The 527996-nt window shown below is 38.6% G+C and overlaps 4 protein-coding genes and 2 long non-coding RNA genes across 11 annotated transcripts; 4 read left to right on the top strand and 2 right to left on the bottom strand.

Moving 5' to 3' along the window:
• Nucleotides 1–44685: 44685 nt before the first annotated feature.
• znf618 (zinc finger protein 618) lies at nt 44686–88872 on the top strand. Of its 4 annotated transcripts, none has more exons than XM_063478447.2 (15): nt 44686–44865; nt 54505–54769; nt 57530–57607; nt 58319–58363; nt 70948–71037; nt 72246–72326; nt 73095–73184; nt 73542–73631; nt 73816–73905; nt 76391–76468; nt 79605–79649; nt 80124–80201; nt 81905–82063; nt 82588–83687; nt 83940–88872. In XM_063478447.2, the coding sequence occupies exons 2-15, from the start codon at nt 54532–54534 to the stop codon at nt 84486–84488; spliced, it is 2811 nt and encodes a 936-aa protein (XP_063334517.1). In that variant the 5' UTR covers nt 44686–44865; nt 54505–54531; the 3' UTR covers nt 84489–88872. The 4 variants fall into 4 exon arrangements, with proteins under 4 accessions (XP_063334517.1, XP_065327615.1, XP_063334519.1 ...); XM_065471543.1 differs by having other exon boundaries at nt 54505–54823; XM_063478449.2 differs by lacking the exon at nt 73095–73184.
• Nucleotides 88873–103911: 15039 nt separating this feature from the next.
• Nucleotides 103912–107084, bottom strand: LOC134630786 (uncharacterized). The gene is made up of 3 exons (XR_010094313.1): nt 107021–107084; nt 104432–104463; nt 103912–103967 (listed from the first exon to the last, which is right to left on the bottom strand). It is a non-coding gene; the product is annotated as an uncharacterized LOC134630786 (long non-coding RNA).
• Nucleotides 106526–206480, top strand: pappaa (pregnancy-associated plasma protein A, pappalysin 1a). Of its 2 annotated transcripts, none has more exons than XM_063478446.1 (22): nt 106526–106916; nt 113295–114393; nt 122988–123133; nt 123467–123760; nt 124100–124292; nt 124531–124652; nt 135338–135839; nt 143698–143826; nt 144191–144282; nt 146423–146619; nt 165013–165120; nt 165406–165541; nt 165858–166071; nt 170226–170400; nt 179250–179433; nt 181882–182083; nt 182197–182401; nt 183099–183246; nt 183451–183566; nt 187040–187111; nt 188717–188815; nt 200582–206480. In XM_063478446.1, the coding sequence occupies exons 1-22, from the start codon at nt 106526–106528 to the stop codon at nt 200684–200686; spliced, it is 4929 nt and encodes a 1642-aa protein (XP_063334516.1). In that variant the 3' UTR covers nt 200687–206480. The 2 variants fall into 2 exon arrangements, with proteins under 2 accessions (XP_063334516.1, XP_063334515.1); XM_063478445.1 differs by having other exon boundaries at nt 182197–182431.
• A 4690-nt stretch (nt 206481–211170) lies between these two features.
• On the bottom strand, nt 211171–491487 carry LOC134630782 (astrotactin-2-like). Of its 2 annotated transcripts, XM_063478441.1 has the most exons (23): nt 491065–491487; nt 441302–441489; nt 405645–406071; nt 390968–391120; nt 365075–365182; nt 362224–362370; nt 356779–356946; nt 341097–341181; nt 340148–340222; nt 337558–337695; nt 321260–321410; nt 309199–309365; nt 306309–306497; nt 277234–277358; nt 275957–276061; nt 274590–274769; nt 260362–260684; nt 252522–252655; nt 250334–250482; nt 233960–234101; nt 216379–216479; nt 215155–215338; nt 211171–212164 (listed from the first exon to the last, which is right to left on the bottom strand). In XM_063478441.1, the coding sequence occupies exons 1-23, from the start codon at nt 491474–491476 to the stop codon at nt 211927–211929; spliced, it is 4089 nt and encodes a 1362-aa protein (XP_063334511.1). In that variant the 5' UTR covers nt 491477–491487; the 3' UTR covers nt 211171–211926. The 2 variants fall into 2 exon arrangements, with proteins under 2 accessions (XP_063334511.1, XP_063334512.1); XM_063478442.1 differs by lacking the exons at nt 405645–406071; nt 441302–441489; nt 491065–491487 and having other exon boundaries at nt 365075–365180; nt 390968–391040.
• trim32 (tripartite motif containing 32) lies at nt 264037–270954 on the top strand. The gene is made up of 2 exons (XM_063478444.1): nt 264037–264137; nt 264673–270954. The coding sequence occupies exon 2, from the start codon at nt 264685–264687 to the stop codon at nt 266719–266721; it is 2037 nt and encodes a 678-aa protein (XP_063334514.1). The 5' UTR covers nt 264037–264137; nt 264673–264684; the 3' UTR covers nt 266722–270954.
• Nucleotides 342270–343294, top strand: LOC134632047 (uncharacterized). The gene is made up of 3 exons (XR_010094441.1): nt 342270–342363; nt 342973–343021; nt 343186–343294. It is a non-coding gene; the product is annotated as an uncharacterized LOC134632047 (long non-coding RNA).
• Nucleotides 491488–527996: the final 36509 nt, after the last annotated feature.

Below are 527996 nucleotides of genomic sequence, written 5' to 3'. Positions count from 1 at the left end.
ATGATCCGACAGAGGTGGAAATTGAGGACGTGGAAACTAACACTGCGCTGTTAGTATGGGTAACAAAAGTCAGTTTAGTAGCCCTGTAAAATAATTCCCCTTAAATGGAGATCAAAGTGCATTTTCAGGCATAATGTGAATTCATTTAGCCAGCTCGTATCAGCTGATCATCAGCTGACTTCTCTGAATAGACAGATTCACTTTAGAGGGGTATTTTGGAAATCCTATTATTTGATTTGTAGCTGCTATTTATAGCGAGCAGAAGTCAAACCATTTAACATTCTGCATTCACTCGCATAATAAAATCCATGTAATCTGATTTGATCACAGACAACATTCACAAAGTTAACTGATGAATTTCAGAATGTGTCGATTTAGACTGGTTATTAGTATTTACCAAACTGTCTGGTAAAGCGACTGCACGCTAACTGCAGCACAGGAAAGATTAGAAAATGTTGCCTGATCTGATGAGTCTTGACTTCTGCCATGACATGATAGCAGAAATTGAGAGCAGCTGCTTTCAGTAGGTGCCATCTAGGACTACTGAGCAATGACCCATCTCCACTAATCTCTTAACCAAATGTTGTGTTTACAGTGTAGTGAATAACAAGGAAGAAGAGCTTTTCCTAGTACCAACACTTCCACACCTAAGAAGGAAAGTGTTATAATTTGGCTATATGTAAACAAGCAGACAAGCGTTAGCCTGATACGATAGGATGGTAGAGAGAGAATTTGGTCTAAACAACTTGAAATCATGGAGCCATCCTGCCTTGTATTGACAGTTCAGGCTGCTGCTTGTGGTGTGATGCCATTGGTGATATTTCCTTGGCACACTTAGTACCAACTAAGAGTTGTTTAAACACCTCAGTCTACTCAAGTATTGTTGTTGTCCAACCCTTTATGACCACAGTGCACCCATCTTCTCATGACTGCCTCTCACAGGATAACACACTATGTCACAAAGCTGAAATCATCTCAGAGTAATTTGTTGACATGACAATGATGTCAGTGTACTCAAATGGCCTCTGCAGTAACACATGGATGCCCAACCTGGTACTGGCAAGATGTTCCTAAAAAAAAGGTTTCCAGTGAGATATGTCTACCATACCTTCAGATTTATCACAAAAGGTTTAAATCCAGCTTCAAAGTTGTTATTTTTTTTCAAATATTTTATGGAACTTTGAAAAAAGTCTTAATGCAACCTAAGAAAAACAAAGAAATGAAATCAGTAAAAGAAAACATATCATTATCAATCACAGCACTTAATTTACCCTTCTTTTATTCAAATTGATTTTTTATTCATTTTCAGTTTTTTTTTTTCTTGTTTGTTTCCTTGGCGATTGTGTGTGATGACACAAATTTGATCCCCTATATTTCCTGCCTAACAAACCAAAACACAAAGACACATATTAGAAACTCCTTGGCACACATATAAACCTGGCCCACACGTACCAATCAATACAAAGTTTACACATGGATTAAGTGTACTGAGCTGTATCTGCAGGTGGTTGCCACAGCTGAATGATTTATCCATTTTCCACTTCTCTGTCACAGACCCTTGGTTATGCAACAATTTAACACTAACCAGACAGTCTTTCAGCTTTTCTTGACTTATCTTCTCTGTCCTACCTTATTTTATGTTTCCAGTTTGCTGTGTTTGTTCATACAATGCAGTAATAAGGCAAATCTCAGCTGCAGCCAAGAAGCATTTTTGCTCCTCCTTATAGAAACAACACAAATAATAGATTTCAGAAATAACAGAAAATGGCCTGGGAGGGCATGTGGGAAGCAAAACAAAATCGGGATCACTGCCTATATGGAGGATACCTGATTGCAATCAGCTATTACATACAGTAACAACCATCCAAGATACATTTGGAAAAGATCTCCCCTACTTATACAAAAGCCCCATTTGCAGAAATAGAAATATGTTGGCAGCACGTATGACTCTGAGCTCAGTTGTATAAAGTTTGTCCTTCATCAGCAAGAATGATGAGCTAAAGGGGGTTTACAGTAGTTTCCATCTTGGCTGTGAGTCATACATCTGCAAACTGGATCTCCTTGAGATTTATGTCAGCCAAGTCTGTGCAAGTTACTGCAGGAAAGCCACAAAGAGAGCACAGAATGAGTAAGTATAATCATAATGGCAGATGAACAGAGATATGATTGCCAGGTTTTCAGAACAAATCAGAATATTTATGATAATAAAAACATAATGAATAAATGTTTACGTTGTATTTTTAAAGTTATATTAATAGAAAAGTAAGAAAGGGCATGGTGATAAGAATAAATAAGCAAACAGACATTAAAGAGGATTAGGGATCTGAATGATGATGAACTCTTTCCCCTCTAATTAAGTTCTCTTTACAATGTTGTGTTTCTCTGCATTTCTACATCCACATATTTAACTGTTATGCATTAATGCAAATGCTTGTTTACAAATTTCATGCTGTGCTCACAGTCGAACGCACTTACATATTTCCTAGAAGGACAAAAATCTATTGAAAAGTCATTATACTGTGTGTGTGTGTGTGTGTGTGTGTGTGTGTGTGTGTATGGCTGCAGAATGGAAAACATTAACTATGAGCTTAACCACAGCTCGATGCTCTCCAAGTAATTTTTTACAGATTGGATCAAAAAAACAAACATCACAGTAAAAATAGTCGATCACCGTTTTAGGTTTGTGCAACCCTCAACAACAGCTTAGGTATTAGCAAGTATTTCCATCAGACGCCTACATATCTTCAAGAGCCAAAAACAAGAGGGAGAGGTCAAACCTCTGAGTGATAACATCCATTTAGAGCAGCCCTGGATTCGTTGGGGCAGGTTACTGTCTGACATTAGAGTGACTAGCTTCCTCTCCTGTCTGTCAAAGTCTGATTACTTAGTGTGAAGTAAAAGGGGGTGTCAGTTTTGGGGAGTGGCACTGTCACACAGGCTGACACGTCAACAGCTGTTCTCTGTTGGCTTCAGGCCGCATTCGGTGATTGCAGACCATTAATTCTTTGATGGCTGTACATTTATAGCCCCCTATAAAAGTGGATTGTAAACATGAGGTAAAAATATAACAGAGAAGGGGCTGGGAACATGAGAGGAGGGACGGTGCAAATTATGAAATAGAACATAAGAGCTCAAGGTCGAGGGTCGGACAATCACAGTGTAGCATATGTAACTATTAAGCGTGCAAGGAAGTAACATAAACATGATATTGTATGAATGAGCTTGTTCTTATAATAAACTCTCATGTTGGACTGTATAATCTACAGTTTACCATTCTAAATGATGCGTATAGCAATAAACTGATGGTAGCAATAGTCCATTCATCACAAGTAGCAAATGGGTCACATCAAAGAGTGAAACTCAACATTTTAAATACAAAAAAATCTGAATAAAAATGAGGTGATTTGCAAGTAAAGTTGCTAGTGCAACATAATGAGCAGCATTATCTGCTGTTCTGTATTACGGAGCTTCACTGTGCCTATGGCTGCTCTGCTAAAACACTTTAAACTTGGGCCTACTATGCTCACTGAGATGCGTGTTGCTGCTTGTATTATGCCCTACAGTCATGTGAAAAGACTGAATAGACTCCTGTGAAAAAGCGAGTAGACCCATGATTCAGTAGCTTGTAGATCCTTTAGCAGCAGTAACTTGATGTAATCATTTCCTGTATGACTTCATCAGCATCTGAGATTGTTGTGGAGGAATTGTCCCATTTTTCTTTATAACATGATTCAGTTCATTGAGGTTTGTGGATATTCATTCATGCACAGCCCTCTTAATCCTGTCGCAGGATTTCAATCACTTAAACACCTCGATTCTTTTCTATTTGAGCTATTCTGTTGTAGATTTGCTGCTGGGCTTGGGATCTGTTTGAACAAAGTTTTAGCTCCTGGACAGATGGCCTCACATTTGACTCTAGAATATTTTGGTATACAGAGAAGCTCATGGTTGACTCGATGACTTAATGGTGCCCAAATCATCACCCCTCCACTACCGTGCTTAACAATCCGTATGAGATTTTTGTCCTGATATGCTGTGTTTGGTTTCCACCAAATGTGATACTGTGCATTAGGTCAAAACATCTCCACTTTGATCTCATCTCAAGGTTTTTCAGCTTTGGAAACCTGAGACATGCCATGACATAGATTTTAAAAACTTTATCCTAGCAACCCTTCCAAAGCCACAGTAGTTTAGTCTTTTTATAATCTGTTGTTAACTTTAACGTAGCTCTTGTTTCTTGGGATGAATTTTCTCCTCTTAAGATTGTGGCAACACACATACCTGTAAAGTGCCAAAACTGGTGCTATAGAAGTGCTCTCAGTCACTGATAATCAATAATCAAGTGCATTTTATTAGCACCTGGCGCCTAATTCCTATGGATGCTTAAAGGTGTACTCAGTACTCCATACAACCATGTGAAAACCTTTTTCTCATGCCTGTAAATGGTTGTGATGGTGCTGGAGTTTATTGCCAATGAAGACAACATTACAGAACTCAGTGAAAGATCTTAATTTTCTGCTTGTCACTACCAAAACTCTAATAAATCAATTACTCTGCAAAGCATCTGTTCAGTGTGATCATGTGGGTGACTATCAACGCAACACTTACACAACAGCCTCATTTCCTTGTGGGAGCAGCTGGTTACAGTAGATGCCATTCGCTGATATTTTAACCAAAAGTTGCATTTACAAGGTAGTGAATAAAGAGGAGTAAGAGCTTTTCCTAGTACCAACACTTCCATGCCTAACAAGAAAGAAAGTGTCACATTTTGGCTATATGTAAACAAGTAGACAAGCGTTAGCCTGTGCAGGAATATACTGAGGGTGGTGGGGTTATCCCTGCCCTGCAGTTCCTTATTATGTAGTTTTGGAAAATGCAACTCAGTAAACAAAGCAAATCATCGTTACAGGAAATTAACGCAAGAAGGAAGACAACTGTCAGAGGCAGTAATTTCCAGAAGGAAGTATTTCCATGCCTTGGTTCCAGGACTACCCTCAGCACATCCAAAGGCCTGCAAGTCACCTGCATCCAATGACATTCAATTTGGTAGTCATTATCATACTCATGTGAGGATTATCTAATCTGTTATAAAGCACACCTGATATTTATTCACTCGCGCACACACAGAAAATCTCTGATTTGTTTATCCGTTTTGTGTATTCTTGCTTGATTACGGCTCCTTCGGGGTGAAATCTATAATGCTGTATTTGCTGTATTTTATTTACAAGAAGCAAACACATGTGGAGGGTGAGGCTGTGCTGTGATTTTGGATGGTGGTGCAGTTTTTCTTTCCACACTGAGGTTGTCTTGTCTTTAAAAGTAAGTCTTGTTAAAAGGACTTTAAATAGTTTATTCGGCTGGCGGTTAGACAAGGATAGAATAACTGGATTTGGATCTGCCGTAGTAACCACAAAGGCTTAGCAACAACCTTGCTGATGACAAATTAGCTTTTTCCACTGTGTGACTGCTTTCACTTCCTTTTGGATCTATTCCTGTCTAAAACATTGTGTCCCACATATGGTGCTGGCAGGAGTATCTATGTGCTTTTGTGTGAAAAATATCATCTTAAATTGAGTAAAAATTTGAATGATGTAAACATTTTGCTGAACCATTCATGTACATGTCATATGTTTAAGGACGGTTTACTTCTGTTGCAGCTGCACAGTGAAACTGTTCTGCAGCTAGCACAGTACTGGCGTGTTTGCTGAAACGCCTCATTAAAAGCTGGTGTATATACAGCATACACATAAATCAACCTGTCACAGCTCCTCCACCTCGTAGAAAGGTTTATAAATATCTTCTATCAAAACCTTTTGGCAGTTAATACATTTCATTGTTTGCTGACTGAATCCCCTCAACAGTATTTAATCATATCATCATGTTTTGTCTTTGTCTTTTTTTGTGTCACTGCACAGACATGTTTTATTGATCTGCAGCACTGATATATTAGGCGCCAGCTACATTTCACAAAAAGCAGGTCTGTAACACAATATCTCCCTCATTCTCCTGCAACGAAAATGTTAAGGAAAGACCTCGCTCAGTGACAGTAACGCGTCCTCTTCGTGCCTTTGTTACCCAGTAACACAGTGGACAATGTCAGTGTGTACTGGCTGTGTTTTAAATTTGTGACCCAAACTGACCAACTCTGGAAGGAAATAAAAGCAATAAGTAAAGGTTAATCAGCACTGAGGTAAGGTGAAGAATAAAGTTCTAACATATAGTATTTGTGACACAAATAAGAGAAATGATTATTTGTCTTATTTTTTTCACATAGCAACCGTGTAACAAGAACAGTCTTTACACTTTTGTGTAATGCCAAGGACAACAGACCAGCAAGACCACACTGGGTCTGTGATCCACACAGATATGTGGTCACAATTGTGAGTTAAGTGCCGTGATATATGGAGATTATTATGCATGTTTTATTTTGCTGGTTTACTGGTGTAATTTAAATCCACAATGTCATGTAAGTTCCCTGTTGCCAGGAGAGTGTATAACACTTTGGACAGTAGGGGGCAGCAGCGTGCTTTGGGAACTGAGTCGGGTGCATAGCTGCCGTAAGTTTTCCATTCTGGCAAGACTGACCAGGCAAACGGCAGCGTGTCTCCTGTGTTCACTTTCTCTCCTGTTTTACAGGATCGTAATCTGGCTACGCGCCTACCATAGTGGGGCCTGTAACAGATTTCTGGGGGCTCGTCCGGGATCGGCGGTGCCTGAGGAGCACGTCCGGCTGATCCAGTGATCATTGGACCCAAAGTGACGGTGTTGCTAAAGAGGGTGGGACCAGTAACGGGATAAGGGTAGACCACCCCCCAAAGATCTGGCTAGTGGTGAAGGGACGCCTGTGATGCCACCAACCAGTGATAACGTTAATGACAAACATATATCTCCCATGGGTGGCTATGCTCCTGAAGTGGCAATCCCCAACCTTGACATACACCAACTGCTCACAGATTCAGGGGAGGGGCAGAACAAATCTCACAGACACAGCATCAACACACCCGACCCAGAGAGACCACAGTGTAGGACGGGTAGCTGCGGTTACATCAGCAGGCCTCGTGCCACTAACTCACCACCAACTGACATCAGACATTCACTGATTCCCCAGCAACACCACATGGCTGCGGGAGCACTGCCTGCCCCAGCCCACGAGAGTGTGATTGCCCTTCGCGACCTGCCCCTGTTACAGAGGAAGGAATTCAAAATACATGGTGGGCAAATAACTGATACTGCGTCGGACGTTAGTTTTAACAGTATCTGCAAACAGATTGATGACGGTCGCAGGGAACAACACACAGATGACGACATAATTAGAGGAGTCCTACGCGTAATCAAGGGTGGAAACTTTAAAGACATGCTTGTGAACAAGGAAGACCTGACAGTTACAGAACTGAAAAGTTTCCTACAGTCCCATTTGAGAGAGAAAACCAGCACCGAGCTCTTTCAGGAACTGATGTGTGCTAAACAACACGAGAACGAATCTCCACAGCAATTCCTGTATCGCATGATCGGACTGAAACAGAGAATAACGTTCACATCCAAGCAGGCAAGTTCAGTCATAAAGTATGATGCCTCCACACTCCAGGGCGTGTTCCTGATCGCAGTTTATCAAGGCATGGGAGAAAGGCACGAGGACCTCAGGCGGGACCTGAAACCGCTCCTGGCTGACCCCACTGTTTCTGATGAAACTCTCTTAATACAGGTTATCCAGACCACGATGGAGGAAAACGAGAGAAAACGCAGACTGGGGCGTAGCACCAGCCGGAAGTTCACACAAGCCCACAGCACAGTCGCAGAGCCAGAGGGAATGACCGGCGTTGTGGGCGAGACTAGAGTCAAAGGTAAAGACAATGTAATTCAGAGACTGAGTGCTCAGGTCGAGGCTCTAACAGAGGCAATGGAGACACTGAGAAAGCTCACTGCTCCAGCCCTGGTGCCCGGGGCTGCCCATCAAATTGTCCAACAGAGTGCCTCTGACAAGACCAAATCGAACAGAAAGACACAAAGATCATATGGGTGTCCACAGTGTGTAGCCCAAGCCAGGCCAAGCTGTAACCACTGCTTTTCGTGTGGAGAAGTAGGCCATCGTGCTATTGGCTGCTTGAAAAGGAATATGCAGTCGGGAAACGAGTGCCAGTCAGGGCTGAGGGGCAACCCCTGACCAACCCAAGGGACAAATCCCAGCCCCACGATGCCGCAGCACTAGAGCTAGGAAAGAGGGACCAGTCTATGAGCTTACAGATGGGTAACCACCTACCCCCACCTGAGAAAGTTGCCCCACTGATTGGCCGAAAATCCCTATTGAAATGCAGCATGAACGGCTATACAGTGACTGCCATGTTAGACACCGGGGCAAATGTGAGCATCATAGACCATGCCTGGAAGAACAAGTACCTACCTGAAAAAGAGATCCGCCCACTGAGTGAACTAATGGATGAGGAACTCAGTGTAACTGCTGTCACGTGGGAGGCAGTGCCATATGATGGGTGGATGGAAGTGGTGGTAAACCTGCAAGGCAACAACGATCCAGATCTATCCATTAGAGTACCTTTCCTAGTTAGTCGGCTAGATTTAGAAAGACCATTGGTTGGTTTTAATGTCATCCAAGAACTCATCAAGAGTAACGAGAGCAGACCCAAAATCATGTCCATCCTCGTCAACCTGCTGACTGGTGCCCTAGAGATCAACAGTGCAAAGGCAGAGGCTATTGTAAGCTTCATACAGACCAAACCAAAAGTAGAACAGAATGCGACTGTAAAGGTGGGCAGGAAAGGTGCCACTATTAATCCTGGTCAAGTAGCGTATATTAGGTGTGGAGTATCTTTAGACATTAGTGACTCTAGCCCACTCGTACTGTTTGAACCTAACCTAGATGACACACCACTGTTGCCACTGAGTATAGGTGAAGGGCTATTGGCAATCCAGCAGGATGAGAGACCCTTCGTGAAGGTACCAGTTTCCAACCACTCTACAGAGATGGTGGTCCTGCCCAGCTCCACGGTCCTAGGTACCATTGAAGCCATTGATGAAGTAATAGGAACAGGCAGCCCAAGCGGCGAGCACAGTCAAGCCCGGGGCAACACTGACCCACCACCAAGCCCCATGAGTGACCTGCCCCCTACTACACTGTGGCACCCGCCAGTGGATGTTAGTCACCTAAGTGATGAGCAACAGAGAAAGGTGAAACAAATGCTATACGAGGAGTCAGGAGCCTTTGCTTGTGATGACGAAGACATAGGGTGTATTCCAAGCCTGCAAATGTCCATAAATTTAAAGGACAACATCCCAGTACAGCGAACCTATGCTGCAGTGCCCAAACCCCTCTACAAAGAGGTTAAAGAATACATCCAAGATCTGCTTGCCAAAGGGTGGATAGTTAAGTCAAAGTCACCGTACGCAGCACCTGTCGTGTGTGTCAGAAAAAAAGATGGAACATTGAGATTATGTATCGATTACAGGCTTTTAAATCAAGAGACTGTACCAGACCGCCACCCACTGCCTCGCATCCAGGACCTCATAGACACACTAGGAGGCCACAGCTGGTTCACCATCCTGGATCAAGGCAAAGCCTATCACCAGGGCTACATGGCAGAGGGATCCAGACACATGACAGCATTCATCACTCCTTGGGGTCTCTATGAATGGGTGAGGATCCCATTTGGGCTCTCCAATGCCCCAGCCGCTTTTCAACGCAGCATGGAGGAGATGTTAGATTCCCTGCGTGATAGCTGCTGCATCCCTTATCTCGACGACATCCTCTGCTACGCAAAATCTTTTGATGAGCATGTCGAGGGAGTACGTCGGGTCCTGAGGGCTCTAAAAGCCCATGGTGTCAAGCTTCGGCCCACAAAATGTGAGCTGTTCCGGCAGGAGGTCAGGTATGTGGGGAGGCTAGTCTCAGCTGATGGTGTCAGGATTGACCCAAAAGACACTGATGCGATCAGGCTGCTGCAAGAGAAAACACCCAATACAGTGGGTGAGGTGCGGAAGCTGCTTGGGTTCCTGAGCTATTACAGAATGTACATCCAAAACTTCTCTAGCATCGCTAAGCCAATCTACGAGCTGCTGAATGTGAAAACCGCCCAGGCAGTAGCAAGTGGAAAGCTCACGAAGGGAAAGGGGGCCCAGTTGCCATCAAAGACACCTATCGTGTGGACAGATGAGCACCAGAGGATACTAGAGCAGCTGATAGACACTCTGTCGCACCCACCCGTGTTGGCGTATCCAGACTTTGAACTACCGTTTGTACTCCACACAGATGCTTCTAAGGAGGGACTGGGTGCGGTGTTGTATTCAATTCAATTCAATTCAATTTTATTTATATAGCGCCAAATCACAACAAAAGTCGCCTCAAGGCGCTTTATATTGTACAGTAGATAGCACAATAATAAATACAGAGAAAAACCCAACAATCATATCATATGACCCCCTATGAGCAAGCACTTTGGCGACAGTGGGAAGGAAAAACTCCCTTTTAACAGGAAGAAACCTCCGGCAGAACCAGGCTCAGGGAGGGGCGGCCATCTGCTGCGACCGGTTGGGGTGAAAGAAGGAAAACAGGATGAAAGACATGCTGTGGAAGAGAGACAGAGATTAATAACAGATATGATTCGATGCAGAGAGGTCTATTAACACATAGTGAGTGAGAAGGTGACTGGAAAGGAAAAACTCAATGCATCATGGGAATCCCCGGCAGCCTACGTCTATTGCAGCATAACTAAGGGAGGATTCAGGGTCACCTGGTCCAGCCCTAACTATATGCTTTAGCAAAAAGGAAAGTTTTAAGCCTAACCTTGAAAGTAGAGATAGTGTCTGTCTCCTGAATCCAAACTGGAAGCTGGTTCCACAGAAGAGGGGCCTGAAAACTGAAGGCTCTCCCTCCCATTCTACTTTTAAATACTCTAGGAACAACAAGTAAGCCTGCAGAGCGAGAGCGAAGTGCTCTAATAGGGTGATATGGTACTACAAGGTCATTAAGATAAGATGGGGCCTGATTATTTAAGACCTTGTATGTGAGGAGCAGGATTTTGAATTCAATTCTGGATTTAACAGGAAGCCAATGAAGGGAAGCCAAAACAGGAGAAATATGCTCTCTCTTTCTAGTCCCTGTCAGTACTCTTGCTGCAGCATTTTGGATTAACTGAAGACTTTTCAGGGAGTTTTTAGGACATCCTGATAATAATGAGTTACAGTAGTCCAGCCTGGAAGTAATGAAGGCATGAACTAGTTTTTCAGCATCACTCTGAGACAGGATATTTCTAATTTTAGAGATGTTGCGCAAATGGAAGAAAGCAGTCTTACATATTTGTTTAATATGTGCCTTGAAGGACATGTCCTGGTCAAAAATGACTCCAAGGTTCCTCACAGCATTACTGGAGGCCAAGGTAATGCCATCCAGAGTAAGGATCTGCTTAGATACCATATTTCTAAGATTTTCAGGGCCGAGTACAATAACCTCAGTTTTATCTGAATTAAGAAGCAGGAAGTTAGCGGCCATCCAGGTCTTTATGTCTTTAAGACATTCCTGCAGTTTAACTAATTGGTGTGTGTTACCTGGCTTCATGGATAGATAGAGCTGCGTATCATCTGCATAGCAGTGAAAATTTATGCTATGTCTTCTAATGATGCTACCTAGGGGAAGCATGTATAATGTAAATAGAATTGGTCCTAGCACTGAACCCTGTGGAACTCCATAATTAACCTCAGCATGTGAAGAAGACTCTCCATTTACTTGAACAAATTGGAGTCTATTAGATAGATATGATACAAACCACTGCAGTGCAGTACCTGTAATACCTACAGCATGTTCTAATCGCTCTAATAGGATATTATGGTCGACAGTATCAAACGCTGCACTGAGGTCTAGCAGGACAAGCACAGAGATGAGTCCACTGTCAGAGGCCATAAGAAGATCATTTGTAACCTTCACTAAAGCTGTTTCTGTGCTGTGATGAGCTCTGAAACCTGACTGAAACTCTTCAAATAAGCCATTCCTCTGCAGATGATCTGTTAGCTGTTTGACAACTACTCTTTCAAGGATTTTTGATATGAAAGGAAGGTTGGAGATTGGCCTATAATTAGCTAAGACAGCTGGGTCTAGAGATTGCTTTTTAAGTAAGGGTTTAACTACAGCCACCTTGAAGGCCTGTGGTACATAGCCAATTATTAGAGATAGATTGATCATATTTAAGATTGAAGAATTAATTAATGGCAGGACTTCTTTGAGCAGTTTTGTAGGAATGGGGTCTAAAAGACACGTTGATGGTTTGGAGGAATTAATTATTGAAGTTAACTCAGAAAGATCGATTGGAGAAAAAGAGTCTAACTTAACATCAATGGTACTAAAAGTAGCTGTAGACGATATTACATCTGTGGGATGATTATTGGTAATTTTTTCTCTAATGATAAAAATTTTATTTCTGAAGAAGTTCATGAAGTCATTACTAGTTAACGTTAAAGGGATTGTTGGCTCAGTAGAGCTCTGACTTTTTGTCAGCCTGGCTACAGTGCTGAAGAGAAACCTGGGGTTGTTCTTATTTTCTTCAATCAGTGACGAATAGTAAGATGTTCTGGCTTTGCGGAGGGCTTTCTTATAAAGCAGCAAACTATTTCTCCAGGCTAAATGATGATCCTCTAAATTTGTGACACGCCATTTCCTCTCCAGCTTACGAGTTATCTGCTTTAGGCTACGTGTTTGAGAATTATACCACGGAGTCAGGTACTTCTGATTTGAGACCTTAGTTTTCACTGGAGCTACAGTATCCAGAGTCGTACGTAGTGAGGAGGTAAAATTATTAACAAGATAATCGACCTCTGTTGGAGTAGCGTTCAGATAGCTGCCCTGCTCTATGTTGGTACAGGGCATTGAAGATGATAACAGTGGGTGGATTATATTCTTAAACTTAGTTACAGCACTATCAGAAAGACATCTAGTTTGATAAAGTCTACTCTCCACTGCTGTGTAATCAATTATTGTAAATGTAAATGTTATCAGGAAATGATCAGACAGCAGAGGGTTTTCAGGAAACACTGTTAAATGTTCAGTTTCTATGCCATATGTTTAAACAAGATCTAGAGTGTGATTAAAGTGGTGGGTGGGTTCTTTTACATTTTGAGAGAAGCCAATTGAGTCTAATAACAGATTAAATGCAATTTTGAGGCTGTCATTTTTAGCATCTACATGGATGTTAAAATCACCCACAATAATTATTTTATCTGAGTTGAGCACTAAATCAGATAAAAAGTCTGAGAAATCAGAGAGAAACTCTGTGTAAGGCCCAGGTGGACGATAGATGATAACAAGGAAGACTGGTTTCTGAGTTTTACAGCTGGGGTGGACAAGGCTAAGCATCAGGCTTTCAAATGAATTAAAAGTCTGTCTTGGTCTTTCGTTAATTAATAGACTGGTGTGAAAAATTGCTGCCACACCGCCCCCTCGGCCTGTGCTTCGAGGTTTCTGGTAGTTAGAATGATTCGGGGGTGTTGATTCATTTAAACTAACATAATCATCCTGCTGCAACCAGGTTTCTGTAAGGCAGAGTAAATCGATTTGTTGGTCAATTATTAAGTCATGTACTAACAGAGACTTGGAGGAGAGAGACCTAATATTTAATAATCCACATTTCACTGTTTTACTCTTTGGTTCAGATGTGGATTCTGTATTGTTCTTTCTTTTTGATTTTTTATGTTTAAGCTTTTTATTGCTGGTTTTTGGTTTGTTTTTTGTCTGTTTGGGAGCTGACACAGTCTCAATGGAGATGGGTTTTTGGAGGGGTAGCGGGAGGAGAGAAGCTGCAGAGAGGCGTGTAAGACTGCAACTCTGCTTCCTGGTCCCAACTCTGGATAGTCAGATTTTGGGGGGTTTAATAAATTTGTCCATATTTCTAGAAATGAGAGCTGCTCCATCCAAAGTGGGATGGATGCCGTCTCTCCTAACAAGACCAGGTTTCCTCCAGAAGGTTTGCCAATTATCTATGAAGCCCACATCGTTTCTGGGACACCACTCAGACAGCCAGCAATTTAAGGAGAACATGCGGCTAAACATGTCACTCCTGGTCTGATTGGGGAGGGGACCAGAGAAAACTACAGAGTCCGACATTGTTTTGGCAAAGTTGCACACCGATTCAATATTGATTTTAGTGACCTCCGATTGGCGTAACCGGGTGTCATTACTGCCGACGTGAATTATGATCTTACTGTATTTACGTTTACCCTTAGCCAGCAGTTTTAAATTTCCTTCAATGTCGCCTGCTCTGGCCCCTGGAAGGCAATTGACTATGGTTGCCGGTGTCTCTAGCTTCACATGTCTGAGAACAGAATCACCAATTACCAGAGTTTGACCCCCGGCGGGTGTGTCGCCGAGTGGGGAAAAACGGTTAGACACATGAACAGGTTGGTGGTGTACCTGGGGCTTCAGTTTAAGACTATGCTTCCTCCTCACCGTCACCCAACCGCCCTCGTTCCCCAGCTGCTTGGGGTCTGCCGGGGAACAGCTAGCGGGGCCTACGCTATCTTCGGCTGCACCAGCTACAGGGGCCTGACTAGCTACGGGTGAATGAAGGGTGCGAAGCCGAGTCTCCAATTCAGTAATCCTGGCCTCCAGAGCTGCAAATATGCTACATTTGTTACAGGTATCATTACTGCTAAAGGAGGCCGAGGAGTAACTAAACATCTGACACAATGAGCAGGAAAGTGCAACAGGGACAGGTGAAGTAGCCATGGTGCTAACGAGTCGGCTACGAGCTAAGCTAAGCTAGCGAAACAGTAAAGAGACAGTGAGTGAATACTTTGGCTATAAATTAGGTAGTGAGCACACAGAAAGGGTGATTCAGATGAAGCACGTTAAGATTATACTATGAAAAAGGGATGTATCAAAAGATTTCAATTAAATTGCTAAGCAGAAAAGCTACTCAGAAACACCACTGTGTTTGAGCAGGAACAGGAAGTGATACTCTACCGCAGAGCGAGCGAAACACCAAGTGACAGGATTTGAGACGGGAAACTGTTCTTGAAGTACAGAGAGTATCAGCGCCAGGGTGGAAGAACGAGGGTCATTGCTTATGGCTCGAGAACTCTGTCCCCTGCTGAGAAAAATTATAACCTGCACTCAGGGAAACTGGAGTTCCTCGCCCTTAAGTGGGCAGTATGTGAGAAATTCAGGGATTACCTGTTTTATGCACCCCATTTCACAGTCTATACGGACAATAATCCCCTCACCTATGTGCTGAGCACTGCAAAGCTTAATGCGGTGGGCTACCGCTGGGTGGGTGAGCTGGCAGATTTCCGGTTCGATGTCAAGTACAGGCCGGGGAAGGTGAACATAGACGCGGATACATTCTCCCAGTTCCCACTTGACATCGACACCTATCTCACAAAGTGTACGGAAGAGCTTACGGGAGAGGCTGTCCGTGCTGCCTGGGAGGGTTGTGAGTCAGCAAAGACAGAGGACGTTGCATATGTTGCTGCCCTGAGCTTAACTTGCCCTGAGCCACCTGTGAACGGGTCACCATTTACAGTCTGTCACAGTGATCTGGTGAAATCACAAAGGGGGGATCCTGCTATCAGCGAACTGATCAAACTGAAAGAAACAAAAACGGTAATAACAAATGACGACAGAAGGAGAGCCAGCGGCCCTGTGAGGAAGCTGATGCACGAGTGGGGAAAGCTCAATATAGAAAACCAGCTACTGTATCGCACGGCAGGACAGCGGAGGCAGCTTGTGCTTCCAACACAATATCACCCCCTAGTGCTGAAACTTCTTCATGATGACCTGGGTCATATTGGGGCAGAGAGGGTCATTCACTTGGCAAGGGACCGTTTTTACTGGCCTTTTATGAAGAGGGACATTGAGGCGTACTTGACCAGGAAATGCCCCTGCATTAAGAAAAAGAAGCCGGTCAAACAGATCAGAGCCCCGATGGGATCAATCTCCACTTCTGCGCCGCTTGAACTGGTGTCTGTGGACTATATGCACCTGGAAGCCAGTAGGGGGGGCTACGAGTACATCTTAGTAGTCATCGACCACTTCACCAGGTTTGCTCAGGCCTACCCCACGAAAAACAAGTCGGGAAGGACGGCGGCGGAGAAGATATTCAATGACTTCATCCCCAGGTTCGGATTTCCAAGGCGGCTACACCATGACCAGGGCAGAGAATTTGAAAATGACTTGTTCATGGCCCTACAACGCCTGGCTGGGGTTGCTCACTCGAGGACGACACCATATCATCCACAGGGCAACCCAGCCGAGCGATTTAACAGGACACTGCTCCAAATGCTAAGGACGCTGGAGGAGAGGGCGAAGAGCAACTGGAAGGAGCACCTACCCCAGATAGTGCATGCCTACAACTGTACTAGGCATGAGGCCACAGGCTATTCACCCCACTACCTCATGTTTGGTCGGCACCCCCACCTCCCAGTAGACCTAATTTTTGGCCTGTTAACCAGAGATCAATCTGAAACACCTCAGAGTTATGCCAAAAAGTGGGCGTCACGGATGAAGGAGGCTTACCGCATTGCAGCTGAGAACAGCCAGCACTCCAGTGCAAGGGGTAAGAAGTATTATGATCGTCACATACAGAACACAGTCACTCTCCAGTCTGGTGACAGGGTCCTAGTCCGTAATATGAGTGAGAGGGGAGGACCTGGAAAATTGAGACCGTACTGGGAGCAAACTGTGTATGTCGTCAAGGAACAAGTGGGTGACAGTCCCATTTACAAAGTATGCTCTGAGGCAGGTGGTGCTAAAACCCGCATACTTCACAGAAACCTCCTACACCTTGTAAATAATCTACCTGTGGACTTACCTGACCTGCAGAGGGGGCCATTGCCATCCAGAGGGGCTCGAGGGAAAAGGAGTGACCCTGCTGTGGGACATGACGGGATGGAGACGCCCGAAAGCAGCAACTCGGAAAACTCTGACAGTGAAGCACCCAGAGTGCAGTACTGGCTCAGAGTATCACCACAGGCTCAACGCCAAACAAAGAATCTGAGACCCATGCGTCAGTCCCAGAGAAATATAGAAGGAGCCCAGAATGTCCCTGGAAAACAAATATACATGCCACGGTCAGGAGGTGATATGGCAGAGCAACCCAGAGGCACTTCTCCTGAAAGAGAAGTTGAACAAGAACAAGGTGAAAACCAAACTGCAGACTGCTCTGTTGCTGATCCAGAACACCTTGATGCAGAGGAGTGTCCAGAGACAATGACTGAGGGTGATGAGGCTCGACCGCTGACTCCTCAGGAAGCCACAGTGAGGAGATCCGCCAGGGGCAGGAAACCCCCTTGGGTTCTTACATACGAGTCCCTGGGCCAGCCATCTTACCGTGCACACGGGTCACTTAACCCCGCTGGACTTTGTACAGTACAGGCCCTGCCAGTCTGGGGAATGCCACCTCTCGCTGTGCCACACTGCATCCCATACCAACCATTCCCCTGCACTGCCGTGCCACACACAAACCCATATTGATACACACACTGACAAAATACCTTCACTCTGAAATACGAAGATCAAGAACTGTTTCTAGGTGAGCGAGTTAAAGTGTTAAGAAGTGTGAACTTTCTGTGTATTTTCTTGAAATGTCTGGAGCCATCTTTTTTTTGTTTGGGAGCATGTGATCCACACAGATATGTGGTCACAATTGTGAGTTAAGTGTCGTGATAGATGGAGATTATTATGCATGTTTTATTTTGCTGGTTTATTGGTGTAATTTAAATCCACAATGTCATGTAAGTTCCCTGTTGCCAGGAGAGTGTATAACACTTTGGACAGTAGGGGGCAGCAGCGTGCGTAAGTTTTCCATTCTGGCAAGACTGCAGCGTGTCTCCTGTGTTCACTTTCTCTCCTGTTTTACAGGTCAGTAATGTGGTCAAAAACATAAAGAAATACACAGCTGGACACTGTGATACTTAGACTTTCATGACATAAGACGGGTCTGTGAGATGTGATGTATTACACTGTCGCTATGTGAGCTACTTTAGCTCTGTAGGATGTCATAGCTAGGCTGTATGCCTGGGTAACGCTAGCAAGCTGTTGCAACTTGTAAACTTGCTGTTTCAGTGTTAGAATCTAACTGGTCTGAAAAAAACATATGAAGCGAGAGAGCTAATAATGGTACGGCCAACAAAAATGCTGGCAAGGACAGTAGTGCAGTAATGTTGAAAGTAGAGTTTCCTTTCTATGATAAGACACTACCATGATGATGTGAATTATTTTGTTTATCTGTTTTATGGGAAGTGTAGTTTTCATTTGTTTCATTCATTAAAACCCTTTGTTGTTTTATGCCAGTGGTGTGGATTAATATTGAAATGTACTGGTGGAAAACAAGCCATGTGAGGGAATGACCAGTTATAGTGCAATTGAGTTACCAAAAGAGTGGAGCAGATATGCTCGTGTTGTATGAATAAATTCTGGCAAGACTGACCAGGCGAACGGCAGCGTGTCTCCTGTGTTCACTTTCTCTCCTGTTTTACAGGATCGTAATCTGGCTACGCGCCTACCATAGTGGGGCCTGTAACAGGTCCACTCCTGTCAGCTGCTAACACGAAACTGAGGCTACAATTTGCATAGGCTCACCAAAATTGCACAATAGAAGATTGGAAAAATGCTGCTTGGTGTGATGACTCTTACTTTCTGCTGTGACGTTAGGATGGTAGAGTAAAAGGACTGGATGTTACAATCCCTGGTAATGCATTGCTTCAAATGGAGAAAGTCTTGAGGAATTGCTGCTATGAGGAAAGGCAGCCTAGAATCGTTACCAGTGGGACACATCGTTGTGTGCCTCAACTTCACAGGGTGTTTCGGTCTTTTATCACAAGCTACTCTGCCATTTTTTAGTTTCTTTTTACCTTGCTTGGTTGGGTTTAGAGATCTGAGAATTAATACTTACCTATTTAATATTTAAGGAGCCTCACTCCTTCAAAGGGATAGAAAAGGTGATAGAGACAAAAAGAGACAAGATAGGAGAGAGGAGAGCCAGAAGGCTACCATTTGCATAGGCTCACCAAAATTGTACAATAGAAGATTGGAAAAATGCTGCTTGGTGTGATGACTCTTGCTTTCTGCTGTGATGTTAGGGAGGTAGAGTCAGAATATCAATGTTTCTGGCTGTTGGTGGTGTAATGGTATGTTGGATATTTGAAACTTGGAACACTGATGGCTCTTTAACACCAGCTGAGTGTTGTTTAAATGCCAAAGCCTACCTGAGTATTGTTGCTGACCATGTCCAAAACCACAGTGTACCCACCTTCGGATGGCTGCTTCCACACAACATGGATAACACACCATGTCACAAAGCTCAGATCATTTCAAACTGGGTTGATGAACGTGACAGTGAGTTCACTGTACTCAAATGAGCTCCATAGTTACCAGATCCCAGCCCAGTGGAGCACCTTTAGCATGTGGTGGAACAGGAGATTGTGTGACTGTGATGCTGTCATGTCAACATGGACCGAAATCTCTGAGGAATGTTTCCAGCACCTTGTTTAATCTATGCCATGAAGAATTACGGCAGTTCTGAAGGCAAAAGGGAGTCAAACCCAGTCCTAGGAAGGTACCTAATTAAGTGGCTGCAGAGTGTATATTTGAAACTATTCCACCAGTAGTAATGGTAACACGTCAGAAAATCTTCTAAAACCAGGGGTTTCTCTGACACTTCGCTACACAGATTTCAGTATCGGTGTGTCAGCTGAAGCACCATGATAAGAACCATGTTTGAACCATAAAGGAACGTTGACAGTCCCCAGAGGATGAAGCCTACTACAGCAGGACATCGTTAGCATGCCAACATGAGATTACTAATAAACTAAACTAAGTAAGTACTAAAACCTCATAGCGCTGCAGTATCTTTGCTTTATCTTTCTTCATGCTATTAATTTGCGGCATTGATAAGTCATTAATAGCACTGGGAGGGCCAAACACTGCTAACCTGTGTATCCCATATCACATTTTTGTGCTTAGACTGAAGACATGGTGCACAGATATGGTGGAAGAACTGCGTAATGCAATTCAAAAAAGGCTCCTTAACTGGTGCTCATAGGTGGAACGCCTTGCTTCATGGTTGTCCACAAGCTGGAGTTTTTTTTAATTTTGTGGAATTTTGCTATTTTATGGCAGAATAGCGGTCAGTAAAATGTCAAATGTTACTCAACAAAAACAGACAAAATAAATGGAATAATGGAGTAATGTGTTACATCCATACACACAGAGACACTCAGATGTTTGGATAAAATATGAGACCAAAGGAGTAATGATTGCAGCTATTGTTTTTTCCACCCCAACGATCCTTTCTTCTATTTTATTCGCTCTTTCATTAACTCATACCCTCAGTTTTCCTTGGTCGGTGACTCACTCCTGCCATTCCTTAAGCCCGAGACTTTCCATTAGTCTCTTAGCAACCAAGGATTGATCCCTCAGGAAGCAGTCAGGAAATTCTTCATCTCTTTTTTTGTCTGATGTAAAATTAGCAAACAGGAACCAAAGCCTGAAGAAAGAAAAGAAAAAAAAATCCCTTATTGTTTTCCCTACTGACTCAACAGCTAGCATGTGTCAACAGATTGTAAAACTGTGCAAATAAAAGCTGCCAAATGGTAACGAAGAGACAACATGGTGATGCTAATTAAAAGGAGGAAAAAAGGTGAGTTATTTAAAATGAATCTAATTCATCATTTATAGACTTAAAGGAAAAGATGTTATCATAATTGGAAGCTCAGAGACATTTCTGGAATGAGGAAATACATCCAAGGACTGAGGAATTTCAAAACCTTCTTAGTGGCACAAGATTTTTAATGGAAACCACATGTTTAAGAACAGAAACATCTGCTATCCAAGATGCCTTTCAAATCAAATACCTTCTCTAATATCCTAGTTTTAAAGCAGTAAAAACACAAGCCACTGCTTGTCAGTGCCTGCACCCTAGGACGTGAGATGGTTCTAATATCATCAGTTTCATTTCAGTAACATGCCACATGCTGATTTTTAACGTAACCAGTTTTCCAGTTAGAGCTATAAATTATTATTCCTCCCCTCATTATGACAACAACAATATTTTAACTGGCTTGCTTCCTTTTCCTCCTCAGGATGGGCTGGATGATAAAACACATTTTGCTGAACTTTCTGAGACCGAAAATAAACTAAACAAAATTAAAGTGGAGGTTTTTGTTTTTTATCTTTTACCGGGAAGACCATTATTCTTCGAACAAGGCTGTAATTTCTTAACACAGTAACTTTGATCCACCCATTACTCATTCATGTTTTTACTTCCAAAATGCAAAATATGTATTGACTTAAAGTGCGTAATCTTCCTACAGAAACTCACGTCACAGGCAGTGTTGCAGTTATTCTACTTACATCTTATACGCACACACTTTGCGTTGTTTTTTCTTTATAAACAGTACCAGACGGTTTTGTCAGGACAGAACAACTAATGTGAAAAACTTTACATATCTGTGGAGATTTTTTTTCCCCCGTGTTGCTCGTCGACTTTGAGTGTGCCACTTGAATCAACTCCCACTTACAAGCAATTGGACGGCTGGATGGGTGGTGTGGATGAGTAGATCAGCAGAGCATAAATAAACAGATAATTCACTGGAGTATAAAATTAAGCAGAGATTCAGTCGGCATGGAAATGATGGAATCAACATAGGAAGTTAGTCTTGTTGAGTTCAGTGCTCACGTAAACAGAGGCGCCACATTTTAGTATTTATACCAAGTGAATGCCCATAACGCTGTCAACTCACTAATGACGCATGCTTTACATCACATTGTGACTAACAGGCTTAAGTGTTTGCATGAAGCTTTGGGAATAAAAAAGATATGCTGCTGGAGGGAAGGTAAAATGTTAAACTGTTTATTGCGTCCTCTACCCCTACGGGAAATGCTTCAAGGGAGTGTAACCAAACATCAGAATGACGCTACTCTTGCTGGTCGGAAGAGAAATGAGACACAGGAAAAGAAAACGCACACACATACATATAGTTTTTGTTATGGTAGATAACTCTGCATATTCACTGGCAAGAGTACCAATTTCAAAAGCTTATTTCCCTGTAAAAAGGCTATTATGGTGCTTTTTGGCATTCTAGTGCCCTTGTAATTTTAAGTAAAATCATAATGTGCTGAATAAAAAGTGTACCTCCCAAAACAAAAACCAGTAAAACAATATGATTTTCATATTGTAAATTATTGAACTATTTCTGCAAAAACCTTTTATTGCTCAGGGTTTTTTAAAGACCTGAAAAATGTGGCAGCATGGTAAGATGGAATATGATGAAGTATGAGGAGATTTCAGCAATCAAGGTGGCAGTTAGTGCCAAAGGGGGCCGAATGCCAGATGTGGAGACAGCAGAGTAAAATTCACAAACTTTATTTGATAAGTTAGACTTGGCGGTGGATTCGTGGCGTGGTAACCTAACGTGGCGTGGGCTAAGAGTGGCGAGCTCAGGGCGTGGCTGGTGGCTTGGTGACCTAGTGAGGCACTCTGAAAACAGAGGAGAAGGGAGTTAGCAAGTTCTTGTCCAGGAAGAAAAGTCGTTTTGTGTGGCGTACTTGGCAGGTGGAATATTTAGGCTTGGAGGGGGAGGTGTAGGTCCGAGTGGCAAGTCAGGTGCAGAGATGAAGGGCTGACCTGAATTCCAGAATTCCCTGTGAACAACGATGGCACAAGGGCAGGCAGGTGAGTGTGGTGAGGATTTCCTTCCAGGGGATTGGAGAGTGGTGAAACCCAGTGAAAGCTTGACCATTATCTGAAAGCCAAGCTCAGCTGTAGAGTGGAGCCGCGGCATGACGAGGTAACTGTAGCAAAAAGAGATCAAGGTAATTTCACATAAAACTTGGTCCTAGAGCGAGAAGAGTGAGCCTGTTACCAACACGGGTAAGTTGACAACTGGCGGTGAAGGGACAGCGACGCTGGCCATAAATACCCTCCTGTAGATTGCCATGGATTAGTTCCAGGTGCACAGGTGAGATGGTGGCAGCTCCGGCCAGGGGCGGACACCCGAGGAAAAGGAACTTTAATTGAAAATTCCTAAATCCTAAATCTAAGTTCAGTATGTAGTCTGCTGAATTGTATTAAATAAATAAATGTTTTGGAAAAAATAAATATACCTCAAGTATGAACTATGAAAAATGTCCAAACTTTTTTGTCATGTCTGTTTTATTTATAGTCTGTAGCACATTTAAACAAAGAGAAGTTGGCTCAAAGTTCTTTAGAGACAGGCATGTTTACAGGTGTCCAAAAACCCAGCTCCAAAATACACGAAAAAGCTGAAATGAGTCTGTTGCTGTTCTATTAACTAATTATTATGGAAAATCACAGGGATCTAGTGGTCATTAAAATGCATCTGGAATTTGTAAATTGATTATGTTTCATCTCATAAATCATGACACACTGCTCACCCTTGCATAAGCTGCCTTTATATGTTAAAAGTATCAGTATGTATATATATATATATACATATATATATACATATATATATATATATGTATATATATATATATGTATATATGAGTACTTCAGTAGAGTAGAAGACACTATATCAGAGCCAGTCCATTTACCAAAACATTTATTGCTTGTCTCAATTACTCTGATGGCAAATCAACATTTCAGCCTCATGTTTGAGAAAGGACTAGACCATCTTTTATGTAAAAGTCATGATGCTGCTCTTGCCTAACAACAGCTAATATCATTTTCATTTCCACCACAGAACACACTGAAACTAAATGTCAACAGATTAATGTTGCAGTTGCAAAGGTTAAGCATGCTGAGAGAGTGAAATTCGTGTTTTACACCACTTCCTGGCGTCACTGAAATGTCTCAACTCTTATCTCGTAGGAAAAAAGAAAATAACAGCCCCATACTTAAATAAACTCTGAAAGATCAAATCATTCTATTAAAAAAAAATAACAATTTTCCATTCACAAAACCAAAAGCAGGGTTGTACCACTCCCAGTAATGATCAGCCCAGTACTACATTTCTTTATTTCAATGTTCCTTCATGCCAAGTGAAATGAAATGTGCCAGATCTTAACCTCCTGTTGTTCGGTGCCGTTGCGGTCTCCGGCTTAGTTTTCAAATCGAGTACAAGCGCTGAAGTGATGCAAAAATGTGTCGGTAGATTAACCGAGAGATGGAGGCAGCCCACGTCCTCGTGACAGCCGGCGTGAAATACGGCTCCAGCTGCAAGGTTTAACAATCAGTTCCGCTCCCAAAATAACCTTTTAACTCACAACAATTTTTCTTTCCTACCCATTTTTCTTTATTTACTCTTTCCCTTCTCATCCAACCAGATTCCATTTCTTTTTTTTTTCTTTTGAGCAAACACTGATATAAAAGCCCCCTTTGTCTAAATGATAAAAAGCTATCTCTTTGACAAATAGATGAAACCATCAGCGACTGAAGATCTGTTCTGTTGCTTTGGCTCTTGTATCGCTGCTCAAACACATCTTAAAAGTATTGTAAAATTGGTGCAGCATTTCTGACACTATGTAGTTTGTTTTTAATAGCACTTGGATGACATTATTATGAAAGGGGTATTTTATATATGCCTTGGCCTGTCTCTGTTTATTTGAGAACCCCTGCCTCTTCGTTACCTGTTTGATCAAGGCCTTTCCATCCTGATTACAGAGATCGAGGTAAACTGCTGGAGTTTACAAGCTTTTTTTCACTTGGTAATGATTGAAGCTACCATGCTCTTGGGTGCTTTGAATACTCCACAGGTTCTTTTGTATCCTTCCCTAGATACGTGCTTGATACAATCTAGTCTCCAGACAATATTGATTCTTGCAGCAATGCTGAATTCAATTAGGCACTCCCAAACATCTCAAGGATCTGTGAAGGGTGGATAGGAGGAGGGGTGCACCACATCTCGATTCTGAATGTGATAATTAATATCCCCTTAAAAACTGCAAAAAGGGATATTTCATTTTAACCAAACAGTGAAATACTGTGTACACCAATGTATGTAGTTAAGGAGATAAATACTTTGTTTTTGTTCGAATCATATGAATGCACTGTAAGTCACTGGCTTATGAAACAAAAGGTGGGAGCTGTCTAAAAATAGTCCTAATTGGACCTCATTCATTCATGAGCAAAGCCACAACTGGTAGGCTGAAATAAAGCATCTAGGTCATTCATACCTTAAAAAACAGAGAGATAGAAGCTGCTGGAAAGTCATCCAGATTAGAGATCACGTTTGGTTTCACAAAATCCTCTACTCTGGCATCATCAGCAAGCGCTCTGATAAGGGTCGATGCACAAATGAAAGCTCACATTCGCCCGAGCGTGTGTACACAACTGGATTTGTACCTCTCAACATCACATGAAGAGGATTCATCCATTAAGATTATTTGATGTCTATTTTTAACCGCGTGCACCAAAACAAAACAAATGGGTGGATGACATCACGTTAATACTCCCAAGTACACTGTGAAAAAACATGTGGCTCATTGTTGTGATGGTTATTATTATTATTATAGGACATGAAAAGTCTGTAGAGGAACTCACCTGTGTTATTAGGATGTGACATTATGAGCATCACATGGTCTTTTAAATGTTTGATTTCAAATGTTCTGATAGCTGAAATCTGAAAAAGCAAATAAATAGGAGTAAGAAGAAATTTCTGTATTTTTGCACTGTACTCTATGTTATACCACTAGTTCTAGTAGTGAAAGTGTGGAGCTTTTAAGGACATGAAATACATGAGAGCTGTAATCTGCATGAAAACCCATCTCCTGTACAATGACAAAATAAAGGCAAAGAATAGTCTATTCCCCTGCTCTCCAAGTCGGTTATACCTGTAGGTCAGTTATGTAATTTCGCACAATTAGAACATGTGCTTGAGTGGCTCCGTTTCTGAGCGATGTAAAGACAGAAAAAGGACTGATACAATCCCCAAAAGGAAGGAAGGACATTAGAAAGGGCGGTGTATGGGATAGATAATTTTCTCCACCAGGATTGCGTAACATTTGCACACCACATGTTTTTGAAATAGCTTTCAAGAGGAATAAATTTAGACAACTGCACCCACACAAACACAAAATCTCTGGCCTTGTTTGTTGCATTCTGTAGGTGTGTTTCACATCTTGTGCTCTCTTTCATCAGCACCTATATTGAAAATTAGTGCAACTGCTGAACTAAGAAATAAAACAACTCAAACTGATTTGTTAAATGTTGAATGCCAATTGTCTAAACTGCACACAATTTATGTTTTCTTACTGAAACCTTAGCGTTGTTGCCTCATAGCAAGAGGGTCCGGGGTTCAAACCTCCTGAAGGAGTTTGCATGGGTGGAGTTTATGTGTTGCCCTTGTGCCTGCCTGGGGCTTCCTGTCACAGGTTGCCTAGTGTGGGAAACACTAACATGCATACTAGGTTGATTGGATATTTTAAATTGGTTAATGGACGACTGTCTTTCTGTGTTAGTCCCGACAGACTGGCACTCTTCCTCCTGGTTTCTCAGAGGTGGGATAGGCTCCAGCCCCTTGCACTTGTGAATTGGATATGTAGATGTAAACATGCATGCATGTGTGAGTGTCTGTCTTTGTGTGCTTCTGTTAAGTGAATTGTTGCTGGTTGCTTAAATGCCTTTTATTGAAACTCTATCACTATAAGTAAAAGTGAAGTGTATTTAAATAAGGCTTTATCTGCTGTGTCTTAGAGTCAGTTCTGCCACTGCCATCTTGTGTCAGTTTTTCCTCCCTCTGCTCTGCTCTCTGTTCGTTCTTATCCACCAGATGCCAAATGTTTCTATGAGCATGCATCATTTAAAATTCCCCTTTGTGTTTATGACAAAAAGACTTCTCTTTCACAAATAGATAAAAACCATCAATGATCCTTTTCAGGGAGAATGATTTTGTTTATTTGACAAAAGGCTGCCTCGTGAATGCTCAGCCCGAGCACCTGTTCTGTTGCTTTGCCACATTATATCACTCCTGTTGCTGCTCACTCACATGCTGAAAATACAGGAACTGCAGCGTTTCCCACATTATGCAGTTTTTTTCCTTACAGTACTTGGATAACGTGACTTTATTATGAAAGTTGTATTTTATATATTAATATAGGAAGACCCTTTGTGGGACATCAACACTTTAGCTGATGCTAAGTGTGCTTTGGCAGTGTCATGACTCACTCTTGAATGACAGCACAGGCACCGGCCTGACTGTTCAGTCAGTCACACCCGTGTGTGCTTGTAAGAGCATACATTATTTAGCAATAGAAGTTATATATAAATAATTAAATAAACTAGTGTATTGTTTTGAGTAACCTGCCAACAGTCTGCCTCTAAGAGACAAGTGAGAAGGTGAGAGGACAGAAATGTCACTACTGAGGTAGTAATTGAGAAAAAAAGTATTTCAAGACACACAGTATGCAGACAAATGTGAAGTATGCTTCAAGAGTCTCATTTTGGAGGCTGATATCAGGAAGGATAGCTCTCTGGAGCTGGCTTGATTACTCTAACCTTATGTATCATGCAGTATGTGGGCTGTAGATGGGCCAGTTACTTCGTGTCTATCTCCACAGTGGCCTACGCTTTCCAAATAAGCCACCACCACTGGGCACAGTACACACCTAAAACTAGAGTTAAGTAATGGAGCAGTCATACTTTACACGCAAAAATAAATTTATGACGCACAGGACAAATGTAAATGTACTCAGAGTGGAGGAGTTACCAACATCAAATCCAATTCAGGATCAAATGTACATTTATTTTATACTTTGTCCTTTATGATTTATGGTGTAAGCAGAAGCAGCAAAGAAAACAAAAAACAAACTGTCATCTATCTATCTATCTATCTATCTATCTATCTATCTATCTATCTATCTATCTATCTATCTATCTATCTATCTATCTAAATATTTGTGACCAAAAATGAAGAAAAAACACATTATATGAAAGTTACAAACTAATTTGCACTAATTTGCATGTTATTGAGTAAAATAAATATTTGATCCCTCACAACCCAGCCAGAATTCTGGCTCCAGATTGGCTGTCTAAATGATTACGCAGATTACAATCAATCAATTACAGATACTCCTGATGTTAACTGTATAAAGCACATCTGTCCACATGATCATTTTTTTCCATTCTAACCTCTCCACCACCATGAGCAAGTCCAGCAAGCTGTCAAAGGATGTCAGGGACAAGACTGTAGACCTGGACAAGACTAGATTTAGCTATAAGGTCACTGGCAAGTAGATTTATCAGAAGGACACAAATGTCTTTGTGATTATTCTGAAATGATCATCAATTGCCCTCATTCTGGAGCTCCATGCAAGACCTTACTGTTGCAGCATTCACAAGGTCCCCCTGCCCAAGAGGGCACATGTACAGGCCTGCCTTAAGTTTGCCAGTGAACCTCTAAATGATTTGGAGAAGGCCTGTGAGAAAGTGCTGTGGTCAGGTGTGGTTGATACCAAAATCAAGCTTTTTGACACATTTGCAGGAAGAGAAATGTTGAATATGGTCCAAGGAAAACCATCCACACAGTCAAGCATGGAGGTGGAGACATTATGCTTTAGGTTGCTTTTCCACTAAGGGTATAGGACTATGTAACCACATTAATCGGCCAATGACTGGGAGTGCGTAACCTAAAATCTTCGACAAGAACCTCCTTCCCTCAGCCAGAATACGGAAAATGTTCAAGTAATTAGACACAAATTCCACTAAAGAACGGATGGCAGTTGCTGTGACATTCTTGGAAAGGAAAAGAAACTAAACCAGACAGAAGATAAAGTAAAAAAGCAAAAAAAGGAAAAATAGCCCCCAGAAGACATCAAGGGGTCACAGCCCAATGGATCAGTGGTTGTATTTATTACAACAATCTCAAATGAGTTGCGTTAGAAACTCTACATTGGTAAATCATTCATTTAGAACGGTCATCGACAAACTGTTTGTGAATCAAGCCATTCTATGTAGGCAGCTACTGAAATAAGGATAAAAACAGGTCAGCGCCGTGAATGCTGCAGTGTTTTGTAACATAACTGTGTAGGCTGCTGACTCCCATTGTAAGACTCAATCTCTGTCTCTCCATTCACAAGAGAAACAGCCAGACAGACTGACAGTGGGAGGGAGATATGATTAAAGTGGAAACGAGACAAAAAAAGATCTGAGAGAGACTGAAGAGGACCGAGGACAACATAAAGGTCACCCACTCACAAAGGAGAGCAAGATGAAGAACATGCCCAGAATAGCAGCAGATAGGTCAGATGATGAGAGAATCAAATAAAGTCATTAAACAATTCTTAAACGGGAATCACACAAATAACAACAACAAAAAAAGTCTGTTTTTCTCTTACAGGTCACAGTTACAACTAATATGGCGTCCACCTACAAATCACGAGCAGCTAAGCATCTTTTTTTTTTTTAGGGCTCCCTCTGGACACATATATCTTTAGTTGTTTGTCATCTTCCATTCAAAACACAAAAGACAAAACCAAGCTGCACAAGAGGATCATGAGTGCTGGTTACACAGAGGCTGATGAATATGGAAAATGAAGCAGGCTCTTAACATAATAGTAGCGGCTTCAAAGAGCAATATACTCCTCTGAGCAGTGAATGGTCAAGCAAGCATGTTGTTATTCAATCTGTCACAATGTTAGAGGGTTACAAAAAGGGAAGGACAGATGAGGTGATGTACACAACACAGAACTAATGGTGTTAAAAAACAAAACTATTGGTTTAAAAAGCTGCTATTTCAAACTGCAGATTCAACTATTTCAAATCAGATTTATTTATATATACTATATATTGACTTTAAATTTTAATGTGTGTGTGTGAACACACACTTGGTAGCAATGAGGAGGAAAACTGCATTTTATAACCTGTGGAAAAAACCACAGGCTCTGGGTGGTGCGGTGCTTATCACCACTCTCTCTGTGTCTGTTTGTGTTCTCTCCGGGTACTCCTCCTCCTTCCCATAGTCCAAAGACATGGATGGAGATGGTTAATTAATGATTCTAACGTGACCATAGGTTTGAATGGCAGTCCATCTCTTTCTGTTAGTCCTCTGAGAGTTTGGCGACCTGTTCTGGGTGCATCCTACCTCTCGTCCTATGACAGCTTGGAAAGGCTCCAGTGGCCTCCCATCAATCCTGAACTGGATAAGCGAAAGACAATAGATGGATGGGCATAGAAAAGAAAAATTGCAATATGTCACCCTGGAATGTAGAGGATAACTTATAACTTAGACTCTGGAAAACAGAATAAGTTACCAACGAATATGAATAATTTAGTTCAATTAAATTCAATTTATTTATACAGTGCCAAATCACAAGAACAGTTGCCTCGTGGTACTTTGTGTTGTAAGGTGAAGCCCCTACAATAATACAGAGAAAACAGAGAAAACTCCAACAATCATATGACCCCACCTATGAGCTAGTGCTTTGATGACAGTGGGAAGGGAAAACTCCCTTTTAACAGGAAGAACACTCTGGCAGAACCAGGCTCAGGGCGAGGTGGCCATCTGCCGCTACTGGTTGGGGGTGAGGGGAGAAAGACAGGACAAAGACACGCTGTGGAAGACAGCCAGAGATTAAAAATAATGATTAAGTACAGAGTGGTCTATCAACACATAGTGAGTTAGTGAAGCGTGGTAGCTAAAATCTTATGCTACACCGAAGTGTGGCACTGGAGTGTAACTGACATCAATAATTTTCAACATTAGCTCTTAAGGATCTGTCCATCCGCTGTGGTGAGCCCTTGTAAACAAGGGAGGAACCAAAAGAAGCTGTTATGGTTAAGTAAACCCTGTGTGTCTTGCACCAGCTTATCTCTCAGAGGGTCAGGAGGGAAGAGATGACTAAGAGATGGAATTAGCCACCAGTGAAACAGGCAAGGTGATGGATGTGGAGTTCATTAGTCTGAACTCCACAAATAACAGGCTCTGATTAGATTTAAATCAGAATTATGTGATGCTGCTGTGTCCAATCTTGCAAATATAAATAGAGTGAAAGGCTATTATAGTGCTAGCTTCTGTATGTAAAGATCAAAGAGATTTATATTATTAACAAAATAGCAAATTAAAGAGTTTTATGGCGTCTCTCGACTTTGTAGTCTACATGTCCTTTTATAGCACGCCTCCTGGGCTTTCTGCCTTTTGCTCTTTTATCTTCTTCCTTTCATTTTCTGGTGTTGCATCATTTCTCCCCTTCTTCTTTTTCCTTTCTCCTCATTTAATCATTTACATGCTCAAAATATAAAATCTTTCTATTTTAAAAACCAGATTGCACATCAAACATTACTTGCATTGTTTTAAATACAAGGCTTTACTGAAATCTTTACAATACCGATAACGTGAAGTGGAGTCATGCTTTCAGGTTCATGTAAATCATACAGCAAACTGAACTGATTTGATTTGGTTTGAGTTAACACAATAAAAAAGTTTGGTCGACTCAAGGGCACATAAATTACTTGGCTGTCTTTTAGCTTCCCAGGATTGAATAAGATGTCTTCTGATCCCCGTTTCTCACACTGCCCACAAAAATAGCTCCTGCAGTGTTTACAATCTGTCCACTAGCTTAAGCACAAAGAGTGCATTTGTCCTGCGTGGCAGGAGTTGGTTGTGTGGATCAAGCAGAAAACAAAACCAGCTTTTTTAGAATTTGTAGAAAAAGGAAAGAAAGAAAGCCTTGTTTTAGCCCATCACCAGTGTAGCTAGTCTGTGGAAATGGTGGGAAGGGACTTTGTAATTGCTACTATATCATAATTTAAAAATTGCAAATAGCATTTAAATATATTTACATTGAAATATTGGAAAAGTTACAAGTAGACAAACCAGTTTTACCCACATAAGATGCAATGCATCAAAAATCATATGATGATAAAAGACTGCTTTAAAGGCAATCCATGTTCTACATGTTCAGACAGACAGGACGTGTGAAGTCTGACATGAACTCTGATGGCTCATAACTGTTGCATCACTCTATGAATTGAAACCTCGCTGGATTCTTGAGATGCTCAGTCGCTATTATAAAAGCCCACTAATGAGATTCCATTTATAGACAGTTAATTTATATGATGTCAGTGCTCAGGTCAAGCCAACACACACACACACACACACACTTTTCATATCTGGGTCTCAGAGGAACTCATCCTAGTGGGTAAATGTACGAATACCTTAAGTCCTTTTCTAATTTACAACCCACAGTCCCCAAAACATTGGTCTTAAATAAAAATATAATGCAATGATCTGCAAATCCTATAATATCATGTCTTTTTCACAACAGAACAAAGAAAACATATTAACAATTGAAGTGTTTGAAGTGTGAAAAAGTACAATTTTAACAAATATATTAGCTTACTTTGACCTCCTAGGACCTGGCATTCACATATGTGGACATCACATTTTGGGTTATTTAGACCAAAATACAAAATTTTGCTCTACAAGGGCCTGATATCCACTTACGAGGACATTACACTGCTACTGTTCTATCGAAATTTAAAATGAATGTCCTCATATGTGGATCTCATTTTTCTCAGAAACAAAAACCAGGTAAAAAAAAAAATCTGGTAATTCTTTGTTTTTTATATTCATCAGGTCTCAATCAGCCCAAATAGCAAAGAGAAATTAAAAATACATGCCACGAAAGAGTTCAGGTCTTAGGAGGTTAAATTTGATCTCAGCAATAAAAACGTTGGGACAGGACCATGTCTACAATTGAGATGATCCCCTCTTCTTTTAACAACAGTGTGCTAACTATAGGGAACTACCAAGGAGACCACCAGCTGGATTTCTGGGAGAGGAATGTTGTCCCGTTTTGTCTTAATGATTTCTTTAGAGAACAATCTGGACTGCAGGAAGCCCAGTTCAGCAGCCTGACTCTTCTACTATGAAGCCATTTTACTGTAGAAGATGCAGTGTGTGGTTTAGCATTGTCTTACTGAAAAAGATGTCGTTTGAACAGGAGTATATGTTGCTCTAAAATCTGCATATACCTTACCTCAGGATTGGTAGTGCCTTTCCAGATGTGCAAGCTAATAAGGCTTTTGAACTGAGCACTGATAACAATCCAAATGGTCCCCTTTCCTTTTTAGTGCAGAGGATGCAGAGTCCATGCTTTCCAATACAATTTCAAATTCAATGGATTAGGGAGTTGCGGTCACAGACCATGGTTCCTAGAAGTGTTCCTGAGCCCATGCAGTGATTTCCACGAACCATGCCTGCTTTTAATGCAGTGCCTGAGCATTAAAGATCCTGAGCATTCAATGTTCATTTTACATTCAAATATTTCTTCATATTCTCTGAATTTTTACAGTCTTTGCAAATTTATGTTCATGAACATGATTCTGAATTTTTTTTTCAACAATTTGTCTATGCACTTGTTTGCAGATTGGTGAACCTCTGCTGCTCTTTACTTCTGAAAAATTCTGGCCACGTTACAAATCGGTTGCCAGTTAACCTAATTAGTTGCAAAATGTTCCTGCAGCTGTTTCTTTTTAGAACCACTTGCTATTCCAAGCCTTTTGTGGTTTATGGGAGCAGTTCTTTTCAGCCCAGATGAGTACTCAGAGATTTACCTGGCTACTTTTTTACTGTATTCAGATCTGAAAGTTTGACTTTTATTAACAACAACTGGCTGTTAAGGTTATTAAAAAACCACCAAAACAGCAAGTTTACATGTTTCACTGTTAAACCATTAACAAATAATTCTAATAATCATTTACCTATAGTACAGCAATTGTTTACAAACCATTTCATAGCCCTTACAACATAGACCCAATTAAAACATTTTTTCGTGACATGATAATAGTACGCTGTAATCATTAAACCAGAATAACCTTTGTAGGAGCTATAAAGAAGGTATAAATAAGCAGTATTATCTTTTATTATATTATACTGACAAATATATAATTCTATTTGCAGTAAAACTCACACACTCACACATGCACGCACTCACACACGTGGACAAACATATTGCAACTTGAATCATCCGCTGTAATGTTCACTTGTTACCACTTTAACAGAGGGTCATTCATTGTGCAGATACATTCCACATCTTGAAAAGAAGCCATCTATGTGTTTTTTTTCTATGAAACTTTGTCACCATCTGCAATTTCTGGCAAGTATAGTACTCTCTGTGCAGATGGAAAAATGTTGTTTTTCTTCATACTTGGGGCGCATTGTAATCATATGGTATTCTAACTTGGCTGTTTTCCTGGTTTTGTTCTCCCACAAGTCATGACAGATGGTGTATTTAGGTCACTGTCACTGTTTTCAATAACACTAAAGTCAATTGATCTATCAGGCTTTCATTTTATGTGGAAATTAACTATGTACCCCTTTATTTAAAAAATAAAATAAAAATAACCCTCACAGACTCAACTGGTTTAATCTTTAAAAATAATAACTATTAGAGATCACATATGTTTATTTTGAAATTTTCATTTGCCCTTTTTGTCTTTCTCCCATAGGACCAAAAATGGGTCTGATTTTAAGATGACGTGCTCTTTCTGACAGAAATGTATTCCGTGATAAGGCGCTGTTAAGTGTTCTAATAGGCTCACTTATCCAGTGGTAGGAAAAGTTAATTATGGCTCCAAATACCTCAAAAGTGGGAAAAAGGTCAGCTATCCTTCCAACTTTCCATAATATGCATGTCCTCGTTTAAAGTAATCTGATAAGAACACTCGCAGGTATAAAGGAACATTAAGGAAAACTGTTAAATACAAAACATTAATAATTTTAGTTTCTAATAAGACTTCTCAGTAAATGAGAATGTTACACACCAGAACAGATAAAACATCAAAAATCTATGAAAATGACACATTTTATTATTATTATAAAATAATAAGTTTTATTATTTTATTATTGCTAACTTAAGGAGGCATTAAATGTGATATTAACCTTGACTGTAGCATGAAGTGGATTGTATTTTCAATTTTTGTTAAAATATACTAGTGTTGCAACACTATCGTGTAATAAAAATGGATATTAAAATACACTAAAGTAGAAATAGTGTTCTAAATCATCCCAGTAATCAGAACTGGATAAAGTTTACTAACACAATAATACAAATATCCCAGAAACTCAAAACTCTGGGTCCAAAACAGGGACCATGACAGCTTTGTTAAGCAATGTTGAATTTATTGTGTTATACTGTAAAATAAACCCAATGTCACCCACATATGAGGACATACTTTAATAAAGAAGAAATGAAAATAGTGTTCAACATTAAGTAATGAAGTAATGACTTCCTGTTCAAATGTGAAGTTTCGGCATAAGGCCCAACTAATCGTATATAAAAAGTAGAAAAACAAAGATGTAATGTAAACAAGAGCTCAGATCTCGGGAGGATACAGAAATATCCCAAAAGCTTGAAAAGGAACACATTTTGCACAGACATTCAATGTATAATGCTGCCTTTGATGACATTCACTGCCCTCAAGGACTCAATTACCCTAACACAAGATTCAAAGTCCGAAAAAGCAGCCTTCTTCTGAGCAAAGACTGATTACACAGCAGATTGGTCAACTCGGGCAAATAAATTCAGTAGCAAAAAGTAAAGGCGGAAACCAAGAATAGATACAGATTCATGTGGAGAAGGAAAAACAAAGGGCTTTAATGCTTCACATGTGGTAAGATGATCTGGCAGCTAGAGAGGGTAGGACACAGACTAAATACACCAACAGTAAGAGGTGGGTCAGAAGTCAGACTAGTGGTCTACTAGACAAAATAAAACAGGAAGTGGAACAGAAAGACATGACCTAAGACAAAACATGACATCACAGTGGTTTGTAGCAAAAATATCTCAACCTCTTTTATATGGGTTGGGAGACATTCATGTCGCCTACAGGGTGAATTGTAACTGCTGTGGTCAAGTCTTGCAATGTTATACTGCATACTTTATTTTTTTTTAAAGATCCATTATTTCCCATCAGACTCAGCTATATTTGGTGTGTAGTGATAATTAGAAAATGTTGGCACACTGACAAACTAAATTAAGCTCCGGACATGGTAAGAGTAACCATGCAGAAACTGCAACTTTGCTATAATGCTTGCTTTCATTCACATGGTCATTTTATTTTTGGACAAGACTTTTTCAGCCAAATAGAAAGTTCATGCCAGTGATGAAGACTCAGAGAGATTAGATCAGTTTTGTTGGCAGAGTGAGTCATGTTTTGTGCACTTTTCAACTTTCAGAATCAAACTTTATCATATTACTATTTGAGTTTACTCAAATTGAAACCAGTGTTTCCAATTAAAAAGCTTAAGCAGACGGCTATTTAGTAAAAGAAGGGCTCCAGCTGGTGAATTCAAACCCAGGGCTTTCTTGCTGTAACTGCTAACCACTGCCCACTGTGCTGTCATTTTATATATATTTATTGATTATTTAGGTTTGGATGCTTGGCTCAAAATGTTCTTTTTGATAATATTCACTAAAGTAGAGCTATATTTTGATTTCCTAGTGATCCTGATGATTTAAAGTGGAGGCCTTTACACTGTAGTGACCAAGCATAAAAACATCATAGAAGTACATACAAGATTTACTGTAATTAGCTTTGGAAAGGGCAATAGTGTAATTAGATATACTTTAGGCCACAGAGGTTTACTGCACAATGATTCTGTGTTTTATTTTTAGTTTCTTCCTCAGCCTTTTTTTTTGGCTTGTCCTGGATATGAACGCGTAGGCGATTTCAGTCAGTGACTACCCTGTCATAACTATAATTACAATACTTACTTCTCCTCCCTCATCAGGTGCTTACACTGCAAGTGAAGAGATCCAGTTAAGGCTATAATGGGCTTTTTTGTGTTTCTTTTGTGTTCTTCTCAGAGTTTGCAATCATGTAAAAAGCAAAACAACCAATAGCCTCTGATTACCTGCAGACTGACGCTGAATAGAAAGTGACCAAAATATCTTTAAAGCTGTGCTTATGCTATTGTGTAATGTTTTTGTTAGACTACAATAAGTTAAATGTTGCACCTATGCAGCTGAAGCATAGCTTTTCCATCCAAAATGTGACTTGAGTCATGAAATCAGCATTATTTAGAGCATATGGCATAAAGAAAGGATATAATCTGACAGTTGAAACATCGCAATACTGTGAGTAACAACAACTGTTTCTTCACAAAAGTACCAATTCATGTTTTGCTTGGGGATCAAATACTTATTTCATTCAGTGAGATGTAATTTATAACTTTTATGTATTGACTGATATTGTTTCCCTTTCCAATAAAATGAAATTACCATAAAAATGAGAGATTTTTCATTTCTTCATAAGTGTGCTTACCTACAAGTCAGTAAATATTAAGACGTCATTGTTAATAATCACATGATTCTCCTAGGCTTGCAAGGCAATGAAAAGAGCCTGTAGGGGCATGATGTACATTTACTTTCATCTTTTTTTTTCATTCCATATTTATTTCTCTGGCTTGATAGCAGTGACATATTTACTAGATTTACTTATTTACTTGTCTCATTATCTAGAAGTACTGAAATGGCTGCAAAATTAAACTGACTGAAAAAAAACAGGTGCTTGTAGACATACTGTACTTATTAGCAGCAGTATGAAACAGTAATGAAGGTGTATGTTTTCTCTTATTTATATTATATGTATTTTCTATTTTTTATAAAAATATTATATATTTTTATATTATATATTTTTATATTTTTTGTTTAATAGCAAACTCAGCTGACTGCATAAAGTTATATAATAAATTAATTTTGATCAAATAATGCATTAATGACCAAACAACAAAAACAAAAAACAGCTGAGTGCTTCTTTAAATGTGTGAGACTAAAGCCCATACAAGCTTGTTTTTCTATCAGCCCCTGAAGACAAACAAAAATATCCTATTTTTGATGATGGGCACACATTAGGCTCAACCAGACTGCATGATCATAACCAACGCTGGACACAGAGTGCCCTTGAGAAAAACCTACAATTACCTGTGGCAAGGTAAGGAACTGCAGTAAGGATTCCAACCTGCTTTTGCCTGTGGTCAACCAACAACTACTGTTTTCTTGAACCGACAATACATATTATATGAAGTATGAACTTTTACACCGTAATAAGTGTTTGCACTGAGGCATTTGATATTTTAATTGACAACAGGGATGAGGTTACATCATTGTGTTTACTGATCATGCTGCAGCATAACAGCTGTTGTCTAAATGAATACTATTGTCATTCAGTAGTTTGCCTTAAATAAGGTCATCTCCTGTATTTGTTCATGGATGAAAATAGCTCCAAAACAGAAATGACTGTGATGTACAAAATAATAGTTTCACATTGTGTACATCACTTATGCTAAGTACTGCGCTTGCTCTACACTCAGGCCTCCTTTTGTGCTTTTATTTGTCTGTTTGCACAGTTTGTACATCAGCTGTAAAAGAAACTATCCCTTCAATCTTCAAATACACAAAGGTGTAAATAATATTTAAAGGAATAAAGTTATTGGTGTTTGACTACATCATTGTCATGGCCCTGGTACTGCACATGGTGCAAGCATCAAATCAAATCACTTTTATTGTCACATCACATGTGCAGGTACACTGGTACAGTACATGTGAGTGAAATTCTTGTGTGCGAGCTTCACAAGCAACAGAGTTGTGCAAAATACAATAATGTAAAACAAGCAAAATATAAAAATGGCTAATCTAAAAAGTAATAAATATATGTACAATATGTAAAGGTATATACATTACTGAATGTGTATACTAAATATGTTTTTCTACGTGTGTGTGTTTGAGTGTGTATATAGTATGTATATACATGTTTTACAAATGAAATAAAGTAAACAATAAAATAAGATATATAAAATATACAGAGGTTGGTATGTGCAAAACAGTGGTATTTATATACAGTATGGAGTGCATAATGTTGAAGTTCCAGTAGTGAGGGTGAGGTGTCTATGAAGTGTTCAGCAGTCTGATGGCCTGATGGAAAAAGCTGTCTCTCAGTCTGCTGGTACGGGACCGGATGCTGCAGAACCTCCTTCCTGATGGTAGTAGTCTGAACAGTTTATGGCTGGGGTGACTGGAGTCCTTGATGATCCTCTCCGCTTTCCTCAGGCACCGCTTCCTGTAGATGTCTTGGAGGGAGGGAAGCTCACCTCCAATTATCCGTTCAGAGCACCGCACCACTCTCTGGAGAGCTTTGCGGTTGTGAGCGGTGCTGTTGCCGTACCAGGTGGTGATGCATCCAGTGAGGATGCTCTCAATGGCACAGCGATAGAAGGTCCTGAGGATGCGGGGGCTCATGCCGAATCTCTTCTCTTCTCTCTTCTCAGCATGATGCTGTTAGCGAGACTGTCAGTAGTGTTATTAGGACACTTGCACTTTTCTTGATATGATGAAGTGTGTCCATTGATGATGCTCAAACCAACAGCGCTTTTAAAATTCAAACTGTAAAAAGCAGTGAAATGGACCAAACCAGGCTTGTTCTGACACCACACAAGTTATGGAAAATATTATATTAATTTGTTCATAAACTACATAACAATATCCTCATTAAGAAATAGTTAATAGTTGTGTCCACAGGCAGCCCCTTGACACCTGTTGCTATGACTATTCCATCCTTTTAAAATGAAACCTTTATATTAATCCCAATTACACTTGTAAAATTTCATGTTCGTTGTCTAGCTGACAACATCTGTCCACAGACACACAAACATACTATAGAAACACCTCCTATATATATTATATATCGTCTATATAATAACAAAGGCCACCGCGATCCAATTTCGCCATGATGACACAGGCACACAGGCGTTCGAGATCAAAACGGTACCTAACGTGCTTTTAGCAGTTGAAAACAATGCAGGTAAGAATCCGATCACTGAATGATCAACCACTGATGATGAGAACATGTATTTTATTATTGTTTAAAATAATGCTTCTTTGACTTGAAAGGAATTTAAACCCTGAACTTTCACTGAAATAGGACATGAACTACAAAGGGTGACTTATTTTTGACATAAAAGTGTTACAGTTTGATCTAAATTTGCAGACTGATATAGAACACAGGCTGGGGTTAGCTGCTCCAAAAGGCAAAGCATAAGTCCAAAGGAAGAAACTACACACAGAGTCCAAAATGGAGCCGCAAACTAGAACAACCAGACCAAAGAATCACACAGAGACTCTCTGATGAAGACTAAAGGGAAGACAGCAACTATAAATAGACAGAGAAGGTGACTGGGGCAGAGAGGAGACACCTGGGAAACATACCTGACATTAACAAAGACAATGAGACAGGGGAAGGAAAACTAAATACCAAGCGCACAAGACAAGAGAGCAACAAAATAAAACAGGAAATACCAAAAACGTGACAACACCGGACACAGAGACCAAGAATAAATCATGGCGGAAGCACAGAGGAGAGACTAAACTGAAACTCAGGAATTGAAACTAAACTATAACTAAACTAGAAAGTAAAACTAAGAAAACCAGAGAATATAAATAAGATGGGACTAAACTGCCAACACATAACTTAAAACACTATAAGGAATAAACAAACCAGTGATTGATAGAAAATAATAAATGTCAAACAGATCTCAAAGGTCAATAATTCAGAACATGAGGTTGAAAACCCCCAAAAACCAAATGGGTAGGTGTGTTTTTCCAGTTTTTTCATCAATTTGGGCATTTTTCAGTCCAACTTAAGGTGCTACTGACTGTTCAAGTTGGAGAAATGAATAGGAAAGTTAAATGTCTAGACAGGTATGTGTTTGTAATAGACACATGTCTAGGGTATACCCCACCTCTCACCTAGTTACAGCTGGGAGAGGCTCCAGCATCTCTTTACCTCTGAATGGGGTAAGCAGTCATGAAGATATATGGATGATGCTGTTTGGGCAGCTGATTTTTTACAAATTAAATGTTTGCTTCTTAGGTTTGGTATATTGTGTATGTAAATATAATCATAAGACAAAAGTGACCATGGCTGTGGTAGGGAAGCGTTAATTAAAAGGTATTTTCTTAAATTCTGTTTGTGTTCTGCACCAAAACAGCAGCAGTTTTCTGAGCTTCTGCGTATCTCTCCGGTCCTTTCTGTGGCACCAAAGCACATTTTCTCTAAGTTGTTCTCCCTGTGCATGTTATTTTTGTCAAATTTTTGTAAGGCCTAGATTGTAGTATCCAGAGTTGTGGGAACTGTCTCTTAATTTATGCAAAGCTCTTGAGCATGCAGCGAAAGGTTTGGTGGCTTTCAAACCCAAGTAGGTCACTGGGAAAAAATAGCATCGTTGTTGTCGGCTCCTCTCACCTGTTGGTTCCTCTGTAACTTCAAAGAATGTTTTTCCTCAAAAACTAGGTTGGGAGGAGGTCAGGCCAACCTTGAGTGCTGAAAAAATGGCAGCGTGTGTTGTAATATTTGGGACACAGTGGTTGCTATAGTAGGTTTTATCCCAAATTTCTGAGCTATAATGTTTTTTCAGCAAATAGAAGAGTTTTTTCCCCCCTCTCCTTCCATGAACAACTCTCTCATTCGTTTTCCATTTCTCGAAACACCACTCAGTCTTGACAGACTTGCACATTTGACCTCACCAAGTGCCCATGATGTCATCGTAGTGTTAGAAACATAGAAACCTCTTGTGACAACATCAGGTAGCTTTTGATTCACTGTACAGTGCACAATTGTTTTCAAAAGTGAAGCACATTGTTGTTTTGTTTTTCTTTGGTATGAGATTTTCTTCTTAAATAAACTGAAAACTCACAAAAATTGATATTTGATATATTTGAAGTTTCAGCATTGTTGAGTGTAAATATCTTCAGACCAATGACAGACAAGAATTAGTGCACTAGGCACCACATTTATGGATGGCACTGTGGTTGTTTGGTTATCGCTGTTGCCTCACAGTAACACAGTACCTAGTTCAAACCCTCTCTGAGACTGTTCTGTGGAGGCTTTGCATTGCTGTGGCAAGACAAGCATGTTAGTTAAAGTGGTGATTTTAAATTTGTGCTCGAAGAATAAAGCGCTGCATTTTATGTTTAAAATGTGGCTTGTAGTCTAAGAAGAAAAGCACAATATACATGTGAATGCATTACATTTGGATGAGCTTTAAATGTGACTGAAAGCCCACAAAAACATGTCCATCCTCAGAATGCTAAAGAGCAAACATCTGTCATCAGCAGATGGAGACAGCGAGCAAAAAAAGTGTGAGCAGGTACTGTGTGCACATACATGTTGTACTCACAGGGCACTGCATAGTAGCAGTGGAAGGGGCTATCGTCGGTATGCTGGTGCCCTCTGCTGGACAGAGATGATAAATGCAGTAATTGCAAGAAAGCGGGGATAACGTTCTTGAAAGGCAAAATTCAAAGCTTTTAATGTAGATTGTAAATAATTAATAATATCACTGGTGAAAACACGCACACACATACACCCCTCATTCCCATGTACATGCTGGAGAAAATAAGCATCCAAAACACCTCGGCACATGATGAAAACAGCATCTCAATAATGACAGAAAAGCAAAATACCAGGAAGGATTCATGAACTTACATCATGTAATTACTTTGTGAATACAAAGGGGTATTAATTTCACTGCTGAGCAATGGAAACAGAGTTTAATCTTCATGCTGAAAAAACAAATCTGATTTTAATTGATATTACATTATGCTATACACCCATGAGGACAGGAAAATGAATTGTCATATTGGACCCCGCTCACCCCACCCACTCTCACAGTTTCTTGTGTTGTTTTACAGTAATAAATCATAAAATCAGTGAACATAATTAGAGTTAGGGTAATTAGGGAAAAGGCTCTACAAATTGATTTAGTACAAATGTACCACAGTAACACAACACAAAGTAAGTGGTGCATAATCACTCACATACTTCAAGTCGATGCTTAGGAAAGGCGTCTCTTTTGGAGAGCGCTGACAGCCTTTGTTGTATATCTGCTTTTCACATCTTCTACCACCTTGCACATGGGGCATAAGCTGACATTTATTTCCCTCCATTTCTTGTTTGAATGAGGCTGTTACCATGAAGCTCCATGTTTAGGGTTGTTGGCTTCTCTCAAGTTGCAACTCTTTTGCAGATCCCAGCATCCTGCAGGATTTCTCTGTGTTGTGCATTCACTTGACCCTCTGCTCTCACGAGCCATCCTGCTGCAGCAGAGAAGCATCAGCATGATGCCGCTTGCATCAAGAGTCATAGGGAAACTATTTTTCTGCTGACATGCAAAATGGTTAGAATTTAACACCCCCACAGCCCCAGCAACCCACTTTCAATCCATCCATCATGAATCTTTTGGAACTTCTGAAGCACTCTTGCTTTCTGTTTGCCACACTGCTGTAAAAGAGAATGCCTGGGCAGGTGTTCAGACACCTGCAAACCTCCTGCAAAGTTCTGCACCCCTTTTACACAGATTTTCAGATTTTTACAACATAAATGCAGTAGCTTTATATTTCTGGTTGATCCCTCACTGTTGTCTGGGAGATGTTTTTCATCTCCTTCTTTGCAATTGGATTTGTAATATCAGCAGGTTTATTTTCTTTAAAAAAACAACAACTTTTTTCATCATTTGTTTAATTATCTCTTTTAGAATCTGACTTTTGGGTTTACACTTAAATAATAAGTCACCTTCTTGATCAATTATATCACCATAGAAAACAAACAACCCCACACAGGCAGATTCATTGATAATGGATAATAATAGATAACATATTTTGTATAGTATTTATCTTCTGTCAAACTTGGCCAAAAAGAAACATTCAGTTATTCCTTAAAATGGTTTGAACGTGTTATTATTATTATTATTATTAGTAGTAGTAGTAGTAGTAGTAGTATAACACAGAGGCTAGTACTGTGTATTTTGAATTCTTATCTAGTTCTAAAAACTCAACCCCACGTTTACAGCACATATCTACATGACAAATGTATTAAACTACCATGAGTTGACAGCATAGACCGGTTCTTGGGCCAAATACTTTGTTTCTAGAAACAAAACTAAACAATTTAAAAAGGAAAAAAAAAGAATAATTCTCAGAGCAAGGTTTTGAGAACAAAAAAATGTTGGCCAACCAAAAGCTTTCTCTTTACAAATACTCTAAACAAACCTTGCTGAGACACTGCAGCAAACGTGGAGGATTTGGTGAAAATTACTGACCCTTGTTGTCATTGTTTGTCAATACTAACTTTGATTTTTTTTTTGTTTACTTAACTGCGTGCGTTAAACAATCAGCATCTTTGTAGGTTTAGGAAAAGGGAGGGGGAAAGACGTGCAATGAATAGCTCCAACTTTTCTATCGATTAATATTAATTCAAGCATCTGGAAATTGGATCATTTATGTGAGTTATAGTTAAGTTAAGTTAGATTATAGACAGCGATACACATAAATGATTGTAAGATAATTCTGCAAATAAAGCAATTATTACACAGTTCAACATCACAAGGCGTCTGCTGTTATAAAACTTCTTCTGAAATGAGAATATTTTCCTCTGCGTAATTTCCAGTCGCTTTTCCCCGTGTAACTTCACAGTCGGCCAACATTTTTTTTCTGTCTTCTTCCCAGACTTTTTTTTCTTTTCTTTTTTTTTTTTACTTTTTTTTTCATGTGGGCTAATATACAGGCCGGCACTGCAATTTCGGAATCTGCCCTTGTATATGGCGGACGAAAATTTCCACAGGAGGAACCGCAACACAAACCCCCCTGTGCAAGGCAGAAACCGAGAGCTTGCACGGACCGACCAAAGCTCGGCAAATTCACGACTCATTACGCCATTACACTTTACTAAAATGTAACGCAGCGAATCGCGGAGGGGGGAGAAAAACGCGGAGGTGATTTTTTTTTTATCATTTTGAATTTCTCATAACTAATTCACAATTTTTTTTTTTTTTTGAGGAAGCAGTTGTGCAGTCACCTCTGTTCGGGGAGGGAAGATTTCTGGAGCGCCAGCCTGTTTCGCATGAGCTACATCGTTTTTGGAGGTATGTCAAACCGCTGTTTTCTATTTTTTTTAATCCTCAGTTAATTCAGAAATCTAATTTTTTTTCTTTTTTTTTTAGAAATTTCAGTAGCGAGTGTTAAGTTTCGGCTCCCTCCACATTAGCAAACGATAGCTGCCTGGCATTAAACCGGGGTGCAAGCTGTGAAGCCATCAGAAATAGACCTAATCTGTTGATGTTTTTTTTTCCTTTTTTCCCCCTTTTTTGGGGGGGAGGACTAAATTTTAGCAATGAAGTTTCTGTTGAACTGCTGCTTAGCCGTGTGTACACCCAGTTCGCTCGCATATATGTGTACGCCACCCATGTTTAAAACACTGTTTATTCGGGTAGAGCGAAGGGGGGGAACCGGGCGATAGTGGCAACATGAAGGACGATGAGGGGAGGAACAATCTGAAACACAAAAACCTCCTGCAGCCATGTTTTGTGAATTTTTTCCTGCAAATTTGAGCAGAGCTCCAGAGTTGCTTCCCTGGCACTCGCTTAACGCTGGTGTTACTTTTGTGTCGCATTTGACGGCTCGCTGTTCGCCGTTAGATAATAAAGATAAAACGCCAAAGTGTCGTCATGTCAAAATACATTTCGACTTTTTTTTAATTCCTATTTTTTTGGAAGATGGGAGGAGGAGGGGGGATTGGAAACCGGGTGCTGTTGGCGCCACCTGTAGGCAGTCATTTTGAGAAATTAGAAATTGTAACGAGACTAGATGTGAGTGTTGTTTATTGAATTGTGTGTTAGTTTATCCAAACGGAGGCGAGCGATTACATGCTTTTGAAATCAACAGAAGGGATTAGTGTGTGATTGAGTCACATTAAGATGAAACAGGCAACGCGTTTAGTGTTTAATTTCTGCAAAATAGTCCTTTTTAAAGACTTTTTTTTCTGCTGTGCTGTCTTTTCTTGCATTCAAGTTGCCATTTAAGAAATTTTGCACATAAGTAGCCACCAACTCTACTTCTGCTCTTTCCTTTGGTTTATTTTTATTTGTGTTTTTTAGTTCCTTGCAAGTGTGATTTAATAATGAGGTACAATTTGTACTACTATTTCTAAAGACTAGAAATGTGTGAGTGAGGGGAAAAAATAGCTATCCATAGTGAACTGAACAGCACTGGAAGAAGAAAAGAGCATGTCAGCATAATTTGAGGGCAGGAAAAACAATCACAACCAATGCCTCTACTGTTTATATTAATCCTGCAGACGCCAAACAGTTTCCCATCCTGCGTGGCTTGCTTTTTTTTTTCCTTTTAATGTAAGGGAAACTGCAGAGGCCATTTTGCTGTGGGTAATTTTAATGCTGACCTTCAAATCTGCATTCATTCGATTCAGCGAGCTGGCGGAAATTGTATGGGTGGTATGCAAAATCTGGGTGTAAATTCTGACCTTTTGCTGCAAAAGTCTAATCAAAATGCAGGAGTTCCAGTTAAGGCACAGAATTGAAGAGGGGCAACCAGTGTCATGAGTTTAATAGGGTTGGATCACTGTCTTTCTTCAGTGATGGCAATGTTTTATTTGCAGAATACCTAAAGGACCAAGTAATAAGCTATAAAATACTCAAGAATAATGGTGCACTGTTGCAAAAAAGGGGAAAAAATGATTTGAGGATTGTATTCTAGGAGCGTTCTCATTTTAAGGTAGGAGGAATGCAGGTCTGTCAGTACTTTTGATGAACAAAAGCTTCGTTTCATTGAGGCCGAATAGTTTGGATGGAGGGGTGAAACTTGTCTCTTCAGGCTCTGATGAACACAAGATGGTGAGGGATCATATCGCAGCCTGTGGGTTACACGGTTTGAAGTATACTTGCTGCTCTGATTGTCATTAACTTGGTACAGAGGTTTCACTATCCATTCAAAGGGCAAGCAGTGCTACTCTGAGTCTCTCTTTGATGTCCATTTCTTTCCTTGCAGATGCATTTAAAAAACCAAACAAAGCCACACATCTATTTTTAAGAACACCTTATGTTCTCCTGTTTTCTTAGTGGCATGTTGAAAATGTCTGAAAATGGCTTCAGTTAAATTAGTCTCCAGGGAATGGCTTTTCAGGGGTTGGAGTGCTGCATTAAAAAAATTCTGTGCATTCTGCACATATTTTTCCTGCCTCTTCCTTTGTAAAAATGAACCTTATTGGTTTCATGAATAATGCATAGGGATGTTCAATTGCTGCAGCAATGAAAATTAGACCTGTTTACGTGCAGTGGTTATATACACAGAAGCTCTCTCTCTCTCTCTCTCGCTCTCTTTTTTTTCTTCCTTCCTTGACCGTTTCTGAAGGTAGAGCAGAGCCTGAGTAGCTTTTCTCAAAATACAAATTTTCAGCACAGCAAATCTCATTTCTTTGAGTGAAAAGGGGAGGGGTGAAACTCTGGTGGGTTTAATGAATCCATAAATCACAATAGTGCCAGGTTTGCTGCGCCTGCGTCAGTGTGCAGTGTAATTTTGATTTTCATCAAAAATTTAATCTGCCAGCCTACAAGGGTTTAGCAGCAGTCCGGATGCAGCCCTGAATTTCTAATTTTAGGGGCCTGATCTTTCAGGATTTATTTTTGTATAATTCAAGTCTGCTTTTCAATATCTCATGTTATTAAATTTTAATTCGTGGCATTAACATATAGATTGAAAAGGTTTTTATGGTTTTTTTCTTTCTTTAGTGTATGCTGATGGAATTTTACTAGACGACACAGTTTCTTTTTCCAGAGCATCCTGTGTGTGTATGTGTAAGAGAGGTGGTGTGTGTGTGTGTGTGTGTGTGGGGGGGGGGGGGGGGGTTATCCATTTCTCTGCATTATTGCTTTTTCAAAACATTGGTCATACACCATCTTGGAAGACATTTATTACAGAGGACAGAAAACTCTGCTTTTGATTAAAGAATCGAGGGAAGCAAAGCCTTTAGTGTGAAACAGGTTTTTGGTCAACCCTTGCTCTTGGTCACTGAGTCTACTCTGGATAATACAAACATGGCAGTCAAAGCAGTGATTGAAGTGACCCCCGCCCCCCCCCTTCCTCCTCCCCACCCTCCATTCCCCATTTTAGCTGATTCCTATTTTTAATCCCTCCAGAGTGGAAACATTTTCATAGGCCTTAAACAAATTTGTATTTTATATTTGGAATCTCTCTTCCAGTCTGCTTAACATGCAGAGCAGAATGATTTTTGCCAAAAAAAGGCAAGGTATATTTCAAAGAAAATCTCCCTAGTTTTGAAGCACAAGATTTGTTTGCTTTAACCAAGCACAGTGATTGATTTGCTACATTGCTGTGCAGAGGCAGATACTGTACTGCCCAAATATAGGCCAATTATTTTAAGTACCTCATCTAAGTAGTGAATTCTGAACAGAGGTATGTCCTAGAGATGTTTTCCGTCTGTGCCTAACCTTGTTTTTTGTAGCCCTAGATAAATGTAGTATGGTGATAGAATGGTTAATCTCTATTCGTTGACATTTATAAATCACAAAACAGTGCATCCATTTTTACTTAACCTGTCTGTTGCACCAGTGCTTTAGTTTTATTTTATTTTTTGATATCCAAATGGCATTTTGATCATTTCTGCAACTGATCTATTTGCCTTTCAGTTCAGTTGGTTTAGTTGGTGCTTTGTCTGTGTGAAACATCAACGAAATGTGCATCTGGTTTAGATTTTGTCCTGCCCATGTAGGTTACAGTATATCAGAAGCCTCAGACGATGAAACTCAGAAACATAAGGCCAGATGGCTAATTTTGCATATTGACTTTTAATTAGAAGAAAACATGCCACAACAGGCATTTTATATATTCAGGGTTTGCATTAAAAATGCTGCACAGGAAATATTACATGCATGACTGAGGGATTGATCTAATAATAAATGTGTACTTGCCATCGATTCATTTGATTGCAGATGACAAAAGTCGGTTACGTTTAATTTCACAATCTTTATTTTAGCTGACCACATCTTAATTTCCACCACAGCAGGGTAAACCAATCTCAGTCAAGAGGCAGTCATTATCAGTCAGTATTCAACTCAATAAAGAAAAAAATGACACTTTTGTTATAAAATTAAAAATGTTGTCAATCAGCAAGACTTGATTTTTTTTGTTGTTGTTAGCCGTTAATTTACTTTGAACAAACTGTGCCAACAGACTTCCCTTGAAAGTGTGTTTTCCACAAGTCCCTGACAATAAAGCTACAAATGCAGCCCTCTTAGCTGGTTGTAATGGCATTAGTTTTTAGATACACTCATGTAGGTATCAAGCTTAGGGGTTATGGGGCTCCTAAAAGCCGCCTAACTCAATCTATAAAGTAATTAGTTAGGGATGTATCCAGTTAGTTAGTTGGCTCCCCTCTCAACAGAAATAGTAGCTGGTTGAACTAATAACAATTGAGATTTTCTTAAATACCAGTTAACTATTAGCTCTATGATGTTATGCAGCCACCCACTGTTAAAAAGGCCTGCAGCTGTAAATACATAACCAATGTTTGGATAGTATGTGAACTTGTACATTAACTTGTGCTTAATTTTGACTATTTTGGGAGTTTTTTTCTCTCTCTTTGGAATTGTTGATTCGTCTATCCATTCATATAATGAATTTAGTAGTTTTCAAACCTCTTCATCTGTTGCGTATTTGATTGTGTTGTAAAATGAATTTTAATAAGTTAAAATGATTTATAAAAAGAAGCTAAACTGAAATATTTCTGAGAAGAAATCATAGCGTTATGTCAGTAGCCTGTTTGGCAGCATTTAGTTTTCTTCACTGCGTCTCTCCATTTTCACACAGTCGGAGGAGAGAAGTCTGTGTGAATCTGGCCTTTGATAGGGTTACTTGAAAGAGACCTATTCTGAACTCATCCAAGAGTTTGAATTTCTTTCCCAACATTTATTTTTGTGCTCACCAGAATCATTTAGTTTTTAGGTTTTCTGTCTGTCTCATTCTTGTGGACACAAAATCTTGAGGAACAGTTTCTTCAAACTGGGCAGAAACAGTCACTTGAACTAAAGGGTGACTTGATGAAATTTTGGTAGCCAGAGGTCAAGGTTACTTTCGTGTCACATCCATTCTCGTGAATAGACAATAGAAATAATGTCTAAAAGGAATTTCATTTCATCTGGTCCAAATGCCTACTTGGACTCAAGGAATGACTGATTTACAATTTAATGGCCAAAAAAGATCAATATCACTGATCTTAGAACAGAAGTGAAGAATTCATACATTAGTGCCGACAAAATTTCACATTAATGCCTAATGCGATAAAATAATGAGATAAATCTTTATATCTAAAAGGTCAGTTGTCAAGTCTGGACATGGTTGGAAAACAGACTTTGACTTGTTGTCAGAGGGATACAACCACCAGGCAGTAATTGTAGCTTCCTCTCGTGCTTCTTTTAAATGCCATTTGGCAAACTGGGCTGTCATAGACCATTTTATTTCTGGGTGGCTTTACCTCACCGTATAGCTGTGATTGATGTGCTGCTGACATGGTCGTCCTTCCTGAAGGTTATCCCATCTCTGCAGATGATGTTTGAAGCTGTGTAAAAATGACCTTTTCTAGCTATCACTTTGACTGGTCTTCAGCTTCAGCAGGAGTCCTTGTGATTCTCCACATCTTCCATTTCAGATGCTACTGTAACTCTACTGTACTGTTTTCTGGACTTTGTGGATTTGAAGGCTTGGTTTTTGTCCTGATAGTGTAAATGGGGGACCTTCATGTTAAAAGGGTATTTTTCCTCTCCACTGTGGCCAAGCACTTGGTGAAAGGCAGTTGATGTTAAATACATATGTTGTGACTTGGAAGAATATAAACTGAACAGAAAATAAATTCTGTCACCACCATTTGTGTAGGTTTTAACTTTATCCAGCCAATGAAGTTTTTCAAAGAAAGGCTAAACATTTTTCTCTTATTACTTATAATAAAGAACTTATTTCCCTTTAAAGACAAATTCATTAAATAATTGCCAGAAAATTATATTTCTTTGAAAATGGAGTGTTTGTTGAACCTTCTGGCATATATTTATTACATTAATTAAATATTAATTTGCATATATGAGTGTCATATTTGCATTTTGTTTTTGCAATTTATTGCATAAAGATGCGTTGTGCAATTTATTTTGATTTTTCCGGGGGAAAGACACTATACTGATGATGTAGGAAGTTCAAAAGCTCATGTATCAAATGTGATGCCAACAGTACAGCAGGGAAGATACAAGACAGCTAAATACCCAGTGCCCTGTCATTAGCATCCCTGCAATCTGCCTACCGACAAAACAGCATGTCAGGGAAATAAACTTATAGTTGACAAAAATATAGATGTCAGTGTTATGCTTCTGTGGCTTAAGAAGCTACTATTGTGCCCTCAATGTAAGTAATTGTCCTGACTTTCCACTGGTCCCTGACATCCACTTGCTAAAAATATTTTAGTTACTGCCCATTTCAAATTTCCATGCAATGTAAAGGGGGATTGCTTTGATTTGGTCATACCATAGCATGTCCTTTTTTTTTTTTCTTTTTTTTTCTTTCTGACCTCTTCCTCTGTGCTTTTCTAGTATGCTATGGATCATTATTTTCTTGTTAGGTTCACTTCTGTTTCATCTTTAACCCTTGCACAGATGGCCTCACTTTTCTTTTAAGGTGTAGTCCATACTTGAATTAATGACTGCATGTTGCCCTGTTCCAAAACAGGAAAGCATTTCCAAACCATAATATTTTCACTATTATGCTGTACAGTCGCTATACGGTTCGTCTCCTGAAGAACCAGCTGTTTTTTGTCTGTCCCAAACATGTTTCGTGTTATTCTAAAACTGTGTTTGATTCGTCTGTCTGTACGTTACTTCTAAAAAAATCATCCTTCCTAATAATCTGTAGGTTTCCCACCAAAGCTGCTTTGATTTCTATGCTTTCGATGCATAGATTTTACCCAGACCTCTGAAGGTGTTCTGTAGAACAGCAGATCTTATTTCCTCTATTTGTCAGTTGGGTTTTCCATAGATTAGCATACCTCACATTTCACTTTGAGAGTCAGTCACTTTGAGATCTGGGAACTTTGGGTCATAGTCAAAAACCACCACTCTTTGTCATCCTAGAATAGTTCCTGGACGTGTTTTGCTGTGTGAGAACGATCATAGTCATGATAAGCGAGGCCTGAGCAATTAGGCTGTTCTGAATTTAGACGGTATGTGTCAAAGTAACATTGACATGACACTACCTCTTCTGGTTTACCTTTTTCCTGTAGTTCCTCAGATTAATGTCACTCAAACACCAAAATGTCAAAATGGTGAAAATGTAATTCGTCTGATTCGGCCACCTTCTTTCAGTACTCTGGGGATCACATGGGGACCAGTTCTTGGAATCGCATGCCTCTTATAGGTGCTTTTTGTGGTTCACATGATGTCTCCTGACTGCTCTTTAGCTATGCAGTCCTATATGCAATACCTTCTGAAGCCTTTGAGTCAGAACAATATTTTTAGCAGCTTCTGCTGTTGTATCTCATATTTTGAATAAAACTACAATGGTCAGCCATTTTAGAAATTCACACACAGCTTGGCTCTTCTGAATGTTCTGAGCTTCTTATGCTTGTAGAATTAATATAGACATTAATATATGTGCTGATGGACTGAATAAATTTTACTGGCCAGTCTTGGAAAAATTTGAGTTGTTTGAAGTTTCTCACAGAGGCATTAGTAAATTAAATCCTTTGGCAGATTTGAATGCACCCACAAATTTGCTTTGTACAAATGCCTTAGAAAGCTCTGTAGCTCTTGACATCACACCACACCACACGGTTCACTAACAAAGAGGACCACCAGACTTTGGAAGGTCCCATTGTGACTTCCTCTACACATTGACTTTCATGTGGCTCTTGGTTTTTGTTGTTTATTGCCACAGTCCCTTTAGCAGTTGGGAGTGTTGTCAAATAAATTCCTTTCACATAGTGTGTCCACAGCTGTTTTTTGAAAGCTTTAATTTTTTGATGGGATGACACGACACACTTAAGTAGCAAAGATAACACCAGATCCCATAAGGTCAGCCCTTCGGCTTCCTATAGAGGTTCTAATAATTTGCTGTAAGTCACCAGCTCTAATGACCTGGCTTGTTAGATCGCGTCCTTGTTTTATATACAGTCTGTGTACAGTATAGACAACAACTTGCAAAGACAGAAATTGTTCTTTTCAATGCTGCTAGTCTGTACCGATAGGCATATATCATTTTTTTTTTTAAACTCTTGCTTATTGTGAATTGATGTAATTTTGGTGTAGACTTTTGAATTTTAACATACAGAATAAATTAATGAAGTGGTAAATTAACCAGTATTTAGTCTACAAATGCTCTATATATGGCAGCAAAATCAGCAGCAAAACGCTGATGTGCGTTTTGCTGCTGATTTTGTCCACGGCATTGCATGGCTTTACTTTCTGTGTCAGTGGGTGCTCCTGTCGTCGTGGGGGCGTTCCTACTGCTGTCTATTGTAGGTAACATATTAACTGTACTGTAGATCAGAGCCTTATACAGCCCCACTTTACAAGAAACTGAACTATTCCCAACTGAGTGAAAGCAATCTTCCCAGTTTAATAGTAAGACTTGGAAAAATCTGAAAGAAATGCGTAAAATGGGTTTACTACGGTTCCTGAAAGTTGCAGAACCTCACCGCTGACAAACATGAAAACTTTAACCATAACATAATAAAATGATCTTTGTTGTTGACCTGTATTATCGGCCCCTAACAAGTATTTAAATAGTTAAACCAAAAAGCTATATTTAAGTTTGTTATACAAATACAGCTTGTTTTATATAAGGATTGTAGGATATCGATAGAACAAGTAAGCTCAAGGGTAATCTTATAGTTTGATAATGGGACTGATTATTTACTCATTTATTAATTAAATGATGGTTGATGGTTTACTATCTGAACTGCAAACCTCAAATGTTTTCTTGCCAGTTCATAGGTCTGTTTGCTGAAGCTTGTCAGTAGTGTGTCATTTCCAAAGAAAGGTGTATTTCATCTATGAAAAGGCTTGTTGTTGCTGCATTGGTGTGCTATTATTAGAAGACCAATTTTCCCTCTTTCCATAATATCACTCATCCTGGCATAACTCTGTTTTGCTTGGTTGCATTTGGAGCACATTCTCTTGACAAGGCCTTTTATGGCGATGTGCTGAAGTGGCAAGTTGTGCAATTTAGATATTTTTGAAATTAGAGCATTTCAGTGCCACAAGGCTGCAGAATTTATGCCTTCAAAGGTCACTTATGATCAGTTAAGCCACTTTGTGTTAAAATGGACTGTGTTTTCCATTCTTAAAATTTCACTGCCACTGAAATATTATCTGTAATGTCTCCTATACCCTGGAGTTAATGCAGCTCTTGACTGTTTTAGAAGATGAGTGGTTTTCATAGTCTTTTTTTGAGTTGTGTATTTGCCAAATGTGATTTATTTTGGGCAGATTTTTCTTCTACGCTTAATCAAATAAAATCTGACATCCAGTCAGCTTTTGTTTTATATTGAGTATGTTACCATGGTTTCTTTAAAACAACACATTTAAGCTGAACCTGGCTGAGCTGGTGCCACGCTTTGATACTATATATTGGGCTTAAGGTCATACCACAATAAGGCGTGTATATTCCTTTGGGGCAGTAAATTCTTTGTCTCTCTGTTTCTGTTCCTCATACAGGAAAACAGGCTCAGAGGAGGTGGAGTCATGAGTGCACAAGAGTCACCCAATCCTGGAAAGGAGCAGGCAGAGGGTGGGAGCGCAGCCACAGATGCCCCAGCGAAGAAGACTACTAGTTCACCACCTGTCACCGTAAAGAAGGAGCCTGGGACGTCAGAGACGAGCAACGGGAAAGTCAGTGATCCCAATCCTGCTGAGATCTGTGTTGTCATTGGAGGAAATGGGGGAGCAAGTGGCGGTGGATCCCGTCGAGCTCAGTCCGAGGGTATGTTTGCCCTTGGTACTCCTCCTCCAACGAAGAGCACAGACTCGTGCATAGGTGTGTGAATGTACATGTGGACATGTCTGTGCATTTGGTGACAGCAGTCATATCTGGTGTCTCATGACCCTGACGTTACTTCGTAGCTGTTGAAAACAGCAAAAAATGACATTAAAAAAAAAAAAAAAAAAAATCAACATCTGTCTCACATTTTATAAACCCTTTACTGGTTAATCAAGGTTATTCACGAATGGCCCCTAAGAAAACATTGACTGGTGTTGTAGACGTTCATATAAGTAAGTCAAATTTCTTTGACCTCCATATATTGAGGTGGTAAAGGTAGATAGTGCCATAACTGCTCCGATAACACCACTTTAAATGCATACCTATTGTACAAGGGAAGTACAACAGCTATACATGTACAAGTTAAATTCTACAAGACAACAAAAAGAGGTAGTCTGAGTTTTGTTTAGGTTTGCCTTTCATTCTTTTGTAAACTTTTGTAAACTGGAAATAGTCACATGATGATGGTTGTGATTATTAGTCTTACAACAACTGGCAACTTTTTGGGAAGAATATTAAGGATTTCAAAATAAGACGTTAGAATTCAGTGACACAACAAACTAGACATGTATAAATTCACTTTTGAGTTATTTTTTTTTCTTCATCCTGATGTTTTTGTGTATTCTTGCTAACAGACAAATGGCACTGAAAATAAATCTCCACCTTTAGCCGAGGGATAAAATGCATGGTTAGTTGGCATGTACAGATGTTGTGACTGTCAAACATTAAATTGAAACATAATCACACTTTCAGGGTGTACCTGAGCATGATGGAGCATTTTGATAGAGCAAATAAATGGGTAGAAATTAAAGATGGCCAGTTTAAATGCATCCTCCTTCGCTTTAAATGCACCCTTCTACACTAGCCCTAATATCAGTCTTTGCTGAAATTTGTATTCCTATATAGGCAGCAGAAGGAGGTAAAAGACCACACTAAATGTCATGTATGATAAATCTAAATTCAGAGAATGTTAAAATTTGTTTTAGGGTAATATTCAAGAAGGAAAAAAGGAGGCAAAAGAAAATATTAGGTGATGGAGAAGACTACCATACATTAGACCTCAGTCACACAGGCCATCCTATCAGGAACTCTCCGGCAACTTGTGGTTGCTAGGGAAAATGTATATTTGTACTTTTTGAAATGTATTTGTTACAGTTATAAGGCACAATTTGTACTTGATAGGTGGACATTCTGTTTCTGGTTTGCGTCGTGCTTTTCACAGTTTCATAACAAGTCCACGAGTAGTTGGCACGTTTATGCAAGTAAGTCATTGTTTTCCATGGCCACTCCCATGCAACCCCAGTAATCTGCTAGCGACCAATTGCGAGGTTTTCGGTGCAGCACCATGTACTACTCTGTGGCCAATTTTATCTGGAGACTGTCTGCAAAACTCTAGCAACCACTTGCCATGTGTTTTGGGACTTCCCAACCACCTACCAGTCTCTAGACCTATGGAACTAGAGGCTTATGTAGTTGATTTCACATCAAAAGACAGCAACCACTTGCTGATTGGTCTACCAGTGGTGGGCAGAGGGGTCCCCAACTGGTCACTGTGTTTGTGTAACTACAGGGTTACGTAGAATTACAAGAAAAAGATTTCCACATTGATTACTTATAAAATTTGATCCGATCTTTATTTAAATCAGTTATTAGACAAGACAATCTGACTAAACACGTAACACACACAGTTGTATTTTCATATGTGTTTATTAAACACATTGGTGATCATTCACAAGCTGGAAATGAATGGATTTAGTAACTCATATAACCTCCTTTAGTTGCTGGTGCTTATCAGAGTTGCAGAGTTCAGAGGGTTTTTGGACAATCTGCCTTGCAAAATGGTTTCACTACATTGGTATTTCTGAAATGCCCTAATGGAACTGTCCTCTACAGGTCATCCCATAAATCAAGGTCAGGACTTTGGACTAGCCAAGTCATTTTTGTCCATTTTGGCTATTCACTTGACAGTCACCTGTGCTTTTGGTCATTGTCTTGTTTTGTTGCTCAGCCTTTTCAAACAGGGGGTTATGAACTACTTTTCTCTTTCTTGAATTTTAAATTTATTGTTCCCCTAATGACTTCAGGGCTTGCAGACCTAGAGGTTTTGGAGCAGCCACAAACTCTGAAACACACAAATGAAACTTCTGGCTCATCTGTTTACAGCACATGTCTCAAAAGTGTTGTGGACTTTCTGAGTCCTTTTGGTAGGTTGAGATGTGAAGCAGTGTTTCCCTCCCCTGAGGTTGTCCTTCCACTAGTAATATTCATAAGTCCAGTGACATGTGAACAAAGATTTTAGTAACGTGTAGCTATATCTCTAGGTGTCTTCCTCATTTTCTTTTTTTTTTTTTCTTTTTTCTTTTTTTTAACCTCTTTCTACTCCACTTCCTCCATTTGTAGAAAACCCAATTGTAAGTAGCTTCTACAGAGGTTATTGGTACAGGAAAGGGGGATTAATTTTGTCCTACTTGGACTGTAAGTCATTTTCAATGTGTTTTAGTACAGACGTGAAAACTATAATTGTTAATGTGTTATTAGTTATTCTATAAATATTACTTGGATGAAGGCCAGACCGTATTTCAATTCAGAAATCCTGGGAAATCCCATATGGTTCTGAACTTTTTTTTCTTGCAAGCCTATATATGTGACCCTGATAGGAATCACTTTATTTTTTCTGACACTCTGTTCTGAATTTTCTTGCAGGTTCATATGTATGTGGGGTATGTGGGAAAAAGTACAAGTATTACAACTGCTTTCAGACACATGTCAGGGCGCACAGAGGTAAGAAGCTGCTATTTATTAAAAAATGTATTTGGTCCTTTATGTAAAAACAAATAACTGATTGCTGCACTTTTGCTTTTAAGAATATAGTCTGAAAAGTATTCAAAGAGGCGTGCATGCCCTGCTTTGACTGGGAATTGTTTTAAATCTGATTGTGTAAGTCAGTTATTTTTAGAGCCTGACCAGCGTATTGGCGGGGCTAATATGGTGATATATTATATTGCCCAATAAATGAAAATGAAGTCAGTAAAGAAATGATGGAAGAAATGTCCCTCAGCTATGATATGACTGTTGATGTTGCATAGTTTGTCCACCGGAAGGTACTCTTCAACTTCCTTGTTGGGAAAACGTGTTTGTTCTTGTTTCTGATGTTCCAGTCAGCTCATCTGAGCCGCGAGATACTAAAATACAATTTTTTTTTAAACTCTATTTTTGTGTTATTAAGGACTCAACTAACTGCAAATAACAAATGTAAGGGTCTAAAATGTGTCTAAAAAATTCTCCAATATATTAAGTTTTTTGGTTTTGGTGTCGATTTCAAAAAATTCTGTATTTTACGCTGTTTGAGGCTGTAGATATATAAATTGGAGTCCAGGTTGGAAGCACAGAGCACACATTAGCAGCATTTTTTTCATGGAGCTGCAATTTTTTATTTATTTATTTTTTTAAATTAATTTATTTTTTTAAATTGATGTGTTTGTCTGTTTGTAGAATCAGACGCCATGGTTGGCGATGGTCTACCCCAAACACCCAACAGTGAGTATACTTCTGCACCACCTGCTTGCTATACTTTTTTTTTTTTTTTTTTTTTTCTCGGTATTGCTACCTAAGATGTTTTTGACCCTCATTTTCTGACACCACCACTTCCATATAGCAGAGAAACATGAAAATGTAAAACTGAGGACTAGCCTGAAGGTAGTATGGTTTTACTCTTCAAGTGGCGGTATATATCAGCCACCGGGACCTGCGTTTACTAGGCGTTCCTACATCACAGAAAAAGTTTGATTAGGGCTAAAAATACTCATACCTCAGAGTAATACTTGAGTTATTTATAAATCTTCCTACACACACTCGGCATTCATTACATGAATGTGCACATCACTTTAGAGGTAAGGTATAAATATGGCAGAGAGGAAAAAAGAGAACAGTCTTTATGCACATAGATCATAAGTTTTTTTTTGTTTTTTATTTAAAGCTGTATGAAGAGTATGAACACAGTGGAACTACAAGGTCTGTGACACTGTTAATAAGTAGGCCAGTGAGGCTGCTAGGCAAAGGAGTTGCTATTAGATTAAATTCTTAAGAGGATGAAACATGCTGTAAAGCATTTTGGTTGATGCCGCGGATTTAGACTTTATACTTGATAATGACTGGCATATCAATTTAAAAGTGCATTTTAAAATATAGTTTTCTTTCTATGAGCAGTGTTGGTGGCCCCAAAAGAAATTGGCAGGAGCCAATGGTAAAAATAAATGATGTTTAATGATACATACAGAGTGGTTCCCTTAGAATAGGAAAATAGATACACATATCAGTGATTGAAAGAAGTTAGTGTTTTGACAGCACAGTGAAGGTGTGGCATTATTATCACTTAAAGTCTATTTAACAACAAATTCACAGCAGTTTGTGGAAAACAAAACCAGGCCAGCTTAGAATTCTGGATTTCCTGTAAGTGTACTTTGCAGAAATGCCCTGTATTGAACAAATGTTTGCACAAGAGTATTTTAATAAGCAAAAGACAACACAGGCTGTAGGACTGTGGAGGAGTTGTTGATGTTTAAAAGTATTTCAGGAAAATTGCTAGAACAAACTTTGCATAGTTCTGATTAAATGGTGTTCAGCCAAAAGCCACCCTGTGCTTAAAAAACAACATGCAGAGTTTGGTGGGGGTGTGTTGCCTCAGATACTGAAGAGACACTAAAATAACATTTACAAGGTCTAGTTTTAATAAGATGGTTTTAAATACTCTGATTCCCAAAAATGCAAACTTGTGCTATGAGTCATAAAAATAAAATCCAATTTCCAAAAATTTGTAAATTAAAAAAAAAAAAAAAAAAAGACTGATGATGATTTGGAAATAATTAAAATATTATCTTTATTTGAAAATTGGGGACCGATAAGTAATCAAATTGTTAAAAAAAATTATACAGACAAGAAAACGGAAATATTTTAGAAATCAGTGTAAAAATTGTGTTAAGCTAAAAATTATATTTTTATGTATTAGACAAACAATAAATTAAAACAACTAAACAGTCCCTGTTCACATAACCAAAAAAACTTTATATTTTATATTAAGCATATTAATGCCTCCTTTGGCCTTGTTGAATTCTTGCATTGCATTGCATCTTGGTATTGTTTTTATGTACTTATGTTCATTCTCTCTTCTTTTTTTATTATTTTATTTTATTGACTTCCAAATAGTTTCCAGCTTTTCCCAGATATTTGCTTTGGATGAAATGCTTGTGAAATCTATCTTAGAATTTACTAAATTCCAAATCTGTTCTATAGATTTTAGTCTTGTCGTCGAGAACTTCAAATTCCCTTTAATTGGTCAGATAGTCTCTGCACAGTTTTGAGGTATGCTGGAGGTTTTTTTTGTTAATGAAATGAACCGATGACCAATAACTTTTAGTCCAGATGGGATTCCATGATGCATCAAGATTTTGTGTAGACCTTGTAATTCATGGCTGCTGGCTTGCAGTAATTTGCCAGAAATATCCAGATGGAACCACATATTATAATGGAATCTCACTGCGGGTGCTATGCATCTAGCATCATAAAGTTCTCAGACTCTGTGCAGACATTAACAGTCTGTAGAGAGTCAAATTTGGACTCGCCGGTCCAGAATACCTTCTGTCTTCCAGTCATTTAGAGTCCGGTGTTTGTGCTCTCTGGCAGATGTTTCTGAGTATTTGCAGATTTCACATAATGGCTTCTTAGAAGGTATTCTTCCCTTTAAGACAGGGGTGTCAAATGTACGGCCTGCGAGCCACATCCAGCCCACGTTACAGTTATATCTAGCCCGCAAAATCATTATATATGTCAATTAATGGCCCGTCGATATGTGCGAGCTGAGTCTTCAGCCCTGCTGAGAATCCGTGCAGGCAGGGGTGGGACTTTATTTTAATGGGCACACCATGCGGCCAATCATGTGCAAACACAGATTGGGATCATACCATTATGTGAAAGAAGAATGAGAGGCAGACGTTCCGAAGACGGCAAGTAAACTGGTACAGGCCAGGTACACAGAGAGATGGGGGAGCTGGATTTAAATGCAAGCATGTTGGAGAAAAGGTGACGAAATGAGCAAAAATGTAAACTGAGCACCATCTGGCCTCATTTCAGTGATACACATTGATACCTGAATGTGTGCTTGAAGCCATTTATAATCATTAACTTGTTTGATTCACTGCTTACCACAAACAAGCACAAGCATAGTTTTTGGACTTTTAACTGTATTTTCACAAGTTTAACAGCTTGTTCTACTGATAGAAACCTCCCCTATGGCCATTTATACTAGACAAAGTAATTAAGAAATAAACAATTAACCTGTTGAACTCCAATGCCCCTGGTACTGGAGGCAAGCGAGAACATCTGGTTTAATGGGATGTACCATCAGATCTGTTATTTAAATATAGACACGTGTGGTGTCCACAGAAACGTTGAAATCTCAGCTGGAAGCCCCCAAAACCATTTCAGTAATGTCCAACAGATTAAACGATTAAAGAGCAGGTAAACAGATTCTGCAAAAAGATGTTAACACAAAGCACGGATCCCTCTGTTCATCCGACAACACGGAGACGGTGTCTCACAGATTCCAAAACTGCAGATTTTGTCACTGTGACCAAAATTCAGCGAGCCAGCAGCACAAAAACACATTTAGAATTAACTTCACTGTCTTGCTTGCACGATGAAATCGCACTTCCTGCACAGTTCTCTTGCTCTGTGTACTTGGAAACCAGTTTCCCATCAAAAATCTACATTTTCTGCCTTATTCACTTATTACACAGAAAAAACCCAGAAGTTTCTATTTTTCACTTTCAATAGATTTTTCTGTTGTTGTTGTTGTTGTTGTTGTTCCTTTTTTTTTTTTTGTACGACTACAGTTTAAACCCCCCCCCCCCCCAAAAAAAACAAACAAACTAGAAAGTCTGGACAATGCAGGTAGAATAGTTGTGCTGACAGATTTCTTTCTTTGTCACAGCAGCTTTTTCTTCGTTGTGTAGAAAAACAGTTAAATATGTAACTTATTTACACTGACAGAAAGTAGAGTTTAACTGGTCTGGCCCGCTTAAGATTAAAGTGGGCTGTATGTGGCCTGCAATGTAAAACGAGTTTGACACCCCTGCTTTAACACTTATTCGTTCAGTACTCTACCAGTGTTCATTTTTGAGACCTTCTCAGACTCTGGTCAAGAAGCATTTATCTCTGGCTAAAGATCATCAGTGTCCGTCCTTCTGTCTGTAGTACTTTAAATCTAGAGAGCCCTGAGATCTGCTTCAGTCAGCTTTCATTTTCTGCCTCTTCCTTGGAACATTTTGTAAGTATCAGTCTCTGTAATCAACTCCAAAGAATACTTGACTGCACTGTGAGAACACTTTGTCTCGCCCTGTTTGTCTTAAAGACCATCCAGCATCACAGAGTGCTTAAATGCGGACTCTTTCCTTTTTCAGTGAGTTCTTGATGTTTGTACTATTTTGAGCAGCAGTGAGGAATTTCAAACTGAATTCATGTTTTTACTCCCTAAATTTAAGCTGGCACACTGGACTTCTCTGAGAAGTCAGGAATTAATCAAGCATAACACTCAACCACAACTTTTTTTCTGCTCATGAATATAAGTACATGACTATAATAACTATAACTTTGGCATCTTAATCAAAAAATAATAATATACTCTATTTTTAAATGGGGTCATTTTGATTCAAGCACTATGTGAAAAATAATGATAGGGTGGCCTTTTTGCTGTTGGTGTGTATTGCCTACTTCTAAAAAAGAGAAGGCAACAGTATTTCTGGATTAACAAGATCCAGAAATACTGTTGCCTTCTCAGTGGATTTGTGAATGCAAAAACCAACAGTGATTAGAGTGGTTTTGAGAAGTGCAAACCCATGAACCCATGCAGTAAATTGCACTGCAGAATGTGTGTTTTGCTATTTTATTTTTTATTTTTATTTTTTTTTTTAGATTTTCTAAATATTTTATTGACATTATGTACCATAACTGGAGAAATTCCCAAATTATTTTCAATTTAACATACAGAGACTTTCTTAACTTGCTGGCTTGACAACACTATTTCAAAGAGTAGAAATAAGGAAAGGGAGTCTTCTGCTTATATTAAGTGGTGCTATTTCTATACCCAGTCATGTAACAAATAACAATAAATTCCTAGTAAATTCTTCACCATGTTGTGGTTACACAACTATCTTTTGTTGCCATTGCTTGCACAACACATTGCTTGCAATAAATTCAAAGTGTGAATACTCTTGAATATAACTGAGTACTCCTTGTGCAACATGTCTTAAATTCCACATGATTCCATATCACTTTTTCATAACTGCATTACTTCTAATTTCAACAGAAATGTATTTACTGTTAAAAAAAACAGCTGGGATTTACTATAATAAAAATATGCAATCCACAGTAGCAAGCGAGATTTGCATCTGTTATTTTCTTCCCCCCAATACTTCATACATTCCGCAGCCATTTCATTAGGTACACATTGCTTGTACAGGTTCGGACACCCTTTTACAGAGGTGCCTTAATTCTTGACACAGATTCAACGACATTGTCATTATAGCATCACACAGTTGCTGCATATTTCTAGAGCTACAGATCCAAGATAAGAAACTAACGTTCCACCACATCAGAGGTCCTCTATTAGATTTAGATCTGGTGACTGTGAAGGCCATTGAGTACAGTGGACTCATGTTCAAGAAACCAGTTTGAGATATGTGAAATATGAGATATGTTATTGGTAGCGTGTGTGTGTGTGTGTGTGTTTGTGTGTGATTCTGTCTGTAAACATGAATTGATTCTGATAAAAATTTGTAAGAGTGTGGCGTGGGCTCATGTTAACATTAAATTTTAAAATTTGTCTTTCTTCACCCAAGTTCTTCTACGTCAGCTGATTGAAAATTGACAAAAAGCCTTATCTTAGAAACTATGATACTTACAAGTTTGGTGTGTATTGTCAACATATAGAAAATACTATATGAACATGACATTTGACCTCTAACCTTTCCCCCGCAAATTCACTGAGAGAACTGCTGCTTTCTGGATAGTTTCCCTTTGTAAACTCTTGATGGTTGAGTGGGAAAATCTTAGCCGATCAGCAGTTTCTGAAAAGTCAAATCAGCCATTCTAGCACCAATAACTGTACCACATCAAAATGACTTAAATTACCTTTCTTCCCCATTCTGATGCATAGTTTGAACTTCAACAGACTATGTTTACATATCTAAATAGCTGAACAGATTTTTGTGCTAACGAGCAGTTGAAAAGGTATAGCTAATGGAGTAGTGAGTGTTCATTAACCTTTAATTTTTGATGAGACTTTATCCTCCTTGGCATGAAGGATACCAGTGTTGAACAGAGTTTTCGAGAGTTTTGCCACCAGAGACCTTGGATCCAGCTGCTTGAGGGTTTGTGCTGTTCTACTTTTCCCACCCCAGAAGTGTTCTGTACTGTACTCTGCTGCTGCACTGGACACTGGAATTAACCACTATTATCTCAAAAGTTTGATAGTTAGGGGAACCTTTCTCTTGGGGAAATGACCAGAAGTCATAAAAAGTCCTATGAGCACTCACCTCATTGAGAGGAAAACCAGTAGCATGGACACTCTGTGCAGCATGGAGCAGATGCAGCTGTGATTCTCTAATGGTTACAGATGCAGTCCAACATGTTGATGGGGGATTCTGTGTATTCAATGTTACGAAAAAAATAGACCAGTTCTTAACATTGCTTACTTATTTTTATGGTGGGTCCACTATCAGTGTTCTAATTTATCAAAAGGACATACAGCCATCAGATATTTTCATCTTTGTCATCATTAAAATTCAGTTCAGTTTTATTAATATAGTGCCAATTAACAAGTTTACTTTCAGTTATCCCCTATGGCTATACCTGTTGTAGCAAGGGATTGCTACAACAGGTAGCTCTGCATGTTTCATTTAACAATTTACACTGGATGCCTTTCCTGATGCAATCTCTAAGGAATTTGTGTCTCCTCATGAGATCGAACCGGTGATCTTTTGCTTCTAAGGCGAATGTCACGGTCAGTGATAGAAAATATTCCGCTGATGTAACCTCTGGCCAGGAGTCAGTTAGTCAGTCAGTATTTTAATATGTGTATAAGCACTGATGTTGCCATTTATAAATGTCATGTGCCCAACACCTTCACACTTCCAGCACTGTGCTTCACTGTTGAGACTTTGCGTTCTCCTGTTTTCACAGCAGACGTGCTGGACCCCATCTGAGCTGAACAAATTTATCTCGGTTTCAGCTGAAAAGTATGCTCTAAATATTCTTCAGGCTTTTTTTTTTCATGTTCTTTGTCACAAAAAAGCAAAATTAATCTTTTTAAAGTAATGACCTCAGCAGTTAATGTCTAAGAAAAAAAGCCCTTGGTTGATCACTAGCAATGTGCTTCTCATTTTTCATTTCATTTTTCTTTAACATAGAGGAAGGCTGTTGCAGCTCTGATTATTAGTGATACTGTACTGATTCTGTACCTTTTAATGCTAGAACTATGGTTTCACAGATTTGTTTTGAGCATCAGTCGTCCTGTATCTTTTTTTTGCTTGTCTTTACTGTCTGGAACCATGGGACAAATTTTCTGATAGACACAACCCATTAATTCCAGTAAAAAATAAAAATAAAAAATTTCACTCGCACCTGTATTTTCAAAATAGATTTTATAATCTAATATACTGTGCAATACTTTGCTTTTAAGGAGCTTTATAGGAGCCAAATCTTTTTTTTTTATTCATTTTTTTTAAAGGTGTAATATGAAGAGGGGGCCTTAACAGCCCACTGATAATAGTGTGCATCTAACTTAATAGGCAAAATCAATATTGTTTGAACACAATCTTTATCCCTTCAAGCAAACTACACTTGGTGATAATATTTAGCTGTTTTCAGAGATAAATTTGTCCATTTATTACCCAGGTCCATTAGGTTTTGGATGAATCTTTTATCATCCAGTCATCATTGAATTAGAATATACTCAGAAACGTGCTCTTCATTTTCCTTCCATCGTTTTGTAGTAAAATAAATTCCTGAATTGTATCAAAGTGTAATAGTATCGTAAGCAGGATAATGTAAATCATCCCTTGTTCTTTGCCAGGATAAGGGTTGAAAATCTTTTTCTCCCCTGCCAGATGTACTGTGATCCTAATTTGTCCCGTTTATTGAATTTCAATTGGTGTTTGAGTGTTTGTGATAGGAAGAATAACCTGGTCAAGATGTTCATGTTCCTGCCTCAGCTTGGGATTTAAAACTTAATAATGGGATTAAATTCCATCTCCTATTGTCATTCCCAATTGTTTTGCTCAAGAGGCTCAAAATTATGGCATACCAATTGTTCTTTTACAGTTAATATTAACTCATAAATATGTCACGAGGTATGAAATTCAGTTTCTTGAGTGGACTGCAACTTATGCTCCAGCTAGTTTTATAAGTTTTTGGAGTATTCAGCTTGTAGCCTGAGATGGAACTAAAGGTATCCAAAAACACCAACAAGTTTGGAGTTGATCTCTCTGGATGTGGCAAGAAGATTAAGATGTCATCTGTAAATCAAGAAAGTTAGTGTCCTTGATTGAAATATTACTTTATTATTCTGTTAATTTTATTATTACATGATCTAATATAACTATCTTGGGTCATTCCCTGACTTAGTTCCTAAATGGATATGATGTTTTTAAAGACTTGTGAATGATCCCAAAGTTGTTTCCTGAAATCTCTCCAAGTGATTTCAAAACCAGCAGACAGACTGTAAAGGGCCTATTGCACAACTTTGTCTAGTCCCTCTGCAGGCTGAAAACTGAAAGCTGAAAACTTTTGTTATGTCTCATTTATTTTTAATTTTGCCTTTGGATTGTTTAGCAGAGATGGATACTTTTTAGTGAAGGTATTTTTGTATTGCTTTCTATAAAAATTTCCAGTTCACTCAAATGCTTTGTCTCGTACTGCTTGCAGTTTGTTGTGCTCAGTCACATGCAGAGTATGATGGACATTATCCTGCTTCTGCCTTTGCCAGATAAAGCCATTGTGCAAGAAACTTATTATTTGAGGAAGGAGATCTTTGGTTCTTTTGGCCATGATGTATGTTAAAAATCTTATAATCTTTGTTCACAAAATCAAGAGGTCAGTCTTAAGGATGGGAAATAGCAAGAAAAGGCTGAGGTTTGCCAAATTACACAAGAACTGGAAATCGGAACTGAAAATCGGTGGCTGCAGGTTTGCAGGAGTCCAGGTTCAGGTCTGGCCCATACCCTTTCCTATCATTCCCCTTCACAGTCTCTCTTATCTTCCTGTCACGGTGTACTGTCCTATGAAAAACAAAGGCTATAAATGCTCCGATAATTATATAAAGGAGGGCCATTTCAACCAGTGGTGTTGGGCTCTTGTCAATTAATGGGATTTTGTACACAGCATCAGATTTTGATCCACCATGCAATACGATCTGGAAAGCATCTGATTGGCAGTGGTTTCATTTATCACCTCACAATAATGCCAGTGCAATAAAAGCATACCTAGATGGAAAAAAACACAGAAGAACTCTATCAGTCATAGATTGGCCTCCTCAGTGCCCAGAACACAACATTATTGAAGCAATTTGGGATCATCTTGACAGAGAATGGAGCAAAAAGCAGCCAATGTCCAAAGAAAAGCTTTCAGTGTCTTTCACAAAGCCTGAAGATATATTCCTTGAGACTACTTAAAGAAATGACAAGAAGGTTTCCCTAAGTGAAGTTCAGATTGTGTTGGGGAATAATACCATATAGTGACTTGCAAGCTTGTTTATAGAGGAAAACGAATAGAGTACAAACTCTATTTTTGCCCTGCTGTATTTCCATGTATTTTTACATGTTTCAGTAACCTGCTACACCTATTTCTATTATTTTCCAAGCAAAATGTTAAGGACTGAGTGGTGGCTCAAGACTTTTGCAAAGCAGTTTGTTTGTTGTAAATATTCCACTTAATTACCTCTAAATACCTCTAAATGTTTGCTTGTATGCATTTATTTTGGCAGTACAGTGTCTTACCAGTTTACAATTCTTTTAGGATATGGAAAAAGTGGAGCCAGATATTTTTTTTATTTTTTTTATTTTTTTTGTTAAAGCATCACCACTGCATCAACAGACTGATGTAGTTTATTTAAAGGAGTATGCTAAGCCACGAAGAAGGGTCATAGCTAAATCACCAAAGGTCCTGTGAAATATAACATAGAATTAAACATTTTGCACATTAATTGGTGCATTAAGATTCATGTTTTTCAAACATTTTAGAATATAAACTGTAATTTTATTTTTTACAATATATTTAGAATGCTGGTTTGTGTGGTGGTTTTTTTGTTTTTTCTTTTTTCTTTTGCTTATGTAAAATGGGCCTTGCATTGCAAAGTTTTGGTAGATTTAAAAACCTAAACATTTGGTTTGACATTTTTAGTCCTCTGAATGGAGTCAGTTTTTGAATTCCTTTTCATTTGAATAACTTGTGAATAATCCCCAATTTTTCTGAAATGTTTTGTACTTATTTGTCAAAACCAGTGGGCAGGCTGTAACAACTAATCGGCTCAATTATTATAGAATTGATGCAAAGACTATTCTAAAGCTGTTGATAATAAAGTCTAGTCTTATTTTGGGGTTGTTTTCTAACTCTCCTTACTGAGACTTTGTCGATCGGGTGTCTGTGCTGTCCAACATGTGTCCATAATGTTATTGATTCAGGCCAGTGTGCATGGACCAGTGATTTAACAGAAGCTTTGATTATACTGACAAACACCAGGAATTCACTGATTTATGAAAATTTATTTTAATTAGTGAGAGAATTGATGTAATATACACAGCACTGCAGCCAGGCAGTATTATAAATGCAATTACTCATGCTAATAATTACTGTTGTTACTGTAAAATAAAGAAATCTTTTTAATCACCTGTTAGCTTTTCTTTGTCCACTTTAAACACAAGATGGCCATTTGCTTTGCTTACAAAACGCTTACTTTTAACATATTTTGCACAGTATGTGCCTGAGCTGTCAAACAATGCCAAAAGTCATTTTCAGGTTTTACTTAAAATGGTTTGAGCCTGTGGTTTTTATTATTGTCACTAATATTCTTATTATCATTAGTATTAGTAGTAGTTTTAATTGAATTTAATCAATGAAAATTGATCCGTGATGCTTTCAGGGTTTCCTTCAGGGTATAGTGCGTGCTGAGCCTCAGCATTTGGAAAAAATTATTATTATTTTTTTCTCTTTTTTTCTTTAAAGCTGTAGGTGTGAAATCAAACATGAATCAGCCTGCTTTTACTTAGCTTACTTACTTTAGCTTAAAGAAAAGAACAAGCAAAATGCAAAAGGTAAATGGTACGCCTTGCGGTTTACCTTCAGTTCAGCCGATTATTCATCCATGTATATTCACTAATTTATGTAGGTTAAATCCTTCATTGTTTTCTCTCTACTTGCACTGCCAGCTATGTGTCTGAAATCGGAAGCAGAAGGTCCTACACAGGTCCACTTTTCTTATTTTGTACCCCCACAAACACTCACTATGTGCCATAGTGCTATATTAAGAGTCGCAGACACTGGATTGCACACCTTTTCGGAAATTCAACTTTGTGTTTTATGTAGTTTGTGAGACACCTGCCAGTACTGCAGCTTTATTTTTTTCCACGTTTGAATGTGGTTCCCCCCCCCCCCCCCCCCCCTTTTTTTTTTTTCTTTTTAAACTTGATTATATAGTGAAATTCAGAATTTATTAACAGCCCTTCTGTTTATTACATCCTTGAAGTGCCTCAGGAATTCAGCTAAGAATGCAGCTGATTGGATTAAGTACCCCTTGAGAACAGGCTGGAGAAAATTTAGAAGTTGTCACTCTGCTGCTAAATAATAAAACATTTCACATGGGTGTGTGATGAGGGGCCTTTTGCAGGGACAACGTCAGACATGTTATTACAGAGAGAGACTAAACCTGAAAGAACTGGAAAATTGATTTTTGTCTTACAATTCTTTGTGCTGTGCTTTTTATGCAACAGATTGCCTTCAGACAGCAGTTGACTGCAGTGTGTAGAGGCACTTCAGTTCTCACTTGTCAACAGCCACCTGGCTGAACAATGCTTTACCCCACAACAAAATTAACAAGAGCAGAAGAAGCAATCTTCATCTCTGATGCCCTTTCACGCCCTTTATACACTTGGAAAGAAATGTCAGTGAATCCTACATCAAGAAAAGTAAAAATAACAAAGTAAGACTAAAGTAACATTATATTGCACATTTAAACACTTTTGAACAATACATAATAGTATGTATAGTCACAGACGCATACGTTTCGATTAAAAAGAGATCTTCTTTTAATTGTGTGAACTTGCTGCTAACTAACAATATATATGTTACTTTAATTTAGATTGAAAATGCAGCTTTCTATTTTCTTTGTGGGGTTATTTTGCTTTTGTTTATTTTTAGCTTTTGATATTAATGTTGTCATAAAAATATTGAGATCATTATTAACCTCTGGTCATTCCACTTAAAGGTCAAGGTTGTTTTTATTTTATTTTTTTTAAGCCTCAATGAAATAACATTTTTCTAAGGTTATCAATGACATGAACTGAGAAAACTTGTGAGTTGTTGTTGGCATGGGATGACCCCTTTTCTCAGAGCTTTATACCTGGAATTCTTCCCTCCCTGTTTGGATGCACTGGAGTCCTATCTTATCCTGTGTACTTTAAACATTTTTGTTAATTTAACCTTGTTTGTGGTGCAAATAGACAAAAAAAAAAAAAGAAAACAGAAAAATAGGACCCCTGACCTTCAGTTGAAAGCAACAACGCACTTTGGAATTTGATGTGTGTTAAATCGCTGTGCGGTGCATTTCAGTTGGCTAAAATATATGCCGTGTACATGCTTGGTCCAACGTTCAGTTTAAGCCATTCCTCTCTCTTGATCTCTGAACTTTACACAGTCCATACATGTGTTGATATTATTTAGTTTTCCCGAGCATTTTTTTTTGTTTGTTTGTTTTTTGTTTTTTTTGTCTAGCTAGCATTACCTGAATTTGGTAATAAATTAAACACTGTTTGTACTGTCAGTGTTATTCATTGCTGGCTTGTTCCTTTTATCTACAGGTAGCTTCCGTTACTCCTGTGACATCTGTGGAAAGAAGTATAAATACTATAGCTGCTTTCAGGAGCATCGTGACCTGCATGCAGTTGATGGTAAGTTTTGCACAATTTTCAGTCATTCCTCATGGAAAAATCTGTACTTTCTGCAGCAACTGCAAAATCTAAACAAAAGGGGACTAGATTGTTTATATGGAGGAAAAATAAATAAATAAAATTAAGCATTTTATTCAAGGACTCCAAAAAACAGAAGGGATGGCCAGTGTCTAAATGGGGTCTGCAAGTCAAGGGAATTAAGGGCCATTAAACTTTTAGAAGAATGAAAGTCAGCAGAGGCATGGCAGAATACATGTGTGTAAATGAGCGCAAGGCAGGAGGAAAGGTGAGGATACAAGGAGCAGAGGTGAAGAGGAGAGTGCAGGCTGGGTGAACTGGGTGGAAAGAGTTACCTAAGTAAAATTTTACTTGTATAGCACCTTTCAAGATAAAAATCACAAAGAGCTTCACAGAAGCTAAATCATAAAAACAAAAATTAACCAAAGCAAGTTTAAAAATATGACTTTTTAGTTTTTTTAAAAGAAACCACTGAGTCCACGGATCTCAAGCTCAAAGGGAGAATTCCAGAGTCCAAAGTTACAAAAGCTCTGTCACCTTTCGTTTTCAGCCTGGATGGACAACCAGCAAGCCCTGATCACATGACCTCAGGGACCTGAGTGAGAGATGAGTGTCAGTGTGTCAGATTTGTGACAGAAGGATAGCAGCAAGAGTGAAAGGAATGATTTACAAGATGGTAGTGAGGCCTGTTATGATGTATGGTTTGGATACTGTGAACCTGACAAGAAGAGAGGAGGCCAAGCTGGAGGTGGCAGAGTTTAAGAATGGTTTAGGTTGAGCAGTTGAGAAACAAAGTTAGAGAGGTGAGGCTGAGATGGTTCGGCCGTGTACCGAGGAGGGATAGTGGATATACTGGGTAAAAGATGTTAGGGATGGAGCGGCCATGCAGGATGAAAAGAGGAAGACTACAATGAAGGTACATGGATATAGTGAAGGAGGAGATGCAGAGGGTTGGAGGGTGTGATTGAGGCAGATATTCTGCTGGGCCAACACGTAAAGGGAGCAGCTGCAAGAAGACTTTATTCATTTATATAATGTTACAATCTCGGGAATTAAAGGCACATAAGAGATGCAGGCAGGAATTGAACTCATGTGATTATTGTAGTATTACATATCTGAAAGAGCTCAAGTTTTGTGACGAGTATTGTGAGAAGATAATCGGCTTATTCATCTTCCTTTTCTTCTCTCAGATCCATACGAACAGGTGGTGCTACCTGTGGATGGCCTTAAAGAAGAGGAGCCAGTTGAACCCTATCAGAAAATTGGACCAAGTAAGACTGTTTGGTGTACTTAAGGTACACAGATATCTGTACACAAAATTCACAGTTTGGTATATTCATTGATTGGTTTAGTTTGATTTAAGTTTAGCAGACAAAAAAAGGCCTGATATGCAGTTATTCTTATTGTTAGAGTTGGGATAATAAAATGCTGCAGTCAGTCAAAAAAGGCTTTAAACTCCTTGTTCACAACCATAAAGTAAATAAAATTTATATTTTAAAATAAGTGGAAGTTGTGCACAGTTAACTTTTCAAAATCTGAAAATTTTGAAAAATATTTCCTTTCTTTGTTTACTTCAACACAGAGGAATCGCATTAAACCAGGGAATTTTAATACTGAGCTGAGGGTTGTGTACTGAACCATCAGGACAAATGCAATAATATCGCTGCAGATGTCTGTACAGAGTGTGATTTCAAAATGAAGACATACCACAGCAGAATGAGATTACAAAATTCATTTTAAGGTAGCTTGGCTTTTGTGTTTCCCTGCAGAAGAATGACGCCTGATCAGGACGATGTTGTCACTATAATCTAGTATATAGAAAGATTTTCCAGAAAGTTTTCTTTAAGTTAAAATTCTTTGACTTTTTAGGGCCTTACAGTTTCAGTCTTCTGTCCAGTTAAACGTATTGAACACAGTATAGTGAAAAGGCGTTAAGTCATTGTGATACTCAGTGTTGTAAAAAAAATAACACCAAGGATATAAGTTAAGTAAAGACTGGTAAGGTTTCCAAACATAAGTCCATAAGTCCTTTTTCGCAGGGGAAAAAGCACTCGCCCACCTCTACAGAGACAGCGGGTTCAGCAGACAGCAGCACGTGCCCCTTAAAACACTATTGGCAGTGTTTGCAGGTGGGAATCCTGCACTTATCACTGCATTAATGACTTTTATGGGTGATAGTGTGAACCTCCATGCACAAAACAGGGAAACCCCTTTGTTTCTAATCACTATTAATGTACTGCTAATTGTAAACTGTAAAAAAAACAAACAACATCCAGTCAGAGTCACTGCTTCTTCCTCTTTCCACTCGATATCGACTTCTTGTTTTCTGCTTCTCTCTAGTGAAGTAAGGCATGTGCAAAAACACTATTCTTCATCTTAACTGAAGACAACTAATCCAACAGATTTAATCTTTACTCCTTCTTATTATAACCATTGTGGATACAGAAGAGGACAAAGGTTTGTTTATGTGTTTTTCTTGTTTCCAGAAACTGGGAGCTATGTTTGTGAATTCTGTGGGAAGCAGTACAAGTATTTCAACCCGTACCAGGAACATGTTGCTCTTCACACGCCAATGGGTGAGTTCATTTGTTTTCTGTGCTTTATTTACTATGATAATGAGTCATTTCTTCATTTTATTTTTTTACAGTACAGTATGAAATCTCATATGCAGCTCTAAACCTTGTTGTATGGACAGTGTCATGTATTTTGTTTCTAAAGTTGTACAATGAATGCAATCCAAGATGCTCCTTTTTCATGTAGGTTCATTTGATTTGAAGACATCACGGGTACAGGAATGTGGTAGCATGGATATGAGTAAATTTGGCCACAGCCAAACTGGAAAGATAAAAAGTAAGCATAAATTTGTTTGTTTTTTTACTTTTTTCATTTATATAGGAAAAGTTGCATGCCTTATAACCCCTTGAACAATTTTTTTTTTACCTTGGACACAAACACACATACTGAAATTTGACCATCTAATCTCTTCCTTCTGCCCCTTGGTAACTGTGTGTAACACTTCTGCCTTTTTTGTTGAAGTACTATTTACAGATCACATACACTAGTGGGCCACACTGTTGTAACATTTGAAGCTGATAATGTTCATAATAACTGCCATATGTTGAACATTTTTTGTGCTTAAATAATGAATTGTAGAATTAATTCTGCATTTGTAAATTTATTTTTGAATTCCACATTAAAAAACTGATTTTCAAAATGTGTTTTAAAACATAATTTGAAATGGTGATTAAAATGGACTCTTCGTCCTCTACTTTACCTACTAATCTTTTTCTCCTTTAACACACAATTCAAATGACTCTGAAATAGTGTAAATTTACTGATGAAGTCTGTAACTTGTACACATTTGTACAAACATATAAATAAATAAATTAAAAAATATATATATCAGCAAGAAATAAAATAGGGGGGGGGGGGGGGGGGGGTGTACACAACTTTAGTAACTTTAACTTGTGTGAGAAGTGACTTCTCCAGTGTAACAGATGAGTGATGAATGTATCTCCCACTGAAAACCATTGTGTCCAGTTGAATTCAATCGACATTTTTAAGGAGAGTTGTTAGATGCTGTGCTCATGAGGACAGTCGGTTTTAACTTGCAGCACAACACAAAGCTGCCATATTTGATCAATGATCAAAACACTTAATTGAGCAGAATTAAGACAAAATGTAATGTCCTCATATGATAACACATCACACATGACCCATCATTGTTCTAAGAATGCAAACTTTCTTATTAGAAGTTTCCAAAGTTGCCAGAAAGGGACAGATTTCTTGCTGATCTTAATCAGTGGTCGTTGCTCTCTCTCTCTCTCTCCGGAATGGCTGCACGGAGGAACATCTATGATAAGCGCTGAGGTTTGTGTCCTTGTCAGGATTAAGCCATCCTCAGCTTCCAGGTTAGGAAAAGTGGAACCAGAAGATATTTGAATACATCTCTCCACAGCTGCTGATGAATTCTACAAAAAACAAAGTTTGTTAAAAACACTTGCAGGTGAATCACCACAGATTTATCAGTGACATCCATTTACTCAAAAATCACTGATAAGTAAATAACTAGAATGTATAGTTGTGTGATTTTTTTTTTTTTTTTTTTTTTTTTTTTTTTTTTTTGAGTACTACAAAACTTTGCAGTACTCATGCTAATTTAATGTGGAATTTAAAAATTGAATTTTGAAATGAGGTTTTTAAAAAACGTTTTGAAAAACATGTTTTTTAATGTGGAATTCAAAAATGAATTTACAAATGCTGAATTTATTCTACAATTTATTATTTAAGCACAGAATTCTTTATTTTGATGCGTGTGGCTCTTCTGGTCCTCCATAATTTTGATGACCCAAAGACTCGTCTAAATTGCCTCTGAAAAAATACGTCCCATGTCAGCAGTGATAAGAACCTAGTCACTGATCACTGAGGAGGAAGAAACCATGAAGAGGCTGTTTGGGTGCGATCCTTGGCATCTCTGGTTTACAACTTTCAATTAAAAGACTGCTGCTGACAAATCAGTGCCAGATACCACAGGGAACCTTCAGAGCTTGAGGAGGTCATGCTCTGGGTGGTTGATGCTATGTTGACTGCACAAAAAACACAAGGAGCATATTAGGCTGGGACGTAATAATGTTTTTGTTCACCAGTGGACATTATTACACATAATTTCTAGATTTGGCAATGTAGAACCTAAGTGCTTTGTGATTGGCTGAGGATTAAAAAAAAACTGCACTATTGTTGGAATTGTTAATTTCTGTTAATTGTGTGTAAGGTTACTGTTGCATATATGATATCTTTGCAGGATATTAATCTTTGCTGAATGGTTGGGTGAACAATTTAAATAATAAATTTGATGTCATCTTTTTTTTAAATTGCCTAAAGCACCTAAACATTAGCATCTAAACACAAGAAATTACACATTAATTTTTATTTTCTAAAGGCCCCCCCAAATCTCCTCCCGTAACAAAAAAAAAAAGTAATTCTGCTAAGAAGCAGTGTGCCATAAAGAACTATTTAAAGCATGGCACACACACACACACACACACACACACACACACACACACACACACACACAGCTTAAAAGTGGGTCAAAAAGATGGAATGAAGAGGAGGAATTAAACCCATATTTAAATATCATTTGAACATTTGGATCATTTTCAAGGCTGTTAGCGTGATTGATTTGCATGCTGCAAACTAAAATCAAGTGTAAATTGCACGTCATTAACTTTGCTTCCCCCTCTAACTGTTGTGCGGATTCAGTTTAAATTAAAAATGTTATCCACAGTCATTGGCATGACCATGTCACTCATCGTTTTTCCTGTTTTCTCACATACAGACAGCCCATTCAGGCGGAAACTGGAAAGTGCAATTCAGTCCAGTCTGGTTGACACAAACAGTTCACAGAACTCGAGCGGTGAGCACAAGTCACTGTTTTTTTTTTTTTGTTTTGTTTTGTTTTTGTTGTTGTTTTTTTGGGGGGGGGGGGGGGTTGTGTGGAAATGTATTATTTTTGTTCAAACAATAAAAACAATATTTTTAGTAATGCTACAGTTCAGGTATATGAATGAATGGAAGAATAGAAAACATTTCTGCAAACAGTGCTTTGCTACCCATGCCTGGGCTGAAGATGTAGATGGAGAGGTTTGTGTCATCTAACTGCATATACTAGCTTAAATTGTAGACCATTAACTTCATCCTGTTATGTTTGGGTTCATATGAGGTGTTATCAAAATGTTCTTACACTGTTTTGTTGTGCACAAAAGGAGCAATGCATGGTAATGCGAATACAAAAAGTACAAGTGGTCACATTCCTGACACAAAATTCCATGTGATGTCATGTTATCAAATAGGGCTGGGCCATATCATACCCTTCACGGTAATACCGGTATAATGTTAGGCAATGATAAGAAAATGAAATATCACGATAGAATATGGGTAAAACGCGCATGCGTAGTGCCTTTGTTTTCATACGCACATGGCGGAAAAAGCATGGCAGCGACGGAGAATGAGAAGGCGGGTCGTTGAATGAAACAGATGAACCAGAACTGGTTTGTAAAAATGGTGCAACTTCAGTGGTGTGGAACTGGTTTGACTTTCGTCCATCAGATACACACCAAAGCACATTTTTTGGTAGAGCATGCAAGCGGGCCGTTGTTATTACCGTTATTACCAAACCGATTTTATGTGGTACACAGCGCTCAAAAAATGTTTTAGTACGACTTTGCTAAGCTACGAAGCCGCACCACTTGATGGATTGTAGGAGCATTATGGCTACCGTAGTCAGGAGCTTCGCAGAGTAATACGTACTGTGCTTCAACGTAATATTACCGTATTGTGTGTGTATAACCTCTGTTTAAGTTTTGTGGATATTCTACATGGTTATGCTGAGGATATGTCGGCCAATTTCCATTGGAAATGCCTTTTGGTTAAACTGTCAGCAAGGAATTTGCATTTGCACTGTTAAATTCTTATATAGCTTTAATGCACATAAAAAACAGCTGCTTGTTTAAGTGAAAATACATTGCTGGGGTTTTTTTGCACTAATAAAGTTGTGGAGTTGTAAAGTATTTTGTCTCGCGTCAATTATATCGTCGGTTACATCGTTATCGCAAATTTTCAAAAATATCGTGATAAATATTTTTGGCCATATTGCCCTGCCCTGTTATCAACACTGGGTCCTGTATTACACTTATATTGGTGACCACATCAAGGTCTTGTTAAGAAAAAGAAATACAGGTTTTTGTGTTAAAGTGCGCTAACTTTATATTTGGATTAGAGCCGTAACAGAAATCTTTATTGAATGAGCCTTTATGATTCAAGCACAAATAAGATGCATCATGTCAACTGTGCCTCCAAGAAACAGCCTGTTGTTTCCTACAACATTCACTGAATTGTGCACTGTGAATTCATCCCCCAGGGGCAGACTGAAGGGTCATTCCATCTCAGAGCAGCTAAGTTTTAAAACATTTTCTGCTCGACCTTCTGTTTTCCTACAAATTTCATGGTCCAAAGTTTGGAAACACATATTTTATGTAACACATAAACACATATAGATTCATATACCAAATAATTTCCCAAGATTTTTTTTTCTTCTTTTTGCAAAATGGTCCCTCAACATACTTTTAGACCATTTTTTTTCACACGTTGAAATCTGAGGCAATGCTTGAATATGTACATATCAAAAACTCTTGAAGATAAAAGGAGAAATTTTCCCTGGTACTTCTCACCAAAGAAATGAATCAAGATTTATAATTTGGGACAGATTTCAGGCTTTTATCTGTAATAGTTTTTGAGTTAATCATGTTCAAACATTGCCTCAGATTTCAATTTGTGAAAAAATGGCCTGAAAGTGGTTGACAGATAGAAAAGATAGATAGGTAGGCAGATGGATCTTGAAAGGTATAGCTAAAATTTCACAGCAATCACTGCAAATTGGAGATGGTTGAGCAGTAAGCCCACCTTAATTTGAGATGGAATAACCCTGTAAAATCTTGAGGAGTCAGAAGAACATAAAGCACAAATGACCTGAACCGTGGCACATGTCAGCATGTACCAACTCAGTGAAAATGCAGACATTTTTCATTATTTACCAATGTAATTGTTATCCTCCACTGATCCTGTTTCAGATTTGGGACCCTTAAACTTATTTTTCTTCTCTAAGATAAAAAGAAGGGCTGCTATTTTGATACTGTGGATGAGTTTCAGTGGTTATCAAAAGTGGTGCTTGATGCTCTTAATGTCCACAGGAAAGCAGTGCTGTCTGACAGTGCAGAGTTGCGTTTTGAGTGACAGGAAATTGAGTTGCTTACTCATGATTTGCTTAAGTTAAATTAAGCTACTTTATGCAAATACAAGGCTTCCAGTGAGAGACAGCAGCTCTAAAAACTCCCAAGAAGCATTAAAGTAGCCATTGTCAATCTAAAATCAGTTTAAGCAATCAGTTTCTTTCTCACCTTACATCTTTTTCCTATATGTTGGACTGTTTTCATTTATGAAGAGAACACTTCATGGCAAACAAGCTGCCATGTTAGTTTCATCCAATCAGGCGTTTGCTCAGTGTTTGCACAGCTGGACGAGGCTGGAAAAGAGGGACGGCACCTGTCAGTCTATTCTATTTTGTCTCAGTCTGGTGGCTTGCAAAGCAATTCCTCACCTATAAAAACACTCAGTTGACATGTACCATAAGTGTGGGAGGAGCATTTTGAGTGGTATATCCATAAACAAGAAGATTATGTCAAAGAACATAAGGGCTATATGTAAATCTGGTATGTCTTTTAATGTTTAGGTGTGAACACGGAGCACTTTAGTTGCTTTTTAAAGAATCAATACAATATTATCTATCTTTCCAAGGTTTAGTAAATTGCTTTATTTTTCTGTTGTGTTCCATTGTATTCAAAGTAAACACAATATGAATGCATAAAAATAAAATAAACAAATAAATGAAGCTATATTAATGCGGTGATAAAATGAGGAAGGGAAATGAGTGATGCAGATTGGTCCACTGTCTCTGTAGTTTTAAATTCCTCCCCCTCCTGTCCTCCTGTTAACAGGAACGCCAAGCCCTCTGGTGGCCACTTCTTTCTCTACAGCACAGAGTAAGTCTAACCACACCTCTCTGCCTTAAACAAATATATGCATGTAAGCACGCACCTTGCTTATTTTGCCATTTTCCTTGATTTTTTTTTTTTAATCTGTTGTTATTTAGTGAAAATCTTTCTTTATGTAATTGTGGTGATATATTTTTCTTCTTTTGGCTTGACTATAACAAGAAAGTGTCTGATCAAGATGCCCATTGTTAGTCTTTACTGACATCTGACAACTTGGCATTGCCTCCTTTGGGCAGCAACATTTTATTAGGCTCACTGTTAAGTATTAAATATCTCTATAAAAAAATCATAGATTTCATAAATGCTTTTTCAAAAGGAGTCACTTTTACCACATACTGGCGTGCCTGAGTTTTGGAGCTGCTGTATTTTGCAGAAATCCAGTGCACATCAGGGACAGACCATATTTTAATTTTTGCCTCTGACAAAGAGTCAACACTCTTCTGGGAATTGTGATTTTTTTAGAACCGTACACTTGTGGTGCCTGTGGCATCCAGTTCCAGTTCTACAACAACCTGCTGGAGCACATGCAGTCCCATGCTGGTGAGTCCACGACTACAAATGCATGTAAAGCACGACAGCAGAAAAAGTACGTAACGTGAACGCAGTGTCAGTGGCTGCGATACATTCAAAACTGCCATTCATCACATATCACCACTGTTTAATTAGTATTCCGTGTTACTGTACATAATATTTCTATATCTGCCAATAATGACGGTTGTTGCAGATCTGGATCTGAGTTTGCTGGAAATAGTGTTGCAAAGATTTGATGCATCATTTGTCACTGTGTGTGTCTGTCTGTCTGTCTGTCCATGTGAAAAGAGAGTTTTCTCTAGACTCTGTGCAGTCCTGCAAGAAACACCTTTACTGCATCTACAAACTTTCCAGGGGTAAATCCCAAAAAGTTTAACCCAAAAGCTACATCTCAGACTTTACAGTTATCATGTTAAATGTTAAAGTTTATGACAGTACAATTCGAAAAGGACTGAATAAGTAGGGCTTGTTTGGAAGGTTTGCCAGAAAACAGCCTCTTCTCTCTAAGAAGAGCATGACAGCACAGCTTAGGTCGAGACGTTTGCATCTAAACAAGCCACAAAAACACAATGTCCTTGGGACAGATGAGAAGAAAGAGGAGATGTTTGGCCGTAATGCACAAGTGAACCACATTTGGCAAAAAAAACAGACACGCCATATCTGCACAAACACCTCAATTGAATGTCAAACACTGTGGTAGATACAGATATACCTGTATCATTTTAGCTTGTTTTGCAGCTACAGGACTTGTGGGTGTGCTTGTGGTGTGATAAAGTTAACTGTGAACTGCAACATGACGCAGCAGACCAATATACTGACAGACCAATCAGAGCAGCAACAGATCGGCTGAAAAAAAGTCCAGACCTTAACCCAACTGAAATGTTGTAGGGGGACCTTAAGATAAATGCCTACAAACCTCAATGAAGTAAAGCAATGTTGCAAAAAAGAGTGGGCCAGAGGTTCTCCACAGCGATGTGAGAGACATAAAGTCATGCAGAAAAGGATGACTTCAAGTTCTTTCTGCTAAAAGTGGTTCTGTAGGCTACTGAATCATGGGGTGTGCTTAGTTTCCCAGGACTGCACAGAATAAAGCTGCATTCTCTGCTCTGCTTTTATTTTTTCAGTTAATCATAAAATGTCAATGCTGATTTTTTTTTTTTGTTCAGTTCTGAAGAAAATCAGTTTTTAAGCAATTAAGCCAAATATTCTTGCAAAACTTGCTAACACAAAAATAAATAAATAAAGACGCAAACCAGGAAAGCAAGAAAGTATCTATCTTTGAGCCTTTTTTATTTAATGATTTAAGTGTTTAACTGTACGTAGTTATCCTGTTAAGTATGAATCATGTTCCCTGTCTTCAGCTGGAATTGTATGATTATTAGTCAGATTCAGATGTGAAACAAATTATATATCAGTTGGATTTATGAGGTTTTTTTAATATTGCCGAGATTGACTTTGGCAAATTAATTACCATAGATGGAACGCTGTGTGATCTTATAATGAGAAGCAACTAGGAAAATAATTCTTTAACTTGTGGTATTTATTTTTAAGGTGCAATTTGTCAACCACAGGGAGGCCAAGTTATTGGTTCTTTTAAAGACAGTTGTTTTGTGTCATGGTTTTAATCTTTACATTTTCTTCCACTCAATACAATGAACTTGTGCTTTTTTCCATTAACAACTCAGCCAGCTCTTCCATCTCTCTGTCAACAGCTGATAATGAGAACCACACCAAAGGGGACTCTCCCAAAACCTCTTCAGTATCGGGTCCTCAGGAGCAGCTGTGGAGAGGCTCTCAGGCTCAGGCCCATTCCTCAGTTAAACTACAAATCCAGCCTCAAAGTATCTCCCAGAGAAACCATGCTCTCACCCGTAAGTACCGCAACTTCATTAAGCCTAGTGGTTAAGAGGCTTCCCATATGTAATATCCCACTGGGCAATTTTCTTGCATACCCGTCTCTTTCACAACATTTTCTGCCTTTATCGCTACTGAATAAGTAAAAATAAACAGAAATAAAACATTTTGGACATTTGGATTGTTTTCTGTGTAGCACTAGAGCACTATGCCAACAGCTCTTTGAAAGTACAGTAATGTTGCATTCATGCTGTAGCTCTCATCATGTCATTGGTTTATTAAATAAGCCTACTAGGAACATTAACACAGAAGTAATCTATGTCTCTGATTAATAAAGGCAGCAGTGGTGTCTGCTCTGTGTAGCTTTCCCCTTTGATTGCAATGACTTCACACCATGTCATAATCCCTCTCTGATTGTTTTTATATCCTTTTTCTTATTTTAATGTTTCTGCCAGAATATCCAAAGAAACATAAACACTAATTGTCTTTCTTATCATTTGTTCTGCTTTCCTAACCATCCATCTGCTGTCTGTCCTGGCAGAGAATAATGGACTACCTGAGAAGGAGCGCCAGCAGGTGGCTGAACGCCTATTACGGGTAATGTGTTCAGATCTGAGCATGCTAAATGTGCTCAACAGCAAGGACTTCCTGAAGTTGGCACAGACCCTAGTGGATACGGGTGCTCGTCATGGTGCCTACTCAACCCGTGATGCTCTTGGCAACATGAGTGCCTTGGCACTGCGGCAGCTGCCCCGCATGTACAACCAAGTAAAAGTCAAGGTCACGTGTGCTCTAGGCTCAAATGCTTCGCTTGGCATCGCCGTCACCTGCCACTCCCAGACATCTGGCCCAGACGCTTGCTACGTTCTAACAGCCTACCAGGTGGAGGGCTCGAGACTGAAGCGTTACGTGCTTGGTGTAAGGGAGGCTGAGCTGAGGGAAGGGCCAGAACAGGTTCATCACTGGGTGCAGAACGTGCTTTCTGAGTTTGTGATGTCAGACATCCGCACTGTGTATGTCTCTGAGCCCAGAGTGTGGGCGGCAGGATTTGGAGGGTCACCACTGGGAGGCGGGGGCCGGGGGCGGATATGTTTGCGCTGCACAGGATGCTCACTCGGTGCGGTTGTTCAGGCCGTTCTTGGGAAGCGAAGCCTCCAGGCTCGAGGGCTTCATGAGCTGGCTGAGCTTCTCTCCACATGCAGAGATATCTCCTCCTCTACCACACTCGTTCTCCGTGATGAACAGTGTACCAACACATCCACAAGCACAACTGAGGAAGGTCCACAGGGCAACCCTGCACAATGCCCCACCCCTCCTTGTTGGGATCGTATGGCCGAAGCTCTCCTGCAGGTCCATGCCCACTTTGAACAGATTTGTGAGGCTTATGGCCGCAGTAAGGCCACAGCCCCGATCCTCCAAGGTCTCAACAAGCATCTGCTAGGCACCCTGGCTTGTCTGCTGGCACCTCTGCGCCTGGCAGCTCTGGAGCTGAGCAGCCAGAGGAGACCAACTTTACAGCAGGTGCTGCCTGTCTACCTGCGCTTGGAGAAATTCTTCACATCCAAAGCTGGAGAGGCTGGAACCGGCACAGCTAGCAAACTCTGCCACTATTTCCTAGAAGCACTCAAGGAAAACTTCAAGGTATTAAACTGGTATTGCTTACATTTAATAACTTCTGTATTGCTAAATGAATGTTTCTTTTATCTTAATTTAAATAAGTTACATTAGAACTGGCTTGTTCTGTGTGGCAATTCTAGTTTTTATTTTATAAAATTCATTTCACCTGATATTTGCATCTTGATTGTACAATACACAGTGTTTAACAACAACAAGATAAGTAGAGTATTTTCTATGAGGAAGTACTGACAGTATAATTTTTTTCCTTTTTGCCAGGTTGAACGAGCTCACCAGGTTGCTATGGTCCTGGACCCACAGCTCAAGCTGCGTTCAGTGCCAGCCTACCAGCATGAAGACATAATCTCTCGTGCGTGCGAAATGGCTGCTGAAACTAGGGATGGTGGTATCACTGGCGGTGGAGGTTCAGGTGGCGACGAGCGGGACGCCGATGGCCCCCCCACTCCTAAAATAAGCCGAGTAGAGGGAAGTGGAAACAATGGTGGCCCCTCACGCGGGTCCTCCTCATCTTGCACCGTGTCTGGTAACGATGACAGCCAAAGCCAAGTTAGACAAGAGATTTTTCAATACCTGGCTGAGCCTCTCCTCCAAGGTGCACCCGATCTCTTCCAGTATTGGAGCTCAACAGTGGGCGAGAAGTTCCCCAGGCTCGCTCGCCTGGCACTGTGGCTACTTGCAGTGCCTGCTGTGGGCATACGCAGAGAGTGCGTGACTGTGTGTGAGCAGAGCTTGGCTATGAAGAGGAGGCAGCAGGTAACTGCTGAGGAAATGAACAAACTAATTTTCCTTCACTCTAACATGGGCTAGAAGAAAACCTAACTAACCTAATCAACCAAACCTTCACCTCCAACCAATGACTCAAGACTATTATTTATATATTTTAGGTTTAGACTAACTGTAAACATAAATGTGTATGGACATTAAATACTTCTCGAGACAAATATTTAAAGATAAAGTCACATTGTTAAGGTTGCAAACACCCATAAAACAATACGGCGTATTACATATTTTTTATGGAGTTGTTAAGTACTGTGGCCAAAATGTAGGGGTGGAACAGTAACTCTCAAAAGATTGTCCTGTTTGGTACTCTGCCCTCGGTTTGGGATGCACACATAAGCAGGATGAGTTTAGTCTTGTCACAGCCAGTGATTTGATTTACTCCAGCCTATTAACTAAACTACTACAAGGCTACAATGCTGTTATTCTCACTGGATGACAACATTTTCAGGTAAAGCATTCATTGCTTGAAGCTCCTGTCATAGACCTCTGAAAATTGACTGTCAAAGTTGACCAGGTATTTACAATCTCTAAAGTAATATTCATTGGTGTATGACAAAAAAAAATCAAGCGGTGGATCTTCACTGCCATTGCACCTCTGACAAATAGGTTTATCATTTATTATCACAAGTCATAGAAATGTTTATTTTTCAGCACATTCAGCCACGGGCAGGTAACTGAGAGCTTAATCATTGCAGTTGACTTTGATGGTTGCATCAGTGTCCTAAAATGTAGCTGCAGATGATTCGCATGCAGTGCATGCAACTTTTTCATTTAAAAAAGTAAAAAGTAGCAGAAAAACACAGACAAAACAAGTGTGATGCTTTTCTTTTTTTATGTTACCAATGGTAAAGAAAAGTGATCCAACGTTTTGTTTTCATTCTAGATACAAGTCTTATGCTGCTAGATATAAAAGTCAAACTCACTGACTTGCACAGAAGAGACGAAATGATAAACTTGATCTTTGGTGGACTTTTCTTTACAAGTGATTTTCATACATCTACAAAGAGGAAAACATCACATTAGAATCTGTTTGTGGTTCGATTTCATTCAGCTGTACCATATCCTAACAGGCAGTTAAAAAAACGTGATTAATCCGTACATTATATCGAGCAGTGATAGTCAAAAGGGTCACATAATGCTATCTCATTGTTAGTTTCCAGTACTGCTACATCACTCAGCTCTGTAGCCGATTAAGAATTGCGTAAGTTGTTTTTACACTGAAGACATTTTACCTTTGCATTTCCCTCAGATGAAAGGCTGTCGCTTGGAGGCAAAATGCTAATTGATACTTGCATAAATCTTTGTTTGCACCTATAAGTCTATTTTTTTTTTAAGCTCAGTCTGAAAAGACTTGTCAGTAGGGACTTATGCGCTTCGCATTTATAATTTCATATATACATGCTGTCTTCCTTTTGTGAGCTACACGTTTCCATTTTTAAGGCAATAAGCTTTATCCACAGGCCATAGTTTTTCCGACTGTTCTCATCACACTCCTACAGTTAATTATCAAGGATAAACTCTTTCAGTTATTTGTTTGTAAAATCAATGGGATTTTCTCAGGAATGACCATATCCAAGAAGGCACCGCCACTTTTCCTCACTGTACCGAAAAGAAACCAAACTGTGACCTCAATGCCGAGGTACGTACTGAACCGTGACTTTTGTGAAACGTTCCACCCCAAATACAGTTAGTGCCAGTCGCAACAAACAAGAGAAGAAACACTGAGGGTTTATTTTTTACAGGACAAATTCTGCTTGTGCATTTACTAAAGTCAACGCATGCATATGTCAAGTTATTTATTTTTTTATGGATCCTAGTATACATACACTTGAGCTTTTACCTCCTAAAATGACTTGGATGAATGGAAGCTATACTGTAAATCTTGTTTGTTGCTTCTGGTACTAATTAGTCGAGTACTGGTTTGTTATCTCTGTTTTTTGGGCCTTAAGTCTCTTTCATGCAATCACCTTAAATCCTACAGTCAGAGCCAACATCATGCCTTTATATTACTGTTTAATGGCCTTCTTTACTTTTTCTTTTATTCGCATAGAAAGGGAAACAAAGCAGTGTCCCAGTGCTCAAACGACTCATGGACAACCACTGTACTTTTAAAGTGCTCGTTGTCAAAATGTCAGATTAACTGAGCATGTGTGCTTTCATCTTTTTCATTCCCACGAGGTCAGTAATAATCTTTACAGTAGCACAGTATCCACATGTAACAAGTATCCACTGTATAAACGTATACTGAAATGACTCAGTGGTAGATATCAGAGACTCTTTTTGAAAATTGTCATTTGGCTGATTTTATTTGTATTTTATTTTGTTTTAGGGCCTCGGGCTACATCACCTGCCTCTTAAATGCTAACAGCCAACCTAAATATCACTTTATTACACGATTAAGAGTAAAAAACAAACAAACAGTGTATGATTTAATTTTTTTTTGCCCAACTTTAAGCCCTCGGGCAACTTCAGGTACAGACATACATGTGTTCCCTCTCAGTATTGTGTCTCGTTCATTTCAGCTGCTGCTTGTGTACGACAGGTCCATTCAAACATTCATTTCCTGTTTCAGTGTCACTTTTGACCTTGAATCGGTTCATTTTTCCGGCCAATCGAAACACTGACACACTGTATTTGGAACTGATGTCACTACTCTGATGCTTCTGCATATCGTGCTTATTGACTGAAAGGCTGCCCCGTCATCCTCGTAGCGATCGATGCTAATCATCCGCATTTGAACCTAAAGATCACGTCCTTTTTCGAGGGTTGGTGAAGGGCAGTTTACAGTTAAATATAAGGTTAATGTGACTGTAACCTTTTAGTTTGTGAAGAATGACAGAAAAAGACACGCAAGAAAAGAGAGGGAGCAACTATCAGATTATGGTTGGACATCGGATTCTTTTATTACACCAGAATGCCCTTTTTACTTATGTCATAACATTTGTCATCTTTGTTTTAGTGGCATTAAAACTTTAAAACCCTTATGTCAATTAAAGGTCAAAGGCTCTGCATTACAAACTGTTCATAACTACACAAGATGTTTTTTAATAGACTGTAGCCCTCCTTACCTCCAAGCTTTGATTTAGTATTTCATAAATGCTTTTTTCCCCATAATGGTTTTCTTAATATATCTAATGTGTTTTTTTTAAATATATATATTTATATATTTTGGTAAAAAAAAATCAAAAAAAAAGAAGAGGAAGAAGAAGAAAAATTGCTGTAAATTGTATTTAATTTTTTAATTACCAATCCAATGTTTTACCTCAGTACTCAGAAGGTAGTGTTGTAATTTAAAGATTGGAAATCAGATGTTCATACAAAAATTTAGGCTCGTCAAAGACATAGTCAAAATACTGTACAATGATTTGTGGTTTCAAGTTATCCTCAACTGAATGATGAAGGGATTTTTTTCTTAGAGTTTTTAAATAAGTATTTTCAATAGGATATGCTCTGGGACAAAATGCCATTGTTGACGTAATGATGTCAACTTAATTTTCTGTAGAAATAGCGTTCTTTTGTTGATTAAACGAGTATATCTAAGATATGCATGCTTTTAATAAGAGTTCTGATATATAACGTTATAAGCCAGTGTCTGTCATCAGATGGAAATGAATCATATTGGCTCTCAGTTGATGTTTAAGACACTCATTAGGAGTTGGATAAGCAACCCCGGACTGAATTCTAACCTTTCAAGGTGGGAGTAGCTGTGCTGATTGTGGACTGGTGTTAATGGGTTGACATCATCCATTTTCAGAGGATGTATTATGTAAATACAAGAGAACTGCTGTTTTTATGCCACAAGGGGGCACCTTCATTTCAGAGATAAAGTAGGGAGCACCAATAACATTATACCTCTTTTTCTACAGTAGCATTTCAGAAGGTTTTGATATAATAGAAAACTCAACTTAGATACTGTTACTAGAAAACTGAAATCAGCTGTAAGTTTTATTTTGTTTCAGGATTTTAACTTATTCAGATAATAAAAGTTCGGTTGTTAAAATGTGGTATAAGAATGCTAACATGGAGATCTGTTCTGTTTTAACTATGGATTATAGTCTGTATTATCAATTCAGGTTAAGAAATTAGTGTTGCTTTCATCCTATTTTACAGGTATTTCTTCCTTTTTATACTCTGCTAAAACGCAAAAAAAGTATGTTTTGATTCTCTTCATTTTGTCTTTTTATCGCACTTTGGCAGCATTTTCCTGTGTAGATTCAGATCTGAGTTGTCTTATTAGTAAACCTAATTTATACTTTTGTAGCAACACTATTTTTATATAATGGCAAAGAAAGGGTTCGGTGTCTTTTTCGTTGTTTTTGTTTTGTTTTTTCCTGTGTCATATGACAGCGCTGTTCAATGTTTCTTGAATACATTACCCACTGTAGTATGTTATGTGTGAATAAACTCCAAATCTGTGTCAAACCGTGGTGCAGAAATGTTATTTATCTGCGTGTGAGTGTGACTGGAGAGAGATTACCTGGATAGTATTGTTTGTACTTCTTGTGGAAGTGTGTATTCAAGTGTTGCAGTGAAATAGAACTCTGCTTCTGTGTTTATCAGGCGTGAAACCTTGAAGACGTTTGTGCATATTCCTGCAAAATGAGGCTGGCTGCTTATTTTCAGAACAAATGTAGACTCCCATCCAGAACGAAATGAAGCACAGCCTTTTCGCGGTGGCCGAGGGAGGGGAGGAGGGGACGGCAGGCCTCAAACACATGTAGAGGGGAAAGGAGGTCTTGTTTAAAGAAAAGAGCGACTGAAGACTCACACGGGGAGTGGATATGCAGAGGCTGCTTAAGTGCGTGCAAGGGTTCCCCAGGGGCTGCGTATAGGGCTAAAGAGAGAGGGGGTGGGGGGCCACTGGCAAGCAAGTGTTCGTCATAGCCTAGTGTTGGCTTCCCTCTTTTCGCACCCGGGTCAGTCATCCCCCAAGGTGCAAGCAGCAGTCTGCAGCCGTGCAGAAACTCCCGCGCTCTTGCCTCCTCCGCTGTTACCAACATGAGGGGCTGCCTGCCTAATTTGCAGCACATGCATCCAAGTTGGCCTCCCCCGCTCTTCCTCCAGTGCCTCACCAACCCCCTCACACTCACACACACACACACACACTCTCTGCAACCTAACCTCCTTTCTTCAACACCCCTCTGCTGAAGGTGATATTTTTCCACAAGCTATTACTACTTTGACTTGCAAAGTTTGTTTTTGCTTACGGCACCAATTGCTCCAGAGCCGGCCCCTCATTTTCAGTCATTTGGAGAAGAAAAATGTAGAAAACAACCCGCCCACTGGACAATTGCTTCCGTTTTGTTCTGGGTTACAGAGAAGTTGCAGATCAGCTCTTTCTGAAGTAAGGAGGAGTGTGTGGGGGCTGCTCTGTGGTCAGCACGCACGCACAAAAGTCATATAGAGAGAAAACGACTTGTTTATTCACTGCTGCCAAGTTCTAAAATTGTGAATTTAAACGTCGTAATGTGAATATGACAAATGTGGCAGCAGATGAATGTAAAGGGGGCTTTCCCCCTGTCCCCCTGAATGTGAACACTAGGTGGCAGAATGTGGCTTTTTATCAACTGCAGAGTGTTTGAATTAAATAATGAACAATACAGTGCAAACCAGCATTTAATGTTACAAACATGAACAAACATTAAAAACTTAGCCCTGGGCACAGAATATTATTGTAGGGTCTTTACCTTACGATATAAAGCATCTCGATCTGACTGTTGTTGTGATTTGGTGCTATAAGATTCAGTTGAATTGAACTACAAACACAGGGCTCAGGAATGGCCGAGCATTTGAACCAAAAGTCGAACATTTGCTAAAACTGCATTTCATTTCCTACGATTTCTTTAAATTACGTTCCTCACCTATTTTGGAGTGGGGGACCCAGAAGAGCTGCACATTTCTACGCATGATGCCCAAATGTCCATTTGCCTGTTTTTATATAGGTGTGTATATATTCTACGTACTGAAATAATGAGAGAAAAAGTTATGTTTCTTTGAAAACTTGCTTACTTGTTTCATTCAAGTTTAAAGAGGTAAGCAATATCTCTACTTACGCACTCTTGAGCCACTCACTTACTGCTCTGTCACAGCAACCATTATTTCCTTAAAAGGTTAAGGTTAGCATTTGTTATATTGCATTTATGTTGCAGGTTGTCATGTTAAAACTGGAATGGTAATAACCATTAATTAATGGATAATGGAGAACTAGGTAAACTTAAGTAGTCTCTCCTATATAATGGCTCATCCCCTGGTGTTTTCTTCCATACTTTTGATACTGCTGGAAGATACAGCAAACATTCCTGTGACAGCACGCACAGATGTGCCATTGTGGAGAAACTCGTTTACCTCTGAAACCTCAATAGGCTTAATTTACCATCTCAAGCTACCAGCAGTGACGAGGACACTGACAAAAAAGCAAAAGTAGAGAAAAATCAGTGGTGGAGCGATAAGGAGAGCGCAGTGGCCACCATGGGCAAAACCATTCCCTTTTGAGGATGGTCTTCTTGTCCCCTCTTTTGTGCACCTGTTGTCGCTTTGATTTGCACTAAGGCAGGATTGTCATAGGTGTAGATTGTCCTAACTTGGCCCACTGGTATCCCTTGAAGTTTAACTGACTTTGCATTAATCTGTGAGTTTTCCCAGCACTGTTAACAAGCACTAAATAACCTACTGAGAGCACAGTGGTGCAGTGGTTAGCACTGTTGCCTCACAGCAAAAAAGTTCCTGATTCAAATCACCTGGTTGGTCAGCCAGGGGCCTGTCTGTTGTTGGAGTGTGTGAATGCTCGCCACGTCTGTGGCAGTTTCCTCCACCTACCCTAATTCCTCCCAAAGACATGCACTTTTTGTTAAATTAACTACTTTTTTCCACCCAAAGTGGAATGAAAGTGCTGTATGACTGCATGGCTAAAATAAAAATGCCAGTCCAATGCAACAATAAGAAAAATGGTTGCTAATTTTCTAGATTTTTCTTCTAATTATTATTTTTAGTAAAGCTGCAGATGCAGTTTATACATCTTTGTTAATGGTTAATGCTGGGTAGTGCATCTGTAAACATTCTTTGGATATTAGATGTAGCAGGCTCCTATAAAGTTCTGATTGCTGGCAGGTGTCACTAAAGACTGTGAACCTAGAGACTGTGGTTTGTGCCCTGTTCCCTTTGTTTACTTTGATTGCTTTTTCTAGCAGTTAGGTTTAGGCATCATAAATATGACAATTTGAGAGTCAGTCTCACTGTGGTCATCACATGTGCATTACAGAATAATTACTATTGCACTGTTAACGGCAAAGAAGAAAGATTAAAATGTAATCAACTATTCACCTACCTGGTTATTTACAGTGGGTATTATAAGGTTTTAGCTGATATTTATATTGCTAAATATGGGCAATTTGGAACCTTCTATGTGAGCAATTTTGGACAGTGAGAGGATTCCAGAGAACCTTAAAAAAATTCCCTGACTCCAGGAAAACAATTAACGTCATTATATCCCACTTACGTTTACCACCTTCACTGCTTTGACTTTTTTGGGCCCGTTTTTATTTGAACTTCTTCTCACAGACCCTTAAAAAAAAATTGAGCTCATTAAGTTGATAACTGTACTTTAGGCGGTAACACACACGCAGCCATCCAGCAACATTTCTAGTAACAGAGAAAGTTCTGTAGACTTCCTTTTGCCCTTGGCTGTTACACAACAACAAGAGAAGCATCCAGGTTTCATTTTCCCAGCCCGAATCAGGTGGTGCATGTAGCTTTGCTCCCAACCTCTGGCACTGACAAGGTTGGCACCTTCACCCCTGCCCAACCAATACCTATCACAGCTGTCGCAACTCGTCTGCTCAGTGAGCGCTGGAGGGACAGGGAAGGACAGGCGGAAGGAAGTGTTCTCATCCTCCTCTCCTTGTCCTGTATGGAGGACCCGGTGGCACCACCACTGTAGTTTCTCCTGCTCAGCAGGTGCTGACTTTTATCAGTAGTGACATGAATGTACAGAACTGCCAGGGCACATCCACCGAGTTGCTGTCAGGTGTCGTTCCCGCTAACACTCCACCTAGCCCCTGACCTCACAGGCACCCAGTGCGCCTGTCCGTTCGCCTGCCTGCTTCACTCCCTCTACACACCTGTGCAGGCACACATGTGCACACAGGCACGCACGGCATATACAGGCTCGCAGTCTTCCTGTAGTTGTCCAAAGGATGATGTGGTTTCTCATGATGCTCTCAGAGCATCTGTGCCCTTCCCAAAGCCATGTGAGATATAATATGATATAAATACTGAAAACTAGATGCCTTTACTGGCACACATGATAAACATCAAGGAGTTTCTGTGTTCCTTGCATGTATCTGCGGTGCGTTGTTGGAGTAGATAATATTATTTCTGAAGGAGCACAAAAAAAGTCTGACGATAAGGCCTATAACAGTAGAAATGGTAGCATTTCAATATTTTATATCCGAGTCTGCTTTGAGGGGACACATTAGGCTGAAAATATGATTCTTGACCCTTGGCTTAAGGAAGGGAAGCTTGGTCACTGGGATAAGAAGGTCAAGGTTAAATTTGCTCTAAGGAATAGATTTAGCCCTCCAGTGATGTCTCCCTGATCTCACCATTATTATTTATTAATGGTTTTCATGATCTCGGGGAGCACTTCCAGCCTCTCCATGCAGGCTCAGAGAGCTGTAGACAATGACAAGAGGCAGACAATTATCTAACCTGAATTTTAGACCCTTTTAATGAAGACCATATATTTTGGGGATCAGTGAATCAGCCCTATTTGTCTTGAGTAAAGACATCATTACCCTTTTGCTGAACTTTTATATTCAGGATTTCTCACACTGGTCTTCACATGCTGTTATTAATGATCTTGTATATCTTCACCAAGAGCTCCTTAGGTTTGACAAGTAGCAGTATATTGAAATAAGATATTATATCGTCTGAGAGTTATTACAAAATGTGAGAAGTCGGGGGAAAAAATGGACTCTTCTGCCTTGGCTTACTATGTCTTATTCTCACACCTTCGGTTTGTAATTCCTCTGTCTGCTGCGCCATTTAAACGTCTTAAAAATGAAACTGCTGAAACAGTAATCAGCAGCTGAATCAGGAGGAAATGGGAATCGAAACGGAGTTGATCAAGATCATTCTGTCTGGTGTTCAGATCCATTTGCAATTTTCAGTATTGTCACAGTAGTGAGGTGAAACTAGTGAGCTTCATCTGAATCACAATGACAGTCAGACACAGTCTCACTAAACTAATAATGGAGAAATAAATTGTACTTTCTATGCCTTTCATTGAACACTTTGATTAAACTTTCACAGTCTAGGCTGGAAGTAAACCTATGTGAACCTCTGTGGTCTAAAAGCTACCTCCTGAGGCGTTCCAATCAATGAGATGAGACTGGAAGTGTGGGCTGAAGAGGTACCCATCCCTATAAAGAAATGCAGAAAGACTGGTTTGTGTGAAGTGTGCCAAAATTGCAGCAACTTCATAAAAACCATCAGAGAAATTCGTAAAGCCTGGAGAACAACTTTTTAAGACCTGACTGTTCCTGATCCAACACAAGAGGACTGTGTACAAATGTGTACAAATGGCTGTTACCCATGATTTGGATGCAAGTCATGGGTAACAGCAGGAATTGTATGCAGAACAACTTGCTAAAATCTTTATGTGTCTACTATAAGAAAAAAAGAGTGATATTTCTAAAAGAAGGATACTGCAAATATATAACCACTGTGAAAAATTAACAAGTGGAATGATGAGATAAAAGTAGAGCTTCTTGGCAAAATGTGTACTACACTACCAGTCAAAAGTTTGGACACACCTTCTCATTAAATGTTTTTTGGTCCAACTAAACACAAATCAGATGGGATGGCATCTCGCTGCAGGATGCTGTGATAGCCATGCTGGTTCAGTGTGCCTTCAGTTTTGAACAAATCTCCAGTGGTGTCACCAGCAAAGAACCTCCACACCATCACACCTCCTCCTCCATGCTTCATGGTGGGAACCATACATGTAGAGACCATCCGTTTACCTTTACCTAAAGGCACTTTGGGACACATTCAAAGTTCTTGAATGATGTACTGTCGTTTCTCTTTATGTAACTGAGTGGTCCTTGCGATAATATGAATTCTAACAGTTGTCGAATAAGGCTGTCAACCTGACTTCTGCACAACACAACTGATGGTCCCAACCCCATTAAGAAGGCAAAAAATTCTGCAAATGAACCCTGACAAGACTCACCTGTGAAGTGAAAACCATTTCAGGTGACTACATCATGAAATTCATTGAGAGAAGGTCAGGGGTTTGCAGTGCTGTACACAAAGCAAAGAGTGGCTACTTCCAGGAATCTAAAATATAAGACATATTTAGAATTATTTATCAGTTTTTTTGCTACATATATCTTGCTTCATATATTTGATATCTTCAGTATGTATCTACAATGTAGAAAGTCATAAAAATAAAGAAAAACCATTAAATGAGAAGGTGTGTCCAAACATCTGACTGTTAGTGTATGTTTTATGGAAAAGAGGCATTGCGGATGAACAAAAACCTTATCCAGCTGTGAAACACAGTGGAGAGATCATCATACTTTGGGGCTTCAGGGTGTAGGCCTTATAGAAATAAAACCGAATTTTGGGCCAATCTGCAATCTGAAGTCTAGGAGAGGTTGTGCAATCTTTTAAAAATGCAGAAGATAACACAATTAAATGGGCTTGAAATAGGATTTTTGAACCAACAAAATGATTCTAAAAGAGCAATCAGCTGAAAACGTATATCTCAACATGCTGTGCAGTGTTTCAATAAATACTTTGAGGAAATTGGTGTAGGAAAAAGAAGTGAAAGATCTAAAAAAAAAAAAAAAAAAAAAAAGTATACAGCAGATGAGCTGCATGTGAAAGTCATGTTCTTAAGAAATTGGAAAATATCCTGACATAGGACGTGAGAGATGCAGCTGACCCTACTGTTCACGAAAGCCTCACCAGAAATAGTGTAAGTGAAAGGATGGCTGCCAAGAAGCCATTCTTTACAAAAAAGAAACACTGATAAATGCCAAATTACACAAGAACTGGACCGAAAGTCATTGACCACAGATTTTATAGAGTGATGAATGCAAATTTGAAATTTTTGCTTCAAACTGTCGTTAGTATGTACGGAGGAGGTCTGGAGAGACAGTGTCTACAGCCGTCTGTAAAACATAATGGCGACTGACGTGGTTTGGGGATCGTGTCCATGCAGAAAAATACTGTCAGATTTTAATTCGTCATGGAATACTATTTCCCTCCTCCTTCCCTTTTTGCCCTCTACTTGTCCAGTTTCCTCCGCTTTTTTTAATGACACACTACACACCATAGTGAGATATAACAAAGTTTTCAGGTAATAGCTCTTTGGGAATCATCTTGTTGGTGCAAAAATACTATTTTGAGCCCACTGAACTGTTATCTTGGGCGCTTTTTGTAGATTCACCTAAAGAAATTGGAACAAATTGTGTTTTTCTGTGACAGGCTACCAGTACCAAAGGGTCTAAAGATACAATTTAAATTGGTTGCTTGCTCAGATTTCCATTATGTGTGGACACAACACTGGTTCATGTCTTGAGTTCAGTGCCTTTTCTATGTTTGATTGATTTATAGGGCAGAATTAAGTAGTTAAACGGACAAAAAAATATTTCTCTAAAAATGGTCAGGTACAAGGACTGGACTGAAAATGAGTGGAAAAAAAGGCAAAAAGACAAAGAAAAACTTTAAGACCTTCAAAGAGCTCAGAGAAGTATTGCTCAAGAGCACTTCAAAAAAATACAATTAAGTCTGGAAGGAAAATATATATATATTTAAAAAAATCAGGAACGCTGTACTGTATTCCTGAAGAAAGCTTCCCAAACAGAGTTCAGGCTATGTTGAGAATTGTGGGTTTTTTTTTTTTTATGTTTTTAGAGTTGTATAATCTTTGTTTTTACCCCATGTAGTCTATTTCCATGTATGTTTAAACACATTTCAATAAATCACTGCATCTGCTTACCTAAATCTCATTTCCCAGTAAAATATAAAGAAACGACATGTGACTCAAGACTTCTTTTGTTTTTCTTGTTTTTAAGCTGTAGTATGTTCGTGCAAACCCAAATCCATTTTGATGCTGCATGTCATGACTGTGTTGTATAGCTGCTAGCTTTAAAAGAATTATCTTTCACCTCAGAATCGCCCATTACGGCACGCCCTTTATGCCTGGCTCTTGGCCAGCTAATGTCATGCAAAGTGTTGCTCGGGAAATGAAGTAAAGAAAGTATGTTTTTAATGATTTAGCACTAATCACCTTTCCTTTCTATATTCCATCATTGCATTTCCATGATTTGTAACTCCTTGGTGGCTGGAATTATTCCTTAGGGAGAATAATTCCTTGGCTCATAAGCAGCACTCTTCTGAAAATACACACTGGGCAATTTTAATTTGAAAGGATTCTTAAAAAAAAACCTGGCCCATTTGTTAAGACTGTTTGATAATCAAAGCTAATGGATCATTTCAATTTTCTTAACTCTGCAAATGCTAAAAGGTTGCTTGTGACTTGTAATTTAGAAATGTGAAATGAGGTGATTTATAATTAAATGGAAGTAGAAAAAAGTGGAATTTTTCCATAGTAATGATTAAAGACAAATGTGTACCACTATTAACCTAATATTAGCTCAAAAAATGACCACTAAAGAAGATGAAGACAGCCATTGTCTGTGTGCGTGCGATTGTTATTTCATAGGAAATGGATCACTGTGCAGCCACTGATCTAAATCTCCCACAAAGTGTTGCAAATCTAGAGCAAACACAGAAAGACCCAAGGGCATTACAGGTGCATCATGATGACGCAGGCCACTCATCAATGAGTAGCGCCACTCATTAATGACATTGTCCTCGACAATGTCATTCTAAATTGAGGGGGAAAAAAAGGAGGCTTCTGGATTCTGTTCAGCCAGGCAGGCTTGTTTACATTCTGCCTATTCTTAATGCTCCTAATTCTTTCTGGCATTCTTTTTCCCCTCTCTCCCCTTTGTTTTGGTAGAAGCTGGTATCCTATTGGTGGAAACCAAAAGACAACTTGATTGATCATGCTGGGGGGTATCGATCAATCTGATCCTGTGCCATGACCCTTGTCCTTCCAATTGACAGGGGTCTCTAATGAGGTCTCACAAAAGAGACCACAGGGTAGGGGGTTTTAGGAAGGGCATCTATGGGGAAAAAAATAAACCCATGGGGATGGGTAGTGTACACGCACACAGCCCAATCAACTTGGTGCCATTGTTACATTGCAGTGCCCTCGATAACCCCAATTTGCATAATCGGCTTTTGCATTGTTTGGCCCAGACACATTAAGGTGCAGTGTTGCATTGTTGACTCCAAATCAGCACGTGCCTATTGTTTGCTCATCTCAATGTAGCATTATGCGCTGCTGACTTATTCTGCAGCGTGTGTTTTTCTGCTTACAGACTTTTTGCATTGTACTGAGCACATTTCATTGAACACATTAAGTTTCCTTTCTTAGTGGACCAGTACTTGCATTGCATCAGTGATGTTTGCAACAAACCACACTAATTACAAATTACACATAAGACCATAAAGTATGTTCTTTACAAAGTCCCGCTTATTTTGTTTCCTGCTCTTTTGCCTCCTTGTTAATGTCTACACCTTTAAAACGTCCTAACTCGGTTTCACCACACAAACCGACCAACCAAAAACACCTGATGCAAGTCAAGAACGCTTTGAAAAGTTGCCATTCAAACAAAGAGCAGGATGTATACTGTTTTCCATGTAAATGTGAAATTAACTGGTGTTAGCCCATTTACACTGACACACAAAATATTTGTTCATGTTCAAGCTTTGTATTTAACATGCTTCCAGGCTCTCAATGAAGCTATTTCCGTTCAGCCACAGTCCATTCAAAGACAGTCATTCAGATAAACCATAGTGTGCTACATGCACAAGGCCATGACTCTACTGGGACCTCTCCATGCACCTCTGTGCTTTCTGAACATTGTGAACAAAGTTATTCCATTTATTGTTCATGTTAGTGCAAATATTGCCCCGCCAATGAAGCACAAAACCTCAAAGATGTTTAGCAATGAGGCTTGGTTCTATTACTAAAGCGAAAACTTTCATAGCTGTGAAACCTGAAACTTGTAAAGTGCTCACAGAGGATACTTGAAAGAATATTGACTTTGTTCATTCTTTAGCAGAACTTGTCCATTTTGTGACAGGCTTCAGTCTTAGTCACTCTTGCATGTACAGCTCATGCAAATATCCCAGTTGTGTTGACTTTTCTGATTGCAGAGCAATAGGGTACTGCAAAACAGTTGTATGTATTCAATCTGCAAGTGCACACAGTTATTGTGTGTTTTCAGAATGCTGAAGAGGAATATTAACAGTGTCATTTGTGTAACTAACACTAATATCTAACTTTTCAATATTTTTACAACTGTTCTTGCAGGTATTAAGTGCCAGTCTACACAACAACGTAGATACAGAATAGCATTTAATTTATTTCTGTTCACCTGATGTAAGTTCTGATCTTTACCTTTACCTCTTCTCTGTCTCTTAAGAGTTATAAAGGTGTTTTTATGACTTCTCTGTTGGTTGGTTGGTGCCGGAAAGGGACATTGGGTTTATCAAAGTTCCACAACCCCCAGCTTTCACCTACAGCCTGCTTGCTAAAAAATAAATAACAATTTGTGGGTTGTGAATAGAAATCAGTTGCTAACACAAAATCTCTGTCAAACTTTAAAGAACTCATTAATAAGCAACATTTACGTTACTGGAATTACTGACTGTAGCAAATTTATTTTCATAGTAACATAAACTGATACACAAATGTACATGTTCACAATACAAGATGTCGTTACATGAGGTTTCCTGATCAGCCTGATCCAAGCCTGTTGGAACACCTTCTTGATGGTACAGTGTTAAAAACAAATTTCTACAACGTGCGCTACAACACGAGTGGCCATGAATGCATACGCACCTCCCTTTTCTTGCAAAGCACGGAGCATCTGACTTTTGGTCCAGCGAATCTTTTAAATCTCGTGCTTCAAATTCACTAGTGAGAAACAGGGAATGGGTGTTGCACGGATTTAGTTTTTGCACTCTCCACAAATCTCTGCTTGCCTTTTAAAGCAAGTCTTCGGTCGCCCTAAATGTTTTTAATAAGACCAAGCCATTTTTCTTCTAATGGGCCATATCCCATTCACCTTACCAGACATTTTTCCAGTCTTCCTCACCCAGATGGCTCAGACTACCTCAAGCAAATAGTTCTAGAAGTCTTCCAAGAAATAATTTCTTTCCTTATTTCTTTCTTGGAACGCATTCAGTTTCAGTCATCATTTGGTGAACAGGGGGTTTGTGCCAAATTGTTGTCAGTCCTGGGGACTTGATGCCTCAACCTGGTTAATACCGCTGCAGAAACCGGTCTGCTTTGTGTTTTTATGGACAAGCGTCACTGCAACTGTATTTCAAGTAGGCAGGCTAATGAGCTTTTTAATCATCTCCATATGGACGTGCTCTAAAGTCTAGACGGAGGGGCAGTAGTAGTGGTAAGCGATGGTGTGCTGACTGTGCCGTACTCTGCACCCCTGCACATATAATTTTTCCCCCACAAGCAGTAGAGTTAAACCAAGGGCAAGCCTTGGTTGCCATCGGGGACCTATAATGGGTTATTGTTTACCACACAGCTCACAACAGTGGCTAAAATCCAGGATGTGAAGATGAGGAACACACTGCTAGTGCACATTTATGTATGGAGGCTATAAAAGTGTTCAGTACAATTCTGCATTTCCTTAAAAATCCCGTTAAACAATTTTTCCAGGTATTATACAACTTTTAAAAAATTGCTTCCGTCTCAAGAGGGTCAAAATATCCATCTATAAAGCCACAGTTCAATCTTCAATAAGTTTAAGCCATATTATTCAGACCAAGGGGCAACCCCTAGAGTTGAAAAAGTAAGCCAGTAATGTGGAAGTGGCATAAACTGCAATTCCTCTAGGTGCTATTTGAGGCTGGCTCCATAGATGCCTATGTTAAAATGATCAACTTTAGAGCATTATAAAGCAAATTTATAGCCTGGTACAAAATGTTTTTGGCCTGTATGGATTATTTCCCACTTCATACCATATTTCATGTACCTGAATAACTGAGCTAGGGGTGTGGCCATGTTGATTGACAGAATTCACTAGTTACATTTTAGTTACTAGATTGGACCTCCTCACGTGAGTGTGCTGTTGTAGCTATTTTGGACCATTTTAAAATCAGTTATCTAAAAAATATTATGGTTTGCTGTGTAATACAGATCAGCCAGTAAGTTTGTATTTAAATTTTGGGGAGTTAAATTCCATTTTATTTTACAATTAATTACCTGTGTGTCCCTGAATTGTACTAGGACAGTTTACGAATGCAGCCTGCTAACCAATCTTGGAAGTGTTAGCTAATGAATTAGCACTCTATATAAGCTAACTTATAGCTTTAAAAAAAAGAAAGAAAGAGCACAATGCAGTGGTTACCTCCACCAAAATTTTACCTACATCACTATTCTTTTATTTTTTGTGCGAAAAAGCAGAAGAAATTAAAAAAATTTCAATTTCTTACCTGTTAGCTTGGTTAGTTTTAATGAGGTGCTACTTTTTAAATAAACACAGATGTATGTATGGACTTCTCTTGAGTATGTGTTTGCGTGCTGCAGGATGAAAAAAGTTTGTAGGTTTGTGAGTGTTCCTGTGGTTAAAGCTGATGGTTCAACTCCAAACTGCTTAGCGGAAATAAAATCAGTATGATGAGTCCATGGCTTCAACATTGCGTTTCAGTAAATCCCTTTTCACTCTCCACTCTGACGCTTCACCAGCTTGTAAACAAAGCATGTTTAGTCAGTTCAACATGGACTATAAACAGAAAAAAATATTCTTTCAAATACTAAAATTCCTGTCCTTTGCCAACACACTCATCCAATTTATATGTAGAAATTTCTTTATATATATATGAATAGATTAAAAAATTTACTAGCTACAAAGTAGCTTTGCCCTTAAGCATTCCTTGCTTTACGTTTCATCTACTCTAAGTTTGATCATAGTTTACTAAATGAACACACTATAATAAGATATCTATTATTGTATCTAGAGCTCATGTTACACTCATGCTTTCATGAACTTCGATGTAACTGGGCTTATTTTTGCAGCTGACAAGTCGTCCTCTCCTGGCCATTTAAAAGAATGGTGGTTTAAGGCTTTTCTACACTGACTTTGCTCTTCACACTCTGACGTTGTTAAATTGTTTTATATACAGTCTATGGTCACATCCTGTCTTCCTGCCACTTTCTGTTGCTCTATACCTGGAAGGTATGACTAATAAATTATCTTTCACTTCGATAAGGCAGGACATAGGAGCAGAATGGGAGGCTAGTGAGGATGTAATGTGTCACAGGAGAGGGATGCAAGTGCTCCCAGAAGCTATCATTAAATTAAAGATATAAAACAAGCTCCCAATCATGTGCCTGAGTTATTTTTTGACTGTACACTGTGATGTATAGTGACCTGTGATGTGACATGGGGCGGTTTGATTTGCTGACCTCAACTGATGTGATTTAAACACACAATTATTGACATTTCACTCTTCATCCACAAAGTAATCCAGTGTACTGATTTTATGTATCATACAAAGCAGTAATCTGACCTGTCCTCACTATGAATAACATTTCACATGAGTATGCCCATATTCTGATTTTTTTTGACCATCAACATGCTCTCAGTCTTTAATTTTTGTGTCCATATATAATATTGCCGGTGTCCAGCTAAACTTGCTGTCCGTGCGTACATATAACTTACAGCTGTCATAAGCATTAAAAGAGATTAAAAGTGATTTATGTGATTATTTACATTGTCTGTTGTCTTTGCAATATTCTTTCTAAAAGTAACAAATCAGAACTGTTTCTGTTTCTTTCTTTTCTTTCTTTCTTTTTTAACCTGAAAATGTGTGCGTGCCAGTTTTCATGCAATCGCTGACTGAATATCTGGCCTGTTATGTGTTTGTGTGTATCACTGGATTAAACTCTTAAAGGCTTTAATGGGTATTCTGTAGCAGCATTATATTTAGAAAAAGAAACCACCTTACCAGGTTCTGGCACTATTATGAAATCCTGTTGTTGGTGGAGCTTTTCTTTTCACATCTCTCAACCTTTCAGAATTGTCCCCACCCCCTCATATTTACTACAAACCTAATCTGTGTTATTCTTTTATGTGTTAACACTGTTGACGCTCAAGTGTATATCATTTCATTCTACAGATCATCCACAAAAATGAGGCAAAAGCATTTAGGTTTGTGCTTTAGAACAGCCACAGTAACAGATTAAGCCGGATGCATTAATGGATTATAGGACAATGTGGTTTTTTTTCCCCTCCCGTTGGACTCGCATTTCTCCGTGGTCACGTACTATGTGTAGCAGGACATACGGGATTATTGTCCAGAACTGCAACCGCTTTTCTTTATGCGGAAGAGATGGGAGGACAGCAATGGTCGCATCACCAATGGAGGACGAGAAGCAAAGGCTAAAGTTTCAGTATTCTTGTGACTGTAGTGAAAACAACATTTAAATGGCTGTGGCGCACATGCAGATATTTCTATTGAAAACTGACTTAATGTCCATTTGTGTCGAGACCTCAGTGATGTAATCTCTCATGGTTACAAGTGAGTGGTGGAGGGTTATTTAGATATTGAAGCCAAGTAATCCTGATGTCCCTTATCCTTACTACAAAAGCTTTTCTTGGCCTATGTCTTTATAAAAATTGTAATGCTGGGATTGTCTTCGCCCTTATACGCCATGATTATACGATGTGCTGTACTAAGAAAACAAATGATAAAAAAATAGACCATTACAGTTACAACTTTTCAACTTTGTTAAGCTTAAAATATATTAGTTATCCATTTTGATCACTTTATATGTATATGAAACACATTTATTTCTTTTCTTTTGTCTGTTAGCCATGACACAGTCAAAGGTTTGTGTTTGTCCACTCACACGAACCTTGATGACTTTCTGAACTTGACGTTACGCTGCTTTATGATCTAACTCAGATTTTGGTGGAGGGTACTGTGACATTATCTAACACAGGGCACTGTGCTTCCTTCCTGCACCATCAAATCCTGGAATAACTTGGAATCGGCCTGTTTTTGAAAAGAAAAGCTATTATGATGCTCCATTACTGACAAATGGGGCAAGAAGGCACACGGTTTGAACTTTGAGCATGATGATTCGTTCATTCCCCGAGGGTTCGGACGGTTGGTGCAAGACTATACTAAAACAGTTCAATTCAATCTCCTTGCATAACACAGCAATGGTGAATGACCTTTATGTGAGCATGTTTCACACATAAAGGTCACCCCCCCTCCTCCTCCTCCTCACCCCCACCATCTCCAAATCCTTGCAGTCTGAACATAGTGTACCAACCTGAAAGGATGCTGACTGGGAGACATTATGCCATCTTTTCTTCAGCAGTCGTTTTCCTTCAAAAGTGAAGCAGAAGAGACAGAAAAAGAGAGAGTGACAGTCTGATCTGGGGAGGGAAGAAGTGAAGAATGTAATTACAGGACTGGAGAAGTCTTTCATCGTGTGATTGGATATACCTTAGTAGGTTTTCATTTCAATTTTCCTGCAGTATTAGAACCTGATACTACCCATATTTTATGAAAAAGTAGATTGAACATAACTATAAACTTGCATTTTGCTCACTAAATGGATACAAGTTGAACAAACTGCGTTCCAAAAACAACTCCCCTAAGCTCTCATGTCTGAAAGTGTTTCAGACATACAATCTCACATACAAGGAAAAGTTGGCTCACAAGCAAATAAAGAATATGTGTTAACATTCAGGGTTTGGTCACAAAGTTGCCTGCTGTCTTCTACAAAAGGAAAAACAAATAAAATTAAATGACAAAAAAAGATCCATGCAAAACTGTACAGTACTTACAGCAACTTTTAAACACCTTTTTCAGCGAGAACCTGGTCAAGACACAAAAGGAAATATGCGACACAAAGTCACAATGCCATATGAAAAAGAAAGCAAATATTTGGTGTTTACACTGTCTTCTCTTTATGGCAGGTGGTAAATTTTGGCTGTCTAAACACACATTTACAACAAACAACTGGAGGAAAACAGAGGGAAATGCTGACATTCCAGCTCTCCGTTTCTATGGAAAGCCACTAAAGGTAAAGGCCTTCTCTTTTCTGTGTGTCAAACTATCCTCAGAGTAACAGTAACACTGACCAAAGGACTGTTTTCATTTCACTCGGCAGCTTGAAACTCATGACTCCTTTGTCCTCGGTCTTAAAGGCTTAGAAATTTTTAGATGAGCGTGTGGTTTTCAAATTCACATCCATCAAAAGCGATGATCGGTAAACACTACTAAGTGTGAGTCAACCTGAAACTTGCAAATCTCTTACATTTTCTTTTCCCTTTTCACGTTACTTTGAAAAAAATAATAGTCCTTGTGTGGTAAATATAATGTAGGATAAACATAGACTGAGTTTAATAGAGTTGGCTAGGTTTCATAAACAAGCTGTTTTAGACTCTTTTTTTTTTTGCTTGTTTAAAAGCATTACGCTGAGGCTTTTAAATAAAAGAAAAAAAAGAATCAACATATAATCTATCAAATTAAGTTAAGTAAATATGAGATTGAAGCTGCCATTGTTCTCCCATTACTTCTCTGATCTACTGCTTACTTCATTTGGAAATTGCCTTAATGGGAAACATGACTTTGACAGTACAGGACAATTACCTTTCATAAAGTACATTATCCTTCACTTAAAACTGAGGACTTTCCCAGAGGACAGTGAGTAGCGGTACTTTTTGTTCTTTACCAGTTCCAGATATTATTTGGCTTGTTACAAAATAAATGACTTAACTCCTGCAATGTAAATAATATTTACACTGAGGACTATTTCAGCTTCGGAAGTGGAGGGAGAACGACACAGACTGAACTCGTTTTTTATGACTTCAGAGTGCTTGGTTGAGGTCCTGTGCTGTGGACTCGTAGAAGTGCTGGATTGTTTAAACTGTAACCACTAGAGGGATACATATACGCCTTCCAAACAGCGAAAACATCATCCTTTCACTATGTGCCATAGAGAGAATTACCCTCAGTGAGAGTTGCCTACCTGTGTGACTTCCCACTATGAAAAAAAGCACACAAACACACACGCGCGCGCACACAGCCCCTGAACATTTGAAACATGACCTGTTCTTTAAAAGACTTTGGAAGTCCTCTAAAGCTGACAACGAGCTCCGACTCCCCCAAGTGTATCTGCTTCAGGCAATCAATGAGGACCGCGATGGTTACTTGTGCAGCTCTCTGTCCCCGTGTCTCTCTTCTGCCTAACTAGATATTATAGTACATTTCAACTTTTTATACAGGCACACAGGAAAAGGGAAGTTTTGGATTTCCTTTTTTTTTTTTTTTTTTTTATGACATCTCACCTCTTGTTTTCTGTAATAAATATGAGAGGTCGGTTTGCTGTCACTTTCCTTTGGAATTTAATAGGCTATGTGCCATTACTTATTCTCTTTTACGGGTAGGGAAGGAAACAACAAAAAGGTGTGACAAGAGCTTGGCGGACAACTGTGGATTTCTGCAAGTAACTCCTACCGTCCAAAGGGGGATGCGGGGGGCATCGGCCGGACCCCCCTCTTGATTGATTACTTATTAGTCATCCCTTTGGCTAAATGGGACCCATTGAAAAGGCACCGTGGAACACATACATGAATGAAATATTCCTGTGTCCCCTGAATGTCTCCAGAGTAGTTTTGCTTAAGAGAGGGGGTCGTGGCTTAGCATTATAAAGAGGGAAAAACAGCATAGCTTTATGGGTTTATTTAGACAGTTTCTACGGTTTGACATTCTACCGCTGTAAAAAGGGAGAAGGAAAAACTCGAGAGGATCCCAAAGAGAAGAACATTGTGGACATATTTTTTGTAGTTATTCCACTGTTTCTTTTATTATTTTTTCCTCATATTTTATTTTATTTTATTTTTTTTTTAATTTTTTGCCATTTCTTCTCCCGAAAAATGAAACTTTGGACATCACCCTGGGTGTCTTGCCTGGTGATTCTCATCTTGTGTTTTGGATCAGAGTGCGGGATAGTCCGGAAAAAGGGGAGATCCAAGAGGGAGTTGGTGCGCATTAGGGAGGCGAAAGCCACCATCCCAGGGGCTTGTGCCACACGTCTGCCCCGGGGCAAACGCTCTTTGCCCGGCTTGGAGCGACGGGTGCTTCGGCAGCGCCGGCGCTCCTCTCAAGCGGAGGGAAACTCACCAGACCGAGGGAAAGCTGTCTATTTTACCGGCAGGGGAGATCAGCTACGGCTGAAGCCTGGCGTGGAGATACCCAGAGGCAATTTCACTCTGGAGATGTGGATCAAACCGGAGGGAGGTCAACGATCGCCTACTGTGATCGCAGGTAGGCTACTTTATAGTACATCCTCTATCCTATCATCTGCACAACTCCTTTTATCAGTTAAACTTCAAACTGAAGAAGAAAGAATGGAAGATAAACATGCAAACCTTCAGCGTTTTATCCCAGTCCATTTAACAAAGCAACATGCAGTTTCAGCGAGTTGAAAATGAGTTCATCTATCAGACTAGACAATGATGTAATGCTCTAAAAAGTACAGCGGATATTTTAGGTAGTGCAACTATAGGGTCACTGAAGATTTTGATCATATTTAAGATTGCCACCTTACAGAGGTATGATCGCTGCAGTAAAATTTTATAACGCAAATGTGTTTCCCCCCCTCTGTTTTACCACTTTGTAATGTTCGCGTACGTGAGTAATAAGAATTGTAAGTCATGAAATGTAAGTGGGGATTAGTAGCAGCAGATATAGGCTACTGCATCATTTGACCGGCAGCTGATGTCACTGCGCGTAAAATGTAATCTCTCAACCGACTTGGCTATTTTAAAGCTATGATGTAATGGCCAAAAGTTTGGGAGGGAGCACGTCACGTCAGGCACAAAACGGGAGAGACTCGATGTATGTGGAGGCGCTCAAAGCTCGCAGCTCAAGCCGCAAGCTTGTGCGCGCGCGCGTGTGTGTGTTTCTGTGTCCCCCTCCCCACCCGGCCCCTCCAAATCGACACCTTTGGATTGGCTACCGGAGTTACGAGACAGGACTGAGGGATCCAGGGTTTCCCCCCTTCTTGAGCGAAAATGTGATGCTTATGTTTGCTTATGTTTATGTGGTGTGCTTTCATGGTGTTGTGCACTGTGTCACCAAAACGCAGATACTTCTGCGAAATCATCGTCGTCATCATCGGCGAGTTTCTAATTTAAGGCACAATCAGATAGTGATGATGCATCTCTCTATCCAGCGACAGAGCATAGCTGGGTACACAGTCACTTCAGTAAGACCCAGCCGTCAGAGGAAAGCACTGTGTCATTTGTGCGCTTTTTTTCTCGTTCCCGCCTATTCTCGAGCCGTGCGTAAAGAAGCACTGAAAAGGCGTTTAAACGGCATTGTTGGTTGTGACCAACGGAGCTTTTGTGCATTACAGGATCGGATATCTTTTTTCTTTTATTTCTTTTCTTTGCCGATAGGGAGCGTAGCAACTCGTTGTCTGCCACAGTACTTGTGCAGATGGCTTTCTTTGAACTGAACTGAACTGAACTGAATTGAACTCAGTCCTCCTCAGCTTACTCCAAGTCCACACGTCTAGGGGACTTTACTCAACAGTACCAATACATTTACTTGCTTTCTTGCTCCGTTGTTGCCTAATCTATCTACCCAAAACAAACAAAAACAATCAAACAAACACCTCGCCCTCCAAAAGAAACGCCCAGAAAACAAAAACCCTGGTACCACACACACACACACACACACACACACACACACACACACACACACACACACACACACACACACACACACACACACACACACACACACACAAAATAAAATAATAATAAAAAATTAACTTCTGCCTGCCTGTATTCACATACAGTAGCTAACCCTAGCCAGTTGGCAGGAACATGTTCTGGAAAGCCAGTTCCTTGTAAGAATCTTAATCTAGAGGAGAGGGGGGTAAGAGGGTCTGTTGTGACCTGAGTGACTCCTGATTTTTTATAGAGGATGGACATGATAACAGGAACATCTGTGCAATATAATGCAATCCAGTAAAGCAATAGCACAAAGGGCGGCCTCCATATTGACCACAGAGTTAAATAAACACATCTCGTACACAATTCTGACAAAAATGAACGTTATAGTTCTTGCAGATGTGGTATGGGATCTCATCATTTTTTACAGGTGTTGTTGTTGTTGTTGTGCCCAGCCCCCCACCTACCACTGCCTTCTAGAGATTACTATTCCTGTATAATCTTGTGTATTCAGTTTTAAGATTTCCTTCCATCAGTGAGCCAGAGATTGGACCTAAAGACAACAAATATGACAGTCTAACAATTTCAACTGAGCCTAATCTTTTAAAACCAATTGAGACCTCAAAATCCTTGTGCCCCTAAAATGCTCCATCCCCATGTTTTGATCTAAGCACAGTGTTGTTGGAGGAACTGTTTTTTTATTGTCTTGTTTTTGACTGCCACAATTGCACCCCCCCTCCCCCATTTTTATACGTTTCTTACAGAATGCTCTTTTCTATGCAACTGACTAGTTAGAGTGAGCGCAGTCTCAACTGTGAAATATAGGATGTTACTTGAGACTCTTTGACCAGTTGGGGTAAGAGTTTCTTTCCTCTGGCCTCATAAGATTATTCTGAATGGGATTCTGTCCAAAATGCCTTCAGTAAGGAAAAATCGATAAAAGAAAACTGTCTTCCCTTATTGCACTCAGTATGACTGACTTAGCTTTAAGTTACTTTTATTATATTTATAGAGTTTCTGGTTTGGCAAAATATTAAAATAACAGCATTTAAAGAGGTTTATCAGTTTTTGCAGACCATATTTGTAGACTGGCTTTTTTTTATTAACTATTTTTTATGATAAAGGAACTATTCAAGCTATAGTTTCATAGTATCTATGTGATCAAATAAAACATTTGTAAATACACATTTGAATAGTTTTCAACCCCTTAAAACCAATCACAAGACTCCTCTGGGTCACATTTGACAGTTACATGTGGTCAGAATTAATCCCAGGTTTAGCATTTGAACTGTTACAGAGCACCACTCACAAACACACATACCTTTCTAAGCACACAATCAGAACATCAAGTTCTGCGTCCGAATGTTATCCAAATTTGTTGTGCCCGATTAGCCCTTGTATCCAGGTCATGTCGGGTTTTCCCGGATCAAAGAAAGAGGAAAATAAATCACAAGAGGAGTGCAGGCTGTCTTCATAACCTGCTGGAGACAATTATGTGCAGTCGTTGGCAGATAATTAAGTTGATAACAGATGTATCTCCTCATTGCAGGACGATACACAATAGATATCATGCTCATAAACTAAGTTTGTTTAAGGTTTTTTTTTCATGGCTACTTAGAAAAAGTATCTTATTGGTTTATTAATTTAAGTGTGATACAGTGCTGTGCAAAACCTTTGAGCTTCCTCTTATTTTCCTATATTTTGCTTCCAAGGTGCCAGACCTTCCTGCGAATCTTTTAAGCCGTCTTGAACAATAGTTCTCCAGGCTTTCTGAAGCCCTTTCACAGTTTTTCTTTGGACATTGGCTGCTTTTGCACTAATTTTCAGTCCAGTCCTTGTAGTTGATCATTTGAATAAGAATGTCTTTTTGTTTTTTTATTCATTAACCATAACAGTGAACAATGAACAGAATCTAAAAGTCATGTCATTAAAAAATAGGAAGAAACTGAACAGAGACCTGACACACCTGAGAGATGCCTCTGTCCCTTCAGGTTATCCATGTTTTGTTCACTGAAGCCTTAGAAGAAATGTTCTCAGTGAAAGGTTGGCTGATAAGAAGCCGTTCTCAAGGAACTAAAACATGGAAATAAGGCTGAGGTATGCCGAATTACAGAAGAACTGGACTGAAAATCAGTGGCAACAGATCTTAATGGAGTGACGAATCCAAATTTGATTTTTTTTTTCGCATTTCAGCAAGTCGTGTTTGGATATTGTCAAAGGTGAGGACGTTATGAAGTCCTATCGGGTTTTGATCCACCACGCAATATCATCTGGAAATAATCAGATCCTTTTTTTTCAGCATGACAATGATCACAAACACACTGCCAATGCAGTAACGCATACCTTTATCAGTCATGGATTGGCCTACACAGAGCTTGGACCTCAATATTACTAAAGCAGTGTGGGATCGTTCTGACAGAGACAGAAAACAGTAACAGAGGCAGCCAACATCCAAAGAAGAGCTTTGAAGATCTGCTCATAGAAGTGACAAGAAAGCTTGTCTATGAGAGGCTGCGCTGGTTATTGAGGTTGACGATTACCTTCAAGTTTTGTAAAATTGCGCAAACTCTGTTTTTGACTCATGTAGTGTAGTACTCTATGTATATTTGCACATATTTCCATAAATCACAGCAACTATTTCCCTAGCAACATATTAGACAATAAGGTGTGGCACAAGACTTTTGCACATTGCTGTGTATGATCACAGCTAGTTACCCACAAAGAGGTTGATGCTTAAAGAAGGGTTAAGCTCAGAGTCTAACACTTATTCTTAGCAATCGTTACCTCAACTAGAGGTTTAAACTTCTTATCAGTCTCAAGCATTATTAGCTATGCACCGCCTTATTGTGGCTGAATGGCAGTTTGGAAAAGGGTTTGTTGAATACCCCAAATTAAAATGACTGCAAATTATTAAGCTGAATTAATTTGGATTGAGACTTGAAAGCTATGTCAAAAACTCCAAAGGTAAGTGTTTTAAAGTGCAATGATATTTTTATGAATGATATCCTTGTTTGTTTTAAAATGTCATTGGAATTTTCCATTGTCTGCATTGGGAAATAGCTGGTGGTCACTTAGGTATAACTATGAAAGTGCCTTTCTTTGACCTTTTAGAGCAAAAACAGTTCAAAAGTAAACAGAGTCTTTAATGTTCCCTTCCTCCCTGCTTTTTATCAAGACCTTGTGACATTTTTCTTTGTGAGGGTATGTGTGTTTTTGTACTTTTCCTTTTTTCCTGAGTGTGTTTTCACGAAAGAAGACAAATGGCAAGTGCAAGGAGGGCTGCATTTGAAGCTGACAGAAACAGTGGTTGACTGAAGCACACGCCAGTCTCTTTGTGTGTGTTTATATGTGAACACAAATGTGCACTTCACTATTTCATTTTGTCTGTGCATATGGCCATGGGTGTGTGTATTTGTTCATGAGAATGTATATATGCATGTCTTTATAAGTATGTGCATGTGTGTGCCTAAGTGTTTTTGTGCGAGTCCAAGCAGTCACAATATTGGGTCTGGAAAAGCATACCATGTTAGATAAATTGACCATGGCAGAATTATGACAGCTGTTTACACTAGGAGCCCTACGAGCATTTTAGCACACCTTTTTTTTTGCCTTGAGTGCTCTAGCTGGCAGATGGGAAGCTTTTTCCTTCCAGTGTAGTGGAAAGCCTGAAAACGTCATCCACTGAAGGACTGACCTTGATGCTGAACCCAACCCTCACCCCTTGAACATTATTCCGTGAAAATACCAAGTTAATGAACGCACACTGCAGTGTGCATCTAATTAGAAACAGGTCAAAGTTAGCAGGAGGTCTGTACAATTACCATTAGCCAGCCACTTATTAGAGGCTCAGGTAGCCTAATCGATGGGCAACAAAGGCACCCAAGTTGACAAGTGAGCTGAGGCCAAGATGTGATCATCAGCTTTCACACCATAATAAAGGCAGCAGAGAAAAATATGAAGGGCATTTACAGGAATTTGAAGCACTCATCGTAACGGCAACTGTAAAGAATACTTCATATCTATATGAGCTGGGTCTTCAGGTCACGGATTGAGTGTCTCTTTGTGGGTAGATATAATTACATAAAAGCTCATGATGTTGGCAATTGTAGAAATTACAAGAGTGCAGTGCAGGTCTATCCCCACCTGTGAACACATACAGTAGATTTCCACAGGCTGAAATGGACCTTGTAAGGCGTTTCCCCGTGGTTTTGGAATATTTGCACACTTGGGACTGTATGGATATATGCTCAGAGTCATGAAACGCATTAATAAACACATGCAGTATGCACAGATGTGGACTTGTGTGCCTGCACACATGTACCTCAACAAGTGCTAAACAAACAAACAGTTAGCATTCAGAGATCCCTTAAGAAGTGAAAACACATTACAATGCTTAAGCTGGCATACACAGTCCAAGTAAAACAGGAAAAAGGTGTTTTGGTGCCTCTGCAAAAACATGACTTTAGCAGAAAAGTAGTCTTTTCTGGCTAACCCACTGGCAAGGGACATTTACATGAACTACTTTAAATGTGCTCAGTGTTCATGAAAAGCCTATACTGAGAGATTTCCATTGGTTCTCTCTTAGCTAAACAAGCACTTCAACCCAATATTCAGGTCTTAGATTGGAGAAAAAAAATCTATTAATATATTTGCTCACTAACCTTGCTTACATTTCCTGTTTCCCCTTAATAAACGACACTTTTACACATATTGCATAAAATATTCAAAAGGTACTGATAATATAGTGAATATATTGAAAGTAATGCTGAAATATTATCACAGGAAAAACTGATAATGAAACTGACGTACTGCGTTATAGTTATTCTACAAGCCCACTTCTGCATAGCTCCTAGCTCTTCCTCAGGAGATGACGAACTTTTAATTAATGTGTTCACTTTCTTTTTGTTTAACTCCTGCAAATAAAGGTATTAACATATTGACTGATTTTTCATTCTTTTTTCAGGCCTTTACGACAAATGCTTTTATGCCTCCAGTGACCGAGGCTGGCTGCTTGGCATCCAGGCGGATAGTGAATATGGCGACCGCGATCCCCGCTTCTTCTTCTCCCTTAAAACTGACCGTGCCCACAAAGTGACCTCAATCCGCTCCAACGCTCGTTATATACCAAACCAATGGGCACATATTGCAATCACCTATGATGGCGTGTACATGAAGCTCTTCGTCAATGGAGCCCAGGTCGCCGTTAGTCGAGAGCAATCTGGCGATGTCTTCAGCACTTTGACCCAAAAGTGCAAAGTGCTGATGATTGGGGGCAACGCACTCAATCATAATTACAGGGGGGCAGTGGAAAGGGTGAGTCTATGGAGGGAGGCCCGAGGGCAGAGGCATATCATCAGGGATATGCAAGGCCAAGAGGACCCCCAAGATCTACCTAAGCTGATAATTCGTGAAACATTTGAGCACCCAGGTCGCAAGTGGCTGACTGTAAAAGATGGTAGTTTTCCTCAGCCTGAGCACAGAGGAGGTGCGAGGTCAGGGTTTGTGAATGGTGGTGGAAATGCTGAGGGCTTACTGGACACAAGCTTGGAACCTCCAACTTGTGGTCAAACTGTCTGTGACAACGTTGAGGTCATTCGAAACTACAACCAACTTTGGACCTTCCGCCGACCAAAGAAAGTTCGATATCGTGTTGTAAATATTTGGGATGATGCAAGGACAAGGCCAACTGTGTCAGACCACCAGATCATTCTGCAGCATCAGCAGCTTAATGACGCCTTCAGCCCCTATAACATAACCTGGGAGCTTAGCATTCACAACGTGACCAACTCTTCTCTACGCAACCGCCTGATCTTAGCTAACTGTGACATCAGCAAAATTGGTGATGATCAGTGTGACCTAGAATGCAACCATCCGCTAACAGGATTTGATGCAGGCGACTGCATGTCTAGATATCGAACCCGCTGCCCTGAACACAAGCAGGGTAATGGTATATGTGACCCTGAGTGTAACTGGGAAAACTTCTTCTATGATCTTGGCGACTGCTGCAACCCCAATGTGACAGACGTGACCAAGACATGCTTCAACCGTTCCTCTCCACACAAGTAAGAATACTTTCTTGACATTTCGTATGATACAGTGTTTTAGCACTGGTAATTCTCTTTGGTATTTTTTTAATAAACATATTTTGCTGTAATCCTCCAAAAAGCATTTACTGACCACAACATTTTGAGTGTAATTTTATAGTTCTTTTTTTTTTCTTTTTTTACTCTGACATGATTGAGTAATTTTGGTAAACCAACTCTGCACTATTGCCTCGAATGCCAAGAGTAAATCAAACAGCCAATCTTTCCATACATGTGTCCCTGAAGAAAGCTTTTCTTTATGTCTAGTCCTACTGTTTCCTGACCATTTGGGCTAAGGCTGAGTGTAACTCAACTCCCAGCCTGTGTGGCCCAGGAAATCCTCAGGGGGCAGCAAGTCCAATCTAGCCTTGGACTGGTTCAATCAGTGTTCCACACTTAAGCAGGGTAAAACAAACGCAACCGGATGACTTTCCTGGTAGCAAACGCACGGGCCAGACCACTCATTCTTGTATCCAGTTTTCACCAACTCTCCCCACCTTTTTCTACTCTGTGTCTCCTATACCCAGTGGTATTCATTGAACTGGCTTGATTATAGAAGGAGAGTTTGGAAAGAGTGACATTCTAAACACAGGCCGAGGGCAATTAGGAGTCAAAAGGAGGGTCCAGTATATTTTCTTTCCGTATAGCAAAGGAATTCACTTCAATGAAATACCACTCTTGTGAGTCCCAATGAGACAGGTATGAGTGCCTAAACATCTTCTCGTAAAGAATTATCCATAAAAGAAATGTGAAGAACGTTAATTTCACTTGCATGTAATAGCCTGTGTTACAAAATTCCCGAGGCATTTTGCAGCGCTGTATAGGAAGAAGAATATTATGCAATTTCATAACTTCAGGAGAAGACAGAGGTTGCTCATAAATGCATTCAATTTTTTTGTTTTTGTGGTAACTTCATTGTGGTTTGTAGATGATGAGTAAAAGCTGGCAAGGAGAATAAATCTCTGGAATTTTGCTGTATTAAGGTTTGCGCCAGACCTCCAATAGCAGGATTGTTTGTTTCTTGGTACACTGAAACTCAACACAGTAGAGTGAGACATTTTTGTGGACAGTGCAGGGGGTCTTTATGGTATGCTAGAAAAAGAGAGAGAAACGGCAAGGCTTTGTCAGTATTTCTTGCCACTGTCATGTGAGGACAAGTGAAAGGGACATGAGCTGGTAGACCTAGTGTGTGGGATTGTTTGGGTCTTTCTGTTAGTATGAATCAAGGAGACGAGGCTGTTTTCGATCACAGCTAAGCTGGAAGCGCTGTCTATTTGGCACTGTCCCGTTGTTTAAAGTGACTGCTAAATAGCTAAATAATGACATCTAATTAACAACATCAGAGGGTAATGCAGGTGGGTTTGCCATTGCTTCCATATCTCAGTTCCCACCACATCCCTTCCAACTTAGTCATCATTAGCCACCACTTGATTAATGGGTTTCTAACTACTTCATTTAGACATCAAGTATTGGCAAAATGCGTGCTGTTGCAATGTGAAAGTCTCCCTGTAGGCATTTGAAAGATGGGCTTGTGAAAGGAAGGATAGCAGCAAAAGTGAAAATAAAATGCACAGAAAGAAAGATTTTTGCCTAAAACATAGATATAATCTCCCCAAGTGGTTGCTTATTTTGTTTTGATTATGGTATGTCTGGAGAGACTTGCAAAGAGTACAAACAATTTGACATTCCTCCCTAATTATGGAATTCTGGATGAACAATGTACTGCGTATGCAGGGGAACAATGGTTGTGAGGTCCTGCATTTATTTTTGCAGCATTTGGGCCTGTTACCACTTACATGTAGTGTTTAAAAAAAAAAATCTGGCTAACACAGGACACACGCAGCTCAGTGGTGCTGCATCAGTTTCTCTTCTGAAAATACCACTAATAATATTTCCCCCTCCCCGCTCCACATTTGGCTGAAGAGAATGTTTTGCATTGTTTTCACAGACCTCGGTTTTGACACTTCTTCTGGTTTTGGTGGTATTTGATGTTATCTGACAGCATTTATTTTAAGGCTAAACATTCTCATGTCTGGAGCCTGATATATCTGACAGTGTGTCTGTAATGCATGCAATGAGAATCCACTTTCTGAATGGTAGAATGAGTATGTATTGTTGGACAAGCTGACATATGTAGACATACGTGCTTGTTTTATTCCCAATTAGAGATTGATATAATTACAGGTACAAAATCACAGGGTACACAGGAACTTAATACATGACATTTTTGAGAGCAACTGATGAAAGAAATCTTTTGGAAACACCTCACAATCAACCATTTTAGCCTTTTAGAAAATGAAGTTCTGGCTTGGCATTGTCAGGGGTGAACAGGTCATCTGTTTTCCCTCGGCCTCTTGCCATCCCTGCCCCCTCCCTCCTGAGTCAATACCTCTCCCTGTGGCAGGTTAATGGATGGAGCGTCTCATGTCTTTCACTCCTTCTCCACGCTGTATTCCAGCTTGGTGCAGGGCTCTTGACATAGAGTTTTACAGTTGGTCGTCTAAACCTTAAGCCCCTGTCCCATAAAACATAATGGAGTGCTTGGGTGTAAATACCAGGACTTTTCACTTCCCCTTTAAAGCCATAGCCCACCTGTTGTCAAAGTTTCACCTGCACTCTTGTGGGGGCTGGGAGAAGTGAAAAAGTAGATTTTCTGCATAACTAGAGGACTGAAGGGATTGTGGGAGGTGGGTGGCTTTACGTGGGCTATCGTAGGAATGCAGGGTCGCATCTGGCTTTGACGGGATAATATATAGCCAGATTCTGTTGGTGGTCCTTTGAAAATATGACACATGGGGGAATTCAGCTGATATTGCACTGGCAAGGTAACTGTGGTTCAGAAGTCAAGTAAGGTTCTGATGAAGCGTTTCACACATTTCTGCCAGAAAGTGAGAGAGTTACACTCAGCACTCCATTAAGGGCTTTTACTTCAGATAAGAACTTGGAGAGGTAGAAAGGCCCAGGGCTATCCAATCATCTGTTTCATATGTCTCTAAACAATGATTTAAAAAAAACAAAACTCAGCAACATTTCTTATGCATGTGTCTTCCTTGAAGGGAGAAATATTCCGAGGACTAAGCTGGAAGGTTAAAGAAGAGAGCCTAAGTATAGTAATAAAGACAGAGATGAATGATGGGGCTGTGGTGTTGACCGACTTGATGACAGGGGAGCTGAGGGCCCCCTCTAATTTCAAAAGTGTTCTTGGCTATGAGACTGTCATTGCCATGCCAGCGTGCCCCAGCTTTCACTCTTAGCTGCCCTAGACACATGTATACGAGGCGAATTTATGGCTTTATATGAATTATATATGGATGTAAATGGATGAAGTCATAATCCCCCATTTAATATGTATCAGATATAAAAGCATTAACACGATAGTTTGAGCTGCCTCGTGGACCCCTGAATTTCCCCAGCAGAGATGCCCTGCAGTGACGCTTCATTATAGTTAGGATCAGTTTTCTTCACTCGCCTTACCTTTTGCACTTTCCCTCCCTCGTTTTTTCTCTCCCCTTCTCTCTCTTTGTAAGTCTTTGAAACTTGTTTTCCCAGGACAAAACTAGTGTGGTTAAATGCATGGAAAATCCTGTCTCTCCCAAGTGGCTCATCTAAGCTGAAAAAACATGATAAGAGGCAAGAGTGGGAAACATGGGTTATTGGATGGGGAAATAGTTGAGGGGTCTATGAGAGAGAACATTGGGCGGTTGGTGTAAAGTGAGGTAAAGGGTAATTTGCAGGGAGGTTTGAGTAAGACGTGAATAGATAGTTCAATTCTCAGAGCAGTTCTGGTTACATCCCTATGATAGTGTCATTGGAGACTGATTTCCTGTAACGGCAGCAAACGAAAATGTAAAACATCCATGACAACATAGTCAACACTGTGTGAAATCAGAAACATGCACACATGCACATGCAGACATACAAAAGCTTTTTGTATGTTCAGCTTTTGTCAGCTGATTACAGTAAAACTGAGTCTTGCTTTGATTCTCTCTTGCACGCTAAAGTGTTAAGGGCCAAGGCTGTTAAAAAATGAAATTGTGATTAGTAAATTAAATAGAGAATTTCTCCCCTTATTCATTGCTGACTCATTCATTTCAGCATCAAAAACCGCGTGACCCCTTTCTCCCAACATGCATGTCCAAAAACTCTGGACAAATATTTTCTGAGGAAATAATGAAATTCCTGAAATTATTAGAAAGAGGGACCTTATATGATCTGTTTTCTCTCTCTCTGTCTCTCTCCTTAGACCTGGCCCCTGCGAATGCCCTCTGTTGCTCTTGCATAGGCTTGACGAAAGCATGTAGTACACTAAACCTTTTATCGAAAACGTCTGTTTTAGGGGAGCACTGAATCTTCACTAAGCAGCCCTTATTTGACTTGCGACTTCAGGTAGAAGCAGACTTGTCCAGCAAAACTTGATTTTATGAGGCACTTTGTGTAGCTGCATATAAAATGTGCATTGGTGGTAACCTTAGTAGGGTTACTGCTGTGGGGAAAAAGAAATTATCTCACTGGTCAAAATTCTTCCAAAACACTGCCAAACAACAGTGTTACTGACTTTTAAAATACTGTCTTTGGGCTACAAGAACATATGCTATGAGGCATACATTTAAATATTTTATACAGACGTTCCATCACATGTCAAACGTGTTCTATTGGATTGAGATCTGGTGACTGTGGAGGCCAAAAGCCGGAAATATTTTACAAATCTTCTATTGTCAGTGTTAGTTAGCCAGTGTTAGTTGTAGCTTCACTTTCCTGTTCTTAGCTGACAAGTGTGGTCTTTTGCTGCTGTAGCTCATCTACTTCAAAGTTCCACGTGCTGTGCTCTCAGAAACGGTCTTCTACATCCAGTAGTTCAATCCAGTGACGATTTGAGTTATTGTTTTCTTTCTGTTGGTTTCAAGCAGCCTGGCCATTTTCCTTTGACCCCTGGCATCAACAAGGCATTTTCACTGAAGATATTTTCTCTTTTTCCGATCATTCTCTGTGAAAACTACAGATGGTTGTATGGGAAAATCCCAGTAGATCAGCAGCTTGTGAAATACTCAGACCAGCTCATCTGGCACCAAAAGCCAGGGTACGTTCAAAGTCATGTAAATCACCTCTCATCCCCATTCTGACTGAACTTCAGCAGGTTGTCTTGACCATGTCTACATGCCAAAATGCAAGATGTCTAACTCAGAAGATCTCTAGAAGATAGAAAAAAAGACCCTGTTTAAACACACACACACAGATGCAACACATGAACGACAATTACAATTTAAAGTACCTGATACCATAAATAGGAAAAACAGCATGCAAAGACATATTTGTTCTAATGCTAAAACTCTCATGCAGCTACGCGTATTGGTACAACCAAACAAAACACTGTAATTCATCTGGAACATGAAGATATCAAATCTGACACCTCCACTTTTAAATGATTACAGGATCGTTCACTTAATTAAACAGCTGCAGTTTGTGACACTTGTTTGTGATAACCTCTGGTGACTTACTACAGCTGGTGTAGTAAAGTAATCAAATCAGGTGCATACATTCAGTGGAACTACGCACCACCTTACTTCATAGCAATTTAAAACATACTCACCCATTTTATGTATTGAGTGGGAGAGTAAATATAAATAGCTCAGTCCAGGATTACACTTCACAAAGGTATGAGTCTTTGAAGATTTTCTTTTTATCTATATATTTACCTCAGTTCCCTTAAGTGGGATAAATGTGATATGAACTGTAGTGGAAAAAATTAAAAGAAAAAAAAACTTTAACAAATTGATTTGCATGCATGAAAAGTTGGTGCTGGAACCGATTCAACAAATTTAAAAAAAAATTTGCACTTTTCATGTACTAAGTTAATAAAATCCAACGTGCTCATGAAGTCTATGATTAAAATAACACTGAATTAGCAAAGTGAATAGCATTTGAATTTGGACCTCCTGTTTTGTTTCTCCTTTCTCTGAGGAGTTTGCCTATGTGGGTGTCCTCCCACAGTCCAAAGTTTAAAGTGGTTGTAGGTGTGGATATGTCTTCCTGAGCTAATCATGTGATTGACTGGCAGCCGGGTCTCCAGGGTGTACTTTGCCTTTTGCCCTCTACAAGTGACCACAGAAGAAGAACAGTGAATGAAATCAAATTATTTTTATTTACTGGAGGAGAGTCAGGTTTAGCCTCAGTTCACTTAATCTTATGAGGACATGCAAAATGTGAGCTCAAAATAAAAGGCAGGCAAAAGGGTCACACAAAATGGGTCAAAACATCTACAGATCTAATTTGCCATAGTATGACTTGGGTCTTGTTTTGTTTCTGATAAACTCTTGTTTATACATCCACTGAATATCTATTTCAAAAGTCTCCCTAAGCCAAAGGGAAAGAATAAACTATCATTTCAGCATATGCAACAAATTACTGACTCTTCCAAGAGATGACTGAGCTTGTTGATGCTGTTTGCCAGGACCACCAGCCAGGCTCATAGAGAAAACTGTGCTTGACGTGTTCATAAAATGAATGACAGTTTCACTGCTGGAAAGATATCTCATTGTGTTGAGTGATTGCACTCATTTGTACTGCCGTTAATGCTCACAGAGCCTGAGACAAAACATTATGCCTTGAGAAGGGAGTCATCGGAATACCTAAACAATTAATTCAAGTGTCAGGCTGACATAAATGAGTCAGACTGGTCTCAGATTCTTGGTAGAAAACTCATGATGCAGTGAATAGAACATCTTGTTGTAGAACATTATTTCATTCTATGAGCATGCTAAGAATCCATCATATAAATTATAATATTTTTTCTTAATACAAAAGGCTAGAGTGAAAATTTTTCATGCATCGTATAAAAATGTTGGTATTTATAGACATTCAAAGAAAAAGGCATTCATATTTCAAATATTTATCACAATATACATGTATTTACAACTTTGGAGTGCAATCATGTGAAAAAAAAGGAAACAAGTTTTCCCAGGACTCAGAGTAGTTTTTTTGAAAAACCAAGCACACCCACAAGATTCTGTAAGAACTAAAAAGGGTAGAAGCCAATTGCTACTAATCAAATAATAAAAACAGGAGTTTTGGAGGTCTGGTGGCCTGGGCTATCACAATCATCTCAGGAAGAGTCAAGAAGTCCCACAAACAAGCCAAAATACAAAAAAAAGAAAACAAGAGCTACATCTCAGACTCTACAGGCCTCAGTTAACATTGTAAAATGTTCCTGATAGAAAGGCTTAACAAGTATGGCTTGGTTGGAAGGGTCGGCACAACCTCTTCTCTACAAAAGGAATGAGATAGCACAGCTTAAGTTTGCCAAGTTTCATCAAACCACAAGACAGATGAACCCAAAGTGGAAATGTTTTGGCCATTAGGCAAAGTGCCACAAAAAATAAACAGAACATATCAGCACAAACACCTCGCACCAATTGTCAAGCACGGTGGTGGAGGGGTAATAATTTAGGCTTGTTTTGCAGTCACAGGACCTTGCAGCCATTAACTCAGTCATGAACTCTTTTAAGGTCATCTGTCTGAAGGATCAAGTTTGGCTGAATTTGGGAATTATGGGACAATGATCTCAAGAAGCTGTTGCAAAGACCCAGTCAAAGTCTAGACTTCAACCCAACAGAAATGTTGTGGCGGGATCTTAGTAGAGCTGTGAGTAAACAAATGTCCACAAACCTCAAAGAACTGAAGCAATATCAAGTATCTAATTTGACTTTCAGCAGTAAAGTATATGTGGCTTGTATGTTGAAATTATAAGGTGCCAGAACCATGTTTCAGAACTGGCTATTACTTGATTCGTCCTTCAACATAAAACATTGTCATGCACACAAAAATAAAAACATCATTGTGACTCTTAGCATGCACTGTAGTTCCAGTCAAACTCTGTCAATAGTTGCACATTTGGGATTATTATACGGTTTATTGTACTTTCTAAATGATAACGTCAACAACATGGTCTGTACTCTCCCTTCCACCACAAAAATGTAAATGAGCCTTAAAGCCTGAAATTAGTTTAGTGTAAATCAGACTAATGGCAACTTGATTTACAGTGATTATAATAATATAATTATATTTAAAAACATCATAACCCTCTCCTGGTGTACAGTCGCTGGTGAAAGAAAGTAAAACATAATTTTATTGTTATGTAAGTACTTGTTGGCAGTGCCAGATAGTTTGTAGTCAACATTCATTTTGGACGGAGGAAGGAAAACATTCTTCACCCCTAACCAGCTGAAGAAGATGCATTTTATTACGTCCTTATTAATTTGTACACATGGTTTAAAACACTAGCTGGCTTCAACGAGATCATTTATTCTTCTTGGAACTTCATTCTTTTGGTTTCAAGGTCCTTGCAACTGCCAGCACATTAAATAAATATTTTAGTTCATTAGGGACCTAAATCTGAGTTCTGGTTTCGTGAATGATGACACTGCATAAGCTCTTTTGGCTAGGAACAGTGTTTTTTTCTTTTGGTTTTTTTTTTTTGTTTTGGACTTGGTGAAATCTGGAAATGACTGTCTTAATTGTTAAGCCATTAACTTAATGTGAAATACTGTCTTTGTGTTGTTTTGGGGTTTTTTCCACAGAGCCTATTTGGATATGAAAGAGCTCAAAGAGATTTTGCAGTTGGATGGCTCAACTCACCTGAATGTTTTCTTTGCCAATTCTTCTGATGAAGATCTGGCAGGGGTTGCCACATGGCCCTGGGACAAAGAGGCCCTCACACACTTGGGTAAAAGACAAAGCGCATAAATAAATGCATGCATGCAAACTCACATGCAGTTACATAAGTACAGGCACACATCATCTTCAACTTCTTTGGCAGCCCAGATTGTTGATTTGGAGTAATTACAGTTCAAGCCCCAAGCAGTTTCTGTCTTCATCACAGCTCTAACAGGGAAGAAGGTGATAATGAAGCTGAGGAGGCCCATGAATAATGTATTGTCTGAATCATACCCCTGTGCCACAATTACTTTACACTACATTAGGAAAAGGCATTTGTGTCGTGTGTGATTGAGTGCTTCCATCTTGTATACGAGTGACTTCTTTCACTGTGTTTTTCCAGGTGGAATTGTGCTGAATCCTTCCTTCTACGGCACATTTGGTCACACTGACACAATGGTCCATGAGATTGGTCATAGCCTCGGCCTTTACCATGTGTTTCGAGGTGTGTCCGAGACTGAATCATGCAATGATGCGTGCTTGGAGACTGAGCCCTCAATGGAGACTGGGGACTTGTGTGCAGACACCAAACCCACTTCCAAATACAAAGGCTGCAGCGATCCCGAACCAGGCAATGATACTTGTGGCATCCGTCATTTCACGCATACACCGTTTAACAATTACATGAGTTATGCAGGTGAGACTGGGCCTCTGCATGTGTTGAGCTACTTACCAGAGGAAAACTTTATAGTTACCCTTTTTGTGTGTCACAGCTAATGTATAGAAATTGTCCCAGAGAACTTTTTGAGTCTGTGTGCATAGTGTGTGGAAAAAGTATTAGGGAATATCAGCATTAGCAAATCTTTCATGGCACTCATAATGTGCTAAAGAATTTTAAAAAGTTATTTAAAGGGAACATGCTCATAAATTATCTTGTAGCTTGTTAAAGTAGCTTTTATTCATAGAAAATGGACCTGGACGATGATCAATCTCAAATTGTATCCTCACACTGATTAACTACCTCTTTTTTCTGCAGACGATGCTTGTACAGACTCTTTCACAATGAACCAGGTGGCTAGGATGCACTGCTACCTGGACCTCATCTATCAGACCTGGCAGCCTGCTTCCAAACCTCCTCTGGTGCCAATGGCTCCTCAGGTGGTTGAGCAGCATCATAATTCCATCACCCTGGAATGGTTTCCACCAATTTCCGGACAGTTTTATGACAGGTGAGATGAACTATATAGGTTATAGTTCTGATACATCCATGTATTGTGATGGGAATTTAATACTAAATATCTTGTTTACACAGTTACATACTTGAAAGTCAGTCTGAATCTAAAGGGCTTAATAAGCTTAACATTGTTACAATTGTCTTGTCACTTCTTGTGTTTGTTTATTGTGTATAAATGACGTGTATTTGGTATGTATCTAAGTTGGTTGCTGTACTGCCTGTTGGTTTCCTAGAGAAGTGGGATCAGTGTGTGACAAATGCACTGAAGGGAGAGTCCTACTACAGTATGCATCAAACTCTTCTTCTCCACGACCATGTGATCCATCTGGTCACTGGTCCCCTCGAGAGGCTGAAGGTACAGTACAGTACTTTATACTTGACTTCTTTTTGACACTGAATTTTCCCAGTCTAGTCTGGCTTTTGCTGTGGAAGTGTAACACATCTTTGTTACATCAAAGAAACACATCTTTGATGTCATTCAGACATCTGTCACTTTCTTGATTTTTTGACCTCTTTCTTCTAAAAGCAATTTTTCATATAAAAACCACACCACATCCACAGTTTACAGTACCATAACACAATTTGAGGTAACTTTTTTGTTGCTTGTTTGTTTGTTTAATTTTTGTGAGTGAGTACCCCAACATGCACAAAACTTTGGTGACTGACTCAACCCTAAACTATGCAAATGACTCACTGGATTCATAACACTTGGGCCGTGGGACAACATGGAAGGATCAAGGAGGTCGTTTCCCAATGGATGGTGCTGTATGGTACCACAATTCCCATATGCAGTTTCAGGCCCAAAACCAAGGTCAAAGATCACATGTTAGCGCTAACCCTCTACTGAGAGGAGCCTTGTCTTTCCCTTTTCTAGTCTTGCCCTGGTACTGAATTGGAAGAAGAGCAATTGGACTGGGACATAAATAAGGCAGTAGAGATGAAGTATTTAAGATATAAAAATAGTTGCTGTCCCATCTGTGTACCTCTGATCCCACTGTTGTCCTGGCAGTGGCAGCATCAAACATACTTTGGATATTATGCATGCATGTAACTAAGTGCAGCTAAAAGTGCAGTAAACATTTGAAATAATATAAACACTCAGCGACCACTTTGTTAGGTGCACCTTATCAACTGCTTGTTGAAGACAGTGTAATGATTAGAGAAACTGCAAAAAAACCCAAGAGGTACATCCACACACCTCAGTTAGCATCTTAAACGTAAAACTCACAACAGCACAATTAGAAAAAGAGCAAACGAGTAAGGCTTGGTTGGAAGAACAGGCGAAAGCCTCTTCTCTCCGAAAAGAACATGGAAGCACAGCGTAGGTTTGGAAAATTGCATCGGAGTAAACTGCAAGACTCTTAGGCACAATGTCCATTGGGCAGATGAGACCAAAGTGGAGGCATTTGGCCATAAAGCAGAGCAACAAGTTTAATAAAAAACAAACATAGAATATCAGAACAAACACCTTACACCAGCTGTGAAGCATGGCGGTGTAAGGGAGATGATTTGTCCATTTTTTTTTTTCAGCCAAAGGACTTGGGGGCCTTGCAATTATTGAGTTGACCATGACCATGAAGTATTCTAGAGTCAGGCAATCTGTCTGATTGCTAAAGCTTGGCTGGAACAGGGTCATGCAACAGAACAAAGAGCAAGAACGCTGCAGCAAATGTACTACAGAACGGCTGAAAAAGAAAAGAAATCAAGATGTTGCAATGACCCACTCACAAGGGGGTTTAAACCTTTTCATGGGTGCTCAGGCACCTCTAAATTTCATCATAGCACCCCTAAAAATAACTATAGTAATAATAGTAATAATAATGTTTTTTAGTGTTATTGACATTATCTTCGAAAGTTATATTTTGCCAACTTGTCTACACAAAACAGAATAGAATAAAAACATGGCTCCTTTAGTCTGGATGTCAAAGCACTCTTGGGCAAGATACTGAACCTCGAGTTGCCTGCAATGTATCAAAGTGTGAGTGTGTGAACATTTGGTTAAAAGTGGTTGGGCACAGAAAAAAGTGTGTGTGTGTGGATAGGTGAATGATCCTAGCAAGAAAGTGCTTTAAATGCTCAAAGTAGAAAAGCGCTATGTGAGCACAGTCCATTTACCAATTTGGACTGTTTGGCTTAATTAGTTTTCGCTTAGTTAAGCGCAATTTGCAGGATCTCATTCGCTCTCATTGCAAATCTCTAAACATATTCACACTCACTAAAACACATTTCGAACAGTTATTCACTTGTGATGTATAATCCTAACTACAGGAGGCAGATGTTAAACACAACTGCAAAACAGATGTCACTTCTTAAACACAATAGCTTGTTTCTGATGTTAACCAACAAATGCCAGCACAGAGTGCGCAGCCAGCAAGAATGAGCTGATGGTTGATACCAACAATAAATCGAAACAATGTGAGGCGCAAAGGAGGAAATGGGAGATCGAGAACAACAATTTCAGATGAAAACTGGGCAATTGGGAATGACCATGTTTGTGTACATACAATGACAGCCCGAAACGTATAGTATGAGATTTACATGCCTATAATTTACTCACAAAAAATGTCTCAATTTTTAATTTTCTCTTTTTGTTATTGCTGTAGTGTTTAAGGAATGCTCTGTAGTGTTATTATTTTGACTTTTCTGTCGTCTGAAAACTTTGTGCGGTTTTGGGCACAGATAAAATTGTTTTGATGTGATTGTTTGGTTTTTGCCAGTAGAGTCAGAGGTTTTGTTAATGTTGTTTGAAAATTGGGTTTTGTGTTTACAGTTTTCAGAAAAGAGGGGATGGTTTCAAAAAAAAGGACCTTAGCAACTGGGAAAAACCATAATTACTAATAAGGTTGTGCAGAACCAGCCCAGAATCCATAACAGGGACGGGCAACCCTGCAGCTTCTGTGACCGAGATCTATTATCCAGTCATTATTAGGCCTTACAATTTAAGACGCTGGCAAGGTTTTGATTGTTTTGGACAGGTTTTCTTTGGATCTATACTTGTCTCTACTGTGCTTTATTTTAGTTTAAATTGAATATATGTTTATTTATCTCTCATATGAAGCACTATAAGCACTGTTTAATACTGAATTTGTTCAAATTCAATTTTAAATTCAATTTCACAAAAATGATGATGTGATCAAATATATAGAATTACTAGGATTTACATTTTACAACCAAAGTTTATTTAAGCAGAGTTATTTAAATATGAGCTTAACTCCTAACCTACAAAATGACAGGAATGCACATATTCATGAAATAACTATGCATAAATTATATAATCCTTCATAAAAAAAAAGGTCAATGAAATTTAGAAACTGCTGATCTACTTGGATTTTCCTGCACAGCAACTTCTAGGGTTTACACAGAATGAGCTGAAAAAATGAAAATAACCAGAGAGTAACAAAAATGGCAGAGGTCAAAGTCCTTTGAGCGGATAGGAAGGCAACAGCCCCTCAGAAAACCACTTAATACAAAGAAGGTATGCAGAAGAGCGTCTCTGGAATGCATAACATGTCAAACCTTGAAGCAGATGGGCTACAGCAGCAGAAGACCACACTAGGTGCTGTGCTTATCAGGTAAGAACGGGAAACTGAATCTACTATAGCTTGCACAGGCTCACCAAAATTGGACAACAGAAAATTGAAAAAAACATCCCCTGGTCTGATGAGTTTGAATTTCTGCTGTGATATTTGGATGTTGGCATAAACAACATGAAAGCATAGATCCATCCAGTTCAGGGTGCTACTGTTGGTGTAATGGTCTGGGAGATATTTTCTTGACACAAATTTTTTAAATCCCACAGTTCACCTAAATATTGTTGCTGACCATATCCATCCCTTTATGACCACAGTGTACCCATCCTCTGATGGTTGCTTCCAACAGGACAGTGCATAATGTCACAAAGACCAAATCATGTCAAACTGGTTTCTTGAACATCACAAGGAGTTCAGTGTACTGAAATGACCTCCACAGTCACCAGATGTCAATCCAACAGGTGCAGCAATAGGATGTGTACATCCCATGTACCTTTGTTAGGTGCATAGGGTGTACCTTATAAAGCGCCTGCTGAGTGTTTATACAGCAGACTCTTATATAAAAATAAATAAATTCAACTTTTACATTCATGTACACATCAGTGACAATAAATATAAATAATAAAGTCATACCTGCGGTAACAGTCAAACCACAACACAAGACTAGAAATGAATCCTAATCAAAGATGATTAAAATTCTGAATCATGTGTCAGTATGTGTGGATGCTGAACAGCAGCTGCTGAACCTTGCCTTTACACTGGTTATAGTGTGTGAACCAGAGGCAAGTCTGGGCTTGTCTAATATGATGTGTGTTTAAACTGTATTTTCCCTCTTGGAAAGGGTCTTTGTTTGGTTCTCTCTTAACTCTGCTCGGGCCAGCTTCTCACTGGATACACAGAATAGTGCAGCTGCTGTCCCTCTATAATGTTGCAAATGTGATCAGTAGTCACGTTCTCTCATTAGAATGCTAGACATTAAATTACTTGCTTTAAGATTATTATAGTTAGATTACTGGCAAAAATTCCTGTTTTGGAAGATGGGCGCATTGACGTGAATGCAAACATACATGGCACCTGTTCTTCAATGTCTTTCTCCTTATACTACTTGACTGGGAAACACTAGCATGGCCAGGGTGAGCCAGAATGCTTCTCATAAATCTTTACTACTCTAAGCCCTGGAGAAATTTGGCTGAAGTAAAAAAGCAATAATGGGGGAAAAAAAAAAAAAGGCAAAAACACATGGATATGGATTCCAGGAGTGGGTAAGAGAGATTGGGTGGGATCGAAACCACCCAAGATAGTTAAGAGAATTGCATGTGGTTGGTGACATGAGTGAAGGAGGACTGATTGAAAACAGTGGTGCACGATGCAAGCAAAAAGGTCCAGGATGTGTATGTTTGACAACTGTATTTTGCTTTACTTTGCAGTGTTTCACTTGCAATCTGTAGCACAAACATTATTTTCTCTAAATATCTATGGATTCAATCCTTTAAACTAAACAGCAAGCATCTGTAAAAAATCAGAGATTGCAGACACCTCACTAAAAGAGTTTTTAAAGATTTGTCTGCCTGACAGTATAAGCATAGACTGCTATTTTGCATCAGGCTCAAACAACAATACAACAACAAACAAACAAACAAAGAAAAACAGCAAGCAGAATGGTAATTAGCACTGCCACCTCACAGCAAGAAGGTCCTGGGCCTGAGTCCACCGGCCAAGTGTCGGGCCTTTCGTCATGGAGTTTGCATGATCTCCCTGTGCCCGTTTGGTGTCTCTCTGGGTACTTTGGCTTCCTCCCACACTCTATATACACGCTCATTAGGTTAATTTGAGATGCTAAATTTTAGGTGTGAATGAGAGCATGAATGGTTGTCTGTCTCTTTGTGTTAACCCTGTGACAGACTGGCGGCCTGTCCAGGACCCCTTATCCCGCCTTATGGCACCTGGGAGAGTCTCCAGCCCCTCCAACAACCCTGATTTAGATAAACGGAAGAAAACTGTTGGATGGAATAAGTGAATCTGAATTGGATGGTTTGATAAATGGATGGATTCATTGGGAATTAAAAGAGAGGAATGAAGTGAACAGAGTTGATGATATTGGTAGTCTTTCTTGACACTTTGATAGCTTCTCCACATGTAATTTATCACTTGTTGTCTTTCATTACTGCTGTCAAATTGACCCTACAGAGCACAAAACAATATATCAAAGAATGAGATTATTGTCATCCATCCTGCCAAGATCAAACACAGCGCATTGGTCATTTTGTCACAATCAAAGGACACATTTGTTGCTTCAGCTAAAAAAATCTATTTAATTCTAACACATTCACCCCAAATTTACAGTGACTTTAGTGTACAGAGAGCATAAAGTCCCTTGTAAATTTTGTAACATTTTCTTATGGTATAACTATTTGAGTTATAGTAGTTAGCTCCTTCACTGTGCACCAAAATGACATTTGTTTAAAAAATGTAACAAAAAAAAAAAGGCTTGTAAATGCTACCTGATTTGATATATATTTTCAAGACAAGAGTGCCCATTGCCTGTATAAGTGAGTCTGTGTGTCTGCAAAGTGTCTCTCTGTTTGTATGTGTCAGGGCAAAAGGATTGGAGGGGGGGTTGATGTCTGCCTTCTAAGTGAGGAAGTGTGTAGCAGTGTGACAGTGAGTCATCGATAGTGAAAGCCAGAGCCAGACACTTCTTAGAAAGCATAAAGTGTGCATGCCCGGACATATCCCTGTCTGTTTATTCATCCAGCTCTATGGACTTTTTCTGGATCGGTATGATTGTAACCAACATCTATCCTAGAGTTGTACTTCACCGATTACAGCAAGAATTAATTGTCCTGACTTGAAAAGAGCAAAATGTTTTAGCAGCAGTTTTCGCTTTGCTTAACTGGCCAGTGTCATTGCCGAGTCAGGAATTCCATTTTTGTTGACGAGGAGCCTTTAGGATGCATTTAACAGACAGTTATTAAATGAAGTTTAAATGTGGCAAAAAGAGTGTAAAACTCTTAAAATTAAGCATCAACCTCCAAACGAAGGATTTGCTTGATTAGCAGAAAGAAACAAAAAATATATTTGGTATAAATATAAATCTGTCCTCATGTCAACCAGACAACAACAAAAAAAGAAGTATTGGAGTAACACAAATGGAGGAAAAATGCAGGGTTGTCCAGCAAAAAAAAAAAAAGTTTAACCTAGCTCAACTTTTACTGAAAAATATTTGGCTGCCATTGGGTCAAAGACAAGGTTCTGCCAGAGGGGTTACACAGAGAGACAACAGACATTCATACCTATGCCAGAGTTATAATCATCAGTTCATCAGTTCTGCACACAGTAAACAGCTTTTAGAGCAGCATATGCTCACATCCAGATGTCTTTTTCAGGGAAGGCCTTGCATTTCAACCGAAAAGTATGCTACTTCATGAGTCATTTCTTAATGAGAACAATCAGGGAACTTCCATCACCCCAAATCCCAAGAAGCTGGGATGCTGTGTAAAATGTAAATAAAAACAGAATGCAGCAATTTTCAAATCTCACATTTTACACTATATAAAATACAAAACACATCCACTGAGATAAACTAAGACATTTTACTGTTTCATGAAAAATATTAGCTCATTTTTAATTTGATGATGGGGTAACAAAAGACTGGAAAAGTAAGTGGCACTAAAAAGGTCTTGATGCATTCTCAATCATCCAGGAAAGTAAATCTCCAAAAGTTGATTCTGTTCATCTGGACGTAGCGTTTTGTGGGAGAAACGTTTCGTCACTCATCCAAGTGACTTCTTCAGTCTCAGCTGACTGCAGGTTTCCCCAATCTTATAAACAATACATTTGCATAATGACTGAAACCAGCCCACTGAAGGAATAATGGGCTGGGAGGTCAGTTCCTTAATCTTAATTATGCAAATTCTCATGACCATTGATCAACAACCACTGACCAAAACCCACTGATCAAAGAACACTGATCAATGTCCATGAGTACCATTCACAGAGAGTTGGGGAATGGCTGCAATCACAGCACTGTAAGATGGCGAGAGATGTACCCTTAGGCCCCCTCCTCGATTCAGAGATGGTCTTTCCCTTTTCACGTAAATGGCCTCCTTGACTCCGCGCTCAAACCAGCGTTCCTCCCTGTCCAGGATGTGTACATCCTCATCCTTGAAAGAGTGTCCACTGGCCTGTAGGTGTAAATGGACTGCAGAGTCCTGGCCTGATGAGGTAGCTCTTCTGTGTTGTGCCATCCGCTTCGCCAGAGGTTGTTTGGTTTCCCCGATGTATAAATCCTGGCAATCCTCCTGGCACTTAACAGCGTACACTATGTTACTCTGTTTGTGTCGGGGGACCCGATCCTTGGGGTGGACCAATTTTTGGCGCAGCGTGTTTTGGGGTTTAAAAGCCACAGAGACCCGGTGTTTAGAAAAAATGCATCTCAACTGTTCCGATACTCCTGACACGTACGGGATCACTACAGGTTTTCGCCTGGGCAGCGGTTGTCCTTCTCTCCTGGATCGGCTGGAGCTTTCTTTAGGTGTCTTTCCAGCTTTGACAAAAGTCCAGCTGGGATAACCACATTTACTCAGGGCCTTCTTGATGTGCTGTTCTTCTGCCTCCCTGGCCGCTGTGTCTGTGGGGATGGTGTTCACTCTGTGTTGTAGCGTCCTGATGACACCCAGTTTGTGCTCCAGTGGATGATGAGAGTCAAACCTTAGATACTGATCTGTATGTGTAGGTTTACGGTATCTCTGAATCGAGGACGGGGCCTAAGGGTACATCTCTCGCCATCTTACAATGCTGTGATTGCAGCCATTCCCCAACTCTCTGTGAATGGTACTCATGGCCATTGATCAGTGGTCTTTGATCAGTGGGTTTTGGTCAGTGGTTGTTGATCAATGGTCATGAGAATTTGCATAATTAAGATTAAGGAACTGACCTCCCAGCCCATTGTTCCTTCAGTGGACTGGTTTCAGTCATTATGCAAATGTACTTTTTATAAGATTGGGGAAACCTGCAGTCAGCTGAGACTGAAGAAGTCACTTGGATGAGTGACGAAACGTTTCTCCCACAAAACGCTACGTCCAGATGAACAGAATCAACTTTTGGAGTGGCGCTAAAAAGAAACAGCTGGAGGAACATTTTGCAGCAAATTAGGTTAATTGGCAACACCTCAGTGACATTATTGGGTATAAAAAGAGCATGTTAGAATGCCAGAGCTTCTTAGAGGTGAAGATGAGCAGAGGTTCACTAATCTGCACAAAAACTGCAGTTACAAATTATATGACAATTTCAAAATAATAATCCTCAATTTAAACTGTGAGGTCTATGGATATCTCATCATCTAGAGTACATAATCTCATAATAAAAACTTGATAATCTGGAGAAATCTTAGTACGTCTTTGGACAAGACTAGAAATCAAATATTGGATGCCCCCAGGCCTGGTGGCTCTTAAGCAGGACTGCATTAAAAAACAGACATGATTCTATCATTGAAATCACAGAATCGCTCAGGAACAGTTCAAGAAATCCTTATCTGTGAACACAGTTTGCTGTGCTAACTGGAACTGGGATTAAAGCACTATGATGCAAAGAAGACGCCATGTGTGAACATGATCCAGAAATGCTACTTTCTTCTCTGGGTCAAAGTGGAAAATTGTTTTGTGGTCAAACAAATTGAAATTTGACTGAAGAGTTGAGAGACCATCTCGCTTGTTACCACTGCTCAGTTCAAAAGCCACCATCTCTGAAGGTATGAGCTTGTATTTAGTGACTTTGGACATATGGATAGGCCCCATCAGTGCTGAAAGGTATATAGAGGTTTCGTAAAATATGTTGTCATTCAGATCACGACTTCTTCAGAGAAGGCCTTTCAGCAAGACAATGCTAAACCAATGCATCACCAAACAAAATATGATAAAAAATGACCCAGGACTGAGACAAGAACAGCCAAGAACAACATTTGTCTCCTAAAAGTCTCCCCAGCTCCCACATGTTTATGCACTCCTGTTAAATAAAAGAAATGGTGGTAAACACTGTCTCTACTTATTTGCGATGTGCTGCTGCCGTTAAATTCAAAATGAGGGGTGGTGGTATTTTTCTGTCTAAACATTTGATATGTTTTGTATGTACTACTGTGAATAACACAAATTTTTTTACACAAATTTTCTTGCAAATTATTTACATTTTACATAGCATCCCATTCCTTTTTTCAGAGTTGGGGTTGTAAAAAGGGATGTGACAAATTCAAATTTTTAACAGAAGGGGAACAAAAACTGCAGCAAAAACAAAAAATAACAAGCACTAACCCATTTTACCCAAAACAAAACCTTGTTACAAGAATCCAAATGGCACCAATTTCTTGGAATGTGTAAAATTTGAAAGTGGAAATGTCATTTGCATATAAAGCTACATTAAATTTATTTTTAAAACCCCAAAACAAACAAGGGTGCTGCCAATCAACTTTAAAAACAAAACAAAACAAAAAAACAGTTTACACTGCCTTGGGTTACACAATGGCACCTCTACTCTTTCTCCTCTTAAATCTTCAACCACATAATTCCTGTGCCAGAGCAGGAGTGGGGCCCACCATAACAGCTGACATTACAAAATATTTTCAGTGGCTACAGCTCCTTTCCTTGCAAACTCAATGAAAATTTACCCAGAAAGCCGGGATTACATGAGCCGAGCAAAGCCAACCTCTTGGAGTACCTTAGTTCATTCTCTTCCAGCCTCCTGCTTTTCTCCCTCTCTTCTCTATTTCTTACTCTCTTTCTCTTTTCTTTAATTCACCTCCACACTGGCCACACACACACACTTACAGTACAATAATAAATGTGTTGAGATAATGTGGCTTGGAAACCATATTCAGTCTTCACTTGATTAAACACTGGAATTTTGCATGGTGCCCAGAAATGAGGTTAGCAAATGGCTTCTTTGGTTGCCAGCTTGGAAATGCACAAAAGGAAATTGAGGGAGAACATAGTGTCTGCCGCTTGCTGGCTTCTAAAAGTGCTTGATGAATGTTAGTGTACGTCACTTGGGATAATCCAAGTTAGCTGTGTGTGGACTCCAAATATGGCTGGAGTGTGACTGTTAGAGGTTGTAATGACTGCGCTGAAGTGAGAACCCTGCACAGGGCCCCTCTCAGAAGGTACACACCTCAGCTCTGCCTTTCCTCTGCAGATGGACTCACAATGAACTCTCAGTTTCACCTCAACCTTGATGTTGCAAGAACTGCAGATACACCAAAAAGATTGTTGATGCAATTAAAAAAAATAAATCTGTCAGCGATCTTTTTTAATATTTAGTTTAAATTTACCTGTTCGGTTATCTTAAAATAGTTCTGTACAATAGTGTATTTGAATTCATCATTATGTGTCTGCACGAGTGTTTAATAATCACCCATAGCTGTATATAAAATGGTCAACATAAGCTTGTGAATTATTTAAAGGTTTTGTGTTGCCTACGTATGTGTGTGTGTGTGTGACTGCTTTGTAATGTCATCCCATAGGCCCTCCTGATGTGGAGCAGGCTTGTGAACCAAGTGTGCGTACCTGGAGCCCTCATTCAGCAACCGAGCAAGACATCGTTGGCCTGCCAGAGTGCCCTTCACAGGGCTGCATGCTTCAGCTAGAGTTCGCATACCCACTGGTACCTGACTCCTTGACTGTGTGGGTTACATTTCTTAGCCGCGAGGAAACGGCGCTGCCTGCGATCCATAACATCTTGCTGCTGGCCGTCAGTGGAAACAACATTTCACTGGGTCCCAGCAATGTTTTCTGTGATACCCCGCTCACTATGAAGCTGGACATTGAGGAAGAGGTGTATGGGGTACAGTTCTACACTATGGAGCAGCATCTGGAGATCGACGCCACTCTTTTGACATCCAAGCCAAACTATAAACTCTGCAACCATTGCCAGCCTTTACGCTACCGCCTGTTGCGTCAGCCACCCTTCACACATGCCCCCAACGGTCTGCTGCTGAATGAACCTACCCACCGATATACAGATAGGTGAGTGACCTGGTAGGTGAATATTTTTCTATGAGTGCCCAGACCTCCACGTAAATCGCCACTCAAAGACTGTCAGCATCACACAAACATTTCTGAGTGAAATATTTCTGACTTGGCCTGTTCATAGTCCACCAAGTTTTATGTATTTCAGCTTGTCATATGGTTTGTGCAAGCTTGCTGGCAGGTGGGCAGAAAGACAAACAAAACAATGCAAAACAAACCGCTCGTACAATAAGTTTGCAGCGGCATGAAAAATATTTCTGCAAACGGTTGTTTAAGAGAAAAAATGGAGACTTGCTGAGCAGTCACTGTATACTTTCCTTCTTTAGTGTGATGTAATTAGGAGTTTTTTCAGGGCATGCCAGTAAAAAGTGTTTTGTTTTTTTTTATCTGTGGAAACTATTCACTTAGATATGTTCTCGTAATACCAGATATCCTTTTTAATGCCCCCAGGAACATAAGCAAGCCGCCTCTTGTTCTGCAGTTTCAAATCTGTTGCCCAACATTTGTTTCCTATAAGTCATAGGTCAGTTATTGCCCACATTTGTTTCCTCCCCCCCCATATTCCATGAAAGGGCAAATAGATGGCCTGTTGAAGGTATTATCTGCACACTGTGGTGAGAATTTAATGCTTTGCTTTTATGGAATGTGCTGACACAGGAAAAAAAACATGTTGCTATACATGGCAGAGCTGTGTGTTGTGCCATCCCACTATCATGCTGTCAGTCTGGTTCCCATGAGAAGGATAGTGCTTGATAAGAGGCAAAACAGTGAGCACACACGTTATGCAGGATGCAGTGATGATATCTAACTTCCATAAAGTGCCTGTACATAACTTCCCGGTATAGTGTGAGTATCCGTGGAAGGTTGCCTACAGTAGGAATGTATTTATTTTGAGGTTTTGGCACACTTCAGTTATTATTGATGTACTGTAGGTAGTTTTACTGCTGTGGTGTATTTCACTAGCTGTGGTTGCATTCCAGTGGTGGTGGTCAGTTGCGATGGCTGTCTGTTTTCTGTTGTGAGAGCATGTGCGATCTTGTTTCTGTTAAATGGTCAGCGAAGATCTAGCAAGTAAGTATGTGTGTTCTAGCCATAAAAGTCTGTAGCTCATCCAACTGAAGAAGAACAGTGTGTCTTTTAGGACACATTTATTTAGAAACACTGTGGAACAAAACAAACAAAATAAAAACATACTGTACAACCTCCAAAATGCAGAATGAAGGGGCATAATGTTTTCACTTTCTTTTACTGATCAGGGCATAAACATTAAATTAGACACGTCGTTCGGAATACTGATGCAGGCCCATTGGCTCGTCACGAAGCATAACAAAACAAACATAGCCTCTGACATTGTGAAGGTCACCCAGATGTTTTTGTCCGCCACAAATCTAGCGTAAAGTGCTCCGTTTGACTACCTGAGTCGATTTGCTGAAATGCTTTTCTTGACCACACAGACAGTTGCATCGTCTTGCAGTATGTTTCAGTGGGTTTGACAGACACGGATGATTGACCTTCCACTTTCAGGCTTACTGGCCTTCAGATTAGTTGAGGCAAACTGAGCAAAGGAGATGCCAGAGAACATACCTCCTAAGTATCAACCCATGTATGATGGATTGTTTGGTCAAAGTAACGAGATGCAAAGTGGGAGTTAGGACTACTTGAGGGGTAAATTATGGCCATGATTGGAGGGCAAAGAGGGACAGTATTAGGAGGTCAAGCAAGTGTAAGGAAAGAAGGTAGCAGAAGATGGTTCGACTCCTCCTCAAAGGAGGTCGTCCAGTGGCAGTGCTGCTACTGCCCCCTTTGCAATTTAACTCTGGTTCTGTACAGTTCTGCATATTATCTGCCACATTTATCCCTTTAGCTACTGAAGTCTAGATTTGCTTGTTTAACTATTGTGTGGCACTCTTTTTGGCTAATTCTGAAAGCAAGTTAGATCTTAAACCGAGGACTTTATATGTAGTTCTGGTCAAATGGGGGGAACAGCAGTTCTTTCCTTTAAGTCAATCTAATGTTCACACTCAGTTCACACAGCTATTTGAAAAAGTAGGCAATGTTTCTATATCACTTTATTGTCAACACTAATTAATTTATTTTGTTAATAGAGTTAGGGGATTACTTTTTCTCATAACAAGAAGTAAAAATCACTGATTAGTCTGAAATCCTTCGACAGCAGCTACAGCGATTATTACTTTACTCTCTTCGGTCGCCTCTTCATTACAAACATAAAAAACATAATCCATAGCAAACCGTTAGTAATCTGGTAAAGTAAGTAAGTAAAGTAAAGTAAAATTTTGTTTATATAGCACATTTCTAGATAAAAGATCACAAAGTGCTTCACAAGGTATAAAACAAAAACAGACAAAAGTTAACAAAATGCAATTCTAAAAAGATGTGTTTTTAGTTGTTTTTAATCTGGTAAAGAGTAGGGCTTGTAACTGGCAGAAATCATTAATCAGCTAAGGGTTAAAGGTTCAGGAAGAGCCAGGACATTTCTCTGTCCTTGTTTAGTTTATTTGCCTGATTTTTCATCAGGCAAATGCAGCTGTTTATGCAAAAGGAAATAGAAACTACAGACCCGCGCAACCCAGAGGACTTCTAAAAAGGCATACGATTGCCATAAAAATGATTTCCTGTCCTGTTTGAATAATTTATTTTAGCTCTATACATATAGCACAGGTTAGTGTGGGTGTATAATTAATAGTCCTAAAAAGTAAGGCTTTGTTTGGTGATCTTGCAGGTTCAAATTAAGGTTTTTTTTTTTTCTCAACTTCCTTATATTTATCTGTTTTTCTCATCTGGAGTCTTTCCGCCAAGAACAACAAGGAGCTACAGAATGGAAATGCATCTGCACATAAGTGTCCACATATCAGTAAAGGCTGGAACACACAGACGAGCACAGGCACACACCAGCAATCTTCTTGCTGTTAGTAGCCTTCACGTATGTTAACTCATGGCTCTGTGTAGTTCGAATACCTTTGAAATGCATTTTACAGGGCTTTGTTCAAGACTTCACAAGAGAGCCAATATGAAAAAAAATTTATTCTGGGGTTTTGAGAAGAACAAAAAAGCACTAATGATGAAATCTTATCATGTGACACGTTGACAGTGACTGTAGTAAGGTCCTTTGAGCTATGAGTTATAAAGCAGATATTTTACATAGCTATAATTAGTTACAGATAAGTGTGTTTTTATGAATACTGGATAGGAATTCTGATACTAAATTGTTTGAAACCTATAGGTGTGGCTGTTATAAATTCGTCCACAACATCACTATGTGCTTTTGAGGTAGCAAACAAACAAACAAACAAACAAACAAATTAAAAATCTCTATGCTATTTGTTCATTCTTCTCTGCTACCAGTGGCTTTACTAACATATGACCACATTTAAACTGGTGCCTTTTTTATGCCCGAATCATTCAAAGTTCAGTGTTAAGTGGCTCTGAAAATGGTCAGGCACATGGATTGGACAAAAAATAATTCAGTAAGAAAGCATTCAGTGTCCAAACAAAATTTTTGAAAGACTTTCCGAAACCCATGCTCAAGATCAGTAAAAAAAAAAACCCAAACAAACAAAAAACCCCACAAAAAAACACGATGAGAAGAAAGTCTGGCTACTTTGTCAGTGAACGCAAATTCATTGATTAAACTTCACATTAATTGATTAAACAAGAAAATGGGAAAATTAATAACCGTGAACACAAATCAGTAGATTAAATATCGCAGCTATTTCACCCGCTTCCCAGAAGCTGTGTTGTATCATTATATCAGTGACAAGAGGAGAAAAAAATAATGTGTGAAAGGACAAAGGACCCCACGATGGAGTCTTGCAGATCCTGAGGAAACTGCCTTTGTGCCCCAAGCTGACTGTGATGTATGACACGGGGGGATCTGATCTCTTGGTGTTTTCTCAGAAAATAACTGAGGATGATATATGGCTCAGTTGACATGAGCTGATAATCTGTTTATTGCTTTTTAAATAAGAAAGTCGTGGGGCACGCTTAAATAAATTTTTGCAATTGACTGCTACAGTATTGACACGGGTAACAAGTTTGCAGTTCTTTGCCTATATAGACCTAGGCGCCGGACATAACCACAGTCTTTGGCTTAGTCACTCACCTCAGCTTCCTTTCTAAGCCTTTTAATCCCAGCGTGGCTGTAAACCACCGCTCCAACTTTGCTACTGAAAGAAGAACATGATTCTCCGGAGTCATGAGCCATTTTTTACACGCTTTTCCCAGCAATCACATCATCGTGCATGCGAGAACCCAAATGCCTGATATAGTCGAATCATGAGATGGTTTTTAACCTGATAGTACACAGTCTATGGCACCCAGGTAAGAATGTTGGTGGTAACAATCTGGGGAATTTATTTATCTTACCTCACTCCCTGCATGTAAGACAGTTGTGTGACCTATTCTGAGAAATTTACCTGAGTTCATGTGTGAAAATTGTCTGTCAGAGAAATAAGCATGTAGCGCTGTTTTTATCTTGATTTTAGTCCCTAAATCAAACAGCATGTTTGTTCAAACAGCCATGTATTGAAAACTACAGCACTGTTTTTAGTTGTATTTGTGAGATGACGGTGAAAAGCTAGAAGGACTGACCATCAGCCTAATGAGAACTAGATTACCTCATTAGATCCAGTCATTAAAATCATCCTTTCTGCTTGTTCTTGCATGAGCAGGCCTCCCATTGTGGCCCAATCAGTAAGTGCTAGTGCTTTTCAGTGCACTGGATTGCCGGAAACCGAGCGGCCCAAATACCTGCCCATCCACAAAAGGGAAAGTTGTGTGCCTCCTTTCAAAGCGGCATCTGTTTCTCTCTTCTTTCCGTCTATTCTGCATGTTTGCTTTGCTCAAAGATAAAGTCTCCCAGAGCTTGACTTTTCCAGAGGCTAAACTAATTCAATTAGAAGGGACATGTTTGAGTGTAACCTAGAGTTGCACCAGTATGAACCAACATTGCAGAACAGGGCATACTGTTGTGCAGATGAGAGTCTGTCAGGCCAAACGTTCTATGTTGATAATAATAAAGCCAACATAAATAACTAATCTCAGGCACGGACTTTGCTGTAAGAGAATTCATTTTGTTACTTGATCTTTAGGCTTGTCACTTTTTATATTTCGTACTTCACGACGAACTTATACTTGGTCTAGGTCTTTCTGTTGGGAATGCCATGAACAAACATGGAAAAGTGAAGAAACAACAAAATTATGCAGATTACATGTTTTACCCTAAGCATAAATTGAAAACATTTACATGTTCTCATTCAGTAGTAAATAAAAATAAAGTGCTCAGAAAAGGAAAAGGCTTTCCTGAACCTCATTCAAAGCCTTCTTTAGTATGATCTGACTCTTAAGTGTAAATCTTTGCGGTACCAGGGAATGTTTAGTGCTTGATCCTCCTGATGCGTTACATTCACACTCTGGAATATATGGCAGCTTTGGGAATAGTGTGATATGCCTGTGCGTGTTTTAATTAAAGCCTGTGTGTATGCGTCTCTCATTGCTATGTAATTCTATGGGCTGTATGCAAGGTGCTTTCTGTAATAGGCATATTTATGGTTCATGTGAAATAATCCATGGCTAAACTATTGGTTCTACTTAATCCCGTTCGTAGATGCCATTTTTAACTGATATACCTAAAAAAGGCTGCATGCATACAGCATTCAAGCATTCCCTTTACTTTAAGAACTGAAAGACATCAACATGCGCTACTACATATTAACTGTTGCGCTGTTGGATTGTACTACAACATCTTAAAAAGATATATTGAAAAGTTGTATTCTTTAAATGTAAAGTGATGTTTTTTATAACACCTGCAAATCAGAAATCCAGCATCTTAAATAATAAGGATATTTCCTAAGATCAATCAAAAGATACAATACAGAAATGTCCAGCGTTTGTAAGGTACGTTCATTTATATACTCAATAAGTCTGTGGCTCCTTTCACACAAATAATTGCATATTTTTAAGTAATTTCAGCGCAGTGTGGGATTGAGGCAATCAGCCTGTGGCCCTGCTGAGGAGTTATTGAAGCCCAGGTTGCTTTGATTGCGACCTTCACGTTGTCTGTATTTTTATGTCAGGTGTTTCTCATCTTCCACTCGACAGCATCCCATACATTCTCTATGGGGTTCAGGTCAGGGGAGTTGGCTGGACAATCCAGCTCGCACGCTCAAGACAGATGTTTTAGAAATAACACATCATGTGTTAATTTTTAACACATCTGCGTGTCTCGTTAAGGACTAAACACATGTTGTTTTGAACACCATCACTGTGTAGCACATTTAGCACATTCTCTGTATTAAATATTTCTACAAACTGAGCAACAGTCCAGAAGTTTTTCTCCAGGTAAGACGTTTCTAACATTGTCTCGGTTAGCTACAGTATAACACTTGTAGCTCCTTTCTTGAATCTTCTCTTTGTGAACGTCTCACAAGTTCTTCAATTGACTTTTTTTGACAATCCTCTCAAGGCTACAGTCATCCGTGTTGCTTGTGCACCTTTTCCTACCACACATTCCCTTCCAGTCAACTTTCCATTAACATGCTTCGAAACATCCGATCTACTCTGTGAGTAAACTCTATGAACAGCCAGTCTTTTCAGAAAGGACCTTAAATGTGGTTTACCCACCTCATGGAGGGTATGGATGATTATCATCTGGACAGCTGTCAGCAGTCTTTCTCATGACTGTGGTTGCATGTACATATTTTATTGAAAGAAAGATGGTATTTATACTGTTTAAAAAATAATGGACTCAAAATCAAAATATTCTAATACTCTGAATATATGAATATAGACAAAATTTGCCAAAGAGTTACATTAAAGTTCCCAAATCTTATGCCATGATCACAATCCGCCCCCCAAAACCATGAAAGCCTAACAGGAGAATGATGATTGAGAAGCCATACCATAACAAATGCAAACAAAAACTAGAAATGAGAAACCAAAAAAAGTATCAAAACAGGAAAAAAAACTTAAACAATACAGATGTAAATGAAGGTGCTTTTGTGATTCAATTATTTTGTTTTTATTGCATGTTTCCAGAACTTTCTTTCGTTGCCTTTACTTATTTTTACTCTTGTTCTTTGTCCAGTTTTTTTTGATAAAGTTAAATTGTAATGAGTCATAAAATAACACACTTGCCTCAGTTTTTAAAGAAAGTAATCCCACTGATTACAGGGGCCAGTAGTTAGAAGAGGCAATCTGATTATGATAGAGGTACAACGTAAAGGCAAACAAACCAGAGAGAATAAATAAACATTTTGCAATACTGACTTCCAAAAAACACCCTCACTTACATTTTTATTATTTACTTGTTTTCTTTCCCTGGGATTAATTGCTTGTCTAGTGGTTTTGGTTTCTCATTCATAGCTTTGATTATTTTTTTGTTTATGGCTTTGATTTTCTTATTTATATATTTTCCTTTCAGACTTTTTTGTTTCAGAAATCCTTATCATGGTGCCTCAAAAAACCATTATGGTGACTTAGACAATCAAAGTGAGTAAGCCTCCATTATTTCTCCCGTATTTCGTCACAATGGTTCCTTGAATCGCTGTGATAAGGAAACACAACAAAGCTGGACCCGAAGTGGGTAAAAGCAGACGTATCAGTCGATCGGAAAGACAGATATGTGAAAGTACAAACTTAGAAGTTTACTAGTTGAATAAAGAGACACACAAACTCACCAGTTAACTTAGCAACAATTCTAACAACTTGATCTCCACTGACCTGGTCTGATGAAGGTTTTTCGTATGCAGTCTTTTACTTTTACTTTCTTTGCATGTGGCATTTCTTTGTATTGTCCAGACATATGAACTTACTGTGTTTTTTCTCACTCTTTGTGCAGGGATGTGATACCACATGTTACGTATACTTACCAGGTCCAAACAATCTCCAGTCAAAGTGAGAGTGAGCCATCTCCACCTTTGGTGCATCAACTTGGGGCACCCTATTGTGGTGATGGTCGCATCAAAAGGTAACAGGCACCACGTATATATACATATATATATGTATGTTCTGGAGGAGGACAGACATTTGTTCAGAACTTCTCGGAATTTCTCAGAATTTCCGGGAATACGCACTTCTTTTGCAGTGGAGGAACACCAAAGTAATTGCTTACGGATCTTGCTTCTTCGACATCTTTAAGAGTTCTGAACAAATGTCTGTCCTCCTCCAGAACATCTTATGTACGCAAACGCGCGTTCCAACTTCTTATCTGGTGTGCGTCTTTTATTTTGACAGCAAATGCGCACCGGTGGACTACTTATGTGCAGCCCTGTATATATATATATATATATATATATATATGTATTCTAAGCACTTGTCTCCTGCTCTTTTAGTTCCAAAGGAGAGGAATGTGACGATATGAACTCTATGAATGGGGATGGCTGTTCTAGTCAGTGCAAGAAAGAGCCATTCTTCAACTGTGTTGGTAAGTCTTGAAAATGCTCTACTGCTATCTGATGCTCTGTCCATAGCTCTGAGTTCAGTATGACAGGATGATATAGCAGCGTATGCATAACCATTTAATAGTCTTGAAATAATTCCTTGTGCAAGAAAAGTTAAAAAACAAAACAAAACAAAAAAACAATGAACTGTTTCATTAGTAATCACAAATAAACTTGTTTTAATTGCCAAATGGGACATAAACACACACAATTTTATAAAGGTGGGATTTCTAGTAAAGTATTAACGCTTTTAAAATTTTTTCCACATTATTATTATCTGTTCGGATTCCCATGCCTCATTATTTCACAATAAAAAGAGACTGCAGACATTTAAACGAGACTCACTTTGTGAATGAAAGGATTTGACACATCGTCTGGGTGTACTTCAAGTACTCGATGCCTATTCCAAACAAATAAAACACCAGGAGATATCATAATCACTCCAACCTCTTGTATAAAGAAAAAAAACCTGGAAATCATTACTTTTAAATAGAGAAATGTTGGGTCTTTTTTTTAACATAGTTGAAAGAGAGACATCTCCTTTTATAATTAGTTTTTTTAATTTTATAAATAAATGAATGACTTTTTGTTCTGGGTCCCAGTAGCTGATAATCATATTTCTTCCACTCTTGTGATTCTGTGTATGTACAGTACATGGATACACATGTGTAACCCTCTGTGAAGTGGCCACTTAATCCCTGTCAGATTGCTGGATGACTGAACTGGCTGTGCTGTTTTTCCACCAACTGCAGTGCTCTGGGATGCTTGCAAGTGTGTGTATGTTTGTGTGTGTTCAACACTGCTGAAGTTTTACACAGAAATCTGAGACTATAATGAAGGGACCTTCTGTCCATCTGTCTGTATGTGCAAGCGAGTGCCTGCTTGTCAGTGAGTTGGATGGAGAATTGACAGTAAGTATACAACAGGTCTAGGATGTTACAGTCTGGAGGAGCTTTAATAGGCTATCATGATTCAGCCAGTTTAAATCTGGAACTGATGACAATCACAAGTTCTTTGCATACAAACCCACCTGCTGTTACAATCCAGTTGAGATACTGTCCACATCCAGATATACGTGCTATCCTTAAAATCATGGATTTTAAGTCAGATTTCACTCTTTTCTTTGTCTGTTTGTGCCCACAATGACAATCAGAATAATAATTTAAAAAAAATCTAAAAGGCATCCAGTCACAATCTTTTTTTTAATCTAATCTAACTAAATTTAATTTCTATCAAACTCTAATACTAAAGCACACCCCTTCTGACCTTTTTTTCATTCTATTCCTTGTCTCTTTAGCTCACATTCTACCTATTATTCCTCTACCATTCACAATCACTGTTTGAACTTCCTCTTGTCTCAGTCTTACTGCTCCCCTTCTTCCTCGCCTCTGTTCCTGCTGAGTGAGTGGCAGGAGACTTATTCTATATGCCCCCTCAGTAGCCCCTCGTTTTACCATTGCCAGAGCACAGAACTGACTTGAGCTTTTGGCTGTGCTGTAGATGGGTGGAATTTCGAGGAGAAGGCCCTGGCCAACTTGGCACAGAGTGCCGCCTTTCCCCCCAACTGGAACCCCACCGGCTGACGCTGCTTTAGCTGAGAGTTGAGACCAGTGAGGCCCAGGCAAACCTCCCTGCTCAGTTCCCCTCTCCTCCACTCCATAAGCTTTCAGTTCCAGCCCCAAACTCCGGGTGGGATGTCTGGAAAAAATACTGCTGTATCTTACTTTACCCATTGACCTTGCCCCACACCACCCCCTCCACTTTCTGTGCTTGTCTGTTTTGCTCTCATTTCTCATCTTTGCTCTCTTTCTCTTTTATTCTTTCTTAATATTTTTTCCCCTTCTGCCCTTAAAAATCATCACATCGCAACTTATACATCTATATACGCCTTATAATTTGATTCTTACTCCTTTTATCCCTTACATTCATCTCTTGCCTTTATCTGATCCCCTTTCTCTACTCATTCCAAATGAGGACATGCTCAACGAGAGAGATGGGTGGCAGTGAGAGATATGTTTAAGATGAACCACACTGATATCTTTGATGCACTCAGTCCTTCTGTTTAAGAAGTTATTTTTATCGTACAGATAACTTATTTGAAGTGTGTTGTGTTTTCAAATGCAGAGGAGCCAAGCATGTGCTACTACTATGACGGTGATGGGGTATGCGAGGATTTTGAGCGAGAGACAGGTGTGAGAGACTGTGGCCTCTATACCCCCAGTGGTTTCCTGGACCAGTGGGCTTCCTCTATTGAAGTTTCCCATGAAGAAAAGCCCTATTGTTCTGGTGAAGTTGCTGCTGGATATCCCGCTGTGACTAAGGTAAGGCCAGACCTGTCTTCTCCTACCAATACCAGTTAAAGTTACCATCATTTAACAAAATTGCTTAACTTCATTTGTCACACCAGAGATTAACATATATTTTAAATATATTAAGATTATAAATATTGTATCATGCAATCAATCATAAAAAAGAGGTCTTTGAATCTATGATTCTTATGACTGTTGCTTCCTTATTTATACTGTTAAATGCACACAGTGCAGAAGACTCTGCAACACTTTAAAAAAAAAAAAAGTGAAATCGCTTTTTTTTGCCATCTAATTGGTAATATCGGGACTTTTAATTAGATGTCTCCCAAATTGCGTGTACGGGTTTTCTGCTCTCATTAAAGTAATGCTTATAGAAGAAGCATACGAAGCCACTGACTTTACTTAAGGCTGCTTGCTTGATATGTTTCTTTAGAGGCAGGAAAGGGGCTGACTACCTAAATAGAATGATTTACTTTATGGGGGCTTTTCCCCCCTAAACGGAGGTCGGTCCTTACAGTGTGTGCATACAGACATGTGTCCTCACAACATAAGTGATACAAGCACACACACACACAAAGCTTTGGACACACACAAATGCATTAGCCTCAATCCTACTTAATCCCCTTTCCCTAATATGGATGGTGAAAGATAAGACATGTTATTGATGTATGTTATCTCTTTTTTAAGCCATATTTTATTTTTGGAGGTAATTATTTTGTCATTTTCTCACAAAAAAACATTCAGCTAGTAGGTAAGTTGCACTGGTGACATCACTTTATTGTTAAATGCTATAGTGATAAATATACTTTACACTTTGCTTTGTCCTGAAAGACTTTACACCTCTACACAAACTGTGCTGTCTCTTCTGAGGTGTATAATGCTGGAAATGTGTGTTGTTGGTAGAGCTTGTTCCTACTGCTGATGATGCATTTTTACAAAGCCAATGAACTAGTTTTTCCTGAACAGCTGTGTTAAGGTGCCTTGCTCAAACAGGGATAGGAGATTAACCATCACTTAACTGACAGTTAATGCATTTGATATTTATATTGCACAACCTCTGTTTGAGTATTAAAAAAAAACAAAAAAAAAGAGTTTGTTCCAACCAACAACATTGCAGCTGTTTTATTTTCTGAGGGAAACGAGACACCAGTGGAACATGTCCATATAACCATAGAGGAAGGATTTCTACTGTGAAGGACACATTGTTCATTCAAAAAACACTTCTACTGTGAAGAACAAACTGTTCCCCAAGGGTTATATGTGATGACATCACCTCATTATAAGGCCACTGAAATACAAGCGCCTATGCATGTGTGGAAAGTATGCAAACACAGGTTAACAAAACACAACGATCTTGTCACTGTCTGTCTCTGCTCTGTCCATCTCTTCCTTACATTCTCACATAGTCTTATTTATACAATGAGCTGAAAATCATATATATTCAAATCACCAGTGTTTATGTAAATTGATTTATTTTTCAACTTTTCAACACATCAAAATTTTCTCAAATTGTATTTTAACTTTAAATGAAACTGATTATTCTGTGTTCTTCTGGCTTTAAGCATATGTGCAGTAACAGTTAAAATATATGATTGCTAACAGGGGTTTATTTGAACAAACAAGAAAGAAAGATAACATATCTTGGCTTCCAATAACTGAGTTAAAATCCTCTCCAGGCTGTTCTCCTAAGCAGTTGTGCAACTGAACGTGTGTGGCATTGCTGACTGCACTGGAGGCTCATGCCTCAGATGAAGCATGTAAAGACTGGTTGTGAAGATGAAGACCAGGCATTAGGTCTGTCTTTGTTCATACAGTTTAAATGTGACCATGGTAGAACAACATGTAATGCAGCACAGTCACCAGTTGCAAAACACTGGCTTTGAAGAGTTTACCTATTTCGAAGGAACTTTCGCCAGTGTCCAGCCATTTGGTATTTTAATTGCTGTTTTCGCTCATAATTGGCCTTAATGCCAAACAACAATTTACCATAGAGTGCATTAGTCATTCTCCAGGCATCTGGATCTAATTCCCTATCTTCTAGTTTCAAACTTTCCTGAGTGCCTTTGAATACTTGCTGGTGGAAAGCTTTTTTAGTCAAAAAACAGTTGTGGTAGTTCTGCCAAGTTCCAGGTAACTTTAAGATGACGGTGATCAATGTGAAAAGTTAAACAATTGCAAAACAGTTCTATGAATTCAATTTTACCATTACACTAAAGGTTGACTCCTTCCTGTAGTAGTTCTAGCACTCCCATTACGTTGTAATTATTTCTGAAAGGCAATGAGCCTTCATTTTGTAGAACAGAGTGATGTTACAGGGAGTCAGATCTGCTGAGTAAGGCAAGTGGTGAGCCACAATTGTGTTTGTGTGGTCAAGAAAACTTCTTTTTGCTGTTACATGGTAGACCATAACACGTGCTACAGTGCAGGTTCTTTCAGCCAAAATGTTCAGTTTTGGACATACCAGGATGTTAATGTCTGCAGCCCTGACAGTGTGGACCAATAATAGCATGTTACTGATAGTGTTCCTGGTGTGATATGTCTTGTTTTCATTAAAAGCTTACAGGCTATTCCAGTGAACACTGCTGTTTGATCACTGGGTCACGGAGCCAACTATAGTCACCAGTTGTAATCATCAAGATGACGGCTGGGTCAGTTTTACTAAAGAATTTCTTTGCTTTAAGCACAAGTTTGCAAATTGCAAATGTGCACATAACAGTTTTCAAATCTGGACTTTAAGGGCATGATCAGAAAGGTTTTCGAAGTGCTGAAAACTGTGTCAATTTGTTTTCCTTTCTCTTGAGAGACAGAAAAACAAGAGAAGATGTTAGGCCAATCATTGTTTGCTTTACCTGAATCTACTACTACACTGTAAACTGACACATATGGAGGTGAGTCACAGTGTATCTGGGTTCAATACTGTGCCTGAAAGGAAACTTTAATGTCCTTTAAAAATAAATTCCAGTGAAAGTAAAGAGGATTTAAACTATTCCAACTAGCAGAAATGGCTAAAGTTACCTCGCTTACACAGATGCAAACAAAAACATCTCATAAACCCATATTTTATTCATAATAGGACATATTTAGCATTTAAACAGAGACATTTTATAATTTCATGAAAAATATTTGCTCAGTTTGAATTTGACATCATCTGGCTCCCTTGTAATGTCTGAAAAACAAATTGGGACATGGGAACAAAAACTGAAAAAGTAAGTAGTACTAAAGACGATTTCTGTCTCTGGCTGGAATTGAATCATGGGAGAAGCCCCCACCCCCAAAAATGACCCAAGACTTTTGAGCAACTAGAATCCAATATGAGATAACAACAGGACAACATTCCTCTCTGAGTCCAGCAGCTGGTCTTCTCAGTCCCCAGATGTTTACAGTGTTGTTAAAAGGAGCGGGGGTGCTACATAGTGGTAAACAACACCCTGTCTTAAGTTTTTTGAAATGTGTTGCTGCCAACAAATTTAGCTAACATTTTCTAATAAAGTGGTAAAACTTCTCAGTTTAAACATGCTTGCTTTTTGAAGTCACTAAAGTACACGTCTTTTTAAGAAACAAGTACGAAGAGCATTCATTGGCCGTGAATAATAATAGTACTGCAGTGGCCACTAGACATTTACCCTCTTTTTCATTCATCCAATCTTTGTACACTTCATTGCACACCACACTGAAGTTGGGTTTCTCTGAAATAAGTAAAAAGATTCTTATGCACGACCTGATCACTAATAGAGATAGAACAGCAGCCTTCCCTTCCTGTTGTGGACCTTCTATTTAGGATAACATTTTGATCTCAGTCAACCACACTCCGGAGACAATGCCATTACCATGACACAAAGCCAAAATAACCTCTCTGCTGGAGTTAGTGTCTGGTTAACCACTAGCATTTATCCCATAATATGTACCATGCCTCTTGGTGTACTGGTCTGTGTGTGTGTGTGTGTGTGTGTGTTTATGTGTGAAAGTGAAAAAGGTTGCAAACTGAGGCCCAGAAAGAGGTTAAGTTAAAAAGGAGTATGCAAAGAAAAGCATTACAGAGTCCAGGGACACAACGAGATACCTAAACATCTCAATAAAGTGGAATTCAATTTGATTTATATAGCATCAATTCACAACAACAGTTGCATCACGGCACTTTGTATTGGAAAATTGTAAAGTAAAGACCCTGTAATATTAAAGAGAAACCGCAACATTGACCAACAACACAACCCTGTATAAGCAAACACTTGGTGAGAGTGGGAAGGAAAAGCTCGCTTTTAACAGGAAGAAACTTTCAGCAGAACCAGGTGCAGGTATGGAGAGCCATCTCCTGTGGCCACTTGGCAGTGAGGGGAAAGTAATAAGAACAGAGAGAGATAGGAGAAAAGGCAAATCAAGAGACAGAGTTTAATAATTGCTAATGATTAAATACAGTAGTGGTGTATAAACACACATGGGGTGACTTCACCAATTGTCCTATGCGTCATCCGTCTCCACTCTTCTTTCCAAAAACACTGTGCAAGTAATCCTGTGCTAGCTGCATTCATTAAGGTTTTGTTGTATAAAGTAATGCATGTTCATGCCTTTTTAATGGTCAAATAATTCTTTGAAAATTCATTTAAATTCTTTGTCAATTAATTCAGCATACCGAGGACATAACAAGAGTGGTGAAAGGTGGTCAACTTGATAAGTCAAGCCAGGGTTTCTCAATCCAAGTGCGCTCCAAGTGTGTTCAAATGAAATGGATGGCACAGGCAATATATAATCAATCAGAAACATGGATATGTCTAAAGTGAGCAGAGTTGCTGGTTTTTACAAAGAAAAAAAAAGTATCAAGAGATCAAACACATAAAAGCTAAAAGCAAGACAGCTGCTGCAGACAAATTAGCACCGTGAGTGTGCATAATAGGAAAAATGCAATGTAGCAGTTTAACATGAAAAGCATTCAGTTTAAGCGTTTTTGTCAGTAACACCAGAAAAGTGGCAAAATATAAGTAAAGCCCAGGCTGTGTGAAGCTAAGAAAGAAAGCCAGAAAAAATAATGACAATGCAAGCTGACAGACTTGTCAATATCACAACTGTACTATAAAGAGATGGGAGAATCACTCAGATTACAGTTGTTATTCAGGTCTTATAGCAGTGGTGTAATACCTGAAGTAAATAAGAGCAAGTAAATAACTTAAATAAATAAACAGGGTTCAGAAGTAGTCTGAGCCTGCAATCAAATTATGTTCACAAGTATAACAGTATAAATATAAAATACACTGTTATACCTGTATTTTTACTAATGAATTCTAATTATGCTGTATTATAAAATTAATGTTCTAGGATTGTTTATCAAGGCTTTTAGAATCAGTATCCTTAATTAATCTCAAATGGAGAGATTGATTTGTTAAAGTTACTCAAAGTATAAATATGAAAGACAGAAAATTATAAACTCTATACAAAAAAATAATTAAAAATAAGGTGATCCATTTCAGGTAATTATTTGCTGTCTAAAAACAACATGTCTTACTGATGCTCATCAGGAATGACAAAGAACAACAAACTTCAGACCCTCTTTGTTTTCTTGCACTGAGATCTGATGGATCTGGTGACCCTACGCTCCTGAGAATACGTCTCTAAGCTCAAACATAAGCAGCTCTGGAGCGGGGTTGGTCTGCATAAATTACCATGGCTATCCAATCTGGTAAGAAGCGAGCCGCCTCTGTAATACAGAAAACCCAGGGTTAAATCTTAAGGTTTTTTTTTTTAGTTAAGTTAACTTGATAAACCCAAATCCCGAACTGTAGTACATGCGTCTTATTCAGGACAATCCTAAAGTGTAATGAACTCTGTGTGTTTATGGGTATTTGTTGCTGTTGGGGGTAGGGGAAGTAGATAGCACATCATTTCCTTCAGATCTAGTAAACAACTGCTGTATTGGCTTTGTGTATCAGGTCTGTTTGATGTCTAAAGACTGTGTTGATTCTGTGGGAGAGAGAGCAAGGCGGGCAACAGTGATTGGTATCTTTACGGATGCAAGAAAGCAGCAACAGCACAAGACGGCACTTGAGCAGAAAGAGAAAGATATCGCATATCTGCACGATTCTCAAGCGCTGTGCACTGGTCTAAGAGAGAGACGGTGTGTGTGTGTTTTTGTGTTTAGGAGGTGTATACAGATATATTGTATACTTTTGCTGTATCATAATCATCTTCATACACCAGTGCAAAACCAAGGAGAAAGATGAATGACGCTCCAACATGGAACCACTAGGAGTAATTCTTCAACACGAAAATGAATGGTGCAAAGAGTCATTAACACAATCTGACAGTTTGAATAAAATACAGCAGTTTAGTGGCCTGTGCTCCTCCTTATACAATGCAAATGTGATATTTATCTGACTGATACACATTTTGTTTTCGGTAATAAAGTCTTTGAATTCTTGTACTACCCTGTTTAGTTATGTACTATTGTAGAGACTTTTTGTGTTTGAATGAAAGAGTGGTTACATTAAAAATGAAGGAAATGATATATAAAGATAATTGCCTAAATTACAGATGAAATAATGTAAGGTGGCAGAAACTCAAATGACAAATGACAGATGGGGTTTAAGGTTATAAATGGGGGTAAAACAATCTGGAAATTAAAGAAAATACATAAACGAATAAAAAAAATTCTTTTGAAAGCTGAAAATGGTCCAACACCACTCTTACTGGCCATTCCCACATTAAAATGTCCTCAAATGAATAGTTCGATCCAATCAAAATACCACTAGAAAGTGTATGAAGTTAACATTAATGGCAAAATAAAAAATAAAAATGTCATTATTATCATTATTGTTGCCATTAACTTTTTAGCCGGGTTGAATAGTTGTGTGTGTGTGTGTGTTGTCATATTGTGAACCTAATGCAACATTTGTAGACATCAAATATAGTATACCTGTACAATGACATAACTTCAAGCTTATGTAAATGATTCAGAGACAAGACAGAAACACATCGGCAAACACACACACACACCACATACACACGCACACACAGTGCCGACTCCATAACAGAATTATAGGGCAGGTCCATAGGGGCCTTAAATGTACTACTGCTCTCTTTGTGGAGCAGAACATAATGTTCCCCCGCTACCACACTGTGGAATATGGTGAGCCAGCTCTACTTGCTCTAGGGGAAATGGAGCTGAGAATTGGCCCTAGCAACTGACCTTTGTCTGTGCGTGTGTGCCTGTGTGTGTGTGTGTGTGTGTGTGTACCCATGTGTGCCTCCATTCATGTGTACAGCCTCCCTGTCTTCGTGTACATGTGTGTAAATAACTTTGTGTTTGTGTAGGTGCATTTAGACTTTCAGCTTAAAAAAAGGCAAACCAGGTGATTTCTCCAGAGAGTGCTGATGCCCAGGTAATCTCTGATGCAACTCCCAGGAACCTCTTGAGAACACTAATCTTAATTATACATAAGCACCAGAAGGGATAACATTTTACATCTCGTGTTGCAAGAAGCTGCTTATATACAAAGTTCGCCCATCTTGAGAAAGATGTAAAACAAACATATGTGGATGAGGTTTGGATTAAATAACCCCTACCACATTCATCTTTGCGTAAATGCTTTAGAGGGAAGCAAGAGGGAGAAGGAGGCACTGTAAAAGAACTTATTTCTGTCTAGTAAAACCAGGAAACAATAACTGGCCCCTTTCTGTCCTCCCAAAAAAAGCATCCAGCATGTGTTTGTGCACTTAAGTGGAGGATATATGCCTACTGTATACAGGCTACTGCAGCGCATACATACATGTTTACACATTCTTTCCTCTACATATTCCTATGCATATACATGCAAACAAATACACTGGCAAACTTACACCTACTGCTACACTAGCTAAAACACACACATGCGCACACACATGCGCACACACACACACACACACACACACACACACACACACACACACACACACACACACACACACACACACACACACACACACATAGAGTACCCACAAAAACAGAAGTTCATACAGTAGCTGAGCTGTTGCTTTCACCAGTTCAGGAAGGCCAATCTGGCACGGTCTCTTTCACCAACATGCCCCACAAACCACACAGTCCTCATCAGGCAGAGTGCCAGTGACATAAGCGTGCGGTATCATTAAAAAGAAACCTCTGGGGTGGCATTTTTTTCCCTCCCTTTTACTTTTCCAGTTTCAGTTATTATTGTGGTTCCAGCATGTGGAAACCTAATTGAAGATGGTGATTTTTTTTATGGCACTGATGACCCCCCCATAACATTTTCAAGCTGTTAATATGCAGAATTTTAGCACAGTTTTATTATACAGAGGGGTCTATAACTGAGGGACATTCTCCTCAGGCCCATCTGTTTTCAACTTGCTGGCATTGTATGCTCAACAATCCCTATACATTAGTTTGTGGTCTATGCTCCCTACCACCCAGTCACTGCATCATTGCACCACTTACTAACTTTTACAGCCCCACTCTCAGTAGGCCATGGAAGTTACATATTATTAGCCTTGGACCAATGGGACGGTGAGCTTCAGTAGGTATGGGCGGGTCTTGGTGACAGGACATTACCTCACACACCAGGCTCTCACCAGCATTCCAGTAAACCCTGGGATGGAGCTTGGAAACGCATACTAGTTTCTCTCTGTTTCTCTTTCTCTCTGTTGTCACAAATGCCTCACAGATGCTGACTTCTGCTTCCAATGTGCAGACTTAAAATATAAAAAAAAAACAATGATATGATGGTGCAGTAGCTGCAGGGGTTAGCATCAGGAAACGGATCCTGGGTTTGATTCCACTGACCAGCTGGGGCCTTCTTTGTGGAGTTTTCATATTGTTATGTCTGCCTGTATTGTCTTTGGGTACTCTAGTTTCTACTCATAGTACAATAACATGCATGTTAGGTTAACTGGTGATTCTGAAATGGTGGTAGGTATGGATGTGAGTGTGAATGGTAGTCTGTTTGTGTTGGCCCTGTGACAGAATGGCAATCAGGCCACGGTGTACCACATCTTTTGCCTTATGACAGATGGAAGAAGCTCCAGTAACCTAGTAGCTCTAAACTGGATAACTGGTGAAGAAATTGGATATACACATGGATGGATGGATGGGCTTTTTGGAAGGAAGCTAAGACAAACTAGTGTAGAACGAGGCAGTGTGAGTAATTAAATATATTCTTTCAAAAGTTCTCTTGGTGAGGCTGTGGCTCCAGTGGCTCATCTACCAATTTGGAGGGTCAATACACCCCTGACTCCTCCACTCCACATGCTGAAGTATTCTTGGGTAAGATACCGAACCCCAACTTAACCCTGATCCATCCACTGAAGTGTGAGTGACTCTGTGAATCTTAGACAGCACTTATACGTAGATAAAAGCACTATATGAATATATGTGATTGCATGGGTGAGGAAGTAGAAAATGCTTTAAGTGCTGAATTGAGTAAAACGGTGCTATATAAGTACCAGTCCTTTTACCAAAAATGTCATCCTAATTTTATAGAGTCCAAAATTTTTCCAAATACAGAAAAATGCAAAACAATTTGAAGCCTTGTCCACATCAATATGAATATTCTGATAAAAGTAGCTTTTTGTACACATCCACATGTAAACCCCTTCCAGGGGGAAGATTTGCCGAAAGTCCATTTCTGAGTTTACATGTGGAAAACAAAGATGCTGTCTAGCAATGTTAATGTGTTAAAGTTTTTTTTTGTTTTTTTTTTACATCAGACTCCCACATAGCAAAATTGGTATGGCCCAGATCTGGCCCACACAATGTGCTTACACATGGCCCACATACCGCAAAGAATGACGGCCCTTTGGTCGCCCAGATCTGGTTTGCCAGATATGGCCCACACATGGGCCAGCACAAGGCCAGTTGCAGACACACTGGTGGTCCTGTGCTGGCCCATGTGTGGATTACGTCTGGCCCCAGATGTCAGCCTAATGTGTACCTTAATCAAGCCATGTAATAACAACATGTGCTAGAACATGATAGCACAAAAGAAACATGACAAAACTCTGTTCAGACAGTGAATGGACTGATTCTTACATAGCGCTTTTCTACTCTCCCAGATTACTCATAGTGCTCTATACAACATGCCACATTCACACACTTTCTCTAAACTGAGTGCTTACTAACTACATTCATACACATTCACAATCTTTACATACAGCCTGGAGGAGCCAGGGATCAAACCAGTAACCTTCCGATCATTAGATGACCTGCTCTACCTCCTGAGTTACGGCCACCCGGTGGTAAATATAAGTAAACCCTCACTAGGTTTTGGATAAAGTGTACACTCACAAAACTGTCAAACCTGCATTTGAAACGTTGGCTACCATAGCAGTATAGTATTGTAACATGGCATTTGGCCTTTCTAACTGAAATAGGAAAATAGGAACATAAATAGTACCATCATTGCCAGACCTGGCCCACATCTGGTTGACATACACCCCGCCATGACACCAGTCAGTCAGAAGTGCCAGATTGATGCTGGATCCGGGCCAGACCTGTTTTCTATGAGCCTGGGCCACATAAACCAAACCACAATCGGGCCAGATGTGGCATGCCATCACATAAACAGTGCCATCTACACCAGGCCTGGCCCATATCTGGTTGACATACACCCTGCCATGAAACCAGTCAGTCAGAAGTGCCAGCTTATTACCGGATCTGGGCCAGACCTGTTTTCTATGAGCCTTGGCCAGCTAAACCAAACCACAATTGGGCCAGATGTGGCATGCCATCATATAAACAGTGCCATCTACGCCAGGCCTGGCCCATATCTGAATGACATACCACTTAACATGCCAGAAGTCAGCCAGCAGTGCCGGCTTAACACCAGATCTGGGCCAGAGCTGTGTGCTATGTGGGCTGTGACACGTGTCTTTTTTGTAGGCTTCTGACTGACCAATATTTCCATATGGTTAGGGTTATATTCTCTTTGCCATAGTCATGGCATTGTGTTTTTTGTGGTCCCATGCAGATAATTTTCAAAATGTAAAGCAGAAACCCATTTAAAAAAATAAACTTTTACTTGTGGACATAGCCTAAGTCACTACCTTGTTTTATAGAGTTTTAAAGTCAGGTGCTGGCCTGCAAGCCACTTTACAACCCACTTCCACCTGCTGTTATGCTGTGTCTGACTTCAGTATCAGACATAGCATCACACTGTCAAATCTGTTGACACTGTTCTTTCATGTAAACACTCATAAGTGCCTTATATTCTCCATTTTTTGAGTGGGTGGCCATACCACTCAACTTGTGAATTACTGTACTACAAATGTGAAAAAAGTGTTAAAAGATAGTTTAAGATGTATGTACTAATATCAATAACTAAACCTTTAATACCTATATATGAAAGGTTTAGTTCACTTTGACCACAAATGATCTGTCCAAGATATTAATTAGAAATGTTAGCTAATACAGTAATAAATTTAACATCTGACAAATTGATGTAGCATTTATAGCATTTATAATAAGATAGCATATACATTTGAAAACTGACAGTCACTGATCATTAAACATTTCAATGTGAAGGTCTTTGAGCTGACTATTGTTACAGTGTTGAGCTATATAAATAAAACTGAACTAAATTGGATTGCATTTGAACCCCCTGTAGATTCACTGTAATGCTTTGTTTAATGCAGAATAGAAAGAAATGAGACTAGAGTTTCAGGAAAGTCCTGAACGCTCTTGGGACATTCTCCAATTTTTGAAAGATATGGAAAAGAGCTTTGCAGGGCCTCCTAAAAATGTGATATAAATCTTTCAAGAACATATAGCTCATAGCTGTAGGTTTTTCTATGAGATTTATTGAACTGCATTCAAGGCATTTTTAATAGTTTTTTATTATTTATATATTTTTTAAAATCTGTAGGTTTTAACATCAGGTGGGTTTAGACTGTATATACAGTGTGATGTGTTTGTTTGCGTATGAGCAGATATATATATTTGTATTTGTATATGGTTAAGTGTTTTGTGCACAGAGGTGATCTAACGTCTCCCTGGCACCAGCGGAAAGGCTTGTTGTTGTTATATTATGCTATTAGAGCCATTATTGTTATCATCATTACTGTACCTTTGCTAAGAGACCCTCTCTCCATTTCCTACTGTTTACAGTGTGCTTTATGACTTTAGTCGATTTTGTTTTCATTGCAGACAGTATTTTTAGAGTAATGAGTCTGACAGTTGAACTCTCTCATTCTCATCACATTTATCTGCTTTGGTTTCCCCTTGGCTTAAGTCACTTAGCTCTCCTTTTATCCAAAGTGGTGATTTACAAACACCAGTTTGTGTCTGCAGTTCTGTTGTCTGCCAGTCTGACTAGCCAGCTGGTAAATATTAAGACCATGTGTGTAACCATGTGTATGTGTGCGTTTGCATTTTGATGTTAAGGACTTGAACTCATCTCCAGTGTTGCTATTTATTCAAGAAAAGCAACAGTTTGTATAGTTTCAGAATGACACTTAACCATTTGACTTTCTCAAATAACAATCTCCATTTACATGCATTAAATATGAAACTGATGATTGAGGTTTTGAAGGAAAATAATGTCAACCAGATCTTTGTGTTTAAGGATCCAGAGGACTGCATCTTATAAATAGCTAGTAAATTATGTATGTGACACTAATACCATTTGCATTTCCACACTCAAATCCTATTCCGTGATTTACTACATACAATATTAGGAGCAGACTGATTAAGCAGTATCCCTTTTAATTTGGTCTTATTGTACTCAGCTGATGGATTATTACTAAAGGTTTTCTTTTAATATCTTTCTTCTTTGGGAGACAGAATATTAAGAAAAAGAATTTTAAAAGGGAATGACAAGAGAAGCTAACTTTAATTTGTCAATAACATTTTCAATACTAGAGTAAGTCATGCAGAGGTGTATTGCAGATGTTAGTGAAGCAGCACCTTGCCTAGTTGGTTGAAGTTGGTTTCATGTATAAATAACTATATATTCTGAATCTGCAGATTCCCATCCCTCTGTCCTACCACCCTTCCTTTTGCCTCCCTTGGGTACTTACTCTTGAGAATACATTTATTCCTGTCCCTGTAAATAATATCTGTTTATAGCACAAATGTGACACAATAATTTTTGAACAAGGTCTGAAGCAGTGAATGTTTCTTTCAAGTTTGATATCTACAGACATTGGCTCCACCATGTTTGAGTTGCTGTGGTGTGATTTAGATCATGAGCTGTTTTTCTTTCTCCCCATGCTTTTCACTTCTCGTCCTTCTGATACAAGTTGATGTAGGTTTAAATTCCCCAGATTTAAAAACTGAGCAGGCTCTTTTTAATATTTTGTAAGATATAGATTTTCTGGCAAAGTTGAATCTTCTTCTTGAGGGTAACCAGTGGTTTTAAACCCGCTACATTGACATTCATGAAAGTGAGTCCCTCCTCAATAGTTTTCTTGACTTTGTTTGAGATTGTGAAGTGGTTTTTCTTTAACAAAGAAAGACTTCTGCAATGGTTCACTTCATTTGTCATCTGTGGTCATCAAGGCTATTTGATGTTCCTAAGCTGACCAGTGCATTTATTCATTATTTTTAAATATGTACAAGATTGTAGATTTTGGTCAGTCCTAAAAATTTTTATGCTCTCTCTCATAGGTTTATTTTGTTTTTTCAGCCTAATGATTGCTGGTTGTAAAATATGTATTTGTCTACAAACCTATGGACCTAATTGTAATTTGAAAAAAACAAAAAAACAATGACAACATAACCTGGTAGTTAATATAGCTGACTCACACATGGGGGGGGGGTGAATTGCCTTCTGTTGTTTTGATAAAGTAGGGTTGTTTTCTCGAGGGTGGGGAAATACAGGAGAATCAGGAGTGTCTAGGGAGTGATATGTGTGTTTACATAAACAAGTACGTGGCTTATATATATAAAAGGTTTTGTCATCTGCTGTCACTGAAGAGTTAGTAATGGAAACAGGCCCACAGCAAATCAGCAGACTTACTGTACAGTGGAAAAAATAATTATCTGATCCCCTGCTGAATTTGTAAGTTTGCTCAGTTCCAAAGAAATGAAAACTCTCATATATTTATGGTAGTTATATTTTAATGGAGAGAAACAGGATATCAACCATATATACAGGAAAAAAACACATTACTTAAAAGTTTTAAATTGATTTGCATGTCATTGAGTGAAAAAAGTGTTTGATCCTCCACAACCCAGCCAAATTTCTTTCTTCCACTATGTGTCCATGTGGCATATAGATTGCAATTGATCAATGAATCAATCAATCACAGACACTGTTACAATAAATTACAGATACTACTGATCTCACCTTGTTATATATATATAAAGCACACCCAAATCATCAATTTCAACGAAGACAGACAAGACCAAAGATCTGCCAAAGGATGTCAGGAAGACCATCAGGAAGCTCGGTTAGAAGGCAATGGCTGTTGGTGCAGTTATTTGGAAATGGAAGAAATACAAAATGACCAGCAATCACCCTTGGTCTGGAGGTCTTGTGTCATGGCGTGAGGATGATAAAGAAAAAGGTGGTGGATCAGCCCAAAACTACACAGGAGCAGCTTGTCAATGATCTGAAGGCAGTTGGAACCACCGTCAGCAAGAACACAAAATCCCTACTGACAAACCTGCTGACCAGCTAGGAACAGGATCTCCAACTGGTACTAAGTCATGTTTTGCTTGGGGATCAAATAATTGTTTCACTCAATGACATGCAAATTAGTTTATAACTTTTATGTTATTAACGGACATATATAAACCTCACAGTGGTGACAGTTTCATGTAATGTTTATAAGGTTGGGGTGACTTGGAGGAGTGACAAAACGTTTCTCCCACTGAAAACTCTACATATAGATGAACAGAATCAACTTTTTGGGGTTTTATCTCATTTGTTTTTTCGTGATATTCGGTTGCTATTCTTTCTCTTTCCATAAAAATAAAACTACTATAAAAGTTAGGAACTGTTTTCTGTGTGAGCACATTTACAAATTCAGTGGTGAATCAAACAACTATTTCCCCCCATTGTATGGCTGTATGTGAGGTATAAATTCACACCCTATTTTTTGCATTCAGCAAACTTTCAGCAAACCATTCAGCAAATTTTCTCGTAACTGTTTTCAAAAAACCTGGAGTGATTATCACAAAGAAGATCATCATGATTGCTTCCAAGTAGTCCCATACCATCATGGCAACTTATCTTAGGTTTTGTCACCTGCATTTCTCATTTCTGCCACTTCAGCTCTGATCGGAAAGGTCACGTCAACAGATCCAGGGGACAGATATATGGACAGATAGCTGCTCTGGACAGTTTTCCACAGTGGCAGGATCTTACAGTAGCAAAAGTCTCATGTTACTGGTGTCTTATTTCACTAGCTCAGGGCAGCAAGTGAAACTCACTGTCCTTGGGTACGTGTCCTCTCTTCTCATTATCTGTTTATCTACCACTCAATAGTCTTTTACCGTTTCTCCTGTTTATTTTTCTCCATATCACTTTGACATGGCTCGCGATACTGCCAAAGCTAATGAGGTAAATTAGTGCACTTTTCTGAACTCCCAGAGGTTAGAGATTTTTTATTATGTTACCAAATGCACAACAGTAATATTATATGATATATTATATGACATATAATATATGTGATTCTGCAGTCATGTAATGTATAACTCCACACAATACTAGCTGTTCATAATTCAGATCTGTTTGCTGACTTTCAGAAATCAAATGTATTTGCAGTCATTGTATACAGCCACACTTCAAAGCAGGTAAGGTAAAGAAGAAAGGAAAGAAAAGAAAAGAAACGAGGAATGTTATAGTTTTTCTTTTACCTCTGTGTACCTGGACAATCCTGGCATGATACAATCGGTATAAATGTGACCCCAACTGATCAAAATAACATGTTGCTCTACAACTTTGCCTTTGGGGAAAGTCATTGGTTCTAAATCCTCATACAGCTGAAACAAGCTTATAGCTTGTGTGCCTATATTGTTTTGTTTCAGCAGGCATGCCATTGGATTTAGTGAATGGGTTTGCATACGTACCTATCGCTATATTCAAATTTAGACGTATAAATAGTATATATGAAGCTGAGCCTCATTATTGTACAAATCACTTTGGTTAACCAGATATATTTTATTATTATCCATAACATAATACCATGAAGAAGGCAACTGATTAGTCCCAGATTTATTTTTCAACATAACAACAACCACAAACTTACAGCCAGTGTCCAAAAAAACTATGTTCTGCAACAAGAACAGCAACGAGTACTGCAGCATATGGTACAGTCCCCGCAGAGCTCCGATCATTGTCTGGGATTACATGGACGCAGACAGATGCAACTGAGGCAGTCGAAAGCCACACAAGAACTGTGGCAAGTTCTCTAAGATATCGCGAATATTCTTTTTCATTCATTTTTTTAATTTAAATGTTTTTTTTAACTTTTATAAAGGTAACTGATACATAAGTTAAACTGAAAAATAAAACAGAGTAACTGTCTTTTTCTGCACTTTTTTTTTTGAGTGAGTAATTTCTGCAACACAAGTCACAAATTAAAGTGCTACATAAAATTTCAAATACTCTCTGAGGGCTTCTAGCGGACGTGCGCGGCATGACAGAGTGGGCATGCTGAGAACATAAAACAGAGACAAGTATAAAAAGAATCAAAGACAGAAAAAGTGGAGGGGGGTGTGGAGCATGTGTCACAACAGGATGCTGGGTTTGTTGACAAAAACAAACAGTGCTGCACACAATGCACGTCAGTTGCACGTCATTCCAAACAGTACACAAACAGTGACGGTTGTGGAAAAGTAGGGGTCACAGCACAGTGAACAAGCTTTTCAGGAATCATCCCTGATAACAGTAGCTGATAGGAATGGACACTGTAAGGGTCTAGATGGTTGCACACTCTATATACAATACTGGGAAAAATACTGAGTCACCCATCAATGTAAAGGAAATATATTAGGAGGTAGACTTTCTTGTAATTGTTTTAAAATGGTCTTGAGCAATAGTTCTCCAGGCTTTCTGAAAGTCTTTCGAACTTTTTCTTTAGACATTGGCTACTGACCAATTTCAGGGGAATGTTTCTTTGTTTGTTGAACAAGCATTGACCAGTGAATGATTCAAGCATTTAAAAAAGATATCCAGCTCAAGGGATGAATCAGTGTTGTGTCTACACAGATAGCTTATCAAAGAATCCGTTTTCAGATTGTGTCTTTAAACACTAGCAGCTTGTTGCAAGAGCACTTACAAGTGATTCCCTATCAAATGAAAACTAATCTCAGCACGTTGTGCAGTGTGTCCCTACAAAATCTGAGGAAACTGGACAAGTATAGGACAAAAGTGGTGACAGGCCTAGAAAATACAATCTACTGCATGTGAACAGTGTCTGATGTTCATAAGAAATAGGAAAAAAATCCAGCAAAGACCTAACTGGACTGGGTCTAATGGAATAATCAATCAGAATTTTTGTTTAAATCATCACTAACATGTACAGTGAGTTGAGGTGAGAAGGAGAACAGTGAATATGTACAGTCATCTCTAAATACTCATCAATAAGGCCCTGGAGATACTTCTCCACTTGGGGCACCAACACATTTCAAATTTGGAAATCTGCTCTTAACTGCTCTACACTTGACTACATTTTGCCCCTTTGCAAGCTGAAGGTCATTACTCAATGAAGCCAACAGAATCACATTTTCTCCAGAAAGCAGAGAAAAGATGCCAAAGACCACCAAACCCTCCACTTATGGCTTAGTCACAGTAGAGTAAGAATACAACATCTACCTTCTTGCGAGCAGGAAAAATCAACAGCTGTGATTATACTGAACTTTTTTTCACATTCAGCGACAAAATGATTTCCCAGAGGTTGACAATGAAACAGCTTTAACCTCTGGGAGATCACATTGCAACGTGATTGCACAGGTCGCCTGGTGGGAGGCAACCTGCCTCTAAACAATCACAGTCAAACTCAAAGTGACAGCAATCTGTCTCAGACAGGTTTGTAAATAAGTGCCTTCTCATTTATAAATGCAGACAGATTGCCAACACACTGCAAACAGCCTGACTCATTCTGTGCAACTAGTTCACGATGCATCTCCTTGGGAACTGGACTTAACTGGTTGCCAGATGGTTGTATTCTGATTATATTCCTAAATAAAAGCAAGCTTTTTTAGTGTCTTTCAACTGCAAACTGATAGCAGACTGACTCTGTCTTTCGTTGCCATATTGAGACACCAAAGTTACTTTAAACATGGCAACTGACTGCAAGTGGTTGGAGACCAGCTCCTTATATGTGTGTGCTTTTTAAAAACTTTCTTGACAGTTTTTCTTCTGTGAGAAATTTGGTCTCATTTGTTTTAAAAAAGAAGAACATTTTAACAAAAGGATTTGTACAAAATTGTTCATTCTCCTTTCTTTGTCACTTGTATTTCTCCAGACATGTCAGTCCAAGGTGTTTGATCTATCTGATGGAGTGTCGCAGTACGCATGGTTCCCCTGTCGAGTGGCTGATTCAGCCTGGGGATATTATACATACTGGCTTAAGGTAACACCAATATCCATGAAATATAGTTCAGATGACACCTGAAAATTGCGCTTTTGGGTTGAGTGTTCTTTGTAATAATGTCAAACTGCTGTACTGATACTGACAAAGCTTTAGAGAGTAATCAGCATTAGACGCCTGGATTGGGAAAGTATCTGTGTATTAGATACTAAACAAATTAGGATAAATCTAGTTGTACACACAAACACAAACATGTAGCTCTTGGAAATAGGATACAAGTGATAAATTACACTTAACTTTGTGCTTTTCCCTTTTCCCTTTATTCAGGCCCACTTTTCTCATCCCATGGTGGCAGCAGCAGTAATTATACACTTGGCTGCTGATGGGACTGGCTTCATTGATCAGACACAATGTAATATTACTGTTCAACTGGTGGACACCAAGGAGGGGATCCATAGCCTAGGTGAGAATTATCTTAATGTGTTTTCAAACTACTACTTACCTCTGTATCAGTCTAAGTGAAATGATGAAAGCATACGTCATATAGAACACCGCCCCTTAAGTATGTGTTGCTTTCATCCCTTTGTTTTTTAACTTGATTGGCTATGTCTCAGTTAGAACACGGTATCAGCTTTTCATCACCAGCTGCTTTGTAGGCCTCCTCTTCTTTTTGATCTTTGAGGTTGGTTAACATCTGCTTCTGTCCCCTACCTTCCCTATCTCGACGTCAATGCACAATGTTTTGTCTTCTGCTCTCGGCCCCAATATCCTCTCCACAGGTGAGTGGCGTCTAAGCTGTCGCACAAACCCTTTGGTCATCCCAGTGAGTCATGACCTGTCGGTGGCCTTTTACCACACCAAGGCTATCCTGGTGATGTTTTCCTCTCACCTCGTGGCCATCTCCGGCGTAGCCCTGCGTTCCTTCCAGTCTTTTGACCCCATCACAATAAGTGGCTGCCAAAGCAATGAAATCTACAACCCCACAGGACAGAGGTGAGCCTAAAAATATACAAACGTAACAGCGCTGCAAAAGATGCTAACATATTTAACACAGGCGTCAGTCGAAAGCATGCAAAATCACATGATGAACATGTTATATCACACACACATACACACATGCATGTATAATTTACACTATAGTCAAGTGTTTGTATGTGTTTTGGAGGAATGCGGGTGCATTTATACTAGTTTTTAATTTATTAAACAAAAGAATAAGTCTTGTTTCTGAGTCACAGAGTGGATAATGACTAACAAAACAGCTTGTTATGATATGCATTTGCTGTCAAGTCACATATTTATGCATACAGACAAACTGTTATTGCCCCCAAACAGCCTGAATTCCTTAGGCAAGCTCTCTTGGAATTTCTTTAAGCATTCTTCAGGAACAGTTCTCCAGGCTTTTTGAAGGACATTGAAAGCTCTACTTTGGATGTTGGCTGCCTTTTGTTGTGTTCAGGAAGATCCTGCACTGTATCAATCGATAGTGTTAATATCTGGGCTCTGACTGATAGTGCTCCACTGTGTGTTTTTCTATCCAGGTATGCTTTTACTGGATTGGGAGTGTGTTTGAGATCATTGTCATGGTGAAAAATGAAGATGTTGTCTTTCAGGTGGTATGGCAAATGGTACTGCATGGAGAATCAAACTCTGACCATACTTTATGCATTTGTAATTCTATAAATTTTTACAAAATACACAACCCCACTTGCTGAAATACAGCCACAAACCATGACAGAGCCTCCACCGTGCTTTACAGATGGCTGTAGCCACTCACTGTTGTACCTACTTCCTGATTTCCTCCTTTCATACTCAACAATTTTAACCAAAAATGTAATATTTGGATTCATCAGTACATAAGGCTTATAGCCACTGATCTTCAGCCCAGTTCTTATGTAATTTGGCATACCTCAGCCTTTTCTCCCAGTTTTCCTTCCTTAAGAATGGCTACTTGACAGCCACCCTTCCACTGAGACCATTTCTGATCAGACTTCAGTGAACAGCAGATGGATCAATAGAAGGTCCAGATGAATCTCTCAGGTCCTTTGGCAGGTCGTCGATTGATTTTTCTTTTCCCTATTTCTTAAGAACATGACATCATCTGTTGTAATAAATGACTGAAAAAGGCAGCTAATGTCCAGAGAAAAACTTTGAAAGGACCCCCAGAAATCCTGGAGAACAACTACTTAAGTTTATTAAAAAAAATCTTGATCCTTTACTCAGTACTGCATCAAACAAGCCTTCATGGTTCCCAGACTCCAAAGTATTTTCTTCTCTTCATATATTTTGTATAGATATGTTTACATATATATTCAGCACATGCTGTATATATATGTAAACATAAAAGACAAGGTGAACTAAAACCTGTATGTGAACATTTGAATCTGAAATGCATTAGCTATGCAAGTTAATGAGAGTTCACAAGTGTAATATCCTTGGCCTGTTGTGTTAAGTTGTAGCTATTTTTTTTTTTTTTACAAAATCCAAAAATGTTTTTGTTCAATAGGGCACTGAGGCTGCGAGCTGCGGTTTCTTCAACTCTAACTTTAAACTGGCATCAATCAGGCATCAAATTGGAGGCCAAGTACAGAGCACCATTTCTAAATTGGAAATTATACCATGTGAGATGCATAAAGATTCATAACAGCTGAAAAGAAAGCTTCATAATAATAATAACTTTAATAAAAGCCAATAAAGATGCTTACATCATTTTCAACAGCTGCTGGCTGAAACACCAAAACAGTTATTACCTATTTGGCTATAAAATAACAATTTTGAGCCTCCACTACCTCCAAGTACCCACTCACAAACATACCTAAAGAAGACCACACACACAGTCAGAATTGATCAATTTCCACACCACCGTCATGCATGCAACAGTTCACAGGGACGATGATTCCACAAACCTTTCAACAAGAAATGCACAAATACGCACCACAATACCCAAAGAATGGATGGTCTGGAGTTCTGTGTGGAGAGATAGAGCTGTTTGTGGCTTTTGTTGTGTGCCAGTTAGACATCCAAGTGCACCTAAATAGATTAAAACTGCTGTGCATCTGCATCAGCCAGGAAATTGTTTGTTGCCGCACACAGAGGCATAGTTGCTTTCTCCAAGACTTTTTGCTGACTTTTCTTTCTTTCATATTCTCTCAACTTGATCTAATTTCCAGAAGCTCTTGAAAACGCTGCTTATATGATGGCAAGCCAAAGAGACAATACCCACTTATCTTCAGAAGCTCTGAACATGCTACAAGCTGAATATGATAATATAGTGCAGCGCAGTGCCGTATAGACATGAAGAATCCAGGCTTTCTGTTTTGTGTCTTAAGTCTGTTTTTCTTTAATCAATACCAATTCATCATCTACATTATACTGTTTATATCCCACTTTGAAAGCTGCTTGTCTCTCGTCTACATTTTCTTTTATTCAGTTTTCACATACTACACATCCCTATTCCCTTTCCCTGATTTGTTACATCTCTGCTCCTCCACTACTTCTGATATCCTTTTCTGTCTTCTCATCCTTTACTTGCACATGACCCTCCTTTCCCTCTAACTGCCATCTTCTTCTTCTTAATTCTCCCCTTTTTTGTGCCTCCTGCGCCCACTTTCCTTCTCTCATTCTCCTGGGCTGAGCAGCATATTTCCCGTAATACTTATGCCTCCACAAAACACCACATCCCCTTTTTCCCTGAGTTGTTAACTACAGGAGCTATTAACATGACTCAGTTTTATGTCCCAAGCTTGTCTGCAAGCAAATGCACACACACACACACACACACACACACACACACACACACACACACACACACACACACACACACACACACACACACACACACGCACACGCACACATATGTATATACATATATATGTATATATTGGTTTTGTTTCAGTTTGTCACACATTTCTTCTCTTAACTTTTACACTCATCACCAGAGTGAGAACTCTTGGACTTATTTGTCCCCCCAAAAAACAAAAAACAAAACAGAAAAAAAAACCAATATTCACAAAAGTTTTTGTATAGTTCCCTCATTTCTCTTGAATTCTCCTTTCTGTCATACAAACTATTCCCCTGTGGTGTATAATGTATTCTCATTTGCAGGGAAGGAGGCTAGTTTTCCAGGTAGTTAATTGTAATTTATGTCATAAATTCCAGAGTGACTAGCAAAAAACCACAAAGAGATTTTGTTCAAAGCCAAAGAGTCCATGTAGCAGCCTCCTAGGTCTCCCAAGTTTGTCCTCAAAGAGTAGACGTAAGGGACCGCTGCTCTTGTGCTTTATAATTATTCTTCACCTGCTCAACGTAGCTTTTTGTCAACATGAGTTAACATACTGGGAGCAAAATAAGGGAAAAAATGAAGGGCATATGGAACAGTATATGTAAACAGAAGGCTTAGATTATTAACAATCTTAAGAAAGAAGGCATGCAGTGCAAGAAATAATATGTGGAATGAAAGCAGTTAAAATAAGACAGAAAAAAGAAAGATACAAATTCCATTGTTGCAGGACTGAGTTTAACAATGTTTCTCCAGATCTGTATTTTCTTACATACTTTCTCTCTCTCTTTGGTCCCCCACCCCCTCACAGACACACACACACACGCACACATACACAATGACAGAGAAGGAGAGTGAAATACTTTTCCTTATTTCTCTCTTCTCCTTTGCTTTCTTCACTTCATAGGGGAACCCTATACTACAGAATGCAGACTGTTGTAAAAAGGTGCCTTGGGCACCCAAGCATTCCAAGAGTGTTAAACGCCTTCTCCATCAGGATCCTAACAGAGCTGTGGTCAAACTGCACCATTGTAGCTTGCACAGCATCTATCCCGTTGTTCTTAATTCCCTAATATTCACACTCCGCTTTCATGTGCATTGCAGAATATGGCAGCCTTTTCTCCGTGTAGTTTATTGATTTGGTATGTTAAGCGGTCATTGATGGATGATGTGGCGGATTCGATGTATAATTTGTCTCTTTTGGAGCACTGCTTCCACGTTTCTGAGTTTGCAGTGCTATTATATTCACAAAAAATGTGTATTAGTGGTATCTTCAAATTTGTTTTATTTTTTTTTAGCTTTGTCATCTCTGTTGTCTGTTCTTCTTCTTTAACACCCTCCCACCCCTGCCCCCACACACAATGCCTCGTAGTTGTGTACATTATTCGTGTGAGGCCATTGACTGCCAGGAACCCCTGATCCGCAATGCAGAGCTAAAGTGCAGTAGCCCTGGCCACCACTTCTACAATGGAGACCGCTGCACCATCTCCTGCAACTCTGGATATGTCCTGCAAGTCCACCAGGACGATGACATCATCAAGAGTCAGGTGAGCATACAAACACACTGCTGCACACATGTTTAACTACGTATAGGCAGCTACATAGCTCATTTCACACAGAGAAACAAGAACGCATAAACATACAACGCAAGCATTCAAGTGCAAAAATGTCAGAGCTTTTGTGTAGTTACTGGGAAATGCATGCACACATGAAGCCGTCTATGCATACTCAAACAAGCTTTCATGTAAACTCAAATACACAAATGTCAATAAGACAAAAGTACAAACAAACGTTCTTTCTGTTCTCTTCTCTGTTTATGGATTTACTTTGTCACCTGCAAAAAAACAAACAAAAAACAAAAAAACATGCTTGGCACAGTAACCCTCCAGGGACAATGACATCATAATCTTCCAGGTAGATGAGTGCTGCACTGAAAAGTGGAGCCCCAGTCTTCTCCTTTTTCTAGTTTACTACACATAGACATACAAAGACACATCCACACGCACACACAGACACATGGGCGCGCCACACGCACATGCATTAAACAAGCACAGACATAAAAGTGTTTAGTCTCTTGCTGAGCATGCTGCACCATCACCTCAAACAGTCACTTTGTATTTCTAGTCCACTGGGATGATGACATCATAGCATAGTGTCTGCTCGCTCTCTCTCTCTCGCTCCCTCCCTCTCTCTCTTTCCTTAGCTCCATTCCTGCTCATTCTGCACACATTGAAGTCTCTGTTAAAGGGCAGAGATTTGCAGCCACTGTCACAAAGCAGCACATATTAAATGCTTCCATGCAGATACCAACAAACAAACAGTCAAGTACAAGGAGTACAAGGAAATCTCTTTGCATGGAGATGTGGGGAGATACAGTATACACACACAGATGCTTGCACACCACAGATAAACAAATGATCTGGGTAGTTCACACCACATTGTAAACCTTTTGGATTTTGACCAAGATGCAATAAAGGCCATATAAATGCTTTATCCTTCTCTATGGCTTTGTAAAGCTGTCTGCAAAACAATCTATTAATGCTCTCTTAGAGAGATGGCACATGTGTATTGTAGCCTGGAGAAAAAGAAACAGTACTCGCCTGTACTGTATGGTATGTTTGGGAGCTGTATGTGGAACATGAATTAAGACAAGAAGGAGAGAGAAGCAAGAGCGGATTAAGGGTATAAGAAGGGTTACACATAATTGCTTTTCTGATGTGTGGTCTGGACTCTGACTTTAATATTGCTAAAGATACTTCTTCTGTTGGTTGTTCCATATGTTGTGTGCAAGCTGTCCTAACTGGACTGGTTCTAGTACCACAAAGTACTTTACTCATGTATGCACAGAAACAATGTGTGTGTATGTAAAAAATCCATTCAAAGCTACTGACATACACATTTTATGTACAAAACCTTGGAGTTGATTTTTCTTTGCAGATTTATAATTGCATTATATTTTGATTGACAATGCACAATGTGTCTATTCACCAATGTCAGTTCGTTTAGTCATAATTTATGCTTTTAAGAAAAGGAGAGGCAAAAAAGTATCCAGTAAGTAGGCTGTTATGGAAGAGGAAAGGACAGAAGAGGAAGTAGGAAGAGTTTTATGCCAAATATTTTCTTGTGTAGTACTTTGAGTGTTTGCCACAAATGATGATTGACAGTTCAAAGATATTACAAGGACTTGTTATTTATGAATAACTTTTGTATCCATTCAGCCAGATGAAAGGCATGTGCTCAGTTTTGTAGATGTGAAATGAGGATGTGGAAGTTTACCCTAATTAACTTAAATAGAATTACGTATATTTTCTGAAATCTACACTGTGTAATCTAACTTAATGATTGTAATATAAACATGTATATATTTTACATTTTTTCTTCTTTCTTTTTCTCTGACCTTTTCTCTAGTGAAGTAAAGTGAATCAGCTTTTTGAAAAATAATATTTGAACACATTTTATAGTGGTATAAAGTAAAAGCAAAATTGTGACAGATGGTTTCTAGTTTGGTAGCCTCAGGACCAGCTGACTGCTTTTTTGCTGATATGGTCCTTCTAGTTCCTTTGAGTGGTGACCTCTAACACATGCTGTGTTGGTTTTCAGTCAAGTGTTAATCGGCAGGGATAAGAATTAGCACTTTCAAGTCTTAGGCCGTGGTTCACAGCGAGGAAAGGGTACCCACTCTGGGTTGGGGGAGAAGTTGCAGCCCCTAGGGGAAGGGGACAATGGAGTGTGAGATTAACATACGGATTGATGTGGCATTTGTTGGGATGATAAGAGCTTGAAGCTGTGAAGCTGGTAAATCTATATTCTAACCCTCACCTTTGTCCACAAGCTAGGGACAGTAACTCAAAGAATAAGATTCAGGATACAAGGGATGGAAATTAGTTTTCTGTGTTTGGTGTCTGGGCTTAGTCTTGGCCATAGGGTCAAGAGGGAGGGGCTCAGAGTAAAGCCTGGTGGAGGTGACTGGAGTGAGGGGTGTCTGAGCATTTTTGCTTAGCCCTGTGACTCTGACCCAGATGTGGATGGATAAATTGTCCATAATAGAAAGTATGTTGAATCTTTTAAAAGTAGTAGGCCAAGGTCTGATCTTTGTGGGACTCCACAGAGAATTTGAATTAATTTTTTCCCTCCTGGATTATCAGTCACTACAAGTCGGATGAGAATGTAGTCAAGAAAGGAGAATATGTGAATTTGTGAGATGGAAAACAGACATTCATGAACAGATGCAAAATTTACTATAAATACTTTTTTTAAAAAAAAATCTGCAAACATGAATATGAAAGAGAGACACATCCCTTTTTCTACTTTTCTTTGAAGAAAGATTCTATTTGAATTAGCCTTTGGGATCAATCAGTCTCAGATATGTTTTTTTTTAAATTCCAATAACATGAAGATAGAGGTGATACAGTTCTCAAAATAAACATTCTTGTTTTATTAGTATTTTCATTTTGATTGTTGTCAGCCCTGAGGACACTACCACTGATGTGGTAACACTAAAGTTTCGATAAAAGTTATCAAAACTGTCCATGAGCATAGAAGTCACAAGTTCTGGCTGCAGGCAGTCCTGTTTAAACATCTAGAGTTTTTGAGCTCTGGGTATTTCACAAAGATTTTATCCCACCCAGCACTTCCAAATGTTCTGGGTGGAACTGGAACCGGAAAGCTTTAATTCCAGGATACATGTAAAATACTGTGAAAAAGTATTTGCCCCCTTCCTGATTTCTTATTAATTTACATATTTGTCACATATGAATGTTTCAGATCATCAAATAAATTTTAATATTAGAATAAGACGACCTGAGTACTTACAAAATGCTGTTTTTAAATGATGATTTATTTTGCTGAGGGAAAATTCAAACCTACCTGGCCCTGAGTGAAAAAGTAATTTTCCCTATTGTTAAATCATGAATTAACTGTGAATAACACATCATGGCACAATCTAAAGAAGTCATTTCAGAGGCCATGTTGAGAGCCATTATTTACAAATGGAGAAAACTCGAAACAGTGGTGAATCTGCACAAGAGCAGTCCCAAACTTACTCCAAGAGTGCATCGATGACTCATCCAGAAGGTCACAGAAGAACCAAGAACAACATCTAAAGAACTGCAGGCCTTACTTGCCTTAGTTAAGATTAGCGTTCATAATAGCCTTCAACAGTTAAAGACGGGTCAAAAATGGCGTATATGGGAGAGTTCCAAGGACAAAACCTCTGAAGACCAAAAAGAACACCAAGGCTCTTCTCACATTTGCCAAAAACATCTTGATGATCCCCAAGATTTTTGTGAAAATATTCTTTGGACTGACGAGACAACAATTGAACTTTTTTCCGGTCCAGTTACTAGACTGGGGTTGTTTTGCTGATTCAGGAACCATGAATTCATTTTTTTCTCCACATGGCGTACTTTGGATAACTTTTTCTTTGAAATCACAGATGAAGCATTTGGAGAATTGGACATGGATCTTTAACTGGTCTGAATGAGTTGGAGATTATCAAGCTGGTTGCATAAATTTGAGTCAGGCAAGAAAGGTGGAATGAGAGTTGGCCAATGAGATTTAAAGTACATGGAACAGAGGCTGATTGGCTTACAGAAGATAGGCAGGGAAATAGTTGGGCCAGAGCCCAATTTATGACAGAAACCAGTTTGTGGGAAATCGGAAGTGATGTAAAGAATAGTCTAACGGGCCGAATACCCAGGAATATAGGCAGATGAGTGAATAGAGATTGTCCTTATTGAACACAAGCGTCTTTACTACTTTCTCGATCCATTTCAAAATCTATTGCAGCTTTGCAATACCTTGCAAAATAGTCTCACAGCAAATAAAATGCACTATTTACTTGAAGCATTACTGCAAATGATCAGTTTTGACATAACTCTAATTTGTTTTAACAGTGGAATGCAACTTTATGAAGGTGTTTGATTGCAAGTTATACAGTCCAATCAGGAGTATAACTTTGACTCCAACAGCAACACAGCTGTAACCTAAACTGTACAACTGCTGGATATAATTGGTAAAATAAAGCAATTCACATTCAAAAGAAACACTGGGCACATCATGTCTTAAATGTAATAAACGAAATGTGCTTCGAGTCAAAGCGCTGGTAATAAAATGGTCTGGCCAGATTCATAGTGCTCATATGCTCTCATCTTTTTTTCAGCTGCACAGTCCTTGCAAAGACACGCACACCTCCACACTAAGGTTGAAAAGTGCAATGTGAAGCATAATCTTGTCTCATTTCATTAGCCGATTACATTCTTGGTTCACTGATGTCAAAGAGATTCTGGGAACACCAACTTCTTACATAATACTATCTTCAGAACAAATCTGTTTCCCTCACTTGCTTGATTTGTATATGTGTCTTTTATTCCTGTCTGTTTTTCCTATCTTTCTCTTCCTTTGAAGTGGTTAGGGAACACTGTGTGCTGGTACTGAAGAAGTCACATCTATTTTATATAGGCATTCCCTTTTACAGATATGACCATTCCCTGCCATGAAACAGCGTTTAGGTATCTGAATTAAAATAACCCCATCACAAGTCACCATCTGATAAAAAAGATAATCTCATTGAAGTAAAGTATCTATTATCCTAAATTCATATACATATACAATGTTGATATGGGCAACACGCTGGTGTGGTGGTTAGCACTGTTGTCACAGCAAGAAGGCCCTGGCTTCAAATCCAGGCTGGGCACTTTCAGCGTATTCTCTTTGTGGCTAAGTTCTCTAATATCCTGTCATAGTATGTATGTTTTTATACATGAGTTAGGTCAATGGGTAACCCTAAATTGTTCATAGGTGCAAATGCTTGTCTGTATCTCCTGGTTAGCCCTGTGACAGACTGGGGGCCTGTCCTCGTGTCACTTACCCTGTAACCTTTTCTTTTTGTAAATATTAATGGTAATAGCTAGGTGTGCCCCTTAGGTCAGTGGTACACACAAGAGATCTAACCCTCAACTAAATCTGTGTTCATCAAACAAACAAACATGTGCTTGCTATTGGCCCAACAAGGATGTGGGCATATAAATCCCTTTATAGATTCTTAGGAAAACCTTGTAGATCAAAATGTTGCCTGTAAAATTAAAATCACCCTGCTTGTTGACATGTTACGCTAAAATGCTCCTTGCACTTATAAAATATGGGGTCTATGGGTTTCTGACTAAAGTTACATTCTCAGTAGCACGCTGCTGTTGTGACCACACCGTTATCCAGAATCATTTGGGAAACCATTCGTTGATATTGCCAGTGTGAATATTTCACAAATACAACCTTTGATTCTTAGAACAAGATTTTCACAAAAAAAATGTTTTATAAGAGGTTTTCCGCGAGGACTGACACATAAATTATACTTAATTCTTAGTAATTCTACTATTTATCATTATGGATATATCTTCCAATTAATGTTCAACCATGCTATAATTTGCTTGTTTGCCATCTATATGAAGACAAATCCCTAAGTTAAGGATGGGGTTGTCTGTTTGTTCATTTGTCTGTAGGTCTGTCTGGCTTGAATTAGGAAGCATAGCCAAGGGTTGTTAAAATTGCTACTGGAAGAGAAACAGGCAGCTGTAAATTTTTTAAAGGAAGGAAACTTCCCACACATTTACACACATAGTAGCACACACAAACACAAACTTACATATACAATCACTTTAGAAAGTGCTCTAAGGTGTGCAAAAAGTGCCCTTTTTGCACACCTAGCTGTCTTTTAGATTTTTATTATTAATCTATTTACAAATGTTCCTCACACTTATAAAAGATCAAAAGAATTAAGAGGAAAGTATTTTTTTTTTAGAAATGTTGGGAAATTTAATGAAAATCAAAAACTGAAATCTATCATTTACAAAATTACTTTTTGTGTAACTTTCTACAAGTTTTCTAAAAACTGGATTGGGGACAGCAGCAAACTGCCCTCTTCAGGGATTCACAGACAGGGTTTGACTCGTTGTTCTGAAGCAACAGGTCTGTGCTTTAGGTCATTGTTATGCTGGGAGGTTTAGGACCCCCTTCGCCCCATGTCCACCTGGGGTGAAACCCTTTTCAAGAGTCTCTCTCTACTTTATCAATCACTCTTTCACCAGTGCCCCTGCCATAACAGGAAGTTTCCACCACTTTGACCAAAAACATCACATTTATGGAATATCTTCATCTTGCTCTGAGGCCTTTTCATACCAGACTCTAAGTGGGCCCTTATGTGTGTTTTACTCAACTCTCTCTGGCCACTTTACAGAAAAAAATAAATAAAAAGACCTGATAGATGGAGTCATCCTGAGATGGTCATCCCTCTGTCAGATTTCCCCCATCTTTGCACAACATTTTTGAAATGCTGTTTTAGTGATAGATGGGTTCTCTATCACCTCCCTCACCAAAGCACAAACACATCTAGGTAAACGTGTGTGTTTATGTGTATTTGTATGTGTAGGGTGTAGTATTGACCACACTTGTCAAGTGCGTATTATCTCGTACCTTATCCCACACATGCACAATTTTGCAAGTGTACTTATATTTTAAAAGAGATGTTTCAATGTTGCTTCTATGGTCCACATTGCTTCTCTACAGCTTCACATCTCAACTGACTCATTCAACTCTTCACCCAGTTGTTTTCCAGAAGGCGCTCACATGCAATGCATATGTTACCTTGTTGGACATCCAAATATGAAAGGAGCTTATTTATTTTGAGGGAACCCGATACTGTTACGCAGTATCATGTAATGGGATCGAGATGAAAGACAGATATACACGGAAACAGAGAGAAGATTATGAAACAATACATTTGTATTGCCAGCTGAGTCCAGTTTGTGTTGAAGTTTGGCCTCGCTTTAAAAAGATGTGTGTAATTAAAGTCAACCAGTGTAATTGATGGGTTACCCACACAGGTTTCTCTTCTGGTTCTGAGAATAAAAAGTCAAAAAGATTGAGCTCTAACAGCTTTGTTCTGAGCTTTCTTGGCACGACTATCGATTTAAACATTCCTGTTGGATTACATGGTTCTACTTAATGGAGGAGGATAAAAAAAAATTGAGGGTTAGCCCATTCAGATAAATTTCGGCTCATCTCTGAAAACCTCACACTACAAGCCAAATAACTAGAGCAATGAGACCTATTTGTAATAGAGAATAAACCTAACATGAGGAAACTTTTCTAGTTTAAAAAAAAAACAGTTAGAAAGGATTTTGAACTATTCTGATTGCCCTGTCAGTTCCCAGGAGTGCATATACAAGACAATATTGTTTTCTAATGCTATATTCTCTAGACAATATTCTTCCCTTGAACAGAATGGTTTCACATAACCATGTGTAGAGTGTGTCCACACACACACACACACACACACACACACACACACACACACACACACACACACACACACACACACACACACGCACACGCACAAACGCACACAATAAATGCAAAACTTCTGGCAATTGAGAAGTAATTTACCATAATGATAATCCCTTATACTGGAACCTTTATCTTGCTGGCGATTTAAGCATGCATCTGTATGAAATAGTGGAGCTATGCTGCCACTGCTGGGTTTGCTCTTGTTTGAGTCTGTTTCTTGTGGATTTTGCATGTTCTCCCCATGTGTGGATTTCCTCTTGGTTCTCTAGTTTCCTACCACATTCCAACAACATGTAAAGGCCCAGTCACACAGGATACCCTCTGTAGTCTTTCAAAAGTTGGAGAGGCTGCCTTGATTTTCAGAAGGGAGCAATGGAAAGCCACTTGTTCCTATTTGTTTATGAAATTACAAACTCAGTAAATATGAAGTAACCTTTCTACTTTTTTCCCCCTTTGATTTCGTACTATTTCCAGCATATTGTTTATCTCTTACCTAAATATAATAACGACTTTCTTATGTTTTGTGACTACAAATAAATTCAGAAAGAGGATGAATCATGGATGTAGACAAAACCCACAGGGGTTTGCCTTCTATTTGTAGAAGACTTTATGTGCGTGCATGTATCTGTGTGTGTTTCTCAGCTGTCACACTTCCACTGAAGTCAATCTGTTTAGGGTTAGGGCTGATTGTGCAGTTGCTGGATATCAGTTGTCTGAAGTACATGACTTGACCTTACAAATGCTATCAGCAGTTACTTGAGCTGCTGAGTGGCCTGTGAGGCTTACTGACATACAGTAAGCTAAGCCCGATCAGGCTTTGTTAGGTTACACGCTGATTAGGAACTTGTTGAAATGATTGCAGAATTGCTGTAGTCATTTTTTTGTGAGGTAAACATTTATAATACAAGTGCACTACATCAGTCTGTCGCATCAATATGCAAATTAAAGCTTGCATCAATGAATATTATTATATAATATATCTATGTAGACTATGTTGTAATACTTATATTTCTTTATTTGTTATTTACTTTGTGTTATATCATGTCTTATTTTCCAGTCAGAGACTTCAGTGACAATAACTTGTGCAAATGGGAAGTGGAACAAACAGGTATCATGCGAGCCTGTGGACTGTGGTTTACCAGACAAGTATCATGTTCATCCTGCCATTTTCAACTTTCCAGAGGGCACCACCTATGGCAAAAAGAGCACCTTTCAGTGTCGAGAACCTGCCCAGCTAATGGGTGAGTTGCCTAGTGGAGCACTGACATATCCATGTTCAGATTCATATTTACAGGGTACCCTTCAGAGATCTTTTCCAATAAATATATACACCCCCTGGTCACTTTATTAGGTACACTTGTTGTGTTTGCTAATGCTATTATCTAATCAGTGACTTTGAACATGGTTTGCAGAGAATGGACCAAAAAAGAGAAAATATCCAGATAGCAGCTGTTCTCCAGGCACAGAAGCGATGGTGCCAGAGGTCAGAAACAAAAAAGAATGGCTAGGCTGATTTTAGCTGATAGAAAAGCAACAGTAACCATGAAGCAAATGGGCTACAGCAGCAGAAGACTGCACCAAGTGCCACTTCTGTCAGCTAAGAACAGGAAACTGAGGCTATGATTCACACGGGCTGAACAAAATTAGACATTAAAACACTGAAGAAACATTCCCTGCTCTAATGAGTCAGGATTTCTGATGTGATACTCAGATGGTAGGTTCAGAATCTGGTGTAAACCAGATAAAAGCATGGATCCATCCTGTCTTGTATCAGTAGTGTAATGGTGTGAGGCTATTTTCTTGTCACACTTTGGGAGCCTTAGTACCAACCAAAGCCTACCTGAGTATTGTTGTTGATAATCTCCATCCCTTTATCATGACAGTGTAATCATCTTCTGTCAGCTGCTTCCAGTATTTGACATTGCCTTTTGAAAATTAGCACCGTATCACAAAATGATCTCAAACTGGTTTCTAGAAGATGACAATGAGAATAATCTCTGAAGAATTTTTCTGGCACTTTGTTGAATCTATCCCATGAAGAATTAAAGCAGTTCTGAAAGTCAACGGCGGTCCAACCAGATGCCCCACACATGGATCCTGAATGCCTAGATCTATACAGAATCAAAAGGAACCTAAGAGCCTTTATCAGGAACTAAATGTGGATGTGGCCAACTTCAAGCCAATAGCACAAGTCTGCATCAAGTGCAGCATCTACCAAGGAGATCCTTTGTCCCCAATGATCATTGACAAGACTGGCTACAGATACTGACTATGGAATGGAGCAATCATCAGCCACCTCCTCTACATAGATGACATCAAGCTGTACGCTAGGACTGAATGAGACATTGTTCACTGATCCACACCACCAGGATCTACAGCAACATCATTGGAATGTCATTTGGACTAGATAAATGTAGTCAGATGGTAACAAAGAGAGGGAAAGTAGTCAGAACTGAGGGAATTGCACTACCAGAAGGGAACATTGCAGACATTAAGGACGGCTACAAGTACTTGGGAATCCCACAGGCAAATGAGAATCACGAAGAGGCGCCTGGGAAACTGCAATCACCAAATACCTGCAAAAGGTCAGGCAAATCCTGAGAAGTCAGTTGAACTGGAAGAACAAGATCCGTTTTATCAACAGCTACACCCTGCAGGTTATCAGGTTCTCTGCTGGGATAATAAGCTGACCAAAGGAGGAGATAGAGGCCATTGACATCAAGACAAGGAAGCTCCTCACCATGCATGGAGGGTTTCACCCCAAATCCAGCACCCCAAGACGTAACACTAAATGTAAGGAAGATTTGGGGAGTGTCAGAACCACTGTCCAGGATGTGACAACAAACATCCATGAGTACATAGGAAGATGGCCACAACCAAGGATGATGGCCAGAGCTAGCAAAAGAACCCTGCATGGTATGCATCACTGACAGACAGAGGAAATGGCTGACATCCAGAAGTCCTACCAGTGGCTGGACAAAGCTGGACTGAAAGATATCACAGAGGCACTAATCATGGCAGCACAGGAACAAGCTCTGAGCACAAGATCCACAGAGGCTGGGGTCTAGACAGACAGACAAACTGGTGATAGATAATCACCCGGACATAGTAGTGGTGGACAAGCAGAGGAAGACAGCGGTAGAGATAGATGAATGATGAATAAAGTAACAAGTAACCAAGTAACAGAAATATAAGGAAGAAGGAACATGAGAAGCTGGAGAAGTTTCAAGGGAAAAGAACTCGAGAAGATATGGAGTGGGGAGGTAACAGTGGTCCCAGTGGTAAGCGGAGCACTCGGTGCTGTGGCCCCCAAGCTAGGTGAGTGGCTCCAGCAGATCCCAAAAACAATATTCGAGATGCGCAGTCCTAAGAACAGCAAAAATACTGTGCAGGACCCTCAAGCTCCCAGGACTCTGGTAGAGCACCCGAGCTTGCAGGATAGAGCGCCCACAGGGGCAAGAGGGGATGTTCTTGCTAATAATTTTAGAGGTTTCTTCCCACTGATTGCCAAGCAACACAGAAAAGACCCTTAAACTAAGACCACCTTTTTTCAAACAACCTCAAATTTGGCTTTGCACTACAACTCGTAGTTTTGAAGTCGACTGCATCTAACTGATCTGACCTAGTTTTACTGATTCACTGACCTGTATACTTTTCCATTTATCCTTTCCCTTTTTTTGTTTCTTTAGGTACAAACAACACGCTTACCTGCCTCGAGGATGGTCTATGGTCCTTCCCAGAGGCTCTATGTGAGCTTCGTTGCCCAGCCCCTCCTCTTGTACCCAATGCTATGCTGCAGACAAAACGTTGCCAGCAGTCAGACTTGAAAGTTGGCACACTCTGCAAGTACAAGTGCAGGCCAGGCTACCATGTTACCAATAAACCCAAGCGGTAAAGAAATAAACTGAAATTTTTTTTGTTCATTTTTTGCTACTTTGAAACTGTTCCCACATGAAATTAGGGTCTGCACGTGATTCAATTAATCATCTCTCTTTTCCTTTTAGGCGTGCATTCAAACGCCAGTGCACAGAAGATGGCACCTGGCTCGAGGGATCTTGTGAGCCCGTGACTTGTGATCCTCCACCTCCGATCTTCCATGGCTCCTATAACTGTACCAATGGGTTTCGTTTTGACAGTACCTGCACTCTAAACTGCTCTGATCCTGCTGGTAATACTGCTATCGCCGGCACAGGACGCTCTGCCCATACGGTGAGGCTGCTGCACCCTACTTGCAAGCAGGTCTGTCCATCTCTTTCCTCTCTGTCTATTCTTGCTTTGCCAGTGTCCTTGTCTTCTCTTTTTTTTCTCTTCTTTGCACCCTGACAGTTCTTTTTTGTTTTGTTTGTTCGGCATAACTTAGTAATAAATAATATAATCACAGATAAATATAGTCCATTTAAAACAATTTGTACCACCAGGCTGATTCTCCAGGATTACTGGTAATGTTGTTTGTTTGGAAATCACTACAGACAAATTGTTATTAATATACTCTTGTGTATTATCAGACATAATTACTAATGACCGATGATAACGTACTAAATTAATGAATTAATGACTGAAAAATAAGATACAGCCTTTATCCTTGCTGTTTTTTTCTGATACGTCTTACTCTGCCCTGCCTGCTTTTCTCCGTCTCCCTTAGCCCTACTCAATTTGACGCCATGCTAATTAGATTGCTATTGATTTCCAGAACAGCCCTGCTGCCACAGACTTTTGAAATGTATACACCTTTTAATCTGTTCTGCCTCTTCGACGTTGTGGGTTGGATGCCGATTAAAAATTGGATTGTATTTCGCTGTGCAGTGGCATGGCATCTCAGTGTCCTTGGCCTAGTAGTGTTTGTGTACCTGTGTGTATGTCTGTATGTGTATAATTATTTGTTTGTCAATATATGCGTTATTTTCAGGGCGCAGGGTCCAATGAGATCCGCTGTCGAAAAGATGGAAATTGGACAGGGTCGTTCCGCCTGTGCCCACACAGCCAAGGCCAGTGTTCTTTACCTCAAAACCTCCATTATAGCCTGCAATACTCATGCAAACGAGGACACGGCATAGGTCTGTATGCACAAATCTACTGTTACTTAATGCTTTTTTTATACTAGGTTCATCTTTCACACATTGCCAAACCATTGTGACATAGTCTCACAATGGTTTGGCAATGACGAGGAAAATAAATCTCGGCATTCCTGGTGTTGATCTTTCATTAGTGTAATTCTCTCTGTCTCTTTGTCTGTCTTTCTGTCACACAAACAAACACAGGTGAGGAGTGTGAGCTGACATGTAGAGAGGGGAACAACGATGTTGTGATCCTCCCTCACAATATGACCGTAGAAAAAGTAATGAAAGAGCACTGGAGAAATCCACCTAAGGTGAAGGTAAGTTTGCATGTGTTTGTGTGCGCCTCACAGCTCTGAGAGACGCACTTCACAAAGTTCTGTGAAGCACAACTCTTCTCCTTGGAATTTCACATATAGTTCCTTGATCCTGACTCCATCACCTGCAATGCAAAATGCCAACCCAATGCTATACAAATATTTGGATTAGAGGCATAGCAACCTTTTTCAATTTTTAATTTATTCTTGACAACAAGTATGAAAACCTCCTGCTGCCCACTTTCCTTTCAGTCTTCAAGATGATATAGTAGTAGTATAGTAGATATAGTGGAGAGATAATGAGGTACAAGAACTTTATTCCCAAGGTGTAAAGATTTTTTTCTAAATTCCAGTGTATTTGTCTTGCTGAAGAATTGTTGTGAGGCACTTGTTTTCACCCACACTGCCACTTGTGGCCAACCTTATTCATTCAGGTTCATCACTGTTAAAGAACACTGAAGCTCACTAGCGATTGGCCTAATTTAGATATACCTTACAGCTACTTAAATAATGAAGTTTTCTTTTTTTGGAAGATAGCAAAACACAGAGGTAGGAGGCTGTGGTGGAGAAGGTCACATAGCACAGGACCGTACATTTTGTCTCTTTTGGGGCTCTCCGACACAACCATGGTGTCATTTGAGATATTCATGAAGATTATGGTTGAGGTCAGGAGCTGTGTAGAGGTACAGCTGGACTGTGTGTGTTGTCTAAATTCTAATTTTACTCTCAAAATGTATCAATGCCACAAATGTTGAATCTGCCTTAAGTACTTTTGTTAGCTTAATGCCCTTTTAGCTGTAGAACAAGAGACAGGTCTTACTAAATAGCATCGAGTTTTGAAACTAGAGAAGCCGCGCCTGACCGAAAGAGTACATTTTATTTTTCTCTTTTTTTTTCTCCAACAACACCTTTTGTTTCTGTTTCAGAGTCACACTGAGTCAGCAGGTTTTAGTGGTGGATGCCGCGGGAGGGGTGGGTTAGGCCATGTGGACATGAAATGATCTGCTTTTATGGATTTGTGTAATTGATATGATTTGTGCTCAGGGGTAATTTCAAACCTGAGGTTATGCTGTTGGGTCCATCTGATAGTGTAAGAGAAGTCAGAGAAGTGATGTTGGTAGGATGACTGTTAAAGATTAGGAAAGTGTGTTGAGGATAAGAGGTTAGAAGAGGTAAAGCTTTCAAGGTAATGACCACAAGTCTAAGCACGTGTAATGTTTTGTTTTGTCCCTCCTTCTGTCAGTTCATCCTGTGTTGATATATCATAATTAATGCGAGCACACAGTCTCATCCCGAACATATACACGCAGTCATAAGCAGCTACTGTAACATCTAAAAAGGCAAACAGAAATTTGCCTTATGGCAAGGGGAGTGGCCAGGGGTGATTGTAAATGATAAGAAATCAGTTTATATTCCTCCCTCATGTCTAATGGTCCTAGTCTGGCCACCCTATAAAAATGGTCTGCCACTCGTGTGGCAAGATGTTCCCAATGGTAACATGTTAAATTTGTGATCACATAAGTGTCATAGTGCTATTACTGACATTAGTGACATTAATGGTGAACCTTATTCCTACTCAGTTAATTCTAGTATCAGAAAAAAGATGAAAAATAAAACTGAATGACCACCCAAGAGATAAGGATGCAAACACACAAAAATACAAGATAGAAAGGGTATTAACAAAACAGAACAGAAGGATATTGCAGTAGTGGGAAGTGAAAAATAATAATAGTCATGATGAAGGCTAACTGTTGTAATAACACCAGGAATGCTGTAAGTAGGAATTGGCAAACTATCCCTAGAGGGTGGAATTCTTCATGCACCATCTACAAGAGAATTAATGTCCCCACTTTCTAGTTCTACTTTGCTGAGCTGGAAATCAGCGTTGCCCACCTTAGTAAGTGATGTTGATTTATTGCCTTTAAACTAGTTGTATTTTGGTTCTTAGTGTGACCCACTTAGAATTCTCTCCTCCTTCTTTATCTCCACCTTCCCTCTTTCTTTTCCCTGTCTCTCTATCTATGACTACTCTGTGCCCTCAGCACCCTCCTCCCCCTTTATCAGCAAAATTACCCTGTCGGGCTTGCTGCAGAATTAGTCATTTTCTATATGACATGACCTCTTCTGTGGTGGTGCTGAGATAGGGATCTATTTTTATGTGGTATCAGTCCCCTGGGGAGGCTTCAGAGGGTGAGGATCCCATACGTAGTGAGGGGTGAGGCCAGGCTACAATCATGGATTATCATGATTTACGACATTGCAGTGAGAGGAAAGAGAGAGAGAATGAGAGAGAAGGGGAGAGTTTCTAGATGACATCATCACTGTAGAGCACAAGAAGGAGAGAAAGAAAAAGTACAGCATTTGCAAAAAGTTTCACCTGTAATATAAAATAATGCTCTCAGTATTCCACCGTATATAGTGACCATTAGAGCCCTCCCCTGTAGACGCACAGGCATACACACACACATCAGGCATGTCTGGACTCAGCTATGCAGTACTATATCACAGTAGTAGAAGCATCACTCTCACAGCTCTCAGTTGCCCTCATATGCTATGTTGTTGTTTCTCTCCACCTTGAAGCCCGTATCTTTCTTTTTGCATTGATTTGCTGACACGACTGTAATGAAAAATACCTTAGTTTGCAGCAACAAAAGAAAAGAATGTCAACTTTGTGAGATATTGGGGCACAATGGATCTGAAAAATGGACCAGCTGAGGTCAGCGGGGCTTTGCTGCAAATGGCGCTTTTGGTCATGGGCAGTACTATATAAGCTCGATTTACATATCCTATAAGCAAAGCCTCTGTTTGCCTGTTCACATACAAATTCCCAACATGCAACACAGACTTTATTAGGTCACAGTCGTGAAATTAAAAATGCCCTGTCATAGTCATGTAACTATTTACACCCTTATATACTTGTACAGTGTATGCTTAGAAGGGTGCATTAGCACACATAGCTGTATATTCAGTGTACACATTGCTGTCCACCTGCCCTGAGCACAAATGTTTTCTGCTGCATTTCAAAGAGAAACACAGCAGGAGAACAGAATGGGATTCCACACATTCTGCAAAGATATTAGATAACATGGTCCTCTTACCTCTGTGCGTCTGTCTTTCTCATGCTTCCAGTTCCTTGTCCTCCTGGGGGTATGACTAAGTTATAAAAAACATTTTTTTTTAAGTTATGTCTTTTAAAAATCAATTTACTTGGTTTCAGTGTAAAGCAAAGGAGGCTTCACAAAAAAGCTTCTATGAGTAGCACATGAGCTCTTTTGATAACGTCTATGTTTCCCTGTCTTAGGGGTGTGTCCGTGCACAGCTTAAATGTGCCCATTGAGTTTAGTACGGTTAGGGATTATGTGGCCTGAAATCTGTGAAAAAAGGACAAACTCCTGGCAGGAAATAAATTGTACAGAGCAACTTTTCAAGCATCAGTATTTATTTGTTTCAACCCACACTGTTGATTTATCTTACAGAGTATTATCTGTACAATGGGGCTGAAATGGTATCCACACCCAGAATTCCTCCACTGCATCAAAGGATGTGAGGTAAGGCATACAAAAATGTAATTTTCATACCTACTTTCTTGACTCAAACACAGGATATATGGTGTTTAAAGCTTTCTGTACTGCCTTCTGTACTTAGTCCATCCTGAATGCTTATTAAGAATTAAGAGGGTATGTAGCAATCAGGTGCTGCTGATCAAATGCACTTGATTAACTGATCATCAACAAGTGAGACTGGAGCTTTCAGATGTGTGCTAACACAATGCCGCAATCTACTCACAACCGGACATCCGAGCAAATTCATCCCAAGGTCAGAATGTTAAAATTCATAACAGTAGAATTAGAAAAAAGCCTGAACAAGTGTGGCTTGTTTGGAAGGGTTCCTGGGCGAATATGGAACAGCTTAGGGGTGGTGATTTGGGCTTGTTTTATAGACACAGGACCTGGACAGTCACTAAGTCGACCGTAAACTTCTCTCCATAGCAAAGGATTCTAGAATCAAATGTGAGGCCTGTGAAACACCAAAACCTTTCCCAAGACTGGGTCATTCAACAGGACAATGATCCCAAGAATAGTAACAAATCTACAACAGAATGGCTGAAAAAAGTAAATAATCAAGGTGTTACAATAGCCCAGTCCAAGTCCAGACATCCTGATTGGAATGCTGTGATGGGAACTTAAGAGGGCTGTATACAACCAAATATCTGCAAATGTCAATTAACTAACATAGTTCTGTAAAGAAGAGTGGGTCAAATTTCCTTCACAAGTCTAAAAAAGTGTGATAAAGTCATATCGAAAAATTATTACTTCAAGTAATAATGCTAAAGGTGATAAAGGTGGATATATATGCTACTAAATCATGTGGTATAGTTAGAGTTTCACAGAACTGGAAAGAGTCCTGTGAAAACTTTCTTTTTTACATCAGTGTAGATGAGTTATAAGTAAAATCCTCAGACAATAGTTGAAGAAAGAAAACCAAGCAAGTCCATAATGAGCTTTCTTCCTTCTGGGACATATTGCTGTTATTAACAACTCTGCACAGGGACAGAAAACATTAGGCACTCACAAGTCATTTAAACATGTTGCTGATATACAGGTGTCTGTTATCAGACTTATATATAAGGTCCATTGAAGAGCTATTAACTAGCTATAATCTGGTGTTGTAATGCCTCCTGAAATAATTTACACACGTGGCTGTGTCATTATGCTATTTTTTTCCCTCCATTAATGGGGCATTCACAAGTGAATGTAGCATCTGAAGGAATTCCACCCTACTTCATGGAAGAATGATATCATCCACTCATTTTGGCCAATTGGATAACCTGATTGGTAACCCAAGCGGAGAGGGTGGGGCCAACCCAATAAATCAAATTACTGGAGCATTTTGTGCAGTGAATAGTTTATGGTGTCCTCAGTTTGATTTACGGGTCTGGCCGACTAAGGGCTTAAAGAGTCACAGTGAAGAATGAGGAAAATGTAATGTATCAGATTTATCAGCAAATTTATCCAGAGGCTTCTAAAAGCCCCAAAATGCTCAAGAGAAAACTACAGCAAAAGACTCTGAGAGTTGTGGCAGCAATTAACAAGGCAGGATGTTCTTAGCTCAGTGTCTTTGCCTAATTGCTTGGCTCTTTCTTTTTGGTATAGCCATTCATGGGAGACAACTACTGTGACTCAGTAAACAACAGAGCCTTCTGTAACTACGATGGAGGAGACTGCTGCCAATCGACTGTCAAGACTAAAAAGGTTAGTGGTACTTTAGGGAAAAATTCCACCTCCTGCATATGTTTTTATCATTTTACTCTACTGCTATGCATTCAGTGGAGGTTGCATGATATCTTTAATAAGCTTTGATACTTGTGAAAATCCTATTTTCAGTGTTCTGTAATGAATCACAGTGTTCTGCTGAAAGCTATAGTATTTCACCTTTTGGACGATCTCTAAACAATTTCTTCCTTCCATTGTCTTGTGTGCAGTGGTAGACAGATTACAGACCCTGAATTCAAGAGAGTGGGAGGTTTTAGACTTCATCAATAGTGCTCGCAAAATACCACTTGCTGTGGTATTTTGTTACTTAATCTGTTATTTTGTACAGTGTGTTCACACAATTATGTGAAATTTGGGTAGTAATTTTACTTTATTTTTAGTATTTTTAGACTTTTTTAAGTAAAGGCTGTAGTTATTTGATGAGTACATCTTACTTACTTTACTAACTCATTCTAATAATAAAAGAGAACTGTCATTTTATTTATGCATTCATTTAATCTTTCAAGAATTTTGTTTTCTAAATTCAGCATTGCATTTTTAAAAAATTATGATTTCTGTGGAATTAACTCCCTAAATTCTGAGTGGTACTTTGCCTGTCTCATCCCTGCCAGCTATTGGCAAGAATTATAGATGGATGTGTAGTTTAGCTTCTGGGCTGCAGCATCTGCTTTCCTGGCCTGGCCTGTTTCTCTGAATCTGGTGAAAGACTTTGGTTGTACTCCTGGCATATCCATCTGTATTTCTGGCTAGATTTATATTGAAATTGATGTCTATCACTGGATATGTCACTGTGTCTTAGTGGACAGCTTTGTCGTATCCCAATTTCATGTTTTTGGGATACATATATATATATTTAGTAAGGTTGTTAGTTAGCAACTTCATCTTCATCTTTAGCATCTATCTATTAAATCACTATGAATATCTATCTATCTTAAAATACAAATTCTTCAATTTCCTTCTTCTATTTATGTGCTATCGGCTTCTATCAGAATGCGATTCAAAATTTGAGTCTTTGAGTTCTTTCTTTTATAAGTTAACTATCAAATCTAAGCTATTGTATTCCAAATGCAGCAGAGAGTTGATGAATTGTTATCAAATTGCAAAATCTTCTGACCCTTTGGGCAGAACTTGCATAACACACTTTTGTTGATGGATCCTATCAGGAGAACAGGCCTTATTTTTTGAGAGTTAGAAGTTATACATCAAAGGGTAGCATGGTTTAATGTTATGTTTGGATGGAGCAACACATCTACAGTTTAAAACTGAAATGCTTTTGAAGGTTTTGACATCTGTGTCTATGTTCCAGAAATAGTTTAGACTAGCTGAACGCTAAAGAAATCTTGAAGCACAATCAAAAAGCAGTGTCCTCCACAAAGGCTTATACTCTATACTCTAAATTTAAGAAATTAAATTTGTATCAAAATTTAATGGGTCCTTCTGTTGCTCATACACCGCATGCACCAAATTTGATTAAATTTCACTAGTTAATTTCAGGGTAACCTTGCTTTCAATTACACATACACACAAATTACATGGGCCAATGCCCTGCCAAAACAAATGTCTATGCCCCATCTCAAAACTTCAAAGAAAGCCACCCCCATCTGCACTAGTTTTAGCATTTTTTTCTTTGCCCATACTCTACCTCTTCACCAAGAAATCACTTTGGAGGTTTATGCATAGTCTTGTCAACAAAAAGACAGACAAACATACAAAACTCAGTAGCATCAGAAATACATTTTTGCATTTTTCATTCCTTGAAAAATGCTTTTCAAACCATGTGCACAAAGAAGTAATCTCCTCATTCTATAACTGTCAACCACAGAGCCACGTACTGCACAACACAAGATCAACAGATTCAGAGAAACCTTTAACTATATTGACACCGTACTCTATATTAAACTTGAGCAATAGTTTTAAAGAAAAAGTCTCAGTATATATCAATATAAGAAGACGCGTGCGAGAGAGATATACTTTTTAACACACAGTCCCTGAGGTTTACAGGTTTTAAAAGAAAATTGAACAAAGAAACATTAGGCAAAGAGAAACATTTTGTGAAACCACCCTCATAGTCAGTAACAGCTGATAAAGATCTGCCGATACTTTATTTCGTCCTTGGTGACGCTCTCCAGGCCATTCACCACAGCAACCTTCAGCTGCTCTTTGTTGCCGGGTCACTCTGCCTGTAGTCTTGTTTTAAATCACTATGAATGAATTTTTAATGGGATTTATGGCTGACTTGGTCAGTCAAGGAAATTCTTGATTGTTTTTGGTTGTTTTTGGCTGTATGTTACAGACCTGAATGATGAAATAGCATACATTTATATTTATTTGGCTCAGTTTGAACACACAAATATTATTGTAACATCTTGCAACAAAAAAAGTGGAATTGTGTCTCAAGTCCATTTAGTATGTGTGATTCTTAGTATTCAATAGTACGGCATGCAAGTTTACACACAGCTTGTAATCTACAGTTTGTTTATTTTGACTCCTCGTCCCCTGCTGGGGCTCAGACCACCAGCTGCTGGTAATCATATATGGACACGCCTCTGCCCAGGCTGAGGGGAAAAGAGCATTTCTAACATTTCCCCAAATAACTTTGTTGCCTCCTAATACTTCAAAATATTGGTAATAGATAGAATAGTAGTAATATGATATTTATCAGCAAAAATGTCTAGCAAAGTATGGTTTTACTTTCCAGAACCTCAATTGTTGTGGAGGAATCTTGCAAGGCTTAATGCTATAGTATTTCTAAGCCAAAGAAACGGCATACTGAAAGTCAATAGTGTGATCTACAAAACTTGTACAAAACTATTACTGAAATAACTACACAAATTAAGCGTGAAACCATCCAGTGAATGCTATTATTACTAATAGTCATACTAGAAATAACAATGAGGTGAAGATAAGCTCCGTGATCTTCACGGCGATCTGCTATAATTCTTAATTTTCAAAGAAATTGGAAAGTTTTATCCGTTTTTCTTAATGACTCTAGGTTGTTCCCCTGGGTTTACACCTGAACAATGCTTGTCCAAATTCTACTTAAAGACATTATGCATGGACTGCAACTACAACTGGCTGGTGTTTTCCACTAGTGGGTCCCCTGCAAATTATTCAAGGCATTTAAAAAACATTACTCTGAAATAACCAGTTGTAATTTGATTTATCAGCTGCCAGGAGCAAGGGGCAAGGAAAGGTTACTGTGGGTGAGAAAGAAAAAGGAAACACTAAGGAATTAAGCTGATATGTGAAATTGATATAGGAACAAAGGGAAACCAGATGTTTGACATTAATCCCTTTTCTTGCGAGCACATTGCTTAATTGATGCTTTTTGCTCACAAACACATGTTGCTTAATGTCTTGGCCAATATAAACATACCTTGTTTTCACGAAACTCAATTTAACCTGAATGCGAGTTTTAAATTATTACATTTTAGCCTTCCTGACAATCTTTATATGTTACTTTGATATCGCTGCCCAAATTTCACTCTATTTAATGTTTTAGTACTTGCGTTAATAAGACATTTGGATTTAGTTGTTTATCTCGTATTCTCACAATCATTCCTTTTTGATCAACTCAGACAAGTCAGTTACAGGGCGTTTTGCACCTGATGCTTATTTTCTCCAAATTGAACAGATGCATGGCAGGTAACCCAGGACAGAGATTCATAAAAAAAATATGTTATATATAATAAAAACGAATGTGTAACTCATTACAGATTCTGCTTCTCTGACCTGCTGATTAATGCTTTTCCCAGCTGACAAAGACAGACAGTTTTTATGTCTTCAGAGTGAAATCAATGTTCCCATCCAGACCTCAAATAAAGACATTGTTCCAGCTCGCTTACATGTGCCTAAACACGTATTTCATCAACAAAGGTTTTGTTTCTGTGACACTGTGATTTTTTTTCTTGTTGTTAGCTAGAACATTGTTTTAAGTCATCGATAGTCATCTTAATCAGAGACAATAGCATAATCCTTTTGTGTCTGTCTTTGATGCAGTACATTTACTCTGCTATAATAAAATACAGTTCCACACATTTAATTAAATTTGGTTATTTGTGAGGTGTAAATTGCATATATATATATATATATATATATATATATATATATATTTTTTTTTTTTTTTTTTAATTTAAGTACCTTTGCATTAGATTTACTGACTAGAGGCAAAAATAACTTTTTGATTTTTTTTGCAATATCTCCGATGTCTCTTTGCAGTAGGCCTCTTGACCCAGCTGGTTGTATTCTGGTTATATCCTATGTAAAAGCAAGGTTACTGAGTGCACACGTTGGTTTGCCATTAAATAGCCCTCCTCCAACAACTATGTCGCTATTTATGGATGTAAGTGTTGATGTGAATTTCTGTTCAATGTGATTTTCTGTATATGTAGACAGCAACAGTTTTATCAGACGTATAACATGTAATTGCCAACATTACCCCACTGCACTCTCCAGCTAACTGCCATTTTGTCTCTGTCCTGACAGCTACGTGGTTAATTTACTCAGATAATGAATTCTAAAAGTTCTACAGTGTAATTGCACTGTAATTAAATTTCATAAATAAAGCAAAACCAACAGATAAATGATTGTGAGAGAAGAAGAAGTGAAAGCTGTGCACTAAACAGAAATGCTGTCATGCAGTTAGCATTTTTTTAACATTAGCGTCAGCATTTAGGAAATATTTACTAGTTGAGGCTCTGGCAGTACAACTAGTACAAACTTTTTCTACATAGACAACAAAACCCAAACGCCAGTCAACGCCGTAACACAAAATAACTGTTCATTAATGTTGTTTGTATAAGCTAGCTAGCTTTTGCCATCACCTTCAACGCTGAAAATGAATCTTTCTTCCGCTGGCTTCTTAACATAGCTAACATGGTGACCATTGAGGGTGAGAAGAGTAGTTTTTAAATACCTTTTTGTCTAGTATGAATAAACTGAGTAAAGGTGGTGCAGTGTAGAGAGCGTGAATGCACATATGAGCCGTGATAGTAGCCTACAGAAGAATGAGAACCAGCAAAGGCCTTCTCAAAGACTAATGGAAAATTCCATATGAGCCCAACACCCCACCCCCATCTCTGCATTCCCTCATTCATTATCTCATTATCATGCAGTCTTCCCTTCACCCATTCCCACTTTCAGTCACTTGGGTTGTCTTTTTTTTTTTCTCACTCTCGCCTAATCTAATTCACACACAAACAAAACGCACCTGAACAGACACAAACCATCAGTTACTGCTGGCGATGCATTGGTCATTCAGTAGGAATTTTACTCTTGCTTGTTATTGTTCCCAGTGTATGCCATTGAACTTACTGGCGCTTTATTTTCATAAAGCCACAGACAGATCTTGTTTGCCTGATTACTTCTATTTACTTCTCTATTTTGGTAACAGAACAAAATGGTTTTCCAACATGCACTCATCATCTTATATCTTTTCTATGATTTGAGTCCGTCCAGCAAGTCTGTGTATAATAAATAGATAAATCAATAAGTATTCACCCTCACTTCTTTATTCTGCAACCAAAATCCAAAAAGGTCATGTAATGGTCAGTAGTTTATCATTTTTATGTCAGTTCAATGATGGAAGAGATACAACACAATTCATGAAAACATCTGTACACCCCAGTTAATGAAAGCCGCTTAAAGTGACTTCTTTACCGCTGTTGCACGATTGTTTATTATTATGTTCTCCGGCATCACAATTCATGCCTCTTAAAATGTGAACTGATTCAACAGTTCAATATGAAAAATCTTAATGTTTGGAATGTAATACAATTTCCTCCAGACACAATTCCTGAGCACTTTGTTTTCTTACCAAACAAAATCATATTAAAGGAATTATGTAATTTTCACTTAAGTTTTCCAGAGCTTTCTCTTTTTGCATGTTCGTTCAGAATTTATTCCCGATAAGAGCTGAATAACAGCTGGAAGGGGAAAGAAAGAGGGTAAAGTGTACTGAAAAGCAATGGACCTCGTTTACTTTTCTTCCACTTCCCAGCAAATACTGCTATATTCCTTTGTTTTGGTAATGATTTGTGTATTAGGAGTTCTGGATGACTTGCTGTGTGTTGTTCAACCCCAGGAGCTTTGAAGGTGCAAGGACTGGCTGCACGTAAGGTCACCACAGGATCTCCCCTTAATAGTTGCAAGCTGTTGGCTGGATTTGGACAGGCAGAGAGGAGAGGAAGTAAGGGTTATGGAGTATGCCTTTCTGAGGGTTCCCTGCACAAGACCCTTTTTTAGCCCCCCACCACCTATTTTGGAAGGAATTCCTTTCTTGGATATAGTTGGCCTCTCTTTGAGAACATTTTATGAATGTGCCTGTATGTTTTTCTGTCTGATTTGGGTCTCGGGTGAGCGCTGAGATCCTTCCCAGCCCCTCACCGCTGTTTACCACTCTCAGTCTAGCACAAGTATGCTCAACATATGATTTGCTATGTGTCATGACTGATGTTTTCTGTTCAAGTGACAGTCTGATATCTACTAACGGCTATGGCTGCAATCCATCTTTTGAAACAAAAACAAATCCTGTCTCTATGTAAGTCGCCTGGAAACACACAATCTTTAACACATGATCTTTTATGAAAAGTGGCTGTTGCTTTTCCACATGGAGGCCAATGTACTGTGATAAAATTCAGATTTTAATGGCATAGTTTCCTTTAATTCCTACTATTTATTTGTATGAGTGTGGGGAGCAAGGACTGAAGGTGGAATGGGCAAAAAAGCATATGAGAGAGAGAGGGGCATAATAATGTGAATATAAAGAGCAGGGCTTTTCTACACAGCTGAGCAAAGGTAGTTACACAGCAGGAGGACACACTCCCCACAGGTTTTAGGGATTTAGGCTGGTAACTGATGCCAAGTGCTTGCATTTGAATTGCCAAAAGTTAGTTATGTGTTCTTTGGTTCTTAAGTGGCTCTTTTTCCTTCCATATCTAATCTGTAACAACTTTATTTTTGCCCATGGTTGTTTCTGTCTCTCGCTCTCATTCCAATTTTGTATTTATAGCATATTTTTTTTTACAGTCTGTGACTTTTAATTTAAATTTCTTAATGGCCTCAGTTATCTCAGACTCATATGCTTGTAAGATTTCACTGATAATTCATTTTTAGGTTTTTCAGTACACTAGGGCTCTTGGTGCTGTGACAAACAATTCTTTGAAATCTTGAGACCTGTGAATGTAATATATGAATGTAGGAGCATGAACATGCCACTGGTTAGGTTTTGCTTATATCTTAAATTCTAGATAAAGACTGAATAAGAAAGCAAAACATCTGTATTAACACACTCTAATCTATAATGACATATAAAAATATATATGGCTGCTTACAATTCCCTCTAATAATCTTATTTACGTAATTTACGTAATAAACAGTTTGGTATCTCTAGATAAGCCATTTCCCTTTCCCCCAGCCCTTTGCCCAAAAAGCCACCTTCTTTCCTTTAAGCGCTGGCTTACACGCACAAACTGCAAACACAGACATAGGAACTCTGTTATTTCGACCTGTTCCTGAAATTGAAGGATGTGGCTCTGACAAAGTCTGCGTTCTTCTGAAGGGCTTTCATGTTGCTGTCAGTGGGTGTCCTCGCACAGGCCTTTTCTAGCCCAGGGACATAGGGCAGCACGACGGCCCCCAGGCCCACAAGGCCAGTCAGTCAGTCTAATTTCCCAGCCACCCTGAGAGAACCTTAAGTCAGGGCCAGATGTGGCAGCTGGCGCAGCCACCCTGGAGGTCAAGGTCAAAGGAAACCATGTCAAATTTGCCACCCACCATCACTCTCTAGATTGAGAGATAAACAGAAGTGCCCTTGGAGGAGATATAAAGGAATGGGAAGTGTATTGAGAAAGTGTGCTGCAAGAGAAGAGGAATAATAAAGCAAGACACAGCAAGCGAGACACTCTAAAAGAAACAATGTGGAAGTGTGAAACTCAGAATTATTGTAATTAAACTAGGAAAGAGTTGTACAGGAATGAGGAACCCCATGTTCTTGGCTTCAAAATGCTACAAAGGAAACTCTGGTCATGCATTTGACAGCTGTTTTTGAAGTGTGTCTGGCCTTGGGCTTGTAAAGTCATCACATGTAGGCCTCATTTTCTCAGAGGAGTCTGGGCACTGCCCACCTGGCCCTGACATTAAGAACACCACCCCCACACATAAACAACTTATTTTATACCTAATTTCAAAGGAGAGCCTGCGTCACTGCTCCTCTGTGACTAGCATGCTCCCCCACAGACCCGCTGTCAATAAAGTCCCAATTCTTAAAATTATTGCGTCTATTTTATGTCATTTGGCACCAATGAAGGTATAACATTTTGGTTGTATGCATTTTCTTTTAACTGCAATCCAAAGCAATTTCAAATTTTGCTTAACTATGTTAATTTTTTTTTAGAAATGTACTATGAAATCAAAATTTTTAAAAAAGGCTAGCACACCTTATTTCAGTCATGCAAGCCTTGAAGCGGGTCACTGACCCCTGGAAACTACTGGCCACTATGGAAAAGTGTATAGTAGATATATAATACAAGTTGCTGGCAGCTGCTAGTGTGAAACTGTCACAAACTGGTATGTAGTGGTATATGGCATATTGGTAAATGGCGCTACACAGAAAATCTCTTTGCAAATGCGTTGGTTTCTAGCAAGTAGCTGCAGTCACCAGAAGTTTGCACAATCACCAACTACTAGTGAGAACAAGTAGTTGACATTAGTTTCCAAATTATTGTTAGACAGTAGCTCTCGCTGGTCAAGAAGACTACTGCCGTATCTGCAAACAGTCATCAAGCAGTAATGAAATTCTGTACAATGTAAACTGTACACTGGATATGAGCAGATTCCATGCAAAATGAAATGTGTGGCTGAGGAAAAAAGGCTACGCATTAAAATGCTTGACTCCAAAGTAAATGCTGTTCCTTACCACTGCAACCAACACATTTCAAAAGATGCAGTAGCCAAATCAATCCTACGGAGTTTTTTTGGTGCAGCACCCTCTTTTTGACTCACTGGGGATAGCCAGCAACCTCCAAAAACCACTTTCCAAGCGAATAGAGGATAGATATTTTTCCTAGCCACTGGAAGTTGGTTGACTGATCTTTAAGCCTTTGTGGCTGAAGCTGTAATAGCTTAGAGACTGTTTGCTTATCAGCAGGCCATCTTTCTTCCAGTTTTACCTCACTCTCACAAGCTTTGGACCTCTGCACTACACAATGCCATTAAAGTTAAACTGAATCTAACAGCATCTTTTAGTTAATGAGAAATTCAAATTTTTAGATAGTATGAGCTCATGGTGTAATTTGTAAGATGGCATAGCAGAAGTAGTCTCAGTAATTATACAGCAGCTACTCCATATTTAGTTAATAGCACAATGATCCTCCCCTGGAAACAACTCATCCTCTAGTAGCCAGATAGCTTTCACTAATAGCTGTCTTTGTCTTGAGATGTGCTGTTAGAATCTGCTGGTTGCACTGACCAGGTTCTATACATTTACAGTGTATACTGAAATTCATTGTGCAAAAAATGAAGTACCACTCTGCTCTAACGTGAAAAAAGTGACACTGATAGCAAGCCTAGGACAAAATGCAGACATCCTTGGTTCACCGGCTGCCTTTCACTGCTTGGACCACACGTGTTTCTTGTTTGGCCTGCAGATGAAGGACACATTTTGTGTACCGAATCAGCTGAAGCAGGCCCCCCAAGAGGTGGGCAGACAAGTCAGCAGCAGCTGGTGCTAGTGACGCATTACCATCGTTATCTAGTGACGTCAAAGCCAGAGGCAATGTCCACTGATCTTCCGGTTCTGTGTTCACCTGCAGGATTTCACTTTGACATAAGACTATCAGAATAAACAAGGGGATCAATTGCTGTGATAGTATGGTTAATATTATGAGTTTTCTATGAGCAGAAAATGTTGAAAAAAAGACCAAACACTTACCTAAAGTCACCTCATAGTAGAATGATACTACTGTTTGATGGTATCACATAAAGTACTACAAATGTCTAGCATGAGAAGACTTGTTAGATGTAATTGTCCATTAGTTTCATGGTGCTACACCTCTCAGACATTTTTTTTTCTTATTTTCATATTTTACCACCCCAATTTCAAAAAAGCTGGACATTTGGGAGAGGAATACTGTCCAATTCTTGTCTGATAGAGGATCCTAGCTGCTCAAACAGTCCTGGGTCTTCTTTGTTGTATTTTTCTTTTCATGGTTTGCCAAATGTTTTCAGTTGGTGAAAGATCTGGACTGCAGGCAGGCCAGTTCAGCACCTGGACATTTCTACTATGAAGCCATGTTGTTTGACAGGCCTTGATTAAACAACATGTCATCCATATGGGAGTATATATTGCTCTAAAACTTGTATATGGCATTCAGTATCGATGCATCTTTGCAGATGTGCCAGCTGCCAGTTTACACATCTCTTATGTTATGTATCCCATAACATAAGAGATGCAGGCTTTTGAACTGAGCAGTTACATCAAGTGGGATGGTCCCTTTCTTCTTCATGGTCCAGAGCATACAGCATCCATGTTTTCGGTAAATAAATACAAGTTTGATTGCTGTGACCAAAGAGCAGCATTGAACTTTGGTTCATTTAAAATGATAATATGGCTTCTTCTTTGAATGACAGAGCATTAGCCTGCATTTGTGAACAGCATGGTGAACTGTGTTTACAAAGGATTTCTGGAAGTGTTCCTGAAATCATGCACTGATAACAGAATCATGCCAGTTTTTAATGCAGTGTAACCTGAGGGCCCAAAGCTATCCAGATCTTCAGTTTTGTCTATAGCGCTCCATATTCTTTTGATAATATTATGTATTGTATCTTGATGCATGCTTAATCATCCAGATATGGAAATTTTAAATAGTTGATTCTCATCATCTGGCCATTACTAAGTGATGTGAGTGCCTTCCTGTCCTCCATGCTGATGTTGGATGCTAGGGATGCCCAACTCTCTGTGAATGGTACTAATCGTCTTTGATCAGTGGTTGTGATCAACGGTCATGACAATGGACATATTATGATTATGAAACTAACCTCACAGCTCATTGTTCGTCAGTGGTGCTAGTGTCAGTCATTGTGCAAATGTAATGTTTATAAGGTTGGGGAAACCTGCAGTCAGCTGAGACTGAAGAAATCATTTAGATGAGTGATGAAACATTTCTCCACTAAAAACGCTATGTCCAGATGAAAAGAATCAACTTTTTGGGATTATGCATTGTAGTTGATATTTTTGTTTTGTTTTGTTTTGTGTGATTTGGGATCCACTGCCCTTCTATATATATGAGAAACTCTGCCTGTCTAAGATGCTGTTTTTATATGGAGTCACATTACTGGCATGCTCCCATTTAACTTAATAAGTTGTAAAATGTTCCTGCAGAAAATGGTACAATGGTTTTCTATCTTCTATTGAAAATAAAACATGGCTTTATGAGATTTGCAAATTATTCCATTTTGGGGTTTTTTTGTTTTTTTACACAGCGTCCAAACTCTCTTGGAGCTGGTGTTGTACATTGAGGTTATGAAGAAGTGTTACTATAGTGACATTGTGGATGTAACAGTTTAGCTTCAGGCTTAGGTAGGGTTCAGGTTTTGTCTAAGAATATTTGGACAACTTCAGTTTTGAGGATAAAGAGCATGTGTTTGTGTTTGTGAACTTACAACTTCATAAGCATTAAAAAATGGATAGATGGGCTCTAAAGTTGGTAATTACATATGAATTTAAGTTTCTCATTCTCTCCTACGCAGGTGATTCCATTCCCAATGTCCTGTGACTTACGAGATGAGTGTTCCTGTCGGGATCCCAATGCTGTAGAGAACAGAAAGGATGAGCATGTCCACTCCCTGGGGTGACCAACCTTAGTAAGGACCCTTTGTTCAACAACCTAGGACCCTTTCCCCAACACCACATAGCCAAAGTGGCTGAGGCAGACTCTCCTTCATCCTCTTCTTGGCCTTCGATTTCCTGCACATGCTGCTTAAAAGGCATACCTCTCCATCCATCCATACTGCAACCCCAACCTGCTGAAATGCCTCCATCTCTCCACAACCGAAAGATACAGAAAAGAAGATGGGACTCCACATTACCTTCATTTTTCAGCTTAAAGGAAAGTAACCCCTGCAATACATTAAATCATTAAAGTACACATTAAGCAAAGCAAGAAAAAAAACACAAAATAAAATGAATTACATGAAGCAGACATTTTTGAAAAAAAATGAGAAAACAAAACAAAACAAAAAAGAACAAAAAAACAACAACAACAACGACAACATAACCAAGCCTAGGTAGCATGCCTTTTGTTGAGTTTTGTGCTGGCTTTAGTGTCTATTTTAGTGACCTTACTCTACAATCAAGTGATTGAACCAAAGGTATATCAAAATGCATACGTCGAGGATAGCACTGATTTTGCCTCTGTGTTTCGGAAATATGAAGGAAGTTAAGACAAATGTTAAAAATAATCCTCACACACTGAAAGCTTGTTCAACTTTTTTTTGGGAGGGGCTAGAAGTTGGTGCTGGTCAGATATTCTATATCTGTGTGTCACTATAAGTAAAGTGTGTTTCTTCACTGACACATCAGAGGCTTTAGGTTATTTCGGTCTTGGTGGGGAATAAGAGAGCCATGTTAATTTGGAAGTCGCAGATTCAACACACTCACAAAAACCCAAAATATAAAGGTGCACACAAACCACAGCTAGCCACAGAAACAGTTTCCGAAGACGATTTCATAAGTATAGAGCAAAATCCCAAAAGCATAGTGAAAACATTTTAGGGCTCTCACTACTGTCCATCTTCACATAATAACATTTAACTGGGTTAGACAGCTTTGTCTTCCTTGCTGCTTAAAGTACCTCTTTATAGCATTCATTCACACTTGTATGTTTGCTCATAATACATTTTCTCACATTAACATAGACTGCATTAGAACACATATTGACAACACCACATATAAAATGCACTAAGAACTTTAAGAGAAATCCAGAACCTCAATTGTCCTTGCCTCTTTCACCTAGTAAACCCTCCCCCCCAACATACATTGATCACGACTTAAGGAATGTCATCGATAACACCTCACTTTGGGCTCGCATGATTTTAGTTTCAGTTTCAACTCATCCCTTGCGACGCTTGATAAGAACTTTGTTACCTCAAGCCCCGATTCAAACTGTTTAAACTGAAATTAAAAACATCCCAGTCCCTCTACGAATGTAGTAAGTGCTCTCCTGTAGTCTGTGGCTTCCTTGAGCACACAGTACTGCACAGCACAGTCACACAGGAGTACCGAGTTGAAGGGGTGGAGATAGTCTGTGAGAGAGAGCATAGGTCAAAGACCATATCTGCCCACCAACACATTGCTTATGTACGCAATCATATACACACGTTCTCTTTCTCTCCCCCTCAGGACTATTGGATGCCGTAGTATTCTAGCTCTGCAGGCAACAAGGTTGTACATGAAAATGACATTTGGATGTATATGTCAACACGCCATTTGCAGTCACAACACGATCAAAGCTCCCTACGTTTTCTGGCTGTGTCGTCTTTAAGTAATTTTTGAAACTATTCTCTTCAGTACAAAGTGCACTTGCTTGTTCTGATCAGCTCTTCTCAGTATTGTGAATCTTGCGTTTTCTGGCCCCATTGTGTTAGATTTTGTCAGACTACACGGCTGCTACAATAGCACGGTATCTTATTACTCCTCTATCCAGACACATACACACAAGTTTTATTCTCATGCACATTTGATAATGAAGGCTGCTTAGCATATTGGTCCAATGTTTGCTGCTCCTATTTGGCTGAAATCATATTCATGGCTTGAATATACATTTAATTTCATTAAACTTGGGCCAGTGGCACAGTCCCTGTGACAAACATTAGGCTGCTATAGAATTCCAGATCATTCTCATAAATACGTGGTCCTAAATTGTAGTGTCAGCGCAGTAGAACCAATAAAACAAGTCAATACCAGAACATATAAATAAAAGTCAAGGTATTATTTTCCACCAAATATAAAGGAAAAAAAATCAAGATATTGTGTAAATATTGCTATATGTTCTTGGACAGGAGGGGTTTTTGTCCTTTATCATGCATTTCATTTTAAGAAAATGTCATATTAAATCAGTGTTTGTACTATTGACCTCAGTTACTGCACTTTCTAGCTGTCATGTAAGGGGGGAAAAAGTAAATATTTCAAAAATGTTTAGATGCTGCTATTGTCAAAATGGTGACCTGAATCAAACTGTATGATATTTGGCCATTTGACTCCTTGTGTTGCTATTCTGTTGTTTTGTTTTTTTCCTTTCTTGTATCTGACCTATATGGTCACACATTTGCATTTGATTTTATTAATGAAGTATGGAGGTGCTGTCGTTATGAAACATATATCCCTTTATACATAATCCAATGAAGCCCCAAATCCAAGACAACTGGAAACACATCAGTACACATTTAAAAATAGTTATCACATAATTAAGATCTAGTTAGATTAAAAATTTATTTATCTTTAGTTTCCTTGGTGTTTGTGTAATATGTTATCTAAGGCCGAAGGTGAGCATTGTGCCAGAGAAACCAAGAGATGTTGAAGAAGCGTGTAAATGAAGAAATTCCCGTTAACAGGGACTCTTGAAAGACTTTGTAAAGTCATTCTAAAGGCTATATGATCTTTTAAGATTGCATTTAACACTTTATTGAATACCATATAGTCCTGGTAAAAATGTCTTATATTATATTATCAAATTATATGTAATATTAGTACTCCAGATTCTGCTGCTTTACATAAAACTGTCACCAGTGGGGGGAGACTGACCTACATTCACTACGCGATACCAGTAATATGCAGTACTGTGGTTCATCATTTGCCACTGAGGTTACTGGAAAGCCATTCCAGCTGGGATGAATCTGAAACCTGTCATTGGACCCTTTCCTTCACTGTATAAAAAAAGAGTAATCTGTTGTTGCTTCCACATACTTAGAATCATTTAGAAATATCCTCCTCAGCCATTACGTGCATCATCAGCTGATATCTGGATACCAAAACAAGTGATTGTTATCACCAAGAAAGTCTGCAGAATGTGACTGAATGTCAACTTGAAAAATTATTTTGTTTATATTTGAAAAGGTACCCATAAGCCATAGCTAACCATGATAGTCATGAAAGAAATTATACAGTCGTGCATTGGATGAGGACGTCACCTCTCTACTGTAGTCATCACACGATCCCTTGCTGTACCTCATGCTTGTAATGTTTGCTGCTTCTATATTTTTGGTATTTTAGCGACATTTTGAGTCTCATAACAATGGTGTAAATAGTAGAACTATTTATTGAGAGTGTTATACTTTTTTAAGTTATATTTAATGTCCATGTAAGTTATTTTTTACATTGTTGTTATAAACCAACATATTATAGGTTGCGAGTCAAAACTGTCATTCTGTCTCTCTTGTCACAGTATATTGTGATCAATGCTGTCAAGCACTGATAAGACATAAACAGTACAATTTAGACCAACAACCACAGAAAGAACGTCTCTCGTTGTTCAATATGTGTAGATGGATATTGCTTGCAAACAGTGATGATTCACCATATTTAAATGTTACTGAGTGCAGTGTATATTTTTTTTTCCGTCAAAAATAGAATGTAAACGTTTCGTTTTTCTTTGTTTCTCATTTTTTGTAAAACACACACAGAGGCAGACATGTAATACATTCACACACACACACACACACACACACACACACACACATGCAGTGAGTTTTAACCATATAATGCCGAGTACAACTACAAATGTTAATGTTACTACAAAGTAATGTTTTGAGAAACCATTGTAATGCACAAGGAACAGACAGCTGAGGACAGAAGAACGTTGGCAAATGGCAAAGAAAGGGCTTGAAAATTAAAGGGAAAAATTGGACTGGAGGTCAGTAGGCAGGTGATGGTGAGCGTTCTTGGATGGCAGAAAAGTAGATGGTGGGTAGGGGTAGAGGTAGGAACGGGTGGACTGCTTTTCCTGGCCTGTCTTGCTATTTGTCCAGGTGTGAAAATGTGTACTCACAGAGGCTGCCCCTAAGCCAGGGGTGGCCAGCCTGACTGGCAACACGCCGAGGCCAGTGAGTCAGAGTTTCTCTTGGGGTTGGCAACCATATCTCTCTGGGACTCCTACCACCCCTCCCACCCCCTTGCTACCTCTACCTCCCCACACCTCGACACACTGCCTCATCTGTCACTGTCAGGTATGCCTGTTTAGGGCCAGCAGGGTCAAGCTTGCCCTGTGAAAATTAGAGAGGATGTTTGCCCAGCTTACAGAGTCTTTTGAAGTTAGGCTCAAGTAACAACAGTTCGCCTCACCTACAGCATATGCTTATCACATAATATGACGTTTATGGCAACATTTTTTGCAAGGCTTTAGTAATTCTCCACATCTCCATCAACAACTGTTTGTTTTTTGCTTTTCATTTAACACCTGGCTTTTTATGTTATGTAAAAAAAAAAAATGTCGGAAACGTTGTGTCTAACTCATTTAAAGTGCAGTGGAGAGTGCGAGAAAGTGTGTCTAAATACCTAATGTTTTTGCACAAATCTTTGTGGAGAAAAATACTGGTGTGCCATCTCGTAAGAAATTGTCTATGCGTGTTGTAAGACATGAAGTACCTCTCACAGGCCTCTTGTTATAGAATGGTCCCTTATCTCTGTTTCCTAAACCTTCAGTAAATCAATTAAAAAAAAAAAAAGTTGGATTGCCCTTTTTTTCTGAGTTGGACCTACAAAAAAAGTGTATTTGCATAGTATGTGGGTATCTAGTGGTATTACTGCAATGTTTCGTACTCAGTTGCTCAACAAATATATTTTAAGATGTAAATAGTAATAATATTATATGATGATTGTATTTGCAAACCATGTACTAACTGTTTGGGAGTAGGTCTCCGATTGATTTTTATCATAACTATTATACAATGAAATGAACCGTGAAATGTTGTGCATTGTGTCAAAGTATCACCTGCAAGACAGAAACAAAACAAACAAAAAAACCAAAAACAAAACAAAAAGGAAAAAAAAAAACAAAACAAAAAAGTGATGCTTTACCACACCACTTGTCTGCATTTATTTGTTCCTAATGGCTTAATTCTAGTACTGTTGTCAGCTGTCTTAACCATGAATTTATCCATTGTGTCATAAATTATTTGTTTTTTAGATGAATAATATCATAACAATTTCTTAGCAGTCTGTTCAGATTCATCCTCATAATTAAACTTAACATTATTATGTATTGAGAAGTTCATTTCACATTTGTCTGAGTTGACTGACACTAACCAACAACAATTTCATTTATCTTCACTTCATACTGTATGTTACTGAGTCTTATCCATATGCTTTTGTGTTTGCTGAGAATTTCACCGACACTGTAAAGGTAGCCATCAAACTCAGTGGGCCCTTGCTCCCTCAGATGACCTCCTTTCACTTTTTTTCTTACACAGTATGCACTTTTCAGGCACATATACAACAGACTGGACTTTTATGTTTCAGCCGATTGTTCTCTCTGTTGTCACAGTTGCAATTATATATTTTTTGGTGCTCTGGTACATTGCAAAACATGTCTGATATGTGCTATATTTTCATAAAAGAGTCATAAAGATGAGTATCATGTTCATTTTGCTGTCATTTATTGTGTAGAAATAAAACACTGGTTAAAGTGAGCATAATGCTGGATGTCTGTGGTCTGTTTTTTTTTAAAAAAAAGTTCCAATATTTTTTAATCATTGACAGACAATGCTGCATAGACAAAAAGATGTGGGTCCAGCGTTGTAAGTAGCAACCAACTTCCTTTTGTCAGTGTGTAAGAAGCTTGAACAGATTCAAGCTTCACTATAAAACCTTTCCAAATGTTGTCCATGCTGTTTGCTGTCCCCAAATTGCAAGGAATTTCAGGTCATTACTAGATTAGCTTGCTAGGTCTACGCTATAGGTAACATCAGCTGGAAGCAGCGGGCCCTCATGGGGTTTAAATCCCACTCAACACTGCACTCCGTAAGGGTCCCCAGGCTAGACTCCAATGCAACTCGAGCCTACTTTGGAACATGACAGAGAGACATATAAACAAAGCCATACTGACTTGGATGCCTCTCAGCTTATTACTATGCTACTGTGCCAGCCAACCCAACGCGAGAGGCTGTAGCTCAGGTGGTAGACCAGGTCATCTACTAATCAGAGGGTTGCTGGTTCAATCCCCACTTTGCTATCTGATACATCCATCAGAGTATGAATGCGTGTGAATGTCAGATAGAAAGCAATTACAGACAAAGTCCATAGAAGAAAGTGCTTGTGCGAATAGTTGAATGAGGCAAGTTGTGCAAAGTGCTTTGAATTCTCAGAGTAGAATAGCGCTATATAAGAACCAGTCGATTTACCCATATGGTAAATATTGGATGAACAGAAGACCATGTCCGCATTGACCACAAAGCCCCTGGTAGCTCAGTGCTATAATATCAGATAATAGAATAAAGCAACTCAAATCTGGCATCTGGTGGACACAGCAAAATGGCTCTGGAAAACGAAAGCTACTAATACCTAATTTCTATCTGGTCACCCACCTTGCATTATAAGGTGGCCACAGGAGGAGGAACTATGACGGAAGACCAAGTTCCTGCATGGACTGTGCCATGGGTAGATGCAAGAAGTGGCTGTAATCCAGAAATCCAGGCAGTGACTAGAAAAGGCTAACATGAAGGACAACACACAGGCTCTGACCATGGCAGCACAACAACAGGCCTCACTAGCCACCACATAGTAGCAGGATATAAGATATAAGTGTACCGGTACATCTTTAGATTATCCAATCCACTTCTAATCCAGCATATGGGAGACACCAATGAAGATGTTGAGAACAACAGGGCTAACATCCCAGTTTTTGGCAGACAAGCAGCTTCTAGCCAACAAACCAGAAAATGGTGGTTGACAAGGGACAGACATGGCAATTCCAGCGGATAGCAACAACAGAAAGGAGCATGAGACTCCCCTAGGAAAACACTTGGGGGAAGTAACAAATGGAGCAGATTTGGAAGGTAAAGCTTAAAGGGGTCCCTGTGGTAATAGGAGTATGAGGAACTGTGACTCCAAAGCTGGAAGTGTGGCTCCAGCAGATTCCAGACACAAAATAGAGGTGCCTATCCAGAAGAGTGGAGTCCTAGGAACAATTAAGATACTGCACAGAATCCACAGAGTCCCAGGCTTTTAGGAGAGGACCTAAGCTTTAAGAATGCACACAATGGAAGATTTTTATATAGAACTCATTCTTGTTCATTCTTTCATCCTTCATTGATACATTGGCATGGAAATGTGAGTGGTGCTCTTGGCTCTTGAATGAGCCTAATGGCCCAGTTTGTGAGAATGAACATCAAACTACTGATTTTTAAAGTGCGGTTAATGTTGCATGACTGGAAAGAAACTGGATCTGAGCGTAAAGGAATAGTTTGTCGAGGGAGGTGGAAAAAGAAAATGCTTCCCAGCAGCTCACATGAAGACCTTCAGTTAATGACATAATTTAGTGTAATTCATAGGGGATAGCTGGTAGTTCAGTGACTGATTTCCCCCTTTCCAACTCAATGTAAATATTTTTCTGCTAGACCATGCAGCAAATTGGGTAAAACTTGAGAAATAACAGGATTGCACTCTATTCTACAATTGCTTACAGCCATTTTCATCAGCGCCTCATTTTCCTTTCATGCTAATTAATTGTGATCCAGTTATTGCTCCGATATTGTGCAACTTCATTGTAGTGGTTTGCATACCATGGGCTTCTCTCCTGTGAGGTCCGTGTCATTTCAAGTCGGGCACATTAGTCATATGAGCCACATTTAATTAGCACAACCACAACTATAAAACACCACATTTTCTGCGTGTTGATACATGCTGGATATTGATAATCAATACTGCTTACTCCTTCGACCTAATTTTAATTAATTAGATGAAACGAAGTACAATGTAAATTCAAACTATTGAAGCCATTGTTCCAATGTAATAAAACAGTGCAAAGACAGATGCTTAGAATAAACTGATTATCTTTTTTTTTTGCAGAATTTTTCTGATTCAGTAGCCTGCCAGCATTGGCGACCTTACTTTACATAATGTTACATCTAACATTATTTTAACAGGTGGTGCTTCCCACATAATTGACTATAGGGAAAACTGCTTGAATCCAAGTGATGTAAATTCAATCATCCACAGGTTAAAACCAGGCAATTTGTGGATGTCAGCCTCGTACTCCGATTGTTTGGGTGGTACTTGTTTGGCAGAAATCATACAACACTAAACATACATACGTCCTTGAGGCCGACTTCAAGTGGATGTGAAACAAGTATAGCAGACATTAATAGTCATCCATGGTGTCTGCAGCAGTCATAATCACTACTTCAGTTTACCATTTCAGCATGCTAAATTTTGTGAAATACCACAAGGTGCTTTAGCTGTGTAGGTAACAGGTCATAAAACAAGGAATACTGAGTGATGTCAGTGCCCATATAATGGATGATGGATCCATGGGTTTAAATGTTTGAAAATTCTTTGCAATTCTTCAAATAGTTCTTGAGATACGACACTCAAAACATCCAATATCAAGCTTTTGGATGATCTAGAGGAAAAATACTGTGGATCATTAGTCACTGGCTTTGAAGATTTTTGGAGACCATTATGTACAATTTCATGGTGATCCTTCAAACACATGTTGAGATACTTTATTTTGGGCAGAAAATTGCAGGTCTACACATAAACTAACACTGTGTAAAGTCTCATATCCTATCATGTGGAAGAATATTACCCCATAGGCAAATGCATATGGATAAGTTGAGTAGGTGCAGATATTTCAAAAGATGCAGTACTTTCCAACAACCGTCATTAGTTTGAATGTTTTAACACAAAAAACTACAAACTTTATACTTACCACAGAAAAAAATGATTTCACGAACACTATAGGTTTTAGATATGGGTTAACACTTTTTCTCTGAAAAACGGATCAATATTAAACAAGGAAGTGTGAGCGTATCAAATCTGAAAGTACTCAACAGGCTTTTAAGTTTGAAAGTTGTGACAATTATCCAATCACTCACAGTAATAACTTTGTGAGCGTTATTGTGTTGGAAAGACACATCAAAGTCCCCTTGTCTCTCTCTGTTGTTGTTTTTTTTAATGGATTGCATTAGTTACCAGAAACTGACGTTAACTGAAAAGTATGCGCTTCCAAAGAAAAGTATTTTTAATTACAACAGTACAATCGCACACCAGGTGGAAAATAACTACCAGGTGGGAAATAACCAATAAAATAAAAATGGGGAAAGCGTTACAAAAAAAAAAAAAATCAAATACACAAGGAAAACATTTTATTTGCAGATGTGGCGAAAAAATTTGGAATACATGTTTGTTGTGGGTTTTAGCCACTCACGATGACTGAGTAAGTGGTTCAGATCTGTCTGAGACCCAGGTTTAAATCTAAATGATTAAGTCTGTTGTAGTGGAAAAAGAAAGATCCTCTCATTTTCTACATGTTGTTTTTTTATATTTCACATTCTTCAGAAAAAGACAATCAAAGCCACATAATAATACACATATTTTTTTTACAATTGAAAATTTACAATATAATAATTTATTATTACAATTCATACAACATGAGATGAACATATTGAAAAGGCATTGTTTATCTTCAGTTAAACAATATCCATGGCTTTGAAGATATGTTATTGGACTGAAAAACAAGAAGATTAAACAGACCACATGTGATTCCTACAATCACTGATTCTTCACATTTCAGTGTACAGTACCTCATGTTTACATGTGGGTCAGCAGTAATTGTCCTGTTTTCTACTGTTGGGAAAATGTTGGTCAGATTTACTGCTTTATTATCACGCTTGCTATATTTATCTGCAAAAACAAAAATATGAAAAATTTATCAATTCTGCTATGAGGGCAGAACTTTTGAAAACCAGTCAACATTTTCAGTTTTAGCTTTAGATCTGATTCCTACCACATGGTGAATATAATCTTAGGTCTGTTACTGCTTCTCTTATATGTGTCTCATATATTTCCAATTTGCAGGACTTATGCTACAATGACAAGTTGTGTTTCAGTCACAAGCAATAACTTATCATTAGATTACAAACACATTACATGAACTTGCAAAAGTCTAGATATAAGATTCGATTTCATCCACCGCCCCAGTATCAGAATTCTTTATACTAATACTAATAGTCTTATATTACTTAAGTAATATAACATGGCTATAGGTACTGCTGTTCGAGAAAGTCATACAAGAAAATGATTCATTCATTTCAGCAATAAAATTAAAGCTAACTCAAAAGTCTGGATATAATGTTTGAATGCCACCTACTCCATCTTGCATAATAATTTCACTAGGCAAATATCAATCCTGTTACCACACAAGTCCTTGTTGTTTCAAGTGAATCAATCGAAGGTCATGTAGGTCAAACTACACGCTTTCTCACTTACGGATTTTAAATTCCTGAAGCAAAGTGTAGTTATTCTTCTTAATTAATGTGAACTTAAAAACAAGTAAGTGATTTTGGCTTTAACACAGTTCAGTTTCTCCTTTCGAATGAAGGTAGTAAAGGCAAATAAGTTATACTATGGATATTTCCTTTTTTTCATCTCTTTCTTTTAAGTGTACCAGGAAAGCTTCAAAGCACCAAAAAGGAACTATGATTTTACATTCAAAGTATTTAAGCCAACCAGTTTTCTTTTGTCTGAATAATATTTTACATGTTCACTCTGCAGTCTCTCATTGATATGTGCAATCACTGGCATCACTGGAGAAATATGTCAGTTCTGGGATTTTTTTTTTTTCTGGGATAATCTTCTTTCTCATAATAAAAGTAGGCCACACAAAAATATTTTTTTCGGTAGCTTTAACACAATGTCCAGTGAATGAAGTCCTGTGAGAGTTTTTTTTTTTTCTTTTAGCCTCATTCGATTTGCAAAATGCAACAGTCGAGTGAGAGGCACCTGCTGCAGAGTGTACTGAAGAGGTACATCAATCAGTGATGTAATTTTGCAAAACAAAGAAAAAAACAAAAGACGAACTGCTCATTAGGCAACTCCTGTCTCATCGGAGTTTGGTGCTGCTGTATGTGTTACGCTGTACAGAAATGAGCTTTTCCATGCAGGCAGTGCGACTGTCATGTAAAGAGCCATGCCACATATTGGTGGGAGGTCGTGCCTCTTCACTCCGGCAGTAGACATATGCCATGGTGTCGGTGCGGCTCTGGATGTGGGTGCTGCGCAGGAGGGACCGGCAATAGAGGCTAATCTTCTCCACCCTACGTAATATCAGGTTGGCTTTTCTATTAAAGAAGATAAAATCACAAAAATATGACTTTTATACTTAAATCATTATGTTTTCTTTCAAGTTTGCTGTTCGCAAAACAACTGCAGATTACATGAGATCGCTGGAGCAAAAATTATTTTGGAGCAAAAGGAATAATCTTGAAGATTAGGCAACAATGGACACAAGCAGAATTACTGAACAATTTCAAAGATGTATTTCATAATGAATATATACTAGAGCTGTACAGAAAATCAAGGTACTATACATTATATATTTCTGAGGAATATATATCTAATGTATAAATACCTAAGCTTGTCTGGCTGATGTCCATCTTTCTCATCGTAATAATGATGCTTCAGTTCAAGTCATGACCTCAGTGTAAACCACTTTTACCACCTTTATTCAGTACAAAAAACACTGACAGCAGTAATTTGCAGCAACATGTTGTTTCATAGGCTCTCTCCTGGACTCTGTTGTATTCACTGGGTAAGCAAGTGGCAAGGCTTTAGCTATCAAGTAGTACTGTAACATTATGGGAGATGTTTGGTTACTTATTAGAGTCTCTCCAAGTCATATTTTTTGCCTCTAAATTAGACAAAGGTAACAGAAAATACCTTATCTTAAGTCATTATGGTAATGCTGTTGTAATTTTAAAGACCACAGAACAACACTTTTGCACCCATGTCTTACCAAATGCATCTCCAACAGAGCGACAGCACATCCTTGTTCTGTTGTTCTATGGCTAGAATTTTTATAGAGCATCAAAGAAAGTCATTCATACAAATTATAAGCAGCTGTTGATGAAAATATCTATAAAATGAATTGGGATTATAAAGGCAATAGATTCATCTAGCAGGCACAAAATGCCCTGGTTTAAAGATACCAGTTTGTTCCTAACAAGACAAATTTTTAATGGATTAAAAAGAAAAGTGGCAAAAAGTTAACACATGAATTCAAACAGGAAAAAAAAGAATCAGGATTGTGCTTTTATTTGTGTCTCCACATATAAATTGTCTGCACAAATGTCACCAGATTTCAAAGAACTGCATCTGAGTCTCTCCCATCCGTCTGATGAGACTGCCGGTCTGGGTCAAAACCAAGACATGCAATGGCGCATTTTGAGTTCTTGGGTGCTGGTTCTGCTTAACAATACATCAGAGGCAGCTGTCTAGAGTGAGTGAAACAAAGAATTTTGTCTCCAACTTAAGAGTCTGGAGCTGAAGTTTAAGCCATGTCAGGTCAGCTCAGATTACAAAGGCTTTATATATCTACTTATCTATATATCTATATATATATATTAAGAGAGACTTTACAATACATATGTATATATATGTATATATATATATGCTAAAATGAAAAAGGTCCATACAGAGAAAAACACAATTCACTTTGTTTTGAAAAGCAGTGTCTGCTGCATCAACATCTGTCTTTAGTTAAGCAAGGAGTACAGACATCCTTTTCACTTATTCGCTGAAAGGGTGGTGGTGGTGGGGGTGGCATTTTCTCATTTCCCCTAAATTCTTACGTCTGAAACAACAGAATACCAAACACATTATCAAGGCTGACTAGGAAGCACGTGACTCAGGGCATAAAAAACCAAAACAACAGAAAACGAAAAAAGTTGAAAAAGAGAAACTAAATTCATTCAATTATGAAACAAAACAAAGAGATCAAAAACAGAAAGAAGAAAAAACGTGCATTTTAAGTTGCGTCTATGGCAACTCCTCAGTTAAGATTTGGCCTTGCATTTATAAATTTCAAATTAAAAGATTGTTAAGCACTGATTACGAGTGCAGTTTCAGGGCATTCCAGCCGAGAACACTACATAACATTATAAGATGTTTGCGTTCAGAGTAAGAGTAAAAGAAAGCATTAACCATGCACACAATGTACAAATACAACCATTACATGAGGTGCTGTAACAATGGTGGACATGTGGGGGGCCCCTGGGATTCTCAGCTACTGGAGTAGTGCTGACTGTGCTTACGTTTCACTTGGCCATGCTGTTACCTTTTAAAAGGAACCACCAATAGAGTCTGCTTGTAAATTACCACAACGAGGCTCAACCCTGCCAACTTCAGGCAGTAAATAATCTCCACTCACTCCAGCCCTCCACCCCCTTGCAGCTGCCCACACACAAACACGCATAGACAAACACACTATCCAACTACTCCAATCCCTATTCTAAGTCCCAGTGGCTAACCTGTGCCTCCCACCCCCCTTCACCAATCAGAAAGAAGTATAATCAGACCAAAGTTATTCCTTAATTATTATATTATTTATGGCTCGAAAGGAGTACTTTCAGACAGTGGGGGTGGATTAACCAAAACATTGTGCTGTAACTTAAGATCACATGTTGCTAAAATCAGTGCCGGGCCAACTGCCTTCTCAGACTTACATATATAAATTTTTTGTTTTACGTATTTTAAACATTTTGTTTATACTTCCTCTTTTTCTGTTTTGTTGGTTTATACGCTTCTGTTTTCATATCACCATACAGTCGCACTGTCTGTTCTAACTATCAGTAGGGGTGACCCTTTTAAACGGGGTCATGGGTGACAGGATGTCGGTGCAGTACAGTGCAGACACAGATGAGCTTTTTATGAGAAAAAGAGGAAATGGTGCTGGAAGTTGAGCAGGGTCTTAGCTGAATATCACGTTTAGTGTTTGGCTTGGCTGTCAAACACTGTTTTGGCATCACCATGGTGATGTAAGGAGCAACTGTAACCCCAAAGTTTTTATGATGACCTTGCCCACTGGCTTTCCAGTAGAAGCAGTTTGGGAGTCTATGTGTGTGTGCATGTTGTGCAATGGTGCTCCTGATTGAGTGTGTGTGAGGGGTGAGGTTACTGAAAGACTGGAAAAATAATGAGGATTATTTTTCAAGACAATAAAACATCTGTTACACCTAAAAATCCTCAGATAGTTATAAAAAATGTCAATATGTGAAATATCTTTCAAGTCTGCACAGTTAAAAGCTCTGGTTTCACATTCAAATTTTCTCACCTGGGGCCTAGCTCATCCTCGCTACGCCAGACAAAGTCTCCGAATTTTTCATAATGAGAATTGTAGTGATGCTGGACTCTGTATAGCAGTGGAGGAGGAATCTCCATCAGCAAATTGTAGGCCATCTGCTGCTCTTTGCCGCTGGTGTAGCCATTATACAAGTTGTACACCTTGTCTGCAGTTTCTGTCGGGAAGAACAGATGAATGAATTAGAGACTGAAAAACAGAGAGGGAAGAAGTGAGGAAAGTACAGAAGAGATTAACATTTTGTGGGAACATGTAAGAATACATGCAGAAAACATACAGAATTTTAGACAACAGGGGTCAGATTGATTATTGGCCATGAAAATAAAACTAAACAAAAGAAAAAAGAAAAAAACAAGCCAAAAAAACTGCTGTGCATTTTTTTGAAAGGTGTGTTATCTACTTCATCCACATTTATCGGTAGGAATTCTCCATTCAGACTCAAAACTTGTGGAAGATGTGTTACATAGCATTTGAGGTGTTATTCAGTGGAGTTGTTTGTAATATAAGCACTCTGTCTTTAGATAAATTCTGAGCTCCACTTGGGCTATTACATTTACCTGACCTCCAAAACGCCACTCAGTCCCTTGCAATTTCTAACAGAAGCATTTGCTCTTATATCAACACATACACGATTGCCTTTCAGATGCCTCTCTTTAATCTGAATTATTTTGGTCAGTAGATTACTTGCTCACTTGTTGGATGTACTTGTTTATGCTACTCTTAGGAGACTGTGCTAGTCATTACTGAAATGAACATGCGGGATAGTGTTCATGAATTTGTGCATTTTTATTAGCAGCTGCCCACACACAGAACTTTCCACCCCCATTGGTGCATTTTTTTGTGATTACAGCCTCACTCTAATTTGTCCCACCGAGTAAATGTGGCCCTACCTCCTAAAACACTCTCATTCCCATATTTTGGATTCTTGAGTACTTTGTTTGACAAACTCTGTCTGATATAATTAGAAAATTAAATTGACATTACAAATTGGTAGAGTGTCCCTTTACATTTTGCTAACCATAGTGTGCAATCTTGCATGTGCACATTGCATAGGTAAGAGCACAGTATAGAAAGTGGTGGATACGTAGCCATTCAGGTAAACTTTGATTACATGAAAGGGATGCAAGGAAAAAAAGCAATATTAAATAAAGATGAGTACAATAAAGCAGAGTCCCAAAAAATGATGGGTGAGAGTACCTTCTGCTCGCGTGTCATCCACCACTGGACAAGATGTCCGTACTGAGACGAAGCTTGATTCAGAGTAACTACCTCGGCTATCCACTGCATAGAGAGTAAACCTGAAAGTAACAAAAAAAATAACACAAGTAAGTACATCATTTCTCTATCATTTATAAGGTAAAATAAAAACTGAAACAGATAAGGTACAAGTGAGCAAAAAGTACTCAATATTGATTTAAAGTCATATGTATGTCCTGTCACCAAAGAAAATACATTGTAATTTGCAGTGTTAATTTCAGAGAGTGAAAAAGCATGCACACAAGGGAAATGCTCTTTAAAAAGTATTGCAATTCATTGTCAGCTACAATTTACCCTAAAGGAAAAAAAAAATCTAAATTCCCTGTCCAGTTGGCATGTGGTTTCAGGAGGTTGTTGGCAGTTGAGAGATTCAATAAATTACCTGGTTAGCAATTAACTGATGGACACAGGTGTGGCCAACTGATAGGAAAACAGAAATTAAGAAAGGAAGCAGAACTAACAACAATAAAGGAAGGTGAGTATTTTTTTTATAATAAAGCAGGAAATGCAGGGCTCCTGTGGGTCATCAGAGTACCCTTTCTTATTAAGAGGCACCTGAACCATACCCCACCCAACTGACCAGATATCAACAGCCTTCTCTTCCTTCTGCACCAGGAGCTGCTTGACTACATACATTGACCTGGCTGAAGCATGTTGAGAGGAGGAAAACAGCAACAAAGCTGACCACCTTGGGGAAGTTGGGAAAGGGCTGCGAAAGGGCAGCTAATATGCATAAATTCAACCTGTACAGGCAGATCTTTGGTGGACATCCAGACTTTTGGGCCCATCTAATGACAGGAGCAAGGTTGTCCAAACCTTCCTCCACGCAAGGTAGCACCTGCAAATAAGTGGCTAAGCTTAAGGAACTAACACCTCTTTCAGTTCTGGAAAGAGCAAAGGCTTGTAACTGTGAAAACACTGGAAAGGTGAGAGACCTGTGAGAAATCCTTTTGGCAGAGAGTAGGTTGAGCAATACGATGAAATTGTTGACAGAGAAAATAGTTGTGTTACCTTCTGAGTTTGGAATAACAGCTACAAAGTCACCAGAAATGTTTCTAGCCTGTCACCATGTGACGGGTGAGTATTAATGTCGGTTGATGTCAGTGAATAACTTAAGTGGATGAGGAATAAAGAACTACTCAAAGGAGCAGCTTCCTGGAACTTTAACATCTTCCAGTACTTACCTCACCTAACTCTCAACCTCCTGGGTAACCAGCTCAAACTGGATGAACATGGGTGTATTATCAGTCTAATGGTGCTATCAGACCAATAACACTCTGTGAAACGCCACCTTATTGTGGTGTTATTATTTGTGTTATCCCAGAGATCCCAGGGACTATGATGTCAGGGGTTTTTGCCCTGGTAAGGTCTCCCGAGGAAAATTGGTCCTGAAGGGCAGACAATGAACTATCCACATGATCCCTGTGCAAGACTAAGGAATCAAGGGACCAGTTTACCTTGTCTGAGACAGGGGTACCAGGGGTGCGCCCTAGAGCCACCCTGTGGCTCAACACCCACAGGAGGCTTTTGCGGTTGAGGCCCAACTGCTGGGGCTGACTCTTGGGAAATGAAACATCATCTCTCTTGTGGGGAAGAAACCTGAGCTAGTGTGCCAAGTTGAGAAATACTGGCTAGACATAGCCTCACCTGGTGCCTCAATGGAGGCTAAACGACATTGAGTCCAAATGACCCATGTTTGGCACCTTAATTGTTGAGGAGGTATGGTTGCAAGGTGGTTAGAGCATTTGTAGTGGTAATCCCAGGACCCAATGATGGACACAGAAGGGAGCTATCAAGATGAGAAAAGGGTCCTCTCAGGTTTGGTTAACTTGTGGGACTCCAAGGGCAGCTGACTGGCTCTGGGAGGCCCAGAGGAATGAGGCTCTGCCAGTAGTTAAAGCAGAGCATTTTGCAAGGTGTGGGAGGAGTTCAGTGAGGCCATGGAACAAGACTTTCAGTTGGCCTCGAAGAAAGGTGTTCTGGGCATGTCCTACTGGGAGAATAGCACATCTTTGCACTTTAGATTTGCTTGGCTAAAATGCACAAAAAGGCATCAACAAGAGAGACACCAGTCAAGCCACTATGAACCAAAGTACAGAACTGGAAGACAAAATCTGCCATTCTGCTTTAACTTGATGGATGAGAAAGAGAAAAGGAGCTTCTTCTCTCCCTTGGGTTCCATAATAAAAAACTTGCTAGAGAGTAATCTTTAAATGAGTGCCTTGCCCACTCATCTGAAGCTCACTCTTGTGTCCTACCAGTCAGGTACTTCAGTACTGTTATTGCTCATTCTGTGGTATAAGAGAAAGGATTTGGTAAAAACAAGGGGAGAACAGTTTACCGGGCAAGAGGGTCTCTAACACATTTTTCATTCTAGATTTTTGGATCATGAATAGGTAAGTGCATTCTAAATGCAATGTCCACTGGCCTGTCGACAGTAGCTTGGGCTGATTAGCTGCTACACTTATTCTAAGTCAAACCCTAGAGTGAATCAGATCCTTCTGAGGCATTCATGGCTAGAATCAATACTGGGCTTGCACCATAGGCAGACTCTGATGCAGGAATTGGACAGAACTTACAGTAAAAATAAATAAACTCCAGCAATGCAAATCTCACAGGAATCAATCAAAAGCAGAAGACAAAGCCTGGGAGGACAACATACATCAAGGAAACACTGGCAAAAATACTGTCCTGTTAAAATTACACCCCATTATAAAGAAACTTGCAAAACCATCTTCAGCACTACTGTCACTACTGTTAGCAGCACTAATGTTAAGAAATTATTTTCTGCATGATTTTATCAGTGTCTCACATTGTTGTGGAGGACCTTTGACCTAGTCTTCTTTACAGCATTGTTTTAGTTTATTGAGGTTTTGGGCATTGTTTCATGCACAGAACAATTCCAGCATTGCACACTCCAAATTCAATCAAAGCGAAAGTCTAATCAGAATAACAGTAAAAGAAATGTGCTTGTGCAGGGTAAATAATGTTGGTGTTTACTGTGATCACATATTATGGACAAAGTTCTCCCTCTATTAGAGGGAATAATAAATAATATCCAGTTATGTGTCAGATTGATTTTCAAAGAAAGGAATCAAAAGCAATTAAAAGAATAATATTTTTAAACATTGTTTTCTTTGCCAGTGGGAACATTTTTAAGAAAGTGAATTAAGTACTGAGAAATATTTAAAAGTACTTATAACATTAACTTTATGCTTTCAGAAGTACTTTCACAGTTACCACTGTGGAGACAACAGAATTGCAAAAAGGGAAACCACATAACAGAAACAAAATAAATGACTAAATGGAATTCAAATGTTAAAAACATTTTGACACACATGAAAAATAAAGAATTAAATTAAACTATTACTAATTTAATAAAAGTTGCATTTTTCCTAAGGCCATTTGGATATGTTTCATGCATGTGTTTTGAGATCTGTTCCCTTGCTGTCAAATGACTGTTTTGTTTGTAACATGACCTGTTTGGACATTGCTCACATAGTTTGTCTGGTGTTGTTATTCAGCAGGGTGGATGTGGTATTCCCCAAGAACCTCACTAAAGACGCACGGACCTCACTGGCTCCTCTGCCCAGCAAAACAATGCCAGCATGTAACAGTCACATAGTTTAACTTATGTGGCCGCATACCGTGCAGATGGCTATAGTAACATAGGAGAGAATGACAAAGCAAAATGCAGTTTGGTAAGCATGTTGGCAATAAAGATCTGATATTACAAGTTTCTTCTTTTTCTTTTTTTAAATTGCTTAAATGGTTGGATCAATGCTCATTTTTCACCCTGCACAATTTCACAGCAATTGCGAGATTCTTATGTACATTTAAAAACCCATTTAAGTCAAAAGATTAAGCCTCTCAGTGGCTCAGCTGTGGAGAAGAACCGCATGCACAAATGATTACAGACAGATTTTAAAGAAAATGTATAAGAAATTAAAAAAAAGACATTAAGACCGTCTTGCACAACAACAATACACGGGGGTATTTAACTTCTTAATGGGTCTCATTCATACAATAGTAGAAGTAGAACTATGGGTATAGTGTCTGAACCCCAAAATGGCACTAAGTGATAATAAAGTTCACATAGGAGAAAGAAGCAAATGGCCACTGTCTGGCCTGCCACAAAAATGTCAAATCATCAAGTAAGAGAACTGGCAAGATATGTAAAACCACCAAGACTATCTCCCCCTTACCCCAAGAGGCACTTTCCTTTGTCTCTTTGCTTTTCTCTCCACATTGCTTGCATATAGCTCATCACTGTTTATCCCCTATCTCTAATTCAGTGTCTGTCACATCTATTCCAATCTTGTCTGGCTGCACATGGCTTCTTTGGAAGGGGCTTGGTTTTGTCCATGTGCCATAGTTTTGAAAGCTCAGCACACAATGAACTGGACAAATGGCAGATTAATGTTTGAGTAAATTAACAATGTTGCCATTAAAGTAACTATTGTCCTCTAATTTAATGAGACAGTGGAGAGATGGGTGAACAAGAGATGACAAGACAGAAAGCTCAGACACAGCGCAAGGGAGAAGGAGTGAGGGAAAGTGATAGTGAGAGAGGATCAATTAGGGCAGTATTTTTGGCATGCCGAAAGAAGCTAGGGCAGTAGGGAAAGCCTTTTCCATTACATCAACATTTGGACACACATCAGATGACCCTGTCCATAAATCAATCAAAGCCAAAGAATTGTTTTTTATTGCCTGAAGAATTTGTGTCAGCTTACAATATCTCATTACTTTGAAATCCTCCAGTCTGAGTGGCATTAGACTGGTGTACCAGCCCTAAATAAAACTGCCTGCCTTTTAATGTAAATTAGAAAAATTAGCTCAGCTCTGAATGAGCTCATTTGCAGATCACAAAGACTCCACAGTCCAAAGTAATAATGACAACACCCCATTAAAAGTCATTCACTTTTAAATACTGGATATTTCTGGAAACTGGAACGTCAGGAATACAGTGAATGACATCTCACACCCTCAAAGTGATCATTTTGTTGGGTGAGCTAGTCTCTACCATCCACACACATTTTAAATCTGAAATGCATCAGCCCATTTCGACAAAAAAGCCATTTCTGTGTGAAAGAATATTACACTGTCAGGGTGCACACCCACGTCTGATTTAACATTTGTCATGTGTTGGCAAAACAAAGCTGAAACAAATGTGTGTTGTTTGCTGCTGCTTGCTTTGAAGCATGTCACTGGTTTGAGGTTCTCATGCAGCTCTTTACTCTTGATAGCCATGAATATTCAAGTTATCATAACCACAAATTTGGCATTTTCCTACTGATTGGTAGCCCCAAATCAGTAAGGGAGAAACCAAAAAGAAGGATAAACAAAAATGGAAAACAGTTGGCATGTGCCCAATAGACTCACGAGATATTTTTTAAACTAGCTTTTTTTTTTTTTAGAATGCTGTCATTGTGATTTAGTTCTGTGTATGTCACCTTTGTAAACCAGTAGCAAGCTGTGAGCAGTCACTGCATGGTTGGACACACTTGCTAAGGCTTGCACTATGCTGTTGAGTCATGCAATACTGTGACAGATGAGTCATATTTATTCATTCAAGAAGTACATCTCACAAATGATGATCATCGTTGAAATTATTATTATTATTTATTTTTTAAATATATAACAATGTCATAACAAAACGTAATTTGGAAATAAGAAATATTGCACTGTTCATCTTGTTACATTAAAACATGTAACTATGAACTGAAAGTAATATTTACTGTTTCTTAAAGAGCATGAGACTAGCTACTGAGCCTTGTGCCCACACAGTTAGGCTAGCACCTTTAAATCTCAAAATTCGGAACCTTTCAGACCGGTAAGTGATCTGAACAATTCCTCCAAAGCTCACCAAGTAAATACTGCATAGAAAACAAGCAATGAGGTCTGTATTTAATGAGTGACCAATGCCTCCAGCACTATAAAAAGGCTTCAATAAGTACTTTGTTCCAAAGACAAAATTGCTATATGAACAAGTTCATATAGAGACTACAGAAGCCTACTGAAAAAGAGGACACTGTTATCAAAACGGAGCTTTGAGTAGGGCTTTGCACAACAAACCTTTGAGAGAAAAGTTAGTTGAGGCATTTCATCACTGTTAGGGAGGATGCAGCCTAATAAGAACTCACCTTTGCAAAAGCTATCACAGTAGCCAGACAGTCACAGACAATAAAGAAGAAACAGACTGGTTTGAGAGGTGACACGAGTGCTAGCCAGGCAACGATGGATGTGGTGCACTTCAAGAGTGGGAAACCGCATAAAAACAATGCCAAGGAGCTGACATGGAGCTATCCAAACACCAAGAAAACAGTGCAGAGCAGATGGGAACATAAAGCATGTCCTAAATGTGGGAAATCACCCTGCCACCCAGCATGGCAGTGCCCTGCTAAGAATGCAGAATGCAACAACTGTGGTAAACAAGGACATTATGGGAAAGTATGTAGTTTCACCACAAAAATTAAAAAAGTTGAAGAGGACTTGGGTGAACTGTTGTTAGGAAAATCATGAGGTACCATGGGTGGCAGATATTAACATATAGGACAGTAAAGTGGCCTTCAAAATACATACTGGGGTCTGTGTTACAGCTGTTCCTAAGCAAGTGTTAGCAAGCAAGAGTCAAATACAGATAGCGGGACCTAGAAAAACCCAGAAATTGTCCTGGTGGAGCAAAATTAACTGTAGTCAGCTGTAATCTTTATAGTGAGGGGCCTACAGCTGAAATTGCTGAGTAGAAAGTGTGAATCAGATTGATAGCTACAGTTGAGAGCACAGACCAAGAGGTAGGCCTGGGAAGACGTATCCTGAGCTCCGAGGTGGACTTGTTCAGAAGCTTAGGCCATTAAGCTTAAAACCAGATCTATGTTGGAACACAATGACAGCTCCAGCTAACACTCATGGACAAAGTGAAAAAGCCACTGGTGAAGATAGAAAACCTGTGATTATTAGCTGCATAGTGGAACCAGCTGCATAGAGACTGTGTGTGAATGTTAGATAGAAAGCACTTAGGTGCCCCAGAACACTTTCAGAGCAGAACAGCGCGCCAGGTTACACCTGGTCTAGAAGGTGTTGTCTGCCATGTGGACAATATCCTATTGTGACCAATGGAGCTTTGTGAACCGGTTAGGGAAGTTCATACCAAATGTGACTGAAAAAAGATAAAACAATAAGAAACTTAGTGTCCAAGAAGAATCCATGGTGATGGGGTCATAAGGAGTACCAAGGATTTGGTACTGGTTCTTGCCCCAGGAGCAACAAAAAACTCACCTTATGGTCTGTGTGTGGTGATGATACAAAAGACAGAGAGATATGGCCACCATATCTCTACTGATGAAAGATACTAAAATATATGTCAAGTCTGTGCTGGATAATCTTCTAATAAGTGATAGATACCAGTTGTGTGTGAAACTTGTTTGTTTACAAATCGTGAAATTCTGTGTTGAGGCTTTGGCCAGACAGGAACCAGTTGGAGGGATTGGTACAAGACTACTGGACTAAGAGGGCAGCTCTAGGTGTGCATGAAAACCTTTTTACTATGGCCTTCTCTACATTCTTTGGTAAAAATGCAGAGAATGTGATGGTCAGACAGTGTGGTGTCGCAGACTAAGCAGTAAGATAGGTGAGTTAGTTCAGCGGTCCCCAACCCCCGGGCCTCGGACCGGTACCGGTCCGTGAGTCGTTTGGTACCGGGCCGCGAGAGTTGAGGCTCAGGTGTGAAATGTATGGTTTTCAGGGTTTTTATCGGTTTTCAGCGTTATTTTTGTTATCGTTTTTATCGTTGACTCGGTTTTCCTGGGTCTTTTCACGTGTGTTATGAATAAATCTTCTTTTTTTCGGTACCGGTACTAGTTTTATTTTGTTGTATTTATCCGCGACACCTTAAAGACCGGTCCGTGAAAATATTGTCGGGCATTTCATTTCATTTTTTTTATTTCACACATGGTACAGCAGTAATTCATTTCCCATACACAACCTTCCTTTCAATTAAAGTAACACTGTTTCCATGCATGAAAAGGAGCAGGAAGAAGAATAAATTCTTATTGACACCTGCCCCCTATCTGTGACAATACAAGTAGGTAACCAAAATTACACTCTGACAATATTCTGCACATAACAAAACAAAACAAAACAAACAGAACAATATACTCAACAATGAGCAATACCACTAAATATCAAACTAAAAGGATAATTTTTCCTACAATTAAACTCTGTTATTTTCAACTTCTTCATATTGATTTATTATTTTATCACGGACCGGTTTAAGGTTGAGGACCGCTGAGTTAGTTCTCAAATACAGCACATGCATCAAAGAAAGGGCAAATGTAAAAGAACCTCTAACGCCGATCAAATTTCTAGACAATTCATGGCAAAAACTAGCTGGGATCTATTCACTCTAAGGGAAAACACCTTTTTTTAATTTACTATTCCTTCTACATTCAGATCAGCCCACCAAGATTCAGAGATGTAGTCCTTTACTAGACATTGATAGTTCCTTAACACAGCATCCGTAAGATACTTCCAAACGACAAAATATCACAGTCCTCAGGACATGAAATGAAAGAGTTTGCAGTTAACTATAGCTTTGAAAATGTAATCAGCAGCCCTAAATACCCTCAAAGTAACACTGAGGCAGTGCATGCTATTCAAACTGTTCAAATCTGCTTAAAAAACTCAGAGACCGTTATCATGCGTTGTTGGCCTACAGAGAAGTACCTCTGAGAAATGCCTACAGCTCTAACCAGCTACTCATGGGCAGTTGCCTGCACACCGCATTGCCTATACTTCCAGGGAGGGTGCAGCCAGCTCTGCCAAACCTGCAATCATTGCAGCACAAGGAAAGAACAAAGATGAATGCATGCCAAGTCTTTCAATAGGAGGTACAGAACAAGGGACCTTGCAAAGTTATGACCAAAGGCCATCTTTGGAACTCTGATGTAAAAGCACAAGGCACAGTGATGATCCATACACAACAGCTCACTGTTCAAAAAGGGACACTGAGGAGAAATCCTTACCCTCAGGCTCTTGTACCACTGTTAGCACCAGAGCCTCAGGGTGAGAATTAGCAGGAACACCAACCAAAACTGGAGTCTTCTGCAAAGTTAGGGTCTGGGACTCAGCAAAAACCTCAGAGCACACCTGACATCAAGAGAACAAGGTCACACAGAAAAACAGCAAAGCTGCAGGGACTTACACTATCAAAGCCTAACTGTATATTGTGATAAGGTGATTTTTTTAGTGGGAAAAAGAGGAGTTAAAAACATGCCTTTAGAATATCCTGTGTGTTATTGTAATTGAGTCATAGTTCACCACAATTTTAAAATAAGGCATATGAGCTCTAATATAATCAATTTGACATTTAACCTTTCTGAATGATGACATTGAAAATCAACAGAGTATTTACTTTCTGTGAAAGAGCCTAACACAACGCAAAAGACGTTCTTTATTGATACGTACAGAGAGAAACCATGGTTGATGTTTAACCTGTATTTTTTCATGAGACAGCAGGCAGTTTAGGTGTTTTTAAATGTTTTGTTTAATGGCGAGCGGTGGTTATGTCTGTGCAGGTGCTGCTGGCACTCCATCAGAGAAGAAACAAGATAAAAGAAAAGCTGAAATACAGTGGTTGGTTCAGGAATTCAGGCTGGCAAAAGAATGGACAGAATGACAGAGGAATTTAGAAAATCTGTCTAACAGGTTAGGTGTCTGGAGACACTGCCATAAATAGTCTGGAGCAATTAGAAACAGCTGAGCAGGAAGCAAGAAGATGCAGGGCAGCTGGGAGGAAGAGAAGATTCTGGTTTTGTCAAGTGACTCAGAGAGTAGTAGTATAGATATTATACCAAGTTATTCATTAAAAACAGGAAGGAGCAAAAATAGTGTTTCTTACATAATTAAAAACACATCTGAATTAGGCTTTTACATGTTGACTATTTAAAACAGTAATAAATGTATAGTTTTTAGTTGTTTTACAGTCTATTTGATTCAAATTCATGATTTATTATCTACTGTCGAGCTCATTAAAGTCATTAAAGTCTCACCCCACTCTGTATACAGAAGATGACATTTTGATTAGCCCACTTACTTACATAAACAAACGCAACACCAACATAGACGTTTGTAGGTAGTACATGGTGATGAAAGCTGAAAGCCCAACAAGTAAATTTAGACATTATAAAGAATGATTTTCTACCCGGAGAAACAAAGTCTGGCTGAACACATGCGACTTTTACTATCTGACTTTTTGGTATCAATGAGTTTTCACATAAATAATGTTAGATTATCCAGTACATTGGTTGTTTTCTGAAATGACATTTTCTGGAATGTGGCTCCAACTTTTTGTAGAGCATTTTAGTCTGCAATGAAACATTAGGGCCATAGAAGCCTTGGTAATGATCAAGTATAAAGCCAATACCATTAGAGGTTTTATCAGGGCCTTGATTAAGACAAGTGGAGTTGCCTGCAAAAAAAGTGTCCTCAGACGTAATTCAGACGTAAGCTGTGCTCTTATCACAGAAAAACAACACTGCTGAGAATGTCTAAGCAAAGATACCAGTGTTACAAAGTAAACTGCTTGGGCCCTTAATATTGGTGTTTGTTAGTGGAAGCAGGACTTCTACAGATAAACATTATTGTTGTCCTCACAGATTCTTACTTAACTCTATTATGTTTTTAATCAGCTCTCCAAAAAAACTTGGTTCACGGGAGAGTGGGACTTTATTGTAGCTTTAGAGGCTGAATTATATATAAATCCACCAGCCTCTTTAATAAGCACATGCTGTTAGTACCTGGTTGGAACCCCGTCTGCCTTCAGAGTTGTCTTAATTCTTTGTGGTACAGATTCAACAAGGTTTCGGAATTCTTCCTCAGAGATTTTGGTCCATATTGACACGATCACATCCATGATGTGAATCTCCCTTTCCACTACATCCCAAAGGTGCTCTGTTAGATTGGGATCTGGTGACCATGGAGGCTGTTTAAATACAGAAAACCCGTTGTCATGTTCAAATAAGCAGTTTAAGATGATTTGATAAGATGAACTTCGCTACATGGCCCGCTATCTTGCTGAAAGCAACTAACTAAAATTGCTGAGATGCAGTTTTAACTGAATTTTGTTTAATCTTAGATGCTCAGGTACTGCAAAATTACTACTGCAATTGTGTTGAATTTGTTCTTTGAATTTAAAAATGCTGTTTCTGGGGTCAGCGGGGGAGCTGACCCCAGGGAGGGGTCACTTGCCCCTCCCTTCCTTCCCTCCCCATCTCCAGCTGCCTCCCTCTTCCCGCTCCACCATAATCACCCACACATGCAGGGCCTTGGGGTAAGGGTGTGTCACCAGGGTGCAGAGGAGGCATCCCCCCCGTCTGTCCTCTTCTGGCTGCCTCTGCCTCAATTTTATCTCACAACTTAGACATTCACATTACTGACACTCTCATAACACATACATATAGGATCTTGGGGGTGGGCACGCAACACGGACTCCAAATTACCATCAGGGTGTACACCTCACCCCTGGCGTCGTTGTCCACCTCTCAATTTTAAATACACGTAGACATTGAGGGCTAGCAGGAGGGGCTATGCGCTTACCTGATGCACTCTGGCAGGTAGCTCCATGCCCTCCTGGGTTTTAAATGCACCTTAGAACACACATACATCAACACTACATAGGGAGGTTTGGAGTCTAGGAGGAGGAGTTGGCCGTCCAACTGGGGTCTGGAATGTGGGGCCTCCCTGCTTCTGCGGAGTCGGGGCGGTCTGCTTCTCCCCACCGCAGGGAAAAGGGTAACACCACCTGGGTCTGGGTGCAGTTTCCCCCTCCAGGGGCAAGGGTACCTAGACCCGGTTCTTAGAGTACGCTTGGGGAGTGTGATTGTGTGTACAGTGTCTCTTTATGTCTGTCTTCACATTGGTTGAGTGTGGAGTAATTGCCTATGAGAGCATGAGGGTGGGAATGGATGTTTGTATCTGTGTGTGCCTGTATGTCTGTGTCTATATGTCAGGTTGGGTATCAGACGTCACCTCTCTGGGGACATCTCAGGCCCTCCAAGGTTTGGAGGCCTATCTCCCCCCACCACTTCCCCTGCAGGTGGCGGACGCCCTCAGACATCGGTGCGTTGGTGGTTCTTTGTGTCCGGGGATGGGCGTCCAGGTACACACCGGCTCACTCCTTGGTGGCTGCTTATCGGGGCCTGGAGCCTGGGGCTCGCACGGGCCACTTCGGGGATGGGGTGCCCTCGGCCTCTCAGCCTGGGGCTCGGTCACTCAGGCACAGCTGGCTGCCGGTGGAGCTCACGGGCATGTCACTGCAACCCCCCCTGGCTTCTGCTCCGCGGCTGCTGAGTGACCCCTCATCTGGGACTCTCCTCAGCTCTTTCTGGGATAGTGGCGCGGCTGCCCCTCTGTTGGTCTTCCTTGGTCTCTTGTGTTCTGAGGGCCTCTGGATGTCTGGAGTTTTGATCTCTTCCATACCTGCTTCATGCCCTGGAGGACGGGGCAGTGGCCCACCACACCCTCTAGCAGATCATTACATGAAGGAACCTTTTAAAAACAAGCGCGTTCATGCTCACAGGTGTACACACAGGTGATCACACACACAAACTACACCCTTTTTGGCTCCTACCTCAAAGCACACTGTGCGCTGTCAATCTTACGTGCTGCACAATAATGTTTAATATTTAGTATTTACTGTCATATTCCCATATATCATTGTGATGTTGTTTATTCTATTACTCTCGTTTTCTTCTGCTTGTTTTCTTTTTTCTTTCTCAACAGGTGATCCAGGTGATCGATATATGTATTCTTTGTCTACTTATTCTGTTGGTTTTTGTTTTTTGCCCTTTATCCCCGTCCCTCTTCCCTGCTGTTTTTCTTTCCCTCTTTCTTTCTCCCCTTTCTTTCCCCCAGTCAAGTCTGTCCCGTATTCAGCAAGTGAAAATAAAATAAAAAATAAAAGGTGAATCAAATAGACCATTACGGCTAGGCTGGGATGGTCCATTTGGTAAAGTAAATCCGTTGGGCATCTTTCTTCGCCTTTAGACAAAAATTCTGATGGCAAAAGAGCCAAACGGGACAGGGACAAAAAAAAAAAAAAATGCTGTTTCTTAAAACCTCTGATCGTGACTGAGAACATTACAGAATGGAAGCATCTGCAGTGTTGAAAATAAGTATGCATCCCTGGTTAAGTCAGTCCAGCTGTTGCTGAGGAGAAAGTAACAAAAATGTACCCACTAAAACAAAAATAACATATGTAGTAGGAAGTGTGCCCTATCCGGGGAGGATGTGGAATTGCTGGTATTTGCCTATTGTTGTTTTGTTAAGCTGAAAATATAATCACAACATAGTGTTTAATGGAAGGTTTTTAAACTCTATGGTAATGGAAAAGAATGAACATCATAAAAATGAGACAAATCGATTTAGTTGCAATAAATTATGATTTGAAACCCAGAAATGTGCCAGAGAATGACATACAAATTTAAATGAGTATGCTCTCTTGGTGACATAGTGCAATCTCTGATGACGTTTGAATTTTAATAATCACAACTTATAATAACTTTTAAATCAGTGTTAGCTGAGCTTACAGGACTATATGCAGTCCTGTGAAACTAAGCAAACCCCATGCTTCAGTAGCTTGACAAACCACCTTTAGCAGCAATAACTTGAAGAAATTGCTTCTGTGTGACCTTATCAGTCTCTCACTTTGTTGCAGAGAAATTTTCTTCCCTCCCTTATTTACAGCATTGATTCAGTTTATTAAGATCTGCAGGCATTCTTTTATGCACAACTCTTTATTTAAGATCATTCCACAGCATTTCAATTGGGTTGACTTCTAGAGTTTGACTGGAGCACTGTAACTGTACAAGCTTAATTTGTTTGTTTTTTTTTAGATATATGCCCAGATCAAATGGTTAAAAAAAAAGAGGCCTTTTTCATCAGACCTCGACTACCTTGAATGACTAGTAATATTGTTTTTCACCAAAAGCGGCACTGTGCATTAGGGCCAGACAACCTTGGCCTGAGGTGTTCAAAAAAACGTGTTCAGTTTTTCTCTAATTGAACTGTCATAAACTTTAGTCTGTCTCAGTGTGACAGACTGGTGACCTGTGTGCCTCCCCTCTCACTCTATTGCAGCTGGGATAGGCTCCAATTCAATTCAATTCAATTTTAATTATACAGCGCCAAATCACAACAGCAGTCGCCTCAAGGCACTTTATAGTGTAAGGTAGACCCTACAATAATACATACAGAGAAAAAATCCAACAGCCCCCTATGAGCAATCACTTTGGCAACAGTGGGAAGGAAAAACTCCCTTTAAACAGGAATAAACCTCGAGCAGAACCAGGCTCAGGGAGGGGTGGCCGTGACCGGTTGGGCAGAGAAAAAGAAGACAGGATATGTGATGTGAGGTGATGTGATGGTGGTGCTTAAACACAAGGCTGCAGCAATATTTCACGTCGAGAGATAACAATCCTCAGCACAAAGTGTCCTTTCTCCTTCATGTGCATGCAAAGGACATAAAAATACACTCTTTCAAGGTTTGAAAAGTTCCACAGTTTGGACCAAGGAGACAAATGATTTGAGTGAGAAATAGAGGAGGCCAACTTTGTCCACTGGGAACAAATATTATTGAACATAAGAGGTGGCCTGCAACACCAACTATCAGCCACTTGAAAGGCAGTCTTGAGATCCCTGTACAACACATCCACTTAACACACTGGTTACTGCTACAACTACACGTTTCTTTTCCAGCTATTTCTTAATGTGTGACTTATGTGACTTCCAGCTATTTATTAATGTGTGACTTATGTATATATATATTTTTTTATATATTGTACTATTCTTAGTTAGCGTGTTGTCTGTTTTGTTAATGTTGGTTTATAATGGAGCACTGTAACAAAAAAATAATTTCCCCCTGGGATCAATAAAGTATTCTGATTCTGATTCTGACTTCCCAGGCATTTCAACCCCTACTCACACCTCAAACATGTGACCTTAATAACTCACACAATGGCACAGTGAGGCAATGGCTTACAAAGGATTCACACCTTGATTCCTGTGACTGCAATGACCAATGGCTTAATTCACACCTTGGCTCATGTGACCCCTCACGATTCACATGATGACTGGGGAGTAAATAACTCTCAGGATCACCTCCAAAGAGGACAAAATTATTATGGATGAATTACTTGGAACCCCCCATCAGTTTTTGGAGCTGAGAAAGCCTCTCAGATTAGAAGTGAAATGTCTTCAAACATCTTGAAACATATTCAAGCATTTAGGACTAACATGATCTGGATGACTAAGAACTTGCATACAGACATACAACCAGGAGACTGTGACTCATGTTACATTTGGAAAGTTGAACCAGCCTTAAAATTTCTTTCACTCACTGTCTGGTTATGTTTAAGTATTCAACGTTTTTTGGTTTAGTTAAGGCACTAAGAAATACAAGGTTACTGGTTACTTTAAACCTAAATGGTGAAAAATGATCCTATCAAGTGTGTGAAACTTTGACACTACAGGGGTCTTTTTCAAGCATGAGTCACACAGTACACCTTGTAGTTATCTATGAAACACAGAAAAATAGCTTTTTGACAGAAGCCATATTTGACACCCTGTGGATGAAAACAGGCTGAATAAGCTTAGATTATTAGATTCCTGAAAGTAGCCACCCTTTGCTTTTTTGACAGCGCTGCAAGCCCTTGGCCTTCTCTCGATGAGCTTCATGTTGTAGTCACCTGTCAGGGTGCCTTGTCAGGGTTCATTTGTGGAATTTCTTGCCTTATTAATGGGGTTGGGACCATCAGTTGTGTTGTGCAGAAGTCAGGTTAGTACAGAGCTAACAGCCATATTTGACAACTGTTTATGGCAACAACATATTATACACCATATTATGGCAAGAACCACTCAGCTAAGTAAAGAGGAACGACAGTCTATCATTACTTCAAGAACTTTGAATGCGTCCCCAAGTGCAGTCACAAAAACCATCAAGCACTACAACAAAACTGGCTCACATGAGGAAAGGAAGACCAAGAGTCACCTCTGCTACTGGCGATAAATTCATCCAAGTCATCAACCTCAGAAATCGCAAGTTAGCAACACCTCAGATAAATGCCACACAGAGTTCCAGTAGCAGACACATCTCCACATCAACTGTTCAGAGGACACTAATAATGCATGAATCAGGCCTTTATGGTCAAATAGCTGCAAAGAAACCACTACTAAGGAAAAGCAACAAGCAGAAGAGCTTTGTTGTTCCAAGAAACACAAGGAATGGACATTAGACCAGGGGGAAATCCGTGCTTTGGTCTGATGAGTCGAAATCTGAGATCTTTGGTTCCACCCGCCGTGTCTTTGTGCGGTGCAGAAAAGGTGAATATTTATTTGTCAAATGGGACAATGACCCCAAACACACCTCCAGGCTGTGTAAGAGCTATTTGACCAAGAAGGAGAGTGATGGAGTGCTGCGCCAAATGGCCTGGCCTCCACAGTCCTAAACCCAATTGAAATGGTTTGGGATTCTTCTTTAAAGAATCTAGCATATAAAACATGTTTTGAGCTATTTAACACTTTTACATAATTCCATACGTGTTCATTCATAGTTTGTTTTTTTGTTAATTTATTTCGATTACGTAAACAATGTACAAAGTTCATTTAGCAAATAAAAGAAGAAAAAAAAGATACAAAATAAAGCTAATATATTTCAATATTGCTTCACCTGTAGTGATTCAGTTACATATCGAAAAGGAGTGGGAAGAAGTACACACTTATTTAATCCCACTCTTTGCCATAAGTTATCAGTCTATATTTAATCAGCTTCCTTACTGATATAATTTGCAATAATAATGACGAACATATTTCTAATATAATATAGACATCACATCATATCATTATGTTTTTGTGATCCTATAACTTTACCTCCACACTAATACCTCCAGTTTCAATGAGCATGAATAAAATTTCCTAAACAGAGACATTCACTGAATTTCAATATTTTCCCTTTCTTTATCACTCATGAAGATCATATCGTTATAACTCTTTTTGAACTGCTTTATGTTTGGACATTGCTTCAACTCCATACTCGAACTGCTCCATAGTTTTGATGCCTTCAGTGATAATCTACAATTTAAAGAGTTATGAAAATTTAAAAAAAAAACATTAAATCAGAAGGTGTTTCCAAATGCTCGACTGGTATTGTATATTGTAGGGTAGTGTTTTGTACATTTGCATAGCAAGCAAAAGCTCCCCAGTTTGATCCTGGAAGGGGACTCAAATACCTTTGTGGCTGCGTCAGGAAGGGCAAGAGAACCCGGCCAAATTAAACATGTGGAGCTACCTCTTGGCTCTTGGTGAATAATGGAGCAGCAAACAATCTAAACTTGATTTTCATGATCTTTCTAATTTTTTAGGGCCATTGAGAGAATATGTTTCTGCCCACTGATCTTAAGAGGCAGTGACAAACACCATTGGCTTGGTGTAGTTCAATGAGGCAGAGGGCAAAGAAGAGACTTACTTGTAGAGGCTGTCAGGTTCCAGGCACTTGAAGACCACTGAATATAGCACAGAGTGGGGATGGTCTCCACTCCTCCTCCCAGCAACAACACAGGATGAACCCAGACCAGAAAACAGATCATCCATCAAGCTCAGGACCTCACCTTATAAAGAGATAACATTGGAAAGAAAGGGAAAACAATCAAAGCATGAATTGAAGTCTGAACCAAAGAAAGGTTCTTACAAAAAGGTCACTTTGGAAATGTTAGTTGGCCTGTTTTACTATTAAATATTTTGAGGGGGAAAAAAATGAACAATTGCAAACGTATCTTTCAACATTGCATTTTATCTATTGTTCCATTTATTGTGAAACAATCCCACATGTTTTGGTTCCACCACATGTTTTAACATAAGAAAAACAACAGTGCAAAACACGAGCTTAGTCATGAATGGATTTCTACATTTAGGCATGGAGCTCTTGTAACTGTGCAATTTGAATTGTGTTGTTTCACCTCTGCCTGCTCAAGCCGAGGCCATAATAAATGGGACTTTTTACTGTCAGGAACCCATTCACATTACATTACAGAACTGTAAAGAGAACAGGATTTCATACACTTTTTGACTTATTGTACATGCTACTATTACACTGACACCTCCCTGAACACAGTGGTGTCTCAAAAAACAGCTTACTTCACAAGCTGTGCAAGAAAAGCAATGCACAATTGTTCATTTAGACACAGGCATACACAACATCAGTTTCCAGTACTCATGGGGGTGATGGAAAAAAGGCGAGACCTGTCAAACTACTGTGGTTTAAAAGCTCTCAAATAGTTGGATTTTAAACTATTTCTACATGAGGTAAAGGGCAGCTTAATTTTAGCTTATGATACGTGTGCCAAATTATAAACACAGAGAGTCTGGCTGGTGGGGCACAAGGGGATGGTAAGAAAAGGTTGCAAGGAAGAGGAAAAAGAACTGCACGAATGAATGATTTGACCTTTTCACAGAAAGAGCTCTGTGTATAGGAGGTTGCCCCCAAACACATTCCAGCACTATTACAGGATTACTCCTCCAAAGGTCTTACCTTTCTAAACATCACTCTCAAACTGTATTAATTTATATTGTTGTTAAAGCCCACGTGAGGCTGAAAGTAAGTTGTGAATACTTTCAAAAACTTGGCAGACATCAAAAATATCTCTCTGAAGATTTGAAATAGCATATTCACACAAACCTTCTAGGACATGATTATTGCATAAATTAAATAGTGACAAGTAAAAATAGATGAAAGGATTAAATGAAAGAGATACATCTGGCAAGCTGTAGTAGATTACCCAGTAACTGCCATCAATTCATAACTCACTTATCTTGTATTAGAGATGCACAAGTGAGTTTTCTTAACAGTTATAATAAACACTTTAAGTTCTCCCTGTGCCTGCATGGGTTCCCTCCAGCTACACTGGCTTTCTTGGACAGCCTAAGGATGTGCTCGGTTTACGTTAATTAATGATTTAGTAAGGTATTACTGGACGTACGGTACAGAACGTATATTTAAGTAGCAGAATTTGGTATTAATTAGCTGATCAAAAAGACAAATTATTATACAATTATCAATTCGAAAAGTCACCAAAGACCATAGTGGGTACTAACATAACTAATAAATATTTTATTTATTCTTACAACAAATTGTTAAACCAATGAACCTACCCTCTTTCCCTACTAATTTACAATACAATTTATGCAGCACAACACAACCCAGTCCTTTAGACTGATCCTTCATAGGAACACTGACAGTTCTGGCACCTTGAGAGTGGTGAGGAGTACTCTGAAATATTGCTCACACCATGCAACTATAAAAAAGCAGAGCTAACAAAAATTGAAAGCATTCAGTTTTTGTTCAGAATAATAAAGACAGATTACCGTGCCTGATCTCTACCTTGAAAGCAACTCTAAATTCCTTCTAACACGCTTTGAGCATCAGTAAGAGCAGAAACGTGCTATATAAATACCAGTCCACTTACCAAAGAGTTGAAGAGAACTTAAAATACACATTTGTGTTTTAGAACTTGGCCTCACAATATCAACGTAAGTTAGCATACTAGTTTTTAAATCATTTTGTGTCCAGGTTTACCAACACAATTTTCTAGAGATCATTACCAAAATCTACAAGAAGAATAATTCATTTGCTGCCATAACACATAGTGCAGGATTGGGGGCAAGCATGTGTACTTTGGTAACCCCTTGCTTACCACCTTCTGTTTTAGAGAGTATGGAGAAGATGTGCATGTCTATTTTCATCTGGTATCACAGGAGAGGAAACGTGAGGAGGGTTTGTGTGTGTATGCATCCCTAGGAGTGGAGAATGGGCTGATTAACTGAATATGTTCACACGTGCAAAATGATGTATGACTCAACTGCTAAAGTGGAAGTTTTTTTTTACAAGCTATTGGCACACATATTGGCACACATGTTTGGCTGTGTCTATGCGTGTTTTTCATTTCTACTCAAGACTTTCAAATGCGATAGCTTAAAAGGGGATATCTTGTACGTGATTTCATATCAGAATTAGGTCAAGATAATCAAAATCCAATCCATTAACAATAGAATAAGAAATGTGAGCACACCCAGAAGCAGCATTTATTGTTATGAGGGTTCCTCATGGGTAGGCCTGTGGTCCGTCAACATTTCTGTCAATACCGAAGCCAAACAGCTCACAGCTGGCAAAAATTAAGGCCCCTGAAATTCTATTACGGTAAAAGCCATTTTGCGTGTTCTCCAGCTTACATGGCGATTAAAACCTCATGGTAAATGCCAGGTGACCTTTTTAGTAAGCAGAGAGAAGAACAAATAACAGCAAATCATGGGAAAGTGACGACTTGGGCTGACTGACAGTGTACAAAAGAACCACTCTGATTCAAACACATCCTGGCCTTGTAACTATGATGTAGTTGCAAACAAGTCAAGATAAGTTTATTTGTACAGACCGATATCATATACAATGTCTCAAAGAGCTTTGCTGCGCCACAACAGAAACAGTTCCTGACCCAGGCTGGCGCAAAGTCTCTGAAAAAACAAAACAAAACAAGGAATACCCCTCTCAGAAAACCTTGGCACGTAACAAAACACAAAAAGGAGGAGGTAGGGAGGGCAAAAGAGGAAAAGAGAATCAAAGAGGTCCTTCCTTCACGGAAAGCATGAGGTGCATAAGTAGCAGCAAGTGGAAGACACAATAACAAAAATAATTGCAGCACACAAAAACACAACTGTGGTATTATAAAGGAGTAAATGTGTATGCAGAGAAAATCTACACATGTACTATGGACTTGTATTTATATTCACGTTTATGTGCATCTTCTGAACTTGGATGTGGAAATGTGTGCACATGTGGAGCGGGACATGTGGGGGTATTCTGTCTTTAAACCAAACTTGCCATTCTGTTATGGCAGACATAGCCTTTCACTTACAGTTTCTAATTCATGCACTGTGAATTTGCTTTAGCCATTAGCTGTATTTGTCTTTCTGTATATGTTTTTATTTGAATGAGAATGTATATGCAAATCGTCAAGGTGAGCTGGTTCATGGATTAGACATGTTTAGATTTTTTTTCTTCAAGGAGGAAATTTGAAAGTATCAGAAGAAAAAAAATAATGTAATTGGAATTGATAAATGAACTTATTCACTTACATACAATTGAGTAATATGTGAGATTATTCACTACTGAACACTTAAGTACTTTTTTATCAAACAAGTATAAGTAGTTGCTTCAAAGTGCTGAATTTGTATTGTATAGCTTTTCATTGCAAGTAGATATTGGTGTAAGTAAGGTAGGGATTAATAAGGGTAGAAAATCAAAAATAATCTATCGAAGAGATAACAAAAATTTTAGGAATGTCCAAATCACCCATCTGCTTCAGTCTCAAAAAAGGAAAAAAAAAAAATCTGAACCGGATAACTCAGCAACACTAAAAAGTTGGAAAGACCACAGAAGACAACTAAAGTGCATGATGAGAGAATTATTTCCATGGTTAAGAAAAACAATTACACAACGAAGCCTTTATGAATGGAAGTACAAATGGTTTACAACAAGGTGCAAACCACTGGTTACATGGATTCGACTTTGCCAAAAAACATCTAAAATGGTCTGCACAGTTCTGCAAAACGTTCTGGCCAGATGAAACCAAGATTAACTTGCACCAGATGGGAAGATAAAAGTATGAAGGAGAGAAACACTCATGATCTGAATCATACCGCATTATCTGTCAAACATGGTGCAGGGAATGTAATGGCGTGGCCATGAATGGCTCTCAGTGGAACTGGGTCACTCGTGTTTATTGATGATGTGGCTGCTGATAGAACTATCAGGATAAATGCTAAATTATATATAGCAAAACTGATCAGACAGCATTTCACAGTGTGAATGGATGATGACCCAAAGCATACTGCAAAAGTAACAGTATGGTTTGTGAGATAAAAAACTGAAAGGGACGCACAAACAAGCAGCAACTGAAGTTTGCTGCAAGGCGATACTAAGTATAAAAATGTCAGTAATTCTTCAAAAGTTAATATAATCATTTTATTAAACCCACTGAATTAAAGCTAAAGTTCTGCACCTCTGTTACACATTGAGTCTATGTGCAAAGGCAAAACTAGAAAAACTAGAAAAAACTGTCTTTGTCCTACAATCTGTTCTGCATATACCATAAAATTTAGGTGCCTAACTAACTAACTAACTATATAAACTAAGTGCTCCAACATCTCCTCCATATCTGGGTGCCACCACAATAACTGCACTCCTTCTGGCACGCCAGTATTTAACTACTGCTTCAGGAGTCATCCAGCCCAACCAGCCTTCTTCCCAACCAATGGTTGCCTTCTATGGCAGGCAGCTATGACCTTCTGACCACAGCTCCTAAATGAGTGTTTCTGCAACCGAGTCTTTGAAGATGGCCAACTCAGATGCTATGTCCCCCATCTCCCCTGGGATGCAATTAACTGTTCAGTAACTGCAGGGTTTACCATTTCTGTCCAGCAGTCTTTCCTGCCATCTGATCCAACTCACCACTAGTTGTTCAGCTCTGCTAATCTCTTCAACCTTGTGTCCAATCACTGACCAATGGGCTAAGGTGCTTTGGTAAAATTTAAACTTGCGCTCTGCTTTAGGTCAGGCCATTCCTACGAATGACCTCTCTTCCAGTACATTATCCAAGATCCCATCCAGAATCGCCTTGCCATCCAGAGCCTTGCTCTCTGTGACTCAGTCACGCAGAGGTGACCCTCTCACTCTCCAGTGCAAATTCCATGACTGCAGCACTCAGCCAGCCAGGGGCTTGTTAGTATCCCCACAAACTCCCTGGTTCCTCTCATTATATGCAAAATCTGGATAAGGATAGAGTCCAGCCCCTCTCAGCGGTTTGGTTCCAGAACCCTTGTGTAGAGGTGAGCCCAAATATAATTAGTTGGTACCACTCCACCTAACACACTACTTTTTAAAAAAATATTTTTAAACAGATAAAAAAGCTGTTAGCAAGCTTGTCTTCCTGATCTGGCTCCAAGAGTGGGTCCTGGTTTCCCTCACTGAGGAAGCTGCAGCATCTCAGATGCAATTCTTTTTTTTTTTTCTTTTAATGAGACTAGTGACGTTTCATTTTACTGGAATTGTTGCTCAATATGATTCATGTTTTCTACAATCACAGTGTTGCTTTGTCAAAGTGAATATAACCTGCACAACACACTGTTCACTGAACCTTTTCTTCCTCATTTAAGTTATTTCTTGAAAGTATTGGCTGTTGAGATGACATATTGTTGCTGAGCAGGAACTAATCCTATGGACAAACTCAGTGGAATGCTTACATCTTGATAACACATTCATTTGCAAGAGTAAAAAGAGCATTACGTCAGAGTTTTACAGTTATCTGAAATTAATCAACTTCCCTCCAGCTAATAATAATTGAGTTTTCACCCAGGCCATAGTTTAATCAAAGATAAGATATCATATTTAAATGTAAAATAACATATGGGTATGAATGAAAGCATGAAGAAACAAGTTTAGCAGATGTAATGACAAAACCGATTAATTAATTATTTGATCGTCCTTTAGGATTAATTTAAATGTTTAATTGCACTGTCATCCTGCCTGCCATAGTTATGCAGTTCTATTAAAGGCAGCTCTTATAGGGAGAAGGTCAAATGAGGTTACAGCTAGATGACAAAGTGGCATACAAACTGAAAATTGTTTCATGGACACAAGCATTAACTTCCTACTGTTGAAAAAATTTGATCTGACTTGAGCTATTAAAGATATGCAATATCAGGTGCTCTGGATGTTTATCAGCTTCTTTATTTTTGTTTGTTTCCTTTTCAGAACGATGTGGCACACGGCCTATGACTACCCGTGAATTAAAATCTGTTAGGCAGTGACCTTACTTTACCTTTTCTACATAGCAAGAAATTGGCTCAGAAGGGGCTGCTTTCTTACAGACTAATGGCCTCGTAGGGCCATCTGTACCACGTCTGGTCATTTTTATTGCTTTTGGCTTTGCTTTGTCCTTTTGGCCCTCCTGCTGAATCTGAATTAAGACAAGAGGTGTCAGTACTGACAGGCTGTTTGGTTGTATCTTACTGTTGTTCTGCACTGTTTGAAGAATTGATTTGCAGTGTCATCCTTTACCTGCTATACAAGGAGAATAGTGTGAACTCATGGCATCAACTAGTTCTGTTGTACAACACTGTGAGGAGACTTGTGTAACCACTTGTGTCAGCTAACACAGTGGGCAGCACGGGCATTGTGTTTCTGGACATTCACCCTTAGTGAGATTTGACTGAGTATACATACAAAATGGAAATATTTTTATAATGGAGTTTCACCAAAAAGTAGAGATGAATGAGAATTTTGACTTTTTTTTCCTTTTTTTACTTTTTCTTCCTCAAAAGGCAACACGGGCAATGAAAAAAAAATGAGGGAACATTTTCTATTGTGAATGAAGCTTGATGTGTGAGCTTCATGAGTAAGTGTTTGAATGATACTGGCCTGATCTATTTATAATTCTTATAACTTTCTTTTATAGCACATAAACTGCTTGTATGTGTCCCTATACTGCTAAACGTACACAATGTATGGAATTAATAGGGAACAACAAAGTATACATAATAATTTTGATTTACTCCTCTACACAATCACAACTAATATTCACACAAGCCACCGACATCCAATTTCCCAGATATAAATATCCCATGATGTCACTGGCACTGATCCAAGTCCAAGACTGAGTTATTTTACCATCACTACTTTGGCTTCCACAGGGGTTCCATTTATTTGTATCATCGCTTTAACAATTTATTTTCCATGATCAGTGTATCTTATTTTGTTTCTTTATGTTTGTCTCCCAATAGCAGTGTTCTTCTTTTTTTGAGATGTTCATCCCGCTCAGGTTCTTCACTTGTCTTAGTAGCACAGTCTTGTGCTATTAACAACCCTAACAGGAACTGTCTTGGTGTCTATTCAGGATGGGATGTCTTGGCTACTACAGTGATACATTTAATTGCAATTTTCTTGCTTTAAAAGGACTTAATAAGTTGCCATTTCTTTTTTTTTTTTCAGCTCTTGCGTCATGGCACTCTCAGCTCTACTTCAAGCCATTTCATCTGCATAAGTTCGGTGTGTAGATTAAACATTTCGTGGTTGTTTATTGTTCCAGGTCATTGAGCTTTCCTTCCTTTAAGTAGTTATCTTGCCTTTCTCTTTAACAATATTTTTTAGTTGCCAGATCGGGATCAAAACCATGATTCTCCTTCATGCTCCTCTTTCTCAGAATGTTAGCTTTCTACTGTGTCTCTTCCTATATAACACTATACAGTCCAACAAAAACAATTGCCCACCTAAATCAGCATTTCCCTGTCATTGTGTCAATATTGAAATAACGTATATATAACTATTACAACACTGATTTAAAACAAACCTTTGTATAAAGAATATCTTACATGATTATACCGTGTTTTATATCACATTTAGATAATGCATACTGTAAATGATGTCAGTTTACCTGTAAATTTACATGTAAATATAAACAGACTCAGTGCCTATATCTTGACTTTATTTGGAGCACAAACACAATGGTAACCAGTGATTATAATAGCTGCAAGCAAATCTCAGCAGGCTTGCTGGTAGTCTTTTCTTGATAAGCATGGGTTTCTATTCACAGTGCATATTTATTTCTACCATTTTGTGCCTGCATATGCCCCAAATTTGCAAAACAACTAATCAATCCTAATTTAATGCATAAATGCATTTTAAAATTGATTTTTAGCCGCCACCAAATTCAACAAAGATCAAGCCCAGGCACAAACTGTGTCAAACAGACAAATATCTCATTATAAATAATGGGGACAAAACAGGCTGCAACAAACAATGATGAATGAAAAGGAAGGAACTGAGAGGCAGCATCCTTATCTTGTCTTAGTAATAATTCCATAATTCCAGTGCACTTCCATTAGCGAGAGTTTGGGGACACTGAATGATTGTTGTAATTAATGAGAGATGGAGAGACCTGTGGCGAAGACAGAGAGACTAACAATATGTGTGTGAAGAGGCAAAATGGGAAAGGAAGCAAAAAGGGAAAGGGACTGCAGAAAGCCCTTGGCCCCCTGCCTGCAATCTGCAATCTGCTGATGGCGAAGCTCGTGATGAGGAGGTGCACAGCGTCCATTTTTAGCGATGAGGTCATCTTTAATTAACAAAACAAAGAGAGTCAGCTGTGTCACTCCAATCTGTTATCTGCAACCATGCTCAAGGACACCCTTTATCTCCATATAATTCAATCTCTTTGAATGAGGGCTTATCGACGCATTGGGGTGCATTCTTGGTCTCAACCAATGATGGAGCTGTTACATAAACAGGGGAGGGGGATACCACTAGCTCTGATCGCATAAAAAAGGGCGACATGAGGAAAGAGGATAGGTATGTAGAAGTATGAGACATGTGATAATAGATGTAAGCAAAGCCGTGGAGCATCCCCGTGTTATTTATCCCAATAAGCTGGCTGGTTAAGCTAGAAGGAGGAAACTGGAACTAAAATAAGGGCAAAGATCAAATGGCTAATCCATTTCTGAGTCCAACAGTGCCAGTGTGAGGTGACATCATTGCTGTGTAACCCTTAGTCCTGCTGCTGTCTGGTTTCTCTCTCCTCCAACTTGTGCTCTGTCTTATTCTTTCCTCATTGTCTTCTCTTTTTTTTTTTGTATCTGTGTCTCTCAGAGAGACTTTCCACATTTTCAGACAATTTCTTCTGTTTTTTTTGTGTGTGTGTTCCTGTCAGTCCTGTAATTGTTCCAGTCTGCCATGCCCTCTGAGATTTTTTTTTTCATGCCACAAAATCAGGTGTCACACAGCAGTGACGCAACACACAGACTCACAGGTTTTTAATTAGCACCAAGTGTGTGTGCATTTGTGCGAGGGTTGCGGGAAGCACAGTGCTACGCTTATGAACGCGCTCACAAAAAAAGTGTCACATCAGCACAACTGTGATTTAAGGACAAGCCACTGAAATTAGCAGCTGAGAAGATAATGCAGGAATGGTACAAATGTGATGATGGAAACCAAACTGTCTGTGTTTAGCCAAAAAAAGAGGCACTAGTAAGATTTTTCTTTTCCCTTCTTTGTTTGTGCTTCACTTTTTTTTTAAAGAACTCCCAGGGAGATCGACAAGAAACATAGCTGAGAAACAAGAACATCATATTGCAAGTATGTCACTATTTATTCCCACACTTTCAAAACATTGTCTTGCATCATTTTGCAAAAAAAAAAAAAAAAGTTTAGCAGGCTGAGTTTCAGGCTGTGGTGCCACATAGCTTAAATGAAACCAGGTCAGTTCCTTACCATCCTTAGCCTTCTTATGAATACCAAATACAAATATCATAAAGTATCACCTTAATTACTTTACCATTACTTCAGGCACAAGTTAAAATGGATGTGCCTTCAGTATAGAGTATACAGTATACTAATTCTCTGTCACTCTATCACTGTGCCAACTTTTGGTTGTATTAAAACTAGACTTTCTAGTGTTTTAATAGTTTTTGCAAAATCTCTTACAATCTGTGATTATCTTATTTTTCACATCTGGTTTGACCCATTAGTGCTGTGCTGACTGCCGAACTAGCTTCTTTGTGAACACTGCCTCTGCATTGGTGTGCCATCTAGAGGCATGAGCCTGAGTCTGAAGTCAATGATTTAAACACATCCATTCCTGATCAGGGGAGCAAATAATATTTAGAGGGAGGAGGGCTATTCCCTATATTAGTTTACCCTTAGTCATATTATACTGACGGATTTTAATGGCGCTATCACCCCATATTCAGATGGAAGATTAAAACAGAAATAGTGTTTTGACCAAAACAAAAAGTGCCACTAATGTTCAGGGATTCCCTCAAATTTGATTCTGTTTCTAACAGATAATATGAGTAGTTAATTGCTTTCTGTGGCGGTCACCAGAGGTCACAGAGATATCCATTTTAATTTGACTGCCCATCAGGATCATTTTTCAAGTTTAGAGGTTGTATATGCCAATTAAAACCTTTTTATCTTTGTAACAGATGTTACAAAGAAGTGTAGAATTCCCTGTTCCAGTCGTTATTAACTCCTCACTTCACTTGCCTACATGCTATATTTTACAATAAGATAGACATTTTCTAACATAAGTTGTGTACCTGTAAGTTGTGACACAATTCTTTGGAAGCCCCTGAAGGAAAACATGGCTCACCGGTTGAGAGTTGACTTTGCAAAGATGTTCTATTTATTGACGCTTTAACTGTCAATTTCCTTGAAATATAAATAACTGATAATTCAAAGGCACTCTTTCCACCATCTTGGCTTGTACCCCAGTCTGGCAGGGTGAAAGCGCGCTGCTGTAAAGACAAACGCTGGGCCAGATTTATAACACAAGACAAATCAAGAGCATCACTGCAAAATGAAGCACTGCACTGTCATTTCTTTTATCTTGTATGTTTTATTTTCATACTCATCAGAAGTGAAAATAATAACTGGAAAATTTTATTAACTACAGACTCCTATACTCCACAACAGTATTTTTTGATTCTGATCGGTGCATCACTGTGGATGCATTTTGGATGGCGGCGTCTCTGTCAACACACTGCAGATACACATTCTGGGGACGGGATTCCCCAGTAATCTCTCAGAACTATAAGAATTCTCTTTGGCATGCCAGTATAGTCTGACTGGAATAGGTAGTTGGAGCAAAAACAACACAATATTTCAAATTACTTCTACAGCAATGTGTCACCTCTCAAGTTATTTAGAACCACACATGTTTCCCAACTTCTACTGTAGCAATATAAACTCTGGGTTCCAGCAATAGTGAAGTTCAAGCTTAAAAGGAACCTTTTTACTAACATTTCCCGTTTTACTATGTGCAAACTGGAGGCTTTTGAGAATAGCACAGAGGTATCTACTATGGACGTGATTGTATTTAAGCCCTTAGGGTTGCTAGTACAGCGTTGTCCACATAAACAACAAGATAAATGCACTAAGGGCTCATCTGCTATCCTTACTACTCATGATTTGTGAGGGACCAGGGTGAAGCCTTAAAAAAAAAGTGACAAATTTTCAAAAAGTACTGATAAGTAGGATAAGCTAAGGAAATTGGTTCCTAATGGCTTGTACAGATGTGGTTAGAATGGCTAACGTTACAAAATAAATGCTTCTTGGAGGAAAAGGAGTGAACGGAGACAAATGGCAACAAATGATATATATAAAAAGTGAAAATAAACTCAGTTGTGGGCTGTTTCTCGGGCCCCGATGAAAGTTTGAAGGTTGCAGGAAGACATGCTATTGACATACATCGTATTGTATTTTGTTACCTGCTTTTATTTTTAAGGCCTTTTTTGTTTATAATAGTTAGTAACACAGCCATACCATATGTAAAAATAATATTGTCTTGTCCTGGATTCATGGCCAAATACAGTGCAAGTAGAGCAGGCTAAGAAAAAAAAAATTAGGGAGAGGCATAGAAGTGGCATAAGAAACGAGAAGTCAGCGAGCTAACGTGGCTGGTTCTTACGCCACCGACCGTACTGATGGAGGGTTTATAACTGAATAAGGCACTTCCAAAGAACACACTCAAACTTTGACATGAAATTTCCAGTAAACACAGATCCCCTTTCCCAATTATGAGGTAACTGAGGTGTAGAATCAATACGCATCACCAGGCAAGACGGAGTCACATCAGAAACATTTATGAATATTAGCTTGGAGGAAGAGAGCTTTCACTGTAAAGATTTTCAAGGACTTTATGATTGCATCTATTCATGCAGGAAGTTGTTAAGGATGAAAAACCTAAGCCAAAAGGGTGGCACATTACGTCATTCAAATCAGCGTATTTAACCCCAGCTTGTGGAAAAAAGCATTTGAAAAATAAAAGCGAGTCTTCGTCTTTAGCGATGACTGGAGCGATGACTGAATTTACTTTTTTCTTCTTCTTTTTTTTTTCCAAGAGTTATCCCCACACATTTCAGCTGAGGTGTGTGACTTACTCTGCTGATGTCTAACAGATAAATATGTGAGTGCAGCTTTAATTTGTATCACAAATCATGTAAAAGCAGGTTGCACATGCCGGTTTCCAGTGGATAACATCGGCCCTCTCACAATCAGAGAAGCCAAATCTGTGGACTTATTTATGTCCTGTGACTGACCTGAACAATAGAGGGACACGGTCTTTTCTCCTGTCCTCGTCTAGACAGCAATAACATAGAAACATGGCTTTGTGAATCCAATAAAGACTGCATCCAAGTGTCTGCATCTTCACACTCTTTCTGTCTGCCATCTGTATGAGTGTGCATATGGCTGTGTGTGCTCTGGATGTGTGACTCATACTCAGCATGGCTGAGTGTCTGTTTGAAGCCGTCTATATTTCTTTTATGTCAGACGCCAGCCTGTAGCAGTGTTTCAGCTTTGAATGGATGCAGATGCATCCTCAAGTTCCATTAATGCTGGCTTCGGCTATACCCCATCTCCTGGATGAAGGTACTGCTATTACTACTGATTAAGTAGGATGCGGTCATGCTCATCCCTCTCTACCATACATTGTTATTAGTGTTTTATCTAGCTTTTTGTTTCCAGTAATACTGAGAAACAACTGTTATTTGTATGTTTTATGTTTACATTTCTGAACACCATAGGTGTCCTGTAATTTATCATGGAAGAGCCAAATGCTTCAAAGAGTACTTTTATAATAAACTAGTCCCTTATTCAACATTCAAATATAAAAATACAAAAAGTCACATCTTCCATAATATTCCCTCTTTAACACATGAAAAGTGAATATCACCTCACACTGCTTTATAGTGCCAACTGTCATCCCTGACTTAAGCTTTGGATCAGGATTTTTCCCTAGAATGGTCAAACATGGTTTTACTGTAATTCAGCCGAATAATCCTAGAGTGTACCCACCCTAAGATGTTGGAGAAGCTTGACTACGAGCTCAGTGGTTCATATCGTCACACAGTCTCGGAAAATGTGAACGGGGAAAATGAAGCAGAAACACTTGTTTCCAGAAAACCACCAAGATGCCCTCAAGCAAAAGGTTTATCCCCCAAACTGCTGCTTGGCCAACGAAAGCTGGCCTTAGTGGCAGCTGCCATAAGGAAATCTGTCTATGTGCATTTGTCTGTGAAAGGCAGGAGGAGCTGAGAAAAAAATATAGCACTGAGGAATGGCTCGGCTTTAAAACATATTACACTTTTTATACACAAGGTGAGCATTGTATTGTGCTCAGCTGGACGTTTTTTTAATTTCAGCTTTTGGTTTCACAATTTGTTTCCCAGCAAATGCTTCTGAAATTCTTCTTAAATAAAAAAAAAACTAGCTGTAAGTCCAATAACTTCAAAATACATAAGTGTGAGAAAACAGCAGTTCTTGAAAAATATGCTCCTTTATTTGTTGAGCTCAGAGAACTGGATCTCTTGATTTTAAGAGGCAGGCTTTGCAGTTAGGTCCGTAACTATTTGCACAATGAAACCAATTTTGTAATTTTGCCTCTGTACACCATCACAGTGGGTTTTAAATCAAATTAATCAAGGTGTGATTGAAGTGCTGGATTTTAGCTTTAATTCAAGGGATTTGACAAACGTATTGCTTTAACTGTTTAGGAAGTACAGCTATACAGTCCGTCATTTTCAGAGGCTCCACGTGTAATTGGCCTAACATCATTTTAAATAAATCATTTGCAGTCAGTAACAGCACGCAGTTTTGAACCCCTGGACATCATCAAACGCTGCATCTCCTGTCTTGAGAGGATTCCAGAGCTTTTCTACTGCAAAACTTGCTCTATTGGGTTGAGATCAGTTGACTGACTTGAGCAATGAAGAATATCACCAAACTTTGCGTTGAGAAACTCTTGGCCTGCTTTAGCAGTACGCTTTGGGACACTATCCATTCGCGGCGTCTGATCAGTTTTGCAAAACGGGGCTGAATCTGAGCAGAGATTATATCTCTCTACACTTCGCAATTCATCCTGCTACTTCTATCAGCAATCACGTCATTATTAAAAACTAGTGGCTTGGTTCCACCGTCTGCTATACATGCCCATGCCATAACATCTCCTGCATCATGTTTGACAGATAATGTGATATGCTTCGGCTAATGAGCTGTTTCTCTTTATTCTCCATACTTTTCTTTTGCCGTCATTTTGTAACAAGTTAATCTTGATTTCATATGTCCAAAGATTGTTTTAACATTTTTTAAATATATTTTTTTTCCTCCCTGAACTTGGCAGGCTCAGTTAGAAAAGTCAAATCCGGTCTTTCTGCTTTTGAGTATAATCAGCGGTTTGTACGTTGTCGTAAACCCTCTGTATTTATTTCATTTCTTGATTGTAGACTTTGACATTGATGTCTTCTTGAGGGTTTTCTTGACTTTGCTAAAGTTGTGAAGATGTTTTTCTTAACCAAGGAAAGAATTATGCAATGATCCAATAGCTGTCTGCTGTGGTGACGCTGCAGAGCCAGCCAGCGCATTGGATGTACTAGGCTGTTGATTTGGCCACTCCTAAAGTTCCCTGACAGGTTTTTTTCAGCCTAATGATGGTCTCCTTCACTTGGATTGACATGTCTTTATTAAGAGTTGTAGTGAAAAGCTACCAAATGCAAACTGAATACTTGGAAATGACTCCATATCATTCATTTGCTTTTTTATGTAATAAAAAGAGAATGAGTCTCATTTGGCTGTTTTTTAATCATTTTTCCAATAGTACATTCAATGTAAGTCCTAAAAAGTTGATGGGATACTTTTGTTAAACCCTGATCACACCACCGATTTATTTTAAATCCACTGTTTTGGTATACAAAGGCAAAAGTGGGTCATTAGAAGTGTCATATATATTAAGTAAACATACGGAGCATGTAAGTGCACTGCTTGTCACCAAACTCCTATTTGGGTTTATACTTAAAGAAAGTTCAGAAAGAAAAAAACACACAGAATAAAGTTAAAAAGACAAAAGATGAAGACAATGATTTCGATCTGTATTGTTCTCTGTTATAACATGAATTAGAGTGGTGACTGGCACATAGCAAAGTGAGTCACCCACACCATCTGCCCCTCCGTACCTCACCTCTGCCAGCATGCCTCTGTCTAGCTATCTGTGCCCTCTCTTTCTCTGGTGCCCACGCTTCATTAGCTCCTCCCCTGGGTGATGGATGGCCTGTCCGTGCATCCCAATGTCTAAAGCCAGACCATCTCATTTCTCCAATATTATTAAATCTTGCTCTTTTCCCTGACTCACCCCACCTCCCGTCACTACCATGACCATTCCCCTATCCCCACAGTGCAGCGGTCAGTACCATTTACGTCCCTGATAAATTGTCCTACGTCATCTTCTCCCATCCTCAGTCTGAACTCCCACGCCTGTTCTGTATCCAGACAAAAGCTTTAAACTCATTCACTGCAAATGTAAGTTTAATTCTTCTTATTTGAGTCTTCTAATCAACTCATTAAACATCTTTATTCTTGTATCTGTCAGTGAAATCTCTCATCTTCCTTTCCGACATCGCTTCATCACCATTTTGAAAAAAAAGTAGTCTCTCACTCCAGCTTGACCTAAAGCATGGCTCATCAGTGTTCCAGCAGTACATCACCTGATGTGGGTAATTGCTTTTCCTGCAAGCCCAATCCCATCTCAGATCTCCTAACATAAAGGTTAGGTTTCTAACTCAATGCATAACAGATACTTTATTTATTATTGAATCAATAGTATAAACATTTCTTATTCTCAGCTTTTGTGTTTGTGAATGTAACTATTTGTACTTTTATATGTTGCTATGAATATATGTGGAACAAAGACCAACAATAAGTAAGCTTAATTAAAAAGATGCTTTTAGCCAATTTAAGCTTCTCTACCTGTGTAGATCTCTGCCTCTGAGGGATCCTCCACTCGTTTGTGCTGGATGATGTAGTCAGAAACTTTGCAGCCAATCAGAGGCTCCACATCCATCCACTCCAGGGCGACCATTGTGCTTGAGGGCTCCAGGTAAGGGGATAGGCGCAAACTAAACAATACAGAGAATACAAGATAGATAAAAAAAAAAACAGACATATATGAACAATGAGATAAAATGCTTCCACAACTATTTGGCATCCTCATCTAGAGTTTCACATTGGACTGTATCAGGGTATGCTTTATGCTGAAAGCATGGTCATAAATCTCAAATGGATAAGTGGGAATCCCACGTGTTGTTGTTATTGTGTTGGACTAGAGAGTGCACCACCTCCAGCTATATGTCATCTGACAACAGAATAGCAAACAGAGACTTGGAACAAAACAGCATTCCAAAGCCACATGTGCTCCAGCAGCTTTCCATGTGTAGTTTTCCCCCTTTAATCCCTCAAAAGAGATAAAAGAACAACATTTCAATTTTTGTCTGCTCTCCAGCTGTGTCTGTGACAATGCCATGAAAGAGGTTAGCTGTTTTGATGCTCAGTTTAATCCTCTCACACAATAATAATACTTATTTCAGGTTCTTAATGTGTCTACCACTATCCAGAGTTGGAGATTTTGGCAGCTGCAGTGATTCTTGGGCTTTTTTTTTTTTTTGTCAGGTCATAGAGTTACAGAAACCAAAACTCTGTTTGTGGCATCAAGTAAGTCAAAAACCACAATTCATAAACAAAATACTAAGAAAACAGGCAAAAGGTTTACGCATCTCAGAGTACTTCTATAACATCTGTGCAAAATAAACTAGAGTCTGATTTCAATATCACTTGCTATCTATTGCTTTAAAGGCTTTTGCTTCTTGGCTTAAAAGTCAAGGGTCAGCATATATTGTAACATTTGGGCCCACAGGAATGGTACTGAACTGCCAAAGCTCACAGAGTTTTCCCTGCACAATCATTACAAAAGAAACAGCTGTTAATAAAGGATGGAACTGATTATTTTTCTATTTAAATGTTCCAGTAAAACTTTAAGAAGTCACAAAGAGAAGGACCAGTCAGTTACCTGCATGCCATTTATACACTTAAGCTAGAAACCCTCAATGAATGTATAAACTGGCTTAGCCAGTCAAGAGGCATATGCATGCAGCATATGGCCCTAAAAACATGGAAGAAAAACTTTAAAATAAGCCAAACTGTCAGCAATTCATTCAAGCTAAAACTCTGAAAAATGTATTTAGAAAAACTTCTAATTTAGGGAAAACTACTTTTGGTGCTTTAGGATACTTAGAATTGTGCAAGTGCAAGCTGCTTTGCAACCTACCCCCACCCCCAGGGCCTCTTTTCATTCTGTGTTTTTCTTGTATCCATACACCCATTTTCTTAAACACTTATCAAGTTCAGGGATGCAGAGGGGGTTGGAACCTATGCTAGCTCTTATAGGTGAGGTACACATTGTATAGGTAGATGGTTAATTGGGGGCCTATGCTTGGCTTAATTGCAATATCTGTTATCACTCGCACCTATTCTGTTTTTGCTCCTGCTGCTGCTCTTCCAGCCTTTGGGTATCCATGCATTGGGAGGGTAGGAAAATATGATCTTATGTTGTCAGTTTCTTGGACTTGGACTTTATAATCCTCTCTGTCAACCAAACTATAATAAGGATAATTCTTTCGAATGCATTAATGATGTGTGCCATAATACAATTTACTGCTTTAATTATGCAAATCAAAAATAAAATAAATCCAGTTTGTTCATTTTTTTAGTTATGATTTATTTATGACTTTAGATGATTTATCATCTGAAGTCTTGCCCTTTCAACTTCCTGTTTCTTTTTAAAGATTTTTTAAGGCAACAATCGCTTGGGCGGATGACTCACAAAAGGCTCAGGGGTATTATTAGGACACCCTGAATGAGAGCATGTTCTTGTCAGGGAAGTGTAAGGGCCGACTGACAGTTATTAGAACTTCAGGGACTGTGCTTATGTCTACAGCTTTCTCAAGTGCCCCTGGAGTCGAGAGAGACAGGTAAGTGTGTATGTGTGCGCATATCCATGTGCGTATAAGTGTCCCTGCAGTGCACTGGTGCATGCATCCATAAAACCTCTCTTGTGTATGTGCATGGATTCCAAAGTGTCATGGTGTCACCTCACACTTACATCGGCTGCCTGAGGGGACTGCAGTTAGGCAGGCCATCTTTGCTGAAGGCACTCAGGTCACAGCGACACCAGTTATCGATGACATCGCCCTTTCCAGCACACCAATATGAGCTCATTGTGGCGCTCTTTAAGGCCTGTAAAGGGTAACAGGTGAGAGAAATGCAATTATCTTTTGGAACAAGGGCTTACTGTCCAGCTATGCTTATCCCATCCCCCCTCCTCACCTCCCACCCAGCCCACCCCCTCAACCAGTTTCCTCCACTGGTTTCCTCCACATTACAGCACACACAGACATACATGTTATGTCAATCAATTTTTCATTTACCTTTGACAGTTCCCTGAAATGAACTCCAGGAGACAGCCAGTAAAAATATAGTCTTACATTTGACGAAGTAAGGACTGGTCAAAATGTCCTCATGTTGCAAAATTGTTCAGAACTCAATGTAAGTCTCATAAAGATGTAACAGCAGAGGGGCACACACACACACACAGTCAAAAAGAGAGTGACCTTTTCATACCCACCGTTCCCAATTACCAGAAGGCAGGAACATCACACTAGCATTAACACTGTGACACTATCACTGCGCTTACACTGTGATATCATAGATGCACTGTGACTTCTATGATAGAGGAGTGAGAGCTGTGACACTAGCCACCTCCCATTCCAGGGTAGCGGGTAGTGAGATATTAATAGATGAGATCATCTTCTGGCATCTCCTGTGTGCTACTTCATTTACAGGTGGATGAAAAAAGAAAAAAAAGGTTGTAGCTCAGCCATCTTCTAAAAGGCAGCAAAATGGCAATATAACCATCAAAGCAATAAAATATAATGTCAGGGCTTTCCCTAAAGCTGCAGGCATGCTAGAGGGTGAGTTCAAGGGAGTTCACCATCACTACGACTCCCCGTCACACTACAGATCAATGGAGCACTCAGTAATTTATGTGCTCTAACTGGTTGGTAGTGTTACCTCATGCAGGTTACTTTGGAGATGTGCTTGATCATGATCTCAAAAAAAGGGCACTGAAGCTGTGCAGAAACATTAGCACTGTGTACCAGGTATCCAACAAAAAGGAGGAAGGAGGCCCCTTATTGTTCGAACGCATGGCATATGACACTGATTCAAAAGCAGAGCAACTGATGATACTACGCACACATCTCTAAGACAACTGAGTACATGCTGCACACAAACAAAGTCAAAAACAAACATGATCATGATTAATTTCAACAGCTCACTGTTTCGTTTCATTTGAGAAATGCCAACAAAGATTTTCTGCAGTGTGTTGATTAGTAGAAGTGACATTCGAGCTGACTTTGGTCATAGGCCTGACCAGAGAGGCAAACAGCTTGGCCAAAATTGAGTCAGGGTATGCACTCAGAAGCTGATGTTAGCATTTCCATAACATTGCATTGTGAGCCTCAAAGAAGGCTCAACAGACTTTCATGGGAACTGACTTCTTCCACTCGAGGCAAAGTACCTTGAGAGCACAAATGACCTAAATGAGCAGCAGAGGAAAGAGTGAGGAAAATAAAGAGGGTGAGGCTGAAGAAAGAAAGAAAGGAAGAAAGAAAGAGAGAAATAAAATAGGACAGTGAAAAAAATCCACAAACAAAGGTGTGAAAATGGGGACTTCCAACACTGAAACACATTCCCTGACTTTACTAGGGAATGGATCCTTTTGCAGCGCACACTTCATCATTACATCCTCCAGTACAGTACTAGGGCTCTAAATTAGGTATTATAGGGGGCAGGCAAGCACTATAATCCACAGCCATATTATAATCCACTGGAAAACCAAAAAGGTTATTATGCCCCCCCCCACCACCACCACCACCACCACCACCGGATGAACCCATGTGGTAAACTGCTGCCAGAAAACAACAACAGCAGTAGTCTTGCCACCTCAAATCAATGGGAAGCAGGCCACAGTCAAATGCAACACACAAAAAAAACACGGGCTCAAGGTCTATGCACGCACACAGTCTAGGCAAATATGAGAAACGATCTCCAATACCAGGGGCAAAAGAGAGAAAGACCACAGGACCGCAGTGCCTGTACCACCATCAGATTCCTAGAATAAAAAAAAAAAACCCATATGGGTTTCTGCGCTTGATTGCATGGCTGCACATGTGAAAAACAGACAAAGCGATTACCACTGTGTTTATGTTTGAAGAGTAATGCAAGCCATTCTCCTTTGGGTAAACAGGGAATCTAATTTTGGTTTAGGGAACGAGGTGGGAGTTGGGTGGGGATGCAGGAGGTAAAATAAAGACGAGGATTTAAAGTTCAGCAGGGAAAAAAAAGCATTTAATTACGATAGAATGCGTGCGGTGGCTCGTGGTGACGAAGACAGCAACGTATGCGGCAGGTGAAAGTGAAAAGAAATAAATATGCAGGAAAAAAATCCAGTGATGAAATGAACAAACACAATGAAAATCCCGGGTCAGAGTGTGCGTGTGTTCAGTGCTGTTGCTACATAAGTCACAGTTGGCAAGAGGAGGCTACTCTACACTTTATCGATTAACTGCATATTCTGCATTTCCCAGAACTCCACAGATCCATACACATTCTGTAAGAACCAAACATTATCCATTAAGCTTCATATTAGAAAAGGTAGTGTTTCCATAAAGAAGGCTCTCTCTGAGGACAGAGTCTTTGTGCACCTCAAACACATTCACTTTTAGGAACCTGCTAGTACCCTCTAACGCGCCGTTTTACCGGTTCGCAAACACGGCACAACTTTGTCTCTGCTAACCTTATCAACACTGAACGAATCAAGCTGAAATGCAATCACTCCCCACGTCAAATGTAAGACAAGAGCAGTGAACATTGAGGGCAACTGAGCATCAGCAACAACTCAAGCCACAAATTCCAAGCTTTGACGTCATTTAAACCCTGCAGACTCGTTGGCACCAAAACACAATTTAGACCTTTCACTTTTCTAGATGCCTGTCGTGACTTACAAGTAAGCAAGCAACGCCATAGTGACGTCTTTAATGTATTAATCTGTTTGTCTAGTCTATGCTGACCATATTACTGTCTGTATCCAGAGGCTAATACACAAAAACACTGGCCAGCTGGCCCAGAGTATTGATTTATAAAATAATCACCAGTGGTGGTAAAGAGTGTAAGACAGAGCACACACACACACACACACACACACACACACACACACACACACACACACACACACACACACACACACACCTACACACACACACACACACACACACACAGCCCACCATAATGATGTTCTTTGTGTGCGTGTGCGTGCATGCACACATGCATTTATCTGGCCCTTTCCATCATTCAAGGCTAATGGTGTTAACAAGGGAACCAATGGGCTGCTTCTAGGAACCTTCCAGGAAATGGGACAGTGGGGGCAGCTCAAAGGTTGGTTCAAACAGAGGTTGATAGTGTGTTTGAAAACTCTCAAATATTAGGAAGGTTTGGGTTTTTTGGTGTCCCAGTTCTGCCTGAAGATGTTCTGAGCCAATCTGACCTTTCCAGCAAAGTAAAGTGATGGTTAGTGTGTTATCGTATTTTCTGTTACAAGATAGCATTAGGCAATTAAAAACAGCTAAGAAAACAATTATAACAATAATAATGATAAAACAAACCATATCCTTTACTGGGGTAATTATCTATGCTACTTTTAAGCATTCATTGTGTAAGTTGTATGAACACTAATGCACTTTTTGGGGCTTTGTTATTGGAAAGAAAGGTTTGTGTCTGTGTGGTCAAACTGGCTGTTACACAGTTTTGGCTGCAGCATAAAGAACAAGTCTGTACTGCTGCTGATGTAATTAATGGATGTTTGTGGATGAGGATGTAAATAGTATGCACTGACCATGCAGGTTTTATAGAAAATTGTTTAATTATCTACCCTACAGGAGCGTTCGCCTTCCTTCTTTGTTATTGTTGCTTTAGTCTTTGCCTTTTTTCATCTCTCTCTGTTTTCCCCCCTCTCTTTGCTTTTTTTCCCCCTTAAATTGAATTGAATCGAATTAAACTAAATTAAATTTTAATTAGATTTATGATTCTGGAATCTAGAAAGTTAGTTTATAACATAAATTTGCAGCAGTATTCAGGAAGTGTTGTTGTTCTACAAACCAAATAAACTCTGTGACCTGAAGGGGGAGGAAAAAAGAACTTTATGGCTGCTCTGCAAAGCCAGTTAATAATGTCCTCCAGGAAGTAGGTGCACATGTTTCTTTGCCAAAGATGAAAAGAGAAGACTTCATGAACATACCTTCTGAGGATTCAGGGTGACAGAAACCCCACAATGGCAGTAGTGCACTTAATAAAAGCATAAAAAAGGAAACGTGGATTTGGATCTGGAATAAATTTCTATTGAGTGATGAAACCACACACACAAACATAAAAATCCTTTACTGTCCACCACCTCATCTGTCAAACACAGTGGTTCTGTTATGTGTTGGGCATGCGTGGCTGCGGATGGAACTGGCACACTGCTGTTTACTGATCATTTCCCCGCTTTTAGGCGCGACGGCGTGAGCACTGTATAAGTTTCAGCCAAATTCATCAAAACACACCACATCATATTTCATAATTCAACAGGTCAGTGAATTAAAAACACTATCTTTAGCCAAGTCAGGCATTTTATCAGTTGAACTAAATTCCACTTGCTAAAGGTGACAGTAAAGGTTTATTAGAGTCCACAACAACTGTCCTAAAGGTGAACTTGAGAAGCATTTGACATGATACTCAATTAAATATTTATTGTAACAGTTTTGTTTGACATGATGCGATCTGTCCAGTTACTTCTAATTGTATAATTGAACTTTGCGCTACGTGTTACAAGGTGCTCTATCTCGAATAAGAACTATCGGTATTGTATGTTACTTGCGCCCTATGCAGTGCCTACTATACTCTCTTGGTTAATGGTGTTGCCTCTTTCATTTTAAACCTGTTGTCTCTCATCTACTCTTTAGAAAATATTGGAGACACACCCCTGCGAGGGGCTGCAGTACTGGATAATGGTCAGAGCATGACAGCAACAATTCTCCAAGATATAGAGCATTCTGACCCATTAGACTCACAACCAATTTGTTCAAAAGGTTTGCCGTAATTCAGTCATAGCAACACAGAACTACTGGCAAGCAATAAGCTTATTATATATATATTTTTTTTTTACCTTGGTTTTTTCTTCTGTGGGACTAAAAAAGTCTGTGGTAATCTGCATATGCATGTATTTATTTTCATACATGCATCTGCCCAGTAAGGAAGACCACCAGTGCAATTCCAAAACTGGTTCCAGTTGAATTCAAGTCAAGATTCGATCTAAAAGACGCCCTGCCAGAGAACAGAGCAACATGAGAGGCTTTTAGGACCAAAACAAAGACGGAGGAAACCTCAAGTCTACACTTCCAAAAATAATCATTATCATCTATAAATCCACCTAAAAGTGCAAATGAAGAATGGATAAGCAATCAAAAAACCCACAAGCTCTTGGACTGAAATCTTGTTCGGACTCAAATGACATGGATACACAGAATTACATCTTTGTGTTATTCAGCATTTGAAAGGATCACTTTTTAAAAAGGTAAATTGCCACTATTGAAGATATTGCAATAAACTTTCATTGAGTACCAAAAAAAATCACACTGTGGACTAAAAAGACTAAAAATAAAGACATTTCTTGTATATTGTTACATTACTTTGAGGTTTTATAACCATCCAGTATTAGTTCACTTAGCTTTTATCTGTTTCAAAAGCCTATTTTCAATTTTCACTTTAAGTTTCTTTTTTGTTTAGTTTCAGTTGACTGTAAAAAAAAATGTTCTGTTATATTCTTTACAGGGAAAGGCTGATTTCACATTGTGACCAAATCCCCTTCTGGTGTCACATGAGTCAGTAGTGAAATGGACGTGATGCGTCCTGTCAAACAATCAGGCAGCTGGGGGGGAGGTTACTGAAAGATGCCAGGACCTCGGAAAGGAGGGACAAAAGGAGGCAAAAAAAGAGTAAGTGGTCGACACATATAGATATGGTCCACCTAATCATAAACTAGATAACAAAGCTTCTATTTTGATTGCTTCCATGGGCTAAAGGGGGGGAAAAAGTACTTCATCTTTGAGAAAGCTTTTGCAACATGGCAGCTGTCTTTCCTGATAGACTCAGCCAAGTAGAAAGACAGTCTCAAGCAAAATTGCGCATGTGAGACGGACACACATAAAGGAAGAGAGCGACAGAGCGAGAGGGTGGTTGCGTGTGTAGCGAGGCAGGTCGTCGCTTGTCTCTAATGCAATGTAGGTATGTGCCATTCTGACTAGAAGCAGCTGTGGCCGAGAGAAGAAGAGAAAGCGAAGAAAAGAGGAGCAGTGATGGACTCCCCTCCCTCCCAAGAGGTCGATGACATCAATAAGAAGCTAATAATCCTGCCTCAAGCTACCTCAGAAGGGCTGAGCGATCCACTGCAGTCTAGCCCTTCTCCTCCTCCTCCTCCTCCTCCTCCTCCTTCTCATACATCTCACTCTCTAAACCCCCAGAAGACCACTAGTGGGTAGGGGAAGAGAAAAGGATGGATGGATAGCAAGGTGTTTGGAAGAGAGGCAACAGAGACATTTTACTCTTCCTCACGTTTAGGTATTGATGAAGCCCACTATGGGCCGTCTGCTATTGATTGTGCCTTCCTTTCTTTGGGGCTGTGGTACTTGTTATGGGAGGCACGTACAGGAAGCTATGTCGTGTATGTGCGATCATTGGTTCACATACATACATATATATATATATATATATATATATATATATATACATATACATATATATACACACACACACACACACGAATACATTTGATTGCTGAATGCTTGACACGGGTAAAGCATGAGCTAAACTAAGCTAAACTCCTCCATATATATGCATGCACATGTCTTAGGTGGACGTTACCTGAAATCTTGTTTACTCACACTGAGAAGACAAAGTTGTCAAAACTTAGGTATCAAAAAGAAAAAAGTGCTGAATGACCAAACAGAGAAAATATGGTCTAATATTTAGCCAGACGCCATTAGTAAATTTGCTTATGGAAAGGAAATGTGATATGATTAACTTTCTCTGCAAAAAGATCCAAAGACATCTCAAATGGGATGAATCATAGTGCAGCACGTGGCAATTAAGCTGATATTACATTCAGCTGTATATACTTGTTTAGACATGGGCGCGCATATCTCACACATATACACATCGACTTCCCCACAAGAGAAAACCATGATGTCATCCTTTTTAGTCCCTCTGTATTACAGTATTCGTTTCCAGCGGTCAAAGTCAACCAACCAATGCCACCTAGAGTTGAATTCTTATAACTGCATCAGTTAAACGCTTCAGACGACAACAAATATGTACAGTTAGAAAGTTTGATTACATCACCATTAACTGAATGCCCAGTGGTGCAGTATTTAGCTGCCAGCTTGTCAGCACAAACCACCAGCAGTGTAAAGATGTGAAGACAGATGTGCATATCTATCTGTCTGTCTGTCTATCTATCTCTCTATATATATGGGATAATCATATTCATATTTAAACGATATGCATAGATGTTAGCAGATTAAATCTTGCAAACTTGGAAAAATAAAATGAATTGCGGTATTAATGATAAAATTAGGCATTTCATTAAAAAAACAAAAACATCTGATGTTTAAATAAAGTGGTGAAAGTTTATTCCTGTATGCGGATTGCTTTTGCTTTGAGTAGCATCACACCTCTTAATTAGGTTGACAGTTCACATTCTCATCTGTCCCTTTTCCCTTTGCACACATGCATGTGCACGTAAGCTGGCACACAGACACAGAGCTTCCTATACTCCCACGCTGCTTTCTCACCTCTTTGGTGACGTTGTCTTGGACCAAGCTGTAAAGGGGCACGACGCGGCTGACTTCCAGCAGAACAGGGATGGGGGAAGGCTGTTCACCAGTCCTGCCGTTACCAGTGCGGCCTCTTCCCGATACTCCGCCCATCATGGCCTGGTGATGGCATAGGTGGCAGCCAGCTGGACAGCTGCCCTTTTCTTCGCAGCGGATCTCCACGCCATTCACCATATCATCAGATAAAAGCTGGCTCTTCTGCAGCGCCGACAGGTAGCTGATGAAGGGAAGTGACTTCAGCTCACGACGCCCACCTCCACCAATACCCTGCTCTGTTGCCTCTGGAGGGGTTTTTGGGGGAGAAAGGGGTGTTATATGGGGCATTAGTCAAAGGAAGGAGATAAACAATTAAGTGCAATATTGATTTACTTTAAATGATTGATGCCACAGTGTCAGATTCTTTCTTTTTTTATATGTACGCTTTCATAATTATAAAGACAATCCCCTTTTTCTTAACTCTGTAAAAATAATTTAACCTTGCTTGGAGAAAAAGAAGATTAGTTGCATAGAATATCACCATCTGGATTTACTTGAAAGAAAAAAAAACAAAAAACCTAATCCCTTACGACCATCAGCTGTCATAGACAAAAGAGGAATGGCTAGGGGATAAAAGAAGGAGGGAGGGGATGTGCCTGGTTTCTTCTCATAAGTGTCAATTACCACTTTTTGATGTCCTCACTGGAGTTTGGGGAGATTCTTTTTCATCATTTCCTCCTTAAGCAGGAAAATAACACACCACATTGAAAGAAGAGGAAGTGAAAGAAACAGGGGAGGAGAGAGATTGCTAATCGGGTGTTGAGTGATTGATTTGGAGGACACAGCAAGCCACATGTTTCAGTGGAGCACATCTGCCATCTGTGCTGATGTGGCAGATGTGCTTTTGTTTCCGTTTACTTTCCAAAGAAATGCGAGTTTTCCAACTAAGCGATAATACATTTTTTCTAAAACAATAAATAAGAGTGCACCAAAGCTTCTTTCATGATATAACAATTAAATATAATGCACTGTCTCGCTGTGCAACAAACTGTGGAGAAAACACAATGAGAAATATGAAAAAATGAGAAGCATATTACTGAAAACAAATCCGTTTTTATCAGTGTAAATTACAACATCAGCCTCTACACATGTACAAAAACAGCAGTGTGCAAATACCTACTCTATAGTCACGCTTACTGAAAGTGTAGACAGTTTAAGTTTGCTCTTCCTCTTCATTGCATGTTCAGTTAGGCCAATTTAGAGATGCTCTTTTAAAAGGCTTATTAAGAATTAGCTCTGCAGAAATTAAAACTGCAAGCATCAAATAACAAATTTACAGCATGCAATGCATAAAAGAAAATAGCAGGCATCTTATAAAAAAATGTGAAATATTTATCTGCAAATACAAAACAAACATTTTCTAACTATTCTAATTTGCATTACATTTATGTGGCATTTCCATGACCGTTTTAATTAAAAATCAAGGTAAGTAAGTAACAATTTGACAAAAAAGTTGTTGCAACAATTAAGTATCATATCCAAAAAGAATACTGGGTTTAGACAAATATACCAGAGTGGATTCTTCCAGGATAATATTAAAAAGTGGCTCTAAAATAACCATCTGTGCTCAATGTTTAGTTATTAAATCTAAGCTGTATTTCATGTCAGGCAGCTATGACTTTTTCCATAAGTCTGTGTGTCAAAGAAAAGTTTGTGTGTCTTTGTGACTTATTCCCTGTGTCCACCTAGATGACACTTTAAAGGTGGGTGGTAACTTCATTTGAAACACAATGCAAACAGGCTCAATGGGAGGCCCATGAGCCCAATTACACTCACTTCACAAGGAAGCACAGACAATGAAAAGAGATGTTGTCAACCAGCTCCCACAATAAATCCCATATCACCTAAGCATTGTGCACCTGTGTCTGTGAGCCTGCTTATTTGTGGTGTATAAAGTACACTCCACACACATTTAGAAATTACCCCAAATTCGCAGTTTAAGGAGTGACCCAGCTTGTTGCCTATTTAGCTGTGACAGCTCTTTACTGTGTGGAATAGATGTGATGCTTGTGCAAGACTTGCCTGTCACCAAAACACTGTAAAGAGATAAATGTGGTGAGGTTACTTGCTATTAATCTTGATCTGTCTTTGTTAATTAAAATCTCTTTGTAGACTGGTTGCATCATAATTAAGTCAACAGGGACCCATCCCCTTTGGCCAGAGTGATGTTGCCCACGCAACAACAGCAACAGAGTCAGGTATCTTTCTAAGGCAATTAGATACAGATACACTCACTATGGGCGGATGATGTGATTTCTTTAGTAAGACAACTGTAACAGGTCCATACTAACTAGTGATTTTAACAGGTCCTTGCTTTAAGTATAGATCTTGTGAATTATATACATTTCTTTTAACTAATATAGTGAAAAAAAGTGCAGCACAACAATTACGGCTCTGATGATAGTAGGCTAAAAGAAATATTAAATATCTTAGGATATATCTTAAAGTGGGCCATTTTTAGATAGTCCTGTTAAAGTAAATTACATCATCAGCTCCAACATTAAAGCCACGAGCTCAGTGTTGCAACTCTGCAGCTGACACAACAGCTCTCACCCACTGGGGACATGGGAGTTTTCAGCAGTGTGGTGTGATGTCTAGCACCAGACACTGCCAGCTAATCTGATGAGTCCTATGGGTTGTGGGGTGGGGCCTCCTCCAGGCTTGTTCCTGCATATCCCATTGATGTTTGACTGATATCAGGAGAGTTTGCAGACCAGGTTAAAAACACAGACTCATGTTGCCTTAGCTGGTCGGCGTTTCTGCAGAATAGGTGGGACATGACCTTTGGGGGAAGCCAGTGCTGTTAAAGCAAAGGGAGGTGCTGTCGCCATGCAGGCAAGGGGTGTGTTTTGTCTGCAACAATGGTGGCACGTGTCAGAGTAATCCACATGATTGCCGGGACCCAAGGTTTCCCAGCAGAACATTGTGCTGTAACTGGATTACCAGTGGTATTCACTTCACCTGTCAGTGGTTTTAATTTTGTTGCTGATATCTGTATCGTGTGAACATTCTAAGTAGACCTATTCTGACATCTAGTGGTCACTCTGTGTAATTACTGCCTTCTTTTAAAAACAAAGCTTGTGAACACTGCTTCAGGTATGCTATGGGAGAATAGTTTTCTCAGCTACAAGTTTGGTTACTTGGTTACAAGTTAACCAGTTATCTAACTTAAAAGGGGGTAGCTTTAATGGAGAAGGATATTCTGCTAAAATGACACTGCAATAATTTTATTGTGTTTATTGCATTTTACTGTTGAATTAACAAGTTGCAGGGAGAAGAACACATATGAATCCATCTAATTGCATTTATATCACACCTAAACATGCAATGCTTACTCTTGCTTTTTGCCTCTGTGTTTATTCACTGCATATACCAATCTTACCAAATCGATAGAATTTTGTATTTAAAAAACCCAAACATTTGGTATAGAGTTGTATTTCTTTTGGGAATTTCTGAGGTCATCCAACTCGCTAGGTGGCGAGCTCCAGTAATCCTGAAAAACTGCGCTCTCCGTTTACTAAATGGCAGCCAATCAAAACAACCGTAGGGCTCGCCTCTGTGCGTATTGCGTAACATCCCGGTTGTGTGTGCGTGATGTCGTCAGCACTGCAGTCTTTACTAGCAGCTGCATAGCAGAAAGATACAGAACGCCCCGCAACAGCGCTGCACTTTTTAACCAGCAAAACTGTGAAGTGAAGGTAATGTTTAAAAGCAGAAATGCCTCGAGAGACTCTTACGACGAGTCGCCTTTCTTACGTTTCAATGCACGCCCTTCAAAGTCAGTACTGTCGTTGAATAACACTACTGTTTATGTGCAGGGCTAAGGGCATTTGTCGTATTGTGGTGAGGCCTACGATTTACTTTTCCTTTGTAAGTCTGGACTGCAGTGTCAACCTGCTGTAAAACAACAAGTTAGCATTATGTTGGTGTAGGATTTAACCTAGTACTCCCGTTTCTCAATAGCATGATACGGTGTATCTCTTAGCTTGCTGATACACGCCATCACTCACCATATGTCGGTTTTCAGTAGCTCCACGTCATTGAACTGTGTCTAGCTAACCGTTAATGTTGATCTAATCTGCTCTGTTATCTAGAATCTTCCTTAAACTTGACCTGGCAAATAAGCGTGGCTGCATCCTGTGTTTATTTTTTTGAATATCTGTTAGTTTCGTCTGCTTCAGTGTTGCACAGTGTGGCACAATGTTACAGAACTTTTAATTTCTTCCATTTAAGGTGAGGACCACAATGGCAGCTGCTCTTGACCCAGATCTAATGAGGGAGGTTCTCGAATGCCCTATCTGCCTGGAAACCTACAACCAGGAACAAATGCGACCCAAGCTCCTGCAGTGTGGTCACACAGTGTGCCGGCAGTGTCTGGAGAAGCTGTTGGCCAATACTATCAATGGTGTCCGCTGCCCCTTTTGTAGCAAGGTCTCCCGTATGAGCAGCATCTCCCAGTTGGCCGACAATCTCACTGTGCTTAAGATTCTCGATTGCACTATGTCCTGCAGTGCTGCTGCCGCCGCCCTAATGTGCAAATCCTGCTGCAATCGCCTGCCGCGACAGTACTGCCACGATTGTGCCTCGGTTCTCTGTGAGCTCTGCAAAGGAGATGGCCACCTGCATGAAGGACATTCAGTCCAGCCGATAAGGGTGGCTGCTGAACAGCGTCGTAAGGACCTGGGTTGTAAACTGGAGGCTCTCCGTGATGTTATAGGAGAAATTCAGAAGAAAAAGACAGTAATTGAAAACATTTCCAAGTCCTTGAGACTAAAGTACCGAACAATACAGCAGGACTACACTACAGCTGAGCTACGTCTTCAAGAGGAGCTCAGCAGGTCTCGAAGGACATTCAGGACTTCCATGGCAGAAGTAGAAAAGCTCAACGCGCAGGTCCTGGAGGAGCAGACATATCTTCTTAACATTGCAGAGGTCAAAGTGGTGTCACGCTGTGATTATCTGACAATGCGAGCAAGACAAAGTGACATTGCCCTGCTAAAAGACGATGGCGGAGACAGTGATGATGAGGAACTGGATCTGAGGAGCAGTTTACCCACAACCTTTCAACTGCAACAGCCAGAGCTGATCAGAACAGAGCAGTCTAAGCCTCTAGAAGTGGGCCAGCTGACCACAAGAACTTGCACCATCAATACAGATGATGAGGAGAGTGGGTTAGAAATTGCACTTGAAAGTGATGTAGAGGGGGCGGGAGCTACAGGAGGTGAAGTGGTGGCTCCAGTGGATCTTTACCGAGACATTGACATGGTTGCAGCTGTGGAGGAGGCAGTATGTGGTTCGCCAAGCAGCTTTAAATCAAAGTCTATGGATGCAGGAGGAGGTTCACCTGGAGCAGCGCGGGCAAGTTCAGGGCCGCCAGTCTGCCAGTTTGTGAAGAAGATGGGCTCTAAGGGAACTCTACCTGGGAGTTTCAATCTGCCTGTCAGCATCTGTGTGACGCCTCAAGGTGAGGTACTGGTGGCTGATCGTGGGAACTTCCGCATCCAGATTTTTAATCGCAAAGGCTTCCAACGTGAAATTCGGCGCAGCGCTAGTAGCATTGACAACTTTGTCCTGAGCTTCCTGGGGGCTGATTTGCCTAACCTCATCCCCTTATCTATTGCTGTGACTGCACAAGGCTTGATTGGTGTCACTGACAACTACGATAACTCAGTTAAAGTTTACACCATGGATGGACACTGTGTGGCCTGCCACAAGAACCAACTGATTAAACCCTGGGGTATTACTGCCATGCCATCAGGCCAGTTTGTGGTGTCAGATGTCGAAGGTGGCAAGCTGTGGTGTATAGCGGTGGACCGCAACGTAGGTGTGGTCAGCTACAACAGACTTTGCTCTGCTGTACGGCCAAAGTTTGTGACATGTGATGCAGCTGGAACGGTTTATTTTACCCAGGGCTTGGCCCTGAACTTTGAGAAACGCCAGAATGAGCCCCACCTGGAGGGTGGCTTTTCCATTGGTTCGGTGGGTACTGATGGCCAGCTTGGCAAACAGCTCAGCCATTTCTTCTCGGAGACGGAAGACTTCCGCTGTATCACTGGCATGTGTGTGGATTCCAATGGAGATTTGCTGGTTACAGACAGTGGCAGGAAAGAAATCCTCCAGTTTCCAAAAGAAGGTGGATACAATATTTTAATCCAGGAAGGGCTGACCTGTCCTGTGGGAGTGGCCACTACCCAGAAAGGACAGCTGCTAGTGCTGGACTGTTGGGACCACTGTGTTAAAGTCTACACATACATTCAGAGGAGGCATTCCTCTACTTCTTAGAAGAACAACAAAGTGTAATTACACTTTGTTGTGTAATTGCAAAGTAAAGAAGTTTGGAAAAGGAAGAAACATACTCTTATTTAACACTCTTTAATTTAGCTGCAGTCCAGTCAGTTCTCACTGTAGCTCTCATTTGGCTTATTAAATCAGTAATTCAGTCAGTTCAATTCAGGTTATAGTCTACTGGGTTTTATCTTGAGTACCTCAAGTTGAATCCGGTTCTTATATTGCAGGGATGTCAAACTCATTTTACATTGTGGGACACGTACAGCCCACTTTGATCTTAAGTGGGCCAGACTGGTGAAACTTCCCTTTCTGATAGTGTTTAATCACACATTTAGTCCCTGAGATATTTCAATATAAAGAAACAAGTGCAATTTCAAGAATAAATCAGTTTTTCTACATGATATAGAAATGTTGCTTTGGGCTTAAATTGTAAGAAGTAAATGTGTAAAGTTACAAAAAAAAATATCAAACTAAATTTATTTTCATTAATTGGCAGAATGTCTTTTTTTTTTTTTTTTTTTTAAATGCTGAACCGACTGTAAAAATAGATGGTGAAAAAACAAGAGCTTTCTCTCATTTAATGGTTTACTTGTGTTTACTTTGGTGAAGTATAAACGATCACTGAGGAGGTCAGTAGGAAAAGCTGTAAAACCTATGAAAATATAGTTAAGTTTAAAATTTATGCCCTCCTTGACAATTTCCAAAGCCATCCAGTGGGCCAGATTGGACTTTTTGGCGGGCTGATTCTGGCCACTGGGCCTTATATTGGTCTAGTGGATCTGCTCATGCAAACTTTTAAGATTAAACACACTGGCATGCTATCTCTTTGGAATAAGCCTAAGATGCAACTGAGGCACTGATTTTTATTTTTCTTCCTTCCCCTTTTATTGGCTGCTGTACTCACCAATCAGCCTGGCCTTCGCTAAACATGTATTTACATTAAATAAAGCATAAGGCTTTGAGCCTGTGAAGCACTTTATCAATATATCACTGTTTTCTTGTGTTAGGTTTAAGTAGCACACACTAACATTGATGTCGCTGAATGCAGCTGGCAGCTTTAATGTTTACTGCACAGTTAGCTCATAGCATAACCAAGTACCAGCATTCATTAAATTGCATTCAGTAACATTCAGGGAACATTAAATTTAAAACATTAAGGTGTGGACTGAAAAGAGTCCAAACTCCAATATTATGTGCTGTGGTAGAACTATTAAACTGTAATAGAAACTTAATGGATTTTTTGTTTATCTTTTTAATTCATGTTTTAGGAAACTTGTTATGTAGGACTGTAAAGGTGAAAAACAGAACATTACTACATCTTTTAAAGTTGATTTAAGGGTAGCCTTGTTAATACAATCAAAAGCACTTTTTATTCGGTTGACCACATTATCATTTTTTCCTGTGGGGCTTTGAGAGCACATTATTGTCTTTTGTTGCGGTATTAAAGTTCTGTCCATCAATCTTGTACACATCGTGCCCAAACATGAGACAACAGTTGAGAACATTCTGGAGCAGTCGTTAGGCTTTAGTGACATTTTTTTAAGCAACTGTCACTAAAATTCACAGCCTGAGCTGCATACATTTCTCTCTGTACATTTCACATTTGTACATTTTTTGTAATTTTCTTCCAGTGACTTTCCAGCCATGGCCTAACCACAATATCACTGAAATACAGACGGATGTAGCATAAAATTCTGTTATCTGCTTCAGATGATATTCCAGCTGTTTATCTCACTCATAGATTTTACCTCGGTTTTAGCTCTTTGTTTTCCTTTGTTTGGTTTTTGCTTCACCTGGTAGTTTTAGTCTAGTAGAATGAAAAACACAATAGCTTTTTTTTTTTCTTACACAGAGCTGTTCCCATTATGAACAAAGCAGAAATGTTCTAAGGGGTAGGATGACCTTTGTAGTTTGGAAAGTGTTTAAAAGTGAAAAGCTCTGAGGGGTGTACTCAGAAGTGAGAGTAATGGCTTAGCAAGCTGTGTTGAAGCTTAAAGTCAGAGTTTTCAGTGTCACAAAGGTGACTTTCTTTTTACCTGGCTTAATCACCGTGGTAACCTATGCTAAACACATAACCTTGTCAGGAGCAATTTATGTTTAGTTTCAGTTCAAAATCAGCTTGAAGCACCATGTTCTCACTGATTCTTTAATTTATATCATGTGTTAAGTACTGTACAGATTCTTTGCTGGAGTAATAGGTTTCATATATGCAACTTGTTAAGCCGTACCTCACTGAAACCACTGAATGCTGTAAAATTCCAACAGCACAAACTGTGCATTGTATTGTTACTGGAATTTGCATGCATTCAGTTGGTGATGCAGAAAATGTATAGATGTTTTTATGCATGATTCTTATCTGCTGCTAAGTCTGCTTTTACATTGCTGGAGCTGCTAGAACACAAAATGGAAAATCGATCAGACCATTTGTCACCAAGAATACGTATTCAATCAGTAAAATGAATTTCACTTTGAGCTGGCAAAAAACAAAAGCAAGTTCTCTATGTGCTTTAGTAGGCTATGTGACAGCAGCATTTAATGTTTAAATGTATCTGGTTTAAACTTTCAGAGCTCTAATATGCAGACCTTGCATTAGAAATTAACGGCAGCATAAAAACAAATAAATTATCAAGCCAGGTTTAATCATTGCGTGCACTAAATCATCAGATTGTTTTTCACCTATTAACGTCTCTGACCGGAAGAGGTGGCACTCGCGGGGATCGTTTTATGCAGAAGCAGAGTCATATAACACGTGAAACGCCCCGTTTTGTGTTTGAGTGTGCTCGGAGCCTGAATCAGAAAACCTTTCTTAACAGAATGTTGATAACCACCATCGTGATACCCATTATCTCCAACTGGGGTTTAATGTTTTGTCATGCCAGCTAATATAAAGAAAGCCTGGCTATGTTGAACTTCCTTTGTAGTATACCCGAGTTCTGCTCCCTAAAAAAAGTACCTACAGCTGCATCAAATGCAGTCACGTCTAAAGGATATATACTATACTACCATCGCTAACACTAAACCGCTGCAACACTCATGTCACAGACAAGACATTTCTAAAAATACAAATGTTTACAAACTTTGTTCAAACCTGACATGCTCCATGGCATTGTTTCCTAATGCTTGCCTACTGGTTTCAAAATCTTTGTAGGAATCATAGCTGGCAGGAGCAATTGGAGTAGCACTGCAAGGATAATGATGATTGAAAACTCCAGCATCCTACCCCACACCTGAGTTTGTGAAACTGCGTTGGTTCCCTGTTGCTTTGTATTCTCCAGGTTTTCGTTCAATATTAGATAGCTTGCAACCGGAGTTCTCAGTTGTTGGTAGATAGGACAACAGCCATATGTAATATTTTGCTATTTCATGCACAGTGTCCTCATTCTGGTCTCCCATCAATTTGTAATTTATTGGTACACCATTTAAATTTATTTAATTTCTGAATTTAACGGTGGTGTGAGAAAGCTGATGCTTTTAGGATAAATAAATAAAAAAAGTCTTTTTTGTTTTTTAAAGACAATGATTGGCAGGTGGGACGGGGCAGACTGCAGACTCACTCTGTTTTAGCCTTAAAAATATTTTATTTCACAAAGCTGACCTTAACTCTGCACTGGAGCCCTATTAAGCAGCATGAGAATCAAACTGTGTAATAACCAATACATGTTTTTAATATTGCTACATAAGCAAAGAGGAGAAGAAAGTTGAACTGAAGTATCCTATCTAGTCTATCACACTCATATATTTGTGCTGTTACATTTTGGGTGATGTGTTTATTTTTGGGCTATGCGTTACCTTAGCAGTGATTGATTAAAGACTCTCGTCTGCATGTCAACCTTACCATAAATTCTTTTAGTGCTGTACATTAAAGAGATCAATAAAATGTAATTACTGGACATATTCAAGCTGTTTAAAGTAACACAAAAATGCATAAAATGCCAGAAAAATCAAGTGTCCTTGTGTCAGTGTGGTAAACATCAAATTATCTCACATTGTCTCATCTTAATATTATTGTTATGTTTTTGAAGAAAGGTTATTTCCTTGCATATTTATTCAGTAATTCTACTAGGTTGTTATATTGCATTTTGTCAATGAACCAAAAACCAGTGACTTTTAAATTATGTTGTTGAAGGCTATGAATTTTACAGTGTGTTGAGCACATTGTAGAGATCTCTGTGTAGTCCAATTCCTGTTTGTATTGTTAAGAATCTGAGTGCAATAAACATTTATGAAACGAGCAGATAAAATGTCTGCAGTAGTGTCTTTTTATGTATTTTAATTGAATGTGAGCGTGCATAATTTTTCAGTTTCTCTCTGGCTGTTATTAAAAGACAGCATTTTAACCTTTTTTGTCACTGTAACTGATTAGCTGATTACTTCATTTACATATACTTAGATGCAGGTAATGGTGGTTGATGAGGACAAAAGTAGTAACACTGACAATTAGGCCATAATACAGGCAATCAACCCTATCAGTGTTTTAAGCTGTCAGAATAATGTGGCGAGATAAAGGGCACTTTATTTCTTACCTAAAATGTTGTACAAGTAAAATCTAGTTAACACTCAAGTACACACAGCTGGAAGTTATGAGACACAAACTTAGTTGGTGCTTCAAGTGCATCGCTGAAGAACATCACATTTTATGGTCTTTATTAGGCATAAATAAAGACCATAAAGTAAAATGGACATGCTTTGTTGAAAAGACTCTCATACTTCTGTGACACATATATTTAGATTTGGGTTAATACGTTTTTGGACAATAACACAATTTTCATTTTGCCACTGTATACCAGCACGGGTAATTTTATTCAATATGTGATTGAAATGCAGCTGTAATTTTAGGGTTTTAACAGAAGTACTGCATTAACCATTTTACATAATTATTTATACTTAGTCCCCCACTTTCAGAGGCTGAAAAGTAACTGTTTCTCCATTATTCTGTCATTGAAAATGAAGGAGGTGATCATTAGCCCGAAATTAGAGAAAAACTTTAGGAGTGGCCAAATCAGTCTGGTGCATTTTTAAAAGAAGGATTGCACTGGTCAGCTCAGCAACACAAGGGCCCGAAAGACCTTTTGGTGACGTGAAATCAGCTGAAATCGATGATCATAGTTACTTTCCTTGGTTGAGAAAAAAAAAAACCTTCACAACATCTAACCATGTCACAAACACTCTTGAGAAGTAAAGGTAGCATTATCAAAGTCTACAATCAAGAAACACCTTTATAAATGGCAATACAGAGAATGTATAAAAACATACAAATCATTGGTTATATTCATGAACAGGAAGGCCCAAAAAGGCGCTTCTCAGTTCTGATGAAACAGAATAATGAAACCAAGATTATCTTGTACCAAAACAATAGGAGAGAAAAGCATGGAGAGTGAGAGAAACATCTCATGATCTGATGACCATAAAATATCTGTCAAACGTGGTGGAGGCAGAGCTGTAGAATAGGCCTGTATGGCTGCCAGTGGAACAGGGTCATTCGTGCTTATTGATGATATGACTCCTGATGGAAGTAGTAGGATGAACTGTTAAGTGTACAGAGCTACAGTGGGGGAAGTAATTATTGATCCCATGCTGAATTTGTAAGTTTGCTCTCTTATAAAGAAGTGAACAGTCTCAAATGTTTTATGCTAAATTCATTTTAATGGAGAAAGATTAACCAACAATCTGGAAAATATAGCTTACATAAAAGTTAGAAATTTATCTGTGTGTCACTGAGCATTTGATCTTCAAGAAAAACATTACTTAGTGCTTGTTGGAGAAATCCTTGTTGACCAGCACAGCAGTAAGACATTTCTTGTAGTTGGTCATGAGGTTTTCACACATCTTAGGAGGGAATTTTCATTGTTCTTTACAGAAACTCTCTGAATCAGGGGTGTTAAATATAAGGCCCAGAATCGGCCCAGAAAAGACTCGCTGCCAAGTGGGCTGCCACACTAAGAAAATGTAAACGAGAGCATTTATTTTTTCCTATTGATAGACCCCCACTCCCCAATGCCATCCATAATACACCAAAGTACAAAGACATTTTCTGTGAATTAATGAAAACTTTATATTCTAAATTTATAATTAAAGGACAGTGAGCAATTACCTGCCAGAACCTTTTTCTGTAATTTTACACATTTATCATATCACTGGCCCACTTCTCATCAGCTGTATGCAGCCTGTGATGTTTGACATCGAGTTTGACATGTCTACTCTAAATCCTTGAGGTTTCGTGGCTTAGTAAGTTGAAGCTCCCTCCACAGACTTTCTACAGGACTAAATTCTGGACACTGGCTAGCCCGCTCTATGAAGTTATGTGCTTCTTCTTTAGCCACTCTTTTGTTGCCTTAGTGGTTTGTTTTGGGTTGGAAGCCCGATCCACGGCCCGTTTTCAGTGTTCTGGTAGAAGTAAAGATGTTCTCATCCAAGACTGTGTTCTTTTGGCCTTTTGTCTTCCTCCAAACAAGCTGGGTCAAGCTGATGCCAAAGAGCTTGATTTTGGTTTCATCTGTCCACACCGCTGGTGAACTTAAGATGGACCTGTACTTGTGCCTTCTTAAGTAGGGGGATCTTGCGAGTGGTGCAAGATTTAGTCCATTGAGGCATAGTATGTTACCAGTCGTGTTCTTGGTGAATGATCTGACATGCCTTCAGATCATTAACTGCTCCTGTGTAGTTTTGGGCTGATCCACCACTTATCTCTTAATCATCCTCACTGCATGAGGCATGATCTTGCATGGAACACCAGACCAAGGGTGACTGATGGTCACACATACAGAGCCTATGGGAGCCAGAATTCTGGCGGATTGTATCAAATACTTATTTCAGTCAATGATATGCGAATCAGTTTCTAACGTTTGTATTTTTTTCTGGATTTTTAGTTGATATTCTGTCTCCATTAAAATGAAACTAACATAAAAACGAGAGACTGTTCATTTCTTTGTAAGTGAGTAAACTTAAAAATTCAGCAGGGGGCCACTGATACTCTCTGTTATACTGATACTGCCTACTAAATACTCTCTGTCCTGATTAAGACAAATGCTGGAAGCTGATCGGACAGCGGTTCATGACCAGTTAATAACCCACATAATACTGCAAAAACAACCCAAGAGATTTTCAAGGCAAGAAATATTGGGATATAAAAATGTATAAAAATGGCTCTAATTCCTGAACAGTTAATGCAATACTTTTATTAAACCCATTTGAATTGAAGCTGCAAGCCTCCACTTCAATCACATCTTGGCTGTTTGATTTAAAATCCACTGTAATAGTGTACAGAGGAAAAATTATTTCACTGTCCAAATGCTTATGGACTTTTCTACTATAAACCTTGCTAGAATTGGAAAAAAACACTATCTTGTTATATTGCTCTTTGTAAGGGGGAGGGGGGATGTTCAGCAGTCGACCTCTCTGACCTAGAATTCTGTCTTCTTTTTATTTTTAGAGCCAATAAACGTCACTGATCACCCAAACTAAATATCACTATTTGGGATCACTAAAAAGGTTAACAAAAACACAGTTAAAAAAGCAACAGCATTGCAAATGCCAGATGATGGATGCTTTTAAATTAACACGGTTATCTTGAATACAAGTAATTTAACCGAAGGCTGAATTAATTAAGGATGGGCTCTTTATACACAAGTTAAGTTTCTATATTCAGATAAAGTTTAGACCCATGTTTCTGTTAACACTAGGGCTTAGTTTAACTCTGTTCACACTACAGGTTTACCCTTTATTAAAACATGGTGTCCTTTTTGTAACTATAAGTTATCTAAATTATCCCTGTGTTGTATATGAGGCAGGCATTTTCATATATTACTCCAGAATTCAGCAATCAGATATTTTGGGCTTTAATTGCTAACTGTTAGCATACTCACCTTTCTGGTACTGCAGCCAGAGCTGCTGCTGGGCCTTCTTGCTGGGGAAGTAAATGCTGCAGCTGAGGTCAGAGCCATACAGGGCTTCAGACACATAATGGCTGCCATATTGCTGAAGAAAAGCCAGCAGCTCGTCACGTGTGCTCTCTGTTGACAGTGTCTTCAGCACCTTAGAAAAGCCTAAAACGTCAAGGACGAGATGAGTGAATTCTTGTCCAAATAGGTGAAAAGGATAGACTGGCCAGTCACAATATTAAAACTACCTGCCTAACATTGTATAGGTCCTTTTTGCGCAACCAAAGGAAGTCTGACCTGTCAAAGCATTAACTCCACAAGGCCTTTAAAGGGGCTCTGAGGTATGACACACAAAGCAGATCCTTTAAGCCCTGTAAGCTGTGAGGTGCAAGGTTGGGGTTTTTTTTCAGCACAAACCACATATGCTTTTAAAGCTCATGGTATTGTTACCTATTATAGAAACTACACAGTTGCAGAGAAGGGGCTGTGTGGATTGCAACAATGCCTGGTGAGTGCTGCATGTCAAAGTAACATCCACATAATTGCCAGACCCAAGGCTTTCCAGCAGAACACTGGCCAGAGCATCATTCTACCTGCCTCAGCTTGCTTTCCTGCTGTAGTGCATCTTGCTGCCATCTGTTCCCCACGCAAACAACGTGGGCGCACACACACACACACACACACACACACACACACACACACACACACACACACACACTCCTCTGTCTACATTGACACCCCAGGCTACTTTCTTTCACTGCTCCATTGTTCAGTTCTAACACTCACATGTCCATTGTAGACACTTCAGCTGTAGGCATTCTGAGCAGCCCATGAGTATGCAGCCACACAAGCAGCAACCTTCACTGCAATGTGTTTTATGACACTTTTCTGTCATAGCCAGCATTAAGGTTTGCAGCAATTTGCGGAATCAGACCACACAGGATAGCCTTCACTCATCACACATATTAATGAACCTTAGGCTGGTTCACTGGTTGTCCTTCCTTTAAACAATGCACGTGGGAAACACATGAGCCATTTTGTACATCCTCTGATCTGGTGGTCTAGCTATCACAATTTCGTTCATGTCAAGTTGCTCTGATTCTTACAATTGGCCATTTCTTTCCAAAAAATCTATGTTAAAACATTTTTTCTACTTGATGGCTAATATATCCCACCATTTGACAGGTTCTATTAAAAATATAAAATATAATAAATATAAATATTTATTACCAAATAACGACCCCAAAAGATACCTCAACTAATAGCTAGGTGATAGCATTGAAAACATGCTCTTATTCATCAGTTTCTTATATTCTGATGGCAGGTGATCAGAGTTTTATTCAGACACTGACCTGTAGCTAGGGTAATAGAGCTGAGTTTGACTTTGTACAGATTGCTGCGCACTCTCCACTGCTGAACCATAGGGTACCCAACAGCCTCGCTGAACTGGGCATCCCCTAAGGAAAAAAAAATGTGAACAAACTGGTGAATTTAAGACAAAAAGATATCAAAAAGTTTACAGCTACAACAAATTTAAAACTAATTATGAATTTCAGAATTATGAAGACATGCTGAAATTCAAAATAAATGAACAAATTAAATCTATCATTTCATTTGTACAGTTTATTGCACAACCATTGTTATCCATTACTGTCTTAACACCATTTATTATCCCAGCCCATATCCCAGCTGCTCCTGGATCAATGGTGATATATAGAGCAGCTTGAACTCCAATTGGATTGCTGACATTAGAAGTGGGAGCAATCTTGCCTTTCCCTGCAATTCAATTACCAAACTTTCACTTCAGTCTAGAACTAAATAGCCACAAAAGTGAAGAGCAAGGGGGGAAAACAATAAACTGCTTACGGGAACCTTGATCCTTTGCCTTTGAAAGGCGTTTTACACCTGAGACATTCATGCACAGTGAAAAAGGGTAATTTTAGTTTGTGCGCATGTGTGTCCAATTGTTGTGAAAGCAGAACCCTCAGTGAAATATCTCAGGGGTCACTTTGGACCAAGTGCCAATTTAGCTAATGGAAGGATTAGGGAGCAGAGGTGTAGGTGTAGGTGCAGGTTCAAGACCAACATTTAAGTGAATCAGTCCCCCACAGAATAGGGTTGAAAATTAAATAAATACATAAATAAACATTATACATAGTTTATAAACCCATATATTTAAATAGTGTTTATATATAGTTAGTGTGTTTTTGGGCATCTATATGTGTAATGTGCTCTGCATGTGCTCACATTTTAAGATATATAGGGGTATTGGCCTAGAGGTATAAAAGAGGATTTTGTGATCAAACCACACCTTATTATATAATATTAGATGATCTTGTGCCCTGGATTTCACAAAACAGAGGCAAATACAAAAGAATAATCTACATACTGAGATTTGTGGATTTATGAATTTCAATATAAATCTCTTGTATCTTCTTGATCCTTGGCCTTTCAAATAAGAAATTGTTGTGTGGGTGCTATATATTTTTTTTAACTTTCTCAAGCAACAGGCTAAAATTGGATAACAGAAAGCTATTCCTAGCAAAAAGTGCAATAAATCCAATGCCTTTAAAAGAAAAGAGAGACACGAGAAGAAAACATATTCCCAAACTTCCTTAAATGTTCTTACCTGTGAGTAGCTGCAAGTTGGGCAGGGGCTCTGACAAGACTCCTCGACACTGTTCCTCTACCGGTAAAGGAATAACCATGAGACCATCAGCAAGCTGAGGAAAGTCCTTAATAAAATTGTTGTCCCTGAGGAAGAAAAAGAAAGACAGAAAGAAAGAAACTTTAAGTATCTAAAGGAATCTAAAGGTTATGTTTAACAGTCAAGGAAGCAGCTGAACCTCATGAAAATTGACTGCAGCTCAAAGCATCTGCAATCCTGGCATGTTCCAGTACCTTGTCCAGCTGCTAGTGTCCTATATCATTCAGCGATTGGGATTTGGGGATTTACTGTCTCGCGAGTTTCTTCCATGATAATATTTTATGTGCTTTTGGAAAAGGAGTTTGTCCTCCTCTATGCACAGGTAAAAATAAAGGTGTTCGGCTCATCGGTTCCTTATCTTAGATGTGATCAAAAAGTTCTGGGAATAGGGCCATAAAAATCAAAAACCCTTGAAGGATTTAAATTTGGCTTATCTCCAGTACAAGGTCATATTTTTTCTGCATGTCCAGACAGTTTCCAGTGCGGCTTTTATCTTTAGATCTCTCCTGGGAAGCCCCCACACCGGATACATTGGAGGACATCAAGCACATTTTCCAGACACACAAGTAACAGAGGACAGAGTGGGACTTCCACAGAGATTTTAAAAATACCAGCTGCACTGAAAATAGTCCAGAGACGATGAGCTTAAACAGGAGACTGGCCAAATATAAATCAGGTAAGGTTTTTGAATTTTTATGGACTTGTCCCCGTTAACTTTTTCATCACTTTTTTTGTGCACTGTACTTCATAGTGAAAATTTTAAACTATAAATGTAACAGGATAATCTTTTTGCTTCTTTTTTTTTTTTTAAATCTCAGTAATCTCTTTCACCCGTGAGTAGACGAAATTCCTCAAAGGCCCTGCAAACAACAACAGAATGGGTACAAAAGCAAAAGATACGTGCAAATACAACATGTGAGTGCATGACGCTTAGAGGCGCAGTAAAAGCCACAGTTGTGTCCACCACCTCGAGGGCAAAACAAAGAGCAGCAGGCGAAGGTAACAACAGACTCCATAAAAATGTTTTTCTCATTTTTGGTGAAGATGATAAGTACATGAAAAAAAATGATAATAACAACTGTCAATAGTACAGAAAGCCACTGAGGTCATAAATCATCTCATTCTCCCTGCTGTTCGACACTTTAATAACGCCAGCTGGCGTTTATAAATACCATTTAAAATGGCATTTGGCATTTATAAACACCATTCGATGTTTTAATATCACCAGCTGCCATGTATAAACGCCATTCTTGCCATTTAATATTACCAGCTGCTGTTAATAAACGCTGTTGCAAACAGCACTGGAGGACATACAAACACCTCTGTTATCCCATCATCCTCTGTGCCAAGAGAGTAAACGTTAATAATATAATGCCAAAGCTGCTCGAAATTCGAGGCTAACTAACATACGGTCCAAAGATGTGTCTGTCACGCTTTATTTTAAGGCCCAGACACAGAATTAATGTTTGGAATTGGTTTTATTGGATTCCATTTTAAAATGTGACATGTTTCAAATAGCTTTGGCAAAGGAAGTTTATTGTCTTACAGCAAGTTTCCTAGCCGGGTCTCTTTCTGTACAATTTTGCGTAGAGTCTGATAAAGTAACTCTATCTAAGGTGTGACACAAATACTGAGGTTGAAAAAAAAAAAAAAACCTACGTAGACATAAGTACCAAAGACACGAGACAAGATGATTTCTGATTTTATGCCACTGAAACTGAAAATTCTGGCTCCAGTTCAAGTTTATGTTGGCTTAATTAACTAACTTCTACTACTGCATAGTGGTTGCTAAACTTTAGAAAAGTAGAGAGCCATCCTACATCCAAATACCCCCATCAGAAAACCTCTTGCTTTCTGTGGGGTTTGCAGTGCAAGACTGCCTACTGGCAATATTATTATTTGAAGAGCTTAAAATGTGGAACTGCAAGGGGAATTAGATGAATTATGACCTCAAACAGTGACGTTTGTGGGTCGGAGGTTAGAAGATAAAGAACCACACACTATTCTATAGGGACAGGCAACAAAAAACATCCATAAATGCACACATTTTCAAAAACTTTTTTTCATTTCTATTGATCTGCACCTCTATGATATTTTTAATAGGAAAAAAACTACTTGGAAAAAATATCATTAGGCCTACATGTAGAGATATAAAACAGAAAATGCTGTGATGCATTTCTTTCAGTAGCTAGGCCATTGTGGTTGAACTGGAGGAGCCTTGGTTCATTTACTGTCAAAAAGATGGGTTGTCTTACTGCATCCTGAAAGCATGGAAGGCTGCAGCAACTTATTTCCTATAATCCACTTTTATAGGACCAAATCTCAGAGCTCAGACCTTGTGTGATAGAAACCCTAGGGCTTGGCTTCACTATTCTTGATATAAATTTTTTATCTTGCTTCTCTCTTTCTGTCCTACTCCTTTCTTTGTCTAATCACAAAGCCTGTTAGACGCAATCACTGTGAAAATGGAGGGGTGGAAGGATCAACTCAAGGGCAGAAAATGAGAAGAAAGAGAGACAGAAGAGGTATAAAGACTAACATAATACCTAAGGTAAAGGTGTGTGGACCAAGATCATGTATACCTTTTTGGATTTTCAAGCCCAGATTTGCACTGCTCACTATATCCATTCAGATGGTTCAATGTACAGATGATCAAAACAAACAAACAACAAAAGGTGGGATCAAGACTTTTAATGGACACCTGGATGGATATAAAAAGTTAAATGTTCTTAAACTTTCTTTTGCAAATTCTTTCCTTGAGGGAAAAACAAAAGGAACAGATGTCATACCAATCTCAAAGGTAGATTCTGGCATCTGCACAGGTAAGTAGGTGAGAAAGCAAATTCAGAACTGACAGAATGTCAGACTTCGATTTACCTGGTTTTAGCTTGACTGCAGTTTCTCGGACTGTGTTTATGTGTGTCTGTGTGTACGTGGCAGGAAAGAAACTTGAAACATTTATTCTGCTGACAGCTCATTACAAGAAGAGACATTTATCTGCAAAGCTACAACCCAAACAAACCAGGGTGGTTAACAAGATGAGCCAGTTGCTTGTCATTCTAGAAAGATCATCTTCATCTTGCACAAATGGCTCCACTCATGGCACCACTGCTATGGCGAACTTATCTTACTTAAGACTGAAAAATTACATCTTATAAACTGACAGGCAGCTTATGCAACGAGCAACAGACCTAGCGACAAATGTGTGGGTGCTAATGTGCGCGCCGGCTCACTGATGTTGCTTCCTGAGACTAAAATGAGATAAAGTCGTGATTAACGCTAATTGTTTCCTACACCTGTGCTTTTTTTTGTTGTTGCTGCGTCTGAACTTAAAATGCTTTCAGAAAAAGTCTACAGAGGACTGTAATAAAGCATCGACTATAACGGGCCTTAAGCAACACAATGGTTTCACTAATAAGACTTTTTTTCACTGAGGACATTTTGACTTGCCACGCTTAGAAAAGCACAGGTGGAAATGAATGACTGCTGATTTGCATTCAGCTGCTCTGGTTCAGAAGCTTGTTACAGTGTGTACAGACTCACCTGCCACTCTGTCAGTCTGTCATGGCTAACTGGGAAATTGGAACAGAACAGAGCTATCATTAATGCTATTTTTAACACACGTGCTGTCTGCTGCAAAGAAAAGTAATGAAAATAATAAAAATAATAAATGTTTCCTTGTCAGATTTCTAATAACATTACTGACATTCAAAATGTCAGCTACTCGGAAATAAAATACTAGACTGAATGTAGTCCGTCTGATTACAAGAGCTCAGATTTCTTTTGTTTTTTCAGTAGAGGAACTTTAGAACTCACTAAAGTGAACTTCACATTACAAAGTACTTTGACTGACACACAAGTAAAATCTTCATATGTAAAATATGCCTGCGTGTTCATGATTTATGTGCAGCTCATTTTTAGCCAACTAAAGTTACATGACTCACATGCAGCTTTACTACTGCAAGCAACCCACCGCACACCAGACTACATATGTGAGTACGGGCTTGCTGAGGAAATGCTGGCAAAGTTGTATATTTACTCATGTTTCATTCAATACCCATGTGTCTTCATTAAGGGCAGTGGACACTAGACTCCCTTTTGGCCAACCAGGCCTTCTATCCTGCTTGAGTCTACAAATGGAAAATGCTTCCCATTTGAATGAGAATCTCCAAAATACAAGCGTATGAAATAAGTAAATAAATAAAATATGTGGTCGAATAACATCTTTTTAAGACCATATATCTATCTACCAGACACTTTACATACAGATGTCCTTATTTATTAATAGTGGAATCAGTGTCAACATTTAACAGTCCAACAGGATAAGTGGCTACAGCTAATTAATAGAGGGATAGATGTTTTTCTTTTTGTGTCTTTGAATGTGCATCTTTCACCTAATTTCAGATGGCTGTGTCTATTTGTGCTTTCCCACATATGTTTGAGTGGGTATATTTATTTTGACTTTGTGACTGTGTAACTGATATTGAGTGGTACTTACGGAGAGATTGTTCAGGATAATTGGCTCTTGTGCGGTTTAGAATAGAAACCTCATTCCCACATCTAAACACTGATCAGCTAAGTTCAACCGCATTCACTTCATCTTAACTACAATGAGATTCGCCAACAATTCATTACCTCACATTAAAGAATCGTATCAACAAGAATATACTTTAGGTTAACAATGCTTTTTAAAGCTGCAATTATTGGGAAAATCACATCAGTCCGTTCTCGTTCATTTTTGCTTTTTATGTTTAAGCACACCAGTATTGTACATGTGAGCTTTTGGTTGAATTGTAGGCTTACTCCAATGATTTCAAGTGCCCACTTTGACACTCAGAACTCCATTCTTATAATCAGCCAACTGGCTGCCCACCAGTCATAAACCCACCATATGCTCCCATACGGTCCTTCTAAAGATGCTCAACCTGCCTTTGAACAGCTTCCCTAACAATGACAGGACCTAACTGTTTCAGCAAATTGTAAACCTTGCAGGATGGTCTATTCCACTCATTTAGAAGCTGCTTTTCTGGACTGATGCAAGCACTAACAAAGACACCCTAATTCCCAGAGGAAATGAGTATTGAATATATATACAAATCCTTGGTGCTGAGTTCACAAAGGCTATAGCCTGATTATCAGTGTCTGTTCTAGCTCAGCTGCTAATTGAGCATGTGTAACCATTTTGGGTCAAAGCTGAAAGAGCACTTTAAAAATGCGTTTACAGGGCACACTCTGAATGGCCACTTCAAATCTTGCAAATCTTGCTTTCACCATTCCGAATAAACAAATGAAATCAATACACTAAAACTGATTTAGCAGGCATGTAAAACTGCATCATAAGAGAAGTCACATAAAGGCTTATCAAAGCATCTGAGATTTTTAGTATAAAAAAGACAAAAAATATTAAAAGCCAGCTGCATTAAAAATGCTTGAAAATTTGATGAAAAAATGTTACACTTGCAGTGATAAGAGTGATAAGAGTAATTCTTGTGCATGTAAAAAGGAGTCTGGTATGGTATTTATTAACTAAGGGATAGTTTATAAAAAATTAAAAAATAAAATAGTAAAAATAGCTAGAAAAAATACATTGCTGAGGTAAAGGCAAAAATATTTCCCCATCCAAAGTTTAATATCAGTCTATTACTATTTAATAGTCAAGTTCCACTTATACTGTCCTGTGTAAGGATCCAGCACTAAACTGCATCCTGCCACACTTTAATGACCACTTACAGAGAAACACTGGAGTAGAAAAAGTGCTACATACTCTGTTTATGCATTTGTGAACGTCAAATAGTCTGAGCTCTGTACTGTAATAATCAATAAACACTGTATATACTGAAAAACTATTAGGAAAAGGAGGAAAAAACACAATAATAATTTTTGCCACTAGAGGATGCTCTGTCTCTGTGTGAAAGCAATATCTAGTGGTATGACCCAATGTACATAGTTTAAGTATTTATGTGTTTTTGTCCCTGCACATTATTGAGTAGTCTGCAGGAGACTTTATTATAATGTGCTGAACATTAACAAAAAAAAAGTATAAACAGCTTCTTCAGCAGTCGTTTTCAGCAGTAATAACCAGTTGTACGCATTATCGTCACATTACACAAAACACTGCCATATGTGAAAGTACAGGTATTTGTAAGTATGTAAGATTCACAAAAATGCAGGATTTGATGGGTCACAGTGCTGGTTCTGATCTTCTGGACTGCGGTTTAGAACTCCTGAACCAAAGGGGGCCTTTTTAGGATGCATCCATAGGAAGTGATTACACTTCTGAGGTGGAAAGATTACCTATCGGAGAAAAAAAAAAGTAAAAAATGAGAAAAGAAGAGTTCGACCTGAGAAAGGGTTGACAAGTCGTGACAGGGCAGTGATGGTCAGTTTACCACAGAGAAACAAGAGATGTTAGAGCAGGGGGTTTGGTAGAATTGCAGGCTAACAACAGTCTTTTGATCTCTATGTAAGCAGCCACTGGGTGCCAGCACAGTTCAGATAGGGGGAGGGTTGTGTTGGAGGATTTATGGAAGCTAGGGACAAGTAGGGCTGCAGTATACTGGGTAAGCTGAAAGGGTGTCAAAGTGGATGAAAGAACACCAGGAAGGAAAAAAGAAAATACCTTTACCTGACATATAGCAGGAAAGAGGGATTTCTTTGCTTGACAAAAGGAACATTTTTTTAAGTCATATTAAAAAAATCTAAGACAACTCTCTACATGAACAGTATCTCTTGATTCCATGCCAGTGTTTTGATAGTGTTTAAGATACACAGTTGGGTCAATAGGGTTTTGGACAAAAACAAAGCTTCTGTATTTGCCTCGTTACACCCTCAAAGCTGATTTTAAATAAAATAATCAAGATGTGACTGAGGTGCAGACTTTCATCTTTAATTCAAGAGGTTTAACAAAAGTATTATATTAACTGTTCAGGATTTTTTATACATAGTCTCCCATTTTCAGAAGTTCAAAAGTAACTGGACAATTGACTGATAAGAAGTTTCATGGCCAGATGAAGCCTGTTCATTCATTATTGCACGGGAAATTAAGCAGATAAAATCTTGAATTAATTCTAAGTGTTGAACCTGCATCATGTAGCTTTTCAATGGAACTTTCAATGTAAGGTCCATAGAGATGTCAAGGCAAATGAAAGAGGTGATCATTAGGCTAGAAACCCCAAATAAACCTATAAGTGAGATTGAAAAAACTTTAGGCATGTATGGCTGCCCAATGGAATGGGTCATTACTGTTTATTAATGATGTGGCTACTCAAAGAAATTGCAGGGTAAATTTGGAAGTGCACATGGCTGTGTACTCTGCTCCCATTCAGCCAAATGCAAAACTGATCGGGCACTGCTTCACAGTGTAAATTGATAAAGACCCAAAGCACACTGCGAAAGCAACTCAAGAGTTTCTCAAGCAAAGAAATGGGGTATTCTTCAACAGCCAAGTCACTCACCTGCTCTCAAGTCAAGTCAATTTTATTTATATAGCACATTTTGAAACAAGAAGAAGTTGACCCAAAGTGCCTTCCAAACCATCAGAGCATGCTTTTCAGTTACTGAAGACAAAATTGAATCCAGAAAGACAGAAATAAAATTCAGTAAAGGCGTAGGAGAAGAAGAAGAAGAAGAAGCACAATATTTGGTGATGTCCAGCTGTTTTAGACTTCAGGCGGTCATTTAGTTGATGAAGTATTAAAAACAATCTTTATGTTTAAAATGATGGTAGTTTGTTCAGTTAATGTTGAACACCTAAAAATAGGAGGCTATGTATAAAACACCTGAACCCTAAAACAATTAACAATGAATGCTTTTGATAAAAATCAAAAATTAATTTACTGTGGCCTGACAGAAAGATGGTCCTGGACTTCATGTGCTTACATGGCTTCACTCCGAGTATGTTAGGTTAACTGGTGAGTCTAAATTGGCCGTAGGAATGAATGCAAGCACGAATGGTTATGTCTTTATTTGTGTTAGCCCTGTGTTAGACTGGCAGTCTGTCCAGACTGTATGCTGCGTTTGGGATCGGGTCTAGTTCCCCGATGACCTAAATTAGTTTAAGCAGAAGAAAATGGTTGGATGCATAGATAGATGGATGGACTGGACTTCATACACAACTTCACATCTTGTTTTTGTGGTGGTATAAAGATGCAAAATTACAAAAAAATTTAATTTTTCAAAAACTTATGGACCTAACTGCACAACATGCAACTGCCACTGGACAATACAGATTGTGCTCATGTGGCATGGTTTCGCCATTTCTCTCACCATTCTCAGTGTTTTTGTTGTAAATAAAGAGAGTCTGAAAACAACTGACAGAAAATATGACATCCAGCATAACACAGCATGCTTGTAATTTCTATGGCTGCCATGCTGTTTGGATTTATCCATAAATGGGATAATTACCTCGTGCCTGAAAGAGGAGTGTGAAACGAATGGCATTCCAAACAAAAGAAGAAGCCTCTTGTTCGAAACAATTGTCTCTGCCACAAAATACACTTTAGTATGACAATATGCAAAAAAGTCAACTGTACAACTGTTAACTGTATGATGCTAAAAATGACAGCCTCAACACGGCATTTAATCTGTTATTAGACTCAATTGGCTTCTCTCAAAATGTAAAAGAACCCACCCACCACTTTAATCACACTCTAGATCTTGTTTTAACATATGGCATAGAAACTGAACATTTAACAGTGTTTCTTGAAAACCCTCTCCTGTCTGATCATTTCCTGATAACATTTACATTTACAATAATTGATTACACAGCAGTGGAGAGTAGACTTTATCACAGCAGATGTCTTTCTGAAAGTGCTGTAACTAAGTTTAAGAATATAATCCACCCACCGTTATCATCTTCAATGCCCTGTACCAACACAGAGCAGAGCAGCTATCTGAACGCTACTCCAACAGAGGTAGATTATCTTGTTAATAATTTTACCTCCTCACTACGTACGACTCTGGATACTGTAGCTCCTGTGAAAACGAAGGCCTCAAATCAGAAGTACCTGACTCCGTGGTATAATTCTCAAACACGTAGCCTAAAGCAGACAACTCGTAAGCTGGAGAGGAAATGGCGTGTCACAAATTTAGAAGATCATCATTTAGCCTGGAGAAATAGTTTGTTGCTTTATAAGAAAGCCCTCTGCAAAGCCAGAACATCTTACTATTCGTCACTGATTGAAGAAAATAAGAACAACCCCAGGTTTCTCTTCAGCACTGTAGCCAGGCTGACAAAAAGTCAGAGCTCTATTGAGCGAACCATCCCTTTAACGTTAACTAGTAATGACTTCATGAACTTCTTCACAAATAAAATTTTTATCATTAGAGAAAAAATGACCAATAATCATCCCACAGATGTAATATTATCTACAGCTACTTTTAGTACCATTGATATTCTTTAGACTTTTTCTCCAATTGATCTTTCTGAGTTAATTTAAAAAAATTACTTCCTCCAAACCATCAACAAGTCTTTTAGACCCCATTCCTACAAAACTGCTCAAAGAAGTCCTGCCATTAATTAATGCTTCAATCTTAAATATGATCAACCTATCTCTAATAATCGGCTATGTACCACAGGCCTTCAAGCTGGCTGTAGTTAAACTTTTACTTAAAAAGCCATCCCTAGACCCAGCTGTCTTAGCTAATTATAGGCCAATATCCAACCTTCCTTTCACATCAAAAATCCTTGAAAGAGTAGTTGTCAAACAGCTAACAGATCATCTGCAGAGGAATGGCTTATTTGAAGAGTTTCAGTCAGGTTTCAGAGCTCATCACAGCACAGAAACAGCTTTAGTGAAGGTTACAAATGATCTTCTTATGGCCTCTGACAGTGGACTCATCTCTGTGCTTGTCCTGCTAAACCTTAGTGCAGCGTTCGATACTGTTGACCATAATATTCGATTAGAGCACGCTGTAGGTATTTCAGGTACTGCGCTACAGTGGTTTGTATCATATCTATCTAATAGACTCCAATTTGTACATGTAAATGGAGAGTCCTCTTCACACACTAAGGTCAATTATGGTGTTCCACAGGGTTCAGTGCTAGGACCAATTCTGTTTACATTATACATGCTTACCCTAGGCAGTATCATTAGAAGACATAGTATACATTTTCACTGCTATGCAGATGACACCCAGCTCTATCTATCCATGAAGCCAGATAACACACACCATTTAGTTAAACTGCAGGAATGTCTTAAAGACATAAAGACCTGGATGGCGGCTAACTTTTTGCTTCTTAATTCAGATAAAACTGAGGTTATTGTACTCGGCCCTGAAAATCTTAGAAATATGGTATCTAACCAGATTCTTACTCTGGATGGCATTACCTTGGCCTCCAGTAACACTGTGAGAACCCTTGGAGTCATCTTTGACCAAGACATGTCCTTCAACGCACATATTAAACAAGTATGTAAGACTGCTTTCTTCCAATTGCGCAACATCTCTAAAATTAGAAATATCCTGTCTCAGAGTGATGCTGAAAAACTAGTCCACGCATTTATTACTTCCAGGCTGGACTAGTGTAATTCATTACTATCAGGATGTCCTAAAAACTCATTGAAAAGCCTTCAGTTAATCCAAAATGCTGCAGCAAGAGTACTGACAGGGACTCGAAAGAGAGAGCATATTTCTACTGTTTTAGCTTCCCTTCATTGGCTTCCTATTAAATCCAGAATTGAATTCAAAATCCTGCTCCTCACATACAAGGTCTTAAATAATCAGGCCCCATCTTATCTTAATGACCTTGTAGTACCATATCACCCTATTAGAGCACTTCGCTCTCGCACTGCAGGCCTACTTGTTGTTCCTAGAGTATTTAAAAGTAGAATGGGAGAGAGAGCCTTCAGTTTTCAGGCCCCTCTTCTGTGGAACCAGCTTCCAGTTTGGATTCGGGAGACAGACACTATCTCTACTTTTAAGATTAGGCTTAAAACTTTCCTTTTTGCTAAAGCATATAGTTAGGGCTGGACCAGGTGACCCTGAATCCTCCCTTAGTTATGCTGCAATAGACATAGGCTGCCGGGGGATTCCCATGATGCATTGAGTTTTTCCTTTCCAGTCACCTTTCTCACTCACTATGTGTAAATAGACCTCTCTGCATTGAATCATATCTGTTATAAATCGCTTTCTCTCTTCCACAGCATGTCTTTATCCTGTTTTCCTTCTCTCATCCCAAACGGTCGCAGCAGATGGCCGCCCCTCCCTGAGCCTGGTTCTGCTGGAGGTTTCTTCCTGTTAAAAGGGAGTTTTTCCTTCCCACTGTCGCCAAAGTGCTTGCTCATAGGGGGCCATATGATTGTTGGGTTTTTCTCTGTATCTATTATTGTACGATCTACTGTACAATATAAAGCGCCTTGAGGCGACTGTTGTTGTGATTTGGCGCTATATAAATAAAATTGAATTGAACTGAATTGAATACAAGACTGAAAACAGCAGCTAGCCTCTTCAGTGTCGATCCAAAGTCATTATATAGCACCATGCAGAGGTTTTGTAGCATGGGGCAGACACCCCATGCTGCTGTTCATTTGATTTAATAGAATAGCCTACCTTTACTGTGGATACAGTAATCCATGTAACTTACTGCAAGATAGTTTTTAGCCACCCTTTTAATAATATAGAAAAGATGGAGGATGTTTCATTCATTGCTAAATGAACATAGCTGAATTATGCCAGTACATCATATAACTTCTGAATTAAAATTTTTATGTATCCTCTCACAGTATCAATCAACCTTTCTCTTTTCCAGCCTGTTCCCTACCACTGCTTTGAAAACGCCGTCACATTTGCCCTTGAGAACCATATCCGCCAATTTGTTGAAATGCACAATCAAAGATTTATGAGAGCTGGGTATGTAGACGATCCAATTGCATGTAATATGCTTAACAGCTGTAATATCTGTTATTTGAATAAACACTTGCTGCGAGTGGGCCAGCCAGATGAGTCATAACAAAGATAAAGCACCCAGCGTCACTAAGGGCACAGGCCCCGGATGAAAAATTAAACAGTTATTAAGGGGCAATATCAAAAAAGGCCAATTTGTAGTGTAATAAAACAATCAGAGATGTTTATCTTGAGAGTTGTGTAACAATCTCTTATTACATCTGCAGCCACAGCTCAGTTGATAAATGATTCCACTGAGGGGAGGAGATGTGGTGACTTGTCATGGCCAATATTGATTAAGCAGGGGAGTTGATGCTGTGAATGAAGCAGCCTTGAAGTAGAGTGGAGTTTGTGTGAGTGTATGTGAATGATTGTATGTATTTGTTTGTGTAGGTAATTACGTATATGCAGCCACATGCTGAGGCTGGTGACAACATAAAGTGTTACCAGTGAGTCCTAAATGGCACCAGTCAGTGTTTTTTGTCACTCTCGCTTCCCTTCAGTCACACACACTCACACACACCAGCAAGCACAGTTATATGTAGGCACGACACATAACCGCTCATCCTCCCTTTCATTCCCCTGAGTCGTGTATACAACTGAAATACAATGTGAGTGCGCATAGATTTTTTTTCTTTTTGTACCTTGATATCTCTGTTGGCCTGCTTTAGGAAATTGTAGAAATGAACTCTGGTGGCCAGGAGCATTACCATAGAGATGAAACTCAGCAATGCAGAGTGAGGGGGCATACAGGCCAGTTAAGTGTGGAACTGATTAGAGCCACAGCTTTTCTAATTTTATATTATTCCACTTGCACTTTCTCACTTGCTACAAACCTCCCCCATTTGTGTCTATCCATTGTTGCAAACATCTGCCTCTCTATCTCCCTTTCTCTTTCAGTCTCCTTTTTTTTCTTCTCACTTTTACTCCAACATGGACACCGCAGTTTTACAAGGAAGCCAAACCAGCAATTAAAAATTCTGTTCCTGACAGACTTTCATGTCATCACCTTGAATGCAGAGAAACACTTCTGAGCATTTGATTAGAGGACAAGAGACTACAACAGGAGGTTATCTTTTCTTACTTGGCACAGCAATCAAGCAACAGAGCAGTTTGGCTATATTCTTTTTTGACACGCTAACAAGAAAAAAGACACAACAAATTCTTTATTTTCTGTCCTTTTGATAAAGACAGCGAAATAATCTGACTAGCTCTTAAAACTTTACATGGCCCTGGGACTTTGAGCTGAAAAACAGGGAGTCTTAGTTCAATAAAACAAGCTCTGAAACTCACTTAAAAGACCTTGAGGCACACGTATTCACTTCTATAGGTTATTTAAGCACCATTACTAAACTCGACATTATTTTTTTCTACCAAAAGAAGGTCAGCTTTTATAAACGTCTGCTTCATTTTCTTCTGTTCTGGTACATAAAAATACACAGATGGCAAGTCTCATCACAATTTTTCCACAATCTCATCATCTCGTATTTTATTAACAGTAATGGGGCAAGACAGCAAGGCGGTTTTTGTATTCTTTTGTTCTTCAGTGTAATTACAAAGCAAGATGACTGACATCAAGACCTGATTAAAAGCTATTATATTATCTGCTATTCTGTCATTCATATGTTTGTGATTGATATAACTAAATGAAGTGAGCCATTTTTTGTAGTAGGCATCTTGAAAGCTAGGCTCCGGAAATCACATCACAGGAGTGGTAATTAACTCCTTTATAGTTCAGCCTTGCAGGGGTGAGTGTGGGTGAATACTCAATGAAGTAAATTTCATATAGATGAATAAAAGTGGCCCTGTGGGTAGGTAAAAGAGGGAACCTGGATGTGTCACCTCAAGGATCACAGACTGGTTTTTGGGATGTGAAATGTCACCTCACTAGCAGGGAAGCAACCTGAGCTAGTGCAAGAGGTGGAGCTCTACTGAGATGGGCTAGATTCTTTTTCTGTAATGGCCGAGGAGGAGAATTGCTGGTATGCCAAGCCCCCTGCTGAGTGCTGTTTTCCCCAGATAGCAATTTGGACAAATTCGAGTTGTTGTCTGTGAATATGTGATAAATAGCAGCTTAGAATACCCAGCTTTTGGGGATTCTTTGGGTGGGGTCATGGAAAGAATTCTGGCTGGGGAACCATAGTTCTCTTGGGAGACTTGCATACTCATGTAGTTATGGATAAGGACACCTGGAGAAGGGTAATTGGCAGGAACAGCCTACTTGATGTAAACCATTGTGGTGTTATGTTCCTGGACTTCTGTGCTAGGTATGTGTGATTGACTTTGTTGTTGTATTATATGATCTAATGCCATGTCTTGAACATTTGGTTGAAAATAGGAAAAGAGCTGTCAGGAAATATGATTATAAGGTCATCGATGCCTCTCATAGCACCATTCTGAGGACCTGTTGGTGGACACCAGCGGTGAGGTAAGCTGTCAGGCTGAAGAAGGAAGCTTCCCAGGCTTGGTTGGCCCAGGGGTCTCCTGCAGCAGATGGACATCGGCGAGCCAAAAAGGTTGTGGTTTTGAAAAACTCAGGAGTGGGAGAGGGCCATGGAGGAGGATTTTTGGCAGCCTTTAAAGACATTTTGGCAAGCTGTACAGTGACTTAGCATGGGGAAGCTGGGCATGGCTCAACGTGTTGGTTGGGGAGCAGAACCGCTGACATAGATATTGTGGGACCTAGGAAAGAGCACTTTGAGGAACTCCCAAACTCAGCCAAAAAATCCCTATGTGTAGTAAGGCCAAGCCTGAAGATGTTGGGAAAACTCACGAGTTACACTGGCATAGGTCCCTAAGGTAGTTGAGAAGTGACCCCATAGTAAAGCGCCAGGCATAGATGATTTGGCCCAGAGATGTTATAGGCTCTGACATTGTGGGGCTGCCTTGGTTAACACACTTCCTAACTGTTTCATGGAGGTCTGGAGCAGTGGGAGTACAGGGTTCTGAGCCATCAGTGTAATCAAAAGTCAAGCATGTTTTCAGTGAGTGTTGGACTCCATCTGTGGATCATCAGAAGAAATGCAGGCGTTTTCCCTGACTGACATGATGAAGGGACAGTTGAGTCGAAAGACAAAGCTTTCAAGTTACCAGCCCATTTACATCCCAACCCTTATCATGAAATCTGGGTAATGACCATAGGGTGATGTGGATTTTCGGAATTGCTGCTCCTGCATGCTGAAAGGAACCTGCTAAGGTGGTTTGGGTTAGAATGTCTAGGGGGTGGTCCTTGGATGTTATTTGGGCATGGACAACTGAGTTAAGACTATGGCAAAGACCTGGAACCTGTTGGTGAGATTATTTATCTGATCTGGCTTTGAAAAAACCTGGAGGAACTGAAAAGTGTAGTTGGGGAGAAGAACTCCTGGAATACCCTGGTTAGTCTGCTGCCACCACAACCTGACAGATAAGCGGATGGATGGACAGATTGATGGGTGGATGGCGAGATGGGTAAAACTGGAAAAAAAAGAAGAAGCTTGAAACTGGTATCTATTTATGAGTTGATATTAATAAATAATTTATTACTAGAATGTTTACAGCACCAGCCTGCAGTCACAATGATGGGGAGAAAGGAGAGTTAAAAAAAGATAGCCTTGTAGAGGGGGCACTAAGTTACACACAGTTCACTACTATTACAGTATTTTATTATTCAATCATAAAAACATTTCCCCACCAATTTCTGCATAGCCCATCTATAGCCATAGAAGGAGAACAAATGTCAGGGGTTATGTTTTGCTTCATTGAGCACATGCAGCGCTATTGCATGCACATTGAAATATGATTAATAGTTTTAATAGTAATAGCTTTAGTTAATGCACGATCATGTTATACAGGTGTACAGTTATATATTGTATACAGAAAGAACCAGCATAGCATCTTTTGATGCATGGCCATGATGAAACCCTGACCATGTTCGGCCTGATCTACTGCACTGACATATTATTGTTCTGTCTATGCGTAGATGTATAAATCATGTGTTTTAAATGTACAGGGTGGGCCATTTATATGGATACACCGTAATAACATGGGAATGGTTGGTGATATTAAAATCCTGTTTGTGGCACATTAGTATATGTGAGGGGGCAAACTCCTCAAGATGGGTGGTGACCATGGTGGCCATTTAGAGGTGGCCATCTTGGATACAACTTTTGTTTTTTCAATAGGAAGAGGGCCATGTGACACATCAAACTTATTGGTAATGTCACAAGAAAAACAATGGTGTGCTTGGTTTCAACGTAACTTTATTCTTTCATGAGTTATTTACAAGTTTCTCTTTGTTCACAGCCATTGACATGTCGATGAGGTTAACACGTGAGGAGCGGATCGAAATTGTGTTAATATCTGGTGAACGCAGTAACCGGGTCATTGCAGCAGATTTCAATGCAAGACACCCTACGAGACCACCCATCTCCCATGCTACAGTTAGCAAACTGCTTGCTAAGTTTCGTGAAACTGGTTCAGTGTTGGATTTGCCAAAATGTGGACGCAAGAAAACTGTCACTAATGAAGAAACATCAGTGGCTGTCCTAGCTTCATTCAGCAAGAGCCCACAGCGTAGCACTCGCCGCATGTCACTGGAGAGTGGCATTAGTCGAACATCCCTTCGGCGGATATTAGCTACTCACAAATGGCACCCTTACAAACTCCAGCTACTGCAGCATCTCAACGAGGATGACCCAGATCGGCGCACAGAATTTGCAGAATGGGCAAAACAAAAATTGGAACAGGACCCTCAGTTCACGCAGAAGATTTTGTTCAGTGATGAGGCAAACTTTTATGTGAATGGTGAAGTTAATAAACAAAACCACCGCTATTGGTCTGACACTGACCCACATTGGATGGATCCCTCCACTGTTGGAACAACAAAAGTGATGGTTTGGTGTGGTATATGGGGTACAACGATAGTGGGTCCATTCTTCATCAATGGAAACCTCAAGGTCACTGGATATTTGAAATTGCTACATGATGATGTGTTTCCCTCTTTATGCACTGAAGCTGGCACGTTCCCTGAGTTTTTCCAGCAAGATGGTGCACCACCACATTATGGGTGCCAGGTCCGAGCATTCCTAGATGAACAGTTTCCTGGAAAGTGGATTGGTCGTCGTGGGCCAGTTGAATGGCCCCCAAGGTCTCCCGATCTGACCCCCTTAGACTTTTATCTTTGGGGTCATCTGAAGGCAATTGTCTATGGTGTGAAGCTACGAGATGTGCAGCACCTGAAACTACGGATACTGGATGCCTGTGCTGGCATTTCTCCTGCGGTGTTGCTATCAGTGTGTGAAGAGTGGGAGAAGAGGGTTGCATTGACAATCCAACACAATGGGCAGCACATTGAACACATTTTATAAGTGGTCAGAAACTTGTAAATAACTCATGAAAGAATAAAGTTACGTTGAAACCAAGCACACCATTGTTTTTCTTGTGACATTACCAATAAGTTTGATGTGTCACATGGCCCTCTTCCTATTGAAAAAACAAAAGTTGTATCCAAGATGGCCGACTTCTAAATGGCCACCATGGTCACCACCCATCTTGAGGAGTTTGCCCCCTCACATAAACTAATGTGCTACAAACAGGACTTTAATATCACCAACCATTCCCATGTTATTACGGTGTATCCATATAAATGGCCCACCCTGTACATTAGAGAATTCTTGAGAAAAACACTTCAGCTGTTGATGCAGTGACTTACTTACTAGCAATGCAGTGGTTTGCTTACATTTATGTATTAAAAAATGATATTTGACATATATTTATATATAGAAAAGAATATGTTTTAGAACTTTGGAAAATACTTAACTGAATTTTTCATTTTCAATTATTGTACAAGTAATTCAGATGTGCACAATTCAAGTACCATTATTCTTTGAGCATGGAGTCAGTATGGCATAACCCACAAATTTCCTGAAGCAGGAACTAGAACAGAGAAAAAATAACTAACAATAAAAGGGATCTGAATGCTTTTGAGCGATTATGGATATATCGTGTTATTATACTTTTATTAAGAGGACCCAACAAAAACATGATGACATGAGCTTATGAAGGAAAAGAGGACTATAAGTCATATGTTGTTTTAGGGGGTCTACCAGAATATATGTATATATTTTTTAAACACATACTTTAGGTTAAAATAAAGCAGCACCTCTTTTTATCCTCTGGCTTTAAGGGACACCTGCCAAAAGTCCAGTCTGATTCTGAATATAGCCTTCTATGAGCTGTCAGATAACAAAACCCTGGTGTTCAACCCTACATGTTTGAATGTGAATTGGACCCAGAACAAAGAGAGTCTTTATTCATCTGCCAAAACAAGAGTCCAGGTAAAGGCTAAAGCCTTGATGGGTGTATGTTTTAGTGCTAGGCATCTGCCTGCCAGCTAAATTATGTTAATTCCATCTTACCTTATTTTGTGAACCTTGACGGAGAGGTAATAAATGGGCAAGGTAAGAACATTCTAGGGTATTTGCTTTCACCAAAAATGGTCACCCTGAGTCCCAGTCTAGTTTTTTTTTCTTTTTTTCTATTTTACAAACAAAGAAGCTCATCAGTTTCAGAGGATCTTATAGACTCTAAAAGTTTTGATCATTCCCAACGTCAAACCTGTGGGCATGATGGTCAAAGCTTAAGGGAATGTTAGTTAACTGTGCGAAATGTTAACACAAAAGTAATTCCAGTGATTGTGGAGACATAAAAGAGTAATCCAACGGGATTTTAGTTTCTCTGATGCCGGGAGTACATAAAGACTGCTCTTGTCACAACATTTGATGTACTTTACTCATGGCCTAGATACTGAAAGTTGGCAGAAGATTCAGATGTGTGCCAAACTATACTATATACCACTAGAAAAGTGTTATGAAATTGTGTTACTCAGTGACGTAGATTTCTAAAAGGGGTGAAAATGTAGTGCTTCCTCTGTGAGACATTAACTTTAAGTGTTGACTATGTGGTTTGGAACTTTTCAGATATTTCACAAAGATTAAAAAAAAGAAGAAGAAAAAGAGGCCAGACTGTTTGTACATGTACATTGTGGATAAACCTCTGGTCTTTATGGGGGAAACTGATGGGAGACTAGCTTATTAAAAAAAACTGCTGCTGGCTGTGCTTTAACCGCCTTGAAATCAGTTATCATCTGCACTTTGTGTGGAAACAGAGCTAGCCTTAGCAAATAACTGTGATTTATCATTGTAACAAACACGTGTGCTCTTCTTAACTACCTTGGCCAACATGTGTGATGTACGAATCTTACAAAAAGTCTTTTGGCATATCAGCAAGGAGAGCTTTTGGTTAAAATCGCCATGTCTAAATTAATAAACATCCAAGTTGAACAACTGCAGGCTCCACCAGCACTCAGTTTAGCATCAATGAGAAATTATTTGGTAGAATGATTATACAAAGTTTACCAGCTGTTTTGTTAATACACCACCTAAATGTAACACTTTAAAACCTCCTGTAGATATTAACAGTTAACCACATCACATGGCGCTCAAGCCTTTGAATTAAACTGTGATTCTTTTTTTTCATACACTATATTGCCAAAAGCTCCCATGATGATACTACAGTCACTGTTGTATAGAATATGATGCATTACTGTAAATTAAACAATCTAAAGAAGCATTTAAAGTTAGCTCATTCTTTCATGTGCAGCAGTATAATTGATCCATATAATACTGATTGTGAGCATTTTTTGGCAGAATAATTACTTTTACTTTTGATACTTTATGCACACTTTGCCAGTAACACAGTTTTATGTGTAGTGTGGTGTTTCCATAGTGGTTTATTGTTACTTTTGCTAAAGCAATGCTTCTTTAAAAATGTCTCCACCTCTGTTGTAATTGTCAGCTAATAGTAAATAATAATTTTAATGCTAACTATAGAAGTAATAATATTTTACAATTCTGAGCTGGGGATAGGATTGGGAAGTTGAAATATCCTGGAGGAGTACAGCAAGCTGCAGAAGGCTGTCAACATATATATATAAACAAAAGGCAAGCATGACATAATTGGTATTCTTTAATCTGGTCCAATTAATCTCATCTGTTTTTCTTTTTTGCCATGTCTACCTTTCTGTAAAAGTTGCTGCACATCAGAGCCACACCTTGCAAAATGAGTGCTCCATGTACTTCTACTGTCCCACATGATTTGTCTACATCTGTATGAGATGTGTGACTACTTTATTACATCATGCACAAAGCAGCATTCGGTGCACTACCTCCACCCCCACCACCGGCCCCAGCATTTCTCTCGCAGTTACTCTTTCCTAGTGTTTCACTAAGTTTTGATTGGCTTTACTGTTTTGATTTAACTTTTTTCTTCTAAACACATATTGCTCCCTTTACCAACACCCCCCCCACCCCACCCCTCTGTCTCTCTCCGTCCCTGCTTTCTGCAGCCAAACAGCAGGTAGTCGGATACAAGCCTCTCTGACATTAGTTGATATTAGGCTAGGGTCTATTAGGTCCTGCCTCGCCATGTGAGTTACTGCACAGAGAGTGAGTGCCTTGGGAACAATCACGCTCACATACACCGGCGCACTGACTCACACAAGCAAACACATACCCACACAAAGTTAAATCCAAACCCACACAAATGTTTGAGCACTGCACACAAAGCCTCTGCAATCTCCCAGACATGCTCACCTTATGTGCACTCAGTCATAAAGATGGAGGAATCACTGAGGCTTTAAGAACCTCCTTTTACCCTTACGCTTCCTCTTTTGCTAAACTCGGTCTGCTAAGGTGCCAAGGTGTAAATAAGACCCAAATTTTCCAGGAAATCACCTGGAGCAATGTGAGGAAAAAATATCCCTTTTTGGTCATTCTTGGTTTTTCATTTTCATTTTCATTTTTTAAGCTTAATATCCAAATTATTGAATAAAATTGAATGACTAAATACTTCTGTATCCTGTATACTTTCAAAAATGACACCCATCAATTTGCAGAATTAAAAGAAATAATGAATTGCATGTGCTTTATGGCTATGTACAAGCTAAAGCAACATGGCTGTTTAATGTAGAGATAAAACCACATTTACAGCAGACGGGTATTAAAATAATAAAAGCAGGACTTGAGCAAACAGATTGTGGAAGCTAACGGAGATGAAAATATTTAATAAAATGAGTTCACAAGAAAGAGCCTAATATTTACAACAAATAACCTAACCTTTTAAATCCCATTCACATTGAATATCGAAACAGCAGTCTGTGTGCATTAGTGTATGACATATAAACACAGGGCTTTGTCTCGACACTTTAATGTAATCAAGTATTTTGTGAGGCTGTTGTTGTACAATTGTGTTGGGTTGTATTTTTTCATGTAAAAAAAGCTTTTTTCACAGCTTGCTTGAGATCCTAGAAGAGGCCTTTGAATGTTGCCAAACTGTACTGACTGCATTTACACCTGGCTGCGATCCAACAACCTCCAGACATCAAATACATTTCAGTTTCTATTGCCATACACTTTATCTGCAATTTACAATGCATTAGCAAACAACCACAATGCATTTGGGTGTAAATGGAGTCTTAGCATGGCTCATACTCCCAAAACTGTTAAATCCCACACTTCCCATTTATGCACCTAAATGGGATATTTGGAAAAGTCTATACTTGCCTTGCAAACATCCACGTTTCAAATGGCATGACACCAGTTTGTAATGGATTATGTAATGGCTTTCTATAATAAATGCATAGACTGTGATTGCAAATAACACAGATAGGACTGATGGTGTTGTAAGAAGATATCTCAGCTAGAGAAAACTCCACATAAATACATACAAAATAATATACAGCTTTTTTGAAATTTTAAGTGACACAACGACTATGACGTTCACAAATAAAAATAGTAGAAAGACTGTCTACACCATACCCAATACACTATACTGTCCTACATCTCAGTGTCGCAAGCTGTTTTGCATTTATTTGTTTTCTCATGAGCCAGACACATTAAATTGGTATGAAATCTGTCGAAACAACCAAATGTTTGAATACAACAAAGATGCCAACCGATCTAGTAGGTAAAAATAATTATGCATGGAGATATATGACTATCTGAATATCTAAGTAAATAAACATAAGTGCTTTAATGCCAAGATGTCACACACACACACATAACTCTGTATGAGTTCACAATTCTGCCACGCACACCCACACACATATGTGCACAGGCAATAGTAAAGAGATAAACATTATGCTGAGAATTTAAGAAAGAAGGAGCAGGCACATATTTTGGAAGAGAATTAGGAAGCATCTCATCAACCTTGAGCAGCTTAACCCTTCACCTCAGCAGTCTGTCTCAGTGTCTCATGGCTACTCATTATATGGGAAGAAACTGCCTTGTAATGTTTGTTGACTCAACTCCCCAGTAGACGCTACCCTGTGCGCACAAAGGAGATAATTACTGAAAATTACTGAGGAACATGGAAATGTAGTTGTGTTTATGCCTGAGAGCTTTGTGGGCTCCTGGATTCACAAATTATTCATGTTGTGGTATCGTCTTCGCCTGAGAGGTGAGCAGTGATGACGACTTCTAGCAGAGTACCTATCAAAAGTGGTTTTGTCTGTTTCTTCTTTTCGGTATCTTTTCCCTTTTTTGCAAAAAAGAAAACCCATTATGCATCAACGTGACAAGAGTGACAGCATCACCTTCACAAAGCAAGTGGGGCTTCATTTCTTCTCTTTCTCAATCATTGCTCGTCTTTTGTCACAACCCAAACATTTTACTGCGTTCACCATGAGGCATTCTCACTCTGCTAACTATTAAGGAAAAAACTCCGTTAAAAGACAAACACACGAGCAATATGATATGCTTAAATTAAATGCTAAAATCAGTTAACTAGAGTCAGTTAACAGTCCATATAGAGCTGTGGGGTCAGGTTCCTGTGTTAATGCACTCTCAATCACCTCTGATCATGTGGCAGTTCATGAAAAAAGGTGTTTTTTGAGGCAAGAAAGGGAGTGTAAACTTCGAAATGCCAGGAGGATATCTGCCGCTGCTCATTACATGGTGGTGTGAAAACAGTAGTGCGGATATTCTTCTTTGGATCAGATTTGGCCTTTTTAGATCTGTTTTGTATTCTGTATCATTTCTAAAAAATTAGCATGGCTGTTTTAGAGGTTCAAAGTTGCATGACCTGTGAGGCTCACCCTATCCCATTTGCTCTTTTTAATGTATGCTTCGAGTTGTTAATTGGTACTCAGTGATTGCAGGGGTGTATCAATGTATATATGTATGAGTCTGTCTCTCTCCTATTTGGATGCTGCCTGCTGCTTTCTTGTTCTAAATTTACAGGACTAGGGTGTGCGTGTGTGTTCATACATTCACATTTACCCTTCATGCAGTCCTGTATCATAAAATGAGGCAAACTCAATTTTGGATGAACAACAACACATGACATATTATACTAAGTACACCCCATCATTTTAATAGCTTGTATAACGGCTTCTAACTTGAAGTGTACTGAACAATCTCAAGGTTCTTTATCAGTGTCTCACATCGTTAAGGAGGAATTTTGCCCCTCTTGTCTTTACAAAAGGAGGTTTGTAGGCATTCACTGAGGTCTGGATTTAGTCTGGACCATTGCAGGACCTGGATTCTTTTCTTCTTCAGCCATTCTGTTGTAGATCTGCTTTTGTCCTCGGGTTCATTGTCCTAGAATGCTTTGGTATGCAGAGGATTTCGCTGCTGACTCGATCACTTTAAGGTGCCCAAGTCCAGTAGCTGCAAAGCAAGCCTAACTCATCACTCAACCAACACGCTTAACAGTGAGGATGAGGTGTGTAGGTTCTTAGTTATCCAGGTCATGTTAGTCTTCAGTGCTTGAAAAAAAGGCAACTGGACTTCTTCAAGTTTACCTCTCACCCAAGAGGTTGGAGGTGAATGAAAGGTGGAGAGTCCCAGGTATTTAACCCCTAGTGGGGTTTGTTCCCTGTGGACGTGACCCTGAGTGTTGTTGACCTACTACTGATCTTGTGAGTCATCACATGATCCTCAAGAGCATGAACCTTGTCCTTTTGGTGGAGGTGTCAGCTGAGTCTTGGCTTTTCAATGTTGGGCCATGTGTTTGTGGAGTGGAGTGTTTTCAGTAAACGTGGTCCTGTGCATCATGGCCAAACATCACTGATTTGATCTTGTCTAGCCAAAGGACATCGCTCCTAAACTTTGCTGCCATGTTCTTTTTAGAGAGAAGAGGCTTTTTTCTGCCATCCCTACTAAAAGAGTCATACTTGGTCAGGCTTTTTTTGTAAATGTACTGTCATGAACTTTAACATTTAACATGCTTACTGAGGTTCATATAGCCTGAGTAGTTTGGGTGTAGCATTACACGGTCTGACCTTGGGGTAAATTTGCCGGGACATTAACTTGTAGGAAGACTGGCAACTGTTTTAAGTGTCCTCCATTTTTGAAAAATCTTTCTCACTACAGCGTGATGGACTTCAACATTTTTTAAATGGAAAATTATCTTATATGACTTCCCAGACGAGTTAAATTTTCACAGTTTTCTGCCTTTTGTCTTAGGTTTTATTAAATAAATAATGATACGTTGTAATAAGCCATGCTTTGTAGTTCATCTGAGATTGTATTTACCTAGGACCTGCTTAGGACTAGATTACACTTAAGTCCTGATATGTAAGCCATTAGAATCAAAAGTGAGAGTACTTTCTTTTCACCATGGCTCTACAGTCACCTTTTCAGGCATGGGCTTGACACTGATGTACCAGTTAGTGGCAGGATGTCATTATGGTACATATAAGTGCACAATTAAGTAAATAGAAAGGATGCAATCTTAGGATAAGTTTTGGCCTTTAGCCTGCATTCATTGTCAGGTTCCTGGATGAAACTGTAAAAAATATAATCAATCTTTTTGGGCCAGATTTCTTTTCCACAGTGTTTTATACTTCCACATCCACATTTACACATGTAATGAATGAATGCTTGAATGACATTGTAACATTTTGTTACAGTTCTGTAATTTTACAGCAATATGCAAAAATCACTCCCCGGGCTTACCTCAACATCCTGTGCAAAGCAAAGTGTGATCAATATAATACCAAATGTATGCAAAACAGTCGTAAATCATGGATTGTATTTCACGCTGAAAAAAAAAAGACCTGTGAAGCTGTGAATCAATTTATACAATTCATCTCAATCATCTAATATTTCACTTTGAGGTGCTGGTGCATAGGAATGGGGTTTTGTGTGTGTGCGTGTGTGAGAGAGAAAACCAGTAGACTGTGGAGGTGAGAAAAATAATGGGGCAAAGGGCTGTGGAATAAGTCTTGCATCTGCATATCAAAGAAGGTGTGGAGGGAAGTGTAGAAAATGATGAGAATAAGAACTGTAGTATGTTTCTACAAATGCATAGAGTGTGAAGTAGGTTCTTATGGGAGCAAAATCATTATAAAGACAAAGCTAATGTTCTTTTGACAAATGACATAGTGGATTTGATAAGCACAGTAAGTACCACAGTAAGATAACATGGCATAATACACATGTTTAATTAATGACACTGCAAGGCAAGTACCAACCTACTGTGAGCTGAGCCTTTCTGGTTAGACTTACCCCGGCTCAACTTTCCATCGTTAACAGAAATAAATTGAAACAAAGATGAAAGTTTAGTGGGGTCGATGAATACAAAATACATTCTGGTTAAACAAAAATTTTCACCACAGAATTTGACACTGATTTAAATAATGGATACACAGAGTAACACCTTTCTTTTTTGTTTCCTCTAGTCTCTCTTCAAAACGTACTGAACCATGTACTGTCGGTCTATTTAAATGCTTTTCGTGTTTCGTTTCAGACATACTCTGCACCTAGAGACGGGTGCGTTCTTTATCCAAACAGGCACATCAGCCTGGAACTGCACTTTGCCTGTCATCTGCATGTAATCAGCCAAGTGTGCCTTTAACTGCAGGGAACCATATAAGTGTAGCTAAGTATGCATCTTGCAATTAGCATGGAAATTTTTCTAGCTTCAAAGCACAGGTGCAAATTGCACAGGTGTAAGAAAATGAAGGCTGAGATGGAAAACAGGAAAAGTTCTCTATAAATGTTCTCTCTGAAGTGTGACTTAACTTCTTGGAAAGATAAATAACCACAATACCCAACTAATTTCAAAAAGAAAAAGTGGATGGAGAGCTGTGGCTGAGTGGTCATTTTACTTGATGTTCAGAACTGAAAATAGGGCCCTTTTAAGAGCCAAGTAGATTTGTCTGCAGTTACCTTGACAATGTCAGGGAAACTCTTTATAGAAATCATTAGTGAATTACAATTTTACCTAAGTTGAAAAAAAAAACCCCACATAAGTCTCAGCTAGAGCCAAACATGTTTATCCATAATGTTTGTAACTTTGCAATTATCTAACTTATTTTGATGTCTTTTTTTGGTTTTTGACCATTTGGTTTTTGACTGTCTCTTAAGACTTCCAAGTCACTGTGCCAGTGACTGTCACAGAGCACAACAACCATACTTAAAGTATGCTTAGTAATCAGGACAATTTACTTCTGAGTATAGACAAACAACCTTAGGGTGTATAAAGGTGAGACATTCACTAAAAAGGAGGAACATGAAAAGTTAATAGTGTTGTGACTTCTCTTTGGTAATTCAACGTTTGACAATTTCTTCATTTTTAAGGGATTAATTCCTGCTATTAAGGGAGCTTTGATTAATTCTTGCCTGGAAGAAAGGATTTGAAGAAATTTAAAAAGAAAAAAACATTAAAGAAAGTTTTTAAATTTTAAGAAATTTAAAAGCAGGGACCAAAAACACATTTTAACAATATCATATACACTATATTACTTTATATTGATCTCATAAGGTAAAAAAACAGTATGTCACTCATTGTGTGTCTCAGGTCTGCCAAGGTTTTAACGCTAGTTTGAATGTTTCAATTTTGTATTGTCATCAGAGTCCTGGTCTTGAGTACATGTGTATTTACTTTCTGTATTTAATATAACCCAGCTCATGGAGTTGGAGCCTGGAGACTCAGGCCCCACTGTGCAGCCTACTGTTTGAGGGCAAAGGGATAAAGACTGCCTCTTTGCCAGGGTTTATAATCCTCAAACTGTGCCTTTGTCTCATCTGTCAAACTGTGCCTTGTTGAGTGTATTAGAGGAAGTTACCAACTGGTTTAGCCTCTCAAACCTTTGGGAAACCTTGGACCTTTAGTCCCCAATTTAAGCTCTGCACATGTCAGTCTTTCTTCCAAACTGTCTAAAGATAACTTTTCAGTCCCTGTTTAACTTACAGCTGATAAGGTGATCACAGGTAACTATCACAACTAACCCCTGAAAGCCTACTAGGAGTAACCCTTGAAGATCTTTTCTAATCTGAGTGGTTTCTGTTATATTCCAGGAATGCTTTTAGAACAAAATGACTGGTTGTGCAACAGAAGTTAGTGAGGTTGATGTCTGCAGCTACTCTTGGAAAAACCCGAGGCGTATACTAAGTGTCTATACTCGTCATTGTGGGTACAGAGAAGGTCGTCAGATGTTGCCTTTATGGGGGAGTTAAACTATAGCTTTTCATTCCTTTGAATGCTCTGAAGCCTCTTAATTTATAACGTGAGGTCCAAACAAAACTCTGAGAAAAATATTTTCACTTTGTATTGACCTGTTCTGTATACTTTGGTAATTGGTTGACATTTCCTGAATGCATGAAAAAGCTAATTTACTTTAAAACAGTGTTAGATTCTTAGAATATTTGATGAGAGAAAGCAACGGATTTTATTGGTCATCTTTTACAATAACTCGCTCTAGCTAATACATGCATTAGTCTGATTCTTTCTGTTGCTACTTAACAGCTTCTCTACGTTCCAATAACATCTTCAAGGACGCTGCTGACACGATTGTGTCGAGTGCTAAATCCCAAATAAATGAAACTTAATAGCATTTAGAACTGCTTCTTTTGAAAGCTGTTTATATTAAGAATATAGGGATATTAAAGCAGAAGTGTCCTTTTTTATACACTTATCTGTGGATTACTGAAATGCTGAATTCTCTGAGGAATTATGTGAAATTACAGTACCTGAATTATAGCACACTTCTGAGAGAAGACTTCACACAAACACCTTACAAAGGCTCTTATGTTAATATTATTCAAATTGCTTCTTTGACTATAATTTGACCATTTTAAAATGAAATTAATGGTGTAAAACTGCAGACTCGAAACACTTACCTTGTGTTCACCACCCTTCCTGGGTACAAGGAGATTTTAGCAGGACGATGATGCCCAAAGAAACTATTAATACATTCAGATAAATTCTACGTAGATCTAAAATTTTAGCCATTTTTGAAAGACGGAAAGGTTTCTCTCCGTTTCTTAAAAGTATGTGATGTAAAGTCATGACCCTGTGCCAAGCACAACTATTATGACCCATAGGGCAGAGCAGTTGAAAAGCATTTTATGATTACCCTGCTGAAAGCGGTGCCTATATAGTATGCGCATGAGATAGTGACGACAGACACAGAGAATGTGAGATATAGGCTGAGCATGTTTACCGTGGGTACTGTATTTGTGCATAAATAGACCCTATCATCTCTCAGTGTTGAGCATTTCCTCACAGACAGCATGTGACTTATCAGAGTGAGCCAGGTTTTCAGAGAGCTGACAGTTTAAGGAGAACTGCCATGGGATAAGTCTCAATCCTCACTCAACCATTACACTCTCATGCCCTTCTCACTCTCTCTCTCTCTCTTTCTCTCTCTCTCTGTCACACACACGTATCTACATAGACACGCACACACACATACACTGAAGCAAGCACAGACGCAGTAACCCAATGGCAAACCCTGACTACCGATTCTCAGAGCTGCCTCAATGTGTCTCCCGAGATGCAGAAAAACTGTTCAGATGTGAAACAGCAGGTCTCGAGGGAAGACTAAGTGTCTACAAGTTTAGTTGGAAATAATATAAAGACAGATTCTTTTTTCAATAGATAAGAAAACAATAAAAAGGAAAGAAAAAGCATAAACTTATAGGACGAGACACGATTCTAGGTAAGATTAAAGAAAAGTGAAGAACAACATAATGAACAGTCACTAACAATTGAAAGAAAAAAGACATGACATATGAACATTATTCTGTATAGTCATGTAAGTGTAATGCATGTACTTGTACACTAGTTACCGGAAGGTCATTTGGAATATCTGTCCCAAGTTGACTTGCTGGGTTTTGTTGTTGTATCCATGCAGCATCTCACCAAACAGGGTGTCATTGAAGTAGACATCCTGCTTAGGGCATTTTGGTCCATCACAGTTGTCTGACTGCAGGAGACAGGAGCGCCCATCGCCTGCCAGCTTGTACTCTTGCACGCATCTGAGGAGGAAGGAAACACTGTCAATACAATGTATGATATGCAATCTAGGAGACCTTGTTTACACTTGAGGTGAAAGCATAGTGCTGGCAAGATTTGAAACAGAAGATTGAGCTGTAGCAGGCTGATTGTGATTTAAAAGACTGACATTATATACAAGGATGTTCCCATGTTCCTACTTTAATTTTCAATCTATAAAGACCAATACAGAGAAACTCAGCATGCCAAAATCATACCGATTTTCTTTAGAATTCCTTCAGACTAATAACAGCCTAACACAGACAATCACAACCATTTTTTTTAAATGACATTTTTCCAGGTTTTCAGTTTATATACCGTTGAATCTACTTTCTTACTGTCAAAGCTAAAATGCCTTTTACATATGCAAAGTGCTATAGTCACAATTATCAATGCCGAGTTTGTGGACACAAGCACTCTGGTGAAAACCCTTTTAAAACAGATTCCAGTGGCGCTGGATTCAGCAGACTCTGCAGTTAGTCACAATTATAGCTTCCACTTTTGTCTGCAATCCTGTCTTACAGACCAGGCTGAGCAGTTAGTGCTGCTGGATAGGGCTGAGCGCAGGACTCATGCAATTGTTCATGTCTCTTCACCTCGGTGGGAAGGAGATGTCAACTGCTGTTGGCAATACTCAGATCTGGTGGAACAGGGGCTTTCTGTAGTTGAAGGCAAATCTGTTTCCATTTTTGTAAACGAACAATTTGTATAATTACAGAACAAAGTTATACCATTCAGATGATTTTATTAATTTAATCTGTTTTTTCCACAGGCCACTTTTAAAAAGCATTGTGCAATTATTACAGAACATGTGGATATACAGGCTAGTGATTTAGTAAAATACATTTATGAAATTAAACAGGATATCATGGTAAATGGACAGAGCCTCAACTTTCATGTTTGCCCACAGTGTAAGGGTACCAAATGATCTGGGGAAAATGAGGACATCATTCCAGATCAGACACAGATCAAGAATGAGGGAATGCTTCATGTTTCTTTAGGCTTCTGCTGTTAGGTTACCATCAAAAAGTCAACAGATGCATTTAGACATGTTTTCAAGTATCCTTTTATCAGTTATCAGGTCCCAGGAATTAAGCAACTTTCATTGGCATGATCAGAACAGTTTCCATAAATGATCAGCCAAACATAGTAACTCAACTAGAGTCTTGAGATATAAATACCCTCAAAGAAGACAGCTATTTAAAGAAAAATGGGAAGGACAACCCTAAAGCTAACAAAAACACTGACAGAAGTACTTCCTGTATTTTTGGTTACTATTTGTAGCCCTTTTTCAGACCTTTCATGTTTGGAACAACAATATAATATTTAATATTGCTCCAGGAATATCACTTCTTTTAGAAATTGGGTAAAAAGACCAATATAGAAGTTCAGGTCTTTGTGGCAGAAATACTCACTAACCTGAAGGGTTTTATTCAGTGTAGATCATTCTTTTCTTTAACCTAACCTTAAAATAGTTCCATGTCCCAAAGCTGAGCATGTAACAGAAAAATTATGATAACAATAAATTCTAAACAAGAAAAAAATATTTAATCAGCCAGCTAAGAACAACCTTGTTTCTTTTTTCATGCAAACTCTAGTCTCACGGGTGGAAGTCCTGTGTTTGACCCATTTGTTCACTATTCACATCTTTTCCAGCTACCACGGACCACGGTGCAGTAGTTTTTTTTTCAGTGTTTTTCATCAAGTTGCAAAGTAACAGTGTGATTGCACTGGGGAATCTAAGCAGTCTGCACTCAAATGGAAACCTAAGTATTTACAATATACTGGGTATAATCAAAAAGTTCTATGACGTGCAAACAAAAACTATACCTAATTGAAATTTGGCATGATTTCCCCTGCAAGAGTATCTTCATTCTACAAAATGACCATCACACGGAGGCTCACTGTCAGCCAAAGTTGAAAGTTTTTAGCTAAAGAGTCCAGTTTCATTGAATGTCATGTCCAGGGTGGTACCAGGATAATGGTCATCCTCTTTGTTTTCAACATTCACAAGGATGTACACTACCAAAAGATCCCCCCGCCTCAGACTGTCAATGCAAAGCTCCATTTGTACCATGCAGAGAACTTTGGCATGTGCCATGTTGTGCTGGAACTTAGTGCACTGACAAGGCTGGAGGGTTTTTTTTAATCTACACATATAAAATCCTCACAGACCCATCAGATTTGCCTCCCTGTGACTTCCACTGCTTCCACAAAATGAAAATCGGGTTAAAGGTTCACTGTTTTGACACAGTACCTCCGTAACATTCAGCAACATGTGCCAAGAGAACAGAACGGGGCTTCCACTGAGCAGTCTAAAAATAGTAGCTGGGCTAGAAGCTGTGAACACGATCTCAAAGGTGAGATTCACTAATATTACTTGTATCAGGTACAGTATTTGAATTGTTTGGACAAATTCAGTTTTTTTTCCACATCTTTGTATTGTATATGTTTTTGTAGATTATGCTTGTAATGGCTATACTAGAGCTGTATGATATGTATTTATCAATCTATCTATATGACTTTCTATCTATAGTGTATTCACTGGTTATTTCGTATTTAGTATTCTTTGAAATTTACATTTGTGTAATCGAAACATCACTCATGAAACCTACTTCCAAAGAAAGCTTTATTGGCACCCTGCAGATGTCTTCTCTTTCTCTATTTACTACTAGCTATTCTCACCCGCAAAACATGAGTACGTTGCTGGAACTTGGGTCATCTTCAAGGGGCACAAGCTGCTGGAGACACAGCTGTTCACAACCTCCATTGAAGCCATCCGTACAGTCAATGCCCCTGGAGTAGTCATAGCAACCTGAGCCATCCTTCATTGGCCTCAGCCCCTCAGGACACTGTAAGAAAAAGAAAGAAGGAAAGGTGGTGGGAGGGATACAAGCAGGGGGTGAGGATAAAGGCACAGAATAAGAATAGAGAAGAAGAGTGTAAAACACAGAGGTCAGAATGTGCATTTTAATCAGGATTAAAAAGTGCTGAGAGGACAGAGATAGTAAGACTGAGAAGATAAGACAGTAGTAGTAGGGAGTAAGACTTTCAGAAAGAACAAATTCAAGAAAAGAAGAATTTAAGCCAATTATTTTTTTCTGATACAACACAATAAAAGGTGGAGGCGCTTAAAGGATTAGAAAATTAAACAACGGCAGCTTGGAATCGTTACCACAGCTCATTTTACTACCTGAGCAGAAAGCCCCCCCTCAGTTCACACAAAGGCCTGTGTTGGTGTTGTTGTTTTTTTTTTTTAAATGCCAGACAGAAAGAAAAAACTCAGAGTCGAAAGATATAGACACAAGCACCAGCAATTAAAAAGATTATCATTTGTGAAATCATTCCACGCTGATAGAAGTGTGATAAAAGAAAATAATAAACTTAAGCATTTCAAATGAGCCAAGGGATTTCAAGAAACAGAAATAGCCACTCTTGTTTGCTGGGAATTAAGTCGACTGATACTTTTTAGATGGATAATAATTAGCAAAGTCATTAGTGGCTCACTAAAAAGTGGCGCCCTACCTTGCAGTAAATTATTGATACCACAAGCTTTTATCACTGGGTTGTTGTTGTGACATTTCATTTCAATATGAAGTATTAGTTCAACTTTGAGTTCCCATCAACCAAACACAAAACAAATCACATTTATCTGAGTATGTCAACTCAAGCCAGAAATCTGAGGAGGAACAATGGGTCCAGCACCCTAGTCATTTGCCTGGCTAATTTAAAGTGCAGAATTTAATTTATGAAGTGGATTTTTAAATGAATTATATTTCCTCCAGCATAAGAAATACTAATTATTCAGAACTGCAAAAGCAGCAGATGTATTATATAAGAAAGTTGGACTCCATTAAAAATGTAATGTTACTAACAATAAATAACTTCTTGACTTAATAGCTTACGCTCATAAATTATATTGCATTATTCATCTCATATGTAAACAAGATGCTTATTACACAAACAAAACAAAAAGGTCAGACTTTTCTGCTGGCTCAGCTTAACTGTCAAGTCAACCAACATGCTGCTAAAACAATATTGATAAGTGTTATTATATCAAAAAGCATAAAAAATGTGTGTCTGTGTGTGTGTGTTCATTGTTCTAACAATTAACAGAATATTAGTAGAATATTAAAATATTATACATTCTATATATAAATCATATATCATATATTTTCACTGAAGCTGAAGCTTTGTGGGCTCCATGATGTGAAGCTCTCATACCATCACATCCTAAAGAATCTCTCATGGACTGATGTCTGATGACAGCGGAGCACAGTGAACTCCTTATGTTCAAGAAACCTGTTTGAGATGATTTGAGCTTTGTGACATGGCATGTATCCTGTTAGAACCAGGCATCAGAAGATTGGTATGATGGTGGAAGTCATAAAGGGATGTACATGCTCATCAACAAGATTCGGGTAGGCCGCAGTATTGATATCATGCATAGTTAATACTAAGGAAGCTTAAGCAAGAAAACATCCAAGAAACTACCCTCCATATCATTACCCCACCAGCAGAGTGATATACTGGAGTGAACCTTTGATACAAGGCAGGATGGATGCATGCTTTCATCTTATTTAAACCAAATTATGACACTACCATCCAAATACAGCAGCAGAAATCATCCTTCCAATCTTCTATTGTCCAGTTTTGGTCAGCCCATGCAAAGACGCGGTTTCCTGTTCTTACCTGACATGAGTGGCACCTGGCATGATTTTTTCCTGCTGTAGCTTCTCTGATTCAAGGGCATTATTGTATATCCTGTATTTAAGCAGTAAACAGTCTGATTGGAAATTTTAGAAACATATATTTTTCAAGAGACACCTGGCTAAAAGGGCAGCAGAAATTGCAGCAAATATAACACAAGTGAAGAAAGAAACACATTTGATGGTCTTCTGGACATCTTGATGGCAACGAGTGGTTATTTCATTGCATTTTTTAACATTTGTTTTCCAGTTGGCGATCATCAATATTTGGCTATTTTAATAACTACACCAGGAAGGCCACATCCAACTACTGCAGTATACAGCAATAACCTTTGAATTAGCTTAACTAAACAGAAAACAAATCATTCCTCTGTGTAGTGAGAACCAGGATCCAGTAGCTGGTGCCCTGACTTTCACAAGTTAACATATGTCATTACTGAGATGTTACATAATGTTTCCTACAAAGTGTGACATTACATGCTGGAAAACAACAACAGAATTACCACCCCATATGAGTTTCCAGCAGGATGCATACAGAGATACTATAAATAGTTTCCATCTCATCTTTGAATATTTGACAGGTTTCAGCTGTGGTCAATTTACACTTTCAGATGTGAGCCACATGCTGAAAATGTGTTGGTTTTGCCAGCCTTTCAGTTTCAAGTGTTGCTGTAATGTCTTCCTTGCTTGTATTGATATCTGCCTCTCTTTGCTAAGAAACGAGGACTGTGAGAGACTGAGTTACATCAGTTTTCTAGTCCACAGTTCAATTCTTTCACTAACGGCTACTCTGACTCATCTAGATTCCTCAAGTTTTGTGTGCCAGCATAGGATATTTTTGTAGGCGTGCAATCACAAACAGCTAAAATGTCTGCTGGTTGTGGTGTATTTATTCTTAAAGAACAAAAAACAAAACAAAAAAACAATGCTATATACTAAACACTACATATTTCTCAAAGTTCAGAAAGTTAAATGACTTTATTATTTCTCTGAGAACTTTTTCTTAGGTTAGGAAGCACAAAGGAAGAGGTGGTGTTAAAGGGTCTAGTGCACGTAAGGAAGGTTCACTGACATCATTAGTCACATGCCTGCAGACACAGTTGTATAGACGCTAAAGGGAAAACTATGTGTAGCTATTTATTAATGACTGACATAGGCAAGGACTCACATCCAAAGGCACCCTTTTTCCCTCAGTTTTGGTCATCAGATGAGAAGGAAAACAACAGAGAAGTGGTATATATTGTTGTTTTGGACTAGAACAGTTAGCATTTCTACCTCCTGGAGATAGAGGCGTACGAGGTGTGTGAACTTTTATCTCCAACAGCTGTCAACCATCATAGTCGTTATGTTTCCCTGGTTTTCTGCTTAAAGATTTCCAAAGAGATTATTAATCTCATTAAATCCAGCAGAACTGTACAATTTAAGTAACACCAGTAACTACAACAACACATAACACATTAGCATTTCTGGAAACAAATGCTTTACAGTAGAACCATTTAAAGGCCATCTTTTTTCCTCTTTTGCTCAGACTGTTTCAAATCCTCATTTAGTCCAAAACAATGACCATCAGGATCAATCTTATTTTGAAAGGTTTCCTGAGATCAGAAATAAGACTGTTTCTTTGGCATAAGCCTTCTGGAGAAACAATTACATAAATCATATCGTTGTTTTAAATAAAGCTTATGCAATACAGGACATTAGCAGAGAAATCAAGTTAGAAATGAGATAAAGACTAATAATGTTAGAGATGTTTGGAAATGCATGAAGTCTATTAGAAAAGTTTTAGAAAAATGAGAATGTTCATTAACTGTCTAATAGATCTAAAACACTTAGGCCAATTTCCCCTTGTGGGACTAATAAAGGTATCTTATCTTATCTTTATATGTATAAATATATATTTAAAAAATCCCCATTCGGCCTGGGGGCAGACTTTATCCTCTAAGCTCAGGTCCTCTTTCAGTGTTCTGAGAGCTTGAGGATCTTGCTCAATATCTTTGTTGTTCCTAGCAAGAGACTTGCCCTTTGTAAATAGGATAACCAGGTGTCACACTTGGAGGAGTACAAAGAAGCTTTATCCTTTGTCCCCATTCCCAGATACTGAGTCAATGTTCTGCAGTTGGTCTGGCTCTAGTTTTCAGTCATCACTGCAGGAGAGACACATTTACACAGTATTGCTCATATCCAGAGGCTGTGAAGAAAGCGAGCAAATCTATCATCGCGGGTCAAAAATTCAACATATCACCATCTTTTGCTGTTTTTACAAGTCACCACAAAGTCACAAGCTTTGCAGATTTTTGGTGGAACATGGTGAAAATACAAGCAAAAGGAAATGCAGCAACAAATATTAAATCGATTGAAGCTGGTGGAAGTCAAGCGAGTTTTTGCACTTTTTGTACCTTTTTTTTGACATGAAGTGACACAGTAAGGAAGTAAGTAGGTGAGTCTCACACAAAGTATGGAAAAGTGTGTCTCGCAGACGTGCCCTTTGCTTTGGTCTGACATGCTGCTGCTGCTCTAGTGCAACATCTAGTTAGGTGAAGTGAATAACACTGATTATCTTAACTTATTATCCCCACAAGGGGACCTACCTACCTACCTATCTATGAATCACAGTTTCTTTAATATCACATGGATGACCATTGCATTTGTATATGTTACTTGGGAATGCACGGTACCAGGATGCACTATGGGAAGAAAGAAAGCTGCTGGAGGCAGTGTGATGGTTTGGGCAATGTTCTGCTGGGAAACCTTGGGTCGTGCCATCCATGTTGATGTTACTTTGACACATACCACCTACCTAAGCATTGCTGCAGACTACATACATCCTTTCATGGAAACAGTATTTCCTGATGGCGGTAGCCTCTTTCAGCAGTGTAATGTGATCTGCCACAAAGCAAAATGTTTCAGGAATGGTTTAAGAAACAGAACAACGTGTTTGAGGTGTTGTGTCTGTGGGATGTGCTGGATAAACAAATAGATGTCCTACTTCACAACATACAAGAATTACAGGATCTATTGCTAACATTTTGGTGTCTCAACAAGTCAGGGCTGATTTAGCAGCAATGCAATATTAGTCTGGTGGTCATAATGTTATGCCTGATCGGTGTATATCAAGCGAAAAATGTAGATGTGAGGACAATCTAGGCAGAGAACAAGCACAGGAGCTGATACCACCTTAAGCTTATTCAATTTGACATTTGGATGACACTTTCACGTATGTCAGGCTTTAATTTATACACTTTTCTGTATCTAATTCATGCCTCAAGGATGTGTTTTCCATTCTCAATATTATACACTAACAATTGCTCAAGTAAGTACAGAAAATAGTCTGTCTTGCATTGAACTTAGTCAAAGGAGAGGGGAAAGTTCTTCTGATTGTTGGTTTGCATGCCAAGGCTTTATTTTTGCTCAAAAGTTCTCTGAGGTCCAAGAGCACAATTTATAATCCTACGCGATCATCACCCACCTGTGCTATCAGAACTGTTTTAGAAGGGATCAAGGCTGTTTCACTCCACTTATGAGATGTTTAAAATCATAATTTGATGTCTCATAATTTAAACATTATGCTATGTTATAATATCCGATGTCTGTATGAAGATGAAATTAATGCAGTATGGGTACACTTCCTTTTATTTTATCCTTTTTTTAAATTTGTATTTTTGTTTACATTGCAGGAGTCATTTTTGGATTTTATCAAACATATTATTCAATTACATTTGTTGATCTCCTGAGAAAACCAAAGCCAGAAACAATAAAGAAAAAAATATGAATTATGCATTGCTCATGTGTGTTCTACACAAAATCCCATATGTTCAGCATTCGGTGGAAGAGCACTCTAGTCTCTGACAAGATTGGAGCCATTCATCACATTAGAGCAGAGCTGTGGGAATAGCTATCTGTAATTCAGAATTGCTATGCAGCTCTCTGTGGTTGAATGAAAGTTCTTAAGGTTAGCCATTAGTGCAGCCCATGAGCTACTTGCTCTTTCTGCCTGGACAACTCTCCAAAGACACAAGCGTTCGGGAGGGGAACAATTTGTATTTGAGACAAATGAATTCCACTCAGTTCTTCTGAAGTGATTCTGTGATGGCAGCACACCAAGAACAAGCCAGTAGTGAAGAAGTTTTATACTTGTAGACACAACTTTCTTGCATTTCATTTTGTTTGTATAGTAAATCATCTTGACAGCTGATCACTAATTAAAAATGTATAATTAAAACAAATGGTAATTTTATATAATTTGTATGTTATTTAATATATGAAATATTTAAAGGAATGTGTTTATATATTTTTTTGTCTTTTAGAGGGTTTAACTGCATGCTTAAATGTGATGGATTTGAGGCTTTTATATTAGTGTTCAGCCTTTAAACCTTGTCCCTGAGCGTAGACACTTGACATCAATGTAGAACACCCATCATCGAGGGTAGCATATGTATGTACTCTCTGGGGGTTATTTAAGGGAGAATTTCATGACAGCATTAAGAATGGGACTAATGGCATTTCACTCCTGTTAATTCCTTGCGGAGTAAAAGTGCAGGGTAAGTAGGCCTGAAGAAATTAACAAAAAATGAGTGAAGAAAGTGTGTAAGAAATATAGCTGTACATGTAGCCGATCTCTCTGCACATTATATACTGCACATAGATCACCCCTCCAAATTAACATTCTGAATGAATGCAAGTCATTTCCCCAATCACCCATTAGGGCTTCTGCCTAAATCAGGAACTGAGTATAATCTATTTAGAACTCTTTTCCATAACGATCATGTCAAAATTAAGATGCTAGATGTTTGTACTTAGTAGCCATCAGATATTTTGGAGAAGGAAAAGGCAGTGTGAAAAGCTGAGGATAATAAAGAAACAATATGTTTAAAAGATGTGCACTGGGTCTTTCACAGGACAAGAAAATATATATATATTTAGAAAAAAACAGCAGAGCTTTAAATAACAATGGCAGGCAGAGGAAAAAAATCAAATATTTTAAAAGCATATTCGACAGCCTAATCTAGTTTAGAGATGGCAGTGATGCATGCCCTGCGGCTCTTCTGCTGCTTAAATGTGTTAAATTAGGCTCCACAGTTTTATTGCCCTAAGAGCAAACAAACTTACTAAAGAATGTATTGCATCTTGTGAGTTTAACTGGGATATCCCAGTTTGGAGGTTTATCCTAGTTTTGATGACATCTGGGATATGAGATTTATGAGGAACACAGACAAATCTGGTTTTGCATGTCCCTGTACACATTGGCAAATATTAGTATCCTTTTTGCTAATTAGTGCTTGGTATTTGCACAGGTGCCTGTGATGTCTGTAAACATACACTGTTAGTTCTGAAAGTGCTGACAAAATCTGACATTTGGAAGACTAGCATCCTGCAATCTATTTAGAGACTTGTCGGCATCTAGGCACAATCACTCATCCAAAGTAAAAAGTATATTACATCGTTTTTTATTACAAAAAGTGAAAAGAAATATGTATCTTTCCATGCTTCAAAAGTAAGGCTCTATTACTGAGCCTTATACTGTTTTATATCAATTCCCAGATAGTTAACAGCATGTGCATTGGATATACACAGTACATCCAGCCTTATCTGGATTTTTGAGCTTGAGCTAATCCATTTAATATAGTACAGTTGTGATGTGATGTATAAATGTGCAAAGTTAAAAATAAGATGGGTTAATAAATCATGAGAGGGACATGTGTGTACATATATCTGAACAAAATGAATGCTTTAAACCAAGAAACACCAAAATGCAGTTGTAATGAGGTACAATGAGCTGCACTCGGCAGAACAGGGGAGGACATGATGTTCATTTGTAAGGAACACAGATTAGTAGAGGCATACACGGGATTTTGGGCAGAGGGATGAGAGTTTTCATGAGTGTTGTGTTTGGGAAGACATGCCTTTTACCCTCTCTGTTAACTGATGTAAACTGGAGGCTGGCAAGCAGAAATCTGGGTCCACACTGACAAGGCATCATTTAAGTCTTGATTTTTCGAGTGTGCCACATCTTTTAATAAACTCTTGCATTCAGGGACAGTATAGAAGTTAAAATTACATCGGAGACAACAATATCTGTCTTCTGTAAACAACACACGTATGACAGGCCAAAATGAAAATGTGAATTTATTGCTGCTTGAAGCTAAAAAGCAAAAATACATCTTTGCCAACACTACATTCAAGCAACTTTACCAGAGATGTCCCAAAAGAGACATTATCTCAGGAAAAATATGCCACTAATATCCCTCCATCTGTTCAGTGTACGAGTATTACCATTGGAAGGACATATACTGTAGCAGAATATGGCAATGTGCTACAAAGAAAAAAAAAGAAGCACTGTATCATTATCAGATGTCAAATTTAAAGCATGAAAATGGCCAATTACCAAAAGAAAGCCATGGTTACAGAGATTGAGACTTGATTTTTTTTTAAAAGGAAATGGATATAATATATCCATCTATCCTAGGAATACCAGGTAAAATAAAAGTGACCAGCTCTTTCCCATTAGAGACACATCACTGGTGGAATGATTTGCCTGTGGACATCAGAATGGCAAATTCTTTATTGCCTTTAAAAATCCCTGCATAAAACATACATTAAAATCAAAGAGCTTTTATTTCATCATCCCTGTCTTTTTTCCCTAATGCCTCTTATATGATCATTGGTTAGTTTGCACAGGTGTACTTTGAATTCCTATTTAAATGAACAACGACTTAACCAAGCAGAATAAATTAATTTCCCCCCACTTCTCTCTTTTTTTCTTACAATTAAGTCGTAACAAATATGCAATAAAATGGCTTTAAAGTGAACAGCGTGTGATTCTTAAGACAAGTGACGAAAAAGGAAGCGAGTGACATCCTGTCTTTCTAAGAATCTGTAGAAAGTGAACACAGTCAAAATGGAATAACAGATATCTCCAGAACTTACACACTGGGGCTGACTAGAATTTAATTCATTGCAAATGCATTTCAGCTGTCTTAAGAGCAGCAGACAGCCTTAAGGGACTGGCTCTGAAAATGGATTTTAAGCCTTCCGTGTGACATGTTGGTGCTCTGTGTTAGCACCCATTCTGACAAGGGTGGTTAAAATTACACCAACCCAGGAGAGTAAGAAAAGCAAATAATACTGCCGTGTCTGTGATTCTCTGAGTTAATCTCTGAAGACTAGAGGGTTTTGTCAGTGTTTTTGTCTGAGTATTAATCACTGGCACACAGAGGCGTGAGACTGTTTGGAATTATTTCAGAGTATTTTTTTTCTATCTAGCTTTTGAAAATGTGAATTGAAAAGAAGTCTTCTCAAGCTGACTATCCCTTTAAAAAAAAAATCTGGCTATCAATTAAAGAAAAAAGGTTGAATTAGACAGCACAGAGGAAAAAAAACTGCTGCTCACAATAGAATTTTGTTTGACTCATCAGAAATAAATCATAATTTTGCTATTTGGCGATTACTGAATGCTGACCATTTTCAACTAAACTCAAAGCCCAAAGGAGCAAAAGAATAACTGTGACCAATGTAAAACAAATGATACTATCCCAGTTTGACAATTAAAGGAAGAAAGACAAAAAGTTAGGAACTAAAAGATGCAAAGCTGTGACTTAAAAAAACATAATGCTGATCATGTAGACTCTTCTTTTTCTGGGAGGTAGTGTGGTCCGGTCTTATATCTACTTGCCATTTGACATATGCGATGGTGTTGGTGATGCCTATTTCTTCCAGTATTGCTGAGTCACAGTTCTAGTTGGTCTACCCTTATGCCTTGTTCCCCTTTAAGTAAAACTTACACCTTTTGAAATGTGCTGGTATGTGTATGTTTAACACAGCATTTACGTTGATGGTGAATAGTCTCTGTTTGGTACTTTTTGACTTTTTAACTGGCGGTTACTTACCGAGTGTTTTTCAGACAAGTTGCCGTCTTCCATGCAAACAACGGGTGATTGTACCAATCTGCTATTACCAAAGAAATTTTCTGTATACCTTGGTTATAATGAGCTGTTATTTTAGTTATTGTTGGCTTCCTCCAGCTTAAACTAGTCTGGCCATTTCCCCCTGACCCCTGGCTTCAACAAGCAGATTTTGCCCAGAGTACTTCCACTTAAGATGGATGGAAAAATTCCAGTAAATCAACAGTTTCTGAAATACTCGGACCAGACAGTCTGGCACCAATAATCATTGCCACATTCAAAGTCACTTAAATCAACTTTCTTTCTCACTCTGATGCTTGATTTCAACTTCAGCAGTCTTGACCAAGTTTAGTGTATATGCATATGCAATCTACAGCTGCCATAGAAGCAGCATCAGCTGCTAATGTTGTGGGTGGAGTGGGTTTATTAATATGGATTCATTGTCAGAGTAACCAAATTAGTGGTAAACTGTAGGGAAAAACTGGCAAAGGGGGTGGGAGAATAACTTGATTTATGTAGAAACATGTTCATTAAACTGCTGAAGTCTTCTTCTGCCTTGGTGAAGACTGCCAGCCATGGTGTACATTGCTCCTTAATGACAGTGTCATGAATCAGTTTTTTTGTCATTCATCATTCGTAATCAGTGCCAGACAAATTACTGCAGGTTGTGTAATCAGTGTATAATAAATGCAGCAAAAGTGTCACTAACAAGGTTTTAATGAATACTGTAAACAGAATTTTTTGTTGGAGTAGTAGCAACTGTATGTTTCTTTCAGTTGAAAGAAGGAGAAGAGGAAAGGTAAACAAGAAAATTGCTCTATACTGTTTGTCTCTATTTGACAAAAACAACCAAAAGACCTGTCGATTTATAGCCCCATCCAAGCTCTTAATGACTCACAACACCAGCCTCCAGCAATTGAGACGGCTCATCAGTTTAATTACTTTACAACTTGGGTCCACCCCTTCCTGTCTAAAACCTGGCACTGGAAGCATTGCCCTGCTCTTGTTAGTATTCCACAAGAAATTCACTTTTGCACTGCACTTTACAACGCTACATGTAAAATGTGACTAAGGCTTAAGAAGCAGAAAGGATGAATGGAAGACGGCGCCAACAACAAATTCATTCACTATCTACTCATATTCAATTTAAAATGCATAGTAGTGATATGGAAAAGGGCTTAAAGAAGTAAAGTGCAGATACTACAGGACCATTTCTTGATTGCTCCAGTTGCGGTTGTCATTACAGTGAACCGATTTCCTGATTTTATGTTAGTCTTTTATGAATTCTGTTTTTTCATTAAATTACTTGGACACATCATGTTAGCAAAGTGATATAAATATATTGATGGTAAGTCACATTGTTAGAAAATAAACTTAAAGAAGTGATGACTGTTACCTTTAAAATTCTTAATGAGCATTTTTAGTAGGGAAAGGCTATATAAAAAGTTATATTATCTATTTTTATTGATGGTACGCTGTACTGGTCCATCGTGGTGAAGAGAGAGCTGAGTGTAAGAGCGAAGCTCTCAAGTTACTGGTTGATCTACGTCCCTACCCTCACCTTTGGTCATGAGCTGTGGGTAGTGACCGAAAGAATGAGATTGAGGATACAAGCAGCAGAAATGAGTTATAGGGTAAGGAGTTTGGCCATCCAGGAAGGGCTCAGAGTAGAGCCGCTGCTCCTCCACATCGAAAGGAGCCAGTTGAGGTGGTTCAGGTTTCTGACAGGATGCCTCCTGGGCGCCTCCTGAGTGAGGTGTTCTGGGCATGTCCCACCAGGAGGAGGCCCTGGTGCAGACCCAGGACACGCTGGAGAGATTATATCTCTCGGCTGGCCTGGGAACACCAAGGCTGCCCCCGCGACCCGGCCCCGGATAAGCAGAAGAAGATGGTTGGATGGATGGATAGATGGATGGTTTTTCATTTCATTTCATTTGTTGGCAGTTTGAAGGCTGATCTATATAGTTTCTCACTCTCTCTTGATTCATACTCCAAAATATGAAAGTGTTGGAGATATCACAGTTATAGACAGTATAAAACAGATAGAAAATGAGAAGGATTAATATTTGCATGAATGCAGAAACGAAGGTTTGAATGTAGCATTACTAGTGTAGTGCAAGTCTACTACCATCTGCTTACCATGCACCCAGATGAGTCTAACTGTCGATCAGACACACACTTGAAATTCTTTTTGCAGCCACCATTATCTTTAGAGCAGTCACGGGCAGGTCCAAAAGATGCCAGTAGGTCCTCTACATTTTCAAAGTATGTGGACATCATGGCCTCTTCCCTGAAATTGAAGAAAGTAAGGGTTACAAGAAGAAAGTTCAGTTATCGTTGCGTATGTTTTAACACTACAAATTTTTTTTATTATTATTAGTCCTTTATTTATCCAGGTAAAAAATCTCATTTCCAAGAGAGACCTGGCATCATGGCAACAAAAGTAAAAAAAAAAAAAAAATTAAATTAAATAAAATTAAAATTAAAATTTATTTTATAAAATTATACTTCTCTCCTATTTTTCCACAATCAACTATAAATGCCATTATTGCAAAATGGAAGCATTTAGGAACCACAACAACTCAACCACACAGTGGCAGACCATGTAAAATCACAGAGCAGGGTTGAAACACTCTGCTTGTTCCAAATCTCCTCCAGCATTAACATCAGCAGAAAAAACTGAGCGCCTGGAGCTTCATGGCATTGGTTTCCATGCCTTCTGTAGGTGTAATATGTAGGCGGCCCAGTACTTCTGTCCATATAATGTACCTGGGGCACTCTACCAGGTGAAGTACAGGACCACTGCTCTAACCTAATCACACAATTATTAGATATTTCACTCACAACCAGAAATGTCGAAAGATTTAAAAGATGGCCACAGTAAGCAAGTTTTATCCACTGTACGCTATAAATGTCTGACATGCAGACAGACAGACATTTCCATTCTTACAGAAATGCCACTACCACGTTAACAAAACTAAAAAAAAAAACCTCAAGTATGTTTTCAGGTCAGTTTGTGATGAAGTCTGACTTGAGATCCCCACATATGCATATATATATGTGTCACTGACAGTAGTGCGATCATTTCCACTGCCAAATCGTGGCACACCAAAGCTGTAAGCTCATTGCTCTGTGCAGTTTAGCATGCTCCACCATGCCTATATGCTTTATGTCTACTATCAGAGGAAAAGAAGGGGCAAGCAAACCCTATGTTTTTGTTTGAAAGGAAACAAAGCACTATCTCTTGCAATGGGACCACAGGGACCACAGTGTGTTGTGAGGGTGACTTGACTTTAGAAACAGCAACAAGATTTTGAATGATAGGAAGACAGATGACTTGCTTTAGGAGGAGGGTTGTGAAGTAATGTCACTATGGCTATTTTTCTATGTCTTTGCATGTGTATTTAGGTACCACTGAATCAGTAACTGATACACTGATTTTACTGTTCACTGAAATAAGATGTCCAACATAAGCCATCTTTAAAGTGGGTATAAACCATCAAAAATTAATTTATCTATTGGAAGTGATAGTGAAAAATTTATGAGAAAAATACTACATTTGACCTTGACAACTTTAAGAGAAAATAAAATGCAAAGCCTCAAAAAAATCTATGAACGTTCAATGAAAAGCATCTTATTGATGTAAGCGAGAATTTATGGACAAGATATTAGACACAGTCTATCCACTTTTTCACTGAGGCAATATGATTTCTTTTTCATAGCGTCTGCTATCAAGATTTGGAATAACTCTTTTGATTAAGGGATTGTTTAGGTTTAATAACTGTTTTCAATTTAGTTTCACTGTATGCTACATATGGAAAATAATTGGCACATTTTTCTTGTGGTGCAGTACTATGGTTCACTAACTGACACATTGGGACAGTCTACTTTGCAAATTTAAAATGTTTCTGACATAGTGTGGCAGTAGCAAATGACTCGCTGTCCTCGCTGACACACATTCTGATTGTTAAATACAAAACTCTAGCAAAATAGCTCTAATAAGAAACCTGTTTTATCTAAACAGTTTTATCTATTTATTTTTTTAATTTTTAATTTTTATTAATTATTTCCAGCTCTGTCTGTCTTGGTCGTTGTGTCCTTGGGCAAGACACTTCACCTACCGCCTACTGGTGATGGCCAGAGGGGCCGATGGCGCGATATGGCAGCCTTGCTTCTGTCAGTCTGTGGCTACAACTGTAGCTTGCCTCCACCTTGTAAAGCGCTCTGAGGGTCTCGAAAAGCGCTATATAAATGCAATCCATTATTATATAATTATGTATACATATGGACCGTTTGCTGTGAACTTTCACAGCAGCTGAATGTTTTCACATTTCTTTGTTTACTGGTGGTACATTTTCAGATATTTTGATGCTTATAGTCGTACATAAGTATTGTAGCCATTGGAAGCAGTAATATCCACTGTCAGTCCTATGCAGCTGTCATCTTTTTAGAACACAAAGAAAACAAAAAGAAAGTTTAGGCACAGTATTTAAATGTGTTTTTAATTAGTTGACAAAAACACATGGGTTAGCCAAAAATGACTTAATTTGTGCTATAAATTGAGCAAAGCAGTCGACTGCTATGAAGTTTCCTTTCTTTTGTCTACCTCGAGTACAAGAACGCCCACACATCCTGGATGCACATTTGAACGGAGGAGGACTCCATTCGAACAAACTTAGATCTCGTTCTTACAACGAAAGGCGCCTGAACTGCATCAACTGTTTCACTGTGGAAGAGTGGGATGTGAAAGCCAAGATATTTAATTGTTATTATCCAGAGAAAGAGCAGCAGGCTTGAAGAGGACCTCAATCTCAACTCTCCACATTGAAAGTTTAATTCTTTTGGTAAAAAAAAGGATTATCAAGTGAGGGAAGAAAACAAAAACAAATAGAAAGTTAGAGCTTTGCCAAACATTTCCAATATCTTTGAACATTATGATCAGGTTAATTATTTATAACTACTCCTTACTCCTTCTGGAAGGTTCATCGGGGTGCCCATTTGGCCTTAGGCACAGGGATTCTGACGTATGATTCTCTGCACACTAAATATCTACGCAGATCCATGCAGTCTGAAAACCAACCAGGAAACAAGATGTATTTTTCTCTTTTACACACATTTAGTGTGCTGGAATTACTGAGAAAAAACTCATACAAATGTTATATAATGTATACCTCTAGGACATGATGTCACTAAACGTACTTCACATACCTAAAAGAACCTCACGTTGCCTTTTTGGTCTTTTTTTTTTCTTAAGCAATCTCTTTCTTAAGAAAAGCAGGGCAATGATTATCTTACAAGAAGGTCCACTGTTCCAGAGCCAAGGACCCTGCAAGTCAAACGGTGGGATCACTGCAACGCCTAATCGGCAAAGAGTAGACAGCTGTTGTCGTTGAGAAAATGGCAAGGAAGCTCGCCATTACAACATCGACTTTAACGACCCTTTGGGGAAGGTGCCTAATTTAGTGTGTGAAGTTGAGAGGTACCAACAAAATGCAGTTGGGCTCACCATTATTCACAGCTTTGGCTCTGGAACCAACTCCTTGATAGACGGTGGACTCGGTCCTACACAGGAATTGTCCATCGTGAGATGTGCCAGATCGATGTGGGTACTACTGACAAATCACCGGCTGGGTGCTGCACAGTTGGACTTTCTCCAGGTGGATATGAGGGTCACCATCATGTGGCTGCGTAATGCAGAGAGAAAAACTATTACAGCTGTTTGCGCATATGCGCTTATTTTTTTGGATGGTAAGTAACAAGGATTTTCATGAACCGAAAATCCAGGCCAACAGTGGAGAAAGAGTTTGCCAAAGTGCAGCAGAAGCTAAATGGTATATTTATTTCACAATATTTTGGATGTTAAAAATGCATTTATGCATATTACAAATACTTAAAACAGCATCAAGAGTGCTATAAAGTTATATGTTACAAATAATTAAAACACTCTTGCTGACTGGGCCTGTTATCCTTGGATTGGCGTTTCAGTTTGTAAAGCTTTGACATTTCTTTTTTTTAAATTTTTGCAAAAACTGTAGTGGTTGAAGATATCTCTATAGCACTTTTTATGCAAGCATGTAAAGATGAACCTTTTTCCCCATCCACTAGACTCAGTAACCCTTCATTTATGAAATGTAGACCTTGCATAACATCACACTCATCTTTAGTGGGCAGTCTGGATTAAAGGGCATGGTTGGTTATTAATAAAAACTGAATTTGTTGGATGCACATGCCACACTCCTTAGCAGGAAACATGAGTCACCTTGGATACTAAAAGACGCTCTGCTTGTTCAGCTTTTGAGTGAATATGGTGTATATGCCTGAAAAAAGGGCAGTAGGTGCAGCTACATGGTTTATTTTGTATACCGAATATATACAAGGTAGGGAAATAGAATTTAAATTTACATCTTGTATGCTTCCATTATGCAGATCTATCTGCTAAACTGTGCAAAACTTTAGCCAACCCTGATTTATTTATGTTTTACTTGTAAAATAGGAAACAAGTGCAGCAATTTCTTTATGATTTATTATTTATTTGAAACATGGTCAAACATAAATTGGAATGCAGTATATAAAACAAAAATGAATTTGTATAATTCAAGCAAGTTTGAAAGTCAATATTGTGTTTACGCACCTTTATTTTTCAATATATTCTGAACTCTCTTAGCCAAGCTTCATTTCTTTAGGTATTCAGAAGCAGTTGTAAACACTCACTCATCTACCTCTCTCATCACTCTCATCACTCATCACTCCATTATATGTGTTGACAGTGATTTTCCGACCAGTTTGGCATAGTTCAGTCTTTCCTTTTGTTCCTTTTGTTTCACTCCCTTAGCTTCTGGATAGCCACCTTTCCACTGACACCATTTCCCATGAGGCTTCAGTGAACATTGGTGGATGAATGAGCAGAAGAGGGAGATTGATCTCACATGTCCTGTGTCAGGTCTTTGCTGGATTGTGTCCTATTTCTTATGGACATCACATTTAGATACTGCTCATTTGCATTTTTTTATGCCTGCGACTTGCCACAGTTTCAGTTTGTAGGTCTTTGGGAAAAACCTCGTTGATGCAAAAATACAATTTTATGCCTGTCAAACTGAGTTATCTTTGGCATTTTTTGTTGATTTTGAACCAGAACTGGTTCATTATGCTCGAATGATTCACAGGTTGGCAATAGGTGGCTTACCAAACAAACCAACAAGCAAACGAAAAAGACATTCCTGTGAAAATCATCAGGTACTGGACTGAACATGAGTGAAAAAGCAGTCAATGTCCAAAGAAAAATTTCAAAAGATCCTCAGAAAGCCTGGGGAATTATTGATCTGGTTTTGTGGAATCAAAAAGAAATGAGTGAGGCTCAAAACTTTTGCACACCAATTTATAGACACACACACACGCTACAGATATTCTTTTACACACAGGTAGCCATACAGTGAGGAAAGGATGAGAGGCAAGTTTACAACTAAGACAGTTGCTCAATGTCAATGTCAAGTATGTGTAATTGCTCACAGGAGAAGGGTGGGTAGCTCCTTGCTTCTGAGGCCAGAGAAATTTAGTACTGCTACTGTACTGCACTAAAATGTAATTAAAAACAAATACAGAAAAACAAACAAACAACCAAAAAGAGTTTTTCTGAATTAAAAACACCACGTGGCATTCATAGCATCAGTTTCCTTCTGCAGGGTACTGAAAGCACTGACAAATGACTCCTTAATTCAGACGAAAACAGAGGGTGGGTAAGGTGAGGCAGATAAAAATAATGGGTTACCTAAGCTGTGAGATGCATGCTAACCAGTTCTCCTTATAGACTTAGTAAATAGCAAGTTTAAAAACAGGCAAACAAACAAAAAAATGCATGATACAAGATGAACCAGAGAGAATTTTTCTTTGGTATTTCATCATCTGTCTTCTATCAGTCAATCTGAAGAAATCTTTGTAGGAAGTAGACAAGGCAGAAAGCCAGTTTTGAATGCTCAGGATCGATCATGACTCTAAGGTGCCATTGTATGTAAAAACAAAGAATGATCCTTTAGTGGAAAACACAGAACAGGTTCAGGAAAGCAACAGTGTTTTGGTGCAAACAGAAATGTAATTTCTAAAATAAACTCTTAAACTCTAAAATGCCACAATAATATTTAGAAAGACAATACATTTTCTGCAGCCAGGTTTATTTAAGATGGAATGAGGTGAAGTGAAAAGCATTCCTGCGATATAAAATTATTTTTGAAATCATGGAGGGTCAGTCCTCTGCGTGAAAGATGAGAGAAACCACTCAGCTTGTTCATAAAATGCAAAATCCATCATCTTTGATAGTACTGGGGAGCATTAGACCTTACAGCATGGCTAAATTGCATATTACCGTGCAGATGATGATTTTTTTTTTTTTTTTTCATTGAAGGCCTTGCTTATTTTAGCAAGATCCTGTCAAACTACATTTTACACATACTGCATTGGGTACAGGAATAAAGCAGCCTGGGTGGTAAACTGGTCTGCCTGACAGACAGGCTTGTCAGGCAGAGAACGTGTTAAACAAGTTGATGTTAAAACAGGTGTTTCCCACCCCCAAGTTTTAACAATTGCTAATTATAAATTTAATACAGTGTTTCAGTGATTTGTAAATCATTTATATCCAGAATCTGACATTGTTTCATTTCAAAATCATTACCTAATCAAGATCATCTCTTTTGGCATTGTGACTGTTGCCTGACCCAGAAGCCCAATGATTGCAGCTAAACACTGACTAATGTACTTGTTATTAATCTCTCTCTCTGCCTCTTGCTTTTCCTGATGATGAATGACCAGGCGACTCTGCTCAAAGTTAGAGCGCTGCTCCAGCATGATTACAGAGCCCGTTATTGGTCTGCCCCTGCACTTGATTAATGCTCTTGCCCTGGCTCTCCACAAATATGCTGACTCTCATCAAGCGCTTTCGACATTGAATAGAGTGCATTTTCTTTGGGCTTTCTGTAATCACTGAGGAAAAAATCTAGTCAATGAAAAAAGCAGGTAAACATAAGTGATAAAATAAAGATTGATGCATCAATTGTTTGATTTGACTATGTAGTTGTAAAACATTTTTTGACGTATATTTGGAGAGTGTGAAAGTGAATTTATGTTCGTTTTTCCTGGGCTGAAACTCTTGCAGTTGTATTGAATTATTGGCAATGGCACATTTTGATGGTTCACTTGATCATGCTGAGTGAGATCATTAATCACTAGCTTGAGGTGTCACCAGCTACTCAGAGCTATTATTCCTTATTGACAAAAATCCTATTTTCAAGATCAGTTTAGGGGCCTAAATCATTTTGTATTTAGGTTTCCATGAAACGTTTATGAATACTGACCTCGGTTAAACAAAAATCAGTAGAAATGCAATGCAGGATAACTGGGTAGCTTTAAATTGCAGTAAATAAGGCAGTGAGTTGGAGAATTGACTTTTAAATATCAACAACTTACAAAAAACAAAAATATGACAATGTGAGAACTGAATAAAAAGAACTGTACGTATTGAATGCATTGAGCTAAATAAAAGGATCAACCTAAATGTCAACGCTAAGTTTTTGATGCACTAACAAGATCAAACACTCAACTCAGCAGAACAGTGCAAAAAAAAAATGTTTAGGCTTTGTACATGGATCCCAGATTGAATGTTAATACTATAACATGTGTTTACATTAAACAGAAAGTAGTGATAAAGACAGTCTTTACTAATAGCTAAGTCACCATTTGTGCTTGTTAGTTGGCTCACACAAAAAAGTCCATGTAGATAAATAAATTAGTATTGGCTCTTATTTTATGGCTTTATGAATTATGTGCAATTTCAAAATGTTGCATGTATTGTACTTACACCTTTGGTTCTTGAATAATTAATTTTATACTAATTGATGCTAATAATGAACCAGAGCTAAGAGCAAAGAAATATAGAGAAATATAGTATTGATATTTGCCAGAAATAATCTTCCTTGCGGCGTCTGGCTTTAAATACCAGGGACTATGTGAAGTTTAAGGGTTAGGGCTAAAGGGAGAAAAACTGAAATAAATTTTGATGGTCTTATAGACAGTTTGGTGTAAAATACAATATAAAAACTCCTTTATAGATGAATAACAGAAGAGGTTATTTGCTTTCCCCTTTGAAGTGTGCATCACTTAAAACTACCATAAATATATGTACTGAGAGAGAAATCAGGAAGGCTCTTTAATCTATTTCTGCATCGACACTCTTTGTTGCAGTGTATTGATATGAATGGATGTATCAAACATTCCAGCAACATGCTGTATTTTAAATCTTGTGTCATTAAAACTCACATGTGTTTTATTATCAACAGTGGTGGGATATAATGAATTTTCAGTTATGTGTACTTTACTTGAGTTTATTCTTGTGGAAATTTTTTACTTTTACCTCCTCCATCACTGGAGCTTATCGTACACAAAGGGATGAAAGAGACAAAATTGTTTAACTGATGTATCATTTATAGCGCTACACTAGGGCCAGAATGAATGCAGATGTCTCTAAGTTGTGGTCACAGTACTTCATCATCTTGCTAGTGATAATAAAGAGGACATTTTTGTAATTTCAAATGAAATGTTTCTATCACCTTAACAAATATCAGCAAACATACAAACTGTTTGTGTGCAATCTGTCGCACAGTGTGTTGCTAGCTAAAAATACAGCTGCTATATTTCCCTGGGACAGAAGAGAATTAGACATAACTTTACCCAGAGATGGAGAGAGATGTTAGAAAGACAGAACATGAGAGGCAAAAGAGAGTCTGATATGAAGTTAGCATAAATACTAAACAATTAGTAGGGGATGTAACATTTACTTACATATTGCTGCCTTCAGTTTATTCACAATGAGCAGTAAACCTCAGAGCAGCAGGAGCACAGGTTAGCTCATCACATTATGCACAAAAAAAACTACTGGAGTCAGCAACAGAAAATTATTACCTCTGCTAAGGAAGTTATGTTTTTGATAGTGTTTGCCTGTTGATGTGCATGTCATTACGTCTGTAAGCACAACAGCTCAAAAAATCTTGAATTCTGATAAAAGGCTGAAGAGTGGTATGATGTTAGCAATGGCTTACATCCACCAAGATCTTCAAGGTCAACTTAATGATTTATTGGTTGAAAATTAAAAAAAAAAACCTTATCACTTGTGTGGTGTGTATTATTACTTTATAGAAAGTATAAAGATTTAAAATATGTCACAAGGTCAATAAATAGATCGATCTGAAGTTCACAGTGATATAGATATAAAATGACAATAGGTTTATAGACTGACAACAACACGTTGGCATGAGTTGCATTTAAAAGATTATAATCATTTAAATACATAACTTTGATACATATATGATGTTCTATTAGTATTATTTTTTCAAACATTGAAATTAATGCTGCACATGGATTATAGCCACATAAACAATGATACTCAAAATAATGTGAAATATATTCAAAGGAGTTTCAACAGGACAAACACCTGCACTTTGCACTTGTTTTCACTGCATTACAAACTTCCTAAAATATGTTTAAAAGTTACAAATAAATACTTCCCAGAGAGTGAGCCGCTTTGGTAGAGGTGTGTGCTTCCTTACTGCTTCTTATTGTGAGTAGAGATGGACCGATCCGATATTACGTATCGGTATCGGTCCGATACTGGCCTAAATTACTGGATCGGATATCGGAGAGAAATAAAAAATGTAATCCGATCCATTAAATATCACAAAAGCACCTCAGAAAACTTGCGACATGGCGTAACTCAGCTCATAACCTTAGCACGTCGGAGCAGTTTGCGTCACGTGATAGAGCGGCTGTGGCGTGTGAGACCTGTCGGTCTGGTTGAGCATTTGGAGCCTTGCTGCCAACCCGGCATTTCATCTCCGAGAAAGTTATCCCAGAGAGAAGTAAATCAAGTGTGTAAGTTCATCTCTGAATGTTTGTAAAGCATTCCTGCGTTAAGCTTAACAACAGATACATGGAGCGACTGACTCTCTCCCCCTCCCTCTCCAGCTGCTACTTCAATCATGAAACTGATCAATGATCAGCTGATCGGCTTTTCTGTCGCGAGTCCGTCTCTCTTGTTTGTTTATCGCATACTTTGCACCAGAAAGAGGAAACCAGCGGCTAAACAACAGCAGCACGCTTAAGCTTGATAAGCTGTTGTTAGAATTTATTTAATATCACTTTCTACACCAGGATCCTTTTCTACGTAGCTGACGGCTGGTAACTGTGCAGGGGCGGATCTAGCAAAGTTTAGCCAGGGGGGCAGGAAGGGCATTAACAGGGAAAGGGGGCACAAAGACATACTTATCTTTCTTATTCTCATTTAAAACGTCTAGCTTTTAAAAAATAATTGAATCTGAATCTTACAACCAAAGTTTTAATCTGATGTAAAATGTATAGAAGTCCATTACTGTATATAGTAACTATTAAGTCTAATTTACCCTAGTAAGCTATAGTACTTTTGGGAAGATACAATCAGTGCAGTCTGCAATTCTGTTGAAGAAAAATGTTGAATCTATTTAATTATTGTAGAAAAATAATTTATTTCTGTGCATTTTTTTTTTTTTTTTTTTTTTTTTTACACGTGCATTAAATTAAAGTTGATTACGTCGATTAAGCATCACGAGGCGGAGGTTGGGGGGTGGTTCCCTTTTTTTTTTGCAGGGAGTTGGCAACCCTATTGGTTTAATATTTCTGCTAAGTACTCTTTAAAACACCAGAATAGGAAGGATGGTGCAGGTTTAAGTTTATTTGCTTGATGAGTGTTGCTGAACTATGAAACATTTTGGGTGCAGTATATTTTTTGAATACAGGTATATCAGAATAGCTTTAGTGTTATGTTTTTTTAAAACTTGACTATGAACTTATACACAATGCAGCAAGATATTAAAAAACTGTTTTATTAATTAAAAATTACACTATATCGGATTCATATCGGTATCGGCAGATATCCAAATTTATAATATCGGTATCGGTATCGGACATAAAAAAGTGGTATCGTGCCATCTCTAATTGTGAGTTGTGTTTTCCTCACACGAAGCCACTACAACTGAAGATACAACAAACCTTGGGTACTCCCTCCTGCTGAATTCCAGTTTAACACTTGAGTATAGTCATTTTGCTGTTTAGGCATAGAGGCAAAGTCACCCTCTACAATGTAAGGCAGGGAAAATTGAGCTGTTGTTTTTTTAATTTTGCTTCACTGGTTGTGTCCTGCATAACAGATTCAAGATAAGTACATTTATTAGAATTACAATTTAGATTGGAATAACATTTGTATTCTGATTTACTAATATTACTTTACTGATAATATATTAGCCTAAAATGCAGGCTAGCTTTGTAAAAAAATAAATAGCTGGTAGAAATGTCCTTTAAAGAGATACTTGTTACTTTCTTATTTAGAGTACTTTTAAGAGCCTGTACTTTTCCACTTTAACTTAACAGAGTAAAGACTGTCTCTATTTTTGCCACCTTTTGTGATGAGAAAATGAGAGTAAAATAATAATAATAATAATTGTTCTGTTCTCACTAAGTGTTGTCCTCGTGAACGTAGACTCAGCTATACAGACAGCTAAACACTCTCCTAATCAAAATCCAAGGAACAGGCCGATGTGTTGAGTTGGATGATTTAATAAGGAAAAAGTGTGAAACTGTTGACAAAACCAGAAATAAACCAATAAAAATGTTGCATCAATATAAAATATAACACCACATATTCAAAAATATGAGCACAATATTTATCTGTTAAGTGAGTGCCTGAATAAAACATCAAATGAAATCACGCTCATGATCAAAATGTTAAAGAAACCACATGGCATATGAGCTAGCTTAACCTTACTAGCTTAGGTTATACATGCATTCAAATTAAATTCAAACTATAAACTATATCACGCCTTCACAACAAATAATAATGCACACAAGTTGTCCCAGTGATAACAAACAATATTACTTACAGATGATGCCGTTTATCAACTTGTGAAGGCATGGATGGCAACAGATTAACAGAGGTGAAACTGCCTCTGGTTAGATCTTGCAGAGTAAAAAAAATACACAGAAACAACCACTAGAGGGCAAACTACAGAACAGAAAATACCTAATGCCAGCATAATAATAATAATAATAACAAAAAATAACAAAACTCCCACCCACACAGATACACACAGAAAAAAAGAACATGCCTTTACCTCTGGCCAAGATTGGCCTTGACTTCGCTTATCTGAGGCAGCACTGCTCATCGTGCCCTAATTTGCTTACCCATAAGGAACAAAAATGAATTACTCTATGATTTCGATGCTCACTCCCAAGGATATCCAAAAGTTATTTGTCACTGTATGAAGGAACACAAGAAATAGAAAAATAGTAAGCTGGTTTAAAAAAGAGACAGACGCCTAAGTGATTTAGGATATTATAGCGTGAAAAGGTATGTTCAAGTTGACACTTACCATGACTGTCACTATATACTGTATATGTCAGTGTCTGTGAGCTGAATGACAGTGGTAAAATGGAAAATGGAGACACATACTTTTAAAAGTCAGAGCAACACTACTTTTCACCACTTTCAACATCAACATGTCTATCATGACTAACTGACTACATCAGTGCCTTCACAAGCACTTAAGGAAAGAACATCAGCAAGAAACCCCAAAAGCTCCCACGGGACTTTGTCCCACAAAAATGTTTTGGATAATGAGCTGCCTGCATAATTCATGACAGTGTGACAGGTTGTTTAGTTTCCAGTGGTTATGAAAACTAATCATAAACTAAATACAGCACATCGACTTATTATTCTAGGGGTTATTTCAAAATTAGTCTTGGAACATGGAAAATAATGTTGGATGGCGAGTGTAAATGGTTGTGATTCTATGTGTAAGGGTTAATGTTTAATATTGTATGTCTTAGATATAGCCTAATAGAGTACATCTAGAAGTTAACAACAGCAGCTTTCATAGTGAGAGGCAGAATGTGCTTTCCAAAAGCAGCTATAGGTGTAATTTCAGGATGTGAAAATGGCACTTTCATGAAGTCACATTACACCTTAAGTTACACCTTAACCTAAATCGAACCCCTGTGGTGCAAAGTAAACAAAAGCTAAGCTCCTGCTCTCTCTGAAGTGTTCAATTTCCAACTAAAATTGTGCTTAACCCACCAAGATCTATTCATCATGCAGTAACAGTGGCACTTAAGTCAAGAAAAACAAAATGCACAAAGGAGATAATTGCTTTAAAATAATTGCTTTTCCTCTTGGCTAAATGGAAAGGCTGATCTTTCACGATTGAATTATAAATATTCAGAATCTGATCTGATCAGCATGTGGCAGAAATATGGCTGTAAACGGTTTTTGCTCTACAAAAATATCCTCGTTTTTTTTTTTTTTTTACCCCACATCACTGATTATAGCAGTATTTCAAAGTAAATGAAAAACCCGGGCTAATTAATCGAGAAGCATGCTCCCACTTCCGTCAAAATAAGCATGTGTACAATTGCCTTGGGATTTCTGTGCACCTGAGGCAATTTCATAAAGCCTGTGAAAAACAGATTTATGCAGCAATGTATAAAATTTGTACTCTGTAATTACTCCAATTTAGATTTTTTGTATTACAAAACAGTTACTTGAAAATTTGATATCAAAAACAAAACTGCAGAGATGGTTAAAAAAAATCCACCAGTCAGATAAAGTGAACATTTTCTGATGTTTATCAGGTTGTTTTTTCCATTTATGGGTTGATTTCTGTGGTGCAGTGTTACCTGTGACACTTTCAGCATACAATATAGGATACGGCTATAGGAGCTTGAGAAATGCTAGAGTGATCAGACACTTTTTTATAAGATTAAATGGCTTTTTACAATATTGATGTCATACACATGCATAAGACAAAACAATTATTCAAATGTAAAGCTTCTGAAATTATATAATTAAAAAACAACCAAACAAAAAAACTTCCTTTTGCAGTGAACTCTGCTGCATTAGCTAATTTTCCAGTTTGCCATAATACCTTATCAGAGCAACTGAACTGCCACAACAAATTGAGTTTGTAGACCTGTTATCTATACACAGTAAAAATGAAAATAAGCTATTTTAATCTGAGTAAAGTTTTATAATTTAATCATTTAATTTAATAATTTATTAATAATTTTTAATAAATTTATAATTTAAAATGGCTCAAATAAAAACATTTACCACTGGCAACAAACAATATTTTGTCAGTCAAACAAACTTTAGTACATAGTTGCCCTGATATACTTTTTCAAAGCTGTGTAACAAAGACTTGTAAATTGTAGCCACCGAAGAATAACTTTCCCTTGAGGGTTAGGGTTAAGGTTAGAATTAGCATCATGCATGTGTGCATCCTTTCAAGTGTACATGTATGTCTATGCACTTGCAAGCATCTGCACAGACAGCACACTAACACAATGCTAGCCAAGAAGCCAGAGTGACGTTGTTAGTGAAACCTCAGTTGACGTACACATTTTCACCAGCCTAGCATGCTTTAACTACTTATCAGAGGTTCCACATTGGTGTCATATTATGAGATGATGGAACCAAAATGTGAACTGCAGACATTTTAGTTTCACAATCGTCAAAAGTCAAAAGCATAAGCACCCGGTGTGTGAAGTGACAAATGTTACTTCAAAATGTTTTGAATGGCTAAGGGATCATGAATACTAAAGATGTGATATTTGATTTTATTTAAATTAATTTTGATAAGCAAATTGAAGCTCAGAAGGGGTTCAGATGTGTTCAAGAATTATCCATCCATCCATTCCCTCCCACTTATCCATTTCAGGGTGATGGTGCTGGAGCCTATCCCACCTACCTGTCCCACCCTCGACAGCTTGCCAGCCTGTGACAGGTAATCGAGAATTAATTCAACAATACTATATAACTACATACTGTATGTTTCATTTAGGTGTGTCGTACTTGAACTGTACTTTACATGTTTAGATCATTTGAAAGAAGGAAGGGGATATTCCAAAGACAGCGAGTATAGCGGTACAGGCCAGGTACACAGAGAGACAGGGGAGCTGAATAGAAATGCAAGCATTTTGGGAAAAAGTGAAGAAACAAGTGAAAATGTAAAATGAGCAGCATCTGGCTACATTTTGTTGATATTGGAGACTGCAAAGCTCAGTGCAGAATTTATAAAATTAGGAGCTGGCTAAAGTGATACCCATTTTAATTTTCAGCCATTGTGAAGGAGAAAAGGTTTCAAACTTGTCCAGGCCTTAAACCTCATCTGTCATCTCTCTAGTACTAGTAAATGCATAAAAATAAGGCATTTAAGAAAAAACTGAATAAAAAATTGCTTCCTTGAAAAAGACTAAAGTTATAGTTTGGTATTGAATATTACATAACATAAACTATATACAAAGTGTCTTTGAATGGCAAAGATGCAGAAATGTGTGCATGTAGCACAGAGCCATGGCTCAGTGCCTGAGTGTCTAAATGAGTCTCAGAGGCCTGAATGTGTGCTTGAAGCCATTTATAATTCTTAACTTGTTTGATCTGCTGCTCACCACCAAAAATCACAAGCAGAAATTTTGGACTTTTAACTGTATTTTCAAACATTTTACAACTTTTATGTACTTTATTAGTGTTGTCGCGCATTTGCCTAACATAAGAAAGGTTCCTGGTTTGTACCAAGGAGTGTACTTTTTGGTTTTTGAAGGTAGAAATACAGGAATAATTATTAAGAATTAAGAATTGCAATTAGCTTAACAAGACACACATGCTTTTTTATACAATTAGCTAAAAAGCACATAGCTGACATAATCAACAGAATACACTGCTGGTGCCACTGAAACAGTACACACCAGATATACTGAAAATATAAATATCCTTTGTGATAGAAAATAGGTCAAAATAATCTTGTGTCACTCCACATGTTCAGCCAAGATGTAGATGTAGAATTCCATAAAGCCTGAATTTATTCATTCAATTATATTTTATTTTTTGATGAAGAATGTTTATTTGACCACTGTAGAGTTTTTTTATTGTTTTGAATTGTTTCCAGTGGTAGCACCTTTGAAATGTGAGCAATGTGAGATGCTACACATCTAGTTTTTTACAAGTCAACCATACAAAACTATTTGCAAAAGGGAGAAACAACAACTGAACAAAAAATGATGAATGAATATTGCTGGTCTCTGAGTGTCAATTTGCACCAGATGGTATCTGCAGTGTTTGCAGGCTATGAAAAATTAGGCTATAAGATACTTGTTGTTCTCCATGAGTCTATCAGGTAAGCATCAGTCAACCAGAGACAGGGACTTGCAACAAAAGTACCTACGTGGATACTTCATGTCAAGTAAACCAAAACGTATCAGTCTGAAAAAAATGCCGTGGCTCCAAAGCATTCTTAATATCTTCCAGCTGTACATTTTTGGTAGTGCGCCCGGTTCTTTCAGTTGCTGGACACAACTTGTTATTGAGTCAGACTGACCTGATCTCCCCTGGATCTTCTGTAACCAACACGTCTGTCTTACAGCTGGCAATGGGGTTGATTGACAGTTCCACCGGTGGCACAACAAAGCTTTTGCTGACTGGCAGCCACAGCCCTTGGCCCAGACTGTAGAATGATCTGTGTTGGCATGATCACAAGATATAAATGCCAGTTGCATTACCATCACATAACCACAATTTGTTTTACACAAAAGCACACACTGTGTGCAAACACAGTAGTATTTGCAGATAGAGAAACATGCAAAAGATTCTATGAAAACAACAATGAAACAATGAAGCAACAATGAAAAACATATGTTTAAAATATGAGATGTGTGGTGAGGGTCTCACATGTAGAATTTGATGTATGTTTAATACGGATCATGGGCAATTTCTCAGTTATTTGCATCATTTATTATGTGATAGAATAGAAGAATAAAACATATAAAGATATTTGAACACATATTAAAAAAAAGTCTTGTAATTTTCTTTTCCTTTTTTAAATAATTATTGTAAGAAGCAAGTTAACTATGAAGACTATGTGTTACTATATGCTATAGTCAAGTAAACTTTTTTAGTGAACAAGAAAATAAGTTCAAGCTTATAGTGATAATACTGTTTCAACACTGCTTAACATATTTTCTCCTCCTTCAATGTAAGTCCAGTTCATTGCTTATGAATGCAGTTTATATGACCTGGTCAGGGTGTTATGAATATAATCTGATTTTGCCAGAGACCTTTCTTATGAGTGAAGATTAATAGCCATAACAGGCAACCCTGCAGACATGTTTCCGGGGAAAACACAACATCAGATATGATGATAGCAGAGCACATGGTTTAGCTTTGCATAATGCACTCAAATGCATCTGGACAGGTACTGTAGGCCACAAAATCCCAGAAAAACAGGGCCTGTCAAGAAGGTTCGTATTACGTATTTGCTATCAATCTCTCGTTTTACTTCGCATAAAATATATAATTGAATTTCTTCATCATTCGCCACCATCTTTACTTTATTTAACTTTATTCCCAGTTAAATATTGCTGACTTACAACCCTTACAACCTGGCAAACATGAATGGGTACAAGGTCTGGGCGGCTGTAACTTAGGGTGTAGAGCAGGTCATCTACCAATTGGAAGATTGGTGGTTTGATCCCTGGCTGTTCCAGTTTGCATGCCAAAGTATCCTTGGGCATTGAAAAAGGTGGTCTCTAATGTGTTCATCAGTGTGAACGTGTGTGAACGTCAGACAGATTGCACTTTGGCACAGAACAAAAGTGCTTGTATAAATATGGGAAAATGAGGTAAATTGATTAAAGCGCTTTGAATGTTCCAGTAGAGTAGAAAAGCACTATATAAGAACCTGTTCATTTACTATTTCCACACTTTTCTTTCATATGGATCACAGTTCCAAACATTAACATGGAAAACCATCAACTTGTACAAAACACAGCTGTCAATATGTTGACTAAAATAACAAATTTCAGTTCTTAAAGACATTTGTTATGGGGCCCTCATTTCTTCATATCACAAGGTGCTTATTTTTTCATTGTTCCTTTTCAAGGAAAATGTAAGCAGCAACCCTGGTTTCCTATAAAACTCCCCATCTGTGAAAGCACTTGGTTTAGCTCCTCTATTCACTGTCATAAGACTGTCCAGCTGAAGAGCATTAGAGTCTTTTCTCCTCCTCCCCAGAACAGCACTGCTAGAAAACCATTTGGCTGCTTCATCTTTACTCACTTTGTTGACTATCTGTATCAGCATGTTCACGGCTGAATCTATTTGTGTTCTGCAGCTGTATGTGTATGTGGTGTCCTTCGTCTTTCTTCTCTCGCAGACTCTCGGCTGACACAGTGCTTAATCTATGAAAGTTTAGTTGCTGCTTTTGTGTGCTAGTGATGCCCGAGTCCTATCTCCAACTTACTGTAGCGTTTTTAACTACTGAAAGATGAAACAGGGTTTTGCTTGGTATTTTGCCTTTAGTGCCTCATTTCTTACAGTGGACTCACAGTGGCTGGAAAACGCTGCAAGGTCATTGTGATAAGGAGTGAGATAACTGTGACAAAGAGCTGTTCCTACCTACGTATTGGAAGGGTAGAGAGCATGAAATCGAGAAAGATTTCACAAAATCAAAACTTTAAACATTCCATGCTTTAGTTACACAGTTAAGCAAAACTAAAGGGAAAATTGACCATATTGACCAGCTTTTTCTTTTAAATCTCTATAATCAGGTTTACCCTGAGATTTTCATTTTCACACTTCTTGGAAAAAAAAAGAAATAACACAATGACCCCATCAAGGATGAGAGGTGTAACAAAAATGGCAGTAAAAGTATTTTAAAGGAATCCAATCAGGCCTGGTCCTTGGGCTATTCTCTACACACTCAGAGAGATCCACCATGGGGTGTATTTGTGTGTCCATTTGCCTTTGTCTATGTGCACCTGCCAGGTGCTCATCTCCATGCTCTGTCACACTCATGCACACACATACAAGATGACACAAGAAATGCCACTTTCATTCCATTGTGTGTCCACAGAGTCCACAGATGGCCAGCACAAGTCAAGCGCTGAGTAGGTGCACCAGAAGGGTCTTACCTGAAGATTCTCTCCGGGGCCTGCTCTCCTGTAACTAGGTCATACCCTTTCTCCAAGTTAGCATATGGCCATGGACTTGACAGGGGAAAGACGATAAAGGAATGCATGATCAAAGACAGCGATTTATCAGCATTTTTAAAATAATCTAACAGATGTTTTTATGTAATTCCATCAAGTCTTCTCATTTATATTGTTGTTTTTCATGCACAAAGCCTTTTAGTTCAGCATTTTAAGTACTTCAAAGTGTATATAATATTATGTATAAAACATAACTGAATACAAAAACTGAAAAACTGTCATTTAATTAACATTTCTGTCTGCTGTACAAGACTATACTGTGTCTGCTGCTACTCTTAAAAAAAAAGAAAAAGCAATGGGCATTTGATTGGTTACTGGACTGAATCCAGGGGATGACAGGTGCTGGTGAGTAACAATGTGAGACCAATGATGGGTTAGACCAGCTAAGTGTCAAACAAGGTCAGAGTCAGAGGGATCATTTCGGTGCCTGTCAAGCACTCTTCAGTGACTTTACTTCTTTCCCATTCATGCGTTTATTCTCAGCCCTCCACTCCTGTTTTTTTGTTTTTTTTGTCAATAACGTCCCTTCTCATTTCTAATTTCTTCAACCTATACACCTGATTCCCTTTAAATAGACTACTTCTTCAAGCCTGTATTGGTAGAAGTGCATGTTTTATCATATTAACTACAAACTGCTATTTTCCAAACCATGTAGTAAGCGTTCTAAGTTTCTTTTCATTTTAATACTGAGATGATCATCCTGCAGAGAACTGCAAATCCATCACAGTGAACAGCTCACCTTTATTTTAGATAGAAGTTAATATAGTGCAATGATGTGGTTGTACTACCGGCTCTGAAGTCATGCGTAAGGTTGTAAAGTACAAGTGAATCTCTACATATTAGTGGAATAACTACACACAACACAACTTACCCTTCGTTGCGACTCCAGTCGCTGCGCACACAGAGATGCTTATGAACGGGATCAGGGGAATAACCCTCATGACAGCTACATTCTCCTGCCGTACAGAGAAAAACAAACATGCACAGTGGCAGATATTTATCTATCACCCTGATCTCTTCATTTATTAGAGATGTACCTAACACCAAACTAAATGTTACATGATGTAAAACCTAATTCTTTTCAGGGAAATATTGTACCTAGATTTATTTCTGTCATGTTGATTGTGCAGTAATTGCCATATTCACTACTGTTTTACTTCCAGATTACAGTTCAATACTTCAGTTGTATATATTTAACACCAGTTCATGATTGTAGCCGTCTCAAGATGCTTTATACTGAAAGGAAAAGACTTTACACCATTAGAGAGAGAACATAATTAAAATATTCTTTATAATCAGTTTTCTATGTGAATGGCTTGGTTGTCAAGGGGAAAGTGAAGCTAGAAAACAATAGCATATGGAGACAACCACAGCAACAACAACAAAAAGGACAACATATAAACAGCAGGAGAAATTCGACAATTAATGATATGTAATACTGTCATATCAATAATATTCAGGTATAAAAAGTGGGAACTAAAAGAGAGGCTCACAGTGGATGATCCCAAATCTCCAAGGGTGAGTTCAGGGTCACCTGATCTAGCCCTAACTATAAGAAAAAGAAAAAGGGAACTAAAAGAAAGTTTAAAGCCTCATCTTCAATGGACAGAGGGCATCTGTCTCAGGACCCCTAGCTGTGAGCCAGCTGAACAATAGAGGAGCCCGATAGCTGAAGGCTCTTCCTCACGTTCCTCTTCTGGGAGTTCTACAAACCACAACTAACGCTCCATTCTGAGAGAAAACCTCTGCTGGGTTATTATAGTACACTGTAAAATGTAATATTGTGTTTAATTAAAAATATTAAATAGGCTGAACTCAATTTTTATCAATTTGTTATTAGAACTCGATTTAAATAAGTTACCAGTACTTTTTATGCAAAAACGCTGATAAACTCAATTTATTTGAGTTGTCTTAACTTAGAAAAACTAAGTAAGCTGGAAGTTTTGCTTCTCAGTGTGGAAGGATGAAAGATGTGTTTTGAAAATGCCAGGTCACTACCGTCCTCCTCCCTTGCTATCAGTCCGCATGTTCATGGTGCCAGCATTTGTTATGGAATATGTTGAGCAAACCTGGAGAAGCGTCAGCTCAAGATATTATTGTTGTCATTGCTGTGGATCTTTACCTGATACACTGACTTGGTGAGTAAATGTTTACTCTTATTCAAACTGATTTTGTGGCTTCTCTTAGTTTAGCACCAGGTTTCTAATCTTGCTAGCTAGTTAGTGTTAGCCTAGCGTTGCTGCTGCCGCTGGGCTCATGTTACTTAAAAATTAACACCACAGCCTTAAAAACCTTATATAAAACTATGTCTGTGAAATTTTCTGTTGATTGTTTGAAATAAAAAAGTGAGATAAGAGCCCAGTTGTCGGAGCCTGTGCGTACTTGTAAGCGCGGCAATGGCGGAGGAGCGCGGCTAAAAAACTTATTACTTTTTCTGGGTCACAAAATAAACTTTTAAGATATTTTCAGGCGAGAATGTAGCTGTGTAAAGTTCAAATATCTGCTCGATTTATCAAGACATCACATATTTGCAAAAATGCTCCAACGTTTTCGGAGACGTCCATTTTTTTTCATGCTTTGTGGCAGCTTTTGAACATCTGTGGCATCTATTAATGCCAAATCTAGCCTTTATTTAACAACATAAGCAAACTCTATGTTATAATGATTGCACAGCCATTAAGGATCAAATCAGTTTCTGAAAAATGTTCTGTTTTTTCTCCCTCTGCTTGCTTCTTACTGTCTTTGAGGCTCGGGACCAGCACTCCTGTTGTTGGACAGAAAGACATCAACTCAGTGGTATTTTGGTTTTCCAATATATTAGCAACTGTCAGTGACATTTATATTAATCAGGCTGATCTTTAATCATACTTTAGATCAGCTTTTTTTACTTATTGTTTTATTTGTGCTTTGGTTTGGGGAAGTTGTTTCTTTACTGATCTTTTCCTGTCTTCTGTTATTAGACTTGAGATATGACTGCACTGTGCTGTTGCTGTGACTCCAGTTAATTCTACAAGACATGCTGTGTAAGTAAACAAACAACAACAGTTTGGTCTGCATTTCTTGAAAGATCACATCCCAAACTTAGTTTAGAGGGTCTACACTGTATATAGTGAAGTCTGCAAGTTTTCTAACAGCAAAATTTGTTTTGTGCCCAAATCATTTTGCACATCATTAGAATGAAAGTTATTGGCCATGTTTGCATAGCCCTTTTTAAAATGATGCTTTCATGACATTATTGTATGTTGGGTGGTGGTCAGGGCTATCCAGACTGACAATTGGGACATTGAATGTCACCTCTCCGGTGGGGAGGGAGCCTGAGATTGTCTAAATTGGAGTCTGTTTTATACCAAATGCAGAAAAAAATGTTTTAAGAAAGCAATTAAGTTCATGTTCCAAAAAATATGATTGTTTGCTTGCAGGACAACAGGAGAGATGAGTCCTCCGTCACAGATGGTGTGGTCAGGGAAGATGGTCGCCTGCAGGTTCAAGCTCATTGCATCTCCAACCCACATCCACTGCGACTGTACTTAAGGGAAGTTAAAGACTTTCTTCTGCACCTACATTTGGATCACCTCGATCCATGATAGTCATTCAGGCAGTAATGCCTGGACTGGAAACAAGCCATCCTTAAAATATTACAACATTCCAGCTCCTGTGTTGGAATGAAAAACAAATGTGTTGTTTAAATTAGAGACTGCACTTGTGACAGAACAACAAATATTTTATTTTGATTATATAAGTAATGTAAGTACAAAACAAACTTGTGGTAGGCCTAAACTTATTTTCAGAATAATTACATCTGAGACTTTGTTTCATTGTAAGATTATAACAGTGATGGCAATATAATTGTTTGTTGTTCAGCAGAACAGTGTCCAGTATGTTGGCTGTTATACTTTGTTGTGTTTGAAAATAAAAGTTGGGCTCATTTTAACATCATTACAAAAAGTGTTGTTAATTATTTTTAATCATATTCAGGTTACCACAAATTGTTTTTTCATTTAGTTGAACTTGAAATGTTTGTCAGTAGGTAAACAATTAGTATTGTACAGTCAGAAATATCAAGTTATTCTTAATACTGCAGACTTGCAATGTATAAGTTGTCCTAACAGTCATCTTAAGTAAGCTTTACTTAGTTTATTTTGAGGCAACGAGTTTACATATTTTTTTTGAGTTCTGGGAACTAACAAGGCTCTACAGTGTACTCAAAATGAGTAAGGTGCCCTAACTTGGTCATCTTAAGTAAACTTGATCCAATTTTTTGGAGTTCTGGGAACAAATGAGCTTGTACAGAGTACTCAAAATAAATAAGTTGTCCTAATTTAGTCATTTTTAGCTAAGCTTTACTCAATTTTTTTAAGGCAACGAGTTTCCTTAATTTTTTTGAGTTCTGGGAACTAATTCGATTTTACAGTGTATTAGCTATTTACCTTTTTTAACCTGGAAATCCTATTGAGATCAACTCTCTTTAGGGGGACCTGGCCAAGGCAAGCGCTATATGAGGTCTTTCAGGTATTATGTGGCATGATCATTTAGGACTTTGTGTGTGACGAGCAAATTTTGTACTGGATTTAACAGAAATCCAATAAACAGGCTTTCATCTGCACAGCAACAGAAAATGTATAGAACCGCACTGAACTTCTAATATCACTAACTTTTGTGTGTGAAAAAGACTTAGCATTTATATGAACACATTTTAAATTTCATTAGGCCAATTTAAGAGCACTTGATATATAATCTAAAATCAGTATTTAAGGTTTGACTCTCATCATCCACTGCAGCACAAACTGGGTGTCATTAGGACGCTACAACACAGAGCGAACACCATCCCCACAGACACAGCGGCCAGGGAGGCAGAAGAACAGCACATCAAGAAGGCCCTGAGTAAATGTGGTTATCCCAGCTGGACTTTTGTCAAAGCTGGGAAGGCACCAAAAGAAGGCTCCAGCCAATCCAGGAGAGAAGGACAAATGCTGCCTAAGTGAAAACCTGTAGTGATCCCGTACGTGTCAGGAGTATCGGAGCAGTTGAGATGCATTTTTTCTAAACACCGGGTCTCTGTGGCTTTTAAACCCCAAAACACGCTGCGCCAAAAATTGGTCCACCCCAAGGATCGGGTCCCCTGACACAAACAGAGTAACATAGTGTACGCTGTTAAGTGCCAGGAGGATTGCCAGGATTTATACATCGGGGAAACCAAACCACCTCTGGCTAAGCGGATGGCACAACACTGAAGAGCTACCTCGTCAGGCCAGGACTCTGCAGTCTATTCACACCTACAGGCCAGTGGACACTCTTTCAATGATGAGGATGTACACATCCTGGACAGGGAGGAACGCTGGTTTGAGCGCGGAGTCAAGGAGGCCATTTACGTGAAAAGGCAAAGACCATCTCTGAATCGAGGAGGGGGCCTAAGGGTACATCTTTCGCCATTTTACAGTGCTGTGATTACAGCCATTCCCCAATTCTCTGTGAATGGTACTCATGGCCATTGATCAGTGTTCTTTGATCAGTGGGTTTTGGTCAGTGGTTGTTGATCAATGGTCATGAGAATTTGCATAATTAAGATTAAGGAACTGACCTCCCAGCCCATTGTCCCTTCAGTGGGCTGCTTTCAGTCATTATGCAAATGTACTTTTTATAAGATTGGGGAAACCTGCAGTCAGCTGAGACTGAAGAAGTCACTTGGATGAGTGACGAAACGTTTCTCCCACAAAACGCTACGTCCAGATGAACAGATTCAACTTTTGGAGATTTACTTACCTGGATGATTGAGCATGCATCAAGACATAATCTAAAATAAATTGATCATATTTAAAAATGAACCATTAATTTATCTGAGTTATCTGAACAGTCTTGTACAGATGCGGTTTGTAGACATCGTGATGCTGAGAGAGATCAATAGGAGTGAATGAGTTTAAATTAAAATTTGCAGTTTATAAAGCTGCTGTACTTGATGATGCCTTTGCGAAAGAGTTGTTTTTTCCCTCTCATGAGTAAAACTTTATTTTGTAAAGAAGTTAACAAAATCATTACTACGGAAAAGAACATACAAGGTTCAACAGAGCTATGGCTCTTTGTCAGACTGGCTATGAACCTTGGGTTGTTTTTCTTTTCTTCTATCAATGATGAATAGTAGCTAGTATGAGCCTCACAGTGGGCATTTTTTTAAAATAAATCAATCAACTCTTTCCAGGCTAGGCGAATTTCCTATAAATTAGTGAAACGCCACTTCCTTTCCAGCTTGTGGGTTTTTAAATCGTTCCAATAACTCAAACTTGTCTGATATGTTGCTTTATTTTGCAGAGGCACCTTTGCTGTGAGGCTGCAGCACTATAACCATGGGACATTGCATTTTATCTATCTATCTGTCTATCTATCTGGATGGGTGCATCTCCTTTCAAACAGCTGAAGTCTCAGTCAGCATTGAAAAGACAAAGCAGTAACATACATGTGATTAGTTACACATGCGCTGATCAGTGCCATGAATTCCACTGAGAATCTGACAACTGGCTTTCTGTTTTCTCCCAATATTAGGACAAATCTTTCATCATCCTCAAATAAGGCATTTTTATCCTGGCTTCTCTACAGCTGGTGGGACAGATTGCACTGCAGAACAAACAGAGACGTTCAGACAGGGCTACAGCAGCTTTTTGCTGGTGCATAGCAGTTTAGGATTTACATTTCTGATTTAAAACCATCCCTTATTTTCAATATTGAAATTTCCTCATCATATCAGTCACAGTGGTTAATTAGTATTTCGATGTGATCTTTATGCTGCCTAGTATAATAAATAAAATAGAGGCAAGTGCATTTTAAGTGATTGTATACATTTGTGAGATTTTGCCAAGGATGGCTTCTATAACCTTTGTATTGCAGTGCTCCGAGAATAAGTGCTTTTTGTTGACCTGTACAGAGGGATAACCCTGGAAAAATGTGTAATGGCCACCCTGTCTAGACCATTCAAATTTTATCACTTAACGTTTAATAATTCATTGGTTGATATTATAGTCTTGAGACTGACTCAAGGAGTGATGCACCATCAAGATTCTGTCAAAGAGTAGCTTTCAGTGTGGCCTTGCTAAATGAAAAACTTCTGTTTCTTAAAGTAGTAGTAAAATATCACAACATTCATCCAGCCATTTCATATAAAAGATCAATGAACAGCATAGAGTTTAATTAATCCAATCCAAGACTTTAGAGTGCTGTGAAAAAGTATTTACCCCTTCCTGATGTCTTATTTTTGCATATTTGTCACACTTAAATGTTTTGGATCATTAAGCAAATTTTAACATTAGAAAAGGATAACTCAAGTAAATATAAACTGAACTTTTTAATGATGATTTTATTACAGGAAAAGGGTTAGCCAAACCTATTTGGTCCTATGTGAAATTATGTAGTTAAAAGTGTTTAACCTCTTTTTTTGGGAAAGCTGAGTTAAATTTTACTAGTCACACACAACCAGACATGTTAAATCAAGAAATCACTGTCAGACAATGTGAAGTAGTCTAAAAGATCCCAAAAAGCAACATACCATACAACAATCAAAGTCATTTATATCTATCACTTTGAAAAGAGTTGCTAAGCCACTTCTAAGGTTTTATGACTAGCAACTGTCCACAAATGGAGACAATCTGGAACAGTGTTTGCAGCCTGTTACTGCTAACATAAAACTCAGCGTTTCATAAAAAGGACATCATATCAACTGTCAAAATGGTGGTGGTAGGGTGATGGTTTGGGGCTACTTTGCTGCTTCAGGACCTGGATGACTTGCTGTAATAGAGAGAACCATGAATTCCTTCTTTGAGTTCTCTACCAGAAATCCCTGAAGGAGTATGTCCGCCCATCAGTTAATGGCCTAAGGCTCAAGTACAATTGGGTTATACAGCAGGACACAGCAGCAAGTGTGACTGCAGTTCTTGCTACCTACAACCACTTATTAGGTTTAGGGCTAAATTACTTTTTCACATAGGTCCAGGTAGGTTTTGATGGGTTTTGGTGAATTAATTCATCTTTTCAAATCTGCATTTTATAATTAATTTTTTTTATATTAGTCTAACATTAAAGACTGTTTGATGATCTGAAACGTAGGAAAAAAAATTAGAAAAGGCAAAAATACTTTTTTATATCACTGTCTTTTTAATAACTTGTGATATTCCTTTCTGTCCAGATTGCCACATTCTTTAACTGCGGTCTTCCAACACAGCCTTTTTAAACAGGAATGTATTGGGAAAGAAATTCAGAAAACAATATGCTCTCACGCACAACCCAAACGGCAGGGGGATAAAGAGGATCAGTAAGTGACAGGCAGGCCTTTATGGACTTTTTGGCAGTAAACCAGCTAATCAGATTTTGTCCCAATACACCTGATGGCCAGCAAACCACTACCTATGGACAAATACTGCTCACAAATGCAAATTTTGATTTTACATCACTTTTGGCAGGATTGTAGTCTTTATGAGCTGGTATATCAAATAACCATGGCTGGTTTTGTTACACTACACTACATTAAAGTTAGGGAAATATTAAGGTTTGTGTTAAAATTACTACTCTGCCACTAAAGCTCATCGAATGTGGTCCTTCATTTTTGGCAAACAGATATCCTTTTCATGTTGCAAACACAGACGCACACACACACACGCGCACACACACACACACACACACACACACACACACACACTTCACGTTCCCATTGCTAGTCTTCACATACATATTTAACCTAGTTATACTGCATTCTTTCAGACTGCCAGAGGCTGCGCTTAGAAAAATCAATCTTGTGCATAAGCAGTCACATCACATGTTACCACACATGTTGGTGAGGTATCCCTATTATTATATTCTTTTCTTTCTCCTTGAAGTCTGGTAGGAACTGGGAACATTTCCATTATTATGTTAGTGCCAGAGTAGCAACAGTGATGCAACCTGAATTATTTGTTTTGTTGCATATATCAGCAAAAATGCAATGGAAGCAAAACACATTCAGAGTGCCATCGATTTTAGTATCTGGTGTGTTAAATACTGTAGTCCAGTTGTGTTTGTGTTTAGAAGATACCTCATTTTACTTTATTTTATTTTTACAAAATAGAAAACTACGCAATACTTAAATTACTGGAGTTCTGTTGCTGAGTGAACTGGCTGAGTGTGTCTAGACCAGGGGTGGGCAATCTCAGTCCATGAGGGCCGGTGTCCCTGCAGGTTTTAGTGTCCTCGAACCAACACAGCTGATTTAAATGGCTAAATTAGCTCCTCAACATGTCCTAAAGTTCTCCAGAGGCCTGGTAACGAGCTAATCATGTCATTCAGGTGTGTTGACCCAAGGTGAGATCTAAAACCTGCAGGGACACCGGCCCTCGTGGACTGAGATTGCCCACCCCTGGTCTAGACTCTAGCTGCTAGGACAGCTGAATGCTTCACTTGCACTGTGTCATGTAATAGAGTTTAGGGCTTACATCACAGTTAGAATTTGGCCACATTTCCCACTGATGCCAACTCAATGGACTTTCTCTTTGAATAGAAATAAATAAATAAACAGATAAAAGCAACAACAACAAATATATCTACTCTTATAGTTTATTTTATATTGAAAGTGATATGATGTGATTCATATGAAGCAAGATGTCACAGATTTCTATAGTTAGATTTTTTTAACCACATATCCAGAGATTCAGAGAGATCCAGAGAGAAGTGGTGACATTGTTTTTAGTTCATGCATCTAAACTTTAATTATCCTATAGTCATTTTGGACAGTTTATTTGGACAGTCCTAGCTTGCTCAAATTGTATAATCTTTCTGTTTCTACATCAGCATTCGTACTGAAGAAGAAATGCAGCTGAAACCATTTGGTTAAAATCGATGATAAATTACTATAATTAAGAGAGTTAATATTTGAGTACATGAGTGATTTGTGCATCTTACTAACAGCAATTACAAATGTAATGTTTTGCTTCGATTTACATGTTTGTTTGAAATGGCTTCCGATGACAGATATTTGGACCTAATAACTGTGGAGACAACACAGCTCTTTGTAAATAGCTATTTCTGAGAGGAATCAAATTGAAGTCACGAATTGGACGTTTTTTTCCTTTAGCTTCGGATTTAATTAGAAGGCGAAAGCAAAACTCTCTCCCCTATTTTATCTTGGCTATGGTAATATTTCTTGTCTTGGCAGTGTATTATTCAATAATGACAATAATAATAAAACAATAATAATAATAATAATAACAAATAACAAAAACATGCATTTTTGCTCAGTACACGCCCCCTCAGTCAGTAGCACCTGAATCAGATATTAGAGAAACTGGTTTGTACTGGTTTACTGGTTTACTCATACATATAGGATCTTGGGGGTGGGCACGCTACACGGTATCCAAAGACCATCAGGGTGTACAACGTCATCCCTGGCGTCGTTGCCCACCTCTCAATTTTAAATACATGTAGACATTGATGGCTATCAGGAGGGGCTATGTGCTTACCTGCTGCTCTCTCTCGCAGGTAGCTCCATGCCCTCCTGGGTTTTAAATGCACCTTATAACACACATGCATCAACACTACATATGAGCGAGCGGAGGGAGGTTTGGAGTCTTCACACACCCCCGTTCTCTGCGGGGCTAGGAGGAGGAGTTGGCCGTCCGACGGGGGTCTGGAATGTGGGGCTCCCTGCTGCTGCCGAGCCGGGGCAGTCTGCTTCTCTCCACCCCAGGGAAAAGGGTAACACTACCTGGGTCTGGGTTCAGTTTCCCCCTCCGGGGCCAAGGGTACCTAGACCTGGGGCTTAGAGTACGCTTGGGGAGTGTGATTGTGTGTACAGTGTCTCTTTATGTCTGTCTCCACGTTGGGTGAGTGTTGAGTAATTGCATATGAGAGCATGAGGGTGGGAATGGATGTTTGTATCTGTGTGTGCCTGTTTGTCTGTGTCTATATGTCAGGTTGGGTATCAGACGCCACCTCTCTAGGGACATCTCAGGCCCTCCAAGGTTTGGAGGCCTATCTCCCCCCACCACTTCCCCTGCCAGTGGCAGACGCCCTCAGACATCGGTGCGTTGGTGGTTCTTTGTGTCCGGGGGTGGGCGTCCGGGTACCCACCGGCTCACTCCTTGGTGGCTGCTTGTCGGGGCCTGGGGCTCGCTCGGGCCACTTCGGGGGTGGGGTACCCTCGGCCTCTCGGCCTGGGTCTCGGTCACTCTGGCACAGCTGGCTGCCGGCGGAGCTCACGGGCACGTCACTGCAACCCCCCCTGGCTTCTGCTCCGCGGCTGCTGAGTGACCCCTCATCTGGGGCTCTCCTCAGCTCTTTCTGGGATAGTGGCGCGGCTGCCCCTCCGTTGGTGTTCCTTGGTCTCTTGTGTTCTGAGGGCCTCTGGATGTCTGGAGTTTTGATCTCCTCCATACCTGCTTCATGCCCTGGAGGACTGGGCTGTGGCCCCCCACACCCTCTAGCAGATCATTACATGAAGGAACCTTTTAAATACAAGCGCGCTCATGCTCACAGGTGTACACACGGGTGCTCACACACACAAACTACACCCTTTTTGGCTCCTACCTCAAAGCACACTGTGCGCTGTGGATCTTACGTGGTGCACAATAATGTTTAATATTTAGTATTTACTGTTACATTCCCATAGATCATCGTGATGTTGTTTATTATGTTGCTCTTTTTTTTCTTCTGCTTGTTTTCTCTTTTTTCTTTCTTAACAGGTGATCCAGGTGATTGATATATGTATTTTTTGTCTGCTTATTTTGTTGGTTTTTGATTTTTGCCCTTTATCCCCGTCCCTCTTCCCCGCTGTTTTTCTTTCCCTCTTTCTTTCTCCCCTTTCTTTTCCCCAGTCAAGTCTGTCCCGTATTTAACAAGTGAAAATAAACAATAAAAGGTGAATCAAATAGACCATTACAGCAAGGCTGGGATGGTCCATTTGGTAAAGTAAATCCGTTGGGCATCTTTCTTCGCCTTTAGACAATAATTCTGATGGCAAAAGAACCAAATCGGACAGGCAAAAAAAAAAAAAAAAAAAAGAGAAACTGGTTTGTGCTGGTTATAACTAAACATTCCTTTTTTATCATAAGTTGTGTTTACAGTTTAATTAACAATACCAGCTGTGGCAAAGGTATACATAAGGCCTAGACATAAAACCCATAGTGCTCCCACTAGATTGTCAGGTGAGGTAGATGAATTGTACAGCAGTATAGGCCTCAAAGCTGCAGGGGGACTGTAAATCTTTCCTACCTGGTTTCAGATTAAGTGCACCAGTCTAGAAGCACATTTCTGTAAATCTTAAACAGCCTGTGTAAATAATCATTTGAAGCAGGGCTCTTACCTTTCTGCAAGCGCATTTAAAGGAGGATCTAGTGATTAATAGAAATAGATAAGTCTGCTTGATTACACATTCTGCTGAATGAACTAACCTTTACATGACTTGCAAGCTCTGGGTTTTTTTTATCTCCATCTAAAAACCCAGAATGGGTGTAACATATTAAAAGGAAGATTTGGAGTAAGAATTAATGGCTTGTAGTAATTTCTTTTTAAATCTGAGGAACAACAGCAACAGTGAGCGTATCAGAAAAGCGTGGCAGGGAGGAGATAGCCAATAGTAAAACGTCTCTCTGAGCAGAAGAGAAAATGCAACAGTGTGGTTATTAAAGTTGAATATCACCGAGCTGCTAATGCAGTGTGGTAACTGCTTTTACGTTCACAGTGTACACTTGGCTTCTGTTATCAAGATAACAGATTCTGGGGAGACACTGGTTCATGCTCTCCATCTGCTCTGTTTTAGGTTTCGTTGCTGATGTTTTGGGTCATTAAACGTATATTCTTATGAGCTACTTTACTTTATTTATTATTTTTGAAAACAATATGTTCAAAGATATTTAACGAGGTAATTTTAATGGCTTTAACTCTTGTTTTGATCTGATGTTTTTATTTTTTCAGGTTGAGTAAAACTTTCTGCTCTTGTTAACCTTGAACAACTCTAAGCACTAAAATGTGTATTGATAGCTACTCTCTTTTTTTCTTTTGGATGGATCAGTGAAAATTTAATGTTTTCATGTACGTCCTTCTCTCAGGGCTTTGAAAGAGCGTGTTAACTCAGTGTTAACTCAGTGACTCCCAAGAAATGGTTGAATAATCAGAATATAGTGTAGGTCTAATTAAGAGCTAAATGCTTCCAAATAGCCATTTGTTAAAACCAATTATTTAACTGTGCTCAGAGAGTCCCTTCCCTGTACATTTCGGCCAGGTGTCTAAACAGGCACACAGCCTCACACCACCTAGTGATAATGACATCCTCTGTAAACACCAGTTTAAAATTGCCAATAAAATTTGTCACCATCCTTTCCTCATTCTCTATCTCATTCTTTTGCTCTCTCACTTTCTCCTCTTATAAATTAAGAACGTGAAATGTACAACAATGGCAGGTGCTTGATCGCACGAACCATCTCTCTTCCTCTTGTATTAAACTGATGCTATAAATGATGTATGTCATCATAATAATTTCTCTGGCTGTCTGGATAATTTTCAAATTTCAAGGTTTATGATGTTAGCACAGAAAAGACTTATTGTTGTTCTGGTGCCTATTTGCACTTGTTATAATATTGGAGAAGGCCTTAGGCATTATCATTGGGCAGATAAAATATAAGTGTTTCCTTTGAGCAGTATGTGTTTGTGTGCATTTTAGTGTGTGTCCGGACGTGTGCTTATGAGCACAGTATGTGCTCGAAATGAAAAGCTAAACCAGGGGTATAGTATACTGTACATGTTACACACCCCAACAGTTTCATTTCCAATTACTTGTGGTTGGAGGAGCCAGAGAGAAAACGTTTTAAATGAGGAAAACAAAAGTAGCCAAGGAGGTCTGTGAGTCTTTAGGAAGTTATGCATGATGAGAAATGGAAAGGTTTTAGCAACAGCCTATGTTTAGGGAGCATGACTGTGAAAGGATAATAAAGTGGTAACTTGAGTCATGATATTATCCGACATTCATTTTAAGTAATTTTCAATAGATTTTTAGCTGTTATTTGTCCCAACGTACATATACATAGGCAGATATTATAGTTCCAAGTCTAATTAAAGTTATCTATTGCCCAGCTATCAGACAACAGGAAGTGTTGCATCATGTATGTGTCTACTGACCTCCACTGTAGCACTTGATCAAGGAGGGAAGGTGAAGGCACAGATGACTGATTATCCAGATACAATGATACAGTGTCTAGTAGTCAACAGTGCCTGTCATCCGACATGACACTGAAGCTGGATTGATAGAGATAATAGAAATGCTGTGTGAAACCATCCTGAAAACATACCTCTTGCTATTATAAAGGACAAGGAAATGTGTTTGTATGCATGCTGGGAGTAAAAAATGACTGATTTAAATATCTAAACCTGCATTTATGGTATTCAGTATAGAGTATACACTGTATAAAATATGTTTATTAATGAAACAAAGTTTTAGTGTTGTTTTTGGTATTGGTATTGTTGCTTGGTAAATATGTTGCTTGGTATAATAAGTATTTGTTGGCATTTAAACCTTAACTTTATCATTTCTGCCCAAAAGCCAACAGAAAACATTCCACCATTCACAGCTTGTATTATATTCAAGTCAACGTTTCTTCTTATATATATTTTTCCTGTCATCCATATCAGTCAGTTTTTCAATGTTGTAATACTTGGTAGCCCTGCGAGTGGTCTATCTATCTATCCATCCATCCATCCATCCATCCATCCATCCATCCGGGTCTGGCCATTTTACTTGTCTTTTTCTTTTTTTTTTACATCCAAGTAAACATCACAAGTGCACTTATAGTTATGTTTTTATATGCTAAACAAGTCCTTCAGTCTCAAAAATATATGTATGCTTGGTTGGGTATAAGTGTGCTATATTTTACATTAGTTATAGAAATGGAAAGCTTCTTTGAAGAGCACCTTTCATTTTACTTCTGGATGGATGTGATTGCCCTGAGGAGATACAACAAACGTGCATGCTGTCATTGATTAAATAATCTTCTATAAAGGACAGATGAAAAGAGAAATGGATGCAGAAAGATGAGAGCAGAGCTAGACTCTAGTGCTAATAAAGTCAAAATGCTCAGCATACTTGGATTTGAATGAGTAAATATAACGTGCAGAAGCAGACCTATGAAATACCTAAGTGCACACACTAAGATTTCACAAATACATGCGTGCAGCTCCATCTCTGGCATCTTCCTGTGTACTCACTGAGTTGAGTGTCTGGAACTCTAATACATTATGCATTAGCCCTCAACACGTCCTTGACCAGGGTTACATAAATTTCACATACATTACAGATGTAATCCATTCTAATGAGCTTAGACTTTATCTACTTGGGCATGAAAAACACAAGGGAATTAGGACACTCAAGGCAAGATAAATATCATCATGCTGCATACTTAGCATTTGTTGGTAAAGTTTTAATGTCAGCAAATGTAGGTGTAAAACCATACAGGGTGATTGTATATACACTGCAGCACACTGCAGTGGCAGCTGGTGATTTTCCTGAATGGGGCAAAAGACATTAAGGACCTTTGCTTACATAGTAGAAATACTGTTGCCTCATATGCTGAGCTCTGATGTAAGAACTTACAATTGTTACTTTTGAGTAATTTACTCAAGAAATTAACCACACACCTTTGCTCAGCTTGACTAGTTCCTCTCTTTCCCTGCAGCACAGAAAGAACACTTACAAAATAATGTGGAATATACATTAACTCCCATTTTATTTATAATATGATGAAAACATATTTTCAGCTCCTTTCAGTGCTTTTAGGCCAACTAATATTTAAAGCAAAGTAAGGATGAAATGTTTTACAGAAAAAGCCTACCGTATAATTGATCTATTGATTCTGTCTTGTTTTCTTTAGATTTTTCATTTAAAGTGTGGAATAAAGTTGGATAGCTTCTATATAATTATTGTGATGAATGCAAACAGTGACAACCTCTGCTATACACTTGTATTTCTACGTGGCCTCTTTACTGACAGTGCTGCCAGTTTCTTGTCTATTCCATTGTTTACACGCAGTTTTAATATGACAACTTTGCAAATTTATGGGAATAGCATGTCTATCATTTTATAACAAAACATTCTCCTGCGGAGGGACTCAAATACTGCCAAAGGCACTGACATCTCCGACACGGTACACTCTGGCGTCTATGGCCTTACTTACAAGCGGTATCAATATTGAACATAAAGAGCCATGTTTATACTGTTTATAAATGAGAAAAAGTCCACATGAAAAACACAGGGTTGTGAGTGGTGGTGTAAATCTCATGACTCTGAACCAGACAGCATCGACTGTTTGAGCTTTATTTTATTTTATTTTTTTTAGCTTACTTTAACTTTTGGGTTTATGTCACAAAATACAACTAAAAGTTAGCACATGTTATGTTAATCAGTAAAACATCAAGATAGAAGACATTACAATGAGATCTCTATCTTACACCTGCACTTTTTCCACTGTTGAAGTACTTACCACTTAAAAAAAATGCTAAAAACAAGGGTTTAGGCTTAATGGTTAGACCTCAGTGTCTGCATATTTGTATGCACCAACCTGTGTCCTGATCACAAATCTGCTCACAGGGTTCAGTGGTCCTCTGGCCGCAGTAATCCTGGACCCATTGTGTGGATGAATTGGTCTGATAGTAGAGAGTTAGCTTTGCTGGATTTAACCAATTAGAAACATCCAAGAAACTGCCCATGCTCACCACAAAACTACTTCCTGAAAAAAAGAAAAACAAAACAAAACAGGAGCCAATTATTTTGCATGAAAAAAAGACAAAAATAAACAAACAAACCACAGAAAAGTAGAACAGATGTGATTGTGTTGTATTTATGCTCTAGGTTCGAGGTTCTATTGCAAAATCAATTGGAAAGTAGCTAAATCTTTTGTTTTCACTGTAATTTCATTTCCCATCTGACCAGACTGAATTTAAATGAGAAAATTAAGACCTATAATGTGTATAGATTGGGTTTTGTTGGTAATTGCAGTAGAGGGGCTAAAAGGGTTTCACGAGTCAATCAGTAAACGCTATGCTCAATGACGCTGACTTACCTTTCTTTCTTACTACTCTCAGACCAATCGTTAAACTCCAATCACCGAACAAGATTATCTCTAATTGATGCCAATGAGTTTTGGTTCCAAAGGGAGCTGTGAGAAGGTTGTGCTTCAGCTTTCTGGATTCTTATACAGCTATATTATGGGTCATGGATGGTACATTTGCAGTATATATTTCTTTGTCCAGGTGAATTCAAAATGTATTAGAACATCTATATATTAAAACAAAACAAAACAAAACAAAAAAACAAACAGGTTAGGTACAGCTAGATGAACTGCATCAATAAGAAAGGATTCACACATCCATCACAGATGAATGTGTGCAAGTCCTTTGTGCTGCGGTAAAATATACAGCTCATATGAGAATAACAAATAATGTTTCGCCTTTACATTCTGTAACAAACAAAGCAATGACATCCCAAAACTCATCTGTTCTCTCTCTGTGATTTATTTATTTTACCCTTTTAACATTTTGGTTGTTCTGAAGTCCTGACAGAATACACTGCCATTTGTTTCCTCCTACACATAAAAAGTCATCAGCTGCTTCTTTTCATTTGACAGAAAAACACTGCCACAGTACAGTGTGACCAACACAAAGCCTTCAAGAAATGTACTTGGTTTTCCCTAAAAATTAAATACCAAACCATGTGTTAGCATTCAGTCTTATCGAGACCAATAACCTACATTTGATAGCTTGTAAGATGATCCCACATTGTTTATTGGTTTAAGTGTCTGGGGTAAAACACATTTTGAATCAATCAATGTGTGTTTTGAACATTTAAAATTAATAAGTGCATAATTCTGTATAAGTGAAAGCAAAATAACCATGGTCACAATCTGCCCTAGATATGAAAGACCGCTGGTGTTCTTGAAAGTAAAGTGTTCAGTACCCAGCAAAATGCCAGAAGGCCAAAATAAATCGCTAAAAGCATTTACGAGGTCAAAGTGACCAAAGGTAAGCATAACAAGGCCCCTTTCTGCCAGTAGGTCTCATTTACAGTGATACTGGCTGAAGTAAATTCTTCTGCTAACATGCTGAGGAGAGAGCTGTTATGCAGCCTTCTTTGAGCCCTGTAAAGAAATCCCACTTGGGGAGTAGGAGCATTGTTCACTTAGCTCTGCATATTATGATTCAAATGCAGAAGAATGGGGAGAAAAAGAAAGCATTGTATATCAGTGTCAATGCAGTAGTCAAAATAATGACAGTAATAATGAATGGGTGCAACAAAAAATTCCATAGACACATATAATTTTGTGTTATTTTTCATTAATAAGTTGTTTGTGCTTTGCTCTATTGTATACTGCTGTATTATTTCAATTATCCACACAATGTCATGTTTTTGATAATTGAGTTACATGACCGGGTATCTAATTGATAAGATTCTTTGACAGACAGTCATATTTAAAATATGACTATTTTTGCAAATATAATTAAGGTATTTACACCATGACTCTAAAGTGAATGTCAGGTAACAGACAAGCAACACTGGAGTAATTAGAGGAAGAATATAAAAACACAAGAATATGTCGGTACACTTAATTCCACTACTAGTTGATTTTGAGCTGCATATCTCACAACGTTGGCCAAATGATCTGAGTCTTCTTAATCTGCTGCTCCAGTTTTCCTTTCTTGTTACCTGCCTGTAAATAACCTTCTGTTCTCTCTCTATCTATCTCATTTTTTTTCCATTAGGCTCCCATTAGCTGTAGCCTTAGTGATTATTATAAATGCTTTGTAGTTGTTTTTGTTTACCTTCTACTGTCATGGCAACTGGCTGCTCACATTCAGTTTATTCATCATGCTAATGGCTGATATCACCACCTGACTATTCACCTGCATCGTACCAGCATATATTAGATATAGAGCAACTCATGTCCTTTGTGTCAACTTATAAAGTATATAAGCAGACAGAAGAAACAGAGCATTTCGTCTGTCTGCTTGTACTTTTCCTGAAGTGACTTATAGTTATGTGTTGCTTGCCAGTTGGAATTGTTTTGTTTGTTTATCTCTTGGATTTGTTTGTTTGCTCTGACTGCCTGCCTGCTGCCGACTGTATGCATGCCAGACTACAGGGTTAAGCTGCCTTTTACCACATCTGCTCTGCCTCAGGTGTCTGCTTTTCTGTGTCCGAGTTCCAGCACACACAGTTTGTTTGCAGGGGAAAAACAAAACTAGAATCCTAAAACCCTTATCTTAACTCCTTCGAGGTGTACAGTTTATGTTCACCCTGCAGTAAACAAACATGCAGTATGGAATACACAACATGATTTTCCTCGTCCAATATCTTATTCTGTAGTGGGGCTTAAATGCAGTAGTGAGTGTCGCACTACCGCAAAGCTCATGGACTCGGCGAAATTAAAATACATGAGCGCTGGTTTATCATGAATGTCTATGATTATTTCATTAAATTCCAAATATGATTTTTGATACCTCGCAGGCTGATCATTAGGCCAAAGGAGAGCTTCAGGGGCATCCAAAAATTTGAGATAATTATTGTGTATAACTTGATATTCCTCACTGCTAGTGGCAGTAGAAGGTCAAAAGGTTACTAAAATAAGTCAATAATCATTCTCCATATTAAATTTGAAAGCGTCCTCGCTGCCAGTGGTAGAGCTTTACACTACACTATGTGTGTTATGGAGAGGGAGAAAAAGACAACATTATAGACACTCAAAATAACCATGATTATTTTGTAATACATTTTTTGAGTAATTGCTCCACAAAGCTCAGAAGTAAGTGGACAAACTTCATTGTTTTTAATACTTTGATGAAAATCCTCGAGTCAACGACAGGCGACAAGTTCCTATGCTGTGCCAAGTCTTTATTGCGGCCACCTTTTGTTGCTGTTTGTATATGGATACGACAGCCTTACATTTTGTCAGCAGTAACAAAAAAGCATCTTGTTGTAAGCGCTCTGAAACATCAAGGCATTTTTACACGTTGACAATTATTTGCCTCTTTCCTTGAGTACTTTTCACTTGGCTAGACCTTACTGTGGCTTTTATCTGCTTAATTTGACATGAAATAAGAGGAAGCAGCTTTTGTTCATTAGGCAATTACCCAACTACTTTAGAATCTGAGAATAGGGCCCTATGAATAAAAATAGCTAATTTCTAAACAAAATTCATGTGATAATTTTGTTAATCACTTTAAATGAAAACCGATAGTCTGCACTCTAATCACATCTTGATTCTTTCACTTCATATCCACTGTGGTGGTATACAGGGGAAAAAAAACAAACTGTGTCAATGTCAAAATACTCTAACGGTATGTTTATTTTACTGTAGATATCCAATAGTTACAGAATATATATTTTATGTACGCCTCCGTTTTCGTGAAGTGTCCACGGGCACACAAATTCTGAGAGCGTGGGTGGACAAGAAATGAGACCTCAATGGCAGAAATGCCTTTTTGACTGATATGTGAAATCTTTCAGAGATGTAGCAATCATTAGTTAAATTGCCTCAGCTCTTCACTCTCTCTTACTTCACTTAGCTCCTTGTACATATTCAAGTTTTCTCTCTCCTCCTAGTAAGGTTTGTTTTGCGGTATCGTGTCAACACACAGACCCAATTTAAAATTAGCTCATTGTCAACAAGGAATTCTAAACAGATTAAATAATACTCTAAGCTGTTGCCTGGGTCTGTTGCTTACAAACTCCATTTTTGTGAATTTAAACTTCTTTTGTCAACAAAAAAAGTTTTTGTGTCCCCATATGATCATATAAATTGACAGGAAACGGTATCAACTCCTTATTGACAGAGAAGTTCTTTATATTCGATTTCACTGACTATTTATTTAGTTTTTATTTTTTTGGCAAGCATACTTTCTGTCTGTGAAGCCAGCTTCTAATATGGCACTAATACAGCAGAAATATATCTTGGAGTTCCTATGTAACATTAGATGAATATGCATTGTTTGTATCAGGCTAACTGAAAAGATAAAAACAATAGGTTAATATTTTAATCTACAGCATGCAGTCACATGAAAAAGGGGCTAAATACTAAAAGCTCAGTTCAAAAACAAAGAATAATAATAGCCATAGTGTGTGCACAATGCTCTTCATCACTTTAATGGCTTTAAATGTCACTCAGTTTTTTGTGGTGATAATAAATTTTTTTTCTTCCATTGCGAGCTTTCAGCGCGTGGGCTTTATTGTTCTGATTTTTGTTCATTTTTCGGTTCTAGAACATGATTTTCTTTTTTGTTGGATGAATGTTCATCTTTTGTACCTTATCAGTCGTGCAAAGGGGGCACTGAAACTGAAAGGCATTGAAATTGAAAACCACAAATCACGGTTGAGGGGGTGGAGAGTTTAATGCAGGCCATGTGAAAACAGAAACGGAGAATGTTGAGCTAGCCCTGGTCCATTAGCTGTTCCTCCTAACAACAAAGACTAGACTAATGACATAATACGTTTCAGTGCTCAACAACAACATGCAACTCGACAGTTATCTCTACAGTACGCTGCTCGACTGACAACTGTAACCAGTTATTGTTGGAAACAAACAAAACAATAAGATGCTATACTATGTGGGATAATGGCTATTATGATAACATGCTCCACAAATCTACCATATCGCTTGTATTAGATGTTTTCAAACTCTGCTGCTTGGGCTAAATAACCACACTGCATCTTAGTAACATTTTGATGGGTTTAATGTAAGTATAATAAATCCTTGCATCTTCATCTCCATGTTTGATTTTAGTATTTGCGGGTTTCCAGTCAGCAAACAGATCTGTGTAAATTGGACCCAAGAGTTCTGTGAGCTGTCAGATCTACTAAGGTTTTCATATCATATCATGTAATTTGAATCAAAATGAAAGAGTGCATAAAAACAGTGAAGTGTAGTGAAGTCAGTTTCTAGCAAAAGTAAACACTTTTTGATGCTTTACTCGTTAAATGTTCTGCCAAGGTCTAATAAATGCGCTGCACTTACCATCCGCAACAAAATGCTCTGGCACATGGAGGGTGACCTTAACAGTGAGGGGGCAGGAATCCTGCGTAGCATAGACAATGGCAATGACACATGTGCTGATAGTAATCAGTGTCAAGGTGACCTTATTTAGAGGACTGTGTGGATGGCCTGAAGGGAGAGAAAGAGAAAAAAAGTAAAGGTAGACAGTTTAACAGTGGCCCTTTTGTTTTTATTAGAGTCTTAAACAGGTGACAGGACCATAATACACACAGCCACACAAACGTTTAACAAAATCATCTCCTTTTGCACTGTCCTTTGCCGAAAAGCCCTCCTCAAAGCCTTGAGAATGCAATTAATTGTACTGCTGATTTATGAATCCAACCCTGTTTCAAGTTTGGCCTGTGTAGATATGACTTAGGTTACCACTGCTTCTGCACACCCCAGAATCATTTGCCAGTATGATATATGATCTTATTGCTACTGACAGGGTTATAGATTGGTTGTTTTGGTTGCCCTTTGGCTCTGTCAGGGCTCCTATTTCCAAGCTAAGGTATAGGAAATGAAATTAGCCGCTTAACCTCTGTCTACAGATATTTATCATGGGAGAGAAGTTGGCATGTTAAACGGAAGCTTACTGGGATGTGTGTAGGATAAGGTGATGATAGAGTAGCTTTGGAAACACTGCTCTAATGCGTTGAACAACCTGAAAATGCACTCTGGTACTTTCTTAAACCAGTCCCAAGAAAACATCACGTAATATTTCAGGATCTGCAGGCTTCAGGAATGCGTGAATAGCTTCTAGGAAGGGAGCTTCCCAGTGTGTATCCTGCACTCTGCAGGTTTGTTGCAAAAGTCAATAGAAATGGTACAGCTGCTCATGGAAGTCTGTTCTCTGCAGTAGAACTCATCAAACTGTTTTGTTCAAATAAATAAATAAATACATTTGTTTATATATTTATTCATTTCAATGCCCAATAGCTTCCACAATGGGAATCGACTAATGCTCTGTGTGCTAGTTAGAGATATGTTACTACATCATTTAGTACCACTGAAAAACACAGCCGTGTACAACTGTTCTGTGAATGCCAATTTCAGCTTTCCCCATATAACGTTTGACTGATCACATTTGCAGTGTTCAAATGGTCAAACAGACTGAAATAAAACAAAGCAATATCATAGAAAAGAAAGTTTCACCAGTATTCCCCTGTGGAAAGGCACTTTAATCTTGACAGAAGCTCGGAGGTAGTGAAATGCAGCTCAAGGCCAAACAAGGAGACAAAGTTAGGGTAATGGATTGACCCACACTGACTTGCACGTCTTACTCACTGTGATGGCTTTGTGAAGGGACAGAAACAATGGTTGTCTACAGAAATAGTGGCTGAGCAGCTAATGTCAGTGGGGTGCGGGTGGTGTCACTGGGCTTGTGAAGGGTTCCCTCAATTACTATAAAAGCTTACTGAGTAGACAAAAGCATGTGCACTCACGATGGCAAACACTTACATTATGGTCACAAACCAAGCATCCTTTCTGTGCTCAAACACACGCATAAAGTCACATGTAAATTTTAACTGAATGCACAAATACAAGGCGTGCACTAAACTCTTTATGTTTACTCTCATTCGCCTCCCCTCTGTCCATCATCTAATGAAAGAGCTACCTTTTTATACAGGCTGTAACTTTAACACAGGTCATGGCCATGGATTTTATTTTCCTCCAAGCTGTAAGGCCACAAAGACTTGATAATAAAATCTGTCAGACCAAGGTGTCAGTTAAAGTAAAGACGACTGTTCTAGGTCATTTACACTCACAGGCAATTAACCATTTTCAGAACAGTTGTGGTTAATTGCATGTTCACACTGGACCATTCTGTGTTTAAATGTATGTAAACAGGAAATGTAATGGTAGGAAATGAAGTGACAGAAGGCTACAGAGCCAATTACAGAGGTAGGTTCAGTCAATTCGTTCAATTCGTTCTTGTCCTTCATTCCGAAAAACGTTGCAATTATCTAAGACCATATGCACACGCTTGATATCTGAAATCTACCCAGCTGCTGTCTCCAATGTACAGAAAAATAGAGACATTTAATTGGAGAATCCGCTTTTAGATGAATTATATATCTGCAGTGTCTATAGAGTTAAGAAGTTTTGTTTGTTTTCAAATCATACATTTCCTCTCTTTTATACTTCTAATAGAAATCGCAATTGGAAAAGCAACTAAATTGCTTTTCTAATTGCTTTTAGATCCTATTCCCACACCAGAGGGCTTACAACCAAATTAATAAGATTATAAAGTGGTGTGTGATTTATTGTCCTCTTGACCTAGTGTTGTTTAGGTGAACTGCAGACACAGGGTTTAAAAACATTATGATTTTCATCATTTTTGTCAGCTACTTTATAGATATACACCGACTATGTAATTCATATACACACAAATCCAAACTCTTCACTATCACATATCACTATGGGAGAGGAAGTTGAAAATCATGCATTCAAGTTATGTGACTCAGCTTAGGTCATCACAAAACTCCCATTGACATCAGCTCATATGTCTGCTTTGAATGTCATTGAGCTGTGCTGTGGAACAGCACTCTCAACCCCACTGGGAACGTGCATGACCCCTTCCTACTTCCAGCTATGCTGACAATTCCGGAAATGACTAGCCTCATTTGACTCAGCTTTAATGTTCTCTCCCATCATTCCCTCTTATATTCAAATGGGATAAGGCTGGCATTCATTTGTTTTTGTATTATACTCCCTTTTGACTTTAATGTCTTCTCAGCAGCACACAGTGGCTAAGAGGGTCTCCTGCTGAGTAAGTTAATGTGTAAAAAATGTACGACATTTATTATAATACACCTGAGTTTCTTCTCACCTTTGCTGCGCCTTCGTCCTCTGTGCTGTTCTGTATAAAACTTCATTTGGTTGTCATCTTCAGGCTCTGATCCAGATTCCCCTTGAGGACCAAACACACCTCCAGCCTCTGGTGGTGAAATGTTAAGACAAACAAAGGCAAAAATAAATCTAATTAGAATCATAATTCAGTTGATTGTTTGTTTTCAGATATAGAAAATATAATGCAGTCGGGGTACAAGCAGTTATTCAACCTTTGGGTGTTGTGTATATAGAGCAGGACATAACATATTTTTACAATATGGACACAATAGTACACAGATTTTTAACTAATCAAATTTCCACTTCTTACCACCTTTGCTGCCACTCGTGGTTTGATCTGTTGGTGAGTTGTCAAGTGTTAAAAAGTCTTTGGAGCTCAATTTTCTAATCATATTAGGTAAAGTCACCGGAGTGTGTGCATATTTGCATGTCTGACTCTGAGTTAGAGTGACAGCAAGAGCAGGGCTGTGAGTTAAGAGGCTTTGTTTATTACTGCTTTGGCACTGCAACATCAAAACACACACACACACACACACACACACACACACACACACACACACACACACACACACACACACACACACACACACACAGACACGAGGGCTGACACACAGTGATAACAGTCAGGGATTTGCAAAGTGTAAAACCACTGAAGGATAACATAACATAAAATATCTGTAAATGGCTTCAAACTACAGTCTCAAACCAGATTAAAAAATGTCCAGCAGACGGTTTATGTTAAATATCTTTATTATTGTACCACGCACATTCTTTCATGTATCATTTAGGTTTAGTCATAAAAATGATCTTATGCTAATAAGATCCAGATTTCCTCATGGTTATACATATGTTTTGCTTGTATTACCCAGAGGATCACAGTGATTACACTTCCTAATCTCCTGGAGTAGAAAAAGAATAAAGGACAGAGTGAAAATCAATGCTTGCGATGGCCATAAATACACATGTAAGAAAAAATGTTTCACTCGATGACTACGAGTTAAAACAAAGACAAAGAACAAAATTTGGATAAGTGCATTATGTCAATACACTTATTTTTATGATACATGAGGACAGCTGATAATGACACAATGACACAAGCAAGAGACAAAAGCTTTATCCCCACAGGAATATGACTTTTAAGTCATTTTCAAGCCTTCGTAATTGTTTCATTCCTGGTATATCATTAAGAAAATGCAGTACAATGTAGATGAAGGGGGTACTTAGAGTAAAATAGTTCTTGGCCAGCATATGGTGACAAATTGATCATTTTGCATAAATCAAGTCAAATGACAGCTCGCTTGTACGTCCCTTACAAAAGTGACCGCAAAATATATATACAAAATTAATTGGATTCATTCCAGTCATAATTTAAGTGTCAGTGTATAAAGTACAAAAGCTTGGTTATTCTGAAAAATTGATGGCTAAGGAAATTGATCAGGGGCTCGGATGCTCTCAATTTAGGGATGTCACATTGTGTGAAGACTAGGTTGGAGGACGGTAAGTCTTTTTTTCAGAGTGTAAAGTAAGTGCAAAAATAAGTAAGATAATAAACTAACAATATTATGAAGACATGGTGAACTCTTCATAGTGAAAAACAGAATAGAGACCACCCGCCACAGGCAAATAAAGAGAAAAAAATAGGCGCAGGAGCAACTCATAAGAAAGTATACAGATCTAACACTGTTTATCATCTTGAAATCTGGTATTTTTTATAGATGTCATTAAGTCCTTATTACAATAAGGTAGAGAAAAAAAATCCTTTCTTCCTTGTTCATTGGACACAGTCAGAATTTCAAGGCAAGTGCTGAGCAATGTCAGGTGAAATAGACTCCTTCATTCACTTCATTAACATTATGTTACAGCTCATGAACATTTTCGTGCATCATAAAAGATTTTAGACATGATTAAAAGGTCTATCAAGTCTGTGTAGAAAGCATATACTGAAAGCTGTAATCATTCTTTTGGTCTCATGCACTTAAACAGGTCTAGAGTTGAGTTGGAATTCAAGTACAAGTCTGGTGCTGTTTGGAGAGTGAAGCCAGGGCAATGTGCTGTAAAATTGGTTCTGGATTTATGCATAGTCTTAGAACATGCCCAAAAAGGTGGTAGAGGAAGAAAAGACAGGGAGTATACTGTATTTCAGGTAGGTCTTTTCTGTTACATCTAATGAGGAACAAGTGTAATTTATTGAAAAGTAGTAACACATACTGTCTCTATGCAATATTTATGCATATTATTTAAAACCTGTGTATGTCTATAAAATCCTGGGCCTTAGGTTAAAGCAAGTCAAATTTTAATATATAATCTCTTCTGTTAGTGCATTTATTAAATGCATGAATCTTTTTGCCCACTACACTAATTACATTTTAATATGACTTGGTTTCCATTTGAAATTTATTGGAGATGCAAATAAAAGATTAGAAACCTTGTTCCAGTGATAAAGGAGAATCTTTAAAGATGTGTCCCAGTCACAACCAAATTTTAGAAATGCATCTGACTCATGACTAGAAATGTTGATGTGTCATTGTGGTGGGTGTAATGCCTTTAAAGGTAAGTTTTAACACAGTGATGTCCTGTTTAATAGTATTAAATTTATTAATCATATGGTTACTAATCAAACACTGGTGTTACTTGCATAAGTTCTTCAATCTAAATGCATTGTAGGCTCAAGTCGTAAAGTACAAGTTTCTACAGTAGAACCATTGTCGCCATGTTTTTTTTCTACTGTATTTAAGTATATCAACTTACCACAAGTCATAGTCTTTGAAGAAATGAGGATAATGTAGTGGTGTGGATTGAATGCATTATAAAAACAGGTGCAGAATAAAAGAGAGTCTGTGTTTTAATTCTGCCTCTCTACTTATCTTTGTCCTATCCACCCTCACAATTTTAAGGTGAGTGTTTTTTCTTCTTTTTCCACGTGGAGTTCAATGTATGCTATGAAAAGACCGTCTTGAGGTAATATGCTGAGCATGGCAGGACAGCGGCTTCCTGCCCTGCTTTGCTTAAATCATTGCTGCTTTTTATAGGTGGTACCATAATGTCCCATCTTTGAGCTCTCTGGGGTCATAAAATGTGTGCCTTCTTGGTTGAATGGTTAAAAAGGGCAATATATATTAGAAAGGTGAAGAAAGTGCTGGCCTTTCAGAAGATACGGAAAACATTCCCGGTTATTGTTTTTTTTTTTCCTTTCCTATCAGAACATAGCCTGGGCTCTGCAATGCCCTATACCGTTATTGCTATGAAAGCTGCTTTGGCACTTTGTCATTTATGTCCCATTAAATGAGTCACTCAGTGAAGGCAAACAGGGTCAAAAATGTCTCAGTGTCCTTTAGTTAGAAAGAAAGTTCAGATTATGTAAAGGTGCTTCAGGTCTCCACTAATCTCCTGCTGTTCCCATCTCAACTTTGAATGCCACTTGAAATAATCACTAGAAGAATGAATGTGCTTCCTGCAGTTTTCAGATTTGATTTGGACCTTGAGTAACTTTGAAAAAAGAAAAAAAGTGCTTCTTCATAAAAATATCAATTGCCTCACACTGTGAAAGCTATCAAATTGACTGTTTGATTAATAATGGACCCCTTACAGAACCAGTTTGCACCATACTGGTTCAGAATCTTTACTTGTAATTTCTGTCAGATTGGGATGGGACTTGGAGTTTCAAATTATCCTCTATTAGTGTTCCCTATAGTAGATCTGACTTAGCAGTGTTCATTAATGGCAAAAAAAGATTAGGACTGCAGTTTCACTGTTATTCATGTGAGGTTTATACAATTTTTTGAAACTGGGAGAAATACACACAACTGTGATGAAAAACAGATAGAAAGAAGCAAAATCAGTGGATAAAAGGAAATACTGGTTATAAAGGGACTGTCACTAAAATGTAAATGAATTATCAAGAGACAGGGATTTTCACACTGCATTAGCAGCTCAGTGAACATCAAAATGAATTTCAAGTTTAATAACTGCACAGTCACAACTCTCTGAACTCTCTTTGTTTGGTATTATAAAGTGGTCAGATAGTGCTTTCATTTATTGCCCTTTTTTCCTGACCCTTTGTGAAGTATAATTCCTTTGCACCTTTTGTCTGCTATCAGTGGGATTTTAAAAGAAAGCGGAGTAGGTTCTGTTTGCCCGTCAAAACCTTCTTCATTATTTCATAAATACAAACTGTTAAGAGGTTCAGACATGCATAAATTTTATTGAGCTTAGTATTTAAAGTGAAATATCAAATTTTCCCTCAGTTAATATGGATTTTCATGGTTTAAACTGAAAAAGCTATTCATACCATTAAGGATGCAGTGACATTGCACTGATCACACAAAGGTGTGCTGACAGGCAAAGTACGTGTGCAATCCAAATGACAGATGAATAGTGCTTCCAGGCTAAGGCACAGATTTGATAAATAACACACACAACAATATGTCTGAAACAAGGTGCAAAAGTCTTTGAAAATCTGGCCCTTGGCATTTTCTATTTCACTGTTTCTCCTCCTTTTCCACTACACTTCTTCTTTTGTCAGTTCACTTTTTTCTGTTTTGATCTTGCTTTTCTCTCCCTCAGCGGTAATGCCTTCAAAATCAAGTCCCATAAAAACGTCAGCACCCGGCACTGTAACTAAACTCCAGCATGACTGTACAACAAATTTCAATTACTCGGGCAGACCAATCTCACTTTTACCACCCATTTCACAGTCCCCAAGTGCATTACATAATTTCCGACGCCTCTCTTTGTCACATCCTCAGTTGGCATGATCTGTTTTCCCTCCATCTGTTTTGCTATAAAAAAGAGCATACAAATAGCACAGTAATTTTACTCTCAACAAGACATTTTTTTGGCCAATTTTTTATGTATTAAGGTCAAGTTTAAAAAGTTTTATTGTCACAGGCACAGTAAAACTAAACACAGCAGTTTCCACTGAAATTACTGGACAATTAAATTATTATTTTAGCAGTTACCCTTTACAGAAAGCTTATAAAAAATTTAAATTATAAATTTTCTAATAAAAAAGAAACAATAAAGGTCCAAGAAATTTACAAAAGCACAAGTAATACATGTGCATAGAAAGAAATTAGTTAAAGACTTGTGCCAGATATAACTGAATTGTAACTGTGCCTTGTGCAAGTTTACAAACAGATCTTTGCAAATTAGTGCCATCCATCTACTTATCCATTCATCCATCTGATTGTCTGTCTGTCTGTCTGTCTGTCCATCTGTCCCTCGATCAATGGTTTATTTGGATTTGAGTCTGAGCAGACAAGCCCACATTTCCCTAACCTCGGCCACCTTTCCCAGCTCATCTGGGGGTTCAGTCATTCCCAAGCCAGCCAAGAGATATAATCACTCCAGTGAGTCCTGGGTCCCAGGGCCTCCTACAAGTAAGACCAACAAACCACACCAAGGAGTTGTCTAGGAGCAATGACTTAGCTCATTATCCTATCTCTCAGGGAGATCCCGGTCACCCTTTGAAGGAAACTCATTTCCGTCACTTGTATCTGTAACCATCTGTCATTCTGTTGGTCACTACCTAGAGCTCATGACCACCACTGAGGGTAAGACGTAAATAGACCAGCAAGTCGACAGCTTCGCTTTTATGCTCAGCTCTCTCTTTCCCACCACAGATTGGTACAGTGTCCACATCACTGATAACACCACCCCAACCAATTTGTCAGTCTCATGACCCACTCTCCCCTCACTCATCAAAAAGACACCAAGATACTTAAGCTTCTCCACTTGGGACAGTAACATATCCCAGACTCCACTCTGTTTACAGCTGAGAATCATAGTCTCAGACTTGGAGATGCTGATTCTCATTCTTATTCTCATTTCTCACCAAATCATCTGCAAAAAAGCAAAGATAAAATTCTGAGGACATCAAAGTTAAGACCCTCCACCCCCTGGCTATACCTAGATATTCTGTACATAAAAACTATAAACAGAATTGGTGACAAAGGGCAGTCCTGCCAGAGTTCAATACCCACCATGAGTGAGTATGACTTACTGCCGCAATGAACCAAGCTAATGTTACAGTTCTACAGGAACCAAGTGGCCCATAACATCTGGCCAGACACCCCATACTTCAAAGCACCTTCCACAGAATAACCCGAGGGACATGGATTGCATGCCAAGTATACAAAACACAGATAGACTGGTTGTGCAAGTCCCACATACCCTCAAATATCCTTGAGAAGATGAAGAGCTGGTCCAGTGTTCAACAACCAGGACAAAAACTCCCTACTGAATATGAGGTTAAACTAATGGTTGAACTCTCCTCTCCAGTACCTTGCCATAGACATTCCCAGAATGGCCGAGGAATGTGATCCCCCAGTCCCCACCCTCCAATCCCCTTAACAGTTAAACAGGGAAACCACAACCCTAATCGCCTATCCAGAGATACCGCACCAGTGTCCATGCAAAGTTGCAGCAATGTGTCAGTCAGGACAGCCAGAACCTTAAGCAATTTTCATGCACCCCAGGGGCCTTGACACTGAGCATGTGTTTACTATATCAGTGACATGACCCCCAGAGTGAGGCAAGTCGTCACCCTTGTCCTTGTTCCATGGTGTCACTATACTCCTAAGTTTTTGCATTAGCCACTGCCAGAGCTAAACAACATTTGGGCTGCCGGTACTTCTCAGCATCTCAAGAGTCCCACAGGTTCGTAAAGGGAGCCTGAGAGCTCTCTTCACCTCTGGTGTCCAATATGGTTACAGAAATACATGCATGACAGGTAACAACAGATAGAACATAGAACATGGTCCAGTTGGACTCAATGTGCCAAGTCTTCCTTGGAATGTAATCAAAGCTCTGTTTGAGGTGGGAATTTAAGATTTTGTGAATCAGTGCTGCCTAACTATATGCTTGGGTACACCAGGTCTGTCCAGCATCTTTACCTGCCACTTTATCCAACTCAGCACCAGGTGGTGATCAGTTCACAGCTCGGCACCTCTCTTATCAATGTTTCCTGGGCTTGCTCCTGCACACCCGCAAGCCATCCACTCGTCTAAGTCTATGTATTTAGAGTCAGCTGTGCACTTTTGTGCTAGCTCATGAATCATTCTGCTGGATCATTGTTTACTGTGCTTCTGTGTCCTCCTTAGTGTCTTGTTCAAGGACTCAGTCATCCTGTCTGTGAAAACTACCTGCTTTACCTCATGGAACTCTCAGTTCACAGCCAGATAAGATTAGTCATGTCAACACAAACACCTGCTCCTCGCTGGTAAATTGCTCTGTCTTGATTCTCACCTGCCTTCCCACTCTCCATCGCAAAAACCCACATTCAATCGGATTGCAGCCTGCTTTGAATTTGACTTGTTCTGTTTCAATCCACTTTTTTAGTCTGGAAAATTCTCAACCATGACAGAAACACCCTTCGACAATGGTATGAGTTTTCACATTGCATAGTTTATACACGAGAGGGCATTCTGCAGCTCCCTTCTTGGCAACATGTGTTTGGAATGCCAGAAACAGAACTATCAGCTGATCCAAGCTGGGCCAGGGCTGAGGGTAAATGATTAAACTTGTTGTGACAAAAAAACAAGATTATTTTTAAACTGCACTGTCATATCATTTTAGCAAAGACTCGGACATAACTTCACATGATAAGTGTTGGGAAGGCTGTTTATATTTTATATGTCTAAAAGTCAGATTTTTAAATCACCAAATATCAGTATCAAACATTAATTTTCCCTTTTTTTCAAGACTTTGAAAGAATACAATACTTTCTTTTTCAAAGTATTATTCATTATCGTTTCTTCACAAAGACACACACACTAATATTTTTATATATATATATATATATATATATATATATATATATATATATATATATATATATATATATATATATATATATATATATATATATATATATATATATATATCTTTAGGTAAGTGCGTAGGAAATTTAATAAAAATGTGTGAGATTAAGAGAGTTGAAACAGTGATTCGTTTTTCATTAAAATGTTAATTTATACATGATAATAAGAAAAATATATTCCTGGCAGAGAAAGTTTACAGAAAAAGGTCAGACGGAGAATAAAAATAAGACTAGTAGATAAACGAAGAAAAGAAAGAAACAGTAGCCATAAACAAAACAATTGTGAGAGAAAAAGAAAGTTAGGTACCACATTTATACGCTGAAGTGAGGTGATTTGGTGTTAAGAAGGTTTAAAGGGAAAAGGGAGAATAAGTGAGACAGTGTGATTAGCAAAGAACACACTCACATGTGCGCGCGTGCACAGTGGTTTTATGGAGAACAGACAGTCCTGGAGTGAGAATGATTAGCGAGATGAGCAGATACTGGAAAGCAGGGAGGTGAGGTGATGAGTTCAATCTGAACAGTAAAAGCTAATAATCTTCTTCATGGGACGATGGCACATCACACCCTGGAAGAATGCTACGATACACTAGGGCTGGGTCATATCATACCGTTCATGGTAATACCGGTATAATGTTGGGCAACGATAAGAAAATGAAATATTGCGATAGAATATGGGTAAAACGCGCATGCTCAGTGCCTTTGTTTTCGTTCGCACATGGCGGAAAAAGCATGGCGGCGATGGAGAATGAGAAGGGCGAAAGCGGATCGTTGAATGAAACGGATGAGCCAGAAGTGGTTTGTAAAAATGCTGCAACTTCAGTGGTGTGGAACTGGTTTAGCTTTCGTCCGTCAGATACACAACAAAGCACTATTTTTGGTAGAGCATGCTAGCGGGCCGTCGTTATTACCGTGTTTTTTGGAAAATACGGCACACTTAAAATCAATCCTTTGATTTTTCTGAAAATCGACAGTGCCCCTTATAATCCCATGCGCCTTATGTATGAATTCTCGTTGTGTTTACTGACCTCGAAACGATTTTATGTGGTACACAGCGCTCGAAAATCTGCCAAATGTTTTAGTACGACTTTGCTAACGAACCCGCACCGCTTGATGGATTGTCGGAGCATTACAGCTATCGTAGGCAGGAGCCTCGCGGAGTGATACGTACTGTGCTTCAACATAATATTACCGTATTGTGTGTGTATAACCTCTTTTAAGTTTTGTGGATATTATACATGGTTATTCTGAGGATATGTCGGCCAATTTCCACTGGAAATGCCTTTTGGTTAAACTGTCAGCAAGGAATTTGCATTTGCACTGTTAAATTTTTATATAACTTTAATGCACATACAACTTTAATGCTGCTTGTTTAAGTGAAATACACTGATGTTTTTTTTTTGCACTAATAAAGTTGTGGAGTTGTAAAGTATTTTGTCTAGTGCAGTGGTTCTTAACCTGGGTTCAAACGAACCCTAGGGGTTCGGCGAGTCGGTCTCAGGGGTTCGGCAGAGCCGCCGCTGTGACATGCACGGCTCATTTTGTGCACCAGTAAAAAAACACATCTATGTCTTGAATTTGAAAAAAAAATCATATTTTATTTTTCACTAAAGAGGGGTTCAGTGAATGCGCATATGAAACTGGTGGGGTTCGGTACCTCCAACAAGGTTAAGAACCACTGGTCTAGTGTCATTTATATCATCAGTTATATCGTTATCGCAAATTTTCAAATGTATATCGTGATAAATATTTTTGGTCATATCGCCCTGCTCTACGATACACTAAACAATACAAGAGAATAAAAGACTTCCACACTAGCAAAAATAGTGACACATTTCTGCTTCTGAAAATGAAAGTGAAAGATTAAGCAAGCAATAAGACTGAACTAAACTGCAGTACTCCTGACTAGGGATGGGTACCGGTGTCCGGACATAAACGGTAGTAACCAGACCGAAAAGCAGCGCACATTTCGGTGCTTTATTTCGGTGCTTTTTTTTCCTGAGCCAATTCTAGCCAATCATTTTACGTTTCCGAGGATAGTAGGCGGGCCCAGGTACGTACGTTCTTTTAGAGCAGAGCTACAGATTAAAAATGCCCAAGGCGAAGCGATCAAAAGTCTGGCTGTACTTCACAACAAAAGATGCAAACTCAGCAGCCTGCAACAAGTGCTTTAAGCTGGTACTGTGATACTTTCAAAGGAGGTAACACCTCAAATCCGATGAAACACCTGGCGACGCATAGCGGGTTTTTTTAAAGCCGAGAAATGCGCCGTGTTTGATAGCTTGCTGTGAGACCTCACACCGGCACATCTACTGCGGGTGTGGTGCCTGTTATCAGACCCGGAGTTAGCAACATCCCCCAAAAACCTGAAGAGTAGAGTCCTGGCCCCTAGCCCTGCCAGTGTAGCAGAAATGATGAGGATGATGATGGCAGCAGCAGCCGTTCTTCTCTGCGTGAGTAGCTTAATGTTGTTCGTGTGTTATTTACGTTGAGTAGGCTAACCACATTATTACATTAATGCATGTAAGGTGAACTAGCAAACACCGTCGTAGTTACATGCGGCTGTCTTCTTGTTTGATGGCAGATACTCCCTTCACCCTGGCCAAAAAGGCTAAAATGACCAAAGAAAAAGTGGAAAACAGTTAAACATGAGAAGTTTTTGGACAAAGTTTGTGTTTTTTTCCATTGTTTAAGCACTGCTTCCAGCCAAGAGTGATACCATATATGCCCTATAGCTGAAGAAAAGGCTTACATTGTTATCTTTTTACAAATAAACAGTTAAACATGAGAGGTTTTTGGACAAAGTTTGTGTTTTTTTCCATTGATTAAGCACTGCTTCCAACCAAGAGTGATACCATATATGCCCTATAGCTGCAGAAAAGGCTAACATTGTTATCTTTTTACAAAAAAACAAAACAAAACAGCTAAACATGAGAGGTTTTTGGACCAATTTTGTGTTCTCTATTCTTTAAGCACCGGTTTGAGCACCGTTTAAGCACCGGCACCGTTTCAAAAGTACCGGTTTGGCACCGGTATCGGATAAAACCTAAACGATACCCATCCCTACTCCTGACATTACCAGGATTCTTTACTTACAGACTTTGTTTTCTGTCTAGACAGTGTCCTTTGCATTTGGTTAACCTTTGGCACAAGCACCAGGCAAAGAAAACTATTTTTTCAATTTGCAGTAATACACTTTTTGAGGGAATGGTATTTAGGACCTCTTCACCCTACAGTATATCTTGCATTTGAGAAAAGTCTGAAGTAGGACTACACATAACAAAGACACCTAACCCCACACAAAATTGCACCAAACAACCGTATCAGGAAACCTCCCCAACCTTCCATGTGCCTGGGATGTCTCAGAGGGAGGACCTCAAAGACCACCAAATGACCACAGTGAAACCTCCATGCATCCAGTGAGACAAAATACCCATTAAGCGGACCATAAAAACCCAATTAGAATAACAAGACCTACAGTGCATTAATTTAGATCTTCAACTGGTAGTTATAATAGCTACTTAATTAATAAAAGAGTCTATACGGTTATGTCAAAAAAATCTACAGCTGAGTCACAAGTAGAAGAAGACCATCATTTTAATGTACCGGGATTGTGGGCGGAGTCTGATTTTCTAGAGTGCTTGAACTAATAGTGGATGAAAGCAATGAAACTTTTATCATGAGAAGACAACAGAGCCTAAATGCTAGGCAAATAACTAGATGTACTACACTAGGGGTTGGCAAGCTTTATTATCAAAGAGCTATTTCTGAGGAATTTTTCAGGAAAGAAAAAATAAAACTGCATGCAGCTGAAAAAACAAATAAAATGAAACAAAAATCCCATTTGATTATTACAATGTTGGTGATATAGCTGATTAAGTTTAAATTAACATATCAGCATTACTAATAGGTGTACATAATTAAAAAAACACATGTGACTACTCAGCAGGGGACTATTTATGATTATTTGATACTTAGACTTTGCCTTTTGATTGCAATAATACAATGTGTTGCTGTAATTATGAATAATAGAAGTAAAATAAATTCTGAATTTTTTTCAGACAAAATGGAACTACTATGGAATGAAATGGAAGCAGGGAAAACATGTCTATTAGGTCTACAAGCATTGCGTTTGTGCAGTTGAATCAAATTAAAAGTATGCTTCTTTGTAAATAAATAAAGAATATAGCAATCTAAAAGCTGTAAAAATCAAAAGTAAAAAAAAGAATATTTAATAAAATAGACAAAGACACGTTTCAATATATTCTGGCTAAAGTTCAGCTGCAGTTCAAGCATACTTGCAAGCCACCAGTGTTGGTGGTGAAAGGAATAAAATGTGTGCATGTACTTTTAAAATGTTTAGTAGAGAGACTCAGAATTAGCCATGATGAAGAAAGATCCATGCTGGCCACTGAGGTTCAACAAAATGAAAAGTTTAAGGCAACATGTGACTCTCATTTAAGTTTAGCTACAGTTCCTCCGCTCCCTCCATTGGTCTCTCCAAATGTTCGGTCTCACGCTCCCTCCTCTCCTCCAGCTGTTTGGATATATCTCTATGGCACATCTAGTGTATGTTACTAACTTCCAGAACTATTGGGAGGCTCTATGATCTGCCATTGCTGTAAAAGACAAAAAGATTCATTGAAGTGAATGGAGATGACATGACTCTTCAATTCAGCGGTTCAGATGGTGGTACTAACAAAAAGACTAGAGGCCAAACTGGAGACGGCAGAGTTAAGGATGTTCAGATTTTCACTGGGAGTGACCAGAATGCACAAGATTAGAAATGAATATATTAGAAGGACAGCGCAAGTTGAGTAGTTTGGAGAAAAAGTTAGGGAGGCAAGGTTGAAATGGTCTGAACTCATGCAGATGAGGGTTAGTGTGGGTATATCGGACAAAGGTTATTGGATATGGAGGTGCCAGGGAGGAGGAAAACAGGAAGATCACAGAGAAGATTTATGTGTGCAGAGAGTTGGTGTGACAGATGAGGATGCTGTCAATAGGGTGAGATAGACAAAGATGATTTGTTGTTGCAAACCCAAAAGGAGTTGTTGTTGCTTCTGGAAAGAAGAGGAAGAATAGGTAAAGGATGTACTGGGTCTGTCTGGACATAAACTACAAGAAAGCTACGACAGTGCAAAGAAAGCTAAAGAGAACAGTGTATGGAATCTAACTCATTAGCTGAGTAGCCAAACAATGACTTTAAAATATTCTTCCACTTGACAAATTTTCGTCAACATAGATGCACGTACCTGCTCTATATGTTTGCAGGGCAGCTTTAAAATGTAATAACAGTATACTATATCATGTGGCAATCCTAACTGACAATATTTAAAAGGTTAAGTGTTGCTTTTCTAGAATACCGTTATACAGACACAGATCAATAAAGACAGTCCTTCACTATTTCAATGTGAGGGAGCACCAGTTGTGAGAGAAGTGACCTTTAATAGGTCAGGGTACACTTGTCAGTGTTAGTTTAAAACGAAAAGAAAAGAAGAAGTGAGAGGGGAATAAACAGATGTCAGCACTGTAGCTGATTTACAATAGCTAGCATGAATGGTGACAGGTGTGTAAACAAATACTCTAATTTATACTTTGCAATTGTATGATGCATTTGGCTTCAGTTAGTTTCCCGTGACTTTGGGAGCAAGACAAATTGACCTGACTTACTGCTTATGTGTGTACTGTAAGGTATACACTGCACTTTTCTGTAGGTGGATATTGATGCGCTGTGCACAAGAAGTGTGCCTGTGAGTAAGTTGAGCTGACAGAAGAACCAGTCCCCACATGGCTCAACAACTGGCAGTCACATTAAGACACAGCTGTATTCAGCAGTTAGACTTTGTAAGACCAGCAAACTAAATATTTTCAGCTCAAACTCAATATAAACTGACATTCACATTCATACAAAAGGGAAAGTATGTAAATCTGCCATTTATAATGCAAAAGGCAAACGCAAATGTAAGAAGTTGCAGTCATTTGATTTAGTTTCACAAGAAAAGACTAAAAGAAACATATATGTAAGAGGATAAAAACATTATAGTTTATAGCAATTATAGAAATCCCTTGCAAGTTTGATATAGGTTGCATTCATTTAAAAAAACTGACTGTTCTTCATTGTTCAAGGATCAGGAAGAAAGGCCTGAGGTGTTCCATCCAGCTACACAGCACCAAGCAAAAGAGATTCAGTTATATAAATTAGAAAATCAGAGAGATAGGAGGGAATCCAGATGGTACAATCTATGATTTAAGCTGTTTGGTTTCGGTCCCAGTCTGTCTATTTTTAAGGAGAAACTGTATGTTGGTAAAGGATGCCCACAGGTAAAGTGATGGTGGGCTGAAGCTTCTCTCATTCATTTTTCTTGTATCTCTCATTCTCCCACTGTTCTGTTAGCACATTCAAAATATTCCCAATCAATACTGCTCCACTCTGCTGCTGGTGGTTGTACCTCTAAGAACTGCACAAACACACACACACACACGCACACACACACACACACACACAATCCAATTACACACACACACACAAAAAAACCCAGGCCTGCTGATAAGTTATTACAGAGGGCATTGCATTATAAGTGCCACTGACACATTTTACAGCCTAAATTTATGAGTTGCTACCTGATAAAATGGAGAGAAAGGACTTGAAAGGGTAGGAGGCTTAACAATGTACCACTTGGCTCTTGCACACAAACGGTTCAGTGTTTGTGCACTCATCTCTATATTTTTTTTAATTGTATCTAACCAGCATCAAGAGCATACCAGCCAATTTAAAGCTAATAAACAAACGGTAATTTGTAAGGAGACCAGTCAGGGAATTTAGAGGTGTTATTATGGAAAAGGTGAGATGGGATTTGAGCTGGGGCTGTGGGCTGGGTAATTTTAGATGAAGGCCCTTGGCAGCTTGCTGTATTCTGATTCCTCATCTGTTACCAGCAACACAGTGCAGAGCACAGCCATTAAGGTTAAAACATTATTGGCTTGCCACTGTAGCTATCCTAGGATACCCCTTGTTGTCTTTATAATCATCCCTGATAGAATTTTTTTAAATTTTATTCAGATTTTTTTAATTAGAAATTGAAAACATATGACATTTGCTTTGGGTAAACATATTCATGCAAACTTCCATGAAAGTGCTCATTTAGCAGCAAAATAGCCCCAAAAGTCCCAGACTGCTGGAATAATGCTGAGATCTGAACGCTCACCAATCCATGACTGATGTTTTGGGGGTTTTTTCTGTCCAGGTATTCTTTTGCTGCAATGGCAGTGTGTTTATTACTGTCCTGCGGTAGAAAAAAAAAAAGCCATAACCAATGAGACACTTTCTAGATGATATTATAGATCCAAAAAAAAGCTTGAGCAGAACTTCCACCGTGTTATTCAGATGGCTGTAGATACATACTGTTGTATTTTTCTCAAGACTTACTTTGTACATAGTGATGACAATTTAAAATAAAAACTTCAGTCAGCTTTTCTCCATTTCCCCCCATTTCCCTTCTTTAAGAATGGGTCTTGACTGCCATTCTTCAAATGAGACCATTTATGATGAGGCTTCAGCAAACAATATATGGATCAACCGATGGGCCAGATCCAAGTCCTGTGTCAGATCTTCACCGGATTTTTGTCCTATTTCTTAATGATATGACTTTTAGATGCTGTTCATCTGCTGTAGATAGTAGATTCACATTTCTCTGAAAACAGTCGGGCACCGGGCACCTAAAATGAAAGACTTCCAGAAAGCAGAGAGACCCTCTGCTCAAGATCACTTTAAAAAAATGTGTTTCCTTGGAAGTAAAAACACAAGGAAAATATAAAGAAAGGAGGGGTGACTCAAGACATTTGCACAGTATTTTATATGTTTGTGATTTTGCTGATCTCTTCAAGCAATTTAGCTACTTTATTTATATTTAGTTACGTAAAAAAAACAACAACAAAAAAACTTCCTTTGTGACTCACAATAAGTTAAATTACAGGTCAGAGTAATGCATCTTCAATAATTTCATGATGTGGCCTGATGACATGCTGATTTAAAGCAATCCTAAAATAAACAGGTGAGTAAGAAGGTGAAGCTGATTAGAGGTGGGAAGTAACAAAGTTACTGATATGAAACAAAGTTACTGATATGAAACAAATTCAACTTATGTACAGTAACAAATACTTGTTACTGTACATAAGTAGAATTTTCAGATATTTGTACTTTAGTATTTATTTTTCTGTCAACTTTGAATTTAACTGCACACATTTTAAGACAAATATTTCCACTTTCTACTCCTGATATTTTGAAAATAGGCTTGTTACTTTAGGTTTAATGCATGTGAATTGAGTTGGGGGGTTTTTTCATGTCACTGTGCACCTCAAACTGGTTTGAACCTAAATGAGTGGAACAACAACAATAACAATCCTATTGGTGTATCCATCATTGGTGCTTATCACACAGAGCAAACTGAAATAGGCAAAAAATATAATTTATGCATCATTTATAGTACTACACTCAGGGCTTAATGATCCGGAACTGTGGCCAGTGTTTGGTTGGTTGCAACACTTTCATCAAAGCAACAGAAGAGGAATGAGCAAAAAGGAAGTAGCATTTTTAAAGTGGCAGGTGATTTCAAATGTAGCATTTCTAACTACTCAACAAATCACAGACACACAAACTGTTTCTGTGCAGTTTGTCATACAGTGTTTCAGCTAGCTAGAGGTACACGGTTGCTTTATTTCCCAGGGAGAGAAAAGAATGAGTGATAACCACTCAGGGATGTAGGCAAGAGATGACAGGAGAGGAAAAAGAGAGATTATTTTTAGACAGTCATTTTAGAATAGAAATTTAGAGCTGACTGTGGTGAAGTTAACAGTGATGTTGATCACTGTATGTGGACTGGTGGTGAATGGCTGTGGTGTTCAAGGTCAATGTTAGGTTCCATCAAAGGGAGCAGACAAATTACATTTAAGCTAACAGTGCTGATTACATTCACTCACTGAATTCTACCTACATACTAGCTTTATGGTGTCAGTGGCTTGGAAATCAGCCATGGTAGCTCATGTAAAAGTAGCTTATATCTTATTGAATTAAGTTTGCTAAATCCACAAAGAGAAATGAATCTCAGTGAGGCAGCAGCAAAGGTCATCTGCAGTTTCTACATGAAGCTCATACTGAAGCTTAAAATCACAACCATAGAAATTCTTTTTTTTTTTTAGAAATGACTGATTTTTTGAAGTGACTCTTTTCCCCACATTACTCCACTACAGTGGTCCCTCGCTATAATGCGGTTCACCTTTTGCAGCCTCGCTGTTTTTTGTGTGCAATTTTGCATGGTTATTTTTTGTTTGTTTTGGTTTTACGTACATACATACAGCGCATTGTGTTCTGCGTCCTGATTGGCTGTAGACCATTGTCAATCAATCTTGCGCCGTGTCTCCTGTACAGTACAGAGCGCGTTCAGCTTGTCAAATTTACCTAAATCTTCAATCGCTAGCAGTGTGACTCTGAAGTGCTGTACTGTATGTTAGGGCTGCTCGATTATGGCAAAAATGATAATCACGATTATTTTCACTGAAATTGAGATCTCGATTATTTGACGATATTTATTTAACAATAACAATGTATTGAATAATGGCTTTAAAGATGTCAAAAATAATATAAAATAGTGTGCAAATACTGATAACAGTGCAAATGTTTGCAATATAAAAAATAAATGAAAAATGTAAACATCTATGTTTAGTGAACTTCAAAATACTGCATAATACTGGTTGTTCACTGTGTTAATTGAGCAGTGGTCTTTGGCGAGGAAAACGTTACCGCGTTTGTTATCTCCTTGTGTCTCTGGGAGCTGGTGGGATATTTAGTCGCGTTGTACAGGGTAGCGTGAATGGAAGTCTGTGAGGATGAAGCAGGTGTTGAGTTTTTTCTCTATGTTCCTTCATTGTTTGATCGTATGTCACTTTGTGAGCGGTCTTCAAATGATTGAATAAATTTGTAGTGTTGCTCTGTGGTGCAGCTACGACACCGTAGCAAAGTTTCCACACTATGTCTACTTGATCCACGTCTGACTCCGCGAACCCATAATGTTTCCACACCACTTAAGTGGTTTTACCTCTCTTTTCAACCAACGGCATTCTTTCTTCAGCAGTCATTATCCTCTCCTCACCAAATAACTTCTGCTTAGCTTTCCTAGCTTTCCGAGCTTCCCTCGGGTCCTCTTAATTGTTGTGACGCGTGTTCGAAACGCAGAGAGGTGCGCTCGATTTGCCAAACGGAGCAGCGCGAGAGGAGGAGCTAATAATCGGCTCAGTCATTTTTAATGATCGTTGAAAGCCCAGATCGTAATCACGATTAAAATTCGATTAATTGAGCAGCCCTACTGTATGTTTGTAAGTTTTCTCCTCAACAATCACAACAATGTCAACGAAATGTTTTATACCGTCAAAGGCAACCGCGGGTGCCTTTGGTGTTATTCTATAATACTGGACTTATTTTTCTATGAAGGTTTGAACTTTGAGAGTGTTTAAACAAGAGAGAAAAGTGTACAAATGTTCATGCCTCTCTGAGAAAAGTGTGTAAAGTGTGTAGTGAGGGGTTTCACAGCCTTAAAACATCTATAATAATTATAAAAAATAAAGTTGGCTACTTCGCGGATTTCACCTATCACAGGTTATTTTTAGAACGTAACTCCTGCAATAAACGAGGGACCACTGTACAACAAACCTGTCAAATCACACTTTTGACCCTTGACTATTAATATTCCTGGGTAGGTGTGGAGGCAAAGTCACCCATGTAGCCAAAAGCAAATAGAAGTACTTTTCTTCATATTATTTTATATTCCATTTGTTTTTCTCTGCTTCCGTTCTACATAACAGATGTTTAAGCTTTGTGAATTAATTAGAATTAGAATTTTGAAATAAAGCCTATTGATATGACAGCGGCGGTTCTGTTGGCATTGTACAAAAAATAGCTCCTAGAAGAGTTGTTACTTTTACACCAAGTCCATTTCAGAACTGGTGCTTTTTCACTTTCACTTGATTAAAGAAGTTGACTCATTTAGAGTATTTTTTAACACAAGTATCAGAACTTCAACTTGAGTGCAGAATGTCTTATACTATTGCCACCTCTGCCTGTGGTTTCAAAACCTATGATCTCCAATTGTGTAATTTTATTTGGTTCTCCACCTTCACTTTAACAAGACAGAGCACCCCAAAATTATACAAGATACTTTCACAGTCAGCAATAGAAAGCTACTGGTCAATTGAGCATGGCGGTTTTTGTTACTACTTTTTATACATGTAAGGTTTATTTTTTGTGGAGTCTATAAATTATACATAACCTTGATTTGCTAAAGACTATGAACAAAGTCTCTTACGTGTTTTTTCTTTTCTCTCAACAATAAAATACCAGCATAGATAATAAAAAAAATGCTCACATCCAAAAACAACCTGCAACCTGAATATTGATGCTGCTGCTGTAGGCAACATCAAAGAATATCCCCAGACTCTTTGATTCAAACTATCAAAGACTGTGTTTAGTACTAAGTAGTGGTACTGACAGATTATAGCAAAAGGTGGGCTATGAAAACAATACTTTAGAATTTGCTATGAGTAAACTTAACAGCTTGATCTTTGGCTGCCTTTATTTGGTTAGAAAATGGATTTGAAAATAGACAAGGGCAGCAGTAAATATATGAACAACATTTCAGGACCTACATCACACCCACAACCCACAAGGGCACATTCCTTAAAGAGAAAGGTCGCTCAGGTTATCGCTTCAGCTCAGGTTTTACCTTGTTTTCTAGTTAACCACCCAGGCAGCCACCAGTAAATGTGGATAAACACATTCAGAACAATATACACAGTCAAATCAGTGATCTTCAACGGATCATTCAGTAACGATATCAATTAACACTTTGCTAAATAAACTCTTAAAATTGCTTCTAAACTGAATGAAATTGTTGTACTCTCCACTGAACTTTATGTTTCTAATGAATACAGCAAAGTACAACAAACTTTCACTACAAGCATTTATTTTTAGGCAATAAACCGAATTACTAAAATTAACCCATTAAACCAGTATCTAACAACAAAGTCAAGAGACATTCAGCTTAACAAATATCATTAGTTTCTCTTCATGGTAAGTAACTCTGAAGCTTAAAACGAGGCAGCAAGGCATCTGAACCAAGTTAGGGCCTGAGTTGTAAACAGCAGAAAAAACAAAGACACGGTCTTTGCTGATCATCAACTATAAGTCTGAACTTCATTTAATATATCATCTTACCCCAGCAAAGATATTTTGTAGCAAATTTCTAAAATTTCTAAAATAACTCTCTTTTTCTAATTACTTTGATGATTCTGATCAATATATTGGACATTAATCTGAAATAATATTCTACATTTGCACAGCCCTTTAAAAAAGGACCCGAAAAGCTTACTAATAACTTTTCAGAAACAATGAAGGACATAAAAAATATTTGAAAACTTAATGAGACTTAAAAGTAATACATTTTAATAGACAGTGTTTAAATGACCACCTATAGTATGAATAGAGGATAACTTAGAGAAAAAGGAAATTGGTCAGTTGTGTTGACAGAAAACTGTGTGATATAGGTTGTCTCTCACTGGGTCTTTCACACAGAAAACACATAGAGTGTTTTGACTTGGCAGTAGATCAGCTGTATGGTGTGCTGTAGAGAAATCCTAGGGGCTGCACACCCACAGCTGTAATCACTGTGTTTTGTCTGCACTGAAGATTGAAGACTACTGAAAGTGGAGCTGAGCACAGAATGAACTCAAGAACCATGGAACACAAACTCTCTCTGTCTTTCTCCCTATGACACACACACACACACACACGCACGCAACAGCAGAGAACTACTTTCATGTGCTACTTCAAAGCATCAATTAAACAGAAGAAAACCTAGATAATAACCATAAGGTTATCCTCTTCGTAATGAGCCAAAGTATTCGTTGTGACACATCAAAACACCACACCGCTTCTAGCCAGCACATGGAAATGCATTAACACCACAGTGGGGAATAGAATGCGCCGCGGTGCATGCAAATAAGGGAGGAAGTTTTTAAGGACAAATCTTAATATTTGACGAAACCACAATGCGTTGTGACTTCAAAATGTTTTGAGAATGCTGTCTACATCAGAGCAATGAAGTTTACATACACCAGTTCTAGTTCTTACAAACAAAAGTGTCACCCTGTAGACCTACATACAGGCTTTGAAAAGAGTACTAAGGAATGCCTGAGATGCTATTCTCATATATATATTTCTTGAAATAAAGATGGCTTGTGTCTTTTTTTGTTGTTGGTTTGTTTATTTTTGATATTTTGAGCACTACAGCACAAGTGTCCACTAGTTCCATCATGTTCAAGAGAAGGCTTGAAACCTGGTGAACTGTCTGTTAAAGCAATATAGTTCACCTGTCTCTTTATACCTTTGGAAGAATTTTTCCTTTGGTGGGGTTGCCCTTCAATTAATTGGGGCTGCAAAGGTCCTTTTGAAGAGGTGCCTAGATGAGTTCACCAAATGGTGGCGCAACACTGGTAAAAAACAAACAAACAAACAGCTCAGTGTCTATCAGTGTGTTTGGAGACACCAAGTATCTCCAGAGCGCCTTCTTTCCAAGCTACTGAAAAAAGAGCATGCGCAGTTAGCATGTCTGCTCTTCCTTTTAGACCCGCTATGTACATAATGTCTTGTATTCAGAGAGAGATGCATGAAGAGGAACGTGCAATACATATCAAGGGTTTGTTTATGTATAAATGGGCTCTGTTATCAGAATGGCTTCCAAAATGGAGCGTGGCTTTCCAGGTGTCACCTTGTTTTGCTGTGCGTTATTCGCAACTGCCGCGATTCATTAAACGTGTCTGCGTAAGACATCTGACTGTGTTCATTCTGCATGAGTTGACCCGGTCACACAAGATTTCCTTCGCAATACACACCAGAAGTCTCTCTTTGGAGGGAAGGGTAGCAGCTCGCAGCATTTCAATTCCAGGTCATTAGATCCAGTGTAAAGGCATATCCAGCATGTCTTAGTAGTACAATGGCTAGTGCATGCAATAAATTTTCTCAGGTGAAAAAAGAGATCATTTGGGTGTATCAGATAATTAACCTTTCTTCATAGCACTTCTCCAAACTCAGAAGTCTTAATAGCTTGCACAATGCAAGCATTGAGGTCATTGTGTGTAATACTATTGTTGACTTGTATCTGTGTGAAACATGGTGAAGAAAACAGGAGTTTGGCAAAGATGCTCTTAGACAGATTTAAAGTACAAGATAGATCAATTTACTATCTGCAACAGGCTCCACTTACCATATAATATTCTAAAAAAAAAAAAAAAGACAATTTAGATAGCTGCAAGCTAAACACATGTTTTGCTCATCATAATTTTCTGCCATCACCACAAGAGCAAGTAACATTTAAATTAAAGAGAAGTGAAAAAAAAAACTTATCCAGATCAAAGTTTTGGATGCAATTACATTTGTCTGAAATCTAACTAAAATGATGATGGTTTGAGCAATCAAAGTGCAGTTTGCATCATATAACCGCTTTCATTGTGCAGAACTGTATTCTTTTTCTTGATATTAGTTATTATTATCTGTAATACATTTCTATTAATGGAAATAGTGATGACTGTGTAACAGGAAAATTTATGCATGAAAAAAAAAAATCTGAGACCAGGTATGAGATGGTGCTACAAGAAACTAGGCCAATATGTGCTGACAGGGAAGCAAGAAATGTTGCCACAAAGCAAAATTTCAATATGCAGACTTGTGGATGCCAGTAGAAGAGTAGATGAACAGCTGCAGGGTTTAGCTGAGCTGACACAACTGCTACTGTAGTTTTCCACACATTCAGTTACAGTTTTTTTGTAACATCAATCTGAAGCAAGTTAACCAGAGGACTTTGATTAGTCAGCTATAGCCATATTCATCGGACAATCCTGCACTCGTGCAACTCGTGTGCCCACAACACTTCGTATTTGGTCTTGTTCCAACCCCAATACAGATTCAGGCAAAAATCTACAATTCACCCTAATGACTGACCATTAGTGGCATGCTTTCCCCGCCGTCTCTCAGGTTCCAGTAAAAAATGTGTGCAACTGCTGGAAATTGTTGTGTGTGCTGCTGGTTGTTGATGCCCCACGCATCATATTCTTACAATACCTACTGTTTTTCCTCCCACTCAGACACTGAGGACAAGAGCTTTCCTATTCTGCAGACTCGTCAGCTGCCTGTGTTCTCCCTATTAGCATTTTAACTTCCTGAATCTCATGTTACAAATCATCAGTATGGTATAGGAACTGACTATAATGACTGCAGTATCTTATCTAACAGTTCAAGGGGGGGGGGGAAATCGTGTGCTCTTTTCTTTGCGTAGTGACACAGGGCTCAGGCTCCGGGCTCCAAATATATCTTAAGGATAAAATGGGCCTATAGTCCATAAATTTAAAATGCTTTTGGGAGTTAGGACATATGATTATTCTGACTTGGGAGTGTGCCTCAATATTTCTTTTAAGAATTGCAGTGATACACAAATCCCTTCAAGTAAAAAAACAAAGCAAAAAAATACTTTTTTGTCTTTATTGTTACCACCCATATTTCATGGCAGATAACAATCAACCTGTGTGGTCATGTCATTTATGTCAGTGACATTATTTCCACAAGCTCAGTTTAACCAGCTCTTGTCACTTCTCATCAACTACACTTGGGCTGTATCGTGCTCTACCTGTCTGTCCCACTTAGTTAGATTTGCATATGGATTCTTGTATTGTTGCGAGAGATACACCCCAGTGTTCATGTCCATGTTACACTGCCAAACGTATTAATAGGTGATAATAAAGAAGAAAATAAAATGTGTGTGTGTGAAGGCATATGCAAATACACACTGCAGAAAAGAGAATTAATAAAAATTCAAAATATTCCAAGTACAAATAAAATGTTCTACCAAGCTAAGAAATAGAAAATAGAAAAGCATCTGTCAACCCGCAATCTACTTTCCTTGGTGCTTCTCATTAAATCCGATGTAATTAATTAATTTCCCTTATGCAGAACAAACCAATAGATATGACCAATAACTTTTCCCCTTTAACTGCTCATAGTAAGTGCTTCTCCTATTATCATGTTTGCAATAGTGGCCCATACGTCTACACTTGGGACACTGTTTCACCTCTAATTATATGCTCTCAAAGGAGACTCTTACTATTGACACCAGAGAGGACATCTCTCAACGACGCCCTTCACTCTGTTGAGGCTACATGGATTTAATGGCAAACTTAACCTTTACCTATATTAGAGAGGAGGAAAAAACATAAGTGTTCTTTACTAAGAATATAGACCTCAACCATGTGAATTGAAAGATTATATCTACTACATAAGTAATGCATAACAGCAAAGGAAATGCATGTAGTACATTAGATGGTAACTTTATGGTGATAACTGTCTAGGGTATACGCTAGACCAGTGTTTTCCAACCTTTTGGAGCCATGGCACACCACCAAACAAAAATGTCACAAAAAGCATATTGATTATTTTTCCCCGTGCACCAGACATAGCGGAATTGGTTCAGTTTGTCCCCAGTATACCGTTTTTGCTTTCTTCTGATCACTACTCATGCTAGGACCTTCATCTGGGTCGAAATTTTCAGCAGGACCCAGATGAAGGCCCTAACTTTTTCTTTTCAAATATTTATCAATTTATGCGCTGAGTTGTCTCACTCACGGCATGACGATTATGTAATTTCTTCTTCGTCTTCTTCTGTTTTACTGACAGTTGGCAACACATTTAATTAGAGCAGGTAGTTGTACTGCCCTCTAGTGGAAGAGAATGTAATTGTTCTGCCCGTTACTCATGCAGGTCGCTTAGAGCAGCGGTCCACAACCCCCGGCCCATGGACCGGTCGTTTGGTACTAGGCCACAAGAGTTGAGGCTCAGGCGTGAAATTTATGGTTTTTATGGTTTTTTATCGTTATTTTTTTTTTTTCGTTTTTATTGTTAACTCGGTTTCCCTGGGTCTTTTCCCGTGTGTTATGAATAAAACTTTGGTTTTTTTGGTACTGGTACTAGTTTTATTTTGTTGTATTTATCCGCAACACCTTAAAGGCCAGTCCGTGAAAATATTGTCGGACATAAACCGGTCTGTGGTGCAAAAAAGGTTGGGGACCGCTAGCTTAGAGTACTAATCAGGTGGAACCAGATAACCTTCCAAAGCACACCTGATCACTTCTCACAGCACACCTATGTGCCACAGCACAGTGGATGGGAAACACTGCACTAGACTACCTTACTATGCTTATAAGAACTTTTTTCAAATTATTCTTTCTGATAACAAGCTCTATTTATTTCGGGTAAATTTCTGATAAATACTGGAGTGAACTTGTTCTTCCAAATCATATTTGATGAAATAAAGCCAAACAAATTATAAACTGACAAAAATGATAACTGATGAGGTTAAGACTGTATAGTCAATATTTAAACATGCTACTGCAGAATGTAATCGAAGTGATTCTTACAATGCATAAACAAGTGATGGTATGTTTATGCACTGTAGTGGATAAATGAAAGCCTGATACTGTAGGTTAAATGCATTGTGCATGTGACCTCTATGATGATTATGCTGAAGCAATGAAAGCACCACAAGATGTGAATGCTGAATAATGAACTGAAATCAAAACTGGATAGTCTAGTTATTCTGCATAATTTTCTGTGGAAAAACTTGTGATTGTGTATGCACAGACACAGATAAATGATTAATGACTACTAATATACTAATATATTGATTATTTGGACTGGAAATGACCCCAGAGGGCTACAGATGGAATGCACTGGTAATAAACTGTCCTGTGTATCGTTATTGTTAAACAATAAACAAAATTAAGAAATTATCACCCCATCATTATCACTTAGGTCTCAAACTATTAGTATCAAGTGCCAAGGATTAACACATACTGTCCAGTATATAGCGTAAAATGAAAAAGAACATGCAAATCCTCTTGTGGTGTCTGTAATATGTTTTTAACAAAAACTTCAGATTTTTTAATGACTTTGTGTCCTACCTCTGGTGTGGCTCAGGACCCTCCGGCGGCCTGTTGATGAGCTGTGCATGACATGCTGGTAGTGAGACATGTCTGTTGGCGTGTTGGGAACACGGAAACTGTCCTGGAATCTCTGCATCAAATCCTCGACTGACTCGGTGTTTGGGTCAATGGCTATGAAAAAGAGATGCAAAGTGAAAATGGCAGCCATGTCAAAAGGCTTTAAAGTAAAACTGTGACAAATGCTCAAGATATTCTAAAGAGATATGCACAGATACAAAGAAGCAAAACAAATGTAGCTTGCTTTCTTTTTTGTTTTTTAGGAAAGATGGGGGATTAATGTCTGATATACATGTAACACTAGGTTGTGTGCCTGTGTTGACACTGTATCAAGAAAAGAAAAGACATCTAGTCAGTTTTAGTTTTTTAGGGTTTTTTTTTTTTCCTGGACTTTAAATGATTCCATCAATTCAATATTGCCTCATCTCTACAGGGATCCTGCCAGCACTTCCCCTGATGGCTCAGTTTCACTCTTCCTGATGAATGACTCCAAAACAACTGGTTGTGGGGAAAGCAGGGAGAACAGAAAGAGCTTTTTTTTCTTTACAGATTGAATTTAACAATAGAAAGGACAAACAATTTCTATGACTTGTTCAGATGTCCTGGCTCATTTACAACAACAACAACAACAAAAAAGAGAACAGAAAACATTACGAGTTAAGACTATTTTCCTCTTATTGCTTCCGAAGCACACAAAAAGGTTGAAACTGAGACATTAGATAAACACACACACACACACACACACACACACACACACACACACACACACACACACATATGTGTATATATATATATATATATATATATTATAATATATAAAATGTGCTTGTGTGTTACACAATGCTTTTGACACATCTTAGGCCTTCAATATATGCAACCTCTAATGATTTCACTGTCTGTAGGCATCAACAGTGGCTGAAAAAGAAATCCCTCAAGGAAAACTGTGAAAACAGCTCTGTCCCCAAACTTACAGTACAGCCAACTCCAAATGATGTGACCATTCATCACCCCAACTACCAGTACCCCCACCTATCATCATCATTTTTTGATCTGTCATTCTGGCTCTGAGGTGCGCTCTGTCCATGAATAATGGTGATGTGGTGCTCCCAGTCGATGCTCATCATCCATGCCAATGAGGAGGCAAAAGCAGAGGAAGAGGGAGATGAAGAAGATGGAGGTTAAAGTGAGGAGGCAGAAGTATTTACACTGATTTTGATTTTAAATGCAACCAGTAGCAGAGGCACTGCAGGTTGCTAGAGAACAAAATACTATCTTTGAGTCATATGTATTTGTTTCAAAACATTTGTGGTTAAACTGAGCTGAATATAACTACGCTTTCTAGAAACCACCACATCCCCAAAAAGAGCCTTATGTGTCCTAGCCACCAAGCAGATACACACCCTTGATAAATTACACACAAAGGATTATGTTCATAATGCCATTTGTTTCAGACACAGCTTTATTCTAGATATCTGAAATACTATTTGGTGTTTCACATAAAAAATAACGCCATGCAGCATCACCCCTCTGTTAGCTTTGCATATATATTTGTAACTTTATTACTTTGTCCGACACAGTAAACAGCAATAATGAAGTGCACTGGACACAATATCTTTAAGCTCCTTGGCCAGGGTGTTACTTTATTGAGTAATCCAGTGGCTCCCAGTCGATGTGCATCATACATGCCAATGAGAGGGCAAAAACAGAAGAGGGAAATGAAGAAAACTGAGGTTAAAGTGACAAGTTATTTAAGTATTTACACAGATTTTGATTTAAAAAATAGATTTTGGGTGTAGTTTTGGTTTTAAATGGAACCAGTAACAGAATAATATGTCTTTGAGTCACAAGTATTTATTTCTAGACATGTGTGATTAAACTAAGTTGAATATACTATTATTATTTCACATCAAAATACAACCTGATGCAATAGATAAGAGGAAGAGATAGAGGCATGCATGCATTTTGGTTTATGCCCATGCATTTAAATTTAGGTGTTCTTTTTAAATTTCTAGACACCATTCATCCCCAAACAGATCCTTATTTGTGCTCTAGGTTCATGCCAAAAAGCAGATGCAAAGAATTATGTTCATAATGTCCAGCTTGTAATAGACAAGCCTTTTTTTGAATGTTTGAATAATTATTTGGTCCTTCATTTTTAAACAAAACAATACCATGCAGTATTAGCCTGTGCTAGATAATTCCTACTTTTGTGTAACTTTCTTCTGACACAGTAAACAGCAATAATGAAGCACACTGGCCACCGTGTGTTTAAGCTCTTCTGTCTGGTTGTTAGCCTATTTAGTGATCCAATACTTATAAACATGTAATGACAAAAGCAATGTCAATTATGCAGCAGTGTCAGTTGCTACATAACTGATATTAAACATTAATATCGATTATGCAACAAATGTACTTTTAACCTAAAATTAAAAGAGAACCAAACATGATGCTGTTGTTCATTGTTTACACACAGCTGTGTGACAAATTAAAGGAAAGTGGGGTACTGGTTGCGGGAACTGCTGTCCCATAAATCAGTTCCTAATCTATCACAGGTTTTTATTTGAGCTGAGCTCTAGTGTCCCATAGATAAGACATCATCTTTCTGGAAGAGATTGCTCTGGTTAGATGTTCCAAAACACAATTTTTAATCATAAAAGCATAAATGAAGCAAACTAATTAAGTAACATTATACAAATGGTTGACCCAAACCACGTCAAGAAAATGTAATCAAAAGCCTCTCGCTATAGTAGTCAAGATACAACATTGTGTACAGATGAGATCCCAGATGCCCAGAAGGCAGCCAAAATGCAGTTGACCTAAAGGTAGCCTAAGGGGGTAAAAAAAAAAAAAAAAGAACTGCAACTTCAGTGTAAGTCTTAGGAAAATGGCAATATTGTATGCATTTGTTAAGAAGAAATATGCACTGATAATCAGTGCAGGAAAAAAAAAAGGTTTTGTTCTGTATATCCGGTTCTTTCAAGTCCACCACTATACTGGACCCCAAAGGTTAAAGTGACCAGATGCATAATAGCCTTTGTGAGCTCCATTAGCTGTGGCATTCATGCTAGTGTTTGGTCCTCATAGTCAGCAAACAAACAACAAGGGCGGGGAATCTGTTATATAGGCTTTGATCTGTCATGACTGAGGAGAAGTTGTGATACCATGTTTAAGGTTAACTGCTTGCATGCATATTTCATGGTTTAAAAGTCTTTATCTGTTTCTTTTTTAGATCCCAAGGGAGAATAAATGTTAGAGAATAAAGAATAAATGCTAGGTCAAACAGAAGTGCTTAGAGCCACAGTCTCCTTGAAATAAATTTAATTTGTCTCGAAAGGTTGTCAAGAAACTTTCTCCTACATTTTCCCCTCGAAGAAACATACAAAATCTTAAAATAACAATTAAAAAAATGTAATTATGAAATTATGGATGTATACTTCAGTATTGTATACAACAGGAATGACAAAAATATGTTTGCCTCTACTTTTTTTCTGTTGTCTTACTCCAGTATAATCTCTTCCTATTTTTTGGGTTGCTCTTCATTTCTCATTTCTGTCAGAGGAAACTATCAAGATTTTTTATTCTGACATTTGTTTCTCCCTAGACCCCAAGTCCACCGGCTTCTCATTTTGAGTTCAATGTCAGCTAAAGCTCTGTTGCCTCAATTTTCTCCTTTTCATCTCCCTTATCTGCAGTTACTCCCTTATCAGTGCTGAGTATGTGTTAACAGTGTCTCATAAGCAGCGGATGTCAACAGCATGCTGCCTCAGTCAACTTATTCCTGGTGGTCTCATGATGCCCACTACAAGGCGATAACAATTCTCAATTTTCTGTTATTGTTCGGATGCACAATTCTGCTTGTTTATGGTTTATGCAGGCTTTTGCAAAAGTGTGTATTAGCTGGCATGCAATTGCTTTTGTATATAAATATTTACAGATAGCTTAACTTCCACCCACTTTTACTTCCAACTTCCTCTTTATGGAGGAAGTAGTTGCATGGAAAGCAGAGCGGTTTGCACAGAGTGATCTCCAAACCCAGCTTTCACATTTAGACTGGACTTCATATTGATATAATGATAGTGAAAATGCTATCACACCAACTATTTTCATTACAGTCACAAAATAGGCTAATTCAAAGCTTGTTAATAAATTACCTTACATACTAGCTAAATGTTAATATTTCAAAGAGAAAATCTGTTCTTTTAAACTGCCATGACCATGGAAACTATCTGAGAGGAAAGTGTCTGAAGTGTCCACTCCAAACATACTGCAATCTGCCTGTTTCTCCTCCTCCATCTTCTGCAACTCACATTGTCTGGCTTCCCCTGGGAGCTCATTGTTGAGCAATCCACTAAAATAGGATCGAGGAAGGTAAAATATGCTGCAATTTTCTTTCTGATGGACATGTACTTGGTGTTCTCATTAGGTTGCAGTAAGGTGACAGGAAAGCATCACTACTCAGGCAAAACAAAAAGCGCTAGCATTTGCAAACTATTCAGTGCCAACAGTGTTCACCAACAAATAAGTAAAATCAGTAAAAATAATTAACAATATTTACTCAGATTGCTTTTGTTGATGGCATTTGGAGTGCTTTTCCAAACCTATTTTTGTAGAAACAACAAAATTCAACTAGAGTGTTACATTTTATCTAAATTATTCCATTTTAACATTGACAAATTTGTCAGTAATTACAAAAGAAAGCTAGCAACACGAATTAGTAAAATGTTGGGATCATAACGCAGGCTGAATTGTCATTGTTAACTTAGGACAAGACGTTTGATTATTTTATCAAAATATTAAGTAAAGTGAAAATATTTTGAAAATAGTAGAACAAAATAATGGTGGTTGATGTTGTCACAATCACCAGGGCAGATTGCATAAACTAATGTATCATGACATTTTTTTTCCACAGCAAAACTTGATGGTAAATCACTAATTTGCAGAAGCAGAGGTTTCTAAAATTGTACCGCTGGGTAAAAATCTGATACAACCATGCCTGTACCTTGACAGAAAATGATATCCAGCACCAGGAAGAGAAACATTTGTTCTGTCAGCAAAAAGTGCATTGAAGGATCAGCTCCTCCAACAAGCCAAATGAACAATGACTAGGCCATCTTCCACTAAATTGCTGATACAGCCCATGGGAATTACTGTTTGTGAGAAACTGAAACCTTTAACCATGACTCTTTGTCTATAAATAGTGCTTGACCCTATTTCTCTTAGGCTCAAAAGACATTTCCTCTCTGCGGAAAGTCAGTGAAACACAAGGCAACATTTTCAGGCTTCTCATCCATGTCCCATGCCCTGAGGCAGGTGGTGATAAAGCATGTATTGGAGCTTAGGAGATGGCTTGGGCTCTGTTTCTATACATGCACACTAAATTGTATCTTAGCAGCTGACAATAGGTTGCTTGTCATATTATACCACATTTCAATCCAAACTGCTTGTTATAAAGGTCATTTATAACAAACAGTTTAGGCTGACTTGTCCAGCATAAGCTTAAAGAATCCAGCATGAGTTTTCATGAACTGAAATCTGATAGGGCCTCAACATCCACATGACAGAAAACATAACAAACAAATAAAAAAAAATAACAGCAACAACAAAAACAAAAATCATGGATAGACCAAAACAATTGTTGTGGTATCTACTTTCAATTCAAGCCTACCTCTTTCACATACATGTTTTAACATCTAAGAGTAAGTTATGTATCTTTCCTATTCTTAGCCATCCTGCCTAGAAGCCAAACAGCATTCATATTCACGGAGGCATGTAGTCACAAGGGAAATGACGGGAATATTTGTGTAGATCTTTAGACCCTACAAACCCCTGCCGCTTTAATTTGGAGAAAATCTGCAGGAAGAAAAGAAGCTGAGAGCCCAAGAAATTAAATTCCTGCAGATTTCAATTTTTTTATTATGTTTCAGTCTCTTACTCACTTCCTCACATATTTTCTGTGCTTTTACCTCTGACACACAGACACACATGCAGACACATGCACATGCACTTCCTCTAGTCACATCTCTATTCCCCTGGTTTTCTCTCGTCTTTCACAGCTTGGGGAGCAAATGGGTACAGAGAAGATCAATGGGGGTGAGTGGGATGGTTGCGTGGGGTTGTGGGTAGGGGTTGGATAGGGTAGGGAGTTCACCCTAGCTCTGATTCCCACTGTGATTTAATACATTTGTCATTGTTTCAATATGAACAGTCCAGTGTAGCTGTCTGGGAAAGCCTTCACAGCAGTGCTTCTGGAAGTGTGACAGGTACATGAGAGAGAGTAAAAGGTTAGACAGAAACAAAGGAAAAGACAAAAGTGTCAGAGAAGACAAGGGATCCAGACATGAATGAAGAATAGCTAAAAGGGAGCCTGAGAAGGGCAGAATAGATATGGGTAGACAATGGTTGCCACTGGTGTTAAAGAAAAAAGAAATGAAGTGATGACTAGAATGAGATGCAGATAAGAGACTCAGTAGGAAGAGCACAGTGGGGTGGAAAAGGGAAGGGACGATAATGATAAGCAAAATATTCAGAGACAAAGACAAATTCAAAAACACAGGGGAATAGCACAAAAAGGGTGAAATCTTCATAGTTAAACAATGCTGAAACATTGATTTAAACTGTACATTGAAGCACACTGTGACTATTAGGGCTAGACGAGAATTAGAAGCCCTTATATCTACTGGGCAGTAAGATGTAATAATTATATAAAAATGCCTCAGTTTGTGAGATGAATATGCTTCAGAGGAACAAAATCCATGTCTGACTTTGCCGTTAAGACAATACAAAATGAAAATGTTGTATGTTCAAAGAACATTTGAACATTCTCAACTACTTGAAAACATCTAATGTCCCATCGTTAGACACTTTCCCTTTCTGGTCTTTCCTTCTACTTGCATATTTTAAGGCCTGCGTTGCTTGCAGAGGCAAGAATAAAGTTCTATCTATAGCTTGGTTTTTGCCACGGGCCAGAATAAAATATGAATGTGTCTCCCCGTGCTGTGCCAGCTGAACATTGCAGGCCAAGCTCTGACCTCCAACTGCTCCAGACAGGCTGAACCTCCTGACTGGTAATCACAAATAAGTCTACGTCCCGACATTTAGGAACAAAACCTGGCTTAAAATAATATTTTAGATGTCCTTATCCATTATGACACAAGACTCCAAAAAATGTTTGGATAAAGTATTCTGTGAGTAAATGTTTAATAAGTAACAATGCTACAGTCACATGCAGCCTATTCCCAACAGGAAACACCAACTGAAAAGTATTTTTTGTGCTCAAGAAAAGCACAGGGCAGACTGAGAGCTGGAAATGATAAGCAAGATAAGACTTACAAAGAAATACTGCTTTTGATTAAAGTAACTTTAAAAAGTCCTAGATTAGTTACGTTTTTCTTTTCTGTATACACTCTAACCTCTCTCAAAATGTACCTCTATAATGCTTTGTGAACACTTCTAAGTCCAAGTTTTTTAAGTGATATAACCTTGGGAGGAGTTTCTCATAACTACATTTAGCGTTTGGATGTTCTGACAGTACACCTTTAGTGGTTGTATTGTGAGAACATCTTAAAGAGACTTTCACGATTTTCCCAGCATAGACTAGTGGGGGCAGCACGGTGGCATGGTGGTTAGCACTGTTGTCTCACATGTCTCGAGTCCAAAGGCATGCAGCTAGTTGGGATAGGTTAATTGGAAACTGTAAATTGCCTGTGGGTGTGAATATGAGTGTGAATGGTTGTCTGTGTCTGACCTGTCCAGGGTGTACCCTCTAGGCTTTGCGGCAGTCGCGGCAGATGGCTGCCCTCCCTGAGCCCGGTTCTGCCAGATTTTTCTTCCTGTTAAAAGGGAGTTTTCCCTTCCCACTGTTGCCAAAGTGCTTGTCATAGGGGGTTGTCTGATTGTTGGGGTTTCTTTTTATTATTGTGAAGTCTTTACCTTGCAATATTAAGCATTTTGAGGTGACTGTTGTTGTGATTTGAGGCTATATAAATAAAACTGATTTGAATTGAACTGAATTGAATAGTAACTCCTACCTTACCAGTAACTTTAAAAATTGTCAGAGGACCTCTGAGCAAGTAAAGGACTGACCTCAGTGAGTGAGTGTTGTTAGGTATGACACGTTTCAAAATGTGTTTGTTTAAAACAAAAGAAAGAAAGAAGGAAAAGCACTCTTTCTTATGTGGTAGTATAATGGATATGGTTTGTGAAACAGATAGGCCTAAACTTTGTATTTATTCTCTGTTAATAAAGTAAGTAATTATGAATCCTATTTTATGTATGTCTACAAAAGGTTTTTACACTGTTCTAATCGCGTTTTGGGATAACGTTTAATGGCTAACATGGGACCACCTGTTAGAGGTCATGGAGCATGCAAGTGACACTGTGACTACTGTTATTGTTGTAGAAGGCATTAGGCTGATAGCCAGTCTAACATTAACGTAAAAGTCCATAATTTGATTGTGTGTGTAGAGCCCTGTTGTTTCTGGCTTTTGGAGACTGAAGAGATCGTTTTGCGTGTGCATTATGAATCCAACATAGTGAAATTTACTTGTGTTGTAACTTTAAATAGAATATAGAGACAAACTGTTACAGGGTTAACCCCACTTTCTGTGTAGATCTCTTGTCTTATTTTTCATATTTAGAACATCCTTATAGTAAACATAATGGTTATAATATAATCACAAAACCATTAACTCTGGATATGTTCAATTGCCATACTATTATTCTTCTTTTATGATTATTAATGACACCCAGTGATTGCACAGTCAGGCAGTGATGGGGTGTCTCCATGGTAAAATGATGTTTAACTTTTGACAGTTTCCAAAGACAATGAATATTAGCAATTATTTCCAGATCTTGCCTGAGAGTTGCTAAGAAATTTCCAGCACATGTAGGAGCGGAAATGAAGCAGAAAAAAACATTATGCAAATATAATTATGATAGGGTGCCAATTTATCACACACTCAGATAATTTATCACACCCAGAAACAATTCAGTTAATTTAATATGCTGCAAGCAATAGTATTCCACCAAGTGCATATTGACCAAAGGCAGGCTGAGGAGAACAGCTGCAGTTCTGGATTTGTCTCCAATAAGCTAAAATGGAGTACCTGTTTATTTACTGTTTTAAAAAGAGGTAAATACAGAAGATTTAAGGTTATTTTAAGGTTATATACTAAAACTTTCACAACTTGATCTTTCACACTGGAATAAACTTCTTAAATAATTAGTGTTTACTGTTTTGCAGATCTGAATTCCATTTCAGAAATGTATTCTTAAAAATGCATTTTAGAACTGTATTTCTGACCTACGTTGTAATTTCAAATATTATATGAATTATTTAAGATTCCATTTTAGTGTCTGTTATGCTATTTTTACATTTATTTTCCTACTTTGTTTTTTTTTTCTATTTCCTTACCTATAATTTTAATGGACTGAGACTGTTGGGAATCATGGCAGCACAGAAAGATATTGATGGCTGTGGGTGACCAGCCTTAACCACATTTCAAAAGAGTCTCATAAAGATGGCTCACGAGATGGCATGTGATCGACCACCATGTATTGATTTAGTGCTTACAAACTCATTTCTGCAGGCATTTTTTTTGTCTGGCCCTGACAAAGGCTTCATGTTGGATCAGATTACTAAGGCTTCATTTCTCAATGAGTTGCTATACATGGATTTACTGGTTGCTAGTTCCTTATTTTTTCTTTGCTGCTCAAAACGATCTCATCAGCTGCTGCACTGTGCATGGGGGGATTTGCTCATCTTGTGCTCCTTTGAAACTTCCTTACTAAACAATGCACCAGAGATTGTAGGAGACTGATGAATCTGACACAGGCCTTTTTCACACTGGAGTGGGCAAGAATGACTAGAAGTTTTTTAATCTAGCCTAGAGCTCAAAAATCTCATTTCAGTACACATTTATTGGATTTTTTGACTTACAAAATCTTAGTCTTTGAACATGTGCATCCTGAATCTTCATCATGGGATGTTTTTGTAGACTAGTACATGCTATAGTGTGCTTTATATTGTATGTGTTTGTTGAAATACGTCACATTCATCTTACTGTGATAAATTCACATCATTAACAACACACAGCTTTACTGCTTTCTGTGGATGGGGGATAGGAAGAATGTGTAGTCTTGTCATGATTCCCATCTATTTATCACGAGGAAGGAGAGCGAGCTTGAATCAGTATTAATCAAAACATTACCCCAAGGTAGCTTGACTGTGCCAAGCTGGCATCCATTTCCCATTAATGATGTCACATTAGTGATCTGAAGCCCGACACTAGATTATTACTCTGAGTTCAATTAAGGCTCGGTAAACACTTAATAACTTTGGCAATGAATATGGAGTTGTTGATGACAATAATAACAATACTTCCTTTTTTTCCTTTTAAATCCTACTTGGTTTCAAGTGGGTGAGTGGAGCCCCAATAATGAAGGACTTTAAGAATGCACAGTTAAGACTATATCTGAAATAAATGTCAAACAAAGTTTTTGCCAGACTTTCCCTAGTTATTACTGCAATAAATAACAAAGAGCCACATGCCTATATGATTCATCGCTGCTTTCCTTGAGGACACTGAGAAGTCTTGGATACAGTAATTACTGTTTTGTGGTTTTGTTGTAATATTTAGAAACAGTTATATTGTTTGCTAGATGTTTTCTGGTCCTGTGTTCTTGCTATAGAAAAAAAAAGTGGGAAAAGAAACATTAACTTACAGATCCATTATTCTTGGAAGAAATGTGCTTTTACTCAGATTGGGGGTAGCTGCTCCATAGGGGGCAGGGAACTTAAAAATCTACTGTAGCAGCTAGGGATCTTCTGTCTAAATGCATTCTTCTCTTTTGTCTATTTTAAGCAATACTTAGCCACATATCTAAAGTTGTAAAATCTAAGTATCATCCCAATGATTCTCAGTGGGTTACATGTGCTGTCCAAGGCTTCATCAGTGTTTACAACATGAAATAAATACAAAGTAACTCCATTCAGCAGTTTTTGCAAGCAACATAACTTCACTAAAAGGAATAAAAGGCCCAACAGGAAGTAATATGGACTATTAAACATAATAGAATCTTCAATTTGCGTTTAATGTTTCTCTTTGTTAATGAGTTAGATCCCATTACTAGTGAGAACTGATATAAAGCTATAATCTTAACATCTGACTAGCAGCATTGTACTTGCCTTAAAATTAAGCCTCAGCTATTTTAAGACTATTTTTTTTTATTATATCAGAAATTATGTTCTGCTTTTTATCCACCAAGGAGGCAAAGCCTTAACCGGCGAAGCTATGTTGACAGTTTTGTTTGCCTGTTTGTGTGCTGTCTCAGTGTCAGATTAAACAAAACTAAAAAATATGAAAGAAAATTAATAAAGAAAACTTCCACGGCAAATTTAATGAAAATGGCGGAGGATGAGCAAAGGAAGAAATCAATACATTGTTTTGAATCTGGATACTCATGTTTAGTATATTACCATTATGCATGCCCATCCAGTGTGCCAAATTTAATTATTTTAATCCACATAATGCATTTTGCCAATCAAAAATGTGTTAATGTAGAATTTGTAGCAGTGATATGCATCATGAGAACACATTTTTATCTCCAATACAAAATTCTCCTGTGGTGTCTAAGACATCTTAAAACATTTTAATGGTTTTGTTTAAGGACTCGTGCCACGCTAGGGAAATATTGGGGTCTGACTTAAAGCACAGAAAATATAGAGCTACTTAAAACACAGGTTTGTTTGAAACTGCTATACTTTATGACTATAAATCCCCGTCCTCTTTTTGTAGATATCCTTTCCAAAAATGTAAGGTGATCAACGATAACAAAAAATATTTACTCTAAACTTTAGTTACCTTCTCGCCATAGACATTGATACAAGCTTTTCTATAAAAAACATAAGTTTGTTTTGTTCTTTTAGTTATTGCATTCAGTCAGAGAATAATGTGACCTTGAAAGTTACTTTCAAAATAAGTGAGAAACATTACTACCAGCAGCAGGAAAAACAAAACAAAACAAAAAAAATGAGCCTGTTACTGCACTGTTCATGGATGAACCAGTGAGGTGAATGCATTCTGCTGCTTACCTCTGCTCCAGAGTGTGTGTTAGATAGGACTAACAAGAGTCATTTTAAATGGAAATTGGATGGATTTGCTTGTTATTAATGTGAAGACCAGTGGCCCTATCCCAGATGCCCTCAGGACTGTGTTGGCAGAGCAGCGGTGTGAGTCCTAGGCCAGTCACTGAATATCTGAAGTAGTTAGTCACTCCTTGGACTTCTAATGCATTTGGTTTTGGGGAAATTATAGTCTGAGAATAAAGCTTTTGTGGTTTTAATCTTGTATGTTTGCATATAGACACATTAAAAGTCAATGCATGAGTCAACAAACTAGTTGGGCCATTGAAGAAAATGAAAACATGCAAGGGCTAGGTTAATAAATACATGGCAAATTCTGTGAATACAAGTAGTAGACTAAATTTTAATTAATCTATTAAATTAGACACATAGTGCAGCCAAGACTCAATAAACAATGCCAGCCACAAAGAACTTCACTATGCTTTTATGGTTGACAGTAATGAACCACAGTACAATCACATAACCCTTTGTCCTCTAGACAGACATATTGAGCCTGTGGGCTTGGACCATTTTATCCCACTGGGAGGTAGTTGTTGACCATCCAAAACAAAGCATTAGCCACATTAGCAATTTATCACCGTCCACCATTAGCTCATTTTCCTGTCAGTCTCTCTACTAAATACAAAGAACAGTGCACTTCAAGTCAGTTGTTTCTGACAGAGTATCTCCATTTAAATCTAAGACTATGGAAGATTTTGAATAAGTTTAGTTTTATTCTTCAAATCTTAACCAAGTCAGTATGCATCACACATTAAATCATGGACAAACAAAAAATAAATCATAAATAATTCAAAGTCAAATTTGTTTTATTTGTATTAGTGAGGCTGTGTATTTAGACGGCAAATCTGAATTAAGTTTGATTCATGAATTTCATCCGTTTACCTTGCCACATAAACTGCAGTAAAATAAAAATATCGAAAATAAAGAACACAAAAACAACACTTTTAACCTACTGTCATTCGTAATTTATTTTAACAATTTGATATTACTGAAAGACTGCATTCAGAAATTACAACTTTGATAATTTTTTTAACAACAACAAATTTACAAAAGAAACACCTGCAAGGTATGGGTGTTTTTGGATAAGGGCTGCTTTATTTGAGACCACATATATGAGATCCAAAAGAGACTGAGAGAAGAGGATGAATTGCTAGCCCAGTACACTAAAAATGTCAAGGATTAATAAATAGAGGTAGATCTTAATTTTAAATTGGTCACTTTTATGGATGAATCATGTCTTTAAATTTCTGTAGCTGAAAGGTTAATAGCTCGTGAATCTGTCTCTATAGTTAATCTAAGGAATTCAAAGAACTGGAGATTAAATTGATGTGAATGTGAATATGGACATTTGTGTCTGAAAGTACTATATCCTAGAGTTTTACAACTACAGTGAGTTCAGGTCAGTGTTTTGTTCAAAAATCTAGACATAATGATATTTTATCATCTTATTAATTTTTCCTCTATAAAAAACAAATGCTGAAACTGCATCAAACAACAGGTTTTCCATAGATTTCCCTTCTATAAATGTTTTTAAAACATAGACCAGTACTTAAATAGGATGATTTAAACTCAGAAAATTAAAATATCCATCAACTTCATAATTCTGAGCATTTTTAGCATGTTAATTGATTTAAATTTGCGATTCAGTACAGAACAAATAACCAAGGAACCCTACAATTAGTTATTGCGGTCCAACAGAGAAGGTTTGTGAGGGTACTGTAAACGAATACTTTATGCATAGCTTGAAATTACGATGTTTGCAGTGGAGTTTTACATTTTATTGCCTAAAAAAAGTTTTATCATTACTTTATACGAAACATATTTATCTTGCTCAAAGTGGAGACCCATGACTCTTTTTACCAGGGATTAAAAGGCCGCCCACTGACACAAGTCAGCATTTAACTGACGTGACAAGTGGCCTCTGTCACTTGACCTTCACAAATGATGTTAAATGACAGTATATTAGATTTGAAGTTGATACAAATAGTAGGTGAATGGACGGATATGACAGCCAAGAAGCAGCAGTGTATGTTTGAGACTGTGGCTTCCTTATTTTAGTAGGAAACAGTAGGACCAACTTAAAGATAGTATTGTTGCGAATGTTAGACGATGGCAGGAATTATATAAAACTACTTATTTTTCTGAAAAAATATAAGCAGTACATGCTGTGCAATCAACAACATGGGTGGGCTGGCCTTAGCCAAGTGAAATGTCCATGCTGAGTAATCTAAGCACCTGGCACAGAGAGACTCCATGGATGTACAAAACATGCTCATAAAAGCAGCATAGCTACCACTGAGCACGACACATTTCCTATGACACCTGCCATTTCTTTTTTTAGTATGTTGCTCACAGCTGCACGATAGGAACAAAACCAACATCATGCAGTTAATATGACAGGGATCCCATAAATCTCAATTTCATGCGTGCAATGTTCATATTTCCATAATTCTAATTTCATTTTCAAGGAGAATGTCTTTCAGACAACCAACCTACCTCGTTTGTCAAAATTATGCTTAATATCGTCTTCTTTGCACATCATATCTGGATGTCCTTGGATGCCAACTCCATAGTCATCTAGGACCTTCCCATCACTAAGCTTGTTGTGGATCTGGTTGGGTGTGGAGTTAAGTGAGTGCCCACCTGCGTCCACCTCGTCATCACAGTCGTAATCGTCAAGAATTGGAGTCTCACGAATAGGCATTCCAATGACAGAGCTGCCATGCTGGTGTGTGCTTCGAGAACCCCGATAACTGTCACGGCCCTGCGGTCCGAGCAGAACGGAGGGAATGTAGTGGATCTCATGTGTGGCCTCGGTACTTGCACTCTTTTGGGGGATACGGCGACGCTTGCACCATCGATGGCGGGTATACAGCACAAGGGTGAAAAGGAGGATTAGGAGGAGGAGTGCTATGAGGCCTCCCTGGATAAAAGTAAAACAAAGGAGAAAAAGACTGAATATCAGGAAGGCACACAACGACAACTCTTAATGAGAGCAAATTCAGAGAACTTAAGATATTTTACTGGTAACCAGCTTTAATTTTACAAACTGCAAAATAAAGAGAGGGCTTTACATCTTATAATAACAATTATAATCACCGCCTCAGTGCCAGTTATATTAGGCTGAATGCCAATTAGCACAATTTGCCAGCTAATAAAGGAGGTCTGGCAATCAACACTTTGACATGAGAGTTCTCAAAGCAACATGAGGCTAACAGAGTTCTGAGAAAGTCTATTTGTACCAGTCTTTAAAAATAACAATAATCTCACATTGTGGAGAAAAGGATATTGCAAGTTTGATCAACAACAACAATCATGTCACATTTTCACAAATTTAATGTATGTATACTCAATTTGTTGATATGAATGGTAACTAGGCTTCTATGTTCTATGTTCTATGAGACAACACAAGCTGATGAGGGGCGAAAGTATTTTATACATGAAAGAGGAAGAAAACAGAGCATAGCCCTGTAGCAATGAAGACATTAGCAAGCCATTAGAAGATAGGAAGGCTACAGATACATGTAACACACTGTATTCGGCACATGGAATACAGTGGACTGAACTGAACATGTACAGCAGATATAAAACACAAAAAAAATAAATAATACTAAAAACTACCACAAACCAAACTCTGCAGTTCTCAGGAATCATTTTACATCATGAGTTGCAAATCAAATCAATAAAGTGAATGAATGATTTGCATTATACTATGTACATGCCACTGCTGTTTCCATTCCTTATTTGAAGTCTCATTAACAACTACAGACAGCAGTTCAGCATAAATAATTTTCTTTGTAGCAATGTTGCATCTCAACCCCCCTCGGAATGAGCACACATACCAATACACAAAGGTTATTAGCCTGTTTTGCCCTCTCTTTCTTCCCTAAGCCCTTACTATACCCCTGTAAATTCACCAAGGAGCATCACATTTCTCCAAGGTTCATTCAATATCTGACCACAGAAACATCAAACACCGCGCCATACGCAGTTGTTGGATGATAACGTAAATCCATATGCACAGACAGAATGGTTGAAAGTACCGGAGGGCATGACTTATTCTTTGATTTTTCACACTGGCACCCAATAGGTGAGACGTAATATTGAATTCTGCAAGACATAGTTACCTAAGGGTGATAAATTTATAATGTCAGACAGAAAACACAGCGTCAGCACTTTTCCAAGTACATAAATAACAGTGCGACTATATTTACAAAATTATACGGGCACATGCACATATACATGCACAAATAGGAACACAGAAAATCATATGCACACACACACACACACACACACACACACACAAAAAAAAAAAAAAAAATACACCACAACAGAGTAATAAATAAAAACCACAAGGGTTCATTCATCACAACATTTAAAATTCCATCTTCATGACTGAAAACAAACCCCTTTCAAATTAGAACTCATGCACTGCCGAGTGTCCATAAATCAAATATGCTGAGGGGGTAAGGCAGCAGAGAGGACTAGTATCATACACATGCTTGTCCATTAATCTCCAAAAGGATGGCAGCTTTGGAGAAATATATTCTCAAATTCCCCTTAGTATTTTTCGTCTGCAATGGTTTCCTCTAAACAACAGGAAAAAAAAATAGACTTACATTTAATTTTAGGCACAGGGTAATAATGGTGTCACATTCGATGGTTTGGTAGGACAACCATTAAATGATTGTCAAAAATTAAAATAATATGGATAAAATCCTGCCTAAAACATTTACATAGATAGGTATTAGTTCACCTCAACATTAACATTCACTTAAAGTGAAATTAAAATATTAATTGTCACTTTTTATGAAAATGTGATTACACACTCTACAGTGGATCTATATAGTATAACATAGTTTGCCATGGAAACCCATAATTATCCCACTTAAATTAAAAAAAAAAATCTGCTGATCTATAATGAAGTGTCAAGTGGTTGATATCCACACACTGTGGAAACTACAAGTGAAACTGGGTTTTGAGAGAAATTGTATTTCCTGTTGTTGTAGTAGGTCTACAGATATCCATCATATTCTGTGGTATTTTTTGTAGTGCGGCTGCCATGTGAGGAGAACATATCTCTGAAAAATGGGAAAACAGACAAAAGGCCAAAACTTTGAATTTATAAAAAAAGCATAAGAAGATATATTTTTATAACAACGGAAAAACTCAGAGCTGAAATAAAAGGCTTGAGCACTGTGTGGAATGATAGATCTCTCCAGAGGTCCACAGAGGGATTAAAAACCATTACTAAAGCATTTGATGGATGTATGTATCAAAATATCTAGTTAAACTTAGCACATCCGGTCAAGCAAGTGATTATGTGCTAATATGAAAATATCTAGCGGAGCCTGCACCTACTGAACTTGATTTTTTGTCGAGAGCTGATGTCTCCTCTCATCATCTGAACCATCTCTGTGAAAGTTGTCCTTAAGGAGTCCTTAAAGGAGTTATAAAAAGTTTATTCACACTGCACTTTAACTCCTCAACATCACACATGTATGCTGACGTGATTAGCAAGAGAAAACCTTTCTGCTGAGATGATAAATCACAGTGTAACTTGTTCATTTTGCTTGCGGCTTGTGCAATGTGCACGTGCAAACAGCCAAAAAAAAGTGCTCCTCCAGTTTTTGTTAACAGAACCTGCACGCGTCCATGAACATGACAGAAACTACAGACTCTATTGTTTCACAGTACAATGCTTTCCTGAGACATAAGGTGAGAGATTGATTTCACTTTGGTATGTTTTAATTAATGCCTATTTTTAGATTTCACTGGGTAAGTACTGCTTGTCATCATGTTGGATCACCAACTATTATGGAAATACTGGAAAATACTGGAAGACTCTCTGAAAAGTTGCATTGGTGAACTTGTCTTTCAAATACTTTTTTCTTTACCTTTCTATTTTTCTCTCTCAAATTTCCCTCATCATCTAATCTCACAGCAATTTTCTCTGCACTTCCCACTGTTCCCACTTTTTCTCTCTCTCTTGCTTGATTACTATATGTCTCTCAGTTTCCATTCTCCCTCATGTTTGATCACATTTTTTCTCTACTCTTCACTACAACAGCCATATAAATTCATAGTGGCAGATGTAGCCATGAGGGAAAATGGGTTTTGTGTTCATCTTCAAACCCTACAAATCCCTGCTGCTTTAGTCCTAAATGACTTTACAGGAAGGAGAGTGGCTGGGAGCCCCATAATTCTACACTTTTCTGAAGATTTAGTGCAGTTCGTGATTATTTTCCTTACTTTGCATTTCTTTTTTCTATTGCTCCTAAATTACTTTGTATTATTCTTTCTTTTTACCTTTTACTTTTCTCTCTGTAACATCACCCTTTAGCTTTTTATTAGTCTTTTTGCTCTTGCCCCATTTTCTTTTTGCCTTTCATTCCCCTAACCTCACGTCTTCTCTGTACTAGCTACTAGATCATGTTCCCTCCTTCCTTTCATGTTCCCCTGTCAAGCTTGATTACCACCATTACATCCCTTCTCACTTACTCCTTATTCCCTTTCTTCAGCAGACTGAATTGAATATAGCTATAGACACCAGCACTGAATTATTAAACAATTTTACAAACCTTTTTTTTTTCCCCAATTGAGAAAGTAACAAATTTACCCTGACTAAACTCTTTTACCTAAAAATTAACATAATTATCCCCAGATATATACATCTTTAATTTTTAAAAAGGTATTCCCACCTTTAGGATGAAAATAAAACACACATCAATAATATGATAAATGACAAAGAGACAATATTTAAAATTAAAATAACAAATAAACCATTTGTGTAATAATTACAAATGTTGCTCTTGTTTTAAAAATCAAGCCAAACAGCAAACCAATACAAAGCTAATCTAATTTTCTTAATAGTAGATAAGAACACCAATGACAACAACATTTGTCAGAGATTGCGGATGTTAAGTTTTGTTGCTTTTTGCTTCTATGCAACTATGTTGCTACTGTATGGTCGGCATTGAAAAGAACGTCTCAGGAGGATGACCTATGGCAGTTTATAAGCCACAAGTCATGCTCTGACACGGTTTGGCAGTGTACCTACCAATATTGATGGAGATTGACTCAGCCATATAATATACTGGTGAGGAAAAAAAAGAAGATGCGAGTCCATTCTGTTATCACTAATGACAACTATTAGGGTCTCTAATTAATGTAGCAAACCTATGACATTCTGGAATCAGGGACTGCAATATACCACAACCTCGTCTTACAAAATCTTTCCACCAACAGAATGGCCTAAGACCTCGAATGCTGCCCACATAGTGCATGTTACTTGCAAACAACACCACCTCCAGTTGTGAAAAACGTGTATATCTTTTATAATAAACTGGTCAAAACAGTTAAATAAAAGCATAATTTTACTGTTATTTAGTAGCTAAAGTTCAGTGTGTTCAAAAACTAAAAAGAAGACAAAACATATGTACAAGGAAAACCAGAAGTAAGACTGAAAATAAGAAGAATAAGAAGAAAAATAAGAAGAAATATGGTGCACAGTTGACAGTTGACTATATCAGAAACAAACAGTTAAGTAAGTAAAGCAAAGTAAAGCCATATATAAGAAACTAAGAATAAAAACACATGAGAAAAAGCCATTTTTGAATATTGCATGAAAGAGGAAACTGATTAAAGACAAGCAGAATACTGAACTGAATAGATTGGACAATATACCAAGTGACATGGAGTCAGTTCCTTTTTATTAACTGGAAATTCATGTTGAATTGTGGTTATTTGCACCACTGACACACCCATTTATTTTTTTTATCTTACTGTTACAATCTACAGATTATGCAGACTGTGTGGAGTGTGATATGGCAGGCAAACTGGATTCAACGAAAAGCAAGCAGTTTTATTAGGCTGTTAAAGAGTTCAAAAAGTAAAACATAAATTGAAAAAAGGAACTATAAACTGTATTTACAGGCATAAGCAGCACATGGAGAATGTAAACAGACACTGAAAAAGCCTAAAGGGAAGGCAGCACTGTATATAAACAGAAGGGCAATCAGTAGACAAGAACACAGCTGGGTATCAAGATGCAGGTAAAAGCAATCAAGGACAATGAGATGGGAGGGAAGGTAAAACAAAACTCTAACTATTTAAATAAAACAGGAAGAGAGAAGTATTAACTAAATGGGGAAATCCAGACATTAATGAACTCAATATAGTGGAACTGACACAACAGGATGGAAGTGAGGGAAGAATATTCTACTACAACAAAGAACTCAACAAAGAAGCAGATATAAACACTAAGCAAACTAAGAATTAAACAGAGATAATCAAATATTTGAAAGTCCATAAACTCAAAAGGATCCTGATTCTTAGATCTATTTTTTGTTTGTTTTTTGCTTTTTTAACTTGTTTTTTCTTGATTTGATTTCACTACAAACAGGAACAACCCTCTTTTCATCATGGCCTCATATAGTTAACTTGCAATGCAACACCATTGTAACACTACTACCATATTACTAGAATCTGGTATGCATATGCAATACCACTTTAATTAACAACACATGAAATATTCTTAAATCCATCCATCCAGTATTTTCCAGTTCCAGATTTTTCAATTAGGATTAGGATTAGGATTCAACTTTATTGACATTAGACATGTACAAATACAGGGTAACGAAATACAGTTCATGAGGTCATGAGGGTGCTAGAGCCAGTCACAGCAAGCGGGGTAAACACTAGAGAGACAACCTATCACAGGGCTTCTAGAATAAATGTTTTGGGGGTTTTTTCTGAATCTTAGCATTCTATGAAAGCTGAAATCCTCTATTATACATATTTAAAAGGAAACATTTTTAACAACACCACTGTGGACTATAACTCTAGCATTTTAAATTACAGGAGAACAAAAACATGCAGAAACCTAATATTTTGGATACATTTTTTTTAACAATTAATACCCCAGAAATAGGACACATATATTGGCATGTATGTAAGGTAGATTACATGTTTAAAATATAAAGAGGCCATCTGTAAATCTTCTCAGAGAGAGAGTCTGTGTGTGTGTGTGTGTGTGTGTGTGTGTGTGCGTGTGTGTGTGCACATACCCAGAATCAGAATGCATTCTAAATCAAGTCACCATTAATTTATTCCAACTGTATAAGCAATGTTAAATGAAGGACCCTTTGATACACTAGGAAACACCATCACCATCATCCAGGGGCCCCCCATGGGAATGTCTGAATGGTATATGCTCATAGCTTCACTGTGTACTTGAATCCAGATCCTGGCCTGTTGAACGAACAAGCAGATGTTTGCTATATATAACAAAAACAGCTGATGACCGATCTTAGTCAAAATGTACAACTTCAGAATGTATCTGAAAATCTGGGGGGAAAAATGATAAAGATCAAATTGATGCAATACATAAATGTATAAAACTACTTCACTGCAGTGACTGAGTTATATATTGTAATGAAGAGAAAACAGACAAAGATGCTAAAAACCCCAAATACATGAATGAATTTTAGATGTTAGCTTGTGGTTATAAACCATCTTATAAAAACAGAGTAAAGCTAAAAAACCGAGTAACTTCAGCTTATAATCATGCAATCATACATGAATATTCATACTGAATGTACATTAGAGAAGATGTCTGTGTCTTCTAAATCGATATGGACACAGGAAGCAGTTTATGTATTTCACTATTATTAAAAAAAAATAAATAAATAAAAAAAAAAGCTCAATCGAGACAGTTTACAGGGGAGCTTGAATATGGTGGCATCATACATATTTGGCTGGAAAAAATATGACTACTTTGAGCAGCAGACAGTCGAGAGGTTAAGAACCCCAAAACAAAATCTCATTAGACTTTATTATTAATCTTGATTGTAGTGAATGTGCATTAAATATATTCAATCACTGACTAATTACAGACAACAGAGCTAATGAAAGGAGCAGCAACATGCCCAGTCAGGGATTTGTTATGCTTTAAAATATACAATACAATGCTGTCAGATTTTTTTTTTGTTTGTTTAATCTGAGCTGTCAGTCTTCTTAAGAGTGGTGAGATAAACAGATGATGTGTTGTAATAATGTAGCTAAGAAATCAGACTATTTGCATACGCTATTTCCACTGCAATTTCCTGTTCATTATTACACTTTCATAAATGATAAGCGCAGCATATTTACTTTTATTACCTGAGAAGACATCACGGAGAATGAGTGAAATGGCTATTTCGCATGTTGTCCGAAGTCTTTGGACAAGAGCCTTTTTTTGACTAGCTTCCTTATAAAATGCATTGTCAGCATTTATTGTGATTTTTGCATTTGAGTTTGGTGTTCAGATTTGCACTCAAGCATGCATAGCAATATCAAAGTATGTAGCAATTTCTGTTGTTCTATCTAATCTCTGTAAAATTCATACGACTCTCAATCTGATGGCATTGCTTCTGTTGAGGACCAAAATAGCACTGTCACCATGGATATCTCAGATGTGTCACTTCTCTTTGGCCCATTCATAGGAAAAAGTAATCTGCAACAGCAGATGTCTAACCAGATGCTTTACCACATTACATATTTTTTAAAAAGTAAAGGATTAAAGAAAGATTAACTGTAAATACCTTATCTTTGTAAAAAGAAATATCTAATAACTACATATCTGATTAGTTTTGAGCCTTCCACCGTCTCTCTCTCGCCCCCTCACTTGAACCACTCTCCACTCTCTTGCTTCAATAGCTCCTACAGAGCCTTAAATTTTTGACTTTTATGTGTACTTGACAAGCATAACTCCCTAATGATCCTAATAAGCTTCTTTATGCAGTGAAACAACACGATGCAGAGCCAACACGTGCAACACATGCTCTGTGGTTTAGCCACCATCTGTGCATAGGAGAGGCAGTGGCTCACTGAACCCCAGTAATCAGCCACCTCCTGCTACAAAGGAAGGTTGGACTACAACAACCTTTATTGCATACTTAAGAGTAAATTACACTGAAATACTCACAAGCTAAACTGCTTGCAGTCAAAAGATTGATCAATTTCAAGATTAAAGAACAAAGAGATCACATGTACGCATTATCCCACAGATGACAATACTCAAGCTATCACAACCACAATCACAACACACTTGTAATATTATTTACTTGTATATTTACTTGTATGTACTTGTAATATATTTGGGCTTGCTTGAATGGACTGTTTTTGTGTTTATGCCATTGTCTTTCACACAGAGTCTGCAAAGGCTAAACATCATTTCCCTCTCACTCCATTTTTTTCTGTCACCATCTTCTATTTGTCAACCTCCTCCCTGCGCAGTATCTGTTCCTACTATCCCTCTCTCCCAGCAGGAAGTTAAAGTGGCATGTGCCCTAGCAGCTGCTCTCCATTCTCTATGTCCAAGTAGAAGTTGCAGTGTGAATGACAAGATGAATGTTCCCATTCTAATTATTTACCTTGGAAATCACATGCCTGTCTATTACTGGGTTTCATTAAGAAATACTTATAGTAATTCTTTCATTCCTGGTAATGCAAAGCATAGCAGGCTTCCTAAAATAAGTGGATGAATTATATGGTACAAATCTCTATCAGTGGCATTATAGTGTATGTAACAGCTGCTTGTCTCGATCATTAATTAATTAATTAATGTAATCATTCACTTACTAGGTCAGGGGAAGCTCTGATGTTCAACAGTATGCACAAACTGTTGAACATAGAGTCATTTGGGATTAAGACTACATGCTGTCATAGACTTGTGCTGTTGTTGAGAACTATGAATTGAAAAATAACATTCCATAAGGCTTATGCAAAGGTATATGTTTTAAATCGACTGGAAAGGTAAAGATTTTTGATAGAAGTGGAAAAAATCTATTCGAAAGTGAAAAATAATTTCCAGTCCAGTCCTCAGCTCGAGCCATGTAAATCACTAGAGAAATTACAGTGACCAAAAGTCCCTACCTAATCATAAAATCTGATTACACTGTGATTGAAAACTGAATTAAAATCTTCTACAGCTTAACTGGAAAGCACCAGGTCGACCTTTCCATTTTGTCCTTCTCTCCATGGGAATGAATACATGTTACCATCATTTTCTCCCAACCCCTTCCTACATTGTCTTAGATCCTATCCCTTCTCCTATCCCTTCATTACTACGCCTCTCTGTCTTCGCCTTTAACATACCACAGGGCTCTGTCACACAGAGGGAAAAGATTTTATGGCAGATAATGCTACCTTGAGCCGTAGCTTTGTGAATTACACCACTGAATTAGGGGTGATTTGCACTCCTCCCACCTGCACTGCAACTTTCACCTAAAGGAAGACCTTTAGCACCCTGCACCCACAACTTCCTCTTTCAGCTAGATGAACAATCTACCTGAGAGATCTTCTTCTTCAGTCTTTTACTAAATGATAAGGTCTGCATTATAGACCTTAGAGTACACAGATAAATAACATATCAGATCCGCAGATGAGCAGTTACAAAAAGGTTGTTTTGGTTTCCCTTACTGTTGTGTTTATCTCCCATTTTATTTCCATTCTGTTTGTTCTTTAGTGGAGTTCAAACCTACATGCTGTCTGCAATTCATGAACCTTAAATAGGTTTAGCCAGAAGACACCAGTGCTATTTTATTAGCTAGCACTAGCTTGCTTAGTTAGCAAGCTGCATTCATAAACTGGAGAAGTGCAACATAGTAATGCACAGATCACCTAATTATTCTAACTAATTCACTAAAAAAATTAGAATTTCTCTCACCACAACTGGAATACACACTTTAGGGCAGTGTTGCCAACTTAGCGACTTTGTCGCTATATTTAGCGAGTTTTCAGAACCTCTTAGCGGCTTTTTTTCTAAAAAGCAACTAGCGACAAATCTGGCAACTTTTTCTGGTATTATTGGAGACTTATTTATGACGACTTTTTGACGTGAAAACGTGTATCGCTCTTACTCTCAACAAGCAGCGGTGCTGCCGTGGGCACCGCACCCGTGCCAAAGCGCTCACAGGCAGAGGATAGTCCTCCCCCAGCTGCTATCAGGGCAGGAGATGTGCACACCTATGCGTCCATACGGCAAATGAATCGCGCATGAGCGAAGCCGCTGCTCCCGCACTGACTGTAACGCAGTCAGTTCTTCTTTTACTGTTATGCTGTTTTGTGGATCACAAGGTTTAAAACTACTTATAAACACACACTCACACACACAAAGTAACTACACCAGAGTGCCAATTTCAGGTCACTTTTGCCGGTCCAAGCCCGGATAAAGGAGCAGGGTTGGAATTGTGACATTAAAAAACAATAATTGCTAAAAGAAATTTAATTTGTAGTTCTAAATAAATTCTAACTGCATTTAGGACGTTTTTTACTCACTTTATGTCTCTTCCACGATGTTATTTCTCTCTCTCCAACAACGTAGGTTACAATTACATTAGCATAACCAATTATGCAAATTAGGCGATGATGTCAATTAGCGACTTTTAGGACAGCGAATAGCGATTTTCCTTACAGAGGAGTTGGCAACACTGCTTTAGGGAAGCTAGAATATTAGTCAGATGCAATAGGGTCATGCCACTTTGACGAAGTCCAGTTCAGTGACTCTGAGTAGTGGATAAGGCCTAGCAGACTCCTTGGACACCTGTCAACCAACAACCTAGAGGACACCTAGAGGATCTGCAGTTTTTTGTCACTTTGGTATTATTTTTTTCTTTCAGCTCTGGAAGTATATACCATTGCACCCCAATGGTATGTATCAAAGGCATTCGGTTATATTTTTTTATTATTTCCTTCTATTTTTCCTAATGTATAAACGATGACATTTTGCTCAGGTAGTTTTGCACGTTACAAAATAAGCAGCATAAATCAGATGATATGGAATCCCTTAAACTGCAATTCAAAACAACCAGAAAAAAAGTGTTGAAAAACCAACAAAAAAAGGATAATTGAATGTTCTACCCATGAGAGCATCCCCAAAAAACTAAAACATTGTGTATTGTAAAATTACGCATGTTTAAAAATGTCTCTGCATTTAGATAATAGCTAGTATTTCACTACCACTGTCATGGACCCTGGGTCTATTTCTCAGTATAATAACATCCCGTGATGCTCACTGTTTGCATGGTAACCAAATATAATTGCCTGATGACCATGCACCGCTGCCTGTTCATTACTGCGGGAAATTAGTACTTCTGGAAAAAAAATGAATAAAAAATTCTACAATGCCTACCCCACTTTCAAACCCCCCCTTCACTCAACCACACTACATTATGGCTCTTTCATTTGCTGTAGCATGGCAAAAAAAAAATAAAAAATGTGATTAGAAATGTGTTGCCAATATTTGCAGTGCTGTTAGTGTACATGGGGCCTGAGTTGCTAAAGCTGTTGGTAAGAAGGTAGTGAGAGGGTCTGAACAATGAGACTCTTGGGGTGACTTTGATTGAAAAAAACAGCAAAGGCTGAGTAGTGAAAGTGTCAGAGAATGGATTTTTTCTTGTGTAAGGATAAAAGCATCACAGTGTGGACAATGGTACATATTTGTAAAGAGCAGCATGTGGGAAAATAATGGTTGACACACATTTTTTTGTTGGTCCCTAATTTTTTTACTAGGTTTACTAGGACTACTTTGTTTTTGTGGTGACATCAGCGACAACTGTGTGGTATTTAACAGAATAAAACACAAGGCTAAATCTGAAAAATAAATGACTTTGCCTCCTGCTAGAGAAAGACATATTCTTGCCTTGAAAGCTGGCGGGTGCTACGGAGCTATGTGTGATTATAGATGCTTTTATATGTTAGGGTGCTCGAGCCCGTTTACTTGTATCAGAGGCAGCTGGGGCCTCAGCCCTTGTTATATCCCCTGTCGTTTCGCTTGAAGTGAGGCCTTTATTTGTATCTGCAGCTGTCGGCCAAGTGTTACCACAACAGCTTGCGCGAGTAGACCTGTCAGCGAGCGCCAGCAGCTGAAGGGGAAGGTAGTCTTTGTCCATTTGTGCCAGATGCAATCAAAAACTCACTTTCACCCTCACTCCCGCTCTCCCCACCCCCCAAACACCCTATTGCTGGTCTCTTCTCTTGCTTCACATATCACAGCAATGTCTCCTCAGTTCAATGCCAGCTCCACAAAGTATATTTCATGTCCTGTAAAGAGCGCATTTTGACACTTGCTTACACTTACTGTAGCCCAGACCTGACCCGACTTGCCTTTAAATTTGGCTTAGGAGAAGGTGGGGAAATAAAAATGTACCATCCTGCAGAGAAAATATCTAATGATTGCGATTGCCTATAGAATGCTAATAGATGTCAGGGGTCTTAATATCACTTTCAAATCCAATTCAAATAGCACAGATGTTTCAAATTGGTGCTTGAGTCATTAATGGCTTTGAATAAAACACATCTGCTATCATTAGCACTGAAGGGAGGAAAACAAGCAGCTCAAATATATATTAAAGGGAATTTTTCCAGTTACAGTACTTTGAGGGGCCATTAAAAGAACAGCAGGAATTGGGATTAATCAATAATGAGATACAGAATGAGGAAAGGAGAAAAATGTGTCTGCCACCCAAGAGTACATATCTTTAAAGTGATGCATCAATATATAACGACACTCTTCAGCAAAAGAAACCTTTTTCGCTAGCAGTGAATGTCTTCCTGCTTGCTCTGAAGCTTTGCTTAGTTTTAGTATGGCTGTGATTCATGTAGGTTTGGATTTCAAATTCCTCCAAAGTGTCAAAAGGACAAGACAGTGCACCCTAAGAACTTCTCAACTTTTGTGGCTTGTAGTATGAAATGCTATAAATCTAGTACATTCCAGTTATAGAAACAGAAATGAGCTTGAAATTAGTAGATGTTGTCCCTGCAGCTAAGGCATTACTAAAGAAACTGCTTTACTGATTGTTCTCTGTAATGCACTGCAATTTACATGTTCTAAGAACTGAAATTTACATCCACTCACATACAAAGAACCTTACAAACAATAGCTCATTGCTCAAGCCATTTTATACATTTACATTAAATTGTCATCTAGACGTGCAGGCACTCCGCACATAAGCCATAAGTAAGCAATTGTCCACTTCTACGCACTCTCTCTCATATTACATCATGAAAGCATCTCTACATGCACGCACACAACCATTCACATACATGGACAAGGTTATTCAATAAGCCTCTCTCATCCACATCACACTTTTTCTTTTGTCCCCCAAAACTCCGAGCCTCCATCAGTTACTGTTACCCAGGCAACAGACGGAGACGGATGAAGGTGAGTGAATAGTGAGAAGAAAAAGGGAAAAACCAAAGATGGGGAGATGCAGCCACTTGAGTTTTGTCTCTCCAAAGGTAAACTATAAATAGCTTCCTCCCTCTTTTACTTGCTGTACAACTGGGAATGTTGAGAAAACTAATTCGCTTTGGTCATGACACTTTGCCCAGCCAAACAAGTACTCTACTACAACAGTTTGTGTTTTAAAGCCCTACTTACCTTTTCTCTGTGTGTGTTTGTGTGTGTGAAAGAGGGGACAGCTAAGTGTTGTGCATAATGAGGTCTATATTTTTTCGTAATATGTTACATATTTTCTTTATTTTTTTCCCCTCTGTACACCACTTCAGGGGATTTTTAAATCTGTTTTTACATTTTCATATCTAGTCCCCCATTTTCACAGGCTCCACACTAATTGGACAATTGGCCGGTTGAGGTCTGTTCCTTTACTTTTTCATGAAAAATGAAGAATAAAAGATCTGGAGTCAAAATGTTAAATGTTGTACCTCAGTCTAAGGTGCAAAGAGTGAAGGAGGTAATCATTAGGCAAAAAACAACGAAATAAACCTGTCAGAGACATAGCAAAAAGCCACAATGTGGTACATTCTTCAAAAGAAGTAAAGCACTGCCCAAATCAGCAACACTATAAAGTGGTTGGTCACAGCATTCTTTCTTTTGTTAAGAAAACCCCTTCACAACATCTTGTGGAGGTATGTGTACATTTGTATTTATTTATTTATTTATTTTTAAGCAAGAATAATCCAAAGGCGGGGGGGATTATTCAGAAAAAAAAAAATACTCTCTCCATTTGTACATCACATGTTGGCCATTTTGGACATGTAACAATCCTGACACGTCAGGTAACTGAAAAGCCTACTGAACATTATGCAGAAGAAATAAACTATGGTAACTATGAGTTAACAGTGTATATTCTCTCTTAAAGGGAGAAAAACACTTTCATGGCAAACATTTTACTTGTTATGTGGAGAAATTGGGCAAGGGGAGGACTAAAATGGATGTTTACTTACTTCCTCTGAGTGTGTTTACTGATGCTGTGAAGTGCAACCCTGGCACTCTCCCTGACTTCACGCCAAACAATTTATATCATTATGTTATCAACAACCCCTCGAATTATACTGGACGAGATCCGAAGCCCTTCAAATCTTTGGATGCATATCAGAATTTTGTGTCAGGATAAGTAACAAACCTCAGTCACTGGATCGGGTGGACCACGGTCACTCAGGGATTTACCTGAGTCAATATAGCTCATGTGGGATTGATGACAGTGATACTAAGGTGAGTTAGTTAGCCGCTGTTAGCTCCTGTTTATTGCTATTCACCACTGTTACTGAAACTTTTTAGAAGGGGACCTAATGTGGGCAGACTCGCACTTAGCAAATAATAAAACTAATATTAATACTCTCATGCAATGTGAGAGTGCAATCAAACTGTTGATCATAGGGAAAGTAATTAAAAAAGCTTAGGATACTAAAGTCTAAAATTAGCTGACATAACGTTAGCTTATAATGTTATGTTATTGTTTAGCTGGCTCTTGTAATTGTAAGAGCCCTAACTTCAGTTTAGGAGTGAGGCTTCAGGTGAAGGAGATGAGATGGAAAGAAGATGAGAAAGAAAAAAATTAGTAAGAAAATGAAAATATAAATGTAAAAATGCTAAATGGTTAAATATTAGTTAAGACAGATACTGGTGATTTGAAAAATTCTACTAAATTTTAACTGATACTGCTGTGTCAGAGAAATAGTTACTTTTGTCTTTTTCTATCCAGATGAGTAGGAACGTGAAAAATACAAACAAAGTAGTCTTTTTTTCCATAATGATTGCTGCACCCAACAGTGCAGCAGAATATGGGGTTGTGGGGGGGAATAACACTGATAATTTCAGTGTAAACAACTTGTGAATTATTAAACACGACTGCTACCGGATATCATGTCCAATACAGTGGACAGCTCTAAAATGCAAATGACGGCACATGCAAAACTTCTATAGAAAAATTTACACCTTCGTACTAAAATAATAATCAGATTTTAAGAAGTGAATTTATTCTAAATACAACCTAAACAAAGAAGGTCGTGTTTCTATGTCTGGATGTGAGTCTTACCACTCCAAACCCAGCATTTCCTGATAAACAGTATACTGTAGCATAATTGTAACCACTTGCTTGCTTGAATTATTTACTTACTGAATTTTATTTATTTGTTTTTGTATTAATCACTTCTTGTTGCAAAAAGGGCCTGCCCTTACAATTAATATAATGCTTAAGTGCATGTCATACAGTAGACTTGTACCTGGCTTATGTTTAAAATATAACATAAAAAATTAACAACTGTAAGTTATTTTAAAGCTGCAAGTTGTTTGTTATTGAACTTCTACTTTAGGCTAGAATACTTTACATTTACCAGGGGTCTTTGAAGTGGTAAAGGTGTTAACATTTATTGCCTGTAGGCAGTGTAAATATAGAGAAGCTATTACACTCTTCATTCCTACTGGTGTTGTAAGCTGTTATAACTGCAGCTGAAGAGCTGCCATATGGAGTCTTTACATGTGGGTAAGAAACTATGACATTCTCAGCTTCTAAAATACAGATGGCTATGAATCACTGTACACTGGGTTGTTGCCAAAGCATAGATAATAAAGAATGTATAATCATAACAAAGATTTTTACATACACACACATAATTCTGTGGAGGTGCATCCACTTAATTCAGAACAACAGAACAAGAATAACAGAAAACAAAATAAATATTGTCCTTCTACGCTCATGTCACAACCAAAGTCTGGACCTAAGCCATGATGACAGTGGCACAGTCCTTGAAGCGGCACCAGAGCACCTGATCATGTGTTTAGTATCCTGCTGAAATCCAGGAACAGAGCAGCTATGAATGAGAGCATGCGGGAATCATGCCAGGAAGCTTTCACGAAATACTGCTTGTACCATTCGCTCCCCTATGGATACAAGTAAGAGACAGAGCCAGGATCAAGCAGAACATATAAAGAACACCTTGACCTTTTCATGTGTGGTGTCACTTGCTGTAGAAGATTATAGTGAATAATAAGGTCCCTGCCCTCCTTTCGGACTAATTAAAGGAAATGAGACTTTTTACAGTTGGCCCAAGTGTACTACCATCCTCATTTTCATGCTCAGAGTGCAAGAAATACCAGCATAGTACTGCATATGTACAAGTAAAGTTGCAGTAAACCAGAGGTTCAGTGATGTAGTAGTTCATATGGCTCAGAATCCATGACAAGTTAGTAGTTTTTGTAACGTGTGACATACAGAATGAAAATGATGTGTTTTCTTGTCATTGGTTATCTGTTTTGCATAAACTTATGAGAATTAAAATCCACTGAGAAGTCAAGAAAGCTTGCAAATAGTCATCTCCAGGATAAAATAACCTTGTTTACTACCAAATTAAAGTGTTTGAGTTCAGTAGTATTATGACTACATTGTAGTACTTCCATAAAAACCATGGAAATATGTATAAAAATGTATCATATTATTTTTCCCACAGCACTGACCACATTACTGATGTTAGCATAATGATGACAGGAAGGCCCCAAGTATGGCCAGTCATGCCTTCCTAATGTAATAATCCAACCATCACTCCCTTCATAATCAAGATCAATAAGGTCACGGCCATCACTATCTAACAGGATATGAATAATATGAAGAGTTACTTCAAGCTATCGCATCATTTGGTATTTCATGAAGTTCTGTCTTTATCATTTTGTGCATGCAAAATTTATTAGCAGTGCAACTCTTATGTTAATGGCTTTGCTAAATGGTTTGTTGTACTTCAGTAGTGAGAATTGGTTGAAATTTTAAGGAGTGTGCATGAAGGTCATGTTGTGAAAATAGAAAAGTGCCCTTAAAATTAGAAAAACCTAACCTTGAACTTGACCTTGAGCACAATTTGGGTGAACCCATTAGGTGATCATTATGTACAAATTTCCCTAAAATGTGACCATCATTCTAAGAGGAGAAACAATTCTTGTGAATTATGGAGGGGGGGGGGCATATGGCATGAGTTTATTGGTGCTTCATCCAGATGAGTCAAAAATGTGTTTCTGGTGTAACTTAGGAAAAAACAGCACTCACTCTACCTCTCACAAAAACAAATGCTCTTTTAAAAAAATGAAGTTCATGATTTTATGCGTTTTGTGGCTTAATTGGGGAATGATAACTCATTGTTCTCTCATATGTACAGTTTGTTAATTATATAACACAGGGATTTTTTTGGAGGTAGCTGTTGAGGAAGCATTAGTAATTTTAAGCTTGGGCGTAGATGTGCCCACCTCCTCAAGAGGGCCAGAGCATAATTCACTTATCAAATTGCCCTGATCACAGCAAGCAGCGATCACAAGTATCGAACAGACTGAACGTTGATGGTCAACTGTCCATGTGCCCAGTATGGATTGCCTGGTGTGAGTACACTGTTAGTTAGTTAACCTTTTCATGCATGAATTATGACAACCTCAATCAGGATTTTTTTCTTAGGCATGAAAATAACATTTTTGAACTTCTAAGGGGTTAGAGAAATTTTATTTATTTTTTTTTAAAGAAATTTTTTTGTGCACTTACACTGGCTGAAAAGTGGGTGGCAGGGTATGGAGTGACACATCAGTGTCCAATGTAGTGGGTTATGTGCAAGTATACCATCAACACTGACACAAATACAAGAAAATAGCCTTTTAATAGCTTTCCACTGTAGTGACCACTATGTGTGAAAGGGTTATATAAATAAATAAATAAACAAAAGCTTTAAATGTGCATAAATCCACCCAACACACAAGTTATGAGTGGACCTGTAATGGGGTCAGTATTAGTTGATCACTAAGATATTAGTTACCCAGGTCAGAGGATGGCTGATTGTGATAATTAGGCTGTAGCTTGTAATCGGTCTTACTACAGCTGGAAAGAGAAGTTTGTTTTTTAAGGTTTGTTTTTAATGCAATTGGGAGAAAGACTGGTTTTCTATCTTTATCTGGTTTGTCTGTATTAACTTCAATATTGGATTGAATTTTGTCTAATCAGATTGGAGCAGGAAAAGTTGCAGATGAATTACTTAAAATTGCCCTTTAATTGTTTCTGTGGCTACTGACAAGTCCCTCAAAGCAGGTTGAGCAGGTCATTCATTGATTTAAAGGAAAAAATTAGCAAGGTGTAGATTGAGCCCGTCTGAAAAGAAAGCAGTCAGCTTCTACTTCTTTATATCTGCAATTTATTTGCAATGTGAAAAAGCAAAAAAGCCACAAATTAAATAAATAATTTGAATAAATATGTGATATATTCTCTACCCCAAAGGTGTATATATATTTTTTTCACCATACCTCACTTTTTTCCCTTTCATTTCAAACTTTTGTGACTTTATTATTTTGTTCCTAATAATGTCACATTTTTTTTCTATTTCTGTTTTGATTAGTTCTTTTTGAAAATACAAATGTTTTCGGGTGCCAGAGGACCACGGTTAAAAGCACCCCTTTCAGTGTGTGCAGAATCAGAATCATCTTTATTTGGCCAAGTTTGTGAATTTGACTCTGGTTCACTTTGCTCTCTTCATGCCCTGCAGTTTTAATAACTGGAATGATTTGTTCAGTTCATGTTTGCCGCTGGTCTTAAATTAAAGCATCATACAGAACCAAAGGGGGAGTGGGGGCACACTTTAGAAGAAACATTTCACTGCTGCATTCATCACCTGGTTGGGAAAATTCCCAGACTGGACGTTATCAGAAAGTTGGAGACATCACTGGATCTACCTGAGACAGCTGGGGCATTCTCAGGTCATCCTGCACATGAAAAGGAGAGCTGATGTTGCTATATTGCAAGCCCCAATCTCAGCAGTAATGACCCGCCAGGGAATGAGGAAAACTCCACCTGCTGATGTAACTGTTCAAAGCTTTGTTGGAAAATGTACACTTTTCCTCCCGAAACAAAGATATGAAGGTAGCAGCTATTTGCTCCTGTCACATGCCAGCATGCTTGACCATAGCATGAGGAAAATGTCTGTTCTATAACTGCCTGTAGTGGTTTTTTTCTTTTCTGGTCCCTATACAACTGCAGTGAGTACTTGGTTTTACATTGCTAGCAGTAAGTCAGACTCGGTATCCACAAATGCGGTCTCTTTTGATTGATTCTGTTGATAATATTTATGGACAGAATTGTTTCGCACAGCCTTTTGGTAGAGGGTGAGATTTGATAGACTCAGGATCTAGTCTCTCATTTTTGCACTTGATGTGGTTCTCTTGGCTTCATTAGACAGTGACCTTCAGCTTTGGGGTGGTCTGTGTGCAGCTAGGAAGAGAATTAGCACCTTAAGTCTGAGCTCATGGTTCTTAGCCAGGAAAAGGGTGGAGTGCCCACTTTGGGTTAGGAATGAGTTGCTGCCCCAAGTGGAGGAGTTTCTCTGGGCTTTGTTGACAAGTAGGAGATTGAAAAAGATTGGTGCAGATGCTATACCAGTTTGTTGTGGTAAAAAGAGAGCTGAGTCTAAGAGTGAAGCTGTTGAGATATAGATCAGTCTATATTCCTACCCTGTCTTATGGCCATGAGCTTTGGGTAGTATCCAAAACAATATCATTCAGGATACAAGCAAGGATGCCTTCTGGACACCTCCTAGGTGTTTCTGACAAGACCTACTGGGACAAGGCTTCGATGCAGACCAAGGACACGCTGGAGAGATTACATGTCTGAATTGGCTGGCATTTGGCGTTGTGTTTATTATCTGTTTATTTCAATTATTTTATATTGTGGTCGAAATGATTTAGATTGGTTTCATCATATAAATCCAACATAAATAATGTTTACTTGAAATTACTGAAAACTAATACTAGAAACAAAGGACGGCAATAACGTTAAAGTAATAATGTTGATTGTATTTTGGATAAGAGCTGCAAATTATATGATACAGAAGTATAGCTTTCAAAATTAATTAAATTTGCACAAAATAATAATCATAATAACAAAATGTTCTTTAGAAGACATAATTAAATAACGAGAGAAGAAAAATAGCTTTGTTAGTAATATTCTTTGGCAGTGGTCCATGTTGGTTAAATATGTCAGTAGGATGAGGGTTAAAACACCATCTCGTTAATGGCAGTAACATTTTATGAGGCTGATGAATGCAACATGGTAGGCCTGCACCACTATAGACCTTGTACATTTGAATGATTGCACAATTGAATATAATGTTGTGTAATTCTTAGTTAGCCTGGCACCATAACAATCGTTTAACACCTGGGAAAACCTCCTTCATCACATTTAAGAACAGAAATTAAAGTCGAGATACATTAAACTTATCCCCAGGAAAGAAGCTGTGTCTGCTTAAACCCGTCAAGGGGACAGCATAATTCCAGCTACAAAGTTTAGAAGAATAAGTCCAAATAGAGTTTGCCAACAACATTGTCATCAAAAAGTGGTGATAGAACCATCCTAAACACAGCCTTTGACTTCCTCCCCAGAATATTTAAAGTTTAAGTGCAATTTTGTTCAAGTGGCGCATCAGTCTCTGTTGATTGTTTTAGTTGTGTGGTTATATTTTATTTATGATTTGTTGTTTGCTCCCTACTTTGTACTTATACAAACTTTCGAACCTCCGTTCTAACCCTTACAGGGACATGCAAGGTAAAACTATTTGAAGAGAAAGGGCAAAAAGACCCCATGACTTCCAGCAGGTGTTGGGAACTATGCTCGGAATAGGAACAATGGGAACAATCTAAATGTGCAACTAGACACATTTAGTGTCCCAGTGGATGACTGGGTCACCCCAATGTGACTGCATGTTGGAGAAAGGAGAACACTAACGGGTTTTTTTTTTTTTTCTTTTCGTGTGTGCCACTTAGAGCAGCAGCAAACTATCATGTGGTGTGTTGTTATATTGAATATTGTTGATTGTCTATTACAAAAACAATGGACTTCAGTCTTCAATTTTAATTTATTCCCATTCAACTGACTCCAAATTTCAAACTGAGAAGAAAAGCTTATAAAATGTAAAATAACTTCATACAGTGTTTCCCACATATAGACTTTGTTCAAGACAGTAATGGAGTTGGTATCTAACCCAGGGATGAGAAAGTTTCCTGAGAGGCAGATCATCATTGCTGTCTTGTTTATTTGTCACTAAGTAGGCGGACTTGTATTTACAGAGGTACATCTTCAGTATGATATTAGTTTGTGATATTTAAAAGTGTGGGAGGACACTCACAAAAAGAACCCAATCCTGTAGGTCACATTTCAGAAGACCTCAAATATCAGAATGACATTGTGGAAGTCCTGAAAAGTATAATAAGTCTACATATAGGTTATGGGTACAAGAAATTTTGCAGTATACGAAACTAAGGGCAACTCCCCAAGGCAGTGTACACTGAGGATTTAGGTGAGTATCATATGAAGTTGGGGACAGCACTGTGTTCTTGTGCTGGCAGACCTCTGCCAAGTAGCCAAAGATAATTCTGACAGCTAAATGTCTGTCAGGCTACAACTCCACATTGGTTGAACGCCAAATCTGCTCTGCTCACTACTTGTATTATTAGCAAATCTTTCACTGGTAGTGGAGGGTAAGACTTGGTAATTGTCTGAAAAAGGCACAGTGCCACATGGCTTGTCTTTAGACAACTTAAATGACTTCACAATTGGTTAGACCCTAAAGCGCTCCTCTAATGCACAACAGCCTCCTGAATTTAAGAGCAGAAATCTGTAATCTTTCAGTTGTGCTAGGGGCACCAAATTTAAGCTTGATGGTGCAAGTTACTGTGCTGTGGTGAAATGTATTTTGGATCCAAAGCATATCAAATCTTGAGTGTGGGTCAACTGGTTAACCGCAGGTTTCCATCAAGCCATGGGCACATAGGAGAGGTTTGCCTTTAAGGCTTTCTGCCAGAAGACTAAATGTGGTAATTCTATGTAAATGTAGATAAATAATAAAAGAAGAACGCTATATGCTTCATTGTAGCCTAATGATATTTTTTTAATTCATGTTTTAAATAGTTAGTTTTGCTTCTTATTTCAGTTCCTTGTTTTGTACGCTAAAAAGCTTGAAATAATTTATGCACTTTACATTATATTACTCTTACTATTGAAATATATAACTTATTTTAAATAGTTATTATTTTTAATTTGTATCAACACAAGTTTCACATTTAATTCTTCAGCCCCTGTGAATGAATGGGGATTAGTCCAGGGTGCACACTTGACAAGGCTGATGTGGATAAGCATTTACTGGATGGATCCACATTTAATTCCCAATCTTCTCTCAAAACCTAAATATTGTTGCATGACTAAACATGAATATATTTTATCATCATATCAGACTCGGTAAAAGAAAAGAAGGACATGCATTCACCAAATAAATGAAACTTCTTTGAGATGAGCCGTTATGTTGTGGCAGTGGTACTCACTAAAAAAAGCACATTGTTAAATGTCATGGTCCAGATAGGGAACAAAGGCTACTTTAAGCTGCTCCCTTGCTATACGGGGTCTCTACACCAGGTATCCCAACAAGGTTAGCAGAGTTTTACACCAGACGCCCTCCGAAAGGAATTTGTATTGCTCGCTGGATTTGAACCAGCAACCTTTTACTTGCCAAGCAAAAGTTTTAATCATTAAACAATTTGAGACCATTTTTCTTTAGTTTATTAATATTATGTCATATGGCTAGTTTGGTGGAAACCAGCGTCAAAACAATTTGGGGACTTCATTGAGAACCACTGCAAGCTTAGTATATAATACTGTAGTACTACTTACTATTAAATTTACAGGAAGATTTAAATAATGTTTACATACAGTAGGATACATACATAAAATTCATTTGCATACATACAATTCAATTCCTTTCAATTGGTAATATGTGAATTACAGTATTTATTAATTACTAGACACAACGTACACCTCAGTGTACTTCAGACCCAGCCAGACACTCAGACAAAAGCTGGTTCATCCCAAAGACAAAACTCCTAAACACAAACTTAACAACGTAGTGTATGCTGTACAGTGTAGCGAGGAATGCTCAGACCTCTACATTGGAGTGACCAAACAGCCACTTCATAAACGCAGGATGCCAATGCCAGTGTTCACATTTTGGACAGAGAAGACAGATGGTGAAAGAAACTATCTATGTCCACTGTGAACGACCATCTTTGAACAGAGGGGGTGGCTTATGACACCGTCTGTCTGCTATCTATAATCCAGTTTTGAGATCCCTTCCCAGACGCCTTAATGCCCACTCACATCCTGGGCCATTTGACCTGAGTAAATCACATGATAGGGTGGGGCTAGGTTTCACAATGGGTTCACCCGAAACCTTGGCTGATTGTGACCCACACCTGTGTGATTAGGTAGAGGATCAATAGGGGGTCCATGACCCTCTTGGGGACACTCCCATAAGGTTCAAATCTCCACCACTTGCTCTTAGAACTGAAGAAGCTTCTCGGATGAGAGGTGAAACGAAACGTCTTCAAGGAAACTTAAAGAAGTCTAGACGCTTTTCTTTCCAAGCTCCTTAGACTACAATGACTTGGATGACTGACAACCTTCACAGACATCCTGGACACAAACTGAAACTAATTGTGGCAGTATGGATACATTAAACAATTTAAACAAAATGTATATTTTTTTAAGAATCTTTATTATTTATTATATTTAATTTTGATGAGCACATTAGCCTTTTATCTGGGCAGGACAGTAGAGGAAACAGGAAAATATGAAGAAAGAAAAGGGACAAAACGGCATGGAGTAGACTCAAACCTGGGCACCTGCAACATTTGCCATATGGATCACATCTTTAACCCAAGGACATGTACTAGCACCTCTTGCTTTTCTCTTTTAAGAGCAACACACATAAACATTAGCATTGCATTTCCCAGTAAGGATTATCTAGCAGAGAATATTCATTATCAATAAGGACACACAGTCTCTGACGAACTAAACTTTTCATCGTGCTTTCTATTTCACTTTATCTACACCTACAGAGATGGAATTTTGACCATGGCTTGGTATAGTGGTTCGGCTACAACATAAAAAAGAAAAAAAAAAAAAGACAATAAGTACTAAAGACGATAAAGAAGAAATCCTTAAATAATGTACAATGCATAATTAGTTTTGTAACTTTAATTAAAGTGATTCTCATTACTTTTTTGCAGTCCACATGTTGAAATTGAGCAAGTTGAGCCTGAAACTATATATAAACCACACGTTTATGATGTGTGGATATAGGTAAAGTAATACACTGCAAGCTGTGGTGATTTAAATAAGCTTTAATAAAGACCCAATTAGCTTCTTAAATAAATCCATATATGTCCACTTGCAACCTTGTATCAGTTTCTACCCGTTTCTATCAGTTACTTCCTACCAGTAACTTTAATTACAGCTGATTTTGTATTCATGGCGCAATAACATGCATGTGTAAAATTATAGAAACTAAAAGGTGACTGAAACAATTAAACCTCGGAGCAATTAAAATGTAGCTCGTTTGAACTTTAATGTGATAATTGAAAATGTCCTCACTCCCGGCAAAAATTATGCCTGCATATGCATGGTGAAAATTAATTTCCGTAGCCCCTGATTCTAGAGTAGACACAACTGCCTAAAATGCCTCCATGACCTACCACACTGATGGTCATATATCACCACTGACTGTTTAATTATAAAGAAGACATCTCACCCATGTAGGGTGCACTGTATCTCCATGCATATCTATCAGGCCAGCGATAAGAAGAGTAGTTCTTCACTCATACTGTGTGAGCTCAAGAATATTAAATGACCTCAGGCTCAATTATAAGAAATGAGCCAGACTGAGTTTAAAAATTAAATGTTTCCTGGCCATTTTGGTTTTTAGTCAAATTTTAGTTTATGAACTGTTTTTTTTATCCTAATATCAAGAAAAAAAACCACAATTTTCAATTTTGTGTTCTGTTGTAGACACCCAGATCCCATGTAATTGATGATTATGTTCTGTAATATGGCATATGAAAGGCTTTCAGCTGCCAGCTTTTATTGCATCTCATTTTGGTAAAATACTACCTGTCCTCCCAGTGAACTTAAACATGTCATTTCTTTGAAAGAAAGCTCTACAGTGCTACACACCGTATGACTGACTGCTATTTCCTCTGAACAACGTATTCAAATTTCTGCTGCCTTATATCATTTTCAGTGCTGATTGCTGAGAAATGCAATTATATCTCACCTGAAATTATTTTTCACAGCACAAAAAACTCTATCTGTTGCATCATGCATTGGGCATCATATTTTTTCCTCTTGTAATCTGCCTCTGCTGTAGGATGCTGTTTTTATTTAAGGGTTGGTTCACTACATCTTAGAGCCTGATCATAGCAAGGGAGCTGCTGCTTTCTACAAGCAAACCGTGTAGTGCTACTGGTTAATAATTTAAGGAATGACATTTTTTTCCTTTTTTATTTCTACAGGGCTCAGAATAATTTTTCCCAAATAATTTAAATTCTATCAATCATTTTTGCCCTTAATTTAAATCAGTCAGTCAGTCAGTCATGTGTGTGAAGAGCTTGCTTTCACGGTCATGGGCCACCCTGCCTCTTGCCCTATGGTAGCTGGGATAGGTAACTGGAAGTAGTATCAGTCTATCGATGAATTACTATAGATGGAAGCCTTGGCAATAACCTGCCAAGATACATACCACACTCAACCTGGAATAAAAATTGCCTACAATATGTTATAGTCAGCATGATTTTTACTAAAAACATGAGAGAACTTAATCACTACATTTCAGTCTGTGTTGAAATGAATATCTGTTTCTGTCTGCTCCTGTCATATGATGGAGAGAGACTTTGTTGGAGAAGGACAGTGAAAAGCAGAGTGAGTTGGAAAATGATTGCTTGAGTGAGTGAGAAACTGACAGCTCAATGCCAGAAGAATAGAGTACTCACACTTCAGTCTGGCCCAGAACTGACAGCATCAGACATAATGATGTTCACTCAAAGGAGGAGACACCTTAGGGTCATAAGGCCAAACTGGCATACGTTGCGTCCTAGTCTTATCGCCTTACTTTTTTAAATTATTGGGATCCCAACATATGAGACTGTCACTACCTGCTTAGCACTAGAGCTGATTACGATGACCTCCAGCTAAATATAAAATGAAGTCCAAGCAACTGTTGATATATAAACATGCACAGCCAAAGTCCATTGATTGTTCTTAATCAATTAGGCAGTTATCATTGTCACTGCCATTGCCATCTCAGTTATAGACCACATTTTATATTAATTTTTTTAACAACAAAACAGCTTTACAGTTAGGTTAAAAAAAAATCATTGGACAATGACTTTTTAAAAATTAATTACATTTTTAATGACTCTGTATGCCACCACAGTGGAGTTTTCAGCAGACAATCAACATGTTATTGAAGTGCAGATTTTCACTTTTTCTTTTTTTGTTTGTTAATTTTTATTTTGATCATGTAAATAATATACAGAAGTTCATTTAGCAAAGAAAAGAAAAATGCTATATAAAATAAAGCAAAATACATTTCAATATTGCTTCATCTGTTCTGATTCAGTTATATATCGAAAATGGGTGGGAAGGATGTAAAAAAACAAAACAAAAAAAAAAGCATTTTATTAACTGTTATACAAATTATACCAATTTTTGTGCACAGCCCCTTATTTTTTAAAGATTAAATTGGAGGAGATGAAATCAATATTGAAATGTGGTAAAAGAAAATATGGAAAAGAAAAATGTACACATCTGAAGCATAGCACATCATCTGTTCAGTATGGTGGCAGCATGTTACAGCATGTTCATATACAGCTGCTAATGGAACGGGTCATTCGTGTTTATTGATGACTGCTGATAGAAGTAGGAGGATGAATTCTGAAGTGTATAAGGCTATATACTCTGCTGAGATTTAGCCTAATGCCAAATCACTGCAAAGATTTTTCATGGCAGAGAAATGGGATATTCTCTAACAGCCAAATCAGTCACTTGAATGCAACCTTGTAGGACATGTTTTTTCAATTACAGCTGAAGGCTAGGAGACCCGCAAGACCCTCTAAAAGTGCTGTCAGTAAAGGCCGAGCAAAGCATCTCAAAGGAGGAAACAGTATTTGGTGATGCCCAGAGGTTCTCTACTTCAGCTAGTCATTAACTGCAAAGGATTTTCAAGTATTAAAAACAATACTGATATTTAAAATTATATCAGATCAATATCAATATCAAATCTACAAATGGGCCTGGCAAATGTATAAAAATGTCTCCAGCTCATAAACAGTTAATGAAATACTCTTGTCAAATCCTTGGAAATAAAGCTGAAAGTCTGAACTTTGATCACATTTTGAATGTTTGATTTAAAATGAACTTTGGGGGCTGATAGAGGCAAAATTACATAAAAAGGTGCCAGTGTGCAAAAACCTACAGACCTAAATATAAATGTGCACAGAAGAAGGTTGTAAAGTTGGATTGGTAATTTATATTCTCACTGGGAGTTAATTTATATGGGCCTTTAAACTGTGGAAGTACCTAACAATCCTCCTCTGCCATTCCATTATGAACACCACAATTATGTGGTTTTAGCTTACACTAGCAATTTGGCTAAGACATCTAATCCAAAGTTAGTTGGGAAATAACCCCACCTCATGCCAGGACCCTGATAAGTGGTAAACAAAATGGACGGACATCTAGTTTCTGATTTTTTTTTCCCTTGTACAACAGCAAAAAAGGTAGATAGATGGTGACTGAGTTGTCAGTGTTAGATTAGCTTGCGACATTGCCTTCCTGCTACACAGAGGTTACAGTTTCACGATGGAAATGATTTCTAATTTGACAAAAATATGTACAAAAAAATGGCAAAATCAAAATGAAGGTCATTACACAGATAACTGTTTGCGGTGTCAGTTATGCAATGAAAAACACACGGTAATGTTCATTTTCAGTTTACGTTCAATGGACGTAATGCTGTTTTGATAGCCTTCTGCACACCCTTTCAGTTAAAGTGTCCCTAAAAGTGTTCTGAGGGAGAGTGAGAAAGAGATGAAGCTGAAGAGAGCCATGAGAGTAACACATAGGTGTGCACACAGCGAGAATGTGGTGCACAGAGCAGAGAGGAGAGAGAGGAGGGAGAGTGGTGGGGTGTGCAAGGAGAGGCAAAGCAGAAAAAAGCCAATACAGAAGAGATGCGAAGTATGAGACCTGAAGCCTGAAAAATTGGAAATGTGTGGAGAATGTGAATTAGTAAAGTGAAGAGAACAGAGTCTAGAGTGGACAAAAAAATAAAAAAAAAATAAATAAGCAGTAAGAAGCCGTAAGCTGGAAGAGATAAAAACACTCAAAAGTACTGCCTTCTGTAACTTTTAATACATTTTTTATTATTATAATAACTGCATTATCCTTATTTGTTTTATTTTTTACCCACTTTTTAAAAGCTAAGTGAAGAGAGAGTATGCCCGCATAAAGCACAGAATTTGGTGAAGAGTTTGTTCTTAACTTAAGGAAAAACATATTTTGGTACAGCAGAAAAGAATGGTGTAGAAATCAAAATTAGTGGAGGTGACTTGTAATGTGCATTTTCGTGTAGGTAGAAACTAACACTAATGACATAAAAAAAAATAATATATGGATTTATACAGTATAAACCTTTAGTTACAAGTAACTAGATAAAGCTTGGTAGAAATGAAATGCATATCTGTCACTGATCAGTGATGATTATTCTTTATTGAACTGAATGATCTTCAATAATAAAGAGGAATAAAGAGGAGGAGACACTGCATGACTAGTAGTAGGTTGGTTAGTGTCATGGTCCCCGCACCTCGCCTGCTGACATTAGTCAGGCGCTATGTTTTGTTTATATTCCTCTCTCGCCTCTGCTCTCTCTTTCTCTCTCGTTCTCTCCCACTCTCTCTTTCTCCTGCCGGGGCGGAGCTCAGAATGGGCCCACGCACCTGGGGATGATCAGCACACCTGCCGCTGATTACGAGAATTAGAGTCCTACTTAAGATGGTGAACCTGCTCTACTCGTCGCTGGATCGTTGAGCCATCAGCGTCAGTCGTCCTGCACTCTGCAAAGTTTTTTTCATGAGTACGCCTGAACCTGGAGACTAACTGTTTCTCTGTCTGTGTATAGATTCCCCCCGGACCCGTTTCCCTGTGCACTGTGACCGAGCGTGAGCAAGAGTGGTAGAGGAAAGAAGAGGAGATGTGTGCGTTTGCGAGAGCTGTATGGAAATCTCCCCTCCCTGGACTCCTGCCCCTTTCACTCCCGGACCCTGGAACCCCGGCCCCTTTTCCCCAGACACCGTTGTGTATATATATTTCACTGTGGAGAACACTGTAAATAAATTCACTTTTGGTTTGAAGGAACTTGTGGTCTGCGCCTGAGTCCGCTCCGCTAATCGTGACAGAACGATCCAGCCACAACATGGACTCAGCAGACCAGAATACCGTCGGACAGGCACTGGCTGCCCAAGAAGCGGCGCTGACCTGCCACGAACAAATGTTACACCAGCTGCGAGGTGAGATTGCCGCACTAACCCAAGCTGTTTCCCGTTTGACCACACCAGGGGGCGTACAGCCGGGGAATCCCCAGCCAGCTCACCCTGCCCCGCAGGAAACACTCGCGGCGGCCACGGCAAGCCCCCCATCGGCAGTCACTCCATCCTCTGACGGTCCTCTGCCTTCGCCTGAACCCTTTACGGGTGAGTCGGAAAAGTGCTCTGGTTTTCTGGCCCAGTGCTCATTGATTTTCCGCGAACAGCGGCGCTTCCATAACAATGACGGGGCGAAGATTGCTTTCTTTGTACAGATGCTGAGAGATCGTGCTTTGAAATGGGCCCAGGTGGTATTAAACTCCGACCCTGGGATTTCTTTTGAGGTGTTTGTGGCTAAATTTAAGACTGTGTTTAACAGAGGCTCTGGAGCCGAGGCTGCGGCGCTCCGCCTCCTTAACTTCAAGCAAGGTAAGCGGAGTATGGCAGACTATTCAATCGACTTTTGGATTTTGGCAGAAGAAACCGGCTGGGGACCGGATGCGCTCAGAAGCACACTGTTAAATAACATTCGTGAGGATCTGAAAGATGAACTGATTATGCGGGATCTTCCCATTACTTTTGATGAACTAATGTCTTTGTGCATTAAGGTGGATGAGCGGCTACGGGCTCGTCGACAAGCGCGGAACTCCAGTTCCCAGGAGGCTGCGGGGCAACGAGGGGCGGGGGCGGGGGCGGAGGCCTCGGCCGATTACCGGTCCTCCCGGACACCAGAGGGCGCCGACGGAGAGGTACAACCAATGCAAATTGGCAGCTCCCACCTCACTGCTGCGAAACGCCAGCGACGCATCACGGCCGGTGAGTGCCTGTAACAAGGGACACATGATCGCCTCCTGCCCATCGCGAGCAAAAGGCCGCGCCCGTCAGTAATGGTAGGAGTACTGGTGGGCGGTTTAAATCAGGATAAATCTCCTCCACGTCTAGCCCTGCCGGCTAAACTTCTGGTCCACTCCGAGTGTCATTCACTTTCTGTGCTCGTTGATTCGGGAGCCGAACAAAATTTCATTGACTCCGAACTAGCAAGACAACTCTGTGTAACTGTGGAGCCACTGCCTCACGCCTTACGCGTCACGGCTTTGTCTGGGCAGCGCCTCCCCGACATCACACACATTACTGAACCGCTCACCCTCACTGTCTGGCAATCATTCAGAGGAGATTAGCTTTTTTGTTTTTCACTCCACTCAGACGCCGTTAGTTCTCGGGCATCCCTGGCTCCAGCAACACAATCCCACTATTAATTGGCAGAAAGGAGGCATCACTGGCTGGGGAGAGGAGTGTCATATGACCTGCCTTAAGGCTGCCTCACCTCCTAGCACATTGGTCACCGGCCCAGAGTCACCACGGTCTTCCGACTTAGCTAATGTGCCGTCTGTTTACCACGATCTCGCTGAGGTGTTTCGGAAGGACCGAGCCCAGTCGCTGCCACCCCATCGGCCCTACGACTGCGCCATAGACCTGCTGCCGGGAGCTCCTTTACCGACCAGCCGCCTCTATAGCCTCTCGCTGCCAGAACGGGAGGCTATGGAGAAATACATAACGGAATCCCTCGCTGCTGGCATCATCCGTGCCTCTTCCTCACCAGTCGCAGCGGGTTTCTTCTTTGTAGAGAAGAAGGATAAGACCCTCCGACCCTGTATTGACTATCGGGGACTCAATAACATTACGGTCAAGAATAAATACCCACTGCCTCTGCTCACCTCTGCTTTCGAACTTCTCCAGGGTGCCACCATATTCAGCAAGCTGGACTTAAGAAACGCCTACCACCTGGTTCAGATTCGGGACGGCGATGAATGGAAGACAGCGTTCAATACCCACCTCGGACATTTCGAGTATCTGGTCATGCCGTTCGGCCTCACTAACGCACCTGCAGTATTCCAGGCTCTGGTCAACGATGTTCTAAGAGACTTTATTAACCGATTTGTGTTTGTCTACCTAGACAACATTCTGATCTTTTCCTCTTTTCCAGGCTGAACACGAGACCCAGGTCCTGGTACTGCAACGCCTTCTGGAGAACCGGCTGTTCGTCAAAAGCGAGAAATGTGAGTTTCATGTGCCCACTGTTGCCTTCCTAGGGTACATAATAGAGCGAGGAGATCTCCGACCCGACCCTGTGAAAGTCAAGGCTGTGGTGAACTGGCCCGAGCCAAACAACCCTCGCCAGTTGCAACGCTTTCTAGGCTTCGCCAATTTCTACAAGAGATTCATACAGGACTTGAGCAGGATTGCCTTACCATTAACCCAGTTAACCTCTCCCAAGCTTGCTTTTCAGTGGAGTGACGCCGCCCAATCAGCCTTTCAGGAGCTCAAGAAGCGGTTTGCCTCAGCGCCCATCCTGGTCCAGCCTGACACCACTCTTCAGTTCGTGGTAGAGGTCAACGCATCCGACTCAGGGGTGGGGGCTGTCCTTTCCCAACAGGAGGGTAAGCTCCTGTTGGGAAAGGCACCCCTGTGCCTTTTTTTCCCGTCGTCTCACCCCTGCAGAACGTAACTACGATGTGGGCGACCGGGAGCTGCTGGCGATTAAGCTCGCCCTGGAAGAATGGCGGCATTGGTTGGAGGGCACCACCCAACCCTTCGTGGTCTGGACCGATCACAAAAACCTGGCCTACCTTCAAACGGCGAAGCGTCTCAACGCTCGACAGGCCAGATGGGCCCTGTTTTTCACCCGTTTCCACTTCTCAATCACCTACAGACCCGGTTCCTGGAACGTCAAGCCGGACGCCCTCTCCCGTCAGTTCTCCGCTGCTGAAGAAAAGGCGGATCCGGATCCCATCCTGCCAGCGACCTGTACTATCGGGGCCATCACCTGGGAGATCGAGGCGGCTATCCGGGTGGCTCAGGAAGCCGAACCGGATCCGGGAGGGGGACCCGCCCACAGACTCTATGTTCCGCGCTCCGTCAGATCCCAGGTTCTGCAGTGGGCTCACACAGCCCGGTTCTCATGCCATCCCAGGTATCCATCGCACCGTCAAGTTTCTCCAGTGGTACTTCTGGTGGCCCTCACTCACCCAAGATACTCGGGAATACATCACCGCCTGTACTGTCTGTGCCCGAAACAAACCATCGAACCAACCCCCGGCGGGTCAGCTCCATCCGTTATCCACTCCTTCCAGACCATGGTCTCACATAGCACTGGACTTCATCACCGGGCTACCTCCTTCAGCAGGTAACACCGTCATTCTCACCATAATCGACCGTTTCTCTAAAGCGGCTCATTTCATTGCTCTGCCTAAGCTTCCCACAGCTCTAGAGACCGCACGCCTGCTTGCCACTCACGTCTTCCGCCTGCATGGGATCCCGGAAGACATTGTGTCCGACAGAGGGCCTCAATTCACTTCTCGGGTCTGGAAAGAGTTCTGCAACTCCCTGGGAGCAAAGGTCAGTCTATCCTCGGGCTATCATCCTCAGAGCAACGGCCAGTCCGAGCGGGCCAACCAGGAACTGGAGACCGCCCTGCGCTGCGTCGCCTCCACCAATCAAACCATCTGGAGCGAGGAGTTGCCGTGGATCGAGTACGCCCATAACAGCCTGACTGCCTCTGCCACCGGTCGGTCTCCATTCGAAGCTTCCTTGGGATATCAGCCTCCTCTTTTTCCTGCTGTGGAAGGTGAGCACTCTGTCCCCTCCGTCCAGGCTCATCTACGCAGGTGCCGACGGGTTTGGCGGGCCACTCAAGCAGCCCTACTACGCACGAAGGAGAACAACAAATGCATCGCAGACCGGCACCGGACCCCAGCACCCGAATACTCTGTCGGCCAGAAGGTATGGCTCTCTACCCGCTTTGTTCCCGTCAGGACCGAATCCAAAAAACTTACACCCAACTTCATTGGCCCTTTTGAAATCTCTGCTCTGGTCAACCCTGTCTCTGTGAAGTTAAAACTCCCTCGCAATATGAAAATCCATGATGTCTTCCATGTTTCACAAATCAGACCTGTCCAGTCCAGTCCTCTGTGCCCTCCTTCCAGGCCCCCTCCTCCCGCCCGGCTCGTGGATGGGTTGCCAACTTACTCCATCACACGCATCATGGACTCACGGCGCCAGGGGCGGGGCTGTCAGTACCTGGTGGACTGAGAAGGCTATGGCGTGGAGGAACGCTCCTGGGTCCCGCGAGCAGCCGTTCTGGACAAGACCATGCTCCGGGACCTGGTGGGTCGCCGGGAGGCTCCCGTTGAGGGGGGGTACTGTCTTGGTCCCCGCACCTCGCCTGCTGACATTAGTCAGGCGCTATGTTTTGTTTATATTCCTCTCTCGCCTCTGCTCTCTCTTTCTCTCTCGTTCGCTCCCACTCTCTCTTTCTCCTGCCGGGGCGGAGCTCAGAATGGGCTCCCGCCCCTGGCCCACGCACCTGGGGATGATCAGCACACCTGCCGCTGATTACGAGAATTAGAGTCCTACTTAAGATGGCGAACCTGCTCTACTCGTCGCTGGATCGTTGAGCCATCAGCGTCAGTCGTCCTGCACTCTGCAAAGTTTTGTTCATGAGTACGCCTGAACCTGGAGACTAACTGTTTCTCTGTCTGTGTATAGATTCCCCCCGGACCCGTTTCCCTGTGCACTGTGACCGAGCGTGAGCAAGAGTGGTAGAGGAAAGAAGAGGAGCTGTGTGCGTTTGCGAGAGCTGTATGGAAATCTCCCCTCCCTGGACTCCTGCCCCTTTCACTCCCGGACCCTGGAACCCCGGCCCCTTTTCCCCAGACACAGTTGTGTATATATATTTCACTGTGGAGAACACTGTAAATAAATTCACTTTTGGTTTGAAGGAACTTGTGGTCTGCGCCTGAGTCCGCTCCGCTAATCGTGACAGTTAGTAAATTAGTGTATTATCAGCTACAGCAGTATAAAATACACCGGTTTTGTGGATTAAATTTTTGCTCATACTTTGGTCTGACAAAGAATAAAATGCAATGTAGTCTCTACAAAATGGAAAGATTTTGTAAAAACCTTTTTAAAATATGAACACCTATCTGGCTATCTGTGTGTAGGCCTTAGAGCGCATCATGTGATTTCAAAATTGACATTTTATTTAAATGACCTTTTGTTATGTCACAGTAATAAAAGCACAATATTAAAAGAATGAAATAAATGAACAAACTAAAGTAAAGGTGATAGTGATGACACTGTAAGATAAGTACGCTGTAATATGCTGGAATTCAGAGACTCCAAAGCAAGGCAAGGTAAGTTTACCTATTTAAATGTTACACTTTATACATAAGGACCATTTACTGAATTTAATTTAAAAAAAAAAATAACAACAAAAGAAAAAAAATAAAGGTCTGCACACCACAAACAGTCAACAATTCAAAAGCTGGACAAAACTTTGGAGGACCACAAAGGAAAAGATATATTTCTATTTCTGCATACAGACAGTTGCCATGCTGGACATGCATTCAAAGCTACAACCACAGATATTTTACTTTTAGTGTTTAGAACCTACCATAACTGAGATGTGTAGCAGATGCATGTGTTCATGCAGCACGTGGGCAGGTTCCCGGGCAGTAGGTTGTGTGGTCTGAGCAAAAAGCTCAGACTCAGTCATAGACACATGGAAGTACAGTGTCCCATTTTCCAGCCACTGCTGTTTCCAATGTACCTGAGAAATTTCTTCCCCAGTACCAGACATCTCTGAAAAGAACAAAGAGAGAGAGAAAAAATGTTTTTGCTTATTTTTTGTTTTTTATGAATATAACAATGCACATGGACTGTCTGTGTGTACAGGACATGTTTTGCTAATGTTACTCTGTAAGGAAAACCCATCCATTTAGTTGATCTGAAGAAACTAACAAATAACAGTAACAACATAAGATTATGTGTGCATATATTTTGTGCATGGCCTTGTCTCTCAACGCATAAACAGTCACTTCCAACTAGAAATCTAACTTGTGAAGATTATAGATTTCTTAGGTTCTGTTACAGCTGCGCAGCTGATTTGGTGAGAGTTGCTGTCAAGCCATTTCTCTACTTAGCTGCTTTGCAATCCTTATTATGACAACTTATTAAGCCATGGTATTAGTTAGAGATTTGTAGAAATTCAAAAAGACTAAGTGGAAGTCATCACAAATATTTCAGCCATTACAACCAATACATCGCTTCAATTACAGATAAAATTAGTCACAGATGGAAAAGGATTATCCATGCTCATGTCCATTTGTTTACACTATTTTCCCCATTTTCTTTTTATTTTCCTGTCACCCAAAAACAACAGACTCAAAAGTCTGCCAAAACTTTCAATGGGCAGATAATGGGTTCGTTAAGCTCAATTTTAAACATATATATCAGGAACAGTTGCAGAAATGCTGTCACTGCCCTTCTTCTTATCTGCCTTAATCATCCTACATTATATAAACCACCAGCTTCAGGCTAGTACTTACTTGAACTATCTAACAAAGGAAAGAATGAAAGGAAAGCTGGAAAAGTTTATAAGGAAAAGAGTGCAGGAAATGTACGAACAGAGAAAATGACACACTCAGTTGAGTTTTATGGAGCAATGGAGAAAGGAGATGAAAAAGAGCAGGGAGATCACTGGTTTATCTTGATATGGATCATGGCACAAGAATCTAATGCTATCAAGTGGGAGTGGTTGCTCAGTAGAGCAGTACTGAGAAGCCTAAGGGAGCCTCCGATTGCAAAGCTTGATACAGTATTTGTCATGTGGCTGGGTGACAAGGGCACAGACATCTACTGACATCTTCTATCAGTGGCAGGTAGCAAATGACAAATGGCTTTGGATACAGCTGGTTATTAACCTGCTGACTCTGGGTCAGAGGACATGGGCAGCAGGGGAGGGTTACATGAGCTGTGCTCAGCACTGAGACAGGCCTTTAGGTGCAGGGGGAGAATGCGCAGACAGACACTCCATAAGAAAATGACACAGTTCATCATGGTAGAAATCATGCTGTCATATGCACAGTTATAGTTACTTAAAAATATAGTCGTGTAGACCACAATTAATAACTATTTTCCCTATTTTATCCTTTTTACTAACTGTCGGGGGGGGAAGGGGGAGGGGGACTGCACAGAGGCAATCATTACATTTCACAAGCACAAATAATAATATTTTTGGTTATGATGATGATTAATTATGTGACAGTTTATACATAAATCCAACAATAAAAACTGCTTTAAGTCATAATGCACATCTTAAATGCAACTGCTCTCTGTGAAAGTGCACTTGAAACGTCCACACTCTTGCAAAAGACCCGGGAAATGCTGTATAATTTTGCTGACTACAGTTTATGATAAAATTTTGTAGGGTGTGACATTCTTAAATCCTACAACTGCTGGCTATTCATCTCTTAATGTTTAATCTGTAGGATGAAGGGAAAGTGCTTGACCTCTCACACCGAGAGATGGTAAAGTTTTGTCTGCTGGGCCAACAGTAACATACCTCCTGCCATGCTACTGTCTCCTGTCAAGCTCCAGTCAATCTTACCTTTCTTATACATTTTGTTTCTTTCAGGTAGTTTTAAATGACTCTGATTTTACACAACAGTGACAATGTGTTTGATACAGATTAAAAGTGTTCCTGTGTGGAAAAGTAAAAGACATAGTTTGCAGTCACATGCAGAATAGATGGGAAGTTTCTAAAACAGTAGATGCTGTGAGGTTGTTGTGTATCTCTGTATGATCATTATGCAGATGAGGAAAGACTATTTTAAGACAAAAGAATGGTGTGTGTGTGTGTATGTGTGTGTGTGTCTGTGTCTGTCCTTGTCTTTTGTTTTATGAGGCTTGTCATTGGGCATGAAGCCAGACGTTAGTGGGACATAGGTGTATGGCCTCAAGGTCTACTTGTAATTCATTAGGAGGCACATTATTAATGTGTACACGTGCATGAGTGCGTGCACATGTACACACTGGTTAAGTGTGTACACGTAAGCAATACTGCCAAACTGTGTCCAAGGACAGCACAAAGAAATTCCAGTATTGATGATTTCATAGACTAGGAAAGAAATGTCTCCATGAATCACAAAGTAATTATGGCACATCTTGATTACTGGACCCTTAGAGTGTGAAAACCTCTTTTAAAATTCTTGTGACTTTTTTATTGGCTATCTGTTCATAAAGTTTCAGTAGGAGATGCTCTAAAATACATTATAGAAATTCTGTTATTCACATATGTCTGATTCTGCATGGAATAAAACCAGGAGATTTTCACAATTTAAGACATTATCTAAAAATGGTGTAATCTTATGACTAACTGTTTTTCAAAGCATGTGCTAAAGGCAGTTTACTATAATACGAGTTTTAAATCTATTTCCAACCTTACAAGCAGCTACTAATTTGAGTCAGTGAAACCTCATAGGAAAATATCCACAAACTAATACAATTTTATTCAAAGTACTGCTTGTAATGTTGGCAATGAACTAAATGCCTTAGTAGTAGTGACTTTCATATATTTTTTCAGGTACACATTTATGTAAAAACAGATGTTAGGAAAATTATTAAGTAAGTTCACCTAATCTTTTGCACTAAAAAAAGAGAGAAAAAAAACACTACAATGATCTTTCTTGTCACACTGGCATTTTTTTCACTGACATTTGTTTATATTTTTACCATTAGCTTTAAAACAGGACTCCCAGGTGCCGCTTTAGCTCAGTGGGGAGCAGGCAACCATATGTAATAGGCCCAGGTTCGAGTCAGACCCACCGCCTTTTGCTGCTTGTGTTCCCCTTTCTCTCTCCCTACTTTCCTATCTATCTGCACTGTGTCTATCTAATAAAGGCCAGTAAAATGTAACATCTACCATACTGCTAAGAAGTGCTGAAAGTACTGATAAGGTCACATTTGACCAATCATTACAGAGCAATGTTTTTCCTATGTAACTTGAGGAGTCAAAAATAAAACTGGCCATGAAACACTATGCAACAAAAGTGAAAATACTGATTTGGCCTCTTTTAACTTTTCATAAGTTTGCCTAACAGTTGGAGGAGAACTACTGAAAGATTAGCTTAAAATCCTTGATAAAGTCTTCTTATTCTTTTCTAAATCCTCTCTGCAGGTACTTAATGTATAAATGAAATCTATTCAGCACTCATTGTCAGCGGAACTCTTATTACAAAACCTGGTGATCATAAGTGCTCACTGTGCGTCTTACTGTGTTTCTCTCTTTGCCTAATTTAATCTGCTTCTCCTCAAGGATCTTTCATCTTTTCCTCCTCAATTTGCAAGCCTAGACTAGAAGTGCTGAGTTCAATTTTGGGCTTACTGTAGTTTCCACATTCTTTTAAATTTTGCCTTGAGCAAGAGTGATTTCCACTTAGGATAGTCTCTCAGAGTTATACTTTTGATGACATTGAGGTTTTCCACCAACACAGAGTAAGAACAGTAAGGCCTGGATGACAACACGATAACTCTTCATTCTTCCTACACAAAATACTCAAAATAGTAATAATAATAATGATGATAATATTAACAAAGAAAAGATACAATAATTTGTAACTAGTAAGAATCTGTCTGGGTTTTGGTTTGGGGTTGGCGACGGAGGGTTGAGACACACAATGTACTGCTTTTCTGTTACAGTAAAATACTGACAACTCAGCAACTTAAACATGGAAATACACTTGAAATGTTACGTTAAGACATGCAGGGATTTTTTTTTGTTTTTGTTTTTTTTCCCCTCCCCTTTTAATCTGTAGTGGTTCAGTACAGAACCTATTTGGGCTGAGGCTTAACCAATTACCCAAAACACCTTGTTAAATGTCAGTTGGTCAGCTGGTTTATTTGTGAAGGTGTGATTGGTCCACCTGGATTTTTTCTCTTCCTGTTTTTTATTTTAAACACAAACTGTTCGACATTTTGCAATGACCTCATTGAAGGCCAAAAGCCAAAATGCGTTGGTCACTTAATAAAGTTGTTCCCTATTACTTGAAGTGTCGCTGGAGTCATCACGTCATCAGATCTTTGTCTTCTCCATGCACCTTGGAAGTAGGTGAAGTTGTGCCAGAAATATTTGTTGCTAGCAGCTGGAAATGGCATAGTTAGAATGCACTCAAACTCCTCTGTCATTTTTAAACCTGTAACTGTCTTTTTATGCAAAATTTGCAGTGGGCTCATTTATGTCCCTAGTGGTTATTGGAGGAAAACACATGTAGATGGCTCAGAAATGGCCAAAACAGTGGATGAAGGTTAGTTCCAATTATTTACCACAGAGAGCAGTAGTCAGTGGTGTAAGCTCCAACCCCTCCATGTTCCCGAATTGGATAAATGAAAAAAAAAAAAAAATGGATGAATTGTGAAAAGACCTAAAATGGTGAAATCAATTTAATCTGGCAACCATATTTATTGTACAAATCTCCTTTACTATTATCCAAAATGAAATACACATTGAAACATTTCACCGTGTACGCTGGCAGAGTATGCTGAACAGCAGTGCAAAGATGTGCAATGATGTCTTCCAGAGCAAAATCTAGGAACTGCTTGTTGACCATGAATGACACACACACAAAAAGATTTTAACATAGTGGTGGTTTGGGCATATTTTTCTCATTCAAAGCTTGAACTCATTTAAATACAATATCTCTAAAAATCTATGAGCCCACAGAGTCAAAATCTAATTCAGTGTCAATGGACCATCTCCAAAACGTATTACCTAAATACATCTTCAAATCAGTCTTCAGTGCTTTTATTTCCAGCTCAGGGAAGAGCAGCAATTTTGGAGATACTGACTTTGCTATCAAAAATTTTGCTTTAAATTGAAGATGCAATGTCCTTTAAATTCAGACAGCCACACTGCTTACACCTTACAGTATGACTCCTACTCTTTCTTCAATATCACAAGTACTAATAGAAGCACAACTAGGTTGTATGAGTCCCTACCTGAAGAAGTCTGACAGACGTGAGTTTAAAATAGATCTTGTATCTAATTATGAAGGCGCTGATTAACATATGCATGCCCATACATTCACACATTTTTCTGCTTGCCTACAAAACAACTACATGTTCCCAAAAGGTTAGCATTCATCATTATAAAGGTGATCATAGCTGTGCAGTGTCAGTGATTGTGCAAACCTGACAGCTCCTTGACAGTTCGTCAGCTCTGCAACAACTACATGTCATCAACATTTACTTTGATGAAAGCTGGCACCCTAAAGGCACTTTGCTGCCTGTCATTACATACGTGGCATAAAGTGTCACTCTATGGCTGATTGCACACCACATCTCACTGCTTAGGCTGCCTATATTACGGATGACAACACAATAAGCAGATGAAAATTAAATAATTCACATGAGAAAAGGATGGAATCACTGGTTTCAAATTTCTCTGCAGAAAATGAAAGCGAGGACAGAAAAGGAGAGGTGAGAGTGTGTGTAACAGAGAGGCAAACAGAGTGGGAAACAGAAAAAGGGGAGAAATATTTATCAGTCTGACACTCATCAGAGGTATTCAAGTACATTGCCATACCTTCTAGACATTCAAATTCTGCCACAAAACATTCCTGTCAGCTGTGACAATGGCACATTTGGTATGTTTTCATTTCAGCTTCACACAACTGTCGACTGTCAATAGAAAATATTCAGAACAACCAGGCTTAAAAATTGTGTCTTTCACTAGCTACTAAATGCTGCTGACGTGATAACCTTGTAAAATACCAATTACCATGTATAATAACCCTGAGTGCGGAGGACTATCTAGGCAAATCTAGGATGGGCTACAGTAGCAGGGTTCTCCTTCCAGTTTAATACCCACGCCACCCTAATGTCTCATTATGAACACTAATGGAATAGCTGGAATTCACATAAAGATCAATTGAAATGAGCACAATTAAAAAAGCATAAGGGTTTTTTTTCTTCTTTTTTTTCCCAGAAAATGTCAGTGTTGATTACACAGAGCTTCCACACACTTATGGTGATCACGGTAGGTATAACAAAGTAATACGTTAGTACGTTAACGATGATTTTTACATGCTTAGTTCTGGACTTTCTATCGATCATTTAAATTGTGAAATAACTGAAAACAAGTAAATGAGAAAGCAAGTACAGAAAAAGCTGTAAGTACAGTTCTACATTCAGCACATCAGACTGTTGCTGTACTTCCTCGCTCAATCTGCACTGTGGGATCCAATTCTGTTGACTCAACACCTGTTCCTCTGGATGACCTGGTTTTCACCTCACTTCCCCACATGCTCGCCACTGCAGAGGCCACTTTATACTCTTCAATGGCATTTCACAAAATGAAATGTTAAAAGAAAAACATATCTACTAATAATATCACCAGTTTCTACATTATTACCTATTATCCCAGTAAGTTCTTAAAAAGGGTTTGAAGAAACTTCTGTGATGATTAAATGTGCTTAATGTAATGGTACTCTCTTAATGGGTCTATTATGTGAAACCATCTCTAAATTAATCATAACTTGGTGAGTATGTTTAGTGACTATTAGAGTACATTCTAAATGCATATCGCTACTGCGCTGCATACAGAATATAGCAAGGAAAACACCAATTACAGTTAATCTGTGCTGTAGGAAAACTATTACAGAACTTAAAACAATAACAACAATTTTGTCTCTGTATTTCTTTAAAAGCACCTCTGAACAATCTTGTGCTAATGAGAACTCCTAACAGTGAAGTACCACTAAAGCTTTATAGCTGATGTCTAAACCCATGCTACCTCCCACTGCGTTCGATCACAGCAGCAGCTGTTGGACTGTGAACTGACCACCTCTTTCAGAAAACCAATTGCAATTTTTGAGCCATCACCAGTCAGGCTTCCAGCTTAAAAGAGAAGCTGACTTGTGATTTGAAAACAGGTAACCAAGGTTTGGTTAAAAATAGGACTGAATTGTAGTGAGTGACTTAAATTGAACAGATCGTTCATACATTTTCCCCCCATAGCAAAAATCATAGAAGTTAAGTGAAAGTAACTGTTCACATAAAAGGGGTTTTCAACATAGCAGGTGTGCTTTAACTTTGTAATGCTCAATACTTGTAAAATCAAGTTAGAACTCATTGTTATCTTACAATTTACACACTTTGTCTCACTGTCAAGAACTGGAGTAAGAAGTATCACAAAAAAATTAAAAGAGAGCCACACAGCACAGAACAAGCCAGGCAGAAGTAGGAAGCACAAGATTTCAAAGGCTCTGGAAAGAAAAGTGGTGAGAGGTGTGTCTAAAGACCCCAGGACAACTGTCAAGACGATAGTGAATGACTTAGCCAAGCTGGGAATTGAAGTTTTTTAAAGAAAAACACCACTAGAACCCTGCACATGAATGGACTGCAAGGTTGGAGACCAAGAAAAGCAAAAGATACTCCTTCAAATCAAACTGATGTATGGTAAGGACAACCTTGAGAAAGATTACACATACTGGAAATGTGTCCTTTGGTCAGATGAGACAAAACTAGAGCTCGTTGGCCACATATTATGCTGCTTGTGTTTGGAGAAAAAAGGGAGAGACATACAACCCAAAGAATTACACAACCAAAGAGTTGTACCTTACCCACCAGGAAACTCAGTGGTGGGAGAATTATCCTGTGTAGATGCTTCAGTGGTATCTCGAACTGGGAATTTCATCAGAGTGGAAGAAATCACGAAGAAAGAAAGATATATCAATTTTTTGAAAGAAACCCTCAAACAGTTAGCAGCATAACTAAACAAAAGTTACTGCTGGTGAAGAACTACCTCAAGACTGAAGTGACTGTTACTGACTGGCTTTAATTCTACTGAACATCTGTGGAGTGAACTGAAGACCGAGGTCCATGCCAGAAGATCCTGGAGGAGGAAAATCTGGAGGACTTTCAGAGATTTGCTGAAATAAGAACGAACTGGAATTGCTCAGGACACATGGGGGTTCATAATTCTGTCCTCATTTGTACAGTGCTGTGAAAAAGTATTATTGACCTGAAATTCATTGTCACATAATTACCAGTTAAAAATATAAACCTGAGACTATAGTCTCATGCACCCAGTGTTAGGTGTAATGTGTTACAAAATAATGCATTACTGTAATCACATTTCATTTTTCCATAATGCAGTAATGTAACTTGTTACTGTACTGATTTCAATATTTACAGTGCAGTTACAATTATGCCATCACTTGCATTAAAAAGGTTCTTCAGTTAACTGCGCACCGGACAGAAAGAAAGTGTCAAACAGACAATCATTTTTCTCCCTACGCACTTCCTGCTGCAGTCACCTGATTTTAGTTCGTGTGTGTGCAGGAGGATAATGGTGAAGTGATAAAGCGATACAGCTTTTTCAAGAACAGAACTATTGACATAACTTTTAGTTTTATTGCACAAAAGGACAAGAGCGCAATGATAAAGTGGAAACTGTATCCAGGAAACAACTGCAATATACTGCTAACACAACTTCTGCTCTTTGCAAGCATCTGCACAGACAGAATGCTAAAGAAAAGTTCATCTCTGGCTCTCTTCCAAAGTATGTCTTTTATCCTGTCTTCCTTCTCTCACCCCCACCCGTCACGGTAGATGGCCGGCCCTCCCTGAACCTGGTTCTGCCGGAGGTTTCTTCCTGTTAAAAGGGAGTTTTTCCTTCCCACTGTCGCCAAAGTGCTTGCTCATAGGGGGTCATATGATTGCTGGGTTTTTCTCTGTATGTATTATTGTAGGGTCTACCTTACAATATAAAGCACCTTGAAGTGGCTGTTGTTGTCATTTGGTGCTGTATAATTAAAATTGAATTGAACTGAATAGCCAAGAACCCAGAGTGATGATAAAGCTGTGAATGCCAAGCAGCCAGATTAGTATCAGGTAAAAAACTGATGATAAGTCAGCCTTGAAGCCTCCATTTCTACCTGTTCATATTTCTGCCGTAGAACTGCTGTAGCAATGGCTTTGAAGACTCTTTGCATTGTGTTGTCAGGTTTGTGTTCATACTTAGGCTAAAAACTAAAAGAAAGATCATATGTGTGTCCACATTAGCATAGAGATTTGTGTTGTTGTCTGGGACTGTAGCCTAAGGTTTATATGGTTAACTGGTAATTAGAGTATGGGACAGTGTTTTCAGATCATTTATTGGAGTAACAAGAAATTAATGTAAAGAGTAGCATAACGAATTACCCCAACACTGCACACACCAACACAAATCCACATCCTAATGATGATACACACACAATCTTTCTTTTAGTTTTCATGGTGTTGAAGGTTTTGTCATCTTTGTGATGCAGTCTTGGAGCTTTGGGGAAGGTTCACCACTGCTCACAGTGTTCTGCTGGCATCCCACAGCCTTCAGACCTTTGAACATTGGCCAGGTTCTTTTTAACTGATTCTTCATTCAGCTGATCTGGCTGTAATCAGTTCTTGGTGTGGCTAATGAAACTGAACTCAGATTTAAAAGAAAACTATGTTAACCCAAGTTAATTCACAATTTAAAAAGATGGGGTAAATACTTTGTCCCACAGGGCCAGGTAAGTGGTGACATAACACATTAAGTTACCATTTAAACAAGTTATTTTGTATTTAATTGGGTTATATTTATCTTACACTAAAATTCATTTGATGATCTGAACCATTTAAGTGTAACAAAAATGCACAAAACCCCAAAGCAAAAAACAAATTAAATACCATGAAAAAAAATACTTTTTTCAAAATTTTTGTATTATTTTTTTATTTAACTAACTATAGATATTGTTTAACACTATCCAAAGACAAATGCAAAGCAAGAAAGGCACTATAAAACAAGATTTATTTTATTGTTGAACTAACAGATCTCTAAGGAACCTTTTTGTTAAGAGCTAAATTCAATAAACACATAGCTGTTTGTCACTGACCGCACTGTGTGGCTCAGCTGAGGCCTGGATTATCTCTCATTAGCATTGAATACACTATATTGTTTGTGTAACTATCATATCATGCCTGTGGGTGTGCAATTCCATGTGCAAGCCTCCATGTACTGTGTGTGTATATATCTACATCTATCTATCTATCTGCTCATGGCTTCATGACTTCACTAGAGCTCAAGTCATGATCATCTTCATTTTAAATATAAGTCAATATATTATTTTAATTTCTTTAAATGACATGTTTATTGGGTATTTAGGTCTAAATAGAAATTGACTTTTCTTCAGAACATTACCATCCCACTAAAAAGTACTTCAAGAGTAATGTGTGGCTCTATAAACACTTTGCTCATTGTGCTTTTCAGGATTTGCAAGGCAGAGTGCCAAAAAATGAGCAGGAGCCCTCCTATTCCTAATGTATTTAAAGTGACACATTAACAGGATAAACAGTCCCCTTATCTGCTGAGTGCATAGGCTTCTTCTAAAACACTACAATCCCATTAACAGGACCTATTCTGATTTCACATCTCTCCCATTCACTCCTACTATATGTAAAGCTTGTCCACTGATGGGAGTTGTCTGCCAGTGCCAATGTGGGAGACTTCAATATAATAATACACACATCAGAATTTACTAATTCTTTGTTTTGGTCTCTTCAATTGAGACCTTGGTCAAGTGGTCAAGTAAGTCACTCACAGTGAAGTCCGTTTCCAATTAAAGCTAAATAAAGGAAAAAATAATCTTAACACATACTGTTTAAGATAGCTTAAATCCCCCTAATATGTAATGTGAAGGATAAAACCACTGCAGTTTTCTTGTTGCAAGTTATCAATTTCTGTTTATTTATTTATTTTTTCAATTACTTATCTTTCCTTAGTATTCAAAGGTATACTTGTATACTAAAAAACTGGTCACAACTGAAATAGCTAAATATTTACTGATGGCACTGAATGTTTAGAAAGTGAAGTTGTGTGGGGGAAAAAGGAACAAAATGTAACAAAGATTTCACAGTTTGCAATCAAATCATATTTATCCCACAGATTAAGATATCATACAAGTAAAAGTAAGCTCATCCACGCAGTCTCTTATTAAATTGGAATTATTAAAGTAAATCAGCAATACACTGATAAAGTGTATATTTTTTATTATACTGACTAAGTTATTGCTTTAAACAGAAAATAATATGACAAATATAAAATAAAATAAAAAGTGCAACTGTTATTTCACTTCCTCTTTCAGGTAGAATTAATGTAGCATGGAGGTCTGGGAGAGTGCCTGTGGAGCAGCACAGTGGGGTGATAGTTCCCATTTTCAAAAGAGGGACATGAGGGTGTGCTCCAGTTTCAGGAGTATTACGCTGCTCAGTCTCCCCTGGAAAATGTATTCATTTCAGGGTGTGGAGAAGGAGGCTCCAGCTGATTGTCAAACCTTGGATTCAGTAGGAGCAATGCAAAGTCTTTCCTGGCTGTGGAACAGCGGACCAAATTATCAAATTATTAAATTATCTTTGTTAAACTTCTCAAGGTATCAAGGGAGTTTGACCATCCAGTCTACAGTCTGCAAGATAAGTGGTTCCAGGTCCATTGCCATGGGCCATAATGTCCTTGTTTAATAAAGTGGGAGTTGTGTCTGCATCCTTGTAACTAACCATAGCAGATTTGGGTATCTGTTAAGATGCCTCAAATCATCTCACTTTGGAGAGTTTTGAAGCAACTAGGAGAAGACCAAGGGTCAGGCCATATATTTCATAAGGCTTGGGCAGGGAAACGTCTCTTGATCCCCCATAAAAATCTCCAAAGACTAAGAAAGATCTCTTTTGTTTTCTGCTTTGCATTCTGCCATCCTGACTTGTGCATGTGCTTCCAAAGGAAGCACTACCTTCTCACAACAAAAACCTGCTGATGGCCAGTGTGAAATGCCATTTTTGCAGTGCAGACTTTTTTTTTTACATTACTTATCCATGTCATCATGTGCCACATTTGTTTGGCACTGGCCTAGCAGTTAGTTTGACAACTCAAGACTTTCATAGTAAGGCAAATGTCCACACAACATAGAAAATTCTTAGTGATAGCATGTTTGCAGCATGCACCTACAGTAATGTTACCATTAGATTGAATGTAGGCCCAAAGGTCAGTGCTCTGTCAAAAGTGTAATGCTGAGGAACACCACTCCAAAATAAATAAATAAATAAATAATTGTAAATTCTTCTTCAAAGAGTTGAACTCAGGAGTTTTGTAAGCACGAAAACCACACAGAGAGCTACAACTCCTAAAATATGGGTAATACTATGCAGCCCTTGCATTCATTGGCTCATCTAACTACTCAGAGCACTTACTTTGTGCTTTAATGGGGGGGGGGGGCTCTAAATGTGTACATCTGTATAAAATGGGCTCTGTAATAGTCTGATTTTAAAAGGTAAAACATCTTAATAAAAATGATCTTATTTGGTGATTTTTTTCTGTCTTTTTACTGTGAGGGACATGCTTGAGTGCTGGTATAAAAGCCAGAAGAAATACTGTTTTGCCAAGAGTAACCTTGTAAAAATGTAATGGGATTTCTTCAATGCACCCAGGGTAAAAACAAAAAAGGTCAGGGATGATTTATAGGGGAAGTTCAACTTGGAATCTCATCTCATTATGTAGGAAAAGAAAAGGCTAAATAACCAAGTATATATACCAGACTCTGAATATCACCTTATATGTATTCTCATCTTCTTATTAGACATCATCCTCAAGTGACTAACTTGAGCTTGACAAGATGAACCTGACACTTCCTTAGTAGATTAATCTGCTGTATGTGGCACAGACTCCCCATTACTAGCATGGTCACTATACTATTTCATTTACACACTTCATTTTGAAATGAGTGACTTATAACAGTAGCGGAAAACATTTTTCTTTTTTCCTGAGTTGTAATACACAGAAAAATAGGGGAGTGATGAGTAAACATCCTATTGGAGCCTACAGGTGGTGTTGGGGTCTTGAAGGGGTTTAAACAGCAGGCAGCACAGCAGGGCTACAGTGGAACTGACATTTCAAGCAAGACGATATTTGCAATGTAAACAGATCACCAAATTAGAGTGTGTGTTTGGCATATGATGTGAGGGGAGAGAGGTGTGTTAGTGTGTATGAGATATTGTACCTTGGATTGACTGCCTGAACTAGGTGGCCAAATTGATTTGCTTTCCCTTTTAAATTGAACAGCTTTCATGAGATGTGTGCGGCAAACCAACTATTAGTGTTCTGGAGATGGGGACCTAATTACTTATCTGAAATGTACAACAGACCAAGAGCATACGGCATGATTTTTATTTGAGTTGTTTATATTATTATAAACTATAAATTATTATATATTATTTATAGTTGTTTTGAGTTTTGTTTTTTTTTTAATGACAGCAACAAGCAAAAAAAATGCCACCTAAAGAAGTCAATAAGTTTTACTTTATTAGTCCTATTTTTTTAGTTTTACCATTTGTTGGGAAAATTTTGTGCAGCTATTGCATTTTCAGTTGCTCCCTTATTCACAAAGGATCAGCATAGCACATAAGTGGACGTTCCTTCAGTCTCCTCTCAGAAATACACCAGGAATCTTTTACTTGCCAAATGTCTTAACCTCTGCAGTATGTAACCACTGGAATCTATAAATGTAAATTTTTATAATCGAATTAAAAATAAGTGAATAAAAAAGTAAAAAAATAAAAAAAATAAAAGTGTAAATAAATAAATAAAAAACAAGACTTTTTGTGCTAAAGCAACATTTTTCATCTTAACACCTGAACCATAAAATAATACCCAGAAAACTGAAACTGGAGTGTTTATCGAAACTTCTGACGAGGAAAAAGTAATAAATACAAATTTCATTATAGATGAGCATATAGGAGATACATATGGCATTTATTGCTTAAAATGCATTGTGCAATCACAGTTTTTGGGGCAAAACTAGTCATATTGATGATGTAGAGATATCAAAAAGCTCACAAACATATATGTATCAAATATGATACACATAGGGTTTTTGAAATAGAATAAAACATGTTTTCAGTCATGGCATCATTTTTATTATAAATTGGTCTTATTTCAATAAGGACAGGAGTAAGCTTTTGTGGAGACAGAGCTTTTGACAAAGATTATCCTTGAGATTGATGCCCTTAGAACTATAAACTGCCTCCTCCATTTTCCACACTATACCATCACCTTATCATCAGAGCAGTTTATGTACTTTCTCTTTAGTCCTCAGTAGAACTAAAACCTGAGAATTATTTGCAGCTCTGCCATTATAGTGTCATTTTTCAATGGCATGTTTCATAAATCTCTGCAGCAAGTTCCATGATGAGTAGTTTCGCTGGCAGCCTCCCATCTGTGTCTTCTTCACTTATGGTTCCAGGGCACAACCTCTGCTGCCATCAATAATCTTGTAGTTATTTGATTAATTTCTTTTTGGATGATTTTTTGAAATACTTAAATGTTCGGGGCCTGGCTCCTTATCCATCTCTCTAAAGTGTTGTGCCGCTTGCATTCTCAACTGTTGAAGTTTGAGTAATCCAACATTCATTTTTGTATTAACAGGTTATTCTTGAATCCATTGCCTATTTATGGCTAGTGAACTCATTCCTCTTATGTTATGTGCTTCCTCTTGAGGTTTGTTTGTCATGTGCACTTAGCTCAGAACGACAGTCCTTTTCTAAGTAGCAGGAACCAGCTTGCCAAGTGGGGTCTTTGGTGGATTGATGGTCTCCCTGTACCTGTGCGGATTATCTTTAGGTGTTCTATACCTTTAAGAGTAGCTATTACTCTGACCAATTGCATTTTCATAATTTTCTGTCATCTCCACTAATCTGCCCTCTGGACAGATATCTGAAATACTGCGGTACAACTGTTAATCTGGTGCAGGGACGGTTATTCAAACTTGAAATTCTTACAGTAATAGGAAACAATGTATTGCTGATCTTGAGAAACAGTCTTTTTTTGTTTCTGTCTTTATTTTTTTTTTTCAAGACATTAATATTCTTCCTCTTCAGTTGTGCATTTATGGCAAAGTATGCCCAGATTCTGCTATAAATAAGCTGCTATAAATAATGAGCTTCTTCTGATTTTTAAGAGTTAATTAATTTCCCATGAGCTGTATCTCAGGTGATTAATGATGGTAACGCCACTGGCATGCTGACTTGGGTACTCGGTCACCGGAGATAAATCAGTGGTGCACTGAAAAGTGTCATACCCCAGCTGTGTCCAACATGTCCACTTTAACTGGCTTTGTGACCAATGACACAATTATGGGGTGACTGTGGATGTGCATGATCATAAGTCAAGTTGTTCGCTATTCTGGGGCAAAGGGACACGATGACAAGTGTGTAGTGGATCCCTATATGTTTGGACGCTTTCATTTTTTTGGTTAACACATTTTTCTTTCTCTTTTTTTTTAAATAAAAAAATGAGGCTATTGACTTTACTGCCCAGGATTATTTTCGCAAAGATGCGATTAGGTAGTGTCAGCTAAAGGAAAAGGAAAGAAGCTGCTATGATGGACATTAAATGTTAGCCATAGTACAGTAAATCCTTGTGAATTAGTAATGTCTGTGTTTAACCCTTTGCGAGCTTTAACCACCATGCAGAGATTCTTTTACATAGATGGGAAAAGTAGATAATATCAATTTTTGGTACATAATGTATCTCAAAGGCCTATATTTAGGACCAGAGCATGAGGAAGCATTATTATGTTTTGACGAAAACTTTTTTTGCTTTTACCTGAAATCATTCCCCATCTTAGACAATTAATGCTTTTTTACTCTCAATATTCTATTGTTGTGAAAAATGTGTTCCATAGTGTAGTGAACTGCATGATATGATGGTGACTCACCATGCAGAGCAGGAAGAGAGGCAGCATTGAGGGTGTGGCAATGTCATTCCAGCAATGCACTACAGTCTCAGTGCCCGGAATGTTGTGCCTTCACTTCATGTTGAGAAGGCACATTATTTATAAAAATGGTCAAATTCCACAACCTTATTTGTTGGTGTGTGTGTTTTTTTTGTCTTCTCACTTGTACAAAATATATTAAAGTATATTTTTTAATACCTCAAAAAAGAAAAACACAAAATTGCTCAATTATCTTTAAGCCTGATTATAACCTTGAGAATACATAAAATATATAACTAAGTAGCTGAGTGACACACGGCGCACTATAATGGCTTTTTCTTTAATCTGGTGGGTCTTTACAGTTAGCTCAAACTGTAAGTGTAATGGAAGTGACACTTGCATTTTGCCAAATTAAAATTACAAGTGTCAGAGGAAATGGTTCAGTGTTCTGCTGGAAGTGCTAGACTTTTGCAAAATAACCAAAGAAATGCCTGTGCTTGTGAACAAACATTTTTTTTGTAGTTAAATATGTTATTCATGCTATTTATATTGCAAACCTGAAGGTGTGCTGGAAACTGAGTCATTATAAATGGTTCACACAGGATAGCACTTTAATGTATGTTGACAAATAACTCCTGCTGGGCTATTCCTGGTGTCCCTTTTCAATACACTGAGTAATAGAGGACATTGGTGGAGCACTCCATCTTCTTTTGTAAGAAGCCCAGCTAGCATAACATATGGAGCATTTGAGTTGGAATTTACAACAGTGCTTTCAGAAAACAAAGCAAAAACAACAACAACAAAAATAAAACAAGAATTGGGTCAGCTACTTTTTATAAGGATGTTGCTAAATCTTTAGCTGTATAAATATTTAAATCTAAACTGAATTAAATTTTAAATAATTAAAATAACTTAAGAAAAAAGTTCTTCCTTCATTTTTAATAAAATGTATCTCTGGAGGTATTTTGAGATTTAACTATTATCTATTATGGGTCTTTTAAGATATCTATTATCTTAAAAGACCCTTAAAAGACCCTTGGCAAAAATGGCAAAGATGTGCGGTAACAACTTTACATACACAGACAAAGATGGTGCAAATACATCTTAAAAACATAATGAAGAACCAAAATGATCAGACTTTAGCAGAATCCATAAATAGCCCTGCAGAGTCACTTTTTTCAATGAACTGATTATAGCCACGTTTCATATAAATATCCACTGCCTATCATAATGTAGAGTGCTTACCAACATCAATAGCAGGCAAAAACTCCCTCATTTTCTGCATATTCTGTCTTTATATTCATCACTTGATAAGTTGGATTTAAAATTGCAATCGCAGCTCAGTGGTTTTAAACATTTGCATCATATTACAGATTCAAAATTTCACCAAGGCGATATCATTTGCATGATTCAGAAGACATTAGCAGAGTCTATAAAGGTCTCCCAGTGTCGCAGGGAAATGAAATCACAGGATATGACTGTCACCTACCCGTGAAACAATATTCACAAGAAAAAAATCAAAAGAAAATAGAAAAAAAAAAAACAGCTATTGCTGGGTTGTGGCTATGAATGTACTTGAAAACTGAATAAGAGCAGCATTACTATTTAAAATTCACTTCATTCAAATATCAAACTAGAGGGCACTGCCAAGGCCAGTGCCCTATCTATCAATTTTAACAAACGTAATGCTGACCTGCACCAAAATTTTAATGGGTTCTCCCTCTGCCCATGTTCTCTCATTCTGCTAAGCTTTATGGAAGTCAGCTGCATAGATCTTGCCTCACCTTGCTGACATTTAGACAGAAAGACAAACAAAACAACAGTGAAAACTTATGCAACAGGCGAAAGAACAACGACAATTTGTGTCCTTATGAAACAAAAGCCATAAAATTTAAACTTAGTTATCTTAAGATCGAAACAGGCTAAAAAATTAAATACTGCTAATATCCACATAACTCCTCCCAAACAAATTAATCCATAACAAACATTCTAAAAGTAGATGATTTCCAACTGTCCCTGATGTCCTCACCACGCAGTCCACCTCCTTGTGAAAAGAATAATAAAAAAAAAAAACTCAAAAGACCTTAATCCCCTCTAATTCCTCTCTTTTGTCTTTCCCTCATTTTTAGATAAATAAATAAGTAGAGAATCAGAGGCAACTTGGCATGGTATACTTTATTAGTGTAAGAGGCTTATCGTCAACATATGAACCCAGTTCCAATATCACTCAGTACTATATAAAATTTCAGCTCTGGCTACTGACAATGGAAATGAAAAGCGAAAGGAGATTAAGGAAAAGCTGCAGAGGACCACTGAGACAGCATGTGGTATGGTTGATAGAGAGAGAAATATCTTGAAAAGTTCATGCAACAAGTACAGCAGAAGAATGTCCGACTGTCATGCTAGCCCACTGTGAATGTTCCCAGTGACAACATATCTTTTTTTACGGGTAAATAGTGGAAATATCTAATACAATAAATCTTGGATTAATATTATTCTCTAGCAAAGGGTACCCATTGTTGAAGTAATTATTAGAAAAAAATGAAACTCTCTTTTGGGGAAAGGGAATGTATACTTCTTGGCAGTGTACTTGTCATCTGATATGTTTTCAAAAGATCTTTGGCCCCTTATCACTGCTGCAGACAGCCACGGATCCTTTTGATGATAACATTCCTTATATGACTTTATGTCTACAAAAACAAATACAACTATAAGGTCAGCATTTGCATTAATATTTGAGCTATGTTCAATTCCTTGTTTCTTCCAGTTATGAGCCATTATATTTCTATTAGTACATGGCAGATTGTGTGTACTGCAGTAAGGTTAATAAAATCAGTACCACCACATTATTGACTTTGCTAGTAAGAAATCCAAACCACTGTACTGCTAACTCAAAATTTGCTAAATGTATAAAACTATTGTTATAACTGGGTACGGATGAATAACTTGAAAAGGTTTGGGCTATATACAATGGTCACTTTAGGGTCTTTGTAATAAAATGTATGCTTCCGCGTTTTAAAATTCCTAAGCCAAGGCTTAGGGAAATATGTTACATGTTTTTCAGCAGCATGATTATTTACCTTGCATGACTCAAACAAAACTACTACATAAACATATAATTAAAATTTGAGCAACAGTGTGGTTCACATTTCTGCATTATGGGAAATGATGTAAATGGCCCTGTTGAAAAGCCATTATTATTATCTTGTTAGTTCTGGTTTTGTCACCCCAATAAAGTAGTTTGCTTGCAAACTGCTGGTTTACTTGTGGTTCCTAGGGTATTTAAAAGTAGAATCTGAGGCAGGGCCTTCAGCTTTCAGGTCCCTCTTCTGTGAAACCAGCTCCCAGTTTCGATCCGGAAAACAGACACCTAGGGCTGTTCGATATAACGATATATATCGGATGACGATATAAAAACATCTATCGTTTCATTTTACGCTATCGTTTGTTTCGTGGTGTCGCAAAATAAACTGTTTACGGCAATATTTTTTCATCGTTTTGATGGTCACTGTAGTGGCTATATTAATTTCTTAAAGTTCTCTCTTTCTCTTATATTTAATATAACCACACTACGAACGGACAAGCGACTGTTTTCATGCGTTGTCGTTAGCAACAACGATGGTAAAACCATCGTTTTACCGTCAGTTATAAACGGTAAAACCATTTCACAACAAAGCTCAAGATCCTGTTGAGACTTTTCAAAATAAACTGAGTCACGTGAAAGAGTATGCAGTGTTTACAGATGAGAAGCAAAAAAGAGCCGTCAGGTGCTAAAAAAGATAAACCTTAGACTCAAACGTTAGAACAGGCTTTTCCCCGCCCGCAGCACGCTGTGTAATAAATACTCACAAAGAAAACGGTGGCCGTTACAACTTATGTCTAAAAATGTATAATTTCATGCATCGGTTGAAACACTCGACTCCAGGTACACAACGCCCGGCTGGAAACACTTCACGCAAGTCGAGCTGCCCGAGATTCACAGAATTTACAGAAAATGTTGCATTTTTGTGATTTATATCGTTATCAGGACGATACATGTCTTATATCGGGATATGAGATTTTGGTTATATAGCACAGCCCTATAGACACCCTTTCTACTTTTAAGATTAGGCTTAAAACTTTCCTTTTTCTATAATGTATATAAGTATGGCTAGATCAGGTGACCCTGAACCCTCCCTTAGTTATGCTGCATAGGGATGGTACTCAAGAACTGGTTATTGTAAAGAAGCGATTCCCAGTATTTCTTGGAATTGTTAGTCCGCCTCCCTGTTGATCCCACTTATCAGTTCTGTTTGCACTTAATGCTACAATTAGTTGATTTCAGTTTGTGTGCGGGATGAGGAAAATGGCGCAGCCTGTAGCACATATACAGTCAGGTCCATAAATATTGGGACATCGACACAATTCTAACATTTTTGGCTCTATACACCACCACAATGGATTCCAAATGAAACGAACAAGCCATGCTTTAACTGCAGAGTGTCAGCTTTTATTTGAGGGTATTTACATCCAAATCAGGTGAACGGTGTAGGAATTACAACAGTTTGCAAATGTGCCTCCCACTTCTTAAGGGACCAAAAGTAATGGGACGGAATAAGAACCATAAATCAAACATTCATTTTTTAATACTTGGTTGCAAATCCTTTACAGTCAATCACAGCCTTAAGTCTGGAACACATAGACATCACCAGACGCCGGGTTTCATCCCTGGTGATGCTCTGCCAGGCCTCTACTGCAACAGTCTTCAGTTCCTGCTTGTTCTTGGGGCATTTTCCCTTCAGTTTTGTCTTCAGCAAGTGAAATGCATGCTCAATCGGATTCAGGTCAGGTGATTGACTTGGCCATTGCAAAACGGTCCACTTCTTTCCCTTCAAAAACTCTTTGGTTGCTTTTGCAGTATGCTTTGGGTCGTTGTCCACCTGCACTGTGAAGCGCCGTCCAATGAGTTTTGAAGCATTTGTCTGAATATGAGCAGATAATATTGCACGAAACACTTCAGAATTCATTGTGCTGCTTTTGTCAGCAGTCACATCATCAATAAATACAAGAGAACCAGTTCCACTGGCAGCCATACATGCCCACGCCATGACACTTCCACCACAATGCTTCACTGATGAGGTGGTATGCTTAGGATCATGAGCAGTTCCTTTCCTTCTCCATACTCTTCTCTTCCCATCACTCTGGTACAAGTTGATGTTGGTCTCATCTGTCCATAGGATGTTGTTCCAGAACTGCGACGGCTTTTTCAGATGTCGTTTGGCAAACTCTAATCTGGCCTGCCTGTTTTTGGGGCTCACCAAAGGTTTACATCTTGTGGTGAACCCTCTGTATTCACACTGGTGGAGTCTTCTCTTGATTGTTGACTCTGACGCACATACACCTGCCTCCTAGAGAGTGTTCTTGATCTGGCCAACTGTTGTGAAGGGTGTTTTCTTCACCAGGGAAAGGATTCTTTGGTCATCCACCACAGTTGTGTCCCGTGGTCTTCCTAGTTTTTTGGTGTTGCTGAGCTCACCAGTGCGTTCCTTCTTTTTGGGAATGTTCTAAACAGTTGTTTTGGCCACGCCTGATGTTTTTGCAATCTCTCTGATGGGTTTGTTTTGTTTTTTTCAGCCTAATGATGGCTTGCTTCACTGGTAGTGACAGCTCTTTGGATCTCATCCTGGCAGTTGACAGCAACAGGTTCAAAAAGCAAACAGCACACTTGAAATGAACTCTGGACCTTTTATTTGTTCATTGTAATTGGGGTAATGAGGGAATAACACACTCCTGGCCATGGAACAGCTGAGAAGCCAATTGTCCCATTACTTTTGGTCCCTTAAGAAGTGGGAGGCACATATACAAACTGTCATAATTCCTATACTGTTCACCTGATTTGGATGTAAATACCCTCAAATAAAAGCTGACAGTCTGCAGTTAAAGCACGTCTTGTTCGTTTCATTTGGAATCCATTGTGGTTGTGTATAGAGCCAAAAATGTTAGAATTGTGTCGATGTCCCAATATTTATGGACCTGACTGTATGTGCATTACTTCTTTTTTGACAGCACAAAGGGACAAGAGCGCAACGCGGAAGTGCAAACTCAAGAACAGAAACAACTTCATTATGATTCTAACACAACTTCGACTCTTTGCAACTGTCAGCACAGACAGCATGCTAACACTAAGCTAGCCAAGAACCCAGAGTGATGTTAAAGCTGAGTGAATGCGAACCACAGTCCAGCAGCCAGACCCTGGACTTCAACAGGTAACAAAAGCAGGAATGAGCAGACAGGCTGTATCCTCTGTTTCTACCTGTCCATATTTTTAAAGTAGAATCACTGTGGTGATTGTCTCCATTGTGCTGGTTTCCATCTCTGCTTTGTGCTGTTAGCTTTGTGGCCATACTTAAAAACAAAGAGAAAGGTCATTTGTGTGTCCTCATTAGGATAGAGATTTGTGATTGTGTTGGAGTGTACCCTTTAGGTATATATTGGTAACTCGTTATTATGAGACAATGCATTTGAGGTCACTTTATTGACCTAAGTTAAAGTAATGTAACAAGTAGTAAAACAAATTACTTTCTCCTAGGAGTAATTAAGTAACACACTGCATTACTTTTAAGAAATGTGTTGTAATAAGTGTAATAATTACTTTTTTGAGTAATGACTCCAACACTGATCAAGTGATATCAATAATGGAATTGCTTATAAAGCACCTTGAGGTGACTGTTGTGCTATATAAATATAACTGAATTTCATTTTATTTCTATAGACACTGTTTCTCAATGAGACATGTACAGTTTGCTTATCAACTTGTTTTCTTTGGGTCAAACTAATAATACGATCTAATATGAGGCACTATCAAGGTGGTACAACATATTATTGCAGTCCATTACGGACTGAGATTTTTCTTTCTAATCAGTACATCTCTAGATCAATAACAACCATAAATTCTTGAAATGGCTGGAGACAAATTATTGGCACAACAAAGGAAATTAAGCTTTAATAACCCATTTATATATTATATATTACTGGGTGTGTGAGAGTATTACCACATTGTACTTTTAGATTAACAGCTTGGTTTTAAGATTGTGTTTTCACATCACCACCATAACTTTCACAGGAACAGGAACATTGAATGAAAAATAATACACTGGAAGTTTGCGACATCTCGCTAAAAAAAGAAGCGTGCAAGTTGTTATGAAAATTAAGTACTTTAAAAGTCGTGCTGACGCAGACAGACTGCTTCAGATTGCTTTTTACAGGCATTTCAATGTTCTGACTTACAGACCCTTTCACCTGAGAGCAGACAGTGGTGTCAGAGTGGAGTTGTGTGAAGGCAATTCATCGCTGATTGGAGATGAATGAATAAGGTTCTAAAATAGGTAGCTTAAAAAGCTTTCAGATCTCTTTCTCAGAAATGCATTTGAATTCTAATGTTCTTCTCTGATGAATGAGTTGTGAAGCAAACTGTGCATGTGTCTGTGGTGTCATAATATACAAAAGAAAGCTCGCGTATATCACAAGAAAGGACAATACTAGTGGCATTTGCACATTATGAGAACATACCTCCCTCATCTCTGATGTCACTCATTCGCTGAAAAATATATCTCAACAGGACCGAGGCTGAAAATATACATGTTTATAACATGGAATGAAAGAATAAAGGCATATGTCATTGTGATTGTGCGTTTTTCCAAAATAGACAAACAAGAAAAAAAAAAATAAAAGAACAGAAGTGGCTAAGAAGAAATGTCCAACCACAGTGACTCACTCAGCTACAATAGGAGTTTTCATAAAGGTGTCAGTTCTGTCTGGCCTCCAGTGTCTCCATCATCCTACTTTGGCTTGCTACTGCAGCATGATATCAATTATTTTCTGTGGGCAACAGTCTCCTGGAGAGGTCTCACTGTTATTATAGCAGACAGCAGCTCCCACCAGCCAAGGTAGCTAAGTGGTCTGGCAAAACAAAAAAAAAAAAGTACAGAGACATTGTCTGCAGTTACATTACAAAGGAAAGGGATATGCTGTAGATTATATAGGCCTTGTTGTAGGTTATGAAAACAATGTCAATGTGATACATCATATTTCTCATACTAAAATTCTCAACATCCTCATGTTTTCTTTTAGAACCAAGTTTAAGGATAGTTTAAAAAAGGTTTACAAGATTATTAATTGTAAGTTCGCAAAAGTTAAATGCAATTTAAAATCTGTGTGTGAACGATTTACTCAAAAATCAGTTGGTTTACACCTAAGCAAGCATATCTGATGTTGTTTAGTTAATGCATCGCATGCATTAACCAGACAACCATGCATTCATGGCAGATCACTAACAGCACTCATCTAACCCCAACCACACACTAGTATCTGTCAGTCTGTATTAGCTCTCTGAATTCTAGTCCACATGTACTTTCTTGCAAGCTACCAGGACCTCCCACAGAGGAGCGCACAGAGTCTGAGAGGTAATCTTTTCAGCTTTTCCTTCCACAGTTGTCCCCCATTGTGCCACAGCCCTGCATGTTTGAAGTTGAGGTAAACCTGCCTCCATGTGTTTTCTCCACCACTGATTGTGATCAGAGGTCTGCAAGTGGATTTCTATCTCACCTGGATTCACTTGACTGGTACATTGATTCATATCAGTGCTAAGGCAGCTTTAGATGAGGAGCTGTAGACGTATGTGACGAATCGGAGAGGATGAAACACTGTACATTCCCAGGTGAGTGTGTCACTGTGCATGCATTTGTGTGATTTCAATAAAGTATGGCTCAGTGTTATGATATGGACTGCCTGCTTGATTTTTTTTGGCATGGTCACATTTTTACAGTGTCTTTGTGACATTTGGTTCATTTTTTGTAGTAATTCCTGCCTAAAACTGTGTTGGTCCTCCTTTTGTTGCCAAAACAGCCCTGAATGGTCAAGGCATGGACTCCACTAGACCCCTGAAGGTGTGTCTATGGTATCGGGCACCAAAATGTTAGCACCATATCCTTTAAGTTCTGCACTGTAGCAACTCATGTTGTGAGGTGGGGCCTCCATGCATCAGACTTGTTTGTCCAGCACATCCCAAAAATGCTCAATAGGATAGAGATCTGGGAAATTTGGAGGTCAAACCAACACCTCAAGCTCATTGTTGTCCTCCTCAAACCATTCCCAAACTATCTTTACTTTGTGGCAAGACAGATTATGATGCTGAAAGAGGCCACAGTCATCAGGGAATACGGTTTCCAAGAAAGGTTTATATGATTTGCAACAATGATTGGGTAGGTGGTACGTCTCATGATATCACCAAAGTAGTAAACGAGTACCACATGACTTCTCTGCAGTTCTCATTTATGGACTTTATCACCTATGCCATGATGGTGAAGTAGGGGACATAGACTAATTCATCTGTTATAGTAAGCAGTGCTGCATACTTACTGAAGAGCAAAATTGTCCATGTTGGTCTAATAAAACCACAGATGTTAAAGCAATAAATCCCCCGGTTTGGCACTTATACTGTCTTATAGTATACTCAGAGAGACACTATTGCCAATCCCTCTCATGCAATATAATGAATTAAGAATCAGCTATGTAGCCAATCTTCTGTTTTCTGGATGGATTCATGGTTAGGCCACATTTATTAAACAGGCCACGACTGCTCAGGGACTGTATCACATGACTGCAACAGACGGCCACTGTCAGATGTCATTAGAAAGCAACTCTGTTTCCTTTAGACAGCCTACAGTGTTAAGAAGCACAGCGAGGAAAGAATTAAAGAAACTAGGGTTTAAACATAAAAAAAATAAACAAAGATAGCCTTAACCAAACCCATGATACTAATTCATTTCTACCATTTCAATGATTGCTTGTAATTTTTACTGATCTTGAGCACTAGTTTTGTTTTTAGTTTGTTAAGCCAGTCAGTACTAACCCATGATTTATTCCAGCATAAAACGAGGCATCTTACTGAAGAGATGAACCAGTGTTGTTTGTACACATAACAGACAGCCTATCAAAGAACCTATTTCAATAGTATCTTTAGGTTATTTGTTACTAGCAGCCAGCTACAAAGATACATAATTTGCTCCCATTTCTTTATTTGAATCTACTAAAAATGTCAAAGATAACACAATAGGATAAGTATAAAATAGTATTTTCCCCTCCAAAGAGCTAATAGCTCAAAACTTGCCATATCTTGGCATGATGTGCAGTGTGTGCAAGTCAAAAAATTGAGAAAAATGGACAACTGGAAAACAAAAGAAGTGGTAAGCCTAAAAAAATATCTGCAGCAGATAAACAGTACCTGAAAGTAATGTCCTTATAAAATAAGGCAAAAAAGTAAAGATGTCACACAGGACCCAGGAGTTCAGTTGAGCCATCTACTGTTTGCTGAAGCCTCATCAGAAATGGTCTCATCAGAAGGGTGACTCTCAGGAAGTCATTCTTAAGAAAGGTAATCAAGGAGAAAAGGTTGAACTATGCCAAATTAAAACTGGAAAAACTGGACTGAAAATCAGTAGCAACAGTGTCTTTTGAAGTGATTAACTGAAATGTAAAATTTTGATTCAAATCGTTGTCAGTATGTGCACTGGAGGTCAGCAGAGAAGCAAGACAGTAAATGCCCACTGCTATCTGTAAAACGCAGCAAAGGTTTTGTCATAGTTTGGGAGTGAATTTCAAGAAGTGGCACTGGGGATCTTGTTCAACTTGATGTAACAGAAAAGTGCTGCCAAAGTTTGATCCAGCATGTAATGCTATCTGGAAAATGTGTGACTGGCAGTGGCTTCATTTTTCAGCCAGACAATGATCCCATATACACTGCCATCCTGGTATGCAGTAAAAACATAGAAAAACACATGATGGGACAGTATCAGTCATGGACCTCCACAGAGGCCAGACCTTAACATTATTGAAGTAGTGTGGAATTATCTTGACTGAGATCTGTACAAAAGGAAAGCAACATCTAAAGAAAAGCTTTGAATGTCCTTCAAGAAGTCTGGAGAACTTTTCCTGAAGACTATATAAAGATACTACAAGAAAGGTGCCTAAGAGAGTTCAGGCTGTTGATGAATAAAGGTGGTCATACTGAAAAGAGAGAGGCCTTGAATCTTGTATAAACTCTGTTTTTTGCCTTATATACTGTATTCCTAGGTGTGTTTGCACATTTCAGTAACTCACTGCACCCGTTTTCAATTTTTCCAGTAAAATATAAAGAAATATGGGATGGCTTAAGCTTTTTTTACAGTACTGTGGCGCCACAGAATATATTACTTGAACCCGTGGAAATGAACTTAGGACATAGTTAAAAACTTTGTTGATTATAATATTGTGGAGTCTGTTTATCTGTACTGGTGATTTAAAAAGCCATGCTCAAATATTTATCAAGATGCCAGGCAGTCTTGGACTATCATAGCTTTGGTTGCAGTCAAAATTGGCTGTATTTCTTTCCCTTTTTTTTGCTCTGCACTTTTGTTGCTACTGTACCCGCAAGAATTCTCCGCATTGAAAAGTAAAATATTTCATTCAGTTGATGCTTTAAAGGAATTGCATATTCTTTCCCTACCGACATAATTCAAGGAGAGCATTTTTTCCTGAATAAATCTGACCCTTATGCTCTGTGCTGCCCGTACCCGCAGTGATCGGACAAACAGTTGTTTTTTTGACTTAAAAGCTGAACATCTGATTTTGCCTGAAGAGGTAAGCTTTAAAAAATCAATACAATTTCAAGCTGCAGTTTACACACAGGGTTAAAGAACTATTTACACTCTCTATGTGACATAATGTTGAGTTAGGTCCAACAGCTTCTCTATTTCAAAATCTGAGTAAACAAAGTAACATTCTTGTCATTATATCTATATCTCTCTCTCTATATATATATATCTCTATATATATATATATATATATATATATATATATATCTCTATATATCTCTATATCTCTATATATATATATATATATATATATATATATATATATATATATATATATATATATATATATATATCTCTATATATATATATATATATATATATATATATATATATATATATATATATATATATATATATATATATCTCTATATATCTCTATATATATATATCTCTATATATATATATATATCTCTATATATCTCTATATATATATATATCTCTATATATATATATATATCTCTATATATATATCTCTATATATATATATATATATATCTCTATATATATATATATATATATATATATATATATATATATATATATATATATATATATATATATATATATATACATATATATATATATATATATATATATATATATATATATATATATATTTTAATTTTTGTCTGCTTCTCCTGACATTCTTCCTGTGGTTTCATTACAAAGCAAAATAAGGTCCTGTTTCTGTACAATTAAGAGGGTCTCCAATTCCTAAAGTCTGGATAGAGGAAGTTGTAATAATAATAATAATAATAATAATAATAATAATAATAATAATAATAATAATAAAAAACTTGATTTATACATCACCTTTCCAAACTAGTTACAAGGTGTTTTACATAATTTGAAGCAACATCAAAAACAATTCCAAATACTTTAAAATGCATACAGTACAAAGAAATAAAAAAGAAGGCAAGAGTCTGTTTTTAAACCTGGACTGTGGAACCTGTAACAATAAATTATTATACATAAAATATCACTTTAGTGTGGGCAAAAAACTAAATTCAAAACATTTTATGAAATTTAAGATGAACATTCTAATAATAATCACAATATGCTATTCTACATGCCTCATTTTATTATCTAATTATGTAGTTTTAAAAGAGTAGCTGGAACATGAGGCTGAGTTGTTGAATATGAGAAGACACCATTGATCAGACTCTACCTGGCTCTAGGGGATAGTTTCACCAGGAGGCTCCTATATACCTTGTGGGCATAGCACCTGTTTCACTGTTTGTTGGAGGAAAAACCAGGGACAACAACAAAGAGCACCAATGGTGCAGCGATTTCCATTGCATGATGACCAACTTTCATACACTAGTTGTAACAATGTGGTGCCCATTAATGTAATTCAACCTCGAGTATATGCACATACATAAAACCTGAATTCAAAATCCAAACAGAAAGTGGAATATTTCTGTTTTTATTAAAACAAACAAACAAACAAAAAATATTAAGGGTCTCCAGTCAATATATGAAATGTGTGCTTGTGTTAGTGAGGTGGAACTTGGCATCCCAGTAAATGAGAAAATTGAGCTTTCTGTTTAATACTGTCTTATGGTGTACTTTAACCTAAATCGCAATATTTTTAAACAGAATCAAATTCCTTAATTAGAATCAAGACAGGTAACTTAATCAAATCAGACAGTGAAAACAATTATATATTAAAATCTTAGATACTAGATAATATAACATATTTTCTCTTAATTTTATCATATCCATAGCGAGCATGTTTATTTGTCTGTACTATCTGGATAAACTACTGGATAACTGCGAATTCCCACAGCCAGTTATCTCAGGCATAGTTTATTTTAGTAATCTATGCAAAACCCATGAGGAGTACATAATTTCAAATGCTGAGAACTAAAATTCTGCCTAAGCTTGACTAATGTTTTGCACATTTGTGTGAATCACTGCAAATGGATGTAGTCGGTCATACTGATGAGCACCAATCACTGTCCTCTGATATGGCATCAAAAACTCACGTTTTACAATTTTAATATGATGTGGGGTCCTCATGCCCTAGAACAACACCCCTAAAGAGTAAACATAAATAAGTGACACTGGATCTGAACATTTATACACAGATTTTTAGGAAGGTTAACAGTCAAAAAGTCCAATTAACACCTTCCTGGAAGACTACTTTAAACAGTCTAATATGAATATATGAATTCAGTGCAATCAGTTTTTTATCAGTAAATAATTGTATTTACATAATGCCAAATCACAGTTGCTTCAAGGTGCTTTATATTGTTGTGTTTTTAAAGTGTTTTAAATTTGATTCTGGATTTAACAGGCAGCTAATGAAGAGAAGCCAGGGGAGATATGCTCTTGCTTTCTAGTACCTGTCAGAATTCTTGCTGCAGCATTTTGAATCAACTGAAGGCTTTTCAGGGAGTTTTTAGGACATCCTGATAATAATGAATTACAGTAGTTCAAACTAGAAGTAATACATGCATGAGCCAGCTTTTAAGCATCAGTCTGAGACACAATGTTTCTAATTTTAGAGATATTGTGCAAATGAAAGAAAGCATTCCTGCATGTTTGTTTAATATGTGCATTGACTCCAAGACTCCTCACAGTGTTACTGGAGGCCAAGGTAATGCCATCCACAGTAAGCCTCTGGTTAGACAACAAATTTTGAAGATTTTTAGGGCAGAGTTAAGCTCAGTTTTATCTGAATTTGCAGGAAATTAGACATTTTCCAGGTCTTTATGTCTTTAAGACATTCCTGCAGTTTAACTAAATGATATCTGTTATCTGGCTTCATGGATAGATAAAGCTGGGTATCATCTGCATAGGAGTTAAAATGTATGCCATGTAGTGCTGTCAGCATTAATCTCGTTAAAATGACGTTAACGCCATAACCAACTAACGCATTAACGGGCTAACGCGTTGACGCCGTGCAGCCCCACGCACGGGGCGATCCGCGCTAACTCGCTAGCAGAGATTTGCCGCATTAATGCGGTTATGGCGTTAACGTCATTTTAACGAGACTAACGCTGACAGCACTAATGCCATGCCTTATCTGGATACTGCCTAAGGGAAGCATGTATAATTTAAACAGAATTGGTCCTAGCACTGAACCCTGTGGAACTCCACGATGTGTGAAAAGGACTCTCCATTTAGATGAACAAATTCGAGTCGATTAGATAGATAGACAAGATAGACAATTACTGCCAGCATAATTAATAGAGATAGGTTGATTATTTTTAAGATTGAACCATTAATTAAAGGTAGGACTTATTTGAGCAATCTTGTAGGAATGGGGTGTAAAAGTCACGTTGATGGTTTGGATGAAGTAATTACTGAAGTTAACTCACAAAAATCAACTGGAGAAAAAGACTCTAAATAAATATGAGTAGTATTGAAAGTAGCTGTACACAATGTTGATTCTGTGAGATGGTTGTGAATATTTTTTTTTTCTCTAACGTTTAAAATCTTTTTACAGGCTAAATGAAGATCTTCTAAATTAGTAAGACGCCATTTCCTGTTCAGCTTATGAGTTATCTGCTTTAAGATGTGTGTTTGAGAGTTATACCAGGGAGTAGAGTACTTCTGATTTGAGGCTTTCTTTTTCAGAGGAGCCACAGTATCCAGAGTCGTATGCAGTGAAGATGTAAAACTATTAACAAGATAATCGACCTTTGTGGGAGTAGAGTTCAGGTAGCTGCTCTGCACTGTGTTGGCACATGGCATTGAAGTGGATAACACTGGGGGAATTATATCTTTAAACTTAGTTACAGCACTTTCAGAAAGAGTTGGGCCAACACAGCCTGAACAGTAGTTTCATGTCAGAAAATGGTAGTGGATATATCTATACTGACTATACTGTATTAATTTGTGAACTGTGAAAAGGTCAGCCACATCCTTCAAACATTAAAATTATTTGAAACTAAATCGAGGAAACAATAACACATACAAAAAACTGGTGTATCTATCACCGTTATAGCACTATACTAAGGGGTTTAAGACAACTGAAAAAGTTGGCTGGTTATAGTCCGGGTGTTGATAATTTGTGGTTACAGTACGCATCTAGCTAGTGCTACAAAGAACGAGCATGCAAAAAGTTAGTAATTTTTTCAATTTTAAAATGTAACAGCTCAGCTAATATCACCAAACACAAAAACTGTTTCTTTGGAGTTAGTCACACACATGTGTCTTCTAACTAAAGGTATAACAACTATATTTTTCGGGAAGAGGAAAGAATGAGAGTGTCAGCTTTTATCATTATCATATTTTTAACACAAGTCTTTGTACTACTTAAATGCCAAATATGTGTACTTTTGCCACGTCAGCTCATGACGTGTATTATGTAAATGTATGGTGTCTAATTGATACCTCAGCATAACAAAAAAATGACTTAACAAGCGTAAAAAGCAAGCACTCTTCTTCCTTGTTCTGCTTTTCTCTGGGAGACATCACTGCAGTAGAAATAAAATCAATACCCTAAAAATATGTTTGTTTTGATCCCTGTATATTAGATGTTGACTTTCTTAAGCCATGTAACCTTTAACTGTCACTGGATCAATAGGTTGGAAACTAAGAAGGCTGTTCAAATCCACTGACAAATAACATTAAGTAGACAAAGGAGATTTTTTTTTTCTTTCTCTGAAAACAACATAAAACATAGCACTTATGATGCAATTTGCATGGAGAAGGGAAGAAAAAAGCAAAAACACTGGCTCTAACTTAATTAGGTTAAGGAGAAGAGTGCCCGCCTGTAAGCAGCTATCATCCATTAGGAGACTGTAATAATGACATATAAATGCAATTAATATGACCGATGAGAAGCAACATCCTGACAATCATTTGCCTACTTCATCATAATAGTCAGCCTGGCAAATCCCATTAGATCAGTGGATGGGATAGTGAAAGACCTAAGGAATAAATCCATCATTGTGTTGTCAGAGAGTTTATTAATGTTGAGTTATCTGGCTCTGACAACATTCAACTACTCAAAACTCTGGAAACAATTACCCTCCGGCCCCACCCGCCAGCTGCACCAAGACACACAAATACCACCCCCCAATTGGAAGATTGGAATAAATAATTTTAACTCAACAATAGCTGATAGATTTTATATTAAAGCTGGTGTGACCAAATTGTTGGTCCAATCCAATAACTTATCATTAGTTTTTTTTAAAAAGTGTTTAGAAATACTAATGGTAAACAAATAAAAAATAAGGGAACATTTTGAAAACACATCGTATCTCAATGAGAAAAACAAAAAATCATGTCTGATATATATACTGATCTGGGTAATATATTCAGAATGAAAGGATGCCACATCATTTAATGAAAATGAAACTTATCAGCCTACTGAGGGATGAATTCAAAGACACCAAGAAAATCAACTTGAAACAATCATGTGGTAAGCTAGTCCATTGTACCAAAATGTCATTGCAGCAACTCAAAATGGTGCTCAGTAGTTTGTACCACATGCTTGTGTGCATGCCTGAGAATGGTGGGCATGTTCCTAATGAGAAGATGAGTAATGTCATCAGGGATCTCCTCCCAGATCTGGACCACCAGGGCTTCACTGAGCTTCTGGACAGTATGAGATGCAACCTGGTGTATAGCATACAGTGGCTTGCAAAAGTATTCGGCCCCCTTGAACTTTCCCACATTTTGTCACATTACAGTCACAAACATGAATCAATTTTATTGGAATTCCACGTGAAAGACCAATACAAAGTGGTGTACACGTGAGAAGTGGAACGAAAATCATACATGATTCCAAACATTTTTTTGCAAATACTTTTGCAAGCCACTGTATATAATATGCTGTAAGTTTTATACTAAAGTGGAAAAATATGTGTACTCTTTTTTCTTCCTTAAGCCATACCCACACAGTTTACTGAGTTTCAAAGGCATTAAATAACAACACTGTCTGAAAGGTAGGGTCAAAAAAATAACTCCACAGTGGCACTCTTTCTCTTTAGCTAAGGCCTGACTCTGACATCCATACTTACAAGCCTAACTAAGTGTTGAAAGCTGGAGATTGCCATTTTGAATGGTCCCATTAATTCTGTTTGTTGAGCTGTCTCATTACAGAGTTAATAGTGCATTTGTCCTGATTGCGGTTATGTTACGGAACAATGATCACACTGTTGAACTAAAGAGTGGAAGATACACACCACACAAAGGAATTTATGATGGCTTGTCTAAATCTGGAAAATGTCCATATATTTAATTATTAAATAATAAAATAATACATAATTGCTACATAGGTTATATTGAGGTGGTACTGACATACACAAGCTCAACTAATAGTTCAATATATTATTGCTAAAAACCTTTGTCAACCCTGAGAGCATAAATAATTTGCAACACACACACAAAAATAGACAAAGTACAACATACTAAAAAAAGCCGATTAGTAGCCAGAGAGGAAAAAATATATATATTGAGCCAGTGTTTCACTATACTGACAAAACTTTTGCAAATTTTTATTAATTTCTGCACATTCTATTATTATTTAGATTATTTCTGCATGAGACAGTAGTGCAGGAATCCACAATAACAGACTGTTTTTTCTCCCTACAGTATAAAATGCTCTGCAATTGCGGTTCAACTGGGAGAGCATTCACAGTTTCAAACTTCCCAGATCAATAACTTATTCAAACAGAAGGTATGATCAACAGATTAGGGGAACGAACCATTAAATTACAAAAAAAAAATACAACTGTACCTAAAATAAATTTAGCTGATTCAACATCATCTCCTCAAAGAACCTGCACACAGGGACAAGTGGAGGTAGACACTGTCAGTATGATTTTCAGTGGAAGCAACTTGAAATGCTGTACATGTCAGTGTGAAATCATATGCTGGCATAGAGCCCACTGAAAAAGCAGATTTGTTTTTGGTTACAAAATCATTGCTCACTATCTGAACAACTCAACAGATTTGCCTCATCCACTTCATCCACACATTCATTTCTTCAAGACTTCCAGAAGGGGATGAAAGATCACTGTTTTGAAACTCTGTAGGAGAGCCAGCAGTTTTGCAGAGGTACAAGTGCAAGGGGCCAGGATGGCACTTCCACTAAGACATCTAAAATTTAAAGCTGTACTGAAAATGGTCCAGAGGTGCAGGAGGATGTGATCAAGCAAAAAATATTTGTTCCAGCAAATCCTAGCAGATACTTAGAATTAACTTATTAACTGACATCAAAAACAACAGTACACATGATGATAGCCCAAATACCCCATGTAAGAGAGAGCTAACAATCTTTCATACAAAAAACGAAAGCATTCAGACGTTGACGAACTTGTGCACTAGAAATATATGTGTGTGTGTGTATACATGTTTAGATGTCTTTGTGAGGACAGAAAAGTGGCATGCTACTATACTTGTGGGGACCAACAGTCCCCACGAGTTTTAAGGCATTTTTTGAGGCTCAAAATGTGGTTTTAGTGTCAGAATTACAATTAGGTTATGGTTAGGTTTAGGCTGAAGGTTAGGATTAGGCATTCATTTCTGATGGTTATCGTTAGGGTAAGCGGCTAGGGAAAGCATTACGTCAATGAGAAGTCCTCACTAAGATATGAAAACAAGTGTGTGTGTGTGCGTGTGTGTGCGCAGTCTGTTTCACTTTCTGTGGTGTTGCTACCTATACTCCATTCCAGGATTATTCCTGTTTTATATTATTCCTACAATACTACTGTGTTTGAGCTGATGAAAATCCACCCAGTCCCACCCAGCTAACAAAATATTTTAGAGGAGACATAACTGCAGATTCAGTTTTTAATATAGATGTTTGGTGTAAGTGGAGCAGGTAATGTGATTGAGGAAATTAACCTGCACTGACAGCATCGAACTCACTTACTATGGTTACTCATAATTCGAGGTCATGTTGGCCAATTTTAATTGGCCCTGCTTGTAGTATATTGTAAGAATCATAAGAGAACCTTGCTCAAATGAACACATAAAGGTTCAAAGTGAATTCACAGTTATAAAAAAAAAACATCTGTATTATGAAAAAAAACAAACAAAACAAAATTAATAATTGTAGGAAAATTTACAATCCTAGTTAAAGGATCCTTAAGTGGTAACCCCAAGTGGTTCATGCATAATAAACTCTGACCAGCTAGGCCTTTTATGTGCAATCTGGAACACCAAAGCACAGGAACTTCAAAGTCAACACCAAAACACAATGGAAATACTAAATAACTTTTGTCATGCAGTGTAGTGTCATTAAAACTGCTTGTCAAATTAATTATATCTTCTTGTCTACGGCACCCTGGTAGCTTCTATTGGGAACTGTTGTTTGCTTTTTATATTCCAATTATAAAAGGGCACTGCAGATGAGATTAGTAGGTTCCAACTTTATTACAGCTGGGAATGAGCATGAGTTATCTTTAAGAATGTCTATATTTATGACAGTTACTTTATGTTGAAAGTAAAAAAAGTGCTTTATAACCAGTACCTGCATATCTGCTTATCTATGTGATCACAGTAAGCTGGAGAACCACTTTATAAAAAAAAGAAAAAAAAGAATGCAGAGCTACAACATAAAAAAATACATTTCTAAAAATGTCAAGTGGCTCTGGAGGAAGAACTCTGCATAGAATGTGAATCCTCCTCCCTATTGGAATTCAGCCATCATAATTCCTCTAATTGGCTACAGATCTCACCATTTTTCTCCCTTCCACAATGTGTGATTAATTTATTTAAAGAGGTGAAATTAACATTACAACCAGACATATGACATATTTTTTTTCCTCAGGCTCCCTCTGAATGTGTTATACTGTTAAACAGACGGAAGGAGAATCTTTCTAGATGCATATAAACTATCAACACTTTTTTTAAAAATTTAAATGCAATTTGTGTAGTCATCTGCTTTGAAATTAGATAAACTCAGTTTTAGCAAATAAATAAACACCTACTCGGAAAAAAATGATGAGGAACGTTCCCTTAAACGCATATAAGGATTTAATGCATAAACAACCACAAAACACAACAAATTAATGGCTGCAGATCAGCGTGTGTGTATTGTTCACCTTGATGATGCACTTAACCAGTCTGAAGACACGTGACCTACCATTGACCTCAGGAGAGCATGTTCTGCTGTGTTACACATCTAAGGGTAATTGCTGTTAGATCAGAGCTAATCCAAAGCAGACAAAATACCAGAAAAAAAATGCATGCTGTGTGCTGTGCCTCTGAATGGAGGCGAGTGCGATACAGCCATGACATACCAATGAGCTATCACTGGATAAGCATACAATGTGTTAGACCAAATGCCCGTATTCCCACAAGTCTTATCAGAAGTGCATTGATATGCTGAAAACTCCTCTGTTCTGTACTGATTTTCATAAGTGGATATCTGCATATGAATATGCATAATCTGTAGGCAAAGAACAGTACTGGCTTGAATCTTTCTGGAATCTGTTTGCTCAAATTAAATTTGAGGAGGCTTTGGCTTCACGCAGGTATAAAGTCGGGACCTCAAGGAATGGACAAAATGCAATCTCAAACCCATCTGCTATCATCTGATGACAATTTACCTTTGTGTTGCTTGTGGTTTCTTTTCTTTTATCTTGTTTTTAATTGATCTGTACTCATAGATGGTATGTAAACAATGACCGCTGCATGCAAGTCTTTGCCCAGATATCGTTTAATTCAGAGTGCTGGAACTGATAAATAAACAATTAGGAGCTTTGCCGGAGTCTCACAGTGGTGTAGAAAACCCCAGTGTTTCTTCTGGGATCACGTTAGATAATGTGAAAATATTGAGGAAAACTAAAATTACTGAGATAACGTTCATATTGTATGATATGTTGATAATGTAGTTATTGTTGCAGGACAGATATTATTATACTTTTCTGTTAAATAAATCTTCTTTGTACAACCTATGGATATCTTTGTTTTGTTTCTGAAAAAGTCAGTGGAACAACATTATTCATCCAGACAACTACAAAAGAAGAGAGTTAGAACATGTGTCTCTGTGCAGATAAAGCCAGTTCCACCAGAAACTCTGAGAGATGTGCATGATGGAGCATTAAAAAAAAAACTGTGGGAGGGAACTCATCAGCTGAGGGGAGATTAATGGAGCATGTGCTTTATCTGAAAGGAAATCTAAAAGATTGTACAACTTGAAGGGAATGCAAATAGGTACAAACATACCAGCATGGATAAAAGGTTTAAAATCTTTTGTAGGACCCATGAGGTAGCGAGCAGTGCAGAACTGGCACGTTTCCAAGGTGCAGCACCAATTCTGGAGGGAATCAAATTTTATGGGTCTTAAACATCATTGTGACCAGCTTATATGAACAATGACTCCCGTCTTCCTCTTTGAAACACACACTGCCTGTCATGCTTGCAAAATAAAAACCCTATTCAGATAATTCCATTAACTAGGTTAGTCAAGACTATATAAGCGCATCTCCAATATGATATGATAATGAACTCTTATATACTATACAATCGATACTAAAAACATATACTGTGCAGTTTTAAGATAAAGGGAAAAAATAGACATAATCTATTTTAAGAAATCTTGAAAATGCTGAATCTTTTGACAACTGAAACGTGGACTGTATAATTTGTATGTTAGGATGAGAAAAAATAAAACAGAGTGTAACAAAACAAGGTTTGGTGAACAACATAGACTGTGCATGAAGGCAGGAGGAACAAGTAGGAGAAAGAACAATCAGAGCTCAAACAGAGTGAAAGTGGGCTTTCTCCCACTAACCTGTCAACCAGTAGGAGGATATTTAGATGCTTTTTAGTCTGTTTGAAGCCAGAGAGGGTGGTGTCCCAGTGAGCTCGGTTCTGGGGAAAACATAAGTTTTCTGGATGGTTTGATGCAGACTCTCACACCATCTTAAACTGTTACTACATTATTTTGGAGACTGCAACAGCTATCAAATAAAGATTACACATAAAGAACTTTGAAAGTAGAAAATGTTCACCACCAAACCCTAATAAAACAGTACGGGTAAACAATCACCAAACCCAGATCACTTCATGCACTGTTTTTGGCAATTTTCTGCTTTCTATTTCACACTTGTCATTTTAATCAAGACAGACTTAAGTGGGCTTTGTTGCCACACTGGCATGTAAACAATGCTAAAGAGAGAGGATACTTCAGTCGCAAGCACTGGTGATCAAATGCTTTTTTTCTGCTTTGCACACTAGCAACAAAATTTCACAGTAGCTTTACAGAAGATTGTACTTATAAGCAGGTATTCCGTAAGTCAGAAGCTCCTTCACTAGCATGTTACACAGCGACCTCATACTGGCTTATTATCAGGCAGGCAACATTCTCATTCCAAACTTTTTGAAGATAAGTTAAAACTTGAACATAATTAGAAAAACACAAATGGCAAAGGAAATTCCACCAGCTCTTGAGCTCTAACATGAGGATAAACTGTGCATTTCCAGGCTATTGCTTCCAAACACATAATTGAAATATGAATACATTCCCCCTTAAGGGGAAGACAATGCTCATTATTGCTCTCTACTCTTAGGTTGTTTCTCTGGTGTCATTTGGTGTGTAGATGTTTTATCCATTTTTAGCATGTTTTTACGATGTGTTCAGCAGAACTTATTTTATAATGCAACAAAAATCTCTATATTCTTAAAAAATAGACAAGAACAAGATGTTCTTCGAATTAAAGTGTTTAGGTTTTATCTTTACAAGGATGCACTTTAAGGATTGTTAAATCTAAACATTTGACTTGATTAAAATGCCGATGTGATGAATGGAAGCATATAACCCAACACCTGTCATCAGGGCTGGACTGGGGCAAAAAATCAGCCTGGGCATTTTGACTAGAGACCGGCCCACCAGGTATACGAAAAGGCATAAAGCCTTTGAATGAAAACAAACGCTGTTGTGACAGTGATGTACACTGTCTTGTTGGTATATATGTATCAATCTAATAAACTTAAACCTACGCCACCTCCCTATTCTGGCATTCTAAACAATATTTAGTGGAAATATTAAACAACCTAATTAATAGAGTTGCCAACTCCCAGCAAAAAAATAAATAAATAAATAAAAAAAATAGGGAATCACCCCCCATCCTCCGCCTTATGATGCTTAATCGATGTAATAGACTTTAATTAAATGCACGTGTAAAACAAATGCACAGAAACCAATTATTTTTTTTTACAATAATTAAATAGATTCAGCATCTTTCATCAACAGAATTGCAGACTGCACAGATAGTACCTTCCCAAAGGAAAAAGTACTTTAGCTTACTAGGGTATATATTAGACTTAATATTTACTACATACAGTAATGTCTTGATGCATTCTCAATCATCCAGGAAAGTAAATCTCCAAAAGTTGAATCTGTTCATCTGGACGTAGCGTTTAGTGGGAGAAACGTTTCGTCACTCATCCAAGTGACTTCTTCAGTCTCAGCTGACTGCAGGTTTCCCCAATCTTATAAACAGTACATTTGCATAATGACTGAAACCAGCCCACTGAAGGAACAACGCTACGTCCAGATGAACACATTCAACTTTTGGATACATACAGTAATGGATTTCTATACATTGTACATCAGATGAAAACTTGATTCAGATAATTATTTATTAAAAACTAGACATTTTAAATGAGAATAAGAAAGGTATTTCTTTGTGCCCCCCTTTCCCTGTTAATGCCCTACCTGGCCCCCTGGCAAAACTTTGCTAGACCCGCCCCTGCACAGTTACCAGCTGTCAGCTACATAGAAAAGGATCCTGGTGTTATTTGTCTCTCAGAAACCGTTCATAACTTCCCTTCAACTCATTCATGTAACCTTAAAAGGTAAACCTGTTTCTCCATCACCTGTTCAGCTCTGATGATTCAGTAAGGACATCTCCTGGTTTCATCTTCATGTTTCTCTCTCACCACATATCCAAACCGATATCATGACCAGCAGCTTTTATGGCTGTGGCTCCAGCAAACATCAGCTGATACTAGAAAGTAATATCAAATCAATTCTAACAATAGCTTATCAAGCTTAAACGTGCTGCTGTTGTTTAGCGCGACCTCCGCTGGTTTCCTCTTTCTGGCGCAAAGTGGGCGATAAACAAACGAGAGAGACAGGAGAATGAGAGAACAAGAGGCAACAGCGCAGCGTAAAGACACAGAATACATCCAGGTTTTTGTCTTTTTTCATTCTAGCTGAAGTATGGGACAAATCACGTTTCTTTTTTACCTCAATACGGAACTTTAAAGCTCGCCCTCATCGGCTGTAATTTGTCCAGCCCAGAGTCGATCATGACCAGTTGGCCAATTCACCACCTTTCATTGTTTACAAAAAAACCCCCAAACAAACAAACAAAAAAACATCGGTCCATAGAAACGAAAAATCACCATCGGCCCACCGGGCAAATGCCCGGTATGCCCGATGGCCAGTCCAGTTATGCCTGTCACGATCACTTGAGCTGGCAGCAACATTCAGGCACTTATTGCTTTTTCTGCCTGTTTGTCTATTTCTGAATGTGTTTGTGTCAATGAGAAAGCTTGGGAAAAAAATTATAATTCCCCCATCTCTGCTGCACTTCTTTTGTTTAGAGTTTAAGCCCCAAATACCAATTTACTTTCATTAAATAACGCAATTCTGAGTCAGAGAAAATATTTTGTATTGATATTTTTTATGTGGGGATCAATTCACAAAATTAAACGTCATGGTGGTACACATCAGTATCGATCTGCCCAACTTTAATACTGAAATACCTGGAGAGAAAAAAAAAAAACTATCACATGCTGATAGCAGTAAAAATGTTCCACTCAGATCGATGGACTCACCATGAAGTTAAAGAAAACTAATAATCACATAATGGAAAGCCAGAAATTGAGTTTCAATTTGACCACATTCGGTAATAGTTGCGAAATTCAAATAACTTAAAGAAACGCAGCCAGGAAACTTGAAATATTCAACATGTCTATATATCAAGCTTGGTTTTAAAGCTACTGTGTGTAAGTTGATGGATTTCTCCCATAGTCCCTGTGCCCCAAATGTCTGGCTTGCATTAAAAAAATATTTTACTAAGAGAGCAAATGCATTACAGTTTTTGTCACAGGGGGGCTTCTATTATGTGGTAGGGATACACCAGAGGAGCCCAAGGAGCAAAAAGAGCAACTAAATGGAATTGCTTTTATAAATCAGTGTCACATTAAGCATTCAGTGCACAGACTAAAAAGCCTCTCTACAGTATACAAGTAGCAAGTTTATGAATCTTTTGGGAATCAGCTTGCGGCATGCTCTCTTGTTAGCTACACCATCCAGCCTATCCTTTGATTCTAGTACAGCTTTACATATCAAGATAAGCAGTTGTGGAATTAAAGGGGGAGGTACAGCCACATGAAACAACTCAGGGGCTGAACTCAAACTTACAATGGAAGCTATAAAATCAAGTAGAAAAAGGCAGACTGAAGCATTATGTTAGTGGAAATTAATCAAATAGACAGCAGGTAGCAATCAAACTCTTACTGCTGAAGAGGTTCGGGTTGCTTTTGATTTTTTCATTGTAAATTCTAGATAAATGCAGGGTGCTGGATACAATTTAGATAAAAAGATCCATAACAGGTGGGGGTCAGTGGGATTACCGCTGAACCTTTGAAACCTTTTTTGGTGATCTGAGTAAAATGGTAATTGTAAAAATGGTTGTCAGGTCAGTCAGAGTAGTATACATATTTGGCATTTAAGTAAATTACAACTAGTAAATTCACCTATAACAGTCCACTTAACTCCAGCAACTCTTTATATAAAAGAGCTCTTTCGGTGTATTAAAACAAAGAGTTTTCATACCATGTGTCTGTGTACTGATAAACGTTAAATGCTTTGTTATAAACTACGCATTTATATGTCCCATAACAGTTACTCAACCAGAAAGTACTAACTGACTTTAAACATCCATATGGTCAACTGACAAGCATTTTCTGAAGTATGAAAATAGGAGAAGCACATTAACAATTGTGTCTGTTGTTGCTGTGCACATATCAAAGAAAGAGAAAGCGGGAGTAAATAAAGATTGTGCATTCATTAGGGGTATTTACATACAAGTTCTTTGTTCATTTCATCAAAGATAACTACAGCGCGCCTTTCAGCAATGGTAATGATCAAATAATTATCTTGAGATCAAAGCTGTCCACCAGTGCTGCAAGGCAAGACTGGAGACTGGTGGTAAAACAATGCAATACAAAATACAGTTACTGTGGAGGACAATAACAATCAAGGGTCACTGACCACAGTTCATTCATCCTTCCTGTGACATCCCTAAGGTCTCTCACCATTAAACTAAATGAGCATGGTTCTCCACTTACTGAGTCTGTCATCTAGGAAGAGAGAGAGAGAGTGAGAGAGACCGAGAATAAGCAAGATAGATAGATACGTACATACATACATATATATATATATATACAACATTCAAAGCTATGACTATGTTTAACGCTCGGTATAAAATGGCAGTGGTGCAATAATTGTAATTGCTTTGTGACATTCAAGAGCAAAAAAGTAGCTGACCAATCAAAGAGAGAGAGAGAGAGAGAAGCAAGGCCTTCTGTGTTTTTTTTCTGTTTTTAAAACATGAAAAATACAATTTGCAAATAATAACAGAGTGCCTGTCAAGTGATACTATACATTTACCAGCCCAAGATAGCTTCTGATTAATAGCAGAAAAATTGTTGAGAAGCAAGCCGGTCTGAATGGTTTGATGATCAGTGCCAAGTTTAAGCCTTCTTTTATGCAATTCTGCAATCCTGTCATTTTGCTGTATATGGAAAAAAGACAGGAGGGAAAATACTGTGGTGGGGCGTCATACATTAGATTGCATGAGTTGAGCATTCATCTTAAAAAGACAGCCTCCTATAGAGGCCTATTATCACAGGCAACATGATGACACGTATAATTTGCTGGCCTTCACAATATCCACCATGGGTTGTGTTTGTATGACTGGATTACACTCGTGGCATATCAATTGGCATCTTTTCAATTTTCCACAATGCACTAGATCTAAACCGAAGCAAACGTAAGTGCAATGCAACATTAAAAAGAGTCCTTACAAAAACTCACACATCTATCTCAACTCTACACCATATAATAACTCCCATCTCTACTGTTGACCCTTCCCCCTTTTCATTGCTTCTGCTGCAGTGCTAAGCTGGAGTCCTGACATAATATTGAGTTGTGGTGCAGCATGTACATGTTCTATGCCACGGGGAAAACACTTTTTTTTTCCCCCACTCGACCACTGAATCTTTGTCTCTCCCATGTGTAAGCGATCGGGGTTAGCTATGACTCTGTTTATAGAGATAGGGGAAAGGCTGGTTGGCAAAAAAAGAAAAAAAATATTGGGGTGGGAAAAAAGGGTTAAGATCTTGAACAATAGTTCTCCAGGCTTTCTGAAATGCTTTTAAAGGGTTTTTTTCTTTTTTCCATTGGCTGCTTTTTTCTTTCATTTTCATAGATAACACAGTCTGAGACGCATAAAATGGTACTTTTGCACCGGAGAGGTAAACCAGGAAAACTATCCATAGCCGATGAACAGCCATGCTCTTAATCCAGCAATGACCTGAAACTAGACCTCAGAGGCAACCTTTAGTTGACAAATCTATTGTTTGCAGAAATGTTCTCAGTGGAAGAGTGGCTGTCATGAATCCATTCTCGAGGAAGGGAAATGGCTGAGAGGAAAGGCTGAGGTATGATAAATTACACAAGAACTGAATCAGTGGCAACAGGTCCAAATGTAAAGGTTTTCATTCAAATTGTCCTCCATGTACGGAGGAAGTCAGGAGAGAAGTAAAACAGTGAGCGTCTACAGCCATCTGTAAAACACTGTGGATCAAAAAGAAAAGTAGCATCAGATTTGCAATACCATACATTTGCAGTGCATTATATTGCCATACAATTCGGAAAGCACCAGATTGGCTATGGCTTCATTTTTCAGCATGGCAATGATTCCAAACACACAGCCAATGCAGTAAAAGCATACCTGGATTAAACAGACAATGGAACACCATTAGTCATGGACTGGCCTCCCAGAGCCCCAGACATCAACATTATTGAAGTAGCATTGAATCATTCTGATAGAAAACTGAATAAAAGTCAGCCACCATCTAAAAAAGAGCTTTGAATATCTTTCAAGAATCTTGGAGAACTATTCTTGTAAACTACTTAAAGAAATTACAAGAAAGCTTACCTAGGAGGGCTCAGTCTATGTTGAAGAATAAAATCATACTAAATATTTATTTTTATATAAACTCTGCTTTTGCTGTACATACTTTAATAATACTGTGGTAATTCAACAAACTGCTACACTTACTTCCTATATTCCTGTCAAAAAATGAGTTTGGCACAGTACTGTAGTTCAAGATGATGGACAGATGATAAAGAACAGGAAGACATTTAAACGTTTTCAATCTTGCATTAGGTGCCCGAAGCTTTTCAAAAAGGTTAACTCTTCAGGTGTTTACAGAGTCAGCCATGTTGCAAGCGGTATTGATTTCCTCTCTATCCCACAACATCAAATAAAATAAAAAAGGAAGATCATCTCGTGTGACAAAGCGGAGCAGCCTGGAATTATCTCCCTTGAATGTGCAAGCACAATGCCACACAATTGCATGTATTAGCGAGATAGTTCAGTACATGGCATTCAAAAACTAAATTAAAAACTGGGATTAAGATCCCATATTTTAAGTAAAATGGTGGTGCACTGGTAAATCACAAAGTCAAAGCATTTGGAAATGAAAGCATGTGTTTCCTAATATATATGAAAATGACTAAGGAAAAAAAAAAGGAAAGTGAAGGAGAAGCAGGCTTGCAGTTCTTCCACACTGCCCTTTCTGCTCATCTGTTCTCTGAGACACTTGTGGTAATAAATCAAAGCTGTGCAGACAGGCCATGGTGGAGAAGAATCTTGCTGTCCTTTTCCTTCCTTACCTATAACCTTTGACGTTGGTTTGACAAAACTATCAGAAATCTGACATTATCCACGGAACAGACAAGACTATGCTCGTTGTGGATCGGGTGATATTTTGCTAACAGGTTATACTCCAGCACGACAGAAATTCAGCTGTTGTGAGAAAGTGGAAAGCACAATGGTAGTTCAGCACAGTGGTAGACTAGTTTACTAGTAGTATCCTAACCAGTTAGGTTAACATTATGTGTCTCTAGCCCCTGAATTCAAACAACAAGGCCATTTCACACCAGCAACAAGAAATTCAGCACAGATGTTTTTCATCACAGATTTGTTTGGTTTAGTCACAAATGGCTAATGTCATGGAACGGAGACATGAGCTGTGTGTGAAATTCCACCCCTATTTAAAATGCACTGCACGGCTTGTTTTCTGACAAGACAATATCCACTATACTACTATAATGTTCTCAAAAAAATTCTATGATGCACTTAAAAGCTGAAATGTAAGTTTACTGCTCACTATTGATTGAAATATTGACTGTTCATTATATGAAGAGCAGCATGTGAATGAATAGGGGATGATTTCCAACGCATTATATTGTTACTATGGGTGGTAATAAACTGCTTCAGAGACAGTTCAGAAATGAGATAGCTCATTTAAGAGTCATTTCCCATATGGGTGTCACGTGGGTTTCAACACCACCCTACACCCGTAGGATACCAGCAGGAGATTATGAGTTTACTCCTTCCAATGTGAGAAGTGAACTTGAGCACAGATTCTTCACAGTTCTTTCCAACTACGCTTTTTTCTTTGCAAACTAAGTCCTGATAATTATTAGCAAGCACTAATATCTTCGTCAATTACATGTTTTTGTTTTGTTTGTTTTTTTAAACACAAGCCAATACACTTTCATCCACTCTCACAACACTTTTGACCACATCCATTTAGGGTTCAGGAAGTGTATACCATTTTCACACAATTTCACACCGGTTTGTACCGGTTGCAATTAGTCATGTTTGCTCCGTCATCTCTGACTGCTTCTACCAAGACATATGGGCTTGTTTTTTTTTTTTCTTTTAAACTGGAGCACAGCCTCTCTTATGTCCACATCAAATCAACAACAACATAAAAGAAGGCATTTAAAAAAAATCATAGATATCACACTGTTCTTAATCATGTGAAGAAGATACATAACAAGTGCTGGTTTCACAGAAGGATGTGTTTGCTGTGGTGTTAGACTTTTACCGCTTTGTCACGAGAGGTGTTGCTAGCGTTTCCTAAGAGTTTTAGAACAATATTGAAAGAGCGATGCTAAAAGAGAGTGTTGCTGGGTGAGTACATCAATCCAAAACACTCTGCAGTCTGTATAGTTCTGTATAATAGCTGGTGGGTATGTAAAAGGCGAATATATAAAAAAATGATAAGACATACACCTGTAAGGCAATGTGATGTAGTGTGGTAATAAATTGCTTCATAACAATAAATGGTGTATGTGGTGAGAATTCAACTTTTCTAGCTTCCTCTAGCACAGGGGTGGGGAACTCCAGGCCTCAAGGGCCGGTGTCCTGCAGGTTTTAGATCTCACCCTGGGTCAACACACCTGAATCAAATGATTAGTTCATTACCAGGCCTCTGGAGAACTTTAGGACATGTTGAGGGTGTAATTTAGCCATTTAAATCAGCTGTGTTGGATCAAGGACACGTCTAAAACCTGCAGGACACCGGCCCTCGAGACCTGGAGTTCCCCCACCCTTCCTGTAGCATATGAAAATCACAGTTCAGTATGTGAGATGAAACAGTGAGGCATGAAATAAATGCACTTCTGACAATAAAACCTCATTTTGTTTTTACTTAACAATTTAGTCCCCAAAAGTTGATTCTGTTCATCTGGACGATGATTACATTCCTTTGGGGATTTACTTCCCCAAAGGAATGATTGTTAACGTCTTGAGGATGCATCAAGACGTTAACAATTTAGTGTATTTTATGAATTCTATAACAACATTTCACAAACTCAACAGCCAATAATGCATTTGTCAAAAAGAAAGAGCTGTTGAGTGGACCAACAAGCAATATAGGGTATAAACTGGACACAGGGAAATCACAGGTGACATCTAGTATCAGCATTTAACCCAGTTCTGACAATTAAAAGGTTTAACAAATATAAAGGTGGTTCTACATTGCTGGCATGTGTACTTTTCTACCCACCTAGCAGCTTATCATGACACATCATGAATGCCAGACTAAAAGGTTTGACTAATTAAAGACAAACACAAGGCCAGACTGAACCATCCAATTGGTTTGTAAGCAAAAGAAAATACAATATATATATATTTTTTTATCGGTATAGATTTCACAACTATGACTGTTTAGTTAGCAACAGTACTGGCAAGTGTATTTGTAAACCTCTCACAGCTATGACAAATACACCTTTTAAGTAAAGCACTTTTCTTAACATACTGTTTTTAATTTAACTTCTGCCTCTACGCTCAGTTGACCTGTTTTAAAAGCCTTGTTAAAATCAATGGTCTCATTTTAAAAAAAAAATCCTTTGCCACACTTTTCTTTTTAATCTAATCTTTTCAAAACACAAAGCACACGAGTCATGCTTTCAATATGTATTACACATGTGGACCTATTAAAGCTCGTTTTCTTGCTCCACAGCATGTACTCATGCGCTGAAAGGGTGAAGCAGCAAATTTGCTAGCTGGCTGACTGGGAGGACAGAGAGGCCTTTCTCACCAGTCAACGGCTGTCCTTAATGAGAATAGAAAGTGATTTACTAGCTTAATGCTCCAGCCCTCAGCCTGCCTGCCCGCCTTTGCTTTACACAGCCAGTTTAGTCGACACTCTTCATACAGAGAATGAAACTGAGAGCAGGGAAACAGGGAAAAAAAGGAGGATAGCAAACTCCTGTCTGAAAACTGCAGTAATGAGATGTTCTCATGGATTCTCAGTCCCCGCATCACTGACTTCCTCCAAGCCCTGCATTTTTCTATTCGTCCTGCTTTTTGCTAAGTTCTCCATCATACTGTGCCATCTGAACAAATCGCAAACTGAATAAATTACATCATTCTGGAATTACTTCCTTTCACTTCATTTTGTTTGGCTAAAAACTTTTAACAAACATCCCTGTTCCATACTTTGTCTACATCCTGTTACACAGTCACACTTACACCGCAAAGGGGAAATCAAGAGAACATGAATCGCTCACATGATTTGTAAGACTTAAAATGAGCAATGAGCAATGCTCCTTTTATACTCATTCTGCTCCTGTTACAAAGTTGTTGTTGTTTTTTTTGTGACTGATGTAAGACTGGTGTACTTCCCTGCTATTATGTTCCCTATGATTATCCAATCAGCAATGCTGTTCTCAAGACCACTTTTATATCACAGGCTTTCACTGAGAAATCAGATGACCTGTCAGAAACCAGTTATCCACGGATGTGTGAATAAACAGAAAAAAGTGGGATGTTTTGGATCCCCTAAAATCTGCAATGACTAAATGTAGACAACGACACAAACTCTAGGCTAGTGCTTTATCCAGTTAAAGTTATACCGTCTTGCAAAGCATGTGTGTTATGAGCTCAAGTGAGAATACCAATTTCATGCATATTTGCAGGGCCAAATTGCATTCCTTGATTGGGAAAGCATACTTAGGGTATGCATGAAATTTAAAATTATGTTTTACCATGAAATAGGAAAGTCAGACAGAAAGAAGGACGAAACAAGAATGAGGGATGGCAGAATAACTTGAGAGTGCCACTTAAAATCGAGTGGCACGGCTTGCGTTTACATACCGTAGTTTTTAAGTTGAGTAGGGAAAGCGAAAAGCGTGTTCTTCATACCTGGACTGATGGGGATTTTTGGGGGAAACACACCACAAAATTCAAACAGAGTAGAGCAGGTGATTTAACGCCGGGGACAAAATGTGTATAAGCGCGTGATTTGTTTTTATTTGTATCTTTTGGAAACATAGCTGTGTGCACAGCCTATGCGCACAAACGTGCAGCCAAACAGACCGGTTATCGCCATGGAGGGCAAACACAGAACTACAACAGTGTTCTTACCGAGTGTGAAGTAGGGAAGAGCCGTGTTGTCAAGATCATCCATTACGGAAATTCGCCCAGGTAGGTCTGTTCTAACGAATAATAGAAGTCTGGATTCCCCCCCTCCTCCTGCTCCTCCTCCTCCAGTTCCTCCTCCAGTTCCTCCTCCACCAACACCACCTGCTTCAGCAGCACCCCCTCCTCCGACCACGTTCCCCGAGGCTCCGCCGGTGAAGCTGAATTCGTTCTCCCGGAGTACGGGCAGGGTTGAAACGGTGACGGTTTTCACCTCACATGGCGTCTCCGTGTCGCTCTCCCTGTCCCTTTCCTCGTCAGGCGATGTCGCCCCTCTGTTTGCCTGGACAGTCAAGGAGCCTGTTAATAACAGACCCACGAGAAGGACGCGAAGGTGCAGCACTAATATCCCCGCCATCCCGCTCCTTGTGTGTGGTTCTCTCGCTTTGTGGGGCTCATAAGCTGTCCGTTCACTTATAGTACAGTCGCTGCAAAGGAGTCGCGTCCGTCCAGGAGGCGGCAGTACAGGTGTAGTGAGAATGACATCTTTCGGCTCCTTACAGATCCATTTGTGCTCACACGGGGACAACAGATTGCTTACACTTGGATAAGCACGTGTCTTTTAAAAGACAGACACGAGGTAGAGGTATCTTGTTATTAGTGCAGGTTCATGTTTAAACAAACACGAGCAGTAGAGTCTTCTTCTGAGTTCACAATAAAGTGTTAAACAACAAATAAAAAAAATTATACTTTTTTTTTTTCAATACAGCGTTTATATGAGTTGAACGTGAGGACAGAGCTGCTCCTGTCATATCCCGTCTAAACAAACAATTTATAGCTGAACATCTGTCCAGTTTGTTCTCCATGCAGGCAGTGTAAAGACAGCCCTACTGGTACTCGAAAACAAAGTACAGTTGACCGGAAAGATTACGGTTAAACCCTAAAGTGCATTCACCACAGAGTGAAATATCCACACTTAAAATAAAAGTTGCATTCCAGATTAAAAAAAAAAGTTACACAGAAAAGGTTTAAAGAGAGGCTATAGACTTTCTTTTACTTACTGATTAAAAGTTTGCTTTTATTATATAATGTAGTACACCCCGTGTTCTTACTTGTTTAATGTTGTTGTTTATTTTTAACTTTATGATTAAAACAACAACTCTTAGGAGTTTCTTCTTTTTCTTTTGTGTCTTTTTCTGTATTTGGCTTAGAGATGGACAGAGTCTTTGAGCTCTGTCCGTGGTGCTGACTTGGTCAACCCTGTCCTGCTTGTCAGTGTGATATCACATAGTAATATTGCAAACACTATAAACCTAAATACTGCAACTGAGCAGTTTAAACCTAATTATTTAGAGTTTATGTGACATTTTGTCCTTGAGCATTAAATAATCTCAATTTGAAAAGTTAATTTCATTTAAGAGTACTTAATTTTGCGCCTGTTCAAAGTTCACCTACTCATATTGTGTTTATTTGCCTTCATTTTACAATAATAGGGCTCTAAGATCATGAGTGATGTGCCTTTTTGACACACACAGTGTTAGCACATTTAGGAGTGTGAATAGTGATGCTTACTGTAAGAAAAGGTAAATCTGAATGAGTTAGCATTCCTGGTGCTCATCAGTAGTAGATAATCATTTATCATTATTTTTAAGTGAGACAAGAATGAATATTGACTGCAGTGTTTTTTGTTTAAAAAACGAAATTACTCATATTTGCTAAAACTAATGCAATTACAATGATAAATGGCTTTTATGTGCTTAAAAATCAAATGAACAAGAGACTAAGTCATACAACTGAATATTTTTGAAGTGATTTAAGTAGTATGTATAGCATACTAGCATTCAAAGAAACGGCAAAACCTCTGAAAACATTTCACTTTCACAAACATTTTCCTTCATTTTGAGATCTGTCAGTGCTGTACAGTTTTCCTAAACAAATTACATTACATGAAATAAATGACACTTATTACATGAAATAAATGACATTTTGCAATGTACAGGTAATTATAGATAACTTGTTCCTTATTACACCTGTTCAACTCCTCACTCATGTAGATATCTAATCAACCACTCACTGCATGTTACGATAACCTTGCTAAAGTTCAAACCAGGCATCAAGATGGGGAAGGAAGATGATTTAATTGATTTTGAATGTGGCATGATGTCTGCTGTTGGTGACAGACAGGCTGGTTTGAGCATTTCAGAAACTGTTCTTCTGGGATTTCCCCACACAACCATCTCTCAGGTTTACAACAAATGGTCCAAAAAAGAGAAAACATCCAGTGAGCAGCAGTTCTCTGGGTGAAGATGCCTTGTAGATGACAGAGGTCAGGGGAAAATGACTTGAGCTGACAAGAAGGCAACAGTAACTCAAATAATCACTTAAAAGGAAGACTGGGAAAATGTTGCCTAGTTTCATGCGTCTTGATTTCTGCTGCAACATTCGAATGGCAGGGTCAGAATTTTGGCATGAAGAACATAAAAGCATGGATCCATCCTGCCTTGTATCAGAGGTTCAAGCTGCACATGGTGGTATAATAGTGTGGAGGATATTTTCTTGGAACATTTTGGGCCACTTAGTACAAACTGAGCATCACTGAAAAAACACCACAGCTTATCTGAGTATTGTTGCTGACCATGTCTGTGCCTTTCTGACCACAGTGTGCCCATCTTCTGATAGCTGCTTCCAGCAGGATGCTGCAGCACGTCAAAAAGCTCAAATGATCTCAGACTGGTTTCTTGAACATGAGAGAATCACTGTATTCAAATGGTCTGCCCAGTCTCCAGATATCAATCCAATGGAGCACCACTGAGATGTGATAAAATGGGATGTCAGTGTCATAACTATGGAGCAAAAAAATCTGTAGCAACTGTGCGATGCTATTATATCATTATGGACCAACGATTTTCTAACCAACTGTGTAATACTTCATGTTAGTTTTCCAAACTCTTCCTGAGGTTTCCTCAACACTGTGAAAAATATGATTTCTTTTTCCGTTTATCTTTCAGCTTTAAGCTACAACTCCAACAACTCTTTCATTTGTTTTTTTTAAAGCATTGTGGGGACGGGATCAGCATGGCATGCATGGTCTTTAAGAAGCTGCTGCTTTCGTCATTACGTATTGTCACTTTTCTCACTTTTCTGGTGTTACAGTAATATGGAGAAAGCATCCAGCGACACCTTTCGCTTTGTTTCTCTCCATGGACCAAACATAGAGCAAAAAAACAGTCTTTTTGTTTTCTTTCGTTCTTTATCTATAATTTTCAGTCACAATGTCTGGTTCAGTACCAACATTTGCACATTGTGTGAATACGCACATGTGAATACGCACATGTGCTATTGTGCTATTGTGTGAATACGCACATGTGCGTATTCACACAATAGCTGGTAAGAAGGGCCATGTTTACAACAGACCACTCGTGACTGCAGACACTTTGTGAGACACATGCATATTGTGTCATTTTCATGTATGCCACTAACTGTGACACTCAAGCACCAGTTATCTTAATGTGTTTGCTCTCTCCTCCTGACTGAACACAGCTTAACCCTAGTCAAACTGAGCAGAAGTGGTTGCAAATTAACATATGTTTTTCAAAGGAGCTATTTTTGTGTGTATTGTTTCAACTGCATACAGCAGAAGGACAGCTGCAAGTTTTCTTGTGCCGTGTCAAGTGTCCAGAACACAAGGACAATTCCAAGTGTGCTCCACTGGGTAACTTTGAAATGTCATGCGTGCTCATTTTTAGCAATTCAGTTCAATTCAGTTTTATTTATATAGTGCCAAATCACAACAACAGTCGCCTCAAAATGCTTGTTTTGTAAGGTAAAGACTCCACAGGAAGACAGGGAAAACCCCAACAATCAAACAACCCACTATGAACAAGGACATAGTAGTTCACTTTGTATGCATAGTAAGTCTATGAGTATGGCACATTCACGCCAAGCAAACCAGTAGAAAATCTAGCAACCAATTTATTTATATAATTTAATTCAATTTAATGTAGACTTGTCCCATACATGAAGCAGTAGTCAGAGTTGTTGACTTTATAGTGTATCCCATAATTGTGTATCCAGTATCTCCTGCACCATTATTATTTAAACATATAGAAACTGGTTTATTTACAGATGCAAATACCAGTAAGCTGAAATCAAAACATTTCCTAGCATATCCTCATTAGAGACACAGGTATAGACAGAAGTTACACTTCTAAACTAATATCACACAATTGTAATCATTTATGTTCTTATTAAATGTACCCATTAAGTAGCCACAGTGCTGGTGGAAAAGTCTGTGAACTGCTGGTTTGGTAAATGGTCAGCCCTTGTAGCAACTTAAAACAATGTACAATGTTCAAGAGAAATGTGGTCTGCTTCTTTCTTACAGTGTGACTTTAGCTTGGCCACATGAATGACCTAAAGGTCAACCCAGGTTGTGTTAGTGTCTGGGCTTTTTAAAGTCATTCTTATTTACTATAGTGATTAAAGTCCTCGTCATGCTGCAACAAACAAATAATACAGAGGTTCAGCTGGGGGGCAGACAGTCTGACATCATCCTGTATGATGTCTTGATAAACTTGTGATTTAATTTTACCCTAGATGACGGCAAACTGTCCATGCCCAGAGGCAAGCAGCTCTAAATGGGTGATGTTTTCAAGCTGCTGTCCAGCATTCAGCCTCAGTTTCATCAGTCCATTAAAACAGTTTCGCTTTAGTGTAGAGTCTGTGTCCTGGCACTGACATGCTACAACACTACTGGGACTGTATTGTTTTTTATTCAGTAATGTATAGTTGGTGCTATCTATCTATCTATCTATCTATCTATCTATCTATCTATCTATCTATCTATCTATCTATCTATCTATCTATCTATCTATCTATCTATCTATCTATCTATCTATCTATCTATCTATCTATCTATCTATCTATCTATCTATCTATCTATCTATCTATCTATCTATCTATCTATCTATCTATCTATCTATCTATCTATCTATCAGGGGCTCACATGCTTTTTCCAACTTCAACTGGGAATATCTGAATGATATATTTATTAAGCACAAAATAGCTGTAACTTATATGACCAAAAGTCTTAATGCATAAACATTTAAAATTAAATCATATTAGTAAGGGCTTGCAGTGTATGACTTTTAGCAATAATGAATAACAACACTTAATGCTGCCCGGTGTCTCCCAAAGCTGTAGGAATGCAATACAAAACTAAAAACTCCTACTTATCCAGCCAGTTTTAATTGTAATGTTGACCCCCGTGTCTTCTGTTCTGGCAATGCTGGAACAATTACACAGATATTTTATTCATGCATAAACACCACAAAACCTCTTCACAACCCAAAATTGGATTATTACTTGTTTAAATCTGTTTAACTCTTTCAGCTTATCCTGCAATGTGTTGACCTTAGTAACTAAGTAATGTCTGGTTCATTCTTCCACTGTTTATTTTATGAATCTGTATTTATTAATATTTAGTCAGTTTGTTTGAGAATTATGCTCATTGTGAGGGACAATACTCAGTACTTCTGTTAAGATTTGGAAGCAAATCTAAAATTAACTGTGCAACAGTGGTGTTGCAGTTTATTATGTGGACAGTCGATTCTGGAGGTGACATACATATGTGTGTCTAAGTCAACAAAACAGAAAAAAAACCAGACAACTTCTACACTGTCAAAACTATACAGCTGTTAACTTTGCTCATAAACCTTGAGAGGCATGGACATACTTTCTCAGTTCTACTGTTTTCTTATCTTTCCCTCACATCTCTTGCTCTCAATTTTTAAATAAGAGAAGCAGCAACAGAGTAAAATAACAAAGGAAAAGCTGGAAAGTAGGACAAACAAAGAGATAGTAATGATAAATGAAATGAAACCCAAGCATAGTTGCTTGCAAAGTCAGTCTCTCTGTGAGTTTCTGTTTCTCGTTTAAATAAACTTAAATACACATATCAGAACTGATGCACACTAAAAACTATACTGCACAGTTCAGTTTTTAAACTCCGTAATTTTCAGTATCACATAACCAAGGTTATTTTTGCACTGCAGAAAACTCAGTTTTATTTGCAGGGACTATAAAGTAATCTTGTGTGCACTTTTTTCATTTGTTTTTGTTTTGTTTTTTACTTTTTTTTTTTTTTGCTTTTGTTTGCTGATACCACACAGAATCATCTTTATACACTCAAATAACAGCTCAGTAGTCATTTTCAACCAACAGTTCTTTTATTACCTTCAAGGTATGAATAATTTAACACATTAGTAAAGTATATTTCCAAATTTTAATCCCAGAAATAGCTGGATTTATATGATATGGCCTTTGCAGATGATGTGCAAATAATTTCCCAATCGAGTCATTTCTATCCGCTGCATCCTTTAAATTAAATGCTGGCTCCAGGCACATAAGTGTAAACATGCTGATAATCAGTATTTCAACGTCCTACTCTTTTTTAAACTGTTTTTTGCTTCTCTTCCATGATTTTAAGAATCTGTATTCCTAGTCTTTAGTCTCCAACTGGTAAAACTAAACATTATCTTTATTATGTTTCTAATGATACTCGATCCTTAAATTGCTGTTCAAGTTCAGCTGTTCCTGTCTCTAATCCATACTTTAAAGCTTACATCAAGTCACTGCCACATTCACCACCCTTAGAGCAATTTGCATTTGGGCAATTTCCCCCTTTCCCTTCTGTGTAAATCTGACATTTTAGTCAGTCTGTCATAATGATTTCCTGTTTGAATAGTTGGCTACAAAGATTAGCCTAAATGGCAAATCTGACAAGCTTTGCTGTCCTGTTATAGTAAAAGTGCTGACACTGTGAAGAGCTCCTCTGCGAGCCCATAGAGAATAAGCCATAGTTTTGCAGACATGACCTCTTTTGTTGATAGATTTCATTGAACACTGTCTGCCTTTAATGGGCAAACAGTAACAAGACATCACATAGGACTGATTGATTTTAGTGTATTCAGTAAGGTGGTAGAGAGCTGCGAGTAGTAACCCAAACAAGGGTATGGAAAGGAAAACGGCATCATTATGAGCTAGTGGAGAGCTTTTAAACGCACTGTGGTTGGTTATATGAGATTTATTGCTGAGGAAATTGCTTCGACCTGAATGCCGTGGCAGCATCTTACTCTCTTGAAATTGAATTTGATAGACAACAACTGAACGTCCACTGCACCTAGACAGAGATGGATAAACAGATTTCCCTGGCATAATGACCAAAGAACTTGACCTTTTGTGTCACCGTTCCCCTGCTCTGGCAAGGGTGGTGGATTATTTTGTGATGTCAGAAAATGATTGAAGTCTGTCTCCCACTCTCTGAGTTAGGTGTTAATGCTGGGTATATATAACGCCAGTGGGGTGTAGCTGTGTGCCAAAGTCCAGCCTTAAAGTTCCAGCCTGATAGTGTGAATGCTGGCTAAGAAGAGTAAATTTGGATTGTGAAGGAAGATGAACACTGCTTTCTGCTTCAAATATTTAAGCTGACCCCTGTAAAGCCAGCTATAAAAGACTGTGGTTATACAGATCAGTCTGTAAATGTGCATAAATGAGTGGGTGTGAAGCACTAACAGTTTAATGACCTGTGCAAGCAACACTCACCACAGTTAGAGGGCTGAAATGGGATTGAGATCCCATGGGTGCCACAGGAATAGCATGAGCATGGATATATGTTTTCTAAAGTGGGTGGGTGGGATAGGGCATACAGCAGGAGCTTGTGAACTAAGCGTATGATGAGATTTTGTGTATTAGTACGAGGAGTAATCATGACTGCATCCAACCGTCTACTTTTCATGTATGATATACCTTTTGAAAATCAGCCATTTGTTAATGAAAATTAATCAGGCCTACCCAGTGCTTGTTTTGAACAAACCCACAAATGTCAACCACATGCTGGCATTAGAGGAAATGTCAGGGGAGGATCACTAAAGTCATTAGGATTCATCCTCTGCGCACCATGGATATCTGCATTTCACCCCCACGAAAAAAAATCAAATAAATAAGTAAATGAGAAATTGTGATCCACATGGTGGCACTAAAAGAAAAGACAGGAATCACCGAAATCAGAACAATTTATCCTCGAGGAACAATGCAGTGTCGGTGCTAAATGTCACGGCAATCCATCTAGCTGTTGTGAAATCGCGGTCTGGACCAAAGTGCTGAACCATCGGACATTTCCCCGTGTACAGCTGAAGCTAAAAAAAGCTGTGTCACAAAATCAACAAAGTCACGAAACTAGAACTACTTCTTGTTCTTTTTGCTTATTTGTATGAAGTATTTTTGAAAAGTGGAAATAGTCCTGAGAGCTCTGCTGGCAGTGCTTTCCTGCGCTATCTTTGCTAATTGATTAGTTTAAGTTATCTGGAGACTGCCCCAGTTCTGCAGGTGTAAACAAAGAGCTCCTCAATTAGAAACTGGGTTACACCTGGAGGACAAAAACACAGCCACACACACACCAGCACAACACACTTAAGCACAGAGCAAATATCATCTTACAAATTGGTTTAGTGGGTGCGGAGCACACATCCCAGCAAATGTGTACAGACGGCTACTGATAAGTCTTTTTTAGTTCAAAGTACAGAAACTTCAAATCAGTTCCCCTAATTTGTGAAGTGATGTAACACATGTGTGGGATGGACCGCAACAAATTTTATGGCTCTCCAAAATAGCTTCCATCAGCACTTGTTCATTTTATGAAATTAGTGAAGATAAGTGTGTTGGGATGTAATTATGAGTATTTCAGTTTAATCTGCAGATTCCTTTTACTGAGTGAACCCCCAAGGAACAGCTAGGTGAGTTTTTATAGCAGCATCAGCACTTTGTTCACTAAAAAGCATTTTTGTTCTTGTCCTCCACAGAGGACCTCTGAACTTACTGCATTTTTCACAATAGCATGTCAGCTCTCTGACTGATGCACGGGAAAAGAAAAGTCAGGGAGGATTTGACATATGAAAAAGATAAGGAGGCAAGAAAAGTTATCTAACAATCACAGGTAAATAAATGTTTAAATTAATTTAACACATTTTTAAGGTTTGTTGTTGAGTTCACTGGTTAAAATAAACGAACATTTTCCCCCATAAAGTGCATTGTCCTCCACGCGGGACATCCACTTGCTGTTGGAAAATGTTTTTGAGTGAATTAAAAAGCAATGAATCAACTTGAGAGCATAACATAATGTGTGAATGAGGGGTGGGTGAGTCCTGTCGGAGCTGCTGCAGTACTGGTGTGGTAAACATTATTTATGAAACAGGACAGTAACATATGCTGCACAGCAGTGGCGTATGGTGACTTTTACAGAAAGACAAGCAGAGACAATGACATCATCCTCCTTTTTTTTATAAAATAACAAACATAGGAGGTCAGCTTGCTGCACTCTTCCTCAACGTCTTCACCTTTCTGTACTCATTCCTGGCTTAAGACTTGTAAAATATTATGACTCCTGTAGCTATCATCTAAATATTTACTAATGTCTGACAACCAGGAGTCCTGGAGGAGCTTTTTAGAACCACTCTTTTGGCTAAGTTACAACAAAACACTATGAAAACACCACACTACACATAAAACCTTGTCACCGGCAAAGTGTACACAAACTTTCAAATGTAAAAGCACTTATTCTGAAGAAAAAATGTTTCCCATCAGTGTTATATGGAGATATTTAATGTTGAGCTCATTTGAAATACTTTATATTCTGCTTAATCTACATCACTGTATTCTATAAAATCATGTATTTGTAGTGTCTGTCCTTTGAGGACTATGCATCCCTAAAATAAAAGCTTGCAGTGAGGTCACAAAAATTGCCCCACACAATGATAGTATAATAAAGATATTTAGTTACATAGTATAACTTAAGTCTCTGCTTGAACCATCTGAACTTCTCAGTTTTTTTCTGTGAAGGCAGTGAGTCACCAGAGTCTTCCTGTTCTGGTATTCTATATCTGTTGCAGTAGGACTATGGATCTTATTCATGTCTTCGCTACACTGGAGCCATACACTGTTGTCATTCACGAACAGGTCCCACATCACTGACAGGCCTGGGGTTTACTGACAGACTCCAAGTGTTAGAAAATCTACCTCTGGATGACCCCACCCCATTTTCATATCCTCCTCCATCATTCCCATTAAGTGCTGCCAGGTCAGCTGTCACCCCTGTTTACCATCCACATCCTGGCCCACTGACTCACCCATCCGTTAGTCCCATTGGTGATGGACAGAGTAGGTGGGACAGTCAGGCAAGGTCAGAAGGATGGCCTTACTGTCATTACTCTGGCCTTGCTTACTGCCATTACTTTCAGTTTTGCCTCCTCTGTTGCCCCTATCCATCTGTCACCACCATTAAGAGCAGTGCAATATATTCCTTCCCTCAGGCATGTTTTATTATAGCATTTAAGCTTGTTGCACTTGAGCCCTAATGGAGTTGAAGTTTTTCTGAAAAAGAATGTGAAACTCTGGGCATTCTCAAACATTCCTTTTGTTTTGCTTTTTTATTTGTTTAATCCTTGAAAAGCAAAAAATGAACTGACTGTATTACGTTTTGCCAATCTACACCACAAAATCCAGTTAAAAGTTTGAAACTATTTTACACTGTAAAAAATCTTACCGGTCGTCAACAAGGTAAGAGAAAGTACGTAAATATTCATTTTAACTTGCGTCAGAGGAAAGAGATAATTTATCATTCTTATAAGTTACAGGTTTTTAAAATTCATTAATACACTGCTTCTTTTTTTAATATTAAAAATTTAATATTGCTGTTGAAGTTACAAAACTTAGTTCAGTGTTGCACTGGGTAAGATCTACATTATACTGACTATTCTTAACTGCATCTGAAAGTGCTTCCTCTTTCCTCTAGTCATAAAATTTCCATCCATTATGGAGCTGATGCAATTCATTGTGCAGCACTGGACTACAGAAATGAGTTCGGCCAGGAAACATTGGTTACTTTATGTTAATAAATAAGTAAGATGAGATTTTTTTTCTTGTTTATATTTTCTGATAGCTATTTTAAATCTGCCATCCATCTTCTTGTGCTTATCCAATTCAGGATTATGGTTGGTCTGAAGCCTTTCCTAGCAGCCATAAAGCGAATATTTCTATTTAAGTTTCCCAAACCAAGAAATGGTTATGTACTATATGTTGTTATAGACTTGTCTACTAAAACTAATTATACAAATTTAAAAAGAACAGCTCTTTCTGTTTGTCATTGCCTACTATTCAAGTCAGTTAGTGTGGATGGTGGTGATTTACCACTGAAACTGAGGTTATGTCCTGTGCATACATTTAGATTCATTTAATCTTTATTTAAAATCCTGCAACACAGTTATACTATCGGATCCTTGGTCTTATCTAAAGGCCAAAGGTGATGCTATCGAGACACTGCAACTTTAAGATAGCTAAGTGCAAGATTAAAATCACTGACTAGATTAAATCTCACTTTTATGAAAGTCTTGTTTTATCTGTATTGCACAATCCGTTATCTTCTGCTACTTTTTGCATTGTTGAACATTCATCTACAGTTGTAAAGTTTGGATAACAAAGAAAAAGAAAGTATCATGATGATTATAACACAATAAAATAGCTTCATTCTAAAACACATATTCCATAGACAGCGTGTAACAAGGTAGGATATGTTTTTCTTCAGGGCTAACTAGCACTTCCCCTGAGAAACAAAGTTCTTCACTGTAAGTGAGCTCTGCCATTAACATTAGATCTCATGTTGCTCAGTTCACACGAGCTTATGTAACTGCTCTTCACCTGACACAGAAATGATGTACGGTACATGATTTCAAATGAGGGAGAGGGGAAGGACCAGAGTTAGTAATGGTGCAAAGATTATTAGAGAGCTACTGTATCTCTTTCATCTAGTCATGATGAATTCTGGGATATACTCCAAGACCCCAGACCTAATTTGCAGAACCTGACATGACCCTCCCACACACTGCCTGCTGTAAAATCTATTGCTTCAAACTAATTAGATGGACACAGGGCCCAATTAGAATAACTGATAATTAATGCTGTGACTAAATGTGCATTTTGTGTGTGTGTGCGTGTTTGCGTGTGTGTGTAGAGAGATTTTCTTTTCCTTCTGGGAGGCAGGATCCAGAAAAATATCCCAATAATCTATTTTTACATTCAAATGCATTAACAGTGATGACTTTAGGAATGCCGTGACGCTGCTCTCTCTTTCATTTTTGTTTTCTTGTTTGGATTTTTTGTACTAGAAGATAAATTTGTGCAAAAATTCAGAGTTTACTTTCTCTCATTTTCTGTTGGATTTTTAGCTTGTGATGGAGTAATAAGTTAAAGTTTGGCAGAGGGCAAATGCTCATCCTCTTCTCATGAGTTTATTTGACAGGCAGAATAAACAAGGCAACATCTGCATTACAAATGCTTGTTTTCAGTTGCAGAGAGCAGTCATACAGAGAAAGATACTTGAGATGCAAAACATGGAATGTTACAACAAACCTAGGCACAAGCTCTGTCTAGATTATATTTAATTAATAAAATGTCCACATTTGTGTACTTTAATAGAAAATCCTCACCAAACAGGGGAGTAAAGTCTACCTTTCTTATTAATGAATTTGCTTGTCTTCATAAACAAAAATGATGTCTGAATGATAATAATGGTTTGAAAGTCTTACTGATGCCTGGTACATACTCAGGGTTTTGATGAATGAGTGCCAGCTGAGGAAGCCAACATGTGAGTGATCGCAGCACAAATGAAATGCATAAATCACATTATTATTCCATGACTGGGCATTTCTATAGGTATCTAGTGGCTCATTCTATCTAGTAGTGCAAAAATATAAAATTTATGTATATATATATATATATATATCATAAAAGTGACAAAGCATAAATACAAATCGCCACTCAGACCAATGTACAATTTTTTGCACTTAAATATTTGACCAATAGGAGGTCAGTTCAGGTTACTTATGGATTTATGTTATATTTAGTGCCATGTTTTGTCTTCAGTGTTCGCATACTGCAAGTACACACACCTGCTTTTTCATGTCAGTGCTGACTTGCATTTATGTAGCTTTAAAGCTAACTCTGGTTGGACTTTTTCTTCAAATCTCTGTGGTTGGAATTGTTATATTATTTAAAAACAACAACAAAACAACAAACAATAAACAAACAAACAAACAAAAATCCCAACCAGTAGACACAGCTACTCTTGGTCATACCTTCTGGCACCTGGGGGTCTTTTCTTCATGCAACATCTTTCTTTGCTCTTCATGAATGAATGGCATCTCCCCTGCAATAAGTGCTAGTAAGTCCTGCAATATTATAATATGTCGTTAACGTGGATGAAACGCATGTAGTCCTACAAAAGTGCATGCAGAGCTGTCATGCAGGTGGGTCACATGTAGGCTGCACCGTTATTCTGCAGGTTGCACTCTGAAAACCTACACTTTAGAAAAATGAGAGAAGCAGTTGGAGTTCATGCAAGATCCAATGACGACTACTGCTACTTTTTTTCTGAACTTGAATTATACATAACTCGCAAAAATGACTTGCAAAAACAAAAATGAACGGAAAATCCAATATATCACATATGATGAAAATGTTGCTGGTAATCTGCAAGAGTGGCATGTTATGATGTTTACTTGTTTTTGTTTTTCTACTAGTTTGTTGGAATGCTTTTATACAATCACACGAAGGATTTCTCAGTCTTTTGACAAGTAAAAACTCAAACCACATCAAGTTACTGTATGTTCAGGTGAGATGAGTTTGATGTATACACAAACAACAACAAACTAATGTTAGTAGTCTTAGTATTAACATTATTATTAGTATCACGTTTTGTGTTGTATAAGCTCTAAGCATTACAGCCTCTGTAGGCCATGCTGGAGTTGGCTGGGGGAGCTGCAGCCATGAAGAAGACCAACTACCAGCTTGAGCACATTTATCCACTTGGATTATCTCCTCAGTATAACACCAGCTGACTCATATAGATTATGCAATAAATCAAGCACTCACTTTGCTGCTGGCCACATTAGTTCAGCATTAGTTCAGTGAATTTGTATGAACTTAGACAAGGCCTGCAACAAACCCAACAAAACCATAAATGTGATGTGTGACATGCCATATCTTTTGCAACATTTTCTACGTGCACCATGGCAGGATGTTGTGTAACTGCTGGCTTTGGACTCAAAAAAACAGACAAAATGACACTGGGTAAAAGGTTTAACGAAATACAGGTTTTTAATATGCTTATTCTAAAGATATGCTGGCTTAACCACAATATATAAACCACTGTTTATTTTAATGCTGGTTGGAGGGAACAGGAAGTGGGAAAGAGCTTTGGCACAGGCACTTACTATTTATTCTGAGCACTGTGCATCTGCAAATGTAATTTTACCTTCCTTTTTTTATTCAGTGGAAAAAATCAAATGACATTGACAAAGGTAAAAAAAAAAAAAATACTACATAGCAAAATATCTTTAGATGAACTCTTTCAGCTGTATTTCATTAAAGTGTTAAGTAAATGTTCTTATTTTGCATTTGAGTAGTCTAAATAATAAAAAACAAATTATGTAAGGAGTATAGTTGAGTGAATTCATTTAATATATAACACATGAAAGGTAGATAAAAAATGTACATTCTAACAGATGTCTTGGAAATAATTCTAGTTGCTCAGCTGCAGATATCAAAAATATAAGAGACCTGGTTGATACAACGGAAAACTCATTTTGATTCTTTGCTTACGCACTCTTCAAACATTCCTTGTAAAGTAATATATGTTTTTGAGGGAAGACTGGAGAGGGGTCATGAGAAGTCAAGCTGTAAACACTTGGCTGGTCAAAACAGTGTTGAAGGGTTTGGGAAATGGGACAGTGTAAAGCATCGCACATTATTCCCCATTTGTGGGGGGAAATAGCATCTGGTGAAGTGGACCTGGTGAAATGAAGGGTAGTAATGTTGAACACTACCAATATTTTGTACACCAATATGTAGTTTGCAACTGAGAGATTTTACCTTTCAAATTTGACCAGCAGTAATAGCAATTACACACAGTGGTAGTGATGAACAAGAAAACAGCAATTATAAAACATGCTATGCCGTGCATTCACATGCATGATGCATGTATTAAGTCTATTTGTTGAACATTTTGCATAATTCATTAAAACATTCAAGCCAAATCCCATATAATATTCTTAATAATTGATGTATTCTCACTCAAGCTGGAATTACTATGCAGTGAAAGTGTCATTGTACTGGTTTTGTACTTGCTTAAGATGCTAGGGCAACCATGTTATACAGTATTATAATGGGTGTGAAGACAAGGGCAATGACCAACTGTAAACAATAAAAAGCTGCAGCACTACAAAGTGAAGACGGGTGGTTTCAGCATGCATATTATCTCTGTGTCCGTGCTGAGTTAAGGTGTTCTCATTCTCAACCAACAGGGGGCAATGTTGCTCTGTCATTAAACTGATCGCTTGCCACAGAGACTCCAGTGCTGAAAAATCTGTGGAGTACAGTGGGAAGGTTGACAAAAGAAGAAAATATAGCAAAACAAATGAATAAAACCACCAGAGGAGATAAGTCTTGGCCAGAGCCAAATGACTTCAGGCAGCTTCATTTGAACTGCTAAATCAGATTTTATGCTGAAATTGTTCAATAATTAGGGAATACAGTGAGGCTATCGTAAATGTCAGGCTAAATATATCAGCACAAGCAATCAGATCCAGGTACAGCACCGCAGAATACCGTGCAAGTCATTTCATGTAGCCCTTTGCTGTGTTCCCCACTGACCTCATGGTGTAGAAAGTCCATGTATTTCAAATCTGTTTAGGGTAGCAACATGTTTCTCTTTGCCATATGCATGTATGACTTAATGCATAGATATTTAATTATTATGGGTTTGCATATAAGTGGTTTATATGCACTGTGAGATATGAACTCAACATTAGAAAAAATAACATTTCTTCCAAATATTCTGAATGTACACCATACAATTATTATATGTATATACACATACATGCACCTATGAATTAATTTTATCACTTGAGCCATCCCACTTTTTTTTGTTTCGGTTGTGTATTGTCCAGTCTGATCACTGTAGGCAGGACTGTAGCTTTCAGCCTGTTTGTTCTGCACTGGATGTGTGTAATATTTTTGCTACTCCATAATAGTCTGTTTGTATTGTCTGATCTTGTCTGTGGGAGCAAGTCATGAAGTGGATGTTGTGCTTGTGTCATCTCTTTTACCAGCTGAATGGCTGCCCGTTCCCTTCTGCTCTGAAGAGAAAGAGGTTGCAGTGCTGGGGTGCGGTTTCTGAAGATGATCCTGAGGGCCCTTTTTTTTGCACTCTCTTCAGCAATGCAATCTACGTTTTGTTGCTCTCCACCAAAGGGACAATGCCATACTCCAGCCTCAGCCTCAGTTAAAAAGAAAAAAAAGAAAAACTGACAAGATCCTTGTAGACTGACTAGAAGAGTCAGAACAAGAGCCATGAAGAGGCATTTTTGAGCGATTCCTCAATGTGGGTGTGAGTTGGGGTCAGAGTCAAGGTGAAAGCCTATGTGATGACTTTTTGGCAGTCATATTAAATATACCATATACAAATTCGGAAAATTGAAGGAAAACCTTTATGAATGAGTGAAGAAAAAAACAGATGCAAACACTTATTCATAGATGGGGTACGTTGGGCAGTTGATGTCCAATTAACCCATTAAAGATATCACAAACACTTTAAGTGATGCTTATCCCTAATAGGGCTCCTAATAGCACTTTATCTTGTCTGCCCTTTTTGCCTTCTTGTTTCACACTATTCCACCAAGATCATCACGCAGTTGTGATTAAAACAGTAAGGTAGCTTGCAAAAGCTGAAGGTGAAACATTCACACAAAAAGCTCTGCTAACTTTGCGCTGGTTCAACAATGACACCCCTTATCTTATGAAAATGGAGAAGCCATGAATAAAACATGAGGTCATAATTTTTTTTATAGCTTCTACAATCCCTCATACATGGCTAGAATAGCTAACAATCAAAGAGTCAAGAGATGAATGCAGTGGGGAGTGACTCTCTTTTGAAGTTGTTTCTCCCTAGCTAGTTTTGAAGTGCTTTGAAAAGAATGATGGAAATACTGGAATACTGGACCAAAGGATGTTTGCCACCAATACCCCCAGCCTTCCACCCCGCCCCTACACACACATACACACACAGAAGATCAGTATTTCTACTGTACTTTTTTCTATTTACTTAATGGAAAGTGGACATCTTAGTATTCAGTAGAGTTTCTGAGGGGTGATTTGCACATCAATGCTCTCTAAGTGGCTACAAAACAATATGTTTTTTATGATTTGAAAGCCCACTGATGTGCATGAAATAACTTTTTATTCTTAAGTCCCTGTGATTGATGTCGCGATACTGTCAGTGAAACAGATTTTGGTGGCTGTTAGTGGAGTTTTGTGTGCATTTTGATTGTTGAACATGGGATTGGGTCTCTCTGTGGATACTTGTTTCAAAAGTCAGCGTGGTGCCATGTTAAAGTCTGAACCTGATTTTTGCAGAATCTTTCTGTGAATTTTCTCTAACTCATTTTTTTCTCTCTATCAGGCGTAATGGTACAATGTTCAGGACTCTGTGACCCATATGCAGTGCTGTTTTCAAACACAATTCACAGCCACAGTGTAACAGAGCATTGGCTAAGCATTTTACTGTCTTGGAGAAAGCTCAATGGGTAACATAAACCTCATATTAAACTCACAAATGAAGTAAGAGAAGACTGAGACAGGGTGAAACACAAATGTCTCAATTGGGAATGAAATTGTATGAATGGAACCGGAGAGCCAGAGGATAGAAAAGTAGTTTTTCATGCCAAAAGAAGTGAAAGATCAATATAGTACGGTTCAAATCAATAGCTCTCTTGGTTGGAGATTGTGTCCGTGGAGTGCTGTCCTCGGAATACAAAATAGGGTGGATATGAGGTTCGGGATGCACAGAGTGTTCATGGGGTTGAGGGCAGGTAGACGCAACAGCGTGAGTTCAGAACACAGTGAGACATTCACAATGGGTCATGGTGAAGATGATTTTGTGCATGGGGTTTCTGAAGTGAAATGAAAAACCTAAATGACGGCACTGAATATGCTATTCTTTCATTATTGGAGGTCAGGGCTCAATTATACATAGACAACAATACAAAAATGTGCTTGCAAAAATCTGTAGTGTACAATTTTTATGTTGCATAAATGGTTCAGAGAAGACTTTAACATTTACCACTGCATTTCTGAGATTGCATTCCCATTGGAGCAGTGTTCCCACATGGCAAAGATATGGCAAAGATAAGACATTAGATTTAAATGACTATGACTACTATGACTCATGAAAATGGCATGCATTGCATTGCTGCTGTACGATAAAATAAGATACATAGATTACATCTATGTTTCATCTTCAAGTATTTAACTTTGACCCTAAGTGTTGGTCAAAGTCAGATATTTGCTCTTTTAAGCCGATGGAAGTCCATAAACTGTCCTCTTTAATTAAACGTTTAGCTTTCATTGAGCAGTGGCTTGGTGACAACTACTTAGAGGTCAACTCTGAGAAGTCAGAAACATTAATTATTGCCCCTGACAGCCAGATATCTTTAATCAAACAGCATCTTGGTTCTCTTGGCTCATCTGTTCACCCGAGTCTCAGGTACCTCGGTGTGATCTTTGATTCTGCCATGCCCCTAGAACAACACTCTCGCCAGTTAATTAGGAATTGCCTTTTTCAGCCAAGAAACATCTCCAAACTGTGAACTTTGTTGTCTAAATCTGAGTTAGAAATAGTTATTCATGCTTTTATTTAATCTCGCTTAGATTATTGTAACAGTCTTTTTCTTTGTTTGAGCAAAAGGAATCTTGACCGTCTCCAGTTAGTCCAGAATGCTGCTGCTAGGCTTTTAACTAAGACACAAAAAAGAGAGCACATTACACCAGTGTTACGTTCATTACACTGGCTTCCAGTACATTTTAGAATTCATTTTAAAATCTTAGTACTGACTTTTAAAGCTTTGAATCGTGATGCCCCTGCCTACATTTCTGATCTTTTAAAATCCCACGCTCCCTCTCACAGCCTGAGATCATCTAATCAAAGGCTGTTGGTAGTCCCACGAACACGTTTTAAGACCAGAGGAGATAGATCTTTTGGAGTGGTGGCCCCCAGGTTGTGGAATGCTCTCCCTCCATCATTACATTGCCTTGATTGTATTTATTCTTTTAAAAAGCAACTTAAGACTCATTTATTTAGATTGGCTTTTAATTAGATTTGTGCTGTATGTTTGATTTTTTATGTATTTTATGTATTTCTGTTTTTATATTACTGTGAAGCACTTTGTGGTTTTTATCCTGTGAAGAGTGCTATATAAATAAACTGAATTTAATTGAAAATTGAATTTACAGTTCTACATAAATTTTAGATTATTTGTTCTATTCTATTCTATTCTATTCTATTCTATTATAATTGTTTTCATTGACTTTCCATGAATACAAGTGTAGCATACCAGATTCAGTGAATGCATCAGTCAAATCTTCATAAACAAATGAACATGAAATCAAAGAAAGTCAAAATTTTCACATGGAAAAAAACAAACAAACTTGTATCCGTTGTAACTTTTTTATGCCTTAACAGAGATTAACTGCTAATATCCTTTCAATGAAGCCTAAAAAATACAACAGACAAATGCCATTTCATTGGAGTATTTCTATATATGGCTCATTTCCTGGTTATGTTTTTCACTCATTGTTTGCAAGATAAATAAGTCTTACAATAACAGCTCACAACACTGTGAGCAGAACTCTGTGTTGGTGCAGATGCAGTCTCAAGTCACGTTCTCTTTCATTAACAAACTGACTTAGGTTAGCTACTTCAGTCAGAATCAATTTTATTGAGCTGTGACATTCAGATTTATGAGGTTGTACTGTGGTAAAAGCACAGCGATAGTAAAACAATAGAATGCTGATGACACTACCAGTTCTCTCCAGGTGTTCACAGGCCCCATGCAAGGGCACAGCATCACCTTAACAGCTGAAATGCAAATTTTTGGGTATCCAAAGGTCTTCTCAAGTCATTAGGAAGCACTGGCCTGATAACATTAAATTTAACCTCCCTCACTTTTTTGAAAGCTTGGATTATGCATCTCTTTTTAAAAGAGCAGGATGTTCTGTGTGAGATTTACCTAACAAGACATAGCAGTGGGAGCACATCAGTGCATGGCAACCTATAGTGTCAGCTGTTTATTGTCAGCAGTCAGCTATCCTGCTGTCCTTGCTGTTTACAGGATAAAATGCTGATGTTTGCTCCTTCCTATGCCTTAGAAGCCTAGGATTTAGTAGTTAGAATCTAAAACTCAGATTCAATTATTACTTTACGTCTTTTGGTCACTGGCAATTCTGTTAGAAAATTATGTGTGCAATCTCTTTTTATTATATTTGCATGCAAGTGTGATGCAAAATTTCAGTGGTTGTTAGACAATGTCAAAAGACAAACAAAACACTATGATTGTGTCTGCTCCTGAACCTCTTCATAATGTGAGAGATTTACTTTAGTATATATAGAATTATACTTGACCAGATTTAGTATGTTAACTGCAACACTGTAATGATTAAAAGCACCTTTGTCTCACACTGCTTGAGACGAGACCGGCATCAGATAATAACCCTTTATATCTCTGTCAAAAATCATGATGACTTAACTATGCTGCACTAGAGAATGACGGCCTATTTAGCCTCAAGAGAGAAAGAGTTAGATATAGGATTGTGTGTGTGTGTGTGTGTGTGTGTGTGCGCGCGCACTTGTGTGTGTGTGTGTGTGTGGGGGTGGACAGCGGAAAGAGTGAATGTAGCTTATGAGCAAGTGTCTGACAGTGAGAAACACCAAATCAGAGAACAAGTCCTCACTTAGCAAGTAGTTATTGATCCAGGTTCAACAGGCCATCCAAAGGACCATTGATCTGAACCACATCTCCTCTCATTGGTCACCATCACACAAGGCAGTGACAGATTGCAACAAAAAAAACTGTCTTACAAGGTATTTAATATCGTATTCAACTTATAAGGTGTTGGCAAAATACGACGTTACTTCAGTAGAGTAATTGTCAGTAACTTTCGCTATCTAAATGAAATAATGCAAGAAAATAACATCTGATTATAAAATAGCAATAGAGTTTCCTAGATTTGGCCACATTTCATCAAAAATAGCAAATTTTCTTTTAATTTTTTTGGAGAGTTAAGCATAGGTAAGTATCTTTTTCTAACATATGTTTTTAGATGCTTTTTGGAATGGTTTTGGCATACATACTGATAAAATACCTTCTGTATTATCAGAATGTACAGGATTGTGCTAGCCCTACCTCTCGGATGATTCAAGTTGATAACAACCATGATGTGGAAATAGACAATATGCAGTATTATCCTCCAAATAGAAGAAAACTTTGACTACAAACAACAGCTTATAAAGTCAGGAACTGTTTCTGTTCTAATTAATTTACTGTGATAACTGTGTTAATGCTAGCTAACAGCCTATCCGAGTTGCCATAGAGCAAGAAGTGACCCTGAAAAGTTCGCCAGCCAATCACAGTGCCAACATAAACAAAAATACACCCATTTATACTCACATTCACAACTATGTCCAGGTTAGAGTCACTTATTAACTTACCCCCACTAACTGTATGTCTTTGGACTGTGGATGTAAGCCACAGAGAACCCAGAGAGAATTTCTACAAACACATGGGGAACATGCAAACCCCACACAGAAAGGCACCTGTGAGGGCCTTATTGCTGTGAGGTAACAATAGCATGCTAACCATCGTACCACTGTACTACTCATAATAAAAGTATTTAAATCACAATGCAACTTATAGTCGCTAAAAGCTTCCAAAAAGTCAGCTAAACTGCATGCTAAATCCACAGAATATACTGTCACTTTGCTATTTAGCAAGCCCTCATAGTAGAGGTATTTTTCTATAATACTGAGGTGAGTGGGTACTTACTTTCTATTGTTAACAGCCTCTAAGATCCTTAGAGTTTTGTTATCCCCATTATATGGCTTCAAGTTGCCAAGTGGCAGCTAAGAAACCTAATGGATTTTTAGAGTTACTGTAAAGGGGAGTTGGCCAGAATCTATTTTGAGATGTGTGCAGACCTGGTGACCAACTATAACAAATGTCTTAGCCCCGTGCTTGCCAATAAGGGTTTCTCCACCAAGCACTAAGTCGTGTTTTGCTTGGGGATCAAATACTTACTTCACTCAGTGACATCCAATTCAATTTATATCTTCCAATTTTTTGGAAGTCTCTCTCCATTGAAATGAAACTACTATAAAAATGGGTTGGGTTTTTTTTGTAAGTGAGCAAACTCACAAATTCAATTGGGGAGTAAATAATTATTCCCCCCACTGTATCTACTAGTTTAATTGTCATGCACGAACATGTATCTTTTTTGGCTGCATCAGCAATGGCAACGGCAGCTGTATCTTACTCCAGAGTCATGGATAGTAATGGGCAGTGCCATGTGGGATTCATCATGGGTGACAAAGCTGACACCCTATTCTGCCAACACATACCCATACTTAGAACTCTGTGCAGATTTTTTAGCAGTTGAACTGGCAAAATCCATCACAAAAGAGATTAATATCAAATGGCAGAGAGTCCACTTTTTCACCTGATACATTTCTTGATTTTTCTATAGTTGTTTTGCTAAGACGTTGACCAGGACCAGAAAAGTCACAAAACCAGAGCAGTGAAATTGTGTTGACACTGATCAATCTCCATCAGATCATGGCACTGGGATCATTCTAGGAGCTTTCCTCTGAGAAAGCAGCTGGCTCTGTGGTCCAGAATTCTTTAGAAAGGCTGATTCTGAGGCATGCCGAGACTTAATCCTTAGAGTTTGTGGAGTCAATTTGAGTAATTTACTATCCTGTGCTTTTGTGTTACACTCGAAAATTTATATAGTTTATTTCATTTTTATTAACATTACTTAAACAAAAATTAGTTAAAAAAACAGCCACACATTTTCCTTGCTAGAGAGACTACTCGTGTAGTACTTTTCTATTTCCATAAGGAAACACTCCCCATCAGAGTTAAATGAAATAGTAGTACTTTATGTTTAAAGGATGGTACAAAATGCTAAATCTGGTGCAAAATGAGAGATGCTTATAGAACAGAATACTGTTTGAGTTGCAAGGAGAGCGATCACTTTCATTTTGGTCTTAACTGATGTTTGTTTTTAGATTTCATTGGGCAAGCAGTGTTTTCCTTACTTTCCCTTGCATAAAATCCCTTTCATATATATATATATATATATATATATATATATATATATATATATATATATATATATATATATATATATATTGCATAATTGTTTGTAATCAGTGGAATGACAATTTGTCTTACATTTGGAAAATCAGCACTGCAAAGAGAATGCATTTTTTTCTATTTATTTTTTGCTGGCCAGGATAAGGAGTAATGTGTTTTGGGTTTTTTTTGTTTTGTTGGCTTGTGTGTGTGTGTGTGTGTGTGTGTGTGTGTGTGTGTGTGTCTTGAAATAGCACACTATTTCTTTTCAGAATAAATATGAAATAAAAAATTATTTCAGAATAAATATGTGTTAAGAAACTAAACAGCAAAAATAATACCAACATAAAACTCCTTTATAACCCTTTAATATCTGTATACAAATTTGGAGCCTCTATAAGATGGTCAGAGGGACTTTCCTATTTTTTTCCCTTTACAGGCTCATTGCTTCTTCTTCCATTTAAAACTTGTCTCATCAACATCAAAAGCCGGATTAATTCTGGCAGAGCTGTGCAAGGTGTCAGCTGATCAGTATTAGCAGACTCTCATAATAGCCACAATAAATCCAAACAGCTCATAGTGAAGCAGTCTTTATAATTTAATCAGCTGTCATTCTTTTGAAATATGTCTGTTTATGTTATGCTTACTCCTGTTTACTCCTACCATCTGTATGTTTTTAGGTGTCTTTCTTTAATTTGTTTGTAATTCTAAGAACAGATGTAAAAAACTCAGACAAAAACTGCCATTCATCTCTATTTAATTAGGTCATATCTTTTTCTCCGGCAACTGTGTTGGGTTATCTTTTGAGTTTTCTTTTGACTATCACTTAAACAATATCTGTTTAACATTAACAAGTCACTTCTAAGCAGATGTAGGCTTCATTTTTTGTAGTTTTGTAATCTTCGAGACACATTTTAAGAAGGCATTCAATACCCAACAATTTCACCAAAAATATACATTTGGCACATTTTAGTTATGGAATAACTGCCATTGGTTTACTCAATTAAATCATTTAATCATTTTATATGAGAAAAAAAACCTCATATTTATGAGTAAATGAGCATGTAGGTAATGTAAGACATAGAACGCAAGCTTTTTTCTTTCCCATATAAGCAGTATAAGTTGTACTGTTGAATTCAAAAGTATTCTTCTCTCTTCAGATATGTTTTTGTTTCTCTTCTGCAATCGTTCTCTCAAAGCTAAAAAACACAGTAACAGCAATGGCCACCAGAGGCCCAATCTAATTCCCAAGTCTGCAGCAATTTATTGGACTTACTTACAATACATCCAACTTTTATAATGCCATTTGTTACAACATTAACAGCTGTAAATACTCAAGAGTCCTTTTATGTCCAGGATCGATGCAAGTGGTTCACTTCTATCATTAATCATGTACTGTACCTTTTATGAAGCAATCTCACTTTATTCATAAAAGATAACTATATGGCTCCATTAAGGTGTCACACTATTTATCTTCCTTATAACCTGCCCATGGCATTACAAAGTGTCTTGGCTTGCTACACTCTTTCTTTCTCTTGTCTTCACTCTATTTGTCCCTTTGCCCTCTTTCACATATAAAATAATTGGAAATACATAGAGGCAATAACAGGTGGGCAGTTTACTGGTAATATCAAGCCAGCTGTAAAATGAAAATTGCTCATTTGTTAAAGTGTGTGTGTGCAGGGGTGCCTGCATGCATGTGTGCACATGCATGAATCATTTTTAAAGATAATGGGGGTTTAGGTATGAGACTAACATATTTTATTATTTCTTAATATATAATATATTAAAAAGTGATTAGAAAATGTTCAGAGGTATGCTAGTATTACCAACACGTCAGTGCTTTTGATCTCACACAAGCATTTTGGATTAAATCCATATTTAGCATGCAGCAGATTCCATTTTAAGTTTTTAAGGCCTTAATACATTCTTCAATATGGGCCTAGCCTATAAAATATACAGCATATGATTTATTAGATCTGAACATATGCCAAGAGCTTGCAAGAGAATGCATGTTTTATGAATGTCCAGCTCAGAGTATTCTATGAACTGTTTGGGTCACTGTTTGATCCATGGGAAAGAATGGATTTAATATCTTCTGAACATGATTGCAAAACCTTAAATGCACCACTTCTGTGTCAGCGTATAGAAAATAATTTTGGTTACCACTTGCAAATAACAAAAAGCACCAATTTCACCCAGTGTGCAGATAGAAGCTGTCACACTGTTTTATTTTCACATGGGCTACATGTGCAGCTCTAATCAGAACCAAGTATAATAAAAGGAACAAAAATATTCATCAGAAATAGTTGCAGTGTATTCAGATTAAGAAAATGTAAATATTTGTTTAGCTTCATTTACCTTAAACTCTCCATTTAGCATCCAGTTAAGTGAAAAAAGCTGAGTATTTGAAAGTTTTCAGAGCCATTAATAACCTGGTTGATGTGGCTTCTTATGAAAATAAATTAAACTAAAAACTATTTAAAAAAACACTAAATGGCATTAGGCATGTTTCTATTTACTTCTGCTGCTCAATCAAAATGAACTATCTTTTCTTTAAATATCCAAAAGCGTTCTTTTTCTATTCATGTTTTTTTTCCTCCTCTATTTCTATGCTATTAAGAATTGGAGGGTCTTTCTCTTATTGGCTTTGCTTTGTCTTTAGGGGACACCTGAGTAATATGTGCGGGTAACAACATCTGTTGCAAGAGTCTGTGTTGTTATTGTCACAGAAAAATAGTTATTATATCAAAGTTATGACTCCTTTTGTATGATTGAGTTCATTGCTGCAGAATGACTCTGGGACCTATCAGATGCCTCAGATGTGCCTGTGTGCGTGTGACAGAGAGAGAGATTCTTTATTTGTATGATGTGCAACAATCTGAACAGTCTGATGCACAGAAAGTGCCTTAACTATATATTTTTTGGCTAGATCTCTCATATCCGGCGGAACTAACATTTTAATAAACACAGCTGTCTAAACAAGTGCCATTAAGGCTGCCACAGCTCTGGTAACTTCTGCACATTACACCTTCTGTTCAGATATTGAGTATCATACCCAGCGTTTTTTTTTTCTTCCATAGAAATGTATCAGGCTGTGAACTTTTCATCATTCCATAAATTAAAAATAAGAACAATGTTCACTGGATGTTGATAAAATCATGATCATCAATATTTAGCTTGCAGATGTTTTTCCACCCCAAGTTGTTCTAGGGCAGAAGCAAATAAAATACAGCTACAACAGTGTAAAGAACCAGGCTGAAACAGGTTTTCAGACTGTTTTATTACCAGTTCAAAAAAAAAAAAAATAATAATCTGGGACAGCCAAGGCCAAACATTCCTAAATGAAAATATTACTTTATGTGCAAGAGTGTGCATGGCATGAAATTGCTAAGTGCAAGTGTTCAGGGTTTAACTATCCCGGCCGGGTGGTCATTGGCTAAAGTATATAAGATAATATAAGACAGGATAAAAAAATATCCTGACAGTTGAATAACTTACAGTTTCTATTCATGATGTAAAATTTGTTGCATTTTATATTGCCTGAAAATTTTACTACATGTGTCATTATTTTTTGCATTAATTAGTTAAACTAGTTTACAGATTGTTAATACAGAAAGTGAGAGGGTTAAACTGACTTAAAGCAATCAATCATAAATTGTATTAGTGGCAAAAAATACATTGAAATACAAATAAAGTAAAAGTAAATCAAGCTGTCAATAGATTTTTTTACTTAAAGGTTGGTTTAACTAATGAGTATGCGTCAGCTAACCCTGGTCTGATCATTTTTACAGGTTATTTCAATGGCATCTCTATAACACTGTATATCTACCAAGAAGTACATTGTAGCTGTAACAGAGACCAACAGACAGTTAACTACACTTGTAGATTAAGTCCTTGGTTCAATACAAGGTTAAAATTAAATATTTTACAACTACAGTGGAAAAAAAAACATCCAAAGACTGATTTTTGGCTCATCTTCTTTTCAAGATCATCTCCTTTGGACCACTTGCCCATTGCTTCCAAATTTAGATCAATGCTATACATAAGAGTAGTCATATGTGGAGTATGTAGAGTTGCCATATGTGGCCTACATCTTGAAGGTCTTTGTTGGCTTTCTTATCTTGGGGAATCCTGGAAACGGACAGTCTAGCTCAAGTTCAGGTTTCAGGGCAGAGGTTTCTTTGATTCGTGGTTGAGCTAAAATGCTCCTAGACTGACTAGGTCACAATGAGGAGGTAACTTATATGTATGTTCAAAGGGGTCCAGGGATTCCGGGTGTATGTCCAGGGCTGGGGAAACACACACACTCACGCTCCTCTTCAGTCCGCTCATGAAAAACACACATTCAGTCCAGATGTCCACACCGTGCCTCACTCATGCTCTCACTAATCCAAAGGGTTTCCAGGGAAGACAGGCTGGGGTCCAGGGAGGTTCTCTGACAGAAGAGATGGAGAAACAACGATAAGCCAGAGAACCAGGAAGAACAAGGAAGAATATCATAGAGGGCTGGGCTACACTAACTGAAAATAATACAACGATCCAGCAAGGACCAAAACTCCACCGAGGCCTTAAATGGCATCAGGGGCAATCAGCCAGAATGAGCACCAGGTGAGTAGATGGAGGGTGAGGACCCAGGTAGGCACAGGTGTCCAGACGCCCCCCTGGTGGAGAAGGTGAGTACCACATCCAGGGCAGCCACCCAGAACAGGGGCCAGCTAAGCTTTTATTTATTGTGCATCCTTGTGTATCCACGTCAAACACATCCATCCATTAAACATGGACACTGACTTTAAGATGTCACCCACAGATTTCTGGATTCTGCATTTTAAATTATAGGTATTCGTGTTTCTAGATGCTGTCACATTGTCCTGTTTGGACCCAGATGTAACCACATTTGCAAAGAAGTCATGAGCTAAGATAGACAAGCTATGTGAGCAGGCTGTACCCATAAAATGTATGGTAACAGACTAATTAAATACCATAATTCATTCACTGAAGCTCATTTTAATTCAGACTGTCACTCAGAGTAGGTCACAATATTTATAACATTATTTTAAATTATTCAAAAGGCAGCAGAATCGTCGCATCTTTTGGACATGCCAGCCAGAAACTTCTACCAAAAGAAGCCAGTTCATCTACGATTCGGAACAATCAACATTGGAACTCTGACTGGACGCAGCCGAGAGCTGGCCCAGGTACTCATGGACCCAGCTGCTCTATCGTAATGTCACAAGCGCGATCCGATGTTCAGCGGGAACATCACCAGCCTTCCTGATTACCGTTGGCGTCCACCAGGGCTCGGCCCTCTTGCCCCTGCTGTTCACCCTCTGTATGGACACCGTGACGGCTGATCTGCAATCACCACATCCATGGAGCCTCCTGTATGCAGATGATGTGTGCCTATCAGAAACAGAAAACTGCCTAGCCCTGCAAACCCAAACACAAGCGTGGAAAGATCGGCTCTCCGAAAACGGCATGCGCCTGAACATCAAGAAGACTGGAAGATGTCAGGAAATGATGGGGAGTGACACCGATCACAGACAAGATGCGGGAGGCGAGGCTCCGATGGTACGGCCATGTTGCCCGTAGCGATAAGAACTCCATCGCAAAGACAGCCCAGCAATTAGATATGGGTGGCAACAGGCCACGAGGAAGACCAAAAAAGCGCTGGATGGACCGAATCAAAGATGATATGAAGGCTGCGAATGTTACACCAGAAGACACCCTGGATAGGAAGAAGTGGAGGAAGGCATGCAAAACAGCGGACCCTGCGTTGCGGGATATGAACCGCTAGGAAGAAGAAGGAGATTCAAAAGGCAGCAGAACCACAAAAGAAATCTCAATCAGTGGCTCAAAGTAGTCGCTATTGTTTGAAGTTACTGTGACCAGTTTAGCGATATCCTTCAATTACTACACCACTTTGACCATAGGTAGTGCTTTTATTATTATTATTATTTTGTGCACATTAAGCCAGTTTAAGGTTGCTTTACTGAGATTTGGCTATTATAAATTGATGTATTCAAGTAAGAATACACCAACAAAGGCTTGCGGTGAAAGAATGCAGCACAAGGTGCCCTGTAGAATATTTTCTTGTAAACAGACAACACTTCTGTTTAAAGTTGGCACTTTTCTACAGGATGCATTGTGCGTGACCTTGAGTTGAGATAAACACGTTACCTTCTTCATATTATCCAAGAAAATTTATAATATGTGTGTGTGTGTGTGTGTGTGCATTTCCTTTGCTAGAGTACATGGCTGCAAATGGTTTTTCTCATCTTCTTCTTTCATTATATAATTATTATAATTCTAATCATGATGATAATAACATGTCCAATGACTTTTCATGTGTACTGTATGATTCTAAAGGGGTCTTTTGAAATATGCGTGTGGTTTAGATGTGTCTCAGTAAAACATTCATACATTTTCCTCTGTCTTTCTACATTTTCCACTATATTTGAGCACTTAACAAGGTAATGATATATTTTTGGGTGAGTTGTCTAATCATGTCCTTCTATTTGTGGTCCATGAAAGGGATGCAGGTAAGTAAGCTCCTGAAGATTATCAATGAGTGCTCTTTTGTGTCTATGGTGACTCTCTAGCTTCAGGTTATTATATTACTGAGCTCCCTTCACCTGATTAAGGTTTTATCTCCAGCCACAGCTGTTCCAAAGATTATACACTATTCTGTGACAATATTTGAGCCATGGGAGCCACGTCTCCCAGCTGGCAGGAAAAAAAAAAACCCTCTGTGTTTGTGTGTGCACCAGTGTGTGCAGTGGTAAATTAGATGTATGTAATGTTTTGGGGGAAAAAACAGAAACAAAACAATCACACGATCACATATTTCGCCATGTGAGAATGCACATGTATAGATATGTGACCATGCTAGTATGAAATGTAAATGTAAGAGCCAGCCTGTTTTTCTTTTTTTGCAATGTGTACAAGGTTTTGTTACATTTGTTACCAGAACTGTGAATTGAGGGTCTCTAAATCCCTGATCCCTGTGGTCATTCTGCATTTCCTGTCTCTGAGAGGGCTTAAATACTCTGAAGTTCAGTGTAATAATTTAAAGGTTTATCTGGCCTTAATTGTGTTGACATCTTTAATTAACCCGAGTTTAACAGATTCCTGATAAGAAAACACAAACATGGCTCATAGTAAAGCTCCTGTAAAGTGTGTTATTGCTTCAGTTTCAGAATTAACGAAGTTGTCTTTTCCAGTACAGATTGCAAAACCACTGCCTGAATGTTACATTATTATTTTTTTTGTCTTAGTCATTAAACTTTATCATTATTTTGCATTAATGTTTTCTCATTCATTCTTCCATTCTCTTCCACTTACCCTTATCAGTGTCACAGGGGAGCTGGAGCCCATCCCTGTTTTAGGGCAAGACGTGAGGTACACTCTGGACAGGTCACCAGTCTGACGCAAGGGTAACACAGAGACAGGCAAGCATTCACACACACCTATGGGTAATTTAGACTCACCAACTAACCTAACCCCACTAACTGCATGTCTTTGGACTGTGTTAGGAAGCCAGAGTACCCAGCGAGAACCCACGCAAACACGGGGAGAACATCTAAACTCCAAACAGAAAGGCCCCTGGCCAGATGATGGAGTCGAGCTCAGGACCTTCTTGCTAACCACCGTGCCACCTTGCTGCCCGTTATCTCATTTTATTTTAATTTACCCTCTGGGTATTCTAATTTTGGTCAATGTCAAAGAACTGTTTTTCAAATTATTATATTTATTATCAGGTAAATTTTTTAAAATTAAAAAAAGAAATTACAAAATTGAAAAACATGTTGCAAATGTCTTTTTCATATAACTCTCATGAATTAAGTAGGTGTATTTTTATTTTTACTCATTTCATAATTTACATTGTAGAAAGTAGGAGTTTGCACAACCTTTTGAAAGTCTCATGATTTCTCAGAAAGAACTTGACTGGATTAGATTTCCAATCTTAAGCGAATTTGAAATTTAAAGTTAAGGCATAAATACCAAATAAACCAAATAAAAGGCAGTATCAAACATTAGATGATTTTGAGGTCACCGAATGGCAACAAATTCTCTGCCAGGGCAAATACTCCCATTCTGTCAGATGTGGCTGGCATTTTGGTATCAATTCATTTAAAAAAAAAAAAGGGGGGGGGGGGGGGATAAAACACTCTTTTGAAAGAGCTACTAAGTTTAAATTTCAAAGTTGCAGGGCTTTTTTAGCTTTCAGATGTCTAGTTTGTGAAGTTGTGTATTTTACTTAGTTTTCATTAGATTTTACCATAGAACTCCTTGGTTACATTTAGTTCCGAAAACTGCTTGATGAAGTTTGGGGAAACGTCATAGTTATGAGTTGCTCATTCATGATGACCTAGCATGCTGAAATGACTCTTACCCAGTGTGATCAAATGTGATGTGATGCCGAGGGTTACTTCCACATGTGAAAAAGTTAGTGAGTTAGTGCATCACAGCGCCAGTGTCTAAGAACACCTTGTGTGCATCTGTGAGATGCCACCAGCTTTGATAAAACAGCAATATTATGATAACAAGTTTGGAATAGCCAGCTTTAAAAAGATACACTCTCTACTGGTGTTAAATTAGGAAGAAACATTGGTCTCCTGGGTTTTTCATCTAGTCCTGCATTCTAAATTGCTGAAGGTCTGACAATTTTAGACAAAAGTACAGTCTACTTTAGTGGCCTTGAGCACAAAGCCTTAAGTAAAAACACCCATTTTGCATTTTTTGAAGAGATGAGGTGAAGCCCAAGTTGCCCAAAGCAGCATCAGCTCATTACAAAGAGAAAGTGGTGAGAGGCATGGAATGGAGTTTGATCTCTACTCTGCCCCCTGCCACTGTCTGTCCACGCTCAGCCTTACAACAGACCCAACTTCTTTTTTTTTTTTTTTTGCACTTTGCAATCCTTTGTGATCTTGTGCACGGGCTCACCACCAGTGATATTGGAGTCACTGCAAGATTTTGTGGAAATATACCGACCTGGAGTTGAGTCTGAGGTATGTAATGTGACAGTGCAGATCTACTGGCTTGTCCCCATGTTACTCTGCACCATGCTGAAAACATCCCCTTATTAGCAGACAAACTGAAGCCTTTTAAGGTAGTCCATACTCTGCATTGCTATAAACCTCTCCCTAAGCAGGAGAAGCCCGATAGTTTTAAAGCACTGACAAAATCAAAGAAACCGATTCTCACCATCCCCCTGGTCTCCCCAGGTAGGAATAAGCCCTGTGAAGTAGTTGCTTGCCTATCTGGGACTGTTATGTAAATTTAAAGGGGGGCAATAGAGTCTGTGGATTTTTTTTTCCAAAGCAGCAGAGGCTTAAATGCAAGAAATTCTGTCCTGGTTGGCTGCTTTGAAACTGAAACCTTATCTGTCTGGAGCCTTGACACTTTCAGTCTAACCCAGGTAGCTTTGATGGACAAGGCAGAAATGTGTGTATGTATCAAGTTTGCTTCTGAAATGTGCAAACCAGGAAAGCTTTTAAGATAAGTGGTCAATGCCGTATTATTATTATTTGTGTGTGTGTGTGTGTATATATATATATATATATATATATCTATATATATATATATATATATATATATATCTATATATATCTATCTATATATATATATATATATCTATATATATATCTATCTATATATAGATATATATATATATATATATATATGACCTGTAAGATCTCGATCTTTTCAGTCTTTATCTTTGCAGTTACTCTACACAGTGATCAGTGATCCGATGCCATCATTACTGAGACCTCTAGGTGGTAGCAGTGATCTACTCAGATCCTCTTGTTCTCAGATCCTCTGATTTCTGCTGATGAGAGCTGTAGTCACTAAGAAAAGGATCTGTGACCACTGAGAGAGGAAATAGGTAGTGCAGAGACAAAGGGATGAAAAGAGAGAAAAGGCTGCACTGGCCTTTGATTCAAGCAGATATACAGTGGGTTAAGGTGCCTCTTTCTTTCACGATGTCTCCCAGTCTTTACCTCTTGCACTTCATTCTTTCATTGTTCTCACTCAGTCACCATGGAGTGTTTTAAAAAGTCATCCAATTTCAATGTCCTTTTTGAAGAAACATGCACTGGAACTGAGCAACTGCACTTTTGCTGAGGCCATTTGGGGATACACTGTGGTGCAATGCACTCTGTGTTCCGAAGGTGTGGTCCCTCTATCAGTATCACTCTTTAAAAATAGACTGTTGGTATCCTGCTGGGCAGAAACCATTAAACAAATGACTTTTTAGCCCCAAGCTGACTTTGAAAAACATTTTGGGTTACAGTGTATACTGTTAGTGCAAAGAACAGAGTCACTTTGTTTTATCTTTCGTCTCTTCCCTCCTCTAGGCTGCACTTGTTTCTGGGTTACCATTTGCATAGGCTGTTCAACCTGTGTCTGCGTGCGCATGCTTGGAGTGTTCATTTATGATTTTGTTTTTGCCCCAGGGAATATTTAAAGGGTAAATATTTTCAGGTAGCATGCACATTTCTGTTATTATCATATTAGACTAGAATTTAAATGCCAGTATAGGTTTTTACCTTCTTCATCAAAATGACACCGGTGTAGGAGAAGGTGGTACAGCTTCATCTGTCTGAAAATAAAGTCACACTGATCATATCAGCTCACCAATTAATCTCACCAGTGTGAGATTTATCGGTAAAGAAAAGTTTTGAAAAGCCACGTAGTCAAATGCTATATTTAAGACAATCAAGAAAGATTGTTTTTGCCAGTGGAACAGTGGATTACATGCAAAATAATACCCCTCCTACTTTTTCCCAAATACTTTGTGGGGAGGAAGCCCACACTTATGTAAAAAGGAAGAGAAAACATAACATTGAACACATTTTCTTCCCATACATAATGCCTCTCTGCTTGTCAACCCAAATTTGTGACTTGTTTCATCTTGGAAATATCACTGAATCCAAGTAATCAGGAGACTGACAGAATAAAAACAAGAGAATTTATTTATATAAGCACCACAGATTTCAAAGACTTTCCATGGCAGCAAACATTTTTTACATCATGAAGTTTTGTATTTGTGAAAAGCAGCATCAGCACAAACAAAACGTTGGACCACTGGCAATGAGTACAAAGAATACAGAGTAATAGTGCGCTCAGCTCCAAAACTTTAAAGGCATACACGTTAAGGAATATAGAAAAGAAAAGAAAACAGCAGAACTCTCTGAAAAAAAAAAAGTTCACTATATTTATTAAAGGGCAAAAAAGATGGATGCGTTTCAGCATCCATCTTTTTTGCTGATGACGGCTTATTGCTGAAACGCGTCCATCTTTTTTGCCCTTTAATAAATATAGAACAATTTTTTTCAGAGAGTGCTGCTGTTTTCACTTTTTTTCTGAGTAGAAATCGACAAATTTAGTAGACTGAAAAAATGTGATTCTTACCCTCTTAACTACAGGAACCTATAAATCAGTGTGAGGCATAACATTTCATACATGTCCGGTTTTAAACAGGTGCGATAAGATAAAATTCCTAGTGTGTCATATTCATATTATTTTTAAGTTCAATGTTTAGAGCCTAGGTTATACACAAATCAGTTTATTACATTTCCTTCAGAGAAGCTTTGATTACATTTTCACCTTCCATGGTGAAAAATAGAAAAATAAATAAAGAAAATACAATGTCTGTACAAGAAATTGCATATTGAATTACTGTTGATGTGTATAGAGCTTGCATAAACAACACATCCTTTCCATATCATCATCAGGTCTAGATCTTACTGCAAAAGACACACTGAATGCCTGTGTGTGTGTGTTCTTGTGCCAGCAGCATTATGTGCAAGACCAGGTGATAATTCATGCTTCACAGGCCCCACAGCCTTTCCATTATGCTATGGGTTCAAAAAGTTCAGGGTGGCATATTGCAGTGCAAATTGCAGGCAAAAGCATGACAGAACTGAGTGGAATCAATTACAGCTAGTATGACACACATCAAAAGAAAGAAGGAAGCAAGCTACCTTGATAAAAAGAAGTCATGTGTTGGATGAGAATTCACATTCTTTGAAGACAAGCTACAGGACATTTGTAACTTATTTTCAGTCTTTCTTTACAACAAATTTTTCTAAGAGGAGATATTTTGGTGCAGTAGTTATAGGGTGAGAAGGTATTGGATGCAAGGTAATTAAGTATTAAATATAGTAGTGGGAACCAATGTAAATTAATACTTTAACAATTATATTTTGCAGTGTTAGTCAGTAAGTGACTGGCTGTTCCCGTATGGGAATAGAACGAAGCCACCTTATCCCATAGTCCAGCCAATAATGCGATTCACATTCGTATATACGCAGCTAATCAACGTTGTTGACAGGCTATGACAGTGTCCTTATGTGCCGACACCGGAGTTTTAGCTAGCAAAGTGGCGTGGCTGATGTGGCGTGAAGCCACGTTAATGACAACGTGTACAACCATTGGAGAGGTGAGCAGGACAGACGGAACAATTGACGGAAAAAGTGTGGACTTTATACCAGTTTTTAAATTGTGTTGATAGGCCATGTAAAACCAGAGTTATGATAAAAATATATGCAATGTTTGTTTTTCTTCCTGAATACTATCAAGAAACGATAAAAACGGCTTTTTATAAGGAAAACGCTCGAAAGCACTCTCCGCCTGTGAGCAAAACCAAAACCAAAAAAACCCCACCCTTTCCTATTGGTGGAAAAATGTACCATGTCGACCAATCAAAAAAATGATATGGCAACATGGCACTTAGTTGTTTAGGAAGGGGGAAGTTTCAGGAGTGACGGCGGTGTTTTGAGATGTGAGAGATTTGCGACATTTAGCGCAAATCTTGTGTAGTTAGTGTGTAGTGTAGTCAATAGTTTTGTTGTGTGTGTCAGAACAATGAGGCGACTGCTGAATGTTACAGGTGTTACAGGAGTGATACATCTCCTGTTGTCAGGCCTGCAGGTATCAGGCTGTTGTTCTCCTTTATCTCATAGTGGACAGAAATTATTTTTTGGAGTGGCACAAATAATTTGTGTGGCATCAAATTTGATGCAGAACACCTGATTGTTCTGTAAATAGTTTGAAATGTTTATTTAAAAAAATGCTTTGGCTGCATTTTTAGCTGCAAGAAATGTTGTTGTTTGCATAACTCAGTTACTTTTTTGAAGAAGTAACTATATAATTAATTGCCCAACATTGGTCATTATATACTGTATTTTGCAGACAGAGAGTTACAGGACTCTCTCCCAGACCACAGACTCATAATACAAGTCAGAGCTTGTAAAAAAAAAAAAGAAAAAGAAAAAAAAAGAAAGTTGTGCTTTTAAAATTGGAGTTCAAGTTATTTTTACTTCCAATAGTGTTAACATACTACACAGGTCATGAACAAGATTTTTAATTTTCATTGTAAGTGGGCTAAAGCAGTTAATTAAAAGTACTCTAACATAAATGTAAATGCTGTAATTTGATTATTTTAATAAACCATGTAACTTGGATGGATTCGATGCTGGCATGACCACAGTGCACACGTCTAATGTTGCTCACGGTGGTCCAAGGGACCGCTCAGGGAGTTTGTGTGTTCGCTCAGACACATGAAAAATTAGAGGGAACATTGGTGGGAACTATTGCTAGAGACACCCCTCAGACAGCCCTCAGCATGTGCAAAATCTT

The sequence above is a fragment of the Pelmatolapia mariae genome, linkage group LG7 (genome assembly GCF_036321145.2).
Source record: "Pelmatolapia mariae isolate MD_Pm_ZW linkage group LG7, Pm_UMD_F_2, whole genome shotgun sequence".
NCBI lineage: Eukaryota > Metazoa > Chordata > Actinopteri > Cichliformes > Cichlidae > Pelmatolapia > Pelmatolapia mariae.
Note: the sequence above shows the minus strand (reverse complement) of the source record. Positions and strands in the feature narration are given on the sequence as shown.

Excerpts from the sequence above, each read along its gene's own strand:
- znf618 (XM_065471543.1), top strand. The coding sequence starts at position 54,532 with ATGAGTGCACAAGAGTCACCCAATCCTGGAAAGGAGCAGGCAGAGGGT. Across the intron at positions 72,327-73,094 it reads CTATCAGAAAATTGGACCAA|GGGAAAAAGCACTCGCCCAC; the intron begins GTAAGACTGTTT and ends CCTTTTTCGCAG. Across the intron at positions 76,469-79,604 it reads CAGTTCACAGAACTCGAGCG|GAACGCCAAGCCCTCTGGTG; the intron begins GTGAGCACAAGT and ends TCCTGTTAACAG.
- pappaa (XM_063478445.1), top strand. The coding sequence starts at position 106,526 with ATGAAACTTTGGACATCACCCTGGGTGTCTTGCCTGGTGATTCTCATC. Across the intron at positions 143,827-144,190 it reads GGTGATGGTCGCATCAAAAG|TTCCAAAGGAGAGGAATGTG; the intron begins GTAACAGGCACC and ends CTGCTCTTTTAG. Across the intron at positions 182,432-183,098 it reads TGCACCCTACTTGCAAGCAG|GGCGCAGGGTCCAATGAGAT; the intron begins GTCTGTCCATCT and ends CGTTATTTTCAG.
- trim32 (XM_063478444.1), top strand. The coding sequence starts at position 264,685 with ATGGCAGCTGCTCTTGACCCAGATCTAATGAGGGAGGTTCTCGAATGC.
- LOC134630782 (XM_063478441.1), bottom strand. The coding sequence starts at position 491,476 with ATGGCGGGGATATTAGTGCTGCACCTTCGCGTCCTTCTCGTGGGTCTG. Across the intron at positions 406,072-441,301 it reads TGCTACACATCTCAGTTATG|GGAGGCCTCATAGCACTCCT; the intron begins GTAGGTTCTAAA and ends ACTTTTATCCAG. Across the intron at positions 306,498-309,198 it reads AACGTACTCATGTTTTGCGG|ATGCGTGCAAGAGTACAAGC; the intron begins GTGAGAATAGCT and ends CTTCCTCCTCAG.